Below are 576,716 nucleotides of genomic sequence, written 5' to 3' on the forward strand. Positions count from 1 at the left end.
GACAGGTATCTATTACAATAATGATAATGATGGAACACAATTCCATCATTGTAATCTTATCGGCTCCTTTCAACTGAGAACACAGATGCTTTTAGAAAAGCTGTACCGGCGGTTGTAGATGAATAATGAACTTTTACACCACTTCCAAGGAAACATCCTTTATCTCTCAAAAAGCAGCAGGAAAATTAAATATGCATGAGAAAACATCATGTGCAGTTACAAAGGAAAGTTGCTCAAACTTCTCAGCTTTTTTTAAAGTTAAGATTTTGTGAAAGCCCCATAAGATGATCAAATGATTAAGTTCTGGTCCATATAAATAAATCATATCAACAGCTTTCAAAATGAGCTCTTAAAATATAGTGTTGAAAACTGATCCAAAGGGGCATTGATCTAACAACTCACATATGTGCAGTATCATATGACTTCATAAGTAAAGCTCTTCCAACACTGAAGCATATTCATTCTCACAGTGAGCTCCTTCTCACTGTGGCTGTAGTGACGGAGAAAGAGAAATACCACCAGCTCTGAAGAGAACCAGGCTCTGCTACTAACCATAATATGGAAGAAGGTATTCTATTAGGTTTCACCAATGCAAAAGCAGCAATCAATCAAGACCTAAAGAATTTTCTTCTCTTGCCTTCTACACTCTTTTCCTGTCTGCCATAGCTATAAAGTGCCATACTTGGGATACAGATTTGCTTAGTTTTTGTAAAATACTTTGAGAACTGAATATGCTTCTTGGCAGGGGGTTGGACTGGATGACCCATGAGGTCTCTTCCAACTCTACTATTCTATGATTCTATGCTGCTTTCAAGAATGGGCTAAAACATGCCTCATATAACTTAACAAGTAAATGGCATCTTGTTCTTGTTTTGTGTGTCTTCAAGTTGTTTCCAACTTATGGCAAACCTATCACTGGGGTTTGGAAATGAGTATGTCTGATATGTCCAAAGTCATTCACTCAGTTTTCATGGCTAAGCAGGGAATGTAACCCTGGTCTCCAGAGTCATAGTCCAACACTCAAACCACTACACCATGCTGCCTCTCTAGTAAATGGCATACTCTTCAACATTCCACAGGTCAAAATTAAGGTACAGCAAATTGTGTTCAACAAGTTAATGAGGAAGAGGACTACTAAGAGGTACTCATGGAGCAGTGGTTCCCAAATTTGGTCCTCCAATTATTTTGGACTTCACCTCCCAGAATTCCCAGCCAGCTAACCAGCTGTTAGGAATTGTGGGAGCTTACGTCCAAAACAGCTGGACAACCAAAGGTTGTAAATCAATGTCCTAGGGCCCTTCCAAACAGGCCCTATATCCCAGGATCTGATCCCAGGTATTCTCAGTGTGAACCTAGTTCAAAGCAAATATTGTGGTATTTTCTGCCTTGATATTCTGGGTTATATGACTGTGTGGAAGGGAACTTAAAGGTACTGTTGTCAGGCCATTTTGTTAGTTGTGACCAGCCCTCTAATCCATCAAGGTCATTTTGAATTCTGACCCTGTCCCATGTCTGTGTAAGTCCCTTTCTGAACAATGCACTGGGGACTATTCTTGCATCCTTGTGTTTCACTCAAAAATCTCCAAAGACCCAACAGCTGTCAAGCTCTGGCAGAGGTTCCTGATGCTGTCTCTTACTAGAGAGAAAGGGAGGGAGAGGCAATTCATACCATGAAGATGCTCTGTTTTCCTGGGGTAAGGAAAAGGTGAGGGCACCATGTGATAATGTACATTCATATCTTCTCCCCAACTGAGATGAGACTAGATGCTTCTCCATAGTTTGAATCTTTTTTCCCCTTTTCCTCACCTCCCACCTCCATGGCCAATAGCAAGTCTCAGTGGCTCCCAGGCAGTGGGAGGACATAGGATGGCACATGCAGAGTTCCACATAGATGCTTCTTGAACTCATAGACATAACCATGTTAGTCTGGATCAACATCCCAAGGGACCTTGCAGCACCAATGATGAATCTGGTGAAATAGACTTAAGTCTACAAAAGATGATGCTTCCAACTTTTTCTCACAATGTATGATCTCAGTTTAAAACTTGAAATTTGAAAGGACCAATGATGTATATAGTATGATCCCCATATCTGGGGTGGTTGGGTGTGTTCCTGGAGTTACCACGGAAACACAAAACTATTGAATGACTTCTGGCAGGAGCATACCATAGAATTGCTGTTGAAGACCTAGAATATGTCTAGTGAGAACAGTCTGCTGGTTTTTCTAGGTTGTCCATCACAATTTGATGATCTACTTCCAGTAGAAGCATACCATAGAATCACACTGGGGGACCTAGAAATGAGTAAAGAGAACACCTCTTTAATGTTGGTAAGTGAAACCTTGGGTACTAGTCCTGCAGATAAAGGGATCAATGTCCTGGTTATGCAGAGTTTATTGCCTTGCTATTGCCTCCTCTGTCTTAGATGTCCAATAAAAGACATTGAACAGTAGCGTGTGTCACTGGGACTTTCTAGCATCATTGTTAAGGTTGTATCATAAACACTTCAAGAGATGGCAGTCAGGATATGTACTTACATACATAAGCTTTTCTTTGGTGCATATTTCAAAACATCATTTTCCATCTGGGGATGATTTTCATCAACATGACTTTTCCCTCTGTTTTCCCATTAAGAAGAAATTTGAATGAGTGAGAAATTTGTTTAATCATCCTCTGTGAGATCAGCTGAATGTTAATGCTATTTGATTACAGCTAGTCACAAAAATGTCAAGTACATTTCCATTTAGAACGCTTGCTTAAACAGCCAAGCAAATGGCGAACACCCAGGAATCAACAGACAGCAAGCAAGACTGGAGCTTCTTTATGCCACACATGTGCTCAAGTGCGCACAGAGAGAGAGAGAGAGAGAGAGAGGGAGAGGGAGGGAGAGGGAGAGGGAGACAGGGAGGGAAAGAGATTGGTTCCAACTCACTCTTTGTGCTCTTTAAAATAATGCATTTTCACAGCACATCATTTCCCTAAATGAGGATGATAAATCTATGCTGGAGATTGACTCACAGGGCCCATTTATAAAAGCAGGGTGTTCGCAGCAGCTTTTTCACATTAGAAAGTGATCATCTTATTTTCCGCAATGGATTTTTTAAAAGGTGGGAAGGTCTTGATTTTTTTGCCTGGTTTCTTTAGTAATTCTTTCCGAAGTCTGATTTAAGGCTTGCTTTGCCAAGGCCTGCATGTCCCATTGACCACAAGTGGAAAAATGGCAGTCTATCAAAGCTGTCAGATAACAGTTCCCATCATCTCTAAAACACTGAATGTTCCACTAGGGCTGATGAGAATGGGAAACCAACAAGACCTGGAAGAATTAAAATAGTTTGACACCACTTTAACTACTATTGCTTAATGCAATGGAATCATGAGAGTTGTAATTTTACAAGGTCATTAGCCTTCTCTGCCAAAGAGTGCTGGTTCCTCACCAAACTACAAACCCCAGAATTCCTTAGCATTGAACCCAAACCCAAGTTGTGCCAACAATGGGAGGTCATTCCACAGTTGGGTGCCATGTCTCAGAAGGCCCTTTTTCCTGTACAAACATAGTATGCTGCCCTTACTGATGGGATATGGAAGGCATCCTTAACTTCCATAGGTATACATGAGGCAGGTATACATGAGGATAAAAATGATCTATCTCCAGACTGTTTGAAGTGGTATGAACCTGGCCATATCATTCAGCTGTATTCGTAGACTTAGCCTATTCTTTCTACTTCACCTTGTCAAATATCCAATACCACCTTTGGTTTAGTATTTATAGCAAGTGTGGCAAACATGTGGCCTTCTCACCATGCAGTAATGTCTGTGTGTGTATGTACCGGCATGACACAAAGAGAGAGATCAGATCAAGAGGTAGCTTTAACATGAAAGAGATAAATCCAGGAAAATGTTATCTCTGAAAATTCAAGCTCTTACAGTCAATTTCTGTCTGTAATGGGTTTCAAGAAGAATCCCCAAAGATTTCAGCTTATGACAAAGATCACACTGAACAAAGAAATTGCCATGATGTTCACAATTATAGCAACATGCCTTAACGTGCCTTTAGAATCCCAGTGAGAAATATGAGGAACAATGCACTGTCGCAGATCCTCATATATCACATGAGGGGACTCTGGAAAAAGAGTCCAGCTGCCACCCATCTCCACCAGAGTTGACTCATAAATCACCTAACAGGCTTTGCCCTTCCTGTGGATGGCAAATAGACTATAACTCATCCTTCCCCGTTGTTTTTGTATCAGCCTCCTTCCAATACTCGAGTCTCTGATGGCTGACATTTCCAAATGGGAATCCCAGAATGGAAGCCAGGGAAAATCCAGGAAGAGAAAGACTGCAAACCCATTAGCAATTGAAAGAAAGCGCAAAAGAGCAATTGACTCACTGACTGTTTAAATTTATATTTAAGAAGGCGTCTTTATTCATATAATACATCGGTTTGGAAACTTTTACTGACATTTCATATGGGCAAAACCACAGCAAGGATGCAAACCAAAGGCATGCTGGCATCATCCCTTCTTCATCTTTTTGTCTCTTTGCCTTAATTGAACATCAAGTGAAAAGAAGAAAAAAGGCAGGAAAAGTGAGCCCCAAGAGAGATGATTAATTGCTTAATAACTTCTGCAGCTACATAAAAATGATATGTGCTGTGCGGTGCTTCGCTTTACCATCCTTTTAAAAATAAGCCTTTGTGCGCCTGTTGGAGCGTACATGAAAAATTGGGCTAAAATGCTGTAACTGAACAGTGCTGCCCATGTGAAAATGTCACGCACTGAAAGTTGGCTGGTGGAGGGACCTGGAGTGTGTATATTAGGAGCAGTTCCTCTTTGTCAAATTACTGCTGGGAAGTGATCAAATGGAGTATGCACTTTGTGTCCACCCCCTGTTCAGTAGCTGCAGTGTATTCTTTGCCGGCTTTATTTTTAAGCTCCTCGGGGACCAGCTATTATACTGCACCCCTTGCTGGGAAATAGGGAAATACCAGGACTGGTTGAATGAGCACAAGTACCCTTAAGGGGAAACATCGAGTTGGCTCAGCTTTTGCTGAGCTTGGAAAACAGATTCCTTGATAAAAGCACTTGCCTCCATCAGGAAAGGACAAAAAGTTCTCCCCTCAATTCCCCACATATGCATGTCCCCCTGTCCAGTGATAAACCAGCTCCTTCTATTTGCAATGCAGAGATCTGTCCTTTGCAGAGCTTTCCTCTCCACATTTCTTAACTGAAAGCCCCCAAATTGACAACCAGCAGGAAATATCCTCAGGCTGTATTCAGATGGAAGAAAAGAAGATGATAATGCTTTGAATTAAAGATACTTTTTCGAGGACACTTTGGAACAGATTGGGGAATCCACCTAAAAATTTTCAAGTCTCAACTCCATAAAGAGAACGTTAAAGAGTGATAACAACTTTTAATGGAAGGGTTGTCGGATTTTATTGACCCCTATCTGTCTGTCTAAAAACATAAGGAATGCTCACATATGATGCTTTAAAATGTTCACAGTAAATGTACATAGATTGGTTAGTGACAATCTCTGTGTTCCTTCCTGATTTTTCACCAGATACAATAATCTTTTCAAATACAGAATACTATAGCGATCATGCTTAAAGTTGTACATTTGTGTGCTTTTTTATGTCAGGAGCAACTTGAGAAACTGCAAGTTGCTTCTGGTGTGAGAGAATTGGCCATCTGCAAGGACGTTGCCCAGGGGATGCCCAGATGTTTGATGTTTTTACCATCCTTATGGGAGGCTTCTCTCATGTCCCCGCATGGGGAACTGGAGCTGACAGAGGGAGCTCATCTACGCTCTCCCCGGGTTGGATTCGAACTGGCAACCTTCAGGTCAGAAACCCAACCTTCAAATCCTCAGTCTGCTGGTACAAGGGTTTAACTCATTGTGCCACCATGTGCTTATGTGAATTCATGATATGTTTGTATTTTCAGATATAGTAAGACCCCTCTATCAATAGGGAATATGTTCCTGAAGCTGAAGCTGTCCAAATACCATTAAATCACCCTCACTTCAGGTCCCACCATACATAGAAAGGAAACCTAATAAATCAGCATAATTGCCTCCGTCTCTAATTCAGTGCCTGGATGACTGTTCAAGACTAAAATACCACCAGGCACATTGTCTTCTAAAGATGACTGAAAGGTTTCATATCCCCTTTTCAACAGGTATATTTCTTCTGTGATGCTCTAAATGGATGCAAATATAAATAAGGAGGGATTTCCTTTTGAAGGAATGGCAACATTTCACTGTCTCCATGTTTATTCCATTTTTAATGAAATAAAAAGGGAATAAATTATAATAAATTATTATCTATTGAACCATCATCATCATCATTATCTATCTAAGGAAACCAGCCTACAGTCCATAAATATAGGACTTTATCCCACTTTAAAGGAATGAACAGCTGGATTGAATTGTAATGACATAATGTGAGAGCATAAAAATTGAAGCCTTATACTTACCTAGTAAATTTTCTCCATTTTATATTTATGTCCCCTTCTATATTTATTACACTATATATCAAAGGATTTTACTTTATTATAGGCCAAATTTTATCTATATGCAGATGACACCATCAACTTCAGACATTGTAAATCTGAAAGTATTAAACCTGATGTAGAAATAGCATTTTCATATTTGAAATGTATGAGCATTGATATTTAAACAAGGCTTAATCTAATGCATGATCTAAAGGTCTGATTGGCAGAAAGACAATAGAAGGAAGAAAATTACTGATGCCAGTTTCTAAGTCTAACAATAGGACTTCACTATTAAGATTTCACAATAATCTAGCTCTAGCCAACCAAATGCTAATCTAGTAAAATTTTATCTGTTATTTGAGAAGGACTTCCCCAAATTTGCAAATTTCTTTCTAAAGAGAAAAAAATTAAGGGATTTAAAAAATGACATGTAGGAGAAAATGCCATGCAAACAGAAGATTTTGAGTATTTACATCATGAAAATCTGGAGTTGAATTTCTACATATTTAAACTAGGGATGTAAATATTCACCTGTTTCATTCTGGCATGTGAGGATAAATAATAATTATCATAATTTTTTCTGCACTGCAGGAGAAAATGAATATTCCTCTTCAATATTTTTCCCATTATCAAATATCCTAAAACATTCTGAAATACTGGAGAGGAATATTCCACAGAGAGAAACATGTAGGGGTTTTGTGCAAACAAAATGGAGTTTTATGCAGAAATAAGATTGTGTACAAATTTATTGATATATTTTTCTTTGCAGAACAGTCCCTATGCAACTGTTCAGATTATTCAAATTGTGAATTGTTAGTTGTGAATGTTCTTACCATCATTACGGTCAGCTATCCGTATTTGTGAATTTAGCTTTTGTGTATTGAATTATTCACAGAATTGAATAATGTGTTCTCTTTAGGAATCTCTAAGTATCTCTAGGACTCTCTAGGGATGACTGTATGGTCAATTTCTGCAGGAGTCTAGAGATTCCTAGATATACTTTTCTAGAAATCACTAGGACCTCCAGTGCAATTCTATGGTCAACTTCCAGCAGACATTGACTGTAGGTATCCGCTACATGGGGAGAATTAGTCCTACCTACTAGCAAGTTAATGTCATTTACATCAAATTGGAGGGGGGGGGGGGGAGTCAGATCAGGAGAGCTTATTTAGTTTTGTCTACTTTACCAAGTAACTCTGACGTAGACCACAGCCATGTAGAATTACCATATATTTAAGCTATAAAGCTTTCTTTAAAGCTCAAAATTAATTTTAATTTTATTTCAAAAAAAACTAGGCAAATGTTTATGTTAACTCTTTTATCTAGTTCTGCACCTAAATTTCTTCTATGGTTTTGTTTATATCAGAGCTATTGTTTCATTCTCTACTTTTGCTGATTCTTAGCAAGTAATTTCAGCTGAGGTCAATATAAATTTGAAATCACCACACCATCTTCTTCCTAATGATATTTTCTAGAGGCCATGTAATACCAGCAAGCCAAGGAATCCAAGGGCTTGCCTACACTAACAAAAAACAATCTGTTATACTGCTTAGGAGGATGTTCCAGTTCACAGTGATTTGGCTTACTATGTACTCTAGTTTCACATAAAGCCAAGGAGTATGGGAACCTAATCTCTGCAGTTCTTGACAATTTAGCATTGCAGTTATTGTCTTTGTTTGGTCCTTATTGGAGAGATTCTTCTATCTTCTCACCTAGCTAAAATTTCATTCTTGGCTCCAGAGATAACAATTGGCTTCAAAGCTCCTGGCTTGAAAAAAACACACCTCTCTAACTTTAGGCTTGCAGTTATCTGTGGCCTTATCTTAACTGTAACAATTGTGTTGGTTCTGTGGCCTTGAATTGATGTGAAACCCCCCAGTTTGCAATATGTTATTATCATGTAGGACCAAAGTTAGGAAACATTACTTTTTCAAGTATAATTCTCAGAATCCCTGCGCAAGCCCGGCCATATACAACGGTGGCTGGAGCATACAGGGTATTGTAACCTCAGACATTGTCTGAGAAACACAAAAGTTCCCAAAGTACTTTTCATATACATATTTCATATTACATAATTATAGCACTGTGCAGTGGGGCCTTGGTGTCTGCTGAGGTTTGGTCCCATGGATATCAAAACCTATGTATGCTCAAATCTCATTGTGTACAGTGGTGCAATAAAATAGTGTCCCTCATATGAAATGGTAAAACCAAGTTTTGCTTTTTGGATTTTCAAAAAATATTTTCAAGCCATGGATGGTTGAATCTGTGGATGCCAAATCCAAAGACACAGAGGGCCAATTGTAATTCCATTAACTGCCACAACTGCATCCTAGAGTATTCCAAAGGATGTTACTATGAGAGTTAAAACATGATAAATGTGCAGTGTGAAAGAGCTTGGAACATTGCCCCTACTAACAAACTGAATTAAGAGCTGGTATATATACATGAACCAAGCTACCAATGACTCAAACTCTTGTTCAAGTTAAAAATAAAATGCAAGCATATTCATCTCAAATAAATCAATGGTTAAGATGAAACAAAAATTCATTTTGTGTGTCAAACACTATTTATGCTGTATGGTTTAAAATGGCCTGGGAAATATTTTCCCCGGGTATTGATTAAAGCTAGATTATATAAAGGAGCTGTCCCATCGCCCTCTTCAATTACATCCGCATGATCCATAAATGGCTTGTCACATTTTTCTGCTTCCACTTAATGGGGTTATTTAGCGTGTAATATGAATTATAATGGTGTAAACATAAAGCAAAGAGACACATTTCCTCTCAGTGGTAGGGTCTCGCTGTAAAACTGTCTACTCTCCTTGGTGTGGAGTTGACATGCGAGGAGAAATTAAACAGTTTTGACTTTGCATCAAGCTCTCCCAAACCAGAGAAGTCCTTTCAGCAAATGCAAGGGTCCATTGAGTAGTTCAGGCATTTCTTCAAGTTGCTGTCTTCACTTATGGGCATCATCTATTAATGTGAACAATTGAACATGAACTGTGAAAAGACTGCAATTTCCAAAGGACCAGAATGCACTTTCAGAAATGTGAATGTTGTCACGTCATTTCCAACTTGGGTCACCTTCCCATATACAGTAGTCAGAAAGTGCTGAAAAGGAGAATCTAATGTACAATGAGTTCCTGGGTTGACTTTACTAGAAGGATAAAGTATCCTATGTGAATGGCAATTTGAGAAATATCAGCTGGAATTTAAGTTCAAATTTGTAACCTAGACTTATTCATTCATAATTGATTTATATTCACAATCCATAGCTAACTGATACGGAAAGGATTTTTATAGGGATCCTGCTTCTGACTGTCACAATGAAGACCGTTTGTGGGATGTAAACATCAGCTTGTCGAGCTTTGTTTGACAAGAGAATAGATTCCTGTCACTCACTGCCGCTGATGTCCAGTAAGTCAGGATTCAGAGATCATGCCAGGAAATTCTACTTTGGCAGAGATTGATAAAGACCTTGTAAAACTACAACTCCCAGGATTCCATAATATCAAGCCATGACAGTAAAAGTGAGATCAAAATGCATTAATTCTATAGTGTAGATCCACCCAGTGTCACACCCTGACATTGAATCTTAACAGAATGGTGCCCTTAATTCAGAACCTATACAGTCTAATATACATACCCAGTATGGCGGAGCCCCCAGGCGGCGCAGTGGATTAAACCCTTGTGCCAGCAGGACTGATGACTTGAAGGTTTGGTTGCTGACCTGAAGGTTGCCAGTTCAAATCGAATCCAGGGAGAGTGCAGATGAGCTCCCTCTATCAGCTCCAGGTCCATGCGTGGACATGAGGGAAGCCTCCCACAAGGATGGTAAAAACATCAAAACATCTGGGTGTGCCCTGGGCAACGTCCTTATAGATGGCCAATATCTCACACCAGAAGTGACTTGCAATTTCTCAATTCGCTTCTGACATTAAAAAATACCCAGTATGGTGCAGTGGTTTGAGCATTGGACTATGATTCTGGAATCCAAAGTTCAATTCCTTGTTTGGTCATGGTCATGTCAAAAGGACTTGAAGGTGGCAGCAGCAGCAGCAGCAACAACAACAACATGCCTGGTTATCTGACATTGTGCAGAGCAGATGCCATACTATCTTTCCATTCCTGGGCAGATTTTTATATTATCTAGGCAGGCTATGAGTCAAAACTGGCTTTCCACAGACTAATTTTAGGCTTCTTGCTCTCAGGTCTTGATCCTTTTGTGCCAGGATGAAAGAGACAAGTTGCGCATAACTCTAGTCATGTCAGCTCATTTTTAGAGGAATAGTTATATAGCATACAATTCTATAGAGATCCCAGCAGGTTCGAATTTTGCCCTTATTAGCCTTCTCTTTATACTTTTTTGCACATTTTAAATGGCATTTTTAAATGTTTCTTTTCCTACAAAGTCCAAACCTAGCATTTTATAGAAACTTACTCACACATCAACCCAAAAATGTGCAAGATTAATTGGCTGCCTTTCCCTATACCTGGTATTTTGTGGCAGCTCACACTAAGGAAAAAATGTTTAATTCATTATGCATGGACAAAACAAGTCAGGGTTTATAGCGTAGTGTTTGGGCACTAGACTACAGCCCAGGAAACCAGAATTTGAATACTTGAAAATCACATTCTCAGAATAAGGTAATTGCAAACATCCTCTGAACAAATCTTGCCAAGAAAATCCAGTGGAAAGTTTGGCCTTAGGGTCATAGAGGTAAGAAATGAATTGATGGCACACAATAACAATGGCAACAATCCACACTGTACAGTTATTGCAATGTGATACAGTGAGTTTTTGGGACATTGAGATTTGGTTACAGAACCCCTATAGATACCAAAATCTATAGATCTCCAAATTCTATTATATAGCATGGCATAATAAAATGGTGTTTCTTATACAAAAGAGCAAAAGCAAGGTTTCCTTTTCTAATGGGGGGGGGGGTATTTTCAAGATATAGATCAGGGGTTCCCAAATTAAGGCTTGCAAGCCCTCCAAGGAGACTTACCCGGCCTCTGCCCTAAACTTTAGACTTGGGGTCATCCTAAGTCTGAAACGACTTGAAAGCAGACAACAGCAACAATCCTAATCATCAGCCAAATGCATGTATATAGATTTGTTTCATTGTTTTTATGAATATGTAAATTGAAAATTAAAAACATTGGAAACACTGAGATACTGATTAGGTTGGTTTAAATTCGTTCATTTTTTTAAAACTACAGTCTGGACACCCCAACAGTCTGAGGGACCATGAACTGTTTGAGGACTTCTGTTGTAGATGATTGAATCCATGGGTACAGAATCTGTGGATACGGAGGGCCTACTGTTAGAGCCCATGACTATAAAATCCTGGATATCATAGTTTGGTGGGACATTATAATCCTCACTAGACTGCTATAATGCTGTTGCTCTGGGAAATACGTAAGAGCTCTCCAGCAGATAATTTGAGAATCCCAGGAACCCATAGGACAGAGCCACTGCAGTCAAAATGTTATCAAGCTGGTATATGTGTGTAAGGTGCAGACAAATTTAGTTAGCAGCTGGCTCACTACAGCTAGACAAATTATGGCATGGGGAAAGGATAAAGAATCTTTCTAATGTTGTGAATTTGAAGAGACAAGTGCCTCCCAGCAGGTCTGTTAATGGCTACGGTATGTGCAGTTACCTGATGTAACCCTACGTTCACAAAGTTTAATTCAATGCTTTAACTTAGCTTGTTTTAACAAACCAGAAAGCCAATAACCAAAGAGAGGAGAGAGAGAAAAGCAAAGAGCAGAACATAAAGAAACAATGGAAGAGGAACCCTTTTGATAAGAAAACCCAAACGGAATTCAGCAAATTATTGAACTGAAACCATACTTGCTTAGTTTGCTTAGCTGAGCAGAACAAACAATCAGATAAGCTGCCTGGCACATATTCGCAAGGCTTTTTATTGAAATAAAATAATAAAGCTCCAGTGTGCTGTGCACTGACATCAAGACACACACCAAAAAGGAAATGTGATTTATTACCACATTTAGATTACCAAGAAAGGTATATCAAGGAGCAACAGTGGAAGAATGCCTTTGTGTCAGCAATAGGCTTCCTTCCCATCCCTCAGCTGGGGCTTCAAGAGAAATTAAAAAGTTCTGGGACCCAGCACTACTATCAGCACAGAACAAACAGTGAAAGAAGAGCTAAGCAAAGTTTGGCACATTACAAAATAGGCTTCTGATCAGAAAAAAAGCTGGGGGGTTGAGGATGTTGTGCTTAGAAAATCCCTTTTTTGAGTTCTGATTTTGGCATGGGGAGCTCTGACTTGTGAATTCCCTAGCACACTGCTAGTAGAACTGAAGATAATCACAAAATAATGAGACCTGACACAAGGACCTTGGTTTAAACAAGAGCCAATTTATTGTCTTATGCCTATTTATGCGAATTGTGCCTGAGGAATAACAAAGAGAGGGGAGCAACCTGATATGCTTCATAGTTGAAACTAGGTATCACCCCATGACCACGTTGCTTGCTGCCTCCCCAAAAAGGAGGGAACATATAAAAATGCAATGTGCAGTTTTACTATGGAGTAAACAACAAAACCACTGAACCAAATCACACCAAATTTGGCCACATAAACATAGTCATCCAATCTATGTCTTTCAAACAACAAAACCTAGAAAAATAAAGTCCAAATTAGAAGATGTGGAAAAGCCATTTTCTCCCTGGCTGCCGATCAGAAGGCTAGGCCCCACCCGCTTTAGCCCCGCCCCATTGTCTCCTAGCAACCCACTCAGCCACAATGGCAACTGACAGAGTTAGGCCTCACTTAAGCCTCTTCCACATAACTGATAAAATACAGATTATCTGATTTGAACTTGATGATATGACAGTGTAGACTCAAGGCCCTTCCACACAGCTATATAACCCAGAATGCCAAGGCAGATATAATCCACAGTTTTTGCTATGAACTGGGTTATCTTGAGTTCACACTGACATATAATCCAGTTCAGTATGGACTGAACAGTTGTTTAAGAAGGGGCCTCATATAATCCAGTTAAAAGCAAATAATATAAGATTATAAATATACAGTAGAGTCTCACTTATCCAAGCTAAACGGGCCGGCAGAAGCTTGGATAAGCGAATATCTTGGATAATAAGGAGGGATTAAGGAAAAGCCTATTAAACATCAAATTAGGTTATGATTTTACAAATTAAGCACCAAAACATCATGTTTTACAACAAATTTGACAGAAAAGGTAGTTCGATACGCAGTAATGTTATGTTGTAATTACTGTATTTACGAATTTAGCACCAAAATATCACGATATAGTGAAAACATTGACTATAAAAATGGCTTGGATTATCCAGAGGCTTGGATAAGTGAGACTCTACTGTAATACTGTATATAAAAATTACTGTTGTATAATAAAACAGGACAATATAATCTCTAAAATCAGGACAGTAAACAAAGAGCAACACCCACAAAACAGGGGAATTCCAGAAAGGAAACAACCAGGGCCAGCTGACACCTCTCAACAAAGAATTCCCCCAGGCAGGAAGCAGCCAGGCTTTGAAGTTGCAAGGCCATTAAATGCTAATCAAGGTGGGTAATTGCAGCATTCATACCTGATGCACCAAGACTATTAATTGCTATTCAACCTGGCCAACCAAGAATTCTGCAAGGTAGAAAGTGGCCAGGCTTGCAAGCAGCAAGGCTATTCAGTGCTATTCAGCCTGGCCAACCAAGATTTCCCTTAGGTGGAAAATCCCCAGGCTTTGAAGCCACAAGGCTACTCTGTCCCATTCAACCTGGCCTAGCAAGAATGCCCTATGAAGAAAGCGGCCAGGCTTTTAAGCTGCAAGACTATTCAGTGCCATTCAAGCTGGCCAAACAAAGGAAGTAGCCAGGCTTCAAAGAGGCTCTTTGATTGTAGCTGCTACTCCAGCTTGCCAAACAAGGATTCCCCTAGGTATAACACAGCCAGGCATTGAAGCTGTAAGGCTATTCAGGGCAATTCAACCAGACCAACAAAGGATTAACCTTGGTAGAAGGTGGCCAGGCTTTGAAGCAGTGATACTACTCTGTACTATTGAAGCTGACCAACCAAAGATTCCCCTAGGTAGCAAGCAGCCAGGCTTTGAAGCAGCCAGGCTATTCATTGCCATTCTAACAGCCCAAAAAAACCATTCCCCTAGAATGCAAGTACCCAGCCTTACAAGCAGCAAGCTTATTCCATTGTATTCCAGCTCACCAAACAAGGATTCCTATAAGAAGAAAACGGTCAGGCTTTTGAGGCTGCAAGGCTATTCACTGCTATTCCACCTGGCCAACAAATGATTCCCATAAGCCACAGCAACGCGTGGCCGGGCACAGCTAGTAAAATATAAATTCCATTCACAGCAGTAATTGGATTTCATTGTGTTTCTGCTATGGATAAAGCTATAGATTCATAACGTTAAAAAACAGACTGTGATGTAGGATCATAGTCACTGCCTGCTTCAGAAGCACTCCATAAACTCCCACTTTGACTTGAGTTAAAGCCTTTTGTGAGGGCTTTTCACTACGAACATATGAAATGAAGTCTCTGTCTGATTTAATTTTTTTCCCCAATCTCAACTCTAGGACAGAAATGCCATCCTGAAGGGTTCAGCGTGGTAGGGATCCATTGCCAATGATGTATGCAGCTCCACTTCCTTGATGATTACCCCAAATAAATCATGTTGGTATTTTCCACAGTGATTTAGCTGCCCTTTACATTCATATAAATCTTCAGGCCAAGGATAAAATTAGCCAAGTCCACACATTGATCATGTGAGATACCTCAGCAGCCACGGGTGGGGGCATTGCTGAACAACAATGCAATGCCAATAACTTCTCAGTTTGCTTTTAATCAATGCTGCTTCTCACAATGCATTATTCTAGCCAAGGGTCTAAATCACTGAGCACTAGAATGGTTGTTTTCAAAACCTTTTAGTCTAATTGGAAAAAATCTTCATTTGTGCCAGTAATAAACACTCACTAAACTGTCTGCAGTTAATTGAGCTGCTGTAATTTATGGGAGTTCCCTACTGTTTTCCCACTTTTTAATCAGACAGACGCCTCTCTGTCTTTAACTAATGAAATCTTGGAATTCACTCAGTAGATCTGATCAAATGTCACAATGGAATAAATCTTCATTAACATGGGGGGGGGGGTGCCCCTTGTTTTCTTCCTTTGTTCCACGCTGCCTACCGCCACAATTTCTCCACACCACTGGGAGAATTTTGCAACTAATGAGGCACTCAGTCAAAAAATGAACAAGTAACTTGGTCACAAACAGTTCTCCCAGCACCTACAGATGAGGGGTTTGTACATATAGTTAGATCAATTCACTGGATGTCCTAGTACTCACATCTAGAGATGGACAAACCTGTACCTTTCAGCTTCTCTCCACATCTCACTTTTTATCTCCTGAGCTTTCAGGGTTTTTTTTCCACATTTCACTTTGGTTCATCAGAAATATTGAGGGTTTTGTTTGCTTGTTTAACTTAAATAAATATGTACATACTACATTTTCCCCAATTGTAACATACATATTATTCTCAATGCATTTTAAAAGTCATTTTCCCATTAATGTATGCTTTCTGTATTTTCTGCATTTGGTTTGGATTGGAGGACTGTACTATACAATTCAAAGATGATCTCACTTCAGAAGAACAGCTGCCACTTGGCATCATCGTTGGGCTATTGTAGGGGGGGACCCAGAGGCTCCTCAGGACCCACACTTCTCCTCATGGTGGAATAAGCAAGTGAAACAGAATGGAAGTGTCCATAAAACGATTGAGGCATTCTCCAGGAACTTTGGAAGTCAGAGAGAATAATATTAGACAGCTGCTCCTCACATACCTTCTCCCTTTACTGGTCACGAAATGGCCATAGAAAAAGGAAAATCCTGTGGAGTGGAAAGGATGGGGCATCCCCATCTAGGTCAAAAACCGAACTTTGCCTTGTGTATTTGCTTCAGAAGTGTAAAATCAGTTTGTGCTAAAGGATAGCTTTAAGTAACTCCTCCACAATACCTAAAGTATTCACATCACATCATGGCAGTTTTTGGGTAACAGAACTATTCTCTGACCTTTTAATTAGATAGGACTGAAGTCAACTAGTGTCAGATAATGTCAGCCAGAAGAATGGGACACATTTATACTGTGGAATCAAAGTAGTTCTGGCTGTATAATAGTCTACCTACAGACTATGTGCATATTACTCTGAACTTCTCAAAGCTGAATGGAAAATTAACATTTACTTAAACCCTGTTTGTTAATGGGTATATTCTAGTTGAAACTAGTAATTGGATTTAGGGCATAATCTCTAAGAGACCACCCACACTGCAGAATTATAGCCATTTGAAACCACTTTAACTGTCATGGATTCATCCTCTGGAATCCCATGATTTGTCATTTGCTGTGACCCCTGAGCTTCCTGACAGAGAAGGGTAAATATCTCACAAAAATACACATCTCAGAATTCCATAGCATAAGACATGGGAGACAATGTAGTGTCAAACTACTATAATTCTGCAGTGCGGACACAACTGAAATCAGGTGGCAAATCATGCTGTCCTCCAGTCACTGAACCACAACTCCCATCATTCCTTAACATTTGATTATGTTGGGCATGGGTTCTGGGTTTTGACTAATATTTGGAGGGTTGGTTAGATCATTCTTAGCCCTTATCTAAGCTGACATAAAACATGAGAGGAGACAGAACACGCTTCATAGACACAGAGAAATTGATTATGGAACTCCACAAAAAAAATGGATGTAACTACAAAATACAGTGATTCCCAAACGTGGGTTCTCCTACATGTTTTGCTTCCAGGAATCCTCTGCTGGGTATTGGTTCCAGGAAGCCTCCCCATTGATATATACAATAGCATAGTAAATGCTGTCCCTTATATAAAATCAAAGTTTGTTTTTTGGATTTCTAAAAATATTTTCTAACCATGGATGTTTGAGTTCTTGGATACAAAATCCATGGATACATAGGGTCAATTGTAATGTATTTTCCTACTCTAATATATTTTGCTACTCTAAATGAGAGGTTAAAGAAAATGGAAGTTGGGGACCAGACAATGGAGAAAGGGAGCAGCCATACAGCTGGTCTGGGATTTGGCCAAGAGCACCAAATGTTAGGGAAGGAAAGGTCAACTTCCAGGGACTGAATGGATATACTTCTATGACCAACTCATTGGAGGCTGCACTCTGCTATTGTTATATTTGGAAGTGCCATTTCCTAGATCTATAATAAGAAATGCCATTTTTTTACCTTGGCATGGAAGAGGTATATGTGTTGCTCTGGAGCACTTCCTAGAGATTTTGAGAACTAATTCACCCAAGTAAAGTTTGTGCTCTATCCGCACTTTGAGTTAATCTGGAAATGCTTCATTTAGAAGTGAAAACAGCACCTTTTTTTGCTCCTGCTGCCTTACACTACCAAATCTCAGCATCGCAGCAATAGCAATAGTGTCAGGAACTACTGCAATCATTGCTACTGGGCAAGGGGGCATATGTTGCCCACCCTTGCTTTGCAAGGAGAAATAAATACTAGAATATGGGAATTTCAACTCCTCTGGACAGACCAAAAATCCATAAACAGTGTTTATGTCTCATCTGAACCAAAGCGCAGTCTATTTGCTCATACCAGTCCCTTTGTCTGCAAACTAACTAATCTGTCCAATATTGTTCTAACATATTATGGAAATATTTGCCCCAAAGCTAAAGTAAGAAAATGTTACCTTTAGCAGTAAACCAGAAAAAATGGGAATCACATTTTGCAAACAAACAAACAAACAAACAAACAAAAAACCCTCTTTATCTAGATCTATTAGTAAAGTAAAACACTTTGTGAAATACAATATGATTGCAACTTGTTTCTTGTTATAAACATCTAAGGTTGCAATTTGCTATTCATGTACTGTACTCACAAATACTGTTTTGTTTGGAATTAATGCAACAGCAGCCTTCATCTAATAACGCTGTGAATGCTGGAAAACATTCAAACTTTGGCATGCAAACTTGATGGGGAGTATTTTTATGAACATTTCCTCCTCCATATGACAATTTTAATGAACATTTTATGGACATTATGAATTTTTATGAACATTTCCCACTTCCTACTTATGTACAAATTTCTAGTTTTCAAAGCTCTGCGATTCTGAGCATTCTACAAAAGAAATCAGTCCTGCTTGTCTGAAAATGGATTGCAAGAACATTATAGTCCAAATTTAAATTGATCTGAGAAAACAATAACATTGCAATTCCCAAAGCATTCAGAGAAAGTAATAATCAATAGGACAAGTGACTAGTATTAAAATGGAATGCAATTCTAGTGTTTACAAAAAAGGTAGCATACATTGGCATCTGAATATTCATAAATCCAATTGTTAGACCCAACTAGAATATATCCGTTAAATTACTGGGAATTTGGTAAGTCATCATGTACATTGTTGTAGCGTACCTTCAGGTTATTTCTGACTTATGGCAACACTTAAGTGAAACTATTTACAGGGTTTTCTTGGCAAGATTTGTTCAGAGGGGATTTGCGCATGCCTTCCTCTGAGGCTCAGAAGATGTGACTTATATAAAAACTCATCCAGTGAGTTTTCAGGGGTGAGTGGGGATTTCACTCAGTAAGATTATTTGAAATGATGTTAAATTGTTGTAGCCTAATGCTGCAGATGTGACATTATTGAATCATAAATCCAACTTATGGCTACTTATGTGTTTTGGGAGGGATATCATTGTAGTAGACTGCATTGTCTACTTCATGGAATGACAAAATCCCATGATTTAATTGTTTCCCTCTCTACTTCCAGCGACTAATGGAGCTCAGGGAGGTCTGGGAGGAATCTCCTGTACCCAGATACAAAATGATGTAAACATCCTCTGAAATGTCCTTGGAGGTCCTAGAAGATAATGCTGCCCTTATGCATCTGGCTATGAGAACATAGTCAGATGCTTCCTCCAGCCTCCACTGGACACTACATATGGCTTTGGAAAACAACACAGGAGGAAGTGAGTCTTGCAGGTTGGGACTGGGCAGATGTATCATAGCCCCATCATGGGGGAACTTGATGACATGTCCCTCAGTGCAAGCTTTCAATCATAATCGTAGTCCATTCTCCCTGTGGCTGGTAGGAGCTTGTAGCGAGGGATCCAATGAACTGGATGGGTACAGGGAGTTGCAATGTTTCCTTACAGGAGCAGATGAAGTCGGCTGCTTTGAAAGAGATTCACTCTCTTTCAAAGACATTTGTGACTATTACCACCCAGTGTCAATCATTCACTTCTTGAATTCATATCCCACATTTCCCCCAGGATAACATTTATCCTTTTTGTGGCAAAGTGCTTGAAAGGATCAGGCAGATTCAGATATCCTTGGAAGAAGCTAATCGTGTAGATCCATTTCAGTTTTGCTTCAGGATTTTTCTAAACATTAAAACAGCTTGGCTTGTGCTGACTGATTACTCATATCAGAAAATAGACAGACAAATGGAACCCTGTTGATTCTCCTGGATGCCACTGGCTATGCTATTGTTTTTCTGGAAGAGCTTTGTGATTCAGAGGCTGGAAGCAATTATATCTGACGCAACATATATATCATTTGCTAACTATCTAGCTTTGTATCAGTCAGATACACAGCCAGCAGTGGTTTCTGTGGGATTCTCTTCAAAAGAAAACACATCCTGGAATGGGTGCAATCTGCTACTTTTTCTAACCTGCAAGAATGAAATAGTTTCTCTGTGGAAATATGCCCACATCAAACAACCTTTATTACTTTGATTTAGAGATGCACAGCCCCCCCCCCATTAAGTTTTGAAATTTGAGAGTAAGAATAACTGCTCCAATTTTATGTTCTTTTTAAGAAAATATACTCACCAGATCTTCATACCACCCATTATCTAACCATTCTCCTTTTAGGATGTTCTTGACTTGTACTATAACATTAATTAAATTATTCTAATTAAAAAATAAAGTTACAACCTCTGAAGATGCCAGCCACAGATGCATGCAAAACATCAGGAGAGAATGCTGCTGGAACATAGCCATACAGCCCGAAAAACTCACAGCAACTCAGCGATCCCAGCCATGAAAATCTTCGACAACACAATTTCTATCTTTATTTATTTATTTTTATCTAGTTAGTTCTTATCTCTTTTTTCTCTGTTGAAAGTCTAGGGGTGGGAAACTTCCCAAGATAATCCACATGCCAATGCTTTAGTAGCAAGCTCTCATAAAATAGCTTTCACATAGCAAGCAGTCACCTTCTAACACTGGAAGCCAGTCTGTTCAAGCTACACCTCAGGCAAGTTGCCGCCTAGTATTTCCCCTTCTTTTGAATAGCTCCTAGTGAACAAAGTGCACACTGTTCCTTCAAAAAGTAAATGCTCTGGTGGTTAGGAAAAGTGGGGTTTAGATTTGTTTGCCTTTTAATTGGGAGTACTTGTCATTTAAAGCAACAATTAACGTTTGTTGGAAGCAACCTAACTGTAAATGACTCCTACTATTACCCTAAATACATTTAATTATGATTTATCTGCGCATAGCAACCTTTTGTAACATTATAGGCTAACATCCATTTCCACTTAATTAAACTCATTATGAATGCACTTTGCTGCAGAAGGGAAACAAATACATTGGCATAACTGAAAAATTTCACACTCAATTTCATTTTTAAAAGAGGGTCATAATAGAAAATGAGCAATATTGATCCTATCTAGTGTTAATTATTATTGATGTTGTTTGATTAATCACATATCCCAAAGGAAAAAAAACTGGAAGTGAACCCTATATTTATGAAGGGATTGCATTACCAGATATCCAAAAACAGAGAAAGGCAACATAGGCTTAAATAGCTCTTCCCCTTTACAACTGTATTCCAAGAAATGTAAATTTTGTTGGTGGTGTTTGTAGTGGGCTAATTAGGAAACACCAGTTAATTGTGGTTGGTAGCTTCCTCGTGCCTGTGGATACGCTGCAGCTTTTATTCCTAATTTTAAAGAAAATCTCCAAATCCCAAAACCTACTCCCCCAAATAGGTTCAGCGCCTTGGGTGCTATTTTCAAAATCCAGACTGAAGCCCATAGTTGAATTACCAACCAAAAGACATAGAAACTACTACCACAAGAGTATCCAGTGGAGACTTTTTCAGAGTCATGCTAAACTACAATTCCCAGAGTTCTTTGGTGAAAGCTATGCTAATATGCAAAACAGTCCTATGCAGCGGGGTATAGGGAGATCAGAAGCAGACAGTTTTCTCATTGGAAGATAGGCCACTAGGGTAGGGAGAATGGCAGAATTCAGATTTTGCTGATTTTGTGTCTGTGTTTTCCCCTAAAAAATTCCTACTATCAAAACCAAAGGGAAAGAATTACTTATGCTGAACGTTGGGCTGATGCACTTAGGAGGACAGATACTACGGTCCATAGCCTTCCTGGATACTGGTGGAATAATAATAATAATAACAACAACAACAACAACAACAACTTTATTTTTATATCCCGTCCCATCTCCCCGAGGGGACTCGGGGCGGTTCACATGGGGCCAAGCCCAACAACATACAATAAAACACAGCAGTATAAAATACACAATATAAAATACAACAATATAAAATATATAACAATTACAGCAGATTAATATATATCAACTCTACAAGACAGCTTCAACAGAGTAAAAACATGGTCATTAAAAAGAGGAGATATCACTTCAGTCCATGGTCTTGGAGAAGAGGGAAAATTATAATTGTGCAATGGATTAGGAGAACTAATCACAACCGTCCGTGATAAGGCGCAGAAGACTAGGCTGTAGGAACAAGTGGGGATTCAATCAACTGTTCACCTCAGTTGAAGGTGCCTTTTAAAAACCAAGTTTTCAAAGTTTTCTAAAGACATCAATGTAGAGGCTAATCTGATTTCTCTCAGGAGAGAGTTCCAGAGCCGGGGGGGGGGGGGGGGGGCTGACCAAAAAGGCCTTCTCTCTTGTCCCCACCAATCTGGTGGGAGTGAGAATAGGGCCTCCCCGATGGATCGCAGAGTTCGTGCAGGCTTGTAGTAGGAGATTCGATCACAAACATAGACTGGACCTGAGCCCAGTGGCTTCTATGTAAAAGAGGCAGTGAATCTGCTATGAGTTTTATCCCAAACTTTAAAGGAGCTAAGCAAGATGCTTTTTTGCTCCAGGACCTTTGATAGTTCCTTTACAGCTTGTACTAAAACCTGGAGCTGGCTCATGGCCCCACTCACATAGAAGCTCCCAGCTGCCACTGCCTCACACTCCTGAAAAGCACCTGGAGAGCCCAATTCTGACCACATCTACCACATCAATATTTAGATTAACCATGGCAGTGGACACCAACAACCACAGCATCTGACATCTCCTTAGCATACCACCCAAGAATTGGGTGGTATGGATCCCTATCCTCTGTAACAGTGGTTCTCAACCTATGGGTCCCCAGATGTTTTGGCCTTCAACTCTCAGAAATCCTAACAGCTGGTAAACTGGCTGGGATTTCTGGGAGTTGTAGGCCAAACACCTAGGAACCCACAGGTTGAGAACCACTGCTCTATATGTTTTAGATAATATTCTTCATTTCTGCTAGGGATCTTCTGTACAATGGAAGTAATAAAAGCAGATCAAATATCCTTATAGAAGTGGCATTGTAAAAGGGCATGCCTTGTAAAGAATTAGACAAATTGTTACTTTATAATTATAATTTATTTTTTCCTGAAGTCCCCAAAATCATAGAGTTGGAAGGGGCCTCATGGACTCAAACCCTTGTAGAGTCTCCAGCTATAGCAGGCCTGCACAACTCGGCAGTAGTAAGGGGCCAATATTAAAAGAGACTAAACATCTTCTACGACTCTTCCTCTCCCTACCTCCACATTTAATCTTGATTGGCTACAACTCATCACATAGCCACTAGTTCACTACACCCCTTTCCCAATATTAAGATAGGCTAAGCTTTTTTGTCCACTCTCCCTCTACCTCCCACTATGCTCAATCTTGATTGGCTCTAACATCTCACTAGACCACCATTTCGCCCTGTCCCCCCTCTCCCTTTCCCCTGGACTGAACCTTCGCCTCCCATTTTGGTCTACTGTGAGGGTTATACAACATGTCTTTTAGGAGGGCAACATCTTCAGACTGTCCCAAATCCTCTGAGGGGCCTCATTCAACCCACAGGTTGTATGTTATGTAGATTTGAATCTATTCAGTCTCTTTTTAAAGACATCCAGTGAAGATCCCCATCACTTCTCTAGGCAGTTGGTTCCAGTGCTATCAAGACATTCCTTCTAATGTTCAATTTTCTATGCACTAACTGAAAATAAAATAATCCTTGTCCACTGAGTTACAATCTAAAAGATCTCATATCAAAGGAATAAGAGAGGATGCAATCTAACACATATACTTAAAATCTTTTAAAATCTTATAATTTATTGTTTGCCAAGAAACTGTTCCTGGGGGAAGGAAGAGAAGCTAAATGGCAGCTGACCTCTCTGCTCATATGGCCCAGTCAACCTCAATGTCACTCCAAACTTTCTCTACTGAAACAGAGAAAGAAATCAGTACAATGGTATTATATTCTCTCTGCTATGTGCTAAAGCACTGCTATTAATCTGAGTCACAGAGAAATACATCTTTGCTACCAGTCACATTTCCCCTTCCATAGGAATACTGTATTTGAAGGTTCAAGGCTAGTTCAAGATATTTCGTTGCCTGATATAAAAGACAAGATGACCAACCTTTCCTGAACTGAAACCACATCAAGAGCAACTCAAACTTACCTCAACTTTTTGTGAGGTCATTGTCTTCCACATCGCAGGCAAACTAATGAAGGGGTCCAGGCCAAGTTGTATGGCATATGCTACTCCATCTTCTAATAGAGGGAACAGCCAATATATTCAAGAAAGTTCACAAGGCTGCCACTGCTGTCTCACAGCCTCTGCTCCCTGACTCCATCTAATGATAGAGCTGCCCCTACTAAGGACTCATATATTAATCTGCTGTTCCATTCTGTTCTATGTTTGGAAGAAGAGGTCAAGGACTGATCCGAAGTTGTATTTTGGATATCTTGCATAAGTGCTGTACTAGAGGGACTTATGACTGACAATAGATTGCTGCCACATTTATAAATGGAGAGAAACACACCAATACATTTAATAAAGCTGGTGACCTTCATTTCCACTTCTTTAAACAGCTTGAATGCATCATCCCAAATATCCACCCCTACCAAGAAATGAGTTTTGAACACAATATAAGCATCCTCTGATTCTATATTCCAGACAAACCTTGTTAAAAGCAAGCAGTATGCCTTGTGCTGTTCAAAACATAAAATTAATCCTTGCTAATCAACTAGTGGGTGGACAAAGCTGGTACTTGAAGAATGATAATAGTTGGCCTGTAATTAGCATAAGAGTCCATTAGCCTGCCTTAGCCAATTTCAGAGACAGGCAGGGGGCATACTGAAGCAGAGATGGTGAAGATTAATGTGACATGGATAGATGCCACTTTGTACTGATATGCCCACGCTAGAAACTCACCCCTGGGGTGAGGAGAGTATAGAAGGTGTGAAAATTGTCCTCCTTTTTCTTCATACTGACTTCATCATGAGAGAGAGAAAAGAGAGAACTTTGCCCAAGGGCAATGGGAAGAAATGCTATCACAACCTCCTTCTATCTGGCACCTTCCACAGATGGTGGACTGTAACTCACACCATCCACAGTCAGCATGTCATTGTCCAAAACAGTGCTAAAAGTTCTTTTCTCATTTTGTCCTGATGTAATGCTGGGTTAGATTTTGAACATCTAGCCACCATCTCTAGCTTACTTTTGGAAGTAAGAAAACCACAATACTTGCTTAGCTTCTTCTCACTGGTGCTCCTTTGCTTTTAACAAAAGTTCAGCATATATTTTATTCATTAATGTACCTTCAAGTCATCTGCTGACTTGAATTTCATAGGTTTTTCTTAGGCAAAAAATATTCAAGAGATGATTTGCCAATTCCTTCCTTTGAAATATAGCCTACAACACCAGGTATTCATTGGTGGTCTCCCATCAAAGTACTAATGAGAGCTGATTCTAGTTAGCTTCCAAGGTCAGGCAGAATTTGGTACCTTTAGGGCAAGGGTCCCCCAACTAAGTCCCACAGGCTGGATACTCCCCTCCAAGGTTATTTGCCTGCCCCCCCACCCTAAATTTTAGACTTAGGGTCACCCTAAATCTGAAATGACCTGAAGGAACACAACAACAATCTTAATTAACTTGGCTAAAAGCAAGCCCACACTTCTCATTAAAACACGGGTAAGATTATATTGGTTAAAATTGTTCTTCATTTTAAATATTGTATTGTTTTTTCATGTTTGTTTGTTTTTTGCAGTACAAATGAGATATATGAAGTATGCATAGGGATTCATTCATTTTCTTTTCAAACTATAGTCAGGACCCCCAACAATCTGCAGCACCATGAACTGGCCTCTGTTTAAAAAGTTTGAGGACCCCTGCTTTAGGGTAGTTAGCTCTTAAAGTCATTTTATTTCCCTTTTAGGTTAAGTTTTACCTGCTAACAACCCGCCTCCCCCCGCATTTGCGCATACACACACATTTCCGAGATGCTGCAAATGGTGATCAGAAATGACAATTCTATTGCCCATTTTCAAAACATCAGGAAGCTTTGAACATGTGCTCTGTCTGTGAGTTGGATATGAGCCTTAGTTTGCCAACTACTATCAATCTTCCACAACTATTTGCCTATTGTGCCCAGCAGACACAACAGATGTTTGCCTTGCCAAACCCTTTTACGTTTTTGGGTTAGTCCTAGTTCGACTTTGTCCCTTTTATCAATGCATCTCAAACATAGAAAGTGTGATTCTAATGAGCCAAGGACCAATGCCATCTTGATGCCCACTAATTGAAATTGTTGGTAGTGTCGGTAGTGGCACCCCACCTACTTTCCTGGAAATTTTCCAGGAACTAGGAGGACTAGCACTGGTCCATGGACCATGATTTTAACTAGTACTTCATTATATTAATTCCACTTCCTGTCTAAGTCTCAATCTGAGCAACATATCATACTTGTAGAATCCATTGATTGGCCGGGCTTTGCCTGTGCTTCCTACTTGGCTCCATTTTGCTTCCTTACCTGACCGATTCCAAAGCTAACTGAAGCTCAAAATTTATCCCAGAAAGGCTGGTTTTCCTAGATAGACTTTGGATGTGTTTGAATCTTACCTATCCATGACTGTCTTTCTCTTGGGATGATATATAGCTACCATGCTACATGACAATTGTCAGCTCATACATTATGTCGCTCCCATGCATGCAAATACTAGGTAACACCTGTATGTGCAAAAATTGCCCCAACCTGACATAAATGCCATAATCATTCAGATCTAATGAGGCATGATGACAGGGAGAAATTGTGCTTGTCTTCAAAAGAACAGACAATTTTTTAAAATGCTGTTTCGGGCTGGGGGGAGGGAGCAGAAAACAATGCATATGTAGAAATACTAAGACAAGACACAATAGGGATCTATATCCATACTGACAAATTCCACTGTAACTTTCTTGTGTCTCTGACCATGACTTTTCTGATGTCAATAAATGTTCCTTCAAATTCCGCTAGAACTGTATCCAAATGTAGGAAATAATTGTCCTTTAAAAACACAAAAAGTTTCAGACCAATATATCCACTGACATACACAATACATCTACTTCCTAAGATTCAATATTGGACTGTGATCCAAATACAGAAGTTATACATAGTTCGACCTCTGCATTTATGGGGGACACAGTCCCCCAAAACCATGGTTAAAAGCTAATACTATTGAAATGACAGACGGTCCAAGAATACCATACAGTTGTGCTGGAGGACCTTGAAAATGTCTGAGAAAATATCTTGTTCTCATACAAACTTAAATAAACTGCAGATACGAGATAATACTGTACATACAAAATGTTGAATATCAAAGTATTTGCTCACAATTGTAATTTTCCACTTTCAATAAGTAAAATACAATGAGCTTTTACTTAAAATGTGATATACCTACAGAGATACAGATGGCTGCACTTATGTACATTTGGGAGTAACATTTTGCTTGGGAAAAATATTTGTGAACTCATCATCCGAGAAGCTGGCCAAATAAAAGGTGCCATACATCTCTCAATGCAGTGCCTGAATTATTGATACCATGCACTGTTTCAAATAGGGAACCCAATGTATTTGACCCTGATTCCTGACATCTAATTACATCTAGACCAACAGGAAGAGGCAGGTTGAGCCTTACCATTAGGCAGTGAAACCAATAGTACAGCTGGCAGCAAACCTAGGATATGGGCATCCAAGGTGGGTTTCATGTCACTTTCCTAGGCAAGCTGTTTCTCCCAGAGCCTGGAAATGCTTTTTAAGGCTTTCAAAATCCATCAGACAACATGATCAATAGCTCATTAACGAAGAGATTCTGTGAGATATAGTTCGAAAAAGTAATGTTACTGAGTTTCTGTATATCCTTCCATACTGTTAAAATGGCTTCATAACTTTCTGGCGGCCTGGTAGAAGGTGTGTGCCGCCTTCTTTGCAAGAAAGATCCTGTACCTTAAATGGCTGGCTAGAAGAGGAAATCTCAACAAGTGTTGTTTGTTACCAAATTGACAAGCAAGAACTGTTGAAACTCTCTCTTCTACACAACCACTAAAGCAGGGCAAAATGTGGCCTGAGGGTGATATATGAACCCTCAAAGATCAAAATGGTCATTTCAGGACACAATAGTTTTTCCAGAGGGGGTGAGGTGGGAGGTGTAGCCTTCCAAGGTATCCTGGGTGGGTAATGTGGCCCCCAGATTCCCAGAGTTGTCTACCCCTGCGTGAAAGGTATAAAAGTCCTCTCCAGTTTTCAATCTGGCAAGAACCGTCTCAACTATTTCTCATTTTTTCTGTCACAAAAAGAAGCCTTTGCCATCACATTTGATAATACTGAAGCCATAAAATATAAATACCAAAGTAGCATGCCACAACATCCAAGGCATACAGGGAATATAGCAAGACATTTCTCTGCACTGTCCAAATAAAAGCAAAGCATAAATTAACAACTATCTGTGGACCCAACTTCAAATACGCAGAATTACTTCTAAACCGGAACACCATTTGGGTGTGTGCATGTGTGTAGAATATGCCACACGCAATTGAAAGAAGCTTCAACATCACATATGCCAATCCATCCTTAAAAGAATTAAGTCTGCATAAAAAGTTGAACAATCGCCTAATGTTCTTCAAAACTGGAAGAATTAACACTGTTTCAGATCTCAACATATAAATATAATTATGAAGACTGACAGTAATTATTTGTCTCTTTAGGGGCTGCCATCCATCCGGTCTGTCAAAACATTTTATGTAAGATTCTTGTTCCCAAAGCTCTGCATAAGCCACCCAAGTGAGAGCTTAAAACAACAAAAACAAAAATGTTTACTGTCAAAACTGTAAACATTAAAAAAAACAATTGATAAAATATTACACAATCAATAAAAAAATCAACCCATTTCCACAACAAATGTATTCGTTCCAGAATTCAAATATTGCTGAAATGAAATGAGAAGGAAAGAGGCTTTAAGCCTTGGATACAGTTCTTTCGGGCAATGGAAAGTGACATGGCTGTTATTCTCTTTATACTGAGGTGCATTTGGGCCTGAGGACAGGAAGAGACATTAAACAGAAGCAAATCCAAGTGCATGTAAAACATATTAGCTCAAATCTTGTTATTTACAACAAGTCTGTGGCATGCAATGCTTTAAGATTGATTGAAGCCCCACTCCTCCCCTGCTCCCACTGTAAATCATAAGGTCAGAATTAATTTGTGGGCTGCGTTTCTAATGAATATGTTTTACATATACTAACTGCCTGCTTGCTCAGCAACACTCTAGTACCTGGAGGCCAAAGATAAGTGCTCAGGGATTACTTTGAAAACATCCACTCAGCTATAATGGCACCAAGAGCCAGAAATCAGGACAAATGTTACTTCCGGGGAATGTCCAGTTTTCAAGCAGATAAGAACTCTTCCTCATGAAAATCTTAAACAAAAAGGCAACTAGAGAGCCAGGGTTATTCTGTAGAAAGATGTCCTTAGCTTCTTACTTTGCTAAAGGCACCAAAAGTCAGAGCAGAAATGATAATTTCCTACCGTATTTTGGGTTTTATGGTTGCATCGAGACTTCATTGCTTAGAGCAGTGGTTCTCAAGCTTCCTAATGCCGCAACTCCTTAGTCCAGTTCCTCATGTTGTGGTGACCCCCAACCATAAAATTATTTTTGTTGCTACTTCATAACTATAATTTTGCCACTGTTACAAATGTAAATATCTGATATGGACGATGTATTTTCAGTTACTGGCACAAATTTGGCACAGATACGCCCAAATTTGAATATTGGTGGGGTTGGGGGGATTGATTTTGTCATTTGGGAGTTGTAGTTGCTAGGATTTATAGTTTGCCTACAAACAAAGGGCACTCTGAACTCCACCAATGATGGAATTGAACCAAACCTGGCACACAGAACTTCCATGACCAACAGAAACCACTGGAAGGTTTTGATGGGCATATACCTTGATTTTTGGAGTTGTAGTTCACCTATATCCAGAGAACACTGTGGATTCAAACAATGATGGATCTGGACCAAAATTGGCACGAATACTCAATATGCCCAAATGTGAACATTGGTGGAGTTTAGGGAAAATAGACCTTGACATTTGGGAGTTGTAGTTGCTGGAATTTATAGTTCACCTATAATCAAAGAGCCCCTTGAACCTTGGGCCAAACAGGCGGAGAGATCTTCAGCATTCTCTGCAAAAGGGGTTCCTAAGACCACAGAAATATGTTTTCCGATGGTCTTTGGCGACTCCTCTGACACCTCCTCGTAACACTCCCAGGGGTCCCGAACCCCAGATTGAGAAACGCTGGCTTAGAGCAAGCCCACTATAATCACTGGCACTGCTTGTCTTCCAAAGGAATGTATACCATATCAGTTATGCATTCAACACAGAAGAGGCTCATTTCTGTACAAAATAATATATGCAGAGAAATCTAACAAAGGAAATATTGGGATACCATTATAAGTAATGTATCTGACTTAAAGATGACTTAAATTAAGAAGCTAAGGACACCCAGGCAATCAATCAATCAATACGCAAACACAGATCCCAATATGAGACTTGAATTCCTCCAGAGGTTGTTTCACCTTTGGATTGAACAAAAGTACCCTTTTTATTTTAAAATCACATTACATACTGTAATCAGTTTATCAAGTCAAGACTATGTGTCCATTGCTGCATCTCTGTCAAATCCATTTGACCTCATTGTTTACAATCCCTCCCACATTCACGATATACACATACACATCTGTGCATACATACAATGGCTGTATCTAACAGGATTAACCTTCATGTATATAATAAAATGGCTTGCAATAAACTAAATCAGGGTTTTTTTTTAATCTTCAGGGTGCATTAGATTCTTTTCTTGAACAGGTTAACACACAGCTAGTCCTCTGGCAATTGTTACAAGGGCTTAGTAAGGTCTGACAGGATTGCATGTTTAGCAAATTTAATGTATGAGGACAAAAAAGAAAGTGCTACATAGATGTATAGCCAGTCGCCAAATAAAATGATCCACAAAGCTTTGGAAATTAAGCTTTGTATGGCAAACTGTCTGAGAATGTCACTTTCATTGTTCAAATATATGGCTGAAATAAAAACGTTTGGCTTTCCTCTTATATGCAGGGGCAAGTCTCTCTCTCTCTTTTTGAAAAAGCTTGTTGGTGCAGTAAATGCTGTGATGTGTTACCTGCTGTAATTCATAATTATAACCCTGGAAGGAACATGATGAATGCAGGTTTTATGTCAGTTTTCAAGATGTGTACTTAGTTTAGAAGAAGTTAAATAATTGAGTTGTGCAAGATTTAAAATTAGCTGCTCATTATGCACAGTAGTTAACTTTCCTACCATTTTATGCAACGATACCTACTATTATTAAAATAAATAGGATGTTGGCACCACTCCCTGTTATTCCACTTGGCTGTGTCACACTATTTCCTACCATGGTTTTTATTGCTAAAGTGCCACCTGTTTAAAAACAGAGAGGGAGAAAGGAGAATATGTGTACATAAGTGAGAGTGTAGATTTTCACATTTTTACTTAAAGAAAAAAAACGGCTTTATTAAATGTTTAGCATGCTAAATATCACAGCCCTCAGTGGCACAGTGGGTTAAACCACGGAGCTGATCTTGCTAACTGAAAGATCAGCAGTTTGAATCCGGGGAGCGGGACGAGCTCCCGCTGTTAGCCCCAGTTTCTGCCAACCTAGCAGTTTGAAAACATGCAAATGTGAGTAGATCAATAGGTACCGCTCCGGCAGAAAGTTAACAGCACTCTATACAGTCATGCCAGCCACATGACCTTGGAGGTATCTATGGACAATGCCGGCTCTTCATCTTAGAAATGGAGAGAAGCACCAACCCCCAGAGTCGGACACAACTAGACTTAATGTCAAGGGGAAACTATTACCTTTACTATGCTAAATATCACAGGGAATGTTTTAATGTGAAATAAACTCATGGTGTAAGCTTCATCTAATAGGGGGTCCTTCCACACAGACCCTATATCCTAGGATCTAATCCCAGGTTTTCTTTTTATCCCAGATTATCTGACAGTGCGGACTCCTATAGTCCAGTTTAAAGCAGAAGACCTGGGATCAGATCCTGGGATATAGGGTCTGTCTGGAAGACCCCTGGGTTATGGTAAACTCTGTCCTTCAGTCCAATCAGACAACATGCACTAATGATTGAGGAAGAAAAAAACTTCTGCTAATCTGTGTAGATTGCCCATTTAAACTCAAGGTTTTGCTCATATAAAGGTGTGATGGAACAAAATAAAAAAAATAGTTGCTTAAGGCCCCTCTTCCACTAACATATAAAATCTTCTTTGAACTGAATTATATGGCAGTGTAGACTCACATAATCCAGTTCAAATCAGATAATTTGCTTTGATAATCTGGATTATATGGCGGCGTATAAATAGCTTCAGTTCAGTGTTGCTATGATTTCTGCTTGCAGGGTTCAAAATACAAAAGCTACATAGACTCTGTATTTCTCATAGTATGGTTCAGAATTAAACCTACAGTAGGGAATAGCTTGTTTTGGTGATGAAAATTAATCAGTGTTGCAGACATCCATCAGAACAAAGCACAGATAAAATCTGGTTTACGAAATCACAGGTCTAAATCCCAATGGTGGTCTGAACTTGAGTAAATCCATCAGTTGTTACACGAAGGCATACCTCACGACCAGGAGGTTACAATGCAGGCTGCTTAGCTTGGAAATGGAGAAGAGCACCTCTCCTAAAGCTAGAGATGAGCATTGCCTCAGGGGCGGAAATGAAAGGAGAAGCCTTTGCCTTTGTCTGTGTATGCGTCTCATTGTAACAAGGCACTGAATGTTGGCCTGTGTTTGCTTATATATTGTAATACACTCTGAGTCCCTTGGAAAGAAAGGTGGAATATAAATAATGGATTATTGTTGTTGTTGTTGTTGTTGTTATTATTATTATTTGTCATGGTTGAAAGGCTTTCACAGGAGCATAAACAATCTCTATTTTTTCTGCTTCACTTGTGCCTCCAGTAGCAAATTTTCTTCTTTTTTTAAAATAGGTAGTACGTTTTTACTAAAATACAGAACACATTGCAACAACAACAACAAAGCCAACAACAATGACAGAAACAGAACTATTGTGGTGTAGTTCTCCTCTTCAGACTTTTCTCCAGTACACAAAGTAAAAAATGTTTGTTGTAAGCTTTCAGCCCATTACAGATGTAATGAACAACTGAGAAACCTCCTAAACCCCTTCTACATTGCCATATAATCCAGACTATCAGAGTAGATAATCCACATTATCTGTCTTAAACTGGACAACATGAGTCTACACTGCCATATAATCCAGTTCAAATCAATCTGGATTTTATATGGCAGTGTAGAAGGGGCCCTAGATCCACCAAAGGCAGGTCAGTCTATCTTCTCTTCTTCTTCCTCCTCCTCCTCCTCCTCCTCCTCCTCCTCCTCCTCCTCCTCCTCCTCCTCCTCCTCCTCTTCTTCTTCTTCTTCTTCTTCTTCTTCTTCTTCTTCTTTTGGTTGGTTTGTCCAATTTTTTGTTGTTTCAACATTACAACATCTTGCCTATACTTGGTTTCTGTTGGTGCTCATACCTATACACACTTCATTTCCATGGGACATTACTGCACCTTCTCTTTTTGTACATCTTTCTCTTTAAAAAAAGATAAGGGAAAGATAGATGATCTCTGGTCTATCCTAACCTAGTCACAAAAAAGCTAGTATCATACGCTTCAACCTCTAGACTTCTCTATAGTAGCAAATTTTCTATTAAAGAAATATATTTCAAGGAACCCATCCATTTAATCAGCTGAGCCGTCAAATCAAAACTTAAGTAATGTCTTTTAATTAATAGGGTTTACTCTAGATCAGACTACTGAAAGCAAATACTGAAGTCAGGGAGTGTTTTCTGTATATGGTAGCTGTGTAACAATAGCAGATACTATGAGGCCATAACACCTTGAAAATCAGTTGCGAATTAAATCTGAAGTAACACAGATTTCATTTCTAGGGGTTTCCCTTGCTTGGAGCATGATTTGAGAGGCAGTTCAGTGATTCATTGGCGCCTCATGCAGTCCATGGGCTGTAGTTATCCATCTCTACTGCATAAACTTCCTAAACAATAAGTGCAATTGGCTGAGCATAGTAAACTTCCACAATATTGCTTTGTTTGCCACTATTGCTTCATCTGAAATACTCTCTAGAAAACAAATTATTTAGACCTCTTGTCAACTTAAGAATATGGGCTCATATGAGGACAAACCAGAAATAGTTGATGACTGGAATGCCGTGACAGAAGCATCCAACAAATAACTTAACGGAACTGGGAGAATAATGTGATTTCTGGCTTTGTTTGTTCTTTTATGACGATCACAAACAGCAATGTATGTGTGTGAGTAATGTGTCCTATTTTCCTTTTTCTTTTGCCTTGGACATTTTCAAGGAAAATGTTTCTTTTCATAAGTGGCTTGCACTTAAAATAGCATGCTTAAAAACATTTCAGCCACTGCAAATTTTTGTTTTCATTTTAAAACTGCACGTTGAATCAAGGCGGCCATGAATCATGCCATTCAGCGTATATCATACAGTGAATATTGCCACAAATGACTCCATAATAGGATGTGATCTAGTAGCTCTGAAGAGTCTTTATTAGGATGTGATAAAAGAAGTATCAATGGTTACTGTGAATTTCAGACATTTTATGGCTGAATATATAGCAATGATATATTGCGGAATGCTTTTTAATTGGTAGTTAGCTTTCAGTGTTTCGCTAAGACCAGCATTTTGCATCCATATACCACCCACATAAAATTGGATTTGAGCCTACACTCCAGAGCTGAAATTATGCACATTCTCCAGTTTCAGCTTCCTTAATGGCCCTGTCCATTGATAGTTTGACTAAATATTAGCATTTAGTCATTGTTAAATTAAGACAAAGGGAGGCCCAGCTGTAAGAAACTAACCACATTGTGTAAGAAGTTCTATCTATCAACAAAAGCAGGGACACACTGACAAATTCTAAGATTACAGACTGGAGAAAAAGAGGAGTTTGACTGTATAGAACAGACGGGGTAAATTTAGAATTCGCATAAATAAGAGTAAGAGTATTCAGGTCAGAAATTGATAAAACATATTCCTTCATATGTTGCTTGGTTTTATCTACCAGCACAACAATAGTAAAATGCAAGGTGGTATCATGTAATCCTTCAAATTATATCCATGTGTAATTGATATATAGACATCTTTGTTCTTTGAGATATTCCTAAACTGGGTTCTACTCCCAAATGGACACACTAAGATAATTTCACTGAACTATATAAACAAATACGAAAGTAAAAAAAAAAATAGAGTTACAGTATGAATACAGAGATTAATTTGCTGAATAATGTTATTCAGTATGTATGTAAAGAAAATATGAGAGATACATCTGTAAAAGACCAATGTATTAAATGATGGGGGAAAATTTTGCAAAAAAAAAAAAAACAAACCCCTGGTACTATCAAGAGAAGTTCAAAAGAGGAAAAAATACTTTTAGGAGCATTTCTTTAGATTTTTGAAGGTTATTGAGGTAAATATGATTAATTTGAACAGTTGATTGACCTCATTATCAAACTGAATGGATTTCTTCCCAAGGTAACCTTCATTAGGATTTATTTACGACTTCATTTGGCCTGTATGGAAAGAGAACACAAAAGGATGGCACATTTAATATGGGTTTGTTTCTCCTTCTAATAACATGTCTTGATCATATTCTCTTTCTATTGCATCTTAATGCTCTATGCTTTTGTAAAATCTATGTACTGATATGCTCTTTAATGTTTTTCTAATAGTGAAATTTGTCTTGGTTTGTCCAACCAACAGTGCCTAAAAATTTCTTTCAATGCCCACTAGGTGAAATAAAGTCTTCTTCAGCATCTCTAACGGAAAGGTTTGTTTATCATGGTCATGGTAAAGGATGAGCTAGCGGGGAAAAAATCCATTGATATTTAATTCATGTATTTTTCACATATTAAAATAAAAGATCTTTTAGGGTCAACAGTTTGCTTTGTTTTGGGAAACAACATTTCATAGGGGAAAATAGCACTGCAATTTCTAACTTATATACCAATTTTAAAATAAATAAAAAGGTTGCTATACTCACTTTTTTGGGTCAGGGTCATTGGGTGTACAGAGACCACATAGCAAGTTTGATCTGACTGGCACATATCTGAAGGCAGAATTGTATGCTTGAATCAAAAGTGGATTATTTAATGTGATATTGTATGTTTTCTTCAGGACAGTATCTCTCAACAGTGGGCTCAGCTGTGGAAGTAAAATTAGCTATGATTACATTATGAATCTATCTTACATATAAGTAAAGACACAGCATACAACAATACACCAAAAATCAGAAATATAACTTGTTGAAAAGAACATTAATGCTAGTCACTAATTTCATTACTACCAATAGAAAAAAATATTTATTTATATAAGATGCAATCAGTTCTTTGAAAAGTGTGTGATGGAGAAGCAATGAAATATAGTGCTACAATAAAAATACATGACTCAAATATCTTTCCTGCAAGCAGGCAACACATGTAGAGGAAAAATGCATCCATGTATACCATCATAAATACTGGAAAAATAAATATCTGAATGTATAATAAGGGTTTTTTAAAATTGTGTCAGAAGTGATTTGAGAACATACTGCAAGTTGCTTCTGGTGTGAGAGAGTTGGCCATCTACAGAGACACTGTCCAGGGGATACCCAGATGTATTAGCTGGGAGGCTTCTCTCATGTCCCTGCAAGCTAGAGCTGACAGATGGGAGCTCACCTCATCTCACAGATTTAAACCAGCAATCTTCAGGTCAGCAACCCAACACTCAGATTAACAGTTCAGCTGGCACAAGGGTTTAACCCATTGCACCACCATGGCTCTTACTATAAGAAGTGATTTTCCATAATTGAATTGTAGTGTTATTTTGTGTCAATTTGTTGTAAGCCACCTTGAGTTCCATGATGGAAGAACTAGGACACATATTAAAGATACACAAATATATTTTTATCACACATGGTAAAAACATCAGATTTAAAATTAACATAAAGTTTAAGCCAATATATCAGGCATCCTCAAACTGTGGCCCTCCAGCTGTTTGGCCCTCCAACTCCCAGAAGCCCTAGCTAACTTGTTCAATGGTCAGAAATTTTGGGAGTTGGAGGCCCAAACAGCTGGAGGACTGCAGTTTGAGGATGTCTGCTATATATCCTGTGTGGTTACATCTGAACAATCAAATCTAACCCTACAAACTCAAGATATATATAAGTAATACCCTCAGATATATTTTGCTCCTGCTCTGCTCTTCCCTCTGTGCTACTATCGGAATCAATCAGGAAGCTGCATGTAGCCAAAGATTCTCATGATTTGAATCAAGAGCCATAGTTATTGACTTCCAAATATGTCAGGACTGTAAACCAGTTTTAAATCATGATTTAATGTTGAGTTCTAAATCCTGGATTGCATGAAGGCAATTGACTCTAGTTTGGGCGTAACGAGAGCTGTCGTTGTGGATCTTTCTGGCCTGTTTTTGTTCAGATGCATGGAAGAGAAAAGTAGCAGATATATATGCCACATGTTTATATTCAGTCTTATTAGTAAGGAATAATAACTTATCCTCAGGGCAGGAATTGCCCACCATATCCCTGGTTCTGGTTATTGAGGTTTGTTTTTATTCATTTTAATGATGTTTTTATACTTTACTGTTTTTTAATTGTTGAATTAGACTGCCATATGTTTATGTTTTTAAATGTGTTTTTAGTTGGCTATCTGTTGTTGTTGGGCTTGTCCCGCTTCTAAGCTGTCCTGAGTTCCTTTGGGGAGATGGTGGCAGGATATAAAAATAAAATTATTATTACTGTGGGACCCTTCAGATGTTGTTTAGTTGTGAAACCCAATTGCTATAGTGAACATAGCCAAGGGGACGGCATTCCAGAAGTTGCAGTTCAACAACAACTAGAGCAGTGGTTCTCAACCTGTGGTCCCCAGATGTTTTTGGCCTATAACTCCCAGAAATCCCAGCCAGTTTAACAGCTGTTAGGATTTCTAGGAGTTGAAGGCAAAAAACATCTGGGGACCTCAGGTTGAGAACCACTGAACTAGAGGGTCCCGAGCCTCCTACCTTTGATTTAGTGTGACTCGGCCTTTGGGTAAGTAAGAATACCTGCAAATAAATTAAAGTTATGGGGGAAATATGGTGCAGCAAAGACAAAGAAGACTGTAACTGCTGTAATAAAACTCATCTAATTTCTGAGGTCTTAAATATCAGCCTGCAAGTTTGAAGGTCATAAAAAATATCAAGTAGCAAAACAAAATACCCTCCCCCACAAGCATCTCCTTGGAAATATCTTACAAAATCTAATACACAGCACCTCTTACAATGATGTATAATTCCTTGTCATTTTATGATACTTCTCTTATCCCGTCTTCGGTTCTTACACACATTTAACCAAACACAAGAGGTTCAGAAAGTATACACAAATTAATCTTACAGCAATGCATATTATGCAACAGTATAGCAGAACCATGCTGTCTGCTTTAAGAATTCTCAGTTCTTTGACATCAATCTGTCTACAGAGAAATATGTACATTTCAATTTGTAGGTCTTCTTAAAAAGAGATCAAAGTGGTGCCTCCTGTGTTCAAACTGATGGTAAAGTTTTGAATTTTATCAGACTGTCAGTAAGAGAAATGCCCTAACTAGACATTTACAAAAATATCTTCATGTCTTATTAAAACAGTATATCATTTTATTTTTTAAAAAACAGTATTTCTGACATTGCTTTCTGACAATAAAATGACTTATGAAGTAAGTATTGTGCTACAACAGACAAAACTGCATAGAGCTGTTGTTCTGGGAGACTGATATTTGTATTGTGTACCAGGGAATTCTAGGATTTTTAGATTTTTTTTTCAGGGTTTACTTGGCTTTCATGAAAGACAGACCAACGACTAGAATTGATCTTTTCTGGCAATACAGCAGAGTAGTGGATGTATTATATTGTGTACTTCTTATACGAGACAATTGGTACTACTGGCCTGGAACAACGCCCCATGTGGATTTACCATTCAGCCCCCTGCCGAAATGCTTGCCATAGCATAGGCATGAAAGCTTTGTCTTTATACAATACGTAAGCTGAAATGTAAATACAGAAATGTATTGAGTAATGGCTACAGTCTTTGTTGCCTATGTAAAATGCAGTTGGGGGACAGGGGGGCTGGATCTGAGAACAAGACACACTCAAGGGTAAAAATCATGTTGATCAGTCTACACAGATATTGATCCAGGGAGCAAGCAACTTGACTATGCATCAGACAAATCAATAATCGTCAGAAAAAGACTCTAAGAAGTACTGAACAACATAGATCTGAGAGTAAGGTCAGCAGCTATATGTCTAATGTGAAGGACATACGTTCAGGCATGGAACTATGGAAGCAAGATCCAAGAAAATGTGAGGGAAACGCTACATGTCAATGCACAGTATTTCATTTCCATTTCCAAAAAATTAAATATATAATACCTTGATGAAGACGTGACATGTTTAACTTCTTCCTACAATTCATTTTATAGATGCCATTATAACGTAAGATGAATGTTTCATCAAAGTCATTTTTCTGAACAAGAGCAGCAAATGGTGTCTCTGTTATGCTCTCATCAAGAGGCACATCTAATAAAAATGCAGTTCTATCAATTTCTTGCAATAAAATACAATGATTAAAGCGAATGATTTTCCGTTTTCAAAACACCCAAATCAAAGACTGTAATCCATGTTCCAATATTAATTATGATGATTATAATTTTTATATAAAAATAAAAACCACAAATACCATGTATGTTTTATTCTAAATGAAATTCAGTGAGTTTTCTGGAAAACAATTGAGTGTAGCGTTTTTGTCAGGATCACAGCTTGCAGATCTCAGGAATCCTACAAAGATATTTTCCTGCACAAGAAACTAATGGAAAATCCAATAAAACCTAGTATGGCTCCTCCGGCACCAGTCTTGTGACTAAATGAACCAACGCACTTAAGGATTTGACTCTGTATGATTTATTTATTTGCTGTCTGGAGGCTTCAAGTCCTGATAGGCACAATGGATGACTCAGTAAAGGCAGTAAAAAAAGTAATTAAAAAATTTGAATCGATCTCAGGCCTAGTTATTAATATTGAAAAATCAGAAATCTTGCATAAAAATCTGACCTGGAAGGAATTAAAAGAAGCCCAATCTACTTTAGGGGTGAAACTGGGGGGAAAGAAGTTAAAATACCTAGGCATTCACATATCTAAAAATTTAAATAATATAATCCAGATAAATTATAATCCACTATGGAAAAAAATAAGTAAACAAATTATTGATTGGAAAAAATGGAATTGGAACATTACAACAAGGTTGAAGGCTTACAAAATGATGATATTACCTAAATTTTTATACTTATTTCAGACCCTCCCTTTCAGCATTCCACCAAAAATAATTAAAAAATGGGACAATTCGATTAAAACATGGATAATAGGCGCCAGTAAGAAAAGAATTGCTAACACAGTATTCTTTACGCAACAAGTAAACGGAGGCTGGGGAGCTCCCTGCCTACAAAACTACTTTGAAGCCTGCCAATTGGCCAGGTTACTTGAATTGGACATTGGTGAGCCCAAAAGATGGGTCAGATTAGAGAAACTAATGAATGGATGGGAATACGGATCATGTTTGATCGGGAAAATCGGCAATAAAGACCTAAAAAATATAAAAGGAGGCCCATTGACCTCAACAATGGAATGTTGGAGAAAATGGCAAAACAAACTTCCAATAAATAAAATAGACAAACTTCCAATAGGAGCCCTAGAAAATAGAAAACCCCAGCTATACCGCAATATGATAAAGAACTTAGAACAACATGGAATAACAAAGATTGAGGACTTACTTAAATCCGACGGAACAGTTATACAATGGGAGGAGATAAAAGACAAATGTGGACAGGGCAATTGGCTACAATGGGGAGGGTTGTCTAAAAAGATAACAGATTTGAAGAATAAGGAGACTCCAGAATCAGACTTGGATAAAATAATAAAATGGAAAGTAGAGAAGGAGAAAGGAATCATGGGATACATATATAAAATAATTATGGAAAAACAATATAACACAAAATACACCCTGATAGAAATCTGGAAGGAGGATTTGAATTGCAATGAGAGAGAAATAGAAAAATGGATAAAATCAATTAATAAAATAAAATATTTAAAGATTAAGGAAATGCAACTGAAGATACTTACAAAATGGTACAGAACTCCTATACAATTGGCTTATATAACCGAAACCCACCCAAAACAATGCTGGCATAATTGTGGGAAAATTGGAACATATACCCATATGTGGTGGGAATGCGAAAAAATTCAAAGATTCTATAATATAATTAAGAAGGAAATGAAAGAGCTATTGGGGACGACAATAGAATGGAATAAAACACAATTTTTTGTTCAAAAATTAGAAGGCAATGGGGAACTTAAAGAATGGGAGGAAATAATAAAACATATGTTAGATGCAATCAAAGCCTCAGTTGCCCTAGGATGGAAGGACCAAAAAAAATGGGATATAAAAACGTGGTATAAATACTTAGCTGATTATCTACTTCAAGATTATATTAGCGAAAGGAAAAGCTATTATAAGTTTGGCCAAACCAAGATGACCTGGGAGGCAAAATGGAAGGGCCTTATCTCTAGGATAAAGGGGAAAGACAAATACAAGGAATTAAATAAGATTATCCTTATGATTGAACAACTATAATTAGTACGGTAAAGAGTAGTAAACTGTTCTCAGGGGGGAGGGGGGGGAGGGAGAGAGGGGATATAAATATATATAGTATCTCTGTACCCTTACATTATGTAAGAATAAGTTTATGGGCGAGAACGGGGAGGTGGCGGGATCGGGGAGAACTACAGGTAATGTAAATGTGGAATATCAAGATTGTATGTCTCTATTTGTATGTACGTATATATATATATATATATATATATATATATATATATATATATATAAATAAATCTATATTTCACCAAAAAAAAAAAAAAAGAAATCAACAACATTGAAGTTACTGCTGAAAGCCACTTATGTCAATTGTCTGAATATGTTGATTAGTTCCATTAAATACTTTTAAAAATTGAAAAAAAAAAATATAAAAATAAAAACCACAAATACCATGTATGTTTTATTCTAAATGAAATTCAGTGAGTTTTCTGGAAAACAATTGAGTGTAGCGTTTTTGTCAGGATCACAGCTTGCAGATCTCAGGAATCCTACAAAGATATTTTCCTGCACAAGAAACTAATGGAAAATCCAATAAAACCTAGTATGGCTCCTCCGGCACCAGTCTTGTGACTAAATGAACCAACGCACTTAAGGATTTGACTCTGTATGATTTATTTATTTGCTGTCTGGAGGCTTCAAGTTAAATGTGCACACATATTGAATTGGAGAGTAAAACATTATATACTAAGAAGCCAAGACTACCAAATTAAAATATTGACACAAAATGCCATCTCGTGAGAAAACAGATACCCTAAATTTCCACTGAGATTCTCAGTTATACCTCCAAGCATTTTATCCAAATTGCTTAAAGTTAAAGGTTAGTTAAATATAAGCTCCCTAGGATTCTAATAGCAACATTTATAGTAGATTGTGAAACTATAACAACATTCCTTTGTCAAGAAAATATTATTCATTTCTATTAAACAGCATCCAATCAAAAAGCAGTTCATGAAAATTCTAAAGGATGCAAGATGTAACCTCTCTGAGATTGCAGCCTTAGGCGATGCAATTCTACTTGATGCAAAAAAGGTAGCACAATTTGGCATTTGAATAAAAAATTAAAGTGTTTTTTTCCACTGAACTTTAGTTAGAATAGAAGATAAAGATGCAGGACATACATATTAATTTATTTTGTTCATATTCTGCTAGTAACCAGAGGAAAACCCAGTGCAAGTCAATATTTCCACATGTTTCAGTATAACTGGAATTCAATGATGGCTACATCTGGCAAAATAGTCTGTTCATTTCCATTCACCCCAATTACCTTTTTGTAGCAAATCATTATGTACATAAATGAGAGTATTAGCTTAAATAAAAATTTGCTCTCGATATTTCTTACCAGAATGGAAACCGTAGAAAATAGCTGTTCATGTCATATTGTTATTGCTGATTTTATCCAGGCTGCATATGATTTGTGGTTATATTATTCAAGATTGTTTTAACCAGTTTTAAATTGACTGTTTTTAATTGATAAACTATTTAAAAATTAATATTTTAAAACTTTTGTAATTATTTGTTGTTTTAAATTGATTTTATTGTAAGCTGCCCTGAAATCTTTTGGAAAAGGACAGAATATAAATGTTTAAATAAATAAATAAATAGCTGAAGTTACAATGGTTCTTGTCATATTCAGCTTGATCTGGAGGCTAGTTTGTAAGCTGGACATTTGCAGCCTTTTACATGATTGATATACAGTCCCATTGCTATGAATAAGATAAAAATAAATGTTATCTATTCGTTAGAGAGTGTTTGTACAGAGGCCCACATTAAAATGTATTTGTTAATGTTATTCTTTAATAATTTGACTAAAGTGTAATTAGGCTATTAATGTTAAACATATAAAATCTATAAATAAAGAACATTCAACATTGGGCATGTCTGTATACAATTTCACATATAATACTGTGTATTTCTAAAATTCATTCCTCCTGAAGTCTGCCCATACATTGTTAGATGCTATCAGTCTCACTTTGGGAGAAAAGTGGGGTGTAAATCAAATTATTAAATAAACAAATAAATTACAAATTATGTGTTTTGTTTAAATGTGTTGATTTATTGTATACTGTGTAAGTCAAGGGTTGGCAACTATGGAAGAGATAAGGATTCTCCTGCCACACCCATGCACACAGCTGTCCCATTGGCTGCTTTGGTGTGCTTTAGGCACATCAGAAGTGATGTAACTTGGGGAACAAAAGAAATAGTTTCAAAATCAGCCAATATGGCATCTATTGCCACGTTGGCCGATTTTGAGACCATTTTTCTTCTGTCTAAAGTTCTGGGGAAAATAAACGGCTATAAGGCACTGTATAAACAAGAATCAATGACAATTGGAATAATTACAAGACTTTCCAGATTTGCAGTTGTTTATGGGTTTGTTTAACTGCTCCACAGAATCTAGGTCTGCGTAACCAGAAAATAACTAAGAGAAACTGTTTAGAGGTTTTCACTTATTACATGTTGAGTAGAAATGATATCTTACAGGAGATGAGATGATTTCTTTATACCTTTGTAGTGGCATACAATATAACATTAAGCTAAGTGAACATTCAGAGTGCAATTCATATTCCTCAATTGTTTGTTTTCATCTAACTACCTGCCAGCAAGCTTATATAACATTTCCATGGTCTATGAAAAACCCAGGAGAATGCTAGTATATTATTATATTACATTCATTTATTTCAATAGAATCAGTGAATTTTTTCAGAAGCAGATAAAATAATATTGTCTCCAGAACATGATCATATAACTCTAGGATAATTTTTCCAGATCACACAGTAGATAATCTGCGTACAATGTGAGAGGCAATTTAAAGGTTGAATGAACTGTGCTGATAAGAATCTACAAGCTGTCGGCAATTTTTGAAATACCAAAAAGAAGTCTCATCGTATACATTAATTTCCATCATTTACTTCTTTTCTCTATGCCATTCATTTTATTGCAGATTTCAGACTCCAGAACATATATTTAGGTAATGACAGTTTTCTTTAATGACAAAATACAGCCTTTCCAATCAACATATATATTATCAAGAGAATAGTGGAAAATAATTAAAAGATTTTTAATTTGATTTTAACAATTAAATGTTGAGCACAATTCTCCTATGAACATGAAAAATAACATCTGAACAGGAATTCAATTTTAACTGCAGATGGGTGAAATAAAACAACTACAGAGAAGACATTTATTAAAATACACCATCCCCAAATCCACTTCCTGGGCCAAGTTTCTCATGTTTCATATTATCAACACTACACAACATTTTCTCTTTAAAAAATAATAGTCCTAGTTTGTTTTCTGAGCTCTATATTTCTTGATTCTGAAATAAAATTCAAAAACACCACAGTGGTTTCAATTGAGAATTATTACACACACACAAGGCAAAATATGCAGCAGACTCCAGAAGCCAATTGAAAAGAGGTATGAGTTGTAAAACACAGATGGTCCTACACTGAGAATTGCACACATAATCCCTTGCAATTGTGTCCACATGTAGCTTTAAAATTTCGCACTGGCACAATACAACTTGAACATATTCCCTCCATGGGCCAATGACATTAAGTATTGTTTATGTCTGCTCCGTTTATCTTTATCACTTCACCACTACAGTCATGTATAAATTACTAGACCACTATACCTCCAAGACATTCTTCTGAATACAGCTCAGTTCTGAAAAGACATTCCTTCAGATTGTTTTCACTTCATGATAAGAATAAAAGTTTTGTTCATTCTATTTTTTATATTTATTTGAAGATCTCAGGCCAGCATAATTCGGAAGATTCTGGCCCTTTTGAGGCATATTCGGGACTAGATTTTATATATTTTGGGGTGTCTACAAAAGAGTATTTAAAGACAATGCCTAATCCTTAAAGGCATTCTTCTGCTGAAAACAGAATTGTGTGTGTGTGTGCTTAAGCAAGTGTTTAGGGAGGTCTGGTGTGACCAAGGGGATCATAGGACCTCCAAAGGCCATATGTAACTCACAGACTCCACAATTTCCACCACAACATGTATAGTATACAGGGGTTTTTTTCGTGTCAGGAGCAACCGGAGTTGCTTCTGGAGTGAGAGAATTGGCCATCTGCAAGGACGTTGCCCAGGGGATGCCCGGATGTTTTTTGATGTTTTACCATCCTTGTGGGAGGCTTCTCTCATGTCCCCGCATGGAGCTGGAGCTGATAGAGGGAGCTCATCCGCGCTCTCCCCGGGTGGAATTTGAACCCGGCAGCCTTCAGGTCAGCAACCCAACCTTCAAGTCATGAGGCTTTTATCCCCTAGGCCACCGGAGGCTCCTATAGTATACAGTTCAGAGACAGAACATCAAAAGAGGAAAACTTAGAAGGGAAGATATGAAGGAACTAGATAAGATCTTGAAGTGTAAAATTATATCACCAAATAACAAAGTCAGAATCATACAAGCCATGGCTATATATAAACAGTTTGAAAGGACACTGAAGAAAGCTCACAGCAGAAGAACCAACTCATTTGAAATGGGATTGTGGAGGAGAGCTCTGCAGATACAAAAGACCACCAAAAACACAAGCAAGTTTCATTAGAAGACCAAACAACTAAACATACTTTGGATTCATCATAACATGATATAACATAACTCTGGAATATACAATAATTTTAGTAAAATAGAAGCAAGTCGGAGAAGATGAAAGCTGTGTTAAAGATGTATTAACTCAGTCAAGGAAGCCATGACCTTGGCTTGCAAGACTTGAGATGTGTTGCTAATTTTAAAAAAGATCTCATGGAGGTTTCTCGTTAATATAGTCAACATAAGCTGAACCTGACTTGACAGCATAACAACTACTATTTATAAATTACAAATATTACTACAAGGTAAATAGGGGATAAAAGTTCCAAACCTGGGAGAAAACCTTCTCAGGCACAGCCCTTTTCTCCCAAACCTGGGCTATGGGATTTTAACCAATGAAGCAGCAAACCACTCAGAGACTGAGACCCCACTTAAAGTATATCACAATAGTGCAGCATCTTCATCTCCGTTTGCTTTATCTTATATCAATGGAAGTTCAAAGGTTCACTATCTGCCACATATCCTACTATTTTGAGTAATAGAAATATATCCTTTCAAAATTTGAATCCGCCGCACCAGCACTTGAATATTATTGATTTAGATCAATATTTTGCTATGTGAGAGGGGCTCAAACAGTGGAAGGGCAAATAACTTATTCATGGTATATTCATATTAAAAAATTCCCAAACTGGAAAGGGGCAGGTTGGCCAATGCTTATTTTGCCATCTTGACCTGACAAGTGATTCTTAGAATCACAGACTAGAAGACATCAATTGTCCTCAAGTTAGTGGCAATCAAAGCTACTTGGCATAGTACAGGATTTGCTTCTAACTTTCACTGGGAAAATAGGACAGATAAAAATAAAATCCGATAGTATCTATATTTATATATGTTAAGTTCTCTTTAAAATACCTATATTTCATTTCAAAATGCAATGAGTAACAGTAGTTACTAAAAGCCTGTCCCCATAGGAAAGCCTTTCAACATTTCTGGAAGAACAAAGAATACAAGTGAAACATTAAAAAACGGTCTTTTATATGGGGAAAGGGTGTAAAACTGGTTTGTTTTTCTAAAACAATATTATTATTTTAGAAAAAAATCTGATTATAACCAAGTTTTACAGAACCTGGAACACTGTTCCAAGGACTATTCCTGCCAAGGCTATTTTGTTGTTTTATCTTCCAATGTTTTAGCTTTATATTGAACCTATTATAACCCAGATTTCAGTATAGATTGAATTATACTTGAATTTGAAAGATGGATTCTGCCTTTTGTATCAGGGAGATTTTGAAAAGATGTTTTCTAATCATCATCTGACATTCAACATAAAGATTAATGTGAGACTTCAAGGAATCTTAGATTCCAATCCATTCATTTTCCCTTTGACAAGTTCTCATTCTATATCAGTGGTTCCCAACTTGTGGGTCCCCAGGTCTTTTGACCTACAACTCCCAGAAATCCCAGCCAGTTTACCAGATATTAGGATTTCTGGAAGTTGAAGACCAAAACATCTGGGAACCCACAGGTTGAGAACCACTGTTCTAAATGCTCTGGTCTTGCCTCATGACTTGGATACTTGAAAACAGTTAAGGAGACCCCCTTAATCGAGGACTCCCATGGCACCATTCCTCCAATGCACCAAAATACCTCAATTTTTCTTCACAGAACCTCCCAAAATGCTGACTGGGAGCATTCTAGGGATTAGCGGAGGGTAGGATGTCTTCATTTTTTCATACATTTGGAGGGTGTTCTGGATATTTTATGGGCTCAAATCACCCCAAAATGATAATAAAAAATAAAAATGGGGGTATTAGGAGAACTACTTGCAGTATCAAGAGCCACAAAAGTGGAATACCAGGCCACATGAAGACTATCCACACTCCTCAGACTGAACTGTCTCAAGGAATAGTCACTGAGTCAATCACTCTTGCTGAAATTTCATGGGATGAATACAGGAAGAATGCCAAAGAAGTCTGCTATTCATAGTACAATTTCTGTGAAGAAACCACGTTTTCCCCTTTTTTAGTTTTGTGTTGATTACTCTGCATATAGCACCTTGGGAAGTAGCACCCTAACACCTTATTTACACCTAGTACTTGACATTCCAAGGTCCAACTAATTTGCAAAAACTTCTGCTACATAGAAGGGTGCTTCCATGCAATGGGAGAAGGATGAGTTTGGATGTTTAGCTTCTATAAGATTCAAGCTGATCAATGTCCTGAACATTAAACATGCTCACCTAAGCTATGGTCTCATTTGAATTGTGATGTAATGTCACAGATTGCCAATATAAGAAATAAATGGGTTCTTGAGAAAATTAAGCCTGCTATCTCACTAGGAACTACATTGAGGCTGTATCATACTTTAGACATGTTATTATACAACATTATAATGCTTAGTAAAGTAAAAAAACTATAGGAAAGAGAAGGCATTGAGAGACTCAATCAGCTCTGAGACTGCATGATCAGTGTATAACAGGGTGTTCTGGAGTTCTCATTCATGAGATTCCCATATCTGAAAGCCAATTTGATGCCAATTAGCAACAAAGCTATGGACAGTTTTTCTAGATAATGACATTTATTTCAGTGCTTATGAGATATCTGATGTTTCCTTTAACTGGAACCTTTCTGCAGGCAAGCACATATGGCTTCTGGACTGCCTCCCAACAGACCACCACTGCAATGGTGCTATGGTTTTGTATCCTAAGACTTTCTGAATTCTTCTCTGGATATTTGTTAGAGCTAAGAAGTTAGTTTCTTTCTCTTAGCCCACTGTATAGTATTGTTTGCTCTTGAACCTTGTCCTATATTTCATATCTTTCTATTGTTCTACTTTTTAACAAATTTGTCTTATGGTAAATAGACTTTGTATATGTCAATTGTCAGGGGTGTTTTATCTCTAAATCCAGTAACTTGTTGTCTAGTCTGATCTGTTTTTGTTCTTTGAGCAGAAAGTCCTGGAACAAAGGATGCAAGATGTTGCCATAGAAGAAGACCTTATCACCTCTCTAGGCAGAGCAGGCTCTAGGTATTTTTCAAGAGTAGGCGAACAGAATTTTGGCGCCCCCTTCCCCCCAAACCAATCACTGAAAAATAAAAGCGTTGGATAAGCGAAAATGTTTGATAATAAGGAGGGATTAAGGAAAAGCCTATTAAACATCAAATTACATTAAGATTTTACAAATTAAGCACTAAAACATCATGTTTTACAACAAATCAACAGAAAAAGCAGTTCAATACCTTGTGGAGGCAGGCCGCAGGAGATAGGAGTTGCCTTGATGGTTCCCCCCAATAAGATGGCGCCACAGGCAACTGCCTAGTTGGCCTGGTGGTTGAACCGCCTCTGTCTCTAGGTGACTGGTTTCATTGCTGAAAGATTCCAGCTGTTGAAAAGTTTCTTCTCCTGTTCATGTCAATCCCTCCACCATATCTTTTAGGCAGACTTGGAAACTGTCTTGCCATACTGAGGGAACCCCCCCCCTTTCCCGCCCAACCAGCCACCCTCTGACTGCTTTTATGAGAGAGAAGTTCACAAGTCCAGTATTTGTATATCTCAGTAATAAAAACAAAACAAAAAATCACAGTAAAAATTTGAAGCATAAATACAACCAGGAAATACAGAATGGACAACTGTGTGAAGGTCAGGTTCTGATTTTCTACCATCAGCCCCTAAAGGCCACATGCACATACCCAAGCACGATAAAATACTTGCTTTTCCCTTCATTTCTCCTTCACAACAGCAACTGTTGCTTCACCTTGCTTCACCTTGCCATTTTAAAAAGGAGAAATTAGAGGGGAGAGTTACAGAATGGATTCTGGGAGGGTCAGTGGGAAAGGCTTTTTTTTTGTATCTTTGCAGATTTCAGGTAATATTGGCCTGAAAAACACGCCAATTTTTAAATTAAAAATGGCACTTCTGGGAACTGATGGGAGACTTTGGAGGCTGAAACAATGGGTACCGGAGACCATATGTCGCCAAACATGTTCCCAACCTTTAGTATAACGTATGAAGCTGAAAAAAATTGCCACTATTTATTGTGCCATCCTATTTATGACTTCCCAAGAAAGAAACAGTTAAAGATTGCATACTTCTATTTACAAAGGCTTTCAACAATAATAATACTAAGTTTGCTGTCTGAGTGCAATGCATTTAAAATATTTATGATTGCTGGATTTGAGGTTCTGGCCCCAAAATTCATGGATGTTTAAGTGGATAATGATTTGTATTACTGATAATTGTGATCTATTGTGATTACCTCTCTCTTTCAGTGCATTAAACAAATCTAAGCATAATATTTAATGAACAGAAATGGACAACAACAATGTAATACTTAACATCTGTGTAAAGGTGAGTCTTCATCATTGAACTCCTATTAACAGAATTGGGAGGTTGGGGGGGGGGGAACACCTTATTTCCACTGCTCTGTTACTTTATTTTATGCCATTAGGAACTGTCTAATGGAATAATATGAAGTTTGTTTTCTTTGTAAATGGTTCTCTTATTCAAACAGCTGTTAGCCATCTTCTAAAAAAAAAAACCCGAGATGCCTGATAAGTACAAAGCTTGTAAAGCTATATATCAGTAGGAAAGTTTTATAGCTTTAGGGTTGCTTACAAATCAATTCCTTGGAGTGGGCCTACCATTAGTAGCTTTTAAGACTGCCTGGAGCTGTGTCATTCACTGTTGTTTTGACACATTAATGCATTAATGATATGCACAAGGCTGACATAACTTCTCTGAGGTACTATTATTGTAATTATTAGATATTTTCAACCCGGACAGCAAAGTTAAGAAAGGTGACAAAAGAGTATGTAAATACTAAGACATCCTTCAAGCGCCCATTTGTCACTGACAGCACATAATTAAGAAACTAGGAGAGGAGGGAATCTGAGATAAGGATTGTCTGCCAAGAATCTTGTCAAAAGAAAATAATCAAGGAGCAGAGAGGCAGTTGGATGAAAATGATGACATGTGTACCCAACTAGTTATCTTGTTTCAGTAGATCAAGGTTGAAAAGCTATAATGTAGTGAAGAATATTAGGCATTATGGTCCATTAAGTGCCTTTCCAGTTACAATGTTAGATTCCTGATTAGCTATTACTAACATGCCCATTACAAGTTATAGGACTCAAGCCAATGTCTAATGAGGGTGGCATATTTAGTATAATTTGTCATGGCACTATAGAGCCATTCAGTAGAATTTAATCTAGAATTATTATAGCCAAATGCATGTTCTGAAAGTAAAGTAATAAAATATGCCAGTGGCTAGAAAATCAAATAGGAATAATCTCAAGCCATATATCTCTTCTTTATCTAAGGAACACAAACCATTAATTAAGCTTCTTTTGCAACCAACTGAAATGTAAATCAATTACAGAAGGTAAGTCATTAATATACACATTTTCTCCAATTTTTTATTGGGCTCAAATTTTAAATTACACTGTCCTAAATTTGCTGGATAATCTTATCACTGTGCTGCTCTAGTCAATATATTTTACTAGACTAAACTAATAATAACTTTATTTTTTTTATATCCTGCTTCCATCTTCCTAGAGGGGACTCGGGGTAGCTCACATGAGGACAACTGGCACTACTGATATTCTGTCCTGAAATTCACTCTTGAGGAGATAAGAGGACAATGAGTCGTAATTGAAATAGAAGCAACACAGCAACTACTGCTTTAGTTAGAAATGCTAGCTTTCACATTTGTTTATTTTATTACAGTAGTTCTACCCCGACCTTCTCACCCGGTACGGGGACTCAGGGCGGCCTTACAATATAAAACACATATATAAACAGTTACAGTAATATTTCAACTCGTTTTAAAATTAGATTACATTAAAAACATTCTTAAATACACACATAAATAAATATTTAGGCGCTTTCCGAGTCCAAAACCGGGTCTGTCAATTTCATCCTGAGCCATATGTTATAATTAATACTGCCACTATTGATTGACATTCAACAGCAAGTGGAAAAATTGTTAGATTTTTTAAAAAAGATAAACACAGCAGGTAGTGGAGATGATACTGTGGGATGGATGCTCAGAAATAAGAAAACTCCCCCATACCAAAAGTATTCCATAATATTCAGAAAAAACTAACAAAACACCAGAAAACCAGTTTGGTTACTGATGTTCAAGTCAGAGCCTGTTATTATATACAGTAATCATTTGCATTGCTCCAAATTTCACTGCTTGAAATGTAGTTTCTTTAGTTAAAAAAAAATCCCTTCCTATAAGAAGAATCATTGGATGCTATCATAAGTAATTGGATCAATTTGTTTTAATTACTAATCATGTGGAATAAAATTATGTAGACAAAGAAGGTGAGTGTGTGGTTAGGGGAGTTTAGGGCTATGGTTTCTTCATGAGCACATGGTCTAGACCAGGGATCCCCAAACTAAAGACCATGGGCCGGATGTGGCCTTCCAAGGTCATTTACCTGGCCTCTGTCCTAAACTTTAGACTTAGGGCTGACCTAAGTCGTAAATGGCTTTAAGGCACACAACTACAACAATCCTAATTTTGGACTATTGCATCATAGTCCGGACCCCCAACAGTCTGAGGGATCATGAACCGGCCCTCCACTTAAAAAGTTTGAGGACCTCTGGTCTAGACTAAAGCAGTGATTCTCAACCTGGGGTCCCCAGGTGTTTTTGGCCTAAAAGTCCCAGAAACCCCAGCCAGTTTACCAGCTGTTAGGATTTCTGGGAACTGAAGGCCAAAACATCTGGGGTCCCACAGATTGAGAACCATTTCGCTAAAGGGACTGGACATTTGCTGAGTGGAAGTGAGTAACTGACTTAATTGATGCAATGCTAACAGCCATTATATCTATATAATTGCTGCCTCAGTGGGGGGAGGGGGAGGGGGAGGACCAGGAAAGACAAGGCAAACACAAATGGCAAACACTTGGAACAATGTGACACAAAGAGGCAGAGCTATCAAGAACCTGACAGAAGCCAAGGAAGCACGAGGTAGCCAATATCAACCACCAAGGGTCAAGGAAGCCATAAATCAAAACAGAGTTTAAAGCATCAGGGTAGCAGGATTGTTAAACAGTCTAAAACCCATATATTCAGTCCTTACAAGAGCCCATTTGCTGAGAGGTGAAGTGAAGTTGAATCTAGCAATTTGCCTGGAGGAAATTCCATGCTTATACAGGCAAACAGTTCAACAATATTTAAGGAACAAGTTTCATAGCTGTATTCTTCTTGATGCCTAGAATATAGTTTTTCATTCCATTTGGGGATGGATATTCTGCGACAAATGTAGAAGTCTTCATTTTTCTCAGGGTCTTGAGGAGCCCCTCTTCCAGCTCCTCCTCCTGTTCTGAATTTTGTCAAACAGAAGGAGTACTCAGCTGGTTATCAAATGTCTGGTCCAACTGTAGTACATCTACATTGTACTCCACAAAAGACAAATTCTCAAAGAAGGAACTGATTCAAATTCAGGGAGCGGAGTGAGCTCCAGTTGTTAGCCCCAGCTTATGCCAACCTAGCAGTTCGAAAACATGCAAATGTGAGTAGATCAATAGGTACCGGTCCGGTGGGAAGGTAACAGTGCTCCATGCAGTCATGCCAGCCACATGACCTTGGAGGTGTCTACAGACAATGCTGGCTCTTCAGCCTAGAAATGGAGATGTCCACCAACCCCCAGAGCCGGACATGACTAGACTCAATGTCAGGGGAAAACCTTTACCTTTACCTATAAGGGGCAGAAAAACAGCCTCACTTCCCATGAAGGTTATTTTGGGGGGTTCTATGGGTGGAATGACTCCTTGCCAATTCTTAGGTGAGGAAGAGACATGTAGTAGTACTTACTACTACTACTACTACTACTACTACTACTACGTGATTTTCCACTAAGAGGGACAGAAGCATAAGATGTCTCAAGAGGTGTGTTGAAGATGCAAGATGTAACAGAGAAGACTCATCAAATATTGTTACATTTTTCTTCCTGCACTGAAGGAACTCTATGATTATTTGAATCTACTTCTCCACTAGAAAAAATATCATCAAGTGTTGCTTTTCTAACAATATTGAGTGGCTGGTCCTACCCTGGGGCAGAGGCAGGAAAATGCCTCACATGGTAGATGTTGTGGGTCAGTGACAGGACTCTTCTGATTATTGCTCTTGGCTATCCCAAGTTTTTCCCATTAAACTCTTCTGCCAACCAATGAACTTATTACATTTGCTATGATGGAAAACACCATTCCATTGCCAGGGTAGGAATAACACTAATATTAGTCTTTCCTTTGTCTTTGGCAACAGAATGCCTTCACTGGCCCTGCCAGTCTCTGACTTGTAGCTTCTTGAAGCATCAAAGGATCAAAATCTGTAGTAGTATTTCCCATACATTCTTGATAGCAATCTGAGAATTTTTGCTGTATGATATGATCAACACTGATGAATTTACAGGTAATATTATGTTTGATGAAGAAAAGCTAGTCTTTACTGACACAATGCTTTGAAACATGACAAGTTATCCAAGATAATTACAAGTGATCCAGTTATTAGAGTGACAACAATGAAAATGCAGCTTTTTCAATAGAAAGTTTTAAAAGATTTAAATTTCACAAGCAGTTTATGCAGGCTAGCAGTTTTGTGCAACATGATGAAACCAGGCCTGTTGATAGCTTTTTATACAACTGAGAATGTCTGATTTAAGTTAGTGCCACTCTTTAATGTGTTACAGACATACTGAAAGTTATAAACACAGGCTTGTTTGTTTTGAGCTTTATCGTCTTCCCTTCTAATAGGAAGCTCAGGTGGTGAGAAAATAAAGAATTACAGATTGAGCATCCCTTATCCAAAATTCTGAAATTCAAAATTTTTCAAAATCTGAAATTATCTATAAGGGTGGCTGAGATTACGACACTAGAATGATAAAATCATATTTTTTTTGCTTTGCTTTCTCATGGTCCAAAGTACACAAACTTTGCTTAATACACAAAAGTGTTTAAAATATTGTATAAAATTACCACAATGCTATGTGTATTTGTAATGCATTTTGTCTTTATGCTTGAGTCCCAACCTCAAGATATCTCATTGTGTACATATAAGAGAATAGTTATTCCAAAATCTGAAAAATCCAAAAACCTTTAATTTGCAGCACTTTGGAAAAGAAATACTCAATCTGTATAGGCAAAAATGAGATCAATGAGAAACAAGAGAGAGGTATTAAGTGAACATTTGCAGAAATACCTTCCTTCACCACCACCTCCAGAACTGAGGCATTGGGTGGCAACCATGTCCTTGCAGTCCATCGCAGTTCCTTTTCATACACCATGTTAGTAGCATTGGCAGAAACCTTCGCTTCATCCCTATTTTAACCTCAAATGCAATTGATTAGATCAGGGATTCTCAAATCTTTTCTGTTGCAGAGCCCTTTTTGAAGCAAACATTTCTTGTGGAGCCCCAATAAATGTTTATATATTTTATTATATATCATATTACACATAGTGTGTGTGTGTGGATATAAAATAAATCAGGCATGGGCAAATGTTTTGATACATAAAGTATTTCAGTGGAAGACCCTAGGGCCACCCAGTCCAACCTCCTTCTGCCAGGCAGGAAAAGCACAATCAAAACACCACTTCAGCAATGGGAGGAAAATGGGGTTTTGGAAGCAAGGAAGGTGAGGGGAAGGGAAAAAGACTTGTGGGGTAAGGGAGGGGAGGAAAAAGGCTTTTGGGGGCGATAGAAGAGAGGAGAAAAAGGCTTTTGGTGGCGTGGGAGGCAAGGGAGGGTGAGGATCAGGAAAGTGGAGGGAAAGCTTGAAGGGGGAGAGAAGCATGGAGCTCCTCAGTATGCTTCAGGGAGCCCCAAGGGCTGCATGGAGCACACTTTGAGAACTATTGGATTAGATCCATGCTTAAAGGAGCCCCGCTGAAAACAATGGGACCTAAGTTAGTCATTACTATATGTATGAAACAGCTCTCATGATAATGAATGGGAGGAAGAATCCTTGAAATACCTGCTCCACTTTTGCTTACTTTTGTACTTTGTTCTTTTATACTCTGCTCAGTTGAACACACTATTAACATTTTGAGGCATTTCCTTTAGAAATTAAGAGTCTCAATCAAACAGTAAAGCATTTATAAAATATCTACTAATAGTTCTTCAACTGGGGTATGCCTTATATCAGTGAATTTCTTATGAAGTTTGATTTTTGAACAGTAACATAAAAGCAACAGCTTTTTTGTACTTAGTGCAATTAATAGTTAAGGAATGCTTCAAACATGAGTACAGACAGTAATGTTACATTAAGATTAACTAATAACATGGTAAAGATTTTTGATAAAAAATTGTAGCTATGTGACTTTGAAATACACTAGAGCACTAACTCTCTTATATTAAGAGACTCCCGTCTGATTCAGCAAGTTGATGGATGTTTCTTCTCATGTCTCCCACCTTTGCTGCAAGGACAGCAAATACATATGATCTGTTCTTGTTAGCTTACTTTAGAATAATATCACAATCTTTGTACATTCTCACATGCAAAAGGAAGACAGATCATGTTCATGTTAAGAAGAGCATTTTGCTAAATTGATGTATACTCCTTTTATTGTTTGAAACACTGGCCTCATCTTTTTGACTCAGAAGGGCCACCCAATCTTCTCTTTGTTCTGGGATCATTTGTTGGCCCTTATCCAGATAGATCCCCCAAAACAACAGACATCATTGTTGGCACAGCTTCAAATATATCTCTGTCAGCAGTTTCTTATTAATTTGTTTCTGGAAGCCAATTAGAAATAGCTGTTTAAGTAAGCAGTACTACTCTCACTTTTGCTGTGTGTCCTTCATTAAAATTGGGAGATTTAAATTAGAAAGTTAACTTCCTGCACATACTCAGCTGAAGAAATAACATTTTGTTACACAGGCTGGAGAGCAGCTGCAATAAATCACTGCAATGAATCACTCTGACCAGGAGGTCATGAGTTCGAGGCCTGCTCGGAGCCATGTTTGTCTTGTCTTTGTTCTATGTTAAAAGGCATTGAATGTTTGCCTATATGTGTAATGTGATCCGCCCTGAGTCCCCTTCGGGGTGAGAAGGGCGGAATATAAATGCTGTAAATAAATAAATAAATAAAATTTGTGTCTGTTTAGGCATATTGTTGGAAACATTCACAAACCACTGAAGACACATCAAAGTTCCTGTTGGATATAATGGAGCCGGATTTAACATATGGTGATCTTGTTGTTGTTGTTGTTGTTGTTGTTTGCCTTCAAGTCACTTCCTACCTATAGTGATGCTAAAGAAACCGTATAACAGGGTTTTCTTGGCAAGATTTGTTCAGAAAAGATTTGCCATTGCCTTCCTCATAGACTAAGAGGTCACCCAGTGGGTGCCATGACTGAGCAGGGATTCAAACCCTGATCTCCAGAATCATAGTCCAACATTCAAACCACTATTATATGCTGACTCTCCCTGGTGATCTTATGTGAACATTAAAATACTATTCACTTCTCATTTGTTTCATTATCCCAGCTGCTAGTTTCAGAAGCCAGACAGAATGGAGAGCCCTGAACCCTGACCTTAAAATAGAGCTGTTGCTATGATCAAAGACAGTGCCTTTTGAAAGTGACATAAACCTGCAATATGGAGCACTAAAATGGAATTAGTTTGCTTTAAAAGCCTGAGTGGGAAGATTTCTTAATGCTGTACAATGGGGTTTAATCACTGATGACTCACATAGGAATTGTCTTCTTGAAATCAGTGGAACAAAGCCAGTTTAAACGGCTTATTAACTGTTCCCAAGCTCACAATTTAGCTCATTTTGGGGGGAAAAGGTAAGCCCAAGTGTTTTAGTTTACGTAGGGTAGGCAATTTAAAGAGCATATATAATTAAATTATGAGCAAGCTCACCTATTTTATACTACCAAAGCACAATCAAAAGTTAGTACAGACATTTTTAAAAGAATAAGGAAATGTATAATGGAAACAACGAGTTGAGCCAAACTCTATCGCAGCAGTTTTACTTAATATCACTGAAATGGCTACAAAATGTACATCTAATATAAGTGAGTACAAGTAAAATAATTATGTATACTATTATGTGATCTTGGTGGTTCAGTCATTCCGCAGAATAAAATAATTATTTTCAGCCATTTCCATCATAACTTTCAACAACCTGAAACACATAGTTTGTAATAATATACTATTAATATTGTTCCTGTACATTTAGATATATTTCTTGATCAGTTAGTAGTTGTTTCCACCATTCACACCTTCAAGTACATATCTCTTTGGTCTATTGTCCAGTATTGTCATTGTTAGAATAGTTCCAAGGTCTCAGGTAGAGGTCTTTCCCTTCTATTTGAGATGGGGATGAAGTCTGGGCCTTACTGCATGATAAGTACAAGATGAACTATTGGTCTATGTTCCCTCCCATAACAGGTTCTGAAGGAAAATCATATAATATTTCAATTAAAACTAAATGGTTCTAGCTAAGCAGACTCTCTAAGGAACTTTTTTTATTTGAGGTCTATTAAAATAGGTGGGACATGCATGTGACAAACAAGAATGGAGAACCCAGTTGACAGGTCAGACAGAATGTGATCTGGCCTCTTGATCACTAAATAAAGTAAATTATATTTACTGGGAAAGATTCCATTAAGAAGAATAAGAATTTCACAACTGATTCAAGTCATATAGAATAATATGCTCAACACTCAACTTTCTATCAGTGAAATCAATGGGATTATGTACTGTAAATGAGTCACTGAACCTGAAGATTTATTGGAACAGTGTTTTTGTGAGATAAATACAAAAGACAATATGACAATGTATAGGAAATGAGCACTTGGGAGAAAAATTCAAATGACACCCTCTTCATATTTCTATTGCTTAACACAGTTTGAAAGGTTTTACCACTTAAATCATATATCACATTCCCACTATGGCAGTGCATCATAATTTTCTATAGCTGACAGAGTGCACATAAAGTTTTAAGCATTATTTAATGAAGATGACACATGAACCACACACAGAAAAGCAATATTAATAAAAAAAAAACCTGTCTAATGTATTCTGACATCACAACACTGTTCTTCAGTTCAACATGCTTCTTTCTTGAAATAATATATAGTTGAGGTTATATAAATAAAGCCAAAATGTGATATATTGCAGGGAAGTGGCTGTTTTCAGCTTCTTGTTGTACGAGGTATCATAGACAGTTCTGTACAAGAACATAGGATTTACACAGTCATCTTTATCACATAATTGAAAGGCAGACCAAATTCTATTCTTGACAGAACAAATGTTTCTTATATATCAAGCACTTCAGCTGAATATGTGAGCTGGCTCACTGACTTCTACTTTACTCTTAAAGAGATTTTCCTGTAACCTGTTCAACTGAAGCCACTAACATATACTTCGATTTGTCAATTCAGCCCAGCAACATCTACTGTCTTGGCCAGAGGCCTCCAGAGATATAAGGCAGAGAGCTTTTATCCATCCAAGATTGAACCTGGGCCTTCTACAAGCTGTACTCCAGGACTACTACCCTGTTCCTTGACATAATCTCATAATGGATTCTACAGCCGCCATAGCTATCTTGATTTGGCAATATTTAATCTTCAAAATAATGAATTAATGAAAACCCATAACAAATGGGATTACTGCAAAAGATTTCACTGAAAAACAGGGATCTTGTCATCTAAAGACTGAAAAAACTCATACTGCAGGGAATTATCTGCTTATCACTTTCTGTAGTTTCAATGAAATCAAAATGAGTAGTTGATCAGAAGAATTGGAAGTAAACACACTTATTTTAGCAGGTTCTAATATATAAGGTTCACAAACCTAAAGTCTAAAGTGTAAGACAAAATTTAACCTATATATCATAATAGCATAATAAATGTATTATTTTATTTAACATTCAGATATGCGTAAACACAAATCTGATCACACACATAATAAGAATGACCATAAATATGGTCGATATGACACTTGTATCATAAACAACTATACCAAAGCTAAAATTCATTATTAAAGAGCCATAGATCTGAGGGATTTCTTGTGAGCGATCTAATCCAACGCTCTGCTTGATAAAGGAAATCCAAAACTAGAACATTCCAGCCTCTACTTGAAGATCTCCAACAAGGGACAGTCTGTCACCCACTAACTGTTATCTTTATTGCTGAACTGCTTTTAACATATGTAAGTTTATCTTATTAATGGGCACACATTGTTCTCTAAGGCCCCTTCTCCACTGCCATATAAAATCCAGATTATCTGCTTTGAGCTTGATTATATGGCAGTGTAGACTCAAATAATCCAGTTCAAAGAAGATAATATGGATTATCTGCTTTGATAGTCTGGATGATATGGTGTTGTAGAAGGGGCCTAATTTAAGGTGATCAGATTAAGACATTCTCATTGGAGTCCTAGAGAAGAATTCTTCCAGCACTCTACTAAGAGAAGGGGGTGTTTCCCTTTTTGAAAAGAGTTCAGATATAGAACTCAATTAATTCATGGATGAGTCAATTTAGGGTTTTGAGCTGTTCTTGTGACTAAAATTTCTAAAGTTGTACATGGGTTTAAAGGCTAAGTGGTGCTTCTTAAGTTTTTCTTATGAATATAGTCTTCAACCACGTAAAGTAGAAATTAATGTAGAAAGTCAATCAATCATCTCCCCATGGGGACTCAGGCAGCTTACAACATAAAAGGCAACAATTCAATGTCACAGAAATAAACAATACATTAAACAATACAGGTAAATAGTATAAACATTCATATCATAAAACAAATCATAATATAGACATATAAAAACGCATTTCACAACAATAAAAACAATGTGAAGTGAAGTGAGACCAACTAACTCATTTTTGGGAGAAAACAATGAGCTGGTCTTCAGCCTGAATGTGCACCCTCAAGCAGAGGCTGGATGGTCATTGGTCGGGCTGCTTTGATTATGTGTCCCTGCATAGCAGGGGGTTAGACTGGATGGCCCTTGTGGTCTCTTCCAACTCTATGTTTCTATGATTCTATACAGAGCTTTAGAGAAAAAAAAATCAAACTTCTTCCAAATCAATATGAAAGTAAAGCCAGTAGCAGCAGAATCAACATATTATGACAAACTGCTTAAAAGGTTCCAAAGAGACAGACCAGAGAGAGGGGGGAAAGTCTTCACCTCATGAAAAGAAATATGCTAGATGAGCCCGTAGGCGCCAGGACTGAAAAGGTACAGTCACTTTCTAGAGGGACTGTAGAATGGTAACACATTTATTCTCTAGGTAGGTTCTTGCAGGAGAAGACAGTCCTTAAGAAACTGCTCTCAGCAATCTTTTTACTCCCAGGTGTCCTTTTCTCTCCCTCCACCAATTTATTAAATTTGGGAAAGTAAAATTACATGATTCTTACCTAAAATAATTTAACCTGTCAGAAACATTGAACATTTTGTCATGCTTCTCCAACTAAAGGTTGATACATTACATTGTAACATAGCAGATAACTTTTTAGCACAAAAATGAAGTAAAATACAGTGCCCCTTGTGATGAAATAAAAGAGCTCATAAAAAACTGATCTTCAATTTTGCTTGTATTTTCATATGCAAGATCTGCAATTACAATTATTCTAATTATGACTCAGTCACATTTCACAGGAACTAGGATCTGTTTGTGTTTTCAGCTGCTATCCCGCAGGAAATGTAGTGTTACAATGCTTATTTCATGTCCTGAATATGCATGCAGAATAAAGCATCCCTCTGGAACTTTGATCACTTAAGTCAGACGCTTGCATACTTGAAAAAGTTTCATTTGTGATCCTATAAAAGATTATATGGAGCATTTTGCTAACAAATGATTATTTTTAATTATTTTAAATTTATTTCAAGAGAGCTTGAAGGCTTAGCTACGTATTAACAGAACAGTTTACATTAAACCAAGCATTTCATTAATTTATCTTCGGGGTTTAATAGATATATGTATAAACGAAATAGTCTACAGCAGTTTTAGCATATGCAGCACAAATTGCATCTTTATGGAGATCTGCATCCACGGGGAAATATGTATTGAGGCAGTTCACACAATCTCAGATGAACATTACAACATAAATTCTGAGGTATATTTGGACATATTAAATATGAAATATATACCTACAGCTTTGTATCAATAAACAGTGGCACAACGGGGTAAACTGACCAAAAGGTTGGCGGTTCGAATCCAGGAAGAGAGATGAGCTCCCACTATTAGCCCCAGCTTCTGCCAACCTAGCAGTTTGAAAACATGCAAATGTGAGTAGATCAATAGGTACCGCTCCTACGGGAAGATAACAGTGCTCCATGCAGTCATGCCAGCCACATGACCTTGGAGGTGTCTACGGACAACGCCGGCTCTTGGGCTTAGAAATAGAGATGAGCACCAACCCCCCGAGTTGGATACGACTAGACTTGATGTCAGGGGGAAGCCTTTACCTTATATACTTTTACCTTTCTCTTGGTCTCTTATCATAAAATCTTTATTAAAGCAATAGAAAGGAGGCTGGAATTAATACGACTTACTTTTGATTATATATGAAGGCTACAAATGAAACAGAAGTTGCAGTACAGAACGCATTTTCACAAAACTATAAAACAGGCTTCTTTCTTATGCACAAAATGATGTTAAAGAAGTTTATTTCTGATTCATTTCATTGTGGCCCCTTGTTCCTATATCTGTACAATTTCGCTAAAGATCATGAAGCTTTAAACACACACATGCACACATGCATCCTAAACACTAATGATATCTAAACTGCAGCTGCTAGAAATCTCTGGGTCTCCATTGGGGGAAGACAGACAGACAGATGGATGGACTGACTGACAGACAGATAGATGACACTTCCTTGTCCCTTGCACATTCTCAAAAATGAGATGGATCACTAACTATTTGCCAGATTGTTACTGGAGGCAAAATCCAAACTTGGTCCCGGCTAGAGTTAACTCTACTGAAACACTAACACGTCTCAAACATTTCAATACGTCTAGTACAGCAGGGACCAAAATCAGACTGACCCTCCAGTGACTTGTATCCCAGCTCAGTGGGCTGTCGAAGTGATGCTTAATTAGCAATCCTGAAGCTTCAAGTATTCATTCTCACTTTCTTTTCCCTTAACCCAGGCTTGGAATAGACAGCCCTTCAAAAATAGGACACCTACAAATAAAGGACTTTCCCTGCCCTAGGAGGCATTGCCAACCCTTGCCACAGTTTTGTGGAAACAGTTACATGGGATTTTAGTGTGAAAGAAAAGAGTGGAGAACCTGTTTTCTACCAAGAAATAAATCTGCTTAAGGATAAACAAGGTGATGAGATTGCCAAACCCAAAGGAATACAGAGCACATTCTCCCTCCATCCCAGAAAAAAGACAGATTACGTCTCCCCATGTTAGAGAAATAAAGTTTTCAGAAATATTGAAGTCATGGTGGGGGAAAGACATTTTTCCAGGTGTTTCTTCAGGAATAAACATTGAAACTTTCAAAACTGGGGGCAGAGATTGATATTAGCATGTTCCAGATGGGAAATCACTTTGGTACTTCAGGAGTATAAAATACATTACAAGCCCAACAAAAAAATTATTGGTGTCTTGGTTTTTAGGCCTGTTCCTAGAGTTATTTGATGTACTGATTCAGATATTTTCATTGACTAGACCACATCAGCTCTAATTTTCTAGATTTGTAACATAAAGTTTACATCATAAATCTGTGCTTTTGGAATGAAATAAGTAGATTTTCATGTAGTATTTTAAAAATAATATGTTGCCTTCATGCTTAAAAGATATTAATGTAAACACAACATTAAAATTATCTTATTTTTATGGCGCCCGAATTTTTGATGTTTTACCATCCTTGAGGGAGGCTTTTCTCATGTCCCTGCATGGGGACCTGGAGGTGACAGAGGGAGCTCACCTGCTCTCCCCAGATTCGAAACTCCGACTTGTCGGTCATCAGTCCTGCCGGCACAAGGGTTTAGCCCAGGGGTCCTCAAGCTTTTTAAGCAGAGGGATGGTCCACAATCCTTCAGACTCTTGAGGGGCCGAATTATCATTTGAAAAAAAAATATGAACAAATTTCTATGCAAACAATTTTAACCAACATCAATGGGAAGTGTGGGCCTGCTTCTGGCCAATGAGATAGTCAAGTTAATTAGGATTGTTGTTGTTGTGTGCCTTCAAGTCATTTCAGACTTTGAGCAAGCCTAAGTCTAAAACTGAGGACGGGGCCAGATAAAAGACCTTGGAAGGCTGGATCCGGCCCACGGGCCTTACTTTGGGGACCCTTGGTTTAGCCCATTGTGCCACCGGGGACTCCAACCTAGAACTGATGGGCAAAAACTCTTTCCATTTCTGGAATCAGCAGGTCAAATATACCCAGAAACAGGTATAACATTTGAAGCACCAAAATGTGTGTTGGGCAAAGTTACTTACCTGGTGTTATAATTATAAAATTTTGTTTGGCACATAATAATTTTGTTTGGTACACTGAAAATATTTTCAGCCAAACAATATTTACAAACTACCGTCTTGTTTGTTTAGCTATTTGCTACAAATAAGAGTTACCGGGTCCTGAACTCCAAGAACCTTTATAGGGAGCAGGGAAATCACAATAAAAACAAAAGAAGTCATCAACATTAGAGTCCCTCTGGGGAGATGAGGTAGGATACAAATAAAGTTGTTGTTGATGTTGTTGTTGTTGTTATAAAACAGAAAATTATATTGTCACTTCTAATTTTTCCATAATATCAAGTACATTCCCATACAGAGTCATTGAGAAAAGGCTACCAAAATCAGCATATGCAATGATCAGGTGTTGTATATTGCTTTACAATATCTTTAAGCTATACAAGTATTTCTGTTATTTAATATTAGAAATAATTTTGTAAAAATCAGTTCATCAACACTATATTTTTGATAGTCATTTTAAAAGAAAGTTTTACAAATCCCATTTTCTCAGTTTTTCCAGAAAGTAAGTCTCAGGGGGAAAAATAGGGAAAGATGCCCTTCTTCCTCCCACAACTTTCCTAGATACACTCTTAGTCCCCTCTCCCTAAAAAAAACTATTCACAGTCCAAATTGTTAGTGCTGAGAATCTCCTCTATTTACACTAGAATATTGTCATAGTCTTCTACAGCATCACTGTTCCTGACAGATGCTACATGAGGCCCTGTAGCCCTTTTAGATGAACTAGCTCCCAGGATCAGGCAATTATTTCTAAATAGTAGACTGCAGTTTAATCGTAAAAGATGAAGGAGAATAGGAAGCCAAGGCTGTATTGTCTTCATTGCTGTGCCTTAGATTTAATGTGGCACCCTAAGGCTACCAGAATCAGATGAAGTGAAAGGCATCCCAGACAACAACAGAGAAACATCATTACTTACACAAACGATCCCAAACATTTAAAAATTCAATTACATTCAATGGATTGCCAATTAAACTTTCATCAAGCCTTTCACTGCACTGTCTTTTCCAACACAATGATGGCCACAATTTGAATTTTAGAGAAATGTCCACAGCAAAAGTCTAACGTATTGTTATCAAGGAAATTATGTCTCATGGTGGAGGCACATCAGTCAGTGGTCAGTAGTATACGATGGAATTTATTTGCTATGCAACATATTGCAGGACGTGCCACTTTACATATTAGAATGAACAATTTGACAACACAAGGATAAAAGGTAAATATAACAAAATAAGCAATTTATAAATATGTTTTTACTGAAAAAACTATTAGTTGTTATTGGATGCACAAAAACCTGCATAGCAATAATATTTAAAACAACCCAATTTGTTTATTATTCATTCTGATTTTTTCAAAAATGTAGAAGATTTCTATTGAAGTACTTCTTCACTACTGAAGTGCATAGTTAAATTATGGAATCACTACTATAAGATGTAGGGTGCTTATGAAATGTACAATTAATGTAGTTTGACACCACTTTAACTGCCATGGCTGAATGTTATGAAATCCTTGGAATTGTAGTTTCGTGAGGTACCAGTGCTATTTGCCAGAGAAATTTTACAGCTCCTAGGATTCCATAGCATTAAGTCATGCAGATAAAGTAGTGTCAAACTGTATGCATTCTACAGTATAGATGCACCAATAGTGATAGTTCCTAACATGGACAGAAATAACACTCTGGAGTTGGATCAAGAAAAAAAAACATTAAGAATGTTAAGACTTGTGACACCAAACATGGGGAAAACCCTGAGGACTATCAAGACTCCTATATCTGAACGTTGTATCAAGAGTAGGAACAAGGTGATTGGACACTCCTTCTGAAACTCATTTTATTGAGGAAACACACATCGTACACATAAATAATTCCACATAAATATCATTGAGATGACCATGCTTCATCATTACAACAAATGGAAGAAGGCATGGAATTTATTTACTGGACACAAGATCTCCCCTGGCTTGCATTTTGGCTGTTTCCTTATGAAATAGTAGTCATATATACCAAATCTTCTGAAAAAGAGATTCCCATAAATTCCTGATCTGTCAGTTCATGGGAAAGATCATAGATTTATCAAGGGAGGCTGTATGTAAGAATATCTGTTTTGTTAATCGGAGGAGTAGGAATCCAATGGTCAAGAGTTTTCATTTCTAATAGAATTTTTTAACCCAATAAGCCAGGAATCAGGAATGTTACATAGATTGTAATTCAACTACAATCTGGCCTATGTCAGATTTTCAAAAGCAGGCTATGGAAAATTGTGGGAGTGAAGCTTCCATATGCATTAGAAGCTTGAAGAGTGTTTGATAGTAGATAATAGCGATCATAGACAGAAAACAATTTAATAGATGTTGTCTTTCTGGGCAGAAGGATATTGGTTTGTGATCTTGACACAGGTCAAGTTCATGCTTTTATGGTATGTTTGAACAGAAATGACACAAAAAGATTGAGGAAAAATAGCACTTGGGAAACAGCATCTGATGTCAAAGAAATGGCGTATTATCTAGATACCCATTGTGTTCTGTATTCTTTTCATTCATAGTGCATAGTGCTTGTATTGTGCTATTATTGGACAATATGCTGTTCCCCCCAATTGATATTGTACTTCTTTTGTATGCCATTACGCGATGTATTATTAGTACATCTTCTACATTATATTGCCTGTCCTATATAATATTATATTATTGTTGTGTGACTTCAAGTCATTTTTGACTTACAGCAACTCTAAGGCAACTTTATCGCAAAATTATCCTGGATAGATTTGTTCATAGGGACTTTACCTTTGTTTTCCTCTTAAACTGAGAGAAATTCACTTGCCCAAGGTCACTCAACGGGATAGCTGAGTGAGGATTCAAACCCTGATCTCTGGAGTTGTAGTCTGCTGTTCAAACTATTATACCATGCCTGCTTTTTAAAACAGGTTGAGCATCCATCCTTTATCTGGAATTCCAAAATTTAAATACAGGCAGTCCCCAAGTTACAAACATGATAAGTTTTGTAGGTTTGTTTTTAAGTTGATTTTTTTTTGTAAGTTGGAACAGGTACATTTTTAAGTGTAACTCTAGACATATACACACATATATAGTGTTGGATAACATCCATGCAGTGTTTATTTTGCTATCTGTGCCTCTGTTCAAAGTACTCGTATTTCCCCTCATTTTCTGTCCGTGATAATTGGATTTTGAAAAAAAATGGCTTGTTGTGGAAACAAGGACTGGTGAGAAAGCTTCAGTTCAGATACCTTTTCCCCAAGATAACCCTTCGTGACCGTATCTCCCCCTATGAACTTGCATGAGCTTTAAGATTTGCCCTTCTCTCGCTTCTGACTGTCACAAGCACGGTTGGTGGGGACGAGAGAGAGGGCCTTCTCGGTGGTGGCCTCCCGGCTCTAGGACTCTCTCCCTTGGAGATTAGATTAGCCCCCACTTTGTCCACCTTCCGTAAAGACTTGAAAACTTGGACATTCCAGTGTGCCTTTGAATGAGAGTTTAGCTCATTGTTGTTTTGATTTTTCAGCACTTTACTCCCAACCCCGGCCCTATAGTCTGCGTTTTGCACAAGTCCTTGCCCTGCCCTCTCAAATCTGAACATGCCCACTTTTTTCTGGCTACTAGTTGTTGATGTCAGTTGATTATGTATTTTATGATGTTTTTACTTTTCTCGTTTTAATTGTTTTAATTATATTGTTTATTTGTTATATGTTTTTAATTGTGTTTTGCCTTGTAATCCTGCTTATGCTGTGCTTGGTCCCCATGTGAGCCACCCCGAGTCCCTTTGGGGAGATGGTAGCGGGATATAAGAATAAAGTTGTTCTTGCTATTATTATTATTATTATTATTATTATTATTATTATTATTATTATTATTATTTTATTATGACACAGCAAACAAGATAGATATGCTGGATTTCATATCACAAAATCACAAGTCGAACACTTCCCAAGTGTCTAGGTCTATGTGATGTATTATTATTATTATTATTATTATTATTATTATTATTATTATTATTATTATTATTTCAGGAGTGAATTTCCCTTCCTAGGGGTAGATTTCTCTCACTTCCTGTTGTCTCACCCCCGTTCTCAATTCTGAATCATTTGTAAATCAGAGCAAAAGGGAAAGGAAAATATAAGGAACTAAACCAAAAAAATCTTCATGATTGGATAATATAACCAATGAGTAGAGTTATAACTGTCCTGGATGGAGGGGGAAGGGAGGAAGAGGGAGGGCAAAAACAGATAGGTATAAGTAATAGATGCATAGAACTATAAAAGATAAAATGTAATCAGTAGAATGTGTTATAAGAGGTAAAAAAATAATAATGTATCATTATGAATATGCAACTGGGACAATGCTGCAAATGACTAACATCTAAACAATTTTTAAAGGAAAGTCAGATGTTTGTAACTCTGAGATTGCCTTTACTCCAAAATCCAAAATGGCCCACCTGGATAACTGAGACAGTGATACCTTCACTTTCCAATGGTTCAATGTACCTGTATTATACAGTGGAATGGAGTTCCACAGCTTATGTACTGCTACAGAAAAAGCCTGGACTTGTTTGTTCACTGAAGGAGAAGTGAACTCAATAGAATTTACCAGGAAAAACTGGAGACCACTTTTCTAATTGTTTCCACGTCAGTCTAGTCTTGTGGGGGGTGGGACATGCAACAGAGCTGTTAAGAAAGTTTTTGCTTAACATTAATACTAATATATTTTACTACAATAAGAGGGTTGGTCTTTCAGCTGTGATTGCCAAAATAGAGACCATTTATAGGTTCACCCTGAGCAACAAAGTATCTCAAACCAGTTCTGACAGCTCCATGTTGGTAATGGCCATCCTAGTTGTCTAATTCCATGAGCACAAGCTAATTTTCCTCCTTAAAAAGGTTCCTGATGGTATAAGGAATAACATTTGCATTATCATCTGCTCTCAGATTTGGCAAGTATCATTAGTTGTGCATTGTACAGAGACAAGGCACAAAAGCAACATGCACTGAAATGATTAAGAAGTGTTAAATTTAAGAAAGTGCTAGTGTGATAATTTTCTCTTTTTTCCCATAGATTGTGAAATTATTCACAGCATTCAAAAGTGCCCCCATCTTTGTTTGCCTTGACTACAAACAAACTTGTGTTATAAAACTAAAAGGGAATAATTTATGAACTGGGTATTTGGTGGCTGAATTTCTTCTTCAAAGTCTCTTGTGGGACAGCATGCTGCATCCAATAATGCTATCTCAAATACAAACAGAATAATGCCGGAATAAATTGACTTAGCTGGCTTGTTGGGGGTCTCTCTCTTAAGGATAGGCCAATGAAGTGCTGTCTCTTCTAGTAGAATCATAAAATAATAGAGTTGGAAGAGACCATATGGGCCATCTATTCCAGCCCCCTGCCATGCAGGAAAAGCACAAGGTACTCCTGACAGATGTTTAAAAGCCTCCAAGGAAGGAGCTTCCACCAAACTTTGAGGCAGAGAGTTCCACTGTTGAACAGCTCTTGCAGTCAGAAACTTTTTCCTAATGTTCAAGTGGAATCTTCTTTCCTGTAATTTGAACCCATTGCTCTGAGTTCTTGTCTCCAGTGTAGCAGAAAACAAGTCTTCTCCCTCTTCCTTATGACATCCTTTCATATATTTATAAATGGCTCGTGTCTCCTCTCAACCTTATCTTCTGTAGGCTAAACTTACCCAACTCTTTAAGCCGCTCCACATAGGGCTTGATCTCCAGGTCATTTTAGTTGCCCTCTTCTGGACTTGTACCAGCTTGTCAATATTTCTCTTGAAAGTATTCTTTCAAGAAGGATGAACTGAATGATACTGCATACAAATTAAGTTAATTTTGCATGAATCACTATTTTTCCTATTTATTAATTATTTGATTTATATTCCACTTTTCTCGCAAAATGAGACCTGAAACAATTTACAGTGTATAAAGGAGAAATTTGTATTCTTCATTACTAAATGTAAGTTTAGCAAATGCTAAAGGCAGTAATTAATGTTCATACATTATATACATATTATGAACACTGCATTTGTGCCAAACATGGCTGATCCCAGTCTTTGGCTTTTAGATATCATTTTCTGAATATATATAAATGAATATATTCATTAAAAAAAACAGTGAAGCAAATCTATTTACAATTATATATACATGGACCAGTACAATATTACCTAACATCTATACAAGAATTGTATTTGACTATGTACTTCCCTTCTCCCACCCCTCCCATTGTGGTGACTTCCCCTCCTTTGGGTTGGAAACATTCATATATATTTCCATTCTTCCTTCCTTGTTTTTCTTTTCTTCTTTCTGGCTTAATAGTTATTATTTATAGATTCCATAAAAAGATTCTAACAGATTAAATTATGAAGCCTTGTATAAAAATGTTCCCTTCTTTTTTAAAATAAAGTTTAGAAATGACTCCCAGTCTTTGATAAAGTTTTTTGTGTTTTTTCTTTGTTCATCATTGCTAATGTGTCATATCTGCTATTTTAAAAACTTTTAACAATCCATTTCTCTATTGTTGGAAGGTCTGCCTTCTTCCAAAGTTGTCCGTACGATGTCCGTGCTGCTATTTTATCATGTAGTGCAATACTTTATAGTTTAGTGATTTTGCTTATTTGGTAGGCTATTAAGTATCATTGATTTCTTCTGCACCAAAGGGAACATCAGTATCTGAATGGGCTGAGTTGGTATGTTACATTTGTCATGTAAACAGAAATGAATCCACCTATAAAATCCTGTTGAGTAGTGTGTTGTACTGTTCCTGTTGAGTAGTATATTAACTGTTATCTTCTTGTCTCACTGAATCAAGGAGGCTTTTCCCCCCTAGCTTCTGTTCAGATCAAGGACCCCACAATGGCCACACCTCAGTAACCAATCCTTTGGCAATCTCATGTTCATGCAATTGGTCTATTACCATGTACCAAAGTGCCATGTACAATGGTGGCGCTGCATAAATAGAAAATGATGATGGCAGCAACAAATGGGTTTGGAAACTATTTAATGTGTTTTCTAACCTTTCTGTCTCTTTCTTATGGTTTCCTATCACAGACTTGACCATAAGTATAAGGACCATACAACTTTAAGGGTCTAACAACAATAACTAAGCCAAATAAACTATTAGGACCATGCTAACAAATTCCATCCCATGGAAAAAACCTTTGTAAATATCCATGACTTGCAAGCAGGGCCGGTCGGAGATAAATTTAAATATTAAGCGGGGGCGCTGAAAAGCGCCCCCCACCGGCCCCGCCTCCTGAGCCCTGGCCCCGCCTCCCACCCAGCGTGCCCTGGCCCCGCCTCCCACGCTGGGTGGGAGGCGGGGCCAGGGTTGGCCCCGCCTCCCATGTTATTCGCCCTGGCCCCGCCTCCCACGCAGCGTGGGAGGCGCGGCCAGGGTTGGAAAGAGGGAGGCTTCGCCGCCTGGGGAGGTGAGGAGGGGATCCTTCCTCCCCTCCCCGGGCGGCGAAAGAGGGAGGCTTCGCCGCCCAGGGAGGCGAAAGAGAGAGGCTTCGCCGCCCGGGGAGGGGAGGAGGGGATCCTTCCTCCCCTCCCCGGGCGGCGAAAGAGGGAGGCTTCGCCGCCCGGGGAGAGGAGGAAGGGATCCCTCCTCCCCTCCCCGGGCGGCGAAAGAGGGAGGCTTCGCCGCCCAGGGAGGCGAAAGAGAGAGGCTTCGCTGCCCGGGGAGGGGAGGAGGGGATCCTTCCTCCCCTCCCCGGGCGGCGAAAGAGGGAGGCTTCGCCGCCCGGGGAGGGGAGGAGGGGTCCTTCCTCCCCTCCCCGGGTGGCGAAAGAGGGAGGCTTCGCCGCCCGGGGAGAGGAGGAAGGGATCCCTCCTCCCCTCCCCGGGCGGCGAAAGAGGGAGGCTTCGCCGCCCGGGGAGGGGAGGAGGGGATCCTTCCTCCCCTCCCCGGGCAGCGAAAGAGGGAGGCTTCGCCGCCCGGGGAGGGGAGGAGGGGATCCTTCCTCCCCTCCCCGGGCGGCGAAAGAGAGAGGCTTCGCCGCCCGGGGAGGGTAGGATGGGATCCCTCCTCCCCTTCCCGGGCGGCGAAAGAGGGAGCCACAAGGCCAGGGCGCACTGGTCGGGCGGCGGGGCACCGTCAGAGCGGTGCCCCGCCTCCCGCCCAGCCTGACGGCGCCCCCCGGACCTGCGCCCGAGGCGGCGGCGTCACGTGGCCTCAATGGTGGGGCCGGCCCTGCTTGCAAGATAATTCTACAGTTATACAAAGGACAACATGACAGAGAGAATCCTGGAATTGGAAGAGACTTGGCGTTTTGGTGACTCTGTAGAAAGATGACTTTAAAGACCCAGAATGGCTGTGAAAGCCACCCCAAAAAAGAAATACGCCCTTTCATATTTTCTGTTACAACTGGGAAGCAATATTTGATGTGACATTGGATAAAAGTTTTTCATATTGTCTGTGATGACCCATGGGCCTTGTAGTCCTGCTCAGGACATTGTAATCCCTGTTGAAGATGAAAACTTGGGTTTTTTACCTTCCCAGTCTGAACTGGATTCCTCTCAGCCAGATCTTCCCCAGGCAGATCTGGGAACCTTGCACCTGCAAGAAAGTTGTGTCCCAGAAGTATGTCAAACAACCCCAGAGCCTACTTCTCCCGTGTTCTTGCGCCGGGAGTTTTGTAAACAACAGAGAAGTTTGGAATCAGCTTCGCGCAGGAGTGCGAGGATAGCAGCTAAGAATGTTGCCAATTAAGACTGTTTCTCGTGAGAATCTTTAAGGAGTTTAACATCTGGTCTCGGAGTTTAGCTTTCGTTTCTGTTTCCCAGAGAACGGCTTCGGTGAGAAAGTTAGACTCTATATAGGTGTTTTGCCCGCGTAGTAACTTCGCGGAGTCAATTCGTCAGCCTACGGAGCGAGTTGTGTCTGGACAGCGCGCTCCGATTCAAGCCTCGCTCCTGCCCAAGCCTTGCCTTGCTATCCAGCCTTCGCCTTGCTTCCCAGCCTTTGTTTATCTGCGGACCTAGCCTTGTTTCCCAGGATCAATCCTTGCCTTGTTTCACGGATTTTACCAAGTTATTCCACGGACCTTGTTCTTGTTCCTAGTTACCTTGTTCCACGTTCAAGCCTTGTTTCAAGTATCAAGTTATTTCCTAGCCACGCTCAAGTTTTATGGACTAAAGGACCTTGTCATCTCCCCTCACTTTGCTTGGCAAAGTGAGTGTTTCGGTTATTGGATTACAACTTTGGACCTTAATATTTCCTATTGGACATTGCTTTTTTGGACTATTTCTGACCTTTCCTGAAAGGTCTATTTCTGGACTATTTTCTACACTTGTTCTTATTAACTTTATATATTCCTTCAATAAAGATATTAGTTAGATTCTGGCCTCTGTGTATGGTTATTGGTGCTCTGCAGCCTGGGTCGTGACAGTTTGACTCCGCCACCCTAAGCACCAATTAACCTCGGCCAGAATGTCCACCGGAGACGTACCTGGGCCGAGCGGCCAGCCGATTACCTACACCATCGACAAGGAAGAGGTGGATCGCATCCGCGACAGACTCAACGCCCAGGATGGAGAAATAAAGGGCTTGCGGGAGCGCGGAGTCCGCCTCCCGGCCATGGCGTTGCCCACCAAGTTTACTGGAGAAGCTTCTAAGGTTCATGTTTTCCGTCGCCAATGTCAAGCTTATCTAGAGGCCCGAGATGCCGAGTTTCCCCAAGAAGACATCAAAGTGGCGTGGGTTTACAGTCTTCTAGACGGGCCAGCGGCCAATTGGGCGACGGCACTGTTCGACCAAGCCTCTCCACACCTAAGATCAGCGCAACACTTCTTGGACCACCTCAAGGAGACTTGGGGAATCGAGGACAATTTGGAGGCAGCCGGTCACAAACTCCGTCGCCTTTTCCAAGGAGACAGACCTATGTCTCAGTATATAGCCGAGTTCCGAGTGCTGGCCCACAATACCGGCTGGAACGATGTAGCCCTCAGAGGACAATTCCGGGAGGGTCTCAACATTGAAATGCTGGAAGAAATCTCCAAGGTGGACCCTCCCCAGACCCTCGAGGCACTCATTGATCAATGTTTACGGGCTGAAGTCATGATTGCCAACAGGAAACAGTGGGTTCGAGGCCAGGGCAGTAGAGCCGGGGCAAATCCCCCCGCTCCCGCCAGCGTTCAGCCACGACCAGTATGGAGACCCCCACCACCAACCCCATACCCCAGAGGAGGCGAGGAGGTGCCGATGCAGTTGGGCAATGTGCGTCCCAGACTAGATGCCGCCGAGAAGGCCCGTCGTCAACGCTTAAACCTCTGCTGGTACTGCGGGAACGGGGGCCACTTCGCCAGAGAGTGCCCAGCCAAAGGGAAGCCGGCCGCCCGTCTTGCGGCGGCGTCCTCCACGGAGACGAAGGCGTCTGAGCCGACTGGTACACAGCCGGCGGGGGAAGCCAACGACCGGGTGTAGAGAGGCTCGCCAACCCGGTCAAAAAATCCATCCAAGAGCCGCCAACCGGGGTCCTGTTCCTTCTCGTGGTCACTTTATGGTCAGCAAAAAGGGGACCCGTCATGATCCACGCCATGATAGACTCTGGAGCTACCAACAATTTCATCGATAGAGAGTATGCCGACTCTCTGGGATTACAATATCATGATTTCAAGAATGCCCGTGTGGTGCAAGCCATAGACGGCCGCCCCCTCAAGACGGGCCCCGTAAGTCAGTGGTCGGAACCCACCAGGATGTGGATAAGGGAACACATGGAAGAGATCTCCTTCTTTGTTACCGAGGTCCCCCATTTCCCTGTGATTTTGGGAATTCCATGGCTGACTCTCCACGACCCTAACATCTCCTGGTCCAACAGAGAACTGCAGTTTGCTTCACCGTACTGCCAAAACCATTGCCTCGTAGCCAAGGTATGCCATGCCACAGACACCGAACCCATCATCACCTTGCCAAAGAAGTACTCCGAGTATTGGGATGTATTCAATGAGAAAGAAGCCGAAAAATTACCCCCACATAGACCTTATGACTGTGCCATTGACTTGGTGGAGGGGGCCCCGATCCCGCGAGGGCATCTCTACTCCCTGACTGAACCAGAGCAAGAAGCTCTCAGGGAATTCCTAGAGACAAACCTTCGCAAGGGATTCATCAGACCCTCTCAATCCCCAGCCGCCTCCCCAGTGATGTTTGTGAAGAAAAAGTCAGGGGAACTACGCTTGGTGGTGGACTACAGAGCATTGAACAATATCACCAAGCGGAACAGCTATCCCCTGCCCTTAATCTCGGATCTACTGGATCGGCTTCGAGGAGCTAAGGTTTACACCAAGCTGGATCTTCGGGGGGCTTACAACTTAGTTCGCATCAGGGAAGGGGACGAGTGGAAGACCGCCTTCCAGACCAAATTCGGATTATTTGAGTCCCGAGTTATGAATTTCGGTTTATGCGGAGCCCCCGCAACGTTCCAGCATTTTGTCAATGACATTTTTCAGGACTATCTAGACAGGTTCTTGATAATCTACCTGGACGATTTTTTGGTGTTTTCCAGATCACAATCAGAACATGAGAACCACGTCAAAATGGTGTTACAACGATTGCGGGATCATGGACTTTATGCCAAGCTGGAAAAATGCGCCTTTGATCTACAAGAGGTAGATTTCCTTGGTTACCGCATCTCGCCTCTAGGGCTTTCCATGGATCCAGCCAAGGTCTCAGCAGTGTTGGAATGGCGGGCGCCAACTAACAAGAAAGAGGTGCAGCGTTTCTTGGGGTTCGCGAACTATTACCGCAAGTTCATTCCAGATTTTGCCCGCTGGTCCGACCCCATCACTAGCTGCATCCGTGGAAAGCAGCCTTTCCGCTGGACTGATCAAGCAGAGAAAGGGTTCCAGCAACTAAAGAAACTATTCACCTCCCAGCCAATTCTACAACACCCAAATCCTGGAACCCCCTTTGTGGTGCAAGCGGACGCCTCTGATGTGGCAATTGGGGCTGTACTCTTACAACCGGAGGGAGATCACCTCCACCCCTGTGCCTTTTATTCTCGTCAACTAACCACACCAGAGAGGAATTACACCATTTGGGAAAAGGAACTACTGGCTATAAAGGCAGCCTTTGAAACTTGGAGACATTGGCTAGAAGGGGCCAAATTTCCCATTGAAGTCCACACTGATCATCGTAATCTAGAACATCTAAGAACTGCCCGCAAACTAAATCAGAGGCAGCAACGTTGGGCTTTATTCTTCGAACGTTTCAACTTCCAGATCCATTATGTGACTCCAGCCCAAACCAAGCAAGCAGACGCCCTGTCACGTAAACCGGAGTACGCTGCAGGACGCAAGGAGACCTTTGAATCCCAACTGCTACAACCCGAGAACTTTGCCACGCTCACGGTGGGGAACACCAAATCCATTCCCATTGGTTCAACTTCCCCTACTCCAGGACCCATCTGTGCTCAAGAAATCCGGGCTAGTCAGCAAGCAGATGCCTGGGCGCAGGACCAACTTCGCCAAGGTCTGCATTTTCCCTTTTCGCTTAAAGATGGACTGCTATGCTATAGAAATCATGTTTATATCCCACCCGGACCGGGCAGGGAGAAAGCGCTTCGTCTGTGTCATGACTGCAAACCAGCTGGGCATTTCGGACTATTTAAAACCATGCATCTGATCCTAAGGGATTTTTGGTGGCCCAAGATCCGCAAGGATGTGGAAAAATATGTCTACACCTGCCCAGTATGCCAGCGCTCCAAGATAAGAAGGGAGAAGCCCTCAGGGCTTCTGCATCCCCTTCCTACCCCATCTCGGCCATGGGAAATAATTTCTGCGGATTTTATCACTGACTTACCACCTTCCTGTGGTTTCACCACGATCCTAGTGGTGGTGGACCTTTTCACCAAGTTAGCCCATTTCATTCCCTGTGAAGGTCTTCCCACGGCCAAAGAGACTGCAGATCTATTCCTTCAACATGTTTTCAGACTACATGGATTGCCCAAGAGTTTAGTCACAGACCGTGGATCTCAATTCACCTCTCGTTTTTGGAAGGCACTACAAAAACTATTGGGCATAGACTCTCGCTTATCTTCAGCTCATCATCCCCAAACAGATGGGCAAACGGAGCGCACCAATGCCACTTTGGAGCAGTATCTTCGCTGTTATGTAAACTATCAACAGGACAATTGGGCTTCTCTGTTACCACTGTCTGAGTTTGCCTACAACAATGGAGTTCAAGCTTCTACAAAAGAAACGCCGTTCTTTGCAAACTACGGCTTCCATCCACGTTTCTTCCCCCCTGTCATTGAAACTTCAGAAGTTCCCGCAGCAGAGGATTGGCTGCAGGAACTCACAGCGGTGCAACAACTTTTGCTCCAGCAACTGGACCAAGCCAAGGAGGACTATAAACGCCACGCTGACAAACATCGCCAGCCGGGCCCCGAAATCAAGGTAGGAGATCGGGTTTTCCTGTCCACTCGCTTTCTGCCCTCCCACCGCCCTTGCCGGAAGTTAGATGCCCGTTTCATTGGCCCCTATCCAGTGGTGGCGCAATTAAACCCCGTGACTTTCAAACTCCAACTTCCGCGCTCAATGCGCATTCACCCAGTGTTTCACCGTTCCCTGCTCCTTCCGGCGGATGGTGTGCGTCCTGATTCAGACCAACCGGCCCCCCCTCCTGTGTTGATGAATGGGGAGGAGGAGTTTGAGGTTGAGGACATTTTGGATTCTCGCTTTCATCGCCGCCGCCTACAATATCTCATTGACTGGGTGGGTTTTGGCCCTGAGGAACGCTCTTGGGAAGACGCCTCCACAGTCCATGCTCCTGATCTAACCCGCCGCTTTCATCAGACCTATCCCGCCAAGCCGCGACCTCGCGCCTCGGGGAGAGGGCCCCAGTTTGGGAGGGGCCTTGAGGAGGGGGATAGTGTGATGACCCATGGGCCTTGTAGTCCTGCTCAGGACATTGTAATCCCTGTTGAAGATGAAAACTTGGGTTTTTTACCTTCCCAGTCTGAACTGGATTCCTCTCAGCCAGATCTTCCCCAGGCAGATCTGGGAACCTTGCACCTGCAAGAAAGTTGTGTCCCAGAAGTATGTCAAACAACCCCAGAGCCTACTTCTCCCGTGTTCTTGCGCCGGGAGTTTTGTAAACAACAGAGAAGTTTGGAATCAGCTTCGCGCAGGAGTGCGAGGATAGCAGCTAAGAATGTTGCCAATTAAGACTGTTTCTCGTGAGAATCTTTAAGGAGTTTAACATCTGGTCTCGGAGTTTAGCTTTCGTTTCTGTTTCCCAGAGAACGGCTTCGGTGAGAAAGTTAGACTCTATATAGGTGTTTTGCCCGCGTAGTAACTTCGCGGAGTCAATTCGTCAGCCTACGGAGCGAGTTGTGTCTGGACAGCGCGCTCCGATTCAAGCCTCGCTCCTGCCCAAGCCTTGCCTTGCTATCCAGCCTTCGCCTTGCTTCCCAGCCTTTGTTTATCTGCGGACCTAGCCTTGTTTCCCAGGATCAATCCTTGCCTTGTTTCACGGATTTTACCAAGTTATTCCACGGACCTTGTTCTTGTTCCTAGTTACCTTGTTCCACGTTCAAGCCTTGTTTCAAGTATCAAGTTATTTCCTAGCCACGCTCAAGTTTTATGGACTAAAGGACCTTGTCATCTCCCCTCACTTTGCTTGGCAAAGTGAGTGTTTCGGTTATTGGATTACAACTTTGGACCTTAATATTTCCTATTGGACATTGCTTTTTTGGACTATTTCTGACCTTTCCTGAAAGGTCTATTTCTGGACTATTTTCTACACTTGTTCTTATTAACTTTATATATTCCTTCAATAAAGATATTAGTTAGATTCTGGCCTCTGTGTATGGTTATTGGTGCTCTGCAGCCTGGGTCGTGACATTGTCTCATATACTGAAAATCTATATGAACTGGACACCTATATGAGTCAAAGGCATCTTCTATATTATTTGTAATGAGCTAATTCATATCACCAAACACAGGGCTATGTAGCATCTCACAATGGTAAGATCACATCTGATAAAAAGCTAGGAAAGAAATGTCATGTAATACATTCTGTGATCTTATCTTTAAAATTTAAAAAGAAACTATTTAAGAGATGATAGAAAGTATAATCCACAGCAAAATTAGATCTTTTTAAAAATAGAAGCCTATGACTGCGGCTTTATGAGAAAATGTGTAGCTGGGTTTGTATTACTGAAACCCCTCAGGAAGAAGAAATCTTTATTACAGAGCGTATAAACCTAGATTCTTCCAGCACAACATATAAACATTATCCACTTTCTTCAATATTTTCCTCACATTTAAAATAGAACTTATCAGTACAGGTAGTCATTTAGTTTCTTATATGTGAAATTTTTGATTAAATGTTTCCAGGCTAGTTTTGCAATAAAGTATGGAAAGAAATGGAGAAGCAAAAAGGAAACATTTTTTTCCTTTTTAGTAGAGCTACAAGCTGCTTTACAATAAATGTTCTGCATTCAACTTCACATTCTACCCAAAGTACTGGTTGATCTGATTCTATTCTTAACATATAGGTTATGACTTCACCCCAAAAGCTAAGGTCCATTAGATGTCTGGATATAGCTCTGGCTCAATAAAACATGGAAAATTATAGCAGTGGGAAGGGTGCACTAATCTGTATGCTATATTTTTTAATGAAAGACCCACTCCACTTTTATAAGGGAAGTGTGCCTATTAAAACAAAGAGCAGCCAAAGAGTATATGACATTTACTGGCAAAATCATCCTGGGAACGTCACCCTGAGAACAATCTGAAAACTATTTGAGCATTCCCAATTAATTTAGTATTTACAATGTTTATCAATGTTATGTCCAAATATGCTGTTAGTCAAGTCCTTATCATTGTAACCAATTTTGTCTATACAGTACATACCGCAATACTCTTTATGTGTAGATTACAAAATCTGTGGCATCTGTTTGATATTTACACACTCCCCACTTGGCAAAACATGAGATACTTGTCCTTAGGTAGCACGGGAGGTAGGAATTGTAGCTCTCTCTTTAGTATAAATGGGCAAGATAAAGGAGAACGATATTCAGTACCCTTGGTAGCAAGGTTTGCATCTACCAGAAATAATTGTTGTTGTGGAGTGGAGCATCACTGGAGCAATGATTATGGGCAAAACAAGTCCTCTAAAGGTAAGAAAACTGAATAATTTCTGGGGGGGAGGGGGATGAAAAGGAGTTCCTCAAGATTGGCCTTAAAACAAATTTACTAGCAGAAAGTATGATTCTCCAAACTTTGGGTACTAAAAGGCATTGAGCAAACATAAGGGGGATCTCTGCAATGCTAGAAAATTAGGACTGAAATAAAATGGGTGGAAGTGGGTTGTTATTCGAGGTGGCAATGTCTTGAAATTGCCATTACCACCCACTACAGCTCTACTGGACATGGTTTGGAGACAGAATGAAATGGCCTAGATGGGATTATATTATATAAAATAATTGCCTGACAGCAGGCCAAAGCTTGCAACCATCTGATAAATTATGTTGAAAACAATGGTGTTCACTGAAGAGTTCTTATGAACAGATGCATTTACAGGAAAGTATCATCACGGTCAATTTACTCTTTTGCATTTTGCACTTTCTTTTCCGTCAAGCACTGCAAACGTTCTCTCTTTACATAAATATCTGCCAACTGAGGATAACATGTTATGGACTCATGTTCATGGAAGCTTAAGCCACAATAAGTGTGCTAATGGATTCAGAGGAGCTGAAATGTACCATGTTCGGGAAACCATTTGCTGGAATTCAATAACTGTATTAAAGGCAGAAACATAGAATTCGCTATATGCCTATGCCTTCTGTAATATGATGGCTGCCAGAGATATTGGACTACTGAGTGGAGACGAGGAAGGTGGCATTTTAACATGCATGGAGGAGGTCTAGCTACATTTAATTATGAGCAGCCATAGATTTCAGTACACCAATATCTGTATTGCATTGGCCAAACTGTTTTTTCCCCATACTGGTTTTTATATCTTCTACTTTACATCCATATATCTAATCATACTATTATCTTTAACAGTGAAGTACCTTTTGCAATGCAACTCTGTACTTGGCAATGCCAGAATGTTGTTTCAAGTGGGAGGAAGCTGTTCTACAATTCTTTCCCATCTATTTCATGGCAGTTGCACTTCACTTTTCAGAAGATCAAATGTTGACAATGGAAAGAAATGTGTAATGGACCCCTCCAACATAATGGTAGATTTTATCAAGGGAAAAGATTTATGCTGCAGCTATACAACTAAAGTAAGTGTCCAACAGGATACGCAAACTGCAGAGGAAATGGTAAAACTAGCATGCATCGCTTTGGATTGCAATTAGAGCAGGATGCAGCCACTGAGACGTTTACCTCAGGCCCTCCTTATTTACCCTGTCCTCTTGGCATAAAGACATAGCGGCCCGCAGCAGCTGACAGCCATCTGGAGCACTCTCGGCCACTTCGTGTCTCGCCTTCCTCCCAGCATAAGGACAGTGTGAGTGGCCTCATACTTATGCTGGGAGGACTGTTCAAGGAAGGTACGTGGTGGCAGAGAGCCCTCTGGAGCACTCTCAGCCACAGCCTGTCTTGCCTTCCTTCTGGCATAATGCCAAGAGGACAGCCCGAGGATTGAGGAGGATCAGGGCAGTCGTCATGTGTCCCGCTTTCCTTCTGGCATAAGGATGGGACAAGCAACCCCATCTTCATGGTGTGAGAACAACCTGAGAATGATTCAGGTCTTGTCCTGCTCCTCCTGGCCCTGCCCTCTCCTGGGTGTTACTCCTCGCAGGCCTGCACCCACCCAGTGTGTGAACAGCTACACTCCCTCTCGGCCCGGCCCTCCTCGCCAAGCCTGCAATGTGACCCCAGGGCAAAAAAGTTTGCCCATGCCTGAATTAGAGGATCAGACAACCAAATGTTTCCCAATGTGAAAAGCTTTCTGCAGATACAGAGAACTCTAGCACCAAGGGAGATGGCTAGATTGGAAAGCTTCCCTTGAAAATTCTCCTTATATGGAGTTTTTAATGATCCACCCTCTCACCTGATTTCAGAGAGAGTAGTCACCTTCCCATCTGCCTTTTGTGTTAGCTAAATTTCACATGTCACTCAGAATCTAGACACATTTTCATGGAAGCAAGGTATTTAACATTCATGCTATGAATTCATTTTATATTTCTACTGAGGGTGACATCTCCAAAAATCCAATTGTATGTCCAATTTATTCTTGCTTTCATATTAATTTTATCTATCAGAAACACATTCATAATATATTTTCCCAAGATGGATATGATCAATGCGCAGTGGTTTCAAAGCAATCAAATGTTCACTTCAGAACATTTAGCATAATCTATAGATAGAAGTAGTAGCCACAAATATTCTGCTAATATGAATAAGTGATGATAACTGGTGGGTCACCACAGAGAAAACATAGGCACTAACATGTGCTGTTATGGGAAAGAACATCTCTGAAGCACAGAGAGATCAACTAATAGTTCAATTCTCTTCTGAAGTTTCATCAAATCCAATGCTACATGAAGTAGGTTTCGGAGTATATGATTAAATTATTAAACTATAACTTGTTTGTTTATTCATTTTCAATGTTACTGTCACTGAATATACTCTACTATGATTTATATTGTATTCCCAGTTTAGAAGGGTCTCCTGTTTTAAAACAGATGCTCCAACAAAGGGACTACCAGATGGGCTGGATTATAACTCTATGGGCTGGGTCTACACTGCCATATAATCCAGTTTCAGAATGCAGATTAATTATTTTGAAGTGGATTATATGTGTCTACATTGCCATATAATCCAGTTCAATGAAGTTAATCTGCATTCAGAAACTGGATGATATGGCAGTATAGATGTTGCCATACTCTCCACTCAGAACAAAAATGTATGCCTCTGGAGGATACCAGTTTGGGTAAGGCTGGGAAGATGCTTATTAGCCTGGCATCACTAGTATGGACTCAGCAAATTCTCACTTTGGAAATCTTGAGAACACTCATAAATCTTGTAAAAAAAACGGTTCAGGTCCTGAACTGGTGTCTGGCCGCTGTGTCGGACTGGATGAGGGCGAACAAATTGAAATTGAATCCAGACAAGACAGAGGTCCTCCTGGTCAGTCGCAAGGCTGAACAGGGAATAGGGTTACAGCCTGTGTTGGACAGGGTCGCACTCCCCCTGAAGACACAGGTTCGCAGTCTGGGTGTTCTCCTGGACTCATCGCTAAGCCTGGAGCCCCAGATCTCGGCGGTGGCCAGGGGAGCATTCACACAACTCAGACTTGTGCGCCAGCTGCGCCCGTTACTTGGGAGGTCTGACTTGGTCACGGTGGTCCACGCTCTGGTTACATCCCGTTTGGATTACTGCAACACGCTATAGGTTGGGTTGCCTTTGAAAACTGGCCGGAAGCTCCAATTAGTACAACGGGCGGCAGCCAGATTAATAACTGGGGCGCCATACAGGGAGCACACCACCCCCCTGCTAAGCCAGCTCCACTGGCTGCCAATATGCTACTGAGCCCAATTCAAATTGCTGGTTTTGACCTACAAAGCCCTAAACGGTTCTGGCCCAATTTACTTGTCCAAACGTATCTCCTCCTATGAACCAGTAAGATCACTAAGATCATTTGGAGAGGCCCTGCTCTCGGTCCCACCTGCTAGTGGGAATGAGGGACAGGGCCTTCTCAGTGGTGGCTCCCCGGCTGTGGAACACCCTCCCAGGAGATATCCGACAGGCTCCTACCTGGATGGGTTTCAGAAGGGCCGTGAAAACATAGTTATTGTGATGACTCATGGGCCATGTAGTCCCGTTCCTAGTGCTGTTGTGACAGATGAAGAGGAAAACTTGGGTTTTCCACCATTTCAGCCAGAAAGGGAACTTTCCCAGCCTGATTTAGAGCCCTTGCACCTGCAGGAGGTTTGTATTCCAGAAATCTGCCAAACAAGCCCTGAGTCAAAATCTCCCCCATTTTCTCGCCGTAATTATTATCTACAACAAAAAGGAGTTCAGCAGGCTAATCGCCGAAGCCTGAGAATCGCAGCAAAGCATTCTGATGATTAAGCCTGCTTCCATGAGAAAATTTAGGGAGTCATACATCTGGACACAGAGATTGACTTTCGTTTCTGGTTTCCCCAGAGAAGTGTTCTCTGGTGGGAAACGAGGCCCTATTTAGGTTCCTTGCCCCTTTTGGAATCTTGCGGAGTCAATTCGTCAGCTACTGGAGTAGCGTGTGTGGACAGCTACTCCGTTTCCAAGCCTCGTTCCTGTTTCCAAGCCTCGTTCCTGTTTCCAAGCCTTGTTCCTGTTTCCAAGCCTCCGTTCCCAGCCTTGTTTACTTCCACGGATCTTGCCTTGCTTCCCAGACCTTGCCAAGTAAATTCCACGGATCTTGTTTTTGCTCCTCGTTTCTTGTTGCCTTGTTCAAGCCTTGTGTTCCAAGCATCAAGTTATTTCCTAGCCTTGCTCAAGTTTCATGGACTAAAGGACCTTGTCATCTCCCCTCACTTCGCTTGGCGAAGTGAGTGTTTCGGTTATTGGATTACAACTTTGGACCTTAATATTTCATATTGGACATTGTTTCTTTGGACTAATTTTGACCTTCCCTGAAAGGTCTATTCCTGAACTATTTCCTACACTTGCTTTTATTAACCTTATATATTTCCTTAATAAAGATATTAGTTAGATTCTGGCCTCTGTGTATGGTTATTGGTGCTCTGCAGCCTGGGTCGTGACAGTTTGACTCAGCCACCCTAAGCACCAATTAACCTAGGCCAGAATGTCTACCGGAGCCGGACCGGGGGCCCAACCACTCAGCTACACCATCGACAAGGATGAAGTGGACCGCATCCGTGATAAGCTCAATGCGCAGGAGGGAGAAATAAGGGGATTGAAGGAACGCGGAATCCGTCTCCCGGCCCTGGCGTTGCCAACCAAGTTTACTGGAGAAGCTTCTAAGGTTCATGTTTTCCGTCGCCAATGCCAGGCTTATCTAGAGGCCCGTAATGCCGAGTTTCCCCAAGAAGACATCAAGGTGGCGTGGATCTACAGTCTCCTAGACGGGCCAGCGGCCAACTGGGCGACGGCACTGTTCGACCAAGTCTCCCCACATCTAAGATCAGCGCAACAATTCTTAGATCACATTAAGGCGACTTGGGGGATTGAGGACAATTTGGAGGCAGCCGGCCACAAACTCCGGCGCCTCTCCCAAGGGGACAGACCCATGTCCCAGTACATAGCCGAGTTCCGAGTGCTGGCCCATAACACCGGATGGAACGATGTAGCCCTCAGAGGACAATTTCGGGAGGGTCTCAATATCGAGATGCTGGAGGAAATCTCCAAGGTGGATCCTCCACACTCTCTTGAAGCACTCATTGATCAATGTTTACGAGCTGAAGTCATGATTGCCAACAGAAGACAATGGATCCGAGGCCAGAGCGGTAGGACCGGAGCGAGACCTCCCGCTCCCACCGGCGTCCAGCCACGTCCAGTGTGGAGACCCCCGCCACCAGCCCCATACCCCAGAGGAAGCGAGGAGGTGCCGATGCAGTTGGGCAATGTGCGTCCCAGATTAGATGCCGCCGAGAAGGCCCGCCGCCAACGCCTAAATCTCTGTTGGTACTGCGGAAACGGGGGCCACTTTGCCAGAGAGTGTCCAGCCAAAGGGAAGCCCGCCGCTCGTCTGGCGGCGGCGTCCTCCACGGAGACGAAGACGTCTGAGGCGGCTGGCGCACAGCCGGCGGGGGAAGCCAGCGACCGGGCGTAGAGAGGCTCGCCAACCCGGTCAAAAACCCCACTCAAGAGCCGCCAACCGGGGTCCTATTTCTTCTAGTGGTCACCTTGTGGTCAGTGAAAAAAGGACCCGTCATGGTCCATGCCATGATAGACTCAGGAGCCACAAACAACTTCATGGATAGAGAGTATGCCGACTCTCTGGGATTACAATATCACGACTTCAAGGACGCCCATGTGGTGCAAGCCATCGATGGCCGCCCCCTCAAGACAGGTCCAGTAAGCCAGTGGTCGGAACCCACCAGAATGTGGATAAGGGAACACATGGAAGAGATTTCCTTCTTTGTTACCGAGGTTCCCCACTTCCCTGTGATTTTGGGAATTCCATGGCTGACACTCCACGACCCAAGCATCTCCTGGTCCAACAGAGAACTACAGTTTGCTTCAAAACATTGCCAAAACCATTGCCTTGTAGCCAAGGTCTGCCATGCCACAGACGCTGAACCCATCATCACCTTGCCCAAGAAGTACTCAGAATATTGGGATGTATTCAATGAAAAAGAAGCCGAGAGACTACCCCCACATAGACCTTATGACTGTGCCATTGACTTGGTGGAGGGGGCCCCGATCCCGCGAGGACACCTCTACTCCCTGACTGAACCAGAGCAAGAAGCTCTCAGGGAGTTCTTAGAGACAAACCTCCGCAAGGGGTTTATCAGACCCTCTCAATCCCCAGCCGCTTCCCTGGTGATGTTTGTGAAAAAGAAGTCAGGGGACCTACGCTTGGTGGTGGACTATAGAGCATTGAACAATATCACTAAGCGAAACCGGTATCCCCTGCCTTTGATCTCGGACCTCTTAGACCGGCTTCGAGGGGCTAAGGTTTACACCAAACTGGATCTACGAGGAGCTTATAATCTAGTTCGCATCAGGGAAGGGGACGAGTGGAAGACTGCCTTCCAGACTAAATTCGGTTTATTCGAAACCCTGGTCATGAATTTCGGTTTATGTGGAGCTCCCGCAACGTTCCAGCATTTTGTCAACGATATCTTTCAGGATTATCTAGACCGGTTCTTGATTATCTACCTGGACGATTTTTTGGTGTTTTCTAGATCACAATCAGAACATGAGAACCACGTCAGAATGGTGTTACAACGATTGCGGGACCATGGACTTTATGCCAAGCTGGAAAAATGCGCTTTTGATCTACAAGAGGTAGATTTCCTGGGATATCGTGTCTCACCACTAGGGCTCACCATGGACCCGGCAAAGGTTGCAGCAGTATTGGAATGGCGGGCGCCAACCAACAAGAAAGAGGTGCAACGTTTCTTGGGGTTCGCGAACTACTACCGCAAGTTCATTCCAGACTTTGCCCGCTGGTCTGATCCAATCACCAGCTGCATCCGTGGGTAACAGCCCTTCCGCTGGACAGAACAAGCAGAGAAAGGGTTCCAGCAACTAAAGAAATTATTCACGTCCCAGCCAATCCTTCAGCACCCAGATCCTGAAACCCCTTTTGTCGTGCAGGCGGACGCCTCCGATGTGGCGATTGGGGCTGTACTCCTACAACCAGTGGGAGATCATCTTCACCCTTGTGCCTTTTATTCCCGTCAATTGACCGCACCAGAGAGGAATTACACTATTTGGGAAAAGGAACTTTTGGCCATAAAGGCAGCCTTTGAAACTTGGAGACATTGGTTAGAAGGGGCCAAATTTCCCATTGAAGTCCATACTGATCATCGGAACCTAGAGCATCTAAGAACTGCCCGCAAGCTAAATCAGAGGCAACAACGCTGGGCTTTATTCTTTGAACGTTTTAACTTCCAAATCCATTATGTAACCCCAGCCCAGACCAAGCAAGCAGATGCTCTGTCACGGAAACCGGAATATGCTGCAGGGCGCAAGGAGACCTTTGAGTCCCAGCTGCTACAGCCCGAGAACTTTGCCACGCTCACAGTGGGAAACACCAAATCCACTCCCATTGAATCAACTCCCTCTACTCCAGGGCCCCTTTGTGCTCAGGAAATCAGGGCTAGTCAGCAAGCAGATGCCTGGGCACAGGACCAACTTCGCCAAGGACTACATTTCCCCTTTTCGCTTAAGGATGGGCTACTTTGCTATAGAAATCATGTCTACATTCCTCCAGGACCGGGCAGGGAAAAAGCACTTCGTCTGTGTCATGACTGCAAGCCAGCAGGGCACTACGGACTATTTAAAACCATGCATTTGATCCTAAGAGATTTCTGGTGGCCCAAGATCCGCAAGGATGTGGAAAAATATGTCAACACCTGCCCAGTATGCCAGCGCTCCAAGACAAGAAGGGAAAAGCCCTCAGGGCTTCTGCATCCCCTCCCTACCCCATCTCGCCCATGGGAAATAATCTCTGCGGATTTTATCACTGATCTACCACCTTCTTGTGGATTCACCACAATCCTAGTGGTGGTGGACCTTTTTACCAAGTTAGCCCATTTCATTCCCTGCGATGGCCTTCCCACGGCCAAAGAGACTGCAGATTTATTCCTTCAACATGTTTTCAGATTGCATGGATTGCCCAAGAGTTTGGTCACAGACCGTGGGTCCCAATTCACCTCTCGTTTCTGGAAAGCACTACAAAAACTATTGGGCATAGACTCTCGTTTATCTTCGGCTCACCATCCCCAAACGGATGGGCAAACTGAGCGCACCAATGCCACTCTGGAACAATACCTTCGCTGTTATGTAAACTACCAGCAGGACAATTGGGTTTCCCTGTTACCGCTGTCAGAGTTTGCCTATAACAATGGTGTCCAGGCCTCGACTAAAGAAACCCCGTTCTTTGCAAACTACGGCTTTCATCCACGTTTCTTTCCTCCTGTCATTGAAACCTCAGAAGTTCCCGCAGCCGAAGACTGGCTGCAGGAACTCACAGCGGTGCAACAACTTTTGCTCCAGCAACTAGACCAAGCCAAGGAGGACTATAAACGTCACGCGGACAAACATCTTGCGGAGTCAATTCGTCAGCTACTGGAGTAGCGTGTGTGGACAGCTACTCCGTTTCCAAGCCTCGTTCCTGTTTCCAAGCCTCGTTCCTGTTTCCAAGCCTTGTTCCTGTTTCCAAGCCTCCGTTCCCAGCCTTGTTTACTTCCACGGATCTTGCCTTGCTTCCCGGACCTTGCCAAGTAAATTCCACAGATCTTGTTTTTGCTCCTCGTTTCTTGTTGCCTTGTTCAAGCCTTGTGTTCCAAGCATCAAGTTATTTCCTAGCCTTGCTCAAGTTTCATGGACTAAAGGACCTTGTCATCTCCCCTCACTTCGCTTGGCGAAGTGAGTGTTTCGGTTATTGGATTACAACTTTGGACCTTAATATTTCATATTGGACATTGTTTCTTTGGACTAATTTTGACCTTCCCTGAAAGGTCTATTCCTGAACTATTTCCTACACTTGCTTTTATTAACCTTATATATTTCCTTAATAAAGATATTAGTTAGATTCTGGCCTCTGTGTATGGTTATTGGTGCTCTGCAGCCTGGGTCGTGACAGTTATGTGCCCAAGTTTTTGATGAGTAAATGATAAAGTTGACATGGCCTGATTTAAGGATGAAGCATGAGGATCTCAGATGAATGGAATGGAATTAATTATATATATATATATATATGTGTGTGTGTGTGTGTGTGTGTTTTAAGGTTTTTATAATGTATTTTAATAATGTTATTAATGGATTTATATGTATTGTTTGCTTTTATGATTTTACTTTTGGGTATTAAATTTTGCCAATTTCTGTAAGCCGCCCTGGGTCCTCTCGGGTGAGAAGGGCGGGATATAAATGTTGTAAATAAATAAACAAATAATAAATTTATTGTGATATTCAGAGCATGGAAATGAGATTGTGGTATCCGTTGCCTACCATTGTGAAGTAGCATCAAGAGAAAGGAAATAAAATTGGCCAGCTTACTTTCTACATGGCTGATGGCCTTTTGACTCTTGTCATCATCACCCACACAGATATAGTTCCATAACAGCACAGTACCAGCAGGATTTTTACTTTGGACTACAACTCCCAGAATTGGCCAGGCAAGATGATAAATTTAAAACAAGGTTTACACAGTGAAACAGCAAACAATCGAAGAGGTAATACCAAAATCTCTCAGGATTACCCTGTCAAAATGCACACAACTTCTCACAGCCTTATTAGAGCACATGTTGATGGAAGCAGTGACAAGTGTATCTCCAAAAGAGGCAAAGAGTACGTTAAATTTTGTGTGGACAGAAATGTGTGCTTTACTTGACATTGCAAGTTTGCACTGCCAGACAGCCGAATTGATCTTCTGCTGGAAACCTTCCCTCTGAGGAAAGAACCAAATACAATATACTGACAAACCTACTGGAGAAGCAGATGTGTATGACTGAAACTGCCATTTAAACATGGATGTCAATATAACAGAGTACTGAAAGCACCATTCAAATTGTTTCAGTGCGTTGACTTCAAAGAACGACCTAGTTATTAAAATATTTTCACAGTATGTATTTGTGCAAACTGACAGTTTGGCTGAGTTCATTACAAACATGTTGAGAGAGTGGTAGAGGAAGAGGAGCTTGTTTTGCCAATGTTTGCCTCAGGGGTATTCTCAAAATACATGAAATTCCTGCAGTGTACTGATCATGGAAACACTAACAAAGAATAGCAGCATTCAAATGCTAACATAATCATGCTTCTGAGAATGCCCACAAATTGTGGGCCACAATGCTCATACACAGTATTCTGGAAGTGTCCACTATTTATATGCACCCATTGATAGACTTTTAATTTTTATTAACTTTTGTATGAATATTTTTTTAAACTGTAACATGGTTCTTAAATCACTAGAAGCCAATTTGAATCCTTTATAAGAAAAAAATGGTGTATATAAGGGGGGGGAGGGGGGGAGGGGGGAGGGGGGAGGGAGGGGGGGAGGGAGGGAGGGAAAGAGAGAGAGAGAGAGAGAGAGAGAGAGAGAGAGAGAGAGAGAGAGAGAGAGAGTTTAAAAAGAAAAAGAAAAATCTGTAGCTGCTTTCAGGCACATTTTAAATAGTGTTTTACTCCCTTGGTTCAAAACTAAAAATTAAACAAGAATACAATCAATTTTAAAAGTTCCATAAGTAACAGTTAGCTGACAACGTCTTGAAAATGCTTTTTGTTCTTTTTTATTGAGAAGGATATATGCAGTAAGAAGTGCATTGTTTCTAAGACTCACATTTACAATAAAACAAATTAGGCCATTATTTGGCATGATTTGAAATTAATAACTATCCTTATTGTAGTCAACTAAATCACATCATCCAAAACTTTAATTTATCTTACAAAGAATAGCTTAAAGAAAAACACTTCACAATATTAGTGTAATTTACATCACGCTCTTGAGAAAGCAACCCTACAGAATTTTCTAAGCCATTTTGCAAAATGAACGCAGCAGTAGATGGAAAGCCAGAGGGTAGAGAAGGGAGGGAAGAGGTGACATTTGTGATTTGTTCAGCTCTAAGAAAAGAGTTCTCAAACACAATCAGTGCATCATCATGCTGTTCCCAGAATAAAGGGAAACCATTTAGCAATCATGAAAACTATTTAAAGCATGCACATTAGGCAGACAAAATTATAAATAGCCCTTTCTCTCAATATTCCAAGCTTTTCTCTCCCATGCATTATTTTAAAACTGCAATTGTGGAAAAGAAGAAATGATCCCCTTGCAGTTTAGCTTGAGCCTTACAGAGAAATTTCTTCGAGTCTTTGGAGGACTTCAGTTGAAAGTTAGGCTACGCAACACAGCAGATAAAAAGGATCAGTCCCTGATTTTGTTTTAAAACATACTGGATTAATACAAACCAGAGCCGGTCCAACAATGAGGCGAATTAAGCGGTCGCTTCGGGCGCCAAACATATAGGGGCGCAGCCGAGACTGCTTTTTCTGTTGATTTGTTGTAAAACATGATGTTTTCGTGCTTAATTTGTAAAATCTTAATGTAATTTGATGTTTAATAGGCTTTTCCTTAATCCCTCCTTATTATCCAACATTTTCGCTTATCCAACACTTTTATTTTTCAGTGATTGTTTGTGGGGGGGGGCAAAATTCTGTTCACCTACACTTGAAAAATACCTAGGGCCGGCTCTGATACAAACCCAACTCTACTAAAATAATCCATATAGGCGAGAAACAAACTGTAGCCTCACCAGAGTTTAAAAGCTTACTTTGAAAAATTGATTAATTCTCCACCCAAACAAGGAATGAGTAAACATGAAAGGTGCAACTTTAAGGATAGCTCTTTAGTTTCCCATTTCTCAAAAGTAACTTGCTGGTTACTTTTTGAAAATCTGAATGTAACTCGTCTGTAGCAGCAAATGCATTCTCTTTTTGTCTACTTTGTTTTCACCCCTAAAAGAGGAGAAGAAAGGAGTAGTACAGTAGAGTCTCACTTATCCAACATAAATGGGCCAGCAGAACGTTGGATAAGCAAAAATGTTGGATAATAAGGAGGGATTAAGGAAAAGCCTATTAAATGTCAAATTACATTATGATTTTACAAATTACGTAGAAAACATCATATTTTACAAAAAAAATTGACAGAAAAAGCAGTTCAATACATGGCAGCGTTATGTAGTAATTACTGGATTTACGAATTTAGTATCAAAAATCGCAATGTATTGAAAATATTGACTACAAAAACATTGACTACTAAAAGGCAAACTGTGTTGGATAATACAGAACATTGGATAAGTGAAGGTTGGATAAGTGAGACTCTACTATATAATGCATGGTAAAAACCAGTACAGTAGAGTCTCACTAATCCAAGCCTCGCTTATCCAAGCCTCTGGATAATCCAAGCCATTTTTGTAATCAATGTGTTCAATATATCGTGATATTTTGGTGCTAAATTCATAAATACAGTAATTACAACATAACATTACTGCGTATTGAACTACTTTTTCTGTCAAATTTGTTGTATAACATGAAGTTTTGGTGCTTAATTTGTGAAATCATAACCTAATTTGATGCTTAATAGGCTTTTCCTTAATCCCTCCTTATTCGATATTCGTTTATCCAAGCTTCTGCTGGCCCGTTTAGCTTGGATAAGTGAGACTCTACTGTACTTCATGATGTGATATTACTGTTCCTCCTGCACCAGACACAAATAGATGCAGAAGGTTGTCAAGAGCCATTTGTGGATTTTGATAGGGTTTAAGTCACCCAATGAGATGTTGCAGATAATCAAATGTCACCACTGGGAAATTTCAGGGCCCTTTCACAATACACATTTATAGCACTATTAATCTACTTTAACCACAATGGTTCAATTCGATGGAATCCTGGAATTTACAGTTTATGGTTAGGGTGCTAGACTAGGGTTCTGGCAAACCAGAGTTCAAATCTCTACTTTGCTATAGAAAACCATTGGGAGACAATGGCACATCACATTCTTCAAGCCTCAGCCCCCTATGAACATTTTGGCCCTGTCCCTCCAATAATAAGTTTGTTTTAGGGTCACTATAAATCAGAAATAATTTGAAAGCACACAACAAATATTCAGGATCTTAAACTCTAGCACCTAAGAAACCACAAACCCTAGAATTCTGTAAGATGTTTTCATAGCAGTTAATGCAGAATCATAATGTTATAATTGTGTACCCCTTTTGTGAAATGTTAGATATCACAAGTGTTTCAGAGTTTTCTAATTTTTGAATAATTGCATGTACATAATGAGAATCTCATTATGTCTCCTGCCATTTCACAGATCCTTGCATCTTTTTCCAGCCTTGTATCTTGCTCAGTTGTTGTGTTGTGTATGAGGTTACGAGGGTGGAGGGAGGAGAGTGAGGATCTGTGAAATGATGGTGTTTGGTGCCAATCTACACCTCCCACCATTTCACAGATCCTTGAGTCTCTCTCCAGCCTTGTGTCTCATTCACTTGCTACTTATGTATAAGATGTAAGGTTAGAGAGAGACTGAGAATCTGAGGGATTGGGGATATAAGATGCATAATACTTGGGGCAGGGCCTGTATCCTTAAAGGAGATATTTGGGGGTTTGCACATAGATCTGCAAGTTGCTGTTTCAAAGAAGAAAGCAGTTGGCTGGTGGCCAAAAGTATTGACTTTAGAAGTTTAAATTCACCTATTTCATTTTATTGATGTAGCACCTGGATTTTCAATGCATCTTGTGCCAACCTTGCCAGTCAGGTAAAAATATCATGAATTTGTATCATCTTTTATGATGGGGGCCCCTAGTGGTGGCGAAGTGTGTTAAAGCGCTGAGTTGCTGAACTTGCAGACCGAAAGGTCCCAGGTTCAAATCCTGGGAGCGGAATGAGTGCTCGCTGTTAGCCCCAGCTCCTGCCAACCTAGCAGTTCGAAAACATGCAAATGTGAGTAGATAAATTGGTACCGCTCCGGCGAGAAGGTAACGGCGCTCCATGCAGTCATGCCGGCCACATGACCTTGGAGGGTGTCTACAGACAACACCGGCTCTTTGGCTTAGAAATGGTTTTCCCCTGACGTTAAGTCCAGTCATGTCTGACTATGGGGGTTGGTGCTCATCTCCAGGGCTCATCTTTTATGACAGTGCCCCTCAAAATTAGTTTTGAAGCCTACAACTCCTCCTCCAGCCTCCCAAACTATCTTTTTAATGACCAAAAATATGGCAAATAAACTCACCTACAAGGCATTCCACTTTTCAAATGAGTTAAACAACCCTATGATGGTTAATATTTTTAAATACTGATTTTTTTAAAAAAATCAGATATAGACATCTGGTCATGTTGATTGGGGGAGGGGAAAGAGAAAGTTATTCGTATTTATGGCAATGGATGTAGTTCCTGGAGAGTCCTCAAGTAAGAAAATGGGTCTTTACTGTTTTTAATTTTATATAAATGGTCCACAGATGTATATATAAATGATCCACAGAAAAGAAAATAGGATTGACAGTTTTATTTATCTGTGTAACAACATGACAGGTAGTGGCAAATAATGAATAAAAGGTATTATCTTTCTATAGCTGAGATTTATACTGCAAAAAAGTGAAGTTACATTTTGAAATATTAGTAGCACCATTATTAAGACATTGAAAAAGAAAATTAAAATTGAGCAAACGAGCTACTTTTAAAGATCTAAAGGGTCAGCTTAATAGCTAGCAGTAATAATTTTCTAGACGGGTGCTTGTTTAATTTCAAAGTAAATGACTAATAGTAGTAAAAAAAAACCTTACAATAATTTATACTAACCAAACAGTTTTAAGATATTTTTTTAAAAAAATGGAATACCAAACCTCTGGCATTAAGGTCAATAAATGGCAATGCTGGCAAACATATAATTTGTCTTTTGACATGAGACTGGAAGAGTTACTCTCTAATTTCATATGGTCCTATGAAACATAATTTTCCATTCCTTCTGGACAGAAAATATTTTATTTTGGGTTTTAAGTTGCAGCATTATTCAAAAAGCAGTAAAATGCCGACTTACCAAATGTTTTAGAAATATAATAATGGTCACTCTAACCAAATTTTGGCTTATTAATTTCTGATTTAATGCTTTCGTTCCCTTTGCATATTTTTTCCTGTTTTTATGGCAAAAACAACCAAAAAAAGCAAGGCGCTTAGAGGACTCCCAATGGAATGCTAATGAAAATACAACAACCATATTAAAACTAGTAATATTAAGCCCTAACTGCATAAATTCACTGTGGGAGTTGCTGACTGGAAATCTAAATGCCAGCTTAGTGGCATCCCATTCCTTGAGAGTTCAGGTCCCAAACATGTGACCAGGAAACAGGACCTTCCTGCTGTCATAGGATGAGCTCACATGTCATTCTTGTGACAATATAGATGTACAATAACTAAGGATTAGAAGGCTGAATGGGTTCTCAGTCAGCAATGGGTTTGCTCTGTTAATTAGTTAGCTTGGTTTTATCCAAGGTTTACTAGGCTAGGAACTAGGCATGTGCGATCAATTAAAAAAAGTTTCAAAAGTCATTACAAAATGGGGGGAGGCGCTTCATTTCTAAAGTGCTTCTACAGTATCATTAAGGAAAAATTCATTACTATAACAAGAGTAACGAAATTTCACTACTTTTTTCATTATAGTAATTGTGCACCGGGGGGGGGGGGGCTTCTGGGGCTCATTTTTACAGCTATTGGGGTGAAACAATGGTAAAACACATTATCACATTAACTACTGTTAGCAATGTAGTTTAGAGCAGGGCTTTTTGAATTCTCTGGCATAGGGCTCCTTGCCTTCCCAAACTACATTTCCCAGAGTTTTGTGCGTTTTCCCAGGGAACTCTGCTTTCTCCCTCCTTTCCCTCTCCAAATGGCGAGAGGCCATTAATTTACAGAGGAATGGGAACCTTTTGAGCTTTGCTTTGCTTGCTTGCCATAAAAATGAAGTTGACTTTAAGAGGGGACCTTCATACATTAACAAAATAAAACAAAAATGTATTGGGTGTGTTTTGATTCTAAAGTTTTTGGCACGGGCCACACCCACGTGTTAGATATTGCTTCGGATTTAACTAATTTTCTTACGATTTACAAAACATCTGGAAATTTTGCATATTCCTACTAGAAACAATTACATAATCTGCTGGTCCTTGTCACTTTCCACAAATTAGTTCAGGCCACCTCAACTCTTCCACCAGTTCTAGCAAGAAACCACTTATTGGGGATGGCCACAAGAAAAGAATAGGAGGTGAAAGGTAATATTTTAAAAAGTAGTTGAAGGGCCAAAGAACCTTTTAGGATGGTTCTTTGGCCCTTTGGTTATCCTGACACATATCATGTGTCAGAATAGCAGCTGATAGGTGAGTACAAAATATTTTTGTCAATTTAGACAGAACCTAAGAAGGGGGTAATGACAGAGGTTTAGAAAACCTATGTCATAGAGCAGGTAAATAATTTATCATAATCTGGGATCAAAGAAGATAAAAAGAAGCCATTCTTCATACAGCTGATAATCAAGCTATGAAATTCACTATTACAATATGTAGTGATTACTACTAAGTAAATGGCTTTGAAACTGGAGTACATAAATTCCTAGGGGTGTTATCCATCTCTTCTCTGTAAGTTTAATATACATCTTGCAAGCCAGGGATTAATGCTATTAGCATTATTAATCATGTTGCCTATATTCTATTTGTAGGATCTGAGGTATTATACCTCTAGTACTAGCAGCAAAAAACCCCCCTACAAATCCTCTAAACGACTCTAAACATATAGTCTTCAAGATGTTTTGGACCTCATCTGCCAAAATTCCTGACCAGTCACATTAGTTTAAGTTCTATGAGTTAAAGCTGAAAACCCCCAAAAGACAAAAGTGTGAGAACAATTATTCTAGTGGACTTCTTAAACTGTAGGTCCCAATCCCAATTAGTGTCTCCTTAGCTCAATGTTGGGGTCCTGGAAAATTTGGCAACAGTGGATGTTTTAGACATTCACATTAATCTGTTATGCAGGGTTTACAGCGGACTCTGAAAAAGATGCTTCATATGTACTTCATAAAAAAATAAAATCAGCCTTTTAAGCAAGCTTTGAAAATGCTAATTCGTTATCAGTAAATGTTTGATCTTTACACTTCTTTTATATACCTATATACCCAGATTTGCACAAAAAATCTCAGGCCAAAAGGAGCTGCAAATGGAAAAGTTTAAGAAGCCCTGACTTAGTGTGCAAAGCCATTCAAGAACATGGAGAAACTGATTTTATACATAGAAATAAAAAAATAATCAGAGAACTTTAGGACCAACCTTTCTGCAATGTAGAGCACGAGCACATTAAAACCTTGATAATTATTCAAAAACAAATGGGATGTTAGAGGATATAAATCTTAACTAGATATCTTTTATAGGTATTTCAGGAAACACAGTAATCAATAAAACATGCTCTAACTTTTATCACTTAATAATGTCGATAGCAATTATGGCAAACAACCTGCTATAAAACCTTCAAATGTAAATAAATACCATTGTATCCTTTCCTCCTTTAAGCTCTCCAGTTAAATTAAAACAAAAACAGTGAGCCAGGGAAGCAGGAAAGACATGAAGCTTTCCCTAATGGGTTGCTGTGAGTTTTCTGGTATAACCCCTTTACATATAATTTTATTTATCGTTTTTTTATCTTTGCAAGTAAAGTCACAAACCAAGGGCTGGGGCGGAGGGGATGGGCAGAGCATTTTACATTGGCTGAGCAGACAGCAAAATGTTCCAAAGGAATGCAGGATCTCCCACCATTGTTACCAGTACTCACATCACACATGGTCTTATTTACAAGTCACATGACATGTGAAGATTTTTAATATAAAAAGGCTTACAAGTTAAGATTACCGGTGTTCTAAAGTCTTCCCTATTCCAAAGGGTACAATGTCCTATGTGCATGCATCTACCATCTCTTCCTTCCTAATCATATTCCCTCATTTCTAACTTTTTGGAATAAAGTTGCACATATGAAGACCTTCACGTTGCACCAGAATATGTGGAGATCAATCCCTGAACTCTGAAGCCATCTCACAATTTAAAAATTGCTATGGTCCTCCAGTGCTACTCACTGAAAGACCTTTTTCTTGCCTGTTGCCACTGGGAAACACAGCAATTTCTGGAGACATGAGGCAGCATCCTTAGGCCCATGACCTGAGCCAGTATTTATTAATATGATCTGATAATTCAGTATACAACTTGAGACCAATGGTAACTAGTCTTACTTTCCCATTTGTTCAATAAGCATTTACTACAATTTTTTTGTACTGCAGCATATACACTATAATCATGTTCTCGATACATATCCATATGTTTGAATGTGAGTGAGACAGAAAAAGACATTGCTATATCTTTGAAATATTTTCTATTAAAGTCCAGGAGGGAATGATTTGGTGCTAGACAGCCAAAATTCTGTCAGGTTCAGAAATAATAGTTCTCATACTTCAGAATGAATGTTGTCTCCTGTAACATATGCCCTTTCCCTGGTGAAATAATCTTCATTGTTCAAGTAACAAATCTTAAATCATGGATAAAATAAGGCAACTTATCTTCTTACATTTTACTTTTCCAAAGATTTTGTTTTATTGCTCTCGTTCAAAACGTACAGGTTCTTCAATCCAGTTTTATTATATGAGTACATGTTTTACAGACTTTTTCAGAGGAAAGCCCAAACCCCAGCAAGAGATATAAATGAACTGGAGCAAACCAAGAAGTTCAATGGAAGCCTGATTGAATAGCTGAGCGTAAGTAATCTCAAAGCCAAAACAATTCTGAGAACAGAAAGACCAGTAACCCAAAAATATTATCTTAAATTGTGATGCCTTCTTTCTCACCAACCACAGTATATTGTGCCCATGATTTTTCCAGTAAGCTCTAATAATAGCTTCTTTTTAGAAGAAGTTTGGCATGCACTGCTGTTCATACACATACATGATTACTTCAGTGAGCAATACTCAGAATCTGAAGCTATGGGTCCTTTCACTGCATGCATTTCTAGCACTATGATTCCACTTTAACTGTGATTGACTCAATCCCATAGATTTGCATTTTAGAGATGTCTATTTAGAGTTCTCAGTCAGAGAACTCAAGTATCTCACCAAATGAAATAACCCAGGATTCCACAGGATGCTGTCATGGCAGTTAAAGGAGAAATCATAGTGCTATAGCTCTATAATGACACATACTCCTCTTTCCCTCTTCCTCCTGCAGTTACATAGTTGCACTGGATATGGAAGAATTAGAAGTGAATTCACAAGCATCTTGGAATATACAATTAGCTCATCATATTTACGGTTTTTTACTTTTACACAGGCAATTATTCATGGATTTGATTAAAATGTTCTCTCTTGGAATTTTGAGGTCCTCTAGTGTGATCCTATGCTCAACTTTCAGCAGAAATGGACCACAAAGTCATGATGAGGACTTAGATATTACTAGATTGATCCTGTCTCGAGTAAAAAAAAATGTAATTTGTAAAACAGTTATGTTTGACATTGAGATTTGAGATTTATATAATGCAAAAAGATAAGACACATCATAAAATTTTAATCCATGGTTTTTTCACTGTCATGGAGGCCCTGTGTACATAAGATCAAAGAATGTGGAAGGCTTACTTTATATAGAGAATAACATTTGCATTGTCTGAAACGTAATAAAACATGCTGTTGTACTAGAGCCTGTGAGTAACGTTACAAACAGTAGTATGGGTGGTCTCTTCCAACTCTACTATTCTATGATTCTATGATTCTATAATGTTGCAGACAATAGTATGGGTGCCAGAAGGGGGGGAAAGGTTACTCGGGAGCAGGAATCTGATGATGAGCAGCAGAGAAAGAGGATCCGGGACATACTTACAGCACCTACAGATGAGGAGACGTTTCAGGGATTCTCTGGGGACGATGGGTCAATGAGTGAAGGAGAAGAAGGAGACACCATAGATTGGACTAAGATAAGAGAAGTGCAAGCTATTTGTGAGGCACCAACAACTAGTGATACCTTTATGGGGTTTCTCTGGGGGTGAAGACTGGCAATCAGGGGATCCAACTGAATCTTGGGGGAATCTAAGTCTTAACAGGAGATGGAGGAATTGGAGGGAAAGTCAAGGGAATTCACGTGAAGAGCTGGGATCAGTTGCGGGTGATAGTGATGGGGCAGTGGTCAGTTCATCTTCTGATGATGATTTGTAGATAAAACTGGGTTGAAGGCAAGGTGTTGTTGTGCGTTTGTGTGTTGGGTGCTGTGTATTGGGAAAGATTCTTGTAGACTTGCTGTTGCCTGTTTCATGTTCAGTGTTGGATTTGGATCTGCAGTTTGGACCTCCTGATCATTTGTGTGTTTGTTGACACGAATCGGCTTCTCGTAAATGTGGACCTTTCTCTGGACCTGGACCGGTTTGGCTAAAGATGCTGCTTCTGCGGACACTGGAGCGACACGGTTTTGGATTTCTCCTGCTTCGACCCAGGATTTCGGCTGATGAAGCATCTCTTCCTGTAACTCCTTTTGTTAACCATTTGTGTACTGTGCCTTTTTGTTTTGCCTCAGAGCACTTTGTTTGACTTGTTGCTCTTTGCATCCAGTTAATCTGGATTATATTTCTGTTAACCTTTTGAACCAGGTCTCGTTTGTTTTGTTTTTTTTAGTTTTGACCAGTGGAACTGCATTTTAGTATCTCTGAGTTTCTTTTTCTTTTGTTTTAATAAACTCTGTTTTGAAGTCACTTTTAAGTCTGGCCCTTTAAGGCGTCTGTGATTCCAACACATGCAATCTTTTTGATTCTCTGCAGGGTACAATTATTTGCTCTTATTTGTTCTTTTGCAGAGTATGCATCACTATATGCTGAAGTGGTTAGTTTCAGAAATGACATGGTCTGTCATCCTATACCTTCGGCTTTGCTTCCTACAAAGATGGTACACGACACACTAAACCTTACTGCAGTCAATATATTATGAAAGAATCAAGAATTCCAACGATAGAGCAAAATGCCTAAGATTGTAAAAAGAAACATACAGAAACACAGTCAAAAATCTTGCTATTTCTACTAAAACATTTGATGGTCTTCCCAGGGTTAGGGCATATTCTAATTAGGAAAACTAGTAATATGTAAAACAGAAAGAAAGCCAGGGAAGCCCTCATAGAGCATATCTGAACCTCTGGGGTCAAAATGTGGTTTGTTCACTTGAGAAATTATTTAGATGTCATCCTTTTCAACTGAAACCGTTTGATTTAAATAATGTCTTTAATGATACAGATCTCCTGTGAATATACTAATGCTTCCTGTTGGGATGAAAAACAACCCTTTGGCTTTGGTTTTCTCTATACCCCACAAAGAGCTACTCCTTCAACATTTGTATTTGCCAAATCCTCAGAAAAGAGGTACACTAAGAAATACAGCCATGTCAGGAAAATTCAGAATAAATATACCCTTCCCTTTTTATCAAACTGAAAGCGATTTTCATTTCCTGAGTAAAACATTATGCAATTATCTGACTGAAAATGTACTATTCCTGTCCACTTTTGCTTGCACAACCCAAGTACTGCAATGTTCAATTTCTTGCTTTATAATGTCAAGCTTCCTTGATTCATGCGTCTCACATTCTTATATAGACTTTCTTTTCACCATTCTGAATAGGGCCTAGGAAGTAACTGATAAGAAATATGCATAAATGAAAACACCCAAAGCCAATGTTTATTAAAAGACTTGTTATTATTTCTTGGGGCATATTACATTTTGCAACCAATAATCAGGAAAAAAAATGAGACACTAGGCTTTTCTTTCATCATGTTTATGCAACCCAACCTCCCAGACTTCTAACTGGGTCCCATGCCTTCCACTAGGACACTATATGTCTACCAGTGTCTTTCAAATAAATAAAAAGATCAAAACGTTTTTTAGCCTCTTCCTCTGTGTTGGTTGTTTGTGGTCAGAGTAGGGAAAGAGATCATCCTCCCAGTTCAAAATAAACCTCACCTGCTCAGACTACAAACCTCTTCTCCATCATCTCCATGTAGAAACAGCAAAGGAATTTTCTGCTAATGCATTTCAGGACAGCTGCCCACTTCCATGAGACACCAAAATACCAAGCAAGTGAGGGTATTTTTGAGGTGGATAAGAAGCCCCTTGTCCGTCTCTCAGCTTGTGATGCTGAAATGCTGGATTGAATCAATGTTGCTGTACTGCTTAGTCTTGTGTTTTGAAGTTGACTTCAATTTATGACAATCCTATCATCAGGTTTTCATGGCAAGGTTTATTCAGAGGAGGCTTACCACTGCCTTTCTCTTAACCTGAGAGAGGGCGGTTCCAAACAGCACCAAATCGCACATTTTAATTAGGTGCAAAAAGAATCAGAACCTGCGAGCAGGTCTGCACACAGACCTGTTGGTCCCGGGATGTCTGAATACATAGTCCACACTTCCTATTCTGTCCCGGGATTTTGCAGTCCCCAAGATGACTACCACAGGACATCCGTCGCAACCAACAAATCGGGAACAGACATTTGAAACCAGGATTAAAAATCCCATGCTTTCCGAGTGCAGAGGCAGACAAGCATTGGAAGGTGTGGATATCTGTCTCACAACTGGAATATTGTTGCACCTGCAAATCTTGCGCTTTTTTGCCATTTGCAGCTATTGCTTCTGCGTTTACAGGGAACGGAGTCTGGCCACCCTCCTGTTTGTTGTGGGAACTCCTGGGATAAAGGTAATATCTGGATGGGCCCACAGTGTGCCTTGCGCATGGGCATGGGTTTAAAGACTAGTCTCAGTCTCTTGGTCCAAAACTCAAAACACTAAATGATATAGTCTTGTACAGTAATTTTTAGCTGTAGTGTAATATAGTGATAGGTCAGGCTATTTGTATTCTGTACTTTTCCTCTATACGTTGATATAGTATTATCTGAAAATAAATGATTTTTGTGTTAATATAGACATTTAAAAAACAGCATGCCTGTTTGTAAATAGGTCATCACTGGTATAAAGTGAAAATGGCTAAAATAAAGAAAGTAAGATCTCCTGACCAAATCTGTTTCGATATACAAATGTTTTAAAAACTGAAAAAAAAGAAAAGGAGATGCTCGAATGAGCCATGCTAATAGAGAAGACTGGGCACATCAAGCAAGACATTTTAACGCAAGCAGGTTAAGACCATGGGACCTTAATGCACAGAATACCCCATCTAGAATAGCCATTGATCTTACTTGCTTGGAAACTTTTCAATGCTCTGTTAATCGTGAAATTGGGTTATCTGACACAGAGAACTATGTCTCTATTACATATATTTTAATTCAATGGAAAACACACACTGTTGATGGAATTTGCCACATTTTCCCTCTTCAGCTACCTGCTTTTCTGACTTCTCATTTTATGCTCCTCTACTTCTCTCCTCCTTCAGTTCACTTTTACAGATTGTGACCCAACAGGGAACTAGTATTTCTATATATCTGTATAATACAGTTACCTACTCGGCCCTTTGGGAAAGGAAAAACCACAAATCTAAATAAGTATACCATAAGGGAAGCCAAAAATACAATTGTGCATGCTCCAAGCAAAATTTGCTCAAATGTCTTACGCTGTTGAGGTTATAGCTCTCATTCAAAACACTACATAAAAGCTTAACCAAGCAAAGAGCACTGCAATTCCAACATGTCAGCTTCTATGTAGCTTGCAATAATATGGCTAGAACATTTTCCATACATGTGTACCAAAAGGTGATGATTAAACGAAAGACAGCCAGTTACTTCTCCTGCCTTTTCCACTTAAAGTATCATACATAAGACAGAAGAAAACTGTTTTGGGATTACACAGGACACTGTATCAGGATAAAAGTATGAAAACATAATGAGCATTCTACTTCAGTCAGATCTTCAAACTCACATAACACATAAAGATACAAAATAAAGGCCCATAATTAGAATTTTCTTAGGGACAGACAATTCCCTTTTAGGGCAGGCATGGGCAAACTTGGGCCTTCCTTCCGGGTGTTTTGGACTTCAACTCCCACCATTCCTAAAAGCCTCAGGACTCTTCTTTTTCCCCCTCAGCCTCTTAAACTGTGCCTGTTTTAGGGTAAATAATTGTTTTTAATGTAATAACAACTGCTGAGCTTGTCTTGAAAGGAGCATTTCTTTTACACTTACTCTTAGGCTGGATCTACATTGACCTATGTACCATGCGCCTTCTACACTGCCATATAATCCAGATTATCAAAGCAGATAATCTGTATTTTATATGGATGCGCAGAAGGGGCCTCAGGATCTGATCCAAGATTATCTGCTTTGAATTGGATTATATGAATCTCCACTGCTATATACGTTGAGTTAAGCAGATCTGGGATCAGATCCTGGGATATAGGACAGTATAGAAGGGGCCTTAACTGACAGGTGAATTTCATTAGTAGCTCTTGTGTTTGTCCTCTCATCCTCAAGTGCTTCTCTGAAAACACCTTATTTTCTCTTTCCTCCCCTTCCCCTTTTGCAGTTTCTCAAGTCTCTCCTGACACAAAAAAAAACCCTTTTCCCACTCCAACTAGATCTCAATTCCCAAATTCAAATAGGAAGGATACCAGGCACTTGCATCGACCCCATTCACATTGATGATTGCTATTATTTTCTTGATCAGATAAAGGGCAGCACTGAAACCTGGAGCAAGTGAATAGGGATTTCCTTGAGGTCTGAGCCTAATTCTTCTCTCATAAGCAGAACATACAACAAAGAATAGCTTTGGGCAATGAAAACACAAGAAGCTCCTGGGATTCACAGGTAAAATGAAAGTAAAATAAGGTCCTGACTGCCATCTGTCTACTTTAGTCAAAAGTCACATGGCTAAAGTCTGACAGTTCCCCAAGTTGTTACTTTTTATAATTTAATAGGAAAAAGTTCTGAAGATCTGGCAGTGTTATTTTTTAAAATAATGTACTAATTTTCTACATGATATTTCCATTTCTGCCTAGATTTTCTGTTGTTCCTTAATGTTATGCTCTGATTCCCATGTTGTCAAGTTAATAACTTTACTGAACGCATTTGCAAAATGTTACTTCATTAAGCACCCTTTCCAGAAATTATATTAAAATGACAGGGGCATTTTAAGAATAGTTCTTTCTTTTCTTTTTTTTACAAATTACAAACCATTGTAATATATTTGCAGTTATGGTTACCGTTATCTATTTTTTTAAAGCCATCCAATTGTGAAAGTTCATGAAGGCCACAGAAACACCCAAGTAATATAATATATTCTGGCAATTGTCAACATTTTAGTCAATTTAGTACCATTGACAATTTAGTACTTTATTGGTACTAAATAAAGTATGTGAACTATGTTACTACTGCATTGTATTTTATGCTGAAATCTTTTGGTCCTGGAATGTGGTCCAGTGCCATAAATTTCTCTCTCTCTCTCTCTCTCTGATATTAAATGAGATCTTATGTTTCCTGCACAAAGCAACCACATGTGAATTTTGAACTATGGATAGCCTTCAAAAAGTTCAGTTTTTGAAGACTTTCTCTCAGCACGAAGAGAATTGTTCAAGCCACTTATTGCTTCATTTGGGTAGAAAAGTAGAAAAAAATATATCCCTATGTTAGGATTGTTGCAATAAAGGAGATAATGTGTCAAAGAAGTGGTGGTGAAGAAGAGGACCTGGATCTATTGGAATGATAACATTTGTCTCCATCCATGTCCTGATACAAAAGATGCACATCAAATCACAGCTAGCCTATTTTTCTTCCGGTGTTTGCAATGGGAAGATTTGCTTTGCAAATAAAACAAGACACATTCTATGAAGGGGAAAAAATAACCCTTTCATGGATATTTCAAATTATTTATTTTCTATGGTGTTATTAAAAATTGCTTAAGAGTTTTAATATCATTTTGTTATCGTCCAAAATATAACACTTGCTAATAGAAATTGGTTGAGTGGCGAAACGTCAGGAGAGAATGCTTCTGGAACATGGCCACACAGCCCGAAAGACATACAACAACCCTGTCTTTCAATTGTCAATTTCCACATGTCAGTGACCCTGTGATACATTCCAACTCAGGATTGTAAATTATGGTTTGTAGATTTCAAACCATTCACAAATGAGCTGAAATGCTAGTTAGCAAGGACTAAAGACTAGGAGGGAAAGAGCTTCTGTAACAAGGAAATCTGCCAAACCACTCACATGTGCAGATCTGTCTTCTAGTTGCTATTGACTCACATCTATGTATCCAGGGGAGCAGAAGAGGAAGAGCAATACAATAGACAAGGACTGAAGTACATGAAGTTCAAATGTTTTTAAATGTTTCAAAGGTTTACAAGTACAGTTTGGAATTATTTACAAGGATTGTCTGAAATTATATCAAAAGCAGGCTTGAACCAAACAATAGAAAACAGCAAACAACTACCTGTTGTTGTCTTTACAATACTCCACTTCTGTTCTCTTTAACTTTTTTCACAGTGTATGTAGAGTGGTTATTGACAGGAAACATGGAATATAGATCAAAGTGGAAGAATCAAGGAATTATCACCTTGGTTATCTTGTTTTATAGAAGATTGGAAGAGAATGTCACAATAGAAACAATAATGTAATTTCAAAGAATTCAGTAAAATGTCATCTTGAGTTTTGTGAAGTTTATTTCTCAGGTCATGGGTAAGCAAATCCCATACAAATTCTTTTAAATGCCATGGGCACTTATGTGGTAAAAATTCAGTCATCAGACCCTTGGTTCCAGAGCTCTACTATTTGGGTTGCTCAAAAAAATAGCCATGCATAATATTCTATGACGTGTATTTTTCGCATATAGAACATAGGAGAAAAATAATGATGGAAATTTCTATCTGTCTATCTGTCTATCTATGCTTTTCACATATTTTTATTTATTGTGTCAGAAGTGAATTGAGAATACAGTTATAATGTATACAAAAACCACAAACAAAGTTAAAACTTGGCATTATACTAAATTTCCCTTGACTAGAAGCTGGCCACTTCGAGTGTCTCTGGTGTCACCGTAAGAAGGTCCTCCATTAGGCATGTGGAAAGGCTCAGACTGCATTGTGGTAAGTAGTCTGTGGTTTGTTCTTTTCCACACTCACATGTTGTGGACTCCACTTTACAGCAGCCCCATTTTTGGTTCTGCATCTCGTGATGCCAGAGTGCAGTCTGTTCAGCACCTTCCAAGTCATCCAGCCTTCTTTGTGCCCAGGTATTGCACTCCAAGGCTGGGAATCACCTCTGTACTTAACACACAATCCAGTTCAAGATAAAATAGCAAAGCAGTTTATTGAATATATATGAAAAGCAATACAGAAAAATAGTGTAAGATCAATGTCCAAAAAGAAGGAATAATACTCAGAGTTCAAAGTACATGAACTGCATCAAAAGCCAGGAATACAAAAGCAGGTAAAGTCCAAACATTCAACACAAGAACAGTCTGCAGGAATATGAAACATGGAATCAGGAAGCATGAATACAAAGAAACCTGGAACTAAAAATCCCTTGGAAGACTTGCCTTGGCTCTATAATCAATGTTGTCTGGATTGAGGGAAAACTCTGCTAGCTTTTCTAATATAGACATTGTTTTTCCAAGACTGATAAAGGCTCCTTCAATAATTGGTGAGCTGTCTTTCACTGAGCTTCATGAGATACCCTATGTCACTGAAACATTAATCTTCTATCTAACCGTTCTCATTAACTCGTCCACCTAGAGTTGTCTCTTCCTCCCTTGTACCTTCCACCTCAAAGCTCATTTCTGCTTCTGACCTTGCATCTCTAGGAACTGCCTATCTGGAATGTGGGACAGAGAGCTCTCCTGCTCAGAACCCAACATCTCCTTGCTCATCTGCAGGCCTAGAATCCCCACTGTCAGCTTCAGGCTGCCTAACAGGCCCAAAATCGTCAGTGAGATCAGGTACAAACACAATCAATGGCTGGGTACAACACCAGGAGGGAGTTTCTCATCCGGTATCTGCCACTGAATGAGGTTCTGGATTTTAGCCTGCCACTTTTGGACTCTCGCTTCTTGAGGTGTTCCTGTGAGTATCTCTGTAAATTTTAGGAAGCTATATCTTGATTTAAGACATTGGCTTGGTGGCTGATAACAAAGGATGGGCTGGAGATGTCAATGCCTTGGTCCTTTCATTTACAGCCTGCTACTTCCCAAGAGTTGTCAGGTGGTGAAATACCAGCTAAACAGTATAATTTCTCCAGTGGTGTTATGCTTTTCACATAACAGGTAGGGATTTAGACCTTCGTAAGCCATCAGTTCAAAGGACTCTTTTTTCTGCTTCTACTTATTGTGTGACCCAAGTGTACAATGATAAAAAATATATTATGGGCAGAAATGTGCAATGAGAAGGGTTTTTAGACAAGGAAGCAAACAGACAGACTTTGTATCCTAGGGAAAGGTGAAAGTTACTATAGAGTTCGGAGGTAATGCAGCCTGTATTTGGTGCCATTGTGCTACTCTGAAAGGTCTGTTGCACTAAGGGGTACACTCTCATACAGCTAGTGGAAGAGAAAAATCCACTACAGTTTTCCATTACATACTGAATGGGCACATTATCATATACTGTCTTTTGCACTAGTTCACAGAATTCTAGACAATTACAAAACATACACACATATGTGTAACATCTTCAATAAAAAATTAACTCCCAAAACTGGTTCAAATTATCCATGGTTTGATATAAGTACTGTACTCTAACCCCTGTACTCTTTCCCCTTTCTCTGAGTGGGGAAAGGTGATAAGCATTGACCTACTCTGTTCCTAATAATAATAATAATAATAATAATAATAATAATAATAATAATAACAACAACTTTATTTTTATACCCCGCCCCATCTCCCCAGTGGGGACTCGGAGTGGCTTACATGGAGACCAAGCCCGAAAACATACAACAATAAAATGATAAAACAATTATACCAACAATAAAACATCAATATCAATAAAACCATCATGGTAGTCAACATATAGCATAAAATATTAAAAGCAGAAGAGTAAAACAAGGATCCTCATGACATTGTTTCTGGCCTTTGAATGCATGTGTAGGAAAATAGTGGTTGCACTGTCAGCTTTTTGATATATCCCTCAAAGGAGTATATTTGTGTCAATAGCCTCTAGCAATTGGATTGGTCCACTGAAGTATTTCTTTAGCGATGAAGGACCTACTCATGAAAATGTTCCCAAGCAGATAAGCTAATGTACAGAAGATCCTAGAGATTAGTCATAAAATGATGAGATCTCATTACACAAGTTCAAAGACTGGGAACTGAAGTCAGAAATTAGGAAAGCACCAAAGATAAACTCTATGATCTCAAGTTACAAAACAAAACAAAACCCTAGCAGCAGCAACTGCACCACTAAAGACTGTAGATCAAAACCAGATGTCTCTAACTGAGATTGTCTTCCGTGGATTTGTGGCACCCACTTTGAGGTCAAAGAGGCTGGACTAGCAATACAAATAATAATAAAAATATAAGGAGAAAACTAAACACTATCCTCAAATAGCTTTAGGATGCATCCACAAAACAGTAAATAATTTAAGGCAATGTGTGAAATGCAAGGCCCACAGGCAGAATCTGGCCCATCATATCATTTTATGTGGCCCTTGAGGCTTTTAATGTCAGGGCAACATAGTTATAGTTATACAGTCCTAAAATTACAAATGGCCCTTTGAAGGCAATTATAAGGCTAATGTGGCCCTCAGTGAAAATGAGTTTGAAACCCCTGATTTAAGATATAATTGGGCATTCCTGGGGTTTTTTTTTATCCCTAAGCAACAGATTCACTTCAATCCATCATCAAACAACGATTGCAGTAAGTTTATTTAATGTGTACCAAAAATTATTTTCACATAACTTTATCTCTTTACCTATAGTAATTTCACAACTGTGCTACTTTGTAATAGCTTCCTTTATGGGAAATATAACAAGCAAAAGGGCCTGTTTTGGTTGATTTATTAATCTTTTAGATCCTGTATTAATGTTCAGATAAAATGACTGCAGTTGTTATTACCATGTGTCAATCTGTACCTCAAGCTACTTGAGCCATTGTCATAAAAATTCCATTATGCTAGAACTCTACTACAATTTGCGGAGATTTCTTTCCGCAAACAACATAAATTACTTCCAAATATATTGTAAACATGACACCACCTTGAAGCTTAGTGTTATATCCCTCCCATCCTTCACTATTAATTATACAAGGGAATAACATCCATCCATATGTGCTCATTTTATTTATGCTTACATTTATCTGACTACGGGGTCTACTCACTCCTTCTAATTTCCACATCAATCTGAACCTTTAAGTTGTTGGGGGCAGTTTCAAAACATGCCGTGAAATAAATATTTCCTACTGAGATTAAGAAAGAGAACAAGCCAAACATAAAACATGGCTGTTAAGTTTATATGCAAAATAACATTCCCAGCAGAAGTAACATGTCAGGGGGTTGATGAGGTAGAATGAAATAATTCTTAATGCAAAATGTCTAAATATGGCAAACATCTTCTGAAATAGAAATCTAAAGGACATACTTCAACTATCACAAACCTCAGTGAACCCACGCAGCTTTGTTGATGTTTTTTTCAAGTAGCTATCAGTACCCTAAACAAATTCTTGCATGAGAGGGAGATTAATGCTTGGGACCCTGCCCAGAAAGAGCTAGGAGTAGCCAAAAGCTCCATGAGACATCATGAAATCTATGGATACATCTGAAGTAGATCTTTGGATTCTTACAATTGAAAATTGCCAAACATGGCAGTTAGTGGGAACACCAAGGCTTTTATTTATTTATTTATGTGATGGATATCCCATTAAATTAAAAGGATATTAAGGAACACAAAAGTATTAAAACATAAAATGAGCACAGTATGAGCTCAACCGGTTTTAAACAAATAACTGTAAAAGAAAATGCTGCACACACCCCATTAAAAGTCCCTTCCAGAGCAAGGAGGATGCGATTTTTCAAATGTCTACTTGAATAAAAAGATCTTGGTTTGCTTACGGAACGATAATAGGAAGGGAGCCCACCTAGCTTTCCTGCTTGGGAGTAGCCACTGAAAAAACCCTTCTTTCTAAAGAATGCAAAAGGACAAGTAAGAGTCAAGCCAAACTGCAATGGCAGACTCAAATACTGCAAGCACCACTACTTATTCAGTTATATTCACATTACGCCCAAAGAAATTCAATGCCACAGTCCTTTGCAACTCATTTACCATCTGACTGAGACAGTTCTGATTAGAAATCCTATCAGTCTACAAGACAAAATTGGCTTGGGCTCTGCCACATATTAGCCTTTTCGCTTTAATGAATAATTAAACAAGCATAATAGAAAGGTCTGAAAATTAAAAATACATAACTGTCATTTTTCATGGTGTCCCTGTAATTTCTAGTTAACAAGCCTGCTGTTTTAAAAATTGTGGTGACTTCATCCCAAACTATTTTGAGCAAATGAGTACCTCTTCCCCCACCTCCTCTTTCCAGTCTATTCCTATCAGCTTATTCTGTCCTATCTGATCATAATTATTCCCAGCAATAAATTTTAAAAAACAAAATAGAAAATTCACTTTAAAATTCATTGCAAATGATCCAAGAAATTAAAGCAAACAAAGGCTAGGAATGTCACCTGGTTGAAGAGGAATGTTCTTAGATTGTGTTGGGTTGGTTGAGCTGTCAGAGAAAGATAAATGATGCTCAGTTGTACCATTAACCTGTGACATTTTTGACAGTGCTAGGGTATAAAGTCTAAGAAAGTTGAATATTTATTCTGTGATTTTTCTTTATCTTGTGTTGAAATGGTGCACAGGAGAAAGACAGACAGACAAAATACAATGAAAGACAAAGAACCGAAGCATCCATCCAAATCAAAACGTAGCTAGATAGACATTTCCCATTATTAGGGGGGAAAGAGAGAGACACCTGCAGAGTAAACTATTGTATAATTTAGTCCCACGCATCACCACAAAAAAAATCACATTGTAAAAAAGTATATAATTTAACTGTCAAAAATCTGGACATTTCAAAAAGAAAAATTACAATTCTCACTATTGACAATTTAATTTGTCTCCTGTTAGGTTAGCTTGAAGAAACGAGAGAAAAGAAGACCATTACACAATTATAATCATTATATTTTTATATTAAACCTATTTAGATTTCTGGATTTTCAGAATGGATAAATTGTCATGAGAATAACATCTACATTACAAATGCTTGCTCTTCTTTTAAAAAATATTGATGTCAATACATTATTTATGTTAGGACAAAAGTCGCAATAGATCATTTTTTAACTGTTCATATGAATGATCTGCGAAACCTGACAGATTGATGGAAGTTATTTGCTAATACAAGCTGATTTAATATAGTGCAATAGGAAGACTGATTCACTTTCTGACCACATTCCCATATAACAAACCTTCCAGATACCTGCTGAGCATCATGCTGGGAAGCAGATATCTAAAGACTCCCAGCTAGAACCAGGTAATGATCATAGTGCAATAAGTTAGGACCCATATTGGATTATGCCATGTAATATCATGCTTCTGTACTGATTAATTAAGCATGCATCTGAATTGCAAATTGATGGGATGCTGAAAAGTAAGTGGGTAACTCATATTTACATTTTCATTAAAGCAAAAAAAGAACTGCATTTTATAACATGCAGTTTTCTTTCTCCTTACTGGTTTAATAGGTGCTCCTTCACCTCTAAAACTGATGGGAAAGAGGATGATCAGGTTGAATACAGGTGATGCTAAATCTCATGCCATGCTGAATGTTATGTATTTTACTTATTTTATATCACATCTTTCTTCCAACACAGGTTTTATGAAGGCAAAATTGAAACAGCGGATATATTTTACAGTGATGTGAACTAACTTTTAATATTTTATTCCAATATTAGTAGCCCAAATTTAAACATGGTACGTATGCATTTCATCAGCTCTGTATTTCACAAGGATAAATGCATGATATTTACAATTATAGAGGTGGAAGAATCTCCATGGGCCATCAAGTCCAAACATCTGATCAATGCAAGAATCCAGATACAGCATTCTGAGCAGGTAATTGTCTAGGTATGGCTTCCATTGCTGAACCTTTCCTACCATCAAAATGTTTTTTTTTAATTATTCAATCAAAGCCTACTCTTTTGTAACTTCAAACTGTATAACCTCTTCCTAACTCTGTGCACAAACTGCACATGTACTTTTTTAAAGAGTGCAGTCACATTACCCTTCAGTCTTCTCCTCACTGGGCTGAATATATTCAGCTCCTTCAACCTTTTTCTTGCCTTTGTCTGAACCTGCTCCAAATTCCCTACACAGGCAGTCTTCCGGTTATAAACAAAATAGGTTGTGTAGGTTTGTTCTTAAGACAAACAGGTACATTTTTAAGAGTAACTCCAGCCATTAGTTTTGGATATCCCTGTAATGTTTGTTTTGCTGTCTGTGCCCCTGCTTACAAGAGTTCACCTCACTTTCTGTCCTTGTGACAATTGGATTTTGAAAAATTCGGGTTGTTGAGGAAACAAAGATTGATGATAAAGCTGCAGTGGAGACACCTTTTCTCTATGATAACACTTACAGGAGTGAATTTCCCTTCTTAGAGGCACATTTCCTCTCATTTCCTGTTGTCTTGCCCCCATTTGTAAAAAAAAAAAAAAGAGTTGTATGAAAGTTGAATGTTTGTAATTTGGGGACTGCCTGTATCCTTCTCAAAAATAGATATCCAGAGCTGAGTACTGTACTGTGAGGCCTAACAAACACAAAATATAATGGGACAATTACTTCTCTTGTCTGGGAAATTATGGGTTTATTAATGCAGGCTAAAATATTATTGATATTTTTATGCAATTGGTCAGCTTGATTCTTTTGTTTCAGTTCTTTTCAGTAGGACAGACCTCGAGTTTGTAAATCATTATTACTTGCAGTGATTATAATTTAAGTCTTCTGAGTGGCATAGTATGATATGGATATGAACATTTATAAGTGGAGGGCCGGTTCATGGTCCCTCAGACTGTTGGGGGGCAGGACTATGATGAAATACAGTAGAGTCTCACTTATCCAACACTCGCTTATCCAACGTTCTGGATTATCTAACGCCTTTTTGTAGTCAATGTTTTCAATAAATCGTGATATTTTGGTGCTAAATTCGTAAATACAGTAATTACTACATAGCTTTACTGCGTATTGAACTACTTTTTCTGTCAAATTTGTTGTAAAACGTGATGTTTTGGTGCTTAATTTGTAAAATCATAACCTATTTTGATGTTTAATAGGCTTTTTCTTAATCTCTCCTCATTATCCAACATATTCGCTTATCCAACGTTCTGCCGGCCCGTTTATGTTGGATAAGTGAGACTCTACTGTAGTAAAAAATTAGTAGTGTTGTTTTTGTGTGCCTTTAAGTCGTTTCAGACTTAGGTCAGCCCTAAGTCTAAAGTTTAGGACAGGGGCCAGGTAAATGACCTTGGAGGGGCGCATCCGGCCCACGGGCCTTAGTTTGGGGACCCCGATCTAGCTGATACAATAAAATCGGCCATAGCCATGGAATAACTCAGACCATTCATTCTGGAGTTTGGAATTGGCTGGATCATAATCGTCCATATTCTGCTGTACTGTGTAAAAGTAAATGAGAGTTTCTAATTATAATTCTTATGACATTCTTTATAACAAAGGCAGGAGTTTCCACTATACAAATCTCACTACACGATAAATGTCGGTTTATAATCAGATACTAATGTTAACATGACTCTAACATCAGAAAAATCTATGGATGTACATTACATTGTCAAAGTAAAATAAAGTGGACATATACTTCTGATAAATTGCAGAGACAAGCTGATTTCGCAACACTAATATAGGTTCTGTTGTAACTAGGGTAGTGAATCACACTGGGCACATGGCCTGCATTCCCAGTTAGTTTTGGGGAGGGCTTGAACTTGCGAACCGAAAGGTCGCAGGTTTGAATCCAGGGAGCAAAGTGAGCACCCGCTGTTAGCCCTAGCTTATGCCAACCTAACAGTTCGAAAACATGCAACTCTGGCGGGAAGGTAACGGCGTTCCATGCAGTCATGCCAGCAACATGACCTTGGAGGTGTCTACGGACAACACCGGCTCTTCGGCTTAGAAATGGAGATGAGCACCAACCCCCAGAGTAGGACACGACTGGACTTAATATCAGGGGAAAACCTTTACCTTTACTTTTCTTATACAATGTTTGAAAAATAAGTCCTGCAGTTATGCATAACATGTGACCATGCTGAACAATTCTCCATCAGTCACTGCCATCATCATGCAAAATACATGCTAGCAGGAATTCATTGAAAGACAAAACGCAGGAACACCAGCAATCTGTTGTTATCAGGACACACTTCAAATGTCCTGATGAGAAACTGAAGATGTAGTAAGAAGCCAGCTGCAAAGACTTTATCATCACTTCACAATATTCCAATATCTAACAGAATATCTAAATAGCATCATGTCATCCCCTCATAAAAATATGGTGTGTAGTGTTATGTTCAAAAAGGACAGCTATGAGTTTGGAGATCTGGGGTCAATTCCTCACTAAGACATGTAATTATCTAGAGCAATGTTTCTCCAACTCTGCTCCTCCAGGTGTTTTGGACTTCAGCTCCCAGAAATTCCAGCCAGTTTACAAGCTGTTAGGAATTGTGGGAACTGTAGTCCAAAACATCTGGAGGAGCAGAGTTTGAGAACTCTGATCTAGAGTATGTCATGTTACTCTGTCTCAGAATGATCTACTTCACAGGATTACTGTGAAGATCAAATAAAGTGAAATAGAACCTTGCATGACACTTTGAACTCAATGGAGAAAAATTGAGAGCTCATAAATTGGGTAACTATTAGAAATTTGCTGTTGTAGTAGTTAATATCACTTTATCTTATAATAGGTACATGTTCTGTAGATACCAAGAAGGGTCAGGTAAAACTGGACAACAATGTAAGACTTCAGCTGGTATCCTAGCTACCAAACATGTGATACTGATAACTTCAAATGGTCAGAAAGTCAGCTCACAACTGCACTGGTTTTGTACTTATTGGAGCAATTGTACTTCTATATAGTTCCATTTATACTGAAAGTGTTCTTCTTGTATAACACGTATTTAGTCTGTTCTTAAAAGGGTGAGATTAGATTTCTTTTGTAATTTTCCACTTCATTATTTCTTTGACTATTTGACTCTGTGTTTCCATGACCTTTTACTTTTTGGATATAACTGATTGGAAACATTAAGTCAGCAGAGTGATATAAACATGAAAGTTGTGTTATCAAAAAGAAAAAGAAACAAAAAAGGAAAAGGTGGTTTGTGCTTCAGAAACAGATCCTAAAAGAAAATACAAAAGAAACGTCCTTTTTCTTCAGCACTTCACAAACATGATACAGTGTTGTGTCAAAGATGCTGTTCTGACTGCAAACCAATTGTCTTTTTTCTTCTATTTCTAATATATAAGAAATTTGCTTAAGACCAAGCCATGCATACTGAGCACCTCTTTCTTTGTGCCTTTATTTCATGGGTCACTGTTGGATCTGACAGAGAACAGAGACATTACAAGCTCATTTTCTTTAAAATAAATTATTAAGTTCAGAAGATGATATATACCTCAGTTTCAGCTAATGAATCACCACAGTTTTCCTAGCCATATATTCCAAAAATTATGGACAACGTAAGTATCTTAACTTCGTATTCACATATTCTGTAATAAAGAAATCTACACAGAAAGAAATTAATTTCATAACTATTTTTAATGATGCAAATTTTTAGAACAACCAGAAAACTAATGAGAACACAGGAGCCACATGATTGCTAAATTGCTAAAAATAGTTTTAAAAGCAAGAGTCCATATTGACAGGGAAAAGTTGCAAGAAACAATCTGTGGCCAACTAGGTAAAACACAGCAAGCCAACAATGCAATATGACTGATAGATATTTGAAACCTTTTTTCTTTTAAGTTCAGAAGCTCCAGTCTGTAAACAAAAGGGTCATCAAGGCCTCTTTATGTGACCATCAATGGATGTTGAGTTATGAACAGCTTTATGGGACAACAGCTGTGAAAATCCAAACAAAGTATTCTGCTCTATGTAATTTGGGACCCAAGAAATTAGTGAACTACATCTTTGATGTTTAAACAGTATTTCCTATGCCTATAATGCTGTTCCAATACTAATTCTTGGTATGACAAGGGCAAACATGTAATTAGAGGCTAGTTATTAATCAAGAATTTATTAATTTATTTATTAATTAATAATTAAATAATTAATTTTAAAACTACATTAACCACAACATCACAAAAATACACAATAATCTAAAATATTCTGTAAAATATACATATTAAAACATATTTCTACAAATACATATGAAAATATGCAGGACAAAGATTAAATATAAGGCACAAGTTTAAAATTCATGATTAAAACTGGTTGGGGAGGCCTGCTGGAAGAGATAGATCTTCAAATATGTTTTAAATTTTGACATCCGATTTAGCTATCAGAACTCTTCCAGCAGATTGTTACACAATCTTGGGGCAGCTGATGAAAGGTCCTCCAGATGACAGTCACCAATCGGGTTCTGGTGAGCTGGAGTAGCCACCCCTCAGAGGACCTCAGTGTTCAGAGAGGATTGTACAGGAGAAGGCAATCCGGTAGGTAATCTGGACTCAAACCATGCAGGGCTTTAAAGGTCAATACCAACACTTTGTACTTTGCCAGAAACTAAATGGCAGCCAGTGAAATAACTTTAGTATGGGTGTAATATGTTCATTCCTAGATGTTCCTGTAACCAATCTGGCTGCTGTATTTTGAATCAACTGGAGTTTCCAAACTTGATACAAGAATAGCCCAATGTAAAGCACACTGCAGAAGTCCAATCTTGAGGTTACCAGAGCGTGCACTACCATCTTTAGGTCCTCCAAATCTAAAAAGGGGTGCAGATGCCATATCAGCCAAAGCTGATAATAAGCACTCCTTGCCATCGCATCTACCTGGTCTGACATTTGGAGAGACAGATGCGGGGGGGGGGGGGGGGTAACATACCTCTATCCCCAGATTAGGACCCTTGATGGCAAGCACCTCTGTTTGGTCCAGATTTAGTTTTAATTTATTTTTCCTCCTCCGGTCCATTACGTTTTCCAGGTATTCATTCTGAGAAAACGTGCTATTCTTAGCTGAGGCTGTTTTTGAAGGAATGGAGAAATATATTTGGGTGTCATCAGCATAGTGATAACACGCTGCCCTATGCCTATGGATGATATCTCCCAGTGGTTTCAAGTAAATATTAAAAAGCATTGGGGATAGAATGGCACCTTCTGGGATGCCATAAAACAGCTCATTTTTTGAGTAGCAGCTATCCCCAAGCACCACCATCTGGAACCTGCCTGAGAAGTATGATTGGAACCACTACAGCACAGTGCCTCCAATTCCCAAACCCTCCAGACATTCCAGAAGGATACCATGGCCAATGGTATCAAAAGCCACTGAGAGGCCTAAGAGCACCCCTTAAGATGTAGAGCCTCCACTAAGTTGACCATAGCAGTCTTAATTCCGTATCCTGCTCTGAAGCTGGTTTGAAATGGGCCAAGGAAGTGTGTGTGATCTAAGACTGCCTTTTATCCCATTCCAACTGTGAAATTCAAGCTCTACCATGTTTCCAATTATGTCATCATGAGAACAGCTACACTTGAAGCTCTCCTGCTTTTCTGAGATCTTTTCTGAGATCTTGCTGGCTCTATCTGCCACCAAATCTCAGAATATCTGAAACATCTGATAGATACAATTCAATAAGGCTACATCAACATCCATCCCATTTTATCTATATTCATCTTATTTCCCTGAAACAGGGCTTGCAGTCCTGACAACATTTTGATCATCAGCAGTGTACCTCCAAATTTGATTGCTTGGGATATGGAAGGACCGAAGCTCAATTCAGTGTCCTTTCGCTTGTAATAATAGAGTTATGGTATACTGTGGTTCTACCACCTTGACACAATCAAAGAAGTTTGGTAATCACAAAAAATAATTCCTAGAATTCCTGACATCACTACTAAGGATTAAAGATTATTCAAATAAAATTTTTAATGCAGTAGTGAAAAAGTGACAACTCTATCTTTTATGTGTATATGCACATAAGAGAAAAATGAAAAATTGGGGGATATGTTCTATATATACATGTTTATGCTCCCAACTGTTCTAATTGCTTTTATTTCCTCTGCTGTGTATTGTTCTTCTTTGGTTCTTTGGGACCTCACCACATCTGAGTTCCTAAAATGCAATTCATCAAATTTTACTTGAACTAACCACGTTTAGACTACTCATGTAATAGAGTGACTGTATACTGAAAAACCAAAATAGAGGACATTTACTGAATGACTACTTCAAACCACCAAATGCTATGACAATATCATGGGGCTATATAAATCGTAAAGACTGCTACTACTATACAAGTTAAACTACAAGCCGTGCTTCATTTGGCCAATTTGTTGTTCGAAGAAATTCTGTAACAAAATCACTGAGTGTTTTTAATGTTGAAGGACTCAGTCCTTGTGGTTTTCCAAAAAATAACACTTTTTGTGTGTAGCTAGATAATAGTCTAAATTGTGTGAGAGATGACAAAGCAAACCTATGCAGGTTTTTGCCATTTGCTGTCAAGTCATCGGGTGAGAACTTCAGAAGAGCAAAGTTCAAGTTCCCATTTAACTATGGAAACCCACTGGTGACCCCGGGCAAGTCGTACTTTTTCAAGTCTAAGAAAAAGCAATGGTAAATTTCCTCTGTATATACCTTGCTAAGAGAACCCCTTGATAAGGTTATTGTAAGTTGACACCAACGTAAGGGCACATAACCACAATGGATTACTAAAGAATGTATCTGTGAGGAAATTTTATTATGGGGAAAAACAGGTTAATCACATGAAATACACATTGTTCTTACCATCTCAAATACAGTACATACTCTGCATCAATTGTTTGCATTTTCTGAGATCTTATTTAAAAATATTTGAAATGAGAATATTGTCATGGAGCATAAAGCAAAAAACAACATAAAACAATTATCAAGAACATCATTAAGGGGTAAAATATCTAGCGGTAGAGAGTTAGAAATATATTTAACATCCAAATAAACAGGGAAATTGTGTGTTAAGTAACAAAAGAGGATGCCGGATAAAATAATGGCAATTTTAAGTAATAGCAGACAACTCAAATTCAAACTAAACAAACACAGCTGGTTCTGGAGGACATCTGTGACTGTGAAAACTGGCAAAGCTGTTGTGCTAGAGCAGCTGCTTGAATATATCTATAATTAAAAGTGTTTTTGTTTTACTGAGATTGGCAATAACCTATCATTTCATTAAAGAAGAAAATGATCTGAGATTTTCTATAGTATCTATTGTAAATATCTAAGAAAGCAGCATATTCCTTATTTTTCTTTTACTACAAGTTGAGTCATTTATTGTGGACAGTTCCATAATCCCCAGGCCACATAAACAGAAAGATAAGAGACTATATTTTAAAAGTAAGTGTTCTGACACATTAAACCTTTTAAAAAGTCTGTTTCAAAGGTTAAGACTGGGTGCCCTTGGTCTTTAACTTTAGATTGTGAAGGATTTTTTTTCCTGTTTATGGAAAGCATGACATCTCACCAAAAGGACACCAAGGAAATGAGAAGACATCTGGCCTTAAGCATTTCACAGAGAAATTTATATATTACTAAAAGTTAAGGTGCACTTCTTGCACAAAAATGGTCATTCATTTCACAGGGATGAGACTGAAAATACTTGATCTATCTGTTTGTCCAAATTCTCTCTTACTCTGGCCACTGATGATGTGCCCTTTCTCCCTGGGTATCTGGGCAACTTTGCTGATATCTCTCCAGAGCGACAGTAACAAGGACAAAATGGCCCCAGTCCATCCTCTTTTCTCTGGCCCCTTCTAACGGCCATGTAACATCCAGATTATCTGCTTTGAACTAGATTATAGAATCACAGAATAATAGAGTTGGAAGAGACCACATGGGCCATCTAGTCCAACCCCATCATGCAGGAAAAATACAATCAAAGTGCCCCTAACAGATGGCCATCTGAGACAGATTATTTTGGAGTTTGACTCCTCCTCATCCTATTCTGATTACATCTGGATAACAGTATCAAATCTACTTTCCTCTTTGCATAAATTGACCTTCTCTGTGGAACAATAAGGTGCATGGAATGGGGATCAGGCTTCCCTTCTTTCCTATATAAAAGCTACTTTCTCAGACTACTCTAAGAAGTAGGAAATTCATGTGGTGTAGAAATTCTAAATGTCAATGCATACTCAAGTGGGTGTTTATATAGCCTAAAAAGCATCATCCATACATATTTTTCATGTCAGGAGCAACTTTGGTTAGACAGTCATTAGCTAATCAGTCCCAGATGGTATTAATAATCTATCCTGTTTATTATGTCCTTCCCTTCTATGCACTTTAACATTTTATTCTTGCATTGCTGCTTTGGTTGACTGATTTTTTTAACTGTTATAATATTCTCATTTTATATTGCATTACTGTTTTTATCTTATAATACTGTGAATTGTGTTTATGTTGTTGTTTATGTTGTTCAATTATGTTGTTCGGGCCTCTGCCCCATGTAAGCCACCCTGAGTCCCTGCGGGGAGATGGTGGCAGGGTATAAATAAAGTTATTATTATTATTATTATTATTATTATTATTATTATTATTATTAACTTGAGAAACTGCAAATCCCTTCTGGTGTGAGAGAATTGACCGTCTGCAAGGACGTTGCCCAGGGAATGCCCAGATGTTTTTGATGTTTTACCATTGTTGTGGGAGGCTTCTCTCATATCCCCGCATGAGGAGCTGGAGCTGACAGAGGGAGCTCATACACACTTTGCCAGGATTTGAACTGGCGACCTTCAGGTCAGCAACCCAACCTTCAAGTCAGCAGTCCTGCTGGCATAAGGGTTTAACCCATTGTGCCACCGGGGGCTCCTATCATCCATACATGAGAGCAGGGGAAGTACAGAATAAACATCCCTGATCTGAAATCCAAAGTACTTCAAAATCTAAAATTGTCCAGATGAGTGATTGAGATAGTGACACCCTTGGTTTCTGTTGGTTCAGTGGTTCAATTCATGATGAAAATTGTTAAAAATATACATATAATTAATTACCTTTATGCTATATTTTAAGGTATATATGAAAGATAAATGATTTTTTTTGTTTAGACTTGTATCCCATCTCTAGGACATCTCATTGCAAAAGTAGGTATTCAAAAATCCCAAAACATTCAAGATCCAAAATGCTTCTGGTCCCAAGTACTTCCGATAAGGCATAGTCAAATTGTATCTACAAGCTTAGTAGAATTCCACAATTCAGAAAAAATAACTAAAGGTCGGGGCAAAAAATTAAAGAGAGGAAACATGCCAAACCAGACTGATCATGCAAACATCACCGATATGGAACAAAAACATGAAAATTAAGTTGACAATTTTTAAAAAAGAAAGAAAAATAAGTGTTTATTTTGGAGATGGACTATGATAAAAGAAAAATACCCCAAACCATAGGTATTTTTTTTAAAGTTTATGAACGCTTTCCTGACAAAATCCTTTGCCTGGGTAAAATGCCTGTTCTTTGCATTTCTAAACACAAGCTACTTTAAAAAATATTTTTAGTATGATTAAGTAATGATGTGCGATTTATTTGCTCATGCTTAAAAGGATTTAATGGATACCAATTCAAAGGGTTGTTATAGAAGTGTTATATAAAAGCTAAAGTTTTGAACCATTTATATTATTGAAACTTTTCCAGTACATATAAACCAAATGTAATTTAATTCAGTAAGTGCCCACGGAAAAGTAGTTACTAAAAATCCTTTCTATGAAACTGCTTTTATCACTGATTGAAAAGCAAAGCTAATGCATAACAAAGTACAGCATTGAGAACATTATTTTTTTTGAAATGTCAGATTCCATTTCTACTAGAATACAGCTGAAATAAACATATACCATCCAGTATGCTAGAAAATAATAAAAGACGGGAAAAAGTGGGAGGACAATGCTCTACGGGTGTTGTTATTAAGTGCAAGTGCATGTAGAATAGGATTTCCTATCAAGATGTAACTTCATGCATTAATAATCAGTATAAAACACAATCTGTTCTACAAATGGATTCCAAACTCAGATTTCACAGGGTTTGCCCCCAAATAATCAGTGTGTCTTACTTTGAATATTTGGTATATACACAAGCAAATGTTGGGAAAATCATTTCAGTTTTGTCAGCTTATGACTGCTGATAATGAATTGTTTTAACTGTAAATTCATAAACTACAGAAATCATTTGTAATAAATGTCTTTAAAGTGATTGAGGTCTGATCTGAAATTCTCATTAGTTCTAACCCACATAATTCATTGAGAAGACTGATAAGTGATTTAGTCTAACAACATTCTGATTAATTATCGCTCATGGTCAGTTGAAAAGCAGATCAACAAATAGGTATTCAGCCTGTGATTGGATGGGTTCACACTCACCTGAAGATGCAAGGGTGGTCCACAATTTGTATGTGCTCTTAGATTCAACTCAGGTATTGACTGTGGTCAGGAGTGAATCTGCACAGTCAAGGTTTATATTCCAGTTGAACCTGTTCATTGGGATGTTGGATATGGTGACATTGATACATGCCCTTAGTAACATCCCAACTGAATTATTCTAACATGCACTACATGGAGCTGCTTTTGAATACTGCCTGGAGTTGCTGGTTGGTCCAAAGAGCTTCAGCCAGATTGCTAACTGAGGCTAGATACATGGATCAGACAATTCAATTGTTGCAAAAGCTCTTCTACAAAACCAAACAAACAAATGCACCCTCGGTTTTGCTTCTGATACAATAAATAATATAAAGTACCATACACTCAGTGAAATAATGCAAATGAAAGCCAGGAAGTCTTACTTCAAACAAAGAAACAGGCATAAATCCAAATGCAGACTTGGAGCAGGCACACAGTGAGTGAAGGCATTAGAGTCAGTTTGTTACCAGCAAGAGCTGGCTGCACCTGCTTCTGCTTTTATAGCCATGGGTCCCCACACAGCTGCTAGGGCAGTTCCTAATCACTCAGCTGCATTTCTGGCAGCTAATTTAGCTGAACGACGTCTCTGCTGTTTCCTTTCATCTCTCCTGGAATGAGGGTACTGGCAAAGTCTCCTCCTCAGACTCCAACTCACCCTCAGATTCATGAGTACTCTCCTGCTCCCCTTCCTCTTCTGAAGAGGAGGAATCCCTGACAGGTATCATATATGCCCCTTTCACACTACACAATTGTAGCACTGATTCCATCCAATGGTATCTTGGGAAATGCAGTGCAGAACCTTCAGCCAGAGGGTTCTAGTGCCTCATGACACTACAAACCCCAGGATTTTACAGGAATGGGACAGAACAGTAAAAGTGGACTCATAGTGCTGCATAATAGTAAACAGACCAGTCAAAGAAAGAATGTTTTTTCAATATTTTGGTCAAATGTCCATTAGAGTGTTATAAAGAGAAGGAACTTGACTAAGAAAAAATGAAGAAAATTGATTCAAGTTCTATTATTTGTTTTTGAAATTTGCCTGATATATCTGACATTCAGAAGTAAAGAACGGAAGCACAGAATAAACCAGAATAGTAGTAAGAAGAAACAAAAAAAGGTAAAATCCTAATTCTTAAACATATTTAGTTTCCCATTATTCTATTTAGTATCCTTTTTATTTATCAGTTTTCATACACGGAAAGCTATTGCCAATAACCAATTAATACTGTATTTGTAATAAGCAGTGAGTTGCTGTCTTATGTCACTAAATTAACAGTTTTATATCAACACAAAAAGATAACGCAGCAAACATTTTATTATTCTGTTGGTAATTACTGCTGCAACACATGTTCACAAGCGGTTCTGGGAATACCAAAAATGCATATCTGCCAATGGGCTAGCCATTGTTTTGCATAGCTGTTAAATCCAAAAAAAGCTATTAGCAACAAGAAAATTCCTGTAAATGTTCAGGAGGCAAGTTGGATAAAAGCCTGGAAATATCTTTATGTGTAGTTGTCAGAGTCTCTAAAATGGATCATCCATATTAATACATAGGAAGCATTCTTATTTGAATATTGCTGACTTTGTCCCCTAATTAAATATTCATTCCAAAGACAAGTGTTTTTATTGAACTAGTCATGAATTTTAAAATAGTTGGAGGGAGTCTTATCTGAACCAAGACGATTTCAAGAAAACTCAGCTGAGCTTGGTGTACCAAAACAGTCTCATTCAAACATGCAGCTCAACAAATCAATTTATTCTCCTCTCATTTTTGTAATTCATGTTAGCATGCAAGGTGAATTACAATCTGATCAAATCAGCATTTATGTAATGTGTTATAAGATTTAAGTATCTCAGCCAAAACCTACATTACTGTCTTTAAAAAAAAAACCCTATGAAATAAGGTTCCTAATATTCTTCATAAATTCTTGTGCAATGTAAAATTTATTTAAAAGACAAAATGTGTATGTGGGGGGAGGGCAATATCCAAACAACTGAAACAATATTCCTTCATTCAGTTCTTGTGGTAGCTAGGATATAAATGCAATCAACTCTTGCTACAAGGGACTTTATGCAAAGGGTAGTAAGTAATGGGTTTTTTGTATATACATAAAATCTATATCCCAATTCCAAGTCTATCCCCAAATATAATGCACGGATATGGGAAACTAAAGCTGTGTGGGTTTAAAGTCCTGAGCAATAACAATTTCAGCATGGTGCATTGCAAGAGGGATCATATATTTAGCTGCCTGGCCAGCAGAGATGTATTCTTTATCTTCCAAATTCAATCCAAAATAAGAATTACTAGGAACGTTGCATTTAGCTTAGGGGGGCATCATCATATAAACAAATCTGACTGCCTTAATGAACTTTCTTTTATCAAATCACAATTGATCAATCCATATAGTACTGCCTTCTGGGACTGGCACTGGCTCTCCAAAGAAATTATTTTCACTAGAGTTTGAACTTGGAAGTTTTTGGTAAGCAGAGTGGATGTTCAAACACCGATCCTGCCTGACTGAAAACAGTTTTATGTAAATTTTATATGCCACCATCTACTAAGTGGGAAGACAGACATTCAAACAAAACCAAAGGCAATTAAGCAGCAGAAGTCAAAACAATTCCTACAATAACATGTATACTAAATTAAAAGGGATATACAGGAAGACAAGTCTCAATGGATGTGAGATGGAACTCTTCAAGCTAAACACAGACATGAAGGAATTCAGCAAGGACCTGAATCTAATTGTTCAGTGACTTGTGTGCAGGGACAAACAGAACTACCACAATAATAAATGAACAGAAACAGAAAATGATAGCAACAAACAAGGAAAAAAATAAGAGATTTCATCCACAAGACCTGAAAAATTAAAAGAAAAAAATAAACCATGAGTGATGGTGTTCTACAACCAGCATTACGTAACCAAGGACAAACAAAAAGATGATGGAAAAATACACAGAAGAACTACATAAAAGAGATGAAAGGATGAAAGATTCATTCAAGGAAAAAGATATGAAAATTGGAGGAAGGAACATCAACAATTTCAGAAATGCAGATGACACCATGCTAGTAGAAAAAAATAGAAAAGACTTAGAATTATTATTGAAGAAAGTCAAGGAAAAGAGTGAAAAGGCTTACAAATGAACATTATGGAAACAAAAATAATGACCAGATATAATTTATGAAGATGTTGAAATAGTTAAATATTTTCCATACTTTGGTCATTAATCAGAACTGACACTGAAGTTGAAGAATCAGAAGACGTGGGACCCATTTACAAGGACCATATGTGTCAGCCTTGTGGTTAACAGATTCCATGGCATCCACACAATGCACAGGGGACATTTTCCATAATGTAGAAGGCCACTTAATATAACCTAGCCCGTGTGAAGAAACACTTGCCCATATTTTGGCTCAGTGTAAAAATGTTTGCCATTTCCTATTTGGGACTTTCCCCAGGCTCAGGGAGTCCAAAGGAGAGGATGAAACTTACCTCACCCTGTAGAACTGTCCTTTGTGATGACTACCAGGCATGAAAATTGCAGTGTTTATTGCTCAGCACCTATAGTGATGATAGTCAGAGCTATGAGGTGATCAAAGAAGGGAGGGGGAAAGGAGGGAGTGATTCCTCATTTCCCTCCTCCTCTCCCTCATGCCACTTCATCATCTGGCAATCGTCACTCAAGGGCCAGAGTGACCAAAAACCAGATTAACAGGGAAAAGGTAAGGGTGGTGGTCTGGCAACACCAAAATTATTCTGGAGCTGCTGGGCTATGTGGATGCCATCCACCTGCTCAGCCAACTTGGAGGCATCCAGTGTAGACATCCTCCAGCCTCTGAGCTAGCTTGATGGCTGGCCATGTGACCATGGTGACACTTATACAAAGTACCCCATTCCAGATCAACATCACCATTTGTAGCCTGTATAGATGGCTCCTAAGATTTAGAACAGGTAGCTAGGTATATAGGCACTGAAAGTATACATAATTGAATATTAAAGTTAATATCTTCTATGTCATTGTATTTTCTATGTACCCTGGACAGTGAAGGAAGTTGACTAGAAGAAAAGCAACACATCTGAAATGTGGTGCTAGAGAAGGGCCCTACACATATTGTGTACTGTTAAAAGACAAATAAATGGCTACCAGAACAAAAGAACTCTCTCTAGAAGCCAAGGTGATTAAACCGAGACTTAGATTTTGAACACATCATGAGAAGACATAACATACAGTACTAGTAAAGACAATATGGCTTAATAAATTAGAGAGGCATAGGAAAAGAGGAAGTTTTGTTGCAGATGTATAGACTCAGTCAAGGAAGCTACAGTCCTATATTTGCAGGAACTGAGCAGGGATGTTCATGATTGGGCTCTCATTTATAGGGTCAGCAAAAATCAAAATTGACATGACAGCACAGCAGTTGACAATAATTGGAGGTCCTTTCACACACACACACACACCATTGACAACTTTTGCATTAAAAATTGACATAATGCCAGTAGATAGTCCTTTATATGAATTGTTTCAGTATTCTTTACAAGAGTTGTATTAAGAAACTCTTCCTGTAAGCAAAGATAGTGTTAATATCCAACTTTGCAGAGGGAAGGTTGAACTGCAGATTGCATAGCTTATTTAAAAAGCATCCTGTAAGTTCATGGCTGAAGAAGGACTTCAGCCAGTGACCTCCCAGCTCTAAATTTATATTCTGAGCCACTACACTATACTAAAAATCAAGAACTTATTCCTGCTTTATTCTTGCTCTTATTCTGAGTAGTATATTAGTGGTAGATTAATTCTTTAAGGATAATGGAGTTAGAATTGTGAAATAATAACTGTTTGATTTCTGGTCTTTTACAGAGCTGTCTAAAATGGTCAACTTTCTCACTGTCTGCAAAGCAGTTGATCTTCATAAAAGCTTTTTCATAGTATGCTTCTCTGATGTAGAAAGAAACTAGTTTAACAAGGGAAATCAAGTGCTAAATTATATCTTTTTAAAGAATGACAGAGGAGTCACTTCCTCATTCTACTTCACTGATTAGAGCAAAAATACCAAATGCAAATAAATTTGCATGCAGATATGGATTTAGAAAGGCTTAATGGGATTAAATAGAATGGAAGCCCTTACTATAGTACCTAATTCCTCTATATTCTTTTTGTCTACATCCCATCCTTCTTTTGAAGAAGACAGAATGGACAGCGTAGCAGGTCAGGCTGACCAAGAGAAGCTTGTCCCAGGCAATCGAATTGGATTCACAGCTAAGTGGGGGTTTCTGTCTGTGTACCTATATGGATCCAATCTATGTTACGAATGCAGCAAATCGTCTAAGAAGGGGGTAGACTTCCACTAGATATTTTAAATCAGAAGTTAGGGGATACTGATCAAAACTGTTCTCTGTACTCATCAGAGTTTTTGCATTACTTGAGGAACAATATATAGACTTTTTGAAAAAAAATTCCATGTTCTCTGCCTAAGAAAAGATCCTGTGGTTCCACAAAAGGCAGAGACACCATGGATCATAAGAGGAGCTACAAAGCTAAGGAAATTACATGTAACAGATTGACTATCCCTTATCTGGAATTTCAAAATCTGAACTACTCCAAAATCTAAAATTCTTTAGATGGGTGGCTGAGATAGTTGATACTTTTGCTTTCTAATAGTTTGATATCCACAATTTTTTTTTGTGTACAAAATTATTTAAAATAATATATATCAAATTAGCTTCAGGTTATGTGTGTAAGGTTTATATGAAACTTCCATTCACTGTAAACAAAATTCAGAACTGTCCTCTGAATTCACAGTTCTACTAGAATTTTCACAGAATGTCCCTGGATCTAACTACTGTATTCCTTTTAAATGGCAGAAGCAAAAGAGCATCAAGTGATATAAACTGTAGAGAACTAATAAAGCATCCAGTTCGATAAATGGGGGAGACATATTCTTCTCAATGAAATGCACTCAAATAATTTAAGCGAAAGGTCAATTTGACTTGGGTCCTGGGTCCTAAAGTACAAAGAGCCTTAGAGAAAATTAAGATAATTCTACAAATAGTTATTGGAGTTGTAGATAGATAGATTAACTGAATCCTCCTGACTTTTCCAGAGTGTAGTTAGACCTTTGCTCATCACTCAATTGATGTCTAGATGTTCATTGCTTATATTTTGCCATTGGAAACAGTGAGAAAGTACTCAAGAGCTAATAGCTCAATCCTTTCTACATGCTAGTTCTTCAGAAACACTATTATTTCCAGAAGTAAATTAGTTATCACAGGTTAATATGAGAAACGTCCCAATTAGGAACTAATGATTGATCTTCCATAAATCTCATCTCCAAGAAGATGGGAGGAGGGAAGAGAGACAGCCCCTAGCACAGCTCCAGTCTGCAACATTTCATCTTCAAGCAAAATGTCTCCAGCTGAGTTTAAAAGTCCTGGAAATGAATTTCTAATGAAAATGCTAAGAGCCCCTTAAATACAATGGTGCTAGCGGGCACTACTAAAATAAATAGAACTCTTTGTCAGTGCCATAGAAATAAGCCCATATTACAGGCACTTTTCTAGAAGCTTTTTATTATATCTGGATGATAATAATCTTCCCACCAGTGGGCCTGCTGTTTTCTGGCACACATCAAGCTTGTCAGAATCATTTTAAAACATTGCAAACAGCAGGCACAGCAGACAATAACAAAACAGCAAGGAAATTTTCCCACCATGTTTTGAGTCTTCTCCTTTTGGTAAGGTATAAAGAAATACAGAAACACAACACAGTATCTTAATGGATCAATTCGTTTCTATCAGGAATACGTATATTTTTAAGTAACAGAAGGCTTGGAATCAGGCACAATGGAAAGAGGGACAGTGGTATGATGCCAATGCAAACTTGGTCTGTTCAGGCTTTTGCTCTCCAGTCAAATGCACAGTGCCTTCTCACATGCAGGTGGTTACCATTTCTTCACCTGGCACTTTTTGTGCACATGAAGCACATGCATAATCAAGTTGGTGAATGGTATTAAGTGACAGTAGGTAGAGGGTTCAGAAAGAGCATAATATTTATCCTTTTACATTTGAATGGGTTCATTATGCTTGATTCCAGCTTCTCAAAAAACCAAACGAATAAGGTATTTCAGCTCTCATAATTGTTGCAATTCAACGCTCTGCTCCTATGGACAAACAACATTTTGCTACTATAGAAAGAGCTTTTGACTAGTCCAGATTAATTTTTAAAAGCTCACAAAACATGCTAGCCCTCCAAATACAGCTACAGAACGAATATCCTCTATCTGAAATGCTTGGGGCCAGAAGTGTTTGGGATTTTGGGATTTTTGGGGAATTTGGGAAACATGTATTTGCATTTACATATGAGATATCTTGGCGATGGAACCCAAGTCTTTGGGCTTCATACACACCTCACAAATATAATAGACTGAAGTTATTTTTACACAATATGTTTTAATAACTTTGTGCATGAAGCAAAGTTTATTTAAATTGAACCATCAGGAAGCAAAGATGTCACTAGTGGACAATTTTGGATTTCTGAGTACAGTAGAGTCTCCTTTATCCAACATAAACGGGCCAGCAGAACGTTGGATAAGCAAAAATGTTGGATAATAAGGAGGGATTAAGGAAAAGCCTATTAAACATCAAATTACGTTATGATTTTACACATTAAGCACCAAAAACATCATGCTTTACAACAAATCGACAGAAAAAGCAGTCCAAAACATGGTAACGTTATGTAGTAATTACTCTATTTATGAATTTAGCACCAAAACATCACAATATATTGAAAACATTGACTGCAAATAAAGATAGAATTGCATAAAATGAACTTACAGTAGCAACATTGTCGGAAATTAAATCCATAAAATGTTTAATCCTTGCTGTCTAGAGAAACAGCTGTGGATCGGGGCAGGAGGCAAACTGCGTTGGATAATCCAGAATGTTGGATAAGTGAGACTCTACTGTACTTCGGATTTCCAATAAGGGACTCTCAACCTCTACCCTACGTACATGGTAGCAATTTGTCACTATAAAGGAAAAAGTACCATTACTTCCATTTACTGCTACTGCTACAAACTCCTCTAAGCTTCTTTGCCAGTTTTTCCAGAAAAATCTCCATATTCAACAGAGGCAAACTGTTTAAGTAGATATAGACAAGACAATCTGTGCTGAAGAAAAAACCTTTCAAACTGTAAATCTTGCCTGCTCTTCGAAGCAAGCACTACAAACTGCCAAATGCATATATCCAAGGTATTTGCTGACATCACTAATTATAGTCATGTTTCTAGATATCCAACTATGGCTGTCTCTCTAGCAAAAATTCTCCATTCCATATGGTCTTAACTGAGCAGTAACTCAAAATCATACTAATTAAAGTTCTGAAGACTGCCTGTCAAAAAACACATATTCCTCTTCTTCAAGTGCTTAATCAGCCAAGTTTTGCTTTGAAATTATTTTTCAAAGTTGAACCATATCATTAAAATTGTTAATTTGAAATTTGGGTTTCAGAAAATAACCTTCCAGTATCACTAAATAAAGTGATACTTCCAGGCTCTACTATAGCAAAAGAGAATGGTACATCAATAAAATTATACTAGTTTGACAGTAACTGTTTGCCAAAACAAACAATTCCAAATGACAAACAAGGTACATAAATATGGCTGTCATCATGAATTACAGCCGTTTCCAAAAGGCTGGAAGATGTTCTTTGAAAGAATACCATAATGCAGCTGTTCAGTGTGTTTCTTTTTAATGAAACAACCTATTGTGTCTGATAATTCTTCTAACTTGACAATCATAGCTTTGAATGATTATGAATATCCTTAACTACAATCAGTTGACTGGATGTAGTTATTTCTGAATCTATAATTATTCCTAAGCACATGAAAACTATAGAATCAACCATGAAGCAGAAAATTCAATTTTTAGAGGGGAGGGAAATACTGAGACAGAGTTTCAAGTGCTGAATGGTGAGGGGAAGGACCACTTGTACATTTCATAAAAGATGTACAAAACTTTAACTGTACTGTATTTTAAGATAAAATTGTTTCAGGGAATTAATTCTAACAATAATCCTATGACTCATAGTCTCCTCATCTAAGCGTTATTCTATCCAAGCAACATCTGCAGCAGAATTTTCCAACCCAGTGCCATCTTGATGTATCAGACCACTGCTTTTCAAACTGTAGGTCTCAAACCTAAATGGCATCCCCTTAGCTCAATGTTGGGGTCACGAAAATTGGGCAACAGAAAAATGTTTTTGAATGCCACTCATTTACACAAAATTGTTAGCAACAAAGTGCAATGTTTACAGTGGACTCCGCAAAAGATGCTTCAGCTGTACTTCACCAGAAGGAAACATGGTTTGTTTATCAAAACTTGCAAATGATGTTTGATCATCAGTTTTTTATTTTATATATATTTTATATAACATTATCTAGGGTCACATAAAAATTTCTCAGGTGTAAAGGGATTGTGAGTAGAAAGAGTTGACTCCAACCTCCATCGCCACACTACTAGCAAGGCCACTAACTTGGCATGAAGGAAATTGTGAACTCATATTCTGGAGAGAACCAGGTTGAATGAGACCAATCTAAAGATGTATATGTCCAAGCTGCTCTCCCAATGCTTTCATGGTACTGTAATTTCATTATAGGTGCATTTCACTTCAAAATGTGAAAAATATTTTTCTTTGTCAAGCATATGCTTACATAAAACGGTTCCGGCCCAATCTACTTGTCCGAACGTATCTCCTCCTATGAGCCAGCAAGATCCCTGAGATCATCTGGAGAGGCCCTGCTCTCGGTCCCACCTGCCACGGAGGCGCGGCTGGTGGGAACAAGGGACAGGGCCTTCTTGGTGGTGGCTCCCCGGCTGTGGAACACCCTCCCAAGAGAGATGCGTCAAATTCCAACCCTGTTGGGCTTCAGAAAAGCCTTAAAAACATGGCTGTGTGCCCAGGCTTTTAATCAATAAATGGTGAAAATGACATGGACTGAACTATAGACAAAGCATGAGGAAGAACGGATCTGTTTTTATGTTTGAAATGTATATTTTTAATTCATAATGTATTTTAATAGTTTTAACTGTTTTATGTGCTGTTTTATATTGGTTTGTATGGGCATCTAATTGTTGCCACTGTTGTAAGCCGCCCTGAGTCCCTTCGGGTGAGAAGGGCGGGATATAAATGTGAGAAATAAAGAATAAATAAATAAATAAAATACATTGCTGAAATGTTTTATAAATGCATATTCACATGGAACAATAAAAAGGAAAGATTGAATTTAAAATGCTAGAAGCACAAAGTTGTGGCAATGAAGAACAAAGCAAAGAGGCAGAAGCATCATTTAATTTATACTCTACTCATTCCAGCTTCCCTCCCTCTCTTGTTCTCTCTATCTCTCTCTCTTCATGAAGACAAATATATCTGGAATAAAAACCATACAAAATCAACTAACCCCAAGTTCTTCAAAGTGGACAAGGGCAAAGCAGACAGGAATCTCCCAAAGCGGACAATAGCACGAGGCACAAAACACAGAGGTTGCTCCCTTGAAGACTTAAAGTCCTGTATTCTTGAGCTAGTGCTCCCTCTGGCACTAGCTCTTGACTCAAACACTGCTCTGATATCAAAGCAAAACCCAGGCTAAACAAAAGCTCTTAACCCAAAATGCTCTTAAGTTGGGACACGCTTAAGTAGAGGTTCCATTGTATATTCTTTACATTTTCATTTAGCAACACCTTAAACCAGGGATCCCCAAACTAAGGCCCGCAGGCCGGATGCGCCCCCCCCCCCAGGTCATTTATCTGACACCCACCCTAAACTTTAGACTTAGGGTCGCCCTAAGTCTGAAATGACTTGAAGACACACAACAACAACAACAATCCTAATTAACTTGACTATCTAATCAGCCAAAAGTAGACCCACATTTCCCATTGAAATACCATTAAGTTTGTGTTGGTTAAAATTGTTTTAAATACTGTATTGTTCTTTCATGGGGTTTTTTTTTTTTGCACTACAAGTAAGATATGTGCAGTGTGCACAGGAATGCATTAATCTTTTTTTCAAACTATGGTCCAGTTCCCAACAGTCGGAGGGGTTGTGAATTGGCTCTCTGCTTAAAAAGTTTGAGGGTCCCTGCCTTAAGCCAAACACTACAGTGATTAGTTCTTTGAACAGCTAAATACTTAGCACAGAGATCTTATAGTCAGATCAATCTCATTACAGACTAAAAACCCGAACAAATTTTGTAGCATTGTTTTAATATTTGTGGCAATTGGATAACATTCCCAGGTGTGACGTACTGATGAGCTGGTAATGAAGTAATTATAAAACCAAGCTTAAACTGCAATTATGTTCTAAAAAAACTTTCCATTAATTTCTGAAGGAGCTCGATATTTTTGCAGCAATTATCAGAATGGAAAGAAAATGGTGTTTTTCATAATCTGCACATTCACTTATAGATTGCACTGGGCTCAAGAGCATTTCATTTATTTAATGCATACTGATGATCTATGGCACACAGCATAATCTGAAGTGGAGCTGTCAAACTCTTTGTTGGGTTTTTTCAATTCAGATAGTGCATCCAGGGAAACATTTAAGTAAAATGAAGAGCATTAAAATGCAAAATATCTGGCTACAGTAGATTGATGAGTGAAATTACATTGACATTTCTTCCTGCCCTGATAAATATCTTTCTGACCTTAGACATCACTGGGTAACACACCACTGCAGGGCACTGATGCTAACACAGATATCATCATCAGTCCTAAAAAATATCTCCTTTATGTTACGAGTGCATGCGCTTTTCTGTCACTACTGGGATAGCATGGATTGAAATTAGAAGACAGATCTGTTGACACATTAGATAACCGCATTGTGTCAAAAAGCTGCATGAGGTAGCTTCAAAAGAAAGGAAAGAAATTTCACAACAGGTCCTATGTCATGCCATCAATTACTATGCTGTCATATTAATGGCTATGGGGAGGCTGGGGAGCTGTGACAATAGGAGCATTCATCTTGCTAGTGCTCTGGAAAAGGTGCACCTGTATCCCTGTGCACTCTGTCTCCTGTTGTCCCCTGATGCATCTGAAAGTGAGTATGTTACCTATCTATCATCCGTTCCCTGCTGAAAGGCACCTTGACTATAGTTAATGGCTGTAACAGAAGCAAAATATAGCAGCTTTCTTTTGCATGCAATCCAAATTGTTGGTTATTATGCTCAGAATTTCAAAAGGGGGTGGAATGGGAGAATAATGTCCCTAGAAGAGAAAATACAAATAGTAGGCTATTGTACTAATAAAATACATTAAATAAAGATGTTGCTCATGTTAGTGATTTCCAGCCTCAGAATACATATTTCTATTTTCATGATGTAAAAATACCTCTTCCCCAAGTTCTTAAACTCTGTTTCATTCCAAATAGAGATGAAGAGAATTTCCCATCAACTATCACTGTATTTTGACAACTTCTTTCCCTGTATTTTAACCCTTAAAACATTATACATAGCTCGGGATTTCAATAAAATCAAGATATTGAAAATTCATCTGCCAGTACATTCAGTTGTCAAAAGAAACAGTACCAAATTATATTTTAATATTCTGATTCATTTGGAATAACCTACATAGCTATTTATGGGATGAGGAAGAAGTCAATTTAACCAATTGCTTTAATTTCCCTGATCACGATTATTAAATGTATGTGATAAGGTTGCTAGACAATGGGACTTCAGACATAAAGATTGTTCAAGATGAGGTCCTTGAGGGATATCTCTTGGGGTTAAAAATCAGTGATTTCCCAACCTTTGTTGTTGCTGCCTATAATCAATTTCTCCTTCTTCTGGCATTGTTAGGGTAGATTTTCTTAAGCAACTGTCTGATAGTAAACTGAAATAACTAAGTTTTGTGCACACTGAATTAACTGACAAGAAGTCTCCAGACTATTTCTTCTGTCACTGAATTATTGTTCTCCTTTTGATTGGGAGAAAGAAAATGGCAAGGAAGGCTAGTGACAGTAAACATTTCATGATCTAGGGATTTCTGTGATGTCCTCCATTGTCATTAAAATATTGCTAGATGTTTTGGAATGTTGAAGACAACAACAACAACAACAACAACAACAACAACAACAACAACAACAACAACAACATCAACAACACTTTAGTTGTATTCCGCTCTATCTCCCCGAGGGGACTCAGAGAGGATTTCAGCAAACACAGACACAAGGCAAATATTCAATGCCTGGAAACAACAAACACAGATAAAGGCAAAGGTTTCCCCTTCCGGCTCTTAAGTAGTGGTGGTGCTCATCTCTGGCTCGGGGGGGCGGGGGGTTCATCTCCATTCCTAAGAGACTGCGTTGTCTGTAGACAGCACCTAGGTCAACTGGCTGGCATGATTGCATGGAGTGCTATTTACCTTCCTGCCGAGGCAGTACCTATTGATCTACTCACATTTGCATGTTTTCAAACTGCTAGGTTGGCAGAAGTTGTGGCTATTAGCGGGAGCTCCCCTCATCCCAAAAATTCAAACTGTCAACCCTCGAATCAGCAAGTTCAGCACTCAGTGGTTTAACCCATTGTGCCACTGCAGCCCCTATATCACACCACCGCGGCCTCTATGTTATACTGTGTTAATGAATTAGCTGTCTTGAATACCCTGACAGAAAGGTAGGATTTTAATTTTTGAAACAACCCCAATAGTCATGCAAATGCTTAATTTCTATATGAGGAAATAAAATCTGCCTCAGAGTCATACCATAATTCCCAATGAGAGCTAATTATGATTATCATTTTATAATTACCAACTTTTCCACAAATATATCACCTGAGGAGCTTGGAAAATAAAGACACGTGGAAGCCAGCCATAACCAAGCACTGGTAGGACATTGCCCCAAATTCAGAAATACGTGTCATTGTATCAATTTATCTTAAAAATAACTTACTCTGTTATTTTCTCTGGAAACCTGAGATCCTTACTGAAACATGTGACCTCCTCCACAATGTAACACAGTGGACATGGTATTTACACTGTATAACATGGGGCAGGGACATACTAACACATGACAGTACACTACGTAGATTGATGGTGATATCAAAGATGACAGTTCTATACATACTTACCTTAAACCTATTGCTAAGCACACATGCATAGGATTGTATTTTAGGCCCATAGCACTTGAAGTCAATGTTTCTGTTTTACATCTGCTAAACTGATTAGTTTAATTTCTTTTACTATAAAAGACCGAGGAGAAGGACACATATACTGAAAACTATGCAAAACTAACTGGTAACAGTCTTCCAACTAGCTCTACTGCATAATGCACAACAGTTTAATGAACAATTACAAACATTTATTAAGATATAAATACATATTAACAGAAATATTATGTAGAAATCTTTTATGATATTCATGAATATTGTATGTATGGTACCTAATGCATAAATATCCTAAAATATCACAAATAGGAAAGGTACTGATAAGAAAAGAGAACTGAGTCCTTTTTTTTTTCTTTCCTCCTCTCTACTTGGAACATTTATTGCCACCGGTGTTAAAATTTGTTTGAGAAAAAGAGCTTGTGTTCTTGCTTTCCCCTGATACAGTTCTTATTTATAACTATGTATGGAGGCAACATTGCCTAAGGCCTTGTATCCTTTAATTTGTGCAAGATACAGGTCAAGTTAAAGTACAGGAGAACAGCTGGGAGATAACTTTCCAGACTCCCTCAACAGTGCTTTTTACTCTGCCCCTCAATGTTGTTCTCTAGACTAACAAAAGGGAAAGACACATCCCAGACTCATCCTGTATTCCTGATACACATGGAAAGAGAGCAGAAATAAACACAATTCCTTTAGGAAGCAAAATGTCTCACCATGAGGGCTGAAAAGGGGCATGAAAGGTTAATAACCACAATGAAGTTAGTCGATTTCTTTCCATAACATGCTGACTACTGTATTCACTGCATGGATAGGCAGAAAAGCAGTGGACCTGCCTAACATGCTAATATAAATATAAAATTACTTGAACTGAATATGATGCAAAAGAATTGACTGACTGACTTTTCAACAATGAGAATTGGTTTAAAACTAATTAGAGAGTACAAGAAACTATCACACTTTGGGAAGTGAGTGTAATGGCCCTTGCAGCAGAAGAGACTACAGTACAAACCAACTACTCTTTCTTCTGCTTCTCAGATAACACTCTTGAAGCACAAATTGGCCCTGTGAAATTTGATGGCATGGAAACGGCAAACCTCCCCAGGTGTGGTTAATCAAAGCATTTGTGGGTGTTTTGTTATGTTGTAGCACTATAACATTTTCATTTCATATGGTGTTTATTAGAATATTTAGCTCTGAGAATTTACTGGCACAGGATATCACAAACATTGATGAGACAGGGGAGAAGGCTTATTTTCATGAGAGCATTTCCCTGTAACGATAATAATGATTGGCCCCATCTGTTTAGTGCTAATTTAATGGTATTTGTGAGTGGCTAAAGATGGATTTTAATTAAGTCACGTACTCGTGTCTGTCTGTGTTTTAGCTCCTACAGGGTCCATTTAAAACTAAAATGGGATTTGTGAAGATGTGACTTAAGAGGGCAGCTTGGGTTAAGCAGTTAATTTGGCAGTTTGATATAGTACTATTTGGTCAATATAACCAAATGTTCCTTGAGAGTGAATAGTTTATTTTCCATTCTTAAAGTTTGCTTGTATAGGTGTATAACTCAGAAAAGAAGAACAAGCAAAATACTGTAATATCAAGTCCCACAAACTGGTGCCTCTAGTACCACTATCTCCACCAGACAACTGATGTCTGAAGATGATGGGAGCTATAGTCCAACACAACTATAGAGTGCTAGGTGTGGCAAGGCTGCATAATAAGATAAAGGCAGCATATTTCTCAAAAAAAAAATACATAAGCAAAACCTCTTGTATGAGAATTTTAAAAAATCTTGGTTTATCAAGCCCAGCGCTAGACATTGGCATTGTTGGACACCCGCTGAAGTTCATTGCCAACCAGAGTTAATTCATATTTTCCATTTTCCAATGTAAACAAATCAAATAAATATTGTTTTCAGTAACAACCAATTGACTCCTGCAACCAATGTTTGACACTTCCCACCATCACCACCTTGTTTCCAACAAAATGGGTTTAGAATTAAAACTGAATGACTGTACTCCCTCCCACACACATACAATTGTTTAGACTATTAAAGGGTTAGTTATAGGACTAAGAGATATGTTTAGCACACATTCCAGCTTTCCTCTAAATTAAAGTGGCCTCAACAATTTCCATAAAAGAATACACAACCAACCCCCACAACCTTTAGTAGTTTCTGACTTTGAACCAGATGATCTGGCTCAGTCTATAGCACTTAGCCTAAAGCTGTAGCAATTTCTTCCTTCCATCACTCTGAGCACTATTAAAACCTCTTGCACACCCAAGAAAAACGATGTTAAGTTGAAATCAACGGTTATTTCTAAAGCCACAACCCCCAAACCTGTCAAAGATTTTATACTACACTAGGTGGCATTTAATTATCTTCATGTATGGTCTGGTTACTGAAAAGATTACCAGATTCGTGCATTGATTAGAGTGCCATACAGTCTGACCTCCCATATTTTGTTGTCAAATATTTAGACATGTTCAAAGTACTAGAAAACAATTTTCCAGTAATTCTAGCAGAATATATATGCGAATGATTCTTCAATAAGCACTATAAAAAGGTAAAGCCAAAAATGGCACGAGAAAGTCAATGCCCAATATACCATTTAATCAATAGCCTTTTTATATGTTTTGTGACTTCATTCCCTATATGAAAGTCCTAGAAAGTTATGCCTCTGCATCCCCCTCCCCCAGGAAAAAAGCTCTACAATTTCCAGTGAATTGTGTTCCTATGGCTGAACAAATGCATTTTGGAATTTAAGACTGAATCCCAAATAACATGATTTTAATGGGACTTAAAATAGTTAATGCACTACACTGACATAGCATTTTCTAGGTTTTAAATAACTCTACCATTTTCTTAGCTGATGATGTAGAACCATTTACAGCTATTAAAGCAATTTAATCAAGAAAAATTGCAAGTGATAGTCGGGTTTTAAACTGTAGCATGACTGAGGAAGGATCTCGTTCTTTTACATCATAATTTAATAATACTGTATAACCTTGGCATGGCTCATAAGCTAGTTAACCTGGACTTGTTATCTAAGCAGAGGGGATGCAAATCAGCAGTATATAATCATCGTATTTTCAAAATTAATGTTGAACTTTCTCATTTTGGATTTTTAAAATAAGTTATATTGGCAGGCAAGCAGTCATATAATTTTTGGAGAAGCAGATTCATAAAGGGAGTTACAACAATGAAGAAATAGAAGATATTATCTGCAAGATAATATTTGCTTAATTAATTTTATTGGCCATGTTCATACACAAAGGAAAACTGAAAAATTTAGGGGATCATGGCTTACTGTTAATGAGATTATGTGCTGGTATATGCTGCCTATTCAGTCCCACTTGTTTTTCCTTTAGAAGGAGCAAATGAAGTTATCAAGAACTGACACATAGCTTTCAAGTCCTCAAGCCCCTCATATCCATATGTGTTCTGCCACAAAAATACTATACTTCAACTGTAAGTATTGAGTGCTCTGGTCCCAGATCATTTGCCCAGAAACAATTTTGGGATCAGTTAAGTTTCTTTACAAATACAATAAGATAAAGCTAGCCACTTCTGTGGCAGCTATATTTCTTAACATGCTTGAAGAATGTACAATCAAAATAACATCTCGGCCACTACAGAGCCATGGCTGCAGTCATAGTTTTCAATGCAGTGCCCCAATGCAGCCATTAATTGTATAGTATAAACTGTTCTCCAAGTGTGCCCATCTTCTTCTTCCTTTCAATATTTCAGCCAGCTCAACAAAAGTGATGCCATGGTGTCCAACAATCCCTATCCATCACACACTTGAAAGCTATGTGATGGATAGGGGGGCGGGGGGGGGGGGGGTCAGTGATAAGTATTTCTGGCAACTTACCATTGTGAATAATGTCAGTGGAACACACAGAGAAGATCACATTATTTGGAATTTGAAAAGCAAATAATTCCACTACCCTAAGTACTCTGAAATTTGGAACAGAAGAGCTAACTATGGGGTTAACTATGAGGAATGAAGTCAGCCAAAGGGCATGCAAATACCAACTTTGCTAAACTGCTCTTGATAGTTTGAAAAGCAGGATTTAATTGCTTGAAAAAATACAGATTGCTCCTACTTCTAGCCCTGAAGGAACTGCTTAAAGATAATGGAAATTACTTAAAACGAATCAATGGTTTTCATGTTTGTTTGGTTTGGTTTTAGCTTGACAAGAATACAATCTAGTCCAAAAATGACTCAGTATATGTAGGCTTTCAGGGTACCTACAATATAATTGTGTGTGGAGGCTGTCAGTCTTACCAAACTGGAATGACCTAATACACTAATATAACGGAGGACTCCTATTTTCTTCAAGCAATCCTTCCAAATGTTTCACAGGTTCTGAAGGACAGCAGTTGACAGCTTCACAGCAAACAGTGAAAATGAGCTGTTCATGCCACTTTAACATACCTCTATGGGATATGTGTACACAGAAAGCCACATCCTCCGCATTTGACTCACGATGCTGAAGCTAATCAAAACTATGTTTAAAAATCTTCAGCTACAGAGGTGTCATCCTTCACTTTACTTGCAAAGCTCTGCGTGTGCACATACCCATGCCAAGATGAAAGACTGCTGATATAGATATAAACACAGAGGCTTCTAGCCAATAGCACAGCTGTTCACCGAAGAAGTATAGCCATTTGATTCATGCTCTGTGGATGCGGTCAGATTCTTTATCTGTATAATAAAGTCATCTTCCAGGTATTAAGCTGGAATGGTGACTGCAACACATGGCAGTTGAGATTTGGAGTCTCAGCTGGTCTTTCTTCCAGTGCATCAACAACATTTCACTCACTCATCATTTGAGGCTTTACAGCCTCATGATGGGCTTGTTTTCAAGGCTCAAATTGCAATTAATTTGAAGCCATAACATTTTGGCATGAACTGGCCAGCAGAAGAATGCCATTAAAGTCATCTGCTGGAACCAAATTAATAATTTACTCTCACAAAAAAGCAGAAGCTAACATCTCACCAGCATATGCAGTTTAGATGCTGCACATTTCATTGGATGTAATATCTCTCAGTCTTTCAAGCTTCCATACTGAGTCATCTGTTAAGGAACCTCTGTAGGTCACCTATCTAATTTAGAGCACTGCAAGGACCCATGGAATATTGAAGAGAACATACTTGGTCCATGTGCAAATGGGACACACACAGAGTACAGTTTAGAGAACAGTTCATGGGCTGAAATCTGTAGGTGTTTTATGCTCCCTTTTGGAAGTACCCTTTTGGAAGTGGTTAGATATTTTAGAGCATCTAAAGGTCAAGACTGTCGAGGTAGAGCTGGATATCCAACACCATTGTGTAGCTATGCAGATGGGCATGTGCATTGCCATGAAATGTTGATGTAGATATGAATGTGCATTTGATTGCATTCAGAAGTGCATTCAATTACATGGTTTTGCATTCCACATAAGGACTATGTAGCACAAACAGTGCATACCTCCACATGAAGACAAGGATATTGACAAGCTACGAGGGTTATCCAGAAAGTACATCACGTTTTGGAATTACAAATGAACAAAGTACAGGAGAAAACATTTACCATTTGCAGTTGAAAGCCACACCCAAATACCACATCTCACATAGTCGCCATTCAAATCTAGGCACTTATCATAGCGATGAATGAGCTTGGAAACTCCTTCCCCACTAAATTCTGCCGCCTCCATCATCAACCCTTCCCCTTTCTGCAGCTGCGCAGTGTCACCAAAACGCTGCATTGCCAACCACACCCCCATTGTTGGAAACAAGTGGTTGACGACAGAGGTGGCAGAATTTAGTGGGGAAGGGGTTTCCAAGCTCACTTATCGCTATGATAAGTGCCTAGATTTGAATGGCGACTACGTGAGATGTGGTATTTGGGTGTGGCTTTCAACTGCATATGGTAAAAGCTTTCTCTTATACTTTGTTCATTTTTAATTCCAAAACGTAATGTACTTTCTGGATAGCCCTCGTAGAATGTGTCTAGAGAAGGATAACAAAAATTGTAAAGGCTCTGGAAGCAAAGTCTTATGAGGAACAGTTTGCGGAGATAGGTATGTTTGGTCTGTAGAAGGTTAGGGGGTGACATGAAAGCAATGTTTAAATATTTGAAAGGATGTCCCATTGAGGAGGAGGCAAGCTTGTTTTCTACTGCTCCAGAGACTGGGACACAGAGCAAAGTATTCAAATGTACGGGAAAAGAGATTCCACTTAAACACTAAGAAAAACTTCCTGATGATATAAGCTGTTTGACAGTGAAATACACTGCCTCTGCATGTGGTAGAATCTGATTGGCCATCTGTTAGGAGTGCTTTGATTATATATTCCTGCATGACAGGGAGCTAAACCAGATGGCCCTTGTATTCTCTTCCAACTCTATGTTTCTACAAAACTCTGATACAGGATCTTAGCCCATAGTTTCCACTGGCTGCACAGGAAACATTATCTGTGGTAAGAGGGGCTATTTAATAGAGAAGCTCAGGAAACTCTAATAAACAACTAAAGAACCCTAAGATTCAGCACAGCACCCACTGCAAACCACTACATCAAGCTATGAGAATGTTACCACTTTATTCTTATAATACAGTGAAGTATCTTGAGATTCTTTTCAAACAAATAAATAATTACAGTAGCGTCTCACTTATCCAGCATTCTGGATTATCCAACACATTTTTGTAGTCAATGTTTTCAAAACATCATGATATTTTAGTGCTAAATTCATAAATACAGTAATTACTACATAGCCTTACTGTGTATTGAACTACTTTTTCTGTCAAATTTGTTGTATAACATGATGTTTTGGTGCTTAATTTGTAAAATCATAACCTAATTTGATGTTTAATAGGCTTTTCCTTAATCCCTCCTTATTATCCAACATATTCACTTATCCAACATTCTGCCGGCCCATTTATGTTGGATAAATGAGACTCTACTGTATTCTAAAATCAGCAGCCACCTCTCAAAGCCTAGAAACACAGATCATTACAGTGTAGCTTGCAACTCAAACATGAAGACAATATTACTATTATTATGATAATATGGTAATGATTACTACATCTGCCAGGAAGAATGGTAGGGTACCAAATATAAATGTAAGTTAAATGTCTTATTGATTACAGATCATAGGTTTGTGGCAGCATGCATCAAATCTAGTTAACAAATAGCATAAATACTACCTGAAAACATCACAGAGATCACCTGGTGCAAAAATACTGATGAAAGGAGCAAGAAGTTAGAGCCACTGCAGCATGAACTCATTCCTGCAACCAACCTGCATAGCATGACAGCAGTCATTATCTGGGCATGGAATACCTTTGGACTATTTTTAACAATGAATGCTAGGCAAATGTAATCCAAAATGCTGTATATCATAGCATATTTCGTATACTAGAGTAGTATAGTATATTTCAGTATATGACTGAATAGCAACTATTTAAAAGTGAGCATAAATATTTGCAGTTGAGAGCACGGAATTCCTACAATATTTTGGAAGCTCCCATATTACACTCTTCATTAAGTCAAAGCTCAAGTTAATAATACATTTCCTAAAGGAAGCAAAATGTTCTGCACAGGAGAAATAAAAGAAAATTCTGCATTCTAAAGACAAGCCATGTAGATCTTCTAGAATACTAAAAAAGATCTGACATACCACCAACTTTCAGTGTCAAATTAAAGAAGTGACTATCACTCAACATGACAGAAAAGTCATAAAATTTGCTAAAAGGTAAGAATTGTTTTGAATGATGGATCCATTTGAATGTACTGTATATAAATTAGCCATTGCTGCTTGTTTTAACATATCTTCACATTTTAGGTGAAAAGGAAGTATAAATTATGCTGTTAGATTTCTCCCAAGCAGTACTATGATTTACATATCACAATGAAACAGAAAGGAATCTACAAGATTTTCTTTTAACGGAATATGTGTAGGTGCAATTTCTTTCTTAAGATGTTGCAATATATAGCATGTTGTTACATTCAACTATTGTGTCCTTGCTATGTGTATCTTTAAGTATTTTCTGACTTATGACGACCCTAAGGCAAATCACAGCCTTCTTTTGTGTGTGTGTGTGTGTGTGTGTGTGTGTGTGTGTGTGTGTGCAAGATTTGTTCAAAGGAGGTTTGACTTGCCTTCCTCTGAAGCTGATAGAGTGTGAATTGTCCAGAGTCACTTGCAAGTTTCCATAGGTGAGCTGGAATTTGAACCCTAGTCTTCGTTATTGTCCATCGTTACAACTACTATACCGCATAGTCTCCTGTTGTGCTTTTACAGATAGTATTGCAAGCATGATTTGCTCACAAACAAATGGAAATATATCCACTTTCAAAACACAACTTTAGATGAATGCAAAGTTGAAGTGCCTCCTCAAACTCTGGAACAGCTAATCTACCACACCTGGTATTTATGACACTGATAGAGATCCAATGATTAAATACATTTGGCAATTAGAACTTTTATTCACAAGTTCCACTGGCAAATTGAACTATTATTCTTTGTCTCCATACTAAAACATGCTGAACTGGATTGTTTGCTCATTACATACCCAGGACATCTGTAAGTTAGCAATTTGATTATTTCACTCTGCAGGTTTATGTGTGATGTAATGTGACAAAGGCTGGCTTGACCTTCACAAAGCTTCTTCAGCCATATGGCTCTAATTGTCTGCCAAGTTTCACTATCCAACCATCGGTTGTAGCCCAGGCTCCATCTGAGCTGTCAGGTGAGCCTGAGGTTGGGCCTGTTCAGCCTGTGATTGTCCCTGCACCTGGCTTGTCAGAGGACTCTAGGTTTGGGCCTGAGATTCTTGCTCCAATGCAGCCAGAGTTTGTCCCAGTGGGTTCTGGGACCAGAGACATAATGGTTTCAAGCAAGCAGCTTGAACCGCATTCCTTAAAGGAATCAAGGTCGGACCTTCTTTTGCCAGATAGACAGTCTAGTTCGGATTCTGGAAGTGATAAGACTAATGAGCTTGACAGAAAGAAAGTGATAAATCAGCAGAGGAGAGAAAGGGAGTATTTCAGGTGCAGCAAACTATTGCTATTGAAATGGAATAATGAGCAAGCTTCTCACGGGACGAGACCTTGGGTTTCCCTTAAGAAGGGCTGCTTTCTCTGAGAGATTCAGAGCTGGTAACTTTTCTCATCTAGGGAGGGAGGTCTCTGTTTCATGCTCCATGTTCCTGTGAATCTCATGTTAATACCTGCAGCCTTGTGCTTTGATTCTTATTTCAGTCTTATCCTTGCTTCTTGGGATTTTTGTGTATCTAGTTGATGTTCCAGTAATTTGCAGTTTGGATTTCTGTCCAAGCCAAGATCCTGTCTTGTGTTCCAGTTTGATCTCCTATGTTCCATTTTGATCTCCTATGTCCCAGTGTTGCCCCCTGTGTTCCAGTTTGATTTTGTGCCTTGGACAATCCTTGATACCTTGCTTGGACTAATCTTGATGCCTTCATTGGGATTAACTTTGGTATCCTGTTTGGACTTTCTCTTTGAGTGACTTCTATAAACTCTTGCTTCAAGATTCTCAAGTACTTTGTTCTTTTACAACCCCATCTTACTGACTTTGAACTTTGATTTGCTACTGCTTGCATATAATCTTCAATAAACAGCTTGCTTACTTATATTCTGGGGCTCCTGTGTGGTTTTGAGGTGCCTGCGCAGTCTAGGGCTGCAACACCATCTCAAGTAGCCTGCCTAGCCTGGAATCCCATCAATTTTACTGGCATATTTGCCAGCAAACACATCCAATGATCATGGATGATGGGTCTCATTTGAGTTAGAGCTCCATATTTTTTTTCGTTTCAGGAGTGATTTGAGAAACTGCAAGTCGCTTCTGGTGTGAAAGATTTTCCATCTGCAAAGGGTAAGCCCGGATGTTTTTGATGGTTTACCATCCTTGTGGGAGGCTTCTCTCATGTCCCCGCATGGGGAGCTGGAGATGACAGAGGGAGTTCATCCACGCTCTCCCCGCTTTTGAACCGGCAACCTTCAGATCAGCAACTCAACCTTCAAGTCAGCAATCCTGCCAACACAAGGGTTTAACCTATTGCTCCTTGGCTCCACATTTGATGAAGGCTGCTTTATGCAGGGGCAGCTGGTGAACCTATCACTATGGGATCAATTCTAGATTTTACTGAAGTTATTTTGACTTGAGCAGAACCTATGTCTGTACTAGATCACTGTTGGAAAAAGAGACAATGAAACTAGGTTTGCCATCTCCAAGGTGATAGATCCAACAAATGACCAAAATGAATTTTGTGTTTAGCCTTGGCTCCTATCTCCAAGATATCTCATGATGTACATATATGGAAATAAAGGTACTGCAAAATCCAAAGAAAATCCAATCTCAAGCATTTTGGATAAAGGATACACAATTTGTATTGCAGCTGTATATATGATTGCACAATTCCCTTTCTGTTGCTGTTGCAGCTCTAATTTTAAATACAACTAATATCATTCAAATTTCTATCTTGCTTTTAACCAAAGTTCTTATGATGTCCAATAATGTCAACAACACATACAAGGTAACATTTTTCCATAAACTCCACAGTTAGAAGCATTGGCATTGTTATAGAGTACAGAAGATGACATTCCACTCAACCTACGTGAGCCAGAGGAAAAGCTCATGCCTTGTGAGAAAGAATAATGTTCACTTCCCTTCAGAAATCAAAGTAGTCAAGCAAGCTTCTCTATGCAGAGAATTCAATACAGTTGATGCATCTGAAAAATCCATAACATGGACTTCTCTATGTCAAGACTCTGAAAATTATTTGCTCTTCTTTGTGAATGAGGTGTAAATAACAATCTATCCAAATGTGTTCAATGCCAGCAGAAAACATTGGAACTGCCAAATGTCTTATCAGTCTCAAGACAAGATACATTTTGACAAGTTTACTGGATTGAATCCTACACATAACATACATAATAAATGCACTATTTTGCTGTCAAGAATCAAACCTATGGCTTTTTGTCAATTGAAATATCAATTATTTCTTCACTTTTTAAATAGTACAACAATCAACTGTAAAGCACTTATAACCTGTTTCTGAAAAAGACTGGCAGAAACCACTTATCTAATAACATTGTTATATAAACATACCTCATATGCTCCAGGACCAGGAAAGTCATCTTTTGCATCTTTAAAACGGTCCACTCGAGAAACCCAGACTGCAACGCCAGAAGATGGTTTTGCTATTGAGTGATACATTTCTGGGTTGTATGCTCCTGGTCCTAAAACAGGAAAATGAGAAATGGAGGTGTTGGCATAAAATAAGAATTAAAGATTGAGTTGTAGGCTGATCTGTTTTAATGAGCCTGATCAACTCTATTTTGACAACATATGCCATTCTTCCATGGCTTTGTATTGTTTGCTGAGCTCTATCATTTGTACTATGTTAAAAATGCTGTAACTGCAAAATATGTGCAAGATGCTATGGCCACATACAGTGCCAGACCCTGAGAAACATCCTCATCAACAAACAGGTTCTTTATACATTCTGTGCTGGTCACATATCCTTCAGATAAGGATTACACATGCATACTTTGTCATCACCTGCATAACTCTGAAGTTCTATGAAATACTGGAGATTGGAATCAACAGTGCTGGGGCTTGGTAAATCTCTTGGCCAAAGTTGTTGTTTGTTGTCTGTTTGCCTCCCTGCTCTGTTTCAAGGCTCATTCTAGCTCTGTGTTTGCTTGGGAAATACAGTAGGGCTGATATTTCTGTCCTACCAAAAATGCAAGATGAATTCATTTTCTGAAGAAACCTGTTTGCATGCTAGGTAGTAAGAAGGAAGTGAGAGATCAAAATCAATTTCCTGGGACTCACATTTGTATCAGAGTCTATCATACAGTTAGCATAACATGTTACATGCATTCATACAGTTTGGTAAGTGAATGCAGATACTGCTGGTACATCAGATTATAGGTGTGCTGAGTGATAGCTGATTGCTACATATATGTTACTGAAAGTTTGAATTAGGGGATCCTATGACTCCTATCCATGCCAGGACCTGGCTTTGATAATGAAACAGAATTACATACTTTATAAGCTACTGTATTCCTAAGCACTGCCAGAAAAACTTGTTTCATTGAAGTATCATTTACAGTATATGAACAAAGCGCTTGTATTTGTTAAGCTCTATTGTGCAAAAGCCATAACAAAGAGTGTAAAGCAAGTAGCTGATCCCATCTATTCCCAACAGCACAGCAAAGATGAGTTATGTGACGACTACACAATGGCAATATATGACAACTATAGGAGAAAGTGTTTCACCTAGTTGTATTTAACACATTTATATTTTCCCCTAGGAGCTTACAATAATTAAAGCAAAGAAAAATGCAATAATAATTATACAGATACGGAATTAGAATTCTATTAATTTTATATCCAACACTCATATGCAGATTGATAATTCAATCTATTTCTGCACTATATTATTTTGCATGTTTTACTTATTCTATTCTATTTCCATATTAGATATTTAAAAATACATTTAAATATACATTTTGTACATATTTTCACTCAGAATATAAATATTCAAATGTATTTTCAAATATGTTGATACTTTGGAGTAACCAATCCTATATAGACTGAGTATTAGTCTATTAATCTGAATCCCCAATTGATTGTTGATATTGTTAAGGCAAAGATTCAACCCAAAGATGGAGATGTTTGGGTAGAATTTTTGCCTTAACAGCAACAGCAATCGTTTCAAACTGTCATCAGTTTATCGCTCTAACCTACATGTGTTAAACACAAGGCCCGCAGGCCAGATCCAGCCCACCATGTCATTTTATGTGGCCCCCCAGATGCTGGACTACAACTCTGTTATTCCTCATGATTAGACATCATTACTACAGCTGATGGGAATTGTGATACAGTGATGTCTGAAAGGCTGCAGTTTGTGTTGTTTAGTCAGGATAGTGCAGTTTGAATTTAGATACAGGGCTTGTAGATGTGATGTCTTACTTTAAAATGTCCACTAGCCTTTCCCCAACCTCAGAGGCACAAGTGCTGTTCGGTTGCAATTCCCATTATCACCAACTGAAGTCAAGATCAAAGATTTAGGGGTCTCGCCTGAAGCGGAGACCAACACACAACCTCAAAAGGGGGGTTGTGCAACACCTGGCAAGCTCCCGAGAAGCAAAATAGAGATTTTTCTATTCCCCAATATAACGTCTCACCAAGTGTCGAAGTAGAGGCCACCGAATTTATTTCTGGTCTAGCTGGAGCAGGATGACGGTCGCAATAAGATGCAAGAAGAATCGGCATACCCACATACAACAGAACCCGCATTTTATACATTTTTCCTTTTGAATTTCCCGCTCCCACCCACCCGACCAGCTTCACGCTGATTGGTCAGGGGAATTCCTGACATCAGAGGCCAGGAGGAGCGCCCAGGGGGCTCGCGCGCCTCAGCCAATGAGAGCACGAGCCTCGCCCATGACATCTCTCCCTGGCTAGTAGGGAACAAAGGAGATTATATTTATGAATGAATTGTGAGTGGCCCTATCCTGAGTCCATTGTAAAGCAAGCCGAACCTGTCCTATTGATAAGAAGATTGGAATAACTAATCCCTTGAATGGGGTCTGACACCTCAATGTCAGTTCCATTGTTCCAGAGTCAGCAGCATCGATGATCTTGATGGGATTAAGTGATTCAGGATCCAAGGAAAGGAAAATGGTATTGTCTTGGAACAGCTGCAGCATACCTGCCTCTTTGCAAAGAGGTTATGCCATTCATGAAAGATGATTAAAATGTCCAAAGGTTGCTCAATTCTTAAGTGGTCTGGCTTTGCTCTCCGAAGCTTAAGAAAGAGTCCATTGAGCTATTGCAAATGGTGATCATGATAAGTCCATTAAGCAAGAATGTGGACCTGGTGCTGGCTGGTGGCACCCAGGTCAAAGGAATGCTGGCCAGAGTTCACAACGAGGTCACTTGCTTCACTTTATAAGAAATCACTAGCTGTGCCCTGCCACGCGTTGCTGTGGCCCATTGGAATTGCACTGAATAGCTCCAGTTTTTGGAGTTTTTTAGGCCCTGTGGAGGTTCGTGACGTGATATTTTGTGGTTTCAATCTCGAGGCGTGGATGATGGATTGTGTTGTGAAATTTTGAGGTTGGGGGGTGTTTAGTTTTGTTGTTTTGCTCAGTGCCAGGATTCCATCATTCTTTTATATATATAGATAAAATATAATAAAAACATAATAAAATTGATAGAAGACACATATAGGGTTCATAAAGGGATATTCAGCATCTTCATCATGGTGGGAGACATATGCAAGTTTCATCCAAGGTGTTACAGGGGGCTTCAACCTCCCCTGTGCTTCCCACAGGGAGGGGGGCAAAGTGAGTGAATGTGACTATTGAGACAATGGAGCCTTCATTTAAAGCAGCTGCCTGCGGTTTCTGGGCTGCTGAAGCTATTTTGAAGTGGGAATACAGTGTTTCTTTGAGTCTGGGGAACTCCTGGCAGCAATCAACTGGGTGTCAAAGCAATGTGAGTGTGGGGGCTTGTGTGCTCGGAATCACAACAATAATAGTTGGCCCTCTGTATCCACAGATTCTCCATCCATGTATTCAACTCCTTTTTGAAGACAACAATAAGGCTGATGTGTCCATCAATGAAAATGAGTTTGGCATGCGTGCTCTAAGCAGTCCCAATTTTGGCGCCTCTGTTGTTATAGGAAATCTCTTCAGAACAATGGTGTTGTTCTCATTTATAGAATTCTTTGTGCCATTCCTCCTAAGTTGCTATACCATGTTTCACTCCTAAACTATCTCATTTTAGGACTCAGCTGTTCACAAACATATGGCTCTTCTGTCTAGCAGCTCATATACATCAAAAGAAATGCCCCATACCAGTTTGTCCTCTGAATTCATTGCACAGTCTGGGCTCACAGATAAATATCATTATGATTGTTGGACATCTCTCATTAAGATGTTGGATGCCTTAGTTTAACCAGGGCTGGGCTCAAACATGGCATAGACTAAATTTATTGGAGGAGACGGGATGAGAAGAAGAAAAAAAGAGCCTAATTTAACTCCACTTTATTCTTAAGATGATATCAAACTTCCACATTTTCTGGACTAAAGACTGTTTTTTATTACACCATCCTAGGACATTGTTTCCATTATACATATGCTGTTGCTTCTGCGACAGAGGTCAAAGACTCATATTACCAGCTTCTCATTGCACCAGCAGAGAACTGAATTATGCAAAAGCTACCTTCTATTTATTTACCAAAATGCCACATTTTAATCACAGGTCAACAAAGAATAAAACTTTTTCACTTCATAGCAAGCAGCTAGGAAAAGCCTGTCTGTGCCGTGATTGGTATGTAATGGGAAAATCAAGAGAAGGTGATTCCTATAATTATATATTTTCTGGCCCTATGCAGGTTCACTCTCTATGAAATGTCAACCAATGCTACAGGGCAAAAACAGTACAGAACAAGAGCACTGGGTAATTTAAAGTGAAAATCTATGCTGCTGATTCCTTAGTGTGAACATTTTTGGTACAGTCAAGGAGGACTGAAAAATGATTGCTTTACAAAATGGAGCACTAAAAACCAAACACAAATTTTCCTTGCAGTGAGAGGCACTTTTGTGGATCTTAAGCCCATTTTACTGCTGGCTCGTGTTATGAGCCCATAAAATCTGGGTGTTTAAAACAACAGCCAGAACCAAGGATTCAAAGAAATAAAAGATACAGCAGAAACTGGAAGCATCATCATCATGAGTGATCACTCATGTCTGAGTAGGATGGCCTTCCAAATGTAGGATCTTAGTGGTGGGTCCGTAGGTGACTACCTAAAGGATCGCCTTCTCCCGTACAATTCGCACCACAGACTGAGGTCCTCTAGGAGGCATCTGCTCCAACCAGCCAGAACTCAACTGGCTACCATCACCCAGAAGACCTTTTCATCGGCCGCCCCAAGACTTTGGAACGACTTGCCGGTAGAGCTCCGACAGCTAGATCAGTTGTCGGAATTTAAAAACCATGTAAATACCTATCTCTGTGTAGGGCCCTGATTGTTTTTTGTCTGGAAATCCCGTTTTGAGTGTTGTTCTTTATTTACTGTCCTGATTTTAGGGTTTTTTAATACTGGTTTTGTTCATTTCTGTTGAAATTGTCCACATGCCTGTGGATTTCAGTAGCTTCTCTGTGTAGTTGTTAGAGTGGTCCAGCATTTCTGTTTTCTCAAATAATATGCTGTGTTGGTTCATCAAGTTGGTTCATCAAGTGCTCTGCTACGGCTGACTTCTCTGGTTGAATTAGCCTACAGTGCCTTTCATGTTCCTTGATCCGTGTACGAGCAATGCTGCGTTTGGTGGTCCCTATGTAGACTTGTCCACAGCTGCATGGTAGACTCCTGCAGAGGTGAAAGGATCCCTCTTGTCCTATGCTGAACGTAGCATTTGTTGGGTTTTCTTAGTGGGTCTGTAGATTGTTTGCAGGTTGTGTTTCTTCATCAGCTTCCCTATGCAATCAGTGGTTCCCTTGATGTATGGTAAGAACACTTTTCCTCTGGGTGGATCTTTGTCTTTACTCTCGTGACTTGTTCTTGGTCATGCAGTTCTTCTGATGTCCATTGGCCTGTACAGCCCAGTTTAGGTGGTTCAATTCACCTTGGAGGAGGTGGGGTTTGCAGATTCCTTTTGCACAGTCTGCCAGGGCTTTAATTGTGCTTCTTTTTTGACCTGGGTGACGGTTGGAGTTTTCATGTAGGCATCAATCTGTGTGTGTAGGTTTTCTATAAGCCATGTGGCCCAATTGTTGATTGGGTTTGCAGATGACTAGGACATCTAGAAATGGCAGTTTTCCTTCGTTTTCTTTTTCCATGGTGAATTGGATGTATGGGTGGATACTATTGAGGTAGTCCAGGAACTTATTTAGTTCTTCTCCATGGCTCCAATGGCGAAGGTGTCATCCACATATCTGAACCATATAGTGGGCTTTTTGTTGTTTCCAGGGCTTGTTTTTCAAAGTGTTTCATGTAGAAATTTGCTATGACAGGGCTGAGAGTAGTCATGGGAAGCCCTCTCAGCCCGATCACAGCAAATTTATACATGGAAGAAGAAATTAATAATTGGAAGACAAATGTCATAATAATTGTATTTCTTATCCGTCTCTCCCCACAGCTTGAGGCAGATATAAAATTATTATTATTATTATTATTATTATTATTATTATTATTATTATTATTATTTCCAATTATGATCAGAGAAGTGTGCACTACATACACACATGCTGCACACACAGAAGCATACAATCACATGAAACCTCTGGAACAAATAGGTAAGAAACCCATGAGCATAAGACATTTGGCTATTGGCCAGTTCAATTTCTTCTGTTTTGTTTTTGCTTCAGGCAGTTCAAAATGGAAGCTGAATATGCAGCAGTTCTCTTTTCAAGCTTATGAAGTTCAAATGCTGAATATCATGGAAGAGAGGTGAATTTCAAGAAGTTTACAAAAATGAAATCTATCTGTTTCTGTCATTTTGGAAGAAAACACTTGCACAAAGCATATGAACATTATTAACTTTAAGGTGTCAAAAGACTTTAATATTTTTGTTGCAACAAACAAACATAGTATTTTGGCAAAACTAATGGGGCCACCGTGCAAATGCTACTGTGGTCTTATGAAGCTCCCACTAATTTCCGTGGGGTTGGTGAAACAGACATTCCATCTAATTCCCCAAACTGAGATTTAAATCTTTGATATCACCAGTATCTTTGTTTGATAATGATATGCACCACTGGATAACAACACTTTCTATCCTCTCTCATCAGGAAGGAACAAGTAGAAATAATAGTACTGTATTAAGATTTTTTTCAAAATGCAAATGCTAACCTTTTTATATTTCCCAAAGCCCTAAAAGACAGTACAGAATGTCTGTCCCCAAGGATGAAGAGAATTTGGGAAATTACTTGTTCTGTTAATTTAGGGAGGCAAAATCAACAAAGAGAAGTGAAAAGTTTGCCTTCTAGAATAGTGCTTCATAAATGCCAAATAAGAAAAACATTTAGATTAATAGGACTCGGTGGAGTACTCACGAAAATCTGTGAAAGGAAGATCTAACATGTTGAATTTTCAAGAAAGCTGTGCTTTTCACTTACAGCTCTGAAATCATGTTTGGCTCTAAGTCACTCTAGGTTAACTCCATAAAAGAAATGCTTGGAGACATTTTTATGTAGAATGCAGCACTGGCCTTGTGAAAGTGATATTCTTCAGGTAATCTCCTGATAACCCTTATGCTAAATATGAATGATGGTGCGGATGGGAAAAATAATGATGCTACATTAAAAGATGAAGGGCATAACTGTAATATCTGATGTTTCATTCTCTTCTCCTCCTCCTCCTCCTCCTCCTCCTCCTCCTCCTCCTCCTCCTCCTCCTCCCCCCCCCTCCCTTCCCTCCCTTCCACCCTGAGGATACAGGAATCCCTTTATCCATTTAAAAGACAACTACACAACGTTTTCAAAAATCAAGTGCTCAAAATGAAATAAAATATGAAAGTTTGAAGAGCAATGATCAAGATTTTAGAATAATCATGAAGATTATATTCAATAACTTAGTATTAGGGTCTGGTTTAGGAAAAAAAATACAAGGATAAACTTTTAAGGCTTTCTAGATGTCAAAATCAGATTTAAGGGTAGATAACATGTGTTGTATTCAGTTAGCAACCTGGTAATTTACAAGTTAGAGCAGTCCTACACAACTTGTAGCCCTCCAGCTCCCAGAATTCCTGACCACTGGACAAGCTGGCTAGAACTGTGGTTCTCAATCTGCATTTTGATCTACAACTCCTAAAAATTCTAGCCAGTTTACCAGCTGTTCGGATTTCTGGGAGTTGGAGGCCAAAACATCTGGGGACCCACAGGTTGGGAACCCCTGGCCTAGAGTTTCTGGGAGTCTTAGTCCCAAACACCTGGAGGGTCATAGGCCGTGCAAGCCTGATTTAGATGATGTGCTACTACCTCCTTAATATTACATAGACTAACAAATTTTATGTACACTGTAACACGGAAAACCAGAACTTTTTATGAGGCTTTTGTTCACATAAAACACAAGATATGCTAACATTCCACATTTTGCTGGATTGTCTTGTTTTGCTTGTGTCTTTTTGTATGACACAATGATAAAGTAATATGAATGCAGACTACAAACTCCAACAATATCCCTTTGCATGACCACTGTATGATTTTTTAAAACAGCTTTACCTGATGAAGAAGCCAGCAGGCTTTGAAAGCTGGCATGAAGTACTTTATATTGGCTGACCTAATAAAGACATCACCACAATTAATCTTTTTCTCCTCCAGTTCCATTCATCCCGAGATTTCTCTCCCTGCCCAGAAAAGCTCAGCAATTCCTAGAGACCTGGCAATCCTGGATACCATTAATTGATCACCATCATTGTCATCAATGGCTGAGCTCCAAACAGGAGGTCTAAGCCATTACTCTTCAATTTGTTTTTATAAATGACTTAGATGAGAAGTTAAAGGGAATCTTTATCAAGTTTGTAGATGATACAAAACTAGGAGGGGTGGTAAACACACTGGAAGATAGGAACAGAATTCAAAATTACCCTTATGAACTAGAAAATTCGGCTGAAATTAATATAATGAAATTCAACAGAAACAAATGCAAAATTCTACACTCAGGCCACAAAACCAAATGGATATGTACAGAATGAGGGATATGTGGCTGATACTGCATGTGTCTGATAACTGAATCATTTTCAATGTATGGTCAAAGGTAATCCAAAAGATCCGTTTTGCATGTGGCTCAGCAGGACTACATGCAAAACAGATCTTTTGGGTTACTGTTGATCATAAATTGAAAATGATTTGGTTATCAGACACATGCATTATACATTCTTGTCACATATTGTTGTGCAGATAATTTCTCTTGTCCTTTCTTTTCTCTGTATCAACGCTATCTCCATTGTCAATGTCTTTTGAGATATTGGGTACATCAAGACTAGTTGAAAAGTTCCAGATTTTGTTCCCATTCTTTTCTATTTCATACCAAGTTTATTTTATAATAAAATAAACCAACCCAAGGAGCTGGTATAAAAAGTTTCTGATCATACACAGAAATGACAGAAAATACTTTGGATATACAAAATGTGTGTGGACAACCAAAAAAGATCAGAAAGAAAAGGTGCAAAATCTGGGACATTCTGGACTTTTAAATTAGTCTCGATGCACTTTTTTTAGATTATTTTCATCACGTTAACTAAATTTGTATTTTTCTGATTTAAAAGGGAAGCAACATGTGGCAATAAACTCTGCTAACAATTTCTGTTTCTGAACCATGTTACATTGGATCTTGATTGACAAGAAAGCGAAATGAGGAATGAGTTCTCAACCCTCCTCATTATGAAAATATTAATAACAGTGTGTGAATATTGGGGTTTTGTCAAAATATTGCACCTTTATTTATTTATTTATTTATTTATTTATTTATTTATTTATTTGATTTATACTCCAATTTTCTTCCGTAAATCAAGTTAAAGGATTTCAATGTAGGATTTCCTATCAATATGAGAAAGGAGCAGCAAATATTATGTCACATTTTTACACCCTAGAACTATGTAAACAGTCAGGTATGTTTTCAGCTGTTGAGGCTTAACAAAAACCTTCTCAAAGCATCTTCCAGGCATGGAAAACAGCAGCCCATGCAATTAATGTCATAAGTTATGGTCAACTTTCTAATGGCAAACACTAATATAAATCTAAAACTGCCATTCTTTTTTTATTTGGATTGTACAAGTAGAGTATAACACAACCACATTTCCTCACGAGAAAATTTAGAAGATAACAAAGGCACCATATACAATATAGATATATAGATATCTATCCATTTTAACAAATATACCTGGCATTCTAATGCCAACCTGAGAAAGTTTTCTTGCCTGCAAACTGCGTACCTTTTATTGGCACTAGTCATACACAGTTGAGCCTGAAAATGGCTGCAGTTGTACCTAGAAAAGGGAAAGCATGTGGAAGGGCAACTTTGCCTTTCTGCTGTTATTCCTGTATTGTGGATGTATACAACCATTGGAATGCAGGCACACAAATATAACAATTATACATTGCTGTATACAAACCAGTCCATATTCCAGGAAATAATGCCCGGCTGCTCACTGGAGGGAAGGATATTAGAGGCAAAGATGAAGTACTTTGGCCACATAATGAGAAGACAGGAAAGCTTGGAGAAGAGAGTGATGCTGGGGAAAATGGAAGGAAAAAGGAGGAGAGGCCGACCAAGGGCAAGATGGATGGATAGTATCCTTGAAGTGACTGGCTTGAAATTGAAGGAACTGGGGGCGGTGACGGCCGACAGGAAGCTCTGGCGTGGGCTGGTCCATGAGGTCATGAAGAGTCGGAAGTGACTGAATGAATAAACAACAACAACACATTGCTGTTTAGGGAGGAAAAACAGTGCAAAATTATGATGATTATCATCGTCGTCGTCATCATCATCATCATTTTCAAAGCGCGTAACATATTTAAACAGATTTTTTTCGTATCAGAAGTGACTTGAGAAACTGCAAGTCGGTCCTGGTGTTAGAGAATTGACCATCTGCAAGAACGTTGCCCAGGGGACGCTCAGATGTTTTGATGTTTTTACCATCCTTGTGGGAGGCTTCTCTCATGTCCTCGCATGGAGCTAGAGCTGATAGATTGAGCTCATTCGCACTCTCCCCAGGTTGGATTCAAACCAGCAACCTTCAGGTCAGCAACCCAACCTTCAAGTCAGCAGTCCTGCTGGCAAAAGGGTTTAACCCATTGCGCCACTGGGGGGCTCCATTTAAACAGATGAAAGTTTGTCTGATACTGTCTTGTAAAAGTCTTTTTCATTCTTTGAAAACAAAATCCGTTCTGACCAGGATAAAGGATTGGCAACCTATTTTTGTTTGTTTTCCACTTTTCTGCTAAAAATAGAACCTGGACTGCCTTTCTGACAATTCTAGAATAGCTAATATTCAGTCTCACACATTATACTTTGGCAGCAAAGGAGATATTAAAAATGAGAATCACACAGGTGCCAAATCTTTATCTAGAAAGAAATTCCATCATGACTTCACCCATATTCTACTAACAAAAGGAAGAACTATGGTTAAAAAAAATAACCAGGATAATTTAGGATGTTTCGTACCATGCCATCTCATTTACTGGGGAATCATGCTTGCTTTGCCCTAGACTGCCTGTCTTGAAAGAAAGGTCAGCACAGTGGGAAATGCTTGTTAAGAACAGAGTAGGTGCTGCAGGCTATATTTCAGAAGAAGGAATGAGAAAAACTACTTCGGCCTAACAAAACCCTATGAAATCCATGGGGTCGCCATAAGTTGACAGGTGATGTGAAGGCTAATACACAGAGATCATTATTTCACAGAGAATGGATGGCTCCAAGTATACACAGGGCATTAGACTATAACAATAGACTCTACAGGTTTTCAGTAACATAGGAAATGTTTTGATCTACATGCAGTGTTGTACAATAGTTCTTCCTTCCACTCTGCAGTTCTTCAACATGCCCCACCAAACTGGCTCCAGGCTGTTTCTTAGTCCTTCAGAGAAGTTACAGTGAATAGAGAAATCATCCCTCCATTTTCTGTTTCCAATGGATCCCACTGTTCTGCCAGCAACAATTCAATGTAGGATACTGCCTAAAGCGATTATTCTTTCAAACTCTCAATTCCAGTTTCTAAAAAGCTACCTCCTTTAGTTTGTTATTGTCTGTCTCCAAGTCACTTCTAACTTATGGCAACCCAACAGCCACCCTATATAATCCCTATATTGGCAGTTCCTATATAGGGACAAATGCAGGAGGCAAAAAAAGTAAGGAGAAAGATATAAATAAATAAAACCTACCATGCATTCTCCTAGCTAAATTTGTTCAGAGAAGGCTTGCATTTGCCTTCCTCTGAGGCTGAGACAATGTGATTTGCCCAAGACCACCATGGAATTTCCATGGCCGACCCTGGTCTTATAATAATAATAATAATAATAAAACTTTATTTATACCCCGCCACCATCTCCCCAATGGGGACTCGGGGCGGCTTACATGGGGCCACGCCCAAAACAATACAATGTAAACAGCATATAAAAGAACAGCACAACACAATACAATAAACAATACAGTAAATAATATCCATTACAAAATAAAACAAGGAGACAATAAAAACAAGGGTAGACCACATGAACATTAAGTTAAAACTCGGGGTGAGAAAGACATAAAAATAAAAACCTTCTTCAGAATCATAGTCCATTGTTAAATCTCAACACCGCATACATGACATAAAATACAGTTTTTTCTTTTACCTTCAAGGCTGCTTAATTCAAACAGTTGGCTAGATCTATAGGCCAACTCCTTTTGAATGCTAAACTAAGGAAAAGCAACTACCAGCTTCTCTGTGAAGGACTTTCAGACTCTGAATTAACACTGCCCACCTTGACTGGACACTGAGTTCTGCTTGAAAGAAAAGAGCAAAATGCATTTACATTTCTACCTTGGCATTATTCAGGTAACAAGGTCAGCTTAAATTCTTGTCTTTTCCTGCATTTCTGATTACTCTTCAGTATTTTTACATTTCTCCATGAACCAGCCTATAGATGTGCCCTTTAGTCCTGACTACTGTCTGGTCCCATAGGTGCTATCTCATTGACAAATTGCTAGCCATGGTCAAATTCTGACCCTCCTATTAGTTCTCCTGTTATATTCTTCTCACCACCAACTCTACTTCTGCAAAACTGATATATAATGCTACACCTAGATTTAGGACTACCCTCAGAATGAAACCTGAAAAGTGGACTCAAAATACAAACCTTATTAAATATGGACATCTAGTGGCACTGAAAAGTAAAAGAATTACTCTCATTCTATAGACATATTTTAGTAAGTTCTCAATAATGTTCCAAAAAGAAAAGACCTGTTCATAGGAGCGATTAGATATGTTCTTCAATTTTGATGTGATTGTATCACAGTACCCTTAATTATGTTTTTGTAACCAGAACGTTACTTTAACAGTTCCCGAGAAAATTGATTTTGGATATGACAGCCACAGGTTTTTTCGATGATGATAATGATGATGATGATGATGATGATGATGATTATTATTATTATGTTCATTATGTTTATTTATATCCCACTTTTTCTCTCTATAAGGAGACTCAAAGCAGCAAACATTACAATACAACTGAAAATATACAAATGCATAGCTATTAAAACAGAAGTAAATATCATTAGCATTAAAAACAAGACCACAGCAGACCCTGACATGATCTTAAAACACCATCTTTAAAAGCCTGTCTGAATAAAAAGGTTTTGGCCTGCCGCCAAGCTTGAAATGGAGGTGGCACAGAGAGAAGGGCCTCTCCTGAAGATCTCAGGGCCCAGGCAGGTTTGTGCAAGGAGACATAATCAGCCAAATAGCCTGGACCTGATCCAGCTAAAGCTCTAAAGGCCATAACCAGCACTTTGAGTGTGCCTGGAAACAGACTGGCAGCGGTTGGAGCTGCTACAACAGGGGGGATGTCCACTCCCTGTAGCCCAGTAAGCCACAAGTTTGCAAGCACTCTTCAAAGGCAGCCCCACATAGAGCATGTTACAGTAATTCAGATGGGATGTAACTAAGGCATGTACCACGATGGCCAGATCTGGCTTCTTAAGGAATGGGCACAGTTGGTGCACAAGTTTTAATTGTGCAAAGGCCCTCCTGGCCACCACAGATACCTGGGCCTCCAGGCTCAGTGCCAGGTCCAGGAGGACCCCCAAACTGTGTCTTCAGGGGGAGTGTGACCACATCCAGCATAGGCTGATCCCTACTCCCTGATCTACCATCCAACTGACCAGGAGTACCTCTGTCTTGTCTGGATTAAGTTTCAATTTGTTTGCCCTCATCATCCAGCCCATTAGTGATAACAGGTACTCATTTAGGGTTAGGAGAGCTTCCTTGGCATTCGGTAGAATTTTCTACAATGTATATTGTTGGCATTTTCTACATTGTATAAGACAAAAACATGTTTCACAAGGACAGAAAATCAGATAATAAGTATAACAGAAGACCCCTATACTAATACAAGGTTGATCTAATCTGTAACTTACTTTACATTATAGAAAATTGACCTTTCTTCACAAATTTCTTGGTATGATATATTTTAGCTCATGTTAATTTTTCCGCCAAAATTAACATGACGTTAGTTTGCAGTGACAACCCTATTTCATTAATCTAAAAGAAAGGAAATGAAGCATGACAACTGGGGCTACAGTCCTAAAACACATTTAAAAGGGAGCAAGGTCCATTGAATTTCAAAGTAAACACACAGAGGACTGAGAGGTAACTTCCTCTAGACTGGATCAATACATGGGACATATACCTGTGCACTATTTATATTACAAAAACTACACGTTCTGATTTAAAATGTTTCTCTGGTTTCTTCTCTACAACGGATATCAGAAAAACAGAACCTGATGAATATATTTGGAATTCTACAGTCTCTTTACAATGCCTTGTATCCAGACTGCTGTGCAAGAATGGTCCCTTGAAGCTTCTCTCCCACTGAGTCAGATTTCATTCCAGATGGTTGGGGAACCCTCAAGTAGGTGGTGTGCTGCAATATCCTCTCATAGAGGATGGAAAGAAACTACAGCAGAAATTGCTAAAGGTGTGAAATGCTTTCTGATAATGACACAGTTCTTCATTGGGTTGTTGTGTGTTTTCCAGGCTGTATGGCCATGTTCCAGAAGAATTTTCTCCTGACATTTCGCCCACATCTATGGCAGGCATCCTCAGAGGATGTGAGGTATATACCTCACAATCTCTGAAGATGCCTGCCATAGATGTGGGCGAAACGTCAGGAGAGAATGCTTCTGGAACATGGCCATAAAGCCCAGAAAACACACAACAACCCTGTGATTCCGGCCATGAACGCCTTCAACAACACATTCTTCTTTATTGTTTAGTCACTAAGACTGGGGAAAAAAACTTTCTAAAAAGCCTATATTCTGAATATGCCTCTGATCACCAACATGTCCCAACATCAGTATACCAACATATTCCTGAACAGAAAAACATGGAAATAAGATCTGTGTAAACATATGAGAAGAAAACAGAGAGAAGTATTTTAAAAGAATTTCATTTACATGACTTCCAAAATCCGGTGACATTTAATATTCTCCTTAAAATCTAATAATTCACTTTACAGTGAGTGACATCTGCTGGTCAGAGGAAAACACACATGCCTGTCTTATACACCAATGAGATAACAACTGCTTATCCTGAGGGAAAAAATATGAACATTTGAAAATATGTCAAATTATAGATCTGCATCATTGTAACCTAATATTCACAAAACGATCCTACCATGTCAGCTTCTGTACATAAGCAAAAAAGCAACAAACTTCTGCATTTTTATAAATGTGAACAAATAATGTGTAAAATTGCAACAATATATTTTCTTAAAACAGACTCATCTAAACACACAAATGGCATGCTTACTAAATAACTGATTTAGTTTGCCCAGACTGATTACAAAGAAGTATTTATTTATACTCATACAACCATCCTGGCACTGAGTGGCCAGAAATTTGGAAGCGAATCAGTTGCAAATAAGGGAATGATTTCTACGCATGCTTACCTTAGGGTTCAGGTCTTCCGGTGGAATTCTCCTTTGTATCTCACCAAGGAAAGCAAAGCATTATGTCAGGATGTGGGAAATACCTTATCTATTGTTTTAAATTGATTTCATTGTTAAACTGCTCATTTTTAATAGTTGATTTTTATCACACAGTGCCTTGAGACCTTTTGAATAAAGGGCAAGATATAAATATTTAACAACAAATAAATATTCAACAGATTCTATAGGTATTATGAAATCACAGTCATGACTCTACACTATGCTCAGATGTATGAAGTACATTTTGCCCTTGCAAGCAAAATCAGATTATTCTCCCCCACCCCACCCCTTCCCACCTGACATTTTTGAAGGATTTCCATGCTCTCTCAGGTTTCAAAATGCTCAAAAATGGCAAGTGTTAGAAGTCATGTTTAGAAAAGGCATACTATTAGACTGTATGGATACTATGTGGTTACCTATACTGTGGTTTATTCAAGTTTCACCACTAACCTAAATGACTCCATTACTTATTCACTGACCTCATCCCACAACTGTCTCATGGCATGGAGAATATGCAATTAAAGCTATCATTCTACATTTGAAGAACCCAACTGCCAAATAATAACAACTACATTGGATAATATATTATGTTCCAGGTTTATTGTATTAGATTATAACCCCTGTGTGTTGTAAAAAGCAGTGCTTAAGAAAGTGTTTTTTAAAATGGGAGAAGTTTTATTTTGTTCAAAAAGAGTTTGGGCAACTGGTTAAAGATAAATCCTATAGGTTATGAAAAGAAGTGTCGGGACCAGAAAAATAAAAACAACACATTCTGCCTTTATTCGTTCTCCAAAACTGTGTGTCTGCTCCCCAAACAGATATTTTTAAATGTTGAAGTGCAGGATTGGCAGCCCCATAACAAAACACAGTACAATAAAAGAGTGAAAGACCTTAGGGGAAAAAGAAAATAAATTGTTTGTTTTTAATCCCTTAAACCCCTACTTAAACCAAACTACAACACTACTGAGCACACACTGGTGCAAATCCCAGCAACTACATGTTCACCTAAAGCTTTCTTATACTTATAGCCCAGTTCTATCTCCCTTTTCATTGCGGAATGAATTCACTCAAGTACAATGGCCACTGTTGGACTTGAGCCGGGAAACTCTTGGTTACGCCTGAGCTGTGGAGCTGACACTGAATGAGTCAAATATATTTAAACATTGTCTTTCCAAATGAGGGTTGTGTAAACAAGGTGGGAAGTAAAATGTGGAATGTCCAGGGTGGGAGAAAGAACCCTTGTCTGTTTGAAAAAAGTGTGAATGTTGCAATTAGCAAGCTTGATTAGCATTGAGTAGCCTTGCAGTTGCAAAGCCAATCAGTGAGAGTATTTGTTGGCTGCTGTTGCCTGGAGGCATTTGGTTTGAAAGGTGTTAACTGGCACTTGATTGTTTGCTATCTGGAATTCCCCTGTTTTTGAGTGGGATTCTTTATTTACTGTCTTGGTTCTGGTGTTTTTTTAATACTAGTAGCCAGATTTTGTTCATTTCCATGGTTTCCTCCTTTCTGTTGAAATTGTCCACATGTTTGTGGACTTCATTGGCTTCCCTGTGTGGTCTGACATGATGGTTGTCAGAGTGGCCCAGAATTTCTGTGTTCTCAAATAATATGCTGTGTCCAGACTGGTTGATCATGTGCTTTGCTATAGCTGACTTCCCTGGTTGAATTAATCTGCAGTGCCTTTCATGTTCTTTTATTTGCGTTTGGGTGCTGCATTTGATAGTCCCTATGTAGAATTGTCCACAGCTGCATGGTATACAATAGACTCCTGCAGAGGTGAGAGGATCCCTCCTATCTTTAGCTAAACACAGCATTTATTGAATTTTCTTGGTGGGTCTGTAAATTGTTTGTAGGTTGTGTTTCTTCATCAGGTTTCCTGTGCAGTCAGTAGTTCCCTTGATGTATGGTAAGAACACTTTTCCTATAGGTGGATCTTCTGTCTTTATTCTTGTGGCTTGTTCTTGGTCTTGCAGCTCTTCTGATGTCTGTGGTAGAATACCCATTTGCCTGTAGAGCCCAGTTTCGGTAGTTCAGTTCACCTTAGAGGAGGTGGGGTTCGCAGATCTTGTTTGCATGGTCTATCAGGGCTTTAAATGTGTTTCTTTTTAACATGGGTGATGGTTGGAGTTTTTATGTAGGTATTGGGCCACACGCTTTACAGAAAACATGAGCACACTGATAGATACCTGGGAGCTTTATGACCCCACACATTTTTTCTTTAATTAGAGTCCCTGGTAGTCTCAACATTGCCTGTGGGATATACTTTATCCATATAGTTATGGATTAAAATAGCTACTCTCCTGAAGTAACTAAAGTCATATATCCAACAAGAAATTTCCTTACCATAGCTATGGTTAGAATGACAAATATTTTGTAGTCATTTAGCAGACGGGTCTAGAAGGCAGATTTGTTTTATCCTATTCTACCCCAAAGAGTCTCTTTGCTTAGAACTCTGAATTCAGTGAAGGAGCTAAGTCTAGAACAAATGTAGAAATTCCATAGAACTCAATGTTGGGCTACATGGGAGCAGAACATAGGATTTTTAGCTGTGTGATAACATTTTGATGTATCTCTAAATATACAGTTGTCAAAAAACCAAGAACAGGATCCAGACAGCTTAGCTCACATCAAGAAAGGGATTTTGCACTCATTTTGCAGGACACCATCCCATATCTATTCCTCATCCGTCAATATTGTTTCTTCAGGAGATGCAAGGGCCTGCAGTGGAACAGGGGCAAGGAAGCCTAGCTGCTTGATCAGAATTCTGTTTTCACTTCTCTTAAATAATACTTCCCCATTTTTATTGACATTTATATTCTGAGAATGGGTAACACGCTACTAAAAGGCAAGAAGCACAGGAGGGAAAAGAACAAAAAACTAATTAAGAAGAGATTCCCTGAGGGTCGCAATCAACAATTTCAATAGCTCACATTAAATTTTAGAGCTTTTTAAAAACCAAGACTGATATCAAAAACATCTCTTCAGGAACTGAAAGAGATGTTTTCATGGTTCTATTATTTTAATTGAGAGCTAAAGCTTTTGTAGCACTCAAAAATGCTGAAGACTATAGATATACGCTACAGAATTTTGACCAAGAAAATTATTATAATTCATAACTGCTGATCATTGCAGTATCTCCATTTATATAACATTGTCCATGGAAAAGAGAAACATATTGGGCCTTTGCTTACTGAAATCTATTTATATGCAAATAGCCTATCCATTATTAGTATGAGAAGAGGGGCATAAAAAAGGGAGAATACATTATCAGTGGAAAACATTAATGAAATCTGTTAGAAAACAACAGTATTTCATGAGAGTTCATTCACATTTGTTCTGCTCTAGAACAGAACTGGTAAGTTCGACACTCAGATCAGATCTACATCTGCATTATTTCCCATGTCAATTTGTTTCCTAAAACTAATGTAGCCTTTCTGTTCATTTATTATCTTTTTTCTTAGACAAATACACTGCTACACAGATGTTATAATGCTGTATTTTTACCAATGATTTTTCAAACATGGGACAACATATAGTCACATCATTCATGTTTAGAGACTCCTGTAAGACAACCCACAAAATACATTGAGAAGGAATGGCTAGGGGAAGAAACATCTCCAGTAAAATTGATCATGTAGCTGACACTTTTTGACTCAGTATTTTCATCCATAAAGTAAAGATATTGGTCTCCTTCTCGCAAGCTTTGCTATCTTGGATATTAAACCAGAGTTATTGCACTCAAAATAACAAACATATTGCCATGTACTTGCTCTAATTCAGATTTGTGTTGTATCCTTGGTCCATCCTTTCCATTGACTTCTTCAGCCTTTATATGCCTGCCCTACATTGCCACTTATGAGGCAGTAAGATTTGCTACTATGTAACAGAGAAGAGAGAGTGTTTGAAGAGACTTAAAAATGCCACTAGGGGTGGATATCAAACTCTCTTCCATAGATGGATTAGCGACAAACGAATTTTCAAATCCTTGCATGATTGTTACAACATAAAAACAGCAAAACCAGGTACTTCTGGAATACCTGGTTTTAAATCTCCACCCGAGTTTTTCTGTGCTTGGTTTATAAAGAATTTGTTTTCCTTCCATCTGTGTTTATGAAATATTTTGTCTAAGTACACCCAGTGAAGAATCCCCAAGTTAATAGAGAATATGAGCACTATAGCACTTCCTTTCAGTGGCGGTGGGATGGCTGGCTTCCCTGAAGCAAGACGGTATGCTGCCGGTAACATCTCTACTGGTAGGTTAATAATAATAATGATGATGATGATGATGATGATGATGATGATGATGATGGAGCACTGGAAAACTGAACTGTTCGTTGGAAATGAAAGCTATGGACTTGTCAACATCAGAAGAGGAATTTTCCAGGGAGACTCATTGTCCTCTCTGCTTTTCATTATTGCCATGATCCCTCTGTCAACAATCTTACAAAAAACAAATCTCGGCTATCAAACATGACCCAAAATGCAGACTGTGCAAGGAAGCTGCTGTTGGTTCTCGCAGAAGCAGAGGCAGCAGGAGGACATTTTTGCTCCCTGGCTTCAGGTAGGATTTGGCTAAGATTTGGCTAAGATTTTAAACTGAGTGTGGGCTTGGCTCCTGTGGTCAAAGTCTAACTGTTGTGTGACTGTTGTGTTGAAAGAGAGCCAGGCACTTAAGTTGATTGACAGCAGGCATTGTCCCCTGTTAATTGAGTTTCTGGGAAAGCTTTATTTGCCAGTGTCGCGCACGCCTGACGGCGCGCGCGAAAAAGGCACCTTTACTAACTATCCTTTGCAGTACATACAGGAAACAAAGCAACATAAACAAATACACAAAGAGGTGGTTTGTTGCAGTCTGCACATAAAGTGCGTGCATATTACTTAACTGTACAAAGATCCCACTTGGCCACCACGCTCACCAAGAGATGCAACAAAAGCAAAACATTCCCATCACATGCACCAGCTGTGGCATGTTCCGCTTTTTCACACAAAAACTAGACAACTACATCTGCTCCAAATGCAAACAGATGACTCTGATGGAGCAGAGGATCCAACAATTCGAGCACCGTATTAAGACCCTTAAGGACATTCAGGCACTCGAGCTCTTCTTGGACACTGCACAACACGCTGCTGTAGATCTGCAGCCTGCATCACACCAACACCACCAAGACCATGATCAGGAACCTTATGGGGAGATCAACTCAAAGGTAGACAACCCTCAGGCTTGGAAGGAGGTCACCCATAGAAGGAGACGCAGGACCAGGCAGCCTCCGCAGAACTCCTCTGCTCAGCTGCATTTACACAACAGATTTGAAATTCTTACATCATTAACATACAATCAGGAAACACATCTTGTGGAGGACCACAGTTTCTTAGATACCACTCAGTGGACCACCCTGGATCAATGCGCAGGGGATAGCCCTGACGGGGACAGTGCATCACCACAGTCACACTTATGTAATCATGCAAATGCTCCATCCCCAATCATAGACCAGGAGCAACAGGAACATCCTTGGGAGAGTAATGGGCTCTCGGATGTATCTCAATGGATTGTCATTGATGAATGCACTGGGGATGTTGAGGAGGAGGACAACACTTTACACCTACATGATTCACTTCAACAGGAACACTCTTCAGGGGACATACACACTGTCTTGCACAAAAGGGACCCTGTCAATCCTCAAAGGAAACAGGTCTTGGTAGTAGGTGACTCCCTCCTTAGAGGAACGGAAGCCATCATTTCCAGACCGGATGGGATGGCTCGAGAAACATGCTGCCTCCCGGGGGCAAAAATACACCATATCACTCAGAGGCTCAGCAGGCTCCTAAAGCCCCATCACCCTCCCCACCTTATGTTGATTCATGTAGGTACCAATGACACCGCTAGGCATACTTTTCAAAAGATCACAAATGATTTTCGAGCTCTGGGAACAAAGCTAAAACTGTATAATGTACATGTGATCTTTTCATCCCTCCTCCCCGTTGTAGGACACGGCTCTACAAGGGCCGGAAAAATAGTACAGGTCAATAACTGGCTCAGAAAATGGTGTCAAGAGGAGCATTTTGGCTTCCTTGACCATGGTCTACTCTTCCAAGAGGATGGACTACTGGCAAGCGATGGGGTGCATCTCACACAAGTAGGAAAACATCTTTTTGCACACAGACTCACAAACCTCATCAGGCGCACTTTAAACTAGATCCACTGGGGGAGGGGAACAACAGCCTGGCGAACACTATATTACCCACGACCACAGGGAACCGCCAAAAGGCTAAATGGAGGGCTGCACAAACACAGCAAGGACCAAGTACAGAGAGCACAATAATCCCAAATAAACAGTTTGAGGGGAGGTCACAGGGGCTTACATGTCTTTACACTAATGCTCAGAGCATGGGAAATAAGCAAGACAAACTCCAACTTCTAGCACAGCACCACACATACGATGTCATAGGCATCACTGAAACCTGGTGGGATGACTCCCATCACTGGAATTTAACCATTGAGGGCTATAACCTCTTTCACAGAAATAGAACAAAGGGGAGAGGAGGGGGAGTAGCTTTATATGTCAAAAACAGTTACGTTGCAGAAGAAATGCAAGACTGTAATCCAGGAAACCAGCTTGAAAGCATCTGGATAAGAATCAAGGGAACCGGGACTCAAAAAGATCTTGTCGTGGGTGTCTACTACAGACCTCCGAGTCAGGATGAAGGACTTGATGAAGCCTTCTGTCAACAGCTGACCAAACAGGCACAAAGAAGAGATATAGTAGTCATGGGCGATTTCAATTATCCCGATATCTGCTGGAAAACAAACTCAGCCAAGAGTACAAAGTCCAACAAATTCCTCACTTGCCTTGCAGATAATTTTATGGTCCAGAAGGTAGAAGAGGCAACAAGGGGATCAGCAACTCTTGATCTAATCTTAACAAATGTGGAAGACCTGATCAATACAGTTGAAGTGGTTGGATCCTTAGGGGCAAGTGACCATGTGCTCCTGCAGTTTGCAATACAAAGGAATGCTGAAACTAAGACAAGTCAAACACGCATTCTGGACTTTAAGAGAGCTGACTTCCAAAAAATGAAGGAATTACTGAGCGGCATTCCATGGACGCCGATATTAAAAAACAAGGGAGTTAAGGATGGATGGGAGTTTTTCAAAAGTGAAATACTCAAGGCGCAAATGCAAACAGTGCCAACAAAGAAGAAAAATAAGACAAGTGCAAAGAAGCCAGAATGGATGTCCAAAGAACTTCTAACCGAGCTAAAGCTCAAAAGTGACATGCACAAGAAGTGGAAAAGGGGAGAAATCACCAAAGAAGAATTCAAACGTATAGCCAACACCTGTAGGGAAAAGGTTCGCAAGGCTAAAGCGCAAAATGAGCTCAGGCTTGCCAGGGACATAAAAAACAACAAAAAAGGCTTTTTTGCTTACGTTGGTAGAAAAAGGAAGAAAAAGGAGGCGATAGGGCCATTGCAAGGAGAAGATGGGGTGATGGCGACAGGGGACAGGGAAAAGGCAGAACTACTTAATGCCTTCTTTGCCTCAGTCTTCTCACAAAAAGAAAGCCATCTTCAACCTCAGAAACATGGAATGGACGAAGGATTGAGGGAAATCCAACCCAAAATAGGGAAACAAGATGTCCAGGAACACCTGGCCACTCTAAACGAATTCAAGTCCCCAGGGCCAGATCAGCTACATCCAAGAGTACTGAAGGAACTAGCGGAAGTTATTTCAGAACCACTGGCAATTATCTTCGAGAGTTCTTGGAGAACGGGAGAAGTCCCAGCAGATTGGAGGAGGGCGAATGTGGTCCCTATCTTCAAGAAGGGAAAAAAGAACGACCCAAACAATTACCGTCCGGTCAGCCTCACATCAATACCAGGCAAAATTCTGGAAAAGATCATTAAGGAAGTGGTCTGCGAACACTTAGAAACAAATGCGGTCATTGCTAATAGTCAACACGGATTTACCAAAAACAAGTCATGCCAGACTAATCTGATCTCTTTTTTCGATAGAGTTACGAGTTGGGTCGATACAGGGAATGCTGTGGATGTAGCATACCTGGATTTCAGTAAGGCCTTCGACAAAGTCCCCCACGACCTTCTGGCAAACAAACTAGTAAAATGTGGGCTAGACAAAACTACGGTTAGGTGGATCTGTAATTGGCTAAGCGAACGAACCCAAAGGGTGCTCACCAATGCGTCGTCTTCATCATGGAAAGAAGTGACAAGTGGAGTGCCGCAGGGCTCCGTCCTGGGCCCGGTTCTGTTCAACATCTTTATTAACGACTTAGACGAAGGGTTAGAAGGCACGATCATCAAGTTTGCAGACGACACAAAACTGGGAGGGATAGCTAACACTCCAGAAGACAGGAGCAGAATTCAAAACGATCTTGACAGACTAGAGAGATGGGCCAAAACTAACAAAATGAAGTTCAACAGGGACAAATGCAAGATACTTCACTTCGGCAGAAAAAATGGAAATCAAAGATACAGAATGGGGGACGCCTGGCTTGACAGCAGTGTGTGCGAAAAAGACCTTGGAGTCCTTGTGGACAACAAGTTAAACATGAGCCAACAATGTGATGCGGCTGCTAAAAAAGCCAATGGGATTCTGGCCTGCATCAATAGGGGAATAGCGTCTAGATCCAGGGAAGTTATGCTCCCCCTCTATTCTGCTTTGGTCAGACCACACCTGGAATACTGTGTCCAATTTTGGGCACCACAGTTGAAGGGAGATGTTGACAAGCTGGAAAGCGTCCAGAGGAGGGCGACTAAAATGATTAAGGGTCTGGAGAACAAGCCCTATGAGGAGCGGCTTAAAGAGCTGGGCATGTTTAGCCTGCAGAAGAGAAGGCTGAGAGGAGACATGATAGCCATGTACAAATACGTGAAGGGAAGTCATAGGGAGGAGGGAGCAAGATTGTTTTCTGCTGCCCTGCAGACTAGGACACGGAACAATGGCTTCAAACTACAGGAAAGGAGATTCCACCTGAACATCAGGAAGAACTTCCTCACTGTGAGAGCTGTTCGACAGTGGAACTCTCTCCCCGGGGCCGTGGTGGAGGCTCCTTCTTTGGAGGCTTTTAAGCAGAGGCTGGATGGCCATCTGTCGGGGGTGCTTTGAATGCGATTTCCTGCTTCTTAGCAGGGGGTTGGACTGGATGGCCCATGTGGTCTCTTCCAACTCTACTATTCTATGATTCTATGATTCTATGAAACCACACAGACAGACTACAAACAGAGGCAGAGCTATGTGGCCCAAATGATTCATTGGAACTTATGCCTCAAGTACCATCTCCCAGCAGTAAAGAACTGGTGGGATCACAAACCTGCAAAGGTAATGGAAAATGAACACGCAAAGATACTGTGGGACTTCTGAATTCAGACTGACAAAGTTCTGGAACACAACACACCAGACCTCACAGTCATGGAAAAGAAAAAGGTTTGGATCATTGATGCTGCCATCCCAGGTGACAGTCGCATTGACGAAAAACAACAGGAAAAACTCAGGACCTCAAGATTGAACTTCAAAGACTCTGGCAGAAACCAGTACAGTTGGTCCCAGTAGTGATCGGCACATTGGGTACCGTGCCAAAAGATCTCAGCCAGCATTTGGAAACAATAGACATTGACAAAATTACAATCTGCCAACTGCAAAAGGCCACCCTACTGGGATCTGCACGCATCATCCGAAAATACATCATACAGTCCTAGACACTTGAGAAGTGTTCGACTTGTGATTTTGTGATATGAAATCCAGCATATCTATCTTGTTTGCTGTGTCATACAACGTCGTTGTGTCAATAATAATAATAATAATAATAATAATAATAATAATAATAATACTTTATTTATAACCCGCTTCCATCTCCCTGAGGAGACTCGGAGCGGTTCACATGGGGACCAAGCCCAATCAACAGATAAAACAATACAACAGCATATATAATTAAAACAGTAAAATAACATTCATAAAATACATAGCAAGCATTAGGACTAAACAGTGGGGCTATTAAGAAATTACAGGGAAGGCAGGCATGTGCAAAACGCAAGGCAATGAGATTCAGGGACAGGGTAAAGTAGGCTACAATTTATTCTTCCAGACAAAAGCCTTTGCAAAACACACATGGGGTTGCCTTTGAAGACTTTTCAGAAGCTACAATTTGGCAGCAGCCAGATTACTAACTGGTACAAGGAGCACACAACCCCTCCCCCCCCCTGTTGTGCCAGATCCATTGGCTGCTAGTCTGCTACCTTGCACAATTCAAAGTGCTGGCTTTAGCCTATAAAGCCCTAAATGGTTCCAGCCCAGCCTACCTGTCCGAACATATCTCCCTCTATGAACCATCTTGGAGTTTAGGATCATCTGGGGAGGCCCTGCTCTTGGTCCTGCCCCCTTCGCAAGCACGACTGGTGGGGACGAGAGACAGGGCCTTCTCAGTAGTGGCTCCTCGGCTATGGAACTCTCTCCCCAATGAAATTAGATCAGCCCCCTCCCTCCTGGCCTTTAGAAAAAAGTAAAAACCTGGTTATGGGACAAAGGTTTTGGGCAGTAAGCAATACAATGAATGATCAAGGATTATTTGCAATAGACAGGACATTCGGAATGACCTGGACCATGACTGCTGGATTATGTGATTTTGATGTTATATTGATATGTTTTTAATTCTATGTTTTAATGTTAAATGATGTTGTTGTTTTATGATTTATTTTGATTATTGTATGTTACTATTATTGTGTTACATCTTTGTATGTAAGGCATTTAATTTTGCCATAATTATGTTGGAAACCGCTTTGAGTCCCCGTTGGGGAGAGAAAAGTGGTATACAAATGAAGTAAATAAATTCATAAATACAGAAGAATAATAGCACTACAAATAATACTCTTAAAATGTGTTCTTAAAATCCACCTCTGTCTTTGTATTGAATCAGTGAAGGTGCCAGGTGGCAAACTATAGGAGTTAGGCAACCTATACTTTCCAATGAACATACCAACAGAGCAGTTTTAAGATATAGAGATAGAATTGATCCAAATCCTAACAAAAAAAAAATCTTCCAGCAAATATGGAAAACAAAACAATGGTCCAGACTGGAAATCCCCAATATTCTCGTGTATATCAGTCTCTAAAAAGTGGTTATCAAGGTTACCTTTGGACCATTGCAATAATCTCCCATTTAAACAAAGTGATACTTAAACATTTACTACAGACTTCTACCATCTAAAGGTCGAGAAAGATCAGATATTCAAGCTGGGTTCCAAAAAAGGAAGAGTGTAATGGGCATAGGTCCTCTGCTCCCATCTCTTTGCAGAAGATTGAGGGCTGTTTGCCTCAGGCATTGCACTACAGTGTAGTATCTAATGGCCTAACTAACACTAGTATTACTGCTTACTTCAGGAAGAGCACAGTAGGCAGCTGTTTCAAAAGTTGTATATGTGGTCAGTGAAAGCTATCAAGAGACCACTTGCCCTTATACAATATACCAAGGTCCTCATTATCTACACATTCACATGTCTGGGGTACAATTCACTGTTTTTGTTGGCAACCAGTTAGAAATTAGGTTTACTTTGTGCTGGCAGCAACCAATCCCTCTTGGTTGAAAATGCTGCTGCTCAATGCCAGATTGATGAATGGTAGAACTGCCTTCAGTACTTGATCTCAGATGAACATGCAAACCTGACAGGAATTAGAGATGTGGTTGGATGAAGCTGAGTGGAGGGATGTAATATCTCTCAGCTTTGCCCACTAGGATTCTCTATGCAGCAACAGGCAAGACCTGGAGACTGAGAGATGGAATTGTAGCTATCTATCAAGATAATATCTCCCAGACCAGGTACCCTATCCCTCAGTCCGCAAGGTTTGAGTATGTTTGTTTAAAGGTGAGTGGCCAGAACAGATTAAGGCTTCTCTTGATGTACCACTTACCTCGCTGCTTGGCAATCTCCCTTACTGAGCTAGCCAGGGTGGTCTCAAAGGTGGTGGAGTACTCATGGCTCATGGTGCAAGGGCAGAGTTTCAACATCCATGCTCCGAATGGAGGTGGTTTATTGTGTTACCATGGTCAGATCACTACTTGGTGGGTTTCAGATTTGTGGGACTCCATAGGACTGGGGGACCCATTAAGATAACCCAGCTCAGGAGACTAATAGATATGTATGGATTCCTGGTGGCATTTTGGGAGTTTCTTGCCTTTGCAGGTAATTCTGTGAAAGCCCTGGTTGATCTTTTGAATAAGGAAATGACTAGGGAGTAGACATAATTACTGTAGCATACCTTAGAAAGCTCCCTGGTTTTCTAAGGATCTGGCAACTATGAAATGAATAAGATGGAGACAACAATGGCAGAAAACTCAGAGCAAGTCTGCCTGACACGATGTCCTATAGTAGGGCATACGTTGCAAAAACAGGATTCGCTGGCTAGCACCATGGTATTCACACAAAAGCATTCAGCAAAATGGTCTGGGAGCTGTCACAATTTGGCCCAAAAGAGAATATAAGCCACCCAATAGTATATGCTGAAGAATATGCTCACTCCTTTTGCAGATAAAAATCACTTGGATTCACTCTGACTTGGACGCCAGAGTACAAAAAGATGTAATCTTGACCACTGTTTGTCCTGTATTGATGGATGCTGTTCAGTCTATACAACCTGGGGATGAAAACAGGATCCTTGGAGTGGTGATATCCACCACATCTGTATTAGATCCTTGCTCTTCCTGGCTTCCAGGCCAGAAGAGAACTAGTTGAGTGGGAAAGGGAAGTGTTGAATGCCTCTTTATAAAAGGTAGTGTCCCAGCATGCCTGAAGAAGAATCCAGTATGAGTAATTAACAATTGTTCTATAATAATTACTTAATAAAATAATTAATAAAACACTCAAAAAGAAGATTCTAGCTTTCAAAATAATGATTTACCATCTTCCTAAGTAGACAGAGTTGAGAACAACATATACAATTTTATTCTGTATGGGAGGAAAAGACATCTTTAAAAACTGCTGCTATTCAAATATTTATTCGTTTTAGTTTTTCGTCTACGATTTTTTAGTCTTAATTTTGCTATTAGCCTCCTTAAGTGAGGAAGAGCAGAGTGGCAAGTATTTGAAACCAATAATGGATGAGCATTATAACATCTGTCAGCCAACTGTCTATCACGTTCCCAGTTTCCAGCGATAGCTCCTCAGAGACTAGGGACCTCTTCACATGGGGCATTTTTGCCCCATTTTGCAGGTTTTAATCTCAGCAAGGACAAGACCTGCTGTGCGTCATCGCACGACGCAGAGCAGGCCCCACCCACATCCCTCCCAAAGTGGAGGAGAAGCGCCAAAAGACTCTTTCTCATCCTCTATGGGTAGGAAAGTGTAGTTTGGGTAGCTCCGATGGAACTACCCGCACTTCCCTCCTATTTTCGCTTTGGCGCCCTTTCCCTCCCCTCATCAGATGGCAGAAAGGGAGGGGCAACGTGCTTTGCCACGCTTTCTGCCATTTGATGAGAGAAGGGAAAGGACGCCAAAATACCCTCTCCCATCCCCTCCATGTGATGAGGGGAGGAGGGAGAGTGCGCGGTGCCATGAGCTGCTCTGTGCACCTTCCCTTTTGCCCACAACTGCTGGCGCAACAATACGGCCCAAAATGGCCATGTGAAGTTGTCTTCTGATGTATACAGTTGATCCTCTGCATTTATAGATTCTGCATCCATGAGTTCAACCACCCACAATTTGAAAGAATGAAAAACATTCAAAAAGCAAGCCTTGATTTTGCTATTTGATATGAGGGACGCCATTTTATTGCACATCCATATGGGTCTTGGAACCAAACATCAGTGGATTCCATGGGCCTACTGTATTCATAAGTCCCCTTGAACCTAAATTGTATAGCTTTAATGTCCTTCAGTTCTGTTTTTTCTGGAGTCCCAGCTGTTACTGCTATTTTTATTAGGCCAGCTGACAAACATAGAAAGTCGGCAAATTTACAAAACATAGATCAATCTTTATCCCGCATGGTGCTTTGAGGTTTTAGTTTGTTCACAATTATTTTAAATGTTTGTATGAATGCATGGGGAAAAAGCTCTGTATTTGCTATTTCTAGTTAAAACAGAAGAATTGGCCTTAATCCAGAATCAGTCTCAAATGCTGAATTACTAGATGGGGGTTAACAAGTAGAATACAAATCCAGATCAAGAAGCAGACAGTGGTAGCTAGTGATTCACATTTGGAAAGTAGCAATTTTAAATAGGTGACATGCTTACTTTGACACAGCAGCTGCATACTCCTAAAATCTGGTCTGGTTGTCCATAGTGGTACCTTCATTTCAGGCTACACTTGATCCACACATTGAATATTACCTTAGAGGAGCTTGCAACCATTGGGTACATGCTATGTAACTTCTCTGATCAATTGCTCCAAATGGCTCTACATCAGTTTACCTTTGTAGAAAATTCAAAAACCGCAACTGCTCATAAATTCAACTCCATGGCTTGGACAAGAATGGGTCACGAGTACAGGCAGCAGCTATGAATAGCAATGTGATTGCACCGGACATCAATATACTTCTGTCCAATTTGAAGTGATGATGCTGACCTTTAAAGCTCAAATAACCTCGAGCTAACATTTCTCATTCACACACAGTGCAGGGAATCCCTCCCTGGCACTTAGCATCATCAAGAGAATCTCTGCTTGGTGGGGTTAAGAAGGGTAGGTCAGAATATCTTCAAGTTTGTGTGACATTGACACTGTGGATTTTTTTAAAAAACAGAAGTGCCAAATGTCTCAGTTCTTGGATCATTTTGAATGAATGCTTTAAGAACTCTTCTATAAAGATGTAAAGACTAGGTCTAACAAAGGACAATCACATCAACCATAGGTTAAGACGGACTTTGAAAAACATGGTTTCACTGTCAAGAAGTATGAATTATGAAATCACCTTGATACTCCAAAACTGGGGCACTTGCCAAAACTGCTTTCAGCCAAAATTTGAACTGTAGATGACTCTACTCCCAGTGCCTAATTTGCAAAAATGTGAAAAGGGGAAGAGGAAATTGTCTCTAATGGGTATTATAAATCAAAATCACATCAGTTAAAAGCAATTACATCACATTTAAATCTATACCAACCAACCTATACAATTATGTTTTCAGTTTAAGTAATATGTTGTAAAACCTTTAAAGGAATGTACCTCTTTCACATCTTTTATATTGATCACATTCTCCCAAGTTCCTCAAAATCTTCTTACTTTATCACTTCCATTAGAGACAATAGGTACATTGCTGCTTAACCCAGCCAACTAACTTATAGAAATGATAATTTGTAGAGAAAGAATTATTATTTTTACATATCCACTCTGATGCTTTCCACTGAACAATCAAATGAACTCACACCCCAACTATCCAACTAGACATTGGCAAAAAGAACAGTATTACAGTAGAGTCTCACTTATCCAACATAAACGGGCCGGCAGAACATTGGATAAGCAAATATGTTGGATAATAAGGAGAGATTAAGGAAAAGCCTATTAAATATCAAAATTGGTTATGATTTTACAAATTAAGCACCAAAACATCATGTTATACAACAAATTTGACAGAAAAAGTAGTTCAGTACACAGTAATGCTATGTAGTAATTACTGTATTTACAAATTTAGCACCAAAATATCACATTGCATTGAAAACATTGACTACAAAAATGCGTTGGATAATCCAGAACGTTGGATAAGTGCGACTCTACTGTACCACCAACAAAGCTTAACACCTAGTTATTCTTGCCATACTCAATGGGCCACCCTACTCCACACACATGCACACATTTCCCTACACGCACATATGTACACACACATCTAGCTATATTCATAAGTATGCTGATTTTCTTCATGATTACACATACAAAATCATTTCTGAAAGCCTTGGAGTCATATATTGTTAAAAGACTACATAAATCTTTTTTTTCTGTTTGAATAGGTCTTATTGATTCTATCACTGAATGACACATTTGAAATTAAGGCCAACAATTGGCTATGTCCTAACATACCAACAACTTTCTTCTCTGAATTTTGTAAATTCTTATAAAGTTTCAAATAATCTCCCCCCCCCCAAAAAAAACTTTTAAATTGTTTCAAGTCATCAGAAACTTGAGAACACATAAAATACATATTTGTAAGCTTTCACAGCACTACCAGTTCTTTCTCTCAGTGTAATATATTAAATGCATATTTTGATAACTCAACCCGCCCTTCTTTTTAATACAACTGATAACTCCAGTGGTTATTTCTTTGGGAAAATAAGATGTGTTTCTGTTTTCAGAATATGCATCCCATGTGTTCTTTGTTTCACTAGCTTTGATCTCACATTTAAATTCCTAGAAATAATGCCCTCTTGATTTTCTTTGCTACAAACAATATTGAACTCCGCTGCAGTAATCATTTGATTATAAGTACTGCTGCACTTTCTACTGTGTTCTTTATTTGATCTGACAACGCAAATGTATTCTGATATTACTTCTAACAATGACTTTGAAATGATTTCATATTTATTATAAGGCTGCACAAGACACCAACCAACAGGCAAATACTCAAAAGAAAGGTACCTTATCTACCTGTAGCAACTAATCAATTCCAAGGCAAAGAAGAAACTTTGTAATTAGCATGAGAATGAAATAAATAAATACAATATATCCTCTTATCTCCACAGGATATTATCTAGGAAATCTTGACAGGACATCTTATATAATATGAAAGAACGAAAATGGTAACTGCATCATGAACAAGTTATACAACCGAAGTTTCAAAAAAGAAGAGCTGAACAGTCTACCGAAATAATAAACATACCGTATCTATTTATGGTAAACTCAGGTGCAGAATAATGATATCTAGGCAAGAAAAAATGTAAAAAACCTCAGAGGAAAAATCCAAAGGAACTTAAAAAATTCCCCAGATAACCACTCAGGACTGAATATGCCCAATGGGCACAAAAGGGCATATGCGTTGGAGGAAGGATACAAGAAACTTGTGATAGAGATGAATTGAGATGCAGTCTCCTAAAAGAGGGCATGTCTAGCTGTCTAAAACCCTGAAAAGGAAGTTTACAGAAGTTATCATTTGTACACACCATACAGTTGTGTATCAGTCATTCAGATTGGTAAAGGAAAGGAATATCCATTGGAACTGTCATATGTAATGCACAATCACTGTTCTGAGCCTGAATATTTTACAATTTTATATATTCAATTATTTTGGAAATTATTAGGGGATTTATTTATTTATTACAGTACTTATATCCCACCCTTCTCACCAATAGGGGATTCAGGACAGCTTGCAATAAAACACAATATAAAAATAATACAAACAATTCAATCAATTAAAATAAAATACACTGAACATTCATAAAAATATGCATATAATAACAATACTTTTCAGGCCATTTGCTCAGGAACAGAAGAAAGAATCTATTTCCACTATATGCTTCAATATATGGTTTATATCTCGCTGCATTCCTGCTTGTGGTCTTTGCAGTGTACTTGGAAAAATCCCTTTTTAGGGGCACAAATGTCAGAATACTCTAGCAAAGTTCACCAATGGCCATGCTGGTGGAAGAGGTCTCAAGCCAAACAGCAAGCTGTACCTGTGCTTTCCTGTTCTACCACGTTCAGTCTATGGTCTCTAGACTCTGTTTCTGTCAAATTTCCTATAGAACAGTTCCAATATATTACTTACTTTAGATTCGGTTCTCAGCCCCCATATGCAATCAGAATGCTAATATTCAGTTATTTCATTATCTCAAGAGATTACGATTAAATTAAAGTTTTCTCCCAACTGTAAAGAACATAATTATTTCAGCACAGCTTTCACCAATATTCACACATCTCAAAGTATTTCAGGAAATCATCCTGTAACCAAATAAGTCACTGGCATTTTGAACAATGATTGTAGGGGTTTGCTCCTGTATCAGATTTTACAGCATAGACTTTTCAACCTAGAGCCTGTCCTATTTTTATTGGTAGACAGTGTCCATGCTACTAACTCTATTCCAAGAAATAACTAATAAACTTATTTCTTTAAAAAATTAAATCTGTTTCCTAGTTTGCATGAGACATCAAAAAAAAACCTGAATATTGCTTTACTGATAATAAGCCATTGATCTTATAAAAGAGGCAGAATGCAACTCTATTGAATAGAAACTCTATCCTTTTCATTTTCTCATTTCATGCAATCAGCTTGAATAGACTGCCAAACAAGTGAAAATAATCTTTGAGATAGTTAATATTTCTGTTCTTTATTGTTGCAAACAAGAAAAAAATATATCTGAAGGCATTGGAATTTTTATTCTAATTTTCCCTCATTTTTTTGTTCTCCCAGAAATGATAATCTTCTGTAAAATACGTATTATATAAACGTAAGTCATGCTTTTCAAATATTCTGAGTCTGCTCTGAGCTTCCCACAACAGTAGGCAATAAAATGTTTCTCTATAACAAAATATAATCCCTTTCCAAGGATCATAGTAAGTTGCAACACTCTTCAAAGTGTTTGCAGAAATGAATTATCATATATTTGAATATACACTTTCCAGATTTCTGGGAAATTGGAGAAAAAAGTCAATGGGATACAAAAAGAATTAAGTAAGCAACGGGAAAGTCCTGATATGTATTTAAATCTGCAAACATGGAAAGGAAAACTGCATTAAAATTAAGGATTATTTTCCATTTTGCATTATTGTTTAAACAGCAGGATGCCATTGGGCATGAGCTGAATGGATATATGCTTTCATATTAGAGAATAAGGGAAAAGTGAATTTATGAAAGAAAATTATGTTTACTGAGTCTGGCTTCTAGTTTATTTCTGAATAGTACTGATAGTGATTATCTGACCCATCATCAAATTACCGATTCCACAATAAGGATCCTTAGCTATTCCGGGTTCTTAAAAGATATTGGAGGAGGAGGAGGAGGAGGCATAACTTGGCTAAAATTAAAGGTGTTTGGAGTTTAATTTTCTATAGAACAGTTTATTTGTTGGATATATATACCCTGCCTTTCTCTTAGATTGAGATTCAAGGCTGCTAAATTATCTTGAACCAGAACATGTAAAGAAAATTTAATGAAGAGAGAATTGCAGGGTTGTTGGGTGAGGTATCTATCATACCTCACGACCTATGAGGATGTGGGCAAAACGTCAGGAGAGAATACTTCTGGAACATGGCCAGACAGCCCAGAAAACACACAACAACCCTGTGATTATGGCCATGAAAGCCTTCAAAAACACAAAGAGAGTATTCTCTTTGAGTTTTCCTGCCCCTGTACTCACTGTGCATAGTACGCCCAGCATATGCCACAGGCTCATGGAAATTGTCAGCAAATGGAAAAATACCATATGACCGTCATATCCACGGGACTGACATATCCTAAGAAGGACATATTTATCTGATAAAATAGGACCTCTTTAAGCATTTTCTAGATCCTGCAGTGTGACCCTATTGTGTTCTTGGGCCCAAAGGTTTTCAATTTCATTCAATAAGAGATTGCTATTATCTGCAGTTCTATGTATCCACACATGGTTTGAGAACGAATCCCCTGCAGATATGGGAGTTGTATGGGACTCCAAAGAATCATTCACTTCTCAGTCTAGCAGTTATTTTAGTATATAAACACTGCTGGCAGAAGGAGAGATTTTGTGTGTGTGTGTCAGGAGCAACCGGTTGCTTCTGGAGTGAGAGAATTGGCCGTCTGCAAGGACGTTGCCCAAGGGACGCCCGGATGTTTTGATGTTTTACCATCCTTGTGGGAGGCTTCTCTCATGTCCCTGCATGGAGCTGGAGCTGAAAGAGGGAGCTCATCCACGCTATCCCCGGGTGGGATTCGAACCTGGCAGCTTTCAGGTCAGCAACCCAACCTTCAAGTCACGAGGCTTTTATCCCCTAGGTCACCGGAGGCTCCTAGAAGGAGAGATGAAAATGATGATGACGACAATCCAACAGGAAAACCCTGTTTATTCAAAAGCATGTTTATCCAAAAGCAAGTGCTGTTGAATTTAATTGGACTTCTACCTTTAATATGCTGACAATCTAAAATAGCTCAGTCAGGGTTTCAAAGTTTTCTTTGGTACAAGCCAAGCGAAGAAGAGCTGAAGAGACCCAAATTGAGGGAAAGAGAAGGACTACACAATATGTGTCAGTGGGGTACTAAGGAACAAAAAATAAGCATACATCTTGAGGGAGAAGATGAGCGTAAGAAAGAATTGTTAAAAGGTAAGGAAAAAGGATGAAAAGAGAAGACCAAAAAGACATGTAAAAGATATTTAGCTAGGCATTGTGAGGAGAGAGAAAGAGGAAGAAATACATCCAAGAATTAAAACAGAAAGGAATCTAGTGCCACAGAAGAAACATTTATTTGTTTTAAAAATCTTACAAACCATATGCACCTCAGACCAAGAAAAGAAACAGTACTGCAGCTTCAAACATTTATGATAGGTTGGGGAAAACAGAATTGGTATAGTTAATAATAAGACTGGAAAATATCAAAGTAGCAATCCTCCACTACTGTGCCCAGTAACCTCTGAGGCAGTAACGGCTGAAACAGCCTGGTATTACTCCACTAACTGCTCCTGCCTGCTGAGTTCTGGTGCTGCCCAATGTCTTAGAAGCTTTGAAAGACCCAGGAGGAAGATGGTAGCAAGAAGAGCCTGGATGATCTAGCAGCCACTCTGAAGCAGTTTGCAGATGTTGATGCTAGCAATATATAATTAAAATAATTTTTTTCAAGGCAATGCTCCCACCTGAGATTTTCTCTACATGCCCGGGGACTAGGTCCTAAGAAGAATCCTATTGGCCCTTGTTGCTAGCCCTGCTTGGTCTAATACAAGATTATTTTATGTACTTCCTTGTGTCCAGGAGAACTATTAAAATAGGATATTAAAAATATTCAAGAAAAGCAAAGATACATAATGATGAAAACCCTGAATAATATCTGTTACTTCCACATCCGAAAAAGCTGGTTACTAAGACTAATGTACAGGTTCTAAAACTACCTGAATACATTTTTCATTCACACTTCATTTATAAAACATGCAATTTTCATCTAGTAAGTAAAACAAAATCATCAGAGAAATAGCCATTTAAAACTAGTCACCACAAAGTGATCAAAAAGCAATGATCCAATAAAATATTCTCAAATTGTGGACCAAGTTGAATTCTACTGTCTTTGACCTGGTCCATGTATATTATATGAAGGAGGGATCTGATTCCTCTCCAGATCCAGCTGCACCAAATAGATAGAGGGGAAATGACATGTAAACTGTCAGAAAATATTTCAGATGTAACATGAGGACAAGAGGAATGTACACATGCCTTCTATTTTACTGTGAGATAAAAGTAAGATATGAGAAGAGGAAGGGGAGGAGGCACCAGTAGTTGTGTATCTGTGAAGCAGGAGCACTTCAGATCAGATAGCAGAAATTATGGCAATGTGTGAGAATTTATTAATACTCCTACAGTCCTACAAACTAAATATTCTGCTCTTTACAAGACCCTAAAGATTCAAGCACACTTTTTAAAATTACTTCACCAAATTACTTACATACTAAAACAAACAAACAAACAAACAAGAAAACAATGCTCCGAATACCACATCAGGCTTTTTAAATCAGATTCTCTATTATCAAGCCTTAACTATTCTCTGGCAGTTGCCAATATGAATTACTTGGAGATCTTGAGATCCTTCTATTCAAACTAACAAGTGTCTGGAGATCCTAAGCTTTCCAAAAGCTTCTGTAGAAATGCAGTTCTGATATTAACAGTAAATTTACCAGTGGTAAAACAGAAGCATTGAGAACCATTGCAGATGTCCCTATACACCAATGTTCCTCTCCCAAACAAAACACAATGAAAAAGGCAAGGCTGCATTTGTTAAGAATGGCACATCAGAGAATTACAACTGGAAATGAAAATCACTGAAATAAACATGAAAGCCATATTCAAGGAATTAAAGACATATGCAGACACTTTATTTCATTTTTATTTTGATGCTATCAATGGAATCAAGACCTGGCAAGGTAAATGTTTTATTACAGCTACTTATAAAAGAAGCTTTGAGATTCCAGCTGAAATTGGGTGGTTTAGGGCCAAATTCAGCCTAGTGAGTTCTCACAAAACCTCTTAACATTCTTTGCCACTATTCCCAATGACTTTGATATAGGCTGTTGGAAACTGGCACTTAGATATTAAAAGAAAAATAATACAAGGCACAAGATATGGCCAAATGAAGTAGATATGTGAAATAAAAATAAGTTTTTCAAATAAAAAGAAATCACTATAATAAACAGATCAGCATGCAGGATGTAAGCATTTTGAATGCACAATATTAGAACATAATTTTCCTTACACATGTTTCAAGGTTTCAACATTTTTATTAGCTCAGTCTGTAGCAGCAAAAAGATGGTGATACATCCATTGAAAAATTAAGAAATAATTCCTTAATGTTTCTTTTAATGCACAGAAAAGACATCAGACTGCAAGAATTTCTGCTACTCTGACAAAACGTTTAGATCACATATAAACCAAAAAGAGATATTTGATAATAAATACTTCTATAGTTCTTTTTCAACATTGTAGCAGTATAAAATATTTGAGGAAATGGGAATGGTATATTTGCATTATAAAAAATAAATTATGTGGCTTCTCTTGGAAACTATTAGCATTTCAGTGTTGGAAAAAGTTAAAAAGTTTGTGTAAAAATAACTTCCGTATATAACAACAGACACCATATTTTAATGCCTAATGATGCAAACCTCTACATACTGCTGATGAAATCTAATGACAAAATCATTCTATGGATGGAAGGTTTTTCCCAGGAGAACAAGGAGGAAGGAACTGCCCTGCTGCCCCCAAAATGAAGGGTTATGGAAACCTTTTAGAGCAAATTGGTAGGAGAAGGAAGGAAAGGGAATGTCCATGGTGTGAAGGTAGGTCTGATCATAAAACATTTGCTGTAACCCTTACCTTGAAATAAGCATTACTGATTTCTATGGGGCTTACTCATGAAACTATGCATAAGACTGCACTGAAAAGCTGTGCCAAATTCTGGTTTAATATCCTGACATTGTAGGAAATTATACTGACATTGAACCAGACAGAATGCAGCTGGGCATGGAAGGAGAAAACCTGGATACACTAACTTTACAGTATGAAACATAACTTATTTTGCTATTGTTATTATGTTATTATGACAGTCTGCAAAGTATAATGGTTTGAGTGTTGGACTCTCAATTCTGGAGACAAATCCCTACTCAGCTGTAAAAATTTCCTTGGGTACATCACAAACCTGCAAACCCACTTAGAACAAATCTTGCCAAGAAAACCCTGTGATAGGCTCACCTTAAGATCACCATATTGGAAATTACTTGAAGACACATAAAAACAATGTTCTTATATATGCACCATGGCACTAACTGCTAGACTGTTAGACTTCATTTGAAAATATATTCTAAAAAAGTGCTTCTTAAGCCATTTGATATAAGAAATCAGTAATTTTCCCCAGTATGACAGGAACTGAACCATAATTGTGCCCACTGGCTACAACTGATTGTTTCTTGCCTGGAAACTCTCCAGAGACCAGCAGCCAATGCTCTCAGATTGGCACCAATGCAGAGACTACCATGTTTAGTAATACCGTCCTAGAAAATACTGAGTATTATCCTATATCTGTACACTAAAAGAGCAAAATGATACGAATATATGAGCTATTTTTTAAGACAAGCTCAGCCACCATTACTCTTCTTCTAAGAGTCCCAGTGTTCCCTAGCACATAACCTAAAAATATTGCCACATATGCAATGTACTAACTAAATTTAATTATACCCTCTTTTCCAGTATTTCGGTAATGAGTACCTTTCATCTCACAACAGCAGGTATGCGAAAGGAAAACACAACTTTTCTCTCTGGCTGATTTTTATATGCTCTCATAAGCAGGCCTATACTTTATATTCACCTTGCAATATGTTGAGAGAAAAGCTAATTTTTTAACCCAGTGGAGCTGGATAGTATCATTTTAATAGTTGATGTGCCTCATTACATTTAATTTGAGTGAGGAAAATGCATTCCTCAATGAGAACTGTACTACAAATACAACAAAATATTATTCACACACTTACAGACAACACTCTTAACCAACTCTTGTAAAATATGCAACAATAAGATCAGTCTTATGCCATGCAATAATTTTATTTTAAAAACAAGGTCATGTAAGACCCACACAACCTCTGTTCGCTTTTCACCATACCGACAAAAATGCGATAATGAAAATCAAAAGCCTATTTATCTTGGCTTACAGCACATGCTCCATGCTGAATTTATTCTTAACTTGCTGGATCTATTTAGTGATTCAATAAATCAGGGTAATAAATCTAACTAGAAGTAGAAATATTCGTACCACAGGTCTCTGTCAGACTATGTACGTAGATACTACTTAGATGCTAAGTTGTAAATTGTATGATTCTATAAGGTACCAAAGTACCATAATTCTGCAGTGTGCTACTGCTGCCAATGCATCAGGATTGTGAACAGTAAAGCATGGGCACACATTTTCCTTCCCTGCTCATCAGCTCTCCCAGAAAATTTTACTAAGGCTCCATGACTGACCTGCACCCGAAGAATCATATGCACATACAAACAAGTAGACGTAGAGCACAGTGTAATATTTGTTTTCCTGACTGTATCTACCCCCCAAGGGATTTCACAAACATTTTGTTTTTGTAAGTATTGTGCCCACAAATCCATTCCAGTGGCATAGAGCTACAGCCAGCAAAGAAATACAGGCAGTGGAAAATACTCCCTCACACACACACAGAAAAATGAGCACTGTCAATGTACAACACAATCTGGTCTTCTCCCTCAAACAACAATATTTGTGTTCATATAATGGTTTTACTTGTTGAAAGAATTTATAGCTTGTTTTTATGGATTTGTTTGGAGTTTTTCACCAACCTTTAAAAGATAGTAAAAAACCAAATTGAGTAACACAATCAACAGGTTAGCACAGCTGAGTAAAAAGACATCAGGAAACAGTAACAATTTACCAGTGTGTTTTAAAGCTCTAGAAAAGAAAATTATTTTTATTTTTGTGTGTAAATCAAGCCCCTGCCAAGTGGATCCTCAAGGGCAGAACTTGGAAAGTTTCCAAAATTTGTAACGTGATACCCAGTGTTGATGCTCATTTTACACAAGAAAATCCCATTAGTAACGCCTTTGATAACACAAATTCAATTTCCACCATCATTAACTCTTTTCTTCATTGTTGCAAAGATCAGAATTCTCTACCAATCAACAATCCAATCTACCCCCAGGACTCGTTTTTTAGCTATTGCAGCCACTACTCCATGGCCATTTAGTGAGGGAGAAGGGCAGCAAAGAAATTTCTGGCTATGCTTCTATAATGACAGCATTTATTAAAACATACAAGGGGACACACAAGCCTCAAAAAGCCTATAAAGTGACAGCTGCTTTAGCCTAAAGTAGAGTATTGAGGAGTTTGAGAGGGGAGGTGTAGTTCTGACTATGAAACGTATACTATATTTCTTCCTGGCTCAAGTTCTCAGCCATTGCGTATTGTTTTTATTGCTATAATGATGAGCCTTCAAGTTGACTCTCAGATGATCTTAGGTTAAGCCTCCTTCCATCTCTCTTGAGGTCAACCTGGCCCCTTTCCTGATCTTTTACACACTTCTGCCTTAGTGGTGTTATGTTATCTTCCATATTCCTTTCTCCTCTCTTGCTCCTTTTCGCTCCCTCTTCCCTCCTATTTCTTTCTTTAACCCATTTTAACATAGTGAAGTTCACTTTAACAATTCTTGTCTCAACAATAGATTTAAGCTACACATGTCAAGTGCAAGGCCAGCAGGCCAAATCTGGCTAGCCACATCATTTTGTCTGGTCCTTTTAGGGCCAGGACAACATAGTTACATTTATACAGTCTTACAATTACAAACAGCCTTTTGAAGGCAACTATAAGGCTGATGTGGCTCTCTGTGAAAAAGAGTTTGAACCCCTGATTAAAACAATTGTTTTATAACATTTGCACTTCGTATTGTATTTGCAAGTTAAATTAACTAAACCAGTCCAGTCCCCGTCTTTCTTCTTCTTGTACAATCTCTGAAAAACCCATTAGTATATAAATGACTTTGCATAACTATCAAAAAGTGGCTGATATAAAGTAATAACATTGATTTTTTAACATATGATGTCATTGTAGTCTTGCTGAATACATTATATTTATCACTATACCTCAGCATCTTTTGCTTCCATATATCTATTCAAGAAAAGAAATTATTGAGATACTAACATTTAAATTTGAATATACTAGCTACATGTTTTAAAATTTAAATCCAATTAGGCAACTGCCAGTTTTACTGTAAGGATGAGAAGGAAATGAAATATGGAGAGTCAAAGAATCGATGCAAAGCACATTTAAATAGTAGAAGAAAGATGTCTAATATTTGACAGCTGTGGCCTACATAGCTGTGTTGAATTCTTCTTTGCTCCTTCTTTCTCCTCCTCCAAACTTTCATCCAATCAACGTTCCTTTTCTTGTGTCCCTCATAGTTTTGTTGATTAAATTTGCTCTCATTGCTGCTTGCTTTTGAAATTAGTTTTCACAAGGAGACAAAATATAGTCTGTTGAAAATGAACACTGAGCAAGGAGGAGTTTTGGGGAACAAAAAGGAAAACATAAGGATGTTTATGAATAGAAAGGACAGAGGCAGTGGAGCAGAGGTGAGAGGCTCTGAGAAGGAAAATTATAGAAAGGGGATGTTTGATTTATATGTGGGCATGTGCAAGTTTGCGTCAATTAAGACTATAAAACCCATGATCCAGAGACTGTCATACATGGCACTCACTTGTTTTGATTGTAACCACCCCTAGTTTTTTTCTGCACAATTAGAAGTATGGTATCTCAATCTCCCTAGTCTTTAATTGGGAACTAAAAGGACTAGAAATAAGGGGGCACTGTGCATTAGTAAAAGTAATGGTTTCCCCTGACATTAAGTCTAGTCATGTCCGACTCTGGGGGTTGATGCTCATCTCCATTTCCAAGCTGAAGAGCCAACATTGTCCGTAGACATCTCCAAGGTCATGTGGCCAGCATGACTGCATGGAGCACTGTTACCTTCCCACCAAAACAGTACCTAGTGATCTACTCACATTTGTATGTTTTTGCAGGTTGACAGAAGCTGGGGCTCATAGTGGGAGCTCACTCCACTCCCCAGATTCAAACAGCTGACATTCAAGTTCAGCAGCTCAGCAGTTCAGCAGCTCAGTGGTTTAATCTGCTGTGCCACCGGGGGCTCCTTTACCTTTACTATTTGAATCTCCTCAATTCCTAGTCTTTAACTGGGAAGTAAAAAGACTAGAAATAAGGGGGCACGGTGCATGAACACTAGTAAAATGCATTGGAAACAGTAAGTTCTCCCACCAGCAAAACAACAATTGTCAGCTGAATACAAATTGGAGACCTTGCAAAGATAATTCTGATGAGGATCAGGGCAAAAAATAAACTATTCCAGTGACATTGGATTCCACCTGATATATCCATAGAGCTTGTTTTACTTTGTTATTTTTACATCAGTTTACATCTACATGATTTGACACTCCAGGCAGAAACTATCAAGTCCCCAACCATCTGAATCTTTCTTACATGCATACTTTGAAAACAGACTGTGTTTTGACAAGTCTTCAATCAATCTTGATTACAGCCTATGACCAGCACTATAAGAAAAAATGTATGCACAACAGCTAATTAAAATGAATAGGGAAGAAATACAACAAATTACATTTCTAGGTATGAGAGGTTGCTGCCTTGTACACAGGCTTGTCAAATAGCTGCACAAATTTAGCAACACTGAAAATAATTTATGCATTTTCATCAGCGAGGAAAGCCGGAAGCATAAATAGAATCAAAACGTCCTGGCAGTTTGGTTAAAACAGCAACAATAAAGTTTTTCCTAATGTCGCAATACAAAAGGCAATACAGAAAAACCATGAGGGGCAATACCTTATTTTGAAATTTGAGCAATCTGGTCCTTGATAACATGTTCTTTTTTAAACATCCTAGTTTGGAACTTATATTATTCCTCCATTCATATAAGAGAGAAAATTAGTTCAACAAGCTTTCCAGTGCACCTGCAGCACTATTCAACATATCACATCATTTTTCCCATCTCAGGTCTTTGATATTTTAATTTTCTTATTTTTAAAACCTTAATTTAATATATTAATGATTTTAATATCTTCCGTTTTATTTCATTGTTTTGGTGAACCACCCTGGAAAATAATGCACATAATAGTTATAGTTTAATAAATAGACACTTGAAAATCACACTAAATACAGAGGGAGCCCCTGATGACGCAGTGGGTAAATCTGCTGAGATGCTGAACTTGCTGACCAAAAGGTCAGTGGTTCAAATCCAGGAAGCAGGGTGAGCTCCCATTGTTAGCCCCAGCTTCCGCCAATCTAGCAGTTTGAAAACATGCAAATGTGAGTAGATCAATAGGTACCACTCCAGCAGGAAGGTAATGGCGCTGTATGCAGTCATGCCAGCAACATGATTTTGGAGGGTCCACGGACAATATCAGCTCTTTGGCTTAGAAATTGAGATGAGAACCAATCCCCAGAGTCAGACATGACTAAACTTACTGTCAGAGGAAAACCTTTACCTTTACCTTACAGAGGGAAAATACATCTGAGCAGATAATAATCATTATCATCATCATCGTCATCATCATCTTTATTTATATCCCGCCCCCTCTCCCAAAAGGGACTCAGAGCGGCTGATTTCGATTTTGTTGTATTTTTTCAGATAATGTATTAATGTCTGCATGGCTTTTCTATCAATGATGCTTAATATTTGTTTGTTTGTTTGTTTACAGTATTTATATTCCGCCCTTCTCACACCGAAGGGGACTCAGGGCGGATCACAATGCACATATAATGGCAAACATTCAATGCCATTGGACAAACGACATATATAGACAACCAAATATAGCCAGAGACACAGAGGCAATTTAACACTCCAGCTTTTGGCTTCGTGAGGATATGCTCGATTCCGGCCACAGGGGGAGCTGTTGCCTCATCATCCACTGCGACACCAAGTCCCTTGATTGAAACTTCCTCCTCTTTCCGCATACTGCTGGAAATTTTATGGCAACGTAAATTAGTTAAATTAGCCTCCCCACATAAGCGGTACCTAAATTCCTACTTGACATATGCAACTGTCTTTCGGCTACATAGGTCAACAGCAGCTGGACTATTTATGGTCAGGAGCTTACCCTGACCCGGACTGGCTTCAAACTCATGACCTCTCGGTCAGTAGTGATTTATTACAGTTGGCTACTAAACAGCTGCGCCACAGCCCGGTTGTAAATATTCAATAAATAGAGTTGTAAATATTCAAAATTACAACAATTATATTTACAAAACAGTTCAGCAACTGCAAGCTAGGTGAGAAAATACTGTCAGATACATATTCCTATCCTTGTTCTTTAATATTTGTTTTTTTGGTTTGCTTTACACCTTTTTCAGAACTTGGATTCAAGTTAGCTTCCAACATAATTAACTAACAATAAAAATGTAACAAATAATAGCTGTTGTTCTTGTTGTGTACCATCAAGTCACTTTGGATTCATGGGAACCCTAAGATGAACCTATCTCAGGATTTTCTTGGCAGGATTTCTTTTATTTTCTCTGAGGTTGAGCGTGCATGACACGGGCAAAGAGTTTCCATGGCTGAACAAGGATTTGAACCCTGTTCTCCAGTATCATAGTCCAACGCTCAAACCACAACACCATGCTGACTGTCAAATTATATCTATTAAAGTCCATTAAACTGGTTTGAACACAGACTTAACAAATAGTTTTAAAACACCCCAATAAATAAAGTTGAAACTTTTAATAAGAATTTTAAGCCTAGTCCATTTCAGGTATTTGGCTGCTGAATGTCTGACTAAATAAAATAATCTTCGCTGATAGGAAGAAAACTGGGCCAAACTTGTCTACTCTGGAAGGAAGCTCTACAGTCTGGGTGCAGCCACTGAGAAATCCCAGTCTTATATTCTTGTCAGACATACCTCTGAATCTGGTGGATCTCTGAAAAGGTTTCTTCAGCAGATCTGAAAATTACACTAGCTTGTATAGGTTGAACTCAATTTGTCTGGAGCTTTATAGATCATAACCAAACTTTGAGTTATATCAAAAAATAAACCAGTAGGAAACAAGATTAATGTTACATGGTAGTCAATACTCTGACATTTTGAGCGAGCTGAAATTTCAGAACACTCTTCCAAGGCAGCCCCAAGTATGCTAAACAAAATGCATTACTGTAGCCAGTTCAAACACATCACCTGATAAAAACATATTTTAACTTCTCTGCATTGAAAGCTTCAACTGTTTGTAAGTGAGTGCATTTTCCAAAGGTTGGTCCTATGTTTTGTGAAGTCTATATACCAGGCCATGTTATATGTCAGAGAAGAAAAACTAGAAAACTCTGCATGAACATTGGGATTTGAGCTGCTTGCTTAAACTCTAGAAGAGTTCTGATGTAAAGACTTTCAACTATTTTGAAATGTAATATCACAAGCCAACAAGCAAATAGAAGAAATAATTAGTTTTCACACTACAGTAACTTTTATATAAGAAGGTACTGGGTGAAGTCATAGGAAAAGTGGACACAACTACCTTTATGTGATCTGTCCAATTAATTCTGAAGATAAATTCTATTTGTTACCTAAAGTAATTTCCTGTAGGAATGTGCCAAGAAGCATAATGAGTTTGGGATGCTGATTCAAACAGTGGCTTTTGTAACTAACACAATGAATGAATTATGGTGAAGTGCACTGCTCCACATTATGACTAATTATTTGTTCAACATCAAACACATAGGAAGTAGACTGTGCTGCACACGTCTCAAATCAGCTACCAAATACAAAGTAGCAAAGATAGTAATGGATGAGAACAGGTAAGCAAGTCAGTACATATTATGGACTGGGTAATTCCAAATAAAGAATTGCCTTCTTTGTGTTCACATTAATGTATTTTTATAATGATTTTTTTTCATAAAAATACAAAGACTCAAATATAAAGCATGGCTCCACTGCATGACCAGTACCTGAAATTTCACTCACATGTGCCCAAAATAATATGTTCTCTATAAGCATTTTCTTCCTCCTTGGCAGGGGTTTGGACTGGATGGCCTATGAGTTCTCTTCCAACTCTATGATTCTAGGTTTTCCAGCATGATTTTATGGTATGCTTCCATCGGATACTAACAATTAATGCTGGAGGACTCACAAATGTCTAGAGATATTATTTCTATGTATTTTTTAATCCTCTAGCATGATTCTATAGTATGTTTTTGACTGATGTCATTCATTTTAATAGGGTTCATTCCTATCCGCGGTTTTTCAATAGGCCTGGGAACATATCCCATACGGATATGGTAGTTGTACTGTAGGTTTACTTTATCCAAATGCTAGGATCACAAATTAATTCTGTTTAAGATGGCTTACATATCAATCCTGCGCATGTTATTCAGATGAAAACCTTGGTGAATTATGATTTGCTGTTATGTGATTTCAAGACAGCTTCAACCTACATTATGTGTTATATTGTTATTGTTATGTGCTGTCATGTCAGCTTCAGCCTATGGTGATCCCATGAATTGTGAATGCATGTCTGTGCCTTCATGTTGCCTGGGTTTTCTTATGCACGAAATTCAGGTGTGTCTTAAGCAAGAAATACTCAGAGATGATTTTCCAGTTACTACCTCTGTAATCTAGTTTACATTACCTGGTATTCATTGATGGTCTTCCATCTATGTACTAACCAGTGCTGTCCCTACTTAGCTTACAAGATCAGATGGGAAACGAATTCAGACTATGGTGACTCCACAAATTAGAGCCCACCAAGAAACGTTAACTATAAAATGCTCATTGGTGATACATTATCAGCACTGTATCATTTATACAAACCTTCAAAGAATAAATAAATATAGATTATGTGCAATGACTACTGGAATGGCCCCATGTTATTATTGTGGACTGCGTGATTTTTAACAGTGAATGTAATGTTTTAAAATGTTTTAATGTGCATTAATATTAATTCCTAATTCAAATGTTTTTAACTGTATGCTGTTTTAAGGCATTGAATAGTTGCCTATATGTGAAGCCTCCTTGAGTCCCCTTCGAGGTTGAGGAAGGAGGGGTTAAAATGGGGGAAATATATAAATAAAAATTAAACCAGTTAGAAAGTGTGAAAAAAGCTATCCTTCAAAGCTCACTTCATTAGACAAAGGTGGTAGAACATTAATGCAGGAGGAGAGAGAACAACACTGTTGCAATATTTAACAGTCTTAAATGCACATAAAATTGTAGTGGTGGAGATCCAAACCCAATCAGCCAGCAAACCATTCTCTGTTGATATAAACACATCTTTGGATTCTAGCCATAAATATCATTTCTTTTGCCTTATCTGTAATAACCTGTCCTCCATTTCATGTAGGGTAAATCACAAAACCATTTGCAAAGTGGTTATCAGAATATGCTGCTTTATAATGAGAGCCACATCATTTGATAATAGTTTCATTAAGTTAGCTCAAGTAATTTTTATATTAGGTTACTATAATTATTGAAACACAAATGAACATCTGCTGACAAAATACTTCAACTTTCATTTCGATACAATTGTCTCACAGTGCTAAAATAGGTTTGCTCAGAAATCTACAGTTATATACATATTGCTGTGCAAAAGATCTTCTCCAACGAACAGATAGCAAACACTTTTTTGGAAATATTTACATACATATCATACATGAATATGTATGCTTGTGTGTGTGTGTGTGTAGAGAGAGAGAGGGTGGGGGAATTCTCCTGTCCCAGCATAGAACTGGAAGAGATTACAAGGGCCAAGCAGCCCAATCCCCTGCCATGAGGAACACACAGTCAAAGCATTTCCAAAGAGATTGTCACCCAGTCTCTTTTTAAAGACCTCCAAAGAAGGACCACCATACTATGAAGGCACATATTCTACTGCCAAACAGCTCTACTGTCAGGTCGTTCTTCTTAGCAGAGCTCGTTTGCAATACTCAGAACTTGACAACCTCTAGAACGCCACGGTCTAGGTGTCCTTTTCTGTACTCCAGCATCCCACATCTTTTGCTTTGAAAAGCTCATACTTCTGTCTCTCTTTAGATTTACCCTGAGAGTAAGAATGTCAACTCTTCCTTTCATTTCAAACAGTTTTCAGAAAAAAGGGATAGGACAGGTGTGACTGTTTCCTTTCTCACTTTTACCAAGTTTCTGGATTCCACTGTATAACAATGAATTCACAAAGCATCTGCACACAGCCTCTTTTCCTCTGCTACTTCTATTCCACTTCTCCCCTATCTTTTGTGGGACAGCCTTCAATAATAAACTGTCTTTTATGTTAGTTCCTCTCTCCCATAAAATCTCTTTCTGGAAAAACTCATATTTTTATTCTGTTGCTCATAGCCTTACTAAAGCACTCCACTACCCACATTTTATTCCTATAAACTTTGCACTTCTCTGTAAACATGCTAGTTTCTTGGTCACTTCTTTTGAGGTGACAGAAATTTATCCAGCTGAACAGAGTCAAAGTTAAAGTAGATAAGATGTTTCATTGCAACCAAGAAAAGTTTGCAGGTATGTACAGAGATATAGTCATTCAAGGAACATGGTTAAGATAGATTTACCTTCAAATTAAAACAGTACTGCTGTACATTAAAGAAAATGGTTAAAGTATATTAAAATATCTCTTTTTAAAAACTAAAAAGCAGATGTGGTAATCGGAGATCTCCTGAAACCTTTGAAAATAATTAATATATAGGCAGTCCCCAAGCTACAAACAAGGTTATGTAGGCTTGTTCTTAAGTTGACTTTGTATGGAAGTTGGAACAAATGTAACTCTAGCCATATACACATACACACAAGCTTTGGATAGCATAGGGAAGAGTTAAGACGTCTGTGGTGCGTTTTACTGTCTGTGCCCCTGTTCAGAAGATTTCACCTCACTTTATTCCTGTCATTGGATTTTGAAAAAAATCAGCTTGTTATGGAAACAAGGACTGGGGATAAATCTTCAATTGAGACACCTTTTCTCCATGATAACACTTTCATGAGTGAATTTCCCTTCTGAGGGGTATATTTCTCTCACTTCCTGTCGTCTTACCCTCATTCTTAACTATGAGTTGTAGATGTTTGTAACTCGGGGACTGCCTATATATGTATTCTTTTATTAAAATCTTACAATTTTATACTGATTTTGTTAAAAAATGTATTTGACATACCTGGCAAATTCATTTCAGTCCTTGATACCCTTTCCCTAAATGTCCCACTGAGAAAGGAAGTATGTCTCTTTTTAGCCATTAAGGTTCGTGGAGGCAAATATTCGGTTTTACACTGTGATTTTTCATATGATTTTTGAACATCATAGGATCCTGGTGGTGGAGCGTCCTGTAACATTGAAGAAAGTGTCAATGGAAGCAGGAAAAGCATTGTAAAATAATAGTTCTATACTATAAGACAATGCTATTCAAAGTGACAGCCTGTGAACCAGTGTCAAGCTGGCTGTCAGTACTCAACAGGTTTCCCAGAAAGAAACAAATAGTAATAGTCAATAGGCATAAATATAGTACCATTTCCTGGCATACTGGGAGTAGAGGGGGATTGGATCTGTCAGTTTATTACATCAGATAGCTGAAAAGGCTGATACAGCTCTAGCTTTTATACACTATACATAGACCAAGACATACATACAATTTAACAAAAAAAACCCATCATAGGTTCATAGAGTTGGAAGAAACCAGAAGGACCTCCAGTCCACCCCCCTGCCATGCAGGGAAAGCACAATGAAAGGCCATCCAGCCTCTGCCTAAAAACCTCCAGAGATGCTCTTAGGCAGCAAAATCCACTGCCAAACCGATCTTGCCATCAGGAATTTCTCCTTATGTTTAAGTGAATTCTCTTTTCCTGCCATTTGAATCCATTGTTCCACTGTCCTGGTCTCCAGAGCAACAGGAAAAAAAATAGTTTATCCCCTCCTCAATGTAACATCATATCAAATATTTAAACATGTCTCATCTCAGCCTTCTTTTCTCTAAACTGAATATATTACAACTATAAGCTGTTCCTCATACAGCTTGGTTTCCAAACCTTTGATCATTTTGGTCTCCCTCCTCCATACAACTTCCAGTTTGTCAATATCCTTCCTGAACTGTGGTGTTCAGAATGGGACACAGCATTTCAGGTGAGCTCTGACTAAAGCAGACAATCTAGACACTATTGGCTTTTTGAGCAGCCACATCACAATGTTGACATGTTCAGCTTGTGGTCTAAAAGTTACTGAACACTAACAAGAACAAGGTTTCCTAACTGTGGTGGGTTTCATGGGTTGCAAAAAAATCCCTTTTATTTTCTCCCTGCTACTTTAAAAATTAAGTGCTTTTCTCATTAGATAGGATGCCTCTAGATATCATCATATTCTCAAAGGGGTACATGATCCCCAAAAGCTTATGAGCAACTAGACTACAAGTATAAAATCCCAATGAAACTGAATACCAACAGTAGAACACTGCCACATATTTCACAATAATTCCCAATTGATTTTTGCAAACCATTAATCTTCCTGAAAAAAATCTTCCTCTTTGAATACTGTCATGGGGAATGAATTCTGCATATATTCAAAGGCTAAGGATTAATTCCTAATTCTCTGGGATTTGTAGCAGTCTTGGGTGAACTCCAGAATCCAAGGGCCATTCTTCCTACTTGGTACCCATCTCTGGCAGTAACAGGCCTGAATTTTAGCATTTGGGGATGTTTCCTTTGTTTTCTTTTCATTTCATCTATTTATAAGCAGGAAGAAAGCTAGAAAAATATTAAGATAGGAACACGTATAATAAATGTATTTGCAAAGCTGTATTCACTCCTTGTTTTGTTTTAACAATTTTTGCATTAATTCACATGTCAGGATAGTATATTGGAGAAACTTCAATTCCTGAACTATTTGAATGAGACAATAGACACACAGTAAAAATGTGTTCTAAAATTCCCTGCAAACAGTGTCATGGCTACTGCAAATGCTATATCCATTATGGAAAAATAGCACTCATCAATTAAATAAAACAAGACAAAACAAAACAAAACAAAAACTCATGTCTTTTAGGAAGCAGCTGAAGACCTGGATGTGGGCCCAGGCTTTCGGCCCATTCTAGGATATGGGTTGATATGGCCTGATGTATTCGTTGGATTAATGTGAAATTGAATACGGACTGGCTCTAACTTTTGGCTCAATTCTAATCGGCCTGTTGTAATGGTCACATGGTGTTTTACTGTTTTAATTGGATATGATATTGGTTTTTAAGTGTGTTTTACGATTGTTGGTTTTTACTACATTTTGTATTATATGTAGCATTTAATTTTGCCATTGTGTAAGACTGCTCTGGGTCCCCCTGGCGTAGAAGAGCGGTATACAAAATAAATAAATAAATACATACATACATACATAAAATAAAGTGGGCCCTTATTATCTGCTGAAGTTTGATTCCAAGGTCTCCCACAGATACCGAAACCCATGGATGATGTTCTTTTTATAAAATGGCAAAATAAAGTTTTGGTTTTTTTGGATTGGGTTGACAGGCAGGGGAGATATTTCAAGTTGTGGATGGTTGAATCTATAGAAGGTCAACTCTACACAATTCCGCTAACTAGAAAATGTGCAGAAAATATTGCTGACTTTCAACTTCCAGAATTCCTATTCTGGCTAGAAGTGCTGAGAGTTTAATTTCAGCAACATAATGCTGCAAATATCCCACCACTGCTCTAAATGAATACAAGAAAAAACACCACAAGAGACTTAGTCTAACATTAGGACATTTAATTTACCTCTTTTTAAAAAGGCAGGTGATTATTTACGATTATAGACTGAGCGTGAAGTGATAATGTATTCCCTTACTCAGCCATTCTTATTTAACAGTTCTTGCTTCATTCCGATTGAAGAGTGTTAATTTATTATCCAAGATAGACCTGTTTACTTCAAATTTAATAGTTTCCAATTAAGCTAAAACATTTAGTCTTCCATCATTTATAAACTCTTTCTGCTAGGTTGCTGTATTAATATTTTTAATCAACATCAAAAAAAGATTGGTATTAATAATGCTGATAATTCTAGGTTAACTATCCAATGTTACAAACACAAACATACTGTAGAAGGTACAGCTAAGCCCTCCATCTGAACTTCCAGATACCCAATTTCATTCTACATTGTACTGAAATATCTCTCATATTTTAATGTACATTAATGCTTTTATTTTCAGAAGCCGCCTTTTAAGAAAAACCCTACCCTTTATAAAATTACAATTTTATTACAATATAATACTAATAATACAATATAATATTAATTATATATTATATTTTACATGTAATATTACTAATAATATTGCAATATATTGATACAGTACAATATAGTAATTTATTACCAGTATTGTACTATGCTAATAATATAATATTGTATGTAAATTTAATTTGTAAGCCGCTCTGAGTCCCCTTCGGGGTAGGAAGGGCGGCATATAAATGTAGCAAATAAATAAATAAATTACAATGTGCAGGGCAACAGAAGGAATTCACATAATCTCTGTTGTGAAGAGACAAAATAATGGCAGAAGTTATATAAGAAAAGTTAAGACATGCATCAACTGTTGTATTTTACTTGACTATCTTTGGAATCCAACTTTCCTTAATTACATTTTCATTATATTTTGAAATTTTATGCAAAAGGCTGAATTTAGATATTCATCAATCCTTTGGAGTTAAATGCAAGCCTTTTGATTTTCAACTCACCTATTTATATAATCATTTTGTTAAGAAAAACCCTTGTACATGGTCAGTTTTGGCAATTAGCCCCCTCTTGGTTGATGCAAAATCTGTGGATATGGAAGGCCAATGCTACATGATTTTACTTTATCAAACCAGAAATTAAAATAAACTCTTCAGTTTATTTTCTGTTTAAACAAAGGCCTCTCCTGGGCCTGTGAAAGTTGGGAAAGCAGAATGCTCCCCCCATACACACACTTTTCAGGAAGGGTATGGTATTTTTGTAACCCTCAAACACTGGTAGTTATCCATCTACTGGTTTAGAGTTGCTGTCCCTTATTTGAACTGTTGGGAGACACTATAGAACTGTGGAGGAATCTGGACAGAGGACTGGAGGTAGGGACAGGTCAAAAATATCTATTCACTATCTCATTTATAGAGATTTCAACTAGGTCAACGTCACTTCTTCTAATTATTCCTGATTGAGAGAGGCGTCCTTTCTCCAAAAAGTTTGCAATTCTACCATCATACAGAATTCAGTTGGCATGCTAAAACTATAATCATCCAAGAAACACATTATGTTGCATGCACAATCAATGAACTAAGGATATGAAGGTTAAATCATGGCTGGCAAGACTTCATTCTTCTGGCCAGATGGACCCACCTGGCCTCATCATTCACCATGTCAACATCTCCTCCAAATCGCTCATCTCTTGGCTCAGTTCCCTGTTTATGTTTTCTCCATCTCTAAGTTATTTCCCCAAATTTAAATTATCAGTGCATGGATAGAATCAAATTATACATGCAGCCCTTGTACTGGGAAAGATTCCCCTTTTGTCTTTCATATATATGTGTGCCAGTTTAAAAGGCAATCTGCTTGATTCACCAAAATTGGAACTCCCTTTATCAAATGTCTATTAACTCTCTGGACAGTTTAATGTACAGGATACATGTTCCCTGTATATTGTACAATCCATGTTTAATGTTGTTAGCTAATAACTGTGATATAATATGACCTAGTCTTTTTAATATCAAGAACCTTTGTTTTTAACATCCCAATTATTCATTCCAAGAATTCTAGTACTACTGAAAATGTATGAATGGACTATTCTCTTTGAAAGCACCTTCACCAATCATGCACATTACAGCAATAGTTTTATTGTCACATTACAACAATATTTTTATTTTTCTATTACAGTTCCAACTGAGATCGTATGGTTGCATGATGCATTATGTATAATTGTTCCTGTTCACTTACTATCTAAAAATGTTTTAGGCACAGCAGAAAGTTTGGAAATAAAAATGTTAATCACATCACGAAAAAAAAATACAAAAAGAACAAACAAGCCAATGAGATAGTAGATATATATTATAAAATTAACACTTGCTTTTAATCCAGCAAATCAATGATGATGACTGACAGCACACCTTGGAAGTAATCATCTATGCAATTTACAGCTTTAGTTATCTAAACTGTGTTACGTTTGCTTTGGTGTCTATATTTTGCATAGTGAGGTAAAACTTATTTGATTTTTTTTTTCAATTATGACATTTTACAGACTATAAATACTTTGTAAGCCATAAAAGGGCACCCAAAGATTCAATACCACATTTTCTGTAAGAACCCTTCATTAGACAGTTTCTTTTCTAGCAAACCAAGGAATAAAAAGCAATTTAAGACTGCAATCAGAATAATACCTCAAAGGCATCAAATCACATGAAATCTTGGAAGCTAAGCATGGTCAGGGTCAGCCCTAGTTAACACTTGGATGTGAGACCATCAATGAATACTAGATGGTATAAGCTATACTTCAAAGGTTGGAAGTGGAAAAAAACTATCTCTGTATTTCTTGCCTAGGAAAACCCTATAAAATTAATGAAGTTGCCATAAGTCAACAGAAAACTTGCAAGCACATACTCATACACACAACACACAAAGTATTATTGAACACAATTTAGTTTACTACAACATAAACTGGTATTCGACTCTATCATTATTAGTGAACTACTAGTATCAAACCTTGATTTCTTCCATATCAGCTCCAAATACAGATTTAAAGTTTAGTTATGCTGGCTGCAAGTCAACATTAACAGAGATAAGTGCAGAAACATAGTTTTAGACATAGTTTTGCAAGCAAAACCTGAATAGATGACCATTTACACAATTATCCACAAATATTCTCTAGCATCTTTCAGCATTCCTCATAATTGACTACACTGACTAGAATATGCTGAGAGGTGCAGTTCAATAACAACTGAAGAGCCACAGACTGTACTGCCCTGTGGATGCTAACTCTCCAATATGAATTCTTCTGCTTGAACCTGCTTATCCCGATCTTCTTTGGAGGTCCTCCTGTGGGCTCTTCCACCACCTAATTTCAATAGGAGACCATATAGTGTTTCACAAACACTGGTCTTCCAGATGATTTGGACTTCAGGTCCCAGAATCCCTGATTATTGTCCAAGGCAGCTGAGGCTTCTGGAAGTTGGTCCGAAATACCTGGAGAACTAGAGCTTGGAAATTACAAAGACTTCCTTAGATGCAACAGAATTCCATATTAAGCAATGAGATTCAGGAGGGGGTGTCCTCTTGCATTTCAGAAGGCATATAGGTAGAAGCTATTTCATGGCCCTGTGTCTTTTTTGTTGTTTCAATATTTTATTGCTACCAATGTTGTTATTGTACATTAGGGAATGTTGTTGATAAGTATGGTTTTAAAACAAATCCTTTTTTATGATGTATATTTCTGCATGGGGCCCCTGGTGGCACAGTGTGTTAAAGCACTGAGCTGTTGAACTTGTGGACCAAATGTCCCAGGTTCAAATCCCGGGAGCGGAATGAGTGCCCGCTGTTAGCCCCAGCTCCTGCCAATCTAGCAGTTCGAAAACATGCAAATGTGAGTAGATCAATAGGTACCGCTCCAGCAGGAAGGTAACGGCGCTCCATGCAATCATGCTGGCCACATGACCTTGGAGGTGTCTACGGACAACGCCGGCTCTTCGGCTTAGAAAAGGAGATGAGCACCAACCCCCAGAGTCAGTCACGACTGGACTTAACGTCAGGGGAAAACCTTTACCTTACTTATATTTCTGCATAGATTATTTAATGGGAAAGACATAAATATTTCAAATCATTTTAAAACAATGCATGGAGAGATCTATAATTCTAGTATGGATCAACTCTAGGCTGAGGGAGAAGGTGTAATGTGTAATGAAGCCTTTTACTTTGCAAAGGGTATGTCATAGACCTCTGGGCTACTGAACTATATAGATTATTGCTCTACTTTCTGACAACCAAGAACATTTCCTATCTCTTTCTTTGGTAAACAAAAAAGTGCATCTATTTTGTTTCTGTGCATTTAATACAAGGTGAAACATATGACCTTTAGAAAACAGAAAGTGGACCAATTCCAAAACATTCCAAATGTGACAGATGCTTGTTGGCTATGAGAAAAATCATAAAAAAAATCATACTATAAAACTAAGAAAACAGAAAAATTGCCTTACATCTCAGTACATCTAGTGCAGTAGTGATACAATGACTGGGCGTTCTCTACGGTTCAGGCTAGAGGTGCCAAGGTTTGAATTTAGGATTTTCTGCATGAAAAGCATTTATGGTGCCATTGACCAGAGGTCATTATCATTATTGTATTAGACTTCCTTATTCTCATGTTCATAGATCAAATCCAGATAGATGCCCACACATATAATTTTTTCTCAAGAGTTGTCCTCTCTTAAAAGTTTCCTTCATATTCAAGAGGAAGATGCACTATCAAAGCATGCATGCCATTTCCCCCTTTACTTCTACCTTTTAAAAGCTTTAATCGGGAACTTCCAGCCTGATTTGCTTGTTAGATTGCAGGGATCTGAAACAGAATTTCATATTCTTGTGTTTACCTCAAAAACATTAAACTATATGAAAACAAATACTGAGATGTCAGTACAGTTGTGCACTCACTTGAATATTGGCAAAAAGATTTCAATATCTCTATATCATCCTTATACTATATCTGAAGATGTTAAATAAGCTATCCTAATTCAGCTCAAAGGCTTCAGCTTGCATGGCACAATTTTTGACAATATCTCATTTCCAAACAGTTATTAAGACTTAAGTAAATCAATCTGAATTATTTAAAGAAACTGTGTGCAAGAATCATCCCTCACCCCCGCCCCAAAAGGAATTAAAAGGGGAAACCAGCCAAATCTGAATTCTTGTAAAAAGTTATCAGTTGTCAAATGCTATAAAAGGCTTAGGATCTTTTTCTCTAGAAAAATTCTAGATCAGACTTGTTGGGAGATATGTGAATACAGCTTACTCCTCATGTCTAGTCTTCCTCTCACCCCTAAAAGAAAAGGGCCACACACTGCTTTTTCATTTTGGATATACATGGAGAGAAACTTAGATCAGGGATTTCATTGATAAGCAGCATCCTCACATGTTTCAAGTCAGGTGTTCATCTTAGCTACGCTCCTGATATGATAATTGCTTCCTGCTAAAATCTAAACATTCTTTCATTAAAATCCCTAAACATCCAATCATACTCCTTGTAGATTTCTGTTTCAAATATTGAAATGCACAAAGACTGACATGTAATTGTAATTTAATTTTATTCTAGTACAATGTAATCTTTCTAATATCTGTTTTAGACATAAAAGGATGAGGCACTTTATAAAGGAGTCTATCATTCATTAAGCTTATTGAAGAACTGTCACTATCAAAAGTATTTTTTAATTTTTTTAATATATTTTATAGGATTACACTAAATTGTGTTTTGCATTATTCATTGCATAATTTTTAAATGTCTGGATCACAGTCATTGTGAATATGCAGCTCAATATATCAAAAGTAAATGTAAAAATTCTTGTGATAATTTCTGGGCTTGTAATACAAAAGAAAAAAAATCCTTACACCATTAAGCGTTCACTGTTTACTGTTTAAATTGTATATTATCAAAATACTGGAGTGATGTTTAACATGTTAAAGATCACATACTTAAGTATTTAGGAATTGTTGCAATTATCATACATTTTCTTCTCATATTAAACTATATATATTACAAAGATTTTATAGAATTAAAATGAAATTAACAAATTATTTTAATAATAAATGAGAAAACATATAGACATATTGTTAATAGAGGACAAAGTTGATATTTGAACTGTTACCGATTTTTTCCCTACTGACCAAGAAAAGATTATCCATTTATATCCTAGTATACAGCTGGAGAGCAGATTCTAAACCCGTCAAGTCCCAGTGGCATCAGAGCCTCCCAAAATTACCAGCTTCCCAGCCAAAGCAGCAATTGGAGCTTTTCCAGAAGGTGCTATGATCCATCATCCAGCTTTGTTCTCAGCCTGTCTTCTTCACACAGGGAAAATGAGAGGGGAACAAAGCCAGGTGTGCTTAGCCAGAAGTTGAGCTGTCAACCAGAAGTTAGTGCTTTGAAATCTAGATGAGCCACAATCTCTGCTGAGAGGCTTGACTTCCCATTTGTTTTCACATCCCAATGTAGGCGAGCAAAGTGTGAAACTAGCATTTTGGGACTCATCAGCTCTCAAATTTTTCATGCACTGCCTTTGTGGTTTTCATCCTCACTCCCTACAGCAGAAGGGGAGATTGAATGAGGAGCAAAAAAAGGCTTTCCCAACTGGCAGTACCAGTTAGTATTTTCAGCAGGATCCTGAAAACGTCGAGTGAAAGATGAAAAAGAAATCACTACCTTCTTCAGAGTTACAGGATAACTACAGAGACCCTTCACTCATACTGTTTCCTCTAATCTATGTAATCAAAATAAAACAATTTGTTTTATATCCCTTAGCACAAATACAAGGTTCAGTCTTCTGTTGCAGCAGTTGATGGACACACAGATATATCTTCATTGTCAAATAGGTTTTCAGTATGAATCCTGAATCAACTAAAACCAATAAAGTGCTAGACCAGAAATCATAAAAATTGAACTTGTACTTCCTCTGGGGAAAGGTCTATAGCTATCACTTTCGGATGAATAGATCTCTTGGTAACATATGAAGTAAAGTTGCTACAATGTAGTTTTGTAATATAAAAATCTTCTCCAACATGGTGGCCTCAAGATGCTGGACAACAACACCCATGATATTCACACATATGACTGTGTCTAGTCATGTGCACGAAATTCGTTTCTCCCGTTTCATTCATTTATTTTGTTTCTTTTGTTCCTTCGAGAGCTCTCTTCTTTCCAAGAAGAGTATGTGTGTGTGTGGCATGCAAGCCCAGAACGCACGCGCCTGCCAGGGCCTTTCTGGGTCTGCACAGTTGCGGAGCAAGGCTGACAGCAAACGCAATGGAGGGCAAGCCCTGGCAAGCCACCAGCAAATGTGGTGTGCCCTAGCCCTGTGCCAAGAATCCCACTGTGGGTCCGCCTCTAGCTCTGATGAAGAGACCGCAGAAGGGGCGCATGGTAGGTTTCCCAATTGAAGGGGGAAACTGCAGCAAGAAATGGCGACAGAGCTGGCTAGTTTTGGGGGTGTCTTCAGCCCCAGTCAAGGAGCCCTTCGACTCCCCAGATGCAGGTGAGGCAAACACTGATTAAAAGCCTTTTTAAAGCGTGCACCAGAAAGGGGAGCCTGGGTGGGAACCCCCCTCCCCACCAATAATGGGCCGAAAGAAAACGGATATTTTGGCACCAAAAAGCGAAAACAGATATCTGCCCTCCCAATTTTGGGAGACTCCCTAAAAATGGATCGGGGGCACCCACCAAAAGTCGGGACACAAAATGGATCAAGATTTACCTGAATATACAAGACTACAGTGCACAACAGGGGTTGTTGTCCAATACATTTATAGTACAGGAATGAAATATTGTTGGAATGCCATTAACATGTTAAGATTCTCACATATTTTAAGCAATTTGTTGACATTCTCTGGCTAGTGGGCCAATTAGTAATTTCAGTTCCACGTTAAGGAGTATCCTTCCTTTTTACTCAGAAGAACAAAGCATGTAATAATAATAACTTTAATAATAATAACTTTATTTTTATACCCCGCCCCATCTCCCCGAAGGGACTCGGGGCGGCTTACATGGGGCCTTGCCCGATAAAACAATCAAATATCAAAACACAGCAATAAAACAGTTATCCAATAAAAACATCAATTACAGTAAAAACAATCGTTAAAATCAACATAAAACATACAATATTAACACTGGAGACTAATTCATAGAACCCAGGCAAAGTGCAACATGTGCCAAAATGGGCTGAAATGGGGAAGGTAATTTCACAGTTGAAATGGACAAAGTGCAATATAGTATTGGCAACACCTCGAGAATGGGGCTATTATAAAATGGGCAGATAGATCAGTCCGACACCAAATTAAGTATTAAAGGCCTTTTGAAAGAGCCAGGTTTTTAAGCTCCTACGGAAGGAGAGGAGGGTAGGGGCCTGCCTGATCTCTCTAGGGAGCGAGTTCCAAACACAAAGCACGTTTTTCTGAAAATAAGCCTGAAGTAACTAGCCATCAAATGTCTTCACAAGCTAGAGGCTCTGCAGAGTTGTCCAGAAAAATAGGCAAGGGCAAAAAAAAAAAGATGTCCCATCACAAGAACAAAAAATGGTCCCTCTTTCTCTATATTGTGTATTAGTTTTGTGTGTTTTGGTGGGGTCAAAAAAATCTCTTTAAAAAGAGAGAGGGATAACTTTGGAGAAATTTTATCACTGTTTCTCTTTATTATAAAACTCTAGAATCAAAGGACTGATTTGTGATAACGTACAAGGAGGGAAGGATACTGATAAATGAATACATTCTATAAAGAAAAGTGCTCATTAAGTTAAGCACACCCCACATTACATTGTTCATATGGCAAACTGAAAATACAGCTGAAACAGCACATATCCCCTTCATAGAAACTCTCCCTATTGATAGGAGGGATTCATACTTGAACATCTTTTGCCTTTCATTGCCACCACTGAAAAATGCCATATTGGATTACGGGCAGTTAACGGGCTATTTTGATAATGTATATTTTTTGTGTATTTTTTCATGATTTTTTTAACTGACCTCAGATGGTTCATTTCTTTATTCACAACATAGCAAAGGAATTGCGCTAGCATACAGCAAGCCATACATGTTTCTAATTCTGTTGGTTTCAAGCTCTCATAACCAATCCAGCTGAGAGCTACTGCTGGGGAAGATGCTGAGAAGAGTCACAAAACATCTAAAAATTGGGGGGGGGGGGGGGTTATCAAGGGCCGATCATTTATAAAGACCCAAGACATAAATAGTAAAAGCTGTCAGGTGACAAATCTCTGAAATATATAACAACAGTCTCTGCAGAGCCATTTCATGTTGCCTACAGTTAAACTTATTTGTGTTGTGGGCATTTAATGACAACTGACTGGTATGATTTATGTCTTCTGAAATCTGGAACAAACCAAGGATTTCCCCTGATGCCAGTCACTATTCCCTAAATCAGTTGTCAGAGATCTACTACAGGATCAATTGCTTATTAATGAACAACTTAACATTTATTTCACCCAAAGGACATCACTATAGAGGTATAATTCTCTAAGGATGTATAAAATAGCTCCATCTGTGACATGGGAGAAAAATAGATGATGAACTAGAAATATTAACTGACATAGTATTGCCAGCCTCCATACAAGATAATCCATTTGCACTCTGTTAGTTAGGTAAAGTACCCTTGGCAGATTTAACACACACACACCCCTTCTACAACACTAAGCAGGACAAGCTGTATTATATATAGAATCTAGCAACTTTAAACTGTTAAAGACAATGCAAGAAGAGTTGGAAAAACAGAGTACTTCCCTTTTCTTAGTTTTGGATGTTTTCTATTTGACTATTTCCTGTCACAAGTCATACTGTGGTTTTGTTTCCAATGACAGCACATACAACTTTGTTCTAAGCCTAAACCTAACTTACCTAATACCTTCCATTTTTAGGTCTGGAAAGAAAAAAAATATTCTCTCAAGCTACCTTTACTCTCAGGTTTGAGGAAGAGACTCGTATATAAAGAAGAGAAAGACAGCGAAGAGAAGGAGATGTTAAAATCTACATAGGACAAACTACAAAACCTTGCCAGGCAGCGAATTTGAAATTAATTCTCTGCTTAGACAAAAAATCTCTTAAAATACTCAATGTTAAAATAAGATTAGTGAAGCACATATCTAAAGTCTACAACAAATTTTGTCTCAAGTAAAATTAAAAAATAAGGCATATAGTATAATTTCAAAGAAAAAGGAGAACAATTTTGACAAGACTGGATTAAATTTCCAAAGACAGGGTCACATCTAAACTTACTGGGATGAAAAGAGTCTGTAACAAGCCATCATGATGCAATGGTTTGAATATTGGACTAGGACTTCGGAGAACAGGATTTAAATTCCCTGCCTAGCCATGGAGAACCACTTGATGACTTTGGGCAAACCACACTCTCTCTGCTTCAGAGGAAAGTTAACACAAAACTTCTCTGAACAAATATTACTTAAAAAAATCCCCTGACAGGGTCATACCATGATGGAAACTATTAGAAAGCATACAACTACTACTACAAAAGAAGGCATGCAGACGCTGCTACTATTACTACTGCTCAAACACCAGCTGTTTGCCTGAAAACATTAGGTCTAAATTTCTGGTAATCTCTCAAGACACATTAAAAACCACCCCTGACAGTCCTCTGATTTTCTAAAGTGGCTTTTAGAGGACAGATGGGGATACAGTAAAAACAGGATAAAGAGTTATCATATCTTCAGTAAAATCTGCTTAAACAGCTGATCACATACAATCAGTCCTCCACATTTATGGGGGTTAAGGGTGTAAAAACCCTGAAATGGGAGAACCGCAAATAAAATATACTGGGCACAGCAGTGGCAATACATGGCAATCACAGAGAATGCTAGCCTGGCTGTTCCACATAGCTGCTCCTTGCTACCAAAGACTGGTGCCGTGCTGTGTGCTCATTCACAGGGCAGTTTTGCTCTACTTCCCAAAGATGGGGCTGCCCTGTTCACTTACCAGTCCTGTCCTCAGGAAGTGAGCAGCAATGGGGGAATACTCCTACTCCGACTCCAGCTCCTGAAGATGAGCTGCCATGTTAACATTGACACACCAATTCCATCCTCAAGAGGTGAGCAGGAGGGGGAATCATCGCCACCCAAGCTGCACCTGCCTCCAGAAGATGGGAGTTGCTATGTAAATACTCACACGGCTGCCCCATCCTCAGCTGGTGGGTGGGGATGGGATCATTCCTGTGCTATGCCCAGTTCTTGAAGATGGGATTGCTTTATGAACATTTCTCAAGAAGTGAACAGAGGGTAATGAATCATTGCCCATGCTCTGCACAATTCCCAAAGATTGCATAAAGACTGGCAGCATCTTTGGGAGGTGTGTTCAACATGGGTGGTAATGACTCACCTCTCCCATCCATCTCCTGGAAAATGGAATGTTGTGTGAATGTTCAAAGGCAGCCCCATCTTTAGGAGCTGGGCAAGATACGGGTGGTGATCCCTCGTCTCATCTTTCCTTCTGAGGACAAGGCTGCCATGTATTTATTTATTTATTTATTTACGTCATTTCTATCCTGCCTTTCTCACCCGAAGGGACTCAAGGCGGCTTACAGATCTGGCAAAAATTCAATGCCGATAAAAACAACAATATAGTTAAAACACAACAGCTAAAGAACAATTTACATTGAGCATTAATACACATGAGACAGTATACAAAACTTAAGACATATAATGTGCATAATTCAATTCATCCAAAAACCTTGTGCATAATCCTTAATCCACACCGTGTCGAAGCTGTAGAAACTTATTCTTTAAATGCTTGTGAGCACAGCCAGGGCTTCAGCTTTTTTCCAAAACCCAGAAGGGATGGAGCCTGCCAGGTGTCACTGGGGAGGGAGTTCCACAGCCGAGGAACCACCACTGAGAAGGTCCTGTCTCTCATCCCCACCAGTCACGCTTGTTCAGAGGGCAGTTCTATCTCTGGGAGGTGAGAGTAATGACCACCATCCTGCTCAGCTCCTGTCTACCTTGTGAGTGTTCATAGGGCAGCCCCACCTTGGGGGTGGAGATAGTGTGGGTGGTGATCTTTCACCTCCCCTATCTCCTGAGAATAGGGCTGCTATGTTAATGTTCATAGGGCAGGCTCAACTTCTGGAGGAGGAAGTGATGTGGGCAATGTTGGCTACACTCTCCACTTGCCTCCTGAAGACAGGGTTGTTGTGCAGTTACAGTGGTACAACCTCACAAATAATAAAAATGGTGACTGTAAAACCCATGAATGTGGAGATCCAAATGTATATTGCTTGAAATCTTGTAGTACCAAAATATTCACAAACTGAAAGCAAGCTGTTATGATTTCATAACTTACATTTACGGAAGCGATATTACACAACTTACGTATACAGGACCACCCTATCATCCACACCCAAAAACAAATAAATAATGATATAGATATACCACTACTTTACCCCTGTGCTCATCAAGTAAGCTTTGGAATGGTCTCTTCAGGTTAATAAAGTTTCACAGTAGGTTGAAAATCAATTCATTGTTACTTCCTGCTCAGATTGCCTTAGAATAGCTTTTTATTCAATATTGGAAAGAAGTAGGCAATGATGCCCTAAAATTCCTGTTTTAACTATTTTTAGTTCCAAGGCAACGGAAAGAAAAACAAGGGCATCCTTTGGAAGAAGTGGGGAGAAAGTCTATAAAGGTCTATGTCAGTTTCTCAGACAGAAGAAAGATGGAGCACCTTTAATACTAGTTTATTAGATACTATTTTAATCACTCACACCATGCAACATACGAAAATGGCAGAAAATTCCAATAGAAGCTGTCACACTATCATGCTGGTTTTCATTAAATTTGTTGAAAGGGGACTCAGCATGGAATTATTAAACGACTTTCAGCAGCAAATGACTAAAATGTCTCATCTATTTATAATATCATACTCAATCATTATTGGGTTTTTTAAACAGTGACATCTCTTAGTTAAAAGTCTGGTCAGCATTTCTAAGACAGCTACACTTCTAAGGTTCCAAGGAAAGGTTCCAGTCTAACAGAAACCAAGTAGTAATCATACATAAAGAACTATAAAATAGTCAGACTCTGGATGCTTAATTCTGACATTTAGCCTCCTGGCTCACAAGAGCATGTGGAAAGATAGTCCCCCTGTTGAAATTTAAGTTTTATTATATGCACCAAATAATTATTCTGAATTAGAATTCTGCCACATGAATTTGAATGTATATTGTAGTTGTTTTCTTAATTGGTTTATTTTATTATGCTTCTATTTATTGTTGATGTACTGATTGTTGCTTATGTGATTTTAATATGCTGTAAGCCGCTCTGGGTCCTATGAGGGAAAAATGTGGGATAGAAATATTATTATTATTATTATTATTATTATTATTATTATTATTATTATTATTGGTGTGTAAATTAATTTTACATTCATCCAGTATCCATACATCCATTATTTGCACTTATAGCCAGAATCCTTCCTCTTTATTCAGGTGTACTACACCTCCTCAAATGCCTACTTACTCGCTATTTGTTCACTAGCAAGGCTTAGAAACGGGAGGAGAGAGAGTGTAAGAGAAAGTGACTTTCATGTATATCTCTTGGAGAATAGGACTGGTCTGAATGGACCATAAACTATTGTTATAATCACAGAATATAACTGGAGTTTGCATTATTTGCATTCAGATGACACCTTTGACCTCTTTTTAACCTAATTTTAGCTAATTGTTTAAGACAATTTTGAAATTAGATTCAAATTTTTTAATTCATTTATTTTAACTGTCTACCGTTTATTGTTATCAATCCTGATTTGACACCTGCTCTATATGCCCACTTCTCAGTAGGTCATGATGTTTCTAACTATTTGTTTTATCTGTAATTGTTGTCTTAATTATATGCGTTTGGCATCTAATGGTTGCTGGTTGTGAGGCTACCCTGAGTCCTTCCCTCCCCCCCCCCCCGGGGGGGGGGGGGGAGATGAGAAAGACAGGATATAAAGGTATAAAATAATAATGAATATAATAATAAATAAATAAATTTGTACTTTAACAATGCAGACAAACAGGAAAAAAAACTGCAAATGCAAAATCTCTGATATTCTACAGGCCAATCTTTTGTCCATATCTGTCATTACAAAGAAAGTTAATTATATCTTCTACATACAAAAATAATGTAAATTGACTCAGTCCCTTCACTACCTTGCACTCCTCTCTTAAATTATCTTGTCACCTGGGACAAAAGTCTCAGTTTCATCTTTTCTCATAAGACTAGCAAATGATCAATTATTGTTCATTTTTTCCTGCCCTGCAGTAGGACATCTGAGAAAGCTCTCCTAATGCCACAGTACACATACAATAAGATACATAAGCTTTTCAGAATTCTTCTATAGATAACATTTAGAAGACTAATCTATTTGGAGGTTTCATTGATACAAGTTGTTTCAAACAACATCATGACATGACCACCTTGATCAAACTTTCATTTTCTGCAACTAATCACATCATTCCAAACAGTAGAAGCAAGCTGTTATCAACTCATATTTATGAGCATACCACCATTTGATCTACTTAATACATTAACAATTTAGCTTCATTTTTTCCAAAACAATGTGTAAATTCCAATATTAAATAAGTGCAGGATATCTTTACCTTTTATAAATCAAAGCAATCACAAGACTTGCATTTAAATGTGTGCAAATGGCAATTAATAGCTGCCAACTGCTGAGTTTGAATTGATTACTGTACCTAATTTTGCAATAGTCTCAAATGTATTCCTGTAAATGCATAAATTGTGCAAAAATAAACTTACTTTATAAATAGGAAGGTGGGAAGAGCTTAAGCAGCTGGGTGCTGTTGTGACTGCGCCTTCGGGGATTATGGTTGATGGGGATGGAATTCGAAGAGGAAGAAAAAACCCTCGTGATGAGGGTTCACTGGAGGAGTTGCGCAGGAAGCGACTTAGAGAGCTATATGGGGGATCTTCTGAGGAAGATTCAGATGGGGAGATGGATGCTGAGGAACAGGTGGTGGCTGGGGAAGCGGGCACTGAAAGGGCACAGCCACCGGAGATGTCTGGGGATTTGGGGTCTATGGATACTTCTGAACCTGGGGTTTCTGCAGGAGCTGATCCCAATTGGGATGCTTGGAGAAGGGAGGATGGTTCTTTAAGTGTTCATGGGGCTAAGTGTGGGCAGGATGATTGGGACTCCGACGAATTGCTAGGTACTCCAGATCCACGAGCTCTAGCTGTGTGGAGCTCAGACTCTGAGTAGATTTGGGACACCTGGTGTTTGGGTGTGAGTGTTTGGTCACCCAGGAGGAAGGGGAATAAAATGGGAATGTTTGGCCACTGCACTTTGCGTGTGGCAAGGTGTTGCTGAGGCACCATTGGGATCTCTGTGTTTCCATGAAGACTGGACTTGGACTATGATTTGAATCTGCTGTTATCACCTAGCTTGGCTCTCGCTGTGTCTTATCGTGGACCTGTTTTGGATGACTGCACCCTCTTCAGACCTTGGATCGGAATTTGACCTTGCTACTGCCTTCGCCCTGTGATTGATGACTACTATCGGCTTTTGACTCCTGGCTTGCTCTTTGGACACCGCTGTTATCTCCTGACCTGACCTTGGAATCCCGGACGACGTCTTTTCACCATCCTTTTGGAGCCTTCGGCTTTATCCACATTGTGGAAGCAGTCTTCTGCATTCTTAGTTTGTTTGTTTGTTTCCTGACCAATTTGGTGTTTTCTTTTGGGAACTGTTCCTTTGAAAACTACAGAGCCGGCTGGCAGGGCTTGGACTCAGAAAGTGCAGTTTGCACTAAGTTTGTTTAGCTTTGTTTTTACCTGCTTGTGTTGCTGAATTATATTTTTGTTTGAACTGCTCTTGAAGCACTGATAGTGAAGTGTTTCAAGGTTTTTTCTGTGTTAACATTACTTTTTGGCTTATCTGCTGAATAAACTCTATTTTTGTTCGCTAATTGGCGTCTGACTCTTGACAGGTGCTTTACGCTCATGTCAAATTTTCCTTTTTGTAAATGTTGCTGTAGGTTTTTGCATAAAGATTGGCAGAAAAATAGGTGACTTCTATTCACATACCATCATTCAAATCAAAGGCTGAAACATTCTTAAATGGAACAAAGCATGAAGAAGTAGACTGACAGCATTCAAAGCTGCCAGAAATTCTGTCAAGTTAAATCAGAAATACAAGAAAGACTAGACACAACACACACACACAAAAGAAAAATACTGAAAGGAAAATACTGAAGTCTTCAGAAGATGAGTGGGAACTCTTTGGACAGTGTTTTGAAAGTAATTTACAGATTATATAGTACAGCTTTTCTCTTTCCTATAACAGCCCATGCTACTGCAAAGTATAGCAAAGCAGAACTATCTCTAGAGGCAGGGGGGTTTTTTGCATGTGTGGGGTGGGGGCAGAAATAGCACCACCACAGAGATTCCTGGCATGCCAATGGGAACAGGGATACAATACACATACATTAGCTGGCCATTAGAGACATGTGGCCACTAATCTATTGGATGGCTTTGGGCAAATAATTTATCAATTTCATATCCGCAACATGTGGACATTATAAAAGAAAAGCCCTACCCAGATCTCAAGAGGATAAATGTGGCAGTAAACTTTTTGTGCATATACATGCCTTGTAAATTATTATTTAGAAACAATTGCCTCTATTTACTAGACCTATTAAAGTCTGTGAAGGAAAAACTATAAAGGATGGACCAAGACTGACAAAGAGCAACAAAGTTGCATAAATAAAATGTATCAAGGGATTGATATGGGTTACCTATATGCCAAGACCTGTAAACTTAATTTTAAGAATGAAAGAAAATGGGCTTAATGAAGTAATTCCAGATAAAGCATATTGAAGATATATATCATATATGAAAAAATGAAACAATCTTGCCACTCTTGCTGAATTCTACAGATTGAGACATAAGTGATGAAAATTAGACAGATATAAAAAAGAAACAAGGGAAGGAAAAAGAATATCAGCTGGATTAATATACAGGAGATAAATGGAACCTGAGTGAGAAGATGGAAGAAAGATAACAGGCAAGAACAAAAGCAACAATCCTTACTCCTATCCATCATCTTGACAATTATCTCACACATATACATGATATTACTAAATTAGAAGGATGCTTATGCTTAGATCCTTGTTTTATCACACATCAAAACCAAACATTTTCAATTAGAGAAAGAGTTCAAAAGATTAGCCATAGAGTAAATTCCTAGTCAATTGTTACCTCTGTTGCTACTAGACTCATGTAAAGGGGACATTTTACTCTATGGTAGAGGTTCATGTTTGTTGATCTTAGCCATTCTTACAAATTCCTCAACCATAGCTGAAATTGAGGGTAACCCCTACTTGAAAGATTTAGTCCAGTCTGCTAGACTGAGATAGGCTCCCCCTTGGACAATTGTGGCTTTAAATTATGTGGGGAGTTTACTTAAGAATGGCAAGCTCCCCATTATAAAAGCTAGCAAAATCATAGGGCCCTGGGCCAACAAGTATAGGCACTTAACTAATAAGTGCATATGAGCTAAAACATTAAAACACTCATGTTGTTTTACCACTTTTCACCTCCAAAGCATCATGGTAGATCTGCTGTGTGAATCTTGATCGACTGTGATAGGCTCAAAACCATTCTCATTTCATTACCCATCCTGCATTTGCTGCCTTGAATTTAAATCATTCCCTACCTATCAACAAGAGCAATTGCATTATAACTTTGTAAAAAGGCTTATAATGTTGTTAGGATGATTAAAATCCTAGAATTTGCTTAAATTTCTTTGTAGGACAAGTCTAACTGAGAGGTTATAATAGATTGAGAAGGTATGATGAATTTAAAAGCATTCTTACAGAACAGAAGGGCTTGGTTACTGCTGCTGACTGAGGTGTTTATCCCTTACATTTTACATATTTTTGCATGCAAGAATGTAATATTCAGTTTATGAAAAAAAAATTACCCTATTAGTTATCTAGTACTTTAATTGTATTTATGTTCATCTTATGCTGAGATGCCATATGGCTGTGGAGATCTGAGACTCTCTACCAGTTTGCACATTTCTTTTCATTTTCTTATAGCAAATTACTCCTCCAGGAATTTGTATAATGTCTCAGTTCAGTGAATTATTAATCTTTAGAAGCTGCTACCTGTGGAACAAAGCTCTGAAAAGGAAGTACCTAAACTGCTTCCATAAATTATATTGACTGTATGTTTACATGCAAATTACATACTATACTTTCATTTGTCTCTAGCATACGCTAAAACTGTCCTCATGGTAGAAAATGAAAACACTTTATTGTTGAATTTCATACTGGTTGCATTGGGATATATGACGAATAGGATAGCTATAGTGACTAGCATTTGTCTCAATTTGCATTTGGATTGAAATAAATTAATTTAACTTGCATTTGGCTTCCCTTCCTCTATACTCTATACTTCTCCTCGACTGGGACTCAAGATGGCTTTGAAAAACATGTGAATCTTAATTCTTGGGATAAATTCCTATTTAAATATACATTACAAAGCAGTATCAAATTATTTATTTATTTATTTATTTATTTACAGTATTTATATTCCGCCCTTCTCACCCCGAAGGGGACTCAGGGCGGATTACAATGAACACATATATGGCAAACATTCAATGCCAACAGACAAACAACATTCAGTTTTAGACAGACACAGAGGCATTTTTAACATCTTTCCAGCTTCACGATTCCGGCCACAGGGGGAGCTGTTGCTTCACCGTCCATTGGTGGCTGTTCTTCCTCATTCTTTTCCTCGTGAGCAGTTTTATGGTGTTGTAGATTAGTTAAATTAGCCTCCCGCATAAAGCGTACCTAAATTTTCCCTACTTGACAGATGCAACTGTCTTTCGGGGCTGCTAGGTCAACAGCAAGCCGGGGCTTTTTTTTTTTTTATGGTCGGAGGCTTAACCCGACCCGGGCTTCGAACTCATGACCTCTCGGTCAGTAGTGATTTATAGCAGCTGGTTACTAGCCAGCTGCGCCACAGCCCGGCCCCTCTATTTTGACCTCTATTTTGGAGGACGGAGCAAACAAATCCATTTTGGATCTATGTACCAGTAAAGCAATGCGCCAACAGCGAAAAAGCGAACAGCGAACATGGAAGAAGTATCTATATATTTGCAGGTAGTATCTCCATATAACTGAAGCCTCCCTTTACAGATGGCATAGTAAGAAGGATATGTAGCTCTCAGTGTTTCCTCTTGGGGAGGATCTTTGTCTTAGTCAACCATTCTTCTCATTTGGCTGGCCCAAAGTTAAGATACATGACACCAGAAGGCTGCTATCCTAGAGCTCACTAGATCCTCTACCTCAGTGGTTCTCAACCTGGGGTCCCCATATGTTTTTGGCCTCCAACTCTCAGAAATCCCAGCCAGTTTACCAGCCATTAGGATCTCTGGGAGTTGAGGGTCAAAAACATCTGGGGACCCCAGTTTGAGAACCACTGCTCTCCCCATCCATGTTCTTGTGCTTTCCTTTGGGGCGACTACTTGTCTTGCTTGACACACACATTATCCCATCCCTCTGTCAAGGTTTTCCATTGTCACTTTCTGCTTTGTAGTCAGCCCTCAGTACAAAAGCACCTAAGGCTGAAGTCAATTCTATAAGCTGATGTCTACATTTTGGATAAGTGACTCACTGGGCCAGGATAAAATAGTGCCAGTTAGATAACACAAAAACACAGACTGGGCTAAAAGTCAACCAACTCAATAAAACATTTCAGGTTATTTCAAGCAGTTCTTTACATGTACAGCAATGCTGCCCCCTTCCTCCACTGTAATTGCCATGTCATTAAATGGATTTCTAGCCACACTCTTAATCATAACGTAGGTTACCATATGAACTGAGTTGCATTTTTGAACCATAACTGGAGCAATGTGAGATAACTACATATGAGAATGAACTGTCAACCCAGGTATATGTTACAGGAGTTTAAGTCCATAACAGGGTAGGTGATTGTCAAGCAATCCAAAATTTTAAATGATGAGGAAATATCCTTCCTGATGCATTGGGGTGCAAATTCCTAAAATATAAATTGTATTGTTTTCATTTAACCAAATAAGTGTCTTTGTCCTCAAAGGCATTTTCAATTTGATCTTCATTTACAGTAATATATCTCCATGCATGTATTCTATATTAGTAGCAAAATCTATTACAGATGTTCTGTGGAGGGATTACAAGTAATGTATGATGAGCATAACTATTAAGGGGCTCTTTCTGCTTTTGCATATGTTATCCTTTGTACGAAACATCACTGAATGCATTGTTGGATTCATTTACAATAAAGTTTTGTTGCTGGCATAGACAGCACAGTAAATCATTTTTCAAGAATAAAAGCTTAAATTTGTGAGCATCTGGTCATCATTATACACTAAGCAAATACTAATGGTCCGTCTGTTAAGGATATTAGTTGCAAAAATACTACTGTCAGCAACAATCACGGCTTCCCACAGGAAGCCACCAGACAGAGAAACATCTTATTCTAAATACTTTTTCCCAAACAAGGGGCTACTATTAAAATGTACTGTGGATGAATCCATACTTCACAGATTACTTGACATATAATTTCCACTGAAGTCACCATGAAAATATTCTATTGGGATAGTACTTCAAATCATCTCAATAACTATAGAAATTAGGAAGGGACAAACCTGGAAGACATTACCAGTACTGTAATATGTAGGAAACCACTCTAACAAACAGTATTTTATGCTACAATAAACACAGGGGGAAACATCATAGGTCATCATGACAAGATATAGGAGAAGAAAAGCATTCCAAACGGGAGCTTCCTGAACTGCAAGGAACAGCCAGCCAAGACACTGAACAAAAGACTAACCATGGTAAAAGACTTTCTATCTATAGTCCTATGTCACAATTTGTTGATTATGCATGACAAGCAATTTTCCATGTCTAAATGGCAGTTTTTGGATGAGGGGGCAGGAAGTATTCTCCTATGTGCATCATTTGGCAAAAGTAATAGCTGCACAAACTCAGAGAGGTTTGTAGACAAAGGACAGCCCAAAAAACAAACACAATATAGCTGAAACAGTTACTCCCTAGAGCACATATCAAAAATTGTTTGCTTGTGATAGATGATTTCCACTGCGGTGGGAAGCTTCCCATCAACAAGGTGAAGTATCATGGCGATGAAGATGGAAAATATTCCACTTTAAATGGGTCACTTTGGAAGCCAAGACTGTTGGACAACACTTTGTCCAAGACTATTGCCATCATGTCATCATAGAGGAGCCGCAGGATGTTTACAAATTTGTCAGGGCACCCGATTTTTTGTAGGATGGTCCAGAGAGCGCTGCGATTCACTGTGTCAAATGCCTTTGCAAGGTCAATGAATGCCATGTACAGAGGTTGATTTTGTTCCCTGCATTTTTCTTGGAGCTGTCGTGCAGTGAAGATCATGTCTACTGTTCCTCTGGAGGGGTGGAAGCCATTCTGGGATTCTGGGAGGGTGTCTTCTGAGACAGGAAGAAGGCGGTTTGCAAGGATTCTTGCAAGGATTTTCCCAGCGGAGGTTAGAAGGGAGATTCCGCGATAGTTCCCGCAGTCTATTCTATCCCCTTTCTTGAAAAGGGCGATGATGGTGGCATCCTTGAAGTCTGTTGGGATTTTCTTGGTCACTCACACTTTTTCAATGAGCTGGTGGAGTTGTTGTATCAGCTCAGGTCCACCCTCTTTGAAGATTTCAGCAGGGATCCCATCAGGTCCGCTGGCTTTGTTGTTTTTTTTTGTTGGCTGATGGCATTGCTGACTTCTTCCAAACTAGGCAATGCTGCAAGCTCATCCCTGGTTTGTTGTTGCAGGATTTGTGAGAGGGCCTCTTCGGCCACATTGGAGCTGCGATTCAGAAGGTTCTGGTAATGCTCTTTCCAAAGTAGTGCAATTGATGTTTTGTCCTTCAGAAGTTTGATTCCATCTGATGAGCGTAAAGGCTGTATGCCATGGTTTCTTGGTCCGTAAATGATCTTTGTGGCTTTGAAAAATCCCTGAGCATCATGAGTATCTGCAAAGTGTTGGATTTCTTCAGCCTTCTTTGTCCACCAGATGTTCTTGAGTTCTCTGGTCCTTCTTTGGACCTCAGCTTTTGCACTGGCATAGATCTTTTTCTTAGCAGCACAGTTGGTGTCTCTCTGCCATGTTTGGAAGGCTTTCCTTTTGTTATCAATTAACTATTGGATCTCTTTGTCGTTATCGTCAACCAGTCTTGATGTTTCTTAATTTGGTATCCAATGGTTTCTTCACAAGCTGTGATGATGGAGGTCTTCAGTTTGTTCCAATGTTCCTCAACATTTTCGGAGTGTTCTGTGGGTAGATAATCCTTGAGTGTTGTTTGGAGAAGGGCTTGTTTGGAGAGCTCCTGAAGGGCTTGGGTGTTCATTTTACGCCTTATTTTTCTTCCTTGGAGTCTGTGTTTGGGGGCGATCTTGACAGCCATCATGGATTGGATTAACCTGTGGTCTGTCCAGCAGTCATCAGCACCTGTCATGGCTCTTGTGAGAAACACATCGCGGAGGTCTCTGGTATATATACAGAGATAAAGCAATTGCCTATAATATTCTTTTATTTTTAATTATAGAGCACCTAATGTCAAAGAGTTTGTACAATAACAACTATATCCTGAAGATGTTAGATATTATGCACTATTTTTGCACTATTAATACAGTTATTGTATATTTACCAAGGACATTCCAGCTTGAGTATTAGAACCATTGCAAAAATACTTAACACGCAGATTGGTTTTTGATTAACACACCAGATCCGAGGAGGACTGAGCCAAATCAGATCAGAAGTACACTACTAAAGATATGAGATAAGCAGAAACTCATTTTAGCTTCAGAGATGTCTCCCATTATAGCATTTGTAATAAAGAAGGCAAAGAGGGATATAATTACTGGATTTCTAGAAAACTTTTGAATTTAATCAAAAATATCCAAATACCATTTTAACTTCTTAAAAATGATGAATTAATATAGGTAACTCATTAAAAGATGTAGATCTCTTAACCTCTCTACTGCTTGGATGTAGGAAGCAAATAATAAAATGTCTATCAAGAAAAACTGAGAATTACTCTTCTCCCATTTTACAAAGGATTGTTTTCTTCTATATTAGCCTGCCTAAAATCTGAAAACCCTAATGGAGGCCTGACTCTCCACCCCAAAAGACTATATTAGTGAGTACAGAAGACAGGGATTTGTAGCAACAGTCCAGTTGTAAACTCCCTCCCAAGGAATATCAGGCAGGTTCTATCACTTTTGAGCTGATAGGCCACAGCTAACACTGCAGTGCTTCACAATCTTTGTTCCATAAAATTAGGACAGGTTTGCTGAATATTTTTAACAGTGATTACTTTTAAGAATTGTGCTATGTTTTCTTTTAAAGATAAACTTACAAGGTCAGTTTAACTATATTTGTATTTGTTGCTTGTCTTTGATTTGCATGAACATTTATACTCTGAGAACCTGCAAGATCTATCCATGACTGGCCAAAGTAAATTAGTGAGCACCTATGACAGAATCCACAAGAGCTGAGATAATGTAATGCCTTGTTAAAGCTGATCCATTCCTGCAACCAACATATCCTTCATCTGATAAAAATTTCAGAAAAACATAGACCCCTTCACGTTTTAAATTATTTGACTCAATAAACATGAATCCTGTTTCCTAGATATATGCCAATATTTTAAACATTTCAAATGAGTGACTGATCTGAAATGTGTTACCATAGATTCTGTCTCCAATATAACTGCATTATTCTACATGTGACTGTTAACACGAGAGAAATTGTTGCCTTTCAATCCAAGCTTGCATGAAGACTAAAATGCAAAGTGTAATTAACACCTCTCTTAAATAGCCTCAATTAAACACCTGTCTCTTGGTTACATACCATAGGGAAGGCAGATGCTTATCTAATTAACACCACAGCTCTTAACTGAGGAGATATGCTATATGGTGTGTCATGATAATTTGATTACTCATTTGTTTGTTAAATTCACAAATTTGCATTGATTCACTCTTTGATGATATAGATACATAATACAAATATGAAGTGCATCGTTATACGAACCTTTGAGCTGTTCCTTTAAAATCTTATTGAACATGTTCCACACTCAAAGAAAATATGACTATGTAGCTTTAAGTACTACTCCATTTTTTTTGGAGCAGGATAGAGAATGTCATGCATTTGAAAGGAACCAAATTCAATCTGGAGACATCTTACCTTGTTAATTTCTGGGATTCTTCCTGTTGCTGACACAAAAACAGATAATTGCTTCTTCTTTTTATGGGGCTCTTCAGTGGTCTCTTTGGCCTAAAATTTAAGTACATAAAGTGCCTTGTTGCTATTTTTAATATCTAAAATAATAATAATAATAATAACAATAATGCTTTATTTATATCCCGCCACCTCTCCCCAAGGGGGCTTAGAGAGGCTTACAAGAAAACAATATAAAAATAATAATCACATTTACGATTCAGAGAAAGTTAAAATTAAAATAAATAAACAAAACCATGTTAATAATAACTCAAAATATCAATCATAAATATAAACTATGTGATCATTCAGACATGTGATACACTAAAACCATCATAAAACCTACTCTTGTTAAAAAAGAGTGTAAGTTCCAATTAAAATTAGTCTCTTTTTGAGCCTCCATCACTTAGACTATAATTAGCTATTTTCTAAAGCCTGCTTCCAGAGCCATGTTTTCAGTTGCTTCCTAAAGAGCATCAACATGGGAGTTAATCTAATCTCCTTGAATCTAATTTCCTTGGGGAGGACATTCCAGAGCCAGTGGCCTGCCACCAACAAGGCCCTTTCCTTCATCCCCACCATCAACAAACATTCCTACATTAATGTGTTACCCTAACTCCAGGTTTTGTGTTGTGACTGCGCCTTCGGGGATTATGGTTGATGGTGATGGGATTCGTAGAGGAAGAAAAAACCCTCGTGATGAGCCGGCAGAGCCGGCTGTCTGTTTTCAGAAACGGTTTGAAGCCAAGAGAGGTTTTTGCACTTTCAGTTATACTCTGCACTTTCTGGAAGGTTTCTAGCCTTCGTTTATTTTGCATATTTTCTAGCAGTCAACTCTATTTGTTCTCCAAAGCTGAATTGAAGCGTCTTTTAGTTTTTTATTGAATGCCAGCATGGGAAAATAGCGTGGCTTGTTTTTGAGTTATTTTTGTCCAAACTACTCTTGAAACACTGATAAGTGAAGTGTTTCAAGGATACTTTCTGTGTTTATGTTATTTTTTGGCTTCTCTTCGGAATAAACTCTGTTTGTTAACTGGCGTCTGACTCTTGACATTTTGTATCTAGAAATTATATGCACAACACACCAGATAGATACAAACTTTGCATTTTCATTTTAGAGTGCAGTATATATTAACATACCTTAAGTTCTGTCAGAATTGAACGGGATCTTGGCCTCTATTTTTATATATGTTTGAAGAGATAATTTACATGTAACAAATTCTACATACTTGCATATGAGCATTTTGCTAAAAATGAAATACTTTTAATTTGGCTTTAGTTATTTTTAAATGATGGTTAACAACATTTGATGAGTCTGCTCTTATGTTAATAGTACATTCCACCTCCTCCTGCTATCATAAGCCCCATCTCTAAATTTATCTATGATAACTTCTAATGATAATATATGTTAGCTATTCAGCTTGATTAAGACCTAAGGGGGGAAATTATTTGCATTTAAGAAATGCTGAAGAAAATTGTTCCTACAACTAACATATTTGCTAATATGTATTCAGTTCCTCCCCACATGATTATAATTCTGTTAAATTAAGCTGTCAGAGAATGTTAATGAGGCTCTTAGGTAGTCATACTTAATATGTTTGATAATATGGAACATGAGAGAAAAGAGAAAAGAGATCCTATGCTAATTAATTAATACCACTTGAAAAATAGTCTGTTTCTCTCTCTCCCTTTATATATATGTGTGTGTGTTTTGCTTGGTTGTGAAGTTATAAGGGCTGAAAATGTTAGTTATTTTTCAATAACTGTATACTCATTTCTCTGTATTTACACATTAATTTATCTAATTCTTCAAGTCACTTAAACATCTTTTTCTCATTTCAAGAGAATTTAGTAACTGAGAAAAATAATACAAAAGTACTTTCCAGTGGAATAGACATCTTACTCTGCTGCATCAAAAAAGAAAGAGGGAATGTCACCTTAAATATTAATATTTATCAAAGCAAAACTTTTCACGGATGTTAGTCACAGAAGTCTATTAAACCCTTTACCCTTTAAAACTTCATAGAAATATATAATAAGTAACACACTTATTAAAGAGGCTAAAGGAGGTTCTTTAAGAAGGTAGGAAATGGATCTTCCAACAAAAGCAAGAAAAATGAAGTAAAAGAAAGTATTAGCTCCTTTTAAAAATAAAACAAGGAAGCAAAGAACAAAGAGAAGGAAATCTCTTATATTAGCTCTAATTTCAAAGAACAAGTTTCTAATAATGCTGCTACAGAAATGGATGAAACAGGACTGAGGTGATTACTAGGGAAGGGACTAAGGGGAGTCACCTAAAGCCTAGGTCTAAAAGTTTCTGTACAAGTGTAGAATAATTCATCTGTTTGAGACAGAAATCATGAGGAGGATTTGGTTATACACAACTCACCAAAGACCAGTCAAAAACAACATTTGGGGGTGCCTCATGCCAAGTAAGGAAGCAAATGAAGAAACAGCACTGGAAGTGTTGTCGAAGGCTTTCATGGCTGGGATCATAAGGTTGTTGTATGTTTTCTGGGTTGTATGGCCATGTTCTAGAAGTATTCTCTCCTGACATTTTGCCAACATCTATGGCAGCATCCTCAGAGGTTGTGAGGTATGGAGAAACTAAGCAAGGAAGGTTTATATCTGTGGAAAGTCCAGAGTGAGAGAAGAACTCTTGTCAGTTGGAGGTCAGTGTGAATGTTGTAGTTAATCACCTAAATTAGCATTGAATAGCTTCACCTCCTGGCTTCTTTCTGCCTGGGGGCATCCTTTGTTCAGAGTCGTTAGCTGCCCCTGGTTCCCATGTCTGGAACTTTGTTTTCAGAGTATTGCTTCTTATTTACTGTTCTGATTTTTGAGTTTTTTTAATACTGGTAGCCAGATTTTGTTCATTTTTATGGTTTCCTCCTTTCTGTTGAAGTTGTTCACATGCTTGTGAATTTCAAGGGCTTCTCTGTGTAGTCTGACATGATAGTTATTGGAGTGGTCCAGCATTTGTGTTCTCAAATAATATACTGTGTCCAGGTTGGTTCATCAAGTGATCTGCTATGGCTGAGTTAGTCTGCAGTGCCTTTCATGTTCTTTTACTAGTGTTTGGGTGCTGCGTTTGGTGGTCCCTATGTAGACTTGTCCACAGCTGCATGGTATACGGTAGACTCCTGCAGAGGTGAGAGGGATCCTTCCCTTCTACTTTTAGTTCTACTTCATACAATTTCTTGTATTCAGCCATTTGTACTTCTGCATTTAGTACAATGTGGAATTATTTTTGTATGTGTGGTCTTCTAGCTATCAATTATCAATGATCAACAATAGGACAAAAGTATGGTGTAGCAAGGTGTAGTATGGTGTAGAATATAATATCCTCTGAAAGATGTTTACTTTGGCCAGAATCTTGGTAGAAAAGTTGAACTATATTTCTAGAGTGGACAAAATGTGATGGGGGGCCATTTTTTCCTTAACAAAAGGATTTGCTTACAAAAAATTAACATATACTGGCACCATTTGATAGAACAAACCACTCTCCCACCCCTACTCACTCTTACTTCTGCATTAGATTATGGGAAATTTGCTCCCAAGAACCATTGGAATGTCCAGGTGACTCTAGTTTTCTGCAGAGCGGCTGGGCTTTCATGAGGTGATGCTTCTCTTCCCAGAAACTATTGCATTATTGGGCTATAAAAACATCCTGCCATACAATTAATATTAAGTCTTCATGGACATGAAACAGCTGGATTCCTTTAGGATTTATGGCCTTTTTCCTAATTTGGGCATGTTTGCTAGAAGTTTTGTTTTTGATATTTTTGGTTAGAAATAACAATGGCAACAATGGCAGGTTACCTATTATGACAGAAAAGGAAGTGTGTCAGCTTCTCAAAATAAGTGTTTCACTTATGAGAACATGTCTATTCTGGCTCTAACAGTTTAGAGTATTTCATTTGTTCACAAGTACTATAAACTCTATAGAGTCAAAAATATATCGGAGGCACTCAATGCAAGGTTGTTTTTTATGGAACTTAAATAAAATAAAACCAAATTACCTGATAATCAGCTGGACCAGGAGTACTAAAAGCTTCCCTCTTAACTAAATATAAGAGTCTAGGAACTGAAGAACCAAATGCGCCTTTCTTTTTTTTTTCCAGATTAGCCTTTTTACATTTTTCAGTTGCAATACGGTAGTTGAGGATATTGTAGAATGCAGGACCTGGAAGAATTTAAAAGGAAATCTTATAAGCATAAAAAGCTCTATTTGTTTTACCATTATTAGTTCAAAATTGAAATTCTAGAAACAAGTCTCTATGAAAACAAAATTGCACACGTACAATCCTAATCCCTGTTATAGTTGCTTAAATTATATGGAAGTCAACCCGATTTAACTGCATGCGGGATTCAGATACAGAAATAATCCCATTAAGACATATCATGCTGCTTGCTTTACTTTTAATGGAACAAGTACAGCCATTCCACTACATTTGTAGTTTTGACTTTTGCAGATTTGATTATTAACAATTTGATTTTAAAAGTTCCTCATGGAATTTCTAGGTCCTCCACTAGCTCTATCTCTCTCTCTTAAAAGAGACTCAAAGTGGCTAACAATGCTAAAACCAATACAATGTACAACTCTACAGTGAACCTTTTCCTGTCATGATGAAGGAAACAGATTCCTACACAGAACACCTGTCTAGGAGTTTCTAGGTCCTCTAATAATAATCATAATGATGATGATGATGATGATGATGATGATAATTTATTTTTAACCCGTCCAAAGGTTCTCATGGCGGCAATAAAATTCTATGTTCAGCAAAAACTGGTCATAGAGCTATGCTGGAAGACTTAACAATTCCTAGAGAGATGCACCCCCAAGTAAAAACACACAATAATTTCTTTATTCATAACAGGGGTCTTGTGTGCCTAGCCCCAGCAAATGTGAAAGGTTGACTGTAGTTTTATTACCACAACAGATTGAGCTATACCAGTTTTCAGCTAAGATAGATACTAAACTTGTTACTTTCATATTTCTTCCAAATGAAATCGTAATCCAACAGGACTTTTGGGTATTTGGGATATTAGCTGAAACAAAGGTGTGATAAAATGATTATGATGATGATGATGATGATAAACTTTATTTATATCCCGTCACCATCTCCCCGAAGGAAATCGGGGTAGTTTACAAAAGTACTCCAAGGTGCAGCATATAACATAAAACACTACATAAGTATAAAAACAATAACACATAAAATTATAGCAACAACCACTACCAACACACATAACATTGCATAAAATAAAATTGTTCAATTTTAAAAACGCAGAACACCTGTAGAGTGCGGATGAAGTCAGTTCCAGCTCCCCATGCGGGGACATGAGAGAAGCCTCCCACAAGGATAGTAAAACGTTCTTGCAGACGGGCAATTCTCTCACACCAGAAGTGACTTGCAGTTTCCCAAGTCACTCCTGACACCAAAAAAAGCCTACTTGAGGTCAAAGGCTAGTTTAAAATTCCATGTTTTTAGGCTGGATATAAAGGATTGGAGGGGGGGCTAACCTAATCTCTCTTGGAAGAGTATTCCAGAGCCGGGGAGCCACCACGAAGAAGGCCCTCTCTCTCGTCCCCACCAACCGTGCTTGAGATGGTGGTGGGACGAAGAGAAGGGCCTCCCCAGCAGATCTCATAGCCCATGCCGGTTCATAGAAAGAGTTACGGTCTCGAAGATAGGCTGGATCCAAAACAAAGTGAGACCATAACACTCACTGAGTCTGAGGAAAAGTCCACAAATGCAATCTGATTTTTAAAAAGGTTGTGTGCCAGGAATATTTCAGAAATGTCGGAAGCAGTGAAATACCATAGATACCATTTCTCTCCCTGACACACTCAGAGCTGGGAAAAGAGTATAATCTCATACCATTCTTTCCTATTAGGTACCAGACCCTTGAGACCATAAACTAAGCAGGACTGAATCTGGCCTGGATGGAATGACACCTGGGAACCATCAACACTAGGACATCCACAAAAGAAAGGCAGGTTGTGAATAAAATAAGTATATGCAGCAACCTTATAATGACTTCAGACAACAATATACATACATCTTGATCCAGTAAGAAACTGCACATTTAACAGCTGAGAATCCAATAAAAATGTTCTGCTCAGCAACAAAGAGGCTGATATTGAAGAACACACTCCTTGCAGGTTAGAGGACAAATGCAAAGACATGTATTTGTGGACAGAGGACAAGGAGCTATAGAAAGAAAACGAGCAGAAGGGGAAAATACATCATAAGCCTGTCCTCAAGGCAGGTAACAAGAATACACGATGGGTCATTATACTCTTTAAAAAAATACATTACAGGTGCTTTTATAAAGACTGAAAAGTGAAATTCTCTCAATTTACTGGAAAAAGTGTTCACTCACAACAGATTTCTCTCCTAAGTACCTGCAACTATCATATTTAGTAGTATGTTACGTGCTTAAAACTCACTCAAAGTATTCTTTAAAAAGACAGAGAAAGAGAGAGAGAGAGCACATACATACTCTTGGGAATGCCATTAATAGCTACTATTTGTCTTTGGAAGTGACTGTCATATCATAGTGCTGATGACCTCTAGACTCTTAGGATAACTAACATTATCTGCAACACAAGGATAAATAGCTTTTTCTGCCTGTCAGCAAGAGTGACCTTGTCAGATGTGCAAGAATATGTGGAGATGTCGTTGGCAAGTGCTGTTAAGTACCTACAATAAAATCTAAGTACTTTGAATGGCCTAGAAAATTTCCACACTTGGATAATCACAGGTTGTTTACTTGTAAAAATTTAGGTCTGTAACACTATGTGCACTTATTTAAAAGTAAATTCCACACCTTGCAACTTATTTCAAAGTTGTATGGTGTGGGACTGGATTCTTCTGTGTGCCCAAGGCAATACACAATAATACAAAACAACATTTACAAGATAATTTAAACATTTCTATTTCTCTACCAATCAGAAGTACTACCTACCTAGCATTATATTAGGACCCATAATAAGTGCAAACAAAAAGGTTTTTTAGTGGGCTGAGCTTTCTTCCTTTTTGGCTGAAAGAATGCATTACAGATCTGGAGTATCTACTTACATATAAACAAGAAAATAGACACCAACAGGCAAGACAACAGCTAATGTGATTTTTTGTTCCCAATGAAGAATTTTATCCCCATGCTACTTCTGTTTTCACCAGACTCATTAAAGCATCTATCTACTCTTACTATGTGTCCAAATCTGAATTAAATCTAGCTGGCTTCCTGACCATCTGCCAATTTTGGAGGAGATAAGAAGATACTGGAGACCATTATGCATTGTCAAGATTGTTTGTCAAGCTTCTGATCAATGAGTAATCAGACCATTCACTATAAGCATAACCATATTCATTGCAATAGTGTGTCCTAAGCAGCCTGTATTTGTAGAAACATTTGGTATCTGTATTAAGCCCCATTGGCGAAGTGCGTTAAAGCGCTGAGCTGCTGAACTTGCAGACCGAAAGGTCCCAGGTTCAAATCCCGGGAGCGGCTTGAGCGCCCGCTGTTAGCTCCAGCTCCTGCCAACCTAGCAGTTCGAAAACATGCAAATGTGAGTAGATCAATAGGTACCGCTCTGGCGGGAAGGTAACGGCGCTCCATGCAGTCATGCCGGCCACATGACCTTGGAGGTGTCTACGGACAACGCCGGCTCTTCGGCTTAGAAATGGAGATGAGCACCAACCCCCAGAGTCAGACATGACTGGACTTAACGTCAGGGGAAACCTTTACCTTTATTAAGCAGAATGCAGCAGGACTAGTGCAAGATCCGCTTGTGGTGGAAACAGGAGAAAGTATTCTGAATGTTCTTGCAAAATGAAATTTTCAGTAAGATTTCAACTTCAGACTTTTTCCCTATTTCAGCATTCTTTTTTTTTTTGTTTCAATTACAAGCACTACATGAAAAAATGAACTCTTGCAGGATAGCCGTATGTATTCTAATTGTTTCAATGGCTGAAAGCAACATTGGAACAGAAACTAACTCATATCCCAGATGTTACAATTTCTGGAGAACCATGCATAATGGACTAAAATAATTAATGTATAGACTATTTTCAAGGCTGAACTGATCAAAAATAGATAAGGTTCACCTTATAGTGATAAAATAAGTGACTCCTATAATACCAAATCTGAGTGTCGACTGCCTTTCTGTTGGAAAGTGAAATCGAATAATCTACTCCAAAAGTGACAGTGGAGTAGATTATTTGATTTGAGGCAGACTTTGTATTTCTAGGTGCAAAGATTACTGCAGACGCAGAATGCAGCCAGGAAATCAGAAGATATAACCTATGGATACAAGAACTGGACCATAAGGAAGGCTGAGTGAAGGAAGATAGATGCTTTTGAACTGTGGCATTGGAGGACAATTCTGAGAATGCCTTGGAGCACAAAGAGATCCAACCAGTCCATACTCCAGGAAATAATGCCCGACTGCTCACTAGAGGGAAGGATATTAGAGACAAAGCTGAAGTACTTTGGCCACAAAATGAGAAGACAGGAAAGCTTGGAGAAGATAATGATGCTGGGGAAAATGGAAGGAAAAAGAAGAGGGGCTGGCCAAGGGCAAGATGGATAGATGGTATCCTTGAAGTGACTGGCTTGACCTTGAAGGAGCTGGGGGTGTTGACGGCCGACAGGGATCTCTGATGTAGGCTGGTCCATGAGATCATGAAGAGTCGGAAGCGACTCAACAAATAAACAACAAACACTCCAAAATGCCCAGAGGGTTCCCATATATATAAAATATGCAAATTGCTAGAATATTTTTCTTATCCAAACAATCTGATCCAAGGCACCTGATATGGACCTATTGTGCTTCTAGGGCAGTGGTTCTCAACCTGTGGGTCCCCAGGTGTTTTGGCTTCTCTTTCCACCTGCTAGGTTTTCTGAGAGTTGAAAGTCAAAACATCTGGGGATCCACAGGTTGAGAACCACTGTTCTAGGGCATCAAGATGGCACTTGAGTGGGAGCAAGTGGAGAATAAGGCTATTGGCATTCTTAAGCCTTTAATAAAGTTATCTTGGAAGGAGTAGTTATAAGGATGCATGCCAGGAAGTGAGTAATGGATGTTCCAAGGACTCAGAAAAAGAAGGATATGCTCCCCATTTTTAGTCTTCAGAATTACCCCCTCATCATTACCACCATCTTGCTGCACTGAAGTCATACAATGTTAAAGTCTGAATAGATCATTTTCCATCATACCATTCTACTCACCATCAACTCAGCCTTTCTGCCCACCTACAAAACTTTTGAGTCTACTTTGTGTAGTACAAGGTTCCCATCACACACAATCTAGATATCTAAATAGGAACACTTCTTAGATATACTTCAAGATGCCCCACTTGTTTACACTAATTGCATACCTGGTGATTTCTGCAGTCTGTAGTCCTGGGTGAAACGAACTGAAGTATGGCCAAATGGAATGTTTTTTGTTTTACCAGCTTTATTCAAGGACTCAAGAGCCCAGCGTGTTTCATTATATGTACCAGGAGCTGGGGTAGCTGATTTCACTGGGGCGAATCTCTATGGAAATATGAAAGACAGCAAATCAATGACAAGAAGTCACATTAAATATCTATGTGGGCGAAAATAAACCCACTTCGATGTAAACAAAATTTATAGTTCTGTATAGTAAAATAACGTGAACAACAAAAATATGAAATAAAATGATATGTCTCTATATTGTGGCTTTATATAAAACAAAACTACTGGCCCAACTCGTTCTACATATGTTGATTGGAAACGGCTTTCCCTCATTATAAACAGAGCTCTTTTCTAGCCCTGCTTCTGAAAACCACATTACTGGAGATGTCTGAAATTGAGCCCTAAACATTCTTCCTGCACAGCTTTGGCACAACTATGAAGGTACAGACATCCTCAGAAATAAAAATATCACCCATATCTGAAAGCTCTGGAATATACTCTATATCTTATTGCATAGATATTCAATGTTAGACAACGCATTCCAATGTAAATAAATGTCTTCAGTGTCCCAGCTCATTCCGTTTTCATAATCACATTTTGAGAGATAACTTTTGTAGAATAAGCAATAATATGCACTGAATCTACTGTTTGACTCTAAGCAAATATGTCCCCTCTGTCTCACCACCCTCACTGGTACATTTGGTGTAGACACAGAAGGCCATCCCAATAGCTGTTCACATAGCCTGAAATTCCTTTGTTCAGAGGGATTAGATTGGCTATCTTTGCAGGTATGTTTTAGCAGGCCCTTGAGGACAAGTTGCTTAGGGGTAACAACTCTTATATAATATGAGGGATATTCTATTTGTTGCTTTCTTTTTAATCTTTAAAGTTTTTAACAACTTTAATAGTTTGATATTTAATTTACATTTCAATTTAATACATTTTAAACTTTTGTATGCTGTGAATTTTTAACTATGTTTGTTTCAACTGACGTGCATTGCCTGGAGTTCTGAAGGTATTCTTACTATGGCCCCTTCTACACTGCCATATATCAAAGCAGATAATCCACATTATCTGCTTTGAACTGGATTATATGAGTCAACGCTGCCATATAATCTAGTTCAAAGCAGATAATCTGGATTTTATATGGCAGTGTAAAAGGGGCCTATCCTATTTTTATTTATAACTGAAATATATACATTACCTCTTACCTGGGAAAGGGAAAGAAAAGGAGCACGACGAAATTCACTTTGTGCTGTACTACTTCCCTTTCCAAATTGACCTCTTATGTCATACTGGCCAGGACCAGGAACACCCTTCAAAACAGTACAAACAAACACGACTTTAATAGCAGCAACTGCAGTATGACTGCAGATTATCTCAACTCTGAAAACAAGATTATAAAAGGTCCCAATAATATGATTCCTAAAAGAAAAAATAAAGCGACAAAAATGACAAAACAGCATTTAAAAAAAGATGATCTCCCATCCATCTGTATTTCAACAAAACCACTACAAATTAATAATAAAAACATGGAAGAGATAAAGCGGGGTATAAATAAATATAATAATAATAATAATCTATATCTACATCTCTATCTCTGATACTATATGGTAGCCTGATACTATATGGGGGAGGATGGGCCACAGTTGATAGGATTTGCATTTACTTTCAATCGCTTCGGCTCTCACAGGCCACTGCAATGCCCATCAGTGACGGAACTGGACCAAACTTGGCACACAGAATCCCCATGACCCCCTTTAAGTCCTGGTGCAGATTGGGGGAGGACATATCAAGGATGATGGGAGTTACAGTACCTTCCCTCACTTCCTGAGACCACTGCAATTGACACAAATGACAGAATTGGACCAAACTTGGCACACATATACCAAATGACACACTTTACATGCTGCAGCACTTTGGGGGAGGATGGACCAAGGACACTTTGTCTCTGCCAGACCAGCGTTACTCTAGCTAATGACGGATCAGGACCAAACTTGGCACACATACCCCCCATGACCCACTTTACGTGCTTGGTGCAGTTTAGAGGTGGTCATACCAAGGATAATGGGACTTTCAGTACCTTAGCTCACTTCCTGAGACCACTACAACTGCCACAAATGACTGATCAAGACCAAATTTGGCACACAGAGCACCCATGACCCTGGTGTGGTTTGGAGAACAATGGACCATGGACAATGGGAATTGCAATACCTTCACTCACTTCCAGAGACCACTGCAACCACCACCAATGACTGTTCAAGACCAAACTTGGCATGCAGAGCCCCAGTGAAGCACTCTACACCCTGGTGCAGTTTAGAGAAGGATGGACCATGGACGATGGGACTTCCAATACCTTCACACACTTCCTGAGAGCACTGCGACTCCCACCAACGACAAATCAGTACCAAACTTGGCACACAGAGCCCTCATGACCCACTCTACATCCTGGTGTGGTTTGGAAGAGTTTGGACCATGGATGATGGGAAAGTCGGTGTTTGTATATTTGTATGTATGTATTTTCCAAGATGCCCCCAACTTTCAGAGAGCACTGTAACTCCCACCAACAACGAATCCAGACCAAACTTGCCACACAGGCCCAACATGGCCAACTTTGAATACTGGTGTGGTTGAAACAATAACATACGATGATGGGAGCTGTAGTTTACCCACATTCTTATGCATTTTCTAATGGGTCCATTCTTAAAATCCAAAAGTCAACAATGACTTTTTCTAATGTTTATCCTTACCAAATTACCTAACATGGACATCGTTGTGTTCCTAAGCTAGATAATAATAAAAAATGAAAAGTTCTAGCCATTTCATTTCTTATTTTCCTAACATTTATAGATTAAAATGCTCCAGGAATTTCTGATATGAAGTAACCAGCAATAGGAGCCAGGCTTAAATTGATGGTTTTGAAAAATGAAATGCAAGTCATATATTAAAAATAATTATATGAACTAGAGGTATCATCATATTTTGAGATTTGGGATACTTCCATAGAAGAGTGGATGATTACTAGAAAAATGACTATCTTGCAAGGGCAGAGCTGAAATAAAGTAATAATACAAAGCTCTTCAAAATCGTTCTGATAATATAGGGACTAGTAAATGTGATAATGGTGAGAAAGCACACTAAGACAAACCTGGCATTATCAAAAATTCATGCAGTGGGCTTCAGCCATGCCTCCAAGTACAGGGATATCAAACTTATTTTCACTGACGGCTACATCAGCCTTATGATTACCTTCAAAGGGCCGTTTGTAATTGTAAGACTATAAATACAACTATGTTGCTCATTCAAAGGACTTTACAAACAGAGATCACACTGGCTTTTATATTCATTCACGAACCAGCTAAATTATGCCTTCATTCATCAAATAACGTCATCATGTTTTGTTTATATGTACCTGCAAATTGAAAAACTTGGGGTCTTCTGAAGTTGCCCGAGAAAGAAGCGAACAATACTTCCTATACTCTGCACACAACTCTTTTCCTAGCCTCAGTTTTGCCAGGGAAGATTTGGATGTCCAAGGTAGTATCACCAAATGAAACAAGTGATCAGAAATACAAAATAGAATTGCGAAATTTCAAAAAATGAAATCTAAAATATTCTTTCTAATTTATAAGCCCCAAAGTGTCAGGAGAGAAGAAGATTAGCAGGACAGTCTAAAATGAGGACAATTGTGTGGGATTAAGGGCCCAAACACCTTGCAGGCTGCATCCTCATAAACAGTAAGCTGAAATACCTCTGATAGAGTATCTATCAAAATAGCCATCAGAAATGATAGTGCATCAATTCCTGTCAAATTACAAAGGGAATCAGAAATATTTGGGAATAGTAAAGGGTTTGTTTTTCTGCTTTGTTTTCCATTTTGGGAAATGTTCTGAGTAATTTGTGGGCAAAAGTCACACCAAATATTTTACAGAGAAATTGGGTATTGGGGAGCTATGGGATCCTGGGGGCTTCAGGAACCACAATTTGCCTACCATTGATCTTAAGGCAAGTGAGCAAACAGAACTCATGGATATCTGAATTGCAGGTGTAGCCTCTTATGTATAAAAGGGAAATTATTTTTAAAACTATCATCCCTTCTTTAAACTAGAAAAAAAGAAAAGAGTAGTCATAAAATATATCTCATTAAGGATACTTGCTCTTGTTCAATGAAGTACCATAAAGCAAATTTAAATACATATTAAAGTAAATGCTTATTAACCTAAAGTGTATTCCATATGGTTCTTATCTCAACTGAGCTTTTTGCTAAATGGCTAGCATACCGCAGCTTTAATAAGGGAAACCAGGACTCTCATAGCAGAAGGCTGCATAGAATTAATGAGGAAGGCACAGATGTATGAAGCACACTTAGTGACCAATTTCCAATGCTTGATTGGCTAATGCTTAAAGCATGTCTTCCATTTTACCATAGAGCAAAGATTTTGTATTGGTACTACTAATTTACATAATTACAACATAAATTTTAGTTAACTCAAAGCTCAAATACATCCTGTGTTTTAATAAAGGATAAATAGGCCCTTGCACTATAGACAAAACTGGTCTAATTATATTTTAAAAGCTCTAAATCAGCAAAACATAATAATGGACAGGATATGTAGCAAGAGATTAAAAATCAGTCAGTAGTATGGGTAGACAAGTATGCCTTCAATGCCATAGTTAGATTATGAATGATTAATAGCAAAGAAAGAGAAGGCTGCCAAGTCAGGTTATATATCTCTGGGAAAATAAATGAATCGTCATAGTTTATGTGGGCAAACCAGACAAAAAGATACAATTTTACGTGCATAATGTTCTGAATTTTGTCTTTAATACTTTCTTATGCTTACTCATCTTTATATGAAACCATCCTTTCTAAACAATTTGGAGTATAAATATATTACAGTTCTTATATAAGTCATGGTGGTGCAATGGGTTAAATCCTTTGTGCCGGCTGAACTGTTGAGCTGAAGGTCAGCGGTTCGAATCTGCGAGATGAGGTGAGCTTCCGTCCGTCAGACCCAGCTTCCCACGTGGGGACATGAGAGAAGCCTCCCACAGGTTGGTAACACATCTGAGCGTCCACTGGGCAAAGTCCTTGCAGATGGCCAATTCTTTCACACCAGAAGCAACTGCAATTCGCTTCTGACATGATAAAAAAGGTTCTTATACCACATGCTTGCTGGCACTACTACTCGTATATGAAAAACAGAGCTTTTTAAAATTACATCTCCTAGAATTTCTCATCTAGTGACTATGCTGCTGGAATATTCTGACAGTCAACACTCCAAAAAAAATAAGATTTTCAATCTCTGGTACAGAGACATTGTTATCTGCTTTTATGTCTGCATGAACATTTTCACTGGTGATTTTGGACAAAAAGAATACAGGTATCACTGTATATGCAATACTAACACTTTTGCAGCTTGTACTGGAGATGTTATAAATATTTATCAAGAAATGAGTATCAAAGTGAGATTAATTGTAAGAGATCTCACCTACTGAAAATTCCATCAGGAAATAATTTATATTTCTTAAGAGGTCTCTGTGTTCACTAATGTAACATGATTACTATTAACCTTTCACTTTTGTGCCATCGTTTTTCCTCTCATTGAAATCTAATAAAATCTAGCAATAAGACACCTTTAACACTGCACTTCCACTGCTATTTGCTAGAATTAGAAATGCCCTTAATTGATCAGAAATGGCAAACGTTATCCCCTTCAACATAAGGTGAATTAAACTGTGAGCCCAGGAAGTCCGGCACAGTCCTATTTAATCCCAAAAACCACAAGATTAATGACAGAGATGTTAAAAGAGAATCATGAAAGGAAAGTTTAGCCTTTTCAAGATCTTAAAATTGTGATATTTAAAACAACTTAGTAGCTCAAACAAAAATACAGAGCACATTAGAAAAGCATTCAATACAAAAGAACAATGTTGCTTTCTTACATAAATCTACATGAAATGTAATTTGCTTAAAGAAAGCTTCATTTGTTCATAAAATGAAATGGAAGAGGAAAATCTTCCCATGACTTAGAATGGAACAGCAAATCTTCCCATTGTTTGGGAGGGAAAAGTGAATCTTCCGATGGTGACTCTAGTTTCCAGAAAGGAGCAGCCTTGTTTTTTCATTCATGCTGTAGAATTCAGTGAGAGGTTCAAAGTTGTCCATTTATTCATTCATTCGACTTATATAAGTGTGCCTTTGCCCCACAAATAGGGCCTCAAAAGATCAATCCAATTGCAGACAAAAACATGTAAATAAAACAGTCACCCAATATTTCAGAATACTTAATAAAACATTTTAAAGCTATTTTTAAAAACACATCAACAAAATATATGTGAAATCTCTTAAGAGCTCTTTTTTTCTACAGCCTATCAATGGCCCAAAGCTCACCTAATTAAAAAGGTCTTCGCTTCCTGGCAGAACCCAAAGCATCATTTTCGGAGAGAGGAAGCCACTACAAATTTCTATCTAGGGCATTTTCAGATCAACACCAGAATTTGTTATCCCTAACATTGTTTCTGTGTGCCTTCCAGCTTTACATGCGCCTATAATGGCATTATATTAGCAAAAATTTGTTCAGAGAGCACTTGAAGTCGCTTTTCTTTGATGTTCTATAATGTGGCTTGCCCAAGGCCATCTAATAGGCTTCCATGGCTAAGTTCACATTCTCTTCACACTCCACTCCTTCAAACTCTTAAACACTATATGTTAATTCCTAAACCTGATTGAGACTCAAACACTAATCCTCAAATCGCTCACTTCTTTCTTCTAACTACTGCTATCAACTTTATTCAAAATCCACTCAAACGTTCCACCAGTTACCACACCATCTCAACTTCTCAGTCACTCATCCACTCTTGACAGCTTGTTATCTTATGATTTCTAATACACAGTGTGTGTATATACCAAAATTACCATTATCAAAATTCAGAATATGCCAAAGCCCAAAATTAGCCACATGGGGCGGCTGAGATAGTAACATCTGTGCTTTCTGGTGGTTCAATGTACACAAGCTTTGTATCATGTACAAAATTAATTTAAAATGTTTTATATAAAACTATCTTCAGACTATTTGTATAAGGTGCATTTGAAACATAAATGAACTTCATAGGTAGACTTGGGTGTCATTTCCAAGGTATCTCAGCATTCTATATACAGCAGCCATGCTATCATAAAGTGCCACTAAAAATTGGGATAGGCTATATCCTTCAAACAGCATGGACATAAATTCTACGTTTATCTGCAGTCATCAGATAGCACTGCTCAGTATTACTTGTGTGATAAATCTAATGGTAGCAATTATAGTAATGGACTGAATATTATCAGTGAAGTACAGAAGGGAATACTGGTGGTGGTAATAATATCAACTTCCCACATTAAGGAATGAAAGAAGAATACAGTACTGGCACACTTGCTATCAGCAATCCCTTCTTCAAAAATGGCTTCGCAGTATTCTAAAACTTGGAATGTCTTGAGGATGAATATATTCATATAGTGGCATCATTTCAGAACACATGAGGATGCAGTATTAGCATATTTCCCTTTGTGCTCCTGCAAAAGTATCCATCTGTCCAAGTCAATTGGCATGATACCAAAAAGGCAATTAATGAAGAAGTCGTGCAAAAATGGGGTGAAAAAGGCACATCACTGAGGGAATATAGGTAACCTAAAAATGAAGTCAAGTTTAGAATCAAATGCAGAATGCATACTATACATTTCATTGTTGCTGAATGCCTTATGTAACACTGCTTATGTAAGATATCTATGAGAGACTAGAAACAGAGAGACAGGAACGCATGCTTGAATAAAAAAAAAGTTCTTTAATTAGTGAAGAGAAAATTGTCATGGAACAGTGATGGCGAGCCTCTGGGAGCAGGTACCACTGGATAAGAATGTCATGTTAATTAGCTAAAAATTGAAGCATTCGCCTCAGTGGCTGCCTCACATTTTCCCCTCCTTTGAAACATAAAATAAGAGGAAAAAAGCTTTTTGTCTTCAGTGCACTTGACATCTAATGTTTCCAATATATTTTTATCTTCAGGGGAAAAGTCATGATCCTTATCATTCTACAGTAATTCAAGAATGCACTGCAGAATTTTGAAATATTCCTTCTACTACAGCAAAATTACAGTAGAATGAAGACTGCCTCTGTAGCTCATCAACACATTTGTGTTCAGTTTTCATATACCTTTCTTCATTTCAAAATGACTGGTAACTGAAAGACTGCTGTTGGGAGAGGAGTCTCTAGCACATATGATGAAAACTACCAAAAGGCCTAGAAATAGAAATGGGAGAATGTGGTAATACAGTGTTACCTCACTTATTGCGGGGTTCCGTTCCAGGACCTCCCACGATAAGTGAAAATCATTTTAATATTTAAACATTATTTTAATTGTTATGTGGCCTTTCTCCCCCTTGCAAGCTCCGGGGAGCTAGTGAACTCTTCCCTCTTCCCACCCCCTCTTCCGAGTCCTCCACTTTTCCCAGCGTGGCCAGGCTGGAGCGGCGGCACAAGCCAGAGCCCGGCTGCCTCTTCCAGGCTCTTGCTGCCGCCGCCAGCCTTCACTTTCTCACCCGCCTTCCCTCGGTCACTCATCCGACAGGAGCAGCGTTCCTTCTTCCCTGGCTGCAGGAGCAGAGGCAGCCAGAGCAACTTGGTGGGCTCGGAGCAAGGGCCCAGCCAGCGCTGGTAGGGATGGGTTCACTAGCTCCCCGGGCTTGCAAGGGGGAAAAAGGCCACATAACAATTAAAATAATGTTTAAATATACCCCAGTTTTCCCGTGAAACAGCGAGTCTGCAAAAAGTGAACTGCGAAGTAGCGAGGGAACACTGTATTTTGATACAAATGAACATTCTTCATTTTCACCTCCAGTCTTCAAGATCTTCATATGTGAAGAGAGTTCTTGCACTGGAGTTCAAAGTTTCTTCTTAGACTGCATTTAACATGACATACTGTATGTTACCTATGAATAAGCCCAACTAAATTTATGGTGATTGACTTTTAAATAGAAATCTGCTATTGCTACACCATGTGTTTTAGTAACTCTATCAGATTTATTTCTTAAGTATTTTAATAGAGTGTCTCCATACATCCAAATTTAAAACTACTATTCATTCAAACTATAGGAAACTCCTCCAGATTTACAGGGATTGGGATACAGGACACCCGGGAAAGTGGAGAAAATGTAAATAAAAACATCCACTATTTTTATCTGAAAGTTCTGTGAAAGTTGACCATAGAGTCACACTAGAGAAACTAAAAATTCCTATAGATAATATATTCATCAAATCTGTGAATAATCAAATCCATAAAAGTAAACCCAGCATATGTGGAGAGCCGACCGTACTACCAAACAGACCATGACAACTTTAGAAGATTTTGGCCCCAAATCTTTTATCTTAGTATGAAGCCCAGATGAACAGATATGAACTAGATATGAGCAGAACGTGTAAATGTGGCAAAATCTGGAAAAGTGAACGGACATTAATATTTATCTATGGCTGGAAGCTATAAAGAAATGCCTTCCCTTCTGTTTCCCAAAATATTTCTCAAATTTATTCTTAAAGTTTGTAGCAAAAAAAATGCCATATCTGTATGCAGAAGGCTCCAGATTTAATCCCTGGTATCTCCACCTGAAACCATCTGAAGTAGTAAAACTGAAAAGACTCACTGATGTCTTCAGCTAATATAAATATTTAAAGTAAACAATCTTGATCTAAATGAAGCAGGGATCTAATGACATATAAAGCAAAGATACGATCATGCAGATTTAAGGGTTTCCAGGCTTCTTCCCAGTCATTTTTGTCTGATTTAAACACAGCAGAGATAGTAAATGTCCATATTTTTATGAATATGAAAGCAAAGTGCTTTTGCTGCTTTCCTTTATCATTTATAGCAGCTGAATATATTTTAATCAACTGATATAACAGCATAAGACACTAATAAAAAACAAGAACTCTGCCTTCTACAAGGCAAACAATTAATGCTACTTTTTATATGCCAAGTACCAGTGATTGTTAAATAAATCACCTCTACTGTGAAATATTAAACATGTACTTTTATTGTTCTATTAATTTGCTGTATGTGCAACTTCACAAGTGAGTGCTTTATTCATTCCAGAGTATATTACCTCTGACAATCATGGTAATTGTATTCTTTATTAAATGAATTAAACCTATTCAGACACCAAGAGATATTCACCTTCTTGTCAGACATCAAGAATATAATAGCTCCAAGACATGGTCACCTATTAATAAAATATGGCAAATGGTCTTTGTTTTTTCTTTTATTGCACGCTGCAGAAGTGTCTCCCTTTAAGCCACAGAGGGGCATCATGCAGATGCCAGATGTAGAACTGCAACTCCCAGTGTTCCTCATCAACATTTTTGCTAGTTAGGGCTGCTGACTGTTCCACCTGAACAATATCTGGTGAGGCACACAATTCCTAGCTCTGATTTAAGATATCATTTATGAAGGTTGATAAAAATGATTTTTTTAATCCTACAAAATTCCTTGTTATGGGAGGAAGGAGTAATGGCCACTGTCAATTTAGGGCATATAATTCTAAAACATTCTGGAGAGGGGCCGGGCTGTGGCGCAGGCTAGTTAGCAGCCAGCAGCAATAAATCACTCTGACCAAGAGGTCATGAGTTCGAGGCCAGCCGTGTTGGGGTGAGCACCCGAAAATTAAAAATTAGAAGTATAGCCCCTGCTCATTGCTGACCTAAGCAACCCAAAAGATAGTTGCATCTATCAAGTAGGAAATTTAGGTACCCCTTATATGTGGGGAGGCTAATTTACAACACCATAAAAATCATCCATCTGCCGTTGGAATGAGGAAGTTGCCATTGCAGTGGATGATGAAGCAGCTGCTTCCCCTGTGGCCGGAATCAAGCATACCCTCAGGAAGCTGGAAGCTGGAGAAGGTTTAAATTGCCTCTGCGTCTGTCTCCGTCTCTGTTCTATGTTTATATGGCATTGAATGTTTGCCTTATATGTGTACAATGTGATCCGCCCTGAGTCCCCTTCGGGGTGAGAAAGACGGAATATAAATACTGTAAATAAATAAATAATAAATAGACATGCTCATTGTTTCAGATAATTTAAATAAGGACTTCTTAAACTTTTCCACTCATGACCCACTCGGTCCGAGAAATATTTACGTGCCCCAGGGTGTATAGGTATATAAAATAAGTATAAAAATCGAACATATATTGATCAGAATTTACAAAGTTTGCTAAGCAGGCTGATTTTTCTATGAAGTACAGCTGAAGCATCTTCTGCAGAGTCCACTGTAAATACTGAACAACAAATTGTTGTAACTACCGTATATACTCCAAGATAAGCTGAGTTTTTCAGCCCTTTTTTATGAGCTGAAAAGGCCTCCCCCGGTTTATAATCGGGTCAAGGTCAAGCCAGCAGCGGAGCCTGGAGGGCATTGCTTGCAATATATGATATAGTTATCTCTCATCTTACCCTCCCTTATCAGTGTTTATTTTTCCAAAGCCTCCCTTGCTCTTAATCAAGTGAATGTTTTGAAAAGGGAAAGAAGCCCTTGCAAGTCAGGAAGAAGAATATATATATACCCATTAATCTTATAAAAGCATTTTCCCCTGAAATATTTGTTAATCTCTGCTACAGATATATAGGCATTTCCCCCTGCAAGCCTTTGCAATCCCTACGTACCTTTATATTTGTATCTATCTATGTATCTATCTATCTAGCTACCGTGTTTCCCCGAAAATAAGACAGTGTCTTATATTAATTTTTGCTCCCAAAGATGCATTAGGTCTTATTTTCAGGTGATGTCTTATTTTTCCATGAAAAAGAATTCACATTAATTGCTGAACAAAAAAATGAAAATTTATTATATACTGTATAGTATTTATCATCACAAACCAGCATAACCAAACAAACTGAATCTTATCAACAATTTCTTGTTACTGCCATTATTTCCATGTACAACAATCTATAGTACATACATTTACTGATCCTGCATGCTCTGGTGTTCTGTTTGGCAGGCATGCTTCCAAAAAAAAACTTTGCTAGGTCTTACTTTTGGGGGAGGCCTTATATTTAGCAATTCAGCAAAACCTCTACTAGGTCTTATTTTTTGGGAATGTCTTATTTTCGGGGAAACAGGGTATATACATTACTTTTATATATCAATTTCCTCCTCATATGTTTGCAAGTCTTTGCAAATCCTATATACAGTAGAGTCTCACTTATCCAACATAAACGGGTCGGCAGAATGTTGGATAAGTGAATATGTTGGATAATAAGGAGGGATTAAGGAAAAGCCTATTAAACATCAAATTAGGTTATGATTTTACAAATTAAGCACCAAAACATCATGTTTAACAACAAATTTGACAGAAAAAGTAGTTCAATACAAAATAATGCTATGTAGTAATTACTGTATTTACAAATTTAGCACCAAAATAGCACGATTTATTGAAAACATCGACTACAAAAATGCATTGGATAATCCAGAATGTTGGATAAGCGAGTGTTGGATAAGTGAGACTCTACTGTACATATAGATAGCTAGAGATTTCCATGTACATCTGTATATCTTTATCTACGTGTATACATTATTTTATATATGAATTTTCACCTCACATGTTTGCAAGTCTATGCAAATCCTATACAGATATAATTATCTATATATAGAAAGATGTCTAGATAGATATATGTGAACATAGGGCTTGCAAATATTGCAGGGGAAATGCACACACACAAACAGATTTCTAGATAGATATAAACATAAAGATATAGGGCTTGCAAATATTGCAGGAGGGAAATGCACATATATAGAGTGAGGATTTGCAAATGTTTCAGGCGGAAATGCACATGTGAAATTAGTAGATATAATTATAGATCTATATCTAGCTCTGCACTCTTTATGTAGGCACTGAATGTTTGCCTGTTACTATGTTGGAAGCTGGCCTGAGTCCCCAAGTGGAGATAGGGCAGGGTACAAAAGTTTTATTATTATTATTACTATTATTATTATGTTATTGTTAATACTATATTGTTTTTGTTGACCCTACGTTTCCACTTACAGAGCAAGTTTACCGGGTTTTTTTGAAATACGGTAAATATTCAAAAACCTTTAACCTATTGATGCCTCAATATAATTTCATTGGGATCTATTTTCATTTTGAAATTGACCAGTAGCTGCTGCATTTTCCACCTTCGGCTTATACTTGAATCAAGTTTCCCCAGGTTTTTGTGCTAAAATTAAGTGTCTCGGCTTATATTTGGGTCAGCTTATATTCGAGTATATACTGTATCTTAAAAGAAAACCACCATATGACAATCAGAAATCTTTCACTGTTGTCAAATTTTTTAGGCCCTGACATTGAGCAATAGTTTAAGAAGCCCATAGTTTAAGAAGCAGTGGTCTAGATGAAGTATAAAAATGCAAAAAATCTATTAAAATCTACTTTGATACCATGTCTTTTCCCCTTTTTGTCTGTGCAGGTTTTTAACTTAGAGCAAAACTATTTTAGATATACTGTATATGTGCCTGCAATGAACCTGACTTTTTGAGAGATTGAAAATCAAAGTGAGAGTAGCAACTGCTCCCTAAAGAAAATAACACTCTGGGAAGTGTTTTTCTTTTCTTTTCAGGACATTATGAGGGAGAGCATTAATGCCAACTGCCTATAGTATAAATTTAGATAGGAAAGTTAGTACAGATTGAGCATTCCTTATCCGGAATTCCAAAATCATAAATATTGAAATCATACACAGTGGTGACTGAAATTATGGCACCTTTGTTTTCTGATGATTCAATGTACACCAACTTTGTTTCTCACACAAAATTATTGAAAATATTGTATAGTATTTCCTTCGGGCTATGTGTGTAAGGTGTGTATGAAACAAAAAACGAATTTCATGTTTAGATGTGGGTACCACCTCCAAGAAATCTTATTACATATATAAGTGCAAATACAGGTATTCTGACATCTGAAAAATTCCAAAATCTGAAATACTTCAGATCCCATGCATTTCAAGAAAATGATATTCAACCTGTAGAAAGGGCAGTCATTAGTGAGCTAAATCCTATTCAATCACATGTACGCTGGAAAGGGAAATGTTATGTTTATATTGAATTGCTGTTGAAAGATAAGCTAAATGCCTGCAGTAAAACACTTATCCTTCCCTACAGTAATTATAACTGTAGCTAGATACGTAATCTCTAAGATGATTATAGCTGAGGCAGTTCAAAAGATTATGAGGACTTATCTTACATAGATCAAGAATTACAACTGCCTATTTTTTAGCTGTCCCCTTCTACTGATCAATCCAACTTGCCAAAGGGAAAACGTTTAATATTGCCCATTTTGATACCTGGCAAATCTACCAGATATCTTGGAAATATATAATGCATGAACAATAATGTAGGAATGAAAAAATATAAAAGGCATCAGGCTGACAAGCCTTAATTCCACCAGTTTTATCCTTCAGCTAAAACAAAAGAATTGGAAAGCCCCAAATTCATGATAGCCATCTGCATGTTTTGCTTTCATGTGTTTGAACCTATATTTTCCAATTTCATCAATATGAATTATGAAACCTGCTCAAATATCATTGTTAACCAGAAAAGCAAAGCTAACCCAAGGGATAGTTATATTACAACCAGTTTTGCACAAACTGATTCTAGTTTAGTGGATACAGTAACTGCCAACGGTCTATGTAACAATTTATTTTGAGCTCTTTTTCATGAGTCAAAATTAGAATTGCTTAAAGGTAATTCCAACTTAACCATTTTGGAATAACTCTAAAAGTTTACAGTTCTAAGATGAATTTGTATGACAGAACCATAATCCATTAAAAATTCTGTTGCAAAACAATGCATTTCACTGAACATTTGAGGATCTTACACTACTCCACCCCAAGATATGTTAAGGAAGGCACTTCCTCGGGTTTATTTCCCACAAATGACCAATTAGAATTATAGAATCTCAAAGTTTGAAGGGACCACAAGGGCTATCTCATCCAACCATCTGCCATGCCAAAATATACAACTGAAGCTCTCCTGAAATATGCCCCTCCAGCTGCTGTTTAAAGACTTCCAAAATGGAGAGTCTGAATCATCTGAAGCAGTCAATTCCCCTAATGAACAAGTCTTTCAGTAAAGATGTAATCTCTAAAGAGTAGAATCTCTTTTCTTGAAAATTCCAGCAATCGGTGTGATCTAATCTCTTGCTCAATCTTCTCCATGGCATCCCTTCTGATATTTAAAGATGCCTGTTATGACATCTCCCAAACCTCTTTAATCTAAAATATCCAGGTTCTTAAAGTTGTTCCTCATAGAGCTGTTTCCAGACCTTTGATCCTCTAAGTCACCTCTTTCTACACTGATTCCTGTTTGTTGATATCCTTCTTGAATGGTGGCTCCCAGAGATGGATACAGTACTCTAGATAAAGTATGACAAAACCAGAATTAGCCATACTCCTATTGATGGAACACAGAATTGTACTGGCTTTTTTTGGCCACTGCATCACACTGTGACTCATGTTCAGTTTGTGGTCTTCTAAGACTGTCTGTATCCTTTTTATATGTACTATTTTCAAGCCAGGTGCCACCCATCCCATATTTCAGCATTCTTTTTTTTACCCAGATGTAGTACCTCACATTTGATCCTGTGGAAACTCATTTTATTAGTTGGCATTTCACCACCTTCTGTATGCAGTTGTGCTATTATTTCTTCATTTTTATTATTCTTGCTTTGAACATAGCTCCCTTCCCACCCAAAATCCCTGTTTGACTTCAAATGGATTTCAGAAATTTATACAACTTTCTGAAGTTCTGATTTCAGTAATATGTTTCAGTAACATTTTTAGAAATGGGAAAGTCATTCACTTAGTCTCCAACATAATTTATTATGTTGAAATTACTCTTGTGAAAGTGATCTGAACCTTGTGATCCAAAAATCAAATTCCCCAAAAAGAAAGAAGCGGCTTTGAGTAAACAACCAACTAGAACATGTAGAATGTGCTCTTTAGCACTGTCTCTCGTTTAATTACTTAATAAACTAATCAATAATTTAGAATTTAATTCATGTGGCTATTCCACTGCAAGTCAATCATTATAGTTAACAAATAAATGTAATTAACTTGCCACCTTTTAAGAAACTTTACAATTTAATTGATTTTAATTTGATGGAAAACTAACAGAATGTCTCTTTCCTAATTGGGGACATTATGGCTTCTATTTTCACTTTTAAAAATGGAAACAATACCATACCATCTAATTGACAAAATGGGGATGAAGGAGACCTTTATTAGACCTGTGTCTATACCTTAAGGGAGTTCTTATGACCGCTTTGTATGAAAGCACTGTATCAGCATAGGAAAGAATCAAGCCCTGAAATCCTTGGGGAGTGTTGACAATGGAAATTAAATCTCTGGAAACAGTTATGTCTTAAGTGGCTTAAGCCTGAAAAACCAATAATGCACATTTGACAACCAGGGAGATATATACTGCTGAAAAGAAAAACTGTAAGGCAGGACTGCCAGTACTTTTAGAAAGATCTATTCTGTTATTGGACAGAATCAATTTCACTTCAGCAGAAGGCACACATTCATTTTTTCATAATATATATTTTCTTCATATCATTCTTTAAAGACTTATGCCTTGGTAAATCTTAATCCTGAAAGCGTACTTTCTTGTTAGTAAACATGATCCTCATGCAAATGTGAAGTATTAAACATTACTTACATTTTTCAAAAAGAATGGCCTTAACTGAATCCCAAGCAAGGAAGGAATAATGACAGAGATAAATGCAGAGTGGTCATGCATGATTTTGACATTATAACCAGTTAAGGGTATTCAGAGCTTATACGTTTTCTCATATATTGCCATTTCGAACTACTCAATCCTCTGCTGACAATATAACACAAGATGGCATTAGGTATAAAAGTTGCAAATGCCAGCAATTGCTCTAAATGTCACCGTAACTTTAACAGGTACACTAGAAAACCCATCCATACACTAAGCTGTACAACTTGGCTTGACAGTGAAACAAGCATTTTTGAAGCTTTCTCCCCTTTTTTGAAAATTCCAAGAATCACCATGATAACTAATGACTTCACCACATGGTAAGTGAAAAATAATCTAATAGAGATTGTGTATTCCTTATCTGAAATGCTTGGGACCTAATATGTTTTGGATTATGGTTTTTTTCAGATTTTGAAATACCTGTATTTCCATATATGTACATAACATAAAAAGATAAATGTACATAACAAGGTAAGGCTGAAGTCTAAACATGAAATTAATTTACATTTCATATTAACCTTAAAACATTGCCCAAAAGTAATTTTATACAAAAAAATATTAAATTTAATTTTTTTAAAAAATTAAAAATGTGCATAGAACAAGTTTGCATTGAACCATGAGAAAGAAAAAATGTTACTATTTCATCCACCCGCAAGGACAATTTTGTAGTATTTAGAATTTCAGAATTCTGGATAAGGAATACTCAATTTGTATTTTTAAATCTGTGCCTTTAAGTACCATGACAGAAAAAACCAAATCCATCCCAAAAGTAACAATATTCGTTCATTAGCTTTAATTTTTGCATGGAAGTACAAATTTCTCAGCTAGTGGGCATAATCTTTAAGAAAATAATAATCCTTAAAAAAAACTTGCATTATACAAAAAGGAAGGCATTAAAATGAATTAGCAAAAGAATTATTTTATGGGAGGTATCCCAATAGTGTCTATTCAGTTGTTCTCTGTTCATCACAGTTGACCTCTCTCCCTTGCAATACCATGCACAGTAGATCTGAGATTTCACCAGAAGAGGGGTCTGCGCAGAAGATCAAAGGGAGGGGAAATTCAATTGAAAAGGGTGTAATCCAGTTACACAACACTGAATATAACCTTACGTTTATTTCTTTCCATTTCCTTTACAATAGAACTTAAGGCAGTACACCGAGTGCCTCCAGGGGACTAAGTACAGCCCTTCAACTATAATTCAGTTTCAACACCCAGCGCTCTTCACCAATGGCTTTGCTTCTTAGAGCTGGTATGCATGGCTGTTATCTGGAGCACCACACATAGACTGCCCCAGCTTCATGTGATGTCCTTGGACTCCCAATGGTTGCCTTATCTAACAAGCTGAAGATGCCCCAAAAACCATTTCTCTCTGTATCTTTCACCAAATTCTTCAAGCATGTCATAATTGCTCTTTTTTAACAACAACAAAAAATCATTGCAAGTAACAGAATGAAGCTGCAGACTGGCTAATGATAAATATTCAGTTTCAATGTACACAAAATCATCCTTTTCTGGATGAAACAAATACAGTAGAGCAGGGGTCCTCAAACTTTTTAAGCCGAGGGCTGGTCCACAATCCTTCAGACTGTTGAGGGGCCGGATTATCATTTGAAAAAAAATACAAATTCCGATGCACACTGCACATGTCTTATTTGTAGTGCAAAAACAACAACAAGAAGAACAATGAAAGAACAATACAATATTTAAAAATAAAAACAATTTTAACCCAACATACATTTATCAGGATTTCGATGGGAAGTATGGTCCTGCTTCTGGCCAATGAGATAGTCAAGTTAATTAAGATTATTGTTGTTGTTGTTGTTGTTGTTGTGTGCCTTCAAGTCATTTCAGACTTTGGGCGAGCCTAAGTCTAAAATGTATTTATTAATTAATTATTTACTGCATTTATTTACTACATTTGTATCACACCCTTCTCACCCCAAAGGGGAATCAGAGTGGCTTACAAATTATATGTACATACAATATATTATATTATTAGCATAGCACAATATTAGCATTATATATTACTATATTGAACTATACCACTATACTGTAATATTATTAGTAATATTATATGTAATATAGAATATAATATTATTATATGGTATTATTATTAGTGTTATATTGTATTACATTATAATATTATTATCAATATTATATGTATATACAATATATTATATTATAAAACTGAGGCCGGGGGCCAGGTAAATGACCTCGGAGGGCCGCATCCGGCCCCCGGGCCTTAGTTTGGGGACCCCTGCAGTAGAGTCTCACTTATCCAACACCCGCTTATCCAACGTTCTGGATTATCTAACGCATTTTTGTAGTCAATGTTTTCAATACATCATGATATTTTGGTTCTAAATTCGTAAATACAGTAATTACTACATAGCATTACTGTGTATTGAACTACTTTTTCTGTCAAATTTGTTGTATAACATGATGTTTTGGTGCTTAATTTGTAAAATCATAATCTAATTTGATGTTTAATAAGCTTTTCCTTAATCTCTCCTTGTTATCCAACACATTCACTTATCCAACATTCTGCCAGCCTGTTTACGATGGATAAGCGAGACTCTACTGTACATCTCTTTTTTGTAGTATCAAGAAGCACTACAGCTGAAACAATACATCTTTAAGTGAAATCAACATCAGTTCAGTCTTACAAAACACTTTGGAGTTATTGTTTAAAAAAACAACTAATGGCTTTTGAATACAAGAGGGTTATAATTGGGAACACTTCACATTCTTAGTTCTGATGAAAAAAATATGACATTTTCTTCTATAGTTGAATAGTACCTTTGCTCATTAAACTTAAAGGTTTTCAGATTTCTTACTACCATCTTCTTTTGATCGATTTTAAAAACACTTTCATTGGAGTTTTGCAAGATACAGACTATATTCAAATGCTCTCATTAAGTAAAACAAATTTGAGTCGAAAATGAAAAAAAAGCCCTGATGTACAAAAGAGATAAATATAACCTCCGACTTCCAGATTATTAATTGCTAGAAACTTAAACTCATAAAAAGAAGAACGCTTTTGAACATTGTACATTTCCTGCATCCTTTGAACTACAAGGACACACAGGTACACAATAACAAGAAAAACAGTTTTTGTAATAATATTATTCAAAATATGTTGCTTACTCTCTGTGAGGTAACACTGTGTGTCCTGCTCAGGACGACTTTGTCTGTCCTCCAGGTACACCGAAAGGGCAACGCAGGCAATAATGACCCATCTGTTCACTACTGGCAACTAGCAAACTTCTAATGAAGACAGATGTGGGTCACCCTGTACAAACATGCTGCAGGGTGCTAATGAATCCTCCTAATGGTCACTACCTGCCATTTTTGACTGATTAATGAACAAAAGGGTTAAGCTTGAAAAGCTGAGATGTGTAGTACAGACAATCATCAGTCTTACTACAACATCTCTTTCCATCTGACATACTTTCTCTTCCCTATCATTTTTCTCAATTTTTTTTTAAAATTATTACTGAAATCTACAAAATAATCTTACTAGATTGGCAAGAAATTCTGTCCCAAACAGAATTCATGTATGATAAGCATTCTAATCACATGCAATTGCATTATGTCACTATAAAGCAACCATGTTTAAAATAAATGCTTATCAAAAACGCAATTGAACTCTACAGCAATTGCTTTGCTCCCCTACCTAACAACATCTCTTCCACACAAATTCCACTAGACAATCTGTAGGAAAACTACTAGTCCTAACACCATGAATGCCCCGCCTGCTCCACTACAGATATCCAGCTTTAAGAAATGCAAACTTTCAGTCACTTAAGAAACAAGGAAATCTATGAGAAAACTTGAACTTGCAGAAGACTATAGTTTATTTGACCAACCATATATATCTAAGATAACAGAAGCACACCAAAAACAAATCCAGAGCAACATACCATAAACTATACTCTATGTGCATTTGATAAATTATCAGTTAACACTAAAATGACAGTTTTCTTATGTTCACTTCCCCTTGGTGCAGGCTCATCTCCTTATTCAGCAAAAAAAGAAAAAAAAGTAATAAGAGATCATCATAATGATCAAGTTGCTATGGAATTTTGAACTATGGCATTTATGCATTATTTCAAGTGTATCAACTGCACTAACTCCCACAGTATCCATAGGAGAAGGTGTTAACAGCAAAGAGAACTGGAGTCACTGCTATTGCACACTGAAGTCATGCAAAGGCAATGGAAGCATCACTGGTGGAGGTATCAAAATGTGTCACATTAGTACTGGTGGGAAGAGATAAAGCATCCAGTATGGCTGGAAGAGTAGCCATTGGTTTGCTTCCCAACTATTCTTATGTTTTCTGTATTGTTACTGCTACTTTACAGGGCTCTTACTGTAGTACTTAAACTAGCATACCAGAAGAGCTAGACTACCACACTGGACCTGTGATACTACTGATATACAGTGCTGAGATATTGCATTTTGTTTAGGCTTAGTTGTGCTTTGATAATACCCTTTAAAACAAATGGGGTTTAAATTAGCCAGATTAACATGCCCATTGAGTTCAATGGATTAACTCTAAGCATGGCTACGTTCGGATCTAATCCACTGAGTAAGCATGTTAGTAAAACTGTAAATGTTCAGTTATGATATGCTATGAGCCACAGTGTTAGAGAATCTGGGTTTCTACACATTCCTTTTCACATTTATACCATGATATATATATATATTGGAATAATGAACCACTACAGCATTCTTAATTGCTGCAGCAAGTCAAAACTATGGTTTGGAAGGCATTTGAAATATGATCAGTATATTCTAGTTCTAGAGTCATGAAACTTAATAAGTGCTAATGAAATATTAACGTATTGCCAAAACAAAAATAAATTGACTGATAGATTTCCACTGAACAAAGTAAGATAGATACCATTTGAGGGCAAAATTTTATTCAGCAAGTAAGGATGGGAGCCCCGGTGGCAAAGTGTGTTAAAGCACTGAGCTGCTGAACTTGCAGACCAAAAGGTCGCAGGTTCAAATCCCAGGAGCGGAGTGAGTGCCCGCTGTTGCTCCAGTTTCTGCCAACCTAGAAGTTCGAAAACATGCCAATGTGAGTAGATCAATAGGTATCGCTCCGGCAGGAAGGTAACGGCGCTCCATGTAATCATGCCAGCCACATGACCTTGGAGGTGTCTACGGACAACGCCGGTTCTTCGGCTTAGAAATGGAGCACCAACCCCCAGAGTCAGACACGACTGGACTTAACGTCAGGGGAAACCTTTACCTTTACCTTTAAGGATAGAAAGTATTATACATGTGCATATCATCAATTTTATAGAAACAAGATTATCATATTCATTCTTCTAAAGTGAAATGTCATATCACAATAAACATTCAATACTTATAATTTCAGTGTTTGTTTAATTTTTATAGTGTATGTGATTTCTTTCATCATTGATTTGGATAAATCTTTTCTTATAACATTTCAATATCTTTTCATATCACAAAGTCATGATCTCATCACAACTTTTTTAATTACTAAAAGGACTGCACTGAATTGACATTACCTTCTTTTCTTCCTGCAATACTATTACTTCATGATAGCGTGGAACACGGAGGTCATGTTTTTTCTGGTCCTCCTTCTTGATGTTGACGTTTTCATAATGCGCCACATTTTCCCTTTAGAAAATTTGAGAAATTTGTGAGTCAGCTCTTCTAAATGCCTATGTATCTAAATATGTATAGGATAAGCTCTATCTTCCTTCCTTGTCCCACAGGTAGTATTAGACACAGCTGTTCTTTGCAGTCACAAATGAAAATCTAGTTTTCCAAATAATCTAAACACAGCACATACAATACTATGAATTCAAACAATTTTGTTTATCATATCAAAGTTTTCTTGCCACAGGTGAACTATAATAGAAATACTGTTAATATAAAGGAAATTCAAAAAGCTCTACAATTATTATACATTGAAAATAATGCCTCAAGTGAATCCAGAAAAATAAATATTTATATTATTATAGACATGTGTCAGAACCCTGCTACTAGAGCCTGGATGTGGCTCTGAGTTTCAGGGTCACTGACATTGATAAGACACCTGCGTCCCAGGACTCGGAGGAGAAACGGCTGCTGGACTTGGCGGGGAATTTGCGCGGGGTTTTACTGAGCGGGAAGAGACTGTTCAAATGAGGGGGAGGGTATATAAAGGAGGGTTGGCCGGAGCCTCCCATTCTTGGCTTTTCTGATGTTCATGTTTCCTACAGTAAAAGTTCCTGGTGATACCACAGAGAGTCTCGTGTGTTCATTCAGGAGCGGCTGTGGTGAGCTGACACTAAGCCAAGAATACGGACACCATCCCGCTGTAGCGGTGAGGTGTAACATGCAAGTGGAGGATGAAGAGCTCTTGGGCGCCGGAGGAGGAAGGTCGGAAAGGGCCACTCCCGAGCCGGACGCTGAGTTCCACCAGCTGGCGGCCCTGGCGTCATCCACCGCTTATGCCCAGCCAAATGGGGTAACCCAGAGGCGCGGAGTGGTGCGGGGAGATAGCACCGGAGGAGAGGAAGGTTCACCTTCCCCAGGCCCGCAAAAGATGGTGTTTCTGGAGGAGAGGATGTCGGCGATGGAGACCACCCTGGCAGTGATGTCGAGGGCGATGGAGCGCCTGGCGGTTTTGGCGGAGCCGGAGCGAGGAAGGGAACTTCGGGCTAGCTCAATGTGGGACGTGAGCATGGGAAGCAGCCAGGGCTTTGCAGACCTACCAGCACCGAAGGGAAGGGAAATGCGAAAGGAGCCCGGCGCCCGGCCCAAGATCCAAACGAGCCTGACGCGGGTGGAGGAGAGTGACGACGAAGGGGAAAAGCCTCCGAGAATCCCGGCTACGCTCCCAACTGAGACCCTGGTGCCCCTGGCGAATGCCGGGCGTGGCACAGGACAAAGGGAAGCAGCAGCGGGGCCCACTGGCCCGCAAGGGGGCTTGCGACGGGCGGAGAATTGGGGATTGCCACCACAGGGACCCCTACCGAGACGAGAGGAACTAAGGATCGAGTTTGGGGGAGAGTCCTCTGAACTGGATTTTTTCCTGACCACGGTGAGGGGCTATATGGAGGACAATGCTCACACTTTTAGAACGGAATCCAGCCGGGTACGGGCCATTGGTGCAGTGTTGAAGAGGGGAGCGGCCAGCTGGTACGTTCAACTACACGCGCGGCGCGACCCATGTCTGGGGTCACTCCGACGCTTTATGGGGGCCCTGGAGACCCGTTTCCGAGATCCACTGGAGCAGATCCGGGCGAGGGAGGAGTTGAAGACCGTCTCCCAGGGGCAGAGGTCGGTATCTGAGTATGCGGAGGAGTTCCAATGCCTCGCTGAAAAGGTGCCGGAATGGTCTGCAGTGACAAAGATAGAACTCTTCAAAGAGGGGCTCAGGCGGGAGATCCTCTCCTGGGCGGTGCATCGTGATGAGCCTGACACACTGCGCGGATGGTTTCAGCTGGCGGGGCGCATCGAGACATCGCTGGCCCAGGCGAGGAGGCACCGAGGAGGGCTACAGCAGCGGCCGCAGATGAAAGAGGGGAGCCGGAAGGAGGGATCAACCCCAGCCGGGAGGAGAACGGAGCCGACAGGGAACGTGAGCACCAGCAGGAGGGGCTGCTTCGTGTGCGGCCGTTTGGGCCACAGGGCTGCCGAGTGCTGGCAGAGAAAAGGGGAAGGCGGAGGCCCGCCCAAACCAAGAGCCGTGGCAGGGAAACGCGCCGAGGAAGAACCACCGATGAGGCACCACTCGGGGGGGTTGGTAAGTCAGGACAAAGCCATGATAGTGGTCCCCATTCAGCTGGAAAGTGGCAGCAAACAAGCAACCTGCAAAGCATTTGTGGATTGTGGATGTTCCAGGAACATCATCTCCCCTGAATTAGCCGAGGGATTGGGATGCGAAAGAACGAACCTAGAATCCCCAATAGCTTTTTCGCAGTTGGACGGATCCACAGCATCGGGATCATTAGCTAAGTACAGTGCCGAAGATGTAAAGTGTAAGATAGGGAGTTGGGAAGGAAAGGTGTCATTTGTGATATCACAAATAGCCAGCTATAATGTTATACTAGGCATGCCATGGCTGGGGCAGGCCAACCCGCAAATCAACTGGGAGGATAAGAGCATGATCTTCAGGATGAAGTTGGAAGGAGGGAGCCAGGAAGTGGAGAGGGAGCCGGGGAAAAGGGGGGAGGAAGACTCTATCAGGATAGCAGAACTGGCAGATAAATTACCCCCAGAGTATCGGGATTTTGTGGACGTATTTGATGAGAAGGAAGCAGACAGTTTCCCACCGAAGCGGAGAGTTGAAGTGAAGATAGAGCTAGTCCCAGGAGCAGAGCTTCCTAAGGCAAAAATATACCCAATGTCGGCTAGGGAAAAGGAGGAACTGAGAAAATACATTGATAAAAACCTAGCGAGGGGTTTCATAGAGCCTTCAAATTCCCCTCTAGGGGCGCCTGTGTTGTTCAGGCGCAAAAAGGACCAAACGCTGAGGCTCTGCATTGACTACAGGGGCCTGAATGCAATCAGTTCTGTAAATAAATACCCCCTACCTTTAGTGAAGGACTTGATCGCCCAGTTATCGGAGGGACAGATATTCACTAAATTGGACTTAATTGAAGCGTACCATAAATTGCAGATTAAACCAGAGGACAGGTGGAAGACGGCCTTCTCCTGTGCATTCGGATTATTCAATTATCGTGTGCTCCCCTTCGGTTTGTGCGGCGGAGGTGCCGCGTTCATGCAATTAATCAACGAAGTGTTGCATCCATTGTTGTACAAGGGAGTCTTTGTTTTTTTAGATGACATATTGTTAGTATCTCGGACTAAGGAGCAACACATAGAACTAGTCAGGGAAGTCCTGCAAAAGTTGAGAGAAGCAAAACTGTATGCGAAGCTTGCCAAGTGCGAGTTCAATAAAGACCAGATAGACTTTCTGGGGTATAGGATTTCCTCCCAGGGAGTGGCGATGGACCCTGCGAAGGTAGAAGACGTGAGGGGGTGGGAAGCCCCCAAAACACGGAAGCAGCTGCAATCCTTCCTAGGGTTCGCAAACTTCTATAGAACATTTATCAAGGACTTTGCGCGCCTCACTTTGCCATTAACGGATTTGTTAAAGACTAAAGGCAGGGGAGAAACAGCCAAAGTGAAGGCCCCAGGGGCCAAACTGACCTGGACAATAGAATGCCAGGAAGCTTTCGAAGCCCTTAAAAAGCGTTTTACTGAGGAGCCTGTCCTACAGCACCCTGATATGTCTAAAGCCTTTGTATTACATTGCGATGCGTCAGACCGGGCATATGGGGCAGTTCTGCTACAGAAAGACGAGGGGGGGAACCTGAAGCCATGTGGCTATCTGTCAAAAAAGTTTAGCGATACAGAAAAAAACTGGCCGATTTGGGAGAGAGAAGCATTAGCGATTCTAAAAGCACTAGAGTGCTGGAGACACTTTCTGGAAGGAAGTGGAACACCGTTTGAGGTGTGGACTGACCATAGAAATTTACAGTATCTAAGATCCCCTCGTAAACTATCAGCGAAGCAAATTAGATGGGCCCAATATTTCAGCCGTTTTGATTTCAGACTCAGATTCTTCCAGGGGAAACATAACATACTCGCTGACGCTCTCTCTCGGATGCCTCAGCACGGGGGAGGAATTCAGGAATCTGAAGGGAGTATTTTTCTTGATAAGCAATGGGGCCTGGCAGTACTAACTCGAGCACAAGCGGCCAAAGAAAACAAACGTACTGCCATTTCCACGGGGGGAGGAGAAATATGGGAGGAAGAGTTGAAGCGAGCGTATGGAATGGACAAATGGTTACAAACTAACAAAGAAAAGGGAGAATTGTGTGGGGATTTGGTGTTTGTAAATAAGAAATTGTATATTCCTGAATGTTTAAGACGAGAAATGTTAAGGAAGTACCATGATAACAAGGGTGCGGGTCATCTAGGCCCCACCAGGACTATTAAACTGTTGGCCAAACAATGCTGGTGGCCCGGAATGAGGAAAGACGCCAGGGGGTACGTCACGCAGTGTGAATTATGTGCAGAGGGAAAAACACCACCGGGGAAGCCCCAGGGGCTATTGCAGAAGGTGGTGGAGCCCATGAGGCCATGGGAATGCGTAGCCATGGATTTTGTAGGCGAACTACCCCCCAGCAGAGGCCACAGATACATTTGGACAATATTGGACCTATTCTCAAAACAGGCACACTTTGTGGCCCTGCCAAAACTCCCTTCAGCTGAAAAACTTGCTGATTTGTATGTGAAGCATGTATATCGCCTACATGGGTGTCCCGACAAGATAATTAGTGACCGGGGAGTCCAATTTACTGCAAAATTTTGGGGAAAATTCTTACAGCTGTTAGGAGCAGAAAGGAACCTGAGCTCGGCCTTTCATCCCGCGACCAACGGGGGGGTCGAACGTACCCAACAGACACTGTGCCAATTCTTAAGGATGTACACCAATTATAGACAGGATGATTGGGCGGACCTTCTTCCGTTTGCTGAGATGGCTTTTAACGGGGCCGTACATTCGGCCACAGGTCGTGCCCCATTCGAAATAGTATACGGACAGGAGGTGGCACCTTTCCCCAGGCTACCCGAGTGGAAGGAAGGGGAGGGCCAGACCGACGAGGAATGGCCGGCCAAAATCAAGCAAGGGTGGCAAACCGTGGTAGAGGCATTGCGGGAAACACAAAAGAAGTACAAGCTCTTTGCGGATCGTAGGCGCCGAGAGGGGGACAAATTGGGCGAAGGAGATCTGGTTTGGCTGAGCACAAAAAACCTGAAATTGGGGTTCCCATCCAAGAAATTGGCTCCACGCTATATAGGGCCATTCAGGGTAGCAAAAAGAATAAACGAAGTGACCTATGAGCTGAGGCTACCAAAGGACCTAGGAAAGGTACACCCGGTATTCCATTGCAGCCTGTTAAAAAAGTATAAAGGAACTCTGGACAGCGGAGAACAATAGTTGTGTTTAATCTTTTCCTTCCAGGACGAAGGGGAGGAGGACGCCATGTCAGAACCCTGCTACTAGAGCCTGGATGTGGCTCTGAGTTTCAGGGTCACTGACATTGATAAGACACCTGCGTCCCAGGACTCGGAGGAGAAACGGCTGCTGGACTTGGCGGGGAATTTGCGCGGGGTTTTACTGAGCGGGAAGAGACTGTTCAAATGAGGGGGAGGGTATATAAAGGAGGGTTGGCCGGAGCCTCCCATTCTTGGCTTTTCTGATGTTCATGTTTCCTACAGTAAAAGTTCCTGGTGATACCACAGAGAGTCTCGTGTGTTCATTCAGGAGCGGCTGTGGTGAGCTGACAGACATGGTTATTTTGTGAGATAAAGGAATGTTCCTTAACATTTTAAAATTTAGTATTTTCAGTTGCCATGCCAGAGGTCCTATTTATTTACATAAATGAAGAATTCGTTGGGAAAACATTTCAAAAAATTCATAATCTCCAACTGTCCAATCGGAGATTTATTCCTTGTGGTTCCTTTTCACAGCATGCTAGAAGAGGATTAAATTAAAACAGATGCTAAGATAGCTGAATAATATTTAAACCAAGAAATTAATTAAATTATATCTGCTCTGATCTACCATTATCAAGCAACTCACAATTCTTTCCAGTATTAGTGCTAAAAATTACAACTACTTTGACTTACATCTTAAACTACTGTATTCCAATCTCTAGCATAATTTGCAGTCTCACCTTTTCAGTTGTGGTAATGTGGGATTGTGCTAAAATAATCTAAAGGGGCATACAGGAAGAGGCACTGAATCCAACCTCACTTATCGTTTCCACTTGTCATCCATCCCCATGAAAATTTTCCCCTCAGCATGAAGTGAGTATATCTACCGTGTTTCCCCGAAAATAAGACAGTGTCTTATATTAATTTTTGCTCCCAACGATGTGCTAGGTCTTATTTTCAGGGGATGTCTTATTTTTCCATGAAGAAGAATTCACATGTATTGTTGAACAAAAAAAATGAACATTTATTATATACTGTACAGTAGTTGTCATCACAAACCAGCATAACCAGACAAACTGTGAATCCTATCAAGAATTTCTTGTTACTACCAATATTTCCATGTACAACAATCTATGGTACATACATGGTGTTCTGTTTGGTGGCCATGCTTCCAAACAAAAACTTTGCTAGGTCTTACTTTCGGGGGAGGCCTTATATTTAGCAATTCAGCAAAACCTCTACTAGGTCTTATTTTCTGGGGATGTCTTATTTTAGGGGAAACAGGGTAAGAGATAAGTGGCTCCAAAAGAACTTCAAGGATAAACCAGTTCACATGTGTATGCTTTTTAATTGAAAGAATGCTGCTTTGAGTCCCATGGCTAAGGAAAGGTTGGGGTAGGAATTGCTGTTGGTGTAAGTATGTGTCATGGCTAGCCGTTTATCGGTTTGGATTGCTGCTTGTGGGGGGACAGGTCTCCAACAGAAGAGGACTCTTCTTGCTACTATAACAACCCCAAGGAAAGCATCACATGCTTCTGCTATTATCTGTGAAGTCCTGCTGAAACAAGTGGCAGCTAAAATCTCATGATGAAAGGGCCTGGAAAGAATTGCTCTTTGTAGCAGATAACAGCAGATCGTTGTACCTTCATACTCTTGCCCTGGATCTTGGTTCTGCTGCCCTTGGGTAAGAATTCTAGACTCTGACCTTGTTTCCATAATCTTGTTCTGGATCCTGTTGTATCCTAAATTCTGGAATAATTTCTAGCTTTGATTTATGGATTTTATTTCACTTTGGACTCTGTCTTATCTTTGGAACTCTGACTTTGCTTTGTACCCCTGGATCCTTTGTTTTTGTTTTATAATCTCTGATAAGTGAACTCCTGGCATCTGACTACTGGACTGTAACCTTGGCTATTGATTGTTGTTGTTCCTGTCCTGGCTCTGTAGTACTCTCCTTGTCTGCATTAACTGCACTCTACGGCCGGGATAGCACAGCGGTTAAATCGCCAGCTATAGAAGATCCCGGAAGGTTGGCAGTTCAAGCCCGGGTCGGGGTGAGCTCCCGCCGTCAGCCCAGCTTCTGCTCACCTAGCAGTTTGAAAACACCAATGTAAGTAAATACCGCCTTGGCGGGGAGGTAAAAGGCGCCCTGAAAAACACACCGGCAAAAATCTGACCACGAAAGACATCCATGGATGACAGGCTCCTTGGTGTGGAAAATGAAACAACAGCACCTCCCCATGGCTGAGTCGAGCACAGCCGGATGCCGGAGATGATAAGAGGGAAGCCTTGCCTCTGTTTATGTACTATCTGTCTTTATCAAGTGTATAACAGCATTAAATGTTTGCCATATATGTACCTGTAATCCACTACGAGTCCCCTCGGGGAGACAGAGTGGAATATAAATAAAGTATACTATTATATTCTCAGTATTCATCGTTACTCCATCTGTGTGCTACAATTCCCTTATTTTGGCTAGACCTTGAAAAATTCAGACTTCAGTTTCTTACAAGTAAATATGGCCTTGGCTTTCTTGCTTAATTAAACCTCAGCCTATATACCAGGAGGTCCTTGAACACAACAGTATGACTGTCTTAATAACCCCACTTATTCAATTTACAATTCACACTTCAAGCAGGAAGAACATCTGCTGCTATTTTGGGGTGGGATGACCATCCACTCTTGTTTGGACTGCCCAAGATATTTGAGGCAGACTGGAGAACATGTCCCAGAACATGCTATTGACTGAGTACTAAATTACTGTATTATAATGTAAGCATGGCATGAAAAGTTGATTCAGAAATCACAATAAATATTTAATTTGTTTGATGGTGATAAGCCACAGCAAGCCTGGGGTCATGCAAATCCACTTGTTCCCTCCACTTCCACTATGGACACCTAGATATCGCAAGCTTTACTTCAGTTTTTGGAATTATATAATTCTGATTACCTACAGCCTGTTGCTTTTTTAGATGCAAAAATAAACTCTGTTCCATTTTAGCTATGCTTTGCCTGAAACAAGCCAAATACATAATCCATCGTCTGAATTGTCCTTATTTCATACAAATATAATTAAATCAAGCAAAGGCCTTCTGAATCTGATGAGATATCAAGCAATGGTTGATCAAATGTTTCTAATCATTCTGTTACCACTCTGGAAACATACAAACCTGAAACCTGCTGCATCTGGTTCCCTTGATTTATCATGATATCCAAGATAGAAACTAATATGTGCGAGAAATGCAGTTTTTTATACCAAGCAGTGACAGAATTACATACGGAATTAAATCATAGTCTCCAGGTCCAGGGCCATCATGTATCCTAAATTCATATCGCTTTTCTGTCAAATTGCCAAAATGCACTCCTTTATACTTCATTGTGGGATAAGTTTCATCCTAAAACAAAAGGAAAAGTAGTATATAGTTAGAATTTTAAAAAATACCATACTTAAGCAAACATCAGCATCTGCATTACCCTAATCCACATTAGTTTTGATTAAATATGTGTCGAGAGTCAGACACCAATTAACGAAACAAACAGAGTTTATTTAGGAGATAAGCCAAAAAGTAAACATAAACACAGAAGATATCTTGAAACACTTCACTATCAATGTTTCAAGAGCAGTCCGAACAAAAATATAACTCAAAAGTATGTCTTAACAAGCCAAGCTGTTTATCCACGCAGGCATTCAAATAAAACTAAAAAGACACTTCAGTTCAGCTTAGAAAACAAATTGAGTTGACTACTAAAAAATAGGTAAAATAAACAAGAACTTGAAACCTTCCAAAAGCTGCAATGAGTAGCTGAAATCCGGAACTCCAAGCAGGAAAAACAAAGCTAAACAAACTTAGTGCAAAAGGCACTTTTGGTTCCAAGCCGTTACTGTAACAGCCAGCCGGCTCTGTGGATTTAAAGGGACAGTTCCCAAAAGAAAACACCAAACTGGTCTGAAAAACAAACAAACTAGAAATGCAGTAAACTGCTTCCACAGTGCAGATAAAGCCAAGAGCTCCAAGAGGAGGGTGAAGAGACGTCGTCAGGAGGATCCAAGGTCAGGTCAGGAGACAGCAGCGAAATCCGGTGGGCAAGCCAGTAGTCAAAAGCCGAGAGTAGTCGTCAATCAAAGGGCGAAGACAAAAGCAAGGTCAAATTCCAATCCAGGGTCCGAAGAGGGTGCAGTCATCAAAACCAGGTCCACAAAAAGGCACAAAGAGCCAAGCAACGATGGTAACAGCAGATCAGAAGCACAGTCCCAGTCCAGTCTTCATGAATGCACAGAAATCCCAATGGCGCCTCAGCAACACCTTGCCACACGCAAAGTGAAATGGCCAAACATTCCCATTTTATTCCCCTTCCTCTTGGGTGACCAAACACTCACACCCAAACACCAGGTGTCCCAGATCTTACTCAGAGTCCGAACTCCACACAGCTAGTGGATCAGGAGTGCCTAATAGTTCGTCGGAGTCCCAATCATCCTGCCCATACTTAGCCCCATGAACACTTAAAGAACCATCCTCCCTTCTCCAAGCATCCCAAGTGGGATCTGCTCCTGCAGACCTCCAGGTTCAGTAGTATCCATAGGCCCCAAATCCCCAGACATCTCCGGTGGCTGTGCCCATTCAGTGCCCACTTCCCCAGCCAGCACCTGTTCCCCAGCATCCATTTCATCCCCAAACTCCCCATCTGAATCTTCCTCAGAAGATTCCCCATTGAGCTCTCTAATCCATTTCCTGCGCAACTCCTCCAATGAACCCTCATCACAAGGGTTTTTCCTTCCTCTTCTAATCCCATCACCATCAACCATAATCCCCGAAGGCGCAATCACAACAATATGTATTTATTTATGTGTTTAAACAAATATCTTAGCTAATGCTTATATTAGGGAATGTCCATGTCACGCACAATATACGTCCACAAACTCACATACATTAATACAACAAATTTTCTGTTGTGCCTTGGCCTAACAAGTGGTGAGAGTCCCTGCCCATAGTGGCCTCTGAGGTTGAGAAGGGCAGTTCAGGAATTAACCCCCCCCCCCCCCCCCCGCACTACTACACTCTTTTCCTTATATAAGGAAACTGCTACATTAATTATTTGTAAACTGCTCTAGGAGCAAACAAGCTGTAGAAATTAGTCCCACAAGTTCATTATGACTTACTCTAAGGTAAATGATAGAATTATTGTCTATATCTTTAATTTGTTTCATGAACTCTCCTATCAATGTCAGCTTTATTAAGAACCTCTAAAGAGTTATACAAACCACTGATATCCTAGCAATTCCAAAGAAGATCAAGAATATAATTTAAAAAGAGTTCCAGTTCAACACCTGGGGTACCCTATTTCAAAAGAAATATAGTAGAAGTAACAAAATGAAAGGTGCCTGAGAATTAGAGATCTCATAGTGAACAAGACAAAAGGAAGGATGACAAACTAATCTTATTTGCTTTAAGGATTTAGGAGGAGGAAGAAAGTCCCTGACATTATACAACGTACAAAACATCATCCTGTAGTGAACATAAGAAGGCATATTGTAGGAAAACTGTTATGAACAAAGTGGCCTATAATATCCTTCTATGAAGACTAAATTCCAATAACCACTAATATAGTATTTCCCAGTAATGGGACTACAGCACCATCCAGTGGTTTCTACAAATTATTCCTTTCCAATATTTCTAAAGATAACCAGAGTCACAAATTTCAATCAACAAATGTTCTTTTTAATGTCTTATAAATCTTAAAGATAGGTTCTTCTTCAGTTCCATATTGAGAGACTATATAAATACTTCTACATTACTAAACTTGGAGCAATGTACCAGCCTTCCAGCAATACTACTTAATTCCACTATTTCATGTTATCTGATATCTGAGAGAAATCAAGCTTGCCTTTAAAGGCAAGGGATTCCAAAATTAAGATGGACTTAAAGTACATTGTAATATAATAGTTGATACTGATTTTAAAATCGCTTCCTACTTTAAAATGCAGAGAAATTTCAAATTCTGATGTAACATTATTCTCAACCTTATACTAATTTGACTTTTTCTTACTTTAAATTTCTCTTACTGGATTTATTCCATGAAATGTTGAATGGGCATCCATTCCTTGAGTGCAAACTGAATTCAATATTTAATTGAATTCAGCAATCCAATATTTAATTTGTCAGGCAATAGCAGCAAAATTATAATAAACTGATACGAAGAAATATTATTGTGCTGTTTAATTACATATGAACATCACATTTGTCATATACAGACAAAGAATATCATCTACTGTGGATAAATCAGATCACAACACATACTATTTCATGTAGTACTGCATTTCCATATTTGATTTTTATTGTATTTTGTAATTTTTGCAATCATACTTTGTTTATTTTAAGAGCTTTCATATATCTAGAGAGCAGCATAAAAATCAGACGGATAGGATCTGCATTTTGTATAATAAATACATTAATTGCAGCAGAGGTTTAGTGATTAGTCGCATTTAGAGAAGACTAATGGAATTAAGTGTTGGCTTACTTATCTGCTTGAGGTTTTCTGATATTCTTTGCTTCCTAAAGAAATGGTAGGCCTCTGTATCAGTTTATGCTACAGTGCACTTCATTGAAATCCATACTTTGGAATGGACATATGATTTCCATGATAAATAAGTATACTGAGACAGAAGTGAACACACAATTGTACTTCAGCATTTCACCAAGTGCATGCTTATGTCTATTATCTCATTCCAAATACCCAGTCAGAGGAAGGTTATTAACTAGTTTTATGAAATAATCAGTTTCTAAATGTATCTTCTGTTGTGCATGTACTTTAAATCATACTGAACTATTAAATGTGAAAAACATCCATAATTTTTTCTTATAACTAAATGATGCTATTGTTTTTGACATTTTCTTTTATGAAAATCTTACCAAACAAATTATATCATTTTTGAGTGAGTAATATAATCTGACAAAATATTGGCAATGATTCCTCCAATCCCTCCCTCACTCCTGCTAACTTTTTAATTGCAACTTGTCTGTAAAGTCTCAAACAGAGTCCCAAATTTAGGATTAACTGCTAGTTATTACACATCTTGGTTAAAAAAGCAGTAGTACAAATCTTTGGCAGGCGGCGGTGGACTTATATCTTCAATTTTAATTAATAATGTATATAATATAATGACATAAGGCCACCTTGAATTTATCTATATTTAGTCCTCCCTTTGCTGATTACCAACAATGGATAAGGTTTAGGCACAGCGAAAGATTCTTAAAAAGGGCCTATTCCCTTTTTTCCTGACAGACCACTAAATAATAGCAACATATACATTTGTTTTATTACAGTCCCTAATCCAGTAGCAAAATGTTTATGAAAGAGTCTTACAGTCAATACATCCTGACATTTACAAAATGCATCTTAGTGCATCAACTCTGAAAGCAATTTTAAAAGGTGCTCCAACTACAGGCTATTCTTTGTCAAACTCAATAAAGCTGAATAAAATTATTCCCTTTCCCTTCTACTGCTTAAGCGCTGCATTAAAAATAATATAAATTGACTGCTACTTAACTCACTAACCTGTGCATTACTCAGGTAAAATACCCTATCCATAATGAAATTAAAAAACCTTTTAAAAACGTAGGCAGACAGAAGAAAAAAACTGATGTACTCTTAACTCTAAATCACCATGCTCTTTTTGCCAAGAAGTGTTGACAATACCAACTTCAAGGTCGCTGTCAACTGGCTATGTCATTAGCAAATAAAATATGGTTTAATTGAAGCAAACTCAGCAAGGAGGTACATTATTTTAAGTGAACATTGCAATATAACTTGAAAAATTACTAATCGCCACTCCCGTTGACAATAAAAATGGATGAAGGTGCTTTGGAACTTTTTTTCCTATGACTTTCCCGTAATTAAATATGGAAATAGATTCTATGAAGAATTAAAAGTCCCAGAGTGCATTAATTCTGGCACTAATGGACTGTCTTTCAGTGCTACGGCACATAGGTAGTTCCCAGCATGGTCCCAACATTACCTAATCTATCAGTGTCAACTCTTAGTATGAATACATAAGGTGAAACACACAGATTTGGGATTACATTCCATAATGTCTCATGAGGAAGGATGCATTAATCATTTTTTTCAGAATGCTTGTACTAAAACACTGCAGAGCTATTAAATATCTTGATAGAATACATTCACCCACAAGACACTTTATATAATTGTTACTAAAATCACAAATACAGTATATATTTTACATTTAGACAAAGCTTTTCAAAAACAAAAACAAAGCTTTGTTTAGTCTGATTTTAATCAATATAACTGTAGCCATTTCAACTGAAACAGGTTTACAAGAGCCAACTTTCTAACCCTGGTAAATATAAGCCACTCTGTGGCATTCTGGATATGATTTTATTTAGAAGATTTTAGTTTAAAACAATCCCATCTCAAAATGCCCTGGCATATTATCTCCCTTTGTTGTGGGCTTTTAAAGGGCAAGGAAGGGAAATTACTACTACAGTTCTTGCCTGCTGAATCATGACTGCAGTTATAGCAGTTGTATTCTGGAAATGGCGTTAAATTTCCCTCTTATGCAAAGTGTTGTGTATTGCTACTGTCATCATCTGGAATCAGGAACGGTAATAACTAAAATCTTGATCCAATAGACCCCGTTATCTTGATATATCAGCTTTCTCAAGACGTTTAAAAAGTTAAATAAAAATACTATTATGTTGCATCACTACTATTGGCTTGCCTTACTGAGGAAAGTATATCACAGAAATGGGAAACCTCAGATTCTATGTAAAGTAACATGCAGAAACCAGGCAAATGGGCACCAATGAGCATCATGGCCAAACATGAGCAGAGAAAACAGAGTAAATAATATGCAATGTGGTCTACATCTAAGCAGGCTGATGCACATTACGGCACCTGTTCAGAGTACCTCCTGATTTTGCTTATCCCAGTTGAAAGCCTTTAATTTATGTTGCTGCGCATGTTCATATGTATTCTTTAAACCATGTGTTTTCAAGCTGCTTTCAGTCCACATTAAGTGATTAGTGTACATGTGCCCTAAGACTTGAAAGGACAACTATGAAAAAAAAACTAGACAAGATCCTGACGTGTGAAAAAATATCACTGAATAATAAAGTTAGGAGTTTCAATGCTATCATGGTTCCCATTTCTATAAGAAAATTAGCTCATTTGAAATGTGGTGCTGGGGAAAAGTTTGCAGGTGCCATGGACTACTAAAAAGGTAAATAATTGGATCCTGGAGCAAATCAAGCCTGAACTTATTCCTGGAAGCTAAGATGACTTTGGCCATATCAGGAGAAGACGAGACTCTTTAGAAAAGACAATAGTCTTTGATAAAGTAGACAGCAGTAGGACAGGAGAAAGACTGCATTCCAATGGATAAACTTAATCAAGGAAGTCAAGACCTTGTGTCTGCGAAACCTGAGCAAGAAGGCTGATGATTTGGAGGCCTCTTCTTTATGGGGTCACCATATGGGAGGAAGAAGCTAATAAATTATTGAGAAAGCCTCCCGAGTGCATGGGAACAGCAGAAAGCATAGCAGTAATGCACTCTTTATACTGCAGGAAAACGGTACAATCACAAAATATTATTTAAATGTTTTTAATCACAGTTACTGTTAAAATCCAGGGAAAATGAATAATAGGTTATTTTTCAGGTTCAGGGTAAGACCCATTTTGACTTTAAAAAATCTGATTATTTTATTTTTCCTCATTTCCTGTATCTATCTAATAGTGTAAGTTAACTAAACTAAGATAAAATGCATTACAATGACAAAATCAAGTACTGTAGTTCAATTTAATGACTCTACTGCCCCCTAATGCCTTGACTGAAAAAAATATATAAGGAAAGATTAAATATTATTAACAGTGCTGCCTATATGATATTCTACCTAACTACTAACTCTACCTTTTTATTTTCTATTTGGAGATCTTCTGATGTAGGGTAAAGGCTAGAAAAATGTTATTCCATAATATCTCAGCAATATCTCTAAAAGTAGCATAACAATGCTGCACAGTATACACAAGCACTTGGTAAAATAACTACAGGCAGTCCCCAAGTTACGCATAAGATAAACTCTGTAGATATATTCCTTTCTGAGGGGTAAATTTCTCTCACTTCCTGTTGTCTCACCCCCGTTTGTAACTATGTGTTGTTTATAACTCAAGGACAGACTTACAATGAGAAATGGAATGATTGTGGTCTTCCATATTCATACAGTAGTGCAATTTAGTATGCAAATAAGTACAGTATATATGATTTATTAACTTTGAGAAAATAATCAATATTAGAAATATGCCTTTCAAAATCTTGTTTTCCTGAATAAGTTTGTGTTCCATTTTTTTTCTCATGTGGGCAAGACATCTAATTTCACCTTTAAAAAATCTTATTTGCTTTCAGTGGATTCTTTGACAGTGCTTTTTAGTGTAAGCAGCAACTTCCTAAATATTGTACTGCCTTTCCCGACAATGTCTAACAGAACCTATATTACTACAGATTTTAATCCCCCTGCCACACATTTTGCGCAGATTTAACATTTTTAATTGATCACTTTGTTTTTAAGAGCACTTTCATTTTATACAGGGTTCCTGTTCAAAAGTATTTTTTACTTGTGTACAAATTAATTTTGACAGTATTGTATTTATTTTTTAAGGGATCAACCACATGCACTTCTTGTACTAGCTCCTGGGTGGGATGCTTAAGATTACCGTAAATCAAGGATTACTAACCCTCTTGCTCAGGCATGGGCAAACTAAGGTCTCTGGCTGGAATATGGCCTTCCGGGCTCTGATTTCCAGCCCTCCAAATTTTCCCCATCATCTGGGCATAAGGATTTGGTGGCCCACCGCGTTCTTATACCGAAAGGATGGGGAAGGAAGGCATGCAGCGCTTAGGAGCCCTCTGGAATACTCTCAGCCACTGCCTGCCTTCCTCAGGCCCTCGTCCCAGCATCAAGACAAGGTCCTGCCCTGATGCCAGGAGAAGAACGGCCCAGGGAAGTAGGCAGGTGGCAACTGGGGGGGGGGGGGGGGGGGCTCCAAAGCCTCCTGCTACCATCTACCTCCTCACCCTTCTTCCGGCATCAGGGCAAGGCAAGGCACCATCCTGATGCCAGGAGAAGTATAGCCTGAGAGAGGATGTAGGCAGTGGTGGAGGGGGCTCCAAAGCCCCTCCCACCCTGGTTCTGCCCCCTCCTGGGTCTACCCTGCCCCCAACCCCTCCCCCCTGGCCCCAGGGCAATACGGCCCCAGAGCAAAAAGGTTTGCCCATACCTGCTCTAGCCAGTTACATGACTACATATTCTACAGCAATACAGCAATTTTACCTCTGTGCCAAAACTAACCACATCAATAGAAAAGCGTCTTCCTTTTTTGCAGGTATCACCAGCCATTGATTGCACTGCTAAAATATACGAAACTCAAAAAAGTGCATCAACAGAGTTAACTAAAATTATCAAAATGCCTTTATGGTAATGTATAAGCTGTTTTCAGTATTATTTTGCCTCGCCCTGAGTGCTGCTTAAAAGTTCCATGCACTATTATACTGTTTCTACCAAAGCAAAACGCTCCAATAGTACAGACATACACTCACACAGTTCTATCCCCTGCTGCAAGGTCAAAGTTTCTTAGTGGAAAAGAAAAGTTTCAGTCTCTACAAAGGCAAGTAGGAAAAGTACTGAGAACAGAAGCAGGTCATACAGCTGTTAGAAGCTAAAAAGCAAAGAAAGGAAATGAAACAAAAGCCAGTGAGAATATAGCGAAGAACAATTTAGGATTTCTAGATGATAACTCATCTGTTGTGAAGGCTGACAGAAAAAGGAATTAGTGGCTAGAGTTAAAAGAGGCAAGCAAAGAGCCACTGAAGCCAATGGTACAAGAAGGCATATATTTTTCCAAGGATGTAGTAGATTCTAAGCTCTATCCCTGCACAAGAAGACATCTAATACAACTTTGTCCATGATCAATGCCACATAGGAATTTGGTCATTCTCTGCAATCCTACATATCTGTATCTGTCCTATGCCTAGAAGTAAGTCCCCAGGAAAGAAACTCCACCAGTTGCAGAACAGTCAGGTCAGGCCTAGCCATGCAAGCACAACCAAGAAGGTAATCCCAAAACTGAGGGTAGTTGTATAGTAGCAAAGTCACGAATATTCCAAATTTAAGCATCAGAAGCAAGCAGTCACAATGCACTCAGCCAAAGAAGGCTAGAATATCATGAAATAAATGCATACAAAGCCACACATAATCCACAAAAACAAACAATACAATCAATACTCCTCAGAGGAACTAAGCATATGGCCCCCATGAAAAGAAATAAAGGGCTCTTCCAGACAGGTCTTATATCTCAGGATCTGACCTCAGGGTGTCTGTTTATCAAAGATTATCTGGTAGTGCAGGCTCATATAATCCAGTTTAAAGCAGAAAACCTGAAATCAGATCCTGGGATATAGCACCTGTCTGGAAGGGCCCATAGATACACACATTCCAGAACTACAAACAGGACACTGTAGGCTTCCAACATTCAGCTTCAGCTCAGCCCAATATAGTCCATGGGTCAACCTGCCAAAAGCCTAACTGGGAGACGAGAGTATTAAATGGACAACTCCAGGCTTACAACATCACTTCTCCTTCTTTTGCCATGTGATGTAGAACTAAACTAGTGAGCAGGAAGTAGGAAGAATAAAATCCCTGAGAGAGAAAGCATTGGTTTTTCTAAGGTTCAGACAGTCTTGTTCTGAAGGTCTCTGAGGGCCCTTCCAGACAGGCCCTATATCCCAGGATCTGATCCCAGATTTTCTGCTTTAAATTGGATTATATGATCCCACATTGCCAGATAATCTGGGATAAACAGAAAACCTGGGATCAGATCCTGGGATATAGGGCCTGTCTGGAAGGGCCCTGAGGGGCCTTAAGATTCTGTCAGGTTCAGGCTATCAGGGCCTGAACCCAATGCATCCATTACTGAAGCTGCTTCACCCACTTGTTTAGTTTCTGTCTTCCTGTGCCTGTGTCCTGACGGCTGCTGAACATACAAGTTGCAACACAAACAATGAAAGAATTAAAGCATTACTTACACTATTCATCTGATAGTAAGCTGGACCCAATGTACTGTCTCTTGAAGGAGGGTTATGCCTTATAAGAGTGCCATCGTCCAATTCTTCATAACCGTATCCTTGTCCTTGTGAAGGGATAGAGGGAGCGTCTGTCTTCCGGAAGATTTTGATACTGTTTGCAAGCTTCTGTAGAAACAGATACAATAATCTGTGTTACAAACATGGAATGATCTTTTAAACAGTCAATGTAATAAGAGATTGGCCGTGTCCAGTGGAATTTAACTTGCAAAATACATTTAACTGTTTATAAATACGTTTATTTATTTCTGATTGTAAAATTGTAGGAGAAATTAGTAGAAGTAATGGAATGTTGTTACTATCTCCAATCTGAGATTGTCCCTACCCCACTCCCTTTTCCCAATAAGCACATTTTATCTCCAATATGAGATCAGAAATAGGAAAAGAAATCTCTATACAGGCAGAAACATGGAGGTGGAGGATGAAATGACATTTGAGCGGATGTGATCCTGGATATCAATGAAAAACAAGACAATGCTTGAGACTTCTGTCAGGAAGCATTAAAAATCGATGTCTGAAGAAAATCACATTAATATATACAATGGTTATTGTATCTAGATGCAGTGGGGAAAGTATATTAATTAAGAACTTGTGTGTCACAGACCATCCAAAAATAATTTGAAACCAGTCTAAATTTCTTTGCACTCATTCTCCACTGTTTCACTATTCCGAAAAACAGAGTCATACTAATAGAGCTTCTTAATACTTGAGTATATGTAAGCATTAGTCTACTTGCGCTATCATTTTGAAAGCAAAATAATGTTAGTTAAGAATCTCAATATGTGAAGATTAATCAGATTTAATTATAAATCTCTTCACACATCAGGATTTATTTCAATGAAAATAAGCATTTAGATTTTCAGCTTGTTGGTTTCTGAAAAATGAGCTCCAAATCACAGGCAAGCTTTTTCTTCAAAGCACCTCCTGAAACTGGTTTCAAAAAAACACTGTTATATAGGTCCCAAAATCATGAGTGACTATATTTAACTATATCATTACTAAAGGACATTTGCACATTACTTTAAGGGTTCTCTGTATCTTGGAAAATCCTGTCCAATACATTAAAATATACTGTGTAAAAGAAACTATACATATATGGAGTCAAGATCTCAGAATAACTTTTTTTTAATTAGACACAAGAGATGCAATGAAGAAAGGCAATTTTTATGAGCAAAGAGTATTTTATAGTATTATATAGTGACTTTTTCCATTTGTAAAAAGGAGAGATTTACCTGTACAAATTATTTTTGAGCTCCTGTAGATCAATCAATCCCTATAAAGACAGAAGCAAACTATATATCCTAGAGGAGGCATAGAAATGCCTTGATCTGAAAATACAGCTTGTAATATAGCACAATCACTAGAGGTTGGCTGAAAAAAAGTCCAGTCATTCATATTGATCTAATGTACATTTTTGTCTACATAGGCAACCAGTGTAGATGTCATATCTTTTTATCTTGCAGCTTGATCTGACTTTGCAGAAGACGCCTTTAGAAGATATCAGATGATATTCTAAAGTTAACACCCCAAGCAACAAGACATGAGAACCAAATGTACAGCTAGCAGATCTGGAATAAAAACACGGATCTAAGAGAATTATTTACAAAATGACATGCTTCATGTGCCTGTGTGTCTGTACATGAGAGAAAGAAATTTACATGCTTTTGATTTAACTAAAGATGTCATGTGGACTGCAAGATGAACGGTAAACTTTGGTATCTCCTGTTCTTGACAACTAAAACTGTGAGATACTTCAAGATGCAAGTAAAATGTGCAACATTAACACCAAACGTCCTGTCTAGATGAATTGTATTTTGTAGCTACACTATACTAAATAACAGGTATTGCATGTAATGTTTTTTAGTATTTTTATTTAGTGTAAATCAACAGAAATATGACAATCTCTAAGATATTTACAGATGTTCATGATAAAGCAGAATTTTATTTATTTATTTATTTATTTATTTACAGCATTTATACCCCGCCCTTCTCACCCGGGGGGACTCAGGGCGGCTTACAACAGTTGGCAACATTTAATGCCAAGAACATAATAATAAAACAAAAACAGTATATATAATCAATTAAAACTATAAAAGTACATCATTAAAATACATTATAACAATTAAAACATATGTAAATTAGATCCATTTGTCTAAAAACTTCATGCTTCAGCCTTCAATTGGACCATGTCGACGTTATTGTATTACTCATTAAAACCTTGTGCACACAGCCATGTTTTCACAGCCTTTCTGAAACCCAGAAGAGTTGCGGCTTGTCGGATTGGTCCAGAATGTTACTAATCCTTGATCAAATCTGCATCTTAGACAGAATTAGTTTTCCACTAGAATCTATACAAAATTCACAGCTTCGATCAGGAGTAGTCTTCCAATAAAAGGACCAAATCATTTGTCCAGTTGGTTCCTCACTTCGCTTTTGCCTACAGAAGGCAGGGATGCACAAAAATGAGCCACTGAGAACTGGATGACAAGCATCATCACCAACTTTAAGTGCTCTTTAGTTAAAAAGAATACATACAACCTTGTGATATTACTGATGTTCCAACCAAACAACTATAAAATGCAATATCACAGTAAATTGCATCCCAATTAAAAATGCATCTACATCAATCAGTAATTCTCAAGTAACAAAATAACAAAATTACCCAAATTACATTTAATTAGGAATCCTGAGCAACTCAAAGTGCTTCTAGGTTACTAAAACTAATCTCTTTGGAAGCATGGATGGGAAGGCACTGGCCTGAAATATGCTGCATTACTTATCTGCTCCTCTCTCTGCTTCCTCAACCAAGTCCCCATAGTCAAGGAAATCCTACAATTTTGCCCATTGATTTCTTTTTCCTGAAGTTCTGTTTGCCTCTCTATGGATGTTATCCAACCCAGGGGAGGGGGGAATTGGGGCATCATATGTCCTGTTGCATTAGAAAGCCAATTTTATCATTTCTCAGATCCCATCACATGTTGTTCTTTTTTGCCTTTTCTCCCAAAATCATCCATTTTCAGATTTATCACACAGGCAAGTGCAGTTCCTGCCCACATAATTAAAAAAAACTTGGGGAAAAACTTTGGAGATTACTGTATAGATTTTTCCCTTCCAATAGGGAATAGGAGCCATTGAACTGCATGCCACCCTTCTCTGGGCTCCTCTCATTCCTCCCAATTTCATTGCTCTCAATCATGGAAGTCTGAAACAAAAGTTAAAAAGCTAATCGTAGCGCAATTTCAAAAGCCATTATTACTATGAAGGAGAAATGACAGGAAAAACAAAGTGATGATATTTTGAAATTTCAGTATTTTAAATCTCCAAATTAATTTAAAAGTACCATGACAGGCTCAGGAAGCAGGATTTTGAGAGAGAAATGCCAATGCTTCGAAGTAGGCCACCCATATAATCGCCCCTTATTCCATGTTACTGAAGCGATTCAACACGGGCAAATATGACAGATCCCATCCCATGTGTTTTTCCCCATTTTCTCCAGTTGTATAGTGATTCCTGGGCTCAGAAGATGATCTTTGCCCATCTTCTCCTCCCCCGCCCCTCCTCATTTCCAGACATTTCAGAAACATTTCCCTGACAAGACATGACGAACGCAGGGAGAAAGTCCCAATTGGTCATGTGATGGGCTCTGTTATACATCATTATATTTCTATATTACAAATGTTTAGAAATGGAGGGAGGGTCCTGCATGGAACAACATCCTATGTTTCACCTTTATGACCTCAACCCCCTGCAGACATTCAGCAAAACTTCTGGCTAACTGGCAGTTCTGGTTAATGAAACACTGTTAGATTTGTCAAGGATTTCTGTTACCTTAACAGAGTCCTGGAAGTTTTTCCTGCGGGCCTCAGATAGAGCCCAAGCTCCCTTCCTTGTAGTTGTGGCAGGAACACAAGACACCAGATTCCAGATGCTCGTTCCAAGCACAGGAAGGCTTTACATCCCCAGTTGTAATGTATACAATATATTTATAACAACACACAGCTCTCTCCAGACTCAGACCACCAAACTCTCCACGCTCCAGCCAACCTCTCCCCCATTGCATCAGCCACCACCTGCCTGTGCATGGTGAATCAGCAATTTATCTGGTGGCTCAGCTTTTGCTTCTATTTACCATCCAAGATTCTAGTGTATATGCAAACTCTGACAGGAATCTCTTTACTAATCAAGCAATTTTTAAGTTACTCTATTTGCATTTGCAGAAGACAAACCTCATACTTTGTTGTCATTTACACATATTTTGTATACAAAACAAATATTGACGTAGGAAAAAGTCATACAGGAAGCATCCATCACTGTTGTAAGTCAATATAAGCCACAGAATTATGGCAGAGGGTTCTTTTTAGTCTAACATACCTGTGCTGCAGTGACATGAGCTGATCTCTTCGGCTTAATGATATCCTGAGCCATTGAATGATATTCGCCATATGTTCCAGGACCAGGAGTATGAGTCCGGATCTCTCTGAAACGTTTCTCTTTGTTCTGAAGACTTCCTCCTCCTTTAATAGCTTTCTGGTGTGAAGAAAATGTAAAAGAAAATAGAACATGAGAGTGCTTATAAGGCTACCCATCTGCATGGCATACAATAAAAAAGTCAAGATCTTACAAAAAGATTATACACGCAAGAAAATAAATACCGTACTAGTGGGTCAACAGACAAATGGGAGGAAAGGTATAGGCAAGGTTAGTTTATGTGATTGTTTTAGTTGCACATATTTAAACCGGTTAAAGGAATAGGGACTTAGCAAAAGTATTTATGAAAAATACAGGCACTAAGGAAGGATTAGAGCTGCAAAAGCTTGGGGAGAGGATTTTCTCTTTTTTTTTTCTTGGAAAAATTGACGAATTGGATTGTAGGGTGTTTCTTTTACAGTTAAAAAAGGTAAAGGTTTTCCCTGACGTTAAGTGACCGACTCTGGGGTTTGATGCTCATCTCCATTTCTAAGCCGAAGAGCCGGCGTTGTCCACAGACATCTCCAGGTCATGTGGCCAGCATGACTGCATGAAGCGCCGTTACCTTCCCGCCGGAGCGGTACCTATTGATCTACTCACATTTGCATGTTTTCGAACTGCTAGGTTGGCAGGAGCTGGGGCTAACAGCGGGCGCTCATTCCGCTCCTGGGATTTGAACCTGGGACCTTTTGGTCCGCAAGTTCAGCAGTTCAGTGCTTTAACACACTGTGCCACCAGTTACAAACAACATATTTAGAGCAAGGAGTTTATATATTTAGTCCTCCAAAATTATTTCTAAAATGTGTGTAACTAGGTATTTGTCTGCTTCTAATGAATTGGCAGATGTTTCATATGGGGAGAGTGCAATTGAGCTCCCTCTGTCAGCTCCAGCTCCATGCGGGGACATGAGAGAAGCTTCCCACAAGGGTGGTGAAACATCAAACATCCAGGCACCACTGGGCAACATCCTTGCAGATGGCCAATTCTCTCATATCAGAAGTGACGTGCAGTTTCTTAAGTCGCTCCTGACACACACAAAAATGAATTGGCAAATACAAAGACATTTCTTACAGTTCAGGGGTATGTAACAATGCTAGGTTATTTTCCATCTCTTATATTTGGAACTAGCTTAGATGTTTGGTAGATTCATTCCATTCATTTCAGTAGTGTGAATTCTATCTATCGGCTATGGAAGCCCAATATAAGGCAAACTACCTCACAATCTTGTGTACTATCAAGGGGAAATGTTGTTTGGTTAGGTTGAACAGCAGTGAATAGCCTTGTTGTTTGCAAGCCTGGTTGCTTCCTGCCTGGGGGAATCCTTTGTTGGGAGGTGTTAGCTGGCCCTGGTTGTTTCCTGTCTGGTATTCCCATTTTCAGAATGTTGTTCTTTATTTAATGTCCTGATTTTAGAGATTATATTGTTTTGTATTATTACACCACAGTAATTTTAGGTATTATATTTGTTGCCTGAGAGTACAGGCAGGCGGCTCCTTTTTCCAATCCCTGGAGGAGAGACAGAGGCCCAGGCAGCTGAGGGTGTGAAGGTAGGGCCCTCGTCTGAAGAGGGGAAAAGGGGAGGGAGGGGGTGCAAGGAGCCAAGGCCCTGCTCCCGGATGGTCCTGCCTAGGCCTTCACGTCCTTAAGCCGCCGTTTGACTCTCCAGGCCTGGCCCATGTGGCAGGCCTGGGGCCTCGCCGGCTGTTCAGGGCCTTCAGGACACGGGGGGGGGGGGGCTCTTCCCGGCCTTGCAGCCACCCCTGCCTCCACCTCTGCAGGCCTCCATTTCAAAACAAAAACAAAAACCTTGGGGCCCCGTGGCCTCCCTCCGGCTGGCGGGAGGCTGAGGTAGCTCTTTGGGGGGGGGGGTGGCTTCCCTCCGGCCTGTGGTGCATGGAGGATGCCACAGTGGCTCTTCGTGGGGGGGGGGGCCTTTCTGGAAGGCCCCCCCACATTCGGCTCTGCAGGCCTCAACATCAAAAAAAAGAAACCTTGGGGCCTCACGGCCTCCCTCCGGCTGGCGGGAGGCTGAGGTGGCTCTTCGGGGGGGGGCTCCCTCCAGCCTGTGGCGCATGGAGGAGGCCGTGGTGGCTCTTCGCGGGGGGTTGTTCCACGCCTGCTCGGACCCCGCCACAGCCTGAAAATTCTTACTCTGCAGCCCTCCTCTTCGGCGGGTGTCACAGGCCCCTCCTCCACCCACCATGGGGCCTTCCAGCCAGGCTGACGGCTGGGTTTTTAAGGCCCCGTGGAGGTTCTTGACGGGATTTTTTGTTGTATCAACCTAGAGGCGTGGATGATGGGTTGTGTTGTCAAATTTTGAGGTTGGGGGGCCTTTAGTTTTGTTGTTTTGCTCAGTGCCACGATTCCATCACTTTTTCATATATATAGATATTATCTGCTTTGAACTGGATTACGTTGAGTCCACACTGCAAGATAATTCACTTCAGTGTGCATTTTATACAGCTGTGTAGAAGGGGCCTCATATAATCCAGTTCTAAGCAGATAATATAAGATTATAAATATACAGTAAAGTCTCACTTATCCAACATAAACAGGCCGGCAGAACGTTGGATATGTGAATATGGAGCCGGGCTGTGGCGCAGCTGCCTAGTAACCAGCTGCTATAAATCACTACTGACCGAGAGGTCATGAGTTCGAAGCCCGGGTCAGGTTAAGCCTCCGACCATAAAAAAATAATAATAATAATAGCCCCGGCTTGCTGTTGACCTAGCAGCCCCGAAAGACAGTTGCATCTGTCAAGTAGGGAAAATTTAGGGACGCTTTATGCGGGAGGCTAATTTAACTAATCTACAACACCATAAAACTGCTCACGAGGAAAAGAAGAGGAAGAACAGCCACCAATGGACGGTGAAGCAACAGCTCCCCCTGTGGCCGGAATCGTGAAGCTGGAAAGATGTTAAAAAAAATGCCTCTGTGTCTGTCTAAAACTGAATGTTGTTTGTCTGTTGGCATTGAATGTTTGCCATATATGTGTTCATTGTAATCCGCCCTGAGTCCCCTTCGGGGTGAGAAGGGCGGAATATAAATACTGTAAATAAATAAATAAATGTTGGATAATAAGAAGGGATTCAGAAAAAAGCCTATTAAACATCAAATTATGTAATGGTTATACAAATTAAGCACCAAACATCATGACAGAAAAAGTAGTTCAATTCTCAGTAATGCTATGTTGTAATTACTGTATTTACAAATTTAGCATCAAAATATCACAATGAATTTAAAACATTGACTACAAAAACATTGACTACTAAAAGGCAGACTGCGTTGGATAATCCAGAATACTGGATAAGCAAATGTTGAATAAGTGAGATTCTACTGTAATATGAAATAATTACTGTGGTAATCCAGTCCAACCCAATTCTGCCATGGAGGACACAATCCAAGCACGCCTAACAGATGGCCACCCAGCCTCTCAATAATAATAATAATAAGAAGAAGAAGAAGAAGAAGAAGAATATCATACAATCATAAGGTTAGGAGACATCCCTAAGGATCATCCAGTTCAACTTACTTATATCATGCAGGAGGACACAATCCAACCACTCCTGACAGATGGCCATCCAATATCTGCACAATAATAATACACATTGAATAATAGAATCAGACAGTTAGGAGAGACCCCTGAAAGCCATCCAGTCCAACCCAACTCTACCATTGGACGATACAATCCAAGCACTCCCAACAGATGGCCACCCAGCCTCTCAATAATAACAATAATAATAATAATAATAATAATAATAATAATAATAAGAAGAAGAAGAAGAAGAAGAAGCACCAGCAGCAGCACCAGCAGCAGCAGATACCCCTAAGGATCATCCAGTTCAACTTCCTTATATCATGCAGGAGGACACAATCCAACCACTCCTGACAGATGGCCATCCAATATCCGCACAATAACAATACACATCGAATCATAGCATCAGACAGTTAGGAGACATCCCTAAAGGCCATCCAGTCCAACCCAATTCTGCCATGCAGAACACAATCCAAGCACTCCCAACAGATGGCCACCCAGCCTCTCAATACTAATACTAATAATAATAATAATAATAATAATAATAATAATAATAACAACAACAACAACAATATCATACAATCCTAAGGTTTGGAGCGACCCCTAAGGATCATCCAGATCAACTTCCTTCTACCATGCAGGAGGACACAATCCAAGCACTCCTGACAGATGGCCATCCAGCCTCTACATAATAATGATGATGATGCTGCTGCTGATGATGATGATAATAATAAAAGCATAGACTCCAAGAGTTTGGAGAGATCCCTAAGGGCCATCCAGCCCAACCCTTTCTACTATGCAGCAGGACACAATCCAAGCATTCACAACACATGGACAACGTATAAATACTATACAATACTACACAGGGACATAGACCCCCTCTATCCTCACCACTTTCACAGTACACAAACAACCAAATGCATACTAAACATAAAGACAACCATACAACACACATTCAATATCACCACTACCTCAACAATTTCTCACCAACACCACCAGACAACGCCACAGCAATGCGTGGCCGAGCACAGCTAGTTATTTCAATAAAATGATAATTTAAACGGAAAAAGTATTGGAAAAACGAATATTTAAGCCCAAACATTAATCTTGGAAGAAAATAATAACAATTCTTCCAGCACTGAAACAGATAAGACCAAAGTCAACACCAGAGATATTTTTAAATCTGATTAATCAATGTGTGCTTTCAATCAGATGTTCAGACTTCTCATAACTAATCTGGAAAAGAACCAAAGTATTTCATGGGCAATGGGTATATACTGGCATTAAAATCTCAGACAATTGTCATAATGTGAAGGCTTTTTAATCTTTCCTCATGAACATCACAAAAATGGTGCTTATTTTCATGCCTTTTTAAAGGTTTTAGTGAAACTATTGTATGTGATCCTGTGTGCTAGAATTGGGTACAATTCTAAGTCCCCCCAAGAGTTCATTCAGGGCTGAACACTAACACATTACAAAATAGCATTTTAAGACATGTGGAAACAGGACAACTAGTGCACTGTTCATCCTTGAAAAAAGATAGACCAGCAAAAGAATTTAGAATAAGATTAAACGTGACGGAATATGAAAAAAGAAATCAAAAGAGTATTTATTGATTTAAATATTTGCATCCTGCTCTATACCATGGGATCTGTTACAGTAAGTAGTAACGGGATCAGGTATATATGTGTGTGTTAAAGAAAACCTTATGGTGTTAATTATTATGAGCAGCTGCTGATGTAGGTCAGCAAGCAAGTCTGGACCACACCCGGTGGGGTATAACTGTATGGATGTTAGAATACAGTTTGGGTGATGCTGAATGAACAATGTCCAGCAATGTTCTTTGCTATGATGGAACAGCTATTTGTTTTATGTTCTACTCTTTCGGATGAAGAAGCCTTACTCTGTGCAACTTACAAGGACTATGTAAGTTTGTTGAGCTATTTGTTTTTGTATCTCTGCTGACAAGAGTATTTTTTGTTCCTTTTCCTCTTGTTTGTGTGTCTTTGCATTGGACCTGACTGATACCTGCTTATGCACAACAGGATCACCAGGTAGAATACAAATAAAATCATTATAAACAGTTTAAGACAATTCAGAATTTAAAACAATAAAAATAATTTCAAACCAACTAAAATAGACCAAACCATTGAACAAGACAAAATAGCTTTAAAAGTTGAAAACCATGCACATGTACATTTTGGGGGGGAAATCAATGATGCTCTGAAGGCTTCAATAAAAAGCCATGTTTTTACATGGTACCAAAATGAAATGGACACCAAGGTTGCGAATGGTATGAGCGGAAAGGCAAGAAAAGGATTAAATGAATTGTTAGTTGTTAGAAAAAGGTTAACAATCCGAAGAATATTTCAGAAGACAACCAGACAAGAGCAGATTTTCAAAGCAGCATAACATTAAATTCTGAATTTAATCTTAACCAGCAATATACAGATGAATTATTCTTCTTCTTAACTCTGCTCCTGAGTTTCTTTAGATATAAATTCACTTATAGGTGATACTTCATCCAGTATTACATTTGCATGCTTACAATGTAGCAGCTTCTAACAATGCCTTTTACTACCTGATGCCGTTACCTCTGACTTAATCGTGGTTAGGCATGCTCTAGTAAATTCAAGATAGGACCATAGTAATATACACTATGTGGGCTCCATCATAAGGTATTCTGGGTTCTAGTCGCCCAATGTACTGCTGCAAGAATATAGCCTTAAATTATTTAATTATTTATTTATAGTATTTATATTTCACCCTTCTCACCCCAAAGGGGACTCAGGCTGGATCACAATGTACACATACAAGGCAAACATTCAATGCCTTATGAACATAGAGACAGACACAGAGGCAATGTAACCTTCTCCAGCCTTGTGATGACTCATGGGCCTTGTAGTCCTGCTCATGACATTGTAATGCCTGATGAAGAAGAAAACTTGGGTTTTTTACCTTCCCAGTCAGAACTGGAATCTTCTCAGCCAGATCTTTCCCAGGCAGATCTGGGAACCTTGCACCTGCAAGAAAGTTGTGTCCCAGAAGTATGTCAAACAAACCCTGAGCCTACATCTCCCGTGTTCTCTCGCCATGAGTTTTGTAAACAACAGAGGGGTTTGGAAGCAGCTTCGCGCAGGAGTGCTAGAATAGCAGCTAAGAATGTAGCCAATTAAGCCTGCTTTTCGTGAGAATCTTTAAGGAGTCAAACATCTGGTCTCAGAGTTTAGCTTTCGTTTCTGGTTCCCAGAGAACTGCTTCGGCGGGAAAGTTAGACTCTATATAGGTGTTTTACCCGCGAAGTAACTTCGCGGAGTCAATTCGTCAGCCTCCGGAGCGAGTTGTGTCTGAACAGCGCGCTCCGCTTCAAGCCTCGTTCCTGCTCAAGCCTTGTCCTTGTTTCCAGCCTTCGCTCCTGTTTCCCAGCCTTTGTTTACCTACGGACTTTGCCTTGTTTCCCAGGACTAAACCTTGCCTTGTTTCACGGATTTTACCAAGTCATTTCACGGACCTTGTTCTTGTTCCTCGTTACCTTGTTCCACGATTCAAGCCTTGTTTCAAGTATCAAGTTATTTCCTAGCCTTGCTCAAGTTCATGGACTAAAGGACCTTGTCATCTCCCCTCACTTTGCCTGGCAAGTGAGTGTTTCGGTTATTGGATTACAACTTTGGACCTTAATATTTCATATTGGACATTGTTTCTTTGGACTAATTTTGACCTTTCCTGAAAGGTCTGCTTCTGGACTAACCTTTACATTCGCTTTTATTAACTTTATATATTTCCTTAATAAAGATATTAGATAGAATTTGGCCTCTGCGTATGGTTATTGGTGCTCTGTAGCCTGGGTCGTGACAGTTTGACTCCGCCACCCATAAGCACCAATTAACCAAGGCCAGAATGTCTACCGGAACCGTGCCGGGTGGGCAGCCGCTTACCTACACCATCGACAAGGATGAGGTGGACCGAATCCGTGATAAGCTCAATGCACAGGATGGGGAAATAAAGGGTTTGAAGGAACGCGGAATCCGTCTTCCGGCCATGGCGTTGCCAACCAAGTTCACTGGAGAAGCTTCTAAGGTTCATGTTTTCCGTCGCCAATGCCAAGCTTATCTAGAGGCCCGTGCTGCCGAGTTTCCCCAAGAAGACATCAAGGTGGCGTGGGTTTACAGTCTCCTAGACGGGCCAGCGGCCAACTGGGCGACGGCACTGTTCGACCAAGCCTCTCCACACCTAAGATCAGCGCAACGCTTCTTGGACCACCTTAAGGAGACTTGGGGAATCGAGGACAATTTGGAGGCAGCCGGTCACAAACTCCGCCGCCTCTTCCAAGGAGACAGACCCATGTCTCAGTACATAGCCGAGTTCCGAGTGCTGGCCCACAACACCGGCTGGAACGATGTTGCCCTCAGAGGACAATTTCGGGAGGGTCTCAACATTGAAATGCTGGAGGAAATCTCCAAGGTGGATCCTCCCCAAACGCTTGAAGCACTCATCGATCAATGTTTACGGGCTGAAGTCATGATTGCCAACAGGAAACAGTGGGTACGAGGCCAGAGCGGCAGAGCTGGGGCAAAACCCCCCGCTCCCGCCAGCGTTCAGCCGCGTCCAGTGTGGAGACCCCCACCACCATTCCCATACCCCAGAGGGAGCGAGGAGGTGCCGATGCAGTTGGGCAATGTGCGTCCCAGATTAGATGCCACCGAGAAGGCCCGCCGCCAACGCCTAAATCTCTGTTGGTATTGCGGAAATGGGGGCCACTTCGCCAGAGAGTGCCCAGCCAAAGGGAAGCCCGCCGCCCGTCTTGCGGCGGCGTCCTCCACGGAGACGAAGGCGTCTGAGGCGGCTGGCACACAGCCGGCGGGGGAAGCCAACGACCGGGCGTAGAGAGGCTCGCCAACCCGGTCAAGAAACCCATTCAAGAGCCGCCAACCGGGGTCCTGTTCCTTCTAGTGGTCACCTTATGGTCAGCAAAAAAGGGACCCGTCATGATCCACGCCATGATAGACTCAGGAGCTACCAACAATTTCATTGATAGAGAGTATGCCGACTCTCTGGGATTACAATATCATGACTTCAAGAATGCCCGTGTGGTGCAAGCCATCGATGGCCGTCCTCTCAAGACGGGCCCCGTAAGCCAGTGGTCGGAACCCACCAGGATGTGGATAAGGGAACATGTGGAAGAGATTTCCTTCTTTGTTACTGAGGTTCCCCATTTCCCTGTGATTTTGGGGATTCCATGGCTGACACTTCACGACCCAAGCATCTCCTGGTCCAACAGAGAACTGCAGTTTGCTTCAAAGTACTGCCAAAACCATTGCCTCGTAGCCAAGGTCTGCCATGCCACAGACACTGAGCCCATTATCACCTTGCCAAAGAAGTACTCCGAGTATTGGGATGTATTCAATGAAAAAGAAGCTGAAAAATTACCCCCACATAGGCCTTATGACTGTGCCATTGACTTGGTGGAGGGGGCCCCGATCCCGCGAGGGCATCTCTACTCCCTGACTGAACCAGAGCAAGAAGCTCTCAGGGAATTCATAGAGACAAACCTTCGCAAGGGATTCATCAGACCCTCTCAATCCCCAGCCGCCTCCCCAGTGATGTTTGTGAAGAAGAAGTCAGGGGAATTACGCTTGGTGGTGGACTACAGAGCATTGAACAATATCACTAAGCGGAACAGCTATCCTCTGCCCTTAATCTCGGATCTACTAGACCGACTTCGAGGAGCCAAGGTCTACACCAAGCTGGACCTACGGGGGGCTTATAATCTAGTTCGCATCAGAGAAGGGGACGAGTGGAAGACCGCCTTCCAGACTAAATTCGGATTATTCGAGTCCCGAGTTATGAATTATGGATTATGCGGAGCTCCCGCAACGTTCCAGCATTTTGTCAATGACATTTTTCAGGACTATCTAGATCGGTTCTTGATCATCTACCTGGACGATTTTTTGGTGTTTTCTAGATCACAATCAGAACATGAGAACCACGTTAAAATGGTGTTACAACGATTGCGGGATCATGGACTTTATGCCAAGCTAGAAAAATGCGCTTTTGATCTACAAGAGGTAGATTTCCTGGGGTACCGCATCTCGCCTCTAGGGCTCTCCATGGACCCGGCAAAAGTTTCAGCAGTATTGGAATGGCGGGCGCCAACCAACAAGAAAGAGGTGCAGCGATTCTTGGGGTTCGCGAACTATTACCGCAAGTTCATTCCAGATTTTGCCCGCTGGTCTGACCCAATCACCAGCTGCATCCGTGGGAAACAGCCCTTCCGCTGGACTGATCAAGCAGAGAAAGGGTTCCAGCAACTAAAGAAATTATTCACATCCCAGCCAATCCTTCAGCATCCAGATCCTGAAACCCTTTTTGTGGTGCAAGCGGACGCCTCTGATGTGGCAATTGGGGCTGTGCTCCTACAACCGGTGGGAGATCACCTTCATCCTTGTGCCTATTATTCTCGTCAACTTACCGCACCAGAGAGGAACTATACCATTTGGGAAAAAGAACTATTAGCCATAAAGGCAGCTTTTGAAACTTGGAGACATTGGCTAGAAGGGGCCAAATTTCCCATTGAAGTCCACACTGATCATCGGAATCTAGAACATCTAAGAACTGCCCGCAAGCTAAATCAGAGGCAGCAACGTTGGGCTTTATTCTTTGAACGTTTCAACTTCCAGATTCATTATGTGACCCCAGCCCAAACCAAGCAAGCAGACGCCCTGTCACGTAAACCGGAATACGCTGCAGGACGCAAGGAGACCTTTGAATCCCAACTACTACAACCCGAGAACTTTGCCACGCTCACAGTGGGGAACACCAAATCCACTCCCATTGATTCAACTCCTTCTACTCCAGGACCCATCTGTGCTCAAGAAATCAGGGCTAGTCAGCAAGCAGATGCCTGGGCGCAGGACCAACTTCGTCAAGGTCTGCATTTTCCCTTTTCGCTTAAAGATGGACTGCTTTGCTATAGAAATCATGTTTATATCCCACCCGGACCGGGCAGGGAAAAAGCACTTCGTCTGTGTCATGACTGCAAACCAGCAGGGCATTTCGGACTATTTAAAACCATGCATTTGATCCTAAGAGATTTCTGGTGGCCCAAGATCCGCAAAGATGTGGAAAAATATGTCAACACCTGCCCAGTATGCCAGCGCTCCAAGATAAGAAGGGAGAAGCCCTCAGGGCTTCTACACCCCCTTCCTACCCCATCTCGCCCATGGGAAATAATTTCTGCGGATTTTATCACTGACTTACCACCTTCCTGTGGATTCACCACGATCCTAGTGGTGGTGGACCTTTTCACCAAGTTAGCCCATTTCATTCCCTGTGAAGGCCTTCCCACGGCCCAAGAGACTGCAGATTTATTCCTCCAACATGTTTTCAGACTACATGGATTGCCCAAGAGTCTGGTCACAGACCGTGGATCCCAATTCACCTCTCGTTTCTGGAAGGCACTACAAAAACTATTGGGCATAGACTCTTGTTTGTCTTCAGCTCATCATCCCCAAACGGATGGGCAAACGGAGCGCACCAATGCCACTTTGGAACAGTACCTTCGCTGTTATGTAAACTACCAACAGGACAATTGGGCTTCTCTGTTACCACTGTCGGAGTTTGCCTACAACAATGGAGTCCAGGCTTCTACAAAAGAAACGCCGTTCTTTGCAAACTACGGCTTCCATCCACGTTTCTTTCCCCCTGTCATTGAAACTTCAGAAGTTCCCGCAGCAGAAGATTGGCTGCAGGAACTCACAGCGGTGCAACAACTTTTGCTCCAGCAACTGGAACAAGCCAAGGAGGACTATAAACGTCACGCGGACAAACATCGCCAGCCGGGCCCCGAAATCAAGGTAGGAGATCGGGTTTTTCTGTCCACTCGCTTTTTGCCCTCCCATCGCCCTTGCCGGAAGTTAGATGCCCGTTTCATTGGTCCCTATCCAGTGGTGGCGCAATTAAACCCCGTGACTTTCAAACTCCAACTTCCGCGTTCAATGCGCATTCACCCAGTGTTTCACCGCTCCCTGCTCCTTCCGGCGGATGGTGTGCGGTCAGATGTAGACCGGCCGGCCCCCGTCCCTATTTTGGTGGATGGGGAGGACGAGTTCGAGGTTCAGGACATTTTGGATTCTCGCTTTCACCGCCGCCGCCTGCAATATCTCATTGACTGGGTGGGTTTTGGCCCTGAGGAACGCTCTTGGGAAGACGCCTCCACAGTCCATGCTCCTGATCTAACCCGTCGCTTTCATCAGACCTATCCCGCCAAGCCACGACCTCGCGCCTCGGGGAGAGAGTCCCAGTTTGGGAGGGGCCTTGAGGAGGGGGATAGTGTGATGACTCATGGGCCTTGTAGTCCTGCTCATGACATTGTAATGCCTGATGAAGAAGAAAACTTGGGTTTTTTACCTTCCCAGTCAGAACTGGAATCTTCTCAGCCAGATCTTTCCCAGGCAGATCTGGGAACCTTGCACCTGCAAGAAAGTTGTGTCCCAGAAGTATGTCAAACAAACCCTGAGCCTACATCTCCCGTGTTCTCTCGCCATGAGTTTTGTAAACAACAGAGGGGTTTGGAAGCAGCTTCGCGCAGGAGTGCTAGAATAGCAGCTAAGAATGTAGCCAATTAAGCCTGCTTTTCGTGAGAATCTTTAAGGAGTCAAACATCTGGTCTCAGAGTTTAGCTTTCGTTTCTGGTTCCCAGAGAACTGCTTCGGCGGGAAAGTTAGACTCTATATAGGTGTTTTACCCGCGAAGTAACTTCGCGGAGTCAATTCGTCAGCCTCCGGAGCGAGTTGTGTCTGAACAGCGCACTCCGCTTCAAGCCTCGTTCCTGCTCAAGCCTTGTCCTTGTTTCCAGCCTTCGCTCCTGTTTCCCAGCCTTTGTTTACCTACGGACTTTGCCTTGTTTCCCAGGACTAAACCTTGCCTTGTTTCACGGATTTTACCAAGTTATTTCACGGACCTTGTTCTTGTTCCTCGTTACCTTGTTCCACGATTCAAGCCTTGTTTCAAGTATCAAGTTATTTCCTAGCCTTGCTCAAGTTCATGGACTAAAGGACCTTGTCATCTCCCCTCACTTTGCCTGGCAAGTGAGTGTTTCGGTTATTGGATTACAACTTTGGACCTTAATATTTCATATTGGACATTGTTTCTTTGGACTAATTTTGACCTTTCCTGAAAGGTCTGCTTCTGGACTAACCTTTACATTCGCTTTTATTAACTTTATATATTTCCTTAATAAAGATATTAGATAGAATTTGGCCTCTGCGTATGGTTATTGGTGCTCTGTAGCCTGGGTCGTGACAAGCCTCCAGCTTCCTGAGGATATGCTTGATTCCGGTCACGGGGAGCAGCTGCTTCATCATCCACTGTGATGCCAACTTCCTCATTCCAAACACTGTTGGACGATTTTTATGGTGTCGTAAATTAGTTAAATTAGCTTCTCCACATAGTGGTACCTAAATTTCCTACTTGATAAAACTATCTCTCGGGTTGCTTAGGTCAACAACGAGGAGGGCTATTTTTTATTTTAATGGTCGGGAGCTCACTCCGCCATGGGCTGGCCCCGAACTCATGACCTCTTGGTCATAGTGAGTTATTGCAGCTGGTTACTAACCAGCCTGTGCTACAGCAGAGTAGAACATATAACCTGGACAACATGTATGTATATCAGTAAAGCTTGATGTACTATCAATGTTACCTATTTTTCCCTAGGTCCAATTTAAGATACATATTCTTAGACCTGAAATAGTTTGAGAACAATATACTTTAAAGTCTCTTATCTCCCATGTATTTCCTCACATGATTTCTATTGAACAAATGAAGTGATGTGCTTCCACTAGCTGAGGGGCAATGAGGAACTATAAAAAATAAGGTAACCTACTTAATGATCTTCATTACTTCTTAGTCCCATTACAATTGGCTTTTTGTCACCTATTAAAAACCTTGTCATTTTGAGAGGCTTGTGCAAGAGTTGTTTTCAATTCTGATAATTGTTCAGCATTGTGCTCTTTGTCCTGTAGGCTGATTTTGGTTAATATTTCTTTGTTCTGTTACTCAGGGCAGTGGATTTCATTAATGCTTTTGGCTATAGACACTATTGTTCGAGGACCACTATGTGTTTCTTAGACACTTTTTGTTTCTCTTGAAAGAAAATCTTCTGTCCAAACGGAATAGAAAAGCTGAAAATAAAATAGGTGCTCTGCTCTCAAAATATTCAAAGGTCAATATAAGCACCATTCTATCAAAGTATATATTAGGTATTTCAAGCAAGCCAATAAAAACTAGTATCTGCAATGCTTCACTGTGTTATTCAACTCACAAAAACAACCCCGGTCTACCTTATCAAAAAAATGTGCAAAGTCTCATCCTTTTCAAACTAGAAAGGACAATTCTACCTTGTTTACACCAGAGAATGCTAAAAGGGCTTTGCTCGCATATACATATATTAAACTTATTGAACAAAAACTGCCACAAAGAAGATGTTTAAAGTTTTCCCTTCTAAAATTATAGAATATTCAATACCGCAGTTATAAGAAAAGGACCTAAGGGAGATTTCTCCATCTTTAGGCACTCCAGATGCATACCACCACAGCTTCTATGATTTCTAGCCAACACATCAACTGGCTGACCTAAAATAATTACATTTTTCTTTCATTCTGGAACGTCTCATCATCGAGTTTTCATTCAAAAGGAGTCCCAACATGCTGTATTTTGCACAGTACTAACAAGTGTCAGCTATGCTGCTACTGCTGTTATTTTGGAGAGATCCTCTGCTAATATCAACACATGCATCCCATTACAACTGCTGCCCAGTAGCTGTTTGGCACATTTAGTCTGGCTCCTCTGCAATAACGTGTCTGAAATAGGAGACCCTACCAGCAACATTGCTGCTGTCAGTATAGCTTCTCGCTATACATAATCCCACCACCATGGAAAGGTTGTGACATGATGGGTTTAATTTTTAAATAGATGTTAAATATATAACATTTTTTAAAAGAATAATTAAACTTTTTTCCTACCAAAGAGAAAAACTCTTTTGTTTGTCTTCAAACACCAGACCTACCAGAACAAACTATTTGGTCTAAATCGTCTTGACAACACATATTTATTTATTTACTAGCTGTGCCCGGCCACGCGTTGCTGTGGCTTAGTCTGGTGGTATTGATGCTGTGACCTCCACCCTTCTTTATACTCACATTAGTAGTAGTATTTGAAGTCTGTTACCTTCTTCAATTTTTGTGTTGATTGATAATTGCTTGAGATCCCTGTTGTCTTTGGTTTGTTGATAACTGTAATGTCTGATTCTGCTGAGTGCGGTTTATATTTTTATTGTGGTACAATAGTCTTTTTTTTGTTTTGCCTGTGTAGGTGTTTATTATTATTGTTGTTGTAGTGATTATGAAGGTTGGATAAGTTAGATGCTACTGTATTGTTTTTTGGAGGCCCAGTTTAGCACTGACTGGCCTCTCAGCCTCAGTGCCTGGCTGTTTCTTGCCTGTGGTGGTGTTGATTCTTATTGTTGTTGTTGTCATTGTTATTATTGTAATTGTTTTTTTGGAGGCCAAGTGTGAATGTAGGGATTGGGGAGGTGGATGAGTTGTGTTGTCAAATGTTGTATTTGTTATAGTCACAATGCGTTGTTGTGAGTTTTGTGGGTCCGGATTGTGGTTTTGTGTTGTGGTTGTGTTGTTACAATCGGGAGGGAATGCTTTTGTGTTGTGTTGCGAAGTTTCGTATTTCTGGGGCGTTTAGTTGTGTTGTTATAGTCATGATGCGTTGTTGTGAGTTTTGTGGGTCTGGTATGGTTTTGTTACAACCAGGAGGCAAGCCTTTTGCATTGTTTTGCCAAGTTTTGTATTTCTGGGGCGTTTAGTTGTGTTGTTATAGTCATGATGCGTTGTTGTGAGTTTTGTGGGTCCGGATTGTGGTTTTGTGTTGTGGTTGTGTTCTTACAACTGAGAGGCAAGGCTTTTGCGTTGCATTGTCAAATTTTGTATTTCTGGGGCGTTTTGTTGTGTTATAGTCACAATGCGTTGTTGTGAGTTTTGTGGGTCCGGATTGTGGTTTTGTGGTGTAGTTGTGTTGTTACAATCGGGAGAAAAGGCTTTTGTGTTGTGTTGTCAAGTTGTGTATTTCTGGGACGTTTAGTTGTGTGCCAAGTTTCGTATTTCTGGGGCGTTTAGTTGTGTTGTTATAGTCACAATGCATTGTTGTGAGTTTTGTGGGTCCGGGTTGTGGTTTTGTGGTGTGGTTGTGTTGTTACAACCGGGAGGCAAGGTTTTTGCGTTGTGTTGTCAAGTTTTATATTTCTGGGGCGTTTAGTTGTGTGCCAAGTTTCGTATTTCTGGGACGTTTAGTTGTGTTGTTATAGTCACGATGCATTGTTGTGAGTTTTATGGGTCCGGATTGTGGTTTTGTGGTGTGGTTGTGTTGTTACAACCTGGAGGGAAGGCTTTTGCGTTGTGTTTCCAAGTTTCGTATTTCTGGGGCGTTTAGTTGTGTTGTTATAGTCACGATGCGTTGTTGTGAGTTTTGTGGGTCCTGTGTGGTTTTGTGGTGTGGTTGTGTTGTTACAACTGGGAGGCAAGGCTTTTGCATTGTGTTGCCAAGTTTTGTATTTCTGGGGCGTTTAGTTGTGTTGTTATCGCATGATGCGTTGTTGTGAGTTTTGGATTGTGGTTTTGTGGTGTGGTTGTGTTGTTGTAACCTGGAGGCAAGCCTTTTGCATTGTGTTGTCAAGTTTTATATTTCTGGGGCGTTTAGTTTTGTTGTTATAGTCACTGCGCCCACAACTTTATCCTTTTATATATATAGATTTACAGTATTTATATTCCGCCCTTCTCACCCCAAAGGGGACTCAGGGCGGATCTCATTATACACACATAGGGCAAACATTCAATGCCCATAAACACATCAAACAGAGACCGAGACAGACAGACGCAGAGGCAATTTAACCTCCTGAGGGGATGTTCAATTCTGGCCACAGGGGGGAGCAGCTGCTTCATCATCCACTCTGATGGCACTTCCTCATTCCAGGTCGTAAATTAGTTAAACTTGCCTCCCCACTTTTTTTATAAGTGGTACCTTATTTCCTACTTGATATCATATCAGAATATACCAATTGAATCTGTGGGATTTAGATAAATTTTGAGACATTATTCAATAATTGATTCAATGGGTGCATTCAGCACTTAGAAAAATATGGATAGATTGGATACAACTAAATGTATTATCAAGTAAACTGCAGTGCATAACGGTTACTGTTGCTGGAAGAAACATCTATTAAAACCAGTAAAAAAATTACCTGTGATCTGTTAATATCATAATGCCCTGGCCCTGGAATATCATCTTCATCATTTTGGATAACGGTTTGAAGACCACGACTTGCCAAAGAAAGAAATGGAGCAAAACCATCTGAAAAAGTAGGAAAAAATATACATTGGAAATGCTTGTTCTTGTATCACATATTCTTACAACACATAAAACCAGCTCCATCATGCCGAGACACAGAAGCAGATGAACGGCCTTCCCTCAATCCCAGCTATCACTGCTATGGCCTCAGAATGAGATCTAAAGAGGCAGCGCCTGCTGGACTCAATCCTTTCTCACACTGCCATTCCCATTTCCTTTTGCGTCACGTCTCAGATTGTAAGCCGAAAGGTAGAGAATTGTTTTTTACTTGTACACATAATGATGCTGTTGATGATGGTGATGCTAACAGTAATAATATTCAAGAATCAGTGGTGCAAACTACAGCACACTTTATTTGCAGTCAGCCAAGATCATTTGTTCAAATTGGTTCTATCATAAAAATATGGAAAAGGTTTTTCCTGCAGCACATTTTGCTATAGTTTTAGCTTTGCACAGTGGCAGTATCGTAGCCAATGAGATTAATCCGAGGCGCAATTATTGCTAATTGAAACTATCGTTTTTCAATTAATCTATATATATAAAAGGATAAAGTTGTGGGCGCAGTGACTATAACAACAAAACTAAACATCCCAGAAATACGAAACTTGGCAACACAATGCAAAAGTCTTGCCTCCCGGTTACAACAATACAAGCACACCACAAAACCACACTGGACCCACAAAACTCACAACAATGCATCGTGACTATAACAACACAACTAAACACCCCAGAAATACGAAACTTGGCGACACAACACGAAAGCCTTCCCTCCCGGTTGTAACAACACAACCACACCACAAAACCACAATCCGGACCCATAAAACTCACAAAAATGAATCATGGCTATAACAACACAACTAAACGCCCCAGAAATACGAAACTTGGCACACAACTAAATGCCCCAGAAATACAAAACTTGACAACACAACGCAAAAGCCTTTCCTCCCCGTTGTAACAACACAACCACACCACAAAACCACAATCCGGACCCACAAAACTCACAACAACGCATCGTGACTATAACAACACAACTGAACACCCCAGAAATACGAAACTTGCCAAAACAACGCAAAAGCCTTGCCTCCCGGTTGTAACAACACAATCACACCACAAAACACAATCAGGACCCACAAAACTCACAACAATGCATCGTGACTATAACACCACAACTAAACGCCCCAGAAATACGAAACCTGGCACACAACTAAACGCCCCAGAAATACAAAACTTGACAACACAACGCAAAAGCCTTGCCTCCCGGTTGTAACAACACAACCAAACCACAAAACCACAATCTGGACCCTCAAAACTCACAACAACGCATCGTGACTATAACAACACAACTAAACCGGATGGCCATCTGTCTGAGAGGTTTGGGTGGGTTCTTCCTCCATGACAGAAAGAAAGAAAGGGGTTGGACTGGATGCAAACTACAAATTCCAGCACCCCATGGCATGGAGTCCATGCATTTCAATTAGAGGCCTCTTCCTTCTCCCTTTCCCCGCCATCCAACCCATTGACCCAGTTCCATGGCTCCGCAGGCAGGAAAGGCTGGGACGGATAGAACGAAGGAGGGAGGGAGGGAAGGGAAGGGACGCCATGGACATGAGCCCTCCCTCTCCACCCGAAGGCCAAGAGCAAAAGGGAGAGAAAATCCATTGATCCGGTTATATTTACCCTCCTTTCTGACCAGTGTGTTCTTATCAGCGAGCTCAGGATCGGAGCAGAGAAAGGGAACAGCATAGGAATAAAGGAAACAAGGAGAGCACCCACTCTATCTATCCATCCACTCACCCACTAATAATAAACACCTACACAGGCAAGAATCAGCCATGCACTGAGTCTACAAGGCCATTCAGTGCTCATCCACCTCCCCAATCCCTACATTCACACTTGGCCTCCAAAAAAACAATTACAATAATAACAATGACAACAACAATAAGAATCTACACCATCACAGGCAAGAAGCAGCCAGGCACTGAGGCTGAGAGGCCAGTCAGTGCTACACTGGGCCTCCAAAAACAATACAGTAGCATCTAACTTATCCAGCCTTCATGACCACTACAATAACAACAATAATAAACACCTACACAGTCAAAACAAAAAAAAAGACTATTGTACCACAATAAGATGTAAACCGCACTCAGCAGAATCAGACATCACAATTAACAACAAACCAAAGACAACAGGGATCTCAAGCAATTATCAATCAACACAAAATTGAAGAAGGTAACAGACTTCAAATACTACTACTAATGTGAGTATAAAGAAGGGTGGAGGTCACAGCATAAATACATCCTAATGTAGACTGATCAACACCACCAGACTAAGCCACAGCAACGCGTGGCCGGGCACAGCTAGTACCTCATAAGAGTCTCGATCAATTCAGCATAGTTTGTGGCAGCCAAACGACGTTTCTGGAACATAATAACTATTTTCAAAGTAATACTACACAATTAAAGAAAAAAATCAAACTTTTTAAAAAATGTTACATAGTGTTATTTATATAAACCTGTTCATAATTTAGCAGAGATGACAACAGCCCTCCCAACCTCTTTACACAACAAGTAGAACTGCTGGACATTCAGGAAAGAAAACACTATTTCAACAGAACGTAAACTTTAGACTTTGCTATGACAAGATGCAATAATTAGGAAATGGCTAAACCAGCATTAAATGGGAATGACACAAAATAGCTACTAGTCAAAATGGCTATCTAACTAGCACTGTGGAACCAGGAGATTTCAGGGAAGCACACTCTTACCCAAGACCTACTACTGGAAAAAAAATTCTTTGTTTCCAAATGTCCTATAGGGGACAACAAGGACGATGACATTTTATTATGTTTTGCTTCTGCAGGCAAATACACTTTCACTCACACACACACACACACACACCTCTATTAATGAAAATACTTATCAATATCTGTTGCAACTCGCATTCAGAAAACCTTATTTAATTTACTATATGCTTTAGTATACAGAAACCTTATGACGTCTTTAAACATCTGGTGTTTTCACAGCTGGAAATATATATAGCATTTAAAGAACTGCCATTTTGAACTGGTTCAAAGAAAAAGTAAATGGCATGCTGTGTAAATAATAACATAGACTACCTTGATCATTATCTCACACTGAGAATGCATCTTTCCTAAACAACAAAGCTATTAAAAATATTCTGGTTGGAAAAAGAAATGGTGAAAACAGACTGCTTTTAAACTGAACTCAAGAAAGACATTGACAAGTGGAACGTCAAAACAACCAAAGGCGACCAAAACAATCAAAGATCTGGAGGCCAAGCCCTATAAGGAACGGCTTAGGAAAATTGTGTTTAGCTTGGAAAAGAGAAATTTAAGAGGGGACATGGTAACCATGTTTACATATTTGAAAGGATGTCACATTGAGGAGGAGGCAAGTTATCTGCTGTTCAAGAGACCAGGACATGGGGCTATAGGCTTTGTTGTGACTGCGCCTTCGGGGATTATGGTTGATGGTGATGGAATTCGAAGAGGAAGAAAAAACCCTCGTGATGAGGGTTCACTGGAGGATTTGCGCAGGAAGCGACTTAGAGAGCTATATGGGGGATCTTCTGAGGAAGATTCAGATGGGGAGATGGATGCTGAGGAACAGGTGGTGGTTCGGGAAGCGCGCACTGAATGGGCACAGCCACCGGAGATGTCTGGGGATTTGGGGCCTATGGATACTTCTGAACCTGGGGTTTCTGCAGGAGCTGATCCCAATTGGGATGCTTGGAGAAGGGAGGATGGTTCTTTAAGTGTTCATGGGGCTAAGTGTGGGCAGGATGATTGGGACTCCGACGAATTGCTAGGTACTCCAGATCCACGAGCTCTAGCTGTGTGGAGTTCAGACTCTGAGTAGATTTGGGACACCTGGTGTTTGGGTGTGAGTGTTTGGTCACCCAGGAGGAAGGGGAATAAAATGGGAATGTTTGGCCACTGCACTTTGCGTGTGGCAAGGTGTTGCTGAGGCGCCATTGGGATCTCTGTGTTTCCATGAAGACTGGACTTAGACTATGATTTGAATCTGCTGATATCACCTAGCTTGGCTCTCGCTGTGTCTTATCGTGGACCTGTTTTGGATGACTGCAACCTCTTCGGACTTTGGATTGAATTTGACCTGGCTTCTGTCTACACCCTCTGACTGACGGCTACTCCCGGCTTCTGACTATTGGTTTGTCTTTCGGAATTTCTGCTGCCTCCTGACCTGACCCTGGATTCCTCTGACGACTGCTATTCATCATCCCTTTGAGGCTTTCGGCTTATCTGCACCGTGGAAGCAGCTTTATTGCTTTTCTAGTTTGTTTATTTTCCAGCAATGAACTCTATTTGTTTTCCAAAGCTGAATTGAAGCGTTATTTAGTTTTTTATTGAATGCCAGCATGGGAAATTAGCGTGGCTCGTTTTTGAGTTATTATTGTCCAATCTACTTTTGAAACACTGAAAAGTGAAGTGTTTCAAGGATATTTCCTGTGTTTATGTTATTTTCTGGCTTATCTTCGGAATAAACTCTGTATGTTAACTGGCGTCTGACTCTTGACAGGTTTACATTGCAAGAGAAGAGATTCCATTTAAGAAAAATGTTCTGACAGTAAGAGCAGTTCAGCAATAGAATATCTGTGTCAGAGTCTCCTGTGTGGAGAGGAAAAGCAGGGTATAAATAAACATAACAATAACAACAATAACAACAACAACAACAATGGAATCTCCTTCTCTGGAGGTTCTGAAGCAGAGGCTGGATGGCCTTTGATTGTGTTTTCCTGCATTGCAGGGGATTGGACTGGATGGACTTTATGGTCTCTTCCAACTCTTTGATTCCATTAATTGTTGCCCTGTTGCCTGGCAAACATATAACCTTTCAAATGAGATCTTCTATCTGATCATGTAACTATGCAAAATAGATCTGTAGCATTTGATTTCCAGTATAAAAAGCCAATATCTCTTTAATAATGGAAATGTTGACTATTTATGATTATGATTATGATTAGTAGTAGTAGTAGTAGTGGCCATTATTGTCTTTTTTCTATAAAGCTAGGATTTGTGCGAAAGCACAGTTCTTAAGTTCTAATAATAATAACAGCGAAACTGGATTTTCCTGTACCTCATTTAAACACCACTCACATCTAGTCAGTTTAATCAAAATTCTGGTGGATATTAGTTTCCATATCCCCATGCTGCTAAGCAAAGCAAGCTGTGTGTTATGAATTGACAAATCTGAGAAGTAATGGCTCAAATAATGATGAAAGCTTAGCTATTATTTGTCCTTATATATTCATTTGTATTGCACCTGCTCTTCTCAACTTGAAGAAGCAGAGTCAGAAACAGCTGTGAACCATACACTTCGTGAGTAGTAGATATAAGGATTTCCCTGAGACCTGAAAATGATCTCAATGGTTCCTCAAGAGTAAAAAAATATATGTTGGGAAAAGCTGTTCCAACATAGTTTTCTGTGCATCAGCAAGAGACACCAGAAGGTGAAAAAAATACAATTGGAACAGTCTATTAGGATTTCCACTGACAACATAGCAATCCATTAAAAAAAGTTTCAGTATGTTTTCACCTACATGTGACTTTATAGGTATCGGTTATTTTACAAGCCACTTTGAGTCCCAGCTTTGGGAAAAGGCAAAGTATAAATAAACAAATACAGTAAGATGCAATCTATAACAAGACAGAAATATAGCCTAATACAATTTAAATTGCATTAAACTGCCACTTAACTTTTAAATCAGACTTTTGTCATCTTGACCACAATCCAAGTATGCAATACAGTGGAACCTTGGCTGAAGAGCATCCCAAATTAAAAGTGTTTTAAGAACAGTTACTCGGCCCAGCGTTTTGAGTTGGGAGGGAGCACTAGGAAGCACTATTATTCTATGTGAGTGTGCATTTATACATTACTTGTTATTTATAAAGTATGTTTTGTTATTTAAAAACACATAACAAAAATGTATTCCACACTGGGCATACGTATTCAGCAGCAGAGTAGCAAAGCACAAGCGCAGATGTCTTCACTATATCTTGTTTTGATTCCCAGTTTGTGCCATGGTTATTTATTTATTGTATCAGAAGTGAACCAAGGGTACAGTTGTAATGTACAGTAGAGTCTCACTTATCCAAGACTCGCTTATCCAACGTTCTGGATTATCCAATGCATTTTTATAGTCAATGTTTTCAATACATCGTGATATTTTGGTGCTAAATTCGTAAATACAGTCATTACTACATAGCATTAATGTGTAATGAACTACTTTTTCTGTCTAATTTGTTGTATAACATGATGTTTTGGTGCTTAATTTGTAAAATCATAACCTATTTTGATGTTTAATAGGCTTTTTCTTAATCTCTCCTTATTATCCAACATATTCGCTTATCCAACGTTCTGCCGGTCCGTTTATGTTGGATAAGTGAGATTCTACTGTATTTAAAAACACAAAGTTTAAAACTTTGCATTATACTAAATGTTCTTTGACCAGTAGCTGGCCACTTGTAGTGCCTCTGGTGTTGCTATAAGAAGGTTCTCCAGAAGCGACTTGCAGCATGTGCCATGGTAACATCACATAGAATCCTGTCATTTGCATTTGAGGGAGATGCGTTTGGAACTCTCAAGGCCCTTCCACGCAGCCATATAACCCAGAAAGGGGCCTTAGTCAGAGATATTTAGGTCCTCATTAAACCACAAGACCCAGAATTTCACAGGATGTCGCCAAGGCAGTTAAAGAGGAATATAGCATTAGAACAGTGCAGTGTGACTGAATAAAGTCCCACATTATCTGCTTTGAACCAGAATATATGGCAGAATGGACTCAGATAACCCAATTCAAAGCAGAATTTGTGGGATTTTCTGCCTTGATATTCTGGGTTATATGGCTGTGTGGAAGGGCCCTGAGCAGGCACAATTGGGATTTTGCTGTCAGTGCCACTTCTGAAGCCATAGTAAAGGTAAAGGTTTCCCCTGACGTTAACTCTGGGGGTTGGTGTTCATCTCCATTTCTAAGCCGAAGAGCCTGCATTGTCCATAGACACCTCCAAGGTCATGTGGCCAGCATGACTGCATGGAGCGCCGTTACCTTCCCGCCGGAGCGGTACCTATTGATCTACTCACATTTGCATGTTTTCAAACTGCTAGGTTGGCAAGAGCTGGGGCTAACAGCGGGCGCTCATTCCGCTCCTAGGATTTGAATCTGGGACCTTTTGGTCCGCAAGTTCAGCAGCTCAGCGCTTTAACACACTGTGCCATACTGTGCACTAAAATGCTAGGTTCATACATGTGTAAACACACTAAGGAGTGTGCACATGGGAAATGCATACCCAGCAAATGGAAAATTAGCACTGTCTTTACATACTTTGACAGAACCTATTGGTACTTTAAAGGTCACAATGTGTTGTCGAAGGCTTTCATGGCTGGAATCACTGGGTTGCTGTGAGTTTTCCGGGCTGTATGGCCATTTCCAGAAGCATTCTCTCCTGATGGTTCACCCACATCTATGGCAGACAACCTCAGAAGTCCTCAGAAGTTGTGTGGGCTGTTGGAAACAAGGCAAATGAGTTTTATATATCTCCCTTAAAGGAGGTGGATAATAATGATAAGAGGGATACAAAGCCTCTGCAATTTGAAGGGACTCTGCCTTGCTCCTAAATAGAACGTAGTGATCAAGCCCACAAATAATCCAACTTGCAAAAGCAGCACCCACAAATGTGGAAGGCTAAGCATATATTGAGCATGCATATAGCCAACCAATGTAGGGGGTTGCTGTGAGTTTTCCGGGCTGTATGCCTATATTCTAGAAGCATTTTCTCCTTACGTTTCACCCACATCTATGGCAGGCAACCTCAGAAGTCCTCAGAAGTTGTATGGGCTGTTGGAAATGAGGCAAATGAAGTTTATATATCTGTGGAAGGTCCAGGGTGGGAGAAAAATCTCTTATCTGTTGTGTGAATATTGCAATTGGCCACCATGATTAGCACTGAATAGCATGGCAGCTTCAAAACCTGGCTGCTTCCTGCCTGGGGGAATCCTTTGTTGAGAGGTGTTAGGTTGTTTCATGCCTGGAATTCCCCTGCTTTCAGAGGGTTGTTCTTTATTTACTGTCCTGAGTTTAGAGATTTTTAAATACTGGTAGCCAGATTTTGTTCGTTTTCATGGTTTCCTCCTTTCTGTTGAAATCTGGCTACCGGTGTTTTTTGGGTTTTTTTTAAACTAAAATCAGGACAGTAAATAAAGAACAACACTCTGAAAACAGGGGAATTCCAGACAGGAAACAATCAGGGCCAGTTAACAACTCCCAGCAAAGTATTCCCCCGGGCAGGAATCAGCCAGGCCTTCAAGCTGCCAGGCTTTTCAATGCTAATCAAGGTGATTAATCGCAACATTCACACTTGCATCCAACAGACAAGAGTTCTTTCTCCCAACCTGGACCTTCCACAGATATATAAACCTCACTGACCTAGTTTCCAATATACAGTAGAGTCTTCTCACTTATCCAACGTTCTGCTGGCCCGTTTATGTTGGATAAGTGAAAATGTTGGATAATGAGGAGGGATTAAGGAAAAGCCTAATAAATATCAAATTAGGTTATGATTTTAAAAATTCAGCACCAAAACATCATGTTTTACAAGAAATTGACAGAAAAAGCAGTTTAATACATCGTAATATTATGTTAGGAGCCCCGGTGGCGAAGTGTGTTAAAGCACTGAGCTGCTGAACTTGCAGACCAAAAGGTCCCTGGTTCAAACCCCGGGAGTGGCGGGAGCGGCCGCTGTTAGCTCCAGCTTCTGCCAACCTAGCAGTTCGAAAACATGCCAATGTGAGTAGATCAATAGGTACCGCTCCGGCGGGAAGGTAACGGCGCTCCATGCAGTCATGCCAGCCACATGACCTTGGAGGTGTCTACGGACAATGCCGGCTCTTCGGCTTAGAAATGGAGATGAGCACCAACCCCCAGAGTCAGACATGACTGGACTTAACGCCAGGGGAAAACCTTTACCTTACCTATAGCTCCCAGAAGTCAAGGTGAATCACGCTGAAAGTCCATCACTATTCACAGTTGGACAAGTTGAACTCCGCGAGCATTCTGCTGGGTTCGGTGCTTTCTGAAAACGGTGAACTATAACTCCCGGATTCCAAGGAAACCTTTACCTTAATGTTATGTAGTAATTTCTGTATTTACGAATTTAGCACCAAAACATCGCAATGTATTGAAAACGTTGATTACCAAAAACATTGACTACTAAAAGGTAGACTGTGTTGGATCATCCAGAATGTTGGATAAGCGCATGTTGGATAAATGAGACTCTACTGTACCTCACAACCTCTGAGGATGCCTGCCATAGATGTGGGCGAAACGTCAGGAGGGAATGCTTCTGGAACATGGCCCTACAGCCCGGAAAACTCACAGCAACCCAATGCCCAGGTATTAAAACATTTTCACATACAACTGCAAAACTCCAGTCTTATCCTTTAACAGTCAAGAAAAAGCTTAAGAAGTGCCTTTGTGTTTCTCTCTTCCTCAGGGCTGCAGCACCACATACTCATACTGACTTTGACACATTTCAAAGATCAAACAAACCCAAGGATCAAGCATTATTAGACTGCAACCTTCCTCCCGTCCCTTCCCTTCCCTTCCCTACCTCGGAGTGGCCTGCTCTGGGAAGGCAAGTCGTAGTATCCGGGTCCCAAGTGCGACCGGGTGCAGCCCAAAGTGGAAGTCAAGGCGCGCGGGGCCCGGTCGTACATCCCGCCTTGGCTCGCGCGCTAGTCGCCCGTTGCCATGGCGACCGGAGGCCTAACAGGCCCGAAAAGCCAACCTGAGGCCTCTGGTGGGCGTGTCTCTGACACTTCGGCCCGCCCTCCAAGGGGTTTTGGACTTCAACTCCCACAATTCCTAACAGCCGGTAGGCTGTTAGGAATTGTGGGAGTTGAAGTCCAAAACCCCTGGAGGGCCCAAGCTTGCCCATACCTCCTCCACTTTCATATGTAGTCGTTGTTAAGGCACCCATCTATACTGCCACATAATGGAGTTGAACTTACAGTGCCACATAATGCATTTCAGTGCATCATATGTATGGCAGTGTAGATGGGGCCTAAGCCTTATTGTGGATCTGTGTGTGTTTTTGTTGGGATTGTGAATGGGCCGCTGTGAATACTGATGGGATTTGGGATTGATTGACCTTGGAATCCGGGAGTTATAATTCACCATTTTCAGAAAGCACCGAACCCAGCAGAATACTCGCGGAGTTCCAACTTGTCCAACTGTGAATAGTGATGGACTTTCAGCGTGATTCACCTTGACCTCTGGGAGCTATAGGTAAGGTAAAGGTTTTCCCCTGACGTTAAGTCCAGTCGTGACCGACTCTGGGGGTTGGTGCTCATCTCCATTTCCAAGCCGAAGAGCCGGCGTTGTCCGCAGACACCTCCAAGGTCATGTGGCCGGCATGACTGCATGTCGCGCTGTTACCTTCCCGTCGGAGCGGGTTTATCTACTCACATTTGCATGTTTTCGAACTGCTAGTTCACCCGTATTCAGTGAGCCCTCTGAACCCCACCTATGACAGATCTGGACCAAACTTAACACACAAACCCAACATGGTCGACTTTGCATACTGTTGGGATTTGGGGGTGATTGATCTTGGCATCCGGGAGTTATAGTTCACCCGTATTCAGAAAACACAGAACACAGCAAGAGATGGATCTGAGACAAACTTGGCATATAAACCCAACATGGGCAACTTGGCATACTGTTGGGATTTCGGGGCGATTGACCTTAGCATCTGGGAGTTATAGTTCACCCGTATTCAGAAAACACTGAACCCAGCAGAAGACAGATCTGCACCAAACTTGGCACACAAATTAAACATGGCCAACTGTTTATACTGATGAACTTGGGAAGTGATTGACCTTGAAATCTGGGTCAATCTGAGTTATTGTTCACCCGTATTCAGTGAGCCCCACCAATGACAGATTTGGACCAAACTTGGCACAGACCCAACATGGCCAATTTTGCATACTGGTGGGATTTGGAGGTGATTGACCTGAACGGGAGTTATAGTTAATCCGTATTAAGAAAACACTGAACACAGCAAGAGACTGATCTGGACCACACTTGGCACACAAATCCAACATGGCCAACTTTGTATACTGGTAGGTTTTTGGGGTGGCTGACCTTTGCATCTGGGAGTTATAATTCACCCGTGTTCAGAAAACACAAAATCTAGTAGATGATGGATCTGAACCAAATTCAGCGCACAAATTCACTGATTGACTTTGGGGGTGATTGACCTTGAAATCTGGGAGTTATAGTTCACCCTTATTCAGTGAGCCCTCTGAACCCCACCAATGATAGATCTTGACCAAACTTGGCACACAAATCCAACACAGTCAACTTTGCATACTGGTGGAATTGGGGATGATTGACCTTGGCATCTGGGAGTTATAGGTCTACCTGTATTTAGAGAACCCAAAACCCAGCAAGAGATGGATCTGGACCAAACTTGGCAAACAGACCCAACATGGCCAACCGTGAATACAGGCGGGGTTTGGGGGTGATTGACCTTGAATTCTGGGAGTTCTAGTTCACCCATATTCAGAAACCACTGAACCCAGCCGATGATGGATCTGAACCAAATTTGGCAGACAGACCCAGCATAGCCAACTGTAAATACTGGTCATGTTTGGAGTGGATTGACTTACAATTTTGGGAATTGTAGTTCATCCACCTACATATGCATTTTCTAATGGCAGCATTCATTTAAAAAAAAGCAAAGGCTGGCTTTTTTCTTTCTTTCTAATAAATAGTGTTACAAATTACTGAAGTGATATTACCTAACATCCAAAAACAAATTAGGCATTTTTCAAATAACCTGGGCATCACCGGATACCCTAGTTTGTATGCATGTGTTTGTATGTGTGTGTGTGTGTGTGTGTGTGTGTGTGTGTGTCTGTAAAGTGAAGTGAAGTACTGACAGCAAAACAAACACTATCATAAACACCAAAGCTAATATTATCTTTGGTGTTTGTGGTGGTGTTTGTTTTGCTGTCGGTGCCCTTGTTCAGAAGATTTCATCTCACTTCCTGTCCTTGTGGTAATTGGATTTTGAAAAATTTTGTTTGTAGGAACAAGGATTGGATATAAAGCTTCAGTGGAAACCCCTTTTCTGGACTGAATTTTCTTTCCGGGGGGGAGATTTCTCTCACTTCCTGAGGTTTCACCCCTGTTCATAACTAGGAGTTGTTTATAACTCAGGAACTGCCTCGATTCAGCTTTCCTAACTTGAACTGTTGGTTTGTTTGCTTTTCAAATATGTTTCTCTAAAATGTTTCTTTTCTACACATTCTCCCTCTGTTGTTCTGAACATTTCGTCCAGAGTTTTGGACTTCGGTTCCCCAGATCCCTGACCATTAGTCATGTCGGTTGGGGTTTTTAGGAGTTGAAGCACAAAGTATCTGGAGGACCAAAGGTTAAGAACAACCACTCTACCCAATGGAATCAATGTCTGAGCACAATTCAGGAACAATTCAATATAGTTTGCAATTTGAAACAGTTGTTTCTTCCCTCTCTGAGGGTTTTTACATCCACCTATGTAATTCTTATTCATAGAGAAGTTTATCCGGACGCTTCTTTGTTTTTGCAGTACCAGGTTTTATTTTTTATTTACCTAAACTGTTTGTTTTCCCTAGTTTGAGCTTTATCACTGCCGCTTTTATCTGCTTTTCTTAACAGTTAACATATCAATGCCAGGCTGTTTGCAAACACTGCTTCCTGTACTATTTTTCATATAACCACATTAGAACACAGATACAGCCACCAGGTTTGCTCGAATTTCATTCCCATCTGACCTCACTGCTAACCTTTTCTTTTTCTCCTCTTCATATTACAGAGTTCATCGAGATCTGCAAACGTTAAATCAATATTGTATCGTTTGACTCTGGTAGTGCTTTGAATGCATGTGCAACAATAGAGTTGTTCATCTTGAAGATATCACAAAGCTCTTTAACTATTTTTCCACAATACACTAACAAAATATTGTGGTATCTGTTGGGGTTTGTTTCCAAGGCCACTGTGAATACCAAAATCCATGGATACTCAGGTCCCATTACATATATAATGGTGTAATAAAATTATGTCCCTTATATAAAATGGCAAAAACAATGTTTGCGTTTTTTGCTTTTGTTTTAAATTTTCAGCCATGAATGGTAGGTACAGAATCTGTAGAGGGTCAACTGTATTCTTGAATCCTATAGAGGTGGAAGACACCATAAGATCATCTCTAGACCAAAGTCTGTCATTTAGGAATATACAACTAAACCACTCCTGAAAGATGAACATTGAAGCTCTGTTTAAAAATCCCCAAAGAAGGAGAATCTACCAGTCACTCCAAGACAACCTGTTCCACTGTCAAACAGCTCTTAGTGTTAAGACTTTTTCTTAATATTTAGTTGGAATTTCTTTTCTTGAAATTTCAATCAATTGGCACAGGTTCTAGTCTGACGAATAAAAAATGACATTATTCCATCTTCTACATGACATCCCTTCAAGTATTTCAATATGGCTGCAATCTCACCTCTCAATCTTCTCCAAGTTAAACATACCCAGCTTCCTTAGCCATTCCTGATAAAATTCCAGACACAATTTTAAAGTATTGTACTATTTGTTTTCTAGTTTTTACTGGCCTAAATTTAATTGTTCATTATGACTACAATCAATATAAACTTAATACGCCAACACCTACTAGGATTGACAATTGGATTTAGGCTTTTTAAAACTTTGTATTATGTTATTGTTTTGCTTTGTATTGTATTTTTAAGCTGGTCCAGAAGCTTGGCTAGTTCCAACTTCTTCCTCTTTCCTTCCCTGCACAAAATATCTATTTTCAGACAAGACTCCTTCCTAGGGGAGCTCAGCTAAAGATAGAATTCAATATGGGGATACTTTTTTGAACTCTCCAACCCGTGTCTTCACTTGCTCTGAAAAAAATCTCCCACATGCACACACGTCTATGACTAAGGAAGACTCAGGTGTAAACTGTTCTCACATAATAATCATAAAGTATACAATTAATTTGGCCCTACCTTCAATGAAACGTTCACACATTGCCTGTACTTGTTTCCTCGGAACCAAATCACACAAAAGTTCAATGGAACCTGCCACACGTTATATAAACTTGGGAGTTGGACTATATGGTGGAAATGGAATTTATCGATATTATCATACAACTCAGCTGCACTAGTCTTGTCTGGAATGGTGTTCATTTTACTGGCTTCTGCAAGTTCATTGTTGAGCTGCTGAAGAACATGGAAAATTTGAGCTGGGTGTCACTAACATATTGTGGGCATCAATTTTCCAAGCACTAGATGGCCCCACTCATTTGCTGCATAGGTTTCATGTAGATGTTCAATAGCAGGAGACACAATCTTGGCCATTGGAGAGAACATACACCAAGAAGCACCTTGTAAAGCTAATCACTAAAATAATGCAATGCTGAGCCCCAGCAACCCTTTGAGGTAGACCAAAGTGAGATATGAGGTGTACCACTGCCATGGCTCAATGCTATGGAATCATGGGAGCTGCAGTTTTGTAAGGCCTTTAGCTTTCTGTGCTAACAGTTCACTAAACTAGAAATCCTCGGATACCATAGCATTGAGCTATGGCATTTAAATTGATGTCAAGCAACATTTGTTCTACAGTGTAGATGGACCTTACTTAGGCGATCCCTCGTAGCCCAAGGATGGTGGCTCTTTAAGTGTAGTGTCTTGGTGGTGGATGAGTAGGGAGACCTATTCTTGACCCATGTGTTCTTCTGCAGTTAGAACATTGGGAGATGGTGATCGGGCATTCGGACAACGTGGCCAGTCCAGCGGAGTTTATGCTGTAGGAGCATTGTTTCAGTGCTGGTGGTCTTTGCTTTTTCTAGCACGCTGAAATTTGTCCACCTGTCTTCCCAAGAGATTTGCAGGATTTTTTGGAGGCAATGTTGATGGAATAATTCCAGGAGTTGAGTGTGGTGTCTGTAGACAGTCCATGTTTTACAGGCGTATAACAGGATTTGGAGGACAATCGCTTTATAAACAAGCATCTTGGTCTCCCTACGGATGTCCCGATCCTCAAGCACTCTCTGCTTCATTCAGTAGTTAAGAGACTAGTGTGCTTACTGTCCTGGTTTTGAAACCAGGTCTTCCTTTTTCTCCTACATAGACATTTAAGCTGTAATCATAGTACGATATCTTCGAATGACAAAAAGTAATGTTGGAAAAAATCCTCCCTATCCTTTTAATGTAATTTTAAAAAATAAAATGAGGACATTTTCATTACTGCAACACAGCACTAGGTGGTGCCTCTTCCCATTATTTTCATTCCGTGCCAGAGTAATTAGCTTCCTCCTCTTTAGATTTTGCCAGTATGTTAAAGATCTAGTTTAATATCTGAGAGCTTTAGAATGAAACATTCATAGAAAGATCATAATAGTATCGGAGGTGGTCCATAAAGCATGGTGCACCTTAACAAGAATGGCTGGCTGCTAGGATGCAGAAAGCCCCAGGCAGTTTTTAATTAAATGATATACCATGACTTTTAATTCCCATTATATATTTGTATACCAACAAATTGCCTTTAAATTAATACTAATATAACTAATACATTTCCCAAATGGAATCTTAGTTTACCATAATTATCCATGTGCCTGCATTCCTATTTCAATATAATTCTGTTTGTCATGTCATTTTTTATCCTAGCAGAGCAAGGTATTCAAACTTTGTCAAAGTGATGAACCATTTCAAGTGTAATTAAGATCCAGATGGGTAGCTCAGCAGTGTCCTTTCTCATTCTCTGTTCAAAAGAAAATACAGGGCAGAATGTCATGCTTTTAAGATACTTATAGAAAACACATTAGGGAAACAAGCGGATGTTGTTTTTTGTTTTAAGATAATTATGTTCCAAAATATTCTGCAGACTGCTAAAAGGTTTAATGCAGAAAACAAGACAATAGGGCCCAATGCTGTATTTCTGAACCAGTTATCTCCAGGACTTTCATATGTAGCTGTGTGGTTGCTCAGCTAAAGGTATCCTGGAATTCAATAACCACATGGGAAAAAGAAGCATAAACTTCACACAACTGAATTGTACATTGGGGAGGGTCTATTCACACTACACAATTAATGCTATCATTCCACTTTATCTGCCATACTCAATCCCATAATATACTACAGCAAATTAATCTGCTATCTGCCATGCAAAATGGTGAACAAGTCAAACAAATCTCAGGGGGAAAAATAAAGATATGTGAAATTGTGGAAGGCTACATCACATGGCATGTTTGCACATTGCCAAAATCAAAGTTTCTTTTTGGGGTTTTTTTTTCAAAAATATATTTTCAAGTCTTGAAAGAGCTGGGGGTGACCACAACCGACAGGGAGGTCTGGCTTGGGTTGGTCCATGAGGTCACGAAGAGACGGAAGCGGCTGAATGAATAAACAACATTTTTTCAATGTATGGTTAGTTGAATCCATGGATACAGAGAGTCAACTGTACCTCACCGAACTACAGACCTCAAGATGAAACCATGACGGTGTAATGGAGTAATAGTACTACAATTGTGTCCAACCTTCTGCTCATTGTGTGCTGTGTCATGAAGACGGTAGCTACAACAAGATTGGATTTTTTAATTTTTGTTTCTTGCATACTGCCCTGTGATATATTTTATATTTTATATCATTTCAACTGTGTGACACCCTCCAGCATCTATTAATATCTGGAGCAGGCCTCTGGTGAAATCTCACCATATCATGAGAGTAACTAAGATGAGCCCTTTAGTCCTGGGAAGCAGCAAGGTAAAATGGATCTTCACAGTTGGCTTAAAAACAGTTGAAGTATTAGTTTTCCTGACCCAACTCATTGATAGAGCTCTATAGAGAAAGCATTGATAGAGAAAGCAAAGGTTTTCACTGGATTCCTATGCTAAAAACCTACTGTAGAGATCTTTCAAAATAAAATTTTCGCCTTGATTTTAAAATCAAGTTTTACCAAGCTAAAAGTAACAATTTTAGCCCTCATATTCACGTTTGGTAGAATACATTAATACTATCTACTTGGAGGCATAGGAGTTCATGCTAAGCATATTTCTTTACATCCATGAAATGTGTACATCTGAGACTGTCCTTCTTATTTGCCATGCACAAAAGCAGCTAATATTCCATAGGAGGCTGTTTCAACTCCCTCTTGCTTTTTCTGCAAATCAGACATTTCTCATAATGGAAAATATTTGAGAACAGGCTCTTCACTCCAGCAAGTTGATTCCAGATACATAAAAAAAGTCTTCCACACAGCAAAAAAAAAAAAGACAGAGGAAGCAAATATATGGATTTAAGAGTATTGATTTAGTTTGCTATGGTAGAGGCTCGGAATGTTGTTTTTGTATTCTATACTGTCTAGGAGGAGGCTTTATTCTGCAGGAAAAATTATCTTTTGTTATTGTATTACTATGGTTTCTCAGCCTTTTAGTTATATACAGTTTTGAAATGATACAAGGTTAGTGTCATAGTCTGGACATCACCATGTTCCATTCTACCTCATTAGTTTTGAACAACTATTGAGGGACCTGCACTTCCAACCTTTCAGATAGGCTTTTCAAAAAGGGTACTCACTAAGGTGCACTCTATTCAGAAGGGGTTTTGCCTTGGATTTAATGAGATAGCAGAACCAGAAAAGAAAAGTCTTGTTACCACCATCACTTGCTGGCTATTATACTCATATTACACTACCCCGGTTGACTTAGTCCTAAATTCTGATAAGCAGCTTTTCAAAAAAACAAAATAATGGATTCTCCATCCTGTAACACAAAATGTTCTGTCCTCAAGAATGGTCTCCACTATGTCACATCATTTGTAGACATATGGTGACCCCTTTAATTTCATTAGGCAAGGTGATGTTGCCAGTTTATTTTGCTTAAATATAGCCTGCAGCACTTGGGTGTTCTTTGCCGGTCTCCCATTAAGTACTATAACCGGAGCTGATTCTTCTTAACTTCCAAGATCAGATGGAATCTGGTGCCTTTAAGGTATTTAAGCCCTCTGTGTTGCAGTTTTACACTGATATAAATCCCATTGCACACATATATTTGAAATCACAACAGCCATTTGAAACCAAGCCAGTTCATGAGGTTTGACCTCTTACCTTAAGCTTGACTGCATTGCTAGCTTCCTTTTTATGTTTTGGCCCCAAATCTGTGTATCTGCTTTACCTGTATTGGCTCACATAATTTCTCTATGTTCAGGAATTAGGCTTATGGAACAAAATCCTTGGAAGTGTTTTAGTTCAAATCATGGAGTGGGTGGAAATCTTCCCAATGAACCCTTTGCTCTATCGCAGACATGGGCAAACTTTGGCCCTCCTGGTTTTTTGGACTTCAACTCTCACAATTCCTAACAGCCGGCTGTTAGGAATTGTGGAAGTTGAAGTCCAAAACACCTGGAGGGCCAAAGTTTGCCCATGCCTGCTCTATTGTATCAGAAAAAAGGCTGGTATCCATTTGACTGAACCCGGCTCTATCTATATATACTAATAAAAATGTAGAGTTGTTACGTATGAGTACCATTCTGGATCACTTCATCTGGGGACAATGTCATTCATGTGTTAGTTAGTAACTGGTAGTAAGAACAGTGTCGAGTTCTTACTGTTTACTTCTTGAGTTAAGCAATAGGAGTAAATGAACACTACTCCATCTTGTAAAAGCAGGAGAAGTGAAGGACCCTGCCAAATAAGAACTTCATTCAAAGAGATCCCCTTTAATTTACAGCACCCTTAGAAATAAGTATCAAGTTCTGTCTCAGTCTCTCTGCCTCAAAGACATACTGATTTTCCTCATTTAATGGATTTTGGATTCCCCTTCATGTCTAATTTCCTTAAAATAGGATCAATAATACAGAGAGGCATGCTTGATTTTAAAATACGCATTTCCTTCCTCCTTCTGTTCTGCCTGAAAATTTGTTTTCAAGATTTGCATGAACCTTATATCTTCTCTTCAGTCCATTACTTGTTGATTTCCTAAATTACTTTTTGATTTACTAAGTCTTTCTTTACATGGGCACCAAGAATTCACAGTGTCATAGAAAATAAACTGTAATTTGTTGGCATTGAGAGGTGTTGTTGTTTATTTGTTCAGTCGCTTCCGACTGATCTCATGGACCAGCTCACACCAGAGCTTCCTGTCAGCCATCGTCACCCCCAGTTTCTTCAAGGTCAAGCCAGTCACTTCAAGGATACCATCAATCCATCATGCCCTTGGTTGGCCTCTCTTCCTTTTTCCTTCCATTTTCTCCAGCATCATGATCTTTTCCAAGCTTTCCTGTGTTCTCATTATGTAGCCAAAGTACTTCATCTTTGCATCTAATATCCTTCCCTCCAGTGAGCAACCGGGCATTATTTCCTGGAGGATGGACTGGTTGGATCTTCTTGCGGTCCAAGGCACTCTCAGGATTTTCCTCCAGCACTACAGTTCAAAAGCGTCTGTCTTCCTTCGCTCAGCCTTCGTTATGGTCCAGCTCTCATAGGTTACTACGGAGAATGCCATTGCTTTAACTATGCAGACCTTCGTTGCCACTGTGATGTCTCTACTCTTCACTATTTTATAGAGGTTGGTCATTGCTCTCCTCCCAAGAAGTAGACGTCTTCTGATTTCCTGGCTGCAATCTGCATCTGCAGACATTGAGAGGTATTTACAGCCTAATTACTTTAAGATAGTCTTCTACTACAGAGTAATATTCCATTTGCATTAACAAAACACACTATAAACTCACTAATGTATAAGTGCAGAATTTTCGGTAAAAAAAACCTCAACAACAAAACCTTGGGTCAACTTGTCCACAGGTCAATATATCTCTATTGTACCACAACTCTTATCAAAAAAGGAGTTGGGGTACTTTGGTTGAAGTGGAGAAACACAAGAGCTTAGTCAGATCTGAGTAGACCTAAAAAGAAACTTGAAACCTCTCTACTCTGTTGCTGTTTCTCGCTTTTTAATGCCTAGACAAGGAAAAAACAGCAATGGCCAGAAGTGACTGGCCCTTGAACCAACATTGGAACTTTCCCCTCTCCTTGACTTATCCATGGGTCCTATTAAAATTCATAATTATGGCCGTAAAACATACCCTCAACTTCTACATGAGATTGACTTGTATACAACCTCAACCACACACTGTGCTCAAATGTAAGCTACAGTGAGTTCAGTGATACTTATACATGCATAACATTTTAGATTAAGTATCACATGCTAGAAGGCCATTTAGAATACATTGATTGCAGGAATACCTCCAAACAGCAAACCTGTGTTTTCAGGAGTATGACCCCATCTAATGCAGGCTGGATCCCTATTCCCAGATCTACCTTTCGACTGTCTTGAATGGATTAAGCTTCAGTTTGTTTGCCCTCATCCAGTCTATTACAGCTGCCTGGCACTGGTTTATCACATGAATAGCTTCCTTGGAATTTAGTGGTAAGGAGTAGTAGAGTTGGGTGTCATCTGCATATAGATGGCACTACACTCCAAAACTCCAGATAACCTCTTCCAGTGGTTTCATGTAGATGTTAAATAGTATGGGAGACAGGACCGAACCCTGAAGGATCCCACGGGCCAGGGGCCAAGGGGTCAAATAGAAATCCCTTAGCACTACCTGCTGAGACCACCCCTCCAGAAAGGACTGGAGCCACTGAAGAACAGTGCCTCCAAGCCCTATCCCAGAAAAGCAGCTCAGTTGGATACCATGGTCAATGGTATTGAATGCTGATGAAAGGTCCAGAGGAGCAGCAGGGATACACTCCTCCTTGTCCAGTTCTCTGCATACGTTATCCACCAATGTGACTAAAGGTGCCTCTGTCTCATAACCAGGCCAGAAACCAGACTAAAATGGATCTAAATAAACCGTCTCAGGAACCCTTGGTGTTGAGAAGGCACCACATGCTCCAGTGCCTTGCCCAGAAATGGAAGATTGGAAACTGGCTTGTAATTGTCAAGTACAGTGGGGTTTAGGGAAGGTTTCTTATCACAGCTTCCTTGAGGCATGCTAGGATCTTACCTTGATGCAATAAGGTATCAATTACTTCCCTACAATATACATGTATCTTCAGGCTTTGTTTATAAGATGTATATGAAGCATAAATGAATTTCATATGTAAATTTGGGTTCCGTCTCCAAGATATTTCATTATGTATGTTTATTCAAATACAGATATTACAAAATCCCAGATCCAAAACACTTCTGATTCCCAAGCATTTCAGATAAAGATATTCAACCTCTACAAATAACACCCAATAATGTTCTGAAAAGTAAACAGGAGAATATAATTATCATATTTGTTTATAAGCTTTATAGGATGGAGCTTTTAGAACATCAATTAATGTACTATGCACATTGCTGTTTTCTGTGTCATTTTCCTGCTCCTAGCTGTTACTGTGCATTTGAAGTTGCTGCAAAATACAGCCGTCTTTCAAATGATAAAGAATTCCCTGTAACCTAGAGATGCTATGCAATTGAAAGTCTTCACAGTATCATATTGACAATTTTGAATGGAGAGTGGGAGGTGCCTGTGACTCAATTGCTAGATTAAAATGCAGTCCACATGGTGAAACTGTATGAAGACCTCCGCCTCTGCACTGAATGCCTATAGAGTCTGGTATTAAAAATCCCTACATTGCTGCCTTTCTGCTCACAATGCATTTGGCACATTCCCCTGCAGCTGAAAATCAAGAGAGCTTTCTATTCAACTGCCAGCACTGCCTCTAGACAAAAGTTACTCAAAACACAAACAAGTAAATAAGCAGTTATCCAAGCCTTACACTCTGTTTCTATAGACACACACGTACCACAGAACAAGGTACCCAAAAAAACCCTAAATCAATAATGTATGTGTGTGTGTGTTTTTTTTTTTTAAAGATAACTGGCTCAACTTTTTCTCAGATTCTCCCATATATTCTTTCTGATTATTTCCTCCCTTCTTATTCATTTCTTCTGTTGTCCCTGAATTTTAAATGCTACTTGAAGCTCCATGCCAAAAACACGTTAGTATTCGTCATTTCTAAAGCATTTGGAGGCTATCAGAGCCCTCTGCAAGTCCCTATTGAAACTAAAGATGTATCTATACTTCCATCTATTCAAGTAGAAATGTGGCACAACAAAATCACCAAAGAAAGGATGGCGCTGAGCAGTCTTTTTAAACAACAAATCATCATGCAGACCACGTTGGGTTTGTCCCACAAGCCCAAATAACAATGTAAGTGAATAGCCTTACATAGCCAGCAGCAAACTGAGCAGAACTTTAGAGGACAAACCTTCTCAGTCTGAATTCTCATTCCCAAAAGTGGGAGCAATTCTAACTGGGGTTGGTGAGCCTACGGATTTCTATTAAGGCTACTAGATATGTTTGTGAGAGATACAGAAGCATTTTCATATTGTATATCCTGTCATTTTACTCCATTTTCAATACAGTTCTAGATAATGTGGCGTTATTATCTCAGATGAAACTATTATGATTTTGTGTTCAGTGTTCCCATTGTTACTGGCCCTATAGAGTCCAAGGAAGTAGAACAGAAGATGGAACATGATCTTAAGAAGTCATATCCACCTGCATTGTGTTTCTGGGTTGAAACAGGGAGGAATGGTTTGCAGGCTGCCTTATGGGGTCCTCAGATGAGGAGAAAGTGGTGACATTTTACCTTGGAAAGGAAAGCAAGATGATGATGATGATGATGATGATGATGATGACGACGACGACGACGACGACAGTATAGCCATCTTTAAAATCATACCAAGCATTTGGGGTTGCCAAGGCAGTGGTGTTAACCATTCAAAAACAAGGATATTTTAAAATCTTTAATGAATACAGTCAGTGCTCCATATTTGCAGGTTTCACTTTTGTGTATTTGATTAATATGTTTTATCTAGGAATCTCTGGGTCTTCTAGTGTGACTCTATAATCAACCTCTGTCATAGAGTTACACTGTGGGATCTAAAGATTCCTAGATAGAACACATCCCTAGGCATTTGTAGGTTCTCCAGTAGGATTCAATGATCATTATCTGGCTGACATAGTGGGCCATAGAGGAACTAGTGATTGTGCCCCCATGTCAGTAAATGTGTAGGGCTGGCTGTATAAGTTAATGGATTCTAGTATCCTGGAGCACTCACCTAATTTTGTCAATATAGTCATGAGAAAAGTGCACTACTTTACTTCTCCCCTTCTGTTGTAAGTTAACCATAATTAGATTCTGTAATTATGGTTAACTTCTAACCGCTTCTTTAAAGCTGTCATCCCATGGTGGAACATGACTGGAAAAGCAAGATCCTTAATATGTTGTGTTGCTAAGGAACACCAATTTCCCATGCCCAGTATGACATCTGTGTATGACTACTACTCTAAAAACCCAGTCTACTTATCTCAATCATTAAGAAAACCAGCTGGGAACAGAAGATAATAAAGACAATCTTGGCATGTATGTCAGTAACAAGATACTCATGTAGAAATATGATCCAAGGATTGGCATATCTTTGCCGAAACTCTGAGGTTTGTTGTTCATACAGTTAGTTATAGCATTTTCTTTCATTACTTAGAACCTACACTATAGTTGTGTTACAGCCTGAACCACCTTGAAGGCAAAGGTTACATAATAAAAGCACATCTCCAATAAAAATAACCTCAAATCATATTAAAGTATCATTACCCCTTCCCACTCCCGGTGGACTTAATCCTGCACCCACAAAATTCACCTAGTTAGTTATTACTCTGCTTTTTAGAGTTCCTTACTTACCTATTTGCAAAGAGTAGTGTTGTACATAAGTGATTGAATAAGGACCCGTATTCAATTCCCCACTAAGCTGGGAAGCTTCCTAACTAATCTTGATCAATTTAAAATGATCTGAGGAAGAGCTATACTGAGCTACCAGCTTGTTGGGAAAACAAATAGAATATAATAAATCTGTTTTATGCTGTTTGTTCTAAGCGCAACAAAACCAGGTAAAACAAAGCTGGAATAATGTAGGGAGGGAAGAGACATTTGGTCAATGAATTAGATTGGGATGCAGAACCACTTGTTGCCATTAAAATTAAAGAGATAACTGGTTACTGCACTTCATGTAAGAATAATCTAGCCTTATGTGGGATATTTAACATAGATAATTTCTGGGCATCCCCAACAGAAATCTTATTATGTTATGTGCCTCCAAGTCAGTCCATGTATAGCAGCCTGCTCATAATTTTTTTTCATGACAAGGTTTATGCAGAGGAAGCTTACCTGTTTTAGGCAAGTGTGAATGTTGCAATTGGTCACCTTTATTAGCATTTAATGGCCTTCCAGCTTCAAAGCCTGGCTGCTTCCTGCCTGCAAGGAATGTGAAAGACACTGCAGACTAATTCAGCCAGAGAAGTCAGCCATAGCAGAGAACTTGATGAACCAACCTGGACACAGCATACTATTTGAGAACACAGAAATGCTGGACCACGCTGACAACCACTATGCCAGACCACACAGAGAAGCCATTGAAATCCACAAGCATGTGGACAATTTCAACAGAAAGGAGGAAACCATAAAAATGAACAAAATCTGGCTACCAGTATTTAAAAAAAACTCTAAAATCAGGACAGCAAATAAAGAACAAAACTCTGAAAACAGGGGAATTCCAAACAAGACACAATCAGGGCCAGCTAACATCTCCCCCAGCCAGGCTTTGAAGCTGCACTGCTAATCAAGGTGGCTAATTGCAACATTCACGCTTGCCTCCAACAGGCACAAGTTCTTTCTCTCACCCTGGACATCATACCACAGATATATAAACCCCACTTGCCTAATTTCCAACAGACCTCACAACCTCTGAAGATGCCTGCCATAGATGTGGGCAAAACATCAGGAGAGAATGCTTCTGGAACATGGCCACACAGCCCAGAAAACTCACAGCAACCCAAAGTTTGTATTGTCCTCATAGGAAGCTGGTGTCTATCCTAGGATGGAAACCATGGAAATATTGTAACAACACATTCACGTGTAAAACAAATAGGGTGACTGTGTTCTATTTGAAGACATCCTCCTCTATTTGAAAAGCTGTCCAGCCTTAGAATGATTAAGAAAGAAAAAAGGATAACCCAGCAGAACAGAGGACTTGAAATTCTTCACCAACAGCAATCGAATGGGCAGCTAAACATGTAATTTGGTGCCAGTTTTCCCTGCTATGGTGTGATATATTGTGTTTCCATTTAAATTACAGTCAGCTGTGGCTCTGGGTTGATGGATTCAACCAACTGCCAATTCAAAATGCATAACACAATATGCAAGCAGCCAATAAACAAGACATAAGGCTGGAGAGAGATGTGAGACTGGAGAGAAACTGATGATCTGTGAAATGATGGGAATCAAAATGTAGTGCTTTCACAGATCCTCAATATCTCTCCAGTTCTCACATCTCTGTAGATCAGTTGTTTCTGAGTTGAGTTTCTGTAAGACCCGCCAGTTAGACTGACAGCTGAAATGATGGAGGTTGGGATCCACTGCTATGGATAATCCTTCTGATGTCTAAACTAGTATTTACATAATATTAGTTATTAAAAGTAACCCAGTAAAGTAATTTATAGAATCCAGGAGGATATGTCTAAGGTTTTTATTTTTTGCTAATAGGTCCGTACTATGCCATTTTGTATAAGAGACTTGATGGTCTGTGGGTTTTGGTATCCTGAAAGATGTGTTGTCGAAAGCTTTCATGGCCGGAATCACTGGGTTGTTGTGAGATTTCCGGGCTGTATGGCCATGTTCCAGAAGCATTCTCTCCTGACATTTTACCCACATCTATGGCAGGCATCCTCAGAGGCTTGCATTTCTGAGGATACCTGCCATTGTTTTGGCGAAACGTCAGGAGAGAATGCTTCTGGAACATGGCCATACAGCCAGGAAAACTCACAGCAACCTAATTCTGAAAGAATCCCTTACAGATACAGAGGACCAACTATATACAAATTCTCTCTAAATGTATATTTTTATACATGTAACTTTTAATACACAATTTGAAGCAAACTTGTATGTTTTGGGGGGAAGCATCTACTCTTGAAACAACCCAAAGAAGAATTTTAATTGCTATTAATTTGCTCTGTGTGTGAGAAAGAGTGAATGATTGAGTTTTCACAAGTAGGATCCCATATTCGTTGATTTCCAAGCTGTGGATTACTGATACCTTTAATCATGCTGGGAGTAACTGGGTTTGCACCTGAAATATCCTCCTGTCAGTCTGTAAGCACCATATTTTAAAATGTCTTGGCCTTCTTTCATTTTCTCCTGCAGGAAGATATAAAATACTGTATTGCATATGCTGAAAGAACAAGCTGCTTTTTACTTTAAAAGGCCTCCTGCAGAGTCTACCTAATATAAATATGCAACTTAAAAATTTATGGAAAGCAAGTAGGTCTTCAGGAAAATCTCTGAGCACAGATTATGGGAGTATAATAACATTAATTCTTACATAAGAAGGAATGAGTCATATATTGTTCAGAGTTATCTAAATACACCCAGCCAAGGCTGAACTCACAATGTGCATGCCTGGATCGAAAGACTAAAAGGATGCGTTTCTTATTCATGTGGCAGTTCATAACCTCAATTATGGTTCCTGAGTCTGCCAATGAAACACCACACCGACGAAATGGTCTAATTGTGAGGTAATTGTGCATCCCCATGGTTCTCAAGGACCAGAGCATTTTTATTTAAAACATAGCAATTCTTCTGAAAAGTAAGGACAAATTTCTGTCGGTGGCTAGGCTACAGGTTGCATGCAACTTCAATATATTTTTCAAGGCTTTTGGATGCTATTCCCATGTTAGGGTTTTAAAAAATTAATATATGCTATTCTAGCTGTTCACATTTAAACGGGACAGATTTAAATACTGAAAAATGCTAGAGTACCCTGAGAGCTCAAAGCCTGGAAGAGCACACACTAGGCAAGGTACATCTGGGTTCTAAAAACTATCAAATAGTTAATACAGTTAGAATCATAGAGTTGGAAGAGACCTCATGAGCCATCTAGTCCAATCCCCTGCCAAGAAGCAGGAAAATCGCATTCAAAGCACCCCCAACAGATGGCCATCCAGCCTCTGCTTAAAACCCTCCAAAAAAGGAGCCTCCACCACACTCCAGGGCAGAAAGTTCCACCGCTTAACAGCCAATGGGATTTTGGCCTGCATCAATAGGGGTATAGCATCTAGATCCAGGGAAGTCATGCTCCCCCACTATTCTGCCTTGGTCAGACCACACCTGGAATACTGTGTCCAATTCTGGGCACCACAATTGAAGGGAGATGTTGACAAGCTGGAAGGTGTCCAGAGAAAGGCAACTAAAATGATCAAGGGTCTGGAGAACAAGCCCTATGAGGAGCGGCTTAAAGAACTGGGCATGTCTAACCTGCAGAAGAGATGGCTAAGAGGAGATATGATAGCCATGTACAAATATGTGAGGGGAAGTCATAGGGAGGAGGCAGCAAGCTTGTTTTCTGCTGCCCTGCAGACTAGGATTCGGAACAATGGCTTCAAACTACAGGAAAGGAGATTCCACCTGAACATCAGGAAGAACTTCCTCACTGTGAGAGCTGTTCGACAGTGGAACTCTCTCCCCTGGACGGTGGTTGATCATTTTAGTCACCCTTCTCTGGACACATTCCAGCTTGTCAACTCTCATCAATTGCGGTGCCCAGAATTGGACACAGTATTCCAGCTGTGGTCTGACCAAGGCAGAATAGAGGGGTAGCATGACTTTCCTGAATCTAGTTTCTTGAGTGCTGTCTTTCTTTGCTCTGCTCAGCCATTTTCTGTATTACTGCCAGTCTACTGTGAATCTGATCACCGCATGGTGCTATGTTGACTCATCCTCCACTGTGGCTGTGACAGAATATGTTGCACAGACATTGACTATACAATTGAGGGCCTAGAGATTCATAGAAAAAACATAATTGAAAAGGGAGACCCGCAAATGTGAAGGGCCAAACTGTACTCCTCTTGTGGGTCATGGGGTGAGCACCCAATAACCTGCCCTGCTAGACACAGATGTCCTTCATAAGACTTGCCGGACCCTCCCCTGCCCCATTTCTGTCAGGACTAGTCTTGTACATGTTGAGTTTGTCTAGTTCTATCCTATAGATAAGAAGTAGACAAAGGGAGACTACAGGGCGGGGGATATGGAACATGATGTGAAATTGTCTGATTTAACCAGTTGAGTCTGACAATGATTGAGTGAGGCTCCAAAAGGATGGCACAGCCCTGTGAAACTATAAAAGCAAATGTACTGTCACTGCTTGGGGTCCCTCGATTTTGGGGGCACCACTAGAACTCCAGTCATCTGTATTTTTCTACCTCGTTTTAGTTTTTCAAGAGAAAGCTTTCTTTTTGAGAGCTTTGCTGGTTACTTTGCTGGATGTGTCTCTAAAGCGCCATCTTTTACGAGATTGGGGTGACAGTGGAGTCTTGTAGTAGCAAGAATAGTTTATTTTCCTTCTCTTTTCATCAGGGAAGAGAAATGTATTTCATAGATGGTTTTCCTGTTCTTGGAGGAGTTATGTCCATTGATGGCTCGAATAGAGAGCTGGTTATTTAACTGTGCTTTTCAACTGGAAGTCCCTTTTGATCCTTTCTTGTTTGCTGCACAAAATGTAGATCGTATGCTTTAGTAGTTTCCTGGAGATAATGCTGCACAGTTTGTTATTACATGTATCTCATAGTGGGTTCTTCACCTGTAGCCTTTCAGAATGACATCCTGTTGCTTTCCCTTGCTGTGAAAGGCAATGTCAGTCTGTACCTGACCAAGTATATTAAAGGGACAGATGACATAGCTGTGTTAGTCTGGATCACTATGCTGAAGGACCATGTAGCACCTTTGAAATGAACTACCCAGTCAATTTTTAGCTGTGAATTTAAAACTGGGATTTTAACTTGTATTTTAACTCTGTGTATCTTGCTGTATGTCTTTTGATAATGTTTCATCTCTTGGTTTGATGATGTTGTATCCAGCCTTGATCCACAGGGAGAGGCAGATAAACTTTCATAAATTTAAGTCTGTTTAATTAGGTACATGAAGTGAAGACATTCGTTCCCTTTATGTGTATGTATGAATAGCGATAGAAATAATATTTCATTAATATATTGTAAGGCATCCTCTGGTTATTTCATGGATTAGGGATCAAAACACTGTCAAAAAGTGGAAATGGTTGTAATGCATTATTTTTTTTCCCTCAAGGCCCAACCAGACTGTATAGATGGCTGTGCCAATTTAGCTACAAAGCACAATACGGAAGGGAGAGGGCTGAATAAATGAAAGTAATAACTGAAATAGGCAGACAAAGGAAGTCCAATAGTGAAACTGAACCACCTATTCTTCACACATTTAACATGTGAAATTAATCCGAAATTTATTCTTAAAATTTTCATGCATCATGAATGATTTCTAAGGACTACTATATACACCATGACATTGAGTTGACTGAGGGAAAAAGCATGGTCATAAAACTACAGTGCAAACATTACAAAAGAGTGGACCACACGTCAAATGTATAGGTTCTAGATATAATTAAAAGAGTTGAAAAAGTGGCTTGTTGAAAACTGAGCCACTAATTGTCAGGAAATGGTTAAATTGAGACGAATCAACTCTCGGTCTCAATTCCTCTCCTCCGACATTCTGAGCAGCCGCTCAGATGCGCGGAACAAACTCCAGACTTCTCAGTTGTCAACTGTAGTTGTCAACTTAAACTCTATTGCAGTTATATATACATCTTATATACACACACAGCATGCTGGACCATAGCAGTTTTCCATCTGACTCCATCGAAAGCCTGCATGAGAAGCACCATCCCACATTCCAGTGTTATCTATCAGAAGCTGCAACTGCTTTGCTCTAGCCATATATTTCCATTCTATGCACTTAACTGTTTCACTACTGGATTACATTCTGCATTACAGACACACACACCGATAGCCTGCTTTAAACTATACGTACAATTTCATACTACATAAAAACAATTAATCAACATTAATAAGTGGGATCAATATACAGTAGTCATGGACCTGGTTACCATCTCGCCCATTTAATTCGTGTTTTCGTACTGTTTTGTTAATTTGGATTGCACGAAATGGTACACCTCCCTCCGGAACAAAAATATAAGTGAAACAAAAGGAAAGTGGGAGTAGTGGCCATTTGGTTAGCTGATTTTCTGTGCTCTGCTGCAGTCCCTGGCAGGGCCTACAGCTGAGCGCCGAGTGCCTCTCGCTCAATGTGCTCGGATGTGGGGCCTGGCAGGCCCTGGCACTTTGCCACCAAGGGGCCAAAATATTCATTATTCAGACCTTGGACAGAAAAGCTAATTCAGAAAGCACCTGTTTTCAGGAGAGGTGCTCGAAAATGAAAACTGGGCCTTACAAATGAAACAAACAAGAACAAATAGTGATTTTATACAAATGCACAAGACTAATATACAGTGTATAATATATAGTAGGAATATAATACAAGATAAGAATATATAGTAAGACTATATAATAATGATATGTGTTAGTTGTAAGAATGATGCAGGAGGCTGTGGAATGAGCCCTCATTTCATGTTGAAGGTGGCTGATGGTTTCCAGAGAAGATATTAGGAGTATATTAGGAGTAGAGAAGATGTTGAGGAAAAAATGTTTGACTTGAACAAATGGACAAACAATTAGGTGCAGCCTTCTAGAAATTAAAAAAACCTCTATTAACAGGAGCTTTTATTGTTATGGAATGTAAAGAAAGTGCTCACCATGGAAATTAGAAAAAAGGCCTTTTGAACTAACTAGCCTCCTGTGCCCATTGTCGTAGTTTATTTTTAGAGAGCTCTAGGAACTGCATAATTCATGGATTAAACGGCTTTGACGACCTACTTCATGGAAGTCTCCTTGCACACTAAAGTAGAGAGGGATATGTTATATACACTAATAACGAAGGTCCGTGGAAAAAAAAGGCCATGTATTTTATATACGGGATTAGAAAGAAGATTATAAATTGCTTATCTCAGTCAACCATACAACATCTAAAGAAGGCTTAAGTGGGTGTGAGGGGAAGAGAATTGAATGAATATTTTGAAAAGAAATTTGAACTAGGGTTTTTCTGGTATGTGACTCCCAACCTAAACTATTACAATTCATTGCATTAATAGTAATTTGTGGTGAAATTAGTTCCATCAAGCATTTGGAAAATCTTTAAAGATAAAGACTGGGCACTGTGAAAATGTTTCTAATACTCCATGTTCAAGTCTAATAATCTTTTGTTGGACTCTGGAATCAGAAAGCAAGACTGTTAATATTATGTAGGTCAGCTTGTCTTATAGAGTATGCTAGCTCATGATTGCAAAGCGAAAAACATGATGCAGGAAACTTTCTAAATGTTGTCTGAATTTGCCCAGTAAGTCCCATTGAATGCATCTATATACCTCTTTATATATTTTCTCTTCCCTTTTTTAAAAAAAATAAGGGGGGGTGCAATTATCACGTGAGGGGGAAAGCCTCTATTTTTGTTCAGAAACAGTAACAATGTTGAAAACAACTTGATAACATATTCAGGAGTATCCAAGAAGCAAATGTACATAGTTAAACATTTCAATCTTCCTTATCGGAAGACTCCACACCATTGTATTGCTGTCAGTATCTGATACGCTGTCCTCAGCACTGCTCACGGCAGATTTTTTTTTCCTCCCCATCATTCTCCCACAGTGCATCACTTTCTGATACATCCAGTGCATTAGAAATGTGAGTTTTTAAAAAGCTTCTCACAACAATGTCCTCTGTGAAAAGGTCCCAACTCTTAATGACCTACATACACATCAGTTCTAAGGATGGGCACTTCACATTTCCAGTGAGTATCAATTGGTTATCACCGCTCATCATCTACTCATTATACAAATAGTGCAAGTGGTCTTTAAGGGCTTGTTGGATGGGAGTGGATAACAAATGGAGTGCATATATGGGGGGGAGGGATGAGCAGGTGGATGGGTGAGTGAGTGAAACAGGTCTTTGGGCAGGCAGACGGATGGGCAAGCAGATGGACATTTACAACTGGTGTGTTAGGGATTCCTCTTCTGAAGAAGAGGAAGGGGAGCAGGAAAGTGTTCATGAATCAGAGGGAGAGTTGGAATCTGAGAAGGAGATTTTGCAAGTACCCTCATTCCAGGAAAGGCAAAAGGAAACAGAGCAGAGTAGAATAGCTGCCGGCAATGCAGCTGGGTAATTGGGAACCGCCCTAGCAGCTGTGGGGGAACTCAGGGCTATAAATCAGAAGCAGGTGCAGTCAGCTTTTGCTGGTAACAAACTGACTCTAATGCCTAAGCCTTCACTCCTCTTGTGCCTGCTTCGAGTCTGCATCTGGGAAACTGCTCCTAAGGATTTATTGCTGTTTCTTTGTCTGAAGTAAGACTGCTACTTGATCTGAGAATTGATCAGAGACTTAAGAACTGTGTTTGCCCTATGACGTCTTCGCTTTCTTTTGCATTATACCACTGAGTGTGCTGTTCTTTATGCTTTGCTGAAGTAAAGCAGTTTTCGTTTACTTACCACATTGTTTTAAGGCTGTTCTTGAAAGACAAAACAGGACATGGTGTGGCTATTATGCGAGGAATACTTAAATAGAAAACCCAAGATACCACCCCCCAATTGGGGTGTGACCATTATGCAATGGCAACTATTATGTGCTGAAATATTAGTATGTGTGTTCTTTTTAGTTGCCTGTTGATTTTTGATGACCCAATTAATTTCATTGGGCAAGGAAAACTAAAAGGTAGTTTTGCCAATTCCTTTTCCTGAAACACAGCTTACAGCTGGCAATTCACATTCATGTATACTAATTAGGACTGATCCTGCTTAGCTTCCAAGATCAGAAAGGATCTGATACCTTTTGGTATCTGGGCCTATATGTTACTTTAATTCTCATTGTGCCTAGTGGACAAACTTTTTATCCAGACAAGGGTTATCATTGAAGCTCCTCCTTCCACCTGTCAAACTTTTAAAACTATGTCATTATAGTCTATTTCACAATTCTGATGTATAGTTTCCATTAATAATTTCTTCCTGTCATATAACAAGATACATGTGTACACTCGCAAATCACATTTTAGTTTTTACTAAATACACAATTTGTTCCTGTTGTTGTATGGACGTTTGAGTGTTTAATACGTGATAAGCGTAATACTGAAGCTTCATCTGGACACCCTGAAACCTGGTTCTGTTAATCTTGCAAGAAAAATGGAATGTAATAAATGGCTAGGGCTATTTAATATTTCTATGGACTTTTACTCCTTTAAATGTCTGTATGTGTGAAAGTAACATGTGCAGGCACAAGATGGAAGCATGTCTTACATGCTGCTTCACATTGGCATGGAAGTATTTTAAGGCAAAATCAAAGCATTACTAAATTTAATTTTGAAAAGTCTTTGTCATATGATGGAATACACATAAATATAAGCCTTAACCATCCCCTCAAATATCTTATTATTCAGATAGTGAGAGAACTTTTCTCTGCTTTTTTATATGTCCAGCAAATGGTTTTGAAACAGATGGCATAGAGTTTCTTCGAAATTTAAACAGATTTTTTTAGCTGTCTGGGAATCCACCAAGAATCATGGAGAAGTTATTTGCAGTTATTAAATAAAACATTCACTTTTCTAGGGGCAATGTCTTTTCCTATCTAGTATCCATCCATCTACCTACCTACTTAATCTACCATGTTCTGCAATAAAAGCGAAGAATTCTGGTTTACAAAGCAATACATTTTTAAAAATTAAATTCCAAAGTATTGACATAAACTAGATGTTCTTAGTGGTAATCCGTTTAAAATTTTTATACAGATTAATATTACCCTAAAGGTTTTACAATTTACATTTCCAGAGGGTGGGAATACAGCAGGAGGAAATGAAGGACAACCAAACGGAGTTAAGTCTAATGTGAACAAATTGATAATCACTGTGGCAGCGTCAAAGAATGGCTACTATGAAGATCCACTGGTGACAAGGAATGGCTAAATAAACATTCCATTTTCATGTGATGTGTGTTGCGCCTAATGAAATTATACAGCAAGAGAAATCATGATCCAATCAGGCTGAAGAGATACAATGAGAGTGACACGCACACAATTGAAGGTCTGCACTAAAGTATTCCCTTAGCACTGGTTCTGAATGTCTAATTTTGCTGAAACAACATTCAAGTGGTGATTAAAAAGTATATTCTTTGTGTGCCCCTGACATTTGATTGATTGTCAGCGGGGATCTGTGGATTAACATAATCGCTCTGCAGTCTTTTATCGGCACTGAGGCAAACATGCAAATCTGTATCCTCTGACTAGCTATTTTAACACATCAAATGAAAATACAGTTTCAAAATCCTCCTACTAATATCTAAATAATTCCCTGAATTGAAACCTTTTTCATAACACACAGAGCCTTCATTCTCGCAACATTTTCATGCGTTTCTGCTGTTGGTTTTATTGCCATTTTCCTCTGAAATGATCCACGGGTATATGTGGAGGTTTGAACGTATTGTTTTTCAGCATCTACCTGAAGGTAAGCCAGCAGGGGAACAAAAAAGCATTCTGGAAGCTAGGGTTATAAATGTTCTGCAGGTTTCCCTATGAAACAGCACCTGCATGGATTTATTGTTGTTATGGTATGTTTGTTAATTGTTATAAAGGGTGCTTCAATGTATGGTGACCATGCAAACAAGGGACTTCCACAGATAACCTGTAGCAGACATGATACTGGCTACGGTGTTTAATTACTTCCATGACCAGGGGTGGCTGAAGCTATACTTGAAGTAAGCGATTGTGGATGGCGCCCAATCACATGGGGTGCTGTTGAGGCGCCTGGAAGGGAAGAGGGAGGAGCTGCCTGAATGACTGGCGGCAGTGGCAGCTCTCTCCTCCTACACCTTTGGAAATGGGTGCTGCGCAAAGCACTTTCTCCTTCCTCGGTGCTGCATGAAGGAGAAGGAGATGGTGCTGCACGCGCCTTTCCCTTCTCCTTCCTTGGTGGAACCGGTGCCAATTAAACCACAGCACTCACCGAGGAAGGAGAAGGAAAGGTCCGCGCAGCACCTTCTTCTTCATACAGCACCCGCCAAGGAAGGAAAAGAAGGTGCTGCATGTGCCTTTCTCTTCTCCTTCCCACAGCACCTGCGGAGGCCCAGGCTGGAATGTGTGAGCAAAAGGAGGGGGGGGGAGCTCTGTGGTTTAATTGGCACCGGTTCGCGGGTGGGCTCGTATGCTCTAGCCCAGGCCTCCAGGGTGCTCTACGGTCCCAAGGGCATGTGTGTCCCTGGCAGTAGCGCCTGCTTCCTGAGGCAAGCGAGCAGGCAGGCATGCCCTCGCCTCCTCCACCTTCGCGGGTGGTTTCTTTCCATTGCCGAGGCCAAGGCTCTCCTCTAAGGTAAAAATGAGCATGACTGGAGGGAGGCCTAGTAGCTAAAACAGGCATTGACCAACTTGGGCACCCCTCTCCCTTCCTTTTCCTCCTTGGCACCGTTTTGTGGGGCTTTTAAATATATACACATTGAGTGCAATAGAAAAGCACATTTTGATTCCATGTACAAAATTATTTAATTATTAGGATCATATCTTGGATCCCAAGATATGGTGTATATATAAAGATACGGTGTGTGTATGTGTGTGTATGTATGTGTGTGTGTGTGTGTGTGTATATATATGGTATATATAAAGTGTATTTTTCAGTGATTGGTTGGGGGGGAACGCCAAAATACTGTTTGCTTACACTTGAAAATTACCTAGAGCTGGCCCTGTCCATGACCAAAATTGAATCAGAAATGGTTGACGAAACTCAAACATGGGAAGCTACGCAGCAGCAGATTCAGAAGTGAGGGCAGAGAGCTAGATTTCTAGACCAGGTTGTCATTAGGCTCACCTGGAGATATATCACCATTGCCACTGCTGTATGCATTATTAATGCTACCATCTGCCTCTCCCCACTTGCGCCTTTTCCTATCTGTCTTCCCCATTACTGCTTCACTTACCATGTTAAGTGAGAGCCTTCTTGAAGACTTGGAGAAGCATAAGTTGCACTCTTGGTGGTCCACAAATTGAGGTTGTCATTTCAATCTGCCCAAAGGTTGTCCAGTTTTTCATTTGAGCTTTGTAGCAGACACCGCCAATCTAGATCCCTTCCCGTCACTGGGACTGATATTACATGCTTGTCTCCAAGGCCTCTCAAACTACACAGTTATAACACCCTAGCCCCTTCCACACTGCCATATCAAATCCAGGTTATCTGCTTTGAACAGGATTATATGGCAGTGTAGATTCAAATAATCCAGTTCAAAGCAGATAGTCTAGGATCAGATCCTGGGATATAGGGGCAATGTAGATCCAGCCCATAACTCCACCTTCCCCTAGAATTGATTAGATATTGAGATTAGCACATGAGTCCCGCATATTCTAAAAATTGAATTAGAGTACATTTATCTAGTTTAAAACACATTTTCACATATCCACATCCTTGTTATGTGCTGAAAAAGTTGGAACAATACACTTGAGTCTGGCTTCAAGACACTGAATATCAAACTTAATGGATACTCAAATAATGTGATGGACATTAATGTGAAGCCAAATCCAGCTAATGTGCTTTTCAGGTGATTACAATCTGGATAATGTCTGATAGCAAATACAAAAGTAGCAATAATCCAAAAAGGCCAAAATACATAAAGCCTGGAGGCCCAGTCCTTGGATTTAATGAATTGCTTAATTTTTTTTAGTTTATGTACAAATTCCTTGTTTTAATTATATTTCATGTTTTAATTTAAGTCATTTTGGGTCATGTGACAGAAGAAAGGTAGGATATTCAACAAACAAACACAAAACTGGATTATATACTAGGACCTTTTGGTACCTTCCTACTGATTTCATTGATCATTTCCTATATGTCATCTGAAATATATTTATTATAAGAATGGAGGTATCATAACTGTTAACTGTCAACATTAATCCTCCATCGTCTTACGTTTTCAGCTGCTTTTAAAAGATCCTGATTTGTTTCTTCTTCTCCCACTTTTCCCTTTTGTCCTCAGTTGCTGTAAACTCAGTCAAAAGAGCAAAAAACATTTTCCCTCAATTGACTCAGCAGAAGAGAAATGAGAGGAGTTGCCTTTCCAGTAGGCTCAGACAAAAACAAACTACTGCAGCCTATTCTAGCTTGTGATTCTTCTTCATTAAAACATGTTGTCATCATGACCACACTCAGTTTCTTGCCACATCATTTGTCCCAGTTTTATCTGTGTAATGTTTAAAGGTGTTTGAAACAAGACTCTGAATTGCAATCAATTATGATTTAACGTAATAATGCTTTTAATTTGGTGAGAAAAATAGACATCAAGAACAATTAAAAATTGCCATTAAACTTAGAGGATAGAATTTCTATTGTTACAAGAGCTCTTGATGTTTACGCTTTCTCCCTCTAGTTTCATTAACTATGAAGAGTATCTCCATAAATTGTAACTGCTTTGATCTTTAAACTACCCCCTATGAATTATCTATTTAGTTCTTGGCATGTTCTCTGTTCCATTTGTAAGATACCGCTGCAGAGATAAACATGCTGTAATTCAGCAGTCTGATATCATCAGATTCCCTGTTAGGCCAGGAGAGAATACACTGGACCAAAGAGAATTCACTGACATTTCAACATAAACTGATGTCATCTGTGGTGCCGTGATATCAGTTTTCCCTTATACTACACATAGTCCTATGGGATGAGCAGGTGCCTGTGGGGTTCGTGAAATGTAGACTAAAATGGCTTTTAATATGAATGTAACAATTTGAAGCTTGAATCACACGATCTGGGCAGTTGACTCCCAAATAAGAGCTACCATGAACAAAAAGACCGATCTGCTGTTTCATTTCTAGCAAAAAAAAAACATCAGTGCTAACATATGAAAAAAAATTCCACTTCTGGCTAGTAAGACCTTTGGATGGGTTGCAACTATAGCTGATCAACACAATTAGAAGTCAATATGTTATGCTGGCAATGTGTGTACAGCCTGGAGGTATCCGGATTGTACAATCATAGCAGTCTAATAGACCTTTGGCTACCAAGTGGAATTCTGGGCTTTCTTTTTTTAAATCATTTTTATTTAGACAGATTAAAACAAAACCTACATACAAACATACAAATATCAACAACAACATCAACAACAAAGGATTAAAAGTACTTTTTCTAGATTAATACTACATCCTAAACATTAAAATATAACTGCAAATTACAAGCAATCTACATTATCTAATCTAAAGGCTTTACATTCTCTGTCTGGCAGTTATAGTCTCTCAGTTTTCTGCATCCATTTAGTGAAAAGGAATCATTAGTACATCTTTTATCACAGAATAACACACTTCTAGTCCAAAAAAACAGTGAGGGAAATTTGGCCCCATCTTTGCAGAAGGAACACCATAAATTGTCCCTAGTCTTTCTTAAAGTTAGTTAGAGATTTCTCCTTAATCAACATAGTAAGTATATAAATTTCCGCAAGTTCACTTATTTTCATTAGCCAATTGTCTTGGGATGGAATCATTGAGTCTTTCCATTTTTGAGCTTAGATAATTCTTGCTGCCGTTATAAAAATGGGTACTATCTTCACCAGTTTATTATACCTCCTTTCTGGTTGCCAGTTATTGTACTGTGGCAAAGGAACACCTTTTCACCCAGCACCACACACAAGACCAGTAGTTGTATTTAAGAATGTTTACTGAAGAAAGCAGGCAAAAAGTGGAAAAGGCAATTCCAAAAGGGTCAGTAAGATAGCAAATACAAAAGTAGCAATAATCCAAACAGGTCAAAGTACATAAACTCAAGAGTGCCAAAATCCACAGCCTTTTTTATACTGGTTTTAAACCACTTCATTGGATGTTGTCACGACCCAGGCTGCAGGGCACCAATAACCATACACAGAGGCCAGAATCTATCTAATATCTTTATTAAGGAAATATATAAAGTTAATAAAAGCAAGTGTATGAAATAGTCCAGAAGTAGACCTTTCAGGAAAGGTCAAAATTAGTCCAAAGAAACAATGTCCAATATGGAATATTAAGGTCCAAAGTTGTAATCCAATAACCGAAACACTCACTTTGCCAGGCAAAGTGAGGGGAGATGACAATGTCCTTTAGTCCATGAACTTGAGCAAGGCTAGGAAATAACTTGATTCTTGGAAAAACGAGGCTTGATTCAAGGCAACAAGGAAACAAGGAACAAGAGCAAGATCCGTGGAATTACTTGGCAAAATCCGGAAAACAAGGCAAGGCTGAGTCCTGGAAAACAAGGCAAGGTCCGTGGAGGTAAACAAGGCTGGAAACGGGAACGAAGGCTTGGAAACGGGAGCGAAGGCTTGGAATCAGGAACAAGGCTTGAAACAGGAACGAGGCTTGGAAACGGAGCGCGCTGTCCACACACAACTTACTCCAGTAGCTGACGAATTGACTCCGCAAGGTCCCCTTGTGGGCAAAACACCTAAATAGGGTCTAGTTTTCCCACCAAAGAGCAGTTCTCTGGGGAACCAGAAACGAAAGCTAAACTCTGAGTCCAGATGCATGACTCCTTAAAGTTTCCCATGGAAAGCAGGCTTAATCAGCTGAATTCTTAGCAGCTATCCTAGCACTCCTGCGAGACGCTGCTGAAACTCCCCTCTGTTGTTTACAAAACTCGTGGCGAGAAAACACAGGAGATTTAGGCTCAGGGCTTGTTTGACAGACTTCTGGAAGACAAATCTCTTGCAGGTGCAAGGTTCCCAAATCTGGCTGGGAAGGTTCCAATTCTGACTGAGACGGTGAAAAACCCAAGTTCTCCTCTTCATCTGGTACTATAGTACCAGAAACGGGACTACATGGCCCATGACTCATCACAGATGTGTTGCAATAGCAGATTCCCAGATTAGCTTAGTGTTTAATGATATTTAATGATATTTGTCTTTACTGTTCTAATGTAGCACAAATCCTATGTAAAATCATACTACGTATTTTTGACATTAATATTGAAATCTGAAATATATACAGAAAGTCTTTACTTAAATCTATAAACAAGGCAACAGGAAATCCCTTCAAGGAAACATAGGCATGAAATTGAACAGGAAACTTGAGGCTACTGGAAACATGAACTTGAGCACACAGACAGCCATCCCTTGGCAACGTTGTCTCCTCTGAGAGGCCTAAATCCAACACCACTAATTTTAAACCCAACCAAGTAGCCATGAGATCATGTTGAATGCACCTGGACTTCGAAGTCTTCTCACGGATTCTCTCAGACGGTCTAATTAGTCTATTTTTCATTCCCTTCATTCTCAAACCTAATCTGGCTTCTCGGGAGAACTCCCCATTGGCCAAAGGCTGTTTCCCAAGAGAACTGGTTTCACTATCCCTGGTTGCTTAGGAACAATCACAGGAATGCAAAACATTATCTCTCTTTGCACAGACAGACTCATCACTTTGAAACCCATCAGGCCCCTCATTCTCTGACAGGTCAGAAAAGTCATAGAAATCCTCAGCCGCTTGCTGAGCTATAACACTAGCTAGCATCATACTACATTCCAATCACTCCCTCCACCATTTGTATGGTTATCTTTGTTCCACAATGCTCACCATTAATTTAACTGAACTTGTTACTTAACCATCATACCCAAAATTTTTGCACACAACATCTACCTATAAATATCTGTTCCTAGGCACTTCACTCCATGCATCTAAGACCCTCTACACTATATAAAATCCAGATTATCTGATTTAAACTGGATTATATGGCAATGTAGGCTCAGATAATCCAGTTAAAGCCGATAATGTGGATTATCTGCTTTGATAATCTAAATTATATGGCAGTGTAGAAGTGGCCTAAGAAAGTAGACTTGGAGTTTATTTACAACGGGGTCATGAAACATTTTAAGCAGAGGACCAGTTTACAGTCCCTCAGACTGTTATGGGGCTGGACTATAGTTTGAAAAAAATGTATGAATTCCTATGCACAGTGCACATACTTTATTTGCAGTGCAAAAAAAAAATTCAATATTTAAAATGAAGAACAGTTTTAACTGATATAAACTTACCAGTATTTCAATGGGAAGTGCGGGCCTGCTTTTGGCTGATGAGATAGTCAAGTTAATTAGAACTGTTGCTGTTGTTGTGTGCCTTCAAGTCACTTCAGACTTACGGTGATCCCAAGTCTAAATTTTAGGAAGGCAACTGGATAAATGATCTTGGAGAGTTGCATTCGGCCCATGGACCTTAGTTTGGGGATCCTTGATCTACAACATGTCTAGGGGCCTCTGGGTCTTATTGAAGACTAAACAGAGTTATATTGGTATAACTTCATTCCAAGGATAGTTGGAGAATGCTCCTGGGTCTGGAACTGCTCCTTATCCCTGATTGCTCAGGCACCTCTGCTGTATGTCAGCACAGGCTGCCGGCAATGACCAGGAGCTCTCTGGGAGCCCTGCAGCCATCTGGCAATGGCAATGTTGACAGGAAAGGTGAGATAACGGTCCAACAGAGCTGCACAAGTTTTGGCCTGGCTGGATTGTATAGACTCCAAACAATGCTATTGCAGGCCAGGCCAGTTTGGAGTATTACTGCTCTGGCCTGGCTAGAGTTTACTCAACCAATATAGGAAAGCCCACTGTTTATGAAAGATTATGTTACTAACTTTCTTATCTCTAAGGTGGTATAAGATCCCTTTCCATAGTAACATTACAAACATGGCTATGTCTTCAAATTCTACCCACGCAAACTATAGTTTTCTTTCAGCAGAGTAATTCCAAAGTGTGGTTTATGAGGTTAGCATGTTTCAATAAACAACATTTAATGTTAAATGTTTGTGCAGAATGCAAACTGGAAAATTACTCAAATTGGAAGTCACAGAATCATACTTCGTCACAATTATGCAGGAGGACAGAAAAAACATGCACTCTTTGCCACTGCTTGTATTCGTAATGCTAAACCATATCTTGATTCACCATCAACTAAAAATTCTTTCTATGGAAGGGCAGTTTATTTTGGTTGTTACAAAAATATTTTTACCTTGTTTAGAATGTTCCTTTCTAGTATTATTAAAAACAGAATAGGAATAAGAACCCTGGGTGCCATAGCAAATGCACACTACTCATCTCCTTGCAGGGGACAGGTTTATTGTGGAGAGCTGACAGATTGACAAGGCTGAAAGAAGGCTGAGTGAAGGAAGATAGACGCTTTTGAACTGTGGTGTTGGAGGAACATTCTGAGAATGCCTTGGACCACAAGAAGATCCAGCCAGTCCATCCTCCAGGAAATAAAGCCCGACTGCTCACTGGAGGAAAGGATATTAGAGGCAAAGATGAAGTACATTGGCCACATAGTGAGAAAACAGGAAAGCTTGGAGAAGAGAATGTTGCTGGGGAAAATGGAAGGAAAGAGAAAGCGGGGCCAACCAAGGGCAAGATGGATGGATGGTATCCTTGAAGGGACTGGCTTGACCTTGAAGGAGCTGGGGGTGGCAACAGCCGACAGGGAACTCTGGTGTAGGCTGGTCCATGAGGTTATGAAGAGTCGGAAGCGACTGAACAAACAATAAATGCATAGTATTGTGTGGTAGGAACTGTCACCAAAGATGATGGTCTTGCTCAACTGCAAGTTTGCCACTTTTGTACGATAAAGTCTTCAGTGTTGCTATAAAGCTGTGCCTTTCTGTCTCCATGAAGACAGGAACTGCTGCAAGACAAACAAGAGAACTCATTATCACTAATGAAAATCAAAAGCCTATGGGAATTTGCACTCAAAAGCAGCATCCCCAGTGGGCTTTTTTGTTTTTATAAAAGATCTGTGTTTGTGAAAGTTTTGCATGATATAATATATAGGTTCATGAAAACCAAATGATTCAGAACAGACTGATCCAGGTATCCGGACAGGTTCAGACACCAATGAGTGGCTTTCCCCCCACAAATGTAGAATTTAAACAAGAAACGATACAAAGTTTCTTGTTATTTTAAGCTACAAGTAGATACCCGGATGCTGGTGGATTTTAACTCCCATCACTATAATCTCTACTGCACCAATAACACCTGAAGGGTGACATGTTGCCCAACCCTGTTCTAAGCAGAAGTTTTCTTCTTTGGCCTTCCAAATTTGCTAGGCTCTTAAAGTTTGACTACATCTCCTGTCATCCCCAGATAATAAGGCTGTTGGGATATGTAGTCAACATATGCAGAGAGAGCTGAATTAAGAAACGTTTTATCAGTTGCTAACAGAGAGAAACACATATATCTCCCTTTCCTCTCTGAATTAACTTTATCTTTCTTACTGCTACCATGTGATAAAAATCTTAGGGCACGTTGAGTTGAAATATGCAGAATCAACCTATTGATTTACTATTTTGTAACATTTAGGTGAACAATTTCTTTGTGTGTGTTCTAGCATCGAATTTCAGCAATGCATCATCACTCACCTGGCCAAACCTGGCAGAAAATTCTGGATGGACTAGGTTGCCTGTCCTGATTTAGGCAGTTGTCAGCTGTGAACAAGAAAGACCCAAATAAAAAGTCTTTGGACAATACCAGGTTCTAATTCTAGTATTCTATCTAAAATTAGTACCATTCCAAAAGAGGTCAATTTAGCTTTTTTTTTTCCTTCTCCCACCTTTTTAATACCAGTTCCTCAGCAGTATCTCTCTTCCATTTTCATGCTCTTTTCTAATCTCAGAAAATTTGGCAGCAGTGCTTTATCTTTATCCTGTTTTCCTGATGTGTTTCCTCTGCTCAGGAATTTTAGCTGTAGTTCTCCAGAGCTCTTTCTTGTTTTCTAGCCCTTCCAGAATTATTTCCCAGCTCCCTATCCTTGCTTCTTGAAGGCCCATTTGAAATTTTGACTTGCAACTGGACACTTTTAGACTGGCAAAGACCAAAAATATTGTCAACTTGTGCGGTGTCTACCACAATGTTCCAATTTATCTTTTTTATCTAGGAAGTGGAGCCCTCAGTGGAAAAATGCGTTAAACCCTTGTGCCGGCAGGACTGCTGACTGATAGGTTCAAATCCAGGGAGAGCTGGTGAGTTCTGTCAGCTCCAGCTACCCATGCGGGAACATGAAAGAAGCCTCCCACAAGGATGGTTAAACATCCAACATCTGGGCGTCCCCTGGGCAACATCCTTGCAGACGGCTAATTCTTTCACACCAGAAGTGACTTGCAATTTCCCTTCACACACGCACAATTTAAATTTTGACTTTTCCATTTGAAATTTCCATTTGCCATTTGAAGGACAAAAAAATTACTGGTAGTTAAATCTGAAACAGCTTCCACAATATCCTGTTGAGCTCTGACTTTCCTTGTTCATGTCTAGTAATATCTCCCTATTTCTAATTTGACTTGAAATGTAGCACTTTTATTTGGATAGCAACCAAAAATGCTTTGTCAAAAATTGACATGTCTGGCACAGTGTCCCAGTGAATTCTGCCTGCCACACAAACACACTCAAGCATTCTCTTTTGTTATTGTACACTAAGGAAGTTTAAGAAATAACAGGCTGCATAAAATATAATATAAAAAAATCTATCTAGCACTTATACTTTCAGGATGGAAATCTTGAGGATCTCCCTGTATTGCTGAATGTCAGCATTGAGGCCCATTAAAATTCTAAAAGGATCAAGCAAAATTGGACTACAGTGCGTTGGGACTCATCAGGAATTATAGGTCAGAAGCAGGGCAGTAGCCAAGGGGGGAGGGGTAGGGGTTCAACCCCCTCCCCAAAAATGTTTCAGGTTTTTTTTTTTTTAAACCTGATTTACTCATGAATTTTAACTGGTTAACCAAATCCCCATGAGTGTCCACTGAAGTTTATCGATGGAGCCTGATTTCTAAATTATTTTGTGTTGTGGAACTACTCTTTATGATTCGCTAAAAAAAAGTTTCAACTCCCCTCCGTTCAAAAAATTTTTTGTTGCTATGACCCTGGTCAGAAGTATTGTATACTAAATGAGCAAGAAAACACACACAGTAACTTAAGACAACTATTGTAGTTTAGAGACTGTTGAAAGCATTTGTTGTGGCCTATATAGTTTGAGAATAAACTTTCTGAACATCTGTGTTCTCACCTTGGTCAGTCAATCCAGCTGTCTTCAGAAGCCTACTGATGTTTTGGCTCTATGTTCAGGTCTTTTGGCAAGCTAGTTTTCATTCATCTTCCCTTGCTTGCCCCCCCCCCCCCAAAGAAGTGCTTTTTGATTGACAACCATTCTGTGAAACAGAATATAGTACCTATGAAACAGTATTCCCAGTGTTTTTTCAAACTTCCATGTGGGCCCAATGGGCTCATATGATCAGCATAATCTTTGCTGACACGGAAGTCAGATTTAAGTGCTGAAAATTGTATATAGTGCTTTCTCTTTGTAAAAGAAAAGTCTGCATTTTCAGATGGCAAGTTTTACATAAAAATGCCATTCTGTGCTTTTGTGCGCACTCTCTGAACGCAACACAAGCCTGAATGGTTTCCTAGAATGTGCTTAATTGAAAAATACAACCAGGGAAAGGTTATATTAAAAGGAGACCCATTCTATCCATTCTTGTCCTTTCCACCCTCTGGCATTTGTGTCCTGTGACCCTTTATGCTATTAATTCCCACAATTGTTGTTATATCAATGCTGCTACAGCAGACTCTGGACAATGCCAATGCTACTCAGCAAGCACAGAGTCAGCAATGCAGGCTTTGATCCTTGCTCTTTTGATTCTTCCCTGGGAAGAGGGAGGAAGAAACATTGCTCCTACCAGCAATTTCCGTTGCCTGAAGATAAGCATATGAAAACCTGCTGATACAGGCTCTGATCCTCTTGCCACAACTCACACCATAAGTGATCAAGAGATGGGGTGGATTTTCAAAGCCATGTTCCCCACTGGCGTATCAGTCCCATTCATTTCTGTCCTTTAGGCAAAGGGTACATACTGTATATGTTATTAAAAGGGAGGAAGGAAAGGAGAGAAAAAGGAGAAACCTGACACTATCCAGGACACTGAATGGTTTTTATTTTCATGTGAGCTTTTGTGGATATAAACCCGCTTCCTTGGATGCAATACTTAGTCATAATAAAGGCCTCTGACATAAATCATAGTTGTGGGAGTGGTATATAATATAATAGAATCCACAAAGCTGAAAATCTCTTGCCCTAAATTTTCCAACTTAGGGTTGCATAAGATTATGCAGGTACTGTATTTCAGGTCCATTAAGGCTTGAATGCTGATAACCTTTAAATAAATACTGATTTTAAACCATTTCAGTTATTGTCAAGATTTAACTCTCATTCTCTCCAGCCAACACATCTAGTTTTCAAGGAGCTGTGATCTTGGGTGAGTCACACACTCTCAGCTCCAGAAACCCCGTTGATAGGGTTGCTTTAGGGTCACCATAAGGCGGCAACAACCTGAAGGCACACAACAAAAAGTCCATTTATATTAGTAGCACGAGTATGACAAGGATTATACTCATGCAAACCAATCCTATGCAGTTAAAGTGAAGTCAAACTGCATTACTTCTACAGTGGAGGTGCACCCACAATGGGACACTTCCCAGATATCTGACTTTAAAGAAACTGCAAATATTTTACCTGTTATTTGAAGAAAAAGTCCAAATGGAGCTGCATCATATATTTTCACAGGAGTAAAGGTTCTTGGGAAATGACCCATTACACAAAACGAAATTCATTCATCCCCCTCTTGCCCCTCCTGCAGCTTGGCCTTTTACCCATAATATAATCCTTCTTGAATTCAAGCAGAATGATTGATCAAATGCTTATGAAGTAGTTTGAATTCCCTTTGCGTCCTTGTGATCCACAGCATTTTAATCTTCTGCTGTAGTATTTATGGTAAATCCAGCAAGATATTTCAGTTCATTTCTTAGGGTCAAACTTAACAAGATGCCATTCATGCAATCACCAGTTTCAAGAATGGCTTTCTAAAGGTCAATAACAGGCTATAGGGGCCCGATATAGATTAAGACCCTGCTTAAGCAATGGAGGACTAACTACAACGATTTTCTACCAACTCAGCTCCTTGCAGCCCTGTTGATTCCTGTCACCCTTAGTCTGACTGCATGGAAAGCTCTTATTTACTCCATTGGGAGTTTTTCTTCCAATGCAAAAAATAGCAAGCCTAGAACAAAAGGAGTAGGAAAAAGTCTGCCACTTCTGCATTATTCACCCTAGATCATAATCTTAAATGATACCCATGAAAAAATTTTCTTGATTTTTATAAAAAGTATTTATATAGTTGCAGGTGCTGGAATGTCTGGTTTGGCCTTTAGGGAAATGCTAATTTACTTGAGTCTTTCCAGGGTTTGCCAGATTATATTGTTCTGCAAATCCCATCAGCCCCAGCCAGCAAAGCGCATGGGGAGGATGCTGGGAGCTGCTGTATAATATGCTGGATGATTCTCACGTCTATAATAGAAAATCTAATCTTATAATGTTTCATGTAGTTCTCCTTATCCCACCAGACACATACTCTCATTGATGGAAACCTAAAAACATGTAGCCAAGTAACCCCAGAATATTGTCAAGATAGGAGAGAAATGCACAAGCTAGGAGAGGCTGCAAATGTCTGTGTTTGCCTGAACCTGAGGTTGTGGGTGGTGATTCATGTCCTCCTTGTAGGCTTTTCAGGGGGACAAAGTGCTAACTTCCTTACACTTCCAAATGAAGTTAAGATTGCAGGAATTGTGGACTTGAAGTCCAAAACACCTGGAGGGCCGAAATTTGCCCATGCCTGAACTAGAACATGTGCAGAGAAGGGGGACCAAAATAATCAAAGGTTCTAGAAACCAATCCCTATGAGAATTGACTTAGGGAACTGGATATGTTTAGCATGGTGAAAAGACACCTGAGAGGGTGCTCAAGTGTGTTAGAAATTGTGTTGTTTCTTGAGTTTATGTACTCTATAGTAAGTACAAATTGAACATTTCTTATCCAAAAGGGTCCACATGGGTAACAGAGATAGTAACATCTTTGTTTTTCAATGGTTCAGCATACATAAACTTTGCTTCATGTGCAACCATAATGAACATATTGTGTCTAAAATTAAATTCAGAATATATGTATAAGTTATTTGGAAGTATTGGAAAATATATATATTCACATATATTGTATGTTATAAGCACACTGAAATATAGAAAAATCAGACTCTCTCTGTACCAGGCACTCAGGCGCAGCACAAAGAAGGTGCAAGGGGTCTGTGTAAATGCACAAGCTGGCAGGACAGAGAAGGGAAGGGGGCCCTGTTATCTAAACATTCCAGTGCAAGATGGTCCCTGGTATAGCTAATGGAGGGAGAGTGGACTTCTCTCCCCTGACAGGTCAAAATAGGCCCCTGATTGATGTCTATAGCTGAACCCTAGTTATCTCTAACTTGCTGCAAACCACTTTTAGAGTGCTTAGATAAGAAAATGCTGAGACATGCATATATACACCCATGTATGTAGACATGTGAAGTGACATACTGATGACAAGATGTATGTAGGAGCATATTTCTTTGTTTGCCTGTATTTGAAGATGTATAAAAGGGAAAGTCAACGCCTGTATCCTCACTCTGGTTTACTTTTGGAGGAAATTCCATGCCAGGGTCTCAGCTGAAAATAAAACCGTACTTTTCGGCCTCAACAAAGGATTGCTCTTGGTGTTATCTCTCCTATCAGCCACAACATAAGGTGTACCCCCCTCAATGGATTGTCTCCTTGTCATGGTGAGGGGGCTTGTGTGTTTCAGTGAATTTGCAAGCATAGAAACCTTCGAGAGTGTTCCAGTAGTATTTAGAAATATTGGTTCTTAAAGATATAAATGAGTAAAGTGAGAGCATTTCCACCCCCCATAAGCACCCTCCCACTGTGAAATTTTCTTTCCATCTCCCAAGTTGTTGAATCACAGGCAGTGAAACATTGAAATCGTTCACTCCTAGAACTCTTCTACTTGCTGTGTTTGCATTCCCTTGGAGTCCTATTACACTACACTGTTACAGCATTACTGTTCAAATTATACATCAAACGGAATCCTGGGATTTGCAGTTTAAGGAAAGGGATTTAGATTTCTCAACCAGAGAGCCATTGTGTCTCACTAAACTGCAAATTCCAGAAGTCTATAGAATGTTGCCATGGCAGTTAAAGTGCAATAATACTGCTATAGCAGTGTTGTGTGAGAACGCCTGCCCCATTTCCTCCATTTGTGCTTGCTCTGGTTGCACAAGGGAGGAACCAGACCAAGCACAATCTAAAGACCTCAACGGTGGAGCAGACGGATGATAACATGTGAAGGTGGAAGAAGGCTGCAACAGATGAGAGGTCACCGGTCAGTGGGTTAGTTCAAGCCACTGGGTAGGACCCTCATTCTGTGAAGACTGCGTTTTGATCAGTTGTCCACTGACCTCCACACATAAATCAAATTCTCACACAAGCATCTTCCAAGAAAAATAAAACAAAACCAATAAAACTCCCTTGGCAATCAACAAGTGGCGATGGAGGCAGGACTGTGAAATCTGGAGGCCCTTAGTCACAGACTGGCACATGGGCGGTGGATATGGATTCACTCACTCTACCTCAAGGTTCATGGCAGTAGAGTAGTCTGGCAGCTGTATCCACGATTGAGCAGCCCTTTTTAGGATCCACTCTGTTCACCTGATATGGGGAGGGACCTAGAAAAAGGTGTCCTAAACATAGTCTGTCCCTCTTATCCCTGACTGGACTGCTGCGTCCAGAGGGGTCACCACTTTGCGACCAAAAAAGAAGAATAAACTTTGGAACATGGAACATATGGAAATTGTTGGACAACACTGACAGTGAATGCCTGGAATGCAGGACTGCTATTATTGCAAGGGAGCTGGGATGCTTTAACATCGACATAGCAGCACTTAAGGAGACCCGGAGAGCAAGAGAGGGACAGCTAAAGGAAGAAAAAGGAGGCTACACCTTCTTTTGGAAGGGACTGCCTGAAAAAGAAGAATACATGGAGTTGGCTTTGCTATCAGAAATGACATGATGAAGCACCTATCTGAAGCACCGAGACAGTGAAATTATGTCCTCACTACGAAAGAACATGCGGATCAAGAATAGGTCACCTATTCTAGAACAGTCACTTATGGACCTGCGCCATGACCCTACACTTGGAAGGCAATCATACTCGGCCACGAGGGATCGCCTATGATATGATGATAAGGTGTACATGAAACATAATTAATTTTGTGTTTAGACATGGGTCCCATTTCCAAGATATCTCATTTCATATGTATATGTAAATACAGGCATTCCAAAATTGCACAGAAACCCAAAATATTTCATTTCAGATAAGGGAAGCTAAACCTGTATCTAGCTCTTATATTAAACAGAGTGAGAAGATCAAAGATTTTGATTCCTGTTCAAAGTGACTCTGTTTGACTTTTAGAAGTCTGACAAGACCTAATTTGATGTGAAACATGATTGTTCGGAGAGACCTTTTCCTTCCCCGTGTACTTTTGCAGCAGCCATTAATAGTGAAAGAACACTTCCACAGGTTCTAGTCTCACCTCTCTTGCTCTCAGTCCTAAGAAACATATTTTTAGACTTCACTTCAGCTCCTTCACCATAGCAGAGCTCACAATTAACAAGCTACCACAAATCCACATATCTTGCAAATGAATGCTTTGTTGGCTGAATCAGGAATTCGGCAGTGGATACATATATTTTCCATGCAGTAACTATACCATCAATCCCTGTTTTTTCCCATTTGTGTCATTTAAAAATAAATTACTCATTGTGGCAGACAATGATGGGTAAGCAAGAAAATGAATGTATGACTTTAGAAACTAAAGTAGCCTTGGTTTAGTTTGCAATACTGATGACTCACCACAAAATATTATAGTTCTTACCCAGTTCATACCAGGAATATTCCTGTTCCAACTGAAGACAGCCCAGGTCTAGGATATGAGTTTTGTTCTATGCTTTGTGATGGGGATTAAAGAAAGAAGACATGAAACAGACACTTTTCTTTTTCATCTTCCAGAACCTTCTCAATATTGTGTTATTGTACACTAAATAAGTGAAGTTTAGGTCTAGCTGCCAAACTCAAACCTAAAAATTGTATTGTTGTGTGTGTGTGGAATATCTGGACGTTGGGAAAAGAATTAATATCTTTTTCATTTTCTTTCCTAGACAATGTAAGGTGACTCACAGAGCCAACAGCAGAGATGTAGGATGAGAAATGTTGCTATATTTTTCCATGAACATCTTTCCACACCATCCATCCAACCAAATCTATCTATCTCCTCATAGTTTTCTGGGCTGTTGTACAGCAATCAATCATTATGCAAAGTGATCTTGTAGCACCTTAGGGCCTAACTAAGGCCCACACTGCCCCTATATCCCAGATTATCTTCTTATCCCAGATTATCTGGCAATGAAGACTGATATAATCCAGTTTAAAACAGATAACCTGGGATCAGATCCTGGGATACAGGGCAGTGTAGAAGGAGCCTAAGAGAACAAAGTTGGTTGCTTTGTCTACTTCCTCAGCATCTGAGAAAATGTTTTCCAGATTAACATATGATTCCATCCTCAGCCAATATGACTACCATCCCAAGACAACATGGGGAAGATGGGGGATGTGTTCTAACACATTTGGAAGGGTCCAGATTGGGTATGGTTGTTTTGAATATAATATATACTTAAAGTACAAAAGGTTTTCCCTGACATTAAGTCCAGTCATGTCTGACTCTGGGGGTTGGTGCTCATCTCCATTTCTAAGACGAAGAGCCGGCGTTGTCCGTAGACACCTCCAAGGTCATGTGGCCGGCATGACTGCATGGAGCGCCCTTACCTTCTTGCCGGAGAGGTACCTATTGATCTACTCACATTGGCATGTTTTCGAACTGCTAGGTTGGCAGAAGCTGGAGCTAACAGCGGGCGCTCACTCAGGATTTGAACCTGGTACCTTTCAGTCTGCAAGTTCAGCAGCTCAGTGCTTTAACACACTTCACCACCGGGGCACTTATACTTAGGGCACTGAAAAACTAGATTTTTATTTTTTATAGTAGGCAGAAACTGAAAGTGATCTCAAAGTAGGCATTTGGTATTTGTCACCAAGTTGACTGATGGTGATGATATACACTGCCAACAAATACAAGGTAAATATGGGCTATATTTCAGAGGAAAGAACTGGCAAAGCCATCCCTCAGTATTCCTGGTCCTAGAAAACTGTGAAATCTATGGGGCCACCGTAAGTGAGGCAATTTGGAGGCACATATACATATAGAGTAGAGTCTCACTTATCCAAGCTAAACGGGCCGGCAGAAGCTTGGATAAGCGAATATCTTGGATAATAAGGAGGGATTAAGGAAACGCCTATTAAACATCAAAATAGGTTATGATTTTACAAATTAAGCTCCAAAACATCATGTTATACAACAAATTTGACAGAAAAAGTAGTTCAATATGCAGTAATGTTATGTAGTAATTACTGTATTTATGAATTTAGCACCAAAATATCACAATATATTGAAAACATTGACTACAAAAAAGGCTTGGATAATCCAGAGGATTGGATAAGTGAGGCTTGGATAAGTGAGACTCTACTGTATTAATGAGAGATCTCCAAGATCCCTAGTTTTCAGTTGCCTCTCTCAAGTCTTGCAAAGTCTTAGAAGTCAGGACTGTGGCTTCCTTGATTGAGTCTATCCATCTGCAATGTAGCCTTCTTCTTTTCCTACTACCATTTTACTATTTTAGCCAGATATTAGCCAAGGAGCAGACGCGCTGAACAGAAAAATGATCAGTGGTTAAGTCAAGCTCCACAAAATTGAAACCCTGGATCATTTTAATGAGCCAGGACAATGTTATCTGCTACCATGTGCTACCATCTGAGTCCCCTATGGGTGAGACGGGCGGGATATAAGTATTGTAATAATAATAATAATTGTAATACTCCGGTTCCCCCTGACTTTTGCTGCTATCTCAGGCATGGGCAAACTTTGGCCCTCCCTCCAGGTGTTTTGGACTTCAACTCCCACAATTTCTAACAGCTGGTCATCCAAAACACCTGGAGGGAGGGCCAAAGTTTGCCCATGCCTGTGCTATCTTCACAGTAGCTAGAATGCAAATGGATATTTTTCAGCAACATTTTTAGGTGTCTTGGTCTTGAATAGACAAAAATAATTAGTATTACAAGAGCCAAATCTTGTAATTTGGTGGAGCCAAATCTGATACATAGATCTGTAATCGATCAAGAGAGAGCCCTGCATTTTTGGACTTTCCTTGTCTATAGGAACTGCCAAGGCCTGAAATCCAGAAATTACCGTGATGCCACTAAAAATAGTGTCTTGATGTTCTACATTAAATTCACAGTTCCTGGTTCTGGAGAATTCTGACAGCTCTTTGGAGGATGTGGCTGGATGAGTGGCATTGCTATACTGCAAAAATACAGCTCTCAAAGTGGAAAAAATTAAGGAGGCAGAGTGATACTACGCTAATGGCACTTACAAATCGACTGTTATTGAAGCATCACCTTCCAGTTGTCGTCTTTTGTCAAAAGAAAGGCCCAATAATTTTCCATAGAAAGTATGGAAAGAAGCTTATTGTGTGGTAAATGACAGGTGGAAGTGATTATTTCTGAAACTAAACACAGAATTAGGATTTTATTCAGTATGTATCTTATCTTTTAAAAAAAATCTGCTTACATGCGTCGAAGCTTTCCTTTGCTTTGATTTTGCAGTAATGGTCATATTGGCAAAACACTGGGATTTGAAATATTCAGCGCCTTAATGCGGAAGTACCAATTACATGTTTAATCTTTATGTGATTATTTCTAATTTAAATTACTGCCATAATTAATGGTGCACTCCTTATGGCTGATTCACATGTAACCATGCAGCAGCTTAACTAATATCTCCAATATGTTGTCCTTCAGCACTAGTCTACAGCAGAGAAATGAGTTTGTAGGATCCTTTTCCCTTGAATATTTCCAATCAAACTGGGAATCATAAAAGATGTTTCCCCTCCAACTCAAATACAAGTCAACCTTTTTTATTCTATTTCTTTTACACTGTAAGCCTTGTTCGTTGCTAATCATATGCAAACTTTCAGCTGTAGAATATGTGAAAAATTTAATTAAATCAGGCATGGGCAAACTTTGGCCCTCCAGGTGTTTTAGACTTCAACTCCCACAATTCCTAACAGTCTACTGGCTGTTAGGAATTGTGGGAATTGAAGTCCAAAATACCCTGGGGGCTGAAGTTTGCCCATGCCTGAATTAGGTAGTCAGGAGTGAATCAGCTTGCTTCTGGGAATGCTGCATATTTAATCATCATCATACACATTAGTAGTCTGTTCAGCGCCTTTCAAGTCACTCAATCTTCTGTGTCCCCAGAGGGAGTTTCTCATCTGGTCTCAGCCACTGGTTGAGGTGCTGGGTTTTACCTGCCACTTTTGGACTCTCACTTGCTGAGGTGTTCCTGCGAGTATCTCTGTAGATCTCTTTCTATTCTGTAGAAAGCTATTTCTTGATTGGCATCCTGGATGATATCCGAACAGAGAATGGGCCAGAGATGCCTTGGTTCTTTCTGTACTGGATGCTACTTCCCGGCAGATATCAGGTGGTGCATACCGGCTAAACAGTATTTCTCCAACGGTATTGGGCATAGACATCCTGTGATAATGTGGCATGTCTCATTAAGAACCACATCCACTGTTTAAACGTAGTGAGATGTTTTCCACACTGGGCATGCATATTCAGCAGCAGAGTAGCAAAATGCAAAGGCAGATGTCTTCATTGTGTCAGGTTGTGATCACCAGGTTGTGCCAGTCAGCTTACCCATGATATTATTTCTAGCACCCACTTTTTGCTTGATAGTCAAGCAGTGCTTCTTGTAAGCCAGAGCATGGTCCAGAGCAGCTCCCAGGCATTTTGGTGAGCTAGTGCTTGATTTATTTCGTATCAAGAGCATTGCATAAATAAATAAGTATAAAACTGATAAAATAAAGGGAGCACGAGCAGCTAAATATGTTTAGATCAAAAACGGGCAACAGCCACTCCATTTTCTGGGCTGTATGGCCATGTTCCAGAAGCATTCTCTCCTGATGTTTCGCCCACATCTATGGCAGGCATCCTCAGAGGTTGTGAGGTCTGTTGGAAACTAGGCAAGTTGGGTTTATATAGCTGTGGAATATCCACAGTGGGAGAAAGAACTCTCATCTGTTTTAGGCAAGTGTGAATGTTCCAATTGGCCACCTTGATTAATATTTAATGGCCTTTCAGCTTCAAGGTCTGGCTGCTTATTGCCTGGGGGAATCCTTTGTTGGGAAGTGTTAGGTGGCTCTGATTAATTCATGTGAGAAACAGACGAATTCCAGATATGAATCAATCAGGGCCAGCTAACACCTCCCAACAAAGGATCCCCCCAGGCAGGAAACAGCCAAGCTTTGAAGCTGCAAAGCCATTCAATGCTAATCAAGATGGCCAGTTGAAACATTCACACTTGCCCCAAGTAGACAAGAGTTTTTCTCCCATCCTGGACCTTCCACAGATATATATATAAACCCTACTTGCCTAGTTTTCAACAGACCTCACAACTTCTGAGGACGCCTGCCATAGATGTGGGCGAAATGTCAGGAGAGAATGCTTCTGGAAAATGGCCCCACAGCCCATAAAACTCACAGCAACCCAAATTAAACATTATTATATTTTTGGAAGAGTTTTCAATTTTTCAAAATCACTATTCTGAAAAGACTTGAGAATTACAATATTCAATACTAAAGTGGCATGGCTATATTTACATACGGTATAGAGTCTCACTTATCCAACATAAACGGGCCGGCAGAACGTTGGATAAGCAAATATGTTGGATAATAAGGAAAAGCCTATTAAACATCAAATTAGGTTATGATTTTACAAATTAAGCACCCAAACATCATGTTATACGACAAATTTGACAGAAAAAGTAGTTCAATACGAAATAATGCTATTTAGTAATTACTGTATTTACGAATTAAGCACCAAAATATCACAATTGATTGAAAACATCGACTACAAAAAGGCGTTGGATAAACCAGAACGTTGGATAAGTGAGACTCTACTGTATATGGGATCAGCCTTCCACATTTGTAGGTTCCACTTTTGCCAGTTGGACTGATTATTCATGGACTTGATGACTACGTCCTCTTTAGGAGCAAGGCGCGGTCCCTTCCAATCGCAGTGGCTTTGTATCCCTCTTATCATCATGATTATGCCTCCTCCGCCTCCTTTAAAGAAAGATCAAGGCCGTGGGTGGGATCATGGGAGTCGTAGTTCAGCGGGGCCTTTAACCTTGCTCTGTCAAAGCGCGCCGGCGCGGCTTCGGAACTACAACCCCCGTGATCCCACGGGGCAAGTTAAAGCCGTGCCTGGATGGTAACAGGGTTGGGTCAGGAAGGAGGTGCGCGCGCAGGCTCCTTTTCAGCGGCGCGTGCACAGCACACGCCTCAGTCGCGGGGGCGCGCGCCTGCTTCTCTCTCTCTCCCTCACACTCTCTCTCACACACACAGAGCCTTTTTGGCCTCTCCAGGGACCCGCCTTTCGCTTCCTTCAGCCCAAGGAAAGGAGGAAGGAAGGAAAGAAGGAAGGAGAGAGGGAAGCGCCTCCTCTCTCCTGTCTCATTCCTCTTTTTGGCGGAGACATGGGTAAGTCTCAATTTGGGTTTTTAGAAGGAGGAGAAGGGCGAGGGGCAGTAGTGCGGGTGTGTGAAGAATGGAATTATTGGGCACACCCAGGGTGCATCTGCACTGGACAGTTAACGCAGTTTCGTACCACTTTTTGATCTATCTATGGCAGGCATGGGCAAACTTGGGCCCTCCAGGTGTTTTGGACTACAACTCCCACCATTCCTACCGGCTGTTAGGAATGGTGGGAGTTGTACTCCAAAACACCTGGAGGGCCCAAGTTTGCTGGGTTGCTGGGAGTTTTCTGGACTGTCCTGCCATGTTCCAGAAACATTCTCTCCTGACGTTTCGCCTGCATCTATGGCAGGCATCCTCAGAGGTTGTGAGGTAGGCAAAGTGGGGTTTATATATCTGTGGAATAATGTCCAGAGTGGGACAAAGATCTCTTGTCTGGTTGAGGCAAGTGTGAATGTTGCAGTTAGACACCTTGATTAGTATTGAATGGCCTTGCAGCTTCAAAGCCTGGCTGCTTGCTGCCTGGGGGGTTCGTTGTTGGGAGGTTGTTTAGCTGGCCCTGATTGATTCATTCACCTCTGTTTTCAGAGTGTTGTTCTTTATTTGCTGTCCAGATTTTAGAGTTTTTTTAAACACTAGTAGTCAGATTTTGTTCATTTTCATGATTTCCTCCTTTTTGTCGAAATTGTCCACATGCTTGTGGATTTCAATGGCTTCTCTGTGTAGTCTGAAGTGGTAGTTGTTAGAGTGGTCCAGCATTTCTGTGTTCTCAAATAACATGCTGTGTCCAGGTTGGTCCATCAAGTGCTCTGCTATGGCTGACTTCTCTGGTTGAGTTAGTCTGCAGTGGCTTTCATGTTCCTTGATTCATGTCTGGGCAATGCTGTTGGCTGGTCCCTACTTGTCTACTGCTGCATGGTATAGGATAGACTCCTGCAGAGGTGAGAGGATCTCTCTTATTCTGTGCTGGATTATATGGCAGTGTAGATGGGGTCTCAGTCGGGGTTGTTAAACTGCATTCATTCTGCAGTGTGGGTGCACCCATGCATGTGGAATTGAGTTCTTGTGCACACCTGCACTGTGCAGTCAATGCCATTTCATACCACTTTAACTGTCATGGCTCAATGCTATGTAATCCTGGGGATTTGTAGCTTCACAAGACCTTTAGCCTTTCCTGCTGAAGAGTGCTGATGCCTCACCAAACTACAACTCCAACCATTCCATAGCATTGAACCATGGCAGCCGAAGTGGTTTCAAACTGCATTCATTTCGCAATGTAGAGCAGGCATGGTCAAACTTCGGCCCTCCAGGTGTTTTGGACTGCAACTCTCACAATTCCTAACAGCCGGTAGGCTGTTAGGAATTGTGGGAGTTGTAGTCCAAAAAACACGAAGGGCCGAAGTTTGACCATGCTTGGTGTAGAGGCATCTCTGATCCGAAGGTTGCAGGTAAAAGGGAATAGCTGGACAGCAAGACAGCACCTTGAATACAAGTTGTTGTTGTTATTGTGTGCAAAACCTGTCACAAGGCTTTCTTAGCAAGATTTGTTCAGAGGAGATTTGTATTGCATTCTTCTGAGGCTGAGAGAGAGTGATTTGCCCAAGGTCACCTGCTGGCTGAGCAGAGAAGCACTACAGCCTGGTTTACAGAGTCATCCAATGCTGAAGTCATGACACCCAGCTTTCTCCAAAATTACTTGCCAAGCAGTTGCTGCAGCTCTTTGCGAGGCTTCCCGTGCATCCATTATATCCTGCTTAGATATACAGAATATCGGTTTCATCAATTACCTCTCGAAACATGCTGGCTTAGCACATCCGGATATTTCTTTGCTTTTTGGGTTTTCTAAATTCTCAAGAGATGAGATCTTTTTTCTTCGTCATGTTTTCCCATGTGATAAAGCCAACTTACATTATACCTCCCCTGATATTTTTTTAAGTCTCCAGGCTTCTTTGTCAATACAGGCACTTTTCAGGCTGCAGTTTTACACAGACCTTTTTAGGAGTTTAGACTGCCTAGGCCACTTATCCGAGTAGGATTGGGATCATCAAAATTTCAGAGGGAAATGTTCAGGATAAGGATGCATTTGTCTCAGATAGTAAGTCACTCAGGTTTTTTCTAGGCCTCGCTTTCCCAAATGCTGATGCTAGTTTAAGCTCTATGTCCTTACATGGCCCGAGGATGTATTATGCAGCCACCTAGCTGAAGCTGGATCAGGTTGGTAGCTGGATGGGAGACTAGAAGTGAGATGCCACTTTGAATTCCATGTTGGAAGAAAAATAGAATTTATTTGTAAACCCTTCTGTGGGCATTGTCAGTTGGACAGTTTAGGAATATTCAATGCTAACATAAATCAAATCATTTAAATATATCAGCCAAGGAAAAAACAGATGTCCCTGACTTGTTTTCAAGAAATACTTTAAATAAAAACTAACAACATGCATATACACACAAATGTAAATAAACTAATCCTTGGATAAGGAAAGGAAGAAGTAATGATAAAAGAGAACAAAAATCAGAAACCGGAGAGAACTTAGTATCATTTGAGATAAAAAAAAAAACACCTAACCCAGGCATTTCTGCCTTGAAAGTATAGGTGAGAGTGAGATGGGGAAGATCTTGGATTTCTTTTGATCTCATCACATTAGAGCTTGGATCTACTTTAAATTCACTTTAAATTTTCTTTATGGAGGGAGCTTTAAACAGCTCAAAAGATAAAGGTTTTGATCAATAAAATAAAACTTAAGTATTTAAATACCCATTCCCCCTTCTTTTTCCTAAGACTTACCATTGTAAGTTGAGTATTAGAACAGGAAGAACATTTTGATGTAAAATCTGCAAGACCGATCATTAAAGAAACATTTTAAAAATATATACTGGTTTTATAGGGACTTGGTGTTCTAAATCCAAAAGGACCTCAGATTTGTTCTGCTGTGTACATTTTTTCACAACTTAATTTGTTGTTTTTATGTTGTAATTTATGACTGTATAAAATTAGTGTGAAAGAGCAGTGTGTGGTATATTTTTGTTGAAGTTCTTAAATTTTATATTCAAAAATACATTTTAAAAAACTACAGTATTGAAAAATAGTGTTTTCATTGCTATCTTGTTACATAAAGTGTAGAACATCAACCAGAGCATTCACCTAATGCTGGTAAGGACACTCCCACAAAAGGATATGTCTTTAGTCTCCAAGAAGATATGGTTTTAAACATCTTCTGCTGTCCCCCAGTAGAGTCACTTTGGGGTGCTTCAGGAGATTACATTGCTTATTCTGACTATAATTTTGAGGTGGCCAGCAGGATGTGAAAACTCTTCCCAGCACTTGCAAGACAGTCTTCCTAATGGAGTCAGGACTTTGAAAGGATAGTATAAGAAGCTGCAATATATTCTTGTGAGCATACCCAACGTGTACATTTCAAAGTAGGGTTGTGTGCAGATTTAGTTTCCTTTTTTTCCTTTGGTATCTTTGGTACTTCAGGAACCCATAATGGTAAGGGCCTTCCCAGTACGAAAACCTGCCTGACAAGAAAGCAAGCGGGAGCTGATCTTGGCTCCTCCTCCCCTATTCTGCATCACAGTTGAATCTTTTTGATTTTTCTTTATTTTCCAGATTCTTTTTATTTAGTGGGATTGATTGGGAGTTTGGGACCTGAGGGATGGTGCGTGGGATGCGCGCATGTGCATTTGGGGGTTTTCACCCTTTTAGCTTCTTTTTCTTCTTCCCTTCCTCACATTCAGGAAATACATCTAAAAGATTATTATTATTAATAATAATAAACCCAGCAAACAACAAGAAAAGTCTACCTCTTATCTAGAGTAGAAAGTAGAAACAGCTTTAGGGAAGCAAAACCCCAAGTAGAAAGGAGATTGCAGCTTTGCAGGCAAGTGAGGGGATTTTTAAGGTAGTCCAGGGAGGATAGCTCGACTGAGCTCCAGGTCATCACTCTTTCTTCCCTGGGTCACCTTAAAATGCCTGGGAAAGCTGCTGGTACTGGGAAATAAGAAAGCGTTTGCACCTGTCTCTCCTCTAGAGTGGAACAGCTTTAAGAAGCAGTAAAACTAGTCTCCTCCTCTACAGACAGAAACTTAAGAGTGGTACAAAAAAGTGCTTTTGTAAATACAGGTCTTAATGAAAGATACGGAAGGGGAGTCTGTGGGAAGTCCCCCCCCCCAATAATGGGTTGGATAGGGTGCTTTCTTAACCCTGTTGTTGAGGCTGCTTTGAAGGGAAGAAATGAAAGGCTCCCAGGGGCAAGGGGAGCCTCATAAGTTCCCTATTGCTGCCAACGGGCTGAAAAAAACATTTTTTTCAGATGCTGAACAAAAACACCCATTTGGCAGTGCGCCAGTTTTTTGGAAAATGGATTGGGGGGGGGGCTTCCAGTATCCGACAAGTAGAAAAGGGTAGCGATTCACCCGAAATGCACAAGACTAGTTAAAAGTGATGGAAAGATGGCCTTGTAGACTGTGGCCTAGACTAGTTAAAAGTGATGGAAAGATGGCCTCATATTATGCAATGACAACGAAGGGTGGCTGCACTTTATATGCCTCAAACTTGGCATTAAAAAGTCAAGTAGGTCTCCTTGTGTATCTTTGTAGTGAGCCATTTTAATTTCTGTGTTCCACTCAGGGACATTTGACTGAGACAGAATAGATCCATTCTTTGCTGCCTGTTAGAATTTTGCAGAACAGAAACACGAGTAGTTCTGTTCCCTCTTAGGAATGCTTTGGGAGAGTCTGGATCTTGTTCTAACATCATAAATAGCAGGTGCTGTTTTAGCTGAGAGTGAGTTTACATGTGCTCTAGAGACTTGTACATACAGTTCCAAAAAGAGGCGTTCTCTTGCTTTTGATCCCTGGCCTAGGTATTAACCGTATTTCTGTGATATCATGGAATATTCCTGACTTCATCACCTACTGATATCAAGGTACCAGGTACTGTGCAGAAAAAAAATGGGAAATCAAAACATCATACAGACCCTATGGAAAACTGGACTACGTGCTAGCAGAAGAAAAAAGGGATGCAGGCATGAAAGTAGTGGGATGGTGGGCCCTTTATAATGTGATTCATTTAGGATGTAATTGTTGAAGGTTGTCTAATGGAGCATACACAGACAGAATAGAAGCAGAAATCTGGGAGGGCTGGATAGTGAAGATGGAGGACTAAAAGGAAAATAATTCAGGCAGAGCAAAAGGAGGTAGGGAACGAATCTCATATAGGATCATAGAGCTGGGTAGCCTGTCCGTGTTGAAGAATTTTGAGCTTTGGATGACATTGTGTGGCTGCATTTGACAAAGGTGGCTTGACAATATGAATCCTCATGCTGGCACAGCCTCTCGCTTTAACCCCACAAGTCGTGGCATTTCATCAATTCGACAGTCATTGCATCGCTTCCAAAATTGTAATTTTCTGATGCATTGCCTCAGTATGTAATATTATTATATGTGGAAGAGGAGTGAAGATGGGGCTGAATGACATGGGATTTTAAAAAAATAGAAAAGGCTACTAGTTAGCTGCCCATATGTGATTCTGCAGGCGCTCCTGCTGTTCTAGAGGAAGTTACCCAGAATGAAAGCTTGTGTGTCTGTGTAATCAGCCCCATTTTCTGCCAGCAGGGCATGTGCCAAACTTTACATCTCAGAAATTATTTTTCCTTTTTTGAAGAAAAGCCTTTTTATGACAACAGTCTTTCAAAACCCTGCAAGTTGTAATAACTTTTTTTACTCAAGAAATGTATGATAGTATGATGCTTGTGAGGTCTATGTTGTTCTTTTGTGGTAATCTTGTCTGCTCTTTACAGCATTTATTTTCTGCACTTTTTATGACACTTAGAAAGACTGAGAAATAATGTATTAACAATGATTTTCCTTTTAGTACTTCATGTTCTTTATAAGCTACCCACTTGGTAAATCATGTCAAAGAATCAATTATTTGCTCCCATGAGCACTAAATTTCCAAGTCACTTTTATGTGTAAATGTGAATATATTCTGTAATTAGAGAGCCAGGTATGCAGTTGTGCTTTGTTCTTATACTCTTCAAGTAAAAAGATGCAAATATATTTACATTGTAGTGTAGTGCGAATTTTGCTGTCAACCTGAAGGAGCCGTGGTGGCGCAATAAGTTAAACCTTTGTGCTGGCTGGACTGTTGTCCTGAAGGTTGAGTTGCTGACTTGAAGGTTGTTGGTTCAAATCCGCAAGATGGAGTGGGCTCCTGTCTGTCAGCTCTAGCTTGCGGGACATGAGAGAAGCCTCCCACAGGATGGTAACACATCGGGCGTCCTCTGGGTACCATCTCTGTAGATGGCCAATTTTCTCACACCAGAACGACTTGCAGTATTGTTCTCAAGTCACTTCTGGCACAATTAAAAAAACCTGAAATAATTTTAGGTGGAGCATCTTTCTAAGGGAATTGAGATATTCTCAAAGTATTATTTTTTCACTGAAAGGTATACAATTTTGTATTTAAAAATGCTAAGGCATCATTACATTTGCAGTTGTGAAATAATGTGGCAAATGCCTTTCAGGCCAATTGCAGGCTTAAAAATGATGTCATCCATTTAATGGCAATGCAGTGGGGACAGGATAGAGTAGCATGATGAAAAGAGTGACCTCCCTTAAGGGCTACCTTGTGAGTTCACAGGCTATGGCTGAAATGAAGACTTCAGAGCTGATAGTTAGGGGAGATTCACTGAGTAGCTCTCTTCTGCCAGTTGTATTGAAATAAATCTTCCATTTTATTTCAGCTGGACTTAACTCAGAAGAGCTTCCAGGCAGATTTTTCATTTAGCCACTGTGGAATATTAGCATCATGGAACACATATATTCAACTGTCATAGGTGTTCTGAATGTTTTGTGCACTGATTTTAATTATTTATTTTTTTATCTCCTGCATTGTGTGTTATTCACATTACAATGGGGTGTTTTATCTGCAAAAAAAATTCCTTCCTGTGTCTTGTCTCTTTATTTGCAAATACTTTTTATTTGTATAACATGCCAGTTTGTGTATGATCAATGTTACAATAAAACAGTCAGAAATAACAAATAAACATGTAATTTAAGCTTTGCTGAGCTTTTTACACAGCATCTAAGAGTGTACTGTCTAGTTTAATAATAACTTTCCTTTATGTTTCTTGCACATTTGTTCTGAACAATCACCAAGTTGTTGGCTCTGCTTTTGTCATCTGTCAGTGCAAGATAATACACCATACCTAGGAATTACTTCCACAGGATGAGGGCTGCAGTTTCCAACTAAACTGCATCATTATATTTAATTCTTTACCATTCATTTCATTCTATTTATTGAAGTCCTGTGTCTCTATGGATTATATTCAAAGCAGCTAACAACCCAGCTAAAAGAATAAAGAAGTATCCTAAAATGCAACCAGTATTGAAGATTATAATCCTCGAGAACAACAATAACAGCAAAAGTAAGATAACATTAAGCAAAGTGCAAAGAGAAGAGCCTGACAGATGGTTCTCCAGCCCCAAAGTATCTCATGCCAATGAGTATCTCTGACAGAGATGGGAATCAAATTAAAATATGAATTTCACAGCTTCATAAACATACCTTATTATAAAAAATACAGTGGGCTTATGGTGCGATTGGTTTCAACCTCCCCCCCCCCCCCAAGAATACCAAAATCCTTGATGCTCAAGTCCCATCATATACAATGGGGCATTCCCCATATCAAATGGTAAACAATTCAAGTGTGTGCTGGAGTTAATTTTTTTCTTAATTTTTTTGAGCTGTGCTGAGTTGAATTCATGGATGCAAGAGTCTATGGATGCAGACTGCAGCTTAGAATGGGGCATTTTGCAGTCATTCCAGGGATGGACATGTCAACAGAATATGCCTTACTGTCTATTTTTCTAGTTTCTTGGTTTGCTGTACATAAAGAAAGGGTACGTTTTGATCTTTGAACAAGGTACCTAAGCAATTGTGCCTTGCTATTTTTAGTGGAACCATTATTTCAATAGTACTATTTGGCTGTAAAGTAAAATGAATGCTACCTATATGCCTTATGTCAGAATGCCAATGCAGTCCCCCCCCCCATTATTTTAAGAAATTTTAGCAGCAAAAGGTATTGGATACAGTTCACAGTAGTTTAGCGAGACCAGCCTGTCATTCCCATCCATTAAAAGTGGTTCATGCCTGATTTGTTTGAAGAAAACCTTACTCATTTTTTTCTAGTTTTGGTCCAAAGGCTACATTTTAATTCATATCTTAACATAGGGATAACTTGTTTTGTGTCTGTTATTCTGCTGCTGATATTAATATAAGTCATTGTTTCTGAAATTATGATTCCATAAAGAAGTTGTTCTCCCTTGTTCCCCTACCCAGTTTCTAATTATTTGCTCTAAGCTGATGAATAAAAAGATCTAGTGAGATATTAACCATGATAAAGGACTGGTACTTTCTTTCCAGGTGGATGGAAGTAACTGGTTGCTACTGCAGAGATTGTTGGCTTCCAAAAGTGGAAGCATTCCAAGAAATGTTTAGGGCCATTTTTGACATTACTCAGCACCCTAATTCTAAATACATTTGGTTTGGAGTAAGTACATTATTTTCAGGCAAGTGTGTTTAGGATCACAGCCAAGCATTTTCAGTAAATATGCCAGTGCACTGAGTTTTTAAAATTTTATTCTCAAGGTGGTTTACAAAAACAAAAACAAAACACAAGCCAAGAAACACTGTGAATATGTTAGCATTTGAAAAACTACACCATGTTAACAGCAGTTCAAACTAGAAGCATAGAAAACAACATTAAATATTAGGATGTGCAAATCTGTCCATATATATGCCCACCTAAATAAATAGTCATCTGTAGTATTTGCTAAAAAAATCTGTATGATAGATCTTCTCTAATGAAAGCACTACAGTGGAACCTCAACTTACAAGCATCCCAACATACATACTCTTTGTTGTAGCCTGGTCAGATTCTGAGTGCTCAGAAGATGAGGAAGGGAATGTTGGGAGCCCAGGGGAGGATAGAAGTGGCCTAGAGAGAATTGTTTTGGAATCTCCTGGCAGTTCCCACGAGACTGGAGAAAGCGATATCCGTTCTCATGAGAACCTGCCAGAAGGTGCAGGCTGAGAGAAATGTGGGAGATCAATGTTTGTCTAGATCAAGGCACTCGGAATTGCAGAGACAAGGCATGCAACAACGACACTCGCTTTTCCCAGAGAATTAGAGATAGGGAGAAGAAAAGCAGGTGCGTGAGAAATGATGTTATGAGAGAAATTGAGGCCTTTTAGAGTGGTTCCTGGTAGATCAATCCTTTGTGAGAGCAACATTGTATTCAGGTGAACAGTTATCCGTTTTTGGGTCCTATTTTCTTGGAATTCATGTATTCAAGCTTCTAAGTTTGTTCTTGTTTCTAGTTCATATGTGACATAAATTGCCTGCCTTGGATTATTTATGGATCTTTGTGGATTGACTCTGGAGACTGTATGCTTTCTTGGAAATAACCTTTTGAACTTTAATTCTCTTTTTTGAATTTGCTTATTTTTATATATATATACTCTTCTCTAAATAAACTTTTACTTACTGGATAACCTGGACAGAGTATGGTTTGTGGGGGAAAGGTGTTTCAGGGCTGTAGTGCAACACTTTTTGATTTACGAGCTGTCTCTCAGCCTGAGTTTTGTTTTAACTTCAGAGTGTCATTTTAACGTACGAGCAGCCCAGAGGATGCAAGAAAGTGCAGCACCGCCTCTGTCCTCTTCGTCTGTGTTCCTCTGCCCCCCAGTCTCCACTCCACCCCTCTCATGGCAGCTTAGGTGGCCTACCTGCCCCCTCTATCCTCATACCTTTCATGCACTCTTCCCGCAGTGAGGCTGCTCTCCCTCTCTATCCACTGTGTTGCGCCCTCATGGCGGTGGTGGCTGGGTTGCTCTCCCTCTCTCTCCATCCGCCTCCCTCTCGTGGCAGCAGGGCTGCTCTCCCTCTCCCCGTCTGCCTCTCTCTTCCTCCTGTGTGTAGTTAAAACCATGTAGCAGGAACATTTATGAGGTTAATGTTGGATTATGGTTGTATGTATATAAAATGTAAATGGAATGTATGTATATATGAAATACACACACACACACACACACACACACACACATATATGAAATATATATTCATTCATATATATTTCATATATACATACAACCATAATCCAACAGTTAAGTATTTAAAGTTTATTGATTTAAGTTCATTGAACTGTGGGTATTATGTTGGCTTTGAGTTTGGTTCAATTTGTTTAACTTTCTTAACATTGATTTAAGATATCAGTTATAGGATGATATAAAAATATTTCAGTAATTAAAAACACAGAGAGACTGCACCATTTCCTTGCTAGTTTAAACGAAAAATGAACTGCCCTAAATTTAATGGCTAATCCTAACTTGAACGGCCCCAGAGAATCTAAACAATTTACCTAAGTGGGTCTTGGGACACAAAGTTGATCTTTCTTTGTTCATTATTACATCGGAATGATTTTGCCTTGCTGTTACACAGTTGCCTCAAATGTGCTCCCTTGCCAAAGTGGCTGGGTGGAACCAAGCAAGTTTATTTGTTTACATTCTTTTTTATTATTTGTCATTATTTTAATACATTATTTGTTATATATAAAGTACATTTTCTTATTTAAAAACATGTAACAAAATGGGGGCGGTGGGGGCGGTTGGGAGGCCAGATAAGGTTAATAGCATTTCAGTGGGATAACATCTTTTGCACATTCTCTGGAACAGATATCTCCTGGTCCTACCTATGAGCATGGAGGGAAAGTGAGACTATGCAGCTATTTCAGTTATATAGGCCTACTTTTGGTTAAGTTGTCAGCATGAGTTTTGAGATACATGAACTGAGCTTTGAGGTTCATGATCTTCCAAGCAGAAAGGATCAAGATGTTTCTTAACAAGGAGTTATGTTGTGTTGGGAACTCTGTAATATTGCCTGTGAGATAGAATAGGCTTTGGACAAAATGTGATCAGAGCCTTATAGGTCAAAAGCAGCTAACTATCCTGTGCCACATGGCTTTAGGAAAACAGTACTTAATAGGTTTATGTGAAAACATCAAGCAAAGAATGAGAACCTCTTAGATTTAGGATATATACAGCAACATGAGAAGATTCTGAAGTAATAGCTTTTGGTGTCTTCAGATAAAGTTGTGCATTCCCAGAGGATTTGGACATGCACCAGGTTCACTGAACAAAGTTTCATGGATGAAGCATTTCGAAAGAATGTTGCTGTTCAAAGCTGCAAAACAAAATTGGAAAAAGAGGAAAGAATTCAGATAATAACGTCTGAAATGAAAGCAGAAATAATATAGTGATATCAATTATCCTCTTTGGGAATTTCTCCCCTACTGTTGAGTATTTGCATTCTGATATTTTTACTGCTTTTGTAACTTTGACAAATCCAGCTGACTTCATATTGGTAAATACGTATGTACAAAATTGGAAATTTGCAATAAAGCACTTGAACATATAATAATTAAAACTTCTATAATTAAAACCATCAATATTCCTTAAAAGGCAATAACCAAAAGTTGATTAATGTTGTACCATATAAAATTTTAGAATAATACTAAGATAAAATTGCTGCACTTTATCAAAACTGTCCATCTTAATTCTGATCTCGTTTGCAGACAGAGCACATATTGCACTTACTAATTTCTGCTTTAACCACTCAGACATGAAACAGTGGAAGGAGGGAATAAAGACACATACTTCTTTTAATCTCTCATGTTTATAAAAAGGTTCAGACTTTTAATGAGGAACCTATTCCTTTCTCCAAATTCGTTAAGGAAGTTTGCATTGCCTATTAAGATAACAGATAAATATTTAATGACCAAGTAAAAAGAGAATATGGGAAGCAGAGAGAAGTAGTTCTTTGATTAAAGTAACAATTATTATTTAGTCAATCATGTTTTGCAGTAAGATGGTCAACAAACAAATAAACCCAAATCCCCTCGATGGATTGTCACCTTATCGTGGTGAGGGGGCTTGCTTGTTCCAATGAACCTGCGGGAGTAACCGTTGGAAGTCATGTACTCCCAGGAGGGGCCGCAAGGGAGGATACAAACCAAGAATAACCTGTTGGGAATCTATTGAGCAGTTAGACTCAAAATAAACCTCTCTTGGGGTGATTCCACCAAAAATATAGCAGAATGCCAGAAGCACACTTCACAACCAGCAGAAACCTACATGTGGTGAGCTGGATAAGCTTCTGTTTCTTAGGATGGCACAAGATTACAGAGCCAAAATATAAGTTCAAAAGTATTTATTGAAGTAAAAAAAAAAATACATTTTGGATAGGAAAGTTCTTGGAGCTAACTTTCTAAATCTCATATTCTAAGGAAGGGAAAAGGTAAAATATCAAAGAATGTATGCATGCTACTACATCTTGCCTGGAGAATGGCAAGATGCTTCCTCATAGGAGGAGACAAAAGGCAGAAGAGAAGGAAAATGAAGGCTGACCATGTGGTCAAAGCCTAGGCACAAACAAAATGGCAATAGAGAGGAAGTTACCTCATACCTCAAAGTTATATTTTTATATCTTCAAATGGGGGAGGAGCTGGTAGCTACCAGGAAGAGAGAGGTAGAGACAGAAAGCCCCTTCTAGGAAGACATGCATAGGAATAAAGAAAGGAATCCCTCATTCTAATCCTAATCTAGCTACTCATTGGGAACTGGAAACTTGGGGAGTCCAAGATGACACCCAACAGACCCCAACAGTGGAGCAGATGGATGACAACATGGTAGATGTTGCAACGGCTGTGAAGCCGGAAGGAGGCTGCAACAGATTAAAAGTCACCATCGTCGTGTTAACCATGCCACTGGATGGGACCTTCATTCTGTAAAAACTGTGTGTTTATGGACTGTGCACTGACCTCCACACATAAAAAAACACATGCGTCTTCCAAGAAAAATAAAACAAAACCAATTCTGCTACCTTGGCAGCCACCTCTCCACAAAAGTCAGCATTGACATTGAAAGACGGCATCGTCTGAGCTCTGTGAGTGCAGCATTTTTCTCAATGAAGCAGAGAGTATTTGAGGATCGGGACATCTGTAGGGAGACTGAAATGCTTGTTTATAAAGCTACTAGCTGTGCCCGGCCACGCGTTGCTGTGGCGAAATATGGTGGTATGGGAAATAAAGTATTGAGGAATTGGTGGTAGTTAAGGTCAAGGGTAAAGGTTTTCCCCTGACATTAAGTCCAGTCGTGTCTTACTCTGCAGGTTGGTGCTCATCTCCATTTCTAAGCCGAAGAGCCGGCGTTGTCCGTAGACTCCTCCAAGGTCATGTGGGATGACTACATGGAGCGGCGTTACCTTCCCGCCGGAGCAGTACCTATTGATGCACTCACATTTGCATGTTTTCGAACTTCTGGGTTGGCAGAAGCTGGGGCTAACAGTGGGGGCTCTCTCCACTCCCCCAATTCAAACCTGTGGCCTTTCGGTCCAGAAGTTCAGCAGCTCAGCGCTTTAACATGCTGCGCCATCAGGGGATATTATTTCCTAAAGGTTGTGAATATACAATATTTCTGACTGGTTTTTTTTGTTTGTTGGAGGCAAGTATGAATGCTGCAATTAGGAAAAATGATTAGGATGTAATGGCCTTGCAGCTTTAAAGCCTGGCTGTTTCCTCCCTGAGTGAATTTTTTGTTGGGAGGTGTTAGCTGGCCCTGATTGTTTCCTGTCTGGAATTCCCTTGTTTTCAGAGTGGTGTTGTTTGCGATATTTTATGTGCTTCTACTGTCTGTGGCCCTGAGAAAACAGAGGATTTTCCAGACTTTGATGATGGGAATACTTTGTCGGGAGGTGTTAGCTGGCCCTGATTCTTTCCTGTTTGGAATTCCCTTGTTTTCAGAGTGGTGTTGTTTGCGATATTTTATGTGCTTCTATTGTCTGTGGCCCTGAGAAAACAGGATTTGCCAGACTTTGATGATGGGAATACTTTGTTGGGAGGTGTTAGCTGGCCCTGATTGTTTCCTGTGTGGAATCCCCCTGTTTATTTACTGTCCTGGTTTTAGAGATTATATTGTTCTGCATTATTCTATCCCAGTAATTATTTCATACTAAAGAAGAATCTCACTTATCCAACATTCGCTTATTCAATGTTCTGGATTATCCAACGCAGTCTGCCCTTTCATAATCAATGTTTTTGTAGTCAGTGTTTTAAATTCATTGTGATATTTTAGTGGTAAATTTGTAAATACAGTACAGTAGAGTCTCACTTATCCAACATAAACGGGCCGGCAGAACGTTGGATAAGCGAATATGTTGGATAATGAGGAATTAAGGATAACCCTATTAAACATCAAATTAAGTTATGATTTTACAAATTAAGCACCAAAACATCATGTTAGACAACAAATTTGTCAGAAAAAGTAGTTCAGTACACAGTAATGCTACCCTGTTTCCCCTAAAATAAGACATCCCCAGAAAATAAGACCTAGTAGAGGTTTTGCTGAATTGCTAAATATAAGGCCTCCCCTGAAAGTAAGACCTAGCAAAGTTTTTGTTTGGAAGCATGCCTGCCAAACAGAACACCAGAGCATGCAGGATCGGGAAATGTACGTACCATAGAGTGTTGTACATGGAAATATTGGTAGTAACAAGAAATTCTTGATAGGATTCACAATTTGTCTGGTTATGCTGGCTTGTGATGACAACTACTGTACAGTATATAATAAATGTTCATTTTTTTGTTCAACAATAAATGTGAATTTTTCTTCATGGAAAAATAAGACATCCCCTGAAAACAAGACCTAGTGCATCTTTGGGAGCAAAAATTAATATAAGACACTGTCTTATTTTCGGGGAAACACGGTATATAGTAATTACTATATTTATGAATTTAGCACCAAAATATCACGATATATTGAAAGCATTGACTACAAAAATGCATTGGATAATCCAGAACGTTGGATAAGCGAGTGTTGAATAAGTGAGACTCTACTGTAAATGCTACATAGCATTACTGCGCATGGAACTACTTTTTCTGTCAAATTTGTTGTATAATATGATGTTTTGGTGCTTAATTTGTATAACGATTACCTAATTTGATGTTTAATTGGCTTTTCCTGAATCCCTTCTTATTATCCAACATATTCACTTATCCTGCCGGCCTGTTTACGTTGGATAAGTGAGACTCTACTGTATATTTCTAATCTTATATTATCTGCTCAGAACTGGATTATATGAGGCTCCTTCTTCACAGCTGTATAAAATGCACACTGAAGTGGATTATATGGTAGTGTGGAGTCAAGATAATCCAGTGCAAAGCAGATAATATAAGATTATAAATGGGTTATATAGCTGTGTGGAAGGGCCTTGAGTCTACACTGCCATATAATCCAGTGCAAATTAGATAATCTGTGGAAGAAGCCTAAGTGAGGCCTAAATCTGCCTGTCCCCTAACTGAAACCTGGCTGTCCCTTGGTTGCTAGACAACCAAGTGGGCAGAGATTAGCCCTCTAAACTGGCAGCAACTGGATAAAAAAAATTATTGCTCTCCCTCTAATTAGGACTTTATTTTTCTTTTCTTTTTGTTGTATCAACCTTGAGGCGTGGATGATGGGTTGTGTTGTCAAATTTTGAGGTTGGGGGGCCTGTACTTTTGTTGTTTTGTGAATTGCCGTGATGCCATCACTCTTTTATATATATAGATTGTCCTTCCAACTCTGCTACCTGCCTACAAAATGTGGACTGTCTAGAGACGTCACACTCAACTCCTGGAACAATTCCATCAGTGTTGCCTCTGAAAAATCCTGCAAATCTCTTGGGAAGATAGGTGGACAAATGTTAGCATGTTGGAAGAAGCAAAGACCATCAGCTTTGAAGCAATGATCCTCCACCATCAACTTCGCTGGACTGGCCACGTTGTCTGAAAGCCCGATCACTGCCTCCCAAAGCAGTTACTATACTCCCAACTAAAGAATGGAAAACTGAATGTTGGTGGTCAGGAAAAGAGATTTAAAGATGGGCTTAAAGCCAATCTTAAAAACCGTGGCATAGACACTGAGAACTAGGAAGCCCTGGCCCTTGATCGTGCTAACTGGAGGTCAGCTGTGAGCAACAGTGCTGTGGAATTCAAAGAGGCACGAATGAAGAGTGAAAAGGAGAAATGTGTCAAGAGGAAGGCATGTCAAGCCAACCCTGACCAGGACCGCCTTCTACTTGGAAATCAGTGTCCTCATTGTGGAAGAATAGGTCTCCACAGCCATCTACGGACCACCGCCAAGACACTACGCTTGGAAAACTGTCATACTCTGACATGAGTCATCACCGATCAAACCCAAGTCCTGTTGCTCTATGCAGTTAATAAAGTTTACTTATATGTTAATTCACCATTTAGCAATTGAGTGAGTAGGTCTACTCTGGTTAGACTTAACCAATAGGATGCCAGTTGTTATTTATTAAATTAGAAGTTGGAGGGGCAAACCAATAAAACAATATAAGCAATGTAAGTAATTCAATATAAAGATCAATAAGTAATTTGAATAAGATAAAAGCATATTAAACCAATTAAATACATTGCAATTGCTTCAAAAGATTAAGTATGTTAAAGCTTTATGCATACTTTAAATTGTGAGACAAATATTTAAATAAAAAGCAATGTTTTGACCTGGCACTGGAAAGGAATTACTGCTGGCTTCATCTATCCCTTCAAAAATTGGGGATCCTGTAAGTTACTGCCACAACCAGGAAGGCTTTCTTCTGTGTCACATCAGCTTCCTAATTTTTCCATGGAAGTTTCAAGATTGGAAACATTTTCAGTAACATGGTATTAAAAGAATAGAAGAATGGGAAATCCTTTTGCACAGTGATTTTTAATAGTGCGTGGTTTGAGCATTGAACTACGATTCTGAGGACTAAGGTTCAACTTCCTACTCAGCCATGGAAACCCAATTGGTGACCTTGGACAAGTCTCACACACTCAGCCTCAAGGCCCTTCCAGACAGATCCTATATCTCAGGTTATCCAAGGATCTGATCCCAGGTTTTCTGCTTTAAACTGGATCATATGAATCCACACTGCCAGATAATCTGGGATAAACAGAAAACCTGAGATCAGATCCTGGGATATAGGGCCTGTCTGGAAAGGCCCTCAGAGGCAGACAGAGCTAAGGAAACCTCATGATAGCTTCATCATAGGGCTGCCATAAGTCATAAACTATATTCACTTTGAAAATAAGGCTTATCAATGACTATTAGTTGTTATGATTCTGTTCTACCTCCAGCATGAGAGGCAGTACATCTCTATAGATTAGTTGTTAAAGAACACGTCTGACAGAAGACTGTTGTATTCATGGTCTGTTTGTGGGTTCCCATAGGTTGTGGGTTGGCTGCTGGGAATGGTATGCTGTACTACAGGCATCTTCAAACTGTGGCCCTCCACCTGTTTGGGCCTCCAACTCCCAGAATTCCTGATCATTGAATAAGCTGACTAGGGCTTCTGGGAGTTAGAGGCCCAAAGAGCTGGAGGGCTGCAGTTTGAGGATGCCTGAGGTAGACCTTTGATTGGATCCTTCAAGGCTTTTTGATATTCTTCTAAGTCAACAGAGAGACATTCTCCATAGCCATGAGTAAGACCAATAGAACAGGAATTTATCATAGTCTGGGTTGCCCGACTGCAACGCACAGCAGCAGTTTATGTGAGGTATGGTTTAAATTTGCTAACACTATTGCTGCACTGTGAACAAGCCTAGGAATAACACGGCAAGAATGATGCATACCTTCTTAAAATTGTTGTCTGACCTCTTGTATAGCATGAGTCAATTGAATTGCTACAAATTTATGCTACCTTGTTAGATTCCATTTTGGTGATGTGTTTTGGTTTTTTGGGTGGCGGTGATCCAAGTTTTAGAATTGGTAAGTGACAGGACGGGAGGAATAGCACCTTTCTCTCTTGGCAAGGTGTTTTTTGGCTTGATTTCTGCTTTGAATCTCTGCACTGCTGTGTAACTTTTTAAAGTCTGCTTCTTGTGTGAGTGTTCAACGTATTGAAAGATAAGCAGTGAAGACGATGAATTCAAGTTGAGTACTGTATTTAGCACCTGTCTGGGGGTGATAACTGCAGCATTCACACCGGAAACACTGCAGTAGAATTTGGCTCACAGTGAAAGAGGGAAAAGCTGTTGGACGTATGAACAAATATTTATTGCTAGAATTGGTGGAAGTTTAATATCCATCCATCATCTCATTCATTCATATTTTTCCTCTTAATTTTGTGTGTCTCTATTTAAACACACAGTTTAAATACAGAAACAGTGACTACTGTGAACTGAAAAATCTGTACAGACCAGCTTTGTTGTTTCAGTGCCACTGCCTTTAGTAGTGCAGTGCAAAAAAAAAAGAAAAAAAAAAGACCCACAACTAAGTGCTGAGTGTTTTGCTGGCATTCATATAAAATGCCTCAGCTGGAGGTCAGCAAGGATTGATTCAAAAACCACAATCCATTGCCTACAGAGAGGATTATAGTGACACCCTCCCCCAGCCTGCTGCAAATTTATTTATTTATTTATAATTTATTAAATAAATAAATTTATTTATTTATAACCCAAATGTCACACTGCTTCTAGTTGTGCCAAAGGCATTGATTAAAAAGACCTGTGTTATATCCCTGCGGTGAATCTTACCCCCTGCGGCCTTAACCCCGCTTTAGTATTATGCTGGTGACCAATGTTACCCATATTAAAGTCCAAGCAGTGATCTTTCTAAACCCGTGTTTCTCAAACTGTGCTCCTTCAGGTGTTTTGGACCTCAGCTTCCAGAAATCCAAGCCAGTTGTTAGGAATTGTGGGAGCTGAAGTTCAAAACATCTGGAGGAGCACAGTTTGAGAAACTCTGTTCTTAACCATTGAAGACTTGGCACTGATAAGATTTAACTGCTAAGTCTTGTGCTACTGTTACACTATGTAGTACAAGCTGAGTTTCTCCTATTCAAAATGCTGTGGATTAAAAAAAATGTTTGCTTATCTCACTTATCCAACACTCGTTTATCCAACGTTCTGGATTATCCAATTCATTTTGTAGTCAATGTTTTCAATACATCGTGATATTTTGGTGCTAAATTCGTAAATACAGTAATTACTACATAGCATTACTGTGTATTGAACTAATTTTTCTCTCAAATTTGTTGTATAACATGATGTTTTGGTGCTTAATTTGTAAAATCATAACCTATTTTGATGTTTAATAGGCTTTTTCTCAATCTCTCCTTATTATCCAACATATTTGCTTATCCAACGTTCTGCCGGCCTGTTTATGTTGGATAAGTGAGACTCTACCATACCAGTGATTCCCAAAGTGGGTGCTACCACCTCCTGGTGGGCGTTGCAGTGATCCAGGGGGGCGGTGATGGCCACAGGTGCATTTGCCATATGCATCAATACATATTTCTTTCTGTTTAATTGCTATTAAAAAAATTTAAAAAATAATTTTCCGGGGGCGCTGAGTAATATTTTTTTCTGGAAAGGGGTCGTTAGGCCAAATTAGTTTGGGAACCACTTGCTTATACAAAATAAGATATTTTGGAGATGGGACCCAAGTCTAAACACAAAATTCATTTGTGTTTCTTAATTATACCTATAGCCTGAAAATCATTTTATATACAATATTTTAATAATTTTGAGCATGAAACAACATTTGTGAAGATTTAACCTTCAGAAAGTAAAGATGTCTCATTCTCAGCCACCAATGTGGACAGTTTTGGATTTTGGAACATTTTACATTTCTGCATAGACAACTTCTTTTGATATGGGAAGGGATCATTGTGCTCCAGAAGGATTTGTATCTTCCTTCCAGTCTCATAACTGTAGAGCAAGGGGCCAGTGTTGCATCTGATCTGCATTAGATAGCAGTGTAGACTCATATAATCCAGTTCAATGTAGTTGATCTGCTTTCTGAAATGGCATTATATGGCAGTGTGGATCCAGTCTTAGTTTAATATCACTGTAAATTAACCATACACGTGGATTTTTAAAATGTATTATCATTGGGCAAAAATGTTTTGTGTACTTTATATAAAGCAAAAAAATGCCAAATATTTGAATTAATGATGTTGTACATATGACTTCCCTATAACAATGTCACCTAAAATGCATAGATAATCAATTGTCTTATGGCAAACAGAACATTTGTATAAGATAATGCCAAAGCACCTAGAGTACTGTTCTTGAAAACTTATGTCATACCTTGCTGAAATGGATCAAGAAAACTAAAATGCAGAAAAGATTTCAGCATTCATTTAGGGTTTCTTTAACCACTCTCAGCACAAGTCCTTTAATGAATTAATAATCTGGAGGGAGATAAAACTTTTACATGGTTTCTTAGACATTCATGGCCTGTTGTGAACATAGACATGGCCTTTCTATAAATCATTTGAAATGGAAATCTTTTTTATTTTTCTAAATTAAAAAGATTTCTCGCATTTCAAGACAAGAATTAAGAAATGACCATTGCAGCTGATCTTTTGTGGGTCTGTTGTTCTATTCTAAAGAGTGTAGTTTAATTAATGACCTTGCTCTTAACTGATGCAGTTTAAATTGGTTAAAATGTATCAGTTAAATTGGTTAATTAATTTTACAGCATCTTGGCACAGGCGTATTTTGAAAACGTGAAGATAACTGTTTGCCTTGAACGAACACCACAGAGAAAGAATGAGTTTGTGAAAATCTTTTTAAAATCTTGACACATGAGATTTCTCTGTGTGGTTTTCTGTGTGCCCTTGTGTGTGTTTCTGTGTTGCTGAATTTCCTTTGACAGAGAACATCTTTTACATTAAAATCCATATTTGAAACAGTTTAACAAATGCATAACAGGAGTTGGCACCATGAATCAGCGCTTCTGTTTTATCTACAAAGATTTGTCTGCTAAAACAAAACGTACAAAGTTTTTATGTAGTTGTTTTTGCAGTTAAGAAGCAAGGCGGCATTTCACTCAGCACCCAGTCTAGAGGCTTTGGTTGCATTATCCTGAGCTGTTCAGATGAAGAACAGTTAGACCCTTGGGATCCTCTGGGGTTTGATTCCAGGATGCCCTGTGGATAATAAAATCTTTGAATGCTCACATTGCATTATGTGCAATAGTCTAATAAAATTGTGACACTTTTATTAAATGGCAAGCAACTCAAATGAGTGCTGGAGGGGTCCCCCGCCCTCAAATATTTTTGAGCCGTGGTTTGCTGAATCAATGGATGCAAAAACTGTGGGTGCAGGGGGCTGCCATGTATCGGAACCAGTCAGATTTCACTTGGGTGGAGTTTTAGATGGCAAAATTTGCCAAATAATCTGAGGCAAAAGATATAGCCAACAATATATTTTTCTGAAAGCTATTGTCATTTTCTGCTATTCTTCTAATTAGGAGTCTGAAATCCTTGCTAGCCAACTAATTACAATCATCAAGAGCTTTAATAGCAGGTGCAAATCTACCTTCTTTCCACCTGCAGTTCATATTCTAGCTTTCTTGACATACAGTTTTTAAAAATTCAGTTGACTCCTGTTTTCAGCTTTCAGATTATAACTGTTTGTATGTGTACATGCATGCAGACATTTACTTCCCTAGTCTTCAAACTGGTGTAGTGTGGAGCTGAAGGTAGTGTTCAGAAGTATTCTTGTTGACAAATTTGATGTTGGACAAATAACATTGTCCAGGTTAACTTGAATTGTGCCTTTCCTAATGCCCTCAAAGTATGCTTCTTAAACAGTTTTATTTTCTTTGCACTCATTATTGTCCTAGTTGCGGGAGTTGTGTTTTTTGATGGCCCAATAGAAAACGTCTCATTATATGATTTATCAATAATTTCTGAAAAGTGCTGTTGTAATACTGTTTCACAGATTAAAATACCTGTTTGGTGTAATGTCAACACTAAAGAAATGTAAGCTTTCTAAAATGTGGATTTGAAAGTTTGCATTTATCCCAGCAGTACTCTTGGATACTTGGGTTGGGGGACCCCCTTTAGAATACATAAAGCACCAGCAAAACAAAGTCAAAGATTTTGAAGAAAAAATTATGGTGCAGCCCACATAGAGGAGAATTTTATTTTCTTTAGTTAATCTGCACTCCATGCTGTCTTTTCTGCTAAGTGGGTTTTGAAATCTGAACAACAGTTTATCATCTTAAACACTTACCAGCAAATGTGGTGCTTTTTCTTAAAAATTGAAATGTGGTGATTCACCCAGCTGTGCATGAAGGTTGAAACTTGTCTGAAAATATCAATATCATACACTTGCTTGTGGCAAGAAATATGAAGCGGTTTCTTTTAGTGCTTGAGAAATTCACATTTTGTCTTCACTCAAGAAAGAACTACTTTAAAATGTGTATGTTTCTAGAGGAAGAAGATTTGTGGGATGGTAACCAAATTGAGCTAAAAAGAGTTTATTGTATTGTTTGATATCAGTTTCATTATACAGAATGTAATTACAACCTTTGTGGATCTTTGAATATTAATTAGTTTTCTGTTTTATTTGCTTGAATCCTTGAAGAAAAAGGCTAGCATAGAGATATAAATTGCTTGGTATAGTTCTTTGCTAGTATGGATTTTTGTAGGAGACCTATATATGGAACTACATCAGAGCAGATTCTCTTTTTCTCTCTTTGTTTCTGCCTTTTTGATGGAGAAGCATTGAATTTCCCAGGGTTATGCTCCTGAAAGCAATCAATACAGCACCAAAGAGATGGAAACTGCTTTCTCCAGCCCTGCTTTACCATGACTGATTAATTACTACCTGCTGTTGAATCTTTGTTATGAGTAATTTATTCTGGTGTTGATTTCACTATGGCTACAAAGAGCTTTAAATTGTTGTTATCCATTGAGGACATTGTTTATCTCTGGTACCAGTTTTTAAAAAGCCACCCCAAACCCCAGTCTGTTCATGCCTTCGGTTTCTCAGGGACATAGTGTTGCTGAATGTAAGATTTGCATATATCTTACAAAGTGAGCAATGAGGTCGATGCCAGATTCATTTGCTTCAATGTACAAAACACTTCATCCCAAGAATAAAAAGTTAACAAGATTATACAATTTGATTAAAAACAAATATTAATTAAATACAATATACTTTTAAAAAATGCTAATTGCTTTCATTTCTTGTGTTTTATAAAATGAAAGACTTGAACTTAATTTGTAATAACCTTTTTATGCATTTGCACCAGACCAAATATAGCGCTTCACTTTTCTTTGTTATTAAAAGCTATATAAATTATTTAGAATTGATCAACAAAATTGTTGATTTAAAAGCATTCAAAATATTGAGAAAGTACAAAGGAAAATTTCTCTATGGCACAAACATTTTATTGTCAATTGATTAGTACAGTAGCTGTAATTTAGAAGAAGAAACTGATGGAACCACCTTTCTTAAGGAAAACTATTAAATCCAATAGATTGTAATAAATTGCCAGGTGATTTGAATACACACCCACACAAGCATACAGTAGCTTAGATTGAATGTATGAGTAAAATATTATTTAATTCAAAAATGGGCAAAGTGTGGCCCACAAAATACAAATGTTTTCCTGCCCATGCTTCTGAAAACCCCTTCTGCAAAAGTTGAGAGATCCTTGGTACTTGAAATGGCTACCATCAATTGCCGCATTTTGACATAAATAATCGCCTGCTTATTTAGAGGATCTCACATCAACCTACACCATCTTTCCTTCCCTTTCACTGTAGGTCCTGCTTAACTTCCTCACTGCCCAGCCTCCAGCAGCACTCATATCTGTCCCTCCAATTACTCCCACTATTCCATCTCCTCTTGCTTGAATCCCTGCCTTAGATCTTCTTTACTCGACCTTCTTCAACAAAAATCTTGTGAGTCCTTCCAACACTCCCATGCCCCCTTCCTGAAAAAAATAGTAGAAATGGTAATATTTTTCTTTTTAAAAATAGTTGTTCCCTATACTTAAATTTGTCCCAGGTTTACCCACCTCTGCTTTAATAATTAGCGGCTCACTTCTGTGTCTTTAAAGCAGGAGTGAACCCTACTGTGCCACAGTGCAGTACAGTACAGTGCTCCCTCACTTATTGCTGGGGTTAGGTTCCAGGACCACCCGCAATAAGTGAAAATAAGTGAAAATAGGGACACTATATTTATTTTAATATTTATACATTATTTTAGTAGTTATACACGATTTTAAGTCTTTATCAACCAATCGTGTGTTGATAAATTGACTCCTCCTCCTGTTGCTGCTTGGGCCCCTTTTCTCTCCCTTTGGCTTCTCCTTCCTCCCTTCCTTAGGTTGTAAATTGTAATTTTTTATGATTTATAATAGTTTATTGAAAAACCGCGAAATAGCAAATCCGTGAAAAGTGAACCGCAAAGTAGTGAGGGAACATTGTACTCCCTTCACTCATTCATCCAATTCACGTCTGGCTGCTTATATGAACCAGGACAGAAACAGATATACACATAGTAACTCTCATCTCTTATCTGTTGAATACACATGAGAGTCCCTAACAGTTATCCCATTTTCTTACTGTTTTATTTTTTGGAGTGTCCCCATCCCATTAACCACTTTGCTATCATCACCTTCTAAAGCTAATCATTAACATTTATTGATCTTGATGTTTCATACATACTAATTTATGTCTGCTAAAGCACCTCAGATGGCCCATATAATCCAGGCTCAGGCATTAAACTGTCTGGATGATCGCATGTCTCTTAGCCTAGCTTTTCAATAAGGTTTCATAAAGATAAATGAGACTAGGAAAGACTAAACGCTTAGGAGAAATAGACATACCGTTGGGATTTCTGCTTTCATGTGCCATACTACTCCCTTTAGAAAATTAATTAATGAGAATGAGCATATTTATGAAGAATCCTTTTAAACATATGCTGTTCTAGTTTGCCTGGAAAGGGGAATTAAATATATAGTTGACAGTGTTAGCACATTTCTGAGAGTGCCCCAAATGTTTCAATTCTTACAGGGTTTTATAAAGCATGAATTATTTGCAGTCAGCTTGGCAGACCAGTCAAACTGAGTACAGCTAGTTTGCTTTTGAATTAAGAAAACAGAATGGAGCATTATCATGCCACTCCTAGAGATACAAAATCTGTCTAGAACAGATATGACTACCTATAGAGTTCTAGGAAAATAAATACCTTGTTATATAGGTTTTGAATTAGTTTTATGTTGCATGGTGCAGCATGTCTCAAGATTGATCTTTTAAAAAAACATGCATGTATTTATATCTTCCCCTCGCATGGTGGAATAAGCAGCATGTCAAAGGGGATAAGATAAAAACCATAATTTTGGCACCTACAATGATGAGAGAGAGAGAAGGAAAAAGTTGGGGAAAAATAATCTTGCATGTGTGTGGCACATCACAGATGTTGTGGGTCTTATTTCTTTGTTCACACTTTTGATTGTGTATATAAAAAATCTATTCTAGTCTGCAGAAAAAATGATAACAGTATTGTAGCACATTAAGGACTAACAAGTTTTAGTCACATCTGTTCATTTGTGATGAGAGTGGCTGCAGTCCACAAAAGCTTATGCCAAATAAAACTTAAGTCTTTGAAGTGCCACAAGATTTTTTGTTACTAAATTATAACTAGCTCCATAGTGTGTCCGTTTTCTTTTAGGTACTAAAATAAGATCAGAAAGATATAAAAGTACTCACAAACAAGTGCTGAACCTGAAAATAAGCAATAGGTCCATGAAGACCAGATGATCAAAATCTAAGCGCTTGTCAAAGAATTTAGGCTTGTACCCAGCTGTAGGTAAAAGGTAAAGGTTTCCCCTGATGTTAAGTCCAGTCGTGATCGACTCTGGGGCTTGATGCTCATCTCCATTTCTAAGCCGAAGAGCCGCCGTTGTCCATAGACATCTCCAGGTCATGTGGCCGGCATGACTGCATGGAGCGCCATTACCTTCCTGCCTATTAATCTACTCACATTTGCATGTTTTCGAACTGCTAGGTTGGCAGGAGCTGGCAGGAACTATGGTTTAGACAGCACTTTTTAAAACTGCATTAGTTATTGATTGACAAACCACACACAGAGAATGCTCACCACCGGTTTCTCTTTGTCCTGGAAAGAAGTATCTCCTAGGCCTTGTGTTGAAAACCTTTATGAATGACTTGAATGATAGAACATTGCATGCTTATCAAATTAGCAGATAACATCAAATTAGGAGGGATAAGAAAACAGAGATAATGTTGATTTGACATGCAGTGTTCCACGAGTGGTTAAAATGGTTTTTGTAGCACATATAGTTTAGGTGTGTATCCTAGACCAGTTCTCTTTACCTAAGGGAATCAATATAACTTGATCTCAGACTACAGTTATGGAAACCAGCCATGGGAACCTACTGGGTGACTTTAGGCAAGTCATGTTCTTGTCAGCCTCAGAGAAAGACAAAGGCAAACCCCCTTTGAACAAATCTTGCCAGGAAAACGGTGTGACGAGTTAGCTTTGCTGTATGTTGGAAACAACCTGAAAGCACATGACACCATCACCACCACCACCACCAACAAACCTCTTCTGTTTTCATGTTGGAATTCTTGTCAATTATATCTTGCGTGGATAGAAATGTGCTTGTTAGCTTTTACTGAAAGAGAATTTTTCTTTTTCTGCAGTGGTCATATTGCATTTTAATATATTATATGGGAAACCCAAACAGAGTTTGTTAATAATTCATTTGAGACCCGATTGCAGACTTTTCTCTGTGCAAATCTGTGTAACAAAAAAAAATCATAATAAAAATGAACATTAGTATGCATCATTTCTGTGTTTTAGCCAGTAAAGTACTTGCTATTTTATTATTTTTTGAAGAAAAAAAAAACCCATCTTCTTGTGTTGTTGATCTTATCTTGATCTTGCTACTTAATTCCTCTGCTGTTCAGAGATCATAGGAGTCTCAGTGAAATAGAACTGGAAGCCAATAAATAATAATAACAGTAAAAGGCCACCCTACTGGGATCTGCGCACATCATCCGAAAATACATCACACAGTCCTAGACACTTGGGAAGTGTTCAACTTATGATTTTGTGATACGAAATCCAGCATATCTATCTTATTTGCTGTGACATAATAAAATAATAATATAATAATAATAACAATAATAATAATAACGCTTCATTTCTATTCTACCCTATCTCCCCAAAGGGACTCAGGACGGATTCCAACATACAATGGCAAACTTTTAATGCCTTCACAATAACTGACAAATACCAACATAGAATCCCAGAAAAACCCCACATATGAAAACGACAATTAAAACCTAACATCAAATTAAACCTAACATCAATAAATTAAACCAACAATTGATGTCTTTATTACAAAAAAGTTTATTTACAAGTGACCAGGTAAAGCAGGGAGCCACATTTACTCTATGCAACCCAGCATTTAGCTAATTCTAGCAATGTAATTTTTGTTTTCCCATTCTTATCTCCTCTGAAATTTGGACTGCTGATTCTTTTTTTCCTGAGATAGCCTCACCCACACAGGCAAACATATAGAGCCCCATTTTCCGATTCTACCCTACAGGTAAATTGACTGTTCAGCAAAGGGTTTTTAATCATTGCCTTCTTAGAGAAGATACATATATTAGTCAATCTGACTCTCAACATGAAAATGAATGATTGCTGAAGAATCAAAAGTTGAAGTGAAATTGATGGAAGACTCAATATGTACCTGTTGGTATTTGGGAACGAAGCAGAATAACTATGGGCATAAACTTAATAACAGAAAGGAAAAAAACAGGATAAACGGTGTTGTTTAAACCACTTTTTTGGGAATGCTCTGTTCTTTAGCAAATGTTATTTTATATAAGCTGTTCATATACCTTGTGACTTGCAAATGATGGAAATGCCACAATGTTGCTATGTACAGCAAAATTTGATTCAGGATAATTACTTAAGTGGTGTTTGAGCGAAGAAAATACCATTGCTTTGCTGACTTAACATCATGGTAGATATTCTGTTTCCCTTTATTTTCAGTGGGACTTTCTTCCAAATAAGGAGAGTTAGGATCATAGCCTTAGTAGGCATGGAATCTGAGTTATTCTGTATCTTTTAAAAAGATTAGTCTATTCTCACATGAGGTTAATCATCAGCTGGCAGAAGGAAAGTAGAATTAAACTGCAGCTGTTGGCACTTATTATGCCTCTTGGATAAGAAAATATTTGACATAACTAGTGCTGCTAGGTCTAGTTATGCTTTATGGGAATATAATTGAGCAGCTATAGAAAGTCTATCTTAAATAATGATTAGGAGGCAAGATGTTTATTTCATAACTGAAACTTCTTTTTTAATTCCTGGAAGTTTCCACATTCTGTCATGACATGCAATGGTTAATATTGATGCGGGGTCATCAGAAGGTACGCTGGAATTTACTAGATTTTGTATTAGGTCAGCAAGAGCTTCTGACTTTGAACAGGGACACCGAAAGGTCTCCCCCCCCCCCCTTTCCTATATTGGTGGCAAAAATGAAAGGGGGGGGGGAGATTGTAGAAATATTTGTGTCTAAAGTTCGAGTTCTGATCTGAAAAACAAACCCCTATATTGAAGATCTGCCCAGAGGAATCTTATTCCATAAGTCTGTATCTAAGACCTGAGCCACAATTTTAGAAATATGTCTCTTTCAATGGAATAGTGATGTGTGCGGGAGTGCAGAAAAAATGGAGAGCCAGTATAATATAATGATTTGAATGTTGGATTGTGACTCTGGAGACCATGTTTCAAATCCTGGCTTGGCCATGAAAATCCACATAGATTTTTTTTAAAATCATGTCAGAAGCAACTTGAGAACATACTGCAAATCGCTTCTGGTGTGACAATATTGGCTGCCTACAGAGAGGGGACACCTGAATGTGTTAGCTGGGAGGCTTCTCTCAGCTGACAGACAGGAGCTTACCCCATCTCCAGATTCGAACTGGCAACCTTCAGGTCAGAAACTCAATCTTCAGGTCAGCAGTTCAGCTGGCACAAGGGTTTAACCCATTGTGCCACTGCGGCTCTTAATCCACGTGATAACCAGAATGCATGTCACATGCTGTCAGCCCCAGAAAACCCTGTGATAATGTTGCCTTAGGGTCACCATGAGTCTGAAATGCCTAATAGGTACACAACAACAGAAACAGGAAGGATGAGCATTATTAAATACAGAGGAGGAAGGAAAGGAAGAAGAAGAAATGGCCTTTAATTGTAGAGATTAATTGTAGGATTTAAAAGAATAATATGTTTTTCCTGAGTGACACTTTATAAAAGCGAAAGAGGTTTTACAGTACAATGAAAAAATTTAGTTGCATTGGAAATGCATTTTAACCAAGCCAAAATAATGAAATGTATTTAAATTTACTTGTAGGGCATTTTTTACATCAAGTATCCCATGAGAGTCTGATACCATCTAATCTCACAACGGTAAAAAAAGAAAAAAGAAAAAAAAAGATTAGAAGCAGGTACTACGTTCTGGCTAGAGGATTTGGGAAAAAGCGAGAGAAACATGATTTGTGAGATTTAGTTTTGTTTGTTTATATAAAGCTATCAATTGTGTGGTTGTTAAAGAATTTGATTAATACCGGAAAGATCCAAATTCAGATATCCAGTTAGCTCCTTGGATGACTTTGAGCCAGTTGCTGTCACTCAGTCTAATCTGTCTCATTGGTTGATTGTAAGACAAATACGAGATAAAAAATTAAGAAAAAAATCTATTGATAATAGCTCTGTTGTGCTTTCCTTTCATAGCCAAAAAGAATCCTTCCCCTTTGGCAGAAGAGAATGAGAGAGAGACAAAACAATAGTTGCCTTCTGTTGATACAGCATTTGGCATCACCTTATCTATGTTGATTTGCACTTTTAAGACCATAAGATACAATTGACAGACCATGGTACTGATTTTGCTTTCTCCTTCATGTTATCCAAGCAGATAATCTAACAGATGCCTTGAAGAAGCTGAAGATAACAGCTGTTGACAGCACAGCTGATAGCTTGGAGGGGTGTTTGGACTGTCTGCTACAAGCACTGGCTCAAAACAGTAAGTTTTATTGTTCTCTGCAATTTCATACCATATGAATCAATCAATAAATGATTATGGAAGTAATAAGTGTATCAAATGGAATAAAACTGTAAGTGCATCTGGTGGAATTGCTGTTTGTTCTGAACAGAACGTTGGAGGGTGAATTAGGCATTAGACACCGCCCTACAACCCAGATATTAATAACAGAGCAAGCACAGAGAATGTGTTTTTTCCAACTCTTTATTGAGCAAAGTGTGTGTGTGAGTTGATGTGTATTGTGTGCATTCTCTCTCAGTCTCATAGTATCTGTATGTGCCTTCTTGTAACTTGTCAACTTATGGCAACCCAAGGAAAACAGGAAGAAATACTCAGAGGTAGCTTTACCAGTTCCTTCCTTTTAAAAACAGCACACAGCACTTGTTATTCATTGATGATTTCCCATTCAAGTACTAACTAAGTGCTGACGCTGCTTAGTTTCCAAGATCATGTGGAATTAAGTACTTGCACGTTTTCGGCCAATCTCTCGCTCATTTGTCCTTCATTCCTTAAATTGAAAATCATAGCTCTACGTAAGTATTGGAATGATTTTGTTGCTGGGGCAAGTTATGAATAATACATATCAGGTCTATTTGCTGTCAGGACCGGACTGGCTCTTTATTATAAGGGCCTAAATGAGTTGGGCCTTACAAGTGTCTGCTTTTTCTCTTATAGAGCTATTTAGTCTTTGAGATCAGCTAGAAGCACAGTATACTGTTGAGGTTTATTATGTAGTTGCTTGGAGCAAGGCATGTAAGTTTGATGCTACTTGAAAATGTGCCTATTTTGTGCACCTTTTCTGTGCAGTCCAATGTATCATCTAATTTATGGAGATCCTTATTATTTATTTATCTTTGTGTTTGTGTATCTCGTGTACTGGTGAATTTTCATATTTATTGTATGAAATCTTTACATCTCTGCATCAGCAGCAAACAGAATACATGGGTTATGAGGAAAGCAAACAATGGATTAGTTGGGAATCCCACTGCTTTGAGGTGCTCCTGTTGTGAGGATATACTCTTCCTATGTTTGTGTATTCTCCATTTTAGAACAGCAGTAAATATTTGTTTATTCTAAATTGTAAATTGTGGTGGTGCTGCTAAATATTAATTGGTTATTTAGTATTTCATCATTGTTCTAGAAATAAAAAATATTTATTTGGATTGTATGAAATAAAGACATGCCATATGAAGATGTATTTCTCTCATAGGAACATATCTTAACACTGATCCACCTAGATCAGTTATATCTACACTAAGTAGCATTGACTGATGTGGGCCTTTGCCACACTTACTTATACGTAGCTGGGATTGGACTAGGGATTTATTTTTAGCAAAAATTATATGCTTAATAACTGGACCACCGGTGCTATCCTATTGGGTTTTAGTCATAGTGATCCACACACCATGCACTCCATAATAGTGAAGTTGATTGCTCATGGGAGAATGAGGTTCTTTGACAAATTAAGCATCCTACTCAATTATCTGAAGAAGAAAGTTACTTTTAATAATTAAGATGTTGACCATGTCTGTTTTACGGGATACTTAATTATTTCTTGGATCATATTCTTAATTTTTCAGCTCACTATTCTAATGAGGCTGCTAACATATTAATGCCAATTATGGAAACATTTCCTACTGGGACCAGTCTCAAAATAGTAATCAGTTTATGGTTCCAGATGGTCAGTCGTCAGCTTGAATATCAGTCTGAAAACTTGTAATTGGCCAATGCATCCATCTCTTCCAGTTACCCTTATGTTGTCTCATGAGTTTGACTGTTGTATCCGTGGAGATCCATGCATTTCTTTAAAGAAAAGACACAAATGAGTTCTAAATGAAGAATTAAATGTTCCAGCCTGTTACAAAGAAACATTTAATACATTTTTCTTTATTTGAAATTGTAGTTGCTAATACATTTTAACACCTCTATTATCTACATAAATTTGTCTTGTTCTTTTAAGTTCTTTATTAGAGTACCTTCTCCCAGGAATCTTGCCTTTTGAACAGTGGTGAAGAGAATTGGTAGTAGCCAATTGACCAACACTAAGAATGTTGTTGCCTTCCTTTTGGAACAGTCTCCCAGAGAAATGAACTGGTGCCTATTCTTTTTTTGCTGTTGAGGCACTAGATGAGAACAGTGAGTTAAATACAACTGTGTTGTCGAAGGCTTTCATGGCCGGGATCACATGTCTTTTGGGCTGTGTGGCCATGTTCCAGAAGTATTCTCTCCTGACGTTTCGCCCACATCTATGGCAGGCATCCTCAGAGGTTGTGAGGTATGGATAAACTAAGTAAGGAAAGGAAAGAATATATATCTGTGTGGAGTCCAGGGTGTGGCAAGAGTCCTTTGTCACTGGGAAGTCAGCATTAATGTTTCAGTTAATCACCCTAATTAGCATTGGAAAGGTTTTTGTCTCTTGCCTGGGGGCATCCTTTGTTAGTCATTAGCTGTGCTCTGCCCTCAGAGTGTTGGTTCCCATCCACTGTTTTGATTTTAGAGTTTTTTAATACTGGTAGCCAGATTTTGTTCATTTTCATGGTTTCTTCTTTTCTGTTGAAGTTGTCCACATGCTTGTGGATTTCAGTGGCTTCTCTTTGTAGTCTGACATGATAGTTGTTGGAATGGTCCAGCATTTCTGTGTTCTCAAATAATATCCTGTGTCCAGGCTGGTTCATCAAGTGCTCTGCTATGGCTGATTTCTCTGGTTGAATTAGTCTGCAGTGCCTTTCATGTTCTTTGACTCTAGTTTGGGCGCTGCGTTTGGTGGTCCCTATGTATACTTGTCCACAGCTGCATGGTATCCGGTAGACTCCTGCAGAGGAGAGATGATCCCTCTTGTCCTTCGCTGACCGTAGCATTTGTTGGATTTTCTTTGTGGGTCTGTAGATAGTTTGTAGGTTGTGCTTCTTCATCAATTTGCCTATGCGGTCAGTGGTTCCCTTAATGTATGGTAAGAACACCTTTCCTCTGGGTGGATCTTTGTCTTGACTCTCATGGCTTGTTCTTGGCCTTGCAGCTCTTGCAACAAAGGATGCCCCCAGGCAAGAGAAAAAAACATTTCCAATGCTAATTAGGGTGATTAACTGAAACATTAATGCTGGCTTCCCAGTGACAAAGGACTCTTGCCACACCCTGGACTCTACACAGATATATATTCTTTCCTTTCCTTACTTAGTTTATCCATACCTCACAACCTCTGAGGATGCCTGCCGTAGATGTGGGCGAAACGTCAGGAGAGAATACTTCTGGAACATGGCCACACAGCCCGAAAGACATACAACAACCCTTAAATACAACTGTTATATTTGCTGTATGGTAAATTAGCACTTTTGGAAATCACACTGATTTGCTGAGTCTATTCTAGTTGGGATTACTGGTTGAGTTTACTCTAGTATTAGTTTGATTCTGTTGCATTATTTTTGGTTTGTCTTCCTTTTTGTAGTATGGATGCGGCTTCAGCTTGTATTGGATTTTGTTCATATCCTGGTTTTTTTGATTGATAGGTAGTCAGAATGTTCTTGTTGTGTGCCTTCAAGCCATTTCCAACTTTGGAGGTTTTCTGCAGTAGGTTTGCTGTAAGTCGAAACCACCTGAAGCAACACAACAGCAACAGTGACTACAGTGTGAAAGGCCCCTAGGATTAATATATGGAGGAACTTCTCAACAAAATTGAAATCGATAGTTTAGAGATATATTAAACTGGTATTTTTTCGTGAGAAAGAATCTGAGTGTAGCTTCAGTAAATGTTACTCAGTTTATAGTTTTATGAAAAGTAAACAGCTTGGATTTTTTTTGGATATTTATTTCTCACTATTTTTAAAAGAACCCTTGTCTAGCATAAATAAGAATATGTCTTGGTATTGCTGACAATGTACATTTCATGCTGGAACCTAAATTCTGCAACATATTGTTAATCCTCTTCTCAATCCATGACAGCTGAAACAGGGCCTGGTTTGTTACCTCTTTCCTTGCCCTTCTCCTTCTGGGTCTCCCACATGGCTCCTTACCTTTTAGCTTTTGGAAGTGCTATCTGTATCAAACAAAAGGCTCATGAAGAGAGAGTTTCACACATCTCTAGCCTCCAGGAAATTTCTAGGGAACAGCAGATGGGTGTTCTCATTCTAATGGTAGAAGTGAGAGGAGTGTTGCTGCCTTATACTATGGGCTTCCTGCTTTACGTCTGCCGGTGACAGCTGCGGGCTGGCTTCTGTCTCTCACGCAGAGTCAACCACAAATTAACTGGGATGCATGGGTGACTTATCTAGGGAAAGGGGAGAGAGAAGAAGAGAAAGGATATAAACAAAGCCTATAAAATGTGACAATAAAGAGAAAATAAAGGAGACTTTGTTATCCTGGGTGTTCAATCTTAAAAGGATTTAAAAAGGCAAAGCTATTCCCCTTGTTTTCTATATTTAAAATATCACTGTTTTGGCCCTGATGGATCCCCCATAGTACTATAGTATGGACCATTGGTTTCCACTATCCACTAGGGTTTTGTTCCAGAACCTCACTCACTGGTAGATACCAAAATCATGGATGCTCATTCCCATTATATACAGTGACACAGTAGAATGGCATCCCATATATAAAATGGCAAAATAAAGGTTGGGTTGCTGTGGATTTTCCGGGCTGTATGGCCATGTTCCAGAAGCATTCGCTTCTGACATTTCACTCACATCTATGGCAGGCATCCTCAGATGTTGTGAGTTATATTGGAAACTAGGTCAGTGATGTTTATATATCTGTGGAAGGTCCAGGGTGGGAGAAAGAACTCTTGTCTGTTGGAGGCAGGTGTGAATGTTGCAATTAATCACCTTGATTAGCATTGAAAGGCCCTTCAGCTTCAAAGCCTGGCTGATTCCTACCTGGGGGAATCCTTTATTGGGAAATGTTAGCTTGTCCTGATTGTTTTCTGTCTGGAATTCCTCTGTTTTCAGAGCGTTGTGATTTATTTACGGTCCTGATTTTGGAGGTTTTTTTAATACTGGTAGCCAGATTTTGTTCATTTTCATGGTTTCCTCCTTTCTGTTGAAATTGTCCACATGCTTGTGGATTTCAATGGCTTCTCTGTGTAATCTGACATAGTGGCTGTTAGAGTGGTCCAGCATTTCTGTGTTCTCAAATAATATGCTGTGTCCAGGTTGGTTCATCAAGTTCTCTGCTATGGCTGACTTCTCTGGTTGTCTGTGCCTTTCATGTTCCTTGATTCATGTTTGGGAACTCTGTTTGGTGGTCTCTATGTCCACAGCTGTATGGTATACGGTGGACTCCTGCAGGGGTGAGAGGATCACACTTATCCTTTGCTGAATGTAGCATTTGTTGGATTTACAGTAGAGTCTCACTTATTCAACACTTGCTTATCCAACGTTCTGGATTATCCAACGCATTTTTGTAGTAAATGTTTTCAATAAATTGTGATATTTTGGTGCTAAATTCATAAATACAGTAATTACTACATAGCATTACTGCGTATTGAACTACTTTTTCTGTCAAATTTGTTGTATAACATGATGTTTTGGTGCTTAATTTGTAAAATCATAACCTAATTTGATGTTTAATAGGCTTTTCCTTAATCTCTCCTTATTATCCAACATATTTGCTTATCCAATGTTCTGTCGGCCCCTTTACATTGGATAAGCGAGACTCTACTGTACTTAGTGATCCGTAGATATTTTGTAGGTTGCGTTTCTTCATCAGCTTCCGTATGCGGTAAGTGGTTCCCGTGATGTATGGTAGGAACACTTTTCCTCTGAGTGGAAATAAAGGTTTCTTTGTTTGGATTCCCACCCCCCACCCCGCCCGAATGGAGAACCTGTGGGGAAGGAAGGCCAAGTGTAATTACACTTAATGTTGAAATAATAATAATAATAATAATAATAATAATAATAATAATAATAATAATAATATGTTTTATTTATATCCCGCCCCCTCTACCAGAAGGGACTCAGGGCGGCTTACAACAAGTAACAGTTAAAACAATACCCCCCCCCCCCAAAAAAACCCAACCCCACAATAGTACATAGGTCAAATTAACATAACTTAAAATCGAACTGTTGCAATTAGTAAAAACATATAAGAACATAACATAACATCAACATCAAAAATAGCTGCTCTTAAGCCATTAAGCATTAAAAATGTTTAAACTATCTGTCAAGAGTCAGACGCCAATTAGCGAACAAAAATAGAGTTCATTCAGCAGATAAGACAAAAAGTAATGTTAACACAGAAAAAACCTTGAAACACTTCACTATCAGTGCTTCAAGAGCAGTTCAAACAAAAATATAAAATCCAGCAACACAAGCAGGTAAAAACAAAGCTAAACAAACTTAGTGCAAACTGCACTTTCTGAGTCCAAGCCCTGCCAGCCGGCTCTGTAGTTTTCAAAGGAACAGTTCCCAAAAGAAAACACCAAATTGGTCAGGAAACAAACAAACAAACTAAGAATGCAGTAGACTGCTTCCACAATGTGGATAAAGCCGAAGGCTCCAAAAGGATGGTGAAAAGACGTCGTCCGGGATTCCAAGGTCAGGTCAGGAGATAACAGCGGTGTCCAAAGAGCAAGCCAGGAGTCAAAAGCCGATAGTAGTCATCAATCACAGGGCGAAGGCAGTAGCAAGGTCAAATTCCGATCCAAGGTCTGAAGAGGGTGCAGTCATCTAAAACAGGTCCACGATAAGACACAGCGAGAGCCAAGCTAGGTGATAACAGCAGATTCAAATCATAGTCCAAGTCCAGTCTTCATGGAAACACAGAGATCCCAATGGCGCCTCAGCAACACCTTGCCACACGCAAAGTGCAGTGGCCAAACATTCCCATTTTATTCCCCTTCCTCCTGGGTGACCAAACACTCACACCCAAACACCAGGTGTCCCAAATCTACTCAGAATCTGAGCTCCACACAGCTAGAGCTCGTGGATCTGGAGTACCTAGCAATTCGTCGGAGTCCCAATCATCCTGCCCACACTTAGCCCCATGAACACTTAAAGAACCATCCTCCCTTCTCCAAGCATCCCAATTGGGATCAGCTCCTGCAGAAACCCCAGGTTCAGAAGTATCCATAGACCCCAAATCCCCAGACATCTCCGGTGGCTGTGCCCATTCAGTGCCCACTTCCCCAGCCACCACCTGTTCCTCAGCATCCATCTCCCCATCTGAATCTTCCTCAGAAGATCCCCCATATAGCTCTCTAAGTCGCTTCCTGCGCAACTCCTCCAGTGAACCCTCATCACGAGGGTTTTTTCTTCCTCTTCGAATTCCATCCCCATCAACCATAATCTTCGAAGGCGCAGTCACAACACTATCGATCTCTATTTAAGACTGATCATCTTCAAAAGTTTGCTTCCAGAGCCATGTTTTAAGTTGCTTTCTTAAAATCAACAAAGAGGGAGCCAATCTAATTTCCTTGGGAAGGGCATTCCAGAGTCGGGGATCTACCACTGAGAAAGCCCTCTCTCTTATACTCTCCAACCGTACTTCTGATGGGAGTGGAGCCGAGAGGAGGGCCTCCCCTGCGGACCTCAGGGCTTGAGCTTGTTCATATGGGGGGATTGCAGTCGAGCAAATAAGCTGGACCCAAACCGTGCACATTCAAACACGAGGTCCATGAAGTGCAATTAAAACAATGGCATTGTAATGTTAGCACGTAAAAAAAAAAATTTAATGCTAAATTGTATCCGCTTAGCAAAGACAAGTACTGATTGAATGAACTGCAGTTCTGTTGGTGTGTTGATACAGTCCATTTAATTTAATTAAGATTTGAGAATGACCAAAATAGATGGAATTAATATAAAAAAGGAATAAATGTAAAGTTCTGTGTCATGGAGCCAGATCCCAGGGCTGAATTTCCAAGTGAAAATTGGAATCCCATGTGAAATAGGCAAATGGGAAGGAAGAATATCCTTTGTGATAGCCCCTATTGCCACATACCACGTAATATTAGGGATACCATGGCTCGAACAGGCAAATCCTGAAGTAGATTGGAGAGGAAAAAGCCTAGCATTCAAAGAACAGCAGATGCAATGGGAGATAAGCAAAATTGCAGAAGAGGAGGACGAGGAAGATGAAGCAGGGGAAATAGACCCACAGCTATTGCCACCTGAATACAGAGACTTTGTGGATGTTTTCAATCAGAAAGAGGCCAGTAAATTGCCTCCCAAAAGGAATATAGAAGTAGAAATTGAAATAACCCCAGGAGCAAACTTACCCAAACCAAAAGTGTATCCCATGTCTGTGCAGGAGAAGGAGGAATTGAGGAAATACATTGATAAAAACCTGGCGCGAGGCTTCATTAAGCCATCCAATTCTCCTCTCGGGGCCCCAGTGTTATTTAGGAGAAAGAAAGACAACTCCCTAAGATTGTGCATTGATTATCGAAATTTAAACGCAATTACTAAGGACAATAAATACCCTATGCCCTTAGTCAAGGATTTAATTACCGTATTGAAGAAAGGGAGCATATTTACTAAACTGGATTTAATTGAAGCGTATCATAAATTAAGGATCAAACCGGAGGATACTTGGAAAACTGCATTTTCCTGCGCATTCGGCCATTTTGAATATGAAATTTTGCCTTTCGGGTTAAAAAACGGAGGCGGCTGCTTTATGCAGCTTATAAATGAAATACTACACCCGTTATTGTACAGAGGGGTATTCATATTTCTTGATGATATCTTGATTGTAACGGAAGATAAGGAAAAGCACGTAAAATTGGTCCGGGAAGTTTTGCAGAGACTAAGAGAAGCAAAGCTGTACGCAAAACTGTCCAAATGTGAATTCAATAAAACTCAAATTGACTTTCTGGGGTATCGGATATCTCCAGAAGGGTTAGCTATGGATCCAGCTAAAGTAGCAGATGTGAAAGAATGGGGAGTGCCTCAAACAAGGAGGCAATTACAATCATTTCTGGGGTTTGCAAATTTTTACAGACCCTTCATAAAAGGCTTCGCGCAAATAACCGCACCCCTTACAGAACTTTTAAAAACAAAAGGGAAAGGAGAGACAGCAAAAGTGAAAGCTCCTGGCGCCAAACTGAGTTGGACGCCAGAATGCCAAAAGGCATTCGAAACCTTAAAAGAATGCTTCACTGAAGGACCCATCCTAAAACACCCCGATATCAGGAGCCCTTTCATAATCCATTGCGATGCCTCAGACTGTGCGTATGGGGCAGTACTATTGCAAAAAGATCAAAATGGGAACTTAAAACCCTGTGGATATTTGTCACGGAAGTTCAGCGAAACTGAAAAAAGTTGGCCAATATGGGAAAAAGAGGCATTAGCCATATTAAAAGCCTTAGAATGCTGGCGACACTTCCTCGAAGGAAGCGGAATCCCATTTGAAATTTGGTCTGACCATAAGAACCTACAGTATTTAAAGTCTCCTAGAAAATTGTCCCCCAAACAAATTAGATGGGCGCAATACTTCAGCAGATTCGATTTCCAATTAAAGTTTTTTCAAGGGAAGCAGAACGTCTTGGCAGATGCTCTTTCACGCATGCCTCAACACGAAGGCATAACCACAGCAAAAGAGGGGACAATCTTCTCTGACAAACAATGGGGCTTAGCTGTCAGGACAAGAGCACAAACCCAAAAGGAGGACACGGCTTTTGTTGAACTCGGCGGGGAAGAAAACTGGGGAAATGAACTGAAACGGTCTTATGAAGGAGATCAATGGATCGCGTCCAACGCAGAAAAGGGGGAACAGAAGGGGGGATTTTGGTTTGTAAACAAGAAACTGTATATCCCAGCAATATTAAGGATTAAGATTCTGCATCGTTTTCACAACAACCAGAGCGCTGGTCATACAGGAATTACAAAAACAACAAAGGCAATAGTAAAACATTGTTGGTGGCCAGGAATGAGGAAGGACATAAAGAATCATGTTGTTCAATGTGATGATTGTGCCAGAAATAAATCGGGAGGAGGGAAGCCTATGGGATTGTTACAAACAGTAGCGGAACCTACCAGACCTTGGGAATGTGTAGCTATGGACTTTGTGGGAGAACTGCCGGTTAGCAAAGGACATCGTTATATTTGGACAGTATTAGACCTGTTTTCTAAACAGGCCCACTTTATAGCGCTGACGAAACTACCATCGGCTGAGAAACTAGCTGAATTGTACATAAATCATATTTACAAACTACATGGATGTCCCAGTAGAGTAGTCAGTGACAGAGGAGTACAGTTCACAGCAAAATTTTGGGAAAAATTCTTGGAAATGCTAGGAGCAGAAAGGAGTCTAAGTTCTGCTTTTCACCCCATGACAAACGGGGCGGTAGAACGTACTCAGCAAACGCTTGGGCAGTTCCTTCGAATGTACTCTAACATGAGACAAAATGACTGGTCTAGGTGGTTGGCTTTTGCGGAACTAGCCTTTAATTCAACTATACATTCAGCAACAAATAAAACCCCCTTTGAAGTAGTTTACGGGTATGAAATACAGCCTTTACCCCAGTTGCCAAGGTGGACAGAAAATGAGGAAACAGAGGCAGGGAAGTGGAAAACGCAAATGCTAGAATGTTGGAGTCAAGTGACTGCATCCTTAAAGGAAGCACACAAAAAGTATAAAGCGTTCGCAGACAGAAAGAGGGTGGAAGGCGAAAAATTAAATAAAGGAGATCTAGTGTGGTTAAGTACCCAAAACATCAAATTGGGGCTACCTTCAAGAAAACTGGGCCCCAAATATATTGGACCATTCAGAATACAGGGTGTTATCAATGAAGTGACTTTCCAGTTGGCATTGCCAAAAAGTTTAGGGAAAATACACCCAGTATTCCATCGCAGCTTACTGAAAAAGTATATGGGGACTTTGGACAAAATGGACACATAGAGTTATTGTTTGATTTGTTTCAGAACTATGATGAAAGAAGAACCGAAGAGGAGGACGAAGAAAACGAGGGCGCCATGTCATGGAGCCAGATCCCAGGGCTGAATTTCCAAGCCCTGAATCTGACTTCATAACATAAACAATCCTGCAAGCACCTGGCGGGAGAAGATAAAATGAGCCTGGGAACTCAGAGTTGAAAGTATAAACAATTATAATTGCTGTAGTGTGTGGGAATAGAAATCATGGTAGAAATGTGATCCCGAAGGTGGGGTTTGATGATGATATTTGCGTGTGATATTACGTTGCATCAGAAGTGATAAAATTAGATGTATGTAAACATTAGGTCATTCTCGACTTTTCCAAAGTCATGTATTCTTCAATAAAGATTGAATTTGAGAGCAGCTATCTTTGATCTGCGTTCAGACTGGTCCTTTGAAGTGAGCCTGACAGTTCTGTGTTTAGGGAGGAAAAATTGGGTTCACAAAAAGAATTGGTGGCACCTGACTTAAGAGCATATGTGCAAAAAGAATCTAGGATTCCTAGTATGCCACTGCATCAGTCTAAATGAACAGTATTAAAATAATAACACAATACAATATTATTTGGCACTTGTCAAATCACTTTATTTATATATAGTTAAATTTCAAATTATCGAGATGCCAGATGAGGACCCTCGAGATGAGGACCCTTTCAATAGATATATTATAGCAGCATTGCATACATGTACAGATGTCCATGACACATATTTCTGCTCCATGTCCATTTGCCCAGTATAACCGTGTTACATTTTGTAGTTGCAAATAGTTGTTTCCTCCTTTGCTCTGGTTCATAACCCTTTGGTATTTTAGTAATTTCAGTTGCCTGTGGTATAGACTACAGTAACACAGCTGACAATTAATGACAAGTAACAGTCAGTATAGGTTAGGGAACATATCAACTATCAAGATAATTTTGACCCTCAGTAGATTAAAGAAAATCTTAAATTGATTTAATCAACCACATTTGTATTTAAGTAATACAATGTAATGAAAGAGTTCAAGAACAGCAAAAAGAACTGGGGAGAGCTATCCAGGCATGATAAGAGATCTAAATTGAATAATATTAAGAATATAATGTCCTAACATTCCTAGTGCTAGGAATAGTATGGCAGAAGGTAGGATGTGAGCAATTTTAACATGGTGGTTGTTAGATTCAGAATAATACTTTCCTGTATTTCTTCACTGAATAATTTCCATACCTATCAAGAATGCAAACTGCAAGGGTTCAAAAACCACTAATCCGTGCAATTGAAAAATGGACAAAGTGTCTCTCTTTAATAGCTCCAAATGTTGTTTTGCTAGTATGCTCAAGTTTCCATCTTCTTGATCTTCTTCTTGATTTTGCATTCAAATACACACGGAAACAGAATGGGGGCTGGTAGATGACATAGCATGATGGTAAATCTGATTTTTTTTTTACTCTAGATTTTAAAAGGGCTATCCAAGATGCTGAACTGTTATTTCCCTAACAGATTAAGTAACTTGGAAGGCTCCTTCAAAGTTCAGTCTAAAAACAAGAGTGAATGCATCTGCTCACTGACATGGGAACCATCAGCTACCATTCATACCATACAGACATGGAAAGCATTCCTGTTAAGTTTATATATAGATAAACATTTTTTTTGTAATATTCAAAAATTGGATCTCAGCTGCTAATACATACGTATAAGTGCAACGCAACACATAGATCAGTTGTTTCAGCTTTCAGTAGAGGAAAAGGAGGCGAATGTCTGCATTTGACTCATAGGTGATGCTTTTTAAATAGCTGCTTGAAATTTAATTTTATCATGAGTATGTCATGAGATTATGTTCTTAAGTCATCTTTCTTGTAGAGGGGGATGCTCTGTTTTGAAAACAGACATTTTAACCTTGTGAAGCAAGTTAATTGACTTCAGGAAAATAATTACTTCAACCTTCTTTAAGCTTTCCCTTGTAGCTTACTAATACGTGCAATTGAGATGAACTTTCCCATTGCGTCGAAAGCCATCGTGCTTTATTTAAAACTGCACTCACCATTATTAAAAGTAAAAAGGAGGAGGCTCTCCTTTATTTATATGGGCATAGGAGTCATTGACAATTAGAGAAGCAACAGTAGCATCCAGGGGCTTGTGACAGTGAAATCCACCTTTGTATGATGGAATTTGGTCATATTATATTATTTGCCATTTCAGTAGAATTTTGTAATATGTTGATATAAAAACATTACATTGGCAGTAGGCCAACAAATCCATATTAGCAGTGTTAATTAGTGATTTTACTACTGTGGAAAACCGAGAGAAGTGCTTGTGCCTTCTTCTCACCCTTGCTGCAGAAACATAGCCACTACATTCCTATGGTGTTGTCTAATGCCACTGTGAAAAAAAGATTGTGGACAACGCACACAGATAACACCTACGAGATGAGGTGGTGCCACAATTTAGTCGTTGATGTCTTCAAGTCATTTCTAATGTATAGTCATCCTAAGGGGAACCTAATCCTAGGACTTCCTTGCTAAGGTTTCTTCAAAGGAGGGTTGCTTTTGGTGTCCTCTGGCTCCTGAGTCATAGACCAATACTCAACCACTTGGCTCAGTGGTAGCCCAATGAGTGTCTCAGAATTAGTTACTGGTATCTTTCACTTCATCTTTTGAGTAACTGTATGCTGAAAGAAGCCTTTTGCTTCAGATTCAGAGTCATAGCCAATAATAGCTGCCAGTATTGGCCTAGGTCAGGGATCCCCAAACTAAGGCCTGGGGTCCACATGCGGCCCATCAAAGCCATTTATTTGGCCTCTGTGGCGGCAGCTCCCTCCTCCGCCGAGAAGGGTGCGTGCAGCGCAGAGTAGTAGGGAAAGGCTTGCACCTTCCCCGTCTCCTCCCTCGCCTTGTGCGTACCTTCCAAAGCTTTGCTTGTATTTTAATTATTATTTAATTAATAATTAATTATTAAGGGGTGCTTTAACTTTAGCTTATTAAGCTAGTGCTTTTGGTGCACAAAGGCAGAAGGGGGCTGGACTAAATGGCCCAAGGGGTCTCTTCCAACCCTCTTTATTATTTTTATTATGATTATGATTAACATTGAAGGCTGTATTTATTCCTTTTTTTGTTTTTGTTTTTTACTTCAAAATAAGATATGTGCAGTGTGCACTGCATAGGAATTTGTTCATAGTTGTTGTTTTTTTTTTAAAAAAACAACTGTAGTCCGGCCTCCAACAGTCTGAGGGACCATGAACTGGCCCCCTGTTTAAAATGTTTGGGGACCCCTGGCCTAGGTAGATGAATTTTCTGGCTTGGAGAAGACAACTTCTCTTTTTAAGTCCATATAAACCCACTCTGCTCTGCTGATATTTGTGTGAGATGCAACCTTGGTGTGGCCTTTGCTGACATGACTGCTTTCAGCACACATCCCTAGAGTGGCATGAAGTCACACCATGTAGATAAATGTTCCTGTGCCTTTATGGGTAAGTGTGAATTGGCCTGAAGTGTTTGCTGGATTAAAATAAAAATGTCTATGAAGGCAGTGTCAGATTGTCTCAGTTTGCGTGCAACAGCTAGTTTCAACTCTTACTTATATAAGAATGACTCACAGTCAATCGAAGAAATGTTAATCAAGGAGCTTTCCTCAGAGTCAGATTTTCATGCTTCATTCTATAGCTTTGTACAATTCCTTTATTTGAGAATCATGTCATGACTCCAGTTTCTTAGTAGGTTAGAAAAGAGGTAGGCAAATGCAGAGAGGGTGGGTTCTATGCCAGAACATTTTAGTGCACTTAAAGTGATGTGATTTCACTTCCAGTTACCATTTTTTGTTTTTCAGTAGTTTCGGTGGGTAGCTCTGTGGGTTTGGGGAAAACAAACTGCCACATTTGCAGTAAGGTTTTGGGGCTAAGGGGCAGGAGGTGGGCTCTTGACCATTTTTAAAATGAAAAATTGTCCATAATTGGCCTGAAGCCTTTTTAAGAAACAAATGGAGTATATGTGCTTCAGGTGCTGTATTTGGGGCCACAAATGTTCCATGGACTGCATTATACTTATCACTAGTATAAAAATAGCCTTTGTGTGCTCGTATTTAATTTTTTATCAGTGTTTTTCTAATAGTTTTACAACAACTATTTTCTATTTAGGGGTATTATCCTCTTCTTTCCAGAGCCCCCAGATGGCGTAGTGGACTAAGTGACTTGAAGGTTGGGTTGCTGACCTGAAAGCTGCCAGGTTCGAATCCCACCTGGGGAGAGTGTGGATGAGCTCCCTCTATCAGCTCCAGCTCCATGCGGGGACATGAGAGAAGCCTCCCACAAGGATGGTAAAAACATCAAAACATCCAGGCGTCCCCTGGGCAACGTCCTTGCAGACGGCCAATTCTCTCACTCCAGAAGCAACTCCGGTTGCTCCTGACACGAAAAAAAAAAAAATCCTCTTCTTTCCTACCTCACCTGCTCTGCCATTAAGATTAACTCTCCTGCAGTCTAACATTTTACCTAGTGTTAAGGAATCTAGGTTTCCGTAATGAAAGGAAATGTGTGTTGAGTGCTCCTTCATTTTGACTCATGGGCTACATTTATTGTACGCCAAGACTTAGCCTGCTGTTTTTTTTTAATTATTCATATAAAACTTTGGGACTGCCCATTGTATATTTCCCTGAATATACCAATACTCTACCTAATTGACACTCACTAAATCAATATGGCTATCTGAAATGGTCACCAAGACCCAGCTCAGCTTTATGATCCTGTTCATCAATAACCTTGCAGTTAGTAGTATTTAATGACTATATATATAGTTAACGGCGCTCCATGCAGTCATGCCGGCCACATGACCTTGGAGGTGTCTACGGACAACGCCGGCTCTTCGGCTTAGAAATTGAGATGAGCACCAACCCCCAGAGTCAGCTACGACTGGACTGAACGTCAGGGGAAACCTTTACCTACCTTATATATAGTTAAACATTGCTAGTTGAATACAGTGTGTCAGGTAAAGAAAATGAGCTTTGTATTTTTATGGTTTGCCTTCATCTTTCTTTATTGGGTAGTGCTTCCTACAGTGAGAAATATTATACGGACATCTAAAAGCCTTAAACTTCTATCTGAATCATTGGATTATAGCTGAGGGATAAGGGAGATGGTTTTGAAATTGTGTGTATTCTTTCTAACCAATTACTTTGTATGGTGGTAATAGAAGTGAACATCTAACCTGATTTAGTAGCAGTTCAGAGATGACAATCTTTGGAAAGAACATGAAAAGGCCAGGTATATTCAGTGAAATGATGCTCATGTCAGAAAGATCATAGCATCTAATAAACTTAGAAAGGAAAAAATGAATAAGCCCTTCCATAGAATTTCTATAAAATTCTGTACATACAGGATTTAAAGAAATGTTGTGTTAAAAGGATTTTCATGCAGTCCCCTGTAACCCTTAAAACAGTGATTATATGGTTGTCTCCTGACCAAACTTTGCAAGGAATCTGGAAACAGAGAAGGAACCAGAAAGATAGAACATGCTGCATTAACTGGTATCTTCCTATTGACTAGGTAATATTTTTATTGTAACAGGGATGACATTACCAGAGAAGCTATAATTCTGTGCATTAATCATCGAGCCAAATAGAAGACAGATGATCGCTAATTCATTTCTGAGGAGTATCCCTAATTTCCTATGTGGTGCAACTATTGTTGAATTTAATCAGGAAACAATGGTAATCTTATCAGATAGAATGGAATATCTATATCTGTTAGTGGAAAAGTCTGGAAAATACATTACAACCAGTCACATGTTAGTTTCAACAGGGAGAGATAAGACAATCATATATGTAGTAGAAATAGTTTCTTCTTCATATTATTTTTCATTTTACCTAGAAAAAAATGGCTTACTTTGTGAGGCTACTTGAGTGGGTGGGTAGTCTTTAGGGGTTTTTGGTAGAGAGGGGTTATATTTTACTTTAATGTTGCTTTTTAAAGGGTGTGGTATAGTTGTGTGTGCTTTTTATTCCTAGTATTTTCAGTGCTTGAATGACTATTATGGTAAGAGCAGTTCAGCAGGGGAATGCGCTGCCTTGGAGTATGGTGGAGGCTATTATTTTAGACGATTTTGAACAGAGACTGGATGGCTATCTATCAGGTGTGTTGTGTTCCTGCATGGCAGGAGGTTGGACTGGATGGCCCTTGTGGTCTCTTGAAACTCTCTATAATTTTATGACTATATAGTTCAAAGTTAACGCATATATGGAAACTGTAAATTAATATGGAATGCCCAGCTCTTAGAGGCAACTTGTATTCCTAGATCTTGTTTTATTGTAGCTTTACAGATTGGTGGAACTGAAAGGTCAAAACATAGATGGCCAGAAACTTCATCACATATTTATGGATGCCTAGATCTGCAGCTTTTATGCTAAGTCAGGAGATTTCCTTTTCCCAAGCCATCCTACTTCTCCACCTCAGTTGCTGTAAGAGCAAGATGAGCATTTTATGTCATTTTGCATGTGGCTGATCATTACTTATTTATACACTTGTCCACTTCCCTTTTGATAAGTGCATGTAAAAGGGAGACTATGAAACTAAAGAAATTTTCTCCAGTGTTTGCTATAGATTTAGAACATCTTTTCAGTTATGGTGCATAATCCCCCATCCTCCAAAAGAGTAAATCTCACATATGATTGAGTTTAAGAAAAGGAGAAAGGAAGAGCTTGCACATGAGTCACTCCTTATAGACTGTTACGTTGCTATTAATTTGGTTGCAGTCAGGCTGCAATTTTACAGTAGATACTACATCTTGGTTTTGCTTATTACTTCAGTATGCTTATTTTCTATCCTACTTGCAAATTATCTCTGTGCAGTTTATAAAAAACCAGAAAAATCAAACCCAAAACAACAAACAAAACCCCTAAAACAAAACAACACAATACTCACCCATCACCAATCAATAAATTCATGGATTTTAAGGTTAAAACAAATAATCATCTGAAACAGTAGGAAAACATTTAAATTGTGTGGTATAAGAGCCAGCAATGAATTTAAATAGTAAAATAATCAGACACTGAATGCTTTCAAAATAGCAGATTGTTCGCCTTGTATATAAATGCTACCAATGAAGTGGTTATTTATCAGTAGAGTGTTGCATTTGTGGACGTTGGTAATGGCTGTACCAAGTCCCTGATGGCTACCCATTGTACTGTTGTGACCGATGTCACTCAAGGAAGGCCCTCTTAATAATTGAGTGAGATTTATAATTGCAAGTGTGTTATTAGAATCTGCATTGATATATAGCATCGCAGAACAATGTTTTTATTATTTCATGAGCAAGCGTCGAGAACAAACATGAGATCAGAAACAGCTTTTCCTACCACTTTGTATGATATTGATCCCTCCTGGATGTGGGAATTGTGTGGCCCTGCATATGCGGTTGGATGGCATATTTCATAGTTCTTACCATTGGCTCTGCTGGCCATGGCTGCTAGCCAGCAACACTTGAAGGGTCTGTAATGTACTGGCTGACTTCAGTTCAGAAATAAAAACTTTCAGCAGATTCAGATAACTTTATTCAAAAATTGAGTTGATCACAGCATATCGTTGTTAAAACTGAAGCCTTTCAGTATGCGGTATATGTAAAACACAAAGCTGTTCAAACCTTTTTGCGGGCTGTCATCCCATTTGCCAACAACTCAAAACTTCCTATTCTCTTATAGGTTCTCAACCTATAGGTCCCCAAGTATTTTGGCTGACAACTGCAGGAAATCCCAGACCGTTTACCAGCTGTTAGGATTTCTGGGATTTGAAGGCCAAAACATCTGGGGACCCACAGGTTGAGAGTCACTGTCCTAGGGCTTGCCCCTCTTTCCCCCTTGGACTAGGTTTCTTACAGGAATGATCTTGGAAGCTCACATATTGTTTTCCTCCTCACATGTCTACTGATTATCCCAAGTTACAAATGATAAACAATCTCTTTTCATAGCATTACAAGATGTGTAACACAACCCATTATCCAGTATTACAAAGCATATGAAAAAGCATCGCAAGGCAAACATGTTGGGCGGGACCTATGATACTGACAGGATCATACTATTCCCATCTCTGATTTATTGTAACTGCTAAGTAGTAGGACTAAGATACAAGAGAGTCGAATGGCCTTAGATCAGCCATTAGTAGCCCCCCCCCCCCAGGTTAGATGAGCTTCCCCAACTGCTATCATCCTGGCTCAAGGTGATTATACCAAGATCATCTGGAAAGCACCAGGTTGGAAAAGGCTGATGTTGATGCCAAATGGCTTTGGTAATTATTTCTTGTCTGTTAGTTCATGACTGAAACTTTTGACTAAATAACATTTGCCACTATCATACCTAGATTTGTTTTTTGCATCATAAAATTAATCTAGGTACTTCAGAGGTGATACCTCAACGAATTAGATATTACTTATCTCAGTCAAATGATTCTGGAGTTCTGTTTTATTTTTCTGCATCTATTTCATTTTCGCAATTCTCTGTGCACCATTTCAGCAGTTTGCTAAGTGCAAATTAGCTGTAATAGGCATCAAAAGCAAATGCGCCCTTTTTCAATAACACTAAGGCATCAAAGTACCCCAGGGTTTCTGAAAATAATGAAAATACAGACAGGTTTAACTCTGGAAACTTGGATAGCCGTTTCTGAGCAATGGTATTTTGGGTTCACAAGTTTTGTTATATAAATGCAGGCAGGCGGGTGAATTCAGCAGGCAGTGTTGTTCAGCAGGTCAGATTGTATTATATTGATGAAACCCTCTGGACGAGTAGTCTGAGTCAACATTTGTAACAATGGCTAAGAGGCAGAAATGTCCATCACTGCTCAGCTATTCTTCTTGCTCAGCTGTTCCAGCAGATTTGAACAGAAGAAACATAAGTCTCAATGCTGCCCTCTTCTCCACTCTCAATTTTATCTAAACCCAAGAGTACTCTTTGGTAGACATGTAGCAGCCCATATTTACTATGATGAGATATGAAAAGAACTAGCCAACTGCACTCTCTGTGTAAATATAATAAAACAGTGGCATTGAGAATTCTTGCCCAAAGGAATTTTAAAATTATTCGACAGTTTCAGAAAGTGTGCTGTGTTGGCAGTAGAATGAACAGTGGTAATTTAAAAGGGGATTTTAAACAGAAATGGAAATGGAGGGAGGTCACTTTTCACATTATGTAATGCACATTTAATATTTCCACCTTAATTTGACAAAAAGTCTGTTAGCGATTGTGCATGTTTTATTAGGTTCTCTGATTACAGCCCTAGCCTCCAGCACTTATCCATCATTTTTGGGTAGATGGTTATTTGCAGAGGGACAAAACTGTTCAATTTTGTTTTCAACCTCTCCTTATAATTTTCATTTGACAGATACCCCCACAATTCTGTCTGCTTCCCACTGGGCATTTATACAGGCTGAGCCTCCCTTTCTGGAGATTTGAAGCACTCCAAAAACAGATTTTTCTCTCTTTTTTTGCTGCCAGCCATCTTCTTTGGGAAAAGTGCCTTCTGGAAGCTTTCCCGACTTTCAATGTATCTTTAATGAATGTGTATCAGAGTTACAAGTTATAAAGCACTATTCCGGAGTAGCGCTTAGAAGCTTACCTTAAAATGTGTTGGTATACATTTCTTCTTTTTTAAAATAAATGTATTAGATAAAAATACATATAGCCATTATAACAGATACATACAAACACATTTTAATCCATGCATCTTATAAAATAGACTTATGTCTATGAAATCTTATGCTCTCTCAGTCTCAAAGGTCTGCAAGATCCATTTGCAAACAGTTACATCAGTGAATGGGTAAAAATGGATACTGTCTCTTTCGTATATCATTATTGATTTTGTCCATAAATTACTATGAAATATGCGTGGACCTCTTTGATCTTTTTCTTGTGGTTCATGTGGTTGATACAGGCCAATCTCACTGTCTCAGAAGAAGACACTATTGGTTCCTTCCCCTATCTAATTTGATGTGTGTGTTTCTCTAAGATAACTGATTTCAAATGTCCACTGAACCAGTTATCTACAGACATGATTAAATTATCCTTCCCATTGCACAGAATGACCTGTCTTGCTGCAGCCAGAAGGAAAGAGATAAAGTTCTTGCTGGTATCATGATTTACACTTGACAGAGCTATCCAGATCAATATTTTGAGAGGTAGTGATATTATTATTATTATTATTTGAACTTCTTCCTAGGCCTTTAAGATGAGGCTAGAATGACAGTTTTACTCCAAAAGGATGAAGTAATTTTCATGTACAACTGCCTCTCCCTATACACAGACTCTTCATCCAGGCATTTGATACAGCCCTAAAAACTATCCGAAAAGTACATTCTTGATTTTGTCATTTTATTTAAGGGACATTGTTTCGCAACACTATTGTATATAATGAGACTTGACTATCCATGGATTTTGGTACCTATGGAAAATCGTGGATACAAACCCCAGCAGATACCAAGGACCCACTATATACCTTTCGTATGAGAAAAAAGAGTGACCAGTTAATAGTAATTCCATAGTTATTTCATAGTTTTCTCCTGGAGCTCTTTACAAAGGTAATAAGAAAAGCCCCCACCCCCTTCCCACCTCCTGCTTACTGTTTTCCTCCATTTCCCAGAGATTTCTGTTCTGCATAAAGCAACTGTAGTACAGTTCTCCCTAGCAGGATCTATATTGCCATATAATCCAGTTTGGAACTGCATTATACTGCAGTGTACATCCAGCCTTTGTGAACCAGAGATCTGGTGTTAGTCCACAACTATTGCTGATCCTGTAAGATTTGCTTCCAGGGAGAAGAAAATCCCAATAACAGTTTCATCTTTATTGTCCTTCACGGGGTGATATTCCCTCCACCCCCAGCATGCTGACATAAGCTACGTCTGTTTTTGTTTCAAGCCTGTACATGCAAAATAAGAAGGAGTCTTTAAATATTTTAACAGTTGAGAGTACTTAGCCACCTGAGGGCACTGCCTCTAAAATAGAGTTGGTCTTGTCCTGCTTTTCTGCTTGCCTTTCTTCCCTCTCTCTCTTCACCCCTCTTTTCCAGAATCAATCCTACTCAAATGGGTCACTGCTTTTAAACTGTTTTTGCCTACAGCAGACAGAGCCCAAGAAGGCAGGGAATAATTAGTATTTTGGTCAAACACATTTACTGGGCCCCATGCTGATGAGGTTGGATAAAGCACTTAAAACATGCCTTTAAATTATATATATCTAAAAGAAATACAAAACCTTTCAGCAGAGATGGTTTGCTATTGAAAAATTTCTGCACGATGGAAAAAAATTAAAACTAACAAAAAAGATCCTCTCTCAAACGTACATTCTCTGTGACCTGTATTTCTTTGATTTTTTTTTAAACCATGCCAGTATGCAGCAAAAAGCACAATCTTTTTGCAGTGGTGCATATAACATCACAGTTAGATTAAATAGTGTTACAGCCGACCCTCCATATCCACTGATTCTGTATCCATGGATTCAGTCATGCATGGATTGAATATATATACTATATATACTCTAGTATAAGCCGACTCGAATATCAGCTGAGGCACCTAATTTTACTACAAAAAAACTGGGAAAACTTACTGACTCAAATATAAGACGAAGGTGGGAAATGCAGCAGCTACTGGAAAATTTCAAAAAATAAAAATAGATACCAATAAAATTACATTAACTGAGGCATCAGTAGGTTAAATGTTTTTGAATATTCACATGAAACTGAAATTTAAGATAAGACCTTATTCAAGTTTAAGCCGAAGGGCGCTTTTTTAGCTCTAAAAAAGGACCAAAAACTTGGCTTATATTCAAGTATATACGGTATATATTTTAAATCCAGAAAGCAAATTTTGATTTTGTCAGTATAGGGCACAGTTTTATTATTATGTTACATTGACTATAATGGGACTTGGGCATCCAGAGATTTGGTTTCCTGCAACCAAACTCCAGTCCCACTCTAAGCTCTTTCATAATGTTTAAAGAGTCTGCACACATACATATGTGTGAGTTGCAGTTTAGAATAGGGCCAGGGAACTGGGGCAATGGTTCATCTTTCCCCCTTATGCCAGAGGTTGCCAACCTATGGGTCCCCAGGTGTTTTGGTCTACAACTCCCAAAAATCCTAGCCAGTTTTCAGCTGTGAATTTTTTGGTCTGTATTCAGTTGTCTGATTGTCTTTGTTGCTTGTCTAAATGTAAATTGGCTTTATCTTTTGGTTTATGTTATTTTGTGTTTTTGTACGGCATTGAATGTTTGATTCTCTATGTGTTGTAAGCCACCCTGAAATAATTTGACAAATGTTAGTAAAGGTTTCCCTTGACATTAAGTCTAGTCATGCCTGACTCTGGGGTGTGGTGCTCATCTCCATTTCTAACCTGAAGAGCCGACGTTGTCCATAGACATTCCTCATGACTGTGGAACCTATTGATCTACTCAACATTTGCATGTTTTCGAACTGCTAGGTTGGCAGAAGCTAGGGCTAACAGCGGGGGCTTACCCCACTCCCCAGATTCAAACTTCCGACCTTTCTGTCAGCAAGTTCAGCCACTCAATGGTTTAACCCACTGTACTATCACAGGGCCTTTACAAATGTTAGAAAACAATTTTTAAAAGAGTCATATTTTTAAAGTGGTTAAAACACAATTACTAATAAAAGGTAAGAAATACAATGCAATGCTTTATACACACTACTTCTAAACAATCTATATCTCAAAGGTCTTCCTGAATAAAAAGATATTACCCGTTGGCAGAAAGATAACAAAGAGGGAGCCAACAGAGCCTCCCAAGGAAGGGAAGTTCCACAACCTGGGAGTAGCCATGAAGAAGACTCTCTTTTGTGTAATCACCAAATGTGCTCCTGAAGGTGGTAGAACCAAAAGAAAGCTCTCCCCTACCAATCTTAAATTGCAGGCAGGCAGGTGACCATCAGATAGTCTGGATCCAAGCCATGTAGAGTTTTAAAGGTTAAAAACAGCACTTTGAAGTATGCCCAGAAACAGATTGGTAGCCAATGCAATAGTGTTGTGTGTGTGTGGGTGTTACATGATTTCTATAATCAATGACAGCTGACAACTTGTCCATTTTTTCTTACCTGCTGGTTTCCAAATAGTTTCCAGTGCACTTAGCAGCAAAGCATTGATAAAACAGTGAATGAAGGTCCTATGTGGACGAAGCTAATTTTTACGGTTTTTTGTGTGACAGATGACATGATGTGGCTTACTGCAAAGACAAGGGGGAGGAAAGAAAATGGGCAAAACATTAATTTATATTGCATGTCTTCTTCTACCAAAACACAAATATCTGATAATCCAGTTTTTGCCAGAGGTTTGTTTTAGCCCGAGTCATTGTGTTTTATTGGTGCTTCTGATCTGAGTAAAATAAATCAGGGCATCTCTGCCGCACACAGCTAACCTGAGGCAAGAGGTTAATTTTATTTTCTGTGGTTCTTTTCAGGATGCATTTTATCCCATTGATTTAATTTATACGGCCAAGAAGTCTATCACAAGGAGGGGTGATAAAAGCAAGGCGATAATGTGCAAATTCCTCTGCAGTGCAGCAAGCGTGATCACACTATTGTGTCTTGCACACTAATTGCAGACAATATTGTTAGGGGTCATTGAGCTTCCCAGTGGTTCACTGTATTGAAAAGAAGAGGTGCAACGTTTTGGGCTACTTACAAGGACAGTAAATGATTGATGTCTTAAGTGTAAATGAAAAGTCCTGTAGCTTCTTTTGAACCAGGTTTATGTTTCTCTTAAATAAGTTAGGCCATAAAAATTGTAAGTGAGACGTACTGGCCACCCAACACTCTGAAAATTCAGAAAATTCTATTTTTTTATCATTTCTTTTACAGTATTCTGTGTTATATCTATTTCCTTCTTTTCAGATACAGAGACAAGTGACAAAATCCAGAAAAGTGGGATCCTCCAGGTGTTTGCAAGTCTGTTGACTCCACAATCTTCCTGCACTGCAAAAGTAGCTAACATCATAGCAGAAGTAGCCAAAAATGGTGAGGTTTTCCACAAGGCCTTTTCGGCTGGAACATCTTCAGTTTTGCAGCTCACTTGTCAGTATGTTTTACTTCATTTATGTTTTCATTTTATAGAATAGATTTTTCATTTGTTTCTTCTCCACTCTTTTTGTTTTGTTCTGCCTTGATAATACATTAGTTCTTAGTCATCCATTTGTTCGCTACATCAAAGCAGTATGCAGTCATGATCCTTTCTAAAGTATTATCCATTGTAGAAAATATTCAGTATTGTTGTTGTTTTTTTGTTAATTAAGGAAAATTATGTGGCAGACTTCCACAGTTTTGCCAACAAACGCTGCTGAAGACTTATTTCTGAATTTAACACTTTAACTTACATTGATGCTATAATTCGTTGGCACAGTAGAGTCTCACTTATCCAATGTTCACTTATCCAACGTTCTGAACTATCCAACGCATTTTTGTAGTCAATGTTTTCAATACATTGTGATATTTTGGTGCTAAATTTGTAAATACAGTAATTACTACATAGCATTACTGCGTATTGAACTACTTTTTCTGTCAAATTTGTTGTCTAACATGATGTTTTGGTGCTTCCTTTGTAAAATCATAATCTAACTTGATGTTTAATAGGCTTTTCCTTAATCCCTCCTTATTATCCAACATATTCGCTTATCCAACATTCTGCCGGCCCGTTTATGTTGGATAAGTGAGACTCTATTGTATTTCTTTTTTATGGTTTCTTACATAATGTTTGCCAGTACCCAAAGAAACACTTGATCGGTTTCATCCTACACTGATGCTTTTCTCTCTCTCCAAAGGTCTGTTAAGGCCATTGTGGGACATCAGCCTACATAATAAAGGAAGATGTTGGTATACTTTTTACTGTTGGGATTTTCACAAGGGTCTAGCAAAGTGATTCCAAATATCTTGTAATGTCATCTTCAGCAAGCTCCCAAGCAACTACAAGCTCCAGTTAGTTTCCCTGTGCTGCTGTTACCTTCTTACCAGATGCTAGCACAAATCTAATAGGGGATGGCAGGAACAAAGCGAATTTAATGTTGCTTTGGTAACATATAGAAGTCTGAATTTATAACACTGTTTGCAGGCTAGTGCAATACCTTTAGATACAGAGAAAAGAGACATGACTCTGCACAACTGCAAGCAAAAAGAAATCTGTATCCAGCATACCTGCATCCTCGGCTCAGTCCAGAATTGGTCCATAGGAATTGAAGGGTTAGTCTTGGCAATAAGCTGTTCCTGTCCTGCAGCAACTCGTGAGATCTTATCCAGTGAACACTTGTCAAATGAATTGGCTATATCCTGCAAATTTTCACTGGTTAACTTTGTCCAGACCGTACTTACTTACTTACTTTGGGAGATATCCTGCACCAGAAGTACTTAACCTTAGCTGGACGTGATGCCTGGAAGAAGACTCCATGGAGTAATGAGGGTCCTTCTGGCCTGAATAAAGAGCCTGAGTAACATGTAACCATTGTCACTGTTCCCTTGAGCAGGCATGCAGACTTCAAAGTTTAGTGCGTTCAATGAGTAAAAACATAACAGCATAGTCATAGCTGAAAACCGTGGTTAAATTTTCATTTCCACATACCCCTGAGCACAGTATATTGTTTTGGTGTTCTAAAGTACTGCTTATCTTTGCAATAGTGACAATAATACAATATGGGTAAATTTTCAGAACTCGCTGAAAATAATTATCCTGGAAGGCAGCAGTAATTGTTTGAAGCTGCCAGAGGTTATATTCAGCACCTGAGACTCGTTTTGGAATGTGGTGTGCATTGGCATACACATTACTGATGCATCTGCGCGTAGGAAAATAATGTTCAGACTGTTTACTCTTACTGAGCTTGTGGTTTTTAAAACACCTATTTTTTCTCCAACTCTAAGACAAAACGTTCATAAAAGCAAAGCATTCAAATGTATTTCAAACATTAGGCATTTCAAAGCCCAGCCTTGAAATAAGCCATTTATTTTGAGTAAATGGCCATTGGCTTCAGGTGAATAAGTATGTGACAAAGCAAATCCTGCCAGAGAGCTGCTAAATAAAAGGTGCTGGGAAACAATGACATTGCTGCACAAGTATATGTGACATTGGTGAGGAAAGTATGGCCACCAAGGCTGCATGCAGTACCCACAAAGTGCACCAAGTCTGCACAAACAAATTCTAAAATAAAAGTTTTGTATTGTTTTCAGGCAAAATCTGAGAGAGAGTTCCTCCAACATGCATGGAAGTATGAAAAACACCCCCACTCCAATAGCAACCAACCCAAAACAATGATGCAAAAGTAAAATTAATAAATAAAATTTGCTAGAATATGACACTAGCAGCATTAAGTGCATAAATGTTGTAAATAGAATGATGCTGTGTTGTGTAATTGAAAAATGTAGTCTTAGCAAAGTGTCTTTAAAGCAAGGTATGCCTTTATACAATCCTTTCTTTACAGAAAGCATAGTAGCTGCATCTCCCACCTTTTCCTCAAAATTGGGAGTCAAAAATAGTAAGAACCCTGTGGCTAGAAACAGTGTGCCTTCATTTCTGTGTCTTCATTTCTGTGTCCACTGATCTATGAGCTTGGAATAATGAATGCATTATATAAAATACTAGCTCTGCCCGGCCACGCGTTGCTGTGGCGTTGTCTGGTGGTGTTGGTGAGAAATTGTTGAGGTAGTGGTGGTATTGAATGCCTGTTGTATGATTGTCTTTATGTTTAGTATGCACATTGAAGTGGATTATATGGCAGTGTGGAGTCAAGATAATCCAGTTCAAAGCAGATAATATAAGATTCTAAATTGATTATATAGCTGTTTGGAAGGGCCTTGAGTCTACACTGCCATATAAATCGAGTTAAAATCTGATAATCTGTGGAAGAGGCCTAAGTGAGGCCTAACTTTGCCTGTCCCCTGGGCTGAGTTGGTTGCTAGGAGACCAAGTGGGTGGAGCTTAGCTTTCAAACTGGCAGCAAATGGATAAAAACTATTATTCCTCTCCCTGTAATTAGGACTTTATTTTTCTTTTCTTTTTGTTGTATCAACCTAGAGCCGTGAATGATGGGTTGTGTTGTCAAATTTCGAGGTTGGGGGGCCTGTAGTTTTGTTGTTTTGTCCGCTGCCCTGATGCCATCACTCTTTTATATATATAGATTTTGTGTCCATTTTAGTTTATTGTAAGGACTGTAGATAGATAATACTTATACTATCTGCTACAAAACTGTTACAATTGTTTTTATCTCTCCTTAAACAAACACTTGTAACATGCAGTGCTTTTCTATTTTCATTCTATAAATGGAGAATGATTTACTCAATACTGCATGATGGTCAAGCAGAGAGAGCCTGACAGTGGTGATTAGTGTCTTCCATGTTATTAGGGCAGTAAATTACTTTAGGTCTTAGGCCCTTCTACACTGTCCTATACCCCAGGATCTGATGCCAGATGATATGCTTTAAACTGGATTCTTATCCTAGATAATCTGGGATAAGAAGATAATCTGGGATCAGATCCTGGGATATAGGGGCAGTTTAGAAGGGTCCACAGAGCCCTTCCACACAGCTGTATAACCCAGAATATCAAGGCAGAAAATCCCACAATATCTGCTTTGAACTGGGTTATCTGAGTCCACATTGTTATATATCCCAGTTCAAAGCAGATAATGTGGGATTTTATCCAGCTGTGTGGAAGGGACCTCAGGCTGGACTCTAAAAGAACTATCCAAGGTGCTGAATCCTATCCTCAAAACAGTTTCAACATTTTAGATGCCTCATTTACCACCCCACATACATGGAAGACTTGAATACCATTGGGCCACTTTTCATACTGCTGTCTCCTTTGAATCTATAGCTTTGACATTTTGTTTTGCACCCATTTCATGGTTTTATCAGTATTTTTTTTACTGAATTGGATATTTAATTTAGAAGTTAATTTTGCTTTCTTAAATCAAATTTTCTTTAATTGCGTTCTTTTGTGCTTCTTTAACGTGCAAGAGATGTCTAGTAATCTTATATTTTTTTCCTCTAGTCATTGTTCTTAAAATATGCCATGTATTTAACTGATCTAACAACAAAGGTTATTTCAAATCTTCTTGCCAAATGAATCCACATTTGACAACTGATATCTAAAATTTTGAATATGATGATCATTCGTAGGGTTGTTTTCTTTGTTTTAAGCTCAGATATTTGTATTCTGTTCCTACATTTATTATTGTACAGAAATGCAATTCCGATGCTTCTGGTCTAGGCTCTGATAACAAGAAACCATCAGATCCCAGCAACTACCCTGTAATTAAACCTTTCTCTGTGGCTTGTAGAGTTTATGCGGAATCCGTGCGTTGATGCTGGCTTGATCCCGCCTCTGGTTCAGCTCTTAAACTGCAAAGATCAGGAAGTGCTCCTTCAAACAGGGCGTGCCTTGGGCAACATATGCTATGACAGCCGTAAGTATTCAAATACCAAGGTTTGGAGGAAGGGGTTTAAGTCTGTTTCTTGTTGTTCATTTTTTCTTTCTTGTTTTGTTGAAAGCAGTGTTGATTTTTGTGGGACATCTGTGAATGCTGTGACAATTAAGCATAACTTGTATGACAGACTGTCAAAAGAGTACCCTTCTTAAAATGAAAGCAGACAGATCCTTGGCAATTATCATGGGGTTTTGTGGACAGAAATAGATAACATGCTTTTAAAAACAAAGACTTGTTTAATTTTGTTTCTGTTGGAAATATTAATAGGATCAACAGGTGGTATACTGTTGTTTTCCAGCCTAGGTAATAAAATGGAATGGAATTCTGGTCACATTTGGTTCTCACTGATTGGTAGATTTGGTGGCACAAATAAATTGGTCTCCTTGTAGTGATATGCATTTCCCTTGCTTATAGTGTGGATTGCGTAATCTACTTTGTAACAGACGTGTTCAGAGTATTAGACTTTGATTTGCCACTGAACTTCATATATCACTGAAATAGAAAGCAATATGTGTAGAATGAAGGTAATAAATCTCCTTATGCACTGAGTTGTGTTTTTTGAACCATGGCATGGCATCTGTATTCAGTTTGCAGTTGCATAAGTGTAGTTTTGCAAGTGTAGCAGTTGCATATGGCCTTCCACTTTCTTGAAGGATACAGAACTACTCATCAGTGCTTTTGGTGTAGCACTTGATTCACTGGGATTGTGGAAAAAGCAGGCACATTTGCAGATAGGCAATTGTTTGGACAATGACAGCATTCAACAGCGGCTGCTGTAGGGCAACCATCATTTAACTATCTTAATGTTTATTATAAAAGTATAATGGAGGATCTTGGCTTACTTTTGTAATTTGAACAGAATTGCAATACGTCTCACGAATGAAAAAAACGATGTCCAGGTTGCTTGGATGTCAGTTGAGCCTGGTGTCCAGGAGCTAACTGTGGATGGATAGCTTCAAGGTTCCAGATCTCCCTTCTTGTAATTCTTCCATTTTAAATCAGATTCAGATGAGATAGGCCTTGAAATACAGGATATCCTCAAAAAGGGGAATGTTCCCTGACTACCCTTCAAATGGAAGATTGTCCTCTATAAACAACCGTAGTTGTCTGTTTAAAAATGTGCCTGTATGTGCTTTCAAGTAACCTGTCAACTGATGGCAACCATATGAACTTCGTAGCATTTTCTTATGCACAAAACAGCTTGCCTTTTCCTTCCTTTGAATATAGCCTACAGCACCTGGCATTCATTGGTAGTTTCCATTCATTTACTAACCAGGGCAGAACCTACTTAGCTTCCAAGGTCAGACAGGAACTGGTCACTTTCTTTAGGCTGTGTCCTACTGACTGAGAGTGTGGAAATGCATCAGGTTCGTTATCCTATCATTGAAGCTGATACAATTAAATGCAACTGATATTCTCAGCCCATCACAAGTCCATATCGGATTCCATGATTTTTTGGTTTTTTGTTGAAATGTGTGTAGATTTTAGTATACTTTTCCTAATATGCACAATTTTGTATTCTTCGAGTAACACATGTTTGAAACATAATGTTCAGATATATGTATTTTTTGTGTGATTTGTTTTTAAAGTGCATATTTTGCAATGTGTATTTTTTAAAATGACGTTGTGCACATTTTTCTCCATCAGATCACATTACTAGCCTTAGATATTTATGTATTAGCAAGGAAAAATGAGCTTAATCTTTTTATGGGCTCCTAACATATTTGTTTTCTACTTTTAGGTTAGATTATTTAGGGAGCATGAAAACAGCCTGTTTTTAGAATTTGGGGGCAAGGATTCTATATGCTGTATTTTTGAGTGCCCTTAGGATCATTCTGTGGCTAAAAACATTAAAACGTGTATTGTCGAAGACATTCATAGCCAGAATCACTGGATTTGCTCATCTGAATTTTTTAAAAATTTCTTCCCAAGAAATTTATCAGCTTTTGCGTTGCTCAGCACAGTGTTATTTTTTAAATTCTTGGTTAAGTTCTGCCAATAGAATGTTATAACCCTTACCCTCATTTTCATGTACATATTTGACATTTTATCAGGGATAAATCGTGGTATCAGATGTTATTATGACAACACTGTTTTGTCTTGTTAGAATTATTGTAGACTAACATGTTAGATTTCAGATTTTCCACATGGGATATGATTTCACAAGTATTTTTATGCACAGTGAATTGGTAAGCCTTAAAAAAGAAATTTACTGTGTGAAGAAATAAAATGAACCAGAATGGATGGCTGTGAGGGCTCATGTCAGAAAAAGAAATAAGGGGACTGGGAAAGTCCTACTTCTTAGAGCAGGTTGGATGCGATTTAGGGGATTTGAAATTAGCCTTCACATAAATTCTGCTTGGTTGTATAACTTCAGATCACATATTAGTAATACTATATTTGTATAGCTACAGGGCATAGTGGAATATGTGGCCTTGTAATGATAACCAGGGCCCCCATTGAACTGATGAATGCACCCTAGTGTGTTCTGTGTAAAGATAGAAGAAAGTATACACACATGTATAAATCAACCTCAGTTATAAGTTGAGGGCAGGGTCTGGAATCAAAATTAGGGCGTTTGATATGACCCATGGATAAGCCACTGGCCATTCCACAGAAAGGGAAAACACCAATGCTGCCTCAAAGGGTCAGCTGCTACTGGCTGCCACGGCCATTTTTCTACCCAGGCATTTTAATAGGCCAGAAGTGGTCACATGGCACAGTCAGTAGAGTACTGTCTTTTAGGCTTCTTTTAGGCTCTCCTGGATTGGACTAAGCTCTTGTTTTCGCCACTGCACTCAGAGAAGGCGATGGATCCGTCTTTATTAGGGTTAAGGTATAGTAGTCACATTGACCCATGGATAGGACCCGTGGATAAGTCAATCCAGGGTTTTTGAGTTGATTTTTGATGAAACACTTATAAAGGAGTGCTTAATTGCACAATTTGAAATGGGTTGTACGTAACTTCTACCTTCCATAACAGTAGATCTTTCTCCCATTCCTACACCAAAAATTCTTTCAACAGAGTCTGCTGACTCTCTTTTATAACATTTCCATGAACTGAGATAGAGTTGCCCAGGGCTGTGGTGGTAAAGAGCTAGTCAATTTTCATGGAGATCTGGATTCATTTGCTTGATTCACTGCCACAAAGTTTAATCAGCACTAATTTAAATAGCTTTAAAAGGGGATTGCAGATAAAATCACGAAGAAGGGGTCAACTGTTGGTGATATCAGATGTCTGTGTTCCTCTGACTCCCTCAGCATGTTGAATTAGTATCCTGTTTGCAAATGGTTATGCCATGATGAAAAACAGAATACTGAACTATGTACACTTTAAGTCTAATCCAACAGTTCCTTTTCCATTTGAGGCTCACCACAGCAGAAATCTGTGAAGTTCATAGAAGAAAAAAATCTTCTAAATTGACCTGACATTTGGCATCTGGAGAGGAAGAAGAAATAAAATGCTTGTAGTAGATTGTGTTTGTGTGTAGTATGGTCTATAAGGTGAAATATACTTTAAAACATAGCTCCTTTCAAGAAATCATTGTGAACCTGCTGTGAATTGAAGTTAAACAATCTGGTAGAGCTGTAGATTATTCTTCGGCATATTGTTCAATTCTTGCCTGCTTTGTAGTTGTAGGTTTCAGAAACAATATTATTTGAGTCTCACTGGTGGAGTGGGGTGTCCAATCCTCTTCATAAAATGAAGGGAACTAAAATGGACTTCTAAGCCTACAATGTCAACATGGATGGATCACTGCAAGACCCGTACTGAGAAGCTGCCCTTACTGTTACTCCCTTGTGCCCCACATTTTCCCAAAAATTAATCCCTCCCTCAACACCCACCCCTGTCTTCAGAGAGGAATCCTGACCATTTTGCTGTATTTTCAGGGATATACAAGACCAGAGAACTTGGGCAGGGTGAGGTGGGATCTTCGGGATCCCTAATGAATGCTCTAAGAGCCAGGTAGAATTCCTGTTTATGATGGCAGGAGCCCTTTTACACTATGCAATTACAACACTATGATTCCATGTTTATTTTCATGGCAACATCCCATGAAATCCCGGGAATGGTGGTTTAGTAAGGTGTATATAGAATTCCCAGCCAGGTCACAACAATGGATTAAAAAGGAAAATGGAAGACTATTAGTCCTGTGTTGACTTTTCCGTTTGGAAAAATTGCTCTTGAAAGAAGGGCTGGAAGAGCAGCAACAACAGGAATGAGAGAAAGTCCCCCTCCCAATAGCTGTGATCATCTTTAAGTAGTATGATACCTTAGAGACTAATTGTTCTGTTGCTACACAAGTTTTCATAGGCAACAGCAGATCTCATCAGTGTCTCTAGGGTACCATAGCACTATATATATTTGTTCTTTTCCACTTTGCAAGCTAGCAATAAAAATAGGTGAGTTCATTGTGTATATGTATAAATATGCCTCCACAGATTCAGCTATCCATAGCTTGAAAATAATTTTAATAAATCCATTAAAGCAAACTTTGATTTTATCATTTTATATAGGAACACCCATCTTACTATGCCATTGTATTTTGGGTTTTGGTGTCAACGAGGAGTCCTAGAACCAAATCCCAGTGGATACCAAGGGCCCATTGTATTTTCAAAAGTATCCCTTAAGACAGTGGTTCTCAACCTGTGGGTCGCCAGGTGTTTTGGCCTACAACTCCCAGAAATCCCAGCCAATTTACCAGCTGTTAAGATTTCTGGAAGTTGAAGGCCAAAACATCTAGGGAACCACAGGTTGAGAACCACTGCCTTAAGAACTGAAGAAAGAACTTGTTCTGACTCATTCTAGGCATTGGAGGTGAAACCCTACCTATCAGTATCATAGATTCTTTTTGTTCTTTCTCATAGTTGCTTATTTGGATGTATGAATCCCCATTTAAAAATCAGTGATATTTAGAAACAGCAATTAAAATTACTCTTTCAGAATATATCTTAGAAAAAGGACGTTCTAATCAGTAGTTTGATTATCTTTGGTTAAAAGCAGGACCAATCTTTTTTTTCTGTTACTGGGAAACAAAGTAGCAATATTGGCTTATTATATATCTGTGTTAATTATCATAAATTCGTGAAAAGGTGTAATAAAACTATACTATTACAAATATGCAACATATTTAAAAAAAACATTCATGAACTTTATTTGGGCTACATTTTGTCTCACATTCGCTCGATCTTATTAGAAATTTACATCTGAAATGTTTAATAATGATGGAAAGTGCCTTTTTATGAAACAGGTTTGTTGTACGTTTTTTATTTTATTCTCTCTCATTCCTACAGCTTAGTGTCCCCGAACTGTTATTGAAAAATACAAGGTGTCACTTAGTTTCTCCTTTTTTAAAATAGTGTAAAACATACCATTGGAAGTTATTATATTCCAGACTTTCAGACAATAAATGTGCCAGAAATATTGTATTTAAAAATTAATGCAGAGAGAAAACTGAAATTTCTCATACATTACCACAATGCAATCAATAATAATGATTGGCCAAGCTGCCTTGGAAATTCAAGGAGTTATAATAAATAAATAAAAAACAGTTCTGGGTGTTACCAGTTTTGGGTTCTTTGCCATTTCCCAGGGTATCTGAATGGGAAGGACTGCTTCTTAATTGTAAATTGATGAAATGAAAGAATGGATCCCTTCTGTATCTTTGCATCATTTCACTTTAATTGTTTACCATTTTTTCACGGAATGAAGACAATAACATTGTGTTATTTTATTAGGATAATGTATTTGAAGAGAATAAAATGGACTTTATATTATGTTACTTGTTGCATGTTCTTTAAATAGCCACTGGTGGGCATTTGCAGTGGGTAGACTTCTAGTTTTGAAAAAGACGTTTTTTAAGTTAAACCGTGCCAAGAATGCCTGCAACATAATCAAAATGTGAACTGCCACTCTTTGAGAAATACAATATGAGAAATGTGGGCATTTTGAGCCCCCCAGTAGCCACCCCAAGGCCCCACTTGAACCATCCCTGTTATAGTGTTAGAAATGCATGGGCATAGAGTATGTGAGCACAGTGAGTATTGTAGTATTGATGAGTTTTGGCAATGTGGAGCTGATGAATAAATACAATTCTAAAAGCTGTCCTCGCAAGCCTAATTGGTAGCAGAGATTGGCCTCTCCAAAATGCTCCTAGCATAACAATAAAATACAATATGAAATCTGCAAGAAGATTGCTCTATTACTCTATATCAGCCAAATTTTGAGGCAAATCCTTGGGTCATATCTTCATTAAAATATGGTATATAATTCTGGTACATCTCCATGCATAAATAATGGCACAAAAATAATCCCCCACTAAAAAAACAAATACAATTTCTTTATTACTGCACATCATTCTAATAAAACCCATTTGGGAATAGAAACTTTACCAAATGTCTCATTAGTAATTCATTGTTCATTGCATGGACAGCTCAAAAATATATTTTTTTATATTTTGATGATCATTGGAGGGTGGGAGTAAGCATCCATTGTTACTTTTTTTCCCTTCCATCACAGGATGGGGGGCAGTGTTCTTTGGGTTGGCAAGCTTAAAATACCTGTTTCTTCTTCAGTGTGGCCTAACTAAAGGGTCAAAAAAGAGGCAACTGTTTTCCTGCTTTTCAAGGTACTCAAGTGGACAGGGTGGCAAGCCCTTCATGTGTCCTGCCAAAACAACCAGCTGAGCTTCCCAGGCCTCAGCTGATGATTATCACTCCCAAATTCTCGTGTCAATTTTTCTTTAGCCAGATTATCAAAATCCGTCTCCCAACTACTGGCATGAAATAAGCGCTGGTTGATTATCCATTATCTCAAATACTTGGAACCAGAAATATTTTGGATTCAGGATTTGCACATATGTACATAATGAGATATCTTGCAGATGAGAGACAAGGGTAAACACAAAGATCATTTGTATTCTATATACACCATATGCATATAGCTGGAAGGTAATTTTATACAATATTTTAAGTACCTTTGTGTACATAAAACAAATGTTTGTGTACCTGGAACCATGAGAAAGCAAAAATCAGTATCTCAGTCGTCCATGTGAGGAATTTTGGAGGATTTTGGATTTACAAATACGGGATAATCAACTTGTATGTAATTTTAGAATTTTGTGCAGAGAATCTTGTGAGAGGATACGCATGTCGATTCTATCTATCTCCAATAGCAGATGATGATGATGATGATGATGATGATGATGGTGGTGGTGGTGGTGGTGGTGATGATGATGATGATGATGATGATGATGATGATGATAGATCATCATACTTCAAACTTCTAAACCAGTGGTGAGATGTATGGAGCTGTCTTTTGGGACTATTAACTCATCATCCATCACTCACCATCCACAATGCTAGTTAGGGCTGATGCCAGTTTCAGAACAACAACGTCTTAGAGCAATGGTTCCCAACCTTTGGTCCTCCAGATGTTTTGGACTTCGCTCCCACAGTTCCTAATAGCTGATAAACTGGTTGGGATTTCTGGGGGTTGAAGTCCAAAACAACTGGAAGACCTAAAGTTGGGACCCACTATCTTAGAGGAACACATATTCTGCCATCTTGCACTGAATTATCTTTTCTTTTGGGTTTATGTGAACATTTCATGGGGAGATAGGGCAGTAAGAGAACCAACCGTTGGACCAAGACTCTGGGAGACTAGGTTTCAAATTCCTGCTTAGCTGTAGAAATCTACTGGATGATCTTGGGCAAGTCACATATTCTCAACCTGAGAGAAGTTCATCTTGTCAGAAAACCTTGTGATAGGTTTTCTTACCTTAGTGTCTCAATAAGAAACAGCTTGAAGGTGCACAGCAGAACAGTGTGCATCCAGGTGTTCTGTCCTTCATGACTTCCTTATAAACAAGAATAAACAAAAACTTCCATCAAGTGGACTGCACACTGATGTTGTGGACCAGAAACCAAATATATCACTATAAATACCAACATATGGATGCTATGAACTCATTAGATTGTCATGTCATTTAGTTAATATTGCTGAGGAAATGATACAATTCTCTAGACATGTAAAATATAAGGGGAAAGGCATGTCTACTTACATGTGCCAAATGTGAAATTCTTGAGACACCCTTATAAGTGTATAAAGTATATAAAACTTCTCTAGATTCGCATCTTAGACATTAAAGTAACTTTGGAAAACATTTGTACCACTTAAAATTATAGCAGAGGAAACAGCCTAGAATTTTCAGTATATGTATGTAATTTAAAATTCAATTTTGGAGCTAGAAGGGACAAACTAAATCTTTATACAGTAACAACTTTTGGGACATCCTTATTTAAGATCAAAAATGCTTATTTAATCATATAAAATCTTCAAAGAATTCTTTTGGGGGTTTTTAAAAGAAAAAATGGAATGCCAGAAAAATTTGCCAACCCTTTTCTTTAAATGGGAGTTCTCTTGAAGAGAGATTTTCTGTTCCATTTTAAACTCATCTTGTTAAAAGCCTCCTGCTATGAAACAGAATTTAAAAGTATCCCCAAAAGCCCAACTTGCTAAATCAAAATAATGGTATAACAGGTTTCTCTTTGTTTTTAATTTCAGCTTTGAGAAACAAAGCCTTCTTGTTTATTTGTTTCACAAATATTTACTGAAGCTAATTGGTTCACTTTGTGAGATGCATTGCATAGAATTAAGTACTTTAATGGGTACTGTTAAAATTAGTATATTTTGCCATTCTTTAGTCAGGGTAAAATAGAGAGAAAAGCCAAGTGAAAACAACAGTTGTTTCTCCTGATACCACAGAAAAGCCAAAGAAGCCCAGAACACTAAGCCTTGTAGTATCAATAAGAATTAGTTATACAGGTTGAGTATCCATTCTCTAAAATGCTTGGGGCTCGAAGTATTTTAGATTTGGGATTTTAATAATAATAAAAACCCGCTTCCATCTCCCCAAAGGGACTTGGGGCAGCTTACATGGGGACCAAGCCCAGAATAACAGAAAATTCAAAGTACAAAAATTAAAACACATAACAAAAGCAATATAGTTAAAAACAATTAAACCAAGAAAATAAAAACATCATAAAATATATCAATGACCATCACAGAACCGAAAAGTGGGCCTGTTGAGAATTGCAAGGAAACGGCAGGGCTTGTGCAAAATGCAGAACAATAGGATCAGGACCAGGACTGGGAATAAAGTGCTGGAAACCGGAACAATAGATAAATTAGGAGTGGGCGGGAATAGTTACGAGCTAACCTGTTATTCAAAGGCACATCGAAACACCCATATTTTCAAGTCTTTACGGAATGTGAACAAGGTGGGGGTGAATCTGATTTCCGTGGGGAGAAAGTTCCAGAGCCGTGGGGCCACCAACGAGAAGGCTCTCTCCCTCGTCCCCACCAGCTGTGCTTGTGACGGAGGCGGGTGTGAGAGAAGGTCCTGCCTGGCGGATCTTAGAGCCCAAACCAGTTCGTAGGGAGAGATACGGTCACAAAGATAAGCAGGACCTGAACATTTAGGGCTTTATAGGTCATAACCTGCACTTTGAATCAGGACCGAATAGCTTGGAGATGGGACCTAAGTCTAAATATGAAATTGTGTATATTTCATATCTTTGATATATGTCTTAAACATTTATTGGAAAGGATTTTTATACAATATTTGTTTGATATTTTTGTGCATAAAACACAATTTGTGTACATTAAACCATCGTAAAGCAAAGGTGTCTTTATTTCAACCATATGTGGAAAAAAATTGATTTTGGAATTTAAGATTCCAGATAAAAGAGACTCAGCCTTTAATAGCTAAATAGGATCTCCAGCTTTAGAGGTAGTATCTCTCAAAGTGAAGATTTGCGGCTCAAAGACAGAGCGCATTCTTTGTGTGTAAGAAATGCCAGATTCTGTTATCTCCTTGTAGGGTTAAAATCCTTAAGAGCCATTGCTCTTGATCTATCTCTGCTTTATAATAATCTCCTGCATTCTTTGTTACCTGTGAATACCAGTTGCTGAAATGAGCAGGCTGTCATCTATAGGGCCCTTCCACACAGCCATATAACCCATAATATCAAGGCAGAAAATCCCAAAATATCTGCTTTGAACTGGGATATCTGAGTCCACACTGCCATATATTCCAGTTCAATGCAGAAAATGTGGGATTTTATTTAGCTGTGTGGATGGGGCCCCAGTCCTTGCAATGGTGCTATACAGACAGTGGTTTCTAGTGAAGTCATTAAGATGACATTGGATTAGTCTCTACTTTGGTTATATAAAAAAATATACAACTCCTTCCCAAAACACAGCCTAGAAGTGTTATAAATATTTCATAGTTCCAGGAGGCATGAATAATTATTAATTAAACAAGATACTCCTTTGGATACATATATAAATGACTGAATCAATTAAAAGGTTAAAAGGAAGGAGGAATTAGGGGCAAAAGAAGAAATCAAAGTTGTATTAGGTTGGGATTTTTATTCATGAACAACTTTCCAATTGGTACATGTAAAATTACTTTCTATTATTTCTTTGGAATATAATTTTCTTTTACATTTTCATATTTATTTGGGCATAAAAAACTGCAATCATTAAACAAAACTTTGTTTCCTTGTTTATTTGTTTAGAATCACTAGTTATCGGTAGCTGTATTGATGCACACTTCAAGTTACTATAGCAATTTGCTCATTAGATTTACAAAAGAACAACCCTTTTTTGCTTTTTTATACTACAACCCACCCACACAGTAACAACATAACCAAAAACAACCCCTAACACTTTCCAAACTACTAGACTCTAGTAACTAGAGAAACTGAATAGTTTTGTGTAGGAGTACACTTTGCTGCTGAACTTGACAAGGTAACAAGCAGAGAATGTGGTGAAGCAATGTATTCTGAACTTGTTTTGACTGGGGGGTTTTGGATGTATTTTGTGGATAGCGTGGGTACTTTAGAATCAGAAAGACAGAACATGGAGCTTATAATTGTACCTTGTGCCATTCTGTATTTGCAATGTGCATATTTTTCTTTAAATGAGAAGTACATTATTGATCCATCCCTGGAGCTTAAAATCAAAATCTTGGGCAATTTTCTGTACCCCAGGTTGGATTTGGGAATTTCACGTACAGAATTAATTACAATACCGTATTTCTGTAAAGGAAAAGTGTGTTGATTTCCATTTACTTGTGACCTTTCTAACGCTGCATCTACACTGTAGAATTGATTCAGTTTGACACCACATTAACACCCGTGACTCAGTGCTTTGGAATCATGAGATTTGTAGTTTGATGAGAAGCATCTGCAAATATTTTGCAGAGGCTCGGCCATGTAAAATACCAGTTCCCATGATTTAGTATTGAGGCATGGTAGTTAAAGTTGTAACTCTACCATATAGATCAGTGGTTTTCAACCTGTGGGTCCCCAGATGTCTTGGCCTTCAATCCCAGAAATCCTAACAGCTAGTAAACTGGCTGGGATTTCTGGAAGTTGTAGGCCAAAACACCTGGGGATCCACAGGTTGAGAACCACTGATGTAGATGCACTACTCTAAATAATGTTCCAAGTTTTGAATATATTGTATCCTGCATCCATGGGAAATACATTCCTAAACTCGCCAAGAAATTGGCTAATAGCAAACCGTACTGAAATAATGACTTCTGCTAGAAATTTCTATCGAGTTTCACTGGATGATCTAGAACAGAGTTTCTCAAATTGTTCTCCTCCAGATGTTTTGGACTTCAGCTCTCACAATTCCTAACAGCTGGTAAGCTGGCTGGGATTTTTGAGAGCTGAAGTCCAAACCACCTGGAGGAGAACAATTTGAGAAACACTGATACAGAAAATTCGTAAAGGGCATGTTTTTTTTAGATGCTAGAGGCTGAGACCGTGGGCTCTATGGATAGCAGCATCATCCTGTATTTGGAAGAAATATAGGAATCAACGGTTGTCTACTGAAACTACTACTGAATAAAGTTTGGAATTACAGAACTGCTTATTGTTCGCCTCTGCTGTGATTTGACTGAAACCATGTTAAAACTGTTGATCTGCCTTTTAGGTGGCAGTGTAGATGGTTTAAGTCAGTGTGGTCCAACCTTTAGTTACCCGAGGGCCAATCAAACTTTAGTATAGGAATGTGAGGGCCATTCCTGTTATATGGCTGTTTCTTAAAAACTTGAAACAGTAAGATGGGTAGACGTTTTTTTCCCCCCCAAATATTAAATTAAAATATTTTTCCAGTAAGAAGGGCAAGGGCCAACAAAAATGAATTGGTAGGCCGCATGCGGCCCACGGGCAGCGGGTTGGACCACACTGGTTTAAGTAGTTCTAGCAGACCTGTTTGGCTATCTTGATTTTTTTTCATTTAATGTTACGTCATCCTTTTCTCTTGATGAAATTTCTAATTAAACAACTGAATGTTTTTCTTCTCACATAATAATGTCTTGCAGGTCCAAGAAGCTGGTGTTTATAAAACTCCTCTGCACGTTTCTATATTACATACTGTTGTTTTATCTCTGGTAGCACAGCCCCTCATCTGTTTTTTGAAGACGATTTGTCCCTCCAAATAACTAACTCTTTCCCTTTCAGGTGGTCTCTGTTTGCACTTTATGGTCCTCGTGTATATTTATGTTGCAAAAAAAAACCCAAAGCTGCTCTCTGTGATAGCTCTACTAAGCAGGATTTACCTGTCTTAAGAAGTACAGTATATGGTGTCCCAAAGAAGCCTAAGTCCTGCTCCTTATTTTTGTGCTTCCTAGTAAAGCAGTCGTAGGTAACCTTTGGCTTTCCAGATATTGTATACTGCAGTCTCCACAACTTCCTCTGGTTGGGACTCCTGGGAATTGAAGTTTAGAGATTCTCCACTCCTGTAATAGAAGGAAGATTTATCTTCGGTGATTGAAAATGGTTAATGAGCTATTGGTAATCAAGGAAGGATTGAGTGCTTCCCTTCCTCCCAATATGCTATAGATTAGGGACTCCAGGGTACTTCCCGCTCTGTCTTTTGCAGGTTCATTCTTTACACACACACAAATCCTTCAGCTGAGATGCATGCAGCACCTTTGTTCTGCTTTGCAGATACTTTGGTACAGTTCATATTGTGATAAAAATGAGCAGGATCCAATGTTATACCGAGGAAGCTGTCTGTGTCATTAGAAAAGGAGGGATGTGATTCCCCTGTGGTCCTTTAAACCCTGCTCAAAAAGACTGGAAAATCCTTCAGAGCAGGTTTTCATGCAATGGTGATGGTTGCAGGGAGATGGGTATGAAAGTGAAATCACAGTAAACATGACATTGGATTTTGGCCACACTAGTAAGATAATCCAAGACCACCTATCTCTTTTATTATAATTGTTATGTCTGGAACTCATAAGTGCCTTTTTAATTTTATTTTTTAACTTGACTCTTTGTTTTGCAGATGAGGGCAGGAGTGCAGTTGACCATGCAGGTGGGGCAGAGATTGTAATAGACCATTTAAGGTCACTGTGCAGTAAAACAGATCCAGCCAGTGAGAAGCTCTTGACAGTCTTTTGTGGCATGCTGATGAACTATAGCAATGAGAATGGTAAACAAAAATGCTAAAAGCAAACCCTTTGTCTTAAATATAATTTTAAATAATACATGGATACATTTATAGGTGCATTTTGTTTTGAAAATCCAGCAAGCAACGTTACTATTTCGCTACAAGGAAACTAGTGCTTTCCATTGTGTTAACAAAAGTTAACATTACTAAATAACATTTACAGTTCTAGGTCTTCTGGTTCTGCCCCTCCCTATATGCATTGTTTTTAGGTTTGCATTAAGTTTTGTGTCGCATACGCTATATTGCATTGGTTTCGGTGGAAGGAGCTGCTTTGCATGCACAAAAGGGCCATACATCTTAGTTTCCTCTGCTGAAATGTATGGAACTGCTTTCAGAGGCAAGTGAGTTGTATCTTTGGGAGCAAAAAGATGGCCTTAAATGTTGTCCTCCTCTTTCCCTATTCGCTGCTCATTCTGTACATGCTCTGCAAGCTTCATAAACCATGGCTTATGAACATTAAGCCAACGCACGTTTCCTTCATGCTTTCCTCCTTTTACATTCTGACTTCAGCGTGGAATTCTTTTTATTTTGGATCCTATTTTGGACATAAAAAAGATTGCTAGCTGAAGAAATAAAGGATTTTGTCCCGGACTTGAAGCCAAAGGCTCAACATATAGGAACAATACATTATTGTGTTACACTTTCTCAGCTGTACCAGCCATTTTTTTTTTGCAAAGCCAAAAATGTATATCCAAACCAGAAATTGCCAAGAATCTGTTGAGAATGCTGAGAAGTACTGCTTTTTAAAGCAAAAAATTGTGCAAATTTCTATAATACATCGCTGCATTCTTTAGTAACACCTATCTCTCTTTTGTTTATAATGCCTTACTCTGCTGATGTTTGCCAGACTGTGAAGTCTTTCTCATTTCCCCCTTTTCCTGTCTGTAAATCAGTTTCAGTATAAAGTTTTCTCAATCTTTGAAGCAGTTCCTTAGGGTCCTCCCAATATTAAAAATAAGAAGAATAAAAAAACCTGTCATTTTCAAAAGACAGGTCTTGAACAGCCCAAGATTTGTTTCCCATCCTCCCTGCCCTCTGAGGATCGCTGTTAAACTGGTTGTTCTGCATAATCACCTATGAGTCTGCTCTGAATAAACTAATTATAAATGTAAGCTCTCAAATAAACAGCTTTTGAGTAGTCCAAACAATGTATAAATATTAAATGAGCTACTTATTCTAAGCAAGAAGAAAAATATGAGAAAATTGCTGGTATCCTCATATTTTACCTGTATCTTTTTCGTTTGTTTTTTTTTTAAACCCTCTTTAGAATCTTCAGATATTTCAGGTGGTATAATTAAGGAAGTGTGTTCTTGCATGTATGTATGTTTTGACAGGGTGGCAAGGCACCCTTAGGAAATTTGAATTCCATAATATCTAAAGCATGTTTTCAAGCACTGAGCTTTCTGCAGAGTTTTTAATATTTATCTTTTTGAAGCGGTGGTGTCAAAATGTTGCCAGAACTTACTAACCACTGAGATTTTCAATGAAAACATCCTTCATCCTGAACTCTGCAGCAATTTAGTTGCTCCTGTATGTCTGAATCTTCAGCTGATAATACATTTGTCATTGTATTAGTATCCTTTGCTTCAGCACAGCATCCTTGATTTTCTATAGAAGAGGCAGTTTGTACTACAAAGGCACTAAATTTATGGACAAAACTGATTGTGCTCCAAATGATACCTACCATCTACTTTTTGTGCAGTAGCATCCTAAGAAATCCATTCCTGTGTTCCATTTAAAAAATGGTCTTCAGTGTGAATTTTGCTTACATAGAGAAAGAGAACTGGCTTGAGAAAAACAATTTTATCAACCCAATATCACAGGCCTAATTCACAAGGTACATTCATTTATTCAAAACCTCACAACATGTTGGTGAGGCATTGTTTTGTGGGATAGATACTGCACATATCACAATTTTATTTATAAACATATTTTTCTTTGGTTATGATATTTTGTAATGTAAACTCACTTCGTAATAGGAAGTGCTGTCTGCCTAGTCAATTTGTTCCCAATGGATTAGTCTGCCAATGGATTAGTTTAAACCTGTTCTTATTTGGCATATTTATTTGGCATATTTATTTATATAGCTAGCTCCACCTTATGACCTCATCACACAGCCGCCGGAGGTGCTCCACTTTGTAGAGGGGCGTGGGGAACCCAGCACCCCATGCCCTGCATCGTCCAGCTCCAACTGAGGGCAATTGGATGGGGGAAGCGTGAGCATATGGCTTCCCCCCATGGATTGCAGTGGTAACACAAGAGCCCTTCCGTGTTGCCCTAGTGGCGGTATGCGCAGGGTCTGCCCTCCTTCACCCACAGAGCCGTCGCTGGCGTTGTCTGATGGGAGCTGGTCAGCTCAATAGGTGACCGGGGCTAAATCAGTGCATTTAGCCCCATGTGAAGAGGTCGTTAGAATATATCCATGAAAATAAGATTTACATAAGTGTTGATTTTGTACTTGACTCAATGAGTGTCTTCTAGCTGAGATTAGAAACTGGATTTGGGCCTGAATTGACTCGCATAGTTACAAAGTTGTAGTATAATAACTTTGAAATATAGAAGAAGTGTCCAAGATTTTGTAAATTAAGAATTTGATTTACATTTTTTTTTAAAAAAAACCTGCGTTTTATCCTGATAGATTCATCTGTGGCCTAGGAATCCTGATCAAAGTTTTTTTTTTATCTCTCCAGAACAGTTTTTATGGAGTTTACAGAGGACTACATGAGTCAAGGGACTAACTGATATTGGTAGCAGAAGCGGGATATAGTTGCAATATATCATTGGATCCTAGTCCTTGTGCTGCTTTTAGCCTAACATAGCAGCATATTCTCTAAAATTTGAAAATAACACTCAGATTACAGTCCTGTAATTATGAAGAGCCATATCTGAGTAAACCAAAGCCTTACCTAGTCTAGGATATGTTGGCACAGTGACCAACTAGAAGCTATGGAAAGACCAAAAAAGTGTTACGTGTGCAATAGCATCCTTCTAGTTGCTCCCTGGCAGCTGATATGTCTATACAAAAGTAAAGCCAGTTGGGTTCAGTGGAACTTTCTCCTGGATCAGTGTTCATACCTGGCAACCACAAAATATATAAACCTGTTCTATCAACTTCTAATACCTGAAGTTGATGAAGAAGACTTGACCTTATTTTCAAACTTTATTTGCATACACCAATATATATTTATCTAAAAACATTCTTTATATTGTAGCTTCTCATTTCAATTCACATTAAAATTCTGTCTGTCATCCGTTGCCTTTGAAAAATATCTTAATAGTGTACTCTAAAACCATTGATCCTGTCTTAATCTTGCAAGTTAGCTGGAAGTATGTGATTTGAATATATTACAGAAGTTGATTTATGTTCTGCCGCTTCCCGTTTCTCTTCCTTCTCTTGAAACCTTACCTAGGCAAAAATGAAAAGGGACTCAATATTCAAGCCAATTTTTTCTCCTTTGCTAAGCCTTGTATCCGCAGTGGCTTGTATTTTATTTGCATACTGCTTGAAAGTTGTGCGTCTGGAGATAATGGTAACTAGATTTCTTTTAAAAAATAAATTCCGTTTTAAAAATGAGATACAGTGCATCAGTGAAATTATATTTTTGCACTATTAAAAAAGATAAAACCCGAAGAGGGGCAAAATTACTATGTCTTACTACAAATCTAGGCACAAACCTCTACTACAAACCTCACCAAAACAAGTGAATGTAAAGGCACCAACAGATAGCCAAACCCAAAAAGCTATATCCTGAAAACCCCTCATTTTAAGGCCAATCTAGAAAAGTCCTCTAATAATGCTAAGCAAGGTAAACAAGTTGTCTGTCTCTTTGTAGTATCTTCCAATGTTTTAATTAAGAAATTACACTGGCATATCTTCCTCTCTACCATCAGCCCTGTAGTTATATTCTTGTATGTAGAAGGTAGTAATTGCCTTCTGGCTATTAGATGAGGAATGTTAAGGCACCCTGAAGTCCCATAAACAGAGCTGTTATGCCTATCACGATTTGTTTTTTTCTCTCTGTCATGTCCTTCCAAAGTTGAATTCAGAAGTCTGTAAATGGTACTGGAAAAAGCACTTCCTTTGTGCCACATTCTTGTGCTTCAGTATCATAATACTGTACTTACCCAAGTAGAGAAATGATATGTCAGAGCAGTTCAATGAAACGGCATGTGCATGGAAACTCCAAATAGAGATGGATAAAAATCCACATCTTTAACCTTGCATAGTTACTGCTAGTAAAGAAAGTAGTGAAGGATGTGGACAAAGGATCTAAATTAGGATATGGCAGTCTTTGTTGTATAACTGTGAGCGCATGGCCTGTCTTCTGAACCTGATGAAAAGAGAAGAGGAAGAAACTGGAGGTGGGTGTCTGGTGCTTTGTGTCCATTGTTTCAGAACGGCTGTGCTACACTACAGAAGAACAAGTGGGAAAGAGAAGAATGATACATTGCGGAACAGGGATGAGAAGGCAGGCCTAGAAAAGCTATCTGCAAAGCTGCATGTCACCAGTTTCCATTAATTTTATGGAATTCACAGAACCTCTTCTTGTCTAGTTGATGTTTCTGGTAATAAAAACTGGAAGAAAGGGTTTGCAGGCTGTGGCATGCTTCCTCTTAAACATGCAGACTTTGAATTCATTACTGGAATAGATGAGCTCTTGACTAATATAGCAGATAGATTCTTACTGCTTGAATTTAGATTTCTACCAAAACGGCCTTTCCTCTGACTCCAGCATTAGTGACTTGTAGATATAATGTATTCATGCAGCACTCTTTGTCTACAACTTGGGCAATCAAAAACAGAGAAATATTTCAAAAGACAATCAGAGTTTTGAGAGTAAAAATATCTTTCTAATTTCCTCTGATATATATATCAAGTCAATAGAGTTGCAGGAGATCGGGGGTGCATCTGTGCTATAGAATTAATGCATTTGACTTTAACTGCCATGGCTCAATACTATAAAATCATGGGAGTTGCTGTTTTATAACGTCTTTAGCTTTCTCTGCCAAAGCGTGCTGGTGCCTCACCAACTCCTAGGATGCCATAGCACTGGGTCATGGCAGTTGAGGTGGTGTCAAAGCACCTTAATTCTATGGTGTAGAAGCACCCTGAAACCATAATTTAAGAAAGTCACACTTTTTGGAGTGTGTTTGGCTGATTTGGAAGATACAATTTCCAAAAACACACTGTTTTATCTGTTACGACCTGTCCAGATATATTTTGAAATAGTACGGTGACTACAGCACGGTGACTTCCCCATTCACTTTGCCTACCTTGAATTGAATTTTCAATTCTTTTATTCTACTCTCAACACAACCCATCCTTTATCTACATATATAAATGGAGGGGCTATATTTACTATCGGTATGCTTTATTTTCGTGGGCTAGCTGGTAGAAGTTGATTAGAGGACCTAGAGATTCCTAGTGAGAACATATTAATCAAACGCACGTATAATGAAATCCACAAAAGTTCAGCCTGCAGGTGTGAAGAGCTAATTACAGTCTCTTAAAATTGAATCAGAATTATATTTTACCATTTAATATATATTATGTATTATAATATACATGTATTAAATGCCCTTCATGTACTAAAAATATCAGTGTTTTTTTTTTTGCTTCCTTCCATCCCACTACATTTCTACAAAATGCACAAAAGTCTAGATTCAGTATCTAGTATCTGCAGTTATAAAAACAGCAGGGAGCAGGGATGAGAAATATATATAGTTGTGTGTTGTAGAATCATCCCTGCTTTGAAATACATGTTTGGCTTTTATCAGCTAGTAATGTTTGTGGTTGGGTTTCTTTTTCTGTAGTTAGAGGTTTGGTGCCTTTTAATGTCTGGGAACAGGTAATTGCTCCCATTTGACTCAGAAATACTTGTTTGAAGACTTGTCATTTACGAAAACATTGTTCACATACAGCTTTGTTTGTTTTAAAAATAAAGAATCAGAAAGTGAATCTGTCAGATCCCACTATTCTGCTTTCGGGGAAACCCTGAAGGAATCTGAGAGATTCATGGCAATATCTCATTCTGCATCATTTTTAAGTGCAATTCAAATATGGCATACTCATTTGAACTAAGGAACTCTTTGTTTTAAAGTTTTAGTGTTTTTTGTATGTGTGTGAATGTTAAGTTACAGTATGATTTCTGTGTCTGTAGGACAGATATCCAGGGCTTCATTATCCATGTATAACAAAATACGTCCTTGCTATGCAGTTTTTACATCCCTCAACTTCACTTCAGTCATATTCATTATTCTCCACAGTTTCAAATATCAGCGTGAAGCCTGGAAACGTATCCGCCACAGATACTGGGATCATAATATACTACTACTTCTTTCCTGGGCTGTGAATCATAAAACACCTTTCTGTTTGCAGGCATCTTAAACTAGTTTTATTTGAAATGAATTACTGTAAACTTCACTCACTAGAAGGTGACATCATTATGGTGACCAAAGGCATTTCTTGAGTCTTCCATTCTTCTTTGTTGTTAAATTTCTTCTTGTTTTCCTGAGCTCTTTCTGTTTGTTGCATAACATTTTCTTAAGTACCTTAAATACTTTAGCTTTTTGCTGGCTTACCCTACTATATGGCTGGGGAACCGTGGACGCACAGGTGTAGCTGGACTATAACTCACACCAAGTCTGGCCACTGATCATGCCTGATTTGGCTGTTGGGAGTTACAGTGTAGCAAGATCTGAAGGGCCACAGGTTTCTTATTCTTGCTGCTATGTGAAAGGGAAGTTAATTTGGAGAGAAGAAAGACATTTTTGGATATCATATTATTATAACTAATGCTGTTCACTAAAATCACCTAATAATTGCAAATAATCTGAAATTGTGTAACATAGGAAGGCATGGTATAATGTATGCAATAATGTTACTGTTTGTTTTTATCCTAGCTCTGTTCTGCTCCAAATAGCTATCCTGCTGTGTAATGACAGAAGTACTGAAATACAGAGACATGTGCACATTCAGTAATTTAGGAAGGGAGTTTGGAAACACATTATATTTTGGCAATTTTACATTCCCTTGACAAATTTGGAATTTATATTCATCGACCTAACAGCAAAACTTTGCAATAAAAAGCCACAATCCTATGTAGTTTCAGGTTACCCATTGAAATGTATGCCAGTGGAAACTTGTTGCTGTGAAGGGACTCCTGAAAGAACATTAAAACTCCCAAACTTCAGTGGTGCATATGAAAGCCCCACATTCTTAGCTCACCCTTAAGCTGTAGAATAAATAGGACTTGGATCCAAACTTCATTATGCTTACCATTCAAAAATTGCTTTCAGGTTGTCCATTCTATAGAAATTACTACAGGTGCTTAGCAATTTGGAAGATTGGCCATTTTTTGCATGGCAAAGAGGCAAGGATCCAAGTCTCTCCTGTGGAAGGGAAAACCCAGTGAGAGAATGTAGTGTGGTTACAGTGCGCATAATACAGGATCCTGATTATACAGGCCTTGAAGTTGCACTGAATGCTCTCACCCACACACAAAACAACAACAACAACAACAACAACAACAACAACAGTAAACCAGGGAATATTCAGTTCAGAGTATAAATTTACAAGCCTATATATTTTGTTAAGAATTACATTGAAATATAGTTATAACCTGTTCTTCCTATTTAACTGTGGTTGGTTAGAGTCATTATGGGTCAAGAAATGTCATGTTTGTGTTTTTTATTTAATATTACAATGGGTTTCACTAAAAATCAAGAAATCATGACACTAGAAATACAAAAAATATATTCAACATAATCTGGCCCTTAGCGCTTCTCTGGCCTACAGGGCCCAGTAATTTGTACAATTTTCCCCATTCTTGCCAGTCTCAACTGGGACCATGTTCTTCAATATATTTTGGTTGGCAGAAAGAAAGCACATGATGTCCCACTCTTCTGATGACTCAAGTAGGACCTTAACCAGTAATTTGTATTGGTCCTACAGATTCCCTTCTCCCATTTGTTGATGACAACTTCCTTCATCTCTCACCTTCTTGTTAACTATTGTAACAATAACTGATGGGAACTGAAAGGCCAAAATACCTAAGGGACATATTTGGCTACCTCTGCATTAAATACAGATAGATCTTGGTTCCCTGACTATTAGCTAATCTAAAAAGCAAATATATTTAGTAGCCGTTTAAACAGATTTACCAGCAATTCTAGGTAACAAATTCTATGAAGAAGGGTTAGAGTACCTCTGCAAACTACAATTTCCAAAATGTTTTGTGGGGGGAGATGATCCCCAAAATGGTTGTCAACGAACACAGTTTTATTATACGTACAATCTGAGAGCCATTTATTTTCTAATGGGTAGACCACATGTGGATTTCTTCCCCACAATAGGTCTGAATGCTAGATATCAGAAGAACAAGGAGGTGGAATAATTTTTTACTTTGTGGCTTCAATTGCCTGCAGACTATTTTAGTGATATTGAACAATGACTAAGAATACAGGGATTGAGATGACACTTCAAATAAAAATGCTAACTTGACTTCATATTTTTCTTTGTGTGTGTGTGTATATCTGTGTATGTCTGTGTTTAGATACCCTACAGTCTCAGCTCATCAATATGGGAGTTATCCCTACGTTAGTGAAATTGTTGGGCATTCATTGCCAAAATTCAGCTTTGACAGAAATGTGCCTTGTTGCATTCGGAAACTTAGCAGAACTTGGTAAGTCTTCCAAACATTTTTCTCTTTATTTACCAAATGTATTGTTCCTATTTACTGTCATGGAAAAATTTAAAATAGGGGGAAATATACTAGAACAACCTCCACCTACCTATTCGCCTTTCTAGCTTCTCCTTTTTGCCTAAATATGTCTCATTAAGGGCCTTTTGGACTGGGATATTCTGGGAGCTCAATCCAAAAAGTAATACTTCTAACCTCTGGTTAACACTACACTTACATGATACCTATGTGATATTAGGGAAAGACGTGAGAAAATATCTCAGTTATGCGAGCACCCATCACTCTTGGTAGATCAGCCTTCACAACTCTGTGTCAGCATTTGACATAGAGGCTAAGATTGAGAGCAAATGAGGAACAGGAGAACAACAAATACAATTATAGTCACCTCGATATAATAGGGACTTTCCTCTCAGTACACTCAGGCAACTATTGACTAATCGGTTCCTCATTAATCTTGCTAGTGCTACTGTACCTTGTTTGCAAAAAGATCCTAAATGGTTTATAAACAAAATGCAAATAAATCATGCTTTCCCACTGCTTCTACTCGTTATTCTGCTGATTTCTTCCCATTTTGGCTTGTAAACCCCTCCATTCTCCAGGATGGGCAGAAATTATTTTTGGACTACAACTCCTCAAACTTCCTAGGTGGTGTGGGAATTCTGGGAAATGTAGTACAAAATATAACTTTTCCCAAGTTCTGATGAAAGAAGACATTTAGCCAAGTTCAAATACTGCAGAGGCAGGTAGCCACACAAGCAGTATTTTCTCTCTCTTGTGTATATCTGTCCACTCAAAGCTTGGGCAAGACTTGACTTGGGAAAGGCTTTCAGGGAGTCAGTGAGCAGCAGTATCTCTGTCCACAAGGCTAAACTTCCCGTATAATCCTTTTTGAGTGTTCACAGGAGGGCCTTTTCTCCTTCTCGCCTCCTTTTCAAGTTCATCTGGTGTAGAGATTGCCCTCTCAGTGGCAGCTCCAAAGCTATGACATTCCTTCCTATGTGTGATTCAATCTGCCTTTCTACTGTCTTTTCACCTGTAGGCAAAGACATCCCTATTTAAACAAGCCACCTGCCTTTGTTGATCAGGGTAGAGGGATGTGCAATTAGATATGCGGTTTTTAATACACAGTTTCATACATTTTTATATTAAAATCTCAAACGTAGTATTCTAATAGGATTTTTAATGTAATGTTTATAGATATTTGTACTAGATATTGGTTTAACCATTACATTTTTACTTGCATCATAAGCCACTTTGAGTGCCATTTGGGAGAAGGATGAAATATACATAAAATAAAGCCATATTGGGGAGAGAATGATGGCTGCCCATTACTTGAGGTCCTTCACTATGGTGAAGAATCGCCAAAAACTATTGTAACTACCTAAATGTGTACGTGCTGTCATGTGGAAACTCCCTAGTGTTTTTCCATGCTAGCAGCAGACTCCTCCAAGAACAGTACTTTATGGCATTCCCTAAAACTGAAGCCAAGAGAGAAAACTTACAGCTATAAATCTACAAAAGCACTTAATGACAAATAGAAGGCGAATTTCATGTAAGCATTAGGGATGAGATTAGGCTTGATTCATAGCCCAGACTCCCACGACTTTTTGTTGTGCATCTGTACCTAAATGATACAAGTGACAGGAAAATGATAGCATAATTAAAGTAGATAGATATCACTGCAACTGTAACCAGGTTAGGTTTGCTTTTATTTCTCCTTACTATCAAAATCAGCCCCATCTGCTTAGAACTGCTGTCAGAAAACCTACATGTCGATCCCTTCCTTCAAAAGTGATTCCAGTGTTTATGGAGTTTCGGCTGAACTTTTAGGGAGCTATCCAGTGACCCAAAATAGGGATATCACCAATAGGATCCACCAGCTCCCACTCCCTGTTTGGAGATCCATCTTGCTGCAAGGTCTTTCCCCAGGTGTTTTGGCCTACAACTCCTAGAAATCCCAGCCAGTTTACTTGCAGTTAGGATTTCTGGGAGTTGAAGGCCAAAACATCTGGGCATCCACAGGTTGAGAACCACTGACCTATTGCAATTCAAAGTGTATCTGTGATTAGTAAGGTAAAGGTTTTCCCTGACATTAAGTCTAGCTGTGTCCGACTCTGGGAGTTGGTGCTAATCTCTATTTCTAAGCCGAAGAGCCGACGTTGTCCGTAGACGCCTCCAAGGTCATGTGGCCAGCATGACTGCATGGAGCACCGTTACCTTCCTGTCGGAGCGGTTCCTATTGATCTACTCATATTTGCATGTTTTCAAACTGCAAGTTTGGCAGAAGCTGGAGCTAATAGCGGGAGCTCACCCTGCTCACTGGATTGAAAATGCTGACCTTTTGGTCAGCAAGATCAGCAGCTCAGCGGTTTAACCTGCCGTGCCACTTGGGGGGGCTCCTGTATCTGTGATTAAGCATATGCAAATGAAACATATAAGTATAATTAAAATGTTTTCTTCCTTTGCTGCATTGTTTACTGATATCCTTTCCTATGCTATCCTCATGTTTTGTCTAGACCAAAGGTAGGAGCCATATGTCCGTCTGACTATTGTTGTGTGATTACACCTCCCAGCATTCCTCACTTCTTAGTGTGCAGACTGGAGCGACTGGGAATTGCAGCCCAACAATATCGGGGGGGGGGGGGCAACCTGAATCTTTGGTCTAGACCAGTGGCTCTCAACCTGTGGGTCCCCAGGTATTTTGGCCTACAGCTCCCAGAAATCCCAGCCAGTTTACTTGCAGTTAGGATTTCTGGGAGTTGAAGGCCAAAACATCTGGGGACCCACAGGTTGAGGGCCACTGATCTAGAATGGTTAAATATTTGAAATTAATTCTTTATACCAGCATGTTTATTGATGCACTTTCCAGTTAAAAGGTGATAAGTGAGTCAATAACCCAAGGGGCAAAACAGTCCAGTTCAAGGTATCCCGAAAGACCACTAAATCTACACACTTGAATTTGCCTGTTTTGCAACACCAGAACAAATTCTACCAGCATGTAACCATGTAAATGTCAAAGCGCTGGGCCTGACCTTTAATCTCTTCAATCAAAAACCTGGTGCACTCGGTCTGTAATTTTTCTTGTTTGCCTGATGGCAGCTGAAGGCTTAATTTATGTTAGTAATTCCGCTGTTGCTATGGATACAGTCACATTCCACTGGTGCAAATTTTTAACAGCGATGAGCATAATTAATAATTCAGGTCAGCATATTTATCTTAAAAGTCCAAGATGTTTTCTTTTCATTTAGTGACAGGCTTAAGTACTGGAGTGTATTGTTCCTGTCTGTGAAGACAGTTTAGCTCTATTAATCACTGCTCCAAGTAACCTCCTAATAAACTGAAGAGAAAACCGTCCTGCCATTTGATTGTTTTTCTGTGCACTTAGCTCTCTCCTGTTTTAATTCCACAGAATCAAGCAAAGAGCAGTTCGCCTACACAAACATTGCCGAAGAGCTTGTGAAATTGTTCAAAAAGCAGATAGAACATGACAAGAAGGAGATGATTTTTGAAGTTCTGGCTCCTTTGGCAGAAAATGGTGAGCTCCCAGTGATGCTTTTGTGGTGGGAAGTAGGATGTGTGACAGAAAGATAAACCAGAGCTTTTCTTAATGAGGTTGCCTGTGTGGGAACTATGATTTAGCCCATCTTTGTTCAGCAAGTGCGTAGTATATACATACCTACCTCCGGGGTTAAATGTCCCCTCTCTGGGACCGCTTACAGTTCAGGGGGCAAAATGGTGGCATTTGGAACAGCAGTTTATAAAGCACGTGTGTGACTTCTAAAGACATACAAAAATACCAGCTCTCTTTACTATGTGCACCCTATGTTTTCCCCAGTTGGGGTGTATGCTAGGACCCAGATGGCAACTGAATTGATTGCGTGCCATCTTGACCTCACTGGTTACACGAGTTCCCAAGCCCAAGTGTAAATTGTTAAATCCAATTTTTATTATAAGCCTTGCTTTGGTACCTTGTGATGCCCATGTTAGGTCCTTTGTCATGCTGTTTATTAGAAATTGGCATTGTTTGTTTTTGGATGTTATGATGGTCACATTAGATAATGCATAAGGATGTGGGTGAACTACAACTCCCTGTGCCAATCCCCCCTCCAAAAATATTTGATGGGTATGTATGTCAAGTTTAGTCCAGATCCATTGTCAGTTGAGTTCACAGTGCTCTGTGGATGTGGGAGCCATCTTGGAAAATATATACAAACATAGACATACATACATGCATATTTTCACTTTTATTATATACATAGATAGGTAAGGAAAAGATTAATAACTTTTTGAGCATGGTGGAAATAGTGAGAACACATTTACAAATGCCACAAGTCCTATTTGGGCATTTCAAAACCTGAATAGAGTCAATGCCTGGAGAATGAAAGTGCTACAGCTTTTATTACTCTATTGTTACTTATGCAGCAACTTATACAGTGGGAGCTACTCTTCAGAGCATCATCCATCACATATACAGTGTGAAAGAAATTAGGATGGAGAAGAGCTGAGTACCATACTCGTGCTCTACATTGTTATTTTGTCCCTTGAAGTCATGTCTGACTTAAGGGAAACCTAAGGCAAACCTAATACAGGGGTTTATTGGCGAGATTTATTCAGAAGAGGCTTGCCATTGCCTTCTATTTAGCATGTCTTAGACACAACTACACAGGAGTAATTCCCCTTGAACTCAAAGTAGGTTGTATAAAACTGCAGCATCACTTGTCCATTTTTGTTACTATCTCCTTCATAAACATTTTTTCCTTCCAATAAATAACACAACATTAAATAGCTTTGTAAATGACCTTAGCAGACTGCAGTGACTGAAAAAGTCTAGAATAAAGCAGATTTCCCATGCCTCCTGTCTGGAAAGTAGTTTTATGTATGTCTAGGTTTAGAGAGAGAAAATATAGAATTATTGGTTATTAGCTGTATTGTCAGTAGCCATGAAGTACAGTGATTGTTTGGACCATCCTGCCAAGTGGTGAATTTTTACTTGATCAGAAATCAAAGGAAGCAAGGGAATGGAAAGAAATACACTTTGACAAGTCAATGCTGGTTGTTTTCTCTTATTACCTTCAAATACTTGAATGCCAGTCACATAGAAGAGGGCAAAGACAGCATAATAAGATCTGTTGAACTGAAGTTGCACAATAGTTTATCTCTTAGATGAAACATAAAAGAAACTTTATGTTTTAAGCATAATCTGACAATGAAACCAGCTCTTTGAAGTTACAGTTTTGGTAACTTCAGTTGAAGGTCTTGGAGGTCTTCAGGAAGAGATTAGACTAGGCATGGTTAAACTTCAGCCCTCCAGGTGTTTTGGACTTCAACTCCCACCATTCCTAACACTTGGTAGGCTGTTAGGAATAGTGGGAGTTGAAGTCCAAGACACCTGGAGGGCCCAAGTTTGACCATCCCTGGGTTAGACTATGGCCACTTAAAAGATCCTTTTAAGAAAGACAGAAACTACAATAACTTGTGAGGTGCTCACCTACAAATATATTGGGAAGAGGGACTCTTCACAATTCTGAAGATTGATGGGAGCTGGAATCCAACATCATTTGCAAGGCCATACACTTGTCCATTCAATATTTGTTCATCTTACATTAAAACTCAAAGGCTGTGTTTTTATCCCCAGGTTTCCTTCAGAATAGCATACAGCAAAATAAATACAGATTCAAGAACATATTGGCTAGAATGTTAAGCAGCTAGCAGTTTGGCTTTCTTAAATTTATGTTCTCAGACTATAAACAAAGGAAATCAAGGTGATCTAAATAGAATTGGAAGGTGCATGAGAGAGCGTGATTATGTTACTCTAGATCAACACAAGAGGAAGTAGTTCTAATGTAATGAAAGGCTTTGAGATTTACATTGATTTTAGCACCAATTATTATTTTATTATTTACAGTATTTATATTCCACCCTTCTCACCTTGAAGGGGACTCAGGGCTGATCACAGAACATACATATATGGCAAACATTAAATGCCATTTATTCACTGACAAGACAGACATGTGTACGTAGATATTTATATAGGCTTTTCCCATCTTTGGCAACTTAGAGGCTTGTGCTTGGTTCTGGCCGCAGGGGGTGCTGTTGCTCCACCTTCCTATCAAAGAGCTTTGTCCATAAACTTCCTCCATTTGAACAAATGGCTGGCATTTTTTCTGGCATTTCCTTATGGGTGCCTTAAAATACCTCCCCACTTTTAAGCGGTACCTATTGAGCTACTCACATTTTGCTTTCAAACTGCTAGGTAGGCAGAAGCTGGGCTCAAGGCCAGGAGCTCACCCTGACCCGGGCTTCGAACTGTCAACCTTTTGATTGACAAGATTTACTACAGCTGGTGGTTTAACCTGTTGTGCTAAAGCCCAGTCCTATGGTCCTTCAAGAATTCCAAAAGCTCATAGGTTGGTGAATGACATGCAACTTCATTCGCTTGGGGCCAAAAGTAAACGGGCAGAATCTTGAATCAGGTTATATTTGACCACATAACTTCTCCTGTCTCAATTTCTCCAAATCAGATGGAAATACCATTCAATTGTGCTTTGATTATTGGCAGAATGGAGCTCTTCCTCCCTGGACAGCTGATGCCTGGTGAAATAGGTTAGGGGTGGATTATAATTGTGACTAAGTAGAGAATATGACCATTTTATATTCACAATCACTACTTGATGATGATTTTGACACTTTTGTAACTCATGTCCCAACCTACTTTATCAAGCATCAGTTGCATTAAGAGAAGAAGGTCCATTCTGCTGACTATCAGAACATGGCTGAATAATATTTCCATCAGGTTTATAGGGACCAGATCAGAAGAAATTGCTTTGTTCAGTACTTAGTTAAGTATAAGCTGGTACAGGATCCCAGCCATAGTTCATAGTAAGTGAATATCTTATTTTTCACCAATTAATTATGGAGTGGAATTTTTGCTAGAAAACAACTCATGGGGAGAGGAGAGGCTTTTCTGTTTCCTCCTGAGCATAATTAGAGGGAAGTACTCTTCCCCCAATACCCAAAGGTATGGTTAGAACAGCTAAATTAAATGTGATGGCATCATTGACCTTCCAAATAAGAATATAAGGAAGTAAAGGAAAGCAACCTACATAATTGCATTCCACATATTATGCAAAGCTCTATTTTTGCCCCCAGAAGACAGTTGTGTTCTCTGTCCCAAATGTATTCTGCATCAACATCTCCCTGCATGAACAAAATACACATCATGTCAGAAAATATAGACTTGGAACCATGGTATAAGGGCTCCAATTCCTCCCATGTGAATTTGCTCAGCAGGAAGGTTGGGGAACACAACACTTCTACAAATAGTTCATAAATGGCTCTAAGGCAAAAAAATACAATAATTTACTTTCAATTAAATGCAGTTGTTCTTCCCAACAAGCAATGGAAAATTGATAAATAAACATGTGTGCAAGTTTCATCAGTTCAGTGGGTGTACTCCAGTTAGAACTAAGAATTTGGTTTAGGCCTGTATATTTATTTATTTGCTATTTGCCATTCAGTATTTATCTCTGTAGAAAATGTAGAGTTGGCATCTGTTGCTATTTGTGCCCTCTTCCTTTTTAGTTTTATATGTATTTACAGTATTCTTAAGTTTTACAGTATTTGCTGTGCTTCTGAAAAGAATTATAAAGGCCTTGCCAGAAACCTTGTATAGGGGACCATATTTCATTTCATAGATGTAATAACAATCTGTAGCAATTTGAGGGTGTGATCTGAGAATATCCACATGTTAACAAGAATTAAGAATTTCCATATGTGAAAGAATTATGTCACAGCATACACCATTTCCTGTTACTTTGCCATACTGGTTTTATTACACCATATTAGTTGAAAAATATTTAAAATTTTGAGCCAATTGTATTTTTGTTTTTTTTTAAATCCAGATATTATTAAACTGCAGTTGGTTGAAGCAGGCCTCGTTGAGTGTCTACTTGAGATAGTCCAAAAGACTGTAGACAGTGACAAAGAAGATGACATTGCGGAGCTTAAAACTGCTTCCGATCTTATGGTTTTGCTACTGCTAGGAGGTGAGTGCTGGGGTTCATTCATCCTGTTGTATATAATGGGGTTATCATGCTGTAATTAGCCCATCAGAACCATTCTTTGTTTAAGTTTGGTGTTGTTGTGTTCCTTCAAGTCATTTCCAGGGGCCGGGCTGTGGCGCAGGTTGGTAAACAGCTGCTGCAATAAATCACTCTGACCATGAGGTCATGAGTTTGAGGCCAGCCCGTGGCGGGGTGAGCACCCGTCAATTAAAAATAAAATATAGCCCCTGCTCATTGCTGACCTAGCAACCCGAAAGATAGTTGCATCTATCAAGTAGGAAATAAGGTACCACTTATAAAAGTGGGGAGGCAAGTTTAACTAATTTACGACTTGGAATGAGGAAGTGCCGTCAGAGTGGATGATGAAGCAGCTGCTCCCCCCTGTGGCCAGAATCGAACATCCCCTCAGGAGAAGGTTAAATTGCCTCTGCGTCTGTCTGTCTGTTGTCTCTGTCTCGATTTATGGGCATTGAATGTTTGCCCTATATGTACATAATGTGATCCGCCCTGAGTCCCCTTCAGGGTGAGAAGGGCGGAATATAAATACTGTAAATAAATAAATAAACCTATCATGGCATTTTCTCAGAATTATTCAGCCTTCCTTTGAGGCTGAGAGAGTGTGACTTGCCGAAGGGCCCCCCAGTTACTTTGCATGGATGAGCATGTATTTGAATCTTGATCTCCATGGTCATAATCCAATGCTCAAATCATGAAAATAATAATATAATACACTTTTTTAATATTCCGCTTTATCTTCCTGGAGGGACTCAGAGCGGATTACAGAATACACGTATTCAAACATTCAGTGCCTCTTACACAGTGAACAATGACATACGTTCGGAAGATTTCATGCAGTTAGCAGTTTAACCCACTGAAGAGTTACTAGGGTGACTCTCCAGTTTTAAGTTTAAATCTTCCCTTTTTCCTAAAACGAGCTCTCAAGGCAACTGAATACAAATAGAATGTAAAAGTTATGATTAAAATCCTGAGGTTTATAAAATGAAAATAAATCCCTGGAAAATACATTTAATAAAACACATCAATAAGAAGAAACATTAACCTACTGAGCAGCAAATGAATTCTGACACCTGTTCCAATAAAAAAGGCTTACTGTTGTTGCTAGTCATTACATCTCAGACTGTGGCTTAAATTGTCTGAAGTCTAGATTGCAGAAACACGGGGAAATCCACTTAATGTTTTCATCTAGAATTCATTTATGAAGACAAATGAATTGATTGTGTTGGATTATCAATCCTGCTTGTTGTATTTATAGGTTGAATACCTAGGTGTGATATTAGCCCAATGAGTATAATGTAGCCATAATGGACATGAGAAAGAGAATAGTTTGCGACCACATACTTTGCTAGAATTTGAAGTGTTGGAGAAATATCAACAGCAGTGGAGATGAGTTGTGAATATGCTAGATCAGACATGGGCAAACTCCATCCCTCCAGGTGTTTTGGACTTCAACTCCCACAATTCCTAACAGCTTAACAGCTGCTAGGAATGTGGGAGTTGGAAGTCCAAAACACCTGGAGGGCCAAGGTTTGTCCTTGCCTGTGCTAGATGGATCAAGAGTTTGACCTGTTATAAAACCGATTTATATAATTTCTCATTTTGTCTGAATGTGCTTCTGTGCCTTTCCCTCCCTTTCAGATGAATCAATGCAAAAATTATTTGAAGGAGGAAAAGGCAGTGTGTTCCAAAGGGTGCTTTTATGGATCCCATCCAATAGTCATCAGCTACAGCTTGCAGGAGCCCTGGCAATTGCAAATTTTGCAAGAAACGGTGAGAATCATTGGGGTTAACGTTTCAGCAGATTGCTGACACTAAAGCTAAATAGTGGTTGTGCCGTGACTGTGTTATTTATGTTTACCGTGCCTTTAAGGCTAAGAGTTATAAACAGCTGAACAAAAGAGCTGACTTCTAGAGTGATTTTTGAGAAATAAATTTTGGAATTTAAAATACAGACACGTTGTTAAATGTCAAGACTTTTCAAATAAACGTTGTGAGGCGAAGGGGTGGTTTCCCTGTGGTTCAGTGACAGGAAAAGGAGTGGGTGAAAATCCATTTCATGTGGAAATTTTGCTTTTAGAACATTCCCTCTTAAATGTACCTTAATGCCTAAAGAGAAATTGGAAGATTTTCACCATGGGAAAGTACTTTTCAAAAGCCAATATATGGTGTGGGCGTAACCCTTTTTTTGTCTGGTTGTATTGCAAGGCATTCATTTTATATTACAAACATCTTTGACATTTGTAGAAGCTTACACACTTTTCAATTATGTACTTGTTATTTGGAAGTGTTGGCCATCATGGATGGATTTATACGTGCCTTTGTTTTAGGAAAAGGACTTGAAACTTCAGAAGACAATACACATTATTTGTTGATCAATTAAAACAATTACTGTTTTATATTATTTATTTAACATATCAGAAGCGAATTGAGGATGCAGTTATAATGTATTAAAAACACAACATTAAAAACTTGGCATTATCCTAGATTCCCTTTAACCAGAAGCTGGCCACTTGGAGTGCCTCTGGTATCGTCATGAGAAGGTCCTCCATTGTGTATGTGGCAGGGCTCAGGATGCATTGTAATAGGTGGTCTGTGGTTTGCTCTTCTCCACACTCGCATGTCATAGAACCCACTTTGTAGCCCTATTTCCTAAGATTGGCTCTGCATCTCATGGTGCCAGAGCACAGTCTGTTCAGAGCCTTTCAAGTCGCTTAGTCTTCTGTGTGCCCAGGGGGAGTTTCTTACCTGGTATCAGCCATGGATTGAGATTCCAAGTTTTAACCTGCCACTTTTGTACTCTTGCTTACTGAGGTGTTCCTGTGAGTATGTCTGTAGATCTTAGAAAGCTATTTCTTGATTTAAGGCATTGGCTTGCTGGCTAATATCCAAACCGAGGATGGGCCAGATATGTCAATGCCTTGCTCCTTTCATTACAGACTGCTACTTCCCGACGGATGTCAGGTCATGCAATACCGGCTAAACAGTATAATTTCTCCGGCAGTGTAGGGCATAGACATCCTGCGATAATGAGGCATATATTAATATGAACATATATATTTAGAGATGCCAACCTCAATTTGATTTGGGTGATTGGGACATATCATCAACTCATATTGATGTATATGACTATCAGATGAGTATATCCTATGTATGTTCTCCCTCTTTAAAGGAATGTTTACAAATGGTCATGGATCTCAAGGTAGGTGCATGGTAAGGCTTTATGATCTTGTATTTTAAATGATTAATTGATGTTGCAGAAGAGCTATTGGTGATTAAAATCCCCATTTTCTTGGCAACTGAAATGAAAGGTGGCATGTATGTTTTAGCATAGCATTTTATTCTTGTCATGCTACATTGATCTCCTGCAGATGGGAACTGTATCCATATGGTGGATAATGGAATTGTTCAAAAACTTATGGACTTATTGGATAGGCATGTGGAGGATGGGAATGTCACAGTGCAACACGCCGCATTGAGCGCCCTCCGAAACCTTGCTATCCCCGGTAAGCAATTAAAGCATGTTATTAAACATTGAAAAGCAACTGTTGCAGTACAATTATGAGAGAAGAAAGATCTGTGAATGTGGCAGTTAAAATGGAATAATAATGCTATAATTCTTTAGTGTGAATGAGGCTTTGAAGAAAATTGCTGGAGTTCATGCTATTAAAGTTTTCTATTTTCAGCTCCTATAAACGGCATTTAGGTGCAAGTAAAATATTTGCTTTCCAGGACTCATTTGCATAGTGACTAGGGAACGTAAGTTAAGGACACCAGAAAATAGTTTATCTAAATTAATTACTCTCCTTCCGCAATTCATTTACTAATTTCCCCAAAATATTGAGAAGAACCATAAGTGTAATAATATTAAAATTTCATTAGTGAGCAGGGAATACAGCTTAGTAGATCCTTTTTAAAAACAAAATAAAACACACTATTCGAAGCTAGGGAGTCTCTGTCAGAACAAGAAACATCTTGTTAGCCCTGAATCTAAATGCCAGCTAACTTCTCACTTTTAATTAAAATGCACTATGGAGGAGCAAAGTCTGCCTCCTGTTTTGCACATGAGATGGAAAGCCTCATAGGTGGAAACAGGCACAGTTGTCATTTACAGCAGAAGAGAGCTTTGGGAGATTGGACAAAAATGCAGGTTCTTCACAGGTGTTTCAAGGTGTTTGTCATGAATGTAATTGTGGCATACAGAGAGTAATCTGCATTCAGGTCCACGAAACAGAACTCTTCCATGCTTAACTGTGCTTTGAGCACACATTCATTTACACAGGGCTGGTTGTGACATTCAAGTGGAATCATAGTGCTATCATGGCATAGTTTAGAAAGGCCCAATTAGGTGGCAATTAGAGCTAAATTCAGAGAGAGGTTTAAGAGAGGGAGCTGTGGTGCCATAGTCCCTGCTAACCCAAAAAGTCCCAAACTTTCATTGCTGCTAGTCCTGGATCTATGATATGGCTTCATGAGAGGTGTATGTCTGGTTCTAATAAAGCACAAATTGAGCAAATAGCTTTTCCATTTGACATTCTTTACTTACTTACTTATTTACTTAGGCGATCCCTCGTTGTCTGAGTATGATAGCCCTCCAAGCGTAATGTCTTGGTGGTGGAAACGTAGGTGACTGTGGAGCCCTATTCTTGACCCATATGTTCTTCCACAGTGAGAATATTGATTTTCAGGTGGAGGGCGGTCCCGATCAGGGTTGGCTTGACGCGCCTTCCTCTTGGCATGTTTCTTCCTTTCGCCCTCCATTCGTGCCTCTTCAAATTCCACAGCACTGCTGGTCACAGCTGACCTCCTGTTAGAGTGCTCAAAGGCCAGGGCTTCCCAGTTGTTGGTGTCTATGCCACAGTTTTTAAGGTTAGCTTTAAGCCCATCTTTAAATCTCTTTTCCTGTCCACCAACATTCCGTTTTCCGTTCTTGAGTTGGGGGTATAGTAACGGCTTTGGGAGATGGTGATCAGGCATTCGGACAACGTGGCCAGTTCAGCAGAGTTGATGGCATTGGAGCTTCTTCTAGCATGCTGACATTTGTCTGCCTGTCTTCCCAAGAGATTTGCAGGATTTTTCAGAGGCAACACTGATGGAATCATTCCAGGATTGAGTGTGATGTCTGTAGCCAGTCCACATTTCACAGGCGTGTAATAGGGTTCCGAGGACAATATGTTTATAAACAAGCACCTTGGTATTCCTACGGATGTCCCGATCCTCAAACACTCCTTACTTCATTCAGAAAAAACGCTGCACTCGCAGAGCTCAGGTGGTGTTGTATCTCAGTGTCAGTGTTACACCACTAAGCTGTATTTCTGCCATTGCAGAAGGATTGGCTGGTGACTGCTTAAAGAGCACTTTGGTTTTCTCGATGTTCAATGAGAGGCCAAGCATCTCGTATGCTTCTGCAAAGGTATTTAGAGTGGCTTGTAGGTCTTCTGAATACGCGCAGACTATGTTATTATTGGCATATTGGATATTTGATATTCAAACAGAACAGAATTAGTGTTCCTTTAAAAAACATTCTTTATAATATATTATGACTTCTCCTCATTACTTCCCCATTCAGCTTTTCCTCTTCCAGATCAATGCAGGTGGAAAGGGTGGAAAGGGTAAAATGACATCCATTATTTTTTCTTTGGGCACCTTCCCCATTCTCCTATGGTCAAATCTCTGTCATTTGGTTTCAGAGATCTTGAGGATGGGGAGGGTGGAGGTTAAGCTTCTTCCTGCAGGTTAGATGTCTCTGCAGTCCTTGTGAGATAATATCTCTTCTTTATTCATGCAGTTGTCAATAAGGCAAAGATGCTGTCAGCAGGTGTGGCAGAAGCGGTATTGAAATTTCTCAAATCTGAGATGCCCCCTGTTCAGTTCAAGCTGCTCGGGACGTTGAGAATGTTAATAGATGCACAAGGTAAAAATAAACTATCTGTGTTAAATGATAACTGCCTTTGTTCAATCCTTCATCTGCTGCTCACAGAAGGGGAAGAAAGGATTTAAAGAAAATCCTTCAAATGCATATATATATAAAATGAGAACTGTGAACCGCCTCCTTAAAAACCTGGGATTCTCTCTAACGTCTTAAACACAAGTTTGAACATTTGTTTTACTTGTATACTAGAATCAACTTCAACCATTTGCTTGCCATGCAATGAATGGAATTTCATTTTACATGTCAATCACGTTGCTCTGATTTTATTTTTTAAAGTTCATTGAATTTGTTAGCTGTTGTTTTTGCATTTATTTGTCAATCAGACAAGAGATCGAATGAGAAGGGTCCACTCATAGCGATACTCATTTCAGGACGGTGCTGAAATGGAAAGGAATGGAAAATTTGTGGGCCATGAGGCAGATGCAGCCCTGAAGTCCATTTTGCAGTTTCCTAGGACACCCCCTAAATCCTTTGAACCCTGTTTCCCTCCCATAAAAGAAATAATCCAGAAATAGCCACAAGCATTGTCGAAACAATAAGGTTTGGCTTCCCTCACTCTTCAAAACTCCCAAACCATCTGAAAACTAGCTTAAGGTTAAATGGAAGGGACATGGCATTGGTTCTAGATTGCCAAAAATGCAGCACTGTAGCCTGCAGGAGGAGGAACCATAAAGGTGAATAGTAGCCCTCATCTCCAGCACAGTGGCTAGCACTACTCCATAATTTTACTAGCCAGCATACATACCTGGCTAGTAAAATTACAGGGGCGCAACGGGTTAAACCGCTGAACTGCTGAACTTGCTGACTGGAAGGTTGGTAGTTCAAATCTTCAGGATGGGGTGAGCTCCCACTGTTAGCCCCAGCTTCTGTCAACCTAGTAGTTTGAAAACATGCAAATGTGAGTAGATCAATAGGTACTGCCTCGGTAGGAAAGTAAATAGTGCTCCATTCAGTCATGCTGGCCCCATGACCTAGGAGATGTCTACGGACTACACAGGTTCTTTGGCTTAGAAATTGAGATGAGCACCATTCCCCAAAGCCAGAAGGGGAAGCCTTTTCCTTTATCTGTATTTTGTTATTTCTAGACATTGTATATTTGCCTTTGTGTTGTGTATGCTAGAATCCACCCTGAGTTCCCTCGGGGAGATAGGACGGAATACAAAGTATTATTATTATTATTATTATTATTATTATTATTATTATTATTATTATTACCACCTCAGTGTTCGATATTGCATGGCACATGAGAAAATGAGTGAGATGTTCAGTCATTTATATTAGCTACTAACTTATTAAACTAAATACCTCACCTAAGAATGAGCCACAGCCAGAGCTAGAGACAGAAATGGGATGAATGTGAAACCAGGCCAAGATACGAAACCAAGCAGAGGCTTGCGTGAGCTCATTGGAAAATAAGGTGTCAAGTCAGGGAGCAAAACTCTTTCTCCGTCACAGCTCTTCCTAACAGTCTCTTATCTTCTTATCTACAATCATTGCTTTCCTTCTTCCCTTAGTTCAGAATCACAACATTTTCCTTTGCATTTTTCCCTGCTATTTCCCTGGGGCTACTTACTTTTTCTTAGCGGTACCCAGATTAATGCACCATCTTTTTAATATACTGTAGCAGAAGCCGCCGAGCAGCTGGGGAAGAATGTGAAGCTAGTTGAAAGGCTGGTGGAATGGTGTGAAGCGAAGGATCATGCAGGGGTGATGGGGGAGTCCAACAGACTGCTCTCCGCTCTTATACGACACAGCAAATCAAAAGTAAGTGACTTGCACAAAACACTTCAAGGCTTAGATGTTTTCCCTTTTTCATGAAACCCATGACCAAAGCTTGTCTGACAATCTGCACCATGGGTGAGCAAATGTTGGTCAGTCACCTCCCACCATCCCTTGTCATGAATGATGCTTGTAGGACTTGGAAGTCCAAAATATCTGGAAGGCTGAAAGTTCCTTATTCCTTTCATTATTGTTGTTGTGAGTCTATTCAGTGACATGGGAAGCAAGTAGGTATCATCAGATAACATGTTGTTGTTGTTGTTGTTGTTTGTTGTGAAACTTGTGTGGCAGATGAGCTTTCCTCCTTCTTCCTAATTCAGAGCTCTGTGCTCCATTCCCAAAACTCTTTTTGGAGTCAGGACTACAATCTGTGATATTCCAAAGACAGTTCTAGATAGAAATGAGGCAAACCAGTGGCACTATCTGCCCTTATCTTTGCATATAGAAAACTTTTTCTTCTGGATCAAGCCTCATGTTTAAACTTGCCCCAAATTTGGGACTAAGTTTTCATGGCATATGCTTACGATTTGCTTCTCTTTACATCAAGATTCCAGGCTTCTGTTTGCCTTATGCCCTTCTTTGTATGTCACAGAATCTTTCTTTGGAACTATTCTAAACATGTTCCGTCTTAATGAATTTTGGCTTGTGACGTGAACAAGAAAGAGAATGCACAAAAGGATTCCTTGTCATCACCATTCACAAAATCGTCTTGTTCACAGTCAAAATATCAAATCTATTTTAGATACCAAGACTGTGGGATCAAGCTCTGTTCCTTAAGGTAGAAAAAAAAAATAAACATAAAGAAATGCTTGACATTCAAAACGTTAACAGAGCAGCAGGTGCATGTTTTTGCATCTGTAGCAACGGCACTGATAGAACACCACCTGGGCCTCTATACAAGTTGTTGAAAGAGCAATTCTTGCCTGTCTGTTATGCTGCGTTGATGGTATCTCAAAAAATTACAAGGAAAGCGAGGGGCTATTGCCTTCTAGGGAAACAACCAAACCATGAAAGATATTTTGCTTATCCCTCTGTTCAAGTCTGTGTCTCTCTTAACTACCGAATTTACTCAAATCTAGTGCACCATCAAATCTAATATGCACCTTAGATTGGAAGGGAGAGAGAATGAAGGAAAGGAGCTCCACTTTCAGGGAGGCCCTGGCGTGAAGGAAGCAGGTCCCCCTCCTCCTCCACAGCTAGTGAGGCGGCAGCCCTGACAAGCCAAGGAGGAAGATGTGGTGCCTTCACCAGTCGTTTGCCTCTTCCTCCTTGGCTCTTGGGCCCACTTGCCACTTTGTTGACTGGCCCCTTCACCAGTTCGCCTCTTTGCCTGCCCCCTCACTCATCCACTTGCCAGCTCCCTCGCCCCCTTGCTCACCCCCAGTTTAGGTGCGATTCTAATGTGCCATCGAATATAATGTGCACCCCAATTTTGGCTAAGCAATTTAGCTAAAATGTGCGCATTAGAATTGCGTAAATACGGTACTTAATCCTTAGGCTTTAAGGAAGTGTTGATGAATCTGTGAACTAACATTTTGGTTTCCTCTAGATTGGAGAAGCTGGCATTAGTGTCCTTTCTTTAGATAGATGCAAACACATATTTACACATTGTTGTGGAGCATCATATCACAAATGAAGGAGCCAGCTCATCTAGCATGTTGAGTGTCAGTATCTCCCTCTGAATGTTGAGAATTGTAGGGTAAACAGAACCTGATAGAACTCATCTCATAATAATTAGAAAAGCTATGTGTACTAAGAATCATAGAGTTGGAAGTCATATCTAGTCTACCCTCTGCCATGCAGGAACACACAATCAAATCATTCCTAAGATAAACTTCCAAAGAAGGAAACTCCACCATGGAATAGCTTCTATCATCTGGAAGTTTTTCCAATTATTTTGGTTGAATCACTTTTCCTGTAGTTTAAATCCATTGCTACATGTCTTAGTCTCTGGGGTAGCAGAAGCCAAGCTTGTTCCCTCCTCAATATAACATCTTTTCAAGTATTGAAGTGGAGCCCCCAGATGGCGTAGTGGACTAAGTGACTTGAAGGTTGGGTTGCTGACCTGAAAGCTGCCAGGTTCGAATCCCACCTGGGGAGAGTGTGGATGAGCTCCCTCTATCAGCTCCAGCTCCATGCGGGGACATGAGAGAAGCCTCCCACAAGGATGGTAAAAACATCAAAAAAAAAAAAAACATCCGGGCGTCCCCTGGGCAATGTCCTTGCAGACGGCCAATTCTCTCACTCCAGAAGCAACTCCGGTTGCTCCTGACACGGAAAAAAAAAGTATTGAAGCATAGCTATCATGTCCCCTCTTAACCTTGTCTTCTCAAGCTATACATACCCAGCCTCCTAAGCCTCTCCACAATGGACCCACATTTTGATCCATTTCCTGTGTTCACTTCCGAATTAGTTGGAGACAGAGCTTTATACCTGACACGAATGTTGTACTTTTAATGTGCAAAGCATTGGTGAATTGATCTATTTTATTTCAACTGTACATACTGCAACTTTCCCTCATATCCTGTGTTTTTATTTTTGTGTTTGTTAGGATGTAATTAGGACCATTATTCAGAGTGGTGGTATTAAGCACTTAGTTACCATGGCAACTAGTGAACATGTAATAATGCAGAATGAAGCTCTTGTCGCCCTGGCGCTAATAGCAGCTCTAGAATTAGGTAAGTATCCCATGGCTGATGCTTTGTAATCTACCTCAAAATTGCAGTTAAAGCAGTAGATAGTTCAGAGTAAAAGCATAGCTGGATGGTGATCTGTCCCATGGTAAAAATTGACATTTTAATATATATGCAAGCCCTGAATCCTGTTATTAATCCCAGTGGTGCCTGATTTACCATTCATTAGTCGATCCAGTAGCCCTACTCTAGTTGAGGCCGATCAATGGGATCTAGGCCAGTACAATCAAATATGGGAAGACCTCAAAGTATGGACAGAGCAAACCTCCCACATAACACACATATATGTATCCTTTTCCCTCATGTGCAAATCTGTTGACAAAGCCTTTATCTCCCAAATGCACTGTTCAGTTATAACACTTTGTACCAAGATATACTTAGTCATATAACACATACGATGCTCTCCAGGTAGTTTGGATTACAATTTATATCATACCTGATCCTTGGCCATACTGACTGGGGCTGATAGGGATGTAATCATAGACATCCGTCAGGATCTATAACATAGCTATCAGCTGTGTGCTCAAGGCTATTTATCGTGTTTGCTGTATTTATGTCATGCGTGCTTCCTATTTCCCAAGGCTTTGCAGTTAACTGGGTTGCTGTAGTAGTAACTGAGAACTAAAAGTGAAGTGGGAATGCTGGGCTAAGAGGCAGCCTTCCTATTCATCTCCAGTGGCAAATCAAGACCAAATCAAGATCAAGACTGCCCTGGCTACACTTCAGCTTCATATGCCTCGAGAGCTGAGATCCTATATCATATAGACTCGACAGAAGCAAATTTTGGCCCTCCAGGTGTTTTGGATGACTTCCTAATAGCCTGTCAGAAGTCCAAAACACCTAGAAGGCTGAAGTTTGCCCATGCCTAATATTATTATTATTATTATTATTATTATTATTATTATTATTATTATTAAACTTTATTTGTACCCCGCTAGCATCTCCCGAAGGACTCGATGCGGCTTACAAAGGCCAAGGCCTCAACACACAATATAACAATACAAAACAAAAAGCAAATTAGAAACAATTAAAACAGTATAAACAACAAGCAATAACAATACGCTAAAACACAATAGAACTGGGCCGGGCCAGAGTAATGGGTACAAGATTAAAAGTGCTGATGTTAGATGCTCCACCCACATAATTCTGTGGCCACCTGTTTATTTTCCCTTTTTTTGATGTGTTTCAAAGGACTATTACTTTGTGTTCCCCACTTAAAACCTTTCCTTCCTACAAGTATCAAGTGCAGGATGAGTAGTGGGAAAAGGTCGGGAAGCAAGGCCGATGATATAGACTTGGCTTATCTTAGCTCAGAAGGGAAGGAAATGGAATCATAGAATCATAGAGTTGGAAGAGACCTCACGGGCCATCCAGTCCAACCCCCTGCCAAGAAGCAGGAAAATCACATTCAGAGTACCCCCGACAGATAGCCATCCAGCCTCTGCTTAAAAGCCTCCAAAGAAGGAGATTCCACCACACTCCGGGGCAGAGAGTTCCACTGCCGAACAGCTCTCACAGTGAGGAAGTTCTTCCTAATGTTCAGGGCTTGTAGATTGGGGATGCACCCTCAGATGCTTTCCCCTCAAAACTTCATTGCCTCCCCACTTCTACCAGAAGCCATAGCAACAGCCCTATGACGGCTGGTGGAGAAAATATGAGAAAGGGATATCAAATAGAACCCTCTGCTCTATCCAGGAAGAGATATATAGCCATCCACCACACTCACTCACACTCCTTACTTGGCAAGAACCAAACCCATTGGGCCAGAAATTGTACCTGCTCAGGCATACCCAAATAGAAGAAAGAAATAGAGGCCAAACATTTTGTTTTTTCCAACTTTCGTTTGTTCAAATTCACAGCCACTGCAGAGAAAGATCTCGAAAGTGCTCAGTTAGTGCAGATTCTACACAGACTGCTATCAGATGAGAGGAGTGCGCCAGAAATCAAGTACAATTCCATGGTCCTGATCTGTGCTCTTATGGGATCAGGTGAGTATTTAACTTCAGTGAGGTTGATGAGGTGGGTACCTCACGTCCTTACCTTCAGCTAGTGTGGCATCGTCAGTGCTTAGGGATGTAGGAAATTGGTCTTCAAGACAACATTCAGAGGGCTACAGCCCGATTCTGCCTTTTGTTAACTTCTGAAAAGTTAGGGGGTGAAGATAAGGATTCGTTTACCTTTCTGACAAATGGAACTGCTGCTTCAGGATAACTGTTTCAGTTCAGGCTGCAGTTCTAATTCAGCTAATGAGCTGTACTTAAATCTGAAAGAAATGTATCTGGAAGTCTCATTGAGCATTATGGGACATACAGTATAATTCTATGTACATTTGTGCAGATGTATGGCTTAATGAAAAGATGGAACTTGCTTTCATGGCAGACTTTTTTGCAGGGGGATGATTTTTCATGAAAGGTATACAGAAATAGACCACTTGCACATTAAGGAGGAATTACTAGTTTCTGCTTTACTATCTGCATCATTTAAACTTGCAGGGAGTGTTTATATACAAACCATCCAAACCAATAGTTTGATCAGTTAAAATTATTCTACTATGATAGGACTCATATCACCTTAATGTGATCCAGGCCACAGTTCTAAAAAAATTAGTTATTTGAAGTAAATCTATCAGGAAAGCAGTCAGTCCCCATGACCACTTGGTCAAGTTTGAATGCATGTCAGTGTAAGATGGCTAATTTAAATTCCCAACAGTGAAAAGGGGAAACATATCCATTATACTGATGCTGTATTAATCACCAAAGCAAAACCAGACAGTTGTTGGAATCCTGGATGACTAGTTATGTTACATAACTTGATGTATATGAAGAACCCCCCTTATTGAATAGCAGAGGTGTGCAATAGGATACTTGCAAGAGCACCCCATATACATCAGGCCCTTTGCCAGCTCTCCTACATAGGAACATAACAGTCCTCTCCTGGAAATGGATGTTCTGTAACTGTGCAGATCAAATTCCCTGCAGAAGTCCATATATATATAGACGTAAGGTCCCAACAGGATTCTGGGGAGTGCATTTAGTTGAACCATTCTAAGGTACAACACATGCTTTGTGTGCTTAAACATTTCAAGGTCAGTTCCTGACATCACCAAGTTCTGGGAACTGCTTCTGTCTAAAATCCAGGACAACCATTGCCCTTATTTTCAACAGAAGCATAAATGTTTCAGAAATTGATTTTATAACCTCTAGCTATTTAAACCATGGGGAGGAGTCTTACCCTTCTGTGGCTGTTGGTATCTTTCCTCTGTCCATTGCTACTGTTCAGGCAGTTTTGGGAAATCAATTGTATAGTAGTGTAGCAGATGAGAAACAAGCAGACAGACAATTGTATTGGACTCCTATGTTTCTTTCAAATCAGGAGAAGGGTTGAAGTGGATGTTTTTCATGGTTTCTTATCCCAAATGTAGGCTCCTTGCCACACCCTATGAAACCAGAGAAATATCCATCTATCTCAGTTTCCCAACCTGCATCCTCATTGGCTTTTGCCCAGTGCCAAAATTAGCCTTACTGATCTCAGGCACTGTGTGAGGGTGTTTTTCATGAGGCATTTTAAAATATCCTGTTCTAATCTATTGGAAGCATACATTCTACAAAAGGTTACAGCCAGACTGTTACATTAAATGGTTGGGCTGCCAGTTCCTGAAATGGAACCCCTTTGTTTTCAAAGGTTTCCTCTGCTGATGCTGCTGCCTCCACTGTTAGTGCCTCTGCTGTTGTGAACAAAAATGCCTTCCTGTTCTAACAGGCTTCTTATATCAAAGAGAAATAATAGGAAATGTAAATGTGGACATAGCATAAAAGAATGGGAGGAAAATAGTGCATTCATAGCCATTGCAATCCTGTGTGAGAGAGAGTGTGAAAGGAAAAGACTGAGACGCTTTTAGGAGCTGAGCAGAATCACTTTGCCACTGCAGCCTATTCGATACTGAGTTATCCTAGATAGACAAAGCATGTGCTTTATGCATCAGAATGGCCTGGATACGAAAAGAAGTTTCTTCTAAATTGTCCAAGAAGCAAGAAAGGCTGTGGAGCCTAAGCTTTCTTTTAATACATTATCCTTTTCATTGATCGAGAAAAGAAGAGTTAAAGGGATGGTATGAATGGAAGGAGGTTACATAGGGAACTTGGCAGACAGACAGGGGTCAGATTTTATGCCATTATAAATAATGCTCCATGAGTAATAGAAATTGTTAGGAATAGTTTGTGAAACTGCCAGACTTGAATGAGGAATATATGTTCCTTCAAAGTTTGTCTGGGCAAACAAACTATACTAGCAGCTTCTTTTCATCTCTTCCCCCTTTCCCATCCCAACCCAGGGACTAAATTTTGCAGCTTTCAGCTGTGTTAGAACTCAAAGACTTACAAAGAAATACACTGTAAAGTACTGGATATTCACATCATATATTCACCACTTTCTCTTTACTGATACTATGCAGCTCCTCCTAGTATTTTAACTAAAAACTAGAGAAACATCCGAGAGAGAGAAAGCTTAAATATGTTACAAACAGATAAGCTGCAACAGGCTTTAAGACTGGCATTCTTTCTTAATATTTTACTCTTTTTAATTAATGAACAAATAAGTGCTTTTTTGCTGACATGAGACTTTTTGTGTTGCAAGGCCTGCTTCCCTTTGAATATACCTGACAGAAATGATTGGCTTAAGTCTGGATGTGAATCTTCCAAAGCTGAAAGGTTAATTACACATAATTTCTGTTTCTGACTAGGCCTCCCAAGGTAGCTCATCCCATAAAACAAGCAGCTAGCAGCGAGATGCCTCTGTTAGTGACGGCTCTCCAGGTTTTGGGACAATCTTTCCTGGCATCTACATTATTCATTTTCTCAAGACCTTTAGGAAGCAGTTTTTACTCTGTCGTTTCTTTAATGTCAAATTCACAATTAAGTGACTTTAGGGGTTTGTTTGAGCAGAGTGCTTTTTTTGTATTTATATCATCGTCTTAGACTACTGTGTCTAAGAATATGCATGAAGAATAGTTTTAAAATAATAAATGACAAGATTCAAAGCCTAGGACCCTACTGATTCACTGCTGGAAGCACTAGTAATTACAGAGAAGCCTTACTAACCTAAGCTTGATGCTAGTTTCGCTACTGATATTCTAGATTGGCTACTTGGTTACATAGTTGGAACTGAGTAATGTATATTGGGCCAGCCCACCTTCAGTGCCACCAGCCAGGCTGAATGAAGATGATCCACTCAGTGTCCAATCAGGGCATGAGGCATTTCCACTCCCCTCCTAATTGCCAGTGAAACTATGAGGACTTGAAACAAGAGGCCTGCATTTCCAGGCAACTGATTTTTTCCTCAGAATGGACATTATTATATTTTCTAGGACTTTTCGGGGTGTGGGAATCGAACTATTTCGTCTTGCGGTACTACACCCCTTCAGCTTCCACACTTTCACATGATTAAGTTACTGTAATACATTACAGAGATCCAGTCTATTGAGCTGTTGTTGTTGTTTATCTCACCCAAACCACAATCTTCCTCCAAATTTCAATTCTGAAAAACAGGCTATTTGCATACAGAGAGCAGGAACAAAAGCGGTTTGACAGAATGGTTGCCTCCTTCTACAATTCTTGGAAAATAGTGCTTGTTCTCGCCATAGTTTTTCTGCCGGCCGCATTGTGTATTGCCAAGGCCGCTGTTGATTGCTGAAAATCCAGACAAAAGAGCAGCTGTGCACACAAAGGCCCAGCAGGAAAGTAACTGTCTTGCTTCTGTTTGACAGAACTCCTTCACAAGGAAGTGCAGAGCCTGGCCTTTCTAGATGTTGTATCAAAACTTCGCAGCCATGAGAACAAAACGGTCGCCCAACAGGCCTCCCTCACAGAGCAGAGACTTGCTGTGGAAAGCTGAGGAAGGGTATCCAATTCCACATAGCATCGTGTCACAGATTTCACCTTTCGTCCTGTCCTGCTGCTCTTCCTGCTGCGTTTCCCCCACTGTGTCACATGTGCATGCGTGTAACATTCCCACAACGATTGAACTGCTGTAGGTACCTCTCCAAATAAGATTTGTAAAAACCCATAGCCAGTTGTCATAACAAAATCTTCTCCCTTCTCTTTCTCATCATGCACACACACAAATACACAAGTCTTCAGCCCTGTTGTTATTCTACTTGTATTCTCGTTGCTTGAGCCACATAGTAGAATGTGCATGTTGTAGTCCTATAATAATGTAAAAGTGGCACTACAGTGATGACTTTCCTCTCATATCCCTAACTCCGTAACAGTGTACTACTAGCTTAGGGACAAAAACAAGAGGCAGCAAGGTTGAGCTGGACTGCCGGCGAGGTGAGAAAGTGCCTCGTTTTGATGCTTCAGAAACAATGGCAACCAAAAAAGATGAGTGAAGGAAGGAAGTCTTGCTGCTCCATTCACTGGTCTTGCCTATTAATGTCAAACTCATGGTACCTAGAGGTAAACAAATAAAATCCAGTGCTCTCACACCTTATTCTGTGCTTTGTCTTTTGTATAGCAATAAAGTTTTTTGGAAGTATCGTGTGTGTCTCTGTCACACAATAACTACAATACTTCTAGGTTAAAATGCTTGTTTAACAGAGGAACCACTTGAAGTACTAGATTACACAGTTTCAGTACATGTATAATTCCTGCCAAATCATTTCAGATCAACTCAAATGTACAGCCATTTGAAACCATAAGAAACAGGTATAGTCTGAGATTGCAGTTTCTTAAAAGGAGCTCACCTAAGAATAGTAATAAAGGGCTTTAAACATTATTTTAAAAGCCGAGACTAGCCTTCTGCTCTGTTTGGATCCCCCTGGAGAGAATATGATGGGTCATTCCCACACAACTCTTAACATCTTCTGGATATGGATCAGGATCATCTTTGTTCATCTGCTACAAGTGACAAAAAAACAACAACAACTAAGACTTATATGCTACTGTGAAATAGTTACAGAAGGGGGTGAAGGCAAATGTATATGATGCCAGGCAGTAAGAGTGAGAAGATGGCAGGAAATGAAAGAGGAGACAGACAAATCAAAGACCTTCTTCCTTGAGGAATCCTTGAAACCAATGGTCCATGGGTCCTAAAAAGCCACTGTGGTCTGGCACAGAGAATTTCCCCAACCTTGGTGCCTTGGCTTAGAAACCCCTTCAAAGCCAGGTCTTCCAAAGACCAGTCTCTGGAGGATAGTATGCCCCTGCTTTGTCTTCCCATCATGGGGATAGCAGTTCCACTGCTTTTCCATTTGTGCTAGGAGGTCTTAGACAGCTCCCCATACAAGCTTAGAGTTTGTCAAATCATTCACAGTGGAAGCTGTTATGCAAACAGTATCTCATAATAGAATGCTGTTCAAAGGCCATGTAAATTCATACACCATCAATTTCAACAGCTCCAACAGAGCAGACACATCACCCGTGGAAAGGAAAAAGATTATGTGAGAACACCCTTCAGCTGGCTCATTTATTAGTTGGAAGATTACATGTAAATCTTAAAGGTTGGAGTTCTCTGAATTTCTGCAACTCAATATATCTGGATTCTAAACGAAGTATGGATTTCTAAGTAGATAAAAGGATAAGCAATCTTCACCCAGGACTTGTGTACTTTGCAACAAAATAGATAGACAGCACTCAGAATGGCTGGACTGTTATATGTATAAATTAAACATAAAGACCTATACTCCCATTTTTGTAATGTATTGTACTACTGTTAGTCACGGAGGCGACAGAGCTTGGCAAAGTTACTTTTTGGCATCAAAATAAATAAACTCCCTCTGCTATCTCATTGAGGTTTAGCTCCAAAATGTAACTTTTCCAAGTTCTAGAAGACAAGCAAGAAATAATACAGAGCACTGAAACCCTTCACCTCTTGATCATTTGATTTGGGATGTTACACACTGCCCACATCATTCCAAGTATATGTCAACAATATTAACCATTAAATATCTTTTGCTTTTTCTATAAATCAAAGCAATGATGAAGTTTCATTTTGCATGATACAGTTTTGTGCATTGAAGTCAAAATGTAGACACAAGATGTCACTCAATTTTATTTATAAAACTGTAATTTTATACTAACAAATTGCATATAAAATGATTTACTTCAAGTAAAATACAGAATACTGCACAACTAGTAAAACTATGTTGTCCATAATAAAAATATTAAAACATTCCTACCAATTTCATCTATTAAAAAAAAGGTACGAAAGCATGATGAAGACCACTGTCAACACTTTAAAAACTGACAAAAGAAGTTGTTTTAACTTCATGTATAAGTCCAGTTACATCCATTGAAATCTGAATGGGCAACAATATACCATACTCTAATGCAAAGATGAGATGACAGGTAAGCAAAATAGTATATTCATTTCTAGACCAAGTGTGACCAGCTGGCAATGAGACAACACAATTTCTGCCAAACTGTACTGGCATGCAATTCTGTTATAACAATACCTTCCATCATCAATAAGTGTAATTGGCTTTTACAATCAATTTTGCAATTTACAAGACTTTCAACACAGGATAGTACATTCATATAAAAAGAAAATTAAAAAACGCAACACCATGATAATTACAGTGAGTGTCCTTAATTACGACATGCAACAATTTAGGGAAGAAACATACTTGGAAATTAACTCCGTATTAAGAATTAGGCAGAGTCATAGACCAGACCATGCCCCACCTTGTTTTAAAGTATGACCATGAACAAAACACTTGTTTCAAGTTCATCTTTGCTAGGCACATACTATGCAGTTGAGACACTAACAGGTAAAGTTTATTTTATCATCATTTACACTCCTAAAGTGTTTCTACCATGGTTCAGTGTGACCGATGCTGAGCTTTAACAGATGCTTAAACTTACTGGAGTGTGTAGACATATGCAGATACATGCATACATACGTCTACAGTTTCAGCACACCACACAGTCAAATCAGATTCTAATGCTTCCCCATGGCTAAGGCGATTCTAAAGTATCTCATAAAGTCCTGAAATGCACTGCTCTTCTTGGCGTTGTGATATCTGCAAATACCAAGAGGAGGCACAAGACAAGAAAGCTGGGCTTTAGGAGCCATTTCAATTCTTACTGATGCTGAAAACCTCCTTCGACAGTAATACAATTTATCTGGATGGAGTATCCATGCCATATCAGAAAGAGAGGAAGACTGAAATTCTGTAAGAAGAGCATGCTTGTCAGCTCATCCAGGATTGTCTTCATACAGAGCTAAATCTCTGAAGAGAGCCTTGTCATGGATCAAGAGATGGACCTGCAAATACCTAAGACTGTCTCAGAAGATGTTGATACATCACCCATAAGGGAAAATATACATTTTCAGTTCAAAACAGTGCACACTGGGGAGAAAAAGGAGGGATGATTTTGTCACTAACCCCACTTCAGATATTATTCCTCACTTTTCATGTCAAGTCTGAGAAATAGCTTTCATATTTTATTTTCCTCCACACAAAAACTGTGGGACTAATTTATCTGCAGTAACACATGAAAATGTTGTACCAATACTGAAAATTAAAAAGGGATTATAAAGCAAGATATATGAAAAGGAGCCTAGAGGAAACACAGGTATATTGCATTAGATTTTATAAATCCATTACAACATATTCCACTCATATACGTCCAAATGATTTAGATATATTGCTCTCCATGTAAGTGGTTACATCCAGACAAGAAAATGGACATTTAGAAATGTCATGTTGACATACCCTAGTTAAGGAAAATTAAAATATCAGCAAATGTGTGTGCATACCATAATTATATTTTGTATAAGCCTATTTGAGAACTTACGCTTGAAAGCATTAAACTGTGGAGGGAACTTAGCAACAGATGTTCCTAAACAAATGGCATGCACAGACTTAAAAACAATCCAGCAGAGTTAGGTAGCCTGCCTCAACAGTAGGACTTTCTTGAAGGAATAAAGATAATTCAGTGTAACGTGGCGTCGCACGTGTCCCCAAAATGAACCTGCATAGATCTTGCTGTTTCCATGACAGAAAGTCCTCTTAATTGGGGCAGCAAAGCTCCTCTTAACAATGATCTTTATGAGCTTAATTTCTGCATTGTGGAAATGAAAGGATGGAGAATTTAAAAAGGCATTATAACATGCAACACTGTCAAATCCAACAAAACCAGTGCCACTCCAATTATTCTGAAGACCATGCCTACTACAATTCAGTAAAACATGGAAGTGAGCAAGGCACATTTATCAATGCCTGCTCAAGTGAGGCTGGAAAAAATGGATAACATGGCCAGATGGACCTACTCAAGCCTATCAATTATTTATCAAATTGTGCTTGACATTCTGACCATTAAGTAGACCAGAATTTTGGAAAACAGGCCTCATATATTCCCATTCACATACACTCTCTTCAGCTGTCTTTGGTAAATGTGACCAGCGAAGATATGATATTCAGTTTCAGGACAACACAGTAGTCAATGAAGTTCCTGTGGTTTCAGCAGCCAAGTAGAATTAATCATTGTACAAAGCAGGTAGGAAAAGAAGCGATACACAGCAGCTCTTGAATGAACATCATGAAAACTGCAGGCAGTTCTTACAATTTTTCTCAAGCTGCAATTTTGCCAGGCAAACACTAGATGGTAGGCTATTAAAGCATTCCCCATTTGAACCAAGATATGTAAAGCTTTTAAGTTTTATAACGGACAGGCAAACTGCTCATACATCCTTCTCAGTATAAATACATATTTATGAAGAATCACAATCCTGTGCATGGATCAGTTCATTTGCATGCTACTTATTTACATTTCAAATATTTACACACCAGATGGAACCTAGCAAAAGCCAAGTCCTCAAGTCATTTCACAACAAACATATAGCATTTCGTGGAAAAGAAAGAAGGAATCAGTTCAGAGAACAGAGGGAGAATCAAACCCAAAAACGTAGGGCGGGGGTTCCACAGCTTTTAAATTGCAAAGGACAGAATAAGCTAGGAAACATGGACCAAGATGGGTCACTCAGCACAGGAAATACAGAACATTTAAATCCTGCAATTATTTAAGCAAAATATTAAAGCAACAAGAAAATTCTATAGAGAGTCCTCTCTGGTCCAGGGCAGAAATGCATAGTGAAGAATATAATATAGACACTCAGCTACACCTTGCAGGATTGTAAAGAAAATGGCTTTGTGACTTGAATCGTGGAATTGATCATTCAATCACTCCACAAATGTGGCCAAACACAGCAAATACAAATGTGTTGAGCTTCTAAGAGATTTGAGCAAGTTAGTGGGCAACACATTGGCATGTGCTAACTTAACCATCTATATAATTAATCTGATGCATTTGGTTTTTAAAAGGCTTCCCTTGAACCAACCAGCAAGCAAAAAACTTCCTTTATTTTCCATATTTAGAAGACAAATGTGTGGATGAATATACTTGTGTCACTTGAAGCAGAACAAAATTTTTACCTCAAGCTTTTTGAATATTTATACCTTATTAAGCAATAAAGGGAGGATTACAAAACAAGGGAGAAACAGTATGTAGGAGAGAAAATGATCTGCCCAACTCCCCTTGCCCCACTATTTACAACTTTCCAATTGATCATGGCAAGAATGACTGTGGTCCATGTGGAAACGAGTAAGTTCCCAAAGGTAACTTAAAAGTTGCGTTATTTACATATTCCATCCCAACACTCAGAAATTGCCCACTGAAATCAGTAATTTGCTGGCAGTTGCTTATTTTTTAACCTAATATGTGATCTGTGAAATTTCCCATTTCGAGTCTGTGGATTCAGTTGGTGGCCTGTTAGTTCAAGACCTTTTAAAGAAGTTTACATTTGGACAGCTGGTAATCCAATTTCAGGAACAAATGCCGGCCCAGTGACACCTATGAGATCTGAACAAACTGTTAAAAAGTGGTATAAAACTACAAGAAAATACAACTGAAAGAATCTTAAATTGTTTAACAATCAGAAACAACAATATCAGGCAGGAAAAAACAAAGATTTTTCTAACTTAAAAATAGATTTGAATTTCTTCCAGAAGCCAGCAAAATACAGACATTGCTCATGCAAACAGCACTATTGACAATTTTTGGACATGTCTAACATTAATTTAGCTATTTTGGGTCTAACCCTTCTCTGGGACCAACAAGACAACTCTTAGGACCAATATGACATAGTAACACTAGTTACAAATGACAGAAGAAACTCAGTCTTTGCGATGGGAGAAAAATAATCTGTGGTAAGGAACAATACAAGTCAGCGATTCGTCATTAACAAAGCTGTAAATATTCAAGCAAAAGCATGGAAGTTCGTCTTCTAAAACATATAGCAGCAGAAACAGAAAAAGGAATGCTTCTTTAATATAGTTGCAGTCTCTCTTAACATCTTGGGTAGTTTGGTGTTACATCTCAAATGCCCTGCTTCTAGGCTCTTCCAACATTTTTGTACCCACAGTGTTTAATTTTTTTCCTGTCACTTCAAGGCAAAAATTCTGTTCCCTTCACTTCAGCAACCTCCCAAACAATGCTAAGATGGGCTAGTGAAAGGAACAAGGATCAGCAAACCATGCTGCCCATGAGAATAGTTTACAATTGCCATTTTCAGAACCAATGGCATTGCAGGCGGCTTTCGGTAGACCATCTCCAAAAGCACAAACAGTTTCCAACAGTCATAACTGGGGTCTCTTTAAAAATGAGGTAAGTGTATCTGGAATGCTTAATTCTTTAAATAGTGATAGAAAATGGAAGCCTTTGGAGAAGGCATTAATTCACACTGTCAACTGTTCACTAAAATGAGAGGGTGGTTTGCATGAAGGTGCACAGTTTGGCTTCAATTTGCATCTGTCTTCTTAGATTCGGTTTGTCTCGACAGCTATGCGCTCTGGTAATATCTGGATTTGTAAAACACATTCTACTCTATCACATGTTCCTTGCTACAGACTGATAAGACACTATGAATTCTCCCACATACTCAATGAGATTACACCAGACTCCATCCCCTAGATAAGAAAAGCTCAATGTAGTTCTTCCAACAGAAGGCACCGTCAGCTTTGCATTTTCACTGCTATCTAATTCAAATATGAACACCAGCAACCAAACCCCTGAGACATTCACTAGAATGAACACCAACCAGTCTCAATTCAACATTTCTCAAAGAAAAAACAGAGAGAAGAAAGAGTATCTAGGATGATAGTTCCAAAGAGCTTTCTACTGCAATTCTTCCCAAGTTCTACTGTTTTCACCTCTTTCAAAATCAAATGGTTATGTCACGCATCTCATAAACCTTTTAAATAAAGATGTGACTATTTCAATTCAGTGGGAAAGACACAAAAAAAGAAAGAGAAGCAAGTGGTACAATCTAGCTGCAAAATAACGAGATGCAAATGGTCATAATTGAATCCACTTTTGCACTAATAAATAACCATGTTGTAACTGGAAGCCTCTGTAGAACGGATATCCAAAACGATCACACTGAACACATCCCAAAATATTATAGCCATCACATGCAGAAGTTGTGGGAAATATCCACCTGGAAGGGCTTCAGCGGGGCATCTTATGCAAAATGCTAGCCTAACATGAGATCCACAATTTTGCCAACGAAGGTTGGAACATTCTGAGTTTGGATCTTTTTTAGATTCAGCACACTTTTCGTTCTCAAAACTTGCCATTCACTTCTTTTCTCACATTACACATTGCCAACCGTGGTCAAAACAATCACACCTGGATGCTTCTCCTTAAAATTCTATCCCTTTTGGAAATAAAGATTCCAAGAGGCCTAAAAAGAATTAAAGTTATTATTCCCCAATAGAGGGCATTACAGAGCAAATGTTGGATCTGTTTTGGTAGGCCGATTATTTCTGGCTGGTAAGCAAAATGGCCAAGATGTACAAAGTGGTTTTCTGTTTGGTGAGTTCTTTTCCCAGAAGGAATGCTGGTCTCTTTGTCTGTTAAAAAACACACACACACTTCTCCTTTGGTGTGCACTGAAGAGAGGAAAAACTGTCTTGCGACTGACAAGCTTCTCACTCAGAGAATAAACAACTCGCTCACTAAATTACGTCCTGACTCTGGTCCCAATGATAACAGTCACTTTACCACCAAAATAAAGAAGAAAGGAGCATCTGCCACTTTACTTGGGCATGAATACAGTAGAGATACATGGCTCAAAACATTTGAAAAGAGAGCTTTTTCCAAAAACTCTCACTAGCAAGCATGAGGCTGAAGCTGTTCCCTCTGGAATGAACAAGGGTCCCATGCAGTTCCAACTATCTGAGAACTCAAATTTCCCTGTTACCCATTTCCATATAGTGGGGTGTCCACAGGACACAATGGAGTCTTCCAAGGGTTGAGGTTTAATTGTCCAGCGCCTTGTGCCACTTGGGGTCAGTCAGTTTACCAGCTGGCTCGGACAGCTTCGATATCACTAACCAGGTTCTGAGCCAAGCATATCCCAAATATCTGGAAGAAAATGAGATGGAATTGGGCCTCAGATGCAGAAACTGAGTGGAATCAAAATACGTGCTCAAGAAATGTAACTTTGGCTGTTATTGACAAAAATGGCAAGGCACACTGGAGCAGTCCTCCTGAAGTAGAGAATAGCTTTTGTTCCAAAACCTGTGGTTGTAATCCATAACCTCTGTCCCCAGAGCTGCCCTGGAGTCAAGAATTATGGATTGCAACCACAGGTTTTGAAACAAAAAGCTATTTTCTGAAAGGTTACTGAGCAGCAGTGGGAGCAGACACCTTGAAAAGATCCAGTAAAGGTGGTCTTAGTAAAGGTGGTCTATTTGACCCTGATCTGAGTATCCAGAAAGGAAACTAGAACATCCCAAACATTCTAAAAAGGACTCCGGTTTCCTTTCTGGATACTCAGATCAGGGTCAAAAAGGCCACCCACACTGCCACTGAAGCCATGAAATCTAGATCATGACACAAATTGGAAATCCCTTTGTCTTGTGTAACTACTTTCTAGAACGGCAGCCTCAAGATACTTGACATGATAGTAGAAAGCAGTGCTGTGTGTTTTGTACCAAAAGCTTTACAAATATTTTGTATTCTTCATGCAAACCTGCTGGATAGAAAGCAGATTAAAACACAGCAAAACGTCCTTTGATGGGACATGTTGACCAGAATCTTGTTAGTGATATACACATTTGTAAAATGCCACTAATGCATGTATATGTGGCTTTCTGGGTACACTCTAAGAGGTTTTACTGTAGATCTTTGAGCAGGGTCCCAAATTCCCACCCTTGCTGCAGCTGTTAAGCCCCAGGAGGGCCTGCTGCTGTTTATCAGTGGTGAGCAGACAAAGGAGGGACCCACTGGCATGTTACTCCAAGGAGAAGAGATAAATGGGATAAACTCTATCTACAGGCACACTCCACTTTCTTGTCCTTATGAGCCAATAAAAACCAGATGGTCAATGCCTGATCTGTCTTCTCCCACTCCCCTTTCTATGCCTGATAAGTGGTGGGCTGTGGGTGTGGGTTTAGGGTGTAAGGACCATGTGCTCATCCAAAAGAGATATACATGGGAATCAAACTTAGAATAAGGCAACGAAGCATTATGCTCTGCCTGCTCAATGTAGAATCTCATCCATTACAGTTAGCCCTCCACATTCATTGAGTTAGAGGTACAAGACCCTCTGTGAAAGTGAAAAACACATGAATTAAAAACCACTTCTTTTAAACCTGAGAGAAAGCCTCTTTAGGAATCTCGGGATCCTCCAGTGCAACTACAGTGTTCCCTCACTTATCGCGGGGGTTAGGTTCCAGGACCACTCGCAATAAGTTAAAATCCGCGAAGTAGGGGCACTATATTTATTTTAATATTTATACATTATTTTAGTAGTTATATACTATTTTAAGTCTTTATCAACCAATCGTGTGTTGATAAATTGCCTCCTTCTCCTCCCGTTGTCGCTTGGGCTCCTTTATTCTTCTCCCTTTGGCTTCTGCTTCCTCCCTTCCTTAGGCTGTAAATTGTAATTTTTTATGATTTATAATAGTCCTTTTGAGTTTATTGAAAAACCGCAAAACAGCGAATCTGCGAAAAGTGAACCACAAAGTAGTGAGGGAACACTGCATATGGCAGGCCAGCACAACATGTGACCCTTCAAGTGTTTGGGACTCCAACTCCCAGAATCTCCAAGCCAGCTTTCCAATGGTCACAAATTCTTGGATTGAAGTCCAAATCATCTGGTGGGCCATGTGTGTGACACCACTGGGTTAGAAGCACAAGGTCCCTTATAAAAGTGAGAAACACATCATTTTTTAAAACCTGAGATAACAACTCTCTAAGAATCTAACAATTCTCCTGTGTGATTCTATAGTCAATTTCATCTGGATAATGAGTTGTATTGGAATACCATGAGATTCCTAGAGACCATATCAATCAAATCCATAAAAGTTAAATATACAAGCGTGGAGGGCTGACTATACTTTATATCATAGGTTTTATACACAGAGATCTGCTCTTCCTCTTGGGTTTTGCTTGCTATCTGCGGACTTTTAAGAACCCACTGTGACCTACCTGCAACAATGCGATCCCAATGAATATGCCAGCCACTATAGTGAGGTTGTCTTGAAGCCATTTCTCAAACTGAGGGACACAACCTTTTGTGTAAATAACCATCTGCTGGTCAACTTCCTGGAGAGAATGACAAAGACAAAAATCACTTAACATTTCCTTGGGCTTTCAGCTCCTTTCCCATCCCCTCCTGCAGAGGTTACCCAAGGAGAAGCCCTTGGAGACTTACGGGTTTTTGCCTGGCATCGTAGCCACATTGAGTATTAATGACATCTTCCTAAAAACAGAAACAAAAAATAGGTGCCAATAAATTTCACTATTCATCATGCCAAATTTCTACAGGCTACAGAGCTGCTTTTGATGCTTCTTTCTACCACAATGTTTTTGGGTCAGAATGCTCCTGCCACTTAATCCCTATTAATAACTCAGCTTTCTCACTCAAATTCCACTCAATTTGTAAATTAAATGTCTCAGTTGAAAAAACTCTGGATGGGAGGCTTAACTTCATTGGATACTTATTTGTACCCAGCCCCTTGCTTGTTACAGACTTACAAGGTTAGGGCAGAAGTCTAGCATAATGCTAGAGTTTACATAGAGAAAACATCTGAGATATTCAGTTACTGGATTCAAAGTTTTGAAAACTATTTTTTTGTGTTTACTGCTCCAAAAACTCTGCACCAGGCACATCCACCAAATAAAGTCAATTTATAACTATTGTATATCACATACACAACATGGAATCATAGAGTTGGAACAGACCACACAGGACATCAAGTCCAACCCCCTTTGGCCATGCTATAAAAGCACAATCAAAGCACCCCTGGCAAATGGCTATCCACCTTCTGTTTAAAAGCCTCCAAAGAAGGAACCTCTACCACCATGGCAGATCTCTTACAAAGTCTTTATTTTCAAAAGTATAATGTATTGCCCCATTTGACACCAAACAGAAGCCCTAACCTTAAGAAAACCATGATTTCTGCTGAGAAGATGTATCTTATTGGGATACAATACTGATATCCAAGCAGTTCAAGTTCACTAGTTTGTGGAATAGAATCCTTAAGTAGATTCATCTTTTTCTCTCTCACTGTAAAACACTCTCAATTATTAGAATTCAGGTATCTAGTTTGAAAACCACAGTCTTACTACAGATGCTTGTGAGGTGACTGCAGAGATGAGAGGCAGAAGATACTGAATATGCAATGCACAGAGAGCTCTTTTAGTAGCAGCAGTCTTTTCTGAAAGGAACAGCAGCATTGCCAGGTTTCAGCTCCAACTTACAGCAGGATCTTTAGTACAGCAGGAAAAGGGGACCCCACAGCGCTCTCGACTGGCGTTGGAATCCGTGCAGTTGAAATAGATGTTGAGGTTCCAGTCATCTGCTCCAAAGGCACCACAGCATTGCCACTATAGAGAGTGAGAGAAAACACAACAATAATAACTCCATGAGGGATGAGCACTTTTACTGGTTCTTTACTTTTTCCATGACAAAAAGAGGTGAAAGGAGTGCTTTCTTCTTGTTTTTTGTTTGTTGGTAAAGGACTGTTAAGAATTGGCCCTTATGACAAAGTTTCACTGTTGTTGCTACTTTTGATAAAAGAGACGTTTAGGACTTGAAACATGGGCCAACAAAGACCAACACATACATAAACTACCAATTTAGGTAAGCATAATTTCAAGGTATTTCCATGCTGGAAACACGTGAAGAGGTTATATGGCTGTTTGTTCTCACACAAGATCAATTTGACCTACTGAAAATTAAGATGAACAAGAGACTTTTAAAAAAGTGTCCTGTGTTGGAATGCTGCAGATGGATTGGGTGATCTACCCCACACTATTCAGAGCATATGACAGAATATACCAATATATATATAGCAACCTGCCACATGTAAACAACTAGCCATAAAAATACAATGGGAGAGTAGGTATTTAATGCAACACAACTTGATGATCTCACATGTAGGCTAAAATCCATCCTTGCAATGATTTTCCCACCACGTTCACTACAAACATGACCACTCCTGATCCATGCAATAAACAAATGAAGAACTAGCCTCTGGCTGGCTGCAGAAACCAAAGAGCACTTTTATTTATTTATTTCATGTACCTTAAATGGGTTTATTTCATGTACCTTAAATGGGATGTTTGTATGCAACTTTGTACATAACTTAATTTTGATTTGCTTTCCTGACAACTTCCTGATTCTAACATTCACTTTGAACGGAATTTGTGGCTGCAAACATAATGAAAGCTTTCCCATTTTTATCTCCACTGAGAAAAGGGTAATTACCATTAATCCACCTGAAATAACTACAGTCAGCTTTCCATGTCCCTGGATTCCATGGATTGAACCACCCATTGAACCACCACCACCACCCCCGTCTCTCTCTCTCTCTCTCTCTCTCTCTCTCTCACACACACACACACACACACACACACACACACACACACACCTTGCAAAAAAAAAAAAACCCAACAACTCCATTTTACATAGGGATAGAATTTTACTGTGTATAGACAGATGAACATTCACAGATTTTGGTATCAACTGGGGGGCCTGGAATACCAGTGGATACCAAGGGTCCACTGCAGGGGTCCCCAAACTACGGCCCGCGGGCCACATGCGGCCCATCGGAGCCATTTATCCGGCCCGCACGCACCTTTCCCCCCGCCGCCGCCGCCAAGGAAGGTGCACATGGGGCGAGTAAAAGGCCTGCGCCTTTCCTCCCTTGCCCCGTGGGCAGCTTTCCCACTGCCACCACTGAGGAAGGCAGCGGAAAAGGTGCGTGCTGGGCGAGAGAGGAGAGAAAGGCGCACGTCTTTTCCTAGCCCCGCGGGCAGCTGCTGCGGCCGAGGAAGATGCACAGGGGCCGAGTAAAAGGCCTGCGCCTTTCCTCCCTCGCCCCACGGGCAGCTTTCCCGCCTCCACCACCAAGGAAGGCAGCGGGAAAGGTGCGTGCTGGGCGAGAGAGGAGAGAAAGGCGCATGCCTTTTCCTAGCCCCATGGGAAGCTTTCTCGGTGCTGCTGCTAAGGAAGATGCACAGGGGGTGAGTTAAAGGCTTGCACCTTTCCTCCCTCACCCCGTGGGCAGCTTTCCCACCGCTGCCACTAAGGAAGGCAGCGGGAAAGGTGTGTGCTGGGAGAGGGAGGAGAGAAAGGCGCATGCCTTTTCCTAGCCCCACGGGCAGCTTTCCCTCTTCTGCCGCCGAGGAAGATGCACAGGGGCCGAGTAAAAGGCCTTTCGCCTTTCCTCCCTCGCCCCGTGGGCAGCTCTCCCTCCCCTCCCACTGAGGAATGCAGCAGGAAAGGTGTGTGCTGGGTGAGGGAGGAGAGAAAGGCGCACGCCTTTTCCTCACCTCGCATGCACACACACACACACACCCCTGCCCTCGCCTCCGAGGAGACAAGCAGGGAGACAAGGCAAGACAAGCGGGGAGTCTGCATGTGCCTCTCTCCCTCCTCAGTCATTCCAATGTGAATAACTGAAAGAATACTCTGCAGCCCTGTTGTGGATTCATTTTTTTTGAAGGCTAGCAATCTCTTCCAACGGTGATTGTTGTTGTTGTTGGTCAGGGGTTCTTTATGTTTTGGTGCACAAAAGCAGAAGGGGGGTTGGATTAGATAGCTGAAGAACCATGTTAATTCCAACCATGTTAATTGCAGTATTATTATTATTATTATTATTATTATTATTATTATTATTATTATTATTATTATTATTATTGGATGGCTGTCTGTCAGGGGTGCTTTGATTATGGTGTGGTGCACAAAAACAGAAGGGGGTTGGAGTAGATGGCCCAAGGGGTCTCTTCCAACCCTCATTATTTTTATGATGATGATGATGATGATGATGATGATGATGATTTATTAACATTGAGGCTTAATTTGTTCCTTTTTGTTTGTGTTTTCTTCAAAATAAGATATATGCAGTGTGCATAGGAATTTGTTCATAATTTAAAGAAAAACTATAATCCGGCCCTCCAATGGTCTGAGGGACCGTGAACTGGCCCCCTGTTTAAAAAGTTTGGGGACCCCTGGTCCACTGTATAACCCAAAATAACTAGGCAATATACAATGTGTTTTCGAATCAAGGTAATTAACATTTAAATTACAAAGATTACAATTATAATCATGCTGCAAATGTTTGTGTTGCTTCTTTTAGAAATGAAAAAAATGAGGAAAAGAAATAAAAATGAAGTGGGGAAAAGTCACCTTATAAAAAAGTATATTTTCTCTAAACAAGGAGAACTGTCACTTACATATTCTTGAGTGAAGTCAATGAGGTTTTGCAAATCAATGTCATCTCTGTATGCTCGGATGTTGTTGTTGATAAAGAAATATAGCTGGTCTTTGATCCAGTCTTTGAAAACAAATGTCAGAACACCGGCTGTGAGTTCCAGGAAGAAGATAATTCCCAGGAATACTGAGAACTGTAAAGAAAAAGAGGTTCAAGTTCTTCTTCAAGTCTTTATTTGGCTGCCACATCTAACTGTCAGAGCATATCATTCCATATAATATGGCATTGGGTGCCAGGATGATGATGATGAACTTTGTTTATACCCTAACCATTTCCCCAAAAGTGAGACTCAGTGTTCTCATTTTAAATGGAGACATAAAAGTTTAAGTTTATGGCTTCTACATTATGCTGGGAAGTGAATAGGCACTGCCTCTGAAATCTTGAAAATTATACTACACAAACGAAGACTCCAAAATGCAATTTTGCAAAATGAGAACACCCCATTGCTTAATTTTCACAATACTCATCTTCTCTCTGGGTGCATACATGCACTCTGAGTGGATAGACAGAAGAGCACAGAATTAAAGGAATGCTCCATGCAGCAGAAAAATATATTTTCATATTTCCACATCATGGTTGACCTGTTTTCTGTAATATCTGAAGGGGACAGATGTGTGTTCAGACATGGGCCTGAGAAACTGAGCCATCTGTGGCTATTCTTCAATGTGCAATGCACCCTTACTACAGTTCTGAGCATCATGAAGACAGATGAGGTTTGCCTAGACACTGTCCTAAAGGCACTACAAATCACCACAGAGGCAACCATGTCAATAAGAATTAGTGCTTCTACAGCAGTAAAACATCAAACTGCTTTCCACAAATTCTCTTCTTTAGTGACCATGACCTTTGGCTTGTGTCCAAATAAAACCTGAGTAATGTAGTTACTACTAGCAAATTGTATGAATATTATAGAGTGGAAATGATTAAAATGATCGTTGTATCTGTCTTTCAAAAGCAAAACACAGCCTTGCCCACTGATTGCACAATCTAGTCGAGACTCAATTTAGCCATTTTTTTAAAGGAACCATAAAAGCAAGAGACCACCAGATGGCTCAGTCAAAGGAACCCAGAGATTATAGGTAAGCGTTATTAACTACTACAACACGAACCAAATATCACCCTGTCTAACCTTTACATACTAATTAGTTGAAAGCGTGAACATTTTACAAGTTTTTGGAACTGGGAAAAATTATATTAGGTTGCAGAAGTGGTTATATTACAATGGAGATACAAAGTAAAAACAGAATGCTTTCCTGCCTATGATAGTGGTATTTTGAAGTGAAGGCTGGGAAATCTATGACAACCACAACTCATTTGAAGAGCTGAGAAGATAGTTCAATGGAAAGAAAGAATGAAATGTAAACATATTCAAATATTTGCCTCAAAAGAAATATGCTGAGAGACACTAGATAGTCAGTGGTGGCACATACAGATTTAGGACAAGGAAGTAGAAAATAGGAAGAAGTGGAAATCTTTGGTTATGGCATATCTGATAACTACAAATTACATGGATAGTCAATGTGGGTGGCCTGCCTTATTACAGAGATTGGTCCACATAACTTGACAAAGCCACAGTCTAGAAAATTTACATTTTTGGTTGAGAACTCCTAGAATCCTTTAACCAATGTAGCCATAATGTCTGGAAGAATATGGGTGTCACACAGACATCCTAAAATAATTGTATCACACTGTGGTCAAGAACATTATACACATGTGATTATAAAAAATACATTGTGTCTTGTCCAACACTAAAAGCATTAAATGATTTAATGTAATTCACTTGAAAGTAAATCCTCAGAAATATTTAATTGGTCTTACATGCTATATTTTTGAGGCATTTTTTGTTTGAAAGTAGACAAACCGAGGGCATCTGCAACATAACATAATCCATGCAACTTAAAAGGAGCACTTGGCTTAGGGATGCCTCTTGAATAAAGCAATGGTTACAGCCATTGTGCAGACTACTTACGAACTTGAGAAGGAAGGTGTTCTCCCGCAGAGCTCCAATGCATCCTGCAAAGCCTAAAATGAACATCACTCCTCCGACCACAAGGAAAAGCCAAACTGGATCAAATCCTCCCAAGTCAGTGATGGAGGAGATGTTGGACAACACTCCCTTGGGTGTGAGAAAGAAGAGAAAGAAAAACATTCAGATTACAGACATATCAACTAATGCTGTAGTTCTGTTGTTATTCTTTTTGACACTGAGCAACAGCAATACAGACATTTTGCATTTAAGTCCAGTAGATAGTAATATGGTTATGTTTGAAAGTGATGTTTCCTGACAGTTCTTTATCTGTTCTAAAACATACCACCACTCCAATGCGTTCAGGCACACAGTCATATCCTTTGTGAGGGAGATACAAGACATGTCACTTAGTGAACCATTATACCAAAAGACCAAGGAAGAATGAAAACAGAATAGGAAAGAGAGAGGTTGAGTAAGGTCAGCTTGTAAGTACAAAAGTATGGGTAACTTGTAAGTACAAAAGATTAGATCTGTTGTCTGATTAAAGAGTTTGATCTGCCAGTTGATCTATTAATTAGTTATGTTGAAATATGTTTGTGACTACTACAACTTTTCTCTAAGACTGTACTTTCAGAGATGCTGTAGAAGGTAGTATGTAAAATTTGTTGTTTATTGAACAAACATCAACACTTGATTGGAAGCAGTATTTTCCCTCATTCTGTAGTATATTAAAAACAGCAGAATCAAGAGAAATTTGAACACGCTTCCACATGTTTTTCACTTATTATGGTAAAAAAAATAAAAATTTATTACCAGCCAGTGGTTCCCAAATTAGAAGATAGTGAATCCACTCGAGCTTTTAATGCAAACGTTGAAGGTGTACTCCAAGATACCAGATCTATTCCGAAGATAGGGTTCAAGAACATGGAAAGTTCAGACTACAAAATTGGGAATGATGGTTTTCCCCCTTCTGGAGTGGCGGGCGGCTGGAGTGACTCCCCCTAGGTGCGTGAGGTGAGTGGGGAAGGCCGCGACGCCGTTTTTTCCCATGCAGGAGACCGAGGAGAGCCTGGCACAGGGCAGAAGCAGAGAAGCCTGGCGAGGAAACGGAGGAGGGCTCTGAAGGGGCTGGGAAGCCAGGCGGGCCTAAGCCTACTGCTTCAGAGGAGCCTGAGAGGAGGAAGGCTGAGGCTGAGGCCTTGCAGGAGGAGGAGAAGGTGAAGGAGGACGGCGAGAAGGGAGAACTGCCTCCAGAGCAGGAGAAACTGGCCTCACCCCCGCCTCAGGCCACTCTTCCCACCACTGAGGAGAAACCCAAGCCCCCCAGCCCCCCAGTGAAGGAAGAGAAGGAGGAGGGAAAAGAGGGGGCAAAGGAAGGCCTGGCGGAAGCTTCTGAGAAGAAATATCCAGGAGAGGAAGCCAAAGAGGAGCAGAAGGAGGAGGAAGAGCAAAAGGAGGAGCGGCCCATCACCACAGTCAAAGAGAAGCAGCCTCCCGAGCTGAAGAAGGAGGAGAAGGTGCGTCAGGAGCCTCCACCCTCAGCGAGGGAACCAGAGGAGGAAGAAGACAAAGAGGAGGAGGAAGACATCTCTTTCAGCGATCCTGAGAATTTTGTGGACAACATCGATGAGGAAGAATTACTTGGGACATATTCTACAAGAACGCCCGCAGGAGGCAGATGGAATTGATTCAGTGATTGTAGTGGACAATGTTCCTCAGGTTGGACCAGACCGTCTTGAGAAACTGAAGAATGTTATCCATAAGATTTTCTCAAAGTTTGGTAAAATTACCAATGAATTCTACCCCAAAGTTGATGGACAGACTAAAGGGTATATTTTCTTGGAATACATGTCTCCAACTCATGCCATAAATGCTGCTAAAAATGAAGGTGGCTACAGGCTGGACAAGCAGCATACTTTCAGAGTGAACCTTTTCACTGACTTTGACAAATATATGACAATCAGTGATGAGTGGGAAATTCCAGAAAAGCAGCCATTTAATGATCTGGGGAATTTACGCTACTGGTTGGAGGATCCAGATTGTAGAGATCAATACAGTGTGATCTTTGAATCTGGAGATAGGACTAATATATGCTGGAATGATGTCAAAGATCCTGTCACAATTGAGAAGCAAATTCGATGGACAGAAATGTATGTAAGCTGGTCTCCAAAGGGCACCTATCTGGCTACATTCCATCAGAGAGTCATTGCACTGTGGGGTGAGAAAGATGGGCTCCCAGGGTGAGGTTAGAGCAGCGTATTTGCAATAAATAGTAGAAGAATATAACTCTATTCTTTCCATGTCAATTCTGTCTCTGGTACTAAATGTTCAGTGAAAAAAGAAATGCCCAGGAGCATATCTACTTTATTAATGGAGGCATATCTGTATTGGGTGACTGTGCCTACCTGACAACTATGTGTTTTGGTGGGACTTCAGCCTAAACCATCTTTTTTGCTGGACGTATCTCAAAATACTGTGCTTTTATTTTTGATAGAGACAGCTAGACAGATAGCTATACGTGCATACACACGTCTACACGCCCACAAAATATGAGCGAAATATGATTACACACACACACACACAACCCAAATATCAATGTTCTTTCAGGCAAGGAATGCAACTTCTTTCCAAAATGTTATTTGTATTACACTACATGCGGAACTACGTTTGCATAAATGTGTTTGGAGAGTGGGTGGAATACTCTATGGAGTGATGCATTCAACATCCTCTTCCCCTGCATCTCATGCTGGCCTCAGCCCAGAGATCTGTATTTTTCAAAAGATGGAAGGAGTAGAGGAGTTTCCTGGCTGATCTCCAGCTCAGCTGCCTGTCCTGTTCCTTTCCTCTTGTAATGAACTGCAATCGAACTAAACTCCAGGGGAACTTTTTTCCCCTTCACACTGACACATCTGAGCCAGTCTCACTCAACATTTGATAAGTAAGATTAATCTGGGAAGGGAACATGAAGCAAAATAAACTCATGTAATGCTTTTTATTTACATTTGGGCTCTCCCTTTCTAATCATTTTGATGCAGTCATATCCAACCTCTGAGAGAGTTTATTGCATATCTCACATCAATTTAAGAAACCACAAGAAAAGGCAAAATCTTAAATTAGAAAGGAGTAGGAAGAGCGACTGGGAAAAAGTGCATTAGCCAACATTTGAGGCCAGAGTTTGTTTGTTTGTTTGTTTTTTTTGGGGGGGGGGGAGAAATAATTGGAGTGGATTTGACAAAGGGAACTGGATTCAATCATCTCAAGATTTGAAAATGTCCTCTGTTTGAAGTTCTGCCTGGTCCAAAGAGCGGTATCAAAACTGCATGTCAGTAGTTAATCCAACAAAAATCCAAAATACTCTAAAATCTGAAATTATCCATATCAGTGCCTGAGATAGTGATACTTCTGCTTTCGTATGATTTTATGTACACAAATACTGTTTCATGCACAAAATAACTGAAAATAGTGTGTATAAAGTTACCTTTAAGCTATGTGTATAAGGTGTATTTGAAATATAAATGAATTTCATATATAGGCTTGGGTCCAATTCCCAAGGTATCTCATATTTCAAAATCTGAAAAAAACCCAAACACTTCTAGTTCCAAGTATTTTGAATAAAGGTTACTCAATGTGTTGACCCTTCTAAATTTGCATCCAAATGTATAAGTACACTCAAACAATTTTTAATGCAAATAGGAGACTATGAAAAATACATTTCCTCTTCTTTTTTGGTGTTGCATAAGTAGATAGCTGTACGTGCATACATACATCAGCAGGGCAACAATCTTTTCCACACACTAACTTTACTGCAATTGAAAGAAACTTTAGAAGCTGCCTGCAACCAAAAGCATTCTTGTAAAAATGAGAGAAAAAATCAGTTACAAAGAACGAAGTGTTGGTAGTCTCCAAAAGAAAGCCCAAAATATAGTCCTCTCTAATGGAAGTTTTCTTTTTGCTGAATAGAAGGTGGACTTTCCCACGCATCTGTATGACCAGTGAACCCTGACTAATAAATATATTCAGAGCCTGAAAAGAAATGCAACTACTATGGCATGTTAGTCTTTAATAAGCAGAGGGCATTTTCTTCTTCTTTGATAGTCACAGTGAAACATTTCAGCCTGCTCTGAAATAACAAGGGGACAGGTCAACAGTAATTACTGAAAGGCCCATATCAACTGGCTCTTTCAACACCATTTTGCATATTCTTCTTTCAAAAGAAGAGACCGCTTTTGCAGCTAAGAGGAGGGACAAACATTTTGTCTGAAGAGCCAAAAAAAATTACATGCCACCAGTTAGAGGTACTCAATGTCAATTTATATCCTACAAGTATTCTAAAGGATTTTCAAAGCTTGCACTGTAACCAAGAATCAATCATTTTAATGACAACTAAAAATCCAGATACAAATACATCCAAAAATTAACATCCATGTGCAATTTTTAAAAGCTCTTCACTTCACAGCCAAAGTCATTTGACTCAATCCATACAGGCTGCTACAGCGCTGGTTGGCAAACTGTGAGTTCTTAAATGTTGTGAGGCTACAACTCCCAAAATTCCTAGCCCATTAGCATTTCGAAGCTGGTACAACAAATTGAGGAGCCCCGGTGGTGAAGTGCGTGAAAGCACTGAGCTGGAGACCGAAAGGTCCCAGGTTCAAACCCCGGGAGCGGCGTGAGCGGCCGCTGTTAGCTCCAGCTCCTGCCAACGTAGCAGTTCGAAAACATGCCAATGTGAGTAGATCAATAGGTACCGCTCCGGCGGGAAGGTAATGGTGCTCCATGCAGTCATGCCAGCCACATGACCTTGGAGGTCTCTACGGACAACGCCGGCTCTTCAGCTTAGAAATGGAGATGAGCACCAACCCCCAGAGTCAGACATGACTGGACTTAACGTCAGGGGAAACCTTTACCTTTACAACAAATCCAGAGACCCAAGTTTGGAAACTAAAAGATATCACAGCAGAGGTTCCCTCACCTGATCATTACTTTGCGCAAAATGAATCTTGATAGAATTTCTAAGTCCTTCAAACTATGGTCCATTAGTAGGAAAGTAATCATTTAAATACCTAATTTAGAGATTGGAGACTACTTTCTCTACATTGTGAGGCAGTTCGTAATAAAACTGGAGCCAAAGGAAGGACTTGGCTGACTGCTACTTGTAAACAGATCTTTGCAGAAATGGCTCCAGTTTCCAATCTGACATGGAGCCCTTTTAGGAGACAGCTCTGCGAAAACTGTTCAAAGAAACATCTTCTCTACTTCATGTTCCAAAAAGCGAAGAGCCACATCTGGAATAAGGAGATGCAGAACCCATTATGATAAAAAGGGACAGTGCTGGACAGGGCTTACAATCTGCACTGCACAACCAAGGGAGAAAGATTCGATATGTCTTCCCCAAGCAGAGTCAAGTGTCTGTCTCAGTACCAACACAGGTAAGTATCAAACTGCAATTTTGGTTGATTGCTAAGGAACTGTGCATATAGTAAAGGAGGCTTTTGAAAAAAATATTTGTTTTGACAGTGGTGTCTTAACAAAGATAAATTACATGGCAGTCTAATTGATCCAACCTCACTACAGGCTGGAATAAAATTAGTAAACAGGGGTTTATGAAAAAGCAGAGTATGTTCTGGCAACAACTGCTACATTAAGATAAAAATTTAGTAAATATTAAGCCTTTATTAGCTAGAAGTTGTCTATCACTGATTATTTTCACACAATAAGGAAAATACATGATGAGGGGTGTATGGAAAGGTTTCTTCCTGGAGCTCAGAGAAAAAGCTAAAAGAAAAAAACCCCATAAATCACCGGATAAAGAGACTCACTTGTCTCATTGTGCCTTCCAGGTTCTCTGCCTCCATCTTTCAAGCAGCCCCTTTTTGGGTTCACGTTTTAGGATGCTAATTTTGAGTTTCTTTTTAAGCTCAACTGACTGGTTGTCAAACGTGTTTTTTTGTTGCCTGGTCAGCAAGCTCTATTCCATTCTCTAATGACTGCAAGGGAAAATCTCGTTTTAAAAAAGCCCACCAGCCACTCTTTTTTGCACGATTTCACCACAGCATCAATTAACTGCAACTGAACACTACATTGGGATGATTTGTGCTGCGATGTAACTTAACAATATTTTATTTTATGAAAAGGAACCTGGATGAGAAATTAATTTTTACTTTTAGTAAAACTTAAATAAATTCTTTTAACGGTTTATACAGTGTTCCCTCACTTATCGCGGGGGTTATGTTCCAGGACCACCCGCAATACATGAAAATCTGTAAAATAGGGACACTATATTTATTTTAATATTTATACATTATTTTAGTAGTTATACACTATTTTAAGTCTTTATCAACCAATCGCGTGTTGATAAATCACCTCCTTTTCCTCCCATTGCTGCTTGGCCTCCTTTTCTCTCCCTTCGGCTTCCCCTTCCTCCCTTCCTTAGGCTGTAAATTGTAATATTTTATGATTTATAATATTTTTTAGAGTTTATTGAAAAACCGCAAAACAGCGAATCCGCGAAAAGTGAACCGTGAAGTACTGAGGGATCACTGTATATAATTTGCATACATAAATGCAGATCTCTTTAGTACAGGCTTCTGTATACATTATGACTGAATTCTGTCCAGCAGAACATAATTCTGGGCTGCCTTTTTAAGCCTAATCTTCCCATATTGGCTTTTATAACAATCAACTTAATGCCCCAAACAGTACTCCTGGGATTTGTAGTTTATTAATATTTATTTATTTATTGCATTTCTATACCACTTTTCTCACTCTTGGGGGGGGGGGGGACTCAAAGCGGTGTACAACATAATAAACGGCAAAAATTCAATGCCTGACATACATATAAAGCCAATACATCTTATATCTAAACAATAACATATAACTGTATATTAAAACCATTAAAACTATAGGAAACGTCAAACAAGACATAAAACATTTTAGACATTGCGTCAATCCCATGATTGTCTTTTAGCTGCTTCAGTATTACTATCAATACTGAAGCAGGTAGTTTAGTAAAGCACCAGCACTTTTTGATAGAGAAGAGTAAAGACCTGATAAAACTGCAACACCCAGGATTCCACAGCACTGAACCACGGCGCTTAAAGTGGTGTTAAACTGTATTAATTCTATAGTGTAGATTTACCTTTAAAAGGTCTCCTAAATTCTAATCCAGTGCTCCTAGGGTGCATCTACAATGCAGAATTAATGTAGTTTGATACTTTTCAACTGGCATGGTTCAATGCTATGGAATCTTGGGATTTGTAATTTTGTGAGACACTGGCACTCTCTGGAAAAGAAGGCTAAAGACCTTGTGAAAACCACAAATCCCATGATGTCATTGCATGGGAAGTAAAGTGGTACCAAATGGCAGATAATGAATCCAACAATGTGCAGGTCAAGCCTCATTTTGGGTCAAAGCAAAAATAAATATGGAATGCAAACCAAAACTAGAAATATCCTCTATTTGTTGTTGTGTGCCTTGAAGTTATTTCTGACTACAGCAATTCCTTCACAGGATTTTCTCAACAAGAGAGCGGTTTGCCTTTGCCTCCCTCCGAGACTGAGATTGTGCAACTTATTCAAGGTCACCATAGATAACCATAGATGAGCAGGTACTCAACCCTAGTCTCCAGAGTCACAGTCCAACAATCCCAAAAACAGAGCATTAAACGGGCATATTTTCTTAAAACTAGAGACAATCCTTCGTAATCAAGTATAGCGTTGATAGTTCTTCATTTCTGCATATTTATAGTATAATGCACCTACATACTTTTGAAAAAAGAAAACAGGTGATTTACTTTTACTTGCAGACGATTCAAATACAGCTAAATGATGCACATATCCAGAGCTTTGAAGTTACTTTTTCTGCACAATTCCCAAATTCATATTTGTCTAGTGGAGCTATAATCCAAAAAAGCAACTTTTTCCAGTTCAGCCTAGAATCTAAAAATACAGGCTTGCCACTCTTGGCCATAGTGCATCAAGTAGCTTCATGTGTTAACAATGCAGATATAATAAATGTTCCTCAATGCTGGTCAAATGAAACCAGAGTTAATGTCCTGCAAGAACTTTCTTTGTATGGCATTACTGCCACACAAAGAAATGCAGTACTGCTTTAAGCAAAGGGAAATTGGGAGGAAGGAAGGGAACACATTCAATTAATTAATTAATTAAATTCTCCAAATTCTACTCACTTTTTCATTCCAGGCCCACAGTCCAATTCCAAGAAATGCTATTCCCAGGAACTGAAAGAGAAACAAAATGGAGATAAGAAGAGAAAACATTCCAATGTTTCCTATATTATACTTTGGTTTAATTAGTCATATATAAGCACAATGTCAAAACATTTATAGAAGACTACCTGGAAGGCTACATCATATCTCGGCAAGGTTCCAATTTTGAAGAACAAACTTGACTCAAACCAGGCATATGAAAAATCCTAATTCAAATTTGAATTATGTGTAGAGAGGTATGCTCTAAGACCAGTGCTTCCCAAACTCTAGCCCACCAAGGTTTGGGACTTCAGCTCCCAGAAGCCCCAGCTGCCATGGCCAATGATCAAGAGAGTTGAAGTCCAAAATACCTGGTAAATCAAGAGTTTGAGGAACACTGCCCTATAACAATCTGTCATGAAAAATCTAAAAAGATATGCAAAAGAATGCATCAGTACAAATTGTTGAGAAAAAAACGCTGTTGATACTAGAAAGGTATTTGTGATGTCTCATGGGCCATGTAGTCCCGTTCCTAGTACTATTGTGGCAGATGAAGAGGAAAACTTGGGTTTCCCACCGTTTCAGCCAGAATTGGAGCCCTTGCACCTGCAGGATGTTTGCCCTCCAGAAGTCAGTCAAACAAGCCTTGGGCAGAAATCTCCCCCGTTCTCTCGCCGGGATAATTATAATCGAGATAGAGGCGCTAGGGAGGCGAAGCGCCGAAGCGCTAGGATCGCTGCCAGACAATTAACTGATTAAGCCTGTTTCCCTTGGGAAATCTTAAGGAGTCATGCATCTGGACATAGTATGGGTTTCACTTCTTGTTCCCCAGGGAAAGTGTTCCTTGGCGGGAAAACAAGATCCTATATAGGTGTTTACCCGCAAGGAGATCCTTGCGGAGTCAATTCGTCAGCTTCAGGAGTGAGATCGTGTGTAGACTACGCTACTCCAGTTCCTTGTTTCCAGGACCTTGTTCTCGTTCCAGCCCTGCCTTGTTTCCCGGACCTCGCCACGGATTTCGCCACGGACCCTGTTCTTGTTCCTTGCTTTTTGTTGCCTTGAATCAAGCCTTGTTTGCCAAGAATCTAGTTTGCTCTCCAGCCTTGTTATCAAGCTCCGTTGGACTAAAGGACCCTGTCATTTCCCCACACTTTGCTCGGCAAAGTGTGTGTTTCGGTTATTGGATTATAACTTTGGACTCTAATATCTCATATTGGACATTGATTTCCTGGACTATATTTGACCTTTCCTGAAAGGTCTACTTCTGAACTATATTCTTCACTTGTTTTTATTGACTTTATATATTCCTTTAATAAAGATATTAGATAGATTCTGGTCTCTGTGCATGGTTATTGGTGTTCTGCAGCCTGGGTCCTGACAGTTTGACTCCGCCACCTAAGCACCAATTAACCTAGACCAGAATGTCTACAGGAACCGGGGCGGGAGCCCAACCACTCAGCTACACCATTTCCAAGGATGAATTAGACAGAATCCGTGATACACTCCATACGCAGGAGGGAGAAACACGGGGCTTGAAGGAACGAGGTCTCCGGCTCCCTGCCCTGGCGCTTCCAACCAAGTTCTCTGGAGAAGCCTCCAAGGTTCATGTTTTCCGTCGCCAATGCCAGGCATACATAGAAGCCCGTCATGCCGAGTTTCCCCAAGAAGATGTCAAGGTGGCGTGGATTTACAGTCTCCTAGAAGGGCCAGCGGCCAATTGGGCGACGGCGCTATTTGATGCGGGCTCCACGCACCTAAGTTCCGCACAAAACTTCCTGAACAACCTTAAGGCGACTTTGGGGATCGAGGACAATGTGGAGGCGGCCGGCCATAAACTCCGGCGCCTTTTCCAAGGGGACAAGCCGTTGTCCCAGTACATAGCCGAGTTCCGGGTGCTGGCCCAAAACACCGGTTGGAATGATATAGCCCTCAGAGGACAGTTTCGTGAGGGTCTCAACTTTGAGATGCAGGAAGAAATCTCCAAGGTGGATCCCCCAAACACTCTTGAGAGACTTATTGATCAATGTTTACGGGCTGAGGTCCTGCTTGCCAACAAAAAACAGTGGCTCCGAGGCCAGAGTGGAAGAGCAGGAGTGAAACCTCCCGCTTCCGCCAGTATTCAGCCACGTCCAGTGTGGAGACCCCCACCACCAGCCCCATACCCGAGAGGAAGCGAGGAGGAGCCGATGCAGTTGGGCAATGTGCGTCCCAGATTAGATGTTGCCGAGAAGACCCGCCGCCAACGTTTAAACCTCTTTTGGTACTGCGGGAACAGGGGCCACTTCGCCAGAGAATGTCCAGCCAAGAAAAAGCCCGCCGCTTGCTTGGCGGCAGCGTCCTCCGCGGAGGCGGACAGCCGAGGCAGCTGGCGCAAAGCCGGCGGGGGAAGCCAGCGACCGGGCGTAGAGAGGCTCGCCAACCCGGTCAAGAACCCCACTCAAGAGCCGCAAACTGGAGTCTTATTTCTCTTAGTGGTCACATTGTGGTCAGCGAAAAAAGGACCCGTCATGATCCATGCCATGATAGACTCAGGAGCAACAAACAACTTCACCAATAGAGAGTATGCCGACTCTCTGGGATTACAATATCACGACTTCAAGAACGCCCGGGTGGTGCAGGCAATCGATGGCCGTCCCCTAAAGACGGGTCCAGTAAGTCAATGGACCGAACCCACCAGGATGTGGATAAGGGAACATCAGGAAGAGATTTCCTTCTTTGTGACCGAGGTGCCCCACTTCCCTGTGATTTTGGGAATTCCATGGCTGACACTCCACGACCCAAACATCTCCTGGACCAACAGAGAACTACAGTTTGCTTCAAAATATTGCCAAAACCATTGTCTAGTAGCCAAGGTCTGCCATGCCACAGACGCCGAGACCATCATCACCTTACCCAAGAAATATTCAGACTTTTGGGATGTTTTCAATGAAAAGGAAGCCGAGAAACTACCCCCACATAGACCATATGACTGTGCCATTGACTTGGTGGAGGGGGCCCTGATCCCGCGATGACACCTCTACTCCTTGACGGAACCAGAGCAAGAAGCTCTCAGGGAGTTCATAGAGTCAAATCTTCGCAAGGGATTCATCAGACCCTCTCAATCCCCAGCTGCCTCCCCGGTGATGTTTGTGAAAAAGAAGTCAGGGGACCTACGCTTGGTTGTGGACTATAGAGCATTGAACAATATCACGAAGCGGAACTGCTACCCCCTGCCTTTGATCTCGGATCTATTAGACCGGCTTCGAGGGGCCAAGGTTTACACCAAGCTGGATCTCCGGGGGGCTTACAATCTAGTTCGCATCAGGGAGGGGGACGAGTGGAAAACCGCTTTCCAGACTAAATTCGGATTATTCCAGTCCCTGGTCATGAATTTCGGTTTATCCGGAGCTCCCGCAACGTTCCAGCATTTTGTCAATGATATTTTCCAGGATTATCTAGATCGGTTCTTGATCATTTACCTAGACGATTTTTTGGTGTTTTCTAGATCACAATCGGAGCATGAGAAACACGTCAGATTGGTGTTACAACGATTGCGGGATCATGGACTATATGCCAAGTTGGAAAAATGCGCTTTTGATCTGCAAGAAGTAGATTTCCTGGGATACCGCATCTCGCCACAAGGGCTCTCCATGGACCCGGCAAAGGTTTCAGCAGTATTGGAATGGCGGGCGCCAACCAACAAGAAAGAAGTGCAACGTTTCTTGGGGTTCGCGAACTACTACCGCAAGTTCATTCCAGACTTTGCCCGCTGGTCTGACCCAATCACCAGCTGCATCCGTGGAAAACAGCCTTTCCGCTGGACGGAGCAAGCAGAGAAAGGGTTCCAGCAACTAAAGAAGTTATTTACGTCCCAGCCAATTCTACAGCACCCTGATCCTAAAACCCCTTTTGTTGTGCAGGCTGACGCCTCCGATGTGGCAATTGGGGCTGTACTCATGCAACCAGTGGGAGAACATCTTCATCCTTGTGCCTTTTACTCCCGTCAACTAACAGCCCCAGAGAGAAATTACACTATTTGGGAGAAGGAACTTTTGGCCATAAAGGCAGCCTTTGAAAATTGGAGACATTGGTTAGAAGGGGCCAAATTTCCCATTGAGGCTCATACTGACCATCGTAATTTGGAACATCTAAGAACTGCCCGCAAGCTAAATCAGAGGCAGCAGCGCTGGGCTTTGTTTTTTGAACGTTTTGACTTCCAGATCCATTATGTAACCCCAGCACAGACCAAGCAAGCAGATGCTCTATCACGGAAACCAGAGTATGCTGCAGGGCGCAGAGAGACCTTCGAATCCCAATTGCTGCAGCCCGAAAACTTTGCCACGCTCACAGTGGGAAACACCAAATCCACTGCAGTTGGACCAACTCCCTTTACTCCAGGACCCCTTTGTGCTCAAGAAATTAGAGCCAGTCAACAGGCGGATACCTGGGCTCAAGATCAAATTCGCCAAGGACTACGTTTCCCTTTTTCACTTAAGGACGGGCTATTATGCTACAGAAATCATGTCTACATCCCTCCAGGTCCAGGCAGAGAAAAGGCACTTCACCTGTGTCATGACTGCAAGCCAGCAGGACATTTTGGACTTTTTAAAACCATGCATTTGATCCTAAGAGATTTCTGGTGGCCCAAGATCCGCAAGGATGTAGAGAAATATGTCAATACCTGCCCGGTATGCCAGCGTTCCAAGACAAGAAGAGAGAAGCCCTCAGGGCTACTGCATCCCCTTCCTACTCCATCTCGTCCATGGGAGATAATTTCTGCGGATTTTATCACTGACCTACCACCCTCCCTTGGATTCACCACGATCCTAGTGGTGGTGGACCTTTTTACCAAGTTGGCCCATTTCATTCCCTGCGATGGCCTCCCCACGGCCAAAAAGACTGCAGATTTATTCCTTCAGCATGTTTTCAGACTACATGGATTGCCCAAGAGTTTAGTCACGGACCGTGGATCTCAATTCACCTCTCGTTTCTGGAAGGCACTACAAAAACTATTGGGCATAGACTCTCGTTTATCTTCAGCTCACCATCCCCAAACGGATGGGCAAACTGAGCGCACCAATGCCACTTTGGAACAATACCTTCGCTGTTATGTAAACTACCAGCAGGACAATTGGGCTTCCCTGTTACCTCTGTCAGAGTTTGCCTACAACAACGGTGTCCAGGCTTCAACTAAAGAAACACCGTTCTTTGCAAACTACGGATTCCATCCACGTTTCTTTCCTTCTGTCATTGAAACCTCCGAAGCTCTGATAAAGCATGTGGATTTTTACAGCATTACAATATAGATGAAGAATATAGATCATAGTCTAGACCAGTAATATCCAAAGTGATGATTCCTACTAATACTCAAAGTGATGACTCCTAGACCAGTCACAGTCCCTAAATTATTGGCTGCCAGTTCTCGGAGAGTTTTCAGGAAAGAAAGAATTGTGCCCAATAGGAACGAATGTAGTTTCGGTCCTGGAGCACTGGAAAAAAATAACCGCTGGTCCCACACAGCACATAGCCAGAAAAGCATAGATGCAAACCTATGATGTTGTACTATTAAGAACTATGTTCTTAATGCATTTTAGACCATTATGGATGAAACCTTAGACATTAACAGCACAATTACATGTCAACTCAGAAACTAGATGCCTTACATTCAATGCGGCTTATTTCTAAGTAATTGCACAAAATAGCAATCCAAGAACAATTATGATCTAGTTTAAAACAGAAACTGGTGGTCCTCTAGATGCTGGACTACAATATCTCTCATTGCTTATTGATGACAGCAATTGAAGGCTAATGCTTTCATACATGGCTCGCTGCATTTGTCTAACCTGTACTAGAAAAAACAAATCAGGATGCTGGAATACTTAACCTTGATATGAATTGGCATCTCTTCAATCCTTAACTTTGAAAACTCAGTGACTTTAGACAACAATATTCTAGATATAGTCTACAGGTCATGGTTAACCTCCTAAAAGTAGAACAGAAATAAGGTGGAACTGTTGGGCTATATGGTATAAAGAAAATCTCTTGGAAATGGAAGCTTAAAGAATCAACAAATTAAACTCACAGTCATAAGTTAGTTAGGACACCCACGGAACGTTGGATTTCAAAAGTCATAGTTGAGAACATACATCTATCCTAACCTCATTCATACTGGAAATGTGTGCAATTGATTCAAGAACTGAAATGTGTTTTTGATCATTGAAAGCTAAGTCTCTAAAAGTGAAGTCATAATATAATCCTTGCCATCCTTTCAATGTGCAGCCTTTCAATTTGCATTAGTAGAAATTTATACTGCTTTCCATGCTCCTAAAATCATAACTGTAAATAATCCCAGAATTATATTCTTGGGAGAGTTTATTAGTCTATTCAATGTTATGGCAACAATTTGTTTTGCTAAAAATTGCCAATTTTCCCACTTCCCAAGACATTTTACAATGCCATTTCTAGGTATTTACGGAGTAAGTAACAGTATAGTCTCATTAGAACAAATGCTTTTATAATCATGCCACTTCTTTAAGAAGAACTTAACCCAAAGTTAAGTCATATTCCAGACACTGGTGGACAACTTGCACACACCCACAGACATCAAAAAGTGCTCTCTTCCATGAAGCTCTCCTCAAACAAGTTGGCTCAGGTAGGATGTTGAATGGTCGCCAAATCACAGGGTTATGAACTTTTCTAGGAGACTTGCCAAAGGCTCATGTTTCTGCACTGCACTTAAGCTATGTCTTCAAACTCTGAGGTAATGTTTAGTATATATTTATCTTCATTACTATAGCCATTAACAAACTGTACCTACACAACGCCAACACCGAGTACATTGTTTCAGAGATCAGCTGTGGCAAAAATAAGAGAAGGAATATGGATATGAATGTACATTTCCATTACTGTGAAAACAAAAACAACTTTTTAATTTTTTAAAAAATAGTTAAAATCTACTTAGATCTGTCTACAAATATTCATAATTTCACTCTACAAGGTGTAAAAAGCAAAAAAAGAAGCAAAAGGTAAACAATGTACCTTTAGTTGACATCACACCCTCTCCTTTTCTTGAAATTAAAATGATATAGTGGAAATACCTATCTGCATCCTTAGGCAATAAGAACTGAAAATGATCCATTGACAACTGCAGAAGCAGAGGCCAAAGTTACATCTACTATACTTGTATGAACTATAACATCCAAGCCAGAACAGATCCAAATGCTTTTATTTGAGAATAGCTATGCATTTTTCCAGGCTGTTGTCTATTGTATTAATCTGAGGCCTGATTCTATACAAGTCACCAGTGAGATGGAATATTTTGTTGAATATAATGAAGATTAATAAATACAGACAATGGGTTACAGAAGGGAATACTATTATACCACTCCATCTGCCATGAGGATGACCTGTACTGAGACCCCACATTTCTCAGGTGTACATTTCCTGGAGAGCTGCCAGCTCCACACAGCATAGCTGTGATTGCTCGCCTTCTTTCAAACACAAAAATAAAACTTCCCCCTTTTCCTACAGCTTGGAAACAAAGGGTGGGGAAGAAAAACAAAAAAGAACAGATCTAAAGAATACAATTTTTAGCATGCCAATAATCTTATCTCTGGAATGCTTTGATTGGGGGAGATGACTTCAGCTGAACTTTTAGTTGCTGTTCTCTGTCTAACAATTAATGCATGATGTCTGTGAACAGAGAAAACCATTTTGGATATTTCTACCCTGGATAGAACTACAAAATCTGTTCGAGATCATAGTTCAGATCTCAAACTGTGATAAACAGGTAAACCATGGTTGAAGAAATGCTTGCCTGCTTTTATTATTTATTCTCTCAGAACTCAGCTTCATATATCAATTGTTTTCTTCTCCACACATCAAAAATCAAGCTAGAGCCCTAAATTTACTTTGTTGGTTCAATCAAGGTATCGTTGGTTCAGAAAACAAAAACATCAATTAATGAAAATTACCAAACATGTTGCATTAGGAAAGATCACTTGAAAAATGTATGGTTTTAGGAAAAAACGAGCACAAAAATATTTATATTAAGTGGAAACAGCCATAAAAACACAAATGAATTTTGTGCAGATGGTTTAACAATGCATAAACTGATACAAAAAAGAATGAAATAAACTGAAGTTGGAATAATCAGAAATTTAGCTAAACCAACATTTTCAAATTAACTTTACATTAGCGATCCTAACATCAGTATGTAGGGAAAGAGATGAGATTCCTAAACTAAAATATGACATAAAAAACAATCTAACACTCCATGAATTTTACTAAAAAGACTACTAGAATCACATATTTTGATCCTGATAAGACCAGGAAAGAAAACCAAGACATTAAGTAATCCCTGCTTTTCATGCAACCAACAATGAGATTCATGACTCATTCTCCTTCCAGATGAGACAAGTTCTGCTAGCTAAGGGAATTCATCCTCAACATATTTTTGCAAGGCCAGATCAGTATCCCAAAACACACCTAATTCCAATTTAAGTCCTATTAGGTCCAAAGAGGACAATTTTGAAATAAAGTGATAATTGACTGATGAATCACACGTCACATCTATCCAATTTAAGATGGATTATATCCCAATTGGCACCAAAATTCAAGCACAGACAAGACTTCCAAAAATGGAGGAACTGAAACAAACTGACAAGCAGATATGTTAGCTACTAAAAACAGGGTTCCCTATGGGTGTGGTTTTGACCACATTGGATTTAAGCAACCGGTATGCAACAGATATTTTGGACAACACTTGTGAATCAATGGCACTAATCGCCAGGGAGCATACAAGTTGGGGCCAAGGAAATGGGCAATACATGGAAGATATACCTCTTTATTTTATAATCAACACCATCATATAATAACTTGTGCTGAAACAAGAGTGATAAAAATATGCAACAGCCATTCAAATGTTTGCATGGAATGCTAGATCAAAAGTCAAGTCTTATGCCCAAATATTAAAAACGTATAAAGCCACAGCTTTCAAAAAACCAAGATGTGGTGCGAGCCCACAGTTTATGATACAGTTTGGTCTCTAAGGCAGAGATAAGGAACTTTTGAGCTTTCAGATGTTTTGGACTGCAACTCCTGAACACTGACCTTGTCGACTGGGCCTGCAGGGTGTTGGAAAATGGAAACACGTAGAAGACCCAAAGTTTCCCATCTCTCATCTCAAGAATTTCACTTTAAGTGAATCATTAAAGCAGAATGTGAACTAAAACAAGACGAGGCATTGTTCAATGTAGCTCTAATTACTAGTGATTTTCTAGGTTTACAAATGTTGCCTTGTTAAGTTTTATTAAATCCTTGTGGTTCAGCTGTCTTCACTCAAAATACATATGGATGGAAGTTGCTCAGTAAATATACGAAGGAACACACTAAATGGTAATTAACATTAAACCATTCCCCTCTTCTGGGATTCATTTTTTAAGACTGAGTTTGCACTAAGGGCATCTAGAATCTAAACTCAAGAATGGCCAAGAAGATACAAATTAACCAAATCCCTGAAGAAATTTAATCAATGTCATATGAATGGGATTTTTTATTCGTTGCTAACCACAAAAGGTCAAAAACAACGTCTTTTCAAAACTGACGGTACTTATAAGATACTGGGAAAATATAGGAAAAGTTTTAAGGGTAATGAACAGACATTCTATTTGGCAATATGTATAAAAAATGTCAGCTGCTTTGAGATTAAAATTTTAGAAGCTTCTGTTTCCATTTTCTTCATGCTCTGGACTTTTGGCTGCCTTCATTTCAATATGTCTTAGACCAAAGTTCAAATATTACTTTGAAATTCAAAGAAAAATTAGTTCTGTCTTGATGTAAGTTGTATCCAAGAGCCTCTTCCTTTCATTTAAACAACTACCGTCCAATCCCCAATTTCCCCTTTCTGAGCAAGGTTCTAGAGCGGGTGGTTGCCATGCAATTCCAGGGTTCCTCAACGAGACCAGCTATCTAGATCCATCTCAGTCTGGCTTCAGGCCTGGTCACGGTACCGAGACGGCTTTGGTCGCCTTGGTGGATGGCCTCCGCAGAGAACTTGACAGGGGGAGTGTGTCCCTGTTGATTCTCTTGGACATCTCAGCTGCTTTCGATACCATCGACCATAGTATCCTTCTGGGTCGACTTGCTGGAGTGGGTATTGGGGGCACTGCTTTGCAGTGGCTCCGTTCCTTCCTGGAGGGTCGTACCCAGTTGGTGAAGCTGGGAGATACTTGCTCGGACCCCTGGCCTTTGACCTGTGGGGTCCCGCAAGGTTCTATTCTATCTCCTATGCTATTTAACATCTACATGAAACTGCTGGGCGAGGTCATCTGGAGTTTTAAAGTGCAGTGCCATCTCTACACAGATGACACCCAACTCTACTACTCTTTTCCACCAAACTCCAAGGAAGCCCCTCAGGTCCTGGACCAGTGTCTGGCCGCTGTGATGGACTGGATGAGGGCTAACAGGCTGAAGCTTAATCCTGACAAGACAGAGGTCCTCTTGGTCAGTCACTCGACCGATCAGGGTATAGGGTGGCAACCTGTGCTTGACGGGGTCACACTCCCCCTGAAGGCGCAGGTCTGCAGTCTGGGGGTCCTCCTAGACTCAGCGCTGATGCTTGATGCTCAGGTGTTGGCAGTGGCTGGGAGGGCCTTTTGCACAATTAAAGCTTTGCGTCAGCTTCAACCATATCTCGAGAAGTCTGACTTGACCAGGGTGGTCCATGCCTTAATTACCTCTAGAATGGATTACTATAACGCCTTCCACGTAGGGCTGCCTTTGAAGACGGCTCGGAAACTACAATTAGTTCAAAGACCTGCAGCCAGATTGTTAACTGAAGCTGGTTACAGGGAGAGGTCAACTCCTCTGTTTAAACAGCTCCACTGGCTGCCGTTAAGTTTTCGGGCCCAATTCAAGGTGCAGGTGCTTACCTATAAAGCCCTAAACAGTTCGGGACCAGCCTATATTCGTGACCGCATCTTCCCCTACGAACCTGTGCGATCTCTAAGATCTTCTGGGGAGGCTCTTCTCTCGCTTCCTCCCCCTTCGCAAATGCGGTTGGTGGAGAGAGTCTTCTCTGCAGTGGCTCCCCGGCTCTGGAATTCTCTCCCCAGGGAGATTAGGTTAGCACCAACCCTTACTGTCTCCCAGAAGCAATTAAAAACATGGCTGTTCTGTTGTGCTTTTGAGTAGACAAGTCCGTTATAACCTGGTCCATATCTACACTGAAACTTGCCTTGCTTACTTTTTAGTTTGATTCCTGTTCAAATTTATCCTCCCTACCTGTTGTATTTATTTGATGTATGTCCTATTTGTATTAGACACTCCCTAAATCAGTTTTGATTATCACCCAGATGTTATCCTATATTGGACTTTTAATGCCTGGATGATTGTTTAACATTTTAACTATGTCAATTTTAACTATGACTTGTTTAAATTGTTTTTAAATTGTGTTGTCTGATGTCTAAACTGTTATTTTATGATTTTATGTAATTATATTGAGCTTGTTTCCCGTGTGAGCCACCCCGAGTCCCCTGCTGGGGAGATGGAGGCAGCATACAAAAGTAAATTATTTATTATTATTATTATTATTATTATTATTATTATTATTATTATTATTATTATTTCTTCTCATCTAGTCACCAAATTAGAAAACCTGCAGTATAACTCATACCACATTAAATTGCATATATGACTAAGTTATCTATTATGCTTAATTGAGTACATATATAAAACTGTGAAAATGAGATACAGCATCTTCCTATTTTTTGGAATATACTTAGCATAGTGGTATAGTATCTGCAGCCGTATGTTCACACCTATTACAGGTTAAGGAGCCTTATCTGGAAATTGGAAATGCTCCAAAATCTGAAATTGTCCACATGTGTGATTGAGATAGTGAAACTTTTGCTTTCTGATGATTCAATGTGGCAAAACATTATTTCTTGAAAAAAATCATTAAAACGTTTTATAAAATTACTTTTAGACTGTGTGCCAGCCTCTCCTGAGGCTGGCACACAGTCTGCTAACAGAAGGGGTACAAATTCAGTTTTGATAATAAATTCTATAAATTCAGATTAAAAATAAATCCAACTGTTAAATCCAGATATTTACATTACTGTAAATCCTACTACTGCAATTGATCTACTCTAGTTGACACTAGAAACTAGATTTAGGGAGGAGGGGGAAATGACCTTTTTTGCCCAATTGAAAAAAAATTATCCCAAGAAAACATGGAAACATCAGGGTGTGTGTATGTTAAAGAGCATGCTAAAGGTGTATATTTCTTTTCACAGCCCATTTAGCAGATATTTTGGGTGAGGTAAAATATGACAAAGTTTTGAATTATATGAACACTCTCCCTATCCAGAGATATCACTAGCATTTTCCAAAATTGATATTACAGACAGCCTTGGACTAAACTTCCAAAATCCCTGATCATTTATTATGCTAAGTGGACACTCCAGGAGCTGAGATTCAACAACAAGAACCAATGTACAAAAAAGGGGCTCATATTACAAAAAACACATGCTTCCCTGTGCCCAGCAGTCACCCTTTCCCAGAGCTGCAAGATTTTGGAAATATTCATTTCTATTTTGGTTTAACCTAATAATGTCAAAACATTCAAATGCAGGCAAACTGGTTAAACTTAAAATTCAAAGACATAGTCATGCTAGTCTGGATCAATGCACAAAGAGATCTTGTAGCATATATGAGACTGAAAGAAATTATATGAAAGCTTACGCTGATGGCTAGGTTTATTTGCCGATAAGTTGATATCTGCCATCTGATAAAATAGACTTGGTCTACCAAACCTGATGCTATCAACCTATTTTTCTGTTAACCTTAGAGGTGCTACAAGGTCCCACTGCATTGTCAACTATCAGTGGCATCTGGAAAAGTTATAATTGGACCATGAAAGCTCATACTATAATGTATGTGCCTGCAAGTAGGGGAATTCTATTGTTTTTCCAATGGCCTCTTCAACTGCTGCCATGAGCTGACAACCCAAGACCTCTTTTCAAGATGGCTAATCACCACCAGCTACCATGGGAAAGCAAGCTATTGATGGCGTCTGTTGAATTCATATACACTTTATAGACACATGCAAAATTACTTAGTAAATCTCTGACTAGTCTGCAGTCTGCTTCTTTGTCCTTGAACCACTGCCAGTAGGAAAACCTCATTCTAAATATTAGTAAATGAAGATTCGATGAATGATTAGCTACTTCTTGACTGAACTCCTATCACAAAAGTATCCATCCAAGAGGTGCATGTTTCCAGATGTCAAATCTATTCCCAGATGTCATTTCAGACACACTAATATAAATAAAATACTGAAATCTGCTTTAATAAGCAGTCATATCATGGGATCGCTGGTTGGCGCATTTCAAAAGCAAAGAGTTGTTAAGCTACATTATTCACTCCAGTTCACATAAGAAAAGGTCAAACAGTTTCTACAGAGGCAGCTAAAAGTAAAATATCTGTCTTATGAATCTGATGCAACCAGATGAGACAGGATTTCAAAATAGAGAACCTATATGATGGCTGTTCCTATTGTTTCAAAAACCAACAGGACAATAGTTTGCAAGATTACATTTCCAGCAATTTTGTGTAAACATTCTGGCCTAGACTATCAATGAATTAACAAAGGCATATGATCCATAATTATGCAGAAACAATACAGTACAAGTTTAGAGTTTGGCAACTCAAGAGGTAGGGGCCATTTTCACTGCTGCACCCCTTCCCATATGAGCATCACTAATGCGCTGAACACAACTGTAAGCAGTGTCACATATCTTCCAGTTTTATTTTTGAATAATTTTTGGTCAGAGGGTTTGGAGCTAAGGAGCCATGGGGGCAAGATACCACCCACCCACACACACACACACACACACACTGTGGTTTTTGCCTGTTTTCGGCCAATTACCCAAACATTAATTTTGAAAATGTTGGGAGGCTTTGGGGGGATTCTGGTGGAATTAATTTGGCCCACTATGCCTCATGTGTAACACCCTCCCCACAAATTGTTGTGGGAAGGGTAGCAATTCAATGCCATACTATATACTTTTCATGTAAAATGTCTGAGGCTCAGTCCCTTTCCAAGCAGGTCTAGAAACCCAGCATTGCTGCCATTTGCTATAGATAGTAATGGAAAACCTTTAAGTATTGATTTCTATGTGTTTCCCCCAAATCCCACCTGCACCTCATCCTATCCTCTTTTCATCAGATCGTTTTTCCCACAAAGAAGTTGACATTCATTTTCCTCAAATTTCTGAAGTAAGTTGTATAGTACTTCCATACTCATATTTCCTGATGTATTATTTTCCCCATCAATTGAAGTATGATTGTGAATATTTTTCAGTGGTAGGAATTTTTACCAGTTCACGTTTTTAAAACGTATACGTATATATCTATTTGTGTATGTAAATGCTTATTTGATTTCTCTTGCCTTCACAAATCTCTGAAACAAGTTGTGCTTTGTCTCATGACAAGTCTCTGAACCTGTAAAATTGGCATTTTTGTCAAGTATCTCAGATCCAATGAAATTATTTTCCATCACTACTATAGTCAGCTTTCTTCAAACTGGCGGCCTCAAAAGATGGGCATGAAGTTGGAGAAACTAATATAGCATATCCAAGGCAATTTGATTCTAAAATCTTAGGGTTATGGAAGGTTTTTAAATTTCAACAATGGAAGCCAACAAGTTGAATTTTTAACATAATGCTGTGGCATTGAGTGTTCTTGTCCACTATGCCTGTAGCTTGAATACATTGCTCCATATCCTACTCTCTGGACCAGCAGAAAACATTGTGGTTCCAACTTTAATATGACATCCTTTGGAATATTTAAACGTGGCTATCATATCACCTCTTCACCTTCTGCTCTCCAAGATAAATATGTCCAGTTCCCTAAGATGTTCCTCACAGCGCATGTTTTCATAATAATTATGCTTCATGTCCAGTTGTGGTTATCATTCTTTAAAGTGAGCTCTTTTTAAAAAGCAGTAATAAAATGTGACCACCCTACCAGGAAAATATTATGTTTTGCAATGAATGACTATTATGTTTAAATATGACTAGAGACACTAAGATAAAGAAAAAAAACTGGATGGACAGTTAGAATAGTTTGACCAAACAGTTGTTTGTTCTGAATCAAACCCTGCCAAAATTAGTCATGACTGGAGCAGGGAAAATTAGTTCTGGGTTATTAAATATGGTTTTCTGTGGGCGAGCAGATGACGATTACTGGATGGCATATGTTCTGTATCAGAAACTAGAGCTGATGTGGTCTATCCAATGCACTTTTCTGAATCAGCACCCCAAATAGCCAAACCGAATCTAAAGTTGACCAAAACCTGATTCGTAACCCTTTTGGTACTAATGGTGGAGAGTGGTCCCTAGTCAAAGTGGTTCCTAGTCAAACAAAAAAAAAAAAAAAAAGGTTGGTGTGATGAGTCATGGGCCATGTAGTCCCGTTTCTGGTACTGTAGTACCAGATGAAGAGGAGAACTTGGGTTTTTCACCGTCTCAGTCAGAATTGGAACCTTCCCAGCCAGATTTGGGAACCTTGCACCTGCAAGAGATTTGTCTTCCAGAAGTCTGTCAAACAAGCCCTGAGCCTAAATCTCCTGTGTTTTCTCGCCACGAGTTTTGTAAACAACAGAGGGGAGTTCAAGCAGCGTCTCGCAGGAGTGCTAGGATAGCTGCTAAGAATTCAGCTGATTAAGCCTGCTATCCATGGGAAACTTTAAGGAGTCATGCATCTGGACTCAGAGTTTAGCTTTCGTTTCTGGTTCCCCAGAGAACTGCTCTTTGGTGGGAAAACTAGACCCTATTTAGGTGTTTTGCCCACAAAGGGACCTTGCGGAGTCAATTCGTCAGCTACTGGAGTAAGTTGTGTGTGGACAGCGCGCTCCGTTTCCAAGCCTCGTTCCTGTTTCAAGCCTTGTTCCTGATTCCAAGCCTTCGCTCCCGTTTCCAAGCCTTCGTTCCCGTTTCCAGCCTTGTTTACCTCCACGGACCTTGCCTTGTTTTCCAGGACTCAGCCTTGCCTTGTTTTCCGGATTTTGCCAAGTAATTCCACGGATCTTGTTCTTGCTCCTCGTTCCTTGTTGCCTTGTATCAAGCCTTGTTCAAGTTACTCCCTAGCCTCGCTCAAGTTTCATGGACTAAAGGACATTGTCATCTCCCCTCACTTTGCCTGGCAAAGTGAGTGTTTCGGTTATTGGATTACAACTTTGGACCTTAATATTTCATATTGGACATTGTTTCTTTGGACTAATTTTGACCTTTCCTGAAAGGTCTACTTCTGGACTATTTCATACACTTGCTTTTATTAACTTTATATATTTCCTTAATAAAGATATTAGATAGATTCTGGCCTCTGTGTATGGTTATTGGTGCTCTGCAGCCTGGGTCGTGACAGTTGGGAACAACTGCTCTGTATAATCCTATCTGCATCCTGAGATCCTCCGGAGAGGCCCTTCATTCAGTTCTACTACTTTTGCTCCCTGTGACAGCCCTTGAGATATTTCAAAAGTAAAATCAAAAGTAAAATCAAGCTGAACATGCCTAGCTCCTTCAACCTTGTTCTTCTCTGAACCTGCTATAACATGTCTTCTTAAAATGAGGTACACAGAACTGAATGCAGTACTACAGATGAGGTCTGACCAATCCAGAACATAGTGGAACCCTTCACTTAGAAACTTTGCTTCAACTAATGCATAGCATTTGCCTTCTTTCTTGCAGTATCACACTGCTCAAGTGCAACTTGTGATCAGCAATAACCCAAAGGCTTTTTTATACATGCAGTACTGCTAAGATATGCAATCCCTCATCCTATATCAGAACATTTATTTTTGTGGTCTAAATATGGAATTTTGCATTGGTGACTTTAAGATGATCACTCTCCCAAAGCCAGATTACTGTAATAATAAAGGGATGATTAAGAAAGCTATAATGAAATGTAGGATATAAATGTAAGTAATAAAGCAGCAGCAACTTAAAATCTGCAGGCATATAGGCAACCTGAAACAGTCTTATATATGTCAGGAGATCTGAATATTATCTACCTATTGGCTCACAGGTGCCTTGGATTGCCTTCACATTTTCCAATAATGCATTAGTTTGCATTTTGGAACAAATGATAACTCTGTTTTGTAATATCTATTATACCTTTGTATATGTAGTATTAAAACAAAAGGCATAGGCTGAGAAAGAAAGAAAGGTGTTGAAAAGGCATACCGTGAATCATGCTTAGTGTTGAAGCACATTGCTTCAACAGTTCCAATTCTTCTGACAGTACAATTGAGGAAAACAGGATCTTAAGATAACAAGCTAGGTCAATGGGAAAGAACTGCCTCTTTGGTAGACCTCTGTCTGTGATACAGTGAAGATTTGATGTTTGAAGTACATATTCCATAAAAAGTGATGACCACAGCTAAAAGAAAAAAAAATAAAGAAAACATGCCCTGGCCAATTGGGTAATGGGTAAAAATGCAGATGACTATAGAGGCAGCTGAAATTTACAATCTAGGCAAATCCGATTATATTTAAATAAGACCAAATAAATGGGGAAGAATGTTGATTTGTGGCCGCTGTCGGATGGAGCTGCTCTTAATTTGAAGGCTTTTTCTGATGCCATGTCCTCTGTAGGGAGCACTTCAGGTTGAGTATCCCTTATTTGAAATGCTTGGAACCAGAAGTGTTACATGTTAAACTTTTTTTATTTTGGAATTCTTGGAGATGGAACCCACATCTAAACTTAAAACTCATTTATGTTTCATATACAGCTAATACACATAGCCTGAAGGTAATTTTATACACAATCTTAAAAATATTTTTGGGCATGAGACAAAATCTGTGTATATGGAATTATTATAAAACAAAGATATCACTACTCCAGCCAACCATGTGCACAATTTTGGATTTCAGAGTACTGTATTCTAGATTTTGAATTCAAGATAAGGGATACACAACCTGCACCCAGTATGCTTTTTATTAGCTTTGGCTAATACAGTAGTTGTATCTGGAGAAAGCAGACCAAGGGGCTTATGCGACACAGAGAGGGGGGGAGGGAGGGAGAGACCAAGAGAGAGATAGGCTAAGGGTGCATCCACATGGTAGAATTGATCCAGTAGACTTTAGCTGTAGTGGCTGAATGCTATGGAATTATGGGAGTTATAGTTCTACAAAGTCTTTAGCCTTCTCTGGCAAAGAATGCTGGTACCCATTTTATCAATTCTACAGTGTCGATGCAACCTTGGGAAACATGATTTGCTGAGAAACTCAATGTCCAGAATATCCCAATTATCTGGAAAATGGTCATACTGACCATGTAGATTCTGGAAGTGGTCATCACAATAAGTAAGTTTTCTGAGATGTTTTGCAAATCTTCTTTCTCTCTGTTTCTACCATCCTTTTCTTCTTCCCTGTATAAGAAACTGATAAAGAAAGAACAGACTACTCTTGCCAGATAGTTGAACTAATTGCTTCCACAAGGCTTTCAAAATTGGGCCTGGGGCCACATGACATTTTGCCCAGCTGGATGAAACAGTAGTCGTATTCATGTGTAACTTGCATGAATCGGGTAGATGAGGTGGAAGGGGCAGCAGTGCCTTGCATTTTAGCCCTCCAAGTTCCATTATGAATTGTGGAGTGAGAGTGAAACCCATCCAGCTCCAGTTTAAGATCCTTTTAAAGCTGAGCTTGAGAACCAGCATCTTTTTGGCTAGCTGCACTGAGAGATATTCACCTCTACACAAAACACATTTGCTATTTCCACTCTAGCTGAACATTAGTTAGAATGACATCATGCATATGGTGAATTTCTCCATAAATTATTAACAAGATTAAATTCTATTTCTTGATACTATACAAACCATTTTATTGTTGTTATCTGATACAGTTAACCCTCCATATCCATGGATTCTGGATCCACAGATTCAACCGTCCGAAGCTTCAAATATCTCACAAATAGACACAAAGAATCCCCAAAACCAAACCTTAATTTTGGCATTTTAAATCAATCATTTGACTACACCAAAGTATATAATGGCACTTGAGCATTGATAGATTTTAGTATCCACCAAGAATTCTGGAACCAAACCCCAGTGGATACCAATAGACCACCATATAATTTTGCAGATCCTCCAGGTTGAGAAGTTAAAAAGCTACACAGAAAAGAGAAAAAGATTTCCTGGCCAGAAAAAAGAGAAATAATTTTAATCCATTGCTGGGTGGGGCGCTATCATTGCCCCAAATGAAAGAACATCCAAAGCAGCCTCCCATGATGTTGAATAATCGTTCAAGCTTCCTTCCTCTTAGGCTTATGTGTGTTATTGATTGCCTGGATTTATATCCAGCAGAGTGGAAATTTTTCCATGAAAACATTCTCAAGATGGAAAATGGATATTTTCCATGGATATTTTCAATTTCTAAAATAAAAAGTAAAAAAATAAAAATAGTTGTTTCACAAAATGTATTAGTAACAATGAATAGGTGCTACATTGCTGCAATCTCAACTTGAACTGAAGTGATTCTTCAAGACAGTGGCAGTGAGAAAAAGGATGTCTCAATACTAACCTCAGCAGAAAAGACTAAATTCTTGGACATACATTTACTTGAGCTAATACTGGAGACAGGAACATGAGCATACGCACACATACACACACCACTACCAAAATGTATTCACATGTTGAGCCCAATGCTCTGAAGGCAGCTCTGGAACAATGCCTCTGAAATAATGTTTAGTTGAATGCTATTAATAGTTCCCAAAAGCAGCAACCCAATCTTACCACTGATGTAAATTTTTGTAACCGTGTTCACCCAAGCATGGTTACAGAAACTTCTTCAGACCTCTGAATCAAAGAGCAAAGTCAGCTACGTGCAGACATTGCAGTGGGTTTTTACATGCCACCTATATCTCCTCTCCTTCCCGCTGGAAGTAGATTAGTGGACAGAACAGCATGACATGCAGTTTGTTGGGCTTGCTAAAATACCTTTCTATCCTCAAATATAAACAAACAACATACAGGAAGAATGTACTGAGTGATATCCTGATTGTGACTTTGTTGTTGTAATATGTTTTTAGGTGTTGCCTATGAATGGTGATGCTATCACAGAAAACCCTGAAATAGGGTCATCATAATGAGCTGAAGTCAGACAGCAACAAAACATGAAGATTGCCTGCTCCTACTGATCTTGCTGCAATCATTATTCATTAATTGGTTAATTGATTTATATTTTATACTTCCTCCTATAAAGGCACTTGAGGTGCCTAATCATCATCATAGTAATCATAATAATAAAGAAGAGTAGGCACCTGGGCTCGTATATATGATATCTATCCAAGTTCATGGTTCCCAGTTATAATGTGTTTTACATACCAGTGCTTGAAAACAGACCAGTAGCCAGGGAAGCTACTTAAAAGACTCACGCCCTCCATATAGCTAGTATCTTTTGAAAAAAATTGAATTTAAATTCAAGCACTTGTATTATTATCTCCCCCCCTCCCCCCATTTCCTTTTCTTTTAAGGATACCACCTTGCCTTTTTAAGAAGAGTGCTTTTCCAAAAACAGCTGGACTTAACATTTATGCATAAGTAAATTATGTCATTTGAGCATCATATATGTTTTCTATGCCCGAAAAAGTGCTGTCCTGAAACACAGAGATTTGGTAGAAAGTCTGCTTCCACACCCACAAAAAATGGACAGTTCTGGGAAAACTCGACAAAGTGGGCTTTTTTTCTAGATGGAAGAAGACAAAAATACAAAGGCAAGAGGCCACTACAAACATAAATATAATCCAATAATATAAACTATAAGACTAGGACCCTAAATGATTCAGGACTATGGTCATCACTTGTCATCACTTGTCCCTGTTCCTTGATGTATATCAACCAGACCAGTAGGAAAATTAAACTCCGCGTAATAGAACACAAGAGCAAAATCAAGAATCAGGACGCTGATTCAAGCCTGTATAAACATTTCAATGTCAAGAACCATAGTCCTGAATCATTTAGGGTCCTAGTCTTAGAGGTAGTTACTTCCCCTTCAAACACAGATTTATGTACTAAATTACAACAACGAGAAGCTTTCTGGATTTTTACCCTTTTCATCCTAAGGGTCTCAATGATTATATTTCATTTCAATGTTTTCTGTGAGCCGGTATATGTCTTTGGTTAAGTTCAAATAGGTTCTCTTTTTATGAGAAACTTGTTATAGATGGCTGGGACATAGCCACACATATATCCATACCGGGCCCCTTTAAAATTCTCTCTATATACAGTAGGTTCTATCTGCTTCTCCTGTGCTTGCCTAAGGAATCAAACTAGTAGCAGAGCACCTTCGTAGGAGAGTTTATGTGAGTATACATGCTCCTGTCTTTAATGTTTTTACTATACTTTGTAATTTTTATCCTGTACAAGTGTTTCTAGTCACTCATATGTATTCCCTGTAGGTCCACTCCGTTGATGATACTTATAGATTGAATTTATTTACTTGAAGAACTTGCTACAGTGGAAAATTGGCTATTCTAGGTTTACTGTACCTTCATAAACTACCGCCTGAGGAAGACTACACAGTCGAAACCGGTCGTGGATGGTTATAAACTTCAGATTTGAAATTTTGGACTCAAAAAGGATGTATAAACTTGGACATATGGGTTTGAATGTACAGTCTTCTATGTGGAACATGAACTTTGTATGTCATTGGACTCACAAACCTTGAGTATAAGAGCTATGCTTTCTATGAACATGTGTGTTTGTAACACATTGATTATACTGTTTTGGATTCTGCTTTAGGAATTCTCGCCTGTCCTATATAAGGATGATTTGGTTTAGAGACGTGTATTTTGAATACTTTAGTATAATTTGAACCTCTACAATCCTTGTCTGCGCATTAAATGGTCCATGACTATAGCATATACAGGAGAGTGTCACTTATCCAACGCATTTTTGTAGTCAATGATTTCAATATATCATGATACTTTGGTGCTAAATTAGTAAATACAGTAATTACTACATAGCCTTAATGTGTAATGAACTACCTTTTCTGTCAAATTTGTTGTATAACATGATGTTTTGGTGCTTAATTTGTAAAATCATAACCTATTTTGATGTTTAATGGGCTTTTTCTTAATCTCTCCTTATTATCCAACATATTCGCTTATCAAACATTCTGCCAGCCCATTTATGTTGGATAAGTGAGACTCTACTGTATATAAAAAACTGTCTTATAGTTTATATTATTGGATTATATTTCTGTTTGTAGTGGCCTCTTGCCTTTGTACTTTGGGAAATCCCTTCTCTGTATAGAAGACAAAAATACTCAGAAAAGGTCTTCTATTCAACCTCAGAAAGAACATGAGGGATATCATGTTTGTCAGTACACTCCAGTAGAATACCCTTCCATATAAGAGGGAAAAGGCAGCTCAGAATGTGATGTGCATTACAAGTGACAGGTTATCATCCAGTGTACAAAAATATTGTTGTATTTGCCAAATTTCGGAACCGGAAAAAGTGATTCGCATGAAGAAAAATGTAAGTAATTGTTTTATTTTAGAAGAGGGATCTGTAACTGCCAGAGGTTTAAGGAATGAATACCCCCACACTGAAGCTTAGAAGGTTACATTCCCTTCCCATGTCATCTGCCTTTATCTCCAAAATGGTTTTTTTTTTTTAAACTCAAAAGGCTCCTTGTGGCATCTAAGTGGTGTGAAGAACAATTTTAGGGTTTTTGTTTGTTTAGTTTTAACTCCAGGAGAACCCTTTCTTGAAAAATCTGGGAATAAAGAGAAATCACATTTAGTTTGAGAAGGGAAGCCTCAACCCCTCACTTTTCCCCCACACATCTTCTAAAGGGCACATGGTGCCCATTTAGTTAAAAGGTGGTGTTGCAGAAAGTGGGGAGCACTGGAAGGTTGCAGGGTTATGGCTTGAGGATTGTGTAGGAAACATAGCCCACAGTTTCTCAAATCTTTTCTCAGGGGATGAAAAGGGCAAAAGTTCAGTTCATGTTAAAGCTGCCATGTTTACTAGATTAATCAATTAATGTGCCCATGTGCAAAAACAAATGACAGTCTTCCTCTGCAATCCATATAGGGCTGTGCTTCTCAAAACTGTGGTCCTTGGGCTGGTACTGGTCTACCAGTCAGCAGTTGCTGGTCCTTATCTTTCCACAAAAGAAGAGCACCAATACAAAAAAATAATAATTACCAGTTTTCCACATCAGATTCCCCGAGATGCAGTAGTCCAGGAAAGAAGTGCACTCTGGCTGAGACATGAAGCTAAAATATTTTGTTTGTTTGTTTGTTTGTTTAGTTATTGGATACCTTTCTCCTGAAGTAGACGCATTCTGTAGAATATTTTAGGCATGTTGGATGCTGTTGCATTATTATGCAATGTTGTTTTTATGTATACAACCTCCAAATTCAATTTGGGATAAAGGTGGAGTTTATGTATTTTATGAAATGAACATATTAAACATTTTTAATAGACTGCAAAGAGAACCTCACAGCCCCAATAAAAACTAGGAAGATTTCTAAAAGATTTATAAAAACAGAGCCATCTTAGAAAATGGTACACTCCTGTAGGAGGAATTGCACTCTTAAAGTGAGGCATGTTTAACATACAAACCACGCTATGTAAAAAAAAAAACCCCAAAGTAGACTTTCTTTGTTTTTCTCAGCTTCTAAAGATGTCATGGAATTGAAATAATTAAAACTCATCTGATCCATGTATTAAAATTGCTTTAATTAGATTGCAGCCCTATTCCATTTTACAAAGCCTTCTCCAGGTAGAGCATTTTTCCATTTGCTTGCAGCTAATCCCTTCTGCTGGCACACACTGGTCAATGGGGAAAGCATTAGGAAATCTCTTTCAGCCACAAGGAGATGGAGCTGTATGAAGTGCAGATGGCTTGATAAAAGAAAAGCTAGGAAAACAACTGGCCCCCAGCCTTGCTAAGATCCGTCTGCCACAAGCTGCACTCTTGAAGTTTGCCAGCCTTTATCCTCTCCCTCCTACGGAACCGAGAAGGCGTTATGGTGTGATACAGATTGCTCACAAGGAAAAGAACATGAGCCAACTATTTTTTTAAGAGAAAGTGTACCACACCCCAGACAAGGTGATTCATGCTCTTAAAGAAAGACCATCAGCATAGCTTTGCTTTCCTCTTAAGCCATACAATCTCACTGCTACAAGAGAGATGAGAATTTAGGAATTTTTGTCCTTAGACTTTCCCAGGATGGGTTACTGTTTATCGGTCTTCTCTAAACAAAGGGATCATGGGGTAAAAAGGATTTGAGTTCTATTTTCTTCATTTATTTTGTTTGTAGTATTCACTGCACACACTTGTACTTTGTAAGCACAGGGATAAGCCCAGAGGTAAATCCTGATCCTGTTAACGCTTTAGGAACATATAGATCCAAATCTAATTTTAGTCCCAAAAAAAGAAGACCCAGTGAAATAAATGTGATTGTTTATTCAGCAGTAATGTTAGTCTCATGAATTTAAATTATTCTACTCTTGTTGGAACTAATATGTAGATCATAGGCATATTTTTGTGAGTCACTCCATTATACACAGATCTTGAATAGGGATTTGCAAGGGAATTATTACCTATATCAATGCAATGTGCCCCATACTCCTATAAGCTGAACCACCCTTCCACACTGAAGAGCAGGCTAGGAGAGAATTATACACTCTATGACCTCACTATTGTTCCAAAACTGAATTAAAGGTACACTACTGGTCTCATGCTGACCTACGGTGATTCACAACAGCACAATCTACATACAACTATGTACATTTTAAACAATAAGTGCGTCCCCTATATGGATGTTTGGGCTAAAGATGCTTCCTCAAGTCACTAAAAATGAAAACAATAGTCCAAGTCTGGCAATACCTCACTTCATCTAGTTTTAACTAGATGAAGTTTTTTTTTTTTTGGAGGGGGGATTGGTTTTGATGGCCTCCACCTCTCTACATGCCTTGTACTATCTTTTTCGGACCTACCTTCAAGACACTACACTTGGAAGACAATTATGCTCAGACACGAGTGATCACCGGTGATGATGATGATGATGATGATGATGATGATGATGAAACCGCTTTCTTCAGTACAGTATTGGTTTGAAACTGCATTAAATGGTTGTTGTAGATGGTCTTAAGTTTCCCTTTTCAAAAGACATGATGGCACCATACTACTCTGAACATCTACAATCTTGACTGGTTTTGGAAGCTAACCAGATTCAAATCTGGTTAGTACATGGATAAAAGGTCACTAAGGATCTCCCCAAGTCAGAATAAGAATCTTGTCTCAAACCCTGGAAAACTACAGCCATTACAGATTATAATTGGCTAGATCCGGGGCTGAGAATTATTTGAGAACTCTATTAGCCTTACACAATAAAACCAATGGCGAAAAACCAAATGTGTGAGCTGTAGTCTCACACATTTGGAGAGATGCACACACATACACACCTGGCTAAATGTATCTATAGTCTGACTCTGTATAAAGCAGCTTCCCATATCCCATGTTCAGACTTCTCAAGGTTACTGAGCACATTGAGTCCTAATTGGATTACTCTTTCTACCCTAATTTTTTAAAGTTTTAGCATTCTTGCAGACTTCACAGTTCCTCAAAGCATGCCAATTACCACGGTGTTGTTTCTACTTTAACACAGTTTCTTTCACAAACAGTTCTCAGAATCAACTAAAAAGAAATATTGGTACAATAAGCAAATTGACTGTGATCTATACAGGATGGTGTTAGAACACATTTTTGCATTTGTTCCCCCTTACAAAGGGACAAGGAAGCAAAAGGCAAGAAAGGCTCACCAGAAAACAAGGTGGTTGGTCTGTAAACACAGTTCATTTCATTGCAACCTCATCACAGATGACTCAATGTCTTTCTCTTTTAACTCACTCTCACACAGAGAGAACAAACAACCTGCAAGAGATAGCAAAAACAGAAAAGGGGTACAGATTCTGGGAAGATCAACAAAAGAGGTATGGAAATCTAAGATGAACATATAGCAGACACTCTTTACTTCTTGACCGGCATTTATTTGTAGCATGGGCTTGAATTAAACAAGGACAAAGGGCAGAAACATTTATCCTGCTCATTTCCAGACTCTATCTTCAAGCAGCTTCAAAAAGGGTTGTTTTATGTTTTCCGGACTGTATGGCCATGTTCTAGAAGTATTCTCTCCTGACGTTTCACCCACATCTATGGCAGGCATCCTCAGAGGTTGTGAGGTATGGAGAAACTAAGCAAGGAAGGTTTATATATATCTGTGGAAAGTCCAGGGTGAGAGAAGAACTCTTTGTCAGTTGGAGGGAAGTGAATGTTGTAGTTAATCACCTAAATTAGCATTGAATAGCTTCATCTCCTGGCTTCTTTCTGCCTGGGGGTATCCTTTGTTCAGAGTCGTTAGCTGCCCCTGGTTCCCATGTCAGGAACTGTTTTAGAGTGTTGCTTCTTATTTACTGTTCTGATTTTTGAGTTTTTTTAATACTGGTAGCCAGATTTTGTTCATTTTCATGGTTTCTTCATTTCTGTTGAAGTTGTCCACATGCTTGTGAATTTCAATGGCTTCTCTGTGTAGTCTGACATGATAGTTGTTGGAGTGGTCAAGCATTTCTGTGTTCTCAAATAATATACTGTGTCCAGGTTGGTTCATCAAGGGCTCTGCTATGGCTGATTTCTCTGGTTGAGTTAGTCTGCCGTGCCTTTCATGTTCTTTGATTCGGTGTTTGGATGCTGCGTTTGGTGGTCATTAACACTGGCCTCCAACTGACAAAGAGTTCTTCTCTCACCCTGGACTTTCCACAGATATATATAAACCTTCCCTGCTTAGTTTCTCCATACCTCACAACCTCTGAGGATGTCTGCCATAGATGTGGGCAAAACATCAAGAGAGAATATTTCTAGAACATGGCCATACAGTCTGGAAAACATACAACAACCCAGTGATCCCGGCCATGAAAGCCTTCAACAACACATGGATTCAAAAAGACTTTATCACCTATTTGTTCTCTAGAATTGAGCTATCATTCATTACTTTCAAATCTCACTGGCTTCTTTTCAGGCAGACTGCAAAAATGTTGCCATGCAGTGGAAACAAAAGTGATACTGTTGCAGTCCCAAAAGGCTATATAGGTCTGTATCTTTGCATTTAAATGATAAAAGTGTAAGACAAATTTATGATTTTCAGTTAGAAAGCACAGATAAATTGAAAATGTATTTAGTCTAATGTCAAAAAACCATCCAAGAAGGGATGCTATTGGAAAAATGAGGATATCACTTCCTGTTCAGAGATACCTATATCTCTCCTAGACAATATGTAGACTGTCTTCCCCACAACCATCAAAATCTCACAGACTTGAAAGGATGAGTCCTAGAGGACTCAAACATCTGTACATCCCCGTGGAACTCAAGATTGGTATTGCCCATTGTGGATTTTGAATTGTCATTCATTCTTATGGAGAAACACATCTATCTTATTTTAGTATCATCTTTGGTGAGGCATTTACCAACACAGAATGATATGAGTGGAAGGAACGCAAACAGAAACTAGAGATCTGCTCAATGAGGAAGAGCCCTATCTGTATTGTTATTCGTTCTCTCAGAACAACACGGAGTTAAATGAAGCATTAAAAACAACAATGATAAAATAAGCATGATGCAAGGTGTGATTTTAAATTGATTTTTAAAAGGTGTTTTCATACCCATTGATCTCTTGATCATATTCTTGGGAGCATATGTTCATCTTTTGCATGCTACACAACCATGTAGTCTATAAGCTTGATTTTCCCTTGTTATATGCAAACTGCAAGAGGAAGATTAGTACTGCGAGGTCCATCTGCCTTTCAGGCAAGCTTATCTGATCTTCTCCTTGAAGAAACCTAAGTTCTCAGGGAAATCCAATGGTCACCAGAACACAAAATCTCAAAGCCAGCAGCTTAGGAAAAAGGATTACAGCAGTGCTCAAAGAAACAAGCAAAGGAAAAATCTGAGAGGCAAAAGCATATCCAATGCTGTATTGCGGAATGCTTACAATTGGTTTTTTAAAAGCATGATGTGATTAAAGAACACTGAGACCAAAAAATAATTTAATTAGCTACATTAAATTATTTATGATCTATCAGTACCTTTCAGAGGAAATGAGTCAAAGACGTTTTAAAGTGAGCAAAAACAAATTTAAAGCAGAGATTATAATTTTGAAACCACCCATAAGTACACATAAGCACAGGGAAGTTACTTTATAATTAAACTCACATAAATCAATAAAAGGAAATTGAAACATTTTATACAGATTGTTAGAAAAGGTCAGGATGTTCTCCTTTGGTACTATCTCCGGTTCATGCCATACTTTGTTAAATGTGGATCTTAACCTTGACAAGCTGTCTTTTATTACATGTGTTTTGCCAAAGCTGTGGCAGAGAACACAAGTCATAAGAGAAACTATTCACAACTAGATGTTTGATTAATCTGCTGGTTGTTTTCTGGCATTAGATGAAATCATAGCTTAGTTTAATGTCTACTTTAAAGACTCCCTGAATGTGAAAAAAAGCACATCAGATGAAGCAGAACATGCAAAAGTATGTCAAATTAACAATTTGTAAGTCACTCTGGGAGCCTTTTTGGTTGAAGGGAAGGTATACATGCTCTAAATAAATAAATCAGAGTGTTGGTTATTATATTTGGGGGGAACTGGACTGCGGCAACCAGAATCCCTCAGCCAGCATAAATAATCATTGGCTACAATGCCATTCCATATTGGCTGGATGATAATTGCAATATCACTGTCTTAGATCTTAGACATTTGGGGATGAAATTTTTCCCCAAGTGGAATCTGGCCTAGACTTCAACATTCTGGTTAAGGACAACATTCCTCCATTTCTGAGTGGAGAAACAAATTCTAGTAGTTCCTAGTACATGCATAGGCAAGTGTCTGCACTTACGGTGGACAGGCCCGGTGCAACGTGGACGCCGTTGAAGCGGCGGCGTCGGGCGCACGTCAGGGGGGGCGCTGTCGATGCCTCTACGACGCCCCTCTGTACATTTACCAAGGGAGGCAGCGGCGGCGGCGGGGACCATCGCCTCCCTCCTCGGCGAAGAGCTAGGCCTGAAATGAGGCCTTCGCGGAGGAGGGAGGCAATGGTCCCTGCCGCCGCTGCCGCCTCCCTCCTCGGCGAACGCGGAAGACCTATCTGGGGCCTAGCTATTCTCGCGAGGTGGGCGAGGTGGGCCAAAGGCCCGGCCTAGGGACACCCGGTTTCCCTAATCCCCGGGCCGAGGCCCTCCTCAGCAGCACGCTGGAGGTGACCTGCCAGGGCTGGCTGCACGATCTGCAGCTCCAGTGCGCTGCACCGCGGCCCCCACGTGAGGGAAGGAGGAGCAGGTAGGGAAAGAACAGTCTGAGAGAGAGAGAGGGGAGTTGGGCAGAAAGTTGACAAACTCGGGTGCATTCTCAGGTAGCGCGCTCTCAGGAGGGGAAGGAAAAGAAAGAGAATGGGGCGTCTAGGCGGCAGGAGCACGCACACCCCCAGCTGGCCTCCCAGCTGTGTTTTGCTTCCCTCTTCGGGTTTTCCTTCAGCCAAGTCCACTCTTCACCTCCCTTCTCGCCCTCACTTCTCGGGACAGATAACCCAAACCGAGCCGACTCTTCCAGGACTGGGGCCCTTCCACACAGCCACATATCCCAGAATATCAAGGCTCGGAAACACCTCAGGGAGACTAGAATGAAGGCATGGAGCCCACTTGGCCCAGGCACAATGATAGGGAGATGAGAGAGGGAGAGGGATGATAGAGAGGGAGAGCGAGAAAGAATCCCTTAATGCGATTCTATAGCACTGAACCTGGCAGATAACGCGGTGTCGAGCTGCATCGATGCAGCCTTCATTTCCCCTCCGTGCTGCTTAGCCCGGTGAGAGAGAGGGAGAGAGATAAAGGGGTTGTTGGTGGTGGGGAGGAGAAGGGAAAGAGGAGAGGGAGGGCTGGCCCAAGCCTCTGAGGGACTGAGGGGAGTAGTGTGTGTGTGTGTGAGTGAAGGAAGGAAGAAGGAAAGAAATTGCCGCCATTAGAGCCTCTACTGCATTAGCGCCTCCCTTCAGTTCCCATATCCTCTTCCGAGGGTGATCCGTGGTTTTTTGGGGGTTTTTTTGGGGGGGCAGCCTTTGGCGGGGGTTTCTCTAGCGTGCCCAATGTGCTTCAACATCTGGAAACACCCTGGCTGGATCTACACTTCCCTATATGCCAGCATCAGATCCCAGATTATATAAATCTACACTGCCAGATAATCTGGGATATAGGGCATGTAGATCCACTCCTAGAACTGGGGGTGGGGTAACTCTTGGAGGCTCGAGAGAGGGGGGATTGACAGAGAGGAAGGATGGCAGCACAGCGGCAAAGTTACTGTGACTTTTGTTTGAAGGAGCACTCGGTAGCTGGGCTGCTGTGAGTTATCCAGGCTGTACGGCCATATTCCAGAAGCATTATTTCCTGACGTTTCGCCACATCTATGGCAGGCATCCTCAAAGGTTGTGAGGTCTGTTGGAAACTAGGCAAGTGGGGTTGATATATCTGTGGAAGGTCCAGGGTGGGAGAAAGAACTATTTTCTGTTTGAGGCAAGTGTGAATGTTGCAATTGGCTACCTTGATTAGCACTGAATGGCCTTTCAGCTTCAAGGTCTGGCTGCTTCCTGCCTGGGGAATCCTTTGTTGGGATGTGTTAGCTGGCCCTGATTTATTAATGTATGGAAGTCCTCTGTTTTCTGAGTAGTGTTCTTAATTTACTGTCCTGATTTCTCAACCAGAGAAGTCAGCCATAGCAGAGAATTTGATGAATCAACCTGGACACAGCATATTATTTGAGAACACAGGAATGCTGGACCACTCTAACAACCACCATGGCAGACTACACAGAGAAGCCACTGAAATCCACAAACATGTGGACAATTTCAATAGAAAGGAAGAATCCATGAAAATGAACAAAATCTGGCTACCAGTATTAAAAAAACTCTAAAATGAGGACAGTAAATAAAGAACAACACTCAGTAGACAGGGGAATTCCAGACATGAAACTATGAGGGGCAGCTAATACCTCCCAAAAAGGATTCCCCCAGGAGTAAGCAGCCAGACCTTGAAGCTGCAAGGCTATTCAATGCTAATCAATGTGGCCAATTGCAACAGTCACACTTGCCTCCAACAGACAAAGAGTTCTTTCACCCACCCTGGACCTTCCACAGATATATAAACCCCACTGGCATAGTTTCCAACAGACCTCACAACCTCTGAGGATGCCTACCATAGATGTGGGCGAAATGTCAAAAGAATGCCTCTGGAACACGGTCATACATGCTCCCTACCTATCTATCTACCTTGCTACATATTCTCCACATTGTGTGTATGTCTATGTATATATAAGAGATACACACATACACATGAAGGAACCATATGTGCTATATATCAGGGGTCCCCAAACTAAGGCCCGGGGGCCCTCCAAGGTCATTTACCTGGCCCCCGCCCTCAGTTTTATAATATAATATTTTATATCATTTTAATAATATATTGTATTTACATATAATATTGATAATAATATTATAATGTTATACAATATACTAATACCATATAATAATATTAATTATATGTTATATATTACATATAATATTACAGTATAGTGATATAGTTCAATATAGTAATATATAATGCTAATATTGTGCTATGCTAATAATATAATATATTGTATGTACATACAGCTTCTCTGAGTCCACTTCAGGGTGAGAAGGGTGGGATATAAATGTAATAAATAAATGTAGTAAATGAATAAATAAATAATTTTAGACTTAGGCTCGCCCGAAGTCTGAAATGACTTGAAGGCACACAACAACAACAATCCTAATTCACTTGACTATCTTATTGGCCAGAAGCAGGCCCACACTTCCCATTGAAATCCTGATAGGTTTATGCTGGTTACAATTGTTTTCATTTTTAAATATTGTATTGTTCTTTCATGGTTGTTGTTTTGCACTACAAATAAGACATGTGCAGTGTGCATAGGAATTTGTCCGTGTTTTTTTCCAAATGATAATTCGGCCCCTCCACAGTCTGAAGGATTGTGGACTGGCCTTCTGCTTTAAAAGTTTGAGGACCCCTGCTATATATATATATATATATATATATATATATATATATATATATATATATATTCTATTCGGACAGGTTGCTTACCTGTAACCATGTTTCTTCGAGTGTACTCTGTGAATTCACACTAATGGAGAGGCTGCGCCTGCGCAGGTCCCAACGGAAACTCTTCCCAAGCTGAAGTTTAAATTTTGGCGGTAGCCACGCCCCTCCGTCCCCGGAGGGCATATAAGGCAGCCCTCGGCGTGTCCTCCTCAGTTCCTACGCCGCTAAGGCAACGAGAAAGGAAGAGGGTTTGCCAGAGGGGAAGGAAGGGCGGGCTTGTGTGAATTCACAGAGTACACTCGAAGAAACATGGTTACAGGTAAGCAACCTGTCCTTTTTCTTCGTGTACTCTGTGAATGCACACTAATGGAGACTAGCAAGCTTAAGTCTCGGAGGCGGGCTAAGCAAACCCTGACAACGAGAAACTGTCCAAACATATGTTTATTAGACATGAAAAATATGAAAAAACCTGAAAAACCATGGTCCGAGGACCCAATAAGGTATTGCATCAATACACACCAAGTACCGAGAACAGACCGGTAAGGCATGATATAACCCTTGTAAGAGCACATGTGTAGGCAGGAACATCATTCTCCAAGGGAGAAGGTAGTAACAATAAGGCACAAATTGTCAGAGAACAGTGCAAACATGTACTGAACAGGAGAAAAAACAATGAAGAGAGGCACCTGAGAAGAAGGGGTAGCTATAGAGAAGTCATAAGAGCAGAAGGTTTAGGACAAGCATGAGGATAAAACTGCTCTAGTAAAGGCTGAGTCCTTTAAAGTCCTTTGGTCTACCCTATAGTGAGACACAAATGTAAGGGGGTTGGACCAGATTGCTGCTCTGCAAATAGAGTCCAGTGGAATGCCCCTTAGAAAGGCAGTCGACGTGGAGAGACCTCTTGTCGAACGCGGGCGAACCGACGGGGGGGGAGGCCGTTTGGCTAGTTCATAGGCCAGTTCAATGGCCTGAGCAATCCAGTGTGAGAGTCTTTGAGAAGAAATAGGATTGCCCAGTTTATCTGGGGCATGGGCCACAAAAAGTTTTGGGGTCTTTCGAATGTCCTTAGTACGGTCCCGGTAGAAAAGAAGTGCTCTACGCACATCAAGGAGGTGCAGTCTCCGCTCAAGGGAAGACGAGGGGTCCGGGAAGAAGGCGGGAAGGACAATGTCCTGGTTAAGGTGAAAGGCCGAGACCACCTTGGGGAGGAAGGTGATGTCCGGACGGAGAACGGCGCGGTCGTGATGAAAACGGAGGTAGGGTTCATCAACCCGAAGGGCCGCCAGCTCCGAGGGTCTGCGCGCTGAGGTTATGGCCACCAAGAAGGCAACTTTCCAGGAAAGGAGACGTAGGTCGGTCGAGGCCAAGGGTTCGAAAGGAGAAGCAGTGAGCTGGGAAAGGACAAGCTCGAGGTTCCATCCTGGGGTAGGAGGTTGGGCCGGTGGGCAGATGTTGTTGTATCCTTTCAAGAAGGTCTTGACGAGGTGGTCGGAGAACAATGATGGTCTACCATGTTGTTGAAAGCACCAGGATAGAGCAGCCAGGTAAGATTTCATAGAGGCAAGAGAAAGTTTTTGCTCTGCTAGAGACATAAGGAAGTCCAGCACAATCGGTACCGAGGTTGGGAAAGCAGTGATTCCTCGGGAGCGAAGAAAGGAACGAAAGCGAGAGACTTTATAAGTGTAGGCCCTGGTTGTAGCCGGCTTGTGAGCTGCGCGGAGGACCTCTTGTAAGTTCTGCGGGAGGGAGGTCAGGCGAGAATCCTCCAAGCAGTGAGATGTAGAGAGGGGAGATCCGGGTGCAGAATCTGGCCGTTCTCTCTGGATAAGAGGTGTGGTAGAAGAGGCAGAGTGAAGAAGGTCGCCTTGGAAAGACGAAGAAGAGCCGGGAACCACGGTTGACGAGGCCAGGCTGGCGCTATCAGGATCGCCGACATCGGTACCGACCGGAGCTTCTGGAGGACCTTCGGTATCAGAGGAAAGGGCGGAAAGAGATAGATCGGTTCCGCCGACCAGTCCAGAAGGAAGGCGTCTCCCAGGCAGCCTGGAGAGGAGGACGGGAGAAGTCTTGCCCCGTACCGAGGCAGCTGAGCGTTCTGGGGAGAAGCGAAGAGGTCTAGGGTGGGGAAACCCCATTTGAGAAAGAGAGAAAGAAGAGTCTCGGGGTCGAGCATCCACTCGTGGGAGGAAGTCGTCATTCTGCTGAGGGCGTCTGCCAAGTTGTTTTGGATCCCGGGAAGGTGAATCGCCGAGATTTGGATGTTGCGGGCTATGCACCAATGCCACAGCTGGGAGGAGAGAAGCATCAGCTTCCTTGAGCCCGTGCCGCCCTGCTTGTTGATGTAGAATACTGCTACTGTGTTGTCTGACTGTACGAGGACAGATCTTTGGGAGATCAGGCGGGAGAAGGCTTTCAGAGCCTTGAAGATAGCAAGGAGTTCGAGGAAGTTTATGTGATTGGCCTTTTCGGAGGGAGACCAGAGGCCTCGAACAGTGAGGCCCTTCATGTGGGCTCCCCAGCCGAAATTGGATGAGTCTGTGGTTATGGTGATCGAGGGAGGAACCGAGTGGAACGGAAGACCCCTGCAGACGTTGGAGAGGGACTTCCACCAGAGGAGCGACCGACGAACATGAGGCGGGACCGAGAGAAACCTCGAGTTGGGGTGGCGAAATGGCTTGAAAACATCTATGAACCACCTCTGCAGGGACCGGAGACGGAGCCTGGCGAACGGGGTCGTGAGGACTGTGGAGGCCATGTGGCCCAGCAGTATTTGGATGGATCGAGCCCGAACCCTTCGGTGGGTCTCGCAGAAGATGATTTGTTGACGGAGAGCTAGAAACCTGTCGAGCGGGAGCGAGACAGTCTGAGCGATTGAGTCGAACAGGGCGCCGATGAAGCGGATTTTGTTCGACGGGTTGAGGTGAGATTTGTCGTGGTTTAGCTGGAGACCGAGAGAATCTAGAAGAGAGAGGGTGTAGTCGACGTGACGACGGAGTAGGACAGGGTCGGATTCGACCAGAAGCCAGTCGTCTAGATAGGGAAAAACTGTGATCCCCTGGAGCCGGAGGTGGGCAGCCACGACAGCGACGACTTTGGTAAAGACCCTTGGGGCGGTAACGAGGCCAAAGGGTAAAACGGTGAACTGGTAGGTTTGGTCGAGGATCTTGAAAGAGAGGAAGCGCCTGTGGTTTTCTCGAATCGCCACGTGGAAATAGGCGTCTCGGAGGTCTATAGACACGAAGTAGTCTCCGCGGTGAAGCATCGGGAGGATGGAGGCGATGGAGACCATCCTGAACTTGGTTGGGCATATGAAGACATTGAGCATGCGTAAGTCCAGAATTGGGCGGAGGCCCCCACCCCTCTTCGGGACCGTAAAGTACCTGGAGAAGAAGCTTTGAGGGTCCTGTGCCGATGGAGAAGGCCGAATAGCCCCTTTGGCGAGGAGGGTGTCGACCTCTGCGAGAATTTCTTGAGAGGGGTTGGAGAGAAGGACCTGACCGGTGGGAGGGAGTTCCTCGAATTCTAAGGCATAGCCTTCTTGGACAATTTTTAGAACCCAGGCATCTGAAGTAATAGATTTCCATCGGTGAAAGAAAGGAGCCAGGCGGTCTATAAAGAGACCATGAGGTTGATTTGGTGGAGGAGAGGGGTGCGGAGGAGTGAGAACGACATCGGTACCGGAGAAAGAGTCTCTGGAAGGAGAGATGGCGTCAGGAACGCCGGATAGGTTGACCAGCGGTGGGGGTGACCCGGCCGCGTTGTCTTTGAGGTTGTGCGGCCCGACGGGGCTGTTGGCGATTTTGGTTGTTCGATACCGAGGGACGTCTGAAAGATTGCTGGCGGTAAGAAGGAGGCGGGAAGCGTCGAAAGCGTTGAGGAAACCACTTGGTGCGGTGAGCCTGGGGTTGATCGCCGCATTTAGTGGCCAGAACTTTAAAGTCATGGTTGGTTTTAAGCTTGTCATCGGTGCCAGCATTAAAGAGGCCCATGGCGTCGAAGGGGAGGTCCTCGATGACCTGCCTCGAAGAAGAAGATAAACCGGAAGATCTCAGCCAGGCGTGGCGGCGAATGGCAATGGCGTGGGCGATCATCTTGCCGGCCGTGTCGCCAGTATGCTTAGCCATCTGGATTTGATGATGCGCTAAGGAATCGGCCTCTTGCTGGAGGGTGGACATGACCGACCGGTCTTCGTCGGACAACTTCGCGAAGAAGGGCTGAGCTTTTTCCCAGAGGATCTGCTGGTATGCCCCCATACAGGCCCCATAGTTCGCCATTCTACAAAGTAGAAGGGCTCCGGAGTAGAGCTTTCTGCCGACCGCGTCGAACCTTTTACCCTCTCTGTCTGCAGGGGTAGTGGATTCACGACCGGAGGACTGAGAGGCCTTCACGACCATGGAATTCGGGTCGGGGTGGTGTTTAAGCCATTCTAAGGTGTCGTCATCCGTACGATACCAGGACTCGATTCTCTTCGAGGTAGGAGGGATCGAGGAGGGGGTTTTCCACGAAGATTGGATAACATCGAGGAGATAGGGTAAGAACGGCAACAGCGTGGCTGGAGGGGCCTGGGCTTGGACCCGTTTGAAAACCGGGTCAGTTACTGCTTTGGAAGTCTGTTTAATTTCTAAACCCAGGGCATCAGCCATTCTAATCATTTGCTCGGAGAAAGCCCGAATGTTGTCGGTAGGCGAAGGAGGATCCACCTCATAGGCATCATGGGGAGGAGAGAGATCGAGGCCTAAGGATACCACCGAGGCCGAGAGAGCAGAATCCGGGCGATCAATTTCTATCTCATCGTCCCCAGCCCCTTGAGGGGACTGGGGAGGAGATGACAACACAGTCTCTGGTGGCGGCACCGCCTCAAGAGCAGGAGCTATCTGCGGCCGAGTTTGTTTGGAGGCCGAAGCCTGGACCGCTCGAGCCAGGCGAGTGGTTTGTCTACCCCGTTCCGGTGTCGAGGTCGGGGGAAAGAGCTGCTGACGAGATGAACGATGAGAAGCAGCAGGTCGAGGAGATGGGACCCTGACCACTGTCTGAGTGGAGTGGTGGGGTGAGTCCTGCAACTCGCCGTCCGAGAGTTGGTGAGGAGAAGGCTGGCGAGGTCGCTGAGCGGGAGCGATCGGAGAAGACCTTCTAGAAGAAGTTGCCGAAGAAGGGGCATCCATCTTGGAGGAGGCAGAAGAGGAAGAGCGCTGGGTTGCCCTCTTCTTAGCGAGCGGTTGTTTTGCTGGAACCCTCAGGGATTTACCCGGTGTGGGAGGGATCATTGCTGAGTCGGATTGGGTCCGACGAGCTTCCTCATGAGCCCTTTTAAAGGCGATCTTCATCGCGGAGGTCGATGGAGGAGCCCCGAGCTGGGATCGAGCCGAGGAAACGGAAGCTACCGAGCTCGACGTCGAGGAAGGACCGACCCGACCAGAACGTGTCGACACCGTGGCCGTGGTGAGAGTGCACGGTGGTTTAGCGGCCTTGGACGACCTGGAGGCTCTGGACGCCTTAGACGAGACCGAAGGGGCTTTAGCCGCTGAAGACGACATCGGTTCCGGGTTAAGCGGCGACTTCGTGCCCGAAGTCGACGGAGCGGGTTCAGGAGCGAGCGATTTTTCGTAGAGCGCCGCTCTAAGCCTCGCGGCTCTATTTTTGCGAGCCTGGGCCGTTAGGGCCAGGCAGAAACGGCAGGTACCGACGAAATGTGCTTCTCCAAGGCAGTAGAGGCACTTGGCGTGGCCGTCGGAGTCAGGAATTTTAGCGGCACACTGAGTGCAGCGCTTGAAGCGAGTCGTAGACATGAGAATCCGAAGTGAACCTTGCGGCGGAAAAAAAGGAACTGAGGAGGACACGCCGAGGGCTGCCTTATATGCCCTCCGGGGACGGAGGGGCGTGGCTACCGCCAAAATTTAAACTTCAGCTTGGGAAGAGTTTCCGTTGGGACCTGCGCAGGCGCAGCCTCTCCATTAGTGTGCATTCACAGAGTACACGAAGAAAAAACTTCTATCTTTTATTTTTCAGTGCTCTTCCACACAGTCATATAACACAGAATATCAAAGCAGAATAACCCACAATATCTTGCTTTGAACTGGGTTATCTGAGTCCACACTGCCCTATATCCCTGTTCAATGTTTGGTGCTAAATTCGCAAATATAGTAATTCCTACATAACATTACCATGTATTGAACTGCTTTTTCTGTTGATTTGTTGTAAAACATGATGTTTTGGTTCTTAATTTGTAAAATCATAATGTAATTTGATGTTTAATAGGCTTTACCTTAATCCCTCCTTATTATCCAACATTTTCGCTTATCCAACGCTTTTATTCTTTAGTGATTGGTTTGGGGGGGGCACCAAAATTCTGTTCGCCTACACTTGAAAAATACCTAGGGCCGGCCCTGACGGTGGATAATGACCATCTACACCAGCCATCGGCAAACTAAGGCCTGCGGCCGGATGCGGCCCCCTGGGCGCATACCTCAGGCCCGCCTCATTATCCCTATCCTCTTGGCATAAGGACACAGTGGCCTGCTGCATCTTATGCCAAAAAGATGGGAGAGGAAGGCACATAGCAGCTGAGAACCCTCTGGAGCACTCTCAGTCATCGTGAGTCTCACCCTCCTCCCAGCATAAGGACGCCTTGAGTGACCCCATCCTTATGCCAGGAGGATGGCTCAAGGAAGGCACATGATGGCAGAGGACAGCCCAAGGATTGGGGAGGAGGATGGGAAGGAGGATCGGGGCAGTCGCCAGGTGTCTCGCCTTCCTCCCACGATAAGGATGGGATGAACAGCCCCGTTCTTATGTTGGGAGGACACCCTGAGGATGACCCATGCCCTGCCCTACCCCCTCCTGGCCCCGTCCTTTCCCGGCCCCTCCCCACCCAGCGTTTGCCCGGCCCCCCTCCCTCCAGGCCATGCCCTCCTGACAGGGCCCACAATGTGGCCCCAAGGCAAAAAAGTTTGTCCATGCCTGATATAAAGGTAAAGGTTTCCCCTGACGTTAAGTCCAGTCATGTCTGACTCTGGGAGTTGGTGCTCATCTCCATTTCTAAGCCGAAGAGCTGGCGTTGTCCGTAGACACCTCCGAGGTCATGTGGCTGGCATGACTGCCTGGAGAGCCGTTACCTTCCCGCCGGAGCGGTACCTATTGATCTACTCAAATTGGCATGTTTTCGAACTGCTAGGTTGGCAGAAGCTGGAGCAACAGCGGGCGCTCACTCCGCTCCCGGGATTTGAACCTGGGACCTTTCGGTCTGCAAGTTCAGGAGCTCAGTGCTTTAACACACTTCGCCACCGGGACTCCATATGCCTGATACACACTTTCATAAACTCTAAGCATGGGATAGTGCAATCATTATCCAATTAGAACCTATATACATGACTTGCTTTATGGTATTCAGACTACATGATGTCTCGTGATGCATAATGCTTCACTACACAGCTGTAATATTATCTGCAATGAACTCCTACTTTTAAAAATTAGACCAAAAACTCATGTGAATCAAAAGAAGCTCTGTTCTCCAATATGAGTTCTTCTGTAACTTGAACAATACCTCCACTGTCAGCCATTTCTGGATTAGAGCATAGAGGGCAAAATAGACTTCTTAATCAAGTCTTATCTGTCCCAATTCATTTTCTTGTTCCTTTTGATATTTAAATGAGTAAATCTAAGAGCCAATTAATGGAGCCACATTGGTTTCTTGTTCATTTCAGAATGTTGAAGATTAAGATAATTTTCAGAAAGTGTCACCTATCTATTTATCCACTGCCAACTTCAGGCCATTATACAGTGGACCCTTGGTGTATGGGTTTTGGTTCTAAGACTCCCTGTGGATACTAAAATCCATGGATGTTCAAGTTCCATTTTTAAAATCCATGGATATTCAAGTTCCATTTTATACAAAAATGTAGTAAAACTATGTTGTTCCATATATAAAATGGGAAAACCAAGTTGGTTTTTTTTTGGATTAGTTTTTGAGGAGTGTGTGTGAAATATTTTCAAGCTGTGGATAGTGGAATCTGTGGATGCAAATTCCATGGATAAGGAGGGCCAGCTAAATAGCTAAATTTTAAACTGTCAATTTTACCAATTTTCTTGTTTTAATTCAAAAGAACAGGCTATTATCTTGATGTATAGCAAGGCTGGACACACTCTGGGATCCAAGGAACCAACAGTCATAAGCGCGGGATTGCAGTTAGCAGTCTTAGTCTGTTGTAGCAAAAACAAGTACTAAGACACCATGAAGGTGAATAGGTTCTATTTTGCATAAGCTTTTGTAGACTGCAGTACAATTTCTATAAAGATAACATGCCAGGAAGGAATCCGTTAGTCCTCCATTCTTTAGCCAGCTTAGCCATAATAAAAAATGCTGATAGTTACAGTTCTATACAGCACTCTTTGTGGTTTTTCTAATTTCATTTTTCTTGATTTTATCAAAATAAATTACCTACACAGGGGGCAGAAGGCTCAGATAATCTCTGTGGTTTCTAATATATTGAGAGGGATTTCTGATCTAAAATTATTTATATATAGCAACAACATTAACTCCATACTCTAATGTTCATTAATGAGATGAATAAAGTTTGAGATAAGCAGGATGCGTGTGTCCCTTTGTACAAAGCTCAGTTAGTGTTTCTTGGGCTTGAGGAAAAAAGTGAAACAGATCTAACAAATCTGAAGTCTGCTTGCTCACCAGCTCAATTGTAAGTCTTTAAAGACCAGCTTACTAGAATTCAAGGTTGAGATACCCAGATTCAGTGATGTCTTCTCGAGCCACAAGGAGAGGCAGGTAAAAAAAAATTATTATTATTATTATTATTATTATTATTATTATTATTTTATGACACAGCAAACAAGATAGATATGCTGGATTTTGTATCAGAAAATCACAAGTCAAACACTTCCCAAGTGTCTAGGACTGTGTGATATATTTTCGGATGATATTATTATTATTATTATTATTATTATTATTATTATGCACAGAGCAAGTGTCACCTAGAGGACCTTTTGGTTGGCTGCCCCTAGTCTGTGGAATGACCTGCCAGAAGAGATTTGACAACTAAATGAGCACTCTGAATTTAAAAAAAAACAACCTTTTCTGAGTCCTATTCAGTCAATTTTAAACTATAAAATTTAAATTGACATTTTATGGGTATGAATGACTTAATGTGTGTTTCAATCTAACATTTGTGTATTTTTAATCTGTCTTTTATATGATTTTATGTTTTTATTTATCAGTTGTGTTTCAGGGAGTACAAAAAGATCCACTGGGAAGAGAGAAGAAAGAAAATATCTCCAGATGACATTTGTGCTGATCTGTGCCTAAATATGTGTGTGCCACCATGTCAGTTTCAAAGAACAAAGTCAGAATGACTGCTGGACATAATAATCAGGACACCCAAAACTTTGTTGTTACTTTGTGACTAATATTATTATTATGGTGAGTATTTCTTTACTCTTTTCCAGAAACCTCTATTTGAATGGAAACAGTGTGGTTTCTCTTGCAAAGTAATAATCATTGAGAAACCTCTTAATTATTAGTAGTAGACCCCTAAAGATCAAAATTAAGAGGTATAGGCAGTGGAGGACTCTCAATTATTACTACAAAATTTGACCCAATGGGTTCTCCTTCGAGAACAGGTTTAGCAGATACAATTCTGGAATTACTTTTGTATATGCACAGCATGCTTAGTATTTGCTTTTGCTTCTGTGAATTGAAGACCCAGCACTACTCGGATTGCACATTTCAGCTAATGGGACAATGGACAAAACTTATCTTGGAATGACAAGTGTAACAAATCTTTCACAGGGAGCAGGGGCAGGCATGAGAGGGGCTGGACAGTCCCCAAGTTAATGATCTGTCCTCATAAATTATTTTGTCATGTATTCTACATTGCTCCCACACCAATGATGAATGGACTTTTTTTCTTTCCTTTTTGGTTTAGAACTTCTCTCCCTCTACAGAAGAAACAAACTACAAAGAAATAAAAGGTTACTGCTGTGATAATCTATTTGTTCTTTTTGAGGGTGAAATTAAGGTTTAGCTGCTGATAGTCTTTTTTAAGCTTCATTTTATATTGTTTCAGAATGAAAGGGAGCATGCATTTTTTACAAGAACTCCACACCCATAATCACGCCACATTTGCCTTTAATGTGTATGTCTACAATGGCAACTCCACTTTTTTCCACAGTTATTAAAGGATCAGGACAGTATGATAAACCAGTGTGGTTACCTCAGATAATCCAAATGCTTTTGTCCTTGAACCTAGCAATACAATGGGCCCATTATGCAAACACAGGCAACTGCATGCTCAGCCACTACTGAATGAATTTTCATGGTGCATAGGTCACATTCTGACTACCTCTCACTTATACATTTTATTTTTTGGGAATCTTTTCCTTTTACTGGAATGCTCAAAACCAAGAAAATACTTGCTTTTAAAATCCGCATTTTAAAAGACAACACCCACACTTCATAATTTAAAAAATAACTGCAAATAGCCTCGCTTTTCCAGTTTATGGAAGATAATGTCCAAATTTATTTTCTGAGCACACGACTGAAACATTGGGTTAAATGGAAAAGGAGGAGGAATCACTTCTAGGTGTTAAATCTGAGTTTAGTCCTAATTAAAGCAGACCTATTAATGAATAGAACTTGTTAACCAACAATAATGTAATTCCTAATGACTTTAATCGGTTCACTCTAGTTGGGACTAAAACTGGATTTAATCTTAAGTAGAAGAAAAACTTACTTGGATGGCACCACCATTAAATTATGATTTTAGAGCTTCCACGTGTAAATTTATCTTTTCACATGCTAAGTCTCTGTATCTCATAGCTTATTTACAAGTCTTTGTGCTATGAGACTACATACTAAAAATTTCTTTGAAGTTAGTCTTCCTAAATTATTCTATATTAAAAAGCATTCACCTATGAAACAAGTAACAGGAAACAGTACTTGCTTTTAACATGCAAGAACCATGTCAATATCCTGGTTACATAAAGAGTATGGTCTGGTAAGAGAGTGTGCATGTAGCAAGTCTTTTGGGTACCAAATGGTGGTTTTGAAGTGACATTCTATGCCATATAAAAAATTTATTTATTTATTTATTTTTATATATACCGCTTTTCTCACCCCTGGGGGGATTCAAAGCAGTTCACAACATAGTCAATGGCAAAATTCAGTGCCTCACATCCATATAAAAGAACATTACAAGTCTAAAAACAATCACATATCGCAATAAATTAAATCATTAAAATTATACAAACCATCAGCATAAACATTAAAAACATTAAAACATTGAGCATTAAGACATATAAACATTGGAAATCCTTTGCAAGCGGCATCACCAACAAAAGCGTCTCTAGCTTCTCCAGGGGAGCATCTGTAATCTTAATTTGTTGCATTTGCACATATCACTTAAAAAAAAAATCAACATTGTTTCAAGTAAAGCTCTAGACCAGTGGTTCTCAACCTGTGGGTCCCCAGGTGTTTTAGCCTACAACTCCCAAAAATCCTAGCCAGTTTATGAGCTGTTACAAGAACCACTGATCTAGACAATGTCTCTACTGTATCTGCAGGTACACAACTTTTTATACTCTGCTGATTTCTTGTTCTAATATAGGTTTATAGATTAAAGAAGTGGTTTCAAATCTTTCTAGTTCTGTTTGGTGGGAACTAAGCCAACAAATGGTTCATTGGTTACTGCCAATAGGTAACCAAGGCAAACTGAAATTTGGTAAACTGGTCTGAATGCCTTTGTAACTGAGTAATGGGGTAGAGATTCTCTAAATAAATAAAATATACAGCCATCCCTTCACATTTGCTGGGGTTAAAGGTGCAAGACTGACACAAAAATGGAAAAACTGCAAATAAACCCTGCCTTTTTAAAACCTGAGAATCTCTAGGTCCTCCAGTGCAACTCTGGAGTCAATTTCCACTTGAAGTTGACCACAGAATCCCATTGAAAAACATACAAATGCCTGGGAAAGTGTTCTCTCTAGGAATCAATAGGTCTTTCAGAATGATGTCTGGTGGAAGTGAAACATAAGGCACTGGAGGACATAGCGATTCTTAGAGAAAAGGTATTAAATTTGTGAATTATCAAATTTGTAAAAGTCAAACTTGAAATTGTGGAGGGGTGACTGTATTGTTTAAATTCATAGGTTTTTTGGAGATGGTGCCAAGGCACCCCCTCTCCAAATTATTAGTTCGGGAAGGGGTGGGGGTGGGGGAAACAAGAAGAACATTCTTTCTTTTTCTCTAGCTGTGTAGTTGGTTGGGGGGCGGGGAGAACATTGACCTTGCCTGGCATTTCATAAATGACTCATTCATCCACAACAGAACACCCACTGCACAAAAGAAGCAACATGATCTTAATCAACTGGCTACAGATGAACCTGAGCACGTTGCTTTTCATTGCTCAAACAAGAACTCATTACTGTGATCTCCTAAATCCTGAAAGTAGAAGGGGCTTGTTTTGTCCCCTTACAGCTCACAATGAGATTTTCTCTCATACATGAATACCCTGAGCATAATTTCAAAATGTATTTATTTGGACACATTCCTATTGTGCCTTATGATTCTGAAGAATTAAAGCAGGGAACAATCATAAAATCCAATAGAATACCAATGGAAAAACAAGCACAAAATCAAATATGAAGAATATCCCTCAGATAAAATGAAACAAACATCCAGAAACCAAGTTGTAAAGGAATAAAACCAGCAAGTATATTGGAAGAAAGGGCTGGACACATTTTAAAGATCTCTCTGAACAGTCCAAGTTTTTCCATAGGGGTTGGGCTGGAAAATTCAGTGTTGGAATCAGTGGATCTTCCCAGGAATTATGTTTTATCACTGCCAAAGGATACCTACTCCTTTGGACATTCATCTTGCCTTGAAGGAAAGGGGAATATGGAATAAGAACTCAATGTGTCTTATGGAGTACAGAAGAAAGAATGGAAATGACAGGTTGGAACCAGTAAAGCAAGACAGCATCCTAAGCCGAGCCCGGAAAAAAGAGGCAACAAGTGTAAAGCAAACAGTTATATGGTAATGTTCTCTGGGGCATCCATCCTAGATGACAACCTGAAGATAATATTTTATACTGATTCGTTTCTAGAATGTCTTTAAGGACAGCTTCAACATGACAGTATGTTCCAAGTGACCTGGTTGGAGATGTCTTTTCAAATTTGTGCATGGATAGAGAATAGCCGTGAACACAGCATGATGCCACAGACACCATGCCAGTGACATTTTCAAGCTTTGGGCTACCCAAGCCTAGTGCTACACAAGTGGGTTTGAACTTTCAATGATTAACTATTAAAATTGTGAATTTTAAATAACTGATGTACATAGTGATACATCATTTTAACCAGTTATTCTAAACTATGCTTAATTCTAAATGAAAAGTGTCTGGAAGCACCATGCTCCATTTCTTTCATAAAACATCTAGATCACTTGTGTGTTCTGAGCTGAAACTGTTCAATAAGTTAGACACAACTCGAACTTCACTTGGTCTCTCCAAAATGACTATGATCAATTTATTAAGACAACTGGTTTTTAAACTAGTGCACAACAGCTGTTTCTGTGCAACTGAATGTAGTGGTCAGCAGAGGTATAGATGAATATTCAGAATACATACTTCTGGTGCTGTAGGACACATATAATTATCATTTATATGGGACTAGCAAAATGAAGTATACAAGCGTGTCCTTTAAAGAAACTTCAGTGTGAAACATACATGACTATTGTTGCAGAAGAAAAAACAAAATGGACTGGCAAAATGGAACAGAGTTCTTTTCTCAGCACGCAAACCAAAGAGTTGGTGATGAAATTTGGTAGGCTTTTCTGCTCTTACACATAACTATAAAATACATTGTTAGCAGACACACATGAGCTCATGATTTACAAATGCATTGTTTTTTCATCACTTGGGAACACTTCATCCTAGAAGCATCATTTTTTGTTTCGTTTCTTGGACTGAAAATTTGAGACAGAGTTTCAGATCACTGAAATGGGTTTTTCAAGAACATCAGCAGGAAATGGGGTGGCCTGTAGCCACTTCTGTTAGAAAATGTTGAAGAAAAGATTTTTAAAGTGTTAAAATAAAAGTGTTTATTACAGTCCTATGCAATATGTTCCTGACTCACTTCGGAGTCTTTAACATTGTCCCTTCCCCTGCAACACTTTGAGATCAAAAACATTCATTTCCAATTCTGATTAAACTTGTTTCATCAAAGAGCTGATCAACTGCCCACGGTCTAGAAACTGAAAACACACTCTGCCTGACCTGGGAGGGTCACAGCTCCCTAGGCTCCCCCATTCCCAAATACATTTTTAATTTTAAAAACCTGTGACTTTCAGGAGGCTTGGGGAACTTTGGCCCTTTTTTCTTGATCTTTCTATTTTCAGAAATCATTTTTAAAAAATCAGGAAGTGATCAGATATAACCTCTAGTTTGGTTAACGCGGGGAGGGCAAAACTGGCTCACTGGAACCACTGGGAAATAAAAATGACCTTTTAAAGGAAAAAAATTGAGGGTGGAGGTAAATGTCCCTGGGGTCAACACTTTGCTCAGCATTGTTTAGCATTATGTCTAAAGCCCAAATCTCATTAATCTCTGCTATAGTTTCACTGGATGAAAGGAGAGAAGGAGCACACAAATCTGAAAGGAGGCCAAGATCTTTCTAGTAAGGAATCAGCCCAGATGATTTAGATATCAATGTCCATTAGTCCCAGCCAGCATGGCCAATGGGTAGTCCATCAGGTGGTTCAAAATACCTGGAGTGCACAATTATGGAGATATCAAGTCATCTCAACATGGCCAATGTCTTCCAAAACATTGCAACCTACTTGCAACACAGCACTGCTCCTCAGTACCACAACACAGAATTAGCTCTCAAATGCAATGATGTATGAGACAATCAGAAAGATACAAACATCAGCTTCAGTGACAATTTCAGGCTGCACTTTTGCTTTTCATGCTTTCTGTTCAGATAAAACAAACTCCTGTTCAACTAAAATTAATTTGATTTCTTGCCTAATAAAAGCGTAGCTATGTGGGATAGGCCAGGCACTTTCGAAATAAAATTGCTTCTACTTTTGGTTCCATTTACTTTACAAGAACATCTTTATTAAGAGCACATGGGAAAGCAGCACATTTAATGTGCTAGCAAAATAAAAATGTCAGGCTGTTTTGTTTAGATTCCACCTCTTTTCCCCCCTTTTACTGCCTTTTGTCCACAAATGAACAATGCGTCAGACACACAGCGGCCTCCTCACAATTACTGCACTGACAAGAAGGCATGGGTTTCCTAGGAAACCAGCTTTTAAAAAAAAATAAAAGCATAGAAATGTCTGGCACAATTAGTATGTAAATGAATTAGGTCAAGTCATAGATTTTTCACTAACTAGAGTGGAAGATCTATGTTTGTCTTCAGAGTGGCCTCTATGCATCAGCACAGAGCTTAAGTTGGACCTAAAGAGGTATCTGTATACCACATCTTCGGTGTTCTACATATAGACATTCAGTGGAGGGAAAAAACACTTAAATTTAATCCACCGGCAAGAAGAAATAGAGATAATAAATATTTGTTGTCATAGGTATAATGATTAAGAACCATATTTTTAGAAAGTTAGCAAACAAAAGTGAATTCACATCTTGCATCCACTTACCTTCGTTATTTAATGCTAAGATTAAAGTAATGTAGAACCAGTATATATGAATAGGTCAATACTGTACCCTTCATTGCTGAAATAGGGAAGGGTATTCTAAATTTTATCCTAAGCCTTTCGTTTTATGACACATTGGTGAAGATTCCATTACCAGCTGCTATGTGCTGTTTCACTGACTATACATCAGTGTGCCTATTGCTAATTTTAAAGCAGAGGATGTTTGTTTTTCAAGTATTACTTTAAACCAGAAAACTTAAATCTCTTACACTATGCTGCCAACAGTTGAAAATGAGGGTCAATCACTGGCTTCATCAAACATCAGTAAACGGCTTCATCAAACTTTCATTAAGTTTTATCAAATCCTGTTATTCAGTGAGCTGAAGCTATATTCACAAGCAGTTGTGTTTTTGACAATGTTGATGTAATGTGCTTAAAAAACTGTCCGAAAGACAACAAGAGTATTTCTAATATATCCCATCTCCCAGACCTGCTGATTTTTCACAAGCAAAATGACTGGGTTTTTATTCAAAAGCATGTTAGAACATCCAAATATGCCATCTAATTTCTGGAGGCTTAGGTCTATGTGATTATTCTAAATGTATAGATAAGCTAGTTATTATTATGTTCACAAGAAACAAGGTGAGGGCAGGGATCTCTATGTGAAGAGGCTAGTGCACACTACTTTTCCCTCCTAGATTGCTTTGCCTTTGTCCACAAGATATAAATATATACTTTGAAGAAAGCAGGGTCAAGACAGAAGGCATACTGTATAAACAGAAATATGTCAAAAGGCACAAAAAGTCCACAATATGTATAATCAAGCCATACATTGCTTCTCCAATCGCAATAGAGTGATGCAAAAATAAAAAGCAACAACACTGACTAGATTCAGACTGAGGCATTCTGAGAAATCCACTGGACATTATTATGAGCAACTACAACAATTCAAAGTGCTGGTTTTGACCTACAAAGCCCTAAACGGTTCTGGTCCAACTTACCTGTCTGAACGTATCTCCTCCTATTAACCATCAAGAACGCTAAGATCGTCGGGAGAGACCCTGCTCTCGGTCCCACCTACTTCACAGGCGCGGCTGGTGGGAACGAGAGACAGGGCCTACCCAGTGGTGGTTCCTCGGCTGTGGAACGGCCTCTCCAGCAACATCCAGCAGGCCCCGACCCTTCTGGGCTTCAGGAAGAATGTAAAGACATGGCTATGTGCGCAAGCATTTAATGAGTAAGCAAAATATTGACATGGTCTGAATTAAGGTCTATGTACAAGGTTCTTGGAAGAATGGAATTAAGTAATTTATATGTTTTTAATGCTATTTAATGCTTGTATAATGTATTCTTATTGATTATTGTTAATGGTTTTTAATGTGTTGTTAATTTTTACTGATTTGTTTGGGATTGAATCTTGCCGGATGTTGTAAGCCATCTTGAGTCCCCTTGGGTGAGAAAGGCGGAGTAGAAATATTGGAAATAAATAAATACAACTAAGTATGGATTCAGTCGTTTGTCCTTAGAGTAATACTCCCCCTATTTTCAAGATGCAACACTGTGATTACAAGTAAAACAGATGTCTTACAGCAGGGGTCCCCAAACTACGGCCCACGGGACACATGAGGCCCATTGAAACCATTTGCCCGGCCTCCGCAGTGGCGGCTCCCTCCACTGAGGAAGGTGCATGCGTCGTGAAGAAGAAGGAGGGAAAGGCATGCGCCTTTCCCTCCTCCCTCACTCCACGCACACCTTTGTTGCCGCTGAGTAAGTTGCGCACAGGGCAAGGCAGGAGGGAAAGGCACGCACCTTTCCTGCCTCCTCACTCGCGCCGTATGCGGCTTTCCTGCCTCCTCCCTCACCCAGTGCGCACCTTTCAAAGCTTTGCTTGTGTTTATAACGGTAATTTAATTATTATTTAATTAATCATTAATAAGGGGTGCTTTGCTAGTGCTTTTGGTGCACAAAGGCAGAAGGGGGTTGGGCTAAATGGCCCAAGGGGTCTCTTCCAACCATTGTTGTTGTTGTTATTGTTATTATTATTAACATTGAGGCTGTATTTGTCCCTGTTTGTTTTTTTTTACTTCAAAATAAGATATGTGCAGTGTGCATAGAAATTTGTTCATAGTTTTTTTAAAACTGCAAGGCTATACTGCTATTCCACCTGGCCAACAAAGGATTCCCATAAGCCACAGCAACACGTGGCCGGGCACAGCTAGTGGCTTAATAAAACAGATCAGCATTATATGAGTTATTAACAAGAGTGTTGAACTTGAGGGCTAAATATGATTTCAAAGATGACATGAGGAAGAAGAGGCTGTGTTTCGAATGTGGGTGTGTCCAAACACACCAGATTAGATTTCATGTTCTTGTTGCAAGCGAATAAATCTCAGAAGATGTACTTCTACCTTGCAGAATAGGTAAAAGGATCAACGGAAGCTGAAAAATCACAATATGATGGTGTCATGAGGAAGGGGCTATCACCATCTGGGGAACACCAATGGACTGGACTGAGAAACAGGGCCTAGGATTCCCAAGTTCTGAATTATGAATTGCACAAAGCAATATGTGTTCACCATATTCAGATTCATATTAGAACCAACATTTTTGTGAAGAATTAATAGCCACAGCAACAGAGCGAGTTCCGTTTTGGCTCTGTGACTGACGTCTTCACAGTGCAGTAAGGAATAGCTTGCATCAGTTTCTAAAATAGTTTAATATTCTATAAAATCTGGCACAAACTGTTTCTTTTCAAGCTGACATCCATGTTCTGGCCATAGGAGAAAAAGAGACCTCTCCACTTACTTTGGGAGGCTTGAAGATCAAAGCAATACTCAAAGCTTATGGTTTCCATGTGCCACCCCACTCTTGGCTATCAGAGATGCCCTACCCAGTCAGTGTTAAACTATGAATTTTAAATTTACATGTTATTAATATTGGTATTTTAAACTTTGTTCTGTATCTCATTTTTTGCGTTATCTATGTATTTTAACTACGCTGTACTTTGCCTCAAACTGTGAGAAGAGGCGAGTAACAAATTCTTATTTTTCACATTACTATTACTACTACAACTACTGTAGAGCAACACAGAGGTCGCCTCTACTGTCTTATCATAATAATTGGTGGCAGTAAACACATTCTACTCTTCTGAGACAAATGCACATGGCATATTCAGCTGTTGCCATTTACCATTTTTCTATCCACCAGCGCCCCCCCCCCCCAAACCAATGTAAAATAGATGTTTTTAAAGCCTTATTTCTGTAACACATCAAAAGCCGTTTTCAAAACCCAAAATCATGATAAATAATTCTCTTTACACTATCCATTAGAAACTCAACAAGAATGGGACCAGGCTGACTTTCCCTGTATGATGCAGCTTTTGGTACTTGTCTTATAGATGTCAATACTTTACTGACATTCCCCTGGTGATAGAATATGAGACAATATTACACAGATCCTTCCTAAGTGCTATAGCTCATACTCCTAAAGACAAATGGCTATTAACTGAATGCACAAACACACAAACATATCTGCTCTACCTTTTTCAATTCAAATCAGATCTTTCAACATCGATGTAGCAACAGGGCTTGTCAGACAAAAATCAAAGCTCTACTGTGTTCTGCCCTTGAAACACTGGGTGAGCAGACAACCAACTTGCCCAATAGTGATGCTGACGAAGTTAACCCATTTCTTTAAAAGTGCAGCAATACAGATAACCATTACTGGCTTTTTAGTATTCCATGGTGGCTGTTACCAACTTGTTCTGCTGCTCTGAAGATCTGACCGTATATATACCACCAAAGTTTTGTCACTATTTCCTGCTTCATTGACAAGAAAAGTAGATGGTGTGTTATGTTTTCAGAGTCTTAAGGATGACTTCACACCAATAATGCATTACAAGGATGTCAAGAAAATATCTTCCTCTCCTTGAAACTGCTCCCTTAGGAAGGAAATCTGACATTTTTAAAAGTATTGCTTTGTTTTGAAGCTTGTATATGTGAGCATCTTAATCTCAAAACACAGAGAAGAGTAATTTCAGAGAGGATTGCAGGCATACTTCGGTTAGCAAAACCCCTGACAAAGATACTCATTTTAATAAGCTCTTTTAAATGCACCCAGCCCTCTCTTTTCCTTTTTATTGTATCTATCTAGAAGTTTTCTAGCAGCATCAGCAATGGGAGGACGGCAAAGGAGAGCTGGAGAAACAGACTTTCAGTATCTGGTTGCAATAGTAAGGCAGCAATAAATAAAGCTTGAACTCAGAAAAATGAGATTCTGCTCTAGCCAATCCTACTGTAACCATGTATGTCTGGTTACAACCAGCAAAGTAAACAGTAGCTTTTTTACCCATGTGTGAATAGGTAAACAGAGAAAAGAGAACAGCAGGCAAGCTTGCCTCACCTGCTTCCACCAGCATCTTAAAATGTCATATATTTTATGACGTGAAGGAAAAAGGCATCCTTGGGTGAACATTAGACCACTAGTACAATGACAAAATGCAATACAGTTTCTCTCAAAATTAATCACCTTGCTCATTCCTACTTTGCTTGTTGCCATAACATTTACAGGCTTATTTTGTCAGGTTTTTTATATTTTTGAAGCTGCCACTACCAACCCCTAATAAGATTTTAACCGTGGACAACAGAAGCTCAGCTAATTTCTGATCTTTTAAGTTCATAATACTATACAAAAGGGTAATGTGCACAAATACCTCAAGGTGTTACATTTTCCTTCTTTCTTTCCTTCAATCATAAATATATTAGAAAAATGTTTTGAGTAAAAAGATTTTTTTTAATCTCCAAAGGAATTCAACTGGGGGATCCTTTCCTGTCCCTGTGCTTTGGGTTCACAGAAGCTGAAGACAACCAACAGGGATAATGGTAATGATTTCTGGGAGCTTCAGCACAAAATATTGTTAAAATGTTCACCACCCCAATGTAAAACTTGCTACTGTAACTAGTAGGATGACTGGCCTCATTATCATGACAATTTTGTCAATTTTCCTTCCATCTATTAGATTATTGGAAGTTTAACTGAACATTTAAAAAGAAATCCAAGTCAAATATGGACTTATAAGAAAAAAATTCAAAAGCGACTGCAAGGAATCTATTGAAGTCTAAAGCTCCCTGGATTTTTAAGTACTGTATTGATTGCATGTACTTATCCTACAGACTCATGTATAAGTCTAGGAATTTTAGTACCAAAATCAACTCAAAAAGCATGACATAGGTCAAAAGAAAAGGCTTAGTCCATCCCAGGAGAAGCTAAAAGAAGTGCCAATCCCCTCTACTCTCTCCACCATAGTGCTGCTTCTGGCCTTTTTGAATGTCCGGGTGGGCGAATGGCAGTGGCAGCCAAGGTCAGCTGGCCCCCTGAGATGTCACTAGCATTTTCCCCTTCTGTGGAATGACCCTCAACTTACCCATAAATCATATCAAAATCCATAATTTTGGCCCAAAAATCTACCTTTAACTTATACATGAGGTCAATTTATACATGAGCATATGGGGTTATTTGATCTGGAGGTATAATTTTATACAACGTAACAATTTTGGAAGCTCCTTCCAGTGGAACTACCTGGATAGTCTCCTTATTTCTGGTACATTTCTTACAACCAAGATAGAAAAAGGGTATCTTCAATCTACATTAAGGCCTTTCAATGAATGTTCATTCTGCCCCATTGACTACAGAAGATCTTTACCTCCTGTGCATTACCAACTTGACAGCTTTTTATAGGTGTATTTTACAACCTTTGGGTAGTGCATAAACCAACCTTATGCCTATTTCCCATATTGATTTCAATGTGATTTACTATCAAGTATATATGCAAAAAATGTATAATCAGGATGCTTAACGTAATTCAAAGCAATGATTTAAAATCAAAGAGACAAATAGCTGTCTCAACTGAGTACTAAGGAAGTGGCTAAACTATATGATGATCCCAATCCCACACTAGTTAATCAAAAGTTAAATGGCTTACAGGATATCACTAAAATAAAATTATTACTCTTTATCATTTGACTAAGGAAGAAGACTGCCATCTGTGGGACTTCTAGTATGTGGGGGAAATCACCAACATTTTCCTCTAACATACCTCGACTATAGAGGCAGGGAATATGAGTCTTGCTTTTAGGCAACAGAAGAAGTCCTTCAAGTATCTTGGATCAACATTATTCAAGGCTTTTAAAGGTCAATATAAGCTTCTTGAACTAAGCTTGGGGAAAACCTGGAGTCCAACAAAAAAGTTAAATGACTGGAGTGTCATATATTCAATACCAGGCACTACCTTGTCTAAGGACTTGCTCAGGTCCTTAGCTCCGCTAAGGATCAGGCACCTTGGAGTGCAGGATGCAATTACAATGAATGAGCTCTGTTGTTTCCATCTTTATAACAAAGAGCAAGATGGATGCAAGTGACTATAGCAGCTGTCTTGCAGTTCAATTTAATACCTGATCTGCTCCCTGAACATATAAATTCAGAGGTCAAAACAAGATTGGCTATTGTTCTCAAGGTAGAATTGTTGGCACAGGCTCCAATTCTCTGCATTCAATTAAAACATAATATGTTGAAACAGAAAAATATAGTTTTACTTACCAATAATAATTTAATTAAGCATCATGTTGTGCCTAGTGAACTATATCAACTGCTTAACTGATAATATACCTTTGTCATGGTAAAATTTCAAACATCCAGGTGTCCCCTGGGCAATGTCTTTGCAGACAGCCTATTCTCTCACACCAGAAGTGACTTGCAGTTTCTCAAGTCGCTCCTGATATGGAAAAAAAGCATTTGAGACCAATTTTGGTCAAATACAAGGCTTGAACTTCTCACCAAAGGATCTGTTGTCTTGTGTGTGTTTTGTTAATTAAGGAGTTTCCATTGAGTCAATTGAAGCCCCTGGTGGCACAGCGGATTAAACCGCTGAGCTGCTGAACTTGATGACCAAAAAGTCGGCAGATTGAATCCGGAGAGTGGGGTAAGCTCCCACTGTTAGCCCCAGCTTATGCCAACCTAGCAGTTTGAAAACATGCAAATGTGAGTAGATCAATAGGTATCACTCTGGCAGGAAGGTATCAACGCTCCATGCAGTCATGCCGGCCACATGATCTTGGAGGTGTTTACGGACAACACCAGCTCTTAGGCTTAGAAATGGAGATGAGCACCAACCCCTAGAGTTGGACACGACTAGACTCAATGTCAGGGGAAAACCTTTACCTTTTTATTGGGTCAAATATTCTCCAACTCTTTGGCTATTTTTCAGTACTCATTAAAAACAATCACACACAAAAAATGTGCCTCTTTTGTATTAGATCCTAATAGGATCTATTTTTTGAAATCTACACTCTAAAGGCACCAAATCTGATTTTGGAAATTAGATAGGGTTAGCTCTGGTTAAGTACTTGGATGAGAGAATATGAGGAAGAAAGATGAGAGGAAGAAAGTGGCAAAACAACCTCTGAATATTTATTGTGTAAGAAAACCCTATGAAATTCATGAGGTTGTCAGAATTCAACAGGCATCTCGAAGGCACAAATAAATATACACATATGTACAGTTTCATACAATTCACAAAAAATAACCCTGCCCAATCAGGAATGAAGAAATTGCAATTTTATGTCCCATAAAATGCACAATCCTTTTCTGTACTTCACAGATGGATCATGGGATCTGTAGTTTGGTGAGATATCTAGAATTCTTTGCTAAAGAGTTCTAGTCTAGTGGTTCTCAACCAGTAGAACACATTATACAGGATAGAAATAGTTTGAGTGGGATGCAAGCTGTTCATAACAATTTTAGTTATTTATGAAATTATTTGTGTTTATTCTGAACATTGATATTTCAATTTTGTTGCCCAGTATAAATAGGCACTGAAGGTACCTCTGGGAAATGGACTAGTACTCTAGCAGAAAAGTCTCCAGTCTCAAGCAAAGATGGGTTTGTAAAGTCAGAACACGTCTGTAGAGCCTCATATGATAATGTCCAAAGACAGGGAAACTAAAGATAGAAAAGTAATGACATAGCTCCTCCCTTGGCAATTATTGAAAAGACCCCCAGACTTATTTCTATTGGTGCTGACTTCTGATTTGAAGCTAATTGCCTCTGTATACAGCCATTACATCATTCAACTGTATCAAAACATTTTGACAGATTCTAGCTTCTTCTTCTGAAGGGGATTCAAGGTATTTTTTTAAATCTAAGCCATGCCTGAGTTGATTGCCAAACACAGCCAATAGGAGGGAAAAAAGGATACACTTTTAGATTTATGCCCTTTCAGTTGAGGCAGGCAAGGTAGCAGCTGCTGCAACTACTGGAAGTGGGAGAAATGTTCAGCTGTCAGTAGGGCCTCTAATGATGTCCTTTTCCTTCCGACTAGTGTGAAATCATGGTATGATACAAATTCTAACTGGAAAGAAAAATATCTGAAAGCATGATGAGAACATCTGCTGAAATTCCTTCTACACAACTACGGTCCCTTTAACACAGATGTATAAAATCCACGCTGAACTGGATTATATGGCAGTGAGAACTCAGATAACCCAGTTCAAGGCAGATATTGTGAATTATCTGCCTTGATATTCTGGGTTATATGGCTGTATGGAAGGGCCCTGAGAAACCTAGGTGTATACACCTTCTATCTGTGACCACAGAAAAGCCAAGAACTACTATGTTAACAAATATATAGTCTTCTAAAAACAGGACTGTGTAATGGCTGCGAAAAGCACAACTTTTTGCTTTTGCCACCTACCTCATTTCACACACCAAACATGAAGTCTGTATATTGTACAGACATGAGACTACATATTAGGATTTTAAGGCTCTGTGCCAACTGGGGTACTTCAGATCAGACGTATCTTAAGTCTTGGTCAAAAGAATTAAAATACCAAGCACTTGAAGCAACAACAGTGAAATTCACATGATATTACACAACTTGAAAAGTTTGTGTTCAAATATTAACTGCAAGAGCCTTTAAACAGAAATGGATAACTGCCAAGTTTTCTCCCACATTAAAGGTCTGGAGATTGAGAATGTTATGGGTCTTTCCTCTGAGGCCCCTTCTACACAGCTATATAATCCAAATTATCAAATAAGATAATTCACATTATCAGCTTTGAACTGGATTATATGAGTCTACACTGCCATATAATCCAGTTCAAAGCCGATAATCTGGATTTTAGGGGCCCCGGTGGCGAAGTGCGTTAAAGCACTGAGCTGGAGACCGAAAGGTACCAGGTTCAAACCCCAGGAGCAGCGTGAGCGGCCGCTGTTAGCTCCAGCTCCTGCCAATCTAGCAGTTCGAAAACATGCAAATGTGAGTAGATCAATAGGTACCGCTCCGGCGGGAAGGTAACGGCGCTCCATGCAGTCATGCCGGCCACATGACCTTGGAGGTGTCTACGGACAACGCCAGATCTTCGGCTTAGAAATGGAGATGAGCACCAACCCCCAGAGTCAGACATGACTGGACTTAACATCAGGGGAAACCTTTACCTTTTGTAATCTGGATTTTATGTAGCAGTGTAGAAGGGAGCTGAGTATGTGTAGTTCTTCTGACCATATCTACATTTGCTGCAGGCCTGAACAGGGTTTAATTCTAAACAGGAAGTGACTGCTGGTCTGGAAAAGAACACCATATGAGCATTTAGAAGGAGAGGGAAGCCTAAAATACAGCAAATGATCACCAATGCTTTGGTCATTGTACTAGTGGCTGGGGGATGGGGTGCAAATTTTGGTGATGGGACTAGGGATCATTGGAAGGTTCAAAAACAGCCCTATTTATTTAAACTAGCAGGTGGCGTAACAAATAACCTAAAACAAGGTACTACATCACATTCATTATATCTGCAGAACTATGTCTATCACTTCTAGTCCCATTGACAATCAATCGACACTTTATTTACATCCTGCCTCAAAATGTATGAGGAGAGGTTGAAGGAGCTAGAAATGCTCAGTTTCATAAAAAGAAGATTAAGGGCTGACGTGATCACACTCTTTAAATATTAAAAATACTGAAAGGACAAAAAAAGTTACAGGTTTGTTCTCTGCTGTGATAAAGGGTTGAACTAAGGGCCCTGCCCTCCCACGTAATCAAATAACCCAGAATATCAAGGCAGATAATCCACAATATCTGCTTTGAACTGGATTATCAAGTTCAATGTGGATTTTATACAGCTGTGTAGAAATCTAAGTGTAATGGTTTGACATTACAAAAGAGTAGACTTCAATTCAATATTAGAAGGAATTTCTTGATAGTGAGAGTGGTTCTGCAGCTGAACCAATTTCCAATAGAGATGGGGGTCTATTTTTTAAAAGGCTGGATAGATAACAGTTGGGGATGATCCAGCTGGAGATCCTCCAGAGAGTTGAATACAACAGTCCGTGAAGCCCCTTTCAATTCTATGGTTATATGCATTTCCCTCAAAAGTAGTTTGATTGGACTTTGCCATGGCTCCATTCTTCACTTCACTTCACTTCATTTCTTAATTAGTCGCTCTCCACCAGAGTGCTCCGAGCGACTTACAATTTAAAATATCATTCCACAATATAAAAACATTCAACATAAAAACATTCAACAGTGACTATTTGGCAAATTAGATCTGATTTACTTAAATGCACAACGAAACAGCCAAGTCTTGAGAGCTTTTACAAAAGGTCGTAAATCCGACATTGCTCTAACATATGGAGGCAATGAGTTTCACAGAATTGGAGCATGGGTCGAAAAGGCTCTATGCCTTGTAGCTTCCTCCCTAGGGCCCAGTACGTATAGGAGATTTTCCTGGGAGGATCGAGGTGACCACTGATGGCAAAAAGGAATGAGGCGGTCCCTAAGATATAATGGTCCTTGGCCATTTCGAACTCTAAATGTCAGGATCAGTATCTTGTAAGAGATCCAATGTTCTATCGGTAGCCAATGCAGTTGTTTCAGAATTGGTGTAATATGGGATCTTATAGATGATCCCGCTACAGAATGATAGAACTGGAAATCAAGAATCCATGCTAAAGAGCGATAGTACTGTAGTTCAGAAGAGCGCAGTGGATTTCTCTAGCAGAAAACCCTAAGTATTTCACCAAACTACAAATTCCAGGATTTCACCGAATGAAGCCATGACATTTCAGGTGGTTATAAAACCGCAATAAATTGGGTTAGTGGCTGTAACCGTGTAGATGCTCTCTTAGCTGAATGAAACACACAACACAGCAACTCTGTATAGTGTGTTGTTCTGCTCTTGTGATAATAAAGGGAACATCTGGTATCCTTCAAAAGTGCAGAAAGGCGCCTAAGAAACTTTCATTGGAATACCTTACAACTAAGTCCAGCTTTCCAAAATTAGCTTCTAAATGTGCAAGTAGTTCAGGAAATGACTGTGATAAGAAAGGCTAAACAGATAGAAAGAGTAAGTTTTTTGGACTTCAACAGAATAAGACTAACAATGCATGTGGATACAACCAGAACTGACAACCCATAAAACCTCAACTTAATTCATCCGTAAGGAAATCAGACAGATTCAGATATTTCTTTCTATTATAACCCTAATGATAGGTAAACAGTGTCTAGGAAGAAGATGATTTTGTACTGATGACAGCAGGAAAAAATAATATTCTACTAAACATGCCAATCAACAGTGTCCTTGGGCTGTTGATATGACATTTTTTGCTGAAGCCTTGTCAAAACTGTTCCTTCCCATTTATTGATGCATTGTTTTAAATGGGATCTCTTGCACAGGAGTATAAAAGGAATGGGTAGAGTTAGGATAGAGAATAAAATCCCATTAGGAGCAGAATATTATACTTTCTACAGACCACTAGTGTTTTGTATTTGGCAGTTACTCCAGCACATATTTTATCAACCCACCAAAGGATTACTCCATTGAATTCCTTGTGGAAAAGTCTGCATTATATGCACTAATGCAGAAGGAATATGGGTATGAAAAACTGAATTTTTAACCGTTGCATTCACTTAACCATCTTGGAGAAAATTAAACTGATCATTTTTGGCATGGCAGTCAACATGCAGAGAGATACAGAATTTAGACAAACTAGATTATTCATTCTGAAAACAACAGACTACTATAGTGCAACTTGATACAATGGTACAAAAGCACCATGTGATTTCAACTTTTTAAAGTGACGTTTTGTTTAGATTTGAACTGTTGGCTGTGTGTTTAACCCAGCTGATGTTATCCTGGGAAAGTCAGCAATGTTGAGTGCAGTCACCCATCCCATCAACATCTATGTATTGCTGATAATCTGTAGACTGCAGTTGAATTAGGAACCAAAGTTTAGGAGAAGCTGTGAAGTGCACATTGATCACTTGAATTTCAACTGCTGCATGCCTTCAAGTCATTTCCAATTTAGGCAACCATCAGGCAAAACAGTTTTATTTGAATAAGTTGTTCAAAGCAACAGTATTTTGATCCTGAACAATATCCTGCCCTCACACCTGCTTGATTGTGATCAAGACTGTGGTACAAACAAAAGGTTAAAATTTCCATGAGCCCTGCCACTATGCCATGGTCCCAGATTGGCTCTCTGGTTCACTCTATACCCCTAAATGGTTAGTTCATATTTTAAAATTCTAGCACTCCACAGCATATTTTGCAATGACTGCAATATGGCTGAAATTATGGTAGTGCACCATACACTGACTTTTTCCAGTGTTGTACAAAAATGCCAAGGAATGAAGACAAAAATCTACAAATAATAATAATAATAATAAAACTTTATTTATACCCCGCCACCATCTCCCCAACGGGGACTCGGGGCGGCTTACATGGGGCCATGCCCAGACACCATACAATATAACAAAATAAAACAACATAACACAATATAACAGTGCAAAAATAATCATATACATTACAGCACAAATCAGAGAAAACAGTAAAAAAACAGGGCGGGCCACATGAACACTTAATTAAAAACTCGGGAGAGAGAGGCATACGAATAAAGGGAACAGGGATATAAAATGGTGGAGCAGTCTAAAGGATAGAATCCAAGGGGAATAACCAAAGAGGTATATAACATTTACTCCCCAAAGGCACATCGGAAAAGCCATGTTTTTAGATCTTTCTTAAAGGCTAACAAGGTGGGGGCTTGCCTGATCTCAGTGGGCAGTGAATTCCACAGTCGGGGGGCCACAGCAGAAAAGGCCCTCTCCCTCGTTCCCACAAGACGGGCCTGGGATAAAGGCAGTGGCGAAAGAAGGGCCTCCCCGGATGAACGAAGGGATCGGGCAGGTTTATGATAGGAGATACGGTAGGAGATACAAATAAGCTATTTCTCCAGAATCTCACTTCACAGGTATCACACCTTATTTTTCCCCTCCAGATCTCCAAACTCTTTTTCCTCAGACCCTTATCATCTACGACAGCAGTTACACCAGGATAATGCACCAACAGGAATCCCATGTATAATGGCAAGTATACAATTTTGATGTAAATATACCTTGCCATTCATTCCCAAGTAGCCATCCTAGAGTTCTGTTAAGACTATAATTTTAATATGGCCAAGACAGTATAAGGACATGCACAGTCATTCAACACATCTGAAGAAACACCAAGTTGAGGAGGGCTCCATTATGTAATCATACTCACTAATAGGATGACAAAATGGAAATCCAATTCTAATATGAAACATATAGTAGGATATTTATTGTGCAATCTTATCCATGTCTACTCAAAAGGAAGCCCAACTGATTTCCATTCCTAGGCATATGAACACAATAAGTATAGTTTAGTTAAATAGCCTTGGACCAAAACACTAAATTCAAATTAAGGGATATTATTGTAGAGGCAGCTAACTTATTTATGAACAAGATGGCAGAAAATCTCACAAGCATCTATCCTTATATTTACACAACTCATTCGACCGAAACTATTTGTTGCCCTTTCGTGACTTCTAAAATCAGCTACCAGAGTTAGCAGTCTCACTCTGTGGATAAGTAGGAATATCCCTGTAAAAATCTTTGTGATTGCACAGAAGAAGACAACCAGATTTGGAAGCATGGCTCTGAGAGGCAGCCACTGTGTTCCAGTTCACATGAATGCACACATATGTGTATGCATGCACACTTGCCTAATGTCATATATACAGTGTTCTTTCCTGACTTAGCCAATTCCCAAAACAAAGTTGGTCACAGGATTAACAGCACATTAACCTTAATGAATCAAAAGGAGCTTTTAGCAGTTTCTCCCTATTTTTTTCTTTTCTCTTTGTCTTCTAGAAGAGATTCCTCGAAGACAGATGCTCCCTTGTGAAGACTGTAGCACAGATGCCAGATAATATAAAGAATAGCCCAAGGCACTGGTGTGTGCATTAAACAACCAATCTAGTAGATTTCTTTTTCTACCTTGGAATGCTAAACAGAAAAGTGAATTTATTCTAAAGCCAAGCAGCAACTAATTAAGGGAAGGCAGGCAGTAGTGTGGAGATAAGCTGTCCTCAATACTTAATGTGCTCTTTCCTAGTCCTTGTTTGCTGTTGTGTGCCTTCAAGTTGTTTTTGACTTACGATGTGATTTTCTTGTCAAGATATGTTCAGAGTGGGGTTGCCTTCCCCAAGGTCACTCAGTGGGTTTCCAAGATAGTTCAATGCTCAAAACACCTTGTTTACATATTACTCATGGTATGATTTTTTAAAAAAGATAATAGGAACAGTATCTGAAGTCAAAACATGCATAAATTTTCAAGGCTTTGCGTAAGTTCCCTAATTTCACATAAGCATGCAAAAACACACACACTTATACTTAAATACATTAAGTACAGTAGAGTCTCACTTATCCAACGTAAATGGGCCGGTAGAACGTTGGATAAGTGAATATGTTGGATAATAAGGAGAGATTAAGGAAAAGCCTATTAAACATCAAATTAGGTCATGATTTTACAAATTAAGCACCAAAATATCATGTTATACAACAAATTTGACAGAAAAAGTAGTTCAATACACAATAATGCTATGTACTAATTACTGTATTTACGAATTTAGCACCAAAATATCACGACATATTAAAAACATTGGATAAGTAAGACTCTACTGTACTTCTTTAAAGGTGCCTCTGGTGGCGCAGTGTGTTAAAGCGCTGAGCTGCTGAATCTGCAGACCGAAAGGTCCCAGGTTTGAATCTGGGGAGCGGAGTGAGAGCCCGCTGTTAGCTCCAGCTTCTGCCAACCTAACAGTTCGAAAACATGCAAATGTGAGTAGATCAATAGGTACCGCTCCGGCGGGAAGGTAACAGCGTTCCATGCAGTCATGCTGGTCACATGACCTTGGAGGTGTCTACGGACAACACCGGCTCTTCGGCTTAGAAATGGAGATGAGCACCAACCCCCAAAGTCGGACACAACTGGACTTAACGTCAGGGGAAACCTTTACTTTTACCTTACTTCCTTAAATATGCTTTTATCCATAAATCTCGCTACCCTTAACCTGTCACAGGTTCAAAATAGGATAGCTATTAGGGCATTTGGAAAGATCTGAAAATGCCTCTTAGTCAAGCAGTTCAGAAGGTGACCTTGGGTCAATCACTATTGATCAGCCCAACTCCCTCCCTCCCCCATCTGTAAGTCTACAGAGAGAGAGAGAGAGAGCATTTGAGGCCTTGGAACAAGTGGGATAATAATCATGACTGTGCTATTAAATGAATTTAAATGAAAAACTGGTTTGGTAAGAGTATTAACAAAATGATGCCTTAAAGCCCATTGGCAAGATAAATGCTCATCACTCTCTGGAATCTATTTTAGAGCATGTTGATACATGCATGTAATTATCTGATATCTCCCCACCTGATGATTTGGAGCTGAGTGCGCAACTTCATTCAATAGTGCCATGCCCAGGATGAAATGAGGTTTTTCTTCAGTATTTTACCTCTGATGGTTCATCACCTATGCAAACCATCACTTGATAATGCAAGCATTCATGCACCAATCTTGCACCAATCATACAATAAACTAGCTCTGTCTTCTGGAGAGAAGAATTAGTGATTTGGTGTGTTTCCCATTCAATCTGTGGTATCTCCAGGCTATAGGATAAGGAACAGAAGACAATAAAGATTTGGAAAGCTGGTGTCCATGCAAAGTCTTAGCAGACGTACCAATAGCTCCTGCACCAGCTATCCATCGAAGTATTGCAAGTATCTAAGTATAGGTGGAACCCCAAAACTCCTGCTGAGGACTTTGTATTTATCTGATTTGTAAAATCTGGAATCGCCTGCTGCTTTGAACTCTTGTCCAAAAATATTTCCTTCTTCCTGCAACTCTATTTGAGCTTTTATCTGCTTACTCTATGATCACACAGGCCAGGAAACACCTTACTTAAGAAAACAAAGTAAATGAAGTTGTGGGATGGTTTCAACATAGGAGTTGGAGAATTAAGCCAAAACAAAGCTCCCACTTTTCCATTTCCTTAACTCAACAGTTATCCCAGTTCTGTTTATACCAGTAAGGCAGCAGTTCCAGATGGTCTGACAGAAGAAATGACAGGAAAACTGACAAACAATAGAAGACAAAATTTCCTCAGTACAGAAGAACTGCTACTTCCTGCCATGACAAACAGACTATGCAGTCTGGCTCTCAATTATGTCAATGTACACTAGATAGGAAATCAAGATTCTATACTACAGTAATATCATTCCTATTCCATTAGAAAAATTTAAAATATCAGACATATATCTTCTATTTATTGAACTTGTTTGGGGACAAGTTTCAGAAGCCCTCGCCAGCATAGCCAATGGAATGCCTAGTATGGAAATACAGCAACAACTGGAAGGCTACATGATTTCCACTTTTGTATTCAAGTGAGAAATGCATCAGCAATTAATGACATGAACACTGGTGCACAGGCCAACCTGTGGCTGGAGTTATATGATATGCATGTGCTATGGAGCATTAGCATTTAACTGTCATGGGGTGCCTTCTGACCAACCTAAAGTATGCCATCAGCCATGTGCTGCAACAGGGCAAGTATGGTATAACTGAACATGTTATCTCTTTTTGTCACCTTCTACTTAGTTCTGTGGGCCACTACTCATGCAGTAAGATTAAGAAGTTGTTCCAGTTCACCAGCAGTTTTATGCAGGAGCGTCTAACCACATGATGGCTGCCTTGCACAAAAAGGAAGTCGGGCACCACTGGTTAGAGTATGCTTCTACCTGAAAGCTCCCTGTTAAATATCTTACACAATGCCATGACTCTTTTCAAAATAAAGAGGACATCCCTCTGCTTCAAGAAGCTTACAATTTAAAATTTGAATTAGGGAAAACAGAGATAAAAAATGGAGATGAGTGTAAACCAGAAAGATTCAGCTGTTGCAATTGCTTGTGCTTTGGATTAGTTACAGGCTAATTTACAGTTGGTCACAAGAACCAGAGGATTGTGTTAAAGGTTTCACAGGTAGTTTGTGAAATCCACCTGTGAAAGAATCCTATGGCACACTTGTCATGCAAGCCTGGTTGAAAGTAGCTTCTAGGTCACTAATAGGTTAGTGAGACCCACCCACATGTTTTCTATTCTAATTTAGCAAAAGGTGATCATTATTACAGCAGAGTTTGTACAAGACACTTTTTTAGATTACAGATCCATGCCCACTGGTCATGATGTCTGGGGGATTCTGGAGGCTGCAGTAAAAAAAGTCTTTCCACACTTTTGGTTAAAGTCATAAAACTGTAATTTGTAAGTCGTGCACATTTAGTCCATAACATACTGTATATTACAGTTCATAAAAATCTACAGCAAAGACAAAGTGCATGGCTGAGAATTAAGAGATAGTCTCCTGGCAATGGCATCTAGTTCTGAAAAAATTAAGAGAGCCCTGTATCATTTTTATAGCACTTCCACAGTTCCTCCAGCATCACGTCCCTAGATGGTAAATGATTCACTCCCAAAGGACAAGCAGGGAAAACTGAGGTCAACAAACCAAGGCCACCACATGAGTCTATGATCAACAGGTTATTCTTCCAACCTTCTCTAGTTTCTCTTCAATTACTCTGGTTTCTCTTCAGATTGTACAACTCGTTCACCTTTTACAACATTGGTCAAATCACAAAAAATCCTTTTTGACAAGGGAGTTCAATAAGTAAGCAATGAAATTATCACAGTTGATAAAATACCCAAGTTGTGCTCTGTTGTGTGATTGTCGAAAGAAGCCTTCTTGAACAAGGCACTGCTGCTCACATTATGATAAGGATGGTTTTAAAGCAGAACTATTTCAAGGTTTAATATGGCTCCAACTTTTTAAATCTCTAAACTTTTATTTAAACCCCCATGTCTATATTAATGTAAGAATACAGTATATATAAGATAAATTGTGGGTTACAAGCAAGCGAGCGCACCAAAAAGGAATGTGCTGATATGCTTTTGAATTTCCTGTATTTCAGCAATAATTCAGAACTAATTAACTTTCTAAGAATTGATTGATTTGGTGCACATAAAGGGAGGCTATGTAATAGAAGAAATGGAGGCTATGGAAGAGAAGAAAGTACATTTTAAGAATGTTTGGTTATGTCCACTTGAATTTAATGTAAGAATGTTGCTGAAACAATACCTCGGATGCCTTCAAGAAAAGTCAACCATTCTAAATTAAGATGATTTAATACTGTTTGTTTTATTATTGTTTTTCCATATTTGCAAGTTAAGCATTCTTAGATTTTAATTATTCATGGATTACTGTATTTGCCACTGCATCCTTTGCCCTATATGTGACCAAAAATATAAGCATTTCTAGGGCCTACCTCTAGCACAAATCTATGGGCAACATCAAAGCTGACCATAGAATTGCACAGCAGGACCCAATACCGCCTAGATGTGTGTTCTCTTAGGTTAAAAAAAAAACAAACAAAAAAAAGTGAACAGTTTTTCCATTTTTGCGATGATATTGTGTCCCTTAACCCTGTTAAATTTCAGAGCCAATTATATTTGTTTTCATCTATGATTGAAAGCCACCTTGCAAGAACAATGTCCTAAAATGTAGAGCATAAACATTTCCTGTAAAAACAGAAGTATTCCATATTTATTTGCATATACTTTAGAAAGCTATTAAGGACACAACACCTCTCCTAGTAATTTCATCCTAATTCTTAAAGCTAGCATGAGAGACAACATTAAGCTATTGTCCAGCAATTTAAAGAGTGCCTGACAGGGATAGTATTGTACTCAAGAGGTACAATAATGCTAGTAAGGGCTGGAGGTAAGAATGATGACATTCTCCCCAGCACCAATGATAGTCAAAGCAAGACAAGGGAGCTATTATCCACTGCTGTATTCCATTAGTATCATGTATAGATTACTTACAGTACAAGCTATTTCACAACACCGGTTTTGTTCCCTCTCACCACTTCCCAGTGATGCAAGTCATTATCGTCCCCATTTTACAGACAGCAAACTGAGGATGAATAATCACTTATCAGAAGCTACTGGCAAATTTTTAGCTACACTGGGACAACATCTTCCAATGCACCAACCCACAGTATTTGTACATGCTTTCTTGATAAACCCTATTCCATGATTGTTGTCTATTACCTTTCTCTCAGATGAACTATCACTTCTTTTGCAACTGGATTTATGCCAAAAGGTGCTTTTTGATTACACTGCCCACTCCTCTGCATTTACTCTTCAGACATTTAAACAGATTGTAAACAATGGCTGTGGCATTTGTGAAGTCTTTTCACATTTTTTCACATATTCAGACCAAATGGGTCTGAATACGCAGCTGCCACAACAAGCAACTTACAGTGAAGTCAATGGGAACACCTTGTAAATAGAACCTGCACAAATGAGTCCCTCAGCACTATAAAGGCTGGGAAAACTCTCCCTTTGCAGTGTGAAATCATTGAGGCAGAAGCCAGACATGAAGCATCTCACACAAGTAGGAAAACATCTTTTTGCACACAGACTCACAAACCTCATCAGGCGCACTTTAAACTAGATCCACTGGGGGAGGGGAACAACAGCCTGGCGAACACTATATTACCCACGACCACAGGGAACCGCCGAAAGGCTAAACGGAGGGCTACACAAACACAGCAAGGACCAAGTACAGAGCACAATAATCCCAAATAAACAGTTCGAGGGGAGGTCACAGGGGCTTACATGTCTTTACACTAATGCTCAGAGCATGGGAAATAAGCAAGACGAACTCCAACTCCTAGCACAGCACCACACATACGATGTCATAGGCATCACTGAAACCTGGTGGGATGACTCCCATCACTGGAATTTAACCATTGAGGGCTATAACCTCTTTCACAGAAATAGAACAAAGGGGAGAGGAGGGGGAGTAGCTTTATATGTCAAAAACAGTTACGTTGCAGAAGAAATGCAAGACTGTAATCCGGGAAACCAGCTTGAAAGCATCTGGATAAGAATCAAGGGAACCGGGACTCAAAAAGATCTTGTCGTGGGTGTCTACTACAGACCTCCGAGTCAGGATGAAGGACTTGATGAAGCCTTCTGTCAACAGCTGACCAAACAGGCACAAAGAAGAGATATAGTAGTCATGGGCGATTTCAATTATCCCGATATCTGCTGGAAAACAAACTCAGCCAAGAGTACAAAGTCCAACAAATTCCTCACTTGCCTTGCAGATAATTTTATGGTCCAGAAGGTAGAAGAGGCAACAAGGGGATCAGCAACTCTTGATCTAATCTTAACAAATGTGGAAGACCTGATCAATACAGTTGAAGTGGTTGGATCCTTAGGGGCAAGTGACCATGTGCTCCTGCAGTTTGCAATACAAAGGAATGCTGAAACTAAGACAAGTCAAACACGCATTCTGGACTTTAAGAGAGCTGACTTCCAAAAAATGAAGGAATTACTGAGCGGCATTCCATGGACGCCGATATTAAAAAACAAGGGAGTTAAGGATGGATGGGAGTTTTTCAAAAGTGAAATACTCAAGGCGCAAATGCAAACAGTGCCAACAAAGAAGAAAAATAAGACAAGTACAAAGAAGCCAGAATGGATGTCTAAAGAACTTCTAACTGAGCTAAAGCTCAAAAGTGACATGCACAAGAAGTGGAAAAGGGGAGAAATCACCAAAGAAGAATTCAAACGTATAGCCAACACCTGTAGGGAAAAGGTTCGCAAGGCTAAAGCGCAAAATGAGCTCAGGCTTGCCAGGGACATAAAAAACAACAAAAAAGGCTTTTTTGCTTACGTTGGTAGAAAAAGGAAGAAAAAGGAGGCGATAGGGCCATTGCAAGGAGAAGACGGGGTGATGGCGACAGGGGACAGGGAAAAGGCAGAACTACTTAATGCCTTCTTTGCCTCGGTCTTCTCAGAAAAAGAAAGCCATCTTCAACCTCAGCAACACGGAATGGACGAAGGATTGGGGGAAATCCAACCCCAAATAGGGAAACAAGTTGTCCAGGAACACTTGGCCTCTCTAAATGAATTCAAGTCCCCAGGGCCAGATCAGCTACACCCAAGAGTACTGAAGGAACTAGCGGAAGTTATTTCAGAACCACTGGCAATTATCTTCAAGAGTTCTTGGAGAACGGGAGAAGTCCCAGCAGATTGGAGGAGGGCGAATGTGGTCCCTATCTTCAAGAAGGGAAAAAAGAACGACCCAAACAATTACCGTCCGGTCAGCCTCACATCAATACCAGGCAAAATTCTGGAAAAGATCATTAAGGAAGTGGTCTGCGAACACTTAGAAACAAATGCGGTCATTGCTAATAGTCAACACGGATTTACCAAAAACAAGTCATGCCAGACTAATCTGATCTCTTTTTTCGATAGAGTTACGAGTTGGGTCGATACAGGGAATGCTGTGGATGTAGCGTACCTGGATTTCAGTAAGGCCTTCGACAAAGTCCCCCACGACCTTCTGGCAAACAAACTAGTAAAATGTGGGCTAGACAAAACTACGGTTAGGTGGATCTGTAATTGGCTAAGCGAACGAACCCAAAGGGTGCTCACCAATGCGTCGTCTTCATCATGGAAAGAAGTGACAAGTGGAGTGCCGCAGGGCTCCGTCCTGGGCCCGGTTCTGTTCAACATCTTTATTAACGACTTAGACGAAGGGTTAGAAGGCACGATCATCAAGTTTGCAGACGACACAAAACTGGGAGGGATAGCTAACACTCCAGAAGACAGGAGCAGAATTCAAAACGATCTTGACAGACTAGAGAGATGGGCCAAAACTAACAAAATGAAGTTCAACAGGGACAAATGCAAGATACTTCACTTCGGCAGAAAAAATGGAAATCAAAGATACAGAATGGGGGACGCCTGGCTTGACAGCAGTGTGTGCGAAAAAGACCTTGGAGTCCTCGTGGACAACAAGTTAAACATGAGCCAACAATGTGATGCGGCTGCTAAAAAAGCCAATGGGATTCTGGCCTGCATCAATAGGGGCATAGCGTCTAGATCCAGGGAAGTTATGCTCCCCCTCTATTCTGCCTTGGTCAGACCACACCTGGAATACTGTGTCCAATTTTGGGCACCACAGTTGAAGGGAGATGTTGACAAGCTGGAAAGCGTCCAGAGGAGGGCGACTAAAATGATTAAGGGTCTGGAGAACAAGCCCTATGAGGAGCGGCTTAAAGAGCTGGGCATGTTTAGCCTGCAGAAGAGAAGGCTGAGAGGAGACATGATAGCCATGTACAAATACGTGAAGGGAAGTCATAGGGAAGAGGGAGCAAGCTTGTTTTCTGCTGCCCTGCAGACTAGGACACGGAACAATGGCTTCAAACTACAGGAAAGGAGATTCCACCTGAACATCAGGAAGAACTTCCTCACTGTGAGAGCTGTTCGGCAGTGGAACTCTCTCCCCCGGACTGTGGTGGAGGCTCCTTCCTTGGAGGCTTTTAAGCAGAGGCTGGATGGCCATCTGTCGGGGGTGCTTTGAATGCGATTTCCTGCTTCTTAGCAGGGGGTTGGACTAGATGGCCCATGTGGTCTCTTCCAACTCTACTATTCTATGATTCTATGATTCTAAGCACACTTGTAAATTTGTATACCACTTACTTAAGAGGTAATAGCAGAGAAACGGAAGAAAGCTCTTGATTGTTTTTCCTATATTTTGTTTTTAAAATGGCAATTTTGGTTTGGTTAGTTTGTACTCATTCGGTTTGTGGCATGCATTTACAGTATTTATATTATGCTACTGTTTCTTAAATTGGCAACCTTCCCCCCCCCCCCCCAGCCCCAATGTACTATTAGGGGAAAAAGTGGATTGTTTATTTTATTTTTCAAATGTATTCATATTTTTTCAGTTTTAACATAAGCCATATCTTATTAATATGGTGGGCCAGGTTCTAGACCATCATCTTCAAGCAAATATTGCCTCAAAGTGAAACCCAACCTTTTTTCACTTGCCAGTGTTTAGGTAAAGGTAAAGGTTTCCCCTGACGTTAAGTCCAGTCGTGTCCAACTATGGGGGTTGGTGTTCGCCTCCATTTCTAAGCCGAAGAGCCAGTGTTGTCCATAGACACCTCCAAGGTCATGTGGCCGGCATGACTGTATGGAACGCCGTTACTTCATGGTTTACAATCGTCTAAAACATATTTACGCCATCATTTGGTAATTGAGCAATAGCACTAGGCCTTTAAAAGATGCATAAATATATGCTTAAAATCACCAGAATATAACACTGAAATACAAAACACACAAAGTAAATAGTAAATACAGAAATGCTGTAAGCAAATGGAACATGAGTAACAAAATACTACTGTAGAGTATAATAAAAAATGTCATATTAGCAAAAAGCATTAAAGCAAATCACCTTAAAGTGAGATATACCCTCATACAATATAAGTCTTCCTGGGTTCCATATGGGAGGAAAGTGGGATATAAATTAATTACATACATATCAAAGACTGCTATCTCTCTCTAAAACAAAAAGCACTCTTTTTAAAACATTAAACAAACCTTTATGGAGCAACTTTCGAGTACACCCTACCCTCTTACGACGGGAAACATTACATCTAGCTGCCAATATGTGACTGTAACAGTGCAGTCACAGTTGTCTATAGCTCCAATGTAGTAAAACATCCAGTGAAGCAGCCATCCAGGCTTTGGAGTAAGACCATCTTTGTTATTTTAATCCTGCAGAGAGTAAAACCATGGAATATACTGTGGAATACGTTAATAATTTTTTTTAAATCCCCTTGATTCAATGGGTCTACTCTAGCTGAGTCTAGGACTAAATTCAGACTTAGGAGGAAGATGTCACACAAAGGGAGAATACAGAACTTGAAACTCCACTGATAAAAGCAACCGACCCTCATTAGCAGACAAAGAAGTCTGTCTGAATACACCAGAAAGCTATTCAGGAAACACAAGACTGGCAACATGGAGCATGGGAGAAGACATCATCTACAAGATACTAGCAATGGTATCATGGTAAACTATGAAGTGCAGGAACTCACTACAGTTGGTCCAGCCAGGCATACAAGAAGAATGCAAAAATATGCACAACTGCATTGATCCTTATTTCTAAAATTCTAGTAGTTTTCATTTTCATTCAGATCAGACCTTTTGCAAAATATGTGGATGCAGACATGAGATAAGTGAGATGTGGATAGAAAACCAAAGTTAGATGGGAAGGGAAGAAAACAACCAGTCACATTACCATTTTCAAGGGTGGCACAAAGCATCTTAGGTACCTTTACCTTATCTAGGGCCCTTTCTACACTACCAAATAATTCAGGTTATCAAAGCAGAAAATCCACATTTCCTGATTTGAACTAGACGATCTTAGTCTACACTGCCATAATCCAGTTCAAATCAGATAATGTGGATTTTATACAGCCATGTAGAAGAGGCCTAGGCCCTGCATTCTCAGGGTGTGTATCAATACATATTTCATTTGGGAAATGTCTTGTTGCCCTCCAAAATAGGTTTGAAAAGAAGAGTGAAAACAAACTCACTAGCAGTACTCAAGGTAGAGGAAAGAGTAGATAGTCTAACTACTTTATTCACACACCAGCTGCTCTTTCCAAATGTAAATACCTTATAGCTCAGTTACTATCAACAAGTACCTGTTCTTAAAATTTGGCTCATATGCATTTATACAAACTTTGAGGGAAAATGCCATTTAAAAATACAGTAACTGGATTACATAGAGGGACACTTAAGAAGGGAACATAATAATCTAACTGAAGGATCAGACCTCAAGTAGCAAATAATTGGTTTTACATAATTTCATTACACATCCTTTCCCCAGATAGAAATGCCATATCTTTACTTCATACTGTCTTCCCTTATACACTAAAAGAATAAGGGCGAGTTTACAGGCAGTCTTTGAGAGGCACTATATTATGGTTAGAACCATTAGCCATTTCTCATGTGGCTTAAGTATTTCATTTTGTGTCTGAATCATTTCGCATAATGAACGTTTCACAATTTATTATTCTACTCCTGCAAATGAAAGTCAAATCACTCCCTCTCTGGTGTGGCAGAGATATTAATGTCAGCTCCATTCAAGCCATTATTTACAAACCAGGAGCAATTGTGGGCAAGTGTATTGTTTTCTCCTTTTCTGTGCTGGCTTCAAACACTGTTTAGCATCGCATTTAAACCAATACAAACAGGGTTACAATCCTAACTGGATCTTTCTAAATTTTTAAATTGGATTTTAATAAGCAAGACCTGTATGCCAATTGTTTTATGTAGTACCTTTACAATGTCTTATATTGATGGCTTCACTTCAAAACACGATGAAGATAGAAACCTTGATTAATGTTAACTAAAGTTAGCCAGGAAGGCAAATAAATTTAATTTAGTTAGCTATGGATTTTACTACTCCTGCATTATGCCTGCTGTCCTAAACCAATGATTTAGAGATGCTTCAGATCCCCTTATGCAAATCAATTATTTTTATGACAGTGGATGAAACCATGTAGACCACCAAACTCAGTGACTACAGATACACAATTTTCACCCAAGTAGGTTGTGTCCTCACTGCACCATTATAGCAGTTTGATGCCACTTTAACTGCCACAGCTCCATCCTATGAAATCCTCGAGTTATGTAGTCTGGTAAACTACTTAGAATTATCTAGCCCCCCCTGAACTATATATAGCACTAAAGGTCTCTAGCAGAGAAACTTAAGAACCTCACTAACTATGAACCTCAACATCCCATAAGATGAGGCAAAAACATTTAAACTGATTCTATGAAAGTCAAATTAACATGCTATAGCTATGTAGTATGGATACATCCCTAAACAGATTCAAGGAATCTAGGAGATTTGTATAAGTGCTGACTTATCATTCAACAATTTATTTAATGTCGGAGGTCTAGCTGAGATTAGCAAATGGATTTAGGCCATTCTATTAGCATATGGCTTCCTTGAATATTTATACACAAAATATTCCATGTAGGAGAGTGTTTGGACACAATCTCACACATGCTAAACTTCTCTGCCTAATATGCTGGATAGGAAGGGCCACATAAAGTCCTTCAGTAACCACCCCAAGGCCATACCTTGTGCATGCTCCTATATATCTTATTAATTTTAATGGGAACTGTGAGAAATATCGCTTTTCAGGACGGCATTTCAAAGCTTTTGTGTATTTCCTGCAGAGCACAGATTTCTAAACAGCTCTAAGAACTGGTATTTCCTATCAGACTCCTCTAAAGTGTCACCTAAGACTCAATAGGAAGAGGACATGGTTTGGAAGGCAAATCTGAATGAAGCACATGGAAATCTCCAGGTGCCAATCATTTTTCCCACATCTTAATTCAGGGTACATAAGTTTCATCTTGGGGAAGGTACCAAGGAAGCTTTTATTACAAAAGATCCCCATTTACCACTGACAACTTATCCTCAAACACCATTGTGTTCATCTTATAGCTTACTACCTGGAGATAAATATATCAGCGGTTACTGGACACAGCAACTAAAGGCTGAAGGTTAACATGTGCTCCAGGCAGCAGAACGACACAACTGCCAAAAGCAATCACCCCCTGAGACAGTAGCAAGTGACAAGTTGGGCCTTTTGCTACACTTAGAATAATAATATAGAACTGTGTGCACTCTACAATAGAAATTAAAATTCTTCCTTCCCTTCTTTGCTTTCATATTTTATACCAAGAATACCCTGTGAATTGCATTAAACATACAACTGGCATAAAACATTAAAACAATGTTACTCACCTATCTGTTTGTATAATTCAGCCTATTTTTGCTAAAGCATTTTTAAAGCTTTATTTCCAACATTTTAGTAAATATTTACAGTGAAACAGGCAAAGGCAGCGTAACAACATGATATTTCCTACCTCCACAAGCTATTGTTGGGGACAAAATAATCGACACATCCTTACATACATCACCATATTCAACAACTTAGCATGTGTCATTTTGCACAGAAACAATAATTTCTGTTGCTCTTTTCTTTTTCTTACTCTATTAGTTACTTTAACCGTTTTTAGGTTTTTTTCAACTATCTGTACCACAAATGTTCTACTGCTGGCAATCAATATATTTAGCATCATTTAGAATTTCCTCCTTCCCTTCGCTAATTCAATAACTATTTCACATGTATTTTCTTAAAACATGTATCAAGACAGAGTGTATCACCACTAAGTGATAAACAAGAAATACATGGTTCAATATTCTTCGCTATTAACTGCTATATTACAGAACTGATTTGATTTTTGATAAATCAAAAAAGGAAGTTGCAGTCACTAACCACATTTATATCCTATTTTTCCTCCCACCCCAAAAACACAAAGGAGCAAGTTAAAAGTTCACATTGAAATACTGAGGATGTTCCATTGCATACAATTTCAAGCAACATATAGACTTTTTACACAGTTCAAGCTAATGAAGTGCAAATATTGCGTGAGTGTATCTTCACTATACAAATAATAAATAAATAAATCTTTATTTATAACCTGTCTCCATCTCCCCAAGGGGACTCGGAGCGGTTCACATGGAGACTGAGCCCAAGGATCAACAAATAAAAACGAAACACAATAACAGAATATATAGTTAAAACAATAAAACATTCATAAAACAATCTTGATCCCACTTAAACTGCCATGACGTTTCCATAGGGGATTCTGATATTTGTAGTTTGTTCAGGGATTTAGAATTTTTTGTTAGAGACCTTTAGTTCTGAAGTTCTAATTTAGGCAAGCGTTTTGGCAACTGGCTGAGAAATGGGTTTCTTATCAGTTGAATGAAGTGGTTTCTGCAATGATGTGTTCTTAAGTTGGACTTGTAGAGGGGCTACATGACCCTAAATTACACATTTAATGTCACTCTGTTTTAATCATTGATTTTGTTTTGTGCTTTAATTGTACTTTTTATTAAATTTTACTTCAGACTACTGTAAATCACATTTTTAAAGCAAGACTACTTTTGGGGATGCCATTTCCAAACATACAGCCCTATCTTTTTAAATACTGCTTTTCACAGCATCATAGTTACATAGTTACATTTTTCACCCTGGGGGGGGGGGGAGGGGTGTGACTAGTATTTGGTGAAAAAAAATTACACCTATGGGGCTTTCCTCAGCAGCCAATCGAGGGAGGCCTGGCAGCTCTTGCTGGCAAGTATTGGAGGTGAAGGCTCATATGCATGCACGCCTCTCTCGGGCTCTGAACGATTGTCTTGCCAAGGTGGCCCTTCAGAGCTTGGAGAAGAGAGCCATGTGAGGGAGTGAAGAACATGTCAAAGGGGAGTCTTCACCCAACTGCATGCCTGCCAGGGAGAGCAGGGAGGTGTCCCTCAGCTGCTGCCAGCTGATCGAGGCCTCCCAGCTCTTCCCAGCAGGCATGTAGGCACACACGCCTGCAAGAAGAACTAGGAATCTTCAATCAGCTGGTGGCAGCCATGGGAAGCCTCCCAGCTCTCACACCCTCACTCGGCTGTGTGCCTGTCCACTGCTCCAAGGGGTGGGGGGGAATGCAACTATTATGCGAATAACGGTTAAATCCCCAAACCAGGACCCCAAAAGGGGGGGGGGGGTGCAACTATTATGTGGTGGTGCATATTATGCGATGAAATACAGCATTTATTCTCAACAGACTATTCCAAAATAAATTAATTTCCTCTTAAATAAACCTCAGACTATTTCAAAGGAGTGGCAAACTTGAGTTCCTGAAGGTTAATTTATTGTCTGTGAAAAAGAACAAGTTGACCCGACAAAGGTTGTATAATTTCTACCTTTCACAAGACACTATAAATAAAACTATGTAACAAAATTTGAAAGATTCTCTGTTTCTAGTTTGAATGTGTTATTTCCTGTTTAATTGCGCGGGACTTACTTTGAAGGTAGTTGTTATACTCCAGAAACTTCATTTTTGAGGCTGCCACAAACTATGCTGAATTGGTTGAGACCCAATGAAATATTCATAGAAAAACTATTGCAAAATATAATGCAGGATGTCCCATAAAAACATTTTTCCAGTTTAATAAACTTTTTCCATGTTTTTATGATAGAACCAATTTGGATATGACATTTATAACCCAAGAAGAAAAATCGAGTTACATAGTGTAATCTACAGTCAATTGTCGGGGGGAGGCAGGGACACAAATTTCTGTGCTTTTCCCACTGAAAACTTACATAACCAGCTTCAGCCTACTTTTTCTGTCACTTCTACTAAGCCAAAAGATATTTAAACCTCCCATATTGTGACTATCACACAAATAAGCTCAGCCACATGCTCAGCAAAAATTAAGACACAGAGTATGACTTAAGCTACTTTCAGATCTTCATGCCAGAATACATCAGAAATAGACAAGTGTATCATTACATCAGAAAAGTCTTTGGTTTGTGTGACAAATCCTGAACAGCAATTGGTGGCTGGCCAGGCTAAGATAAACTAGAGAAAGTACAATGGAAGTAAATTACAGAATAAAGGGTTTTTTAAGGGCACAAGATGAGTTGGCACAAAACTGTAGAAAGACAGCATGCATACTTTTAAGGGTTTTCTCCTGATATGAGATTCCTTTTTTGAGGAACAGAACCTGCACACCACAGCCCCATATATATTTATTCACAAGTGTCATACTGAGTGTCACAAGTGTCAACTGTCTTATTTCCTGAGTAGATATAGGATTGTTGCCTACAAGCTACTACTGTATATGTTAAAGAAGAAGGGTCAGATCAAAAAATTGAGCAACCCAAATAAGGTACATTGTTAAGTTCCAAAGCCAGCCAAAACATTTTGTGACAGAAGATAGAGCACCACTCCTCATTCTTGGCAGCAAAAAACAACAACATACATTGCAATGTTCTGCTCTTTTTAAAAAGACAAAACCATTTAAGGCACCCACATCTCAAAATGCCTACAGATTAGAAATGTCATCCTATGATCTGTCTTTTCAGAAAGATTTTTATCACCTGCCCTTGAAAGAGCTCCAGGTATGGACATAATCCCTCCCCACCCATTTTATTATCCTGTGATGGAGGGTAGTGAGAAAAGAGTGAACAATCTAAGATCACCAAGTAAAAATTACATCTAAATAAGACTCTGAACCAGGGTCTCACGCAATCCAACCACTATACAGTACAATTTCTCAATGTAACACGCAAACAATTACCTGGCAGTTTGGCCATATGAAAATTCATCACAACATAGCTCTAACATCATAGGGGTTGTAGAATCAGCTCCATGAATTACCAGTTAAATAAAATTCTAACATAAAATACCAGCGTTACATGCCAAACCATTTCATAGGAAAGTGCAAAGTGAATATTTATTGCCTAAGAAGCAGATGCATTTCTAAACAGCCAGGAGTTATTTCATGTTTAAAGCATGTTTTCCTACATTAATTCTATTCCTACACATACACAACAGAAAAAAATGTTTTAGCTAACAGGCATTCCATCAATCAATTTCAAGCTTGTTCAGCCAATTTTTGGATACAAAATTCATCAAAGCAGTGTGCTGCATGCAGGCAACTATTCTGCTGGTTTAACACTTATTTCATCACACTAGCATTTTAAAGAGTGTGCTCCTGCTTTAAATTATGTGGCTTCCTCTTTCAGAATTCTGGGGTTTGCAGTTTAAGAAGGGGACCTTTGAAATTCTCAGCTACCCTATACTAAAACCCCCAGATTTCTGCAGGAGGCAGCCACAGGATTTAAAGTGTGAGCATACTCTTTACCTACTTTTCAAATGCTAGTGTCTTGAGGTCCTAACTTAGGACTTAAATTTTGCATGTCTGCAATACACTTAACCTAGCCTTAATGTTGCTCTGCTTTTATGACATCAGAGCAGGTACGCCAACAGAGAAATGATACTGAAGCCTGCAAGTAACATTAGATTAAGCACTTAGTGTTGGATGATACTTGTAGTCCATGCTCACTGAATGCACTAGCAGAGTAGGAAGTTTCTTTTGCCAACAGCGGAAATATTAAACCCCATACAGAAAGCATTATGTCTGAGAACAGGCTACAACTCTAAGTCTAGCTCAAATAAAAGGAAAAAAGGAGACAGGGTGAGATGAGGATTCAAAACACCTAGATAACGGCTGGAGAGGATACCAATACCAGGCCTTTCGCTCCAGCTCCATGTAAATTATCTCTGAAAATCACTCCAACAGCCATTAACACATCTCTAATCTCTTGGTTAAGAAGAAATGTTTGGAATACAAGAGCATTACTTCCTGGGATAATTGGACTGGAAATTCAAATCCTATGGTATTTTCCCATAATTGTTCTGGAGGTCTATTAAATAACACAGCTGCCCTTTAGAAGCAAATGCACGTGCACACTTAAAAGACTACAACCAATAAGCTGCTAAAATTATAACAAAGGATCAAAACTAACATGATGCATTTAAATTATATTGTACAAAGTCAAACTATGCATTCCAAGATGTATTCTTTTTGTCAACTGGAGAATATACACACCTTCCATATAAAATGCTGCCTCAGATTTATAATGGAACAAATCAAATATAAAGATGGCACCAGGAATATTTAAGAAACAAAGTCACCACTGGATTTTTTCCCCCCTCTTATTTCTAATGTCAGAAATACAGAAAGTAATGTCTGGCATACTGGTTTGAGAGTTGGATTATGATTCTCAGCATAACTGAGCAAGCTAATACTCCACCAAGCTAGTATGAGAAAAATCTAAAACCGTGATTCTCAACCTGGGGTCCCCAGATGTTTTTGGCCTACAACTCCCAGAAATCCCAGCCAGTTTCTGGTTGAAAACCACTGATCTAAAAATATATTTTTGCTTGTACCATTATTTTTATAAGCCTAATTACAATTTTCACAAGACTACACATCTCCTTGAGCTAAACCAGAAGTAGCACACAAACCCCATACCATATTTTATCTGTCTGTGTTTTCAGTTTTCCAGGAAAAGCTCCCTCTAAAATTACATATCCTGGCCATCTTTTTATCAACAACCTTAACATTCAGATATATCCAAGAACCCTCAAATTTCAAAGAACATACTATTTAATGTGTTAACAGCTTTTATGGACTAGAGTTCATTTTTTGTTAGATACACGGAACATCCCGCCTGTCAGCAGATTTGGACAGCAGCATTAATACTTTGACCTCTTCCAGTCTTCAACAGCATCTCCATGAACCTTTGATCATAGTGCCAAATATAAACGAAGTGCCATCCTAGCAACAAGGTGGCAATGAATGGATGGAACTTCCTTTTCCTTTTCATCTGAAACAACAGCTCAGAATGCGTTTTAACACTTTTCCCCATATACCAGCTGGAGGTTCTAACCAAGCCTGCTTTTCACTGTCTCAGCAGAGATACAGCATACCTTTCCTGGATTTGCACTCATGTGCATCCATGCCTCTGTTAACAGAGGAGCAATTTCCTTTACATAACATCCTGCTCACAGAGAGCAAAGGCAATCAGAAATAATTCAGAGAGAGTCTCCTATTGACCTACTTACCCTAATGTTCATATCAAAAGCTACTCACTCAGTTGCTGCCAGTAAACCCAATACTGGTCAATATTCTTCTATTTACCTGATCAGCCCACTTTATCATTCCTCTAAACTCATAATTATTCATTTAAAAAATTTAAAAAGTTCTACATCACCCTGACAAGCAAAAGCCTCCTTAAAGCTACCTACTTCTTGTTGCTGCTGTCACTTTCAGTGATCCTATCGTGGGGTTTTTCTTGGCAAGATTTCTTCAGCTTAGGGAGCAAGAGATCAAAACAAGTTTGGCAAAAATGCTTGTGGGAGGGAGGGAGAAATGAACTCAAAGTAGATCCAAACAGGCATCATGATATAATAATCACGAAGTGATATAATAAGCAGAATAACACAATTCCAACTACATTATCAGAGATGAAAAGAATTTAAAAGGTCAGGGAAGTGTGCCTAAGGTTGAAATTGGCATACAGAGGCAGTTTCAAGCAAATGCTTATTCTAATCCTAGAGTTGTGTGTGTGTGTGTGTGTGTGTGTACGCATGTGCACGCGCAGTAGCTAAATACAGTCTTCTCCCCCTCCCTACTGTTGTTTCTGGTGCATTATGAGGAGTCCACCATAACAAATCCATTTAATGCCTTAAATTAATTGTGTAACCCTTTCCCTTCTCGAACCACCAAATTCTCCAACTGTACTGGGAAAATTTTATCCACTTCATCACAACAATAGAGACACAACTGGATAAAGGAGGGAAGGAAAAAGGGGAAGGAAGGAGCTGCAGAGAGTCACACACCTGACAAATGAAACCTGTTTAGCTAACAGGAAGGAACTGAAATCCCATTGTTGTCTTGTTGTTTTTCTTTTAAAATTGATACTGGCAGGGAAAGCGACATAGAAAGCTTACAAATCCCCAAGAGAGTGCATACACAAAGACACACACACATATACATATATAGTCCAGAATTTCTAGGACGTTCATTATTAAGCTCCCACACAAACGATGCACACAAAGGCCATTCCACAGAGCTGAATAAAATCCTACATTATCTGCTTTGAACTGGAATATATGGCAGTGTGGATTTAGATAACCCAGTTCAAAGCAGATATTGTGGGATTTTTTGCCTTGATATTCTGGAATATAGAGCTGCATGGAAAGGCCCAAAGACACACAACACAAACCCTGATCAGAAATTTACTACTGAACCCTATATTGATTTTTTCAGTCTTTTTCCATGAGTAAATATGTCTACCAAGAATGAAGAATTCTTTACTAAGATTCTTTCTTGATTCTTACTGATGATTTTATTAGGAATTACGAATTTTCTCCCTCAACTGATTACTGAGAGAGTGAATGCATAGTGTTCCCCAGATCCATAAATGAAATAACATTATTATCATTATCTCTCAGTTGGATGTTAGCGAATGCATGTATAGTGCTCCCCTGTTCTACAAATTACATAACATTATTATTATTATTATTATTATTATTATTTCTAATGTTATGATGCATTATGCTCCACAGTTCCATGAATGAAATAATATAACCTATCAAATCATATAACACTAGGATTATGATTTCATACATTGTTAATGAAAAAGTGCATGCATGATGCCCCCTATTTCCATGAATAATGCAACATTATTATTATGGGTGTCTTTTTAGAGAGATAAAGCGGGATAGAAATCAACATAATAATATTAATTATTATTATTACTATTATTATCATTATTATTATTATTCCACTGAACTGTTACTGAGGGTATGTGCCCCAGTTCCATAAATGACTGAACATTATTATTATCTCACTACACTGTTACTGAGAGAATAATAATAATATTAATAATACATTTCTCACTGAACTGTTACTGAGGGCATGGTCTCCAGTTCCATGAATGACTGAACATTTATATTATTATCTCACTTCACTGTTATTGAGAGAGAATAATAATAATAATAATAATAATCCATTTCTCACTGAACTGTTACTGAGGGTAAGCTTCCCAGTCCCATGAATTAAATAACATTATTATTATTATTATTATTATTATTATTATTATTATTTTCTCATTTCACTGTTACTGAGCAAGCATAACTGAGCAAGCATAATAATAATAATAATAATAATAATTGTATCACTGAACTGTTACTGAGGGTATACTCTGCAGTTTCATAAGTGACTGAACATTATTATCATCTCACTTCACTGGTAATAAAAGAGAATAATAATAATAATAATAATAATAATAATAATAATAATAATAATAATACATTTTTCATTGAACGGTTACTGAAAGTATGCTCTCCATGTCCATGAATGAAAAGACAGAGCATTATTATTTCATTTCACTGTTACTGAGCGAGCATAATAATCATAATCATACATTTCTCACTGAACTGTTACTGAGGGTATGCTCTCCAGTTCCATAAATGAAAGGACATTATTATTATTATTATCTCACTTAACTGTTACTGAGAGATGATGATATTAATAATAATAATAATAATAATAACAACAACAACAACACATTTCTCACTGAACTATTACTGAGGGTAAGCTCCCCAGTTCCATGAATGAGAGAACCTATTATTATTATTTCACTTATGTTACTGAGAGAGTCCATACATGATACTCTCCATTTCCATGATGATATGACATTATTATCATGGGTGTCTTTTTAAGGAGATAAAGTGGGATAAAAATAAACATAATAATAAGCATAATAATAGTAATAATAATTTCTCTCAGAACGGTTACTGAGGGTATTCTCCCCAGTTCCAAAAATGATTGAACATTTTTATTATTATCTTACTTCACTGTTACAGAAGCCCTTTCCACACAGCTGAATAGAATCCCACATTATATACTTTGAACTGGGATATATGGCAGTGTGGACTCAGATAACCCAATTCAAAGCCCATATTGTGGATTATTCTGCCTTGATATTCTGGGGGCCTTTCCACGCAGCCATATAACCCAGAATATCAAGGCAGAAGATCCCACAATATCTGCTTTGAACTGGAATATATGGCAGTGTGGACTCAGATAACCCAATTCAAAGCAGATATTGTGGGTTATTCTGCCTTGATATTCTGGATTATACAGCTGTGTGGAAAAGCCCCCCTACAATATCTGCTTTGAACTGGGTTATCTGAGTCCACACTGCCACATATCCCAGTAAAAAGCATATAATGTGGGATTTTATTCAGCTGTGTGGAAGGGGCCTTAGTTATATAGCTGTGTGGAAGGGCCCTGAAAGAGCACAATAACAACAATAATAAGCATACTACTAATAATATTCTCTCTGAACTGTTCCTGAGGGCATGCTCCCCAGTTCCATGAATGACTGATTATTATTATTATTATTGTTATTGTTATTATCTCATTTCAATGTTACTGAGAGATAATAATAACAACAATAATAAGCATACTACTAATAATATTCTCTCTGAACTGTTCCTGAGGGCATGCTCCCCAGTTCCATGAATGACTGAATATTATCATTATCTCATTTCAATGTTACTGAGAGATAATAATTATCTCATTTTAATGTTACTGAGAGATAATAACAATAACAATAATAAGCATACTAATAATAATATTCTCTCTGAACTGTTCTTGAGGGCATGCTCCCCAGTTCCATGAATGACTGAATATTATTATTATTATTATCTCATTTCAATGTTACTGAGAGATAATAACAATAACAATAATAAGCATACTAATAATAATATTCTCTCTGAACTGTTCCTGAGGGCATGCTCCCCAGTTCCATGAATGACTGAATATTATTATTATTATCTCATTTCAATGTTACTGAGAGATAATAACAATAACAATAATAAGCATACTAATAATAATATTCCCTCTGAACTGTTCCTGAGGGCATGCTCCCATTCCGTGAATGACTGAATATTATTATTATTATTATTATTATTATTATCTCATTTCAATGTTACTGAGAGATAATAATTATCTCATTTCAATGTTACTGAGAGATAATAATAATAACAATAATAAGCATACTAATAATAATATTCTCTCTGAACTGTTCCTGAGGGCATGCTCCCCAGTTCCATGAATGACTGATTATTATTATTATTATTATTATTATTATCTCATTTCAATGTTACTGAGAGATAATAATTATTATCTCATTTCAATGTTACTGAGAGATAATAATTATTATCTCATTTCAATGTTACTGAGAGATAATAATTATTATTATCTCATTTCAATGTTACTGAGAGATAATAACAATAACAATAATAAGCATACTAATAATAATATTCTCTCTGAACTGTTCCTGAGGGCATGCTCCCCAGTTCCGTGAATGACTGATTATTATTATTATTATTATTATCTCATTTCAATGTTACTGAGAGATAATAACAATAACAATAATAAGCATACTAATAATATTCTCTCTGAACTGTTCCTGAGGGCATGCTCCCCAGTTCCATAAATGACAGAACATTATTATTATCATCTCACTTCACTGTTATTGAGAGAGCACAATAATAATAATGATAATAATAATAATACATTTCTCTCAGAACTGTTACTGAGGGTATTCTCCCCAGTCCCATGAATTAAATAACATAACATGATCATCATCACCATCATCATCATCATGACGACCACCACAGGGATCTATTCCTTCCACTCACCCAGAAGATCACATTGAAGCCGAAGATGAAATACTTGATGCAACAACTGACTTCAGGACCCTTGTAGTGCTTCCCGGACATCCTTAGGGTTCATGAAGACCCTTGACTGGCAGCCAGAGCTCCTCTTGCGTTGAGGGGCGAGGATGCGGGACAAATGGGGGGAGAGGCTGAGGGGGAGAAGCGGCGGCGGCGGCGGCGGCGGCAGATAAAGGCTTCAGGCGGGGAGCGGAAGGAGGACAAGGGGCCCGCTGGCCCGCCTCAGGGCTGCCGCCTGTCCCTGAAGGGAAGCACCGCCAGGCAGCCACCGAGGCGCCGCATCGAGGTGGCCGAGAAAGCCGCCCCCGCCTGCCCTGCTTCCCCGAAGAGAGAGCGATGCCTCCGTGGACTCCTCCGCCGAATGAGGCGCTGCGCTCTCTCAGGCCATCGATGGGAGGGGGGGAAGGCGGGGCGAGGCACTCCATTGGCTGCGGCGGGTTTGATGGAGCGAGGCGCCGCCCAATCACGCGGAGAGGAGCCTGGGGCTGCTCCTTATCAAGCAGGCAGGGGCAAATTTAGGCCCTCCAGGTGTTTTGGACTTCAACTCCCACAATTCCTAACAGCCTCAGGCCCCTTTCCACACAGCTGTATAAAAACCCACATTATCTGCTTTGAACTGGATTATATGGCAGTGTGGACTCAGATAACCCAGTTGTGGCTTATCTGACTTGATATTCTGGTTCATATGGCTGTGTAGAAGGGTTTTTTTCTGTGTCAGGAGCAACTTGGGAAACCGCAAGTTGCTTCTGGTGTGAGAGAATTGACCATCTGGAAGGACGTTGCCCAGGGGACGCCCAGATGTTTTGATGTTTTTACCATTTATTTATTTATTTACAGCATTTATATTCCACTCTTCTCACCTCGAAGGGGACTCAGGGCGGATCACACTACACATATAGGCAAACATTTGATGCCTTTTAACATATAACAAAGACAAGACAAACATAGGCTCCGAGCGGGCCTCGAACTCATGACCTCTTGGTCAGAGTGATTCATTGCAGTGATTCATTGCAGCTGCTCTCCAGCCTGCGCCACAGCCCGAGCCCATCCTTGTAAGGAGCCTCCGATGGCCTAGGGGATAAAAGCCTTGTGACTTGAAGGTTGGGTTGCTGACCTGAAAAGCTGCCATGTTCGAATCTCCCACCCGGGGAGAGTGTGGATGAGCTCCCTCTATCAGCTCCAGCTCCATGCGGGGACATGAAAGAAGCCTCCCACAAGGATGGTAAAACATCAAAACATCCGGGCGTCCCCTGGGCAACGTCCTTGCAGACGGCCAATTCTCTCACTCCAGAAGAAACTCCGGTTGCTCCTGACACACACAAAAAAAAACCATCCTTGTGGGAGGCCTCTCTCATGTCCCCGCATGGAGCTGGAGCTGATAGAGGGAGCTCATCCGTGTTCTCCCCAGGTTGGATTTGAATCAGCAAACTTCAGATCAGCAATCCAACGATCAAGTAATCAGTCCTGCCGGCACAAACGCTTAACCCACTGCGCCATCAGGGGTTCCTGTTGTAAGAGTGTCAGCCCCAGTTAGTAGCTGTATATAACACCATCATAGAACTTCAATATGCTGATGATAACTTACTCTGTGTGCATTCAGAGGAAGATCTACAAGCCACTCTAAACACCTTTGCAGAAGCATACAAGAAGCTCGGCCTCTCATTGAACATCGAGAAAACCAAAGTGCTCTTCCAGCAGACGTCAGCCATTTTACAGTATTTTATATTTCACCCTGAAGGGGACTCACAATGCACATATACATGGCAAACATTCAATGCCATTAGACATACAACATATATGGACAGACACAGAGGCAATTTAACATTCCAGCTTCCGGCTTCATGAGGGTATGCTCAATTCCGGCCACAAGGAGAGCTGCCGCTTCACCGTCCACTTGTCACACCAAGTCCTTGATGGAGCACTTCCTCATTCTTCCGCACACTGCTGGAAGGTTTTATGATGTTATAAATTAGTTAAATTAGCCTCCCCACATAAGCAGTACCTACATTTCCTACTTGACAGATGCAACTGTCTTTCGGGCTGCATAGGTCAACAGCAAGCTAGACTATTAATGGTTGGGAGCTTACTCTGACCCAAGCTGGCTTCAAACTCATGACCTCTCAGTTAGTAGTGATTTATTGCAGCTGGCTACTAACCAGCTGTGCAATGCCAGAAATACAGCTTAATGGTATAACATTAGAAAACGTTGACCACTTCCGCTACCTTGGCAGCAACCTCTCCACAAAAGTCAACATTGACGCTGAAATACAACATCTCCTGAGCTCTGTGGTGCTGCACGCATTACTCCGAATGAAGCAGAGAGTGTTGGATGATTGGGACATCCATAGAGATACCAAGGTGCTTGTTTATAAAGTTATTGTCCTCCCAACCCTGCTCTATGCCTGTGAAACATGGACTGTCTGCAGACGTCACCCTCAACTCTTGGAAAGATTCCATCAGCGTTGTCTCCGAAAAATCCTGCAAATTTCTTGGGAAGACAGGCGGACAAATGTCAGCATGCTGGAAAAAGCAAAGACTACTAACATTGAAGCGATACTCCTACGCCATCAACTCTGCTGGACTGGCCTGATCACCATTTCCCAAAGCAGTTACTATATTCCCAACTCAAGAATGGAAAACATAATGTTGGTGGAAAGGAAAAGAGATTTAAAGATGGGCTCAAAGCCAACCTTAAAAACTGTGGCATAGACACTGAGAACTGGGAAGCCCTGGCCTTTGAGCGCTCTAACTAGAGGTCAGCTGTGACCAGCAGTGCTGCAGAATTTGAAGAAGCATGAACGGAGGACTTAAGGGGAAACGTGCCAAGAGGAAGGCGCGTCAAGCCAACCCTGACCAAGACTGCCTTCCGTCTGGAAACCAATGTCTTCACTGAGGAAGAACATGTGGGTTAAGAATAGGTCTCCACAACCACTTACGTATCCACCGCTAAGTCACTATACTTGGAGGACCATCATCCTCAAGCTACGGGGGATCGCCTAAGGAAAAAAAAAGAAGTATTATGTAACATCATCAAGCAATCTAGTAGCCCTTGATATTCATTGGGCTTTGGTTCTAGGACTCTTTTTGGATACCAAAAATCATTTTATTTGTTTTTTTAAATTTTATTTACTATATTTATATCATGCCTTTCTCAACCCCGAAGGCTTAGAGATAGGCATCAACCCAATGCCTTAAAAACAATATACAATTAAAATAAACATTTAAATTAAAACTAAGATCAAAATTGAAATACCTTAAAACATTTGAAACATCGCAATCACTATGAAAACCATGCTATCCGCAATCATAATCCAGGCCATTCCGGTAGTCATTGCACATAATTCCAGTCCATTTATTACACTATAATTATACTCAGAAGGCTTGATCCCAAAGCCACATTTTCACTTTCATCCTAAAGATCAGGAGGGAAGGGGGCTGATCTGATATTACTGGGGAGGGAATTCCACAGCCAAGGGACCACCACAGAGAAGACCATGTCTCCCATCCCCACCAGTCACGCCAGCGAAAGAGGTGGGACTGAGAGCAGGGCTTCCCCAGACGATCTTAATCTCCGAGATGATTCATAGGGGGAGATATGTTCAGACAAATAAGCTGGGCCGAAACCGTTTAGGGCTTTATAGGCTAAAGCCAGCACTTTGAATTGTGCTCGGCAGCAGACTGGCAGCTTGTGATGACTCATGGGCCATGTAGTCCCGTTCCCAGTACTATTGTGGCAGATGACGAGGAAAACTTGGGTTTCCCACCGTTTCAGCCAGAATTGGAGCCCTTGCACCTGCAAGATGTTTGCCCACCAGAAGTCAGCCAAACAAGCCTTGAGCAGAAATCTCCCCCATTTTCTCGCCGGGATTATTATAATCGAGATAGAGGCGCTCGGGAGGCGACTCGCAGGAGCGCCAGGATAGCTGCCAGACAATTAGCTGATTAAGTCTGTTTCCCTTGGGAAACTTTAAGGAGTCAAGCATCTGGACACAGTTTGGGTTTCGTTTCTTGTTCCCCAGGGAAAGTGTTCCTTGGCGGGAAAACAAGCTCCTATATAGGTGTTTGCCCGCAAAGAAATCCTTGCGGAGTCAATTCGTCACCTTGTGGAGTGAGATCGTGTGTGGACTACGCTACTCCAGTCCCTTGCCTCCAGGACCAAGCTCCAAGCCTTGTTTCACGGACCTTGTTCTAGCATCAAGCTTTCCTTGTTCCACGGACCTCGCCACGGACCCTGTTCTTGCTTATTGTCTTTTGTAGCCACGTATCAAGCCTTGTTGCCAAGAATCTAGTTTGCTTCCAGCCTTGTTGTCAAGCTTCATTGGACTAAAGGACCCTGTCATTTCCCCACACTTTGCCTGGCAAAGTGTGTGTTTCGGTTATTGGATTATAACTTTGGACTCTAATATCACATATTGGACATTGTTTTCCTGGACTATATTTGACCTTTCCTGAAAGGTCTACTTCTGAACTATATTCTTCACTTGTTTTTATTGACTTTATATATTCCTTTAATAAAGATATTAGATAGATTCTGGTCTCTGTGCATGGTTATTGGTGCTCTGCAGCCTGGGTCCTGACACAGCTGATGCAATAAGGGGGTTGTATGCTCCCTTGGGAGCCCCGGTGACAAAGTGCGTTAAAGCACTGAGCTGGAGACCGAAAGGTCCCAGGTTCAAATCCCGGGAGCGGCGTGAGCGGCCGCTGTCAGCTCCAGCTCCTGCCAACCTAGCAGTTCGAAAACATGCCAATGTGAGTAGATCAATAGGTACCGCTCCGGCGGGAAGGTAACGGCGCTCCATGCAGTCATGCCGGCCACAAGACCTTGGAGGTGTCTATGGACAACGTCAGGGGAAACCTTTACCTTTATGCTCCCTGTACGCCGCTTCGGTGAGCAATCTGGTTGCTGCCCATTGGACTATTTGGAGCTTCCAAACAGTCTTCAAAGGTAACCCCGCGTAGAGCGCGTTGCAGTAGTCTAGGGTGTAACCAGAGCGTGGACTACCATGGCCAAGTCTGACTTCCCAAGGTACGGTACAGCTGGTGCACAAGTTTTAATTGTGCAAATGCTCCCCTGCCCACCACCGAAACCTGGGGATCCATACATAAGTAGGTTTGACTGTTCCAGGTGCTGGAGGCTATGGCCCACATCTACACTGTCATATAATGCAGTTTCAAAATACATTATATGTTCAGTGTAGACTCCTATAATGCAATTTGACTGCATTGAACTGATCTGTATGAGTATACAATGACTTTATAATGCACTTTCAAACTGCATT

At 39.5% G+C, this 576,716-nt stretch overlaps 3 protein-coding genes and 1 non-coding gene across 13 annotated transcripts; 2 read left to right on the plus strand and 2 right to left on the minus strand.

The window, feature by feature from the left end:
* Positions 1-34,778: 34,778 nt before the first annotated feature.
* stpg2 (sperm tail PG-rich repeat containing 2) lies at positions 34,779-308,335 on the minus strand. The gene is made up of 14 exons (XM_008117887.2): positions 308,132-308,335; positions 298,379-298,488; positions 281,445-281,600; positions 277,017-277,181; positions 267,206-267,321; positions 258,496-258,607; positions 237,363-237,467; positions 236,091-236,250; positions 230,727-230,890; positions 226,672-226,761; positions 199,843-200,008; positions 149,932-150,062; positions 36,295-36,455; positions 34,779-35,824 (listed from the first exon to the last, which is right to left on the minus strand). Exons 1-14 carry the CDS (start codon positions 308,235-308,237, stop codon positions 35,797-35,799), a joined length of 1,770 nt encoding a protein of 589 aa, XP_008116094.1. The 5' UTR covers positions 308,238-308,335; the 3' UTR covers positions 34,779-35,796.
* On the plus strand, positions 298,930-299,069 carry LOC134299808 (U4 spliceosomal RNA). Its single transcript, XR_010007052.1, has one exon. It is a non-coding gene; the product is annotated as a U4 spliceosomal RNA (small nuclear RNA).
* A 24,668-nt stretch (positions 308,336-333,003) lies between the features above and the next one.
* Positions 333,004-461,611, plus strand: rap1gds1 (Rap1 GTPase-GDP dissociation stimulator 1). Of its 10 annotated transcripts, none has more exons than XM_062982261.1 (15): positions 333,004-333,061; positions 385,015-385,122; positions 409,842-409,964; positions 414,266-414,391; positions 427,782-427,928; positions 436,502-436,630; positions 440,058-440,183; positions 444,550-444,693; positions 446,368-446,499; positions 448,098-448,232; positions 450,515-450,640; positions 452,283-452,422; positions 454,989-455,115; positions 456,990-457,118; positions 460,892-461,611. In XM_062982261.1, the coding sequence occupies exons 1-15, from the start codon at positions 333,004-333,006 to the stop codon at positions 461,017-461,019; spliced, it is 1,878 nt and encodes a 625-aa protein (XP_062838331.1). In that variant the 3' UTR covers positions 461,020-461,611. The 10 variants fall into 10 exon arrangements, with proteins under 10 accessions (XP_062838331.1, XP_062838332.1, XP_062838336.1 ...); XM_062982262.1 differs by having other exon boundaries at positions 452,286-452,422; XM_003225524.4 differs by lacking the exon at positions 333,004-333,061 and adding an exon at positions 354,950-355,154 and having other exon boundaries at positions 385,012-385,122.
* Positions 461,612-463,152: 1,541 nt separating this feature from the next.
* On the minus strand, positions 463,153-571,810 carry tspan5 (tetraspanin 5). Its single transcript, XM_003225525.4, has 8 exons — positions 571,402-571,810; positions 486,074-486,124; positions 477,888-478,034; positions 475,881-476,051; positions 472,902-473,027; positions 471,853-471,900; positions 471,627-471,743; positions 463,153-469,553 (listed from the first exon to the last, which is right to left on the minus strand). The coding sequence occupies exons 1-8, from the start codon at positions 571,480-571,482 to the stop codon at positions 469,488-469,490; spliced, it is 807 nt and encodes a 268-aa protein (XP_003225573.1). The 5' UTR covers positions 571,483-571,810; the 3' UTR covers positions 463,153-469,487.
* Positions 571,811-576,716: the final 4,906 nt, after the last annotated feature.

Source organism: Anolis carolinensis, chromosome 5, assembly GCF_035594765.1.
Source record: "Anolis carolinensis isolate JA03-04 chromosome 5, rAnoCar3.1.pri, whole genome shotgun sequence".
Classification (NCBI taxonomy): domain Eukaryota; kingdom Metazoa; phylum Chordata; class Lepidosauria; order Squamata; family Dactyloidae; genus Anolis; species Anolis carolinensis.

Bases quoted from the DNA above. Each gene is read 5' to 3' on its own strand.
- rap1gds1 (XM_062982261.1), top strand. From the start codon at position 333,004: ATGATCCACGGGTATATGTGGAGGTTTGAACGTATTGTTTTTCAGCAT. The intron at 385,123-409,841 runs GTAAGTTTTATT...CCTTCTTTTCAG, and splicing joins ACAAGCACTGGCTCAAAACA to ATACAGAGACAAGTGACAAA. The intron at 450,641-452,282 runs GTAAAAATAAAC...AATATACTGTAG, and splicing joins AATGTTAATAGATGCACAAG to CAGAAGCCGCCGAGCAGCTG.
- tspan5 (XM_003225525.4), bottom strand. From the start codon at position 571,482: ATGTCCGGGAAGCACTACAAGGGTCCTGAAGTCAGTTGTTGCATCAAG. The intron at 486,125-571,401 runs GTGAGTGGAAGG...TTTCTCTTTCAG, and splicing joins GCTTCAATGTGATCTTCTGG to TTCCTGGGAATAGCATTTCT. The intron at 469,554-471,626 runs GTAGGTCACAGT...ATTTTCTTCCAG, and splicing joins TTGGGATCGCATTGTTGCAG to ATATTTGGGATATGCTTGGC.
- stpg2 (XM_008117887.2), bottom strand. From the start codon at position 308,237: ATGTACGACCGGGCCCCGCGCGCCTTGACTTCCACTTTGGGCTGCACC. The intron at 226,762-230,726 runs GTAATTTGGTTT...CTTAAATTTTAG, and splicing joins CTGGTCCAGCTGATTATCAG to GCCAAAGAGACCACTGAAGA. The intron at 200,009-226,671 runs GTAAGATGTCTC...TCAATGTTACAG, and splicing joins GAATCCCAGAAATTAACAAG to GACGCTCCACCACCAGGATC.